We start from the raw sequence: 576,716 nt of genomic DNA, 5'->3' as shown, positions 1-576,716 counted from the left end.
AAGGACAATGCTCGATCTCATACGGCACAACTCACGCTGTAAACTACACACACAGTGAATTGGGTGGTCTTCCCTCATCATCCTTACAGCCCTGATCCTGCCCCTTCGGATTTTTATCTATTTGGTCCGATGACAGAACCTTTCGTGTCATCAACTTCAACGGCAATGAAAGAAACAAGATGAAGAAAAAAAGTACTCAGCTTGCTTCGAGATCAAAGTAAGGAATTCTTTGCTGAGGGTAAGCGAAGATTTGTAAGTAGATGGGACAAGTGCACAGATGTTGGAGAAGGGGAGGGAGACTATTTCGGAAAATAGACAAAAAATTGTTTTGATTTAATACATTATTTTTGCACGTCTGTTTAGTAATTGAATGACACTCGTACAGTAAAAGTTGATCCACGATTCTGTCAGATGTCGGTAGCTTCTTGCCACCAGCCTCCGTGACGGTGCAGATTCCAATGCCTACCACGTATGAGAGTGATAACAATACGTCCAACGGAGATAAGGCTGTATTAAGATATTACATAGCGCGATAATTGAGAGATAACATAGCATGGTAATTTTGATTTTACTTCGTCACGATGACTGCCTTGAACAGCAGCTCACGGAACAAACTGTGCGCCGTCAAGTTTTAATCATTCCACGTTAAACGTTACTTAGATAACTAGTATCAAACAGAGTATGTGTAAAACCGGTGCGGAAGCGAAATGTGGACAACACACAGAAAACGTAAGAGGACGATCTAAGCCACAAAGGAATTAAAGACATTACCTGCCACTGGACGTTGATTTGTATCAATGCGGAAAGCTGAAAATTTGTGTCAGACCGGGATTCGAATGCGGGTCTCCTGCTCACTATGCAGGTGCACTGACCACTACTCCATTCGGAAACAGTCGTCGGGACAACTGCGCGGACTACCCTAGCACGCCTCGTTTCAGACCCAAATTCTCAATTTATCCACACACGACACATGTAGTGCTCCCAGCCCATTAAGTAGGAGACCTGAACTCGAATCCAGGTCTGGCACAAATGTTCAACTTTCCCCATTGATGTAAATCAATCCCCACTGGCAGCTAACAACTTCAATTCCTTTGTGTCTTGATCATAGTGGCTGCAGGATCAAAATAGTGTTTGTTCTTTCAGACATGTCTGAAAGTACAGATACCACATTTATACAATCTAAGTTTTTGATATGTGGCGTTACAGAAGAATGCTGGTTGATCGAATAACAGATGTAAAGGTAATGAATAGCACTGGGGATAAAGAAATTTATGGCACAATTTCGGTAAAGGAAAAGGCTGGCTAATAAGACACATCCTGAGTCATCAAAGAATCTTCAGATTGGTAATGGAGGGAAGTGCTGAGACCAAGGTCCAAGGGCGCCTTACCTTGGGGCAAGCGGGACCACGCCCCTGGCCCTCCCTAGCTCTCAGAGAAAGAAAAAAAATATAGTGTGGTTAGGTGTCCTTCATCCAACAATGTGTTGTTGTTCTGGTCTTCAGTCGTGAGACTGGTTTGATGCAGCTCTCCATGCTACTCTATCCTGTGCAAGCTTCTTCATCTCCCAGTACCTACTGCAACCTACATCCTTCTGAATCTGCTTAGTGTATTGATCTCTTGGTCTCCCTCTACGATTTTTACCCTCCACGCTGTCCTCCAATACTATACTGTTGATTCCTTGATGCTTCAGAACATGTCCTACCAACCGATCCCTTCTTCTAGTCAAGTTGTGCCACAAACTCCTCTTCTCCCCAATTCTATTCAATACCTCCTCATTAGTTATGTGATCTACCCATTTAATCTTCAACATACAAATACTTTCAGAAACGACTTCCTGACACTTAAATCTATACTCGTTGTTAACAAATTTATCTTCTTCAGAAACGCTTTCCTTGCCATTGCCAATCTACATTTTATATCCTCTCTACTTCGACCATCATCAGTTATTTTGCTCCCCAAATAGCAAAACTCCTATACTACTTTAAATGTCTCATTTCCTAATCTAATTCCCTCAGCATCACCAGACTTAATTCGACTACATTCCATTATCCTCGTTTTGCTTTTGTTGATGTTCATCTTATATCCTCCCTTCAAGACACTGTCCATTCCGTTCAACTGCTCTTCCAAGTCCTTTGCTGTCTCTGACAGAATTGCAATGTCATCGGCGAACCTCAAAGTTTTTATTTCTTCTCCATGGACTTTAATACCTACTCCGAATTTTTCTTTTGTTTCCTTTACTGCTTGCTCAATATACATATTGAATAACATCGGGGATAGGCAACAACCCTGTCTCACTCCCTTCCCAACCACTGCTTCTCTTTCATGCCCCTCGACTCTTATAACTGCCATCTGGTTCCTCTACAAATTGTAAATAGCCTTTCGCTGCCTGTATTTTACCACTGCCACCTTTTGAATTTGAAAGAGAGTATTCCAGTCAACATTGTCAAAAGCTTTCTCTAAGTCTACAAATGCTAGGAAGGTAGGTCTGCCTTTCCTTAATCTTTCTTCTAAGGTAAGTCGTAAGGTCAGTATTGCCTCAGGTGTTCCAATATTTCTACGGAATCCAAACTGATCATCCCCGAGGTCGGCTTCTACCAGTTTTTCCATTCGTCTGTAAAGAATTCGCGTTAGTATTTTGCAGCTGTGACTTATTAAACTGATAGTTCGGTAATTTTCACATCTGTCAATTGCTGCTTTCTTTGGGATTGGAATTATTATATTCTTCTTGAAGTCTGAGGGTATTTCGCCAGTCTCGTACATCTTGCTCACCAGATGGTAGAGTTTTGTCAGGACTGGCTCTCCCAAGGCTGTCAGTAGTTCTAATGGAATGTTGTCTACTCCCGGGGCCTTGTTTCGACTCAGGTCTTTCAGTGCATCCATAATATATATATTTTTTAAATTCGCTATTACGTAGGTTGTTAACAGATTCAGAACTGGAAATTTTTTATGGCTGCTTACAAGAAGCCATTCGACGTCCAAAATAAAAAAAAACGCCCCGATAAACACCCCTACCCCTCCTACAAACTATCGTACGAGCGCCCTTGCTCCATACCCCAGGTCTAGCCCCCTGCCCACTCAACCTACAAAATATCGTAGAGTGCCTTTGCCAAGGCCCGAATACAGCTAGCATGTTCAAATGCCTGTAGGCTGCAATAGTTATGAAGAGATACAGATGTCTGCAGAAGATAGACTAGTGTGGAGTGCTGCATCAAACCGGTCTTCGACTGAAGACCACAGCACCAACATGAAAGTGCTCAGGAAATTTAGATCGGGACCCATTAATAAACCGGCGCCGTTGTGAGTACCCCAAAAAACGAATTATTATCTCTGGGATATTAGCCTACTAAAGAGTGTTGAGAAAATTTATAAATCTAGTATTTCAGAGGGTAGGAGAATTGATGCCACCATTTTACATCATAGCCCTGGATGAATATTTCGCCTAAGGAGCAGTAGGGCCAAATACACTGAGGTGACAAAAGTCATGGGATATTGATATGTACATATACAGATGGAGGTAGTATTTGGCACACAATGATTAAAAGAGCACTGCATTGTCGGAGCTGTCACTTGTGCTCAGCTGATTCATGAGAGAAGGTTTCTGACGTTTTTATGCCTTCACGAGGTGCACTGACAGACTTCGAACGCGGAATGGTAGTTGGAGCTAGGCACATGGAACATTCCATTTCGGAAATCATGAGGTAATTCAATATTTCGAGATCCACAGTGTCACGAGTGTGTCGAGAATACCACACTTCAGGCATTACCTCTCACCACGGACAACGCTATGGCCGACGAACTTCGCTTAATGACCGACAGCAGCGGCGTTTGTGTAGAGTTGTTAGTACTAACAGAAAAGCAACATTGCGTCAAATAACCGCAGAAATCAATATTGCACATAGGACGAAAGTATCCCTCAGGATAGTTCGGCGAAATTTGGCGTTCATGGGCTATGGCAGCGGACAGCCGATGTGAGTACCTTTGATAACAGCACAACATAGTCTGCAGCACCTCTCCTCTGCTCCTGACCATATTGGTTGGACCATAGACCATTGGAAAACAATGGCCTGTTCAGATGTGTCCATATCGGTTGAACCATAGACGATTGGAAAACCATGGCCTGTTCAGGTGTGTCCCAGTTTCAGTTGGTTGGGTTCGAGTGTGGCACAGACCCCACAAAACCATAGACCCAAATTATCAAAAAAGCGCTGTTGAAGCTGCTGGTGGCTCCTTAATGGTGCGGCCTGCGTTTACATGGATCATTGCCAAGAAATGTTTACGTTCGGCTGCTTGGAGACCATCTGCTGCCATTCATGGACTTCATGTTCCCAACGCTGTAATTTTTATGGGTGGCAATGCTCCATGTCACTGGCCCTTAGTTGTTCGTCATTAGTTTGAAGAACATTCTGAATGTTTCGAGCTAAGATTTGGACAACTAAACTGACCGACATGAATCCTATCGAAAATTTATGGAACATAATCGAAAGATTAGTTCGTGCACAAAATTCTACACCGGCAACGCTTTCGCAATTATGGACGGCTAGAGCGGCAGCATGGCTCGATATTGCTCTAGGGGACTTCCAACGACTTATTGAGTTCATGCCACGTCGAGTTGCTGCACTACGCCGGGCAGAAGGAGGCGTGCGACATTACATTCGGAAATCTTCAGGGAATTCAGTGTCAAAAGTGTGCCAAGAATACCAAATTTCAGGCATTACCTCTCACCACAGACAACGCAGTGGCCTAGGAACTTCACTTAACGACCGGGAGTAGCGGTGTTCGCGTAGAGTTGTCAACGCTAGCAAAAATGGTTCAAATGGCTCTGAGCACTATGGGACAACATCTGAGGTCATCAGTCCCCTAGACGTAGAACTACTTGAAACCTAACTAACCTAAGTAAAAAATGGTCAAATGGCTCTGAGCACTATGGGACTTAACTTCTGAGGTCATCAGTCCCCTAGAACTTAGAACTACTTAAACCTAACTAACCTAAGGACATCACACACATCCATGCCCGAGGCAGGATTCGAACCTGCGACCGTAGTGGTCGCGTGGTTCCAGACTGTAGCGCCTAGAACCGCTCGGCCACCTCGGCCGGCAACTAACCTGAGTACATTACACACATCCATGCCTGAGGCAGGATTCGAACCTGCGACCGTAGCAGCAGCGCGGTTCCGGACTGAAGCGCCTAGAACCGCGAGACCACCGCGGCCGGCTTTGTTTACCATCTTGTGAGATCATTCCTCCTAGGTATCTGTGGTCTTCTGTATATGTAAATGTTCCCATCCCTTCTTCCAGTGTCAAATCTTGATTTGTCCTCCTGTTACCATGCACTTCGTGTTGTTCGAAAGCCCCATTTTTTTAATACTCCTCTGTTAATTTCCTGACGATACATTCAATGCCTTTTCATCTTGTGCCAAAATTAGCTGGTCATCAGCACATTGTAGTGAATATATAGTACTATTATTAGTGGTATTCCCATATTCTTACATGTTTCCTTCCAATTTTGCAACGCTTTCTCTATGTACATTTTGTATTGTCGGCGGTAGGCTGCATCTGTGACGTAATCCTGATGTAACTTTAAATCCAGGTGAGAGAAAGTTTTGTATTTTTATTCTTGCTGTAGAGTTTTAATGTAGGTTTTGAACTGCTGCAGTTATGGTAGGATTAATATTAGATGATTTCAAAACCTTCCAGAAACAGCATAAAGGTATGTTATCATACGATTTCCTATGTCTACAAATACTAAGTGAAGCAATTGGGCCGACCTTAGTGGCCGTGCGGTTCTAGGCGCTACAGTCTGGAGCCGAGAGACCGCTCCAGTCGCAGGTTCGAATCCTGCCTCCGGCATGGATGTTGTAATCTCCTTAGGTTAGTTAGGTTTAATTAGTTCTAAGTTCTAGGCGACTGATGACCTCAGAAGTTAAGTCGCATAGTGCTCAGAGCCATTTGAACCATTTGAAGCAATTGGTTAGAAAACCAACTCGAGATGGGAACATATTAGATATCTTGGTGACAAACAGACCTGATCTTTTTGAGGAAGTTAATCTAGAAGAAGGTAATAGCGACCATAATGTCGTTGTGGCTTCTATGTCAGTCGAAGTTGGAAAAAAAAAAAAGAAACAGCGTAGTAGAGCTTTCTTGTTTGCGATAAGCAAATAAAAGTGTCATTAACGAATATCTTCATGGACAGCTCCAAGCATTCACCGCGGGACACAAAGATATTGAGAATCTTTGGTCGGAATTTAAAGGTACGTCCACCATGTGCTAGAGAATTATGTGCCTAGCAAAAATATAGGGGAGGGAAAGGATCCACCTTGGTACAACAAACATATTAGGAAGTTGCTGAGGAAGCGGAAAACTTAGCACAGTTGTTTTAAACGTAGTCACTGCCCCGCTAACAAACAGAAATTCTGCGAAATGAAAGCAGCTGTCAGAAGGACAATGAGAGGTTATTTTAACGAATTTGAAAGCAATATTTTATGTGCAGATACTAAAAATAACCCCAAAAAATTTTGGTCGTACGTAAAATCTATGAACGCTACAAATAATTCAATACCTTCTCTTGCTGACAGTACACGTAATGTAACTGATGATGATAAACCTAGCTTTCAAAAACTCGTTCATGGTAGAGGACTGCAGCACCATTCCCCCTTTCAATTATCGAACAAACGCAGGGATGGCTGACATAGTGTTTAGAGTATCTGGGATTGTAAAACAGTTAAGATCCTTAGACGCCAGGAAGGCATCTGGCCCAGACGGTATCCCCGTAGGATTTTATGTTAACTATGCTACAAATATAGCACCATTCTTATCCATCATCTATCAGATATCATTGTAACAGCGGAAAGTTCCACGGGACTGGAAGAAGGCCCAGGTCATAGCAATCTATAAAAAGGGGAGAAAATCGGATGCACATAATTACCGGCCAATTTCACTGACATCGATTTGTTGTAGAATCATGGAACATATTTTGTGTTCACACATAATGACCTTTCTAGACTCTGAGAAACTCATCTGCAGAAACCAGCGCGGTTTTAGGAAACAGCGGTCATGCGAGACACAGCTGGCCCTCTTTGTGCTGGTATACAACTGGCTCTAGATACCGGCTCCCAGGTTGATGCCATATTTCTCGATTTAGCGTTCGACTCTGTTCCGCACTGTCGCTTGCTCCAAAACATGCGCGCTTACGGTCTATTCGATGACATATGCGGTTGGCTGGAAAGTTTTCTAACATGCAGGGAGCAGTATGTCGTCCTGAACGGGGTGACTTCAACAGGAACAAGCGTAACTTCAGGTGTGCCCCAGGACATCATAATAGGTCCGCTGCTTTTTACGATTTACATGAACGATCTAGTTGATGGTATTGGCAGCGGCATTAGACTGCCGATGATGCTGTACTCTACGGGAAAGTAGTATCACACGAAAGTTATGAACAAATCAACGAGGATTTGCAGAAAATAAATGCGTGGTGTAATGACTGGCAGTTATCTCTCAATATTGGCAAGTGTAACCTACGGCGTATAACAAGGCGTAAATCCCCGTTAATGTACGAGTACAAAATAGATGCCCAGTATTTGGAAGCGGTAACATCCGTCAAAAATCTGGGTGTGACTATTCGAAATAATCTCAAATGGAATGATCAGATTACACGAGTAACGGGTAAGGCGAGCTCTAGATTGCGGTTTATTGGTAGAATCCTGAAGCGATGCAGTCCTTCAACAAAGGAACTAGCTTACAATACGTTAGTCCGTCCAGTCTTCTTCGTCTGTATGGGCCACTTACCAGTTAGGTCTGATTCAAGAGATTGAGGTCCAAAGAAGAGCGGCAAGATTCGTGACTGGTACATTTAGCCATCGCGAGAGCGCTACAAGTCTCATAGAAAGTTTGAAATGGGACACACCTGCAGATAGACGGCGCGCTAAACGGAAGGGGCTGCTCACTAAATTCCGAAATTCGATCTTCACCGAGGATGTAGAGCATATATTATTACCACCAACTTTCAAATCGCGCAATGACCACCATTCAAAAATAAGGGAAATTAGATCTCGTACTGAGGCGTTCAGACAGTCGTTTTTCCTCGCGCGATCCGCGAGTGGAACAGAAGGGGGGAAATATGACTTTGGCGCGAATTGTGCCCTCCGCCACACACCGCTTGGTGCCTAGCGGAGTATATATGTAGATGTAGAAGGGGCTGATTTCGAGTATTTAACGTAATAGAATACGGACTCCAAAGAAAGTACCTGTAACTCACTCATAGCTGTGATACACTGAATTTAAGAACAGATCGTTGCCTTCAGAGGCAGGAAAAGGCAGCTAACTGGATTTTAACGGAAGGTTCCGCATTCACAAAACCTGCACGAACAAAGGGGCGTTGGATGCTGCCCTTCCTTTTTAGTCTAGAACTGGATGTACACCGTTATAACGGGACTCATCCGCCGTTACACAAGAGGCAGTAGTAGGGAAGGCAACATGAACAATCAACTACTGCGAGGGATGGGGATTTTTTGCTACTATAGTGGTGTTCTTGCTGCTCGCTATACATCCTTCGACCCGTGCTGTGTGTGTATGGGGGGCGGGGGGGGGGGGGGGGCTGCCTTCTCAAGTCTTTGCCTAGACTACTATCACAGCTGGTGCTTGTTCTAGCAGCGCACTATTTTTGTTCTTGTTTTAAATAGTATTTTCGACAGTGCTCTCATTAAAACAAGCGCACGAAATAAAAGTAAGCCTTAAAAATAGAACGGGTCATCAATTTAATAACCCACAAAAACAATAAAACAGCATGGAATTTACACGGAAGAATATTTTCATGGTTGAGCTACATAGGGTGTTTCAGCAGGAATGTTTCACTTACAAAGATTGAAGAACCAGTATTTAATGAAGAGGCTACCTCACAGCTGTCACAGCAGGTGTACTCAGAGATTAAAAAATTACGTCAGGATCCGGTCTTTCGTTGTCTTAAAAATATCATGACTATGCGCATAACATGTGGTCACTACTGAGATTATCAAATGCACAAGAGGTAAGTCTTGTTTACGCCCACTACTCGCATGATATTGAGTTATATCTTGACGATATCAGAGCTGAGTTGCTCATTACGCAAGAGGCATTAACGTAGTCTCTGAACATCATGAGGGAGAAAGTTGTACATATATTAGTGGAGGAGAAAAGAACTTGACGACTCCCGTATACGAACAGAAGAGAAATACCAAACATTACTAGCTAGATAGCCGTAAGATCGTTAAACTCGAAAGGTCGTAATGAAGACGCAGGGAAACCTTGTAGTCTGACAGTGGTATTCGAGACCTGACCAACTGTACAGAAAGCCAACTGACACATGCCAAAGCAGTGTGTAGCGAGATTTCCGTTACACGAAGACAATATAGCGATGAGTGTGGAAGACATAATGTTTTTGAATGACCGCTGTATTTGTTGACAGGCTTTATTGTTGCCCGTCACCCCACACTGAGATTCTAAAACAGCCTGTGCTACTGCTATACATGTTGTTTCAGGAGAAATATATATTTCATGAGATGGAAATACAGAGCGAATTAAAAACATTTCATATCGCTAGCTTGTGTTCCATTTTTAGCAAAGATAGAGATACCGCTCCTGTAGAACGTAACCCACACAAATACTCGCAGAAGGTATTAACCAAAGGCAAATGACTAAGTGCTCAGTCAATTTTCATCAGTTCCATCTCCGACTTCCATAAGATTTCAAACTCTATTGACAACACGGCGTGTGTTTCTTCTGAGGTCGCCATAGTGTTCTTTGATGAGGTCAGTACTATTCATAAACCGAAAGATCAATTCGTCTCTTGTGTTTACGTTGTAGATTACGTCTTTCAACCAGCCCCACAGGCAAAAATTTAAAGGGACAAGGTCGGAGGATCTTCGTGGACAAGATACATCCCGACCGTTTCTGTCGATCCATCTTCCGGGGAATATTTAGGTTTCGAAGATGATGTTCCACCTGACGATTGCAACGTGCACTGCTCCCATCATGTAGGAAGAACACACCTGTGCTTGTAGCCAAATGAACCTCTTCCAATAATGCTGGAGGCTCATTTTCAAGGTAGATAACGGGGACATGTAGGACGGTACGGTAACGCAACAGGTACAATCAACTGATTTTCTATCAAATCACACAACATATTTACAAAAAAGCGTCCTTTACAACGTGTGTGCATAAAGGCATGTGGGCTTTGGTCGGACCGTTATTGTTATGCCGTCATGAGTGAAAGTAGCTTCGTCAATAAACATTATTACTAGCAGGCGATTTGTGGCTAGCGAAAGGCAAAATTCCAGTCGGCTACCCACATCTTCCTCTCCAAGGTGCTGAAACCGATGTAACTGGTAGCCGGCATAAACGAAAATAGTAAACAAAATGTAATTTTCAAGTGAAGTTATATGACTAGTACTGAAAAATATACATGGCCTTTCATGTTAAAACTAATGATGTGTGTATATCCTGTTACTGACTCGTTCCACGTCATTACAATAACAAATTGTTCAAGTGATCAGTGGCATATGTAACAAACCTAGAAAATTTGTTTCAGCTGTGGGCCCTATTGCAGCCAAATAATTTCCTTAAGTAGTGTCTAAGTCGAATTTGACGTTAATACCTTGCCTGCTAGGATGGTGCTACAGCTTTAGCGTGTGTTTGAAGCTTGGAACGCACAGAGACGGGGACGGGTAGAAAATTTGACTAGCTGTGACGAGATCTTACAGCGTGCCGTCCCCGACAACCAGGATCCGTGTTCAAGCCCCAGCGTGGGACGCACCATTAATCCGTGAGAAATGCTTTTTGCTCGATGTTCGCTTCATACACACCTCACGTATCAGGCAGTTTGATTTAAAAGTATTTAGTTCCAAGAAATGCAAAGTGTATTGCCTCCACAAAGTTTTGTTTCTTTTAAACTGTTTGTGAAGGTCTGCGACTGAAATTCAATAATTCAGGCAGGTAAAAAATGATACTCCTACACCCAATATTATAATTGTTTTGTTTATTCGCATGACCTGCTTCGAAATTTTGAAGCACAATATCAAATGTTACGTGGATCGTTATGTATGATACCCAGCAGCAGTATATAACTTTTTTCTAACTTTTGACTTTCCGCCATAATTATGGTTCAAATGGCTCAAATGGTTCTGAGCACTATGGAACTTAACTTCTGAGGTCATTAGTCCCCTAGAACTTAGTACTACTTAAACCTAACTAACCTCAGGACATCACACACATTCATGGCCGAGGCAGGATTCGAACCTGCGACCGTAGCGGTCGAGTGGTTCCAGACTGTAGCGCCTAGAACCGCTCGGCCACTCCGGCCGGCCATAACTATGATCGTAAAAATTGACTGAGATTAAAAACCACATTACCGTTCAACTACATACACAAAAAGTAGCTGTGGAAGTAACTTTAAGTTTCTTTCTGTGTTACCTAAGTCACAAATAAAACATTATCTTAGAGGGTAGCCTGGAGTAACATCGTCGCTGTATGTGTGACAGAGTACCTAGGATCAGTTCATCAGAATGACGTCAAAACTTGCTGGCACTACTTATCGTAGGTATAACGAACCTGCTTTATTATTATGCATTTAAAATTGTTAACGTTGCCGCTGTTGTGTTCTTCAGTCCGAAGACTCGTTGATACAACTCTCCAAGCTAGTCGTCTATTCTCTGCAAGTCTCTTTCGTCATCTGTAGGTGTGGAAATCTATAGGGCGTGGACAAAAATATAGGAACACCAAAAACACAACACATTACCATGCCTAATACGGTGTAGGAAAAAACGTTTGAGTTGAAAACAGCTTCCAGCCGCCTGGGAATGAATAAATACAGGTCCTGTATGTCTTTCAAGGGAGTCTTGAACGTACCAGTGTTCCTGCGAAACAGCGGCAAGTTCAGGTAACAATATTGGAGGTGGATAGCGATCACGCAACCTTCTCTCCAAAGTAGACGTCAAACGCTCAATGATACTGAGACCTGGTGACGTGGCCAGGGGAGATGTGACGATTCATCCTCGTACTCACGACAGATCTGGACGATGCGAGCTGCGACAACAGGGACCCTGTCATCTTGGAGCATGGCTAGTCAGTTAGTTACGTGTTCCATTGATCAATAGCACGGAAAACCTTTATGATGTGGAACGTGTCAAATGCACAAGAAATGTGCACAGGAAGCAAGTTTTTTTGTTTTTCTTTTTCTTTTTTTGTTTACATTATAGTGTTATACCTAAATATTTCTGTTATCTATCCCGTTCTCTTAAATGGCACAAAATGCATATATTGTATCTCCAGATTTATTTGCTCATATTCAAGAATTCATCTATGGTATATAAGGTGTTGTCAAGGGGGTATGATTTCAATTTGTTTTTGAAACTATTACTGCTGTCTGTCAGACATTTTATTTCATCTGGTAATTTATCAAAAAGTTTTATAGAAGAATATTTTACGCCTTTCTGTGCCAAAGATAGGTTAAGTAAAGGATAGTGTAGGTCTTCCTTTTTTTTGGTATTGTAATCATGAATGTCGCTGTTGATTTTAAACTGGTCCATGTTGTTGAGAAAAATTTCATTACTGAGTAAATGTACTGTGAAGCAGTTGTTAAGAATTCCTAACCTTTTAAACAGATGCCTACAAGATGTGCGACCCAGAACCCCACACATTATTCTAACTATTTTCTTTTGAGCAGTGAATACCTTTTGCCTATGTGTTGAGTTGCCCCAGAATATTATTCCATATGACATCAGAGAGTGGAAGTATGCAAAGTATGTTAGCCTACTAATTTCTACATCCACAAAATTGGTAATTATTCTGACTGCAATAGTTGCTGAACCTAGTCGCTTTAGGAGATCCAAAATACGAATTTTCCTATTAAGATTCTCATCTATATGTACACCCAAAAACTTAGTAGCTCTACCATGGCTACTAACTTCTTTTGATGTGTTATGTTTATTGAAGGAATTATACTTTTTGCAGCAGAAAATTGGATGTACTGTGTTTTTTCAAAGCTCAGAGCAAGCCCATTCGCAGAAAACCAATTAATAATTTTTCCAAAAACCTTATTTGTATAATTTTCTATCGGACTTTCTTTTATCGGATTAATAATTATGCTTATAACATCAGCAAACAGTGTCAGTCCAGCATCTTGTTTCACATAAGAAAAGAGGTCATTTACATATATCAAGAACAGGAGGGGACCCATGATCGAACCTTGTGGAACACCTAATGTAATTTCACCCCAGTTAGATGAAGTGGCAAACTCCTTTTAATCACTTAAAGCATATAAAGAGACTTTTTGCTTCCTGTTCTGTACATATGACTTAAACCACTCATATGCATCACCATTGTGGAACAAACAGTATACCAAGGGGTGAGTCTGATCAGCCAAAATGGTCATATGATTCTTGTCAGTAATGTGACCCTGCAGAGTAACCATGAGGCCCATGGAATAGCATGATACGACTGCACACATCAACACCGTATACTCGTCATGTTTTACTCCTAGCAGAAAGCAGTCTGCACATTAGGCTAGGTACGGCGTACGCCAGACGTACACTCGGCCGGAAGTTGGAAAACAGTGTGCAGCAAGACTCGGCCGCCCAAGTGTCATTCTCCCATTGTCTCATAGCCAGGTTCGATGGCTTCGGCGTCATGTTTTCCTGCTATGGGCATTTGCATCACTGGTGAGTAGTTTTGGAATTCCTGCTTGCCCTGCAGTTCTCTGCTTATGGAGCTCCCTTCGCGTTGTTTTGGTGATGACAGCGTGCGACATTCAGTTCTGCAGTGACTTTTGCACCCGTCGGCCACTTGTTTCCCGTCACAGTCCTCTTCAATGGCTGTCTGTCAAGATCACTCAACACACACTTTCGTACGCGGTGCGAGTTAGTAGATGATGTTTTTCCGCTTTCCCTGTATGCAGTGAAATTTTCCATATGGAATTTGCCATAACATGAAAATCTGGATAGCAAATAAACTTGTTTAAAAGGTTTGACAGAACTTCAGAAACTACAGTAAAAGTGAAAGAAAATACATTATTAGCGCCTACTACGTTAAGACATCAAAACAAAAAGGCAGAAGTTACAACAAAAACGAGATATACCTCTCATTCTGCTGCACTCCAACGAATCACAGCACGTAAAAACGACACGAGTCAAAACTGCCACGCATGTTTCAACCAGTTATACAGGGTGATTTTTTCCACCGTGTACAATCTCTAGGAACTGATCGATCAGAGAATACGGAACAAAAAAGGTCTAATGAATTTATGTCCGGAAATGCATAGTTTCCACGCTACAGGCAGTTTATTCAATCATACGTTGCTACAGAGACTGCGGTCTAAGACGCGCTGTACCATGCAGCCAGACTTACAGTATGCGCTGAAAATGGTTTCCATGTGCCTCAACGCATGCGGGTACGCGCCGTAGCAAGATACGTCTCACACGTTCACGTCGGCCACGCTGCATCCGAACAGTGTCAAAGGCAGCATGAATACACTGCTTCAGTGTCTCCATATCTGGAAGGGCATCTGCATACACGATACTTTTGAGATACTAACATTTTCGGGGATCAGTGATCTTGTAATCTATATAAAATCAGTGAAAAAACAGTCTACATCGCGATGGTACTTTATTAAAATGACCGGTTTCGGCCTATACGTTTGTGAACCAGAAATCGCACGGGTTGAGATTCGGTGAACAAGCAGGCCATGCAACTGAACCCCCCCCCCTCCCCCTCCGATCTACGGGCCAGGGAAAACACGATTGAGATGCGTCCGGACGTTAAGGACGATGTGGGCTGGAGCACCATCATGTAGCAGCCACATAACCTTTCAAATCACCAGTGGTACTTCTTCCAGCAGGGGAGGCAAAGTCACCCGCAAGAAGCACCGGTATTCCCGGCCTGTTAGGCAACGTGGAAGGAAGGCTGGTTCCAAAATGCTGTCACCAGTTATCCCAGCCCACACATTCCGGCTGCGCCGATGCTGATGTTTCGCTATCAGCTGTCGCTGTCAGCATACCATAGGGGTTCAGCATACTATCCTACAGATTAGTTATGATTCCACTCCGCATAAAGGTGGCCTCCTCTGTGAACAGGATGGATGACACAAATCCCGGAATCGTGGTTGCCTGGTGAAGCTTCAAATGGTTCAAATGGCTCTGAGCACTATGGGACTCAACTGCTGAGGTCATTAGTCCCCTAGAACTTAGAACTAGTTAAACCTAACTAACCTAAGGACATCACAAACATCCATGCCCGAGGCAGGATTCGAACCTGCGACCGGAGCGGTCTTGCGGTTCCAGACTGCAGCGCCTTTAACCGCACGGCCACTTCGGCCGGCCCTGTTGAAGGAACCAGTGACAAAACTGCTCCCGATGTGGAAAGTCTGACGCTAGTAAGCCCTGTGGACGCTGTAAGTGATAAGCGTAATAACGATTGCCTTGGAGAATGTTCCACACGCTCGTCTGGCTTACGCTGTTCTAGCGGGCCAACTACCTGGTACTGACACGGTGATCGCCTTCCACAGCGTTAATCACAAGTCTAACGTCCGAACATTTCGGGTACATCCTTTATCATTTCCTACTTCCTGGAACGACCCTGTCCCAGACAAACGGAGGAATACTGTTGCAAACATTAAATGCTGTGGTTGTTGTCGGCGGCGATAGGTCTTGTGATACAACCTTGTTGCCCGCCGCCCGTTGGCATTTGCGTTTCCGTGAGTAAACACCATGTCGGCAAGCTCTCGATCCGAATATGGAACCATTGTGTACAACGCTGTATCACATCCTCTACAAGGTGAGTCAGCAACAGAAGTGAATCGGACACAACATTACAAATTACTATGGTAGGAGAGGGCATGACGTATGAGGCACAGTACCACCCTCTAGGAGGAAACCATGCATACTGTAACTGCGGTTGCATGGTACAGCGCGTATTAGACCACGGTCTCTGTAACCAAATATGACTGAATAAATGGTCTCTAGCATGGAAATCATGCATTTTCGGACATAAGTTAATTTTAGACCTTTTCTGTTCCGTATCCTCTCATCGACCAATCCCTAGAGTTTGTGCACGGCGGATAAAATCACCCTGTATATAGGATGTCCCAATGTAGTAGCTAGTAATGTATTTTCTTTTATTTCTGTTGTAGTTTCTAATGATGGTTATTGCATAGCTAAAATTAATTTTCTTCAAAAATTTTACGATCAAAACAGTTAAATGAAAAGCGTTAGCGATTTCCCAACGTTCGAATTCACTTGCTTCGTCATTTGCATCGCAGTGTTCTGGCACTTGCAACGTATTGCAGGGAGCAGGGTTGGTGGGGGGGGGGGGGTTGTGATCCTGCCACCCTTAGGTCATTTGACAGTAAGGTTGTCGCGTCCTATGTTCTAATACATGGTTCTTGTAAACACAAGCACGTGTATCTGCACTGTGCGGAAAGTCAGCGTTCTAGCTCGAGTGTGCTCGGCGGTGACGGGTCGCTAACTCTGAACTAAGCTTTCGAGATAAGCGAGATATTTCTGCAACGGCATCAGTCGCTAAACAGTGAATTCACTAGTGGGTGGGTCCACAAAGACCACGGTCATCACTCAGCTTTCGTCGCAGCAGGCGAATGCAGGCATCGTACTACAGGGTTCCACACTTTATCGATCAGTGAGTGCTACGAATTGCGTTTATTAGTATTGTTTGGACTTTGAGAGCGCGACAACGCAGGCATCGAATGTTGGCGATATTGTTTCCACCATGGTTCTCACATTTTCTGCGGCATTCTGGTTATTGCATGAAGCAAACTGGCCAGTTTGAGCTCAACAGGCCATTTTCAAGTACTAGCAAGTATATGAGCAAGCTTGAAAGTCAGAATGGCCTCATGCTATTAGTTCTATTGAAGCCAGTCAGTGGATATATGAGTCTCACCAAGCATCCAACGCAGTAACGACTTTCGCACTTAATGGCAACTAGTTCCCAGGGAAAAGTTGTGTTCACCTTCGTGCGGATGGTACAATTTTTTTTCTAAAAAAAATACCTCTAAGATTAGAGGTTGGGTACGAATAAACGAAAAAAGTCAAGACAAGAAAAGTGGGTTTGTGAGGAAAAAAGACTATGCAAGACATGGAGATGGTGCAAACCTTTTTTAAGCAATTTATACAGGGTGTTTCCGTAAGAGCGTGCAAAAATTTAATAGGTAGTAGAACATGTTCCACTGAGCAATTTGAGGTATGGAAACTGGGGTCAGAGAAGCCGGCGTAAAGAGAAAATAGAAATAAAATCAAATTAACGTGTAATTTTTATTTGTATTGAATGGAACTGGTGACCTACAAACGACGGAGAGGCTTCGTCCCCGCCGTAGCCCTCAGTGGTTCACAACCCCACAAGAGGCTACAGCAATCCACTCACCCCACCGACGCCGCACACCGAACCCTGGGTTATTGTGCGCTTCGGCCCCCAGTGGACCCCCAGGGAACGTCTCGCACCAGACGAGTGTAACCTCAAATTTTGCGTGGTAGAGTAATTATGATGTAGGCGTACCTGGAGATTGCGCAGCAATCGTCGACATAGTGTTACTGCGGCAGAATAAGGGGAACCAGCCCGCATTTGCCAAGGCAGATGGAAAACCGCCTTTTTTAAGACCTTCCACAGACTGGCCGGCACACCGGACCTCGACACAAATCCGCCGGGCGGATTTGTGCTGGGGACCGGAACGCCTTCCCGCCCGGAAAGCAGTGCGTTAGACCGCACGGCTAACCGGGCGGGCGTAATTTTTATTTCCTTTAGTTACAGTTAACAGCAAATACTATCATTGACACAGTGATCGAAAGAAATAAACTCTCGTTGTGGCGTATGGTGCCTGTTAGGAAATCGTTCCCTGTACAGCTTTTAAGCAGCGAGAACGTACTTCCCCATACAAAAGGTGCATGTCAGCGAGTACTGCTAAACTGTACCGGTACTACTCCATCGTATTGTGCTGTACGTCTCTGAATAGCACTGAGTAATGAGTAGGTCTGTCGTTGATTCATAGCACTTTCTGTCATGGGATTATGTAAATACGATACAACAGAGCCATCTTATGGATAAGTAACATAAACAAAATCTGCATCACGACTTCCTAGTAATCAGGAAATAAAGAATGTACGTGTAAATAAGGTGGAAAACAGTAATACTAGACAAAGCAGTAGACAAGTTTACTTCCAAAGCTCCTTAAGCTGGCTTCTCCAGCCCCAGGTTCCCTACATCAAATTGTTCAGTGGATTATTCTCTATGTCCTGTTACATTTTTACACGCTCTTACGCAAACCCCCTGTGTGTAAGGGTAAGCCAAATGAAAACGAGTCCGATGGAAAACAAGGAAATAAACTGTTTATTATTTCAAAAGTAATCACCATAACTTTTAATACACTTACCCTACTGTGAGACTGCCGGCCGGGGTGGCCGAGCGGTTCTAAGTGCTACAGTCTGGAACCGCGCGACCGCTACGGTCGCAGGTTCGAATCCTGCCTCGGGCATGGATGTGTGTGATGTCCTTAGGTTAGTTAGGTTTAAGTAGTTCTAATTTCTGGGGGACCGATGACCTTAGAAGTTAAGTCCCATAGTGCTCAGAGCCATTTGAACCATTTTTTTTACTGTGAGACTAGGCAGCCAGTGCCCTCACGGAGAGATGTTTGCTGTGGTCTACCGAACCGTACTCAGACGTGAACCTCTTCGTCCGATGCAGATCGACGGGCACGAATGTCTTTCATCAGTGCTCCAAAAATATGAAAACCGCATAGGGAGAGATCGGGGCTGTAAGGTGAATGTCAACTAGCGCTTCCCAGCGAACTTCTGCAGTGCAGTCAAAACAACCGTGGCATCATGTCAGCGGGCATTATCCAGCAACAGAATGATGCCATCCCTCAACCCACTGCTCACTGACTTCCTGGAACACAACGCTACAATTAACGCACAGCGGTAAGGGGACGCTTTGCAAAAATCCCAGCAAGACATCAGGTCCAAACGCCAATGAATGTTGGCGGACGGCATCATTCTACTGCAGGATAATGCCCGCACAGACATTGCCAAGGTTGTTTCGACTAAGCTGCGGAAGTTTTACTGGGAAGCCAGCACACATCCCGATCTCTCCTCATTCGATTTCCACATTTTTTGGAGCCCAGAAGATTGCCGTCGATTCGCTTCGGACGACTAGAAGCACTCCTGTCATGGTTCCGTAGGCCACTACAAAAAAATTTCCCATGAAGGCACTGATCATCTTGCCTCGCAGTGGGATAAGTACCAGGTGGTCAAAAAGTCAGTATAAATTTGAAAACTGAATAAATCATGGAGTAATGTAGATAGAGAGGTACAAATTGACACACATGCTGAAACACGTATGTAACATAGCAGCGATGGCGAGGCATTGTAGCATCTGTGACCAGAGAGTTTGCGCTTGACCGCGCGAGTGTTGCGAGCGGTTCTCAGTCTGTCAGTAGTAGTCGTTGCGAGTCTGTCGAGTAGTCGTTGCGAGTCTGTAGCTCTGTCTAGTTGAGAGCAGTACTCTGTCTAGTTGCAGAGCAGTACGCTAATAGTCGTCATGCAGAGCGGTCGGTCAGTAGTATCAGCCCAGTGCGGTTGTGTGATGTAGGCGGTCGGCAACACTGGTCAAGATGGTGAATAAGGTATACTATTAATTAATATAATCATTAGATAATGTAAAAATTTATTTATTGTAATTATTCTCCAACAAGTCCCCCAATAATAATTTTTATTTCAAAAGCATTTTCTCAAAAATTTAATTTTTTATTGAACTAAAGATTTCGTTGCACTTCCCATTTCATTCCACTTCTTTTGAAGAAAAATTTCACTAAAATCACAAAAAAAGAGAATATTATTATTTGCAATGCAGTTCCTCCAAGCGGTGCGCAACAACAAGAGCAGAAATGTGACATCCATTTATTCTGAGGTAAGACTTTAATTCTGATTGTTTTACACAGGGCCAAAGACCGATATTTCGGTTTAATTGAATTTTCTTGTCACTGAACGGACTTTAAATTTTGTGAAGAATTTATATTTGAGTCAGATTGCGTATTTCACATTTTTGTTGCCATTGTCAGTACATTTCATTGTGAGCAGGTTACGCATATCGTAATGTCCATTAGCATTCTTAAATAATATTGCCCATACTTTTTCAAAATTATTGTGGGAAGGTTACACTTGGCGACACCCAGTCCAGGATCGTATTTCGTTGAGAGTCTTTTGAACAACAGTCAGATATCTGCTCTTATTTGCTTAGATATAATTAGGATTTGGCGCAACGCTTTTATTAACTTGTGACTTTCTTTCTACAGGTCAACGGCAATTCGTTGCTCTGTTGTATTTGTGTGTTGCTTTTGCATTGTGCTTATTTGTTTTGTGAATAATTGTGACTATTGCAAAAATGCCGCGAAAGACTGTGAATAGTGTATCGCGAAGTATTGTGAATGAAATTACCGACTTAAACAACGTGACCGATAGTAATTGTGATACGCAGCGTAATGATGACAATCCTGCGTTCACTAACAATCAGTGCATTCCAACCACTAATGATGACTTTTACCTTAATGATGAACAAACGAACTCAATTGTCTCGTCTGTTAACTTGACGACAATTGATGACGCAGAACGCTCTATTGTAATGAGCGCTGCCCAGCTTAACACACCCGATTCGGAAAACTCAAGTAATGTACAGACAAATCTGTCTAATGAAAATGAACAGATCACACAAAGTAGGACAGATTTATTTAATTCCGAAACAATGACTGATAGTATACATTTGACTGACAAACCTTTTTGTAAATTTCAAAATGACCAAATGGTTACAGAAAGTGAAACAATTCCAGATCCATTATTGAACAGTACAGATAATAGAAATGGTAATTTTGGCTCGGATCCAATCATGGCAATACTGCTACAACTTAGGGAAGATAATAAACAACAGAGTGAAAATTTCAAACAACTTAGGGAAGATAACAAACAGCAGAACGAAAAACTTGACAATAATGCCGAAGATCTCAAACAACTTAGGGAACAGAACAAACAGCTTAATGAAAAATTAGACGACAATTCGAGGCAGCTTAGTGAACAAATTAAAGCTGTTGCCGCGCAGTGTCATGACACTAAGGAACAGTTGCGCTCGGAAATTGAGGCTTGTTCACAAAAATATAGCGAAGAAATTAAGTCTGTTGCGCAAGAATTAAGGGAAATGCAAACAGCCGCAACAGAAACACTCAGAGACGAAATTAGCGGAGTTGCTAAACAATGCTCTGAAAAAGCTACACAATTACGGGACGAGTTTAAAGCAATGACGGTAGAACTTTCGCGCACTATGGACGCCAAGATAGACGCGAAATTCGAACAGCAGAACACTCAGATAAACGAGCGCTTTAATCAGCACATACAAAACAGTGATACGCGTTTCCGCAGATTTATTCAAGATCAAAACAAAGTAAAACGACAAGTCATGGAAACAATCACTGCACAAAGACAAGAGGACAAACGTAAAATGTTCGCGAAAGCGAAGACGTATGTAGACAATAATATTACTACAGTGTCCGACAAAATTAATACCATAGAACAATTGAACGCGGAATTACGGGATGAAATTTCTGACCTTAAATCAAAAACAGATACACACACAGTAAATATTCAAACAGTGACAGATAGATTCGAACAATTAGATCTAACACAGGATTGTGATGTTATCAAAGCTGATGTTAAAAAACTGAGCGAAACTACGCGCAAGTTGCAAAAACAGATTAATGCGTCTGATTCTAAAACCGATGATCAGGTTAAAATACTGACTGAAAAATGTGATGAATTGGCCAGTCGTATTGATGTTATCGAAAATGCTAATGACAATAAATCAGACGATACTGCACCGGTTTCATTTATCCAAACACCTGAATTTCAAAATTTACAACAGACAATTAATGAGATCGATTCATCTAACAATACGTTACGGAGGAAGTTGTCAAATTTACAACAAGAAGTAACAGAGATCAAAAACATTTCAGTTAATAACATACCGCAACAGACGCCACTTTATGAACATGTGTCAGACTCACGCAGCGCGTATAATTTGGGTAATCTACAGAGAGTACGGGACTTAGATTCCGATCAACCACAGTTCAATAGATTCTCTTACGATCCTGAACCTGTTCCATCACACAGAGATGATAATTTCGACTATAAACATTTTCTGTCAGTGAGAAAGTTTAAGGTTTTCAAAAACGATAGAACGCAGATTCACCCACTGGATTGGATTCAACAGTTTAGCTTTGCTCTTCCACCGACTTGGCCTGTAACACATAAACTTGAATTTATTTGCAGTTTTTTGGAAGGCGAACCGGCAACTCGTATGAGACCGATCGCGAGACAGTGTTACTCGGTAGAGGAATTTCAGAATGCTTTTCTGTCAGCGTACTGGTCGAAGACGACACAGCGCGGAATTAAAGACCAACTAATTAGTTTGCCAAACTATGAAAACTCAAATTTTCCCAGTGTAACGCAATTTTTTGAGCATATGGTCCAACAAAATCAATACCTAAGTGAACCGTACAGTGAATCTGCACTTATACAATTATGCATTTCCAAATTACCACGGTCATTACGAGTGTCGCTTCTAACAGGTCAGCAAAAAGAAAATATTTCAGCGTTCAGAGATCTTTTACAGCTCTTGGAAGTACAGCAATCTGATTATTCTTTTGTAAACAAAAACTTTTCTTATAATAACCAAGGTCAACAACAGTACTGCAATTATGATCAGGGACGTAATTCCAATCGGAAAGATAACAGACGTTTTAGGAACGACAACTACCAAAACTTTAATAACAGGCAAAATTCTAATTATCAATACCGTCAAAATTTTCAGCAACAGGAACAACACTTTAGCGACAATAGAGGTGTTTCACAACAACAACATCAAAACCAGCCGGTTAACATACCTAACCAACAATGGAATACACAAGGTCAACCAGGCTTTAATGTTTCGCCGCGTGGACGTATAGCCCCTGGTCCAACAAATAGTAACGCACGGGAGCAGAGAAACAACTATGTACAAAGAAGACAGTATTTCAATTTCCATCGCAATGCACCGTATAGGAATGATTATTACGACAGACGTAAAAACGATGAGCACAATTACCAGCGTACATATAATAACAGTCGGTCTCACCAACAGCAAAATCATACGCAAGAACATATTCTCATGAATGAACCCGACAGTAGGTACCATCCAGAGCGTAACATGTCTGGAAGAAGTAATAGAACAGTTCAAATAGTCGAAATGCCACAGAATCCTCCTAATAATAATAACACGTCAGATAGAATCTGACTAGATAATGTACAGGACGCATCTTCCAATAATACAAGCACTACCTTAGACACGCAAAATGTTGTTCACGAAAATGTAATTACTTTTGACGACATCAGAGACACTCTTTTACAGGAAAGACCAGTTATTCAGAAAACCATTTCACATCCTGTTATCGAAATTAAAATTGGTTCATCGAAATTCTCAGCAGTAATTGATTCCGGCTCACCTATATCAGTAATAAACGAGGAGACTTTTAATGAGTGCAACAAAGAGAATACTTATCCGACACTACCTTTAGGCAAAACAAAAGTGAAAGGAGCAGTATCGAGTAAAGGTGTAGACGTTAAATTACAGACGCATTTATCATTTTGTATTGGAGGTCATACTTTCCACTCTAATTTTTGGATTGTTCCTTTATTGACAACAGACATTATTTTAGGCACGAATTTTCTGGTACAACACGACGCAGTCATTGATTTTCAGAATTCTTATTTAATGTTAAAGGATGAAAATGTACAACTTGCTTTAGAATTTCAGCACTCATTATCTGCGGAAGAACAAACAATCAACCGCACAGAGATCATTTCCGCAACACGTGACATAGACTGTAATCCCACATTGTTAACGGATACGTACGTACACAACTATAATACTCCAGACGAAATGGACTACGACGTAATACAAATGATTTCCGATAAAGTTAGACAAAGCAGTGCAACTACAGACGACGAACGAACGCAATTACACAAAATTCTTTTACAGCAAGCTCCAGTTTTTGACAACATTCCTGGTACTATGTCCGGATTTATGTATGAATTTCAAGTCAAACCGCACGACACATTTAAAGCAAAGCATTATCCCATTCCATATATTCACAGAGAACAGGTTAAAAAGGAATTGCAGGATATGCTTGATCAAGGAATTATAGAACCAGCAGTTAGTCCGTACATAAACCCGCTACATATTGTTAAGAAAAAAGATGGCTCACTTCGCCTTGTACTTGATTCACGTCACATTAATGACATTATTATTAATGAAACAGATCGACCACAGACACTAGAGGAACTTTTACAGAAATTTCATGGTACAGCTATTTATTCTACACTAGATTTGAAATCGGGATTTTGGCAAATTCAACTTCATCCGAACTGCAGAAAATACACAGCTTTTCTCTGTTTCGGCGACTGTTATCAATTTTGCAAATTACCGTTCGGCTTAACTATTTCTTCTGCAGCTTTTATTCGCGGTTTGAACACAATACTTCCGACAGAACTTAAAGACAGAATTACGACGTATGTAGACGACATTCTTATCGCAGAAGCTAACTGGTCCGAACACAATCTGATTCTTGAACAACTGTTACAAACTTTTCATGCACAAGGACTTACAGTTAATCTTAGTAAATCGCACTTTGGCAAAACTTCCATAAAATTTCTTGGACACGTAATTTCAGCAGAAGGCATTGCACCTGATCCGGAAAAACTTCAAGCTCTACGTGACATTAGTGTTCCTACGACGAAGAAGCAATTACGCAGTTTTTTAGGCTTAATTAACTTTTTTCGTAAATTTATTCACCATTCTGCTTTAGACACGCCTAGACTATGCCAATTAACAGGTAAAAACAGTATTTGGTCTTGGGATAAGCAAGCACACTCTGAATTCATGAACCTGAAACATGCTTTGTTGAATGCACCGCTATTATCGCACCCAGATCTTACTAGAAATTTTTCCATTGCCACTGACAGTTCCAACACCGCTTTAGGCGTACACATTTTCCAGGAAATTGAAGAAGATGGTTCTACTATAATTAAAAACATCGCATTTGCAAGTCGCATTTTGTCACCTGCTGAACGAAATTATTCCGTCACAGAACTTGAAACATTATGCGTTGTATGGGCTTTTACGAGATTTCGGCACTTTCTTTATGGCAGACATACCACCGTTTACACAGACCACAGAGCGATACAATTTTTACTTTCGGCTAAATTCACTCACGACAGATTGAGCAGATGGAAACTCTATTTACAGGAATTTAATTTTACGATTGTTCACATTCCCGGCACGCAAAATGTTATAGCAGACGCACTATCGCGTTCTCTCAGCAACAATCAGCAAGACGTAGCAACCAACTTCTGCAAAACAAATTTCAGTGTCATGTACATTCAGCAAGTTGCATTTGAAAATTTTATTTCATCGTCATTACAGGACATAGCACAAGAACAAAATAAAGACAACGTGTGGAGAGAAATTAAACACCTTTGGCAAGATAGGAAAAATGTTACGATTAGGAACCACTACACTGTACGCAATGACATTTTGTTTCGCCGCTCTCATCCTGACAGCAACAATTGGTTATTATGCATACCTGACGAACTGGTCAACAAATTAATTTGGTACACTCATTTAAGCTACGCACATTACGGAGCAAGAAAATGTTTTCTTATACTGAGACAGAACTGTTATTTTACCAACATGGAGAAACGTATACGACGAGTTTTAGCGTCTTGTAAAATTTGCCAGAAAGCTAAATCAGACACCACTTCACATATTCCTCCTTTATATCCCATTATACCTGTTAAATTAAGACACATGGCTGCAGTAGACATTTTTGGTCCGATTCCCAGAACTAACAGAGGTTTTTGCTACATCTTTGTCGCTGTTGAGCTTACTTCAAAATTTGTTACTTTCACTCCGTTACGCAAAGCTACTGCTAAAACTGTTTCGAAAGCATTTGTAAAACATTTTCTATCTCATGTAGGGCATGTGATGAAAGTAATTTCTGACAATGGATCTCAATTTCGTAGTAGCGTATGGACACGCATGTTACGAGCCAGAAACATTTCTCCGATCTATATATCCAAGTACCACGCTTCTTCGAATCCTTGTGAAAGATTAATGAAGGAAATTGGTAAACTGTGTAGAATATACTGCCACAAAAGACATATTGATTGGGATACACACATACTCTCATTCCAAGATGTAATGAATTCCATTCCAAATGAATCCACTATGCTATCTCCGACTGTTATACTGAAAAACGTTGAACCACCGAACAAAATTAAAGAATTAATAGAATTTGCCAAAAGTCGTCGCCTACGACACCACGAAATAATTGACATTGCGCTGAAGAACATCAAACGTGCCGCAGAGCGCCGGAGAAGACAGCAAAAACGGGTTTGTACACGCCGCGACTTTCACGTTGGACAGAAGATACTAGTACGTACACACTATTTATCCAGCAAATTAAAAGGTAAGTGCCGTAAATTTGAACTTCTATACGCAGGTCCATATCGGATTCGCAGCATCCCTCACCCCAATGTTGTACACGTCGAAACTTTGAGAACCAGAAAATCGAAAGGCAATCACCATATCTCAAACATTAAACCGTTTATTGAGTGAAACCACTGTATGATTCAACACACTATGATGCCATTTACTAATGCAATTATTTCACGTGACTAATTACTGATGATTATCGTATTTTTTCTTGGCAAGTGCCCGGCAAAGTAAGGTTAGCAGGTCGCTTTTCTTGTCGTTACACATCAGACCGTGCACATTCTCCACTTTTTGTGTATGATTGTTTTCAAGTTTTGTTTGTATGTACTGTGAAATAGTTAAGTTATAACACACACCAGTTGACTTTGACATTTTTTGTTGCCATATGACACCTCAAGATCGTGACTGTTTAACATTTTTTTTTTTTTGCTACTGCATTGTATTATTCTGTGTACACTTTTGCATCTGAACACTGTCAACGTCTTTAACATATTACGTTTTCTGTCATGTTATGCTGTATGGTTAATTATGTCACCATAAACCAGTCATTATCTAGTGGGTATATGATTTAAATGCAGGACATTAATCTCTGTCATCAATTTCAGAAAGAAATGATGCATGTAAGAAATAAATTCAACAGAAATGGGAATTTCACCTACGGGATAAACGAAAGGAGATGCAATAACTTTATGAGGAAGAGTAAATGGATCAGGATTAACAAACATTAACACGAATATACTATACTCATCACAGAATAGCAGTCTTAACTAATTTTTTCTTTCAGAATACAAGGTGATTGATGCAGGCTGTCAGAGAGAACTACACATCTTAGTTTTAGTGATGAAATATGCTAGTGATAAGGAATAGTTGTGTAATGAGTAATGAAGTGATTTTTTGCAGATGATAATGAATGCTGATGAATAATGATGAAGAATATGATAATATGAATAATGAAGTTTTTCTTTACAGGTGATGATAATAATGAAGTTATGATAATATGGATAATGAAGTGATGGATAATGAAGTTTTTTCTTTACAGACGAGGATAATGTTGAAGTTATGTATTTATGTTATGTAGTTATTTAAGTATTTGTTGCAGTTTGCTTTGACAGCAGGTGTTATATTGCATCGTAGGATGACGGAAAGTTTTGGAAAGGACAGCTATGGAACACATTTTTATACACACTTCACTGCCTGTTAATTCGAAGTTCACTACCTTTCAGCATAGTGTGCGTTTCTTCTTTCAGGTCAATAATCCATTTTGTATTTTTTTTCAGGAGAAGCTTTTCATGATACTTACTAAACCTGTTAGTTATTATACCTGTTCTAGTACTTGCATTTTTATTTTTTACCCATTTGTGTTTATCATTTATAAATGTGATCACATATACTGCCTTGTTACACAATCTTGCTACAGCTGACTCATGACGAATGACGTTACCTATCCTCATTTGCTGCAATAGGTCAAAAGCAAATAGTGTTATGTTTCAGCAATTAATTATCGATCCCAACGCAATGCATTGCTACCAAAAAAAATGTATTACCAGTCCCACATAATGTCACTAGTTTATGATAATTCTGAATAATACTGGTCAACTCTGAATAGCATGTCACTTGAGTAATGACCTCTTAATGAGACTATGTTCAAAATAATGCTTTGTCACTAGCTAATAACTGACACTGTTTATTGTAATGATACTACTTATAATGCCTGTGATTATTAATGATTTGATTGTAATTAACTGATTTTAATAATGACTTTGTAATGATCTGAATACTACTGAATGAGGAACACTGTTTATTCTAATGAGTACTTGTAATGCCCATGATTATTAATGCTATGACTGTAATTAACTGATTTTTAATAATGACTTCGTAATAATCTGAATAATACTGAATGATGATTCTATTCAATACTTGCTGGCCACTGAGTGCCAATAATTAATGTCACTTGAAGAATTGTTATTAATTATGCCATTAATTAGCCCTTTTTTTTCCCATGTTGAGTTTTCATGTTTTGGTTAATGGCCAATGAGTGCCAATACTTTGTATCACTCAATGTATTATGTTAATGCTAGGCCAATAATTGACTCTCCTTTTCAACTAAGACTTCTGATGAACATTATTCTGTCGTACTAAATAGACTTTGTAACTGGCCAAGGACCACCACTGTTTATTGTAATACGATCACCCATGATGCCAGCTAGTGATTCTTAATAGATTGGAATGACACATAATTAATTAACTATGGTACTGTTTAATAATGCTTTGTAATTAATTAAGGCTAATAATTCTTACTATATTGAAATGACAAATGATTAATTAATTAACTGTAATTAGACAAATGATTAATTAACGACAAATGATTAATTAACTGTAATTAGACAAATGATTAATTAACGACAAATGATTAATTAACTGTAATTATACAAATGATTAATTAACTGTAATTAGACAAATGATTAATTAATGACAAATGATTAATTAACTGTAATTAGGAAAAGGCTAATGATTATTATTGGAATGACAAATGATTAATTAACTGTAATTAGGAGAAGGTTAATGATTCTTAATTATACTCTGTAACTGAAAAGAATGCGATTATTTCATAATGCTTTGTAACCAGGAAAAGAAGGCTACTGATTCTATGTAAAACAATTAATGAACATTTTTCTGTAATACTACATACTTGGTACAGAAATGTTCAATAACTGGGCTATGAATGCCACAAACTACTAATTAAGTCTGTAATTGTCAATATTATGTGACTTGATGTCCTTCACCTCATAAGCTGACTACCCTGAATTACTGCAATGTCCATTTGTCCTGTTCATCCCAGTGATCATGGAGCACTATATTTGGTTTTGCACTAATTCTACGTTGGTGTGCCTTGTAAGAGCGTGGTGTTGACACGACATGCTGTCCACCACCATGAGCGATGAAGACATTATTATGGTCCCACTGTTTGGTGTACCTAATGTACTGCCAAAATGAAAACATGGAACATTACTACGACAGTTCAGTGTCTTGGCTACACTGATAAATTCTGATGGGAAAAGAACTTCAAGTTGTGTCACTTGGTGTTGTACTTCTGTGGAAAGATATGGACTTTCAGAGCAGCTGTGTGCAATCTAAAGTGCTACAACCATGATGCAATCCTTCCCTTTCCTATCCTGATTCTTGTCACATAGGTTATACATTTTTCGATTCGCTGAACTCCAATGCGAGTACACTTATGTCACTTGTCAACATAATATTTTTTGCCAGTCTGTTTATTTGTTCTGAATATGCTAAAGAATTTTTTTTCAGTGCCTGTGCACTTTGTTATCTGTCAAAAAATTTGTATATACATTTTTCTGATTTGCTACTATGTTTTGTATTCACATGTTGTCTTTGTCTGATATATTTTGTACTTAGTGCGTGTGCACAACATTTAAATATTCTGTAAGTTGTAGGATTTTGTTAATTAAAGAAAAATTTTGCCGCGCTTGGCAAGTCCAAATGACTCACCATCGCTGCCAAATTTTTGCCCCCCCAGTGGAGGGTTATGAAACACGTATGTAACATAGCAGCGATGGCGAGGCATTGTAGCATCTGTGACCAGAGAGTTTGCGCTTGACCGCGCGAGTGTTGCGAGCGGTTCTCAGTCTGTCAGTAGTAGTCGTTGCGAGTCTGTCGAGTAGTCGTTGCGAGTCTGTAGCTCTGTCTAGTTGAGAGCAGTACTCTGTCTAGTTGCAGAGCAGTACGCTAATAGTCGTCATGCAGAGCGGTCGGTCAGTAGTATCAGCCCAGTGCGGTTGTGTGATGTAGGCGGTCGGCAACACTGGTCAAGATGGTGAATAAGGTATACTATTAATTAATATAATCATTAGATAATGTAAAAATTTATTTATTGTAATTATTCTCCAACAAGTCCCCCAATAATAATTTTTATTTCAAAAGCATTTTCTCAAAAATTTAATTTTTTATTGAACTAAAGATTTCGTTGCACTTCCCATTTCATTCCACTTCTTTTGAAGAAAAATTTCACTAAAATCACAAAAAAAGAGAATATTATTATTTGCAATGCAGTTCCTCCAAGCGGTGCGCAACAACAAGAGCAGAAATGTGACATCCATTTATTCTGAGGTAAGACTTTAATTCTGATTGTTTTACACAGGGCCAAAGACCGATATTTCGGTTTAATTGAATTTTCTTGTCACTGAACGGACTTTAAATTTTGTGAAGAATTTATATTTGAGTCAGATTGCGTATTTCACATTTTTGTTGCCATTGTCAGTACATTTCATTGTGAGCAGGTTACGCATATCGTAATGTCCATTAGCATTCTTAAATAATATTGCCCATACTTTTTCAAAATTATTGTGGGAAGGTTACAATGCTTGGAATGACATGGGGTTTTATTAGAACCAAAAAATACAAAAGTTCAAAAAATGTCCGACAGATGACGCTTCATCTGATCAGAATAGCAATAATTAGCATAACAAAGTAAGACAAAGCAAAGATGATGTTCTTTACAGGAAATGCTCAATATGTCCACCATCATTCCTCAACAATAGCTGTAGTCGAGGAATAATGTTGTGAACAGCACTGTAAAGCATGTCCGGAGTTATGGTGAGGCATTGGCGTCGGATGATGTCTTTCAGCGTCCCTAGAGATGTCGGTCGATCATGATACACTTGCGACTTCAGGTAACCCCAAAGCCAATAATCGCACGGACTGAGGTCAGGGGACCTGGGAGGCCAAGCATGACGAAAGTGGCGGCTGAGCACACGATCATCACCAAACGCCGCGCGGAAGAGATCTTTCACGCGTCTAGCAATATGGGGTGGTTCTAATAAAACCCCATGTCATTCCAAGCATGTGCGTCAATTTTTACCTCTCTATCTGCATTTTTCCGTGGTTTATTAAGTTTTCAAATTTATACTGACTTTTTGATCACCCGGTATATTAACTGTTATGGCAATTGCTTTTGAAATAATCAACAGTTTACATACCTTTTTTCCTATCTGCCTCGTTTTCATTTGACTACCCCTTATACGATTCACGTCTTTTTTTGGTATCAGTTAACGCGCATGCGTGATCTGATACATCACATATTAACAAACGTCCAGCGTGGTCTACTGCAAGCTGTTCCGTCTATAGATTAGCTGCCCCATTCCCATCCCCCTCCCCCTCGCTGTGTGAACTGCAGGCCCAGAGGCATCGAGGTGGCTCACCACTGCACGTAATATCTCTCTCGGTGGCATTCCGCGCATGCGCTATTGGATTCAGGCCTGCAAGTATGCAGATTATTCGCCTCGCTCGATATCTTCACCTTCCAGTGTCTCGACAACACGGGAGGTTCTCTGCATGGCTCGTGGCAAGGCCGTAAAGTCGAATATACATGGTAACCCTAAAGCCCGTTAATATTTGCAAATTCAATACTTCTCAGAACAATGTAGTAAGAGCGATAAAAACATAGCACTAAGGCTACCACGTACTTTCTTTTAAATATAATGAATTTCACCATCGATAGTCAGGTAAGGAAATTACACTTCAAATATAATAAAAAGCCATTATTATTTATGTAAAACTAGTACAAAGTAGTTAAAAGAAAGAATATTGTCACATTTAAAACTATTTAACATTTCTTACAAATCTTTCACGCATGGAACTAACCCTATACAGTTATTCATGTTGGCTTATTTTCATATTTTGCACTGGAGTGAATATTTTCACAAATCTTTCTGAGACTAAGATTAGGAAGCCTATACATGATTTGGAATTCCTTAGAGTTATGATTTGCATTGAAGCATCTGCATGAAGCAGTTTTGTCTCTGTTGTCAAGAATTTCTTGGGTAACCACAAAGCATATGATTATGAGGAACTGGTGCAAAACATGCTCAGAAACTTCAAAAGCTTGGGGGCTAATAAGAGCATTAAGATTCGTTACCTCCACAGCCATCTTGACAGATATCCGGACAATCTTGGTGACTACAGCTAGGACCAAGGTGAAAGATTCCATTAAGATTTTGAGGTGATGGAAGTACGATATCAAGGTAGATGGGACAAGCACATGATGGCAGACTACTGCTGGAATCTTCTGCGTGACCGTTCTGACGATCAAGACAAGAGAAAATCACACAAGTGGAGTTTTTCCATATGATAATTGTAATGTTTTTAAAAGACTGTCCGTTTTTCCTTTTTCCTTCTACTACATGCTGAATCAACAATTAAACTGCATTTTTGCGATCCTTCTCATATGTTTTTCTCATTTTCATTTGATTGGGTACACAACGTATCTCAATTAATATTTGGAATATTTGTTTGTTTGTTTATCTACAAATTGTATGTTACCACAGTAAATAGAGCCAATCAAACAAAACGAGTGACACATTCGAATTCAGGGCCATAAAGTTACCCTAGATTCACTGTCAGTTAATGGGCAACAAAATCAGTGTTGACCAGTGTAGTTTAATATTCCAAAGAGAGCAGGTGCCGACAGGTGTGAATATTATCGAAGTTTAACAAGTCATGGGTGCAAAATACTATCACCAATTCTTTACAGAAGAATGGAAAAACTGGTAGAAGCCGACCTCGGAGAAGACCAGTTTGAGTTACGGAGAAATGCAGGAACACGTGAGACAATACTGCTCATACGACTTCTTTTGGATCACGGATTAATGACAGGAAAACCTACGTTTATAGCATTTGTAGACTTAGAGAAAGCGTTTGACAATGTTGACTGGAATACTCTCTTAGAAATTCTGAGAGAAGCAAGCGGTAAAATGCAGGGAGTGAAAGTCTTTTTACAACGTGTATAGAAACCAGACGACAGCCGTAAGGGTTGATGGGCATGAAAGGGAAGCAGTGGTTGGGAAGGGAGTTAAGCAGGGTTGTAGCTTATTCCCTATGTTATTCAATCTGTACATTGGGCAAACAATGAAGGTAACAAAAGAAAAATTTGAAGCAGGAATTGAAGTTCAGGGAGACGAAATAAAAACTTCATGGTTTGCAGATGACATTTTAATTCTGTCAGAGACGGCAAAGGACTTGGAAGAGCAGTTGAATGGGGTGGACATTGTCTTGAAAGGAGGATGTAAGATGAGCATCAACAAAAGCAAAACGAAAATAATGGAATGTAGTAAATTTAGCTTTTTTGAAAGTATTTTTATGGAGTGTAGTCATGCGTGGAAGTGAAACATGGATAATAAACAGTTTAGACAAAATGAGAATAGAAATGTGGTGCTACAGAGGAATGTTGAATATTAGGTGGGTAAATTACGTAAATAATGAGGGAGTACTGAACAGAATTGGGGAGCAAAGAATTTGTAACACAACCTGATTAGAAGAAGGGATGTGTTGGTAGGATACATTCTGAGACATGTAAGGATCACCCGTTTAGTACTGATTGGAGGATTTGAGTGTGTGTGTGGAGGGGGGGGGGAGGGGTATAAATCGTGTAGGGAGACCAAGAGATGAATACAATAAACACATCCAGAAGGATGTAGGTGGAAGTAATTACTCGGAAACGAAGGGCTTGCACAGGATTGAGTAACATGGAGAGCTGATCAAACCAGTCTTCGGACTGAAGACCACAAGAACAAGAACTTCAGTTTAACATTGTGAGGAACAAAATAAAATTAAAAAAGTTTTCGTATCCGCAGAAATCAAACCCAGATCCACACATTACTTGTCTGTGCTTCACACCACTCGCCCACAGGGCTATCATGCCAACGAGTCTCCAAACGGACCCCACACTCTACGCTTGCACAATGCACTATACACAATTTCAAAGAAAAGTTTTGACCTGATGCTGTGAGAAACGTAGGACTCTTTAAGTGCCGGAAAGGATGACGTTACATCAGAGCATGCGCAGTTGAAAACAAAGCTGTGTGCTTCCCTAAGTTGATTGTAACACGACATTCGTTTCTAGTCATCGTGGAGACAGCGCTACCAAATACGGTTTCGTCCATTTTATTCGCATACCAGCATGCGTTCGAAGAGAACTGGCGTAATTTTAGTGTGATTTCAAGCTCACATGCGAAGCAAAATAGCACATTTTTAGAGCGATATTTACAGTTTGGTATGGCACATTAGCACATGATAACCGGCTGCCAATGGCAATATCTTTGACACTTGCTCATGTGCTACAGCCTCTGGATATCTTTGTGTTCCCTGTTCATTGTTGTTTTTCTGTTGAAAATGTTTTCAAAGTAAAACGGCAGGCCGTTCTTGTTACAGTGCATCGAAACGTATAAACCATTAGCTGTACTTTTGGATGTTAGGTATATGAGTACAAACACAAAAATGCTAAGAATCAACTATATGACTTGTTACTCAGAAAACACAGGAAAAATATCCTACAGCCACAAAGAAAGATGCACAGATATATATGTGTATACACATCACTTAACGAAATATAATCCTCAAAGTTTGTCGAAAGTTACCATATTTGATATACATGTAAATGAGTTGGTCAGTTTTCTGATATACCGTGCCAGAAGAACTAAATTTTATAGGTGACACAAAAAATTATTATATTCCAGATAAGTGATGGTTAGCATTCAGTATTTGTTTCAGGTAGATAACTTTGTTACCTAAAGCCAGCTAACGAACATAAGCAAGAGCTACTCAGCCTCGCGGCTGCTCTAGCGCCTGACGGCAGGCAAGCCCCACCTAAGGCGTACCGAAGAGTTTGCCTATGTCGCAGGTGCTAGAACAGCCGCATGGCTGAACTGATTCTGAGTTTCCGACAGGCATATTTTTAATGTGCTCAACAAAGGTGCTTGGGTGGCACTGTGGGTGTTGCCGAATAGGGAGGTCTCAAAGGAACCCTTTGCCGTCGTTCTATTAATGTTGCAACCCCCCCCCCTTCCTCTTCCCGCATCTCCAGTGATAACACCACAGGACGGCGGAAAAAGCATGAACACTCTTTGCTGATTCGGATCAAGTTCACATTTGGTCGAATACTTCTAAACAGTCCCTAGTGGTTCCACCCTGTCCAGACAGTGGGCGTACTGCATTCCAAAGGGACCAGATCACGCTCAATGGGGCTGCAGACCCACGTCGTCCTTAGACTATGTCTGAAACGCCCAGTAAGGGCAGCAGTGTCGAACGTCGTCAAGAACGTGCTGTTGCTCATCGCACTGCCGACTGTCGTTTTCGACCGTGTAACGTGTAGGAATCGACGCCCAAAGGGAAGGGATGGTTTCATTAACGCCCTTTACGCCACCCCCTAAGGCCGTGTCTTGATGAAATGTTTTCCTCGGCCACCCTTAAATAATCTCGTGATTCCAATGTGAGGCGTCAAAAGAAGAGGTGAAATATGGGTAAGAGGGGGTGTGACGACTTTCCCATCGTGTGAACTGTGGTAAAATTTGGTGCCAATGTGACATCATTAACCCACTTCACATGCCACGTGAACATCGGAGCTGTGGCCTTTTTTTCCACTTGTGTCGACATCTCACTGTTGCCGAGCCCGAGGGTGATGTCGCGGGCGCCACGCTTTGAAACGTCCCCTTTGAACAATTATACACGACTGTCCTTAAACTGACACACAATATTTTGTTAGCGCAACGCAATCTGACTTTCAAAATTCCCTACAAAAGAATGGCCCTGACTAACATTAAACTATACCTTTCACAAATCACTTACCTCACAAAAATCTTCGCTGCTCAAGCTACTGCAATACAGCGAGCGCCACTACTGCCAGCTAAATAAAAGATTCAAACTATGGAAGGCACTAACTACTGAAAGGGATAGTTAGCAAATGAAAGATATTAATAGAGAACAAACAATGTATTTACCTTGATATCATCATATATAAATATAAGCAGTTCATGACAAATTTCAAAACTCCGCGATCTCTCTCCCCACATCCACCACTGCTGGCGGCTCACCTCCAACTGCGCAACGCTACGCGCTGTTCACATCCAGCTGCCGCTGCCCAACACTACAATGGCAGACAACAATGCAAACTAGCCACAGACTGCACACAGCACAGCCAGTGATTTTCAGAGCGCTACGTGGCGTTGCCAATATAAGAACCTAAACAGCCTACTTACAGCTTTTGGAGCATTACAGAGGAAAGTTGTAGGCACCTTTGAGTCAAATTTCAAACTTATGTGTCGCAATGGGACATAATTTCGGGTTTTCTTGTGCAGTGTTCATATTGCGCAACTTTAAACATTTGACATTATAGATGTGACTTCGTCCCTTTAATACTTTCGGGACGCGAGGCCTGTATACGTGGCCCGATTGTCGAGTCAACACACCCAGCGCTGTATCTAGGGACTGGCTTGGAGTGTCGACACGGGACGGGGCGGATCCTGACAAAAGGGTAATTGTTCTGATTAATTTCAGGTGGGGATCGTCGAAACTTTCTTGCTATATGTCATCACAGCAAAGAAAAGAGGTGAGACACCAAAGAGTCATTTGCAGTTTCGGAAGAGTCTCGTCAAGGAGCTTGTGGGCGACGTCAGGGCTCAATTAACACATCGAGGAAGAGGCCACGCTCTGAGCATGGTGACCTACACAGCATGGAAGGCTTGTACCATGCTATCGCAAGAACAGACACCGGAAAACAGGGTGACTGAGTCGTTTGCAGTGATCGCTTCAAGCCAGGAGGGCGAAAACGGCCCCCTTTTTTATGTGAAACTTGTCCGTCCAACCCTTCTCTTCATGTGCCTGAGTGCTTCAACATGTGTCACAAAGTAGCAAAGTCCCGAAAGGACTTGTAAAATATGTTTACCTACCGAAAAATCGATATGCCAAAGTTGTAAAGTTTGTTTTAAGTAAATGTTATGAAATTGTGTAGTTTATTGACATCAATTAAATTTTTCATCCCTCAAAATTGACTTTTTGTTTTTCTTCCCACGGACGTCCCATAACAGATAAAATTGTATTTTGTATGTCATTTTAAAGCTAAAACTTTAAAGAATAAGACACAACTCATTTTAATATGTCTAATTCAATGCTTTACCTCTCAACTAAAAAAAGTAACAAAAAATCAAATATTTCATTTTTTTCTATTTTAACACCACCGCTAGGTCTAAAAGTGCGCGATAAGGAAAAATGAAAATAGCATGCCAGTAAAGAGTGTGTTTTAAGCTTCATTTAAAAAAAAATTACACCGATAAGTCAAACACTGTAGATTTTATAAGCGATGTAAGAAAACTAAGGGATATGGAACCCGCACAGCGCCGCTGAATTGCTCCGCTTTGGGGAAACGCGCTCCGTCCCGAATGGGTTAAACAACCTTAGCCACAACTGGTTTGCTCTCAAAAGATTATCTTCATTATTAAGGCTCAAGCTAAAATCTTTTACACTTATCAGCCAAAACGTTATGACCACTGTCCACCGCGACGTTGCATATCGCCTGTGGCGTTGCGGGCACGTGACGCGGTAACTAAATTATGCAAGCGGATCAGACACTGGGGTGGGGGGGGGGGGGGTGATTACCCTAGCTAAGATACAAGCTGCAAATGGGGAAATCCATTGAGATAAGCGACTTTGACAAAGGGCAGATTACTATTACGCAGAACCCGTGAACGAACTGGTCGAATGTGCACTTGCTACTGTCGTGAGCATCTACGGAAAGAGGTAGAAGGACAGTGAAACTATCACTAGAGCTAAATGATTGAACGTCACAGGACGTCGGTTCCGGAGGCTTGCCTGTGCTATAAAATGGGATAAGATGGTGATCTGTGGCATCTCTGCCGAAAGAGCACAATGCTGGTGCACGCGCAAGTGTTCCGGAGCGCACTGTTCATCGTACATTGTTTAACATGGAGCACCGCAGCAGACCACCCCTACGTGTTCAACATGGTGACCCAACGACGGCATCAATTACGATTGCGCTGGGCACGGGACTATGGGGGTTCGACCGCCGATTCGGCCCTTCGGGTGAATCACATTTTTGCTGCACTAGGTCGATGGTCGTCTCCATGAACGCCGTCATCGAGGTGAACGGCGGCTCGAACATGCAGAGCGCATAATCGCCCGCGTCTCGGGAGCGAGAACCGTGCTATAGTGGCCAAAGGAGCATTATAGTGAACTCACGTTCGTATTTCAGCGACCAAATTCGCCTGATGTAAATACCATGGAACCCATCTGAGTTGCTATCGGGCGCCATCACCGCATATGCAAATCAGCGGCTCGTTATTTACGCGAGCTACATGACCTGTGGTTAGACATCTAATGCCACATACCTCCACAAACTGCAGAATCAGTGATGTATTTCGTCCCAAAGACGGACAAGCAAGCAGGTGGTCCTAATGTTTTGGCTCATCAGTGTAAATTCACCTATTCGTCAATCAGATTCATGTCATCGATCTCGACATTAATCTCATTGAGGGATACAAGTGTTTGTTCAACATCACTCCACGCAGTACTTTCTGTGATGTTAGATAACGTGATCCAGTCCAGTCCTCAAATGATTTTTCCCATTTTTTCTATACAGAACTGCGTTTCGTTGTGCAAATCCGTACAGTAATTTTTGAACTCGGTTTTGATGTTTGACTCTGCTTGCTCAGAATAGTTTGCACCTTTACAGGCATATAGAGTTTTCATTTATTCTGTCTTCTAATTTTTTTTCCAAAGAAGCCAATTTGTCTCTAGTTTCGGTAAGAGAGTTATATTTGTCCAGTTTTTCAAATGAGCCATGGGAAACGTGCAACAATGAGTAACTGAGAAAGAAATATGCTTCTGATAGTCTACTTAAGCTTTCAAAATAAGCCTTCAATGGCTTGTACAAATTTTAAAGTTGTTCTATGGCGGAAAGAGGCTAAGCCAGCAGTTGTCAAACTGCGAATTTTTAGACAACATAGTTGTATGGATATAAACAGCGATTAATTAATTTATAATCAATTACTCAAAGTGACAGTCACAATCGCATTGTTTATTTTGCCGCCAACCGGTTTCAACCCGCGATGGGGTCATCTTCAGGGCAATTTACACCATTTGGTCGCTCGCTGGAGTCGTCACCTTGCTTGTGCACGGTTGATAACTATCACCAACCGTGTTACCAAGCGTGCACAAGCAGGGTGACGACTCCTAGAGAGCGACCAAATGGTGTAAATTGCCCTGAAGATGACCCCATCGCGGGTTGAAACCGGTTGGCGGTAAAATAAAGAATGCGATTGTGATTGTCATTTTGAATTATTGAGTCAAACTGCGGCTCGGGGCCCGCATACGGCCCTAGTGAAGTATTCATGCGGCTCTCAGCCGTATTTTATAATAACGTGCGTCTATGGTTGGAATCAGCAACGACGTTTGTCGAGTTCAGGCTTGTTCTGCGTATCTACGTCACGCATTCTCCGACAGCCAATGAGTTTTCAGTAGTGTTCTGAGCGCTCTGCTGTAAGTGCCGTAACTAATGCGAGCGTTAAACTTGATAGCAACGAGTCGTTTAGTGAATTTCGATTCCATTTATTGCGAGCTGTCATCGCTGATTGTGGTGGTAAGTGATAAATTCTGCATAAACAAGCGAGAGACATAATTTGCAGGGTATACACTTTCTTCAAGCAGAAAGCACGCATATGTGCGTACCGCAACTGTCGCTTGGAATCGTCAACAATGCAGTCCCCTTCCATGCCTCTACGTGCGCGAACCGCCATCGTTCGTGGATCGGATTATAGCAACCAACAGCCGAATCCAAAACGTCAACTACGTTAAGAGCTTCTTAAAACTATCGTCTCCGTGCTTGATAGCAAACAAAAGTACTTAAAGAGGGAATAATGTTTCAAGATGTGATTAATTTTAATTGACGCTGGTGAATTTGGCCTTGAGCTAAGCAAAGTTGGCCGCTTACTTCAGGGGCAGAGGCTTAAATAGTGTGGTCATTGCGGATTTAGAAAGACTGGGGGTAGGGGTGGTTATTTTATTGCTTGCCTTCTAGTACTGACAACTCATGGGGTTGCAATTCGTACCGATCAGCTGGTATTGTATGAGTTTCGAACGCAAATAACATGGATTCCTGAATGCGCATTATTAACGCATCTGGTACATATGTGTAGCAAAGGATATGAAGCCAAATTCAGGATGTTACGATACATTGCAATGGGTAGAGGAAAAATTACATTCAAAACATTTAGTCAACATTCTCGTATCTCATAATACATTTAAAAATAAGTACAATTATTGTTTTTAATCAATTAATCATCGCTCACATAGACAACACAGCAAAACTTAGTCTGGTAATTAGTGTCATAACTTGAGGGTTGCCGAGGATGGCAGCAATCTAAAATGCAGAACAGACGACATGAAGTATTCCAAATTGTGCCGATTTTCAGCAATTAGTACTTGGGAGCCGGCGATCAACTTATCGTGCCCTTCTGTAACTTGTCCATTGGGGCCGTATACACACTGAAGTGCCAAAGAAACTAGTATAGAGATACATATTCAAATACAGAGATATTTAAACAGACAGAATACGGTGCTGCGGTCGGCAGCGCCTATGGAAATGAAATGAGCGTATGGCATCGTTGACCAGGACGCCCCATCCGGGGAAGTTCGGCCGCTAAGCACATGTCTTATTTCAGTCGACACCACACTGGGCGACTTGCGCGCCGGTGATGAAGACGAAATGATGACGAGAGCAACACAACAACCAGTCCAACAGCGGAGAAAATCTCCAACCCGGCCGGGAATCGAACCCGAGAACGCTTGCATGGGAGGCTAGCACGTTACCACCCAGCTAAGCTGGCGGACGGCAACACCTATATAAGATATATAAGACAACGAGTGTCTGGCGTAGTTGCTAAATGGGTTACTGCTGCTACAATGGCATGTTTGAACGTAGTGCTATAATCGGCGCACGAGCGATGGGACACAGCATCTCCGACTAGTGATGAAGTGGAGATTTTCCCGTTGACCATTTCACGAGTGTACCGTGAATATCAGGAATCCGGTAAAATATCAGATCTCCAACATCGCTGCGGCCGGAAAAAGATCCTACAACAACGGGGACCAACGAAGACTGAAGAGAATTGTTCAACGTGACAGAAGTGCAACCCTTCCGCAAATCGCTACAAATTTCAACGCTGGGCCATCAACAAGTGTCAGCGTGTGAACCCTTCAACGAAACATCATCCATATGGAGTTTCGGAACCGAAGGCCCACTCGCGTACCCTTGATGACTGAACGACACAAAGCTTTACGTCTCGCCTGGGCCCTTCAACACCGGCATTGGACTGTTGATGGCTGGAGATATGTTGCCTGGTCGGACGAGTCTCGTTTCAAATTGTATGTAGCAGATGACCGTGTACGGGTATGGAGACAACTTCATGAATTCATGGACCCTACGTGTCAGCAGGGGACTGTTCCAACTGGTGGAGGCTCTGTAATGGTGTGGGGCGTGTGTGGTTGAAGTGATGTGGGACCCCTGATACGTCTAGATACGACTCTGACAAGTGAACATGTACGTAAGCATCCTGTCTGATCACCTCTACCCATTCATGCCCACTGTGCATTCCGAAGGACTTGGGCAAATCCAGCAGGACCTGCGACACCCCACGCTTCCAGAATTGTTACAGTAACATTCTTCTGAGTTTCAACACTTCCGCTAGCCACCAGACTCCCCAGACATGACCATTATTGAGCATATCTGGGATGCCCTGCAACGTACTGTTCAGAAGAGAGCTCCACCCCCTTGTACTTTTACGGATTTGTGGACAGCCCTGCATGATTCATGGAGTCAGTTCCCTCCAGCACTACTTCAGACATTAGTCGCGTCCTTGCCACGTCGTATTGTGGCACTTCTGCATGCTCGCGAGAGCCCTAAAAGATATTAAGCAAGTGTACCAGTTTCTTTGGCTCTTCAAGTATATAGCAAATGCAATGCATATCTAGGCTACTTATTGTGGTGGTGGTGGTGGTGCGTTGGGGCTTATGGGCGCTCAACATCGAGGTCATCAGCGCCCTGACACACATTAAAAGGAACGAATGTGGACAGACCTAAGAAAACTAAAGCACACACTCAAAGAAAGCAGGAAAAGAAGGAAAATGCTACATAAGAAAGTAAAACCTAAGGAAAGGGGAAACATAGCAACAAGAATGTCACAGGAAATTGTTATTGGCTGGCCACTTACATAAAATATGGGCGAGCTTGTCACACAGTGAGAAAATTAAAATCCTCTCCCTAAAATATTTGTAAAAACATTTGACAGGGCACAGAACTTTAAAACTTTAACCGCATTCGTCCGAGTCTTGCCTAAAAGAGATGGCAGGTCCGCTGGCAAGTCAGCCGCGACCCGCTGGTCAGAAAATAAAACGCAATCCGATAAAACGTGGCGCACAGTGACCTGCACGCCGCAAGCACCACACATTGGAGGGTCCTCTCGCCGGAGCAGGAAGCCATGCGTCATAGGGCTGTGGCCTATTCGAAGCCGAGTGAGGAGAACCTCGTCCCGTCGATGGGGCTGAAAGGAAGTACACCACACACGCGTTGTGGACTTGACTATACGGAGTTTATTGTCAGTCACTTCCAGCCACTCATCCTCCCACCGACGCATGACCCGTAAGCTCAACAGCGAGGTGAGTGCGTGCAAGTGGATAGCACACTGAGATACTTGTGGGGCAAGACACGCCTCCTTGGCTGGGAGATCTGCCCTTTCATTCCCAGCAATGCCAACATGCCCCGGAACCCAGCAGAAAGCTACAACCTTCCCCAGTCGCTGTAGTCGGAGGAGGGCATCCTGGATGGTCTGGACAATTTTGTCTGCCGGATACAAACGTTGCAATGAGTGAAGGGCACTGAGTGAATCGGAACAGACAAGAAATTTAGGAGAGGAAGAATGTCTCATGTGCTCCAGTGCCCGCAAGATCGCAAACAATTCTGCATCAAAGACAGTAAAAGTCTGAGGCAGTCGGACCTTGAGGACACGATATGGAAAAACAACTGAGCAACCAACAGAATCCCCTTGTTTCGACCCATCCGTAAAAACAGCTACATAGTCGTGGTGCTCAGATAAAATGGCAGAAAATGCTGCATTAAAAACGGTGGCAGGAGTGCAATCTCTCTTGTACTGCAATAAATCTAAAATCATTCCGGGCCTCTTCAGTAACCAGGGTGGCAGGTGGTTAAAACCCTGGATTTGGGGTTGTACAGACTCCACACCGAGGGACTCTAGTACACGTTGCACACGGATCTCAAACGGCAACGTAGCCCGGGGACGGCGGGAAAAAAGGCGGTCCAGAGGTGGATGGGCAACAAGATGGTGAGCAGGCGATCTGTGAGCTGCAAGAAACTTACAAGCCTGGCGCACCAGCAGGAGCTGCTGCCGGATGGTAAGTGGCGGTTCGCCAGACTCAGCACAGAGGCTGAGTACGGGACTGATCCGATAAGCACCTGTGGCCAGTCGGATACCAGCATGGTGAACAGCGTCAAGGATCCGCAAATAAGATGGCCTCGCTGACCCATATACTGTGCACCCATAGTCCAGCCGTGAACGCACAAAAGCTCCATAAAACTGAAGGAGACGCGCCCTGTCCGCGCCCCAAGATCTGTGGCTGAGGCACTTGAGGATGTTCAGTGCCTTCAGCGTTTTGGCTTTCAAGTCACGTAGGTGTGGCAGCCATGACAACCTGGAGTCAAAAATTAGGCCCAGAAACCGCACTGTGTCTCTAAAGTGTAGGACAGTATCCCCCATATGCAAGGCAGGCAAAGTAAAAAGATGACGAGAACGATTAAAATGAATACAAACACACTTATCGGCAGAAAACCGAAAACCCGTCTTTGCAGCCCACTCCTCTAACCGCCGCACTGTTAGCTGCAACTGACGGCTCACGGTTGCAACACTGGAGGAGGAACAGAAAATTGCAAAGTCGTCCACAAATAAGGAGCACTGTACTGGACTCCTCACTGTAGACGTTATACTGTTGATGGCTATGGCAAAGAGGGTAACGCTTAAAACACTGCCCTGGGGGACACCGTTCTCTTGCTCAAAGCGATCAGACAGTGTGTTACCAACGCGGGTCAGAAAAAACCGCTGAGACAGGAAAGACCGAATGAAAATCGGGAGGCGGCCACGAAAGCCCCATTGATGCATTTGTGCAAGAATACAGTGTCTCCAAGTAGTATCATATGCCTTACTGATATCAAAGAAGATACCGATACAGTGATACTGACGGAGAAAAGCCTGCTGAATAGCCGCCTCTAGGAGGGTCAGGTTGTCGACCGTGGACCGATATTTTCGGAATCCACACTGAAAGCGGCTATGGAGCTGTCTGGTCTCTAACAGCCAGACCAGACGCCAGTTAACCATCCGTTCCAGGGTCTTTCCGACACAGCTTGTCAAGGCGATACTACGATAACTACCGGGACATGTGCGGTCCTTTCCTGGTTTGAGGAGAGGGATGAGAATTGCCTCCCTCCACGAGGTGGGGAACACTCCTGTCTGCCATACGAGATTAAAACATTCGAGAAGGATTTCCTTTGACGCCGCTGGCTGATGTCGAAGCATGGAGTACCGGATGCGGTCGTAACCTGGTGCAGTGTCAGAAGTCTCAGTAAGTGCCGATTCAAGTTCCCACATGGAGAAAGGGGAATTGTAGGCCTCAGAACTGTTCGACCGAAAGTCCAAGGTCGCTCTTTCGACAGTCGCACGGTAGCGACGAAACGCTGGATCCTGATTTGCAGTGGCGGTACTTTGTGCAAAATGCTCTGCCAGCGTCTGAGCAATGGCTCTGGGTGTCGTTTGGAGGCATCCCTGGTTCAGGACAGCAGCTATTGGTAAACGGCTATATTTACCGGAAATCCTCCGGATGGCTTCCCATACTCTTGTGGAACAAGTGGAACGGTTGATGGAGTCCAGGAACTCCTGCCATGACCTTTTCTTGCTCTCTTTAATGACACGGCGTGCACTGGCTCTCGCGATTCGAAAGGCGGTAAGATTGACCGCTGTTGGGCGGCATTAAAAGCGGCGAAGAGCCGCACGCCTGTCCCGGATGGCTGAACGGCACTCTTCTGTCCACCAAGGCACAAGGCGCCGCTTAAGAGTGCCAGAAGACTCTGGTATGGACAGGTCAGCAGCATGATGGACCACAATCGTGATGTGATCCACCCATTCCTGTACGTTATTGTGGCGGTCAAAGACAGCCAACCGAGTGAACAGTGGCCAGTTAGCCCTGCCAATCATCCACGATGGTGGCCGCTGCTCCAGCGATACACCATCCAGGAGATGAATGCGGATAGGGAAGTGATCGCTGGAATGAAGGTCGTCAATGACCTCCCAGTGAACAGAGTCGTTGAGGGTTATTAATAATAAGTTCAGTACATATGCAGCCCGAGGTGACAGCCGGCCGCTGTGACCGTGCGGTTCTAGTCGCTTGAGTCCGGAACCGCGCTGCTGCTACGGTCGCAGTTTCGAATCCTGCTTCGGGCATGGATGTGTGTGATGTCCTTAGGTTGGTTAGGTTTGAGTAGTTCTAAGTCTAGGGGACTGATGACCTCAGATGTTAAGTCCCATAGTGCTTAGAGCCATCTGAACCCGAGGTGTCACATCACGGTGTCAGTACTGACGACCACCAGGCTAAGCCATCGTGTTTTTGGATGAAATAATAGCTGTTTGTATTCTGTTTCAGCTGTGGCGCAGGGTTTGTGTGCGGACTGGGTAAATGAGAAAAAGTTGGAATATTTTCAACATCATAGACTCTACGTCGATAGGCAGTAGGTCACAGCCATGAAGCACAGCGTTATGAAGTATATGGGCGGAACCTCCAGCACCAATAATATTCGGATTAATTTCCGTTTTCAGGTTATGGACGACATTACTTGATACAGCTCTATTCTCCCACCAAAGTCTGTGTTCCAGTTCTCATTGGAAAAGTCTATTTACTTTGTCAGAAGATAACGCTTCCAAGTTGTTTTAGAATAATCTCAGTAAATACATCGGATGTCTCATTTTCAGTACCGGTACCGTACTTTGGGTTTTAAGGAGCTTTGATATCACGTTATTTTGACGAACGTACTGAATGACGAGAGGGAATAATTTAGTGCTCCCGTAATTATTAGTATGGGCATGAATGGCGCATCTTCAAGGTAACTTTTCACTGAGACAACCCACAAATGTCTTAACACATACTTCACAATAGCTATAGCTTTCATGCAATTGCATGCTACTTTTTGCTTTGCTGTATTTGACTCTGGAAACATTACTCTGTTTAGGGAACCATCGCAATCCAAAGACTTGAAAAACATGGTGTGAGAAACTGTGTGGTAAACCAATGTACCTTCGCCTGAACGAATCAGATTTTCTTCTCAACCAGGTCTGGCCTTTTCAAGGAATTTGACAACGTTCGAGCCACTAAGCCTGCTGTTTCGAATTATCTTTACGCCTTTTCGTGTTTAAGAGGTCAATTATGTCAGAACCACTCTTATGTGTTACCGAAATGGCTATTGAACAAATTGTGCCGACTTCCTACTTTTAACACTGCAAATCACTGATAAATTTGTATTTATGTGTTGGTACTTTGCATCAGAAAACCAGCAACAAACTTTTATTGGTGTTTTAGATCGGTTAACAGGGTAATTATTAGCACGTGTGCAATTAAAAGAAGTAGGTGAAAGACACAAGAAAAACTATGACGACTTAAAAAATATACCTACATAAATGATACAAACCTACGTAAGTCAGTGTACCACAGTATCGAGGTATTACATTTGCAGTACGGACGTGTAGTGTAAAACGTACACTTCCGCAATACGCTGGCCTGCGCACAACTGATTTGACAGACGGCCCGGCGGCACAGTGCTTGCGATTGTTGACGGCTTCTCGTTGTTTTCAATAAAGAAGAATGAAAAACTTTGAAAGAAAGCCGCTGAAATGATTTTTTTGAAAATAGTAAATACATTAATTAGAAAACAGTTAATGCATCTTTTGAGTGATGTTCGGAATTACCTATGGCAAACGGGATGGCGACTGAGAGTTTAAAGTTCGATGCTTAACTTAAAAGAGTATTCGTCTGGTGGATTACGTAGACCGCGCAGTCTGCTGTAGCGTTGCATTGAGGTATTTATGTCACCTACGCCTGAATGTGTAAAAAGGCTCGAGCAATTTTTTTCTATCTCAAATTTTTTTCTGCAGAGAATCCCTCAAATATCAGGAAAGAGAGTGCGCATTCTCCATCGACACTTCTTCATTTGCTGTAGATGATTTCGAGCATCATTCAAAGCACGTCAATCTATTTTATTTCACAAAAAATTTGACCGTCCTTTTTTCAGTTTTTTTATTTTCTAATTTTGCTCAGAAAGCTCTTCTCGAAATTTCTTAAATTTAGTACTTGTTTCGAAGGAAACCATTTTACAAAACAAGTACCATACCAACACACCTTTTTGTACGCAAAATAGCTATGCTGGAAAAATGAACTATTGGACACCTCATTTGTTTTCCTATAGTCTTCTGTTCTTGAAATGTCCCGAATTTAATACTTGGTGTGAAGGAGGCCATGTTGACAATTAAATATCACACCAGTTCGACTCTTGAATTATTTGTCCTTTTATTTTGCAAACTGTTTTCACCTTTCTCTTCAAACTGAAATTTATAATATTTACAGTATTTTAAGTAATTTTCTTTGCACAGACTCAAATAAAGGTCATCCTTAACAAGCATTTTACTTTCTCCTTCAATTTAAGAAACACTCCCTTTCCGCACTGTTGTACTAATTAGAGGCAAAACACATGATACAACTAATAACAAATCCAACAATAGAACATTTGTTTCTCAGTGAAAGGTTATTATAAAGCCCTGCCAATTTAAAACGATCTGCACTTAAGGATTCACAGCTTTCAGATTCAAAGGTTAGGAACTCCATGATACAACGAAAATCTTTCAGTACTGCTGACAAAGTATCCTTCTCACTAGAAATCCAACGAATACGAAACAACATTTAACTTTCAGATAACCCGTGGTGCCTATAGCTGTTTCAGTGTTTTTAAGTTTTGCAGCTGAAAATGTGGTTATCTGAAAATTTTATAAAGTTTATCTAACCAGCATTCAAAGTTATGAACATCATTTACGACACTAAAAACGTTTACGGGAACAAGCTCCATCCTGAGAGCCATACAATGTACAGTAATCGCGTGTGGAGATACGTTTCTCATAATTTTAGCAGCAAAACCTGCTGCCGCTCCATCGGAACAAAATCCTACAGGCTTTCCTTTAAGCATTTCCACACCTATGCTGTTTTCTGAGAGAACCTGGATAGTTTCTACTTCAAGGGACTTTGCGTTAGCATTTTTCACTAGTTTATAGAAACAGCAGCGTGCGTTATTTTATTCGTTGACTTACGTAACATATAAAAGCAGTATTTTTCAGAAAACCTATAGGCTGACTCATCCACAGAAATGGAAAAAAAAGTTGATCAATTTCGATTCTAAAGTAACTGTTCCGCTTTAAAATTAGTCATCGTCTTATCGGTGTGAAGATATATTCCCGTACCTACGACATTCGCAATTTGTTCCTACATAAGTTCTGGTTCTCTTTTTGCGGCCATATAAACTAATCGTATCACCGTTGCATCTAATTTTTCCTTTCGATTTTTTAAACATGGCTCACGAGTATTTACTGTACATGTTTCTATGATCTGCTTTTTGCATCTTTTTCGTGCTGCACACAATCAGAATTTTAATATATGGCGTAATTTTTTTATTCTTCTTTGCTATACGGTCTTTTGAGCAACAAAAATCACTAGATGACGTTCTCATTGTTTTACATACTTGCTGAGGATGCTTAACGGAAGTACTGCACGACGTCACTGCCTCGTCTTTTTTTATTATTAGTAGTAAACATTAATCAAATAGATTTTTCTGCCAGGAAGTTGAAGAGTAATTTCCTATCGCACTGTCATTCTTTACTGATGTACGTTGAGCTTCGTTGTGGCTTAAGACTTCATTCTCATTACAAGATAAATACCCTACCTCAGAGATAGCTTCATCAGTTCTAAGTAATTTACTCATGATTTCGTGCATATTTTCACTTGATAAACCTTGTGGTGTCACCGAATGTACTGATGGTATATTAGTATTAGTATTAACATTATCACGTTTATAGATATGAGTAATTAATTCACTTTTTTACGTTCATTGAGTCCGTTTTCAGTGTTTGTTCCTCTGTTTCAATAGAGAGGCTGACAACAATCGTTTAAAATTTCAACTGCTGCTCAATGCGGAGTTGCAAAGCGTTTAATCTCAACCGCCATTCTGTACAACTTTAAGGTACCTTCACACCGAAAAACCAACTCCAACAAACAAAAACATACAACAGCTGTACGTTTGGCAAACTTCCCACTGTTGTGAGTTTGGCAAACTTACAACTGTTGAAAAATGTTGGCAACAGTTTCAAACTCTTGTAAACACACTTTCGGCGGTTTTATTTTTTGTAACAGAAAAATCAATGTAAATGGATTCTAATTGTGCAGATTAACCATTTGTTATGGTGGGAGATGATGCTTTTGCTCTTTCAGAGTACATGATGTAACCATACGCAGGATGGCAAGAAAAAGACAGCCAGGAAAGAATTTTTAATTACTATCTCGCGCTAGAAAAAGTGTGGATAATTTTTTTTTAATACTATAAAGAGTTTTTCGCTGTCTTGGAACAACTGCGCGCTTAAGACGTGAAAAAGCAACATTCGTGGCTTCTGCAACTGTGTCTTTGCACAGTTTTCTTAGAAGAAATAAAGAAAGTGCCACAGTTTACTCCCCACCTGGCAGTTTTGATGTGGGAGATCCAGAAACAGGCAGGGTTTCGGATGGCAGTTGGAGGATGCCTCCGCAAAATAAATGTCTTCAGAGAAAGGGAGACAACGCAGGAAGAACCGCAAAGAATATAAGGGGTGAATTTGCAATCTACTTTGTATCGGATGTAGGTAAAGTGAAATGGCAAGAGGAATATGAATAAACAAATACTGAGTGAAAAGACAAATGTAATTAAAAATTTACGAACAAAACCCTTATAGCTTTAGTTATTAACAATGTAAGCCATTAATTTGCAAACTACTTTATATCAGATTTTGACAAAATGATATGACAAGAGAAATAGATAAATTTCCGTGAAAATACAGTTGTAATTACAAAATTTCCGACCAACAATCCTAAAGTTTCAGTTATTGCAATAAATGACATTTTACTTACGATTGTAAATATTTTTCTCCATGGCTTCTTCAACGCCTCCCTTCTAGTTTTGACCATTTTACAATGCTCACGGCTCACGATTATACTGAGTTTTCGTATTTGTCCATTTCGTTTCACACTCCAAAAGCGGTACACCAATTTTGTGAGAAACTTTTTTCAACAAATCATTCCTTTTATACCTGTTTTAACATGCAGAATCAGAAGAATACTACAGAGGTTTCCCCATTTCAGTTTCTAACAAAAACTGAATTGCTGCATCTGTTGACGACTCGTGAGTTGCCATTGTCGAAAGAAACACAGCAGACGACAAGGAAAATGCGCATGCTCAAGTGTTTTTACGCACTGACCATAAACTGCAAACTCTAGACAAAATTTCCCTCGAGTAGTTGTACAGACCCGCGACTTCAAACAACTGTTGAACAGCAGTTGAAAACTAAGTCAAACTTCGAGATGAAAACAGTTGTCAACCGAGTTTGTTGGAGTTGGATTTCAGAGTGAAGGTACTCTTACCAGAGCGAATTCAGTATTTCCAGTGATATTTTAAAAGTTTGATTGGTACTCATAAATTTCAATGCAGTATTATAATTTATATAATGAAAAATTGTTCTTGAAATATAAATATTTTAGTAGTGTGTGTTTTGCTGTTTGTCCCGTTATCATTAACCACCTCCTCCCGGAATATTTTAGTGGGGTTGAAATTCTTGGGATAAAATTACTGGGCGGGGGGCAGCAGTATTGTTGTCTTACGATTGTTAGGTACACGAAACGGAAAAGGCGGAGCAACCAAAGTAGGGGTGAGATGTCCACCAGAAAGTTCTACAGCAATCTAGCAGACGTATCATACTAGTTCACTGACATACTTGTTGACAAGAAATTTTGACATATTTACTGTCCTTCAAAATAACCCCATATAACTGGAATATTACCGAAATGGATTACATGTTCACTCACTCCCTGAATGGTAACTTTATCTCATACAGTGTATTGGTCGGTTTAAACATCTGGCACATAAAGCATTTCACTTCTAATACACTAACCCATAAGTGATAACATTAAAGTAACGGTAGAACTTTTATGTCAGTTTTCAGTGGCAAACAAAACGGCAATAATGCAATGAAAATGCGAAATTAAGTATCGCTTTATTTGACATTTAGGCTATTGCTGCATCTGAAGCAGACCATGATAGTGCAGTTGTTGCTATCAGTACAAACAAAATTTGATGCATTTTGTTGGCAATGAGATGGGCACGAGCCTTCCAGTAAAGAATGGGAGGCTGTTAATTGAAACGTAGAATGAATCTATAACTGCCTGGATTTTCATCTGCTTTGATCAGAAAATATGTGTACCCACAGTCGGAGATACTGTAATCGCTGTTACTCGTGACTGAAAAAGCCTGTAGTCTCGACAACGCATCATGACTTTCACGAGAACGATTATGCTTGTCATTGTTGCTCATCGCAATTTAGGAACTAGCAGTTTGTGTTGCCAACAGCAGCAACGTAATTTTTTTTTAACAAGTTGAGGTTTAGACGTGAGGTTAATATGTTGGCCAAACTATTTACTATACTGTGATGTGGAATGGGCTCAACAGCAAGATACATTGCTGCCTATTATAACACCGTAGTCTGTGACAACTGAAAAAAGGATTAATGTATCCATGTTGTTAGGTTGGCAATGCTTGCTTGCAGGTTTTGTGGTTACGTAATACGGAAAATAGAAGATACGTGCCGGCGACGCTGTGATAGAGAGAGATATAAAAGTGGAAGCTGAACATTTGGGCTTACTATGGCTACGTGAGTATAGTAGTGCCGGCGGTTTTTTCGTAGTGTTTTACGTAGGTCTTGATCATCAGTACTACATTTTGAAGGTATAAGTTATTTGAACAACGGTTTCGCCTTTTGGGATTGTCGTTACTTGTTCTTATCTCAGAGCTGAAAATAGGCGTATTAATTTCTGTACATACTGTTCCTTAACATTAATCATACATCGCATCGACAATTATTTTTCTTACTGTTTTGCTATTCCTCGTGTATATTTCATTTTATAAATGGCTATTTTCGACAGTATTTGTTGTCACTTTCACAGTTCAGGTCGCCACCCAACCGTTTGCGTAATGTAAACTGTTAATCAATAAACTCACGGGCGCCTGTTGTTTCATGCAGGTTTCACATTCTTTTTAAATGAACTATAACGACATTTTTTGAGAGTTTCAATTATTACTTTTCCAAAATTGTGAACTTCTCGAAATTTCGTCACCGATCAAAATGAAATACATTATATCTAATTGTAAGGACCCTTTAGATATGGCAAAAAAGTATATTTCATGGTATTTATTAACATACCCAGAACTTCGCCGAAATATGGAATGTGTAAATGTTTTAGAAATATGCAATGTGTAAATGTTTTAGTATTCCATACTTACACTTAGTGATTTGCTTTCAGCTCATTCAGTTTACCAATTAAGGAAGAGATGATTACCCTTCAGGTCCCATCACAGTACGGCTACTGTGTTCTCGTTGCAGTGGGCTCAATCTTTGTACTTATGTGGAAGGGGATCAAGGTTTGTTCTAGCACTTAAGTACACACTTTAACATCTTTCTTCTACAAATACAAACAGGGCAGCATGATTTAATATAGCAGTTTCGTGAAATATGAGCTATCATTGATCATATGTTGTTATATATTTGCTGAGCAACAAGAACAAATTTCAACTATGTACAGTTTAACTTGTAAAGAAATATATAGACTTGCTTGTTTGCTATCTGTGGATGTTGTCTTATACAACAGTTTAATACATGAATGTCAAAGGTCTAATAGTTTTTGTTACATTAAGAGATGTTCCTGTGGTGAGCTGTAACTTAAAAGGCCCAAAATCCTTGCTTGTACAGGCAAGAAACTGAGTGATTATCTTTGCACATAATCATTGTGGAACGTACACTTTAAGTAACTCACTGGTTAAATGCCTATTTTTAGGTGTACAAATGAATGAAAAAATTTGTATACTTAAAGATGCAATAGACATAAATTAAGTCGTGTAGAGGGGGATCTGAATGTTACTTCTCCAGGATATGCTATTCTAAAGAGGTATTTCCTACAATTTGGATACTAGCTGCTGTGGCATGGACATATTTAAGTGAACCAGTTTTAAAAAGACTCTGCCATGCATTCCAAACAATAGGTGTGGCACACTTAGTAAGGGGATCATTTTGCTTTATGACAGAGCCCATCCACACATGTGGCCAATCGAAATCCAGAGCTGATCGGATCATCTGGCTGATCTAGTGTCCAGTAACTACCATGCATTATTGCATTTAAAGAAGCATCTGGGTGGTCAGTGCCACAACAACGATGAAGATCTAAAACAACCCTGTTGCAATGGTTGTCAGGCGGCAGATTTCTATGAGGATGGTATTCAAAAGTTAACTGTATAATATAAGTGCCTAAGTATTGCTGGGAATTATGTAGAAAAGTGGGTTAAAGTGCAGGTGTTCATGGAAAAAATAAAATTGCTACAAAAAGTTTGCTTGTTTTATTTCTGTTTCAAAATGTTACTACTTTTCCTCCTCATACTTCTCTTGGCAGCAAGTTGTTATGGCTCTTCAGTTTGCAATTTTACATTGTTTGTTGCTTAAAATGGGTATTTTGAAGACAGTAAATGTGCTTTCTCATGTAATATTGAATTAATATCCTATGATGTCAGATTATTAAGAAAAGGATACATTGTTGGGCAATAAAAAGTGTTTATTAATCCCGTCTCCCTTCAGCACATGAAACTGGCAAGGCAGTAATTACAGTGCACGTACTGTGAAGTATGCTCTCCCAACAGTAAAGTGAAATGCCAGTCAGTAAGAGAAAGCTGCAATGTATTTGCAATGCAGTCTACTCTCATGATACTGGGTTCTGTTACTTAAGAAGTCTTTGAGCCACTCGTATACCTGGGAACGTATTCCGAGGTATGCTTGTACCTTTGTTAGCAGTCAGCAGTGTGGCATTGTATCTAATGCTTTACAGAAACCTGGGAATATGAAATCCACAGGTTGCCCTTCATCCCTGGTTTACATGATCCCACGAGAGAAAAGGACAAGCTGAGCTTCATATGAGCAGTGCAGACTAAAACTACTGATTTGTGGACAGAAGCTTTCTCCCACTCCAGGAAATTTATTATATTCAAACAGAGAATATGTTCAATGATTCTGCATCCATCATACTGGCACTACATGATGTCAGTAAGAACCGCACCTGAAGTGGCATGTGAGATACAGACTGAAAGTGAAAGCTATTGTAATTTAAAAATTACGGTTATTACAATCTACATCTCAACATAAGTAGTATCTCTCCATTAAATAGTCATGTTGGTTTTGGATGTACTGAACTTTTGAGTGAAAGCTGTACCAGATAACAATTCTGTCAAACTTAATTTCTTGCTTTCATTACTCATGGTTCCCTCACTTGACTCTAGATTCTTGGTGACTCTTAGATATAAAGTAGTGACATAAGGCTGCATGTGTTATTTTAATGTGTAGATAATAAATTACTTTTCTCAACTTCCTAATTTCACTGTGTGATTATGTCCTGTGTGATTATTTCCAAAAGTTATCATATGTGTTGTCCATCCTTAATTTCTAGGTTGGGGCTGCACGAAAGAAGTACAACATACCATATCCAACAATGTATAGCAAAGACAATGATCAATTCAACTGCATTCAGAGAGCACACCAAAATACGTATGTATTCAAGTTCTGTAATCTCTCTTTCTCGTGTGTGTGTGTGTGTGTGTGTGTGTGTGTGTGTGTGTGTGTGTGTGTGTTTTGTGTATTAAATATCAGATTACGTTTTTGAAGCACAGTCAGTATATCCCTTTTTTTTGAAATTGTTTGTTTCTGGTATTCTTTGTTCTGTACTCCAGATTTATTTCACATTTCACTAAACATTTATACTGTCAAATTTTACAACGGTTTTATGAATTTAGTCACATACACTCTTCATGTACGCTAGATGCGTGGCTCTCAGACATCGGGCACAGTGCAATTTAATTTGTAAGTCTTTGTGCAGAGGACAAACAGCATAGTGCATGGGCTTTGTGCAGAAGGCACCACATTGTTGCCGTCTTCAACTCCCGCCAGCAGCTTTCTTTCTAAGATGTTTAGGCAAGGAGTGAATGGCCACTCTCTTGCGCACTATGAGTTTTGCTAATGCTTTTCACACCTCACAAAAAAAGCATACTCCAGGAAATCCTCTTTATTACTTGCATATATGATAAAGGTGTTAATGCCAGCAATGTTAATCATTCAGTAAAACAGGGTAGTGGCTAGTGTGTGGTTTACCTTGAGCATGAATAATAGTGTACATTTCTTCTATTAAGTCTACTCCTGTTTTGGTCATACACATTATTATAATTTCTGGTTTCTTATCATCCACAGTATTAGTGTCAATGACATCGTGATGCAAAGATGGAAGGAGGATAATGTTTTTTCCTTTCTTTGGCATATATGAAACTATACTATCCTTTCTGAATTGCAAGAGGCTGCTTCTTGATTCTCAAACTCTCATGCAAACAAACTCTTTAGGTACCTCCATCTTATTCTTTCTAAGAGTTCCTACTCCTGTCAGTTTCTTCTTCGGGGTTACACAGCCAGTGGGGTGGGACACAACCAATTGTCGAGTGTCACTTTTCATCCTGTCCCTTCGATATGCTGTACAGTTCTGTTTACTGTCTCCTTAAGTGAGTTTGACAATGCAAAGCGACCCTGTGTTTTTTTTCTAGCATAATTTTCATCTGCAGAGTATACCATGTTCTTGCATAGTGCAAGGTGAAACTCTTCAATCCATATTTTGCTGATTTGCTTGATTTGATTTGATCAGGATAGCATAGACAAAACTGGTCAAGTTCGATGCTGCCTGCACCGAAACAAGAGTTTGTTGTGGAGTATCATTCCCTGTGTCTCCAGTAAAGTCACCCAGTGCCGTTAACAGTGCGGGGAGATCCTTTACCAGTGCTTTGCTGGACACAATTTCTTCAGGTCTGGTTGATTGGAATATTCTGTGTCTTTTACCAATGCCTCGTATTCCAAGATCAAATGTGATGCGGTTTCCTTGCCCACTCCACACATCCTACATTTGGGGTCTTCTTCAATATCCCCTTTGTACGTAGGTGTTTTTTGAAGTTCCCATAGCCTGTCCATAGTCCAATCATGAGTTTCATTTCTCTCCTGTTCAAGCCCAGGATTGAGAGACTTTTGGACCTTAGCCCAATATTCTACATGCTGTCTCCTTGTCCGATCTCCTAGTTTTATTTTGATCATCACCTTGGTGACTGTCAGGACAGGTTCCGGTCCAATAAATGGTGTCATCGCCCCTATCCTGAACAAACAATCGGCTTGCTCATTACCACTAATCCCTGAGTGACCAGAGATCCACAATAGGTTTACGCTAATGCTTTCCCATAGTTCCACAAGGACTTTGTGGTATTCTGCCACGTTCTTTGATTTTGTTGCAGAGGCTGCCATTGCTTTCAGGGCTGCTTGTCTGCCTGAATAAATGAAAATGCTATGACCTCTGTAGCACCTCTGCAAATTCTCCTCCATGCACACCCTGATAGTAGATATTTCTACTTGAAACACAGTGGCCATCGTCCCTAGAGAGATTGCATTCTCCAGCCTTGGCTGCACTCCGTAGCCCCAACACCTTGATCTGTTTTCGAACTGTCAGTGAACCAGACTATGTCCCCAGTATGGTGTCGAAATTTTTTTTCTCCCAGAGCGCTCTACTTCCAGTTACTACATTGAAAGGCTTGTTGAAGCAGCTGGGGGTTATTATATAGTCTGCCAGTATTTCCCCAACCATACCTATGCCTACCTGATTCAATATTTTAGTGTGAGATCCTGGATACCCCATTGAGTTCCATTTTTTGCCAGTTTTTAACATGTGTGTTCCAGCTCCTGTCTCCATTTTTACCCACAGGTGTAATGGGGACATGTCTAGTACGGTTCCCATCCCAGCAGTGGGTGTGCTGCTAATTCTGCGTGTAATAGCTAAGCAGGCCAATCTCTTTAGCAAGCTCCTTAGCAGCTACCTGCTGTTCTACCTTTTTCCACCACACTGTAGCCTCATAAGTGATCATAGGTCTTACTGCCATGGTGTAGTTTTTACCACAAGCTCTCCTGGTACTCATTAGAGTACCTTTCACCTTGAAAGAGGTGTTTCTTATTTGAGGGGTCCATGATAAGTTTCTCATCCAGGGTTACCCCTAGATATTTCACTATCCCCTTCACTGGTAGAGTTTCATGTAGGAGCTTGAGATTCCAATATGTGTGTTGGATCTACTTCCTCATGGATAGTACTACAACAGTCTTCTTAGGACTGACCCTTAGATCATGTTTCCTGCAATTTTGCGCAATGCTCAATGCTCCTAGCACCATAGCTTGTTGACTGTACTTGAAAATTTGCCAAGTATTACTATGATAAGATCCTGCGTATTACTGGGAAAAGTGCTGTGTAGAGTTCAATTCTACAATGAGTTCATTCACCACAAGGTTCCACAGTAAAAGGGACAGGACCCCTTCTGGTGGACATCCTCTAGTGGTGTTGATTAAAATTTTTTCTTGATTCTACCACTAAGAATGGCTCTAATCCACCTGCAAATGGTAGTCTCCAAGACATGCGCCTCTTCTGCCTTAATCATGGGTTCGAAGGTCGTGTTGCTAAAAGCCCCTTCGATGTCCAAGAAGATGCTGAGGGCTATTACATGAAGGTGCAGCACTTTCTCCACCTTCCCAACAAGTTGGTGGACTGCAGTTGCACACAGTTTTCCTGTTTGGTATGCATGTTGGTTTATGTGTAGAGTGACCCTAGTTAACCTCCTCTCCCTAACATGCATGTTGACCAGTTTTTCTAATGTTTTAAGAAGAAAGGAGGACAGACTGATTGGCCTCATATCCTTGGTCTTGGTATGGCCAGTTCTCCCTGGCTTTTGAATGTAGACAACCTTCACTGCCCTCCAGACGTAAGGAATGATCCCTGCTGCTAGGCTAACCCTAAATAACCTGCGTAGGAATATTATTAAGTTCGCTCCTGCTTATTGCAGGAGCGCTGGAAAAATTCCTTCTGGGCCAGGTGACTTGAGCAATTGGAATGTTCCCACTGTCCATTGGATTTTACTGTGGTCAACACATTCTCTGGCAGATTCCCAGTTCTCCCTTCGAATGCCTGAAAACCGATATCTCACAGGGGTCTCCTCCTGCTTTACGTTGTCAGTCAGAGTACATTGAGGAAAATGAGTCTTGAGGAGGAGTTTCTGCATTTCATGTGCTGTCCTTGTATACTCCCTTCCCCCTTTTCCTTAAAGTTCCTCCAGGATTAGTTGGTATTTTAGTGAGGATTTCGTGAAGTTGGCCCGAGCAGCCGTACCCTCTACCTCGTCGCAGAATACCTTCCAGGACGCCTGCTTTGTTTGCTTAATTGCAAGATTGTATTTGACAAGGGCCTCGCGATATTCTGCCCATTGTTCTTTCCTTCTCGCAAGGTTAAACAGTCCTCGTACCTGTTTCCTCTGTGATTCCAGTTCGTTGTTCCACCAAGATACATTCCTATTCATACACTTCTTGGTGATTGAGCAGTTGTAATGGTATGAGGTCATGACAGAGGTCACTGCCTCTGCTACCTCCTCAGACTCTACTGGGTTCCTTATTGAAGTACTGACTTCCGATAGGCTTGTGTCGAGGTCCCTCCTATAAGCCTTCCAGTCCATTTTCTGGGGATTCATATAGGACATGGTCTGTCTAATGCCTATTTCAACCTCGAACTTAATATACAAGTGGTCTGAAGAGGATGGCTCTAAAGCCACATGCCATTGTTTGACATAACTGCCCATCAAAGAGGAAGTGAGGTTTATGTCAATTACCTCTTCCCTTCTTATATTCCTAAATGTTGGTTCCTTGGCCCTATTGAGGATCTCTTAAGTTATTAGCAAGAAGAAATTCTTGAATGTACCCACCTCTACTGTTGGTGTCGGTGCTGCCCCACACTAAGTTGTGGGCGTTAGCATCGCATCCAACCAATAGTTGGTTGCCCTGTTGTGCATAGGCTTCTGTCAGTCTCCTCACCTCCTGAGGAGGAGGATCACTGTCCTCATAAGGAAGGTATGCCGAGGCCATTACAAACTCCCTCGTGATACCTTCCTCACGTTGCCGCGTCCTGAGGGTCACTAAGTCTGTAGAACAAAAGTCTGCCATTGGCATGAAGGGGATTCCATTTTTTACATAAATGTACATTGTGCTGACTTGCTTACTTGGTATATACTGATGGAAACTGCATTTGCCTCTAAATGCAACCAATTGTTCATCCTTCATCATACATTCACACATCGAATAAATATTAAACATAACTCCGTCTTGTGGTTATGGAGAGTGGGACAATGGCTGGTCAATGAATCATAAAAGTATTATTCCAGCAGCCATTATTTTTATAGCTTTGTATGTAGGCTATCAGTATTTTTATAGCTTTTTATTTAGGCTATCGGTTTAGACTCCTCAGTAGCCATCGTTAGGCCCTGTAGTATGAATGACAAAAAGCATCCAGTCGTACAAGTACTGTATTTACCTGACTACAAGACGACCCTGAAAATTCCAAACTGTTTTGTTGGCAAAGTATCTGCCTAAAATTTTTGCATTATACCTAGTCCAAACTGAGGCCATTTATTGACTGCCTACATTTTGATAATACAAGGAGAAACAACAAAAAGAAATGGTTTATATTAACTGAAACGGCTGAAAGCAAGGGGAAACTACAGCCGTAATTTTTCCCGAGGGCATGCAGCTTTACTTGATTGGAATACTCGCTTTCAAATTCTGAAGGTGGCAGGGGTAAAATACAGGGAGCGAAAGGCTGTTTACAATTTGTACAGAAAGCAGATGGCAGTTATAAGAGTCGAGGGGTATGAACGGGAAGCAGTCTTTGGGAAGGGAGTGAGACAGGATTGTAGCCTATCCCCAATGTTATTCAATCTATATATTGAGCAAGCAATAAAGGAAACAAAAGAAAAATTCGGAGTAGGTATTAAAATCCATGGAGAAGAAATAAAAACTTTGAGGTTCGCTGATGACATTGTAATTCTGTCAGAGACAGCAAAGGACTTGGAAGAGCAGTTGAATGGAATGGACATTGTCTTGAAAAGAGGGTATAAGATGAACATCAACAAAAGCAAAATGAGGATAATGGAATGTAGTCGAATTACGTCGGGTGATGCTTAGGGAATTGGATTAGGAAATGAGACACTTAAAGTAGTAAAGGAGTTTTGCTATTTGGGAAGCAAAATAACTGATGATGGTCGAAGTAGAGAGGATATAAAATGTAGACTGGCAATGGGAAGGAAAGCGTTTCTGAAGAAGAAAAATTTGTTAACATCGAGTATTGATTTAAGTGTCAGTTTCAGAAAGTATTTGTATGGAGTGTAGCCATGTATGGAAGTGAAACGTGGACAATAAATAGTTTAGACAAGAAGAGAATAGAAGCTTTCGAAATGTGGTGCTACAGAAGAATGCTGAAGATTAGATGGGTAGATCACATAACTAATGAGGAGATGTTGAATAGGATTGGCGAGAAGAGAAGTTTGTGGCACAACTTGACTGGAAGAAGGGATCGGTTGGTAGGACATGTTCTGAGACATCGAGGGATCACCAATTTAGTATTGGAGGGCAGCGTGGAGGGTAAAAATCGTAGAGGGAGACCAAGAGATGAATACACTAAGCAGATTCAGAAGGATGTAGGCTGCAGTAGGTACTGGGAGATGAAGAAGCTTGCACAGGATAGAGTAGCATGGAGAGTTGCATCAAACCAGTCTCACGACTGAAGACCACAACAACAACATGCAGTGTAGATTTCCTTGGTTGGCAGCATGACGAAATTTGCTACTTGCTCACCACTCCGCTCCACACACTCATCCTAGTTTCCAGCCAAGTTGGTGTCACAGCTCCTCCCTCCAACTTCCATAGTGCTGTGCTCAAGCAGATTTGGAACACCCAACCGCAGTATCTTTTAGAGTGAAAGTCATATATAACAGTGGCAACCTATAAGTAAATAAGATTACGATTACGATTCAGTCCAATTCTCAAATTTCTGCTCGTCCTGTGATGTCTGTTGGCACTGTCTCCACGATGGATGTAGCCACTGTGATTTATTCTCGCAGTAACAACGACAGTCTGTTTAATATGATTAGTTTCGGTTCTAGACATTTAACTATGGATTAATTTTCTTTTTTCATTGTATGTCACCATCTCATTCTAAAGCTGATTAAAAGTGGTAACACATTTTCGTGGTATTCTGATACATGAAAAGTGACCAAATTTTTCATTTGCAACCCATTTGGTTAATAATTATTGTCTCTAATAACCAAATAAAATATTAATTTGTGTATGGAATTGGAAAATTTTTTTGAAGGACAAAATTTTAGCCTTTCAATATTACCTTTACTTAAAAAGCACTGCAAATGTTTATATATGGTATCCATATGTGTACGGGAACTTTAATTGCAAATGAGCTTTGTAAGATGAATGCTATGTCCTCTTGTGTTTCATAAATGTGTGTGATTTTAAGCTGAGCAATAAATTGTTGTGGTAGGTAGTTCATAGTTTCTCCTGCAACTCTTGCACTAGCGCTGTGTTAATCAAATGACACGTGATTGTTCGAGCAAGTTCAATACTGCATCGGGTGCTTCAATGTATCAGGAACTCTCGAGCCTGTTCGAGCATGAGTACTGTTTGCCCAACCCTGAAATTTCAAAATAAATCTGCATGTGACATCAATAGCCAGAGCTTCATCTGTAAATGTAAAACAACCCCTATATCAGTCTACTAAGCAACGTAAAAATGTTGACTTCCGCAACAGTAGTTTAAGCTGCGAGTATAAGATGACCCTGTATTTTTCAACTGAAGAGTTTTGGAAAAACCTCATCTTATAATCGTATAAATATGGTATGTAACAGGGAACAAATATTTGTCCCTAGTTTCCGTAGAAGACTTCACGAGCAATGTGTGCTCCTCATACGTGTAACATTAGCTGTTACATGTGGGTTCCCTGTTATATACTTTTTGTCATTCATACTACAGGGTCTGAAGTGACTCTATTGAGGAGACAAAACTGGTAGTCTAAATAAAAAGCTAATGGCTGTTGGAATACTATTTCTACATTTCAGTTCGACAGAAATAACTCTTTTAACACTTGTCTGAATTCAGCTAGGCGAGCAAACACTGTGGTCTGTCTCAAATATTGTTGAATCCCGAACAGTGCAACAAGAAACAAAAGTGTCACAAACTCATTGTTGCATGAAATCTTTTTGTAACTCAAAAACTATTTCTATTCCATAAATTTTCTAAATTTTCGTGGCCTGCCCGGTGATGCCTTACTAATGTCAATTGACTAAGGAGAGACTTGATTCTTTCCTCATTGTTTGATTTGGCATCATGGTCTCTTGTGAAATTGATGCAGTGTCGTGTATGCGGATGTTTGTGCACCATGTGATTGTTCTCATTATGACACCATTTATAAATACATATCACGAAACAGTCCATGGGAGGTTTTACAGCTTTTGCAACAGCTTTCACACCAGGGAAGTGAATTTAAAAGATCTACACTTAAGTTCTAACATTGTGACTAACAGTTCTTCATTCGCTTAGTAGCCTTATCATTTCCAACAAAGAAGACACGTGTGATGTGATTATCTGCTGTACTTACATGTGATTCTATGTTGTCTTCATGCTCTGTTTCCATGTGGCTGTTGAGAGGGAGAGCCTAATTGCTGCCCATTTCCTCTCCTTCAGAAGATTGTCATCTAATATAAATTGTAGAAGCTTTCACTCTCTTTTGAGTTCTACTTCGTAAGGATCCATTGCTGAGTTAACCACATGGAGTGACAACAGACATGCAGTTGTTACGGAATACAGCTATAAGCTTTCTCAGTGCACAGTAACATAGAGAGTAGTTGCACAGTGTGTTGACAACACCCTTGTGTATTTTCTTGGAACTCTGGCTTCCTTAATCGATTCTATTTTTACACTTGGCTCTCACATTACTACCTAGAAAGGTACCAAAGATTGTGAATGTACACTACTATACATTATGTAATAATACGTCAGTAGTAATGACTAGGGTCTTCTGAACACCCTGCGTGACAGCTATAGGGTTAATACAACACACCCACCAATTTAATATATTCATAAGAATCGTGGAGCAAGGTTTTTATTACTTGGCTAAAATAAATTAGTATAGTAGGAAGTTTTTTTTATTTTCTAGGAGTCATGCTAAACACTATTTACTTGTTCCTTTTGTAAACAATGTATAATTCCTAGCCATTACAGTTTCCTTCTGAATAAGATAATTTTATAATTGTCGAAACCTAGTTCAAGGATCCTAATAAACCTGTGTTATGCAACACGTGGGCTGATTTTTCATCCTTGCAGGACACGGTAAACAGCTTGAACACCAGTTTTAGAAATCATTAATTTGATTGCTGACTCACTTCCCAGGTTTCCTAATTGTTGATCCTATTTGTGCCTTCTCGAAATCCTGGTGCATCTCCTATATGCAGAATGAAGTATTTATTTATAATGTTCCTCTATGTTGCATCGAACTAAACTATGTCTTACAACTGGTTTCTTGTGACAAGTCATTCTTACAATATTTCTGTGTATTTGTTTTAAATACTTCACACGCCAATCAAAGATGTGCTGTGAGCAGTGTAATAAATTTTTCTTGTGTTATGGCAATTACTGGTGAAACATTTACAGAAAAGAGATTGTTGTTAATGTAATGTTCATAAAGAAGTACAGGGTGAATCATTATTAATGGTGTAAATGTGTACAGTTGAAAGTACACAATGCTGGAAGCAAAGAAGTCGCAGTAAATGCAGCTATGCAAATAAACAGTTTGCAAGATAATTGCATCTTTGTGGTTACTAGCCACTGGCAACATGATTCTGTGTAAACACTGCTTGCTGGTACGTGGTGTGGTCTTTTTGAGATGTGAAGTTGTAAACAGAATCAAAGAGCCACTTGCACCACATGCTGTGAATGAGTCTCCATGTTGGTGATGTTTCTCATTGACTTTGTGGTTAGCGATACTAGGTGATCATCTTATTGGGTGGTACCTATCATTAAACAAACCGAGTGATCAGAATTAACATCAGTTTCTGCAGCATCGTCTTTCAATATTGTTTGAGATGTTCCCATAGAGCAGTGCCCGAGGATGTGTGATGGCACATTTTGTTGCTATGGTGAGGTGACATCTACACCTAAAGAGCTGATATGGACAATGATGGATTGGGCGAGGAGGACCTGTACTGGGGCGTCAAAGATAACCTTATGGGAACCTCGAGGATTTCTGTGTTTGGGCCACTTTAAAGTGTAGTGCATGCCCCTTCGGTTAACACAGTATGTACCGTAAGCTGGTGCATACCTATTTATACCTTAATGCACAGAGTTTCCACCACCCTGTTCAGAAGAGAGCCTTTGAACACGTTGGTATATAGAGCAAAAACTGTTTCTGATGAGGACCACTTGAAGTCCGAAATTAATCATCTGAAGTACGTGTTCCAAAAGAATGGTTAAGTGCAATATTTGTGACGTTCGCCTGCTTTATTTCTTCGTTTGTTGTCCTTGGTGTCTACGTACTGCGTTGCTACACTGGCTGAAAAATGGGGTTTGGAAGTTCAACACTGACTACTTTAAATGATGTAGCCGTGAGGTGCACATTTGCGTTCCACAGTTCTTTACTTTCACTGTTCACAATTCCCCCCCCCCCCCCTCCCCCCCCCCCCCACCACCCTCCCCCCCCCTCTGCCCCTGCCTCTCCTCCCCCAATATACACATTTTATGTAGGCAAACATCGACAATAGTTTACTGTTGAACATCTACGAGCAGTAAAAGCTTAACCACAAAGTTCACAGTTCTTGAATAGGAAGGTACGTATGGAACAGACACTGTCACTGTTTTAACACACGGCCCGATAATGTTACTTATTTCACAGTTAAGTTGAAGCATTGTTGTTGATCTAACCAACACAGGTTTGTTGTCTGAAATTCTACCATGGACTGACTGTCTCGGGACCAAAAATTGGGCCCTTATATATCCTCACAATAATAGACACTGAAACTGTACATTGTTTTATGTCTAATTTACAGAAATTACAGTTGAAACTTAACTCATTAAATTAACTGAATACATCAAAAACTTCATTCTTTTTTACAGTTTCCTTTACTGCAAGAGTTAGGCCAAATTATTTGTTTAAGTGATGAAATTAACAGATATCGTTACACAAACAACACTTTTGACGAAACTGAAAATTACTTTGTGATTAATTAAGGGCTTGCTTTGGTAACATGTTTTCGAATAAAGCCAAATAGATCCTTTAAGCATACTGTTAATTGTTCCTCCAAATGTTTGTAATCATTACAGAATTTATATTTGTTTATAAGTCAACAATAGAATTTAAATTACAAAACAATTACTGATTTCATCCTGTAACAAAAGTATTAACTAGGCATAGTCAAAATAAATTAGAAAATCAATTAAATACATAAAACTAAGCACAAAATTAGATCTGGTGCTACATTCTTTAAAACTGAGGGCCAATCTTTCTTTTTAATGATAGTGCAGATTATACTAATGTATAGTAACGATAATCAGTTAAACATGAAAACATGAATTTTAAGGACCCAGATGGCAAAACAAGAGGGGAATTAAAATTATCCCAGCTTGCTTGATCACATCTTGACCAGTAATTAACAACTGCGGCGTTGTGGTCATAGTATTGGGCTGTAAGCAGACAGGTCATGTTCAAAACTCACTGATGGCATTTCTTTTTATCTATTTATTAGTTTTTTTCACATTATGAACTGTCCGTCTGATCATTGAAATGTTTGTTCTCTTTCTGTCATCTTGGCAGTTGTCATACTATACATTGTTTATATAATATGAGTCATGTGGTAAGAATATGTTACTCTTGCAAGTAAACGTGATGAATAGTGAGAGCAGGTGAGATACCACATAGATGTCTTACGGAAATGAAAACAACAAATAAATGATTGTGAACTACGTTAACAACAAAAGAATTCAAGGTCAGAACTTCCAAAATAAAACGCACCTTCAAAAATGTTAAAAACGTGGTTTGACACAGCACAGAGAAACTGTGTGATTGTGAAATCATTGCGTTCATTTTACATTTGACAAACTTACGTTTTCATCATTTCTTTGGGAGTGATCACATTCATTCACATGAACACTTAAATCTGGCAAGGAGGCATATCTCACTGACTTACCAGGCATACAAATTAATTGCATCGGTAAAAGATGCCTATGATATGACATGTACTGTCACTAATGTTGTGTATGACACACCAGACGTGTTTTCTGGAGGAGGATTCGGTCGACTTGTCTCCTTGTCGCCAAACGTTTGTGGTTCCAATTCGAGAACCACTTCCTTTTGGCTGCTGACAGAGGAGTTGTGCAGAATCAGCTGTCATTATAGGTCCCTTCCTTACACCTTGCTGTTGCAAACGGACGTTACACCATGTCACAGATGCAAATTTGAATACAGCGGACAGTGGAAAAAAATCAGCATGAAAGAGGTTTGAACATGGCTAGCCTGCTTGGGAGTCCAACAAAGTGATCACTTAACCACAACGCTGTTGCCCTTTCAGGCTCCTCTATATTGCATTTCTTGTCTTTGGACTGTTCACTGTATCTACTTAGCTTTTTTTTTTTTTTTTTTTTTTTTTTTTTTTTTTTTTTTTTTTTTTTTTTTCACACAATTCAGTACACCTTCTTCCTATTTTCATGCTTGATCTGTGTTCAGATTTTCATGGGCTGTCCACTGGGCCCTCTTTCCACAAAATCTGAGGGGGGTGCAATGAGGAGTTTCCCTTGTTAGTAGCCATTTTATAATTAACACAAAGACATGAAACACTAAATTGAGCAAACACCTTACTCGAATACATTTCACATGCCAGATTTTTAGACCTCAGTCCACACACTACAATGTGTCTCCACAAATGTAATGTCCACATAACATTCGGACAGACAGATCAGTTGATGTTAACCAGCCTTGGGTCCATGCTGGAATTTACCAGTTTTTTTTAATGTTATCTGACACGTCGCTGTAGCACACTGATCTGTGTCATAACTCTGAATGTTAAAATCATTCTTTTCAGGCTGGAGAATTACCCACAGTTCCTAACTCTATTATTGCTGGGTGGTCTTGAACACCCTGTCATATCTGCAGCTGCAGGCTGTGTGTGGCTGGCCGGCCGCATTGCTTATGCAAAGGGTTATTACACTGGCAGTAAGTATTCCTTTTCTTCCTGCTCTTTACTTTTTATACGTGATTGTGATGTGTAGGCATGTAATAGAATGGTAGTGTACTGTAGTTAAATTTTTTTGTGGAAGCGGAGATACCTTTCCTCATTGATCTTGATATGCTGTTCATAGCTTTCGTTGACTTTATTGTTCTACCGTAATGTATTTTGTGCTTCTATGTTTTAATATATTAGTGCACTTCAGCTGTAATTTTCTTGACCTTCGTGTCCCATCCGGTAAGTTCCCCTCGAGTTGAGAAGATGTATGTCTTAAAATATCTGTAATCTACCAAATTGCTTAATGGCTGTCATGGAGTGATTTAAATGAAAAAAAAATAATTTCAATAACAGTTGTATAAAAGGGGTTAAAAATTGGTGCTTAGAGAAATAACTAGCAATCACAGAGAGTACAAACCATAACTGTAGGCAGTTAACGAATGCTGCGTGCAAGAAGTAGAAATTTTTATAACTCAGTGGATACAGACGTTGCGTGAATATGTTGGCTACAAAGTTATTGGCAGCACATAGTGTAAATGTGAACTAATTTTGATTTTTGTTATACTTAGGTAATGAATGTCAATTAACTGTGGCAGTTGGATCACATACAGCTATCTTCCATTGATAAATGTTCCACGATAAAAATTATAAAAACTGAGATATTAGTTAAACATTAATCTTTTTTAAACAAATAACCCAAATTGTCATGATGATGTATTTCCCAAGATACAAACAATAATAGCTCTCTCTCTCTCTCTCTCTCTCTCTCTCTCTCTCTCTCTCTTTCTTCCCCCCCCCCCCCCCCCCCCCCCCAATGCCTGCTGGGAGGCAGTTTGGATGCACCTACATTCCTGAAAGTGATGATGTGCTACTTCTGTTGTGATGTTTCTGTTATTGCCTTGAGAAGTGAAAAATTACGGAGAGACTTAGTGGATGGCCAAAACTTACAATCATGGGGGCAAACTTCTGGCACTGTCAGCAGACACATTTAAGTGAAAAAACTGTTCCCAGCTCTTTTCAGTATTAGTTCCTTCTTCTTCTTCTTTTTCTTCTTCATCTTCTTTTTCTTCTTCATCTTCTTTTTCTTCTTCATCTTCTTTTTCTTCTTCATCTTCTTTTTCTTCTTCAGGGAAGACGGATTACTGAGCTGAGGAACGTTAGAAAGGAGGATTAGTTCACGCAGACACTAGGGTTTAGAGGGACCAACCTGTTGTGAGGACAAGATCTCAGTTACCCATTCTCTGACACTTCTTTCTGTTTCTCTACCATAAGTATTTCCTATCTTCCAGGGTTTTGTGGTGATTCATATTGGTTGGAAAGTGTAGTGAGCAGGGTTGATATCATAGTAGTAGTTTTTTTTTCATCATTACACAATTATAGAAAAGAAAATACAACATTACAAGTTGGAGTTGATTTGGTGGTAGTGCAGAAAAAACAAGAGTAGTTACGGCATGCTGACTGCTGTAGTAATACAAACACCATGTTACACAATCAACATGCGGCTGAAGGGTGATGCAGACTGCACCCCATCTGCCAGTTTGCATGCCAAGTATACTTCCCTGATGCAGTCTATGCTATCATTCAGTCCATTGTTAATTGTGAAATGTGGGACTTTGGGATGGGTGGGTCTCAAATGGAACAAAATATGTGGATTACAGGCACAGGGATTGGACCTAAGCATCAAGCAAATTACTATGAGTGCTCCTCCTGACAAACATTATGTTGGGTCGTGTAAAAGCAAAACTCGAAGATGAGATTGGGCATACTGATCAGTTGCTTACTGGTGTGACTGGTACACAATCTTCATCATACAATTAATAAAATATTCCGGGCTATTACGCCGTGGTTGAAGAGTTTTAAAACTCGGATGTTTCGTCGCCATCTGCGGAGACATTTTCAAGGGGGATCGTAGCTTTGTGGAATGTTCGATTCACACCCTGTCTCACTACTGACTGCAACAAAATTTTGCTTCCGCGAGCTCCCGCACAGAAGTGGAATTTTGCTGTAGTCAGTAGCGAGCCAGGTTGTGAATCGGGCTGTCAACAAGGCTACGATCCCCCTTGAAAATGTCCTCCGCAGTTGGGAATGAAACATCGGGTTTTAAAGTGAAATCCCTTCAACCACTGCACAATAGAATGGAATATTCCATTAATTGTGACAGTTCCGGTGTGAAAGCTTACATTTTACAATCTTCATCATAATCCTTGTAAGAGATATTTTGCACAGATATTAGCCAAGAACCATTGAGCATAACCAGGATTTTCTGCTTGATAATTATAATTTTGTCACATTATCTTCTTTACACTGAGTGCTTTCAAATGATGGAGGTGTTGCAAAATAACTTCCAGGCAGTACAGACCAATATCCAATAAATTAGCTTGGACATCACCAGAGTAAGTTTAGTTATTCATGTGTTCATTGGATAATAATTGCAATCTCTTACTACGATGTGGAATGAGTCTGTTTTAAAATTGGAGAATACTTTCTCATTAAAAAATATGCTGACCACTTTTATAATTGTCTTGAAGCTATAAACAGTGATTTATACTTAACTGTTTTCGGTATATTCAGGGCATTTCAAAATGAAAATTAGCAATTACAAATGGCTTAAACTGTTGTGGAGAATGTGAAAGAGCTCACTTTTTTTTTTTTTACATCATTTTAGGTGTTCTATATGATGCCCTTGCTTACAGGGACAATATCTGAGTGATAAACCATTTCATGCCAAAATTCTGAAGCATTTGTAGAGTAATTGTGCATTTTCAGGTGTTCTGCGAAGTTGTTGTTTCCATTTTATGCATGAAAGGAAGAACACCCGGAAGTACATCATTTATCAATAAATTGCACCAAAGAAAACCAGAGCTCTTACATGTGAGGAGTCACATTAGAAGTGTACATTTTGAGTTCTGGAATTGTTTTTGGCAGAGGTGGTACACACACAAGGTCTTTCACATTATCCATGAAAAGAAATCCATTGATGTCAGCTCTGGTCATATAAGTGGCCAAGAAGAGAACACAGCATCGTCATATCCAGTACAGCAAATTCAGCAGTTGAGTTAAAATTTGCAAAACTCCATACTGGTACATCATGTTGGTTCCATATGAATATTATTTTATTTTGTCTGTAATTCTTATCAAGAATGTATCACTGTACATTACAAAGTTAAAATTGTTTGTAACTGCTACATTTATTTTGAATTGCCTTGTATTCAGAAAGTCTTCTATGGAGTAGAAAGTGTTGTCAAGCAGATAGACACACACACACACACACACTCTTACACACACACACACCCCCCCAGGGGGTCCACAACTCTTTTGTGGACACGTGCGTAGCGAGCACGGGACCCCGAGCTAATGTGGCCCTCCTTCCTTTTCCGGGCTGCATACCTTCCCTTCCCTTTCCGCATCCCTCCCCGTCCCCCATCTTCGCCCCCCCCCCCCCCCCCCTCACCTCTGTCTCTTTCCTTCCTTTCTCCCCCTCTGGGAGTATGGTTTGTGCCTACGTCCGGAGACGGACGCTCGAAACTGTTCCAAATTCCTTGCTCTTACACTTGCCAGTCCTCGTCCTTCCTCTGTCCTTCTCTTTTCCTTCCCTCTTCTCCTTGCCCTTTTCTCCGCTACGGCGTTTGAGACCCCCTCTTCTTTCCTTTCCCTTTCTCTTCTTTCCTCCCTGTGCGTGTCTGAAGGCCGACCCACGCACTTCCATGCGTAGCCGGTGACGGGGTAACGCGTAATTCCCCGCCCCGGGTAGACAGGTAGGACACGTACGTACCCCCTGGTAACGGCCAGGCCCAGGGAGGGGTGATTACCCGAGCTGATACCTTCCGAAAGTGCCGATTGGTCCCTCCGTCCGTTTGTCGGGAGGTGTGACCTGAGGTGTGAACAATCACCTAAGGCGGGTGTGCCCTCGGCGAGGGCCCCCACAAGGGAGGAGCGCGCCATCGGAGACGCCGGTAATCATGGGGGATTCTTCCGCAATGGTTTCCTCACCTTCCACTATGTCTGCTCACAAACGTAAGTTCACTGAGTCTCAGCCACAGACTGTTCTTCCATCGTTGCCACAGTTCCTTGTTGTTTCTCGGTCTGACGAAGATCACGACTTTTCCACGGTCAACCCTTTCATTATACAGAAAGGTGTCGACGCAATTGCGGGTCCTGTAAAGTCTTGTTCCAGATTACGGAACGGCACCCTGTTGTTAGAAACACACAGTGCCCTCCAGGCTCAAAAATTGCTGCGTACTTCTCTGCTCCACACCTTCCCTGTCCGGGTGGAACCGCACCGTACCTTAAATTCCTCGCGTGGAGTCGTTTATACGCGCTCCCTCGATGGATTGTCTGACGAAGAAATTCAGCATTACCTGTCTGACCAGGGCGTCACAGCTGTTCATCGGGTTATGAAAAGGGTTGATTCGAACATCATTCCAACCCGCACTGTCTTCTTGACATTTGACAAAGTTCAACTCCCATCAAAAATCAAAGCAGGCTATGAGATAATTTCCGTTCGCCCTTATGTCCCAAACCCTACGCGTTGCTATCGATGTCAGCGGTTCAATCATACCAGCCAGTCCTGTTCCAATCCGGCCAAATGTGTTACTTGTGGCAAGGATGCCCATGAGGGTGCTTGTCCACCTCCATCCCCTCGCTGCATCAACTGTATGGGTGATCACGCTGCCTCCTCTCGAGATTGCCCCGTTTTTAAGGATGAAAAGCTCATCCAGGAAATAAGAGTGAAGGAAAAGGTGTCGACCTTTGCTGCTCGAAAGTTACTCGCCAGTCGACAGCCCACCGTGCCTCAGAAAGGTAAATACAGCGCTGTCCTTGCTTCTCCTCGACCAACAAAGGAGGCGGCCACGCAGACTTGCGACTTCACCTTTAGTACCACGGTCGTCAGATCGGCCAGCGCAAAGATCGCCCGTTCAACCTCACCCCTTTCGCCTGCCCACTCTATGGCTCACCCTTCATCGGGTTCTGTTAAATCTCGAGCCCAAAAGTCAGACGCCAAGTCTTCGAAAAAAGAGCATTCTCGTGAAGAGTTTTTACGTACCGCAACTTCACAACCATCGGTTCCTCCTTCATCTAAACATACCTCCAAGAAGGCTACGAAGAAACACAGTTCCTCTCCTTCTCCGCCAAGGCGTGTCCCATCTACAGCACCACCTGGCGGAAATCGCCCTCGGCCATCTTCTGTGTCGCCGAGGCGCACTGCTGGTGGCCGGTCAACTGGCCGATCGTTGGTGGCAGGAGCTGCTCCTGACCAACCTATGGATCAGGATCTTCTGCCTTCGACTGAATGCCATTCCATGCTGTCGGTCGCAAGCTCTGAGCAGTCGTTGAGTTGACAGCACCCTTGGTCACGTTCCTCCATTTTCTGTTCACCCTATGTCCATTATCCACTGGAATATCCGCGGCATTCGCGCCAATCGGGAGGAATTGTCGATCCTTTTACGATCCTACTCGCCGGTCATCTTCTGTCTTCAGGAAACAAAGCTGCGTCCCCATGACCGCTTTGTTCTCCCTCATTTTCAGTCCGTCCGATATGACCTCCCCTCTGTTGAAGGCACTCCAGCCCATGGAGGACTCATGATTCTGCTCCATGATACTCTCCATTATCACCCAATCCCCTTAAACACTTCCTTCCAAGCTGTCGCCGTCCGTCTTTCCCTTTCTGGATACACGTTCTCTCTTTGTACGGTATACATTCCATCGTCTACACCAATGGCACGAGCTGATCTCCTTCATCTTCTTGATCAGCTTCCACCCCCCTATTTGCTGGTTGGGGACTTCAATGCCCACCACCCGCTTTGGGGATCTCCACATCCTTGTCCACATGGCTCACTATTGCTAGACGTCTTCCACCAAGCGGATCTAGTCTGCCTCAACACTGGGGTCCCCACATTTTTGTCTGCCTCCACGGCAAATTTATCTCATTTGGACCTTGCGGTCGGTACTGTTCCGCTAGCTCGGCGCTTCGAATGGTTCGCCCTTGGTGATACACACTCGAGTGACCACTTTCCATGTGTTCTTCGACTGCAGCCTCAACTGCCATATATGCGCTCGCGTCGCTGGAAGTTTGCCCAAGCCGATTGGACACTTTTTTCGTCTCTAGCGACATTCGATGACCGTCGCTTTCCCAGCGTCGACGATGAGGTCACACATTTTACCGACGTTATTCTCACAGCTGCGGAACGTTCAATACCACGCACCTCCGAATTGCCCCGGCGCCCTCCAGTTCCTTGGTGGAACGAGGCATGCCGTGACGCAATACGTGAGCGGCGACGTGCTCTTCGCATTTTCCGTCACCATCCAACTTTGGCCAACTGTATCCGATATAAGCAGCTCCGTGCGCGATGCCGTCGCGTCCTCCGCGATAGCAAGAAGGCAAGCTGGAAATACTTTATTAGCTCATTTAACACCTTCACTCCCTCCTCGGAAGTTTGGAGTCGGCTTCGACGGTTCTCAGGCGCGCCTAGTTTCTCCCCGGTCTCTGGGCTCACTGTCGCGCATGATACCTTAGTGGACCCCGTCGCAATTTCTAACTCATTGGGTCAGCACTTTGCTGAGATTTCGAGCTCTTCAAATTACTCGCCAGCGTTTCTCCCTAAGAAACGTGCAGCGGAAGTGCGACATCTTGCTTTCTCCTCTCACAATCGCGAAAGCTACAATACTGTTTTCTCCATGCGCGAACTCCAACATGCACTCTCTTCTTCTCGCTCCTCCGCCCCAGGACCGGATGGTATCCATGTCCAAATGTTGCTGCATTTATCAACCCATAGCCTGCGTTACCTCCTTCGCCTTTATAATCGAATTTGGACCGACAGTACCTTTCCCAGGCGATGGCGGGAAGCTATTGTCGTTCCCGTTCCGAAACCTGGAAAGGACAAACATCTCCCCTCTAGCTATCGCCCCATTTCTCTCACGAGTAGTGTCTGTAAGGTTTTGGAGCGTATGGTGAATTACCGTTTAGCTTGGTGGCTGGAGTCCCGCAGTCTTTTAACACCAGCCCAATGCGGATTCCGAAAGCATCGTTCTGCCGTTGACCATCTTGTTGCTCTCTCCACTTATATCATGAACAATTTTCTCCGGAAATGCCAAACGGTAGCAATATTTTTTGATCTGGAGAGAGCATACGATACCTGTTGGAGGACAGGCATTCTCCGCACACTGTTCTCTTGGGGCTTTCGAGGCCGGCTGCCCCTTTTTCTTCGCGAATTTATGGCAGAGCGCACATTTAGGGTGCGGGTGAACACTACTCTCTCCCGTACTTTCTCCCAAGAAAACGGGGTACCCCAGGGCTCCGTGCTGAGTGTTGTACTGTTTGCCATCGCCATTAATCCAATTATGGATTGTCTCCTTCCTGATGTCTCGGGCTCCCTCTTTGTGGACGATTTTGCGATCTACTACAGCTCTCAACGGACCAGCCTTCTTGAAAGACGTCTTCAAGGATGTCTCGATCGCCTCCACTCGTGGAGCATCGAAACCGGCTTCCGTTTCTCACCCAGTAAGACCGTTTGTGTAAATTTTTGGCGACGTAAGGAGTTTCTTCCGCCCTCCTTACATCTAGGTCCTGTCAACCTTCCGTTTTCCGACGTCGCTAAATTCTTGGGTCTTATGTTTGACAGAAAACTGTGCTGGTCCTCCCACGTTTCCTATCTTTCGGCTCGCTGTCTGCGTTCGCTTAACGCCCTCCGTGTCCTGAATGGTACCTCTTGGGGAGCGGACCGAGTGGTCCTTCTCCGCCTCTATCGCGCCTTAGTGCGCTCGAAATTGGATTATGGAAGCATAGTCTACTCCTCTGCTCGGCCGTCTATTCTTCGGCGTCTCGACTCTATCCACCACCGTGGATTACGTTTAGTATCTGGAGCTTTTTACACCAGCCCTGTGGAAAGCCTTTATGCTGAGACTGCTGAACCTCCGCTGTCCAATCGGCGGGCAGTCCTTCTGAGTCGTTATGCTAGCCATCTGTCTTCCATGCCTGCTAATCCAGCGCATGACCTTTTTTTCGACGCCTCCTTTGATGTCGGGTATGCAGGCCGCTCCTCCTCCCTACTACCCCCGGGAGTCCGCTTCCGTCAACTGCTCCATTCTCTTTCCTTCCGCTTTCCTAAAACCTTCTTGACAACTTGGGGTACAGCACCGCCTTGGCTCCGTCCCCGGATCAACTTGCTCAGAGACCTATGTCAATTTCCCAAGGATGGTACCCCTACGCTTGTTTACCGTCGGGCATTTGCTGCTCTATGTGCACAAATGACGGATGCCACATTTATTTACACCGATGGCTCGAAAACATCGTTAGGTGTAGGGAGTGCCTATATTGTTGGCGACACCCCAAATCACTTTCGGCTTCCCGACCAGTGTTCGGTTTATACTGCGGAGCTTTACGCTGTTCTCCAGGCTGTCCACTACATCCGCCGCCATCAGCGGATACAGTACGTAATCTGCTCAGATTCTCTCAGCTCTCTCCTAAGTCTCCAAGCTCTTTACCCTGTGCACCCTCTGGTCCACCGGATTCAGGACTGTCTGCGCTTGCTCCACCTGGGGGGCGTCTCAGTGGCGTTCCTCTGGCTCCCGGGACACGCTGGTATCTGTGGAAATGAGGCGGCCGATATAGCGGCCAAGGCTGCAGTCTCTCTTCCTCGACCAGCTATTCAGTCTCTTCCGTTTACCGATCTACGGAGCGTTTTATGCCGCCAAGCTGCTCATTTATGGCATGCGCATTGGTCAACACTTCCCCACAATAAATTGCGGGAAGTGAAAGCCCTTCCTTGCGCTTGGACCTCTTCCTCCCGAACGCGTCGTCGGGAGGAGGTAATTTTAGCTCGACTCCGGATAGGGCACTGTCTTTTTAGTCATCGACATCTTTTAAGCGGTGATCCTCCCCCACTCTGTCCCCACTGCTCTCAGCTGTGGACGGTCAGACACCTTTTAATTGAATGCCCCTATTTTAATCCGTTACGCTCCCGTCTACAGCTATCGCCTGATCTATCGTCGATTTTAGCAGATGACACGCGCTCAGCTGACCGCGTTCTACAGTTTATTAGTGACAGTGAAATGACGTCAGTCATTTGAAGCTTTTTTTTGGGGGACAACCAACCCCTTTTTATAGTGGATTTTTAAGCATTCCTTATGCCTTTAGTTACTCAAATTTTATGATTTTGTTCCCATTGCTGCTGATTTTAAATTTCGTTTTTTTCCTGTTTTCTATGTCACGGGCTGGGCGCTAATGACCATAGAAGTTTTGCGCCCTAAAACCACAAATAAAAAAAAAAAAACACACACACACACACACACACACACACTTACACACACACACACACACTTGCACACACACACACACACACACACACTTGCACACACACACACACACACACACACTTACACACACACACACACACACTCACTCTCTCTCTCTCTCTCTCTCTCTCTCTCTCTCTCTCTCTTTAGATAGTCTGTTGTTCAACTTGTTTACTTTCAGCTATATTGATTTATAAATAATGGTATAAGCTGCTAATTAGTAGAATTATATGCCGTGTGTGTGTTTTTAATATGTTCATTGCTACACAAATTAATGATGTGAATACCTTTTATTAAAATATTCTGCCAATTTGTTCAAGTACTCAATATAAAATAAATTGAAAGGTACACTAAATATTACACAGTCCACTGTGTGTTGGATTGAACAGATGTTAGGCAATCCTATTAATGGGGATACATTTTGAAAAGTATACCTGGTGTTGGGTTTAGCAGTTTTAGGTACTCTGAAGTATGTGCATAAAACATTACTTCATAATACAGTGTATTTTACAAAAGTTTTGTAGTGATGTCTACATTTTATTTGTTGCAAATTCAGCTATTGCAGTGTAACACAAGCCATAATCTTACCAGAATGGATATTGACCATGTGATGTTGCAAATGGTTGATGGTTTCATATGTAAGAACACAGAGCAAAAATAGTGTGTAATTTATGCATCATTTATAAAAAGGAAGCCGTTTTTGCATGGTCCCATGTTATGTTCCAGATCCAGCAAAAAGACTGCAAGGTGGTTTTGCATACTTGGGACTTCTGGCATTGCTTGGAACATCAGTAAAGTTTTCTATGCGTCTTTTGGGAGTAATCTAATGATATTGCACAAGTTGGTAACACTTCCAATAGAGTTCATAGACTGCATCATAAAGTATTTTGCCATTATTAATTTTTTGTGCTGAATGTTTGTGTAATTACAATTTATATTTTGTTAATAAACATATATAACTAACCATATTGTTGTTATTTTCTCTGTAATGAAACTGAAATGTTACATTCCTGATTTCCTTCAGCAAAGTAAGTTGAAAGGTATATTGAAGATTATAACCTACATGTGTTGGGCTGATGGATGTAAGGCAGTGCTAAATGGATTGTTTAGGTGCCAGAAACATTTCTTATGAAGATAGAATTTGAGAAGTATGCATAGTTGTGGATTTCAATAGATCATGTTTCTGATGTACCTCTACATGGGCACTGCATAAGTTGCCTGAGAGATACCCAAATCATTTGTCTCTACCTGTTCCACCTACATTCTTCAAGAAGAAAAGGTACTGGTAATGCTCTGTATTATCCCAGATTTCATTTTTCCCTTGTGGCCAGTACATGAAATATAATTTGGAGGGAGCAATGTGTTTCTTGATTTGTACCGAATTTTATATAAGTTTTTGCAAGACACAGCACATTTCTTATATCATTCCTAATTTGAGTTTATTCATTATTTTTGTATGGTTCCCATGCAACCTAAATAAACTCCTAATAGAATGCTCATATCTTCTTTGAATTTTTCTCCTTAACTAAAGAAAGGCCACAGGCTGACGAGTAATGTTCATGAATTGATTGACTTTGAGTTTGTAAATTACCTTCACGAGGGAATTACAGTTTATTATGACTGTCGCGGTAATTCTCAATCAAACATTTGCCTTGCCCATGGCTTGATTTATGAGATTGTTCCACCTTCCTTCCAGGTTTTCTGACTGGATTGAAGCAGCTCACCGCCATTTTCCTCTCCTGTGGCAATCTCTTTTTCTTCTGAATGTTAAATTATGGAATTGTGTGGTAACTTGAATATTCTGATGGTACATGATTATCATGCTAACTGGTCACGTTGATCTTGGGGTCCTGAGATACAGAAGCACTAGAGTTTGGCTGAGATTAGTGTGACCATATGTCTGTCAAGGTTCTCGCACAGTTTGTGTCTCACTAAGCTCCTCAGGCCCAGGTCATCTAATGTACCATGGCTATGATTCTTGGAACCCACTTTAAACCATTACAGAGGAGCAGTCTGGGAGGAAATTCAGATCTAGGATGTTTTGTAGATGAGAGCATTAAAAAAAATCAATATTAAAGGACTCTGACAGAGTAGCAATGCTTGTTTTAAAAAATAAACCAAAGATATTCCATGTAAACTGAAGGTTTATGCACCAACATGGTTATGTTTCAGGCCAACCTCTGTGATGTCACAAAACAGTTAAATGATATCAAACCTCACTAGAAACTCACTATAGGAGATTTTAATGTGAAAGTAGTACAAAAACTGACAAATTAGTCAGTTGGTAAATTGTAGGGGTCAAAAATTATACCAGATTATCAATTTGAGTTTAGATTATGGCTCACCAAATGAATGTTGAGTAGGGGATTAGTTTGTAGAAAAGGATGATAACCAGTTTTATTATATTGTAAAATTCGGATTTTTAAGAATGTAAATTTTGATGGTGTTGTTCCCTTAAAAGTTCTTGTGCTCAATGACTTTTGTGTGGTCTGACATAATATTGTGCAGTGAAAGATGTAGTGGAGTTGGAAGAAACTTTGAAAGGAAGTATCTCATAATGTTAGTGGCATACATTAGCAGAAACCAAATCGTTCTCCAACGATCCAAAGTGTTTCATCGTTAAATCAAGCCACAAAAGATGAAGTTTGAAATAGTACATTTGATAGATCATGACTGGGTTCATTTTTTCCTCCCCCACCCATTTTGCTCCTGTCAAGCTAATGTAATGTAGGAGGTAAAATAGTCCCCCATTCGGATCTCCGGGTGGGGACTACTCAAGAGGATGTCGTTATCAGGAGAAAGAAAACTGGCGTTCTACGGATCGGAGCGTGGAATGTCAGATCCCTTAATCGGGCAGGTAGGTTAGAAAATTTAAAAAGGGAAATGGATAGGTTGAAGTTAGATATAGTGGGAATTAGTGAAGTTCGGTGGCAGGAGGAACAAGACTTCTGGTCAGGTGACTACAGGGTTATAAACACAAAATCAAATAGGGGTAATGCAGGAGTAGGTTTAATAATGAATAGGAAAATAGGAATGCGGGTAAGCTACTACAAACAGCATAGTGAACGCATTATTGTGGCCAAGATAGATACGAAGCCCACACCTACTACAGTAGTACAAGTTTATATGCCAACTAGCTCTGCAGATGACTAAGAAATTGAAGGAATGTAGATGAAATAAAAGAAATTATGCAGATTGTGAAGGGAGACGAAAATTTAATAGTCATGGGTGACTGGAATTCGAGTGTAGGAAAAGGGAGAGAAGGAAACATAGTAGGTGAATATGGATTGGGGGACAGAAATGAAAGAGGAAGCCGCCTGGTAGAATTTTGCACAGAGCATAACTTAATCATAACTAACACTTGGTTTAAGAATCATGAAAGAAGGTTGTATACATGGAAGAACCCTGGAGATACTAAAAGGTATCAGATAGATTATATAATGGTAAGACAGAGATTTAGGAACCAGGTTTTAAATTGTAAGACATTTCCAGGGGCAGATGTGGACTCTGACCACAATCTATTGGTTATGACCTGTAGATTAAAACTGAAGAAACTGCAAAAAGGTGGGAATTTAAGGAGATGGGACCTGGATAAACTGAAAGAACCAGAGGTTGTACAGAGATTCAGGGAGAGCATAAGGGAGCAATTGACAGGAATGGGGGAAATAAATACAGTAGAAGAAGAATGGGTAGCTTTGAGGGATGAAGTAGTGAAGGTAGCAGAGGATCAAGTAGGTAAAAAGACGAGGGCTAGTAGAAATCCTTGGGTAACAGAAGAAATATTGAATTTAATTGATGAAAGGAGAAAATATAAAAATGCAGTAAGTGAAACAGGCAAAAAGGAATACAAACGTCTCAAAAATGAGATCGACAGGAAGTGCAAAATGGCTAAGCAGGGATGGCTAGAGGACAAATGTAAGGATGTAGAGGCCTATCTCACTAGGGGTAAGATAGATACCGCCTACAGGAAAATTAAAGAGACCTTTGGAGATCAGAGAACGACTTGTATGAATATCAAGAGCTCAGATGTAAACCCAGTTCTAAGCAAAGAAGGGAAAGCAGAAAGGTGGAAGGAGTATATAGAGGGTCTATACAAGGGCGATGTACTTGAGGACAATATTATGGAAATGGAAGAGGATGTAGATGAAGATGAAATGGGAGATACGATACTGCGTGAAGAGTTTGACAGAGCACTGAAAGACCTGAGTCGAAACAAGGCCCCCGGAGTAGACAATATTCCATTGGAACTACTGACGGCTGTGGGAGAGCCAGTCCTGACAAAACTCTACCATCTGGTGAGCAAGATGTATGAAACAGGCGAAATACCCTCAGACTTCAAGAAGAATATAATAATTCCAATCCCGAAGAAAGCAGGTGTTGACAGATGTGAAAATTACCGAACTATCAGCTTAATAAGTCACAGCTGCAAAATACTAACACGAATTCTTTACAGACGAATGGAAAAACTAGTAGAAGCCAACGTCGGGGAAGATCAGTTTGGATTCCGTAGAAACACTGGAACACGTGAGGCAATACTGACCTTACGACTTATCTTAGAAGAAAGATTAAGGAAAGGCAAACCTACGTTTCTAGCATTTGTAGACTTAGAGAAAGCTTTTGACAATGTTGACTGGAATACTCTCTTTCAAATTCTAAAGGTGGCAGGGGTAAAATACAGGGAGCGAAAGGCTATTTACAATTTGTACAGAAACCAGATGGCAGTTATAAGAGTCGAGGGACATGAAAGGGAAGCAGTGGTTGGGAAGGGAGTAAGACAGGGTTGTAGCCTCTCCCCGATGTTGTTCAATCTGTATATTGAGCAAGCAGTAAAGGAAACAAAAGAAAAATCCGGGGTAGGTATTAAAATTCATGGAGAAGAAATAAAAACTTTGAGGTTCGCCGATGACATTGTAATTCTGTCAGAGACAGCAAAGGACTTGGAAGAGCAGTTGAATGGAATGGACAGTGTCTTGAAAGGAGGATATAAGATGAACATCAACAAAAGCAAAACAAGGATAATGGAATGTAGTCTAATTAAGTCGGGTGATGCTGAGGGAATTAGATTAGGAAATGAGGCACTTAAAGTAGTAAAGGAGTTTTGCTATTTGGGGAGCAAAATAACTGATGATGGTCGAAGTAGAGAGGATATAAAATGTAGGCTGGCAATGGCAAGGAAAGCGTTTCTGAAGAAGAGAAATTTGTTAACATCCAGTATTGATTTAAGTGTCAGGAAGTCATTTCTGAAAGTATTCGTATGGAGTGTAGCCATGTATGGAAGTGAAACATGGACGATAAATAGTTTGGACAAAAAGAGAATAGAAGCTTTCGAAATGTGGTGCTACAGAAGAATGCTGAAGATTAGATGGGTAGATCACATAACTAATGAGGAAGTATTGAATAGGATTGGGGAGAAGAGAAGTTTGTGGCACAACTTGACCAGAAGAAGGGATCGGTTGGTAGGACATGTTCTGAGGCATCAAGGGATCACCAATTTAGTATTGGAGGGCAGCGTGGAGGGTAAAAATCGTAGAGGGAGACCAAGAGATGAATACACTAAGCAGATTCAGAAGGATGTAGGTTGCAGTAGGTACTGGGAGATGAAAAAGCTTGCACAGGATAGAGTAGCATGGAGAGCTGCATCAAACCAGTCTCAGGACTGAAGACCACAACAACAACAAGCTAATGTACTGCCAATAAGCATGAACATAATAAGTGTAAAAAGTATAAGGCAAACAGGTGATGAGAATAGAACAGGATAGGTTAACATATGGATCCATGAATTGACAGACACCGTACTCCATACCTCGTGATGCAGTTTTAAGGTAGAGAATATTTTATAACAATATGATGATGATGTGAAACTTGTTGAAAAAATATATGTAATAGTTAAGCACTATATTTTTGGTGATAAGTTAATCAGCTGGGTAGTAGTGGCTGTTGCTGGTAGAACGTTTAGCCGCTATTCATTGTAGATTAGACGTAGTCCAATCAACCTGAGGAGATGGGTGACTTCATAAAATATGAGGATATGGTAACACTACGCAAATCATATGGTATGTGCACATAAGTAATAATGAGTACTGTGTGTATAAACATATGATGTAATTAATGTGTTATGTATTGGTTTCAGAGTAAGCGCTTGAAAATGACATCACTGCAGTCAGTTGATAGTGTGAAAATAAATGACTCTGATCATAACAAAACCACAGTGGGATATGGAATTGCACTTTAATTATATGCCATCTGTTATGACTTGCTGTGGCAACACATCCTTTCCCAATATTGATGAATTCATTTTGTGAACATCTTTCAAAGTTCTTCAGTGTAGATCATTTTGGGGAGACAACGATTTAGATGGTGTGTCACTTCCTGGTACAGGTTCTAACGCCAGCTTTGGACAAAGGTGTAGCCTATATGGCACAGTCAGGATGTTAACAAGGTGTACTGAGGTCTGCTCAGTTACCTTTAACTTGCTTAACACAGATGATTACTGTAGTTGTGATTAAACCTTTGTTTGTAGCTATAGAATAGTGCTGGACTTCTCACACAATCGATTTCCTTTTGGTGTTTATTAATCAGATGTGCCACATTCTCCAATCTGTTTTGAGCTGTCCAAAAATTGTTTAACCTAGTAACTATGTGTCTTAATTTTAATTCTAGTGACACTCCTCGTATCTTTTAACTTTTTTGAAATAAATAATTGAAATTTTGTTGTTAGTTGTATTGATAGTATCCTTTATTTATTGATGGTGACTAGTTTCAGACTTGGGTCCATTCTCAAACCATCCTTTAAGAACAAAGTTATAGCAGATGTTATAATAGTTATACCAATGTGGCGAGAATATTGATAGTAGTTCCTGTTATGACAGATTACAAGAAAGATCACATACCACCTTCATAAGTAATTTAAATGCAGTCAGTTAAGCATGTTTGGAACTACCACAGCAGAAAATCCAAATGGCCGTGCAGATAGATTTAACATACAATAAGCACGTTGCAATGAACAGTAGGAAGAGAACTGACACTGGAAGACACCAGCAGTTGGCAAGTGATAGCGCCAGAGGCCACTAGTAGCTTGTGTTCAAAGGACAAAGATATTTACTATCTAATCGAAAAGTTCTAATATTGTAATGCTAATATTACAGATTACACGATGACAAAACAAAATTCTGGAACCACCTATTAATTGAAGTAGATCCAAATTCCATTGAAGTAATTACAGATTGTATGGAATATACTGCCACATATGGCATGATTTGCAAGTACATAGCCAGGTTGTGTTACAAAGTGTCAACAGGCAAAACAAAATTTACAAATATGTAATAGTAGTAACTGAAATGAGTCTGGTAACAAATAGAGGCTGCTGATAGTGGTGTGTATGAAAGACCAAAATGTTTATTCTTTAAACAACGATTCTTTCAATGTAATCCTTTTTCTCCAGTTCTTCACAACAATCAATTTCCATTGTAATACTAAGCACACTGTCCCTATGGAATGTTAACAATCTCACACCTTGTAGGTGAATATCCCTGGAAACCTGTCACTCGCACAAAATGGTCACACTTTCTTCCTTCTTGTTTATGTTTAGCCATTCATTATCCCTAAGATGTGTGACTTTTTCTAAGGTAATTAACTTTCGGGCACAGTTCCGTGGAACACCCTTGCTTCATAATAACTGAAATTCACACTTGTTCTGATTGGAGGTGGACAATGTTACAAAGATTTGTTTACACAACTTTGTTTCCATACCAATTTCTTGACATTCTAATTGATCTGCGGAGAGTTTAGCATACAACTTTGTCAAACAGTCTAATAATAAATACTCTTTCTCCGGCTGTGTATAAATGTAGTTACCTGTCTGATCTCTTGCTGTAGTTGGGAGTGGCAGCATTGTGTATAAATTGAACTATTTGTTTGCTACTAGTGGAATGCTAATGACATATCCTAATACATTATCCATCATGAAAAAAATCTTAAGTCTACTACTTTTAGAGGTGTGTATTCATATGCTTCTCATAAGGGTACAGGGACTGGTAGATCATTTTGAATTAACTTTAAATATTTTACTCTCTGGATCAGATTCATGATATGTTATGCTAGGATCCCCTTCTGTGGATGCACGATGGCACTTACTCACTGCTCATACTTAATTCTCTAAATAGTTATGCTAATTGTATCATTTCATTGATGGCAGCAAACACGGTTATTCTCTTTAGTACTACATCTGTCATTGCTAGTGAAAAGTAATGAATTGCTCCAACTTATTTGTACTGTTCATCAAGATGTACTCATTAGTCACTGTATAATCTAATGTATGATTCAGCTCATATAACATTGCTCTTACCAAGACATTTTGTTCCATTGATATTTTTACCAGACTTCTCAATCATGCTTCCATTGTGTTGATGTGAGTTACGATATGAAACATCTGATTTGTGGAAATTTCCAAATAGTGTTTTACGGATTTCACCTACAAAATTGAAAACTCCTCTCCTGGATCTCAACTATGTTTCGTTAATTGCTGATCTTTGGTGTATTCAGATTTGGATATATTACTAGCAACCTCATTACATAGAAGGTTATATTCTGTTCTTCTCAAATTTAATTTACTTGATCTTTATCTGCACTGTTGGACAGCCTTGTTTCCTATTTGGGTCACACTATGGGATTTCTCATCAACTGTTCTCAGGTTGGCATACTTCGAAATTTTCCACGTGGCTTTAGTGTTCTGTACCTTGCCCTGATGACCGTACTAAATCCCAGGTGAGTCTTGTATTCTTTGGATCTCTTGATTTGGCAGTCAATCATCCACTTTGCAGGATCTGTGCCCAGTTTCATTCAGAGCATTCCTCCTTGGCTCTGGAAAACAATTATTCTTGCTACTATCTCCTTTTGATTTTTCTTTTCATTAACAATAAGGCTTCAACTGATTAACGTGTACTTTCATCTGCTTATTTTCAAGCATTTTAGTTGTCACATTGAATAGATCTACTGCAAGCACTTTCATGCCGCCGGAGGGAGTCATAGAACTGGGCTGTTGTGAGTGGTTGTATCTCCTTGCTAAACAGTTTTTGAATATTTATTTTTTCATAAAAATATTACAATTTAGAGATTAAAAAGGCGATTAATTTTTCCAGAACAAAACTGTTATACACATGGACAAACAAATCAGCTTTGTTGCTACTCAACAAGAAGAATTTACTCAACACCAATATGCTCACGTAACAGTATGAAATTCCGCTCCAGTGAAAACACATGAAATATCAGTGCTGCTTCATAATAAAAAAATTGATTTAAAATATGTACATATTAAAAGTTACACATAAAACCATTATGCAAGAAGCTCATTCTATTTCAATCTTTAAGAGAATTTTTATAATAAAAATATAGTGCAAATAAGAATCTCCTGTGACATGGCAGTTAAGGAGTTGGTTGATTGTATAGAACATAATGGAAAATCAGGTGACGTCAGATCCAGTGGCCAAAAGAATACACATCTGAAAAATGTAGGGACTCGAGAATAGACACAAACAAAGTACAGTTTGAAGGCAATTACAGGTTTTAAAATTTGTGCTTATCGGGCTAGATTCACTCAGTATAAACAGCAGTGCGCACCAGCATTGTAGACCTCCAACACAAGAGAACAACCCTGTCTAGTAACACCCTTGTACTGGCAATTCTGCTGTTCCATGTTCTACTTTGGTAACAGCCAGCCAAAGTGCCCTGAAGCAAACTGTACCCAGTCTCTCCCAATTGCAGATCTCTGGCCAACACCCTCTTCCTTGTTGCTGTCCACCATGGCAGCCACAGTGTACAGTTAAATCCAATGGCCCTGGTAGATACTTGCTCGCCATCCAGAACTGGACTCCTTGTACTGCTAGCTGTTCTGTGAAGGTTCGCTCGGTGGTGCCTGTGTTGCGATACAAGTGAGCTGCTCAACCAAGTATGCTGTGCAATAGCATGGGTTTTAACATTTGGCGACTATGTGACATCTTGTGACAGCACAACCTTTTATGGCCGGTGGAACAGTGTAACTGGTTTCTTGGAATATCTGATCATGGTCTCATCATATAAAAGAACCTTATTTCTTGCCCTCGATATTAATTGGTTTTCTGTCTTGTAGTGAGCCTTACTGATTTCCTTTGGCTCCTTTATCCTTTCTTTAGCTACTTGGTGTGCTTCTTTCATTCTAGGTCGCAACTGATACACAGAGTTATCGTAATTACACGCAGCTGTTTTTTCTGTAGGATGACTGGTATGTTTACTTTTCTCCTAAACATTAATTCAAATGGTGTGCACCTAGTGCTGCTATGTGGGCTTGTATTAAATATAAAAATACTGTGTGGACCCATAGGTCCTCTTTTATGAAATGTCGTAAATATTTGACCAGTGTCCAATGTGTTTTCAAGTGCCCTATTTGTCTGTGGTTAAATGCTGTGGTCTGTATCTCTGGATCCTTGATAATTTACATACCCTCTTGAACAATTTTCTCAAAAATTTCAACCACTAGTTGGTCAATAGCACTGATGGGTTACCATACCATATCATAATTTCTTGTACAATTTCCTGTGCCACTGTCTCGGCATCTTCTCTATCGATTGGTACTGTTACGGTGAGCTTGCTCAGGTCATCTTGGAATGTCAAGATGTATTGATTGCCAGTTGTTATTGTACCTAATGGTCCTACAAATTAATGTTATATTTTTCAAATACTGTTTTCACCATCCCTGTAATTACTAGAGGCATCTTTGTCTTGCTCTGCCTAAAAGTATTCGTTTATCATTTTTCACACTTTCTTATGTAGTCTTCTAAATCTCTTTTCATGCCTTACCACAGATTATAATTCTTTATTCAGTTCAGGTTCTATGCATCCCTTGATGAGCCACTTAACAGATTATCGTGCATGTCCTTCATGTTTCTGGCCTTTTCTTCTGTGCTAATTTCCCCAGTTTCTTCTTCTTTTTTTTTTTTGTTTCCATGAGTCACCCTTGTGGGTCCCCTGCTTTCACTTGTATCCTCTACATCATCAGATTGTATGCGACTTAGATGCATCTGCACCTGCATTGAGCTTTCTGGGTTTATACACAATGACATAAGAGTACTCCTAGTTTCAACCTCCATTTCCCTAACCTCAGTGATAGATCTTTCACACTGAAAATCCAAGTCAGTGGCTTCTGATCTGTTATTATAGTAAAATGTCTCCCAATTATATATAGCCTGAACTGCTTTGTGGCCGATACTATTGCTAAGCACTCTTAACACCATTGACGAAGAATTTCTTTCAGCTTTATTCAATGACTGAGAAGCATAGACGATTGGCAAATAAGTGCCTGTCTTCCCTTATGGCAGAACTGTTCCCAAAGGTTTTCTGCAGGCATCCATATTATCTGTAAATGGTTTCACAAAATCTGGGTAGCTCGATATGAGAGAATTTCCTAATGTCTCTCTCAGTTCCTCAAAGGCAGCTTGTTGCTGAGCTCCGCATTTGTATGGCATTTCGATCTTTAGCAAATTTATGTCATGGATTCACATTTTGTATGGCATTTCGATCTTCAGCAAATTTATATAATGAATTCACAATCTTAATGAGCTCTGGTATAAACTGACAGTAATGTCCAGCAAGCCCTAAATAACCTTTTAACCCCTTCATGGATTTCAGAATTGATCAGTTCTTCACCTTCTCCACGTTATGCTTATCTGGCTCTACATCTTTAACAATTATTTTGTCTCTTAAGATTATTGTCTCCTTTCTCAGGAATTCACACTTACCTGGTAATAGTTTTAACCTATGTTCCCATAACCTATACAAGATTTCCTGCAGCGAGTTATTCTTCCTTTAATGAAGTTTCGTAGGAGATCATGTCATCCAAATACACTAAACATTTTGCCCTTTGCAATCCTGCCAAAGGAACATTCATTAATGTGAAACAAACTTAATGCATTCTTAAGCCCCATTGGTATACAGGTAGTTCACTAACGTTGTCTTTTCTGTATCTGCGGGTTCCATTAAAATCTGGTATTGTCCACTGGCCAAATCTAAAATGGAGAAATAGTAAGCTTTCCCTAGTTGGTCCAAAATCTTGCTTGGGGTGGGAAAGGCTTCCCCCTTATAAAATTTCATTCAGCTTCCCATAGTCTGTTGTGAATCTGTATCTCATTATTCCACTGGCATCTTTTTTTTAAAATTTATTTTTTATTTTTATTTTATTTTTTATTTCCTGTACTAGCAACTCGGTTACATTCTATGGACATTGACTTTCAGCAGTTGTATCCCAAGTAACCATTTTCTCAATTTGCTCATGTAATACTGCACTTATGGTATTCTATAAGGACATTCACGAAATTCTCTTTGCATTCTGGCACTCTTCGTAGTGTATACCTTACTGTTTCTGTGTATGACAAGTTGTCACCTAAGTAAAACACATTGTAATATGCACTACAGAGGTTTTCCAGTTAGTTTTGCTCTTCTTTATTAAAATTGTCAGTTCAAATCACTTATCCAACTTTTGCAGTGCAATTTCTGTACATGTACGTACTGTTTGTGCCTTCCTGCGTGGCCTATATTGGCATCACTTTCTCTATCAGTTCACTTAATACTTTTATTGTGCTCAGATCACACTCGGCCTCACTCATATTCAGTACACTAAGAATACATTTTTCTTGCTCTATTTGTACCATAGATTCGGATTTATATGCACCTGATATGATTTCTTGTTTCAGAATAATCATCTTTCTTTTGTTACTGGGATTTGGCAGTGTTTCTACAAGTACTCGTAATATCTTTTCTTCCCTAGGACTTATTCTAATGTCCCTTTCTGATGCCATGCTACCTTGCCTTAAAGATAACTCATCACTTTTTGTCTCATGATTTGTCTTTGCTTTGCATATCTTACTTTTTCCTTTGCCATCTTATGACACAGACTGTTTCATTTTATCTCTATTTAATGTGGAACTTACCCTCCTGTTTGTAGGTCCTTCCTGCCATCTGCTGTTCCCATTCATTTCCAGGTCCTTTGCAGTCTGACTCATGGAATGCCTCAAAATAAGCCTCATGTCATGTCTATTAATGCATTTTGCATTAGCTGTGGTGACCTCCTGACCCATGGGCTTCCTACCAACTTGCGACTTTGACCCTGTAATCTAATTGCCTTCTCACCATAGTTAATCACGAACTTTTGCCTCCTCAGAAAGTAGCATTCTACTGGACCACCCTCTTTGTATTATATGGAACTTGTGCTTCACTGGCACTTTCCCTGTTGTTAGTAACTGCAGATTTGCGGTTCCCAATGCATCTACTATACCCTGTGAACCCCTTCAGTCTGCATATATCTTCCCTGCTAATTACTATTTCTTTTGTGCTCTCTTCTTTTGTAAGGCTTATACACTCCTGGAAATTGAAATAAGAACACCGTGAATTCATTGTCCCAGGAAGGGGAAACTTTATTGACACATTCCTGGGGTCAGATACATCACATGATCACACTGACAGAACCACAGGCACATAGACACAGGCAACAGAGCATGCACAGTGTCGGCACTAGTACAGTGTATATCCACCTTTCGCAGCAATGCAGGCTGCTATTCTCCCATGGAGACGATCGTAGAGATGCTGGATGTAGTCCTGTGGAACGGCTTGCCATGCCATTTCCACCTGGCACCTCAGTTGGACCAGCGTTCGTGCTGGACGTGCGGACCGCGTGAGACGACGCTTCATCCAGTCCCAAACATGCTCAATGGGGGACAGATCCGGAGATCTTGCTGGCCAGGGTAGTTGACTTACACCTTCTAGAGCACGTTGGGTGGCACGGGATACATGCGGGCGTGCATTGTCCTGTTGGAATAGCAAGTTCCCTTGCCGGTCTAGGAATGGTAGAACGATGGGTTCGATGACGGTTTGGATGTACCGTGCACTATTCAGTGTCCCCTCGACGATCACCAGTGGTGTACGGCCAGTGTAGGAGATCGCTCCCCACACCATGATGCCGGGTGTTGGCCCTGTGTGCCTCGGTCGTATGCAGTCCTGATTGTGGCACTCACCTGCACGGCGCCAAACACGCATACGACCATCATTGGCACCAAGGCAGAAGCGACTCTCATCGCTGAAGACGACACGTCTCCATTCGTCCCTCCATTCACGCCTGTCGCGACACCACTGGAGGCGGGCTGCACGATGTTGGGGCGTGAGCGGAAGACGGCCTAACGGTGTGCGGGACCGTAGCCCAGCTTCATGGAGACGGTTGCGAATGGTCCTCGCCGATACCCCAGGAGCAACAGTGTCCCTAATTTGCTGGGAAGTGGCGGTGCGGTCCCCTACTGCAATGCGTAGGATCCTACGGTCTTGGCGTGCATCCGTGCGTCGCTGCGGTCCGGTCCCAGGTCGACGGGCACGTGCACCTTCCGCCGACCACTGGCGACAACATCAATGTACTGTGGAGACCTCATGCCCCACGTGTTGAGCAATTCGGCGGCACGTCCACCCGGCCTCCCGCATGCCCACTATATGCCCTCGCTCAAAGTCCGTCAACTGCACATACGGTTCACGTCCACGCTGTCGCGGCATGCTACCAGTGTTAAAGACTGCGATGGAGCTCCGTATGCCACGGCAAACTGGCTGACACTGACGGCGGCGGTGCACAAATGCTGCGCAGCTATCGCCATTCGACGGCCAACACCGCGGTTCCTGGTGTGTCCGCTGTGCCGTGCGTGTGATCATTGCTTGTACAGCCCTCTCGCAGTGTCCGGAGCAAGTATGGTGGGTCTGACACACCGGTGTCAATGTGTTCTTTTTTCCATTTCCAGGAGTGTATGTGCCCCAGTATCTTCTGATACTCCTAATAGGTTTTCATCAGTGGACACACACACACACACACACACACACACACACACACACACACACCACACACACACACACACACACACATTCATCACACGTCCACACAAACAAGCACACCTCACGCACACAAGACCATCAATTCCACTATCTCAGGCCGGAATGCAACATCACGGGGGGGGGGGGGGGGGCTGTGTTATTGCCATCCAAGAAATTTGATGAACAGGGAGTAGGATATCGGAAAAGAAAGTGGGCACTATGTTCTATGGCTGTGATGATAACAGACATGAGTTTGGTACAGATTTCCTTGTTCATAAAGGTCTGAAACATTTGGTGATGAATTTTACACCCATTAATCCAAGGCTATCAGTAATTAGAATTAAATGTAGATTTTTTTAATTATAGTATAATTAATGGGCATACACCAACAGAAGAATCTATTGAAGACCTAAAAGATTATTTATATGATGCCCTTAAAAAAGCTTATGATAAGTGTCCAAGGAATGACATCAAGATCGTACTGGGTGATTTTAATGCACAACTTGGAAGAGAAGACATGTTCCAGCCCGTAATTGGAGCCCATAGTAAACATGGAGCCACTAATGATAATAGAATAAGTTCGATCCTCTTTGCAGCCTCCCAGAACAAGGGCACATGGAAGTCACCTGACGGTATAACGATTAAGCAAATTGATCATGTACTGATGGACCAGAGGCATAAATCTAACCTTTCGTGCCCCTAATGTGGATTCAGATTATTTTCTTGTAATGGCCGAGATAAGAGCAAGGATATCAAATGCTCAGAAAGAAAGACATACTAGGAAAGAACGGTACAAAACTGCAGCATGCAATAAACAGAAACTTATGAATCGTACTGTCAGAAAGTTTCTCAGGCCTTGGAACAAGAACAAGAACAACGAACAATGAGAGACACTAATGGCACAGAACAAAAATTGCTGACTACAGAAAGAGCTATAGACATTTCAGCTAAGGAAACACTACGGATGGAGAGAGAATCTATAAGGCCCACATGGTTTGATGAAGAGTGTAAGAGAGTGACTGAAGAAAAGAACACTGCATTCCAAAAGACATTACAGGCGAACTGCACAAGAAGCTTGTTGGAGGATTATCGAGAGAAAAGGAGGGTCAAAAAGATGACACATCGCTGAAAGAAAAGGGAATGGACTAAGGCTGGAATAGAATTTATTGTATTGTCCAAGAAAAAGAATGAAACAAGGAAGTTCTTTATAAAAGTAAAAAATGCTAGAAAACAATTTGCTCCAATAACCATCTTGATTAGAGATAAAGAAGGAAACATAGTAAGTGAGAGTAAACAGACTGGAAAGATGGGGAAGATACTTTAATGACCTGCTGAATCAAGAGATAGAGCAAGCAAAGGATATAATGGTTGTGAGCAAGGATTGGATGATGAACAGCCACTGGATGGCCCAGGGTTAGAGTAAGTTAAAAAAGCTTTAAGGAAACTGAAGAACAACAAGGCTCCCGGCACTGATAGCATTCCTGCAGAATTGCTAAAATGTGGAGAAGCAACATTAGAGCAGTCTCCGTTTGAACTTATCACTCTCATATGGGAACAGGAGAGGATACCCGATGAATGGAATGAAGGAATATTATGCCCCACAGATAAAAAGGGCAGCCGAATGGAGTGTAGAAACCACTGTGGAATCATCTTCCTGAATCTGGGATACAAAGTGTTATCTAATATTGTTTTTGATCGGCTACTCCCACAGGTGGATAAAGAAACTGGAATATACCAGATTTCGACGAGGAAGGTCAATGATCGAGCAGATTTTCAACCTGCGCCAAATTTTGGAGAAAACTGTTGAATATAGAATTGGAACACATCACCTCTTTATTGACTTTTAGGCTGCATACGTAAGCATCAATAGAAAACAGTTGTTTCATGCCTTACAGGAGATGGGGATACAGGGAAAACTCCTGAGAATGGTTAAAATGATGATGTCAGATGTAAGAAGCATCATTCGAGTTCGAGGAAATTGCTCAGACCCCCTGGAAATAAAAAAAAAAAAAATGGGCTACATCGAGGAGATGCATTAGCATGCTTATTATTTGTTGTAGCACTCGAGCAGGTGATTAGGGAAGCAGGCCTGTAGGCCAGGGGCACCATCTTTTACAAGTCAGTGCAGATTTTAGCATATGCAGATGACGTAGACATCACAGCACGGACAGTACCAGCACTGAAAGAAGCTTTTACGGCCTTAAGTCAAGCAAGTAAGAAGATGGGTCTTATGATAAATGAAGATGAAACTAAGTACATGGCCTGTGGGGAAGTGTATCAACCCAATATGCCGTCAACTTTCAGTGTGAATGGATACACATTTGAAAGAGTTGATAGCTTCAAGTATCTTGGTTCCACAGTCACTTGCTTTAATGACATCTCAACTGAAATTAAGATTAGGCTGATATCAGCAAATAAGGCGTATTTCGCCTTAAGTAATTTATTCCGGTCAAGACTTCTCAGCTGCCCAACAAAATTCACTATTTATAAAACTCTTGTTAGACCAGTTCTCACTTACGCTTCGGAAACATGGCCCTTGATGGAAACTGATGCAGGGCTGCTCGATGAATTTGAGAGGAAAATTTTGAGGAGAATAATTGGCCCTGTGTATGAGAGAACAGTGGAGGAAAAGTTACAATGCAGAATTGTACACTATACATGCCGATGCTCCTGTAAAAAAATCATACGATCAGGAAGGATAAGATGTGCAGGTCATGTGGTAAGAATGGAGGAGTCTGAGGTGACAAAGAAGATTGTATTTGGTAATCCAGGAGGACAAAGAGAGCAAGGTTGACCTCGAGCAAGATGGCTGGATGGAGTGGGAGAAGACCTATGGAAGCTTGGATGCACAAACTGGAGAAGGGTAGCTTGTGACAGTGATGGATGGTGGAAGCTCGTTGGGAAGGCCAAGGTTCATCCTGGACTGTAGTGCCACAAAAGAATAATAATTTGTAACTTACCCTCCTATTTGTAGGTCCTTTTTGCCATCTGCTGTTCCCATTTATTTCCAGCTCCTTTGCAGTCTGACTCATGGAATGCCTCCTTTCAAGTCTATTAATGCATTTTGCATTAGCTGTGGTGACCTCTTGACCCAGGGGCTTCCTACCAACTTGTGGCTTTGACCCTGTATTCTAATTGATTTCTCACCATAGTTAATCGCACACTTTTGCTTCGTCAATAAGTTACATTCTACTGGACCATCCTCTTTGTATTATATGGAACTTGTGCTTCACTGGCAGTTTCCCTGTTGTTAGCAACTGCAGATTTGTGGTTCCCAATGCATCTACTATACCCCGTGAACCCCTTCAGTCTACATATATCTTCCCTGCTAATTACCATTTCTTTTGTGCTCTCTTCTTTTGTAACGCTTATATGTGCCCCAGTATCTTCTGATACTCCTAATTGGTTTTCATCAGTAAAGTGGACACACACACACACACACACACACACACACACACACACACACACACACACAAGCAAGCAAGCAAGCTCGCCTCATGCACACAAGACCACCAGCTCCACTATCTCAGGCCGGAATGCAACATCACGAGGGTGGGGGGGGGGGGATGCAAGCAGTAATCTGGAGGGGGGTGGGAAATGGGAAGGGGTAGTAGTGTACGGTGGGGAGAGAGAGAGAGACAAATATCTGGTGGAGTGTGCAGGGGCCAGACTGCCGATAGGCGCAGAATCAGGAGAGATTGTGGGGCTGGGGGGGGGGGGGGGGGGGAGTGGGGAAAGAACAAAAAATAGAAGTGCAGGGAAAGACAGGCGGATGCGTTGGCGGAGGACTGCAAATAAGCAGGGTTGGAGATAAGAATAGGGAGAGAGGGGGTGGAAACTATTGGGTCTAGGGCGTGGGGACAATTTGTTACTGTAGGTTGAAGCCGGAATAATTATGGGAGTGGAGAATGTGTTGTAAGGATAACTCCAATATGTGCAGTTCAGAAAAGCTGGTGGTGGAGGAAAGGATCGAGATGGCTCAGGTAGTGAAGCAGCCATTGAAATCAAAACTGCTATGTTCATCTGCATGTTGTGCCACAGTTTGGTGATGGCTGTTCATCCTGGTGGACAACTGGCTGGTAGTCATACCAATATAAAAAGCTTTGCAGTGATTGCAGCAGAGCTGGTAAATGACATGGCTGTTTTGACAGGTGGCCCAGTCCTGATGAGGTAGGACAAACGAGTGACAGGGCTGGAATAGGAAGGGCTGGGTGGCTGGATTGGGCAGGTTTTGCACCTGGGTCTTCCACAGGAATATGATCCTTCTGGAAAGGGGTTTGGACTGGGAGTGACATAGGGATGGACTAGGATGTTGTGGAGATTGAGTGGGACACGGAACACCACTTTAGGAGGGCTGGGAAGTACGAGGCATGTTTTTTAAGTAAGTACCGTTTTGAAATTAAAAAAAGACGTGCTAAGATATCTCAATAATTTTATTTTTACATGAAAGCCTCTACCTTAATCTACTTTTCTACATAATTTCCGTCAATATTGATGCACGTGTCACAACATTGTACCAGTTTTTGAATACCCTCCTCACAGAAATCTGCCGCCTGACTTGTTAACCACTGCATCACCACTGTCTTGACTTCGTCATCGTCTTGAAGACGCTGACCACCCAGGTGTTTCTTCAAGTGCAGGAACATATGGTAGTCACTGGATGCAAGATTGGGGCTGTAAGGAGGATGATCTAGAGTTTCGCATGGAAAAGATGTGATGAGATTTTTGGTCTGATTTGCCACATGCAGGCGGGCATTGTCTTGACGCAAAACAATGCCCTTGCTCAACTTCCATGGACTGTTGCTTTGATTCTGGTGTGGCTTAGGCCACCCATGTTTCATCGCCCGTAACAATTTGGCTTAAGAAATCATCACCGTCATTGTGGTACCGCTAAAGGGAAGTCAATGCACTGCCTAAACATTTGGTTTTGTGCACATCTGTCAACATTTTCGGTACCCAACGTGCGAACAATTTTCGGTAATTCAAGTGCTCGGTCACAATGCCACACAAAACACTATGAGAAACATAACGAAAGTCATCCGGCAAGGAGGAAATCGTAAAGCGTCTGTTTTCTCTCACATTATTGTCCACTTTCTGCACCAAACTTTCATTAATGACCGAAGGACGCCCACTCTGTTGTTCATCATGCACATTTGTGCAGCCATCTTTAAATGCTCTTACCCACTTTCTTATCATTCTATCACTTGTAATGTTTTCTCCGTAAACTCCACCGATCTCACAATGAATATCGATTGCTTTTAGGCCTTTAGTACTAAGAAATCTTATAACAGCCTCTGTTCTTCGCAGTCGGCGGGACTCACGATTATCGGAGGCATCTTAAACACTCAGTACACAATGTAAACAAGGAAGAATCAGACTGTAATGGCCTCAGTGTGTAGATTAAGGTGCAGGCTTTCATGTAAAAATAAAATTATTGAGCTATTTTAGCACGTCTTTTTTAATTTCAAAACTGTACTTACTTAAAAAACATGCCTCGTATTTTGGGTTGGATGTCCCTCATTTCAGGGCACAATGATAGGTTATAAAAGGTCTGACAAAGGATATGCTTCAGTTGTTCCAGTCTGGGGTGGTACTGGGTGATGAAGGGAACACTCCTTTGTGGCTGGTTTTTGGAGGTGGTTGGAGGATTGGGATTGTGAGGGGAAATTGCACAGGAAATCTGTTTGCGGACTAGGTCTGGGTGAGACCCTCAGCATACTGCACAAGAGAGTTTTGTCACTGCAGATATGCTGTCCCTGAGTGGCCAGGCTATTTGGGAGGTATTTTTTGATGTGAAAGGAATGACAACTGTCAAAATGAAGGTACTGTTGGTGAATGATGGGTTTAATGTGGACGGGCAGGAGAAGGTCAACATCTAGGAAGGTGGCATGGTGAATTGAGGAGGACCACATTAAGTGGATGGGAGAGAAGGTGTCGAGGTTGTGAAGGAACAAAGATAAGATGTCTTGGCCCTGGGTCCAGATTATGAAAATATCACCAGTGAACCTGAACCAGACTAAGGGTTTGGTGGTTTGAGAGGCTAGAAAGTTCCCCTCTAGATGGCTCATAGAAAGGTTAGCATAGGAGGGTGCTATGTGAGTGCCCATGGCTGTGCTGCGAATTTGTTTATATACCTCCCCTTCAAATGAGAAGTAGTTATGAGTCAGGATAAAGTTAGTAAGGTGTTTGAGGAATGAGGAAGAAGGTTTGGAGTCTGAAGGACATTGGGAAAAGTAGAGTTCAACAGCAGTAAGACCATGGGGAAAAATATAAAGAAAATGTAACATATCTACTAAGGAGACTGCCTATATTACGCTTGTCCGTCCTCTTTTAGAGTACTGCAGTGTGGTGTGGGATCCTTACCAGGTAGGACTGAAAGAGTACATCGAAAAAGTTCAAAGAAGGGCAGCACGTTTTGTATTATCGCGAAATATGGGAGAGAGTGTCACAGAAATGATACAGCTGGACATCATTAAAAGAAAGATGTTTTTTGTTCCAACGGAATCTTCTCACAAAATTCCAATCACCAACTTCCTCCTCCGAGTGCGAAAATATTTTGTTGACACTGAACTACATAGGGAGAAACGATCACCACAATAAAATAAGGTAACATATGAGATTGGATTAATAGAGAATTGTGCTGGTGGTTTGATGAACCCTCTGCCAGGCACTTAAATGTGATTTGCAGAGTACCCATGTAGATGTAGATGAGGAATGTTTGTGTATAGGGAGGTGGCATCAACAGTGACAAGTAAGGTTCCAGGAGGTAAAGGGGTGGAGATGGTGGAGAGTCAGTGAAGGAAGTGGTTGGTGTCTTTGATGTGGGAGGCTAGATCACGGGCAATTGGTTGGAGGTGTTGGTCATTAAGTGCCAAAATTCTGTCAGTGAGGGCACATTAACTAACCACAATGGTGTGTCCAGGACTGTTGGGTTTGTGGACTACAGAAATGTTAAACAAAAAATTAAGTAGTATTGTTATGTTTTTAAAATTCTAAGAAGTTTCTGTAGTATTGATACTTTGCACTCATACATAGCATGTTAAGATATGGCATCATATTTTACAGAATACCAGTCTGGTGAAATACACACTTATGCTGCAAAAGAGAGTAATAAGAACAAGGAAATGGGTGATAAGCAGAGAGTCGTGTAAAAATTTTTTCGAATAACTAAAAATCATGACCCTACTATGTATCTATATTTGTGAAAATATGTTTTCTGAAGGTGCACCATGAATGTCCTGTGTTAAACAGTGAAGTCTGCAATTACAATATGAGAAATGGAGACAATTTTCATAGAGAATTTCATGCAAAAGCTATGTATCAAAAGGTACTCTTTATGAACGTAAAATTCTGTTTAGTGAGCTTTCAAAAGAAGTTAAAAGAGTATCAAAATTCCACATATTAAAAAAGAAATCAAACAAATGTTAATTAGCAAGAGTTATTGTAGTATCAAGGAATACTTGAATCATCAGCATGAAAAATAGAGCAGCTTATTTCCTTCATCATAGTGACCTGAAGTGCTCATTTGAAAAATAAATTGTATTCATTTATTATTCTAATTTTCTATATCATGACTGCTGTTATGTGAATTGTTTTATGTTATATATATTAGAATATTTTATCAGTCAGCATATAATTGTGAATCTTTTATGCCCTGTTGTCTATGTAAGATCATCTATGACAAATCCGATATAATTTTATAACGATGAGATACAAGGTTGCTAAATAAATAAATAAAAACAGCACACAAAGCCAATTTGTGTGGCAGACATGCCGGGCAACGCCTTACACTGCAGCTAGAAAGCGGTAGTAAAAAGATGTATACTTTTTCAGTAGTTTATTGTTTGTAGCATGAATCGTTCGAATGAATGCACCTAGCTGCCCTACCCTCTACCCACATTGTCCCTGTATGCTCCCGCAAGTAGTACTTTACTGTCCTCACCCCTACCCTGATCTCCCTCCCCCTCCTTACCCCCACCACCCAGTTGCTTCACCCATCATGCACTGCTGTTTGCAGTCTGGCCTTGGCAGCCACAGACTGTGGCCGCGCACTCATGTGCGCACGTGTGTGTGTGTGTGTGTGTGTGTGTGTGTGTGAGAGAGAGAGAGAGAGAGAGAGAGAGAGAGAGAGAGAGAGAGAGAGAGAGATATTTCATCTATACTGATGAAGGGCTGTTTGGCTGAAAGCTTTGTTTGATAGTCTTTGTTGTGCCTACTTTCTACTCACATCTCTGCTATATGGTGAGTAGCAAATATCCTTTTCATAATATTGTCATTAATTAATATGTTGAGTTTGTGGATACAAACAGTTGAAAATGGATTGTGTGCTTCTTACTTACAGTAGTAAGGCATTGATGGGCTGCACTAAAGAATGTTTCATACTCTTGCAGCAGAATTTCAAAAAATATTTTGAAATGAGGGTTGAAGATTTTGACTGGATTTGTGAATTCAAAAAATCTTCAGAATAATTTAAATTTAGGATTACAAGAGGAACTGTCACATTTGAAAGACGGAACATTGAAATAAAACTTTTTTGGAGTGCTTGTGGATACATTTAGGTTGTCAAAAACAGTGAATACCAAGCTACGTCTGAGATGGCGACTAATGTGTTAGTATCATTTTCAAGTACATATTTCTGTGTGCTGGGCTTCTCAATGCAGACTGAAATTAAAACATGAAAGAGAAAGAGATTGAAATCCACTGAATGAAGAAACGAGCTTGCTTCGACAACAATTCTGCCATGAACAAGCCATGTGTGTGCAGCTAAGTGGACTCAAGTATCACACTGAAGGTAGGACTAGAATATTTAGTTTAAACTTTGCATTAGAAATATCTATTCTTTACAGAGAATTAAAGTTAATAAATGCTCAAGTCTATTTCCATTTTATAATAAAAATAATGATATCATTTGAGTGACGTTTCGAAATGAAAGAGTCGACATGAACCTGCTTCATTATTTCATTTCACTGCACTTAAAAAAGTAACAACCCATCCCTCTTGTAGAAAGCGAGATCATCGAAGTAGACAACCTATGCTCTTTTACATTTCCCCATCTTTATCTGGTTGAGAGAACATCGATTGTGGTGTGTGTTGAGTGCACCTAGCAGGTGAAAGACGGGTGGAGGACACATTTGCTGGTTCTCTAGACATCAGAAACGCCTTAGTTGACTTTGCAAATTATAAGGATGATTTGGAATCTGTTATATCACCGACATTGTTATTCGCAAGTGGAAATATCAGTTTCCTCTATTTTTTCGAAGTTTCGCATAAAGGTCTTCGCAGACGGAATAAGTTTCTAGTTACTCAGTGATTTACAGCACATTCCCCCTCGCTGAAGTTTTGGGTTTCTAGAGAAATAATTTCCAGTCTATATCTTCCGAATTATACTGTGTGAGCGATATTGCTGTGTGCTTGATATCGTTAAGTATAGCGAAAATGGCATGATATTCAGGCAAACCAAGTGAAATTACATATGTTCTTGCAATCACAGAGTCTGGAGATTGGCGTAGAAAAGCCAGCAGGTCGGGACCAGAAACAGTAACGCTTTTGTGGCGAGGGTGGCCAACTCCGAATTTGTAGAACAGCTCTGAGAGTGACTTCGGTCCACTGAGGGCACTCTAGTCATGCATCAGGAGTGGATTACCGCCTGACCTCACGGGAAATATCTATTGCAGCAAGGAGTATACCTACGGTGCATTTGCTTATTCTGTCTGTCTTCGTGGTAAATGTACAATGTCTGGCAGTCAATAGCTATATGAATGATGTAAAAGAAGCGATTTTGTATGCCGTAGGATTCGAATTGTGTGTATACTACATCGACACGGTACACGGTGATAGATTGCTGGGTTGGAGATCGGTTTCACACTATAATATTCAAGCTCCTGTCTTTCCGTATTTGATGATCTGTAGACCACTTTGCAGGGTATAATTGCCAGTACAATATGGCGAGCCACACAAAATAGTTTTTTGCTGCTGAAAGTCTTGTCTGCAGAAAAAAGGCAGATAGTGCTTCCACTCTGGCAGCATCAGTAATTTGGTGGGTAAATTCACTAAGAGCCAATCAGAATGTTCCATTCATTCACAAGATATCCTGTGTGCTGGGGGCATAGGAGTCTCTACAAACTGATTCGAACAAGATGGAGGAAAGGAATCTAAAGGGAGTTGTGAGAAAGCAAGTGTTCGCAGACAAATTGAAGCAGATCATCCATCTCTAGTGGGGATGCTGTCACTCATCCACCACTGTGGCATTATGATATCTCCAGACCAGTAGCTCTAGAATCCAGAAAATTCCCGCCATTTTTCTCTTCTGTAGGACAGTGCTTCGAATTATGTTTGCGTAATTGTTCTGATTCTCCCCCACCCCCCACCCCCCATCTGTGTTCAGACAGTGCTCTCTTTCCAAACAAAAAGAATGATTTTATGATTAACGGTGTTTTCGTGAGCGTGCACAGACATGATGAAGGCTTTTAGTGGTGAGAACGTTTAATGTTTCTGAGACGTATGTTGACAGCAGGACGAACATTTCGGTTGGATGCATCAGTGCAACTCGTATGTCCCATTACGATCGCTAGGAACAATGCACGCTGTGCTGTTCTGGGAAGCATTGGAACAGATTTGTATAGCACAATCTGTGATGTCGGTATCATAGGTAGAGAAGTTTAGCACCAGCGGCTCAGAGGATGAGTTGTCACTTATTGAGACAGACATGTGACATCTGTATAACATTGCAAACCTTTTAGCTGCTATGCAAACATCTCCCTTGGCACTGGACCTGCACTGCAGCTATGCATCATTGCGTCACCAGTGGTGCCTGGGTGAACACTTATTTTGACAGGAATTTCTCAGGTGTCAGGTATGAAAGGGATGTTGCCCCCCCCCCCCCCCCCCTCCATGTTTGAGGGACCCGAACTGTCTCCTGTGCATGGCTCAGCAGCTGATGGCTGCATTGTCACTTCATGGGGGCCGCCAGTGCATCTCGACTGCTGGGAGCGCGTGTGGTAGCATCCTGTGCGGTGCAGTGGACTGGGTGCGGCGGGCGGGCGGTACGTGTGGTGCATGTAGCGTCCCCTTATTGCTACACGTTACATATTTACTTCTGCCAAATCATATGAAATACGTGCACCAAACAAGATATAATGCTGACCAACTCCAATGGCTTGGACGTAATGCTGTTTTGGTTGAAAACAATTTAATTTAATATTTGTTAGTTCATCTGCCTTTAAGTGTATTTACACTGATGAGCCAAAACTTATGAGCACCTACTTAATACCTTGTTTGTTCGTCTTTGGAACGAAATACATCACTGATTCTTCATATCAGGAATCCGACAGTTTGTTGGTAGGTTTGTGGAGGAATGTGGCATTAGATGTCTAGGCACAGATCATGTAATTCACGTAAATAAGGGGCTTCTGATTTGCGTAATCGGTGATGCCGCCAGACGGGGACCCAGACAGGTTCCATAGGATTTACATCAGGCGAATTTGGCTGCCGTGACATCAATCCTCAAGCCACCATAGCATGGCTCTGGCTCCGAAACACAGACTGCAGGAAGATGACATTGCCGTCGGGGAAGACATCAAGAGTGAAGGGATGCAGCTGGTTCGCAGCTGTCAGCCTGTCTTCGATTACTACCAAAGGTTCCATGCAAGACCAGAAGAATGTCTCTCAGAGCATAATACTGCTCCCACCAGCCTGCGTCCGTGGCACACTACACGTTTGGGGCCACCGTTCACCTCGATGACGGCGTTTGTGGAGACGACCATCGACCTGGTGTGGCAAAAATATGAGTCACGTAGAGTCGACAAGTTTCCATTGACCGACGATCGAATCGCGATGGTCCCGTGCCCACTGCAATCATAACCTACGATGTCGTTCGGTCAACATGTGAACAAGGAGCAGTGATCTGCTGCGAAGTTGCATGTTCAAATGTATGATGAAAGGTATGCTCCGAAACACTTGTACGTGCACCAGCATGTGCTCTTTAAGCAAGATTGCCATAAACCACCATCTACCCTGCTTTACAAAACAGACAAGCCTCTGAACCCCATGTTCTGTAAAGAGTCATGGACGTCCAATCATTTGGCGCCTAGTGGTAGTTTCACTGTATTTCTACCTCTTTCCGTAGATGCTCACTACAGTAGCACATGGACATTCGACCAGCTTCGCCGTTTTCGAGGTACTCGTTCACAGGCTTTGCATAGTAATAATCAGCCCTTTGCCAAAGTCGCTGATCTCCGTGGATTTCCCCAGTTGCAGTCCATATCTTCACTAAGGTGATATCCATTCGTCTCTACTGTGTTTACGCACATTTTATAGCAGGTCACGTGAACACAACATCACCATGTGGCATCCAACCTCGCGTTCGGCAGTGGTTATAATGTTTTGGCTTATCAGTGTAGGACTGTTCACTTCTGTACAGATACTTGCAGCTGTATGCTCACTCTAAAGTGTGGAAGTGATTTAATGGGTGAAAGTGATTTAATTACTGTAACGTTTGTCTGTTTCCATGTTTAAATGTGTTGATGTCTATGGTCCCTGCATACATGTTTATAACTGTTAAACTTTCTGTTACCTTCCTTGTAACTGATGATGCCCTAGACACGAATAAAAAAAAGTATATTCAGTCGCGATCTTCGGAAATAACTCCTCTTTTACACAGTGTTTCCCAGTAGCTTATGGACCCAACAATAAGTGCAGTAATTGTAACTGAAACAGTTTGAAAGTTCATTGTATTTCATGTCATTTTTGACGAAGACGTTCGTCCTGTGTGTAGATATTTCTAAAATAAACACCAGTTAATCGATTTACTCTGAATATCATTTCAGTAACTAATTGTTCTCATGTGATTTCAATGCAGAATTACCAAGGCCATCAGCCATGCATACACATGAAGGAAATTGTGGTGATTAAGTGGTGCTTATTTTCTTCTAAAATCACAGATAGGTATCGATCAGCCTACATGTCATGAGAGATATCACTTCATTTTTCCTTTAATCATTGAATATCTTTGACTCCCACTGGCAGCATATATAGTTACCCGCGTTATAATAGACATATTTCACTTTGCCTATTTGTTACTGCATTATTGGTAACATTGGGAACTCCGCCTTTATGCTTAACCAGAAACTTATCAGTTACAAGTATTGATTTTCCTACTTGGGTGGTAAAGGATAGCAGCTCACTGATAGATAACTTCTTTATAGACCAAGATAAGTTTAACCAGATAAATGCTCAGCCTGTTGAGAATGGTCTTTCTGATCATGGTGCACAGCTAGTTACAATATATGACATAGCTCCATTCAGCAATACTAAACAGTCCTCCAAAGTAGTACGTTCAGTCAACGATTTAACAATTGCAAATTTCAGGGAAAGCCTACAGCAGTTAGACTGGGATGAGATGTACCGTGAACCTGATGCCAATTTAAAATATAATTTATTTCATGACATTTTTGTAAATGCATTTGAAAACTGCTTCCCCAAGAAAATAGTTAAATATACTCGTAAGAAACCTTGTAACAAACCATGGCTTACTAAAAGTATAAAAATATCTTGTAACCGGAAAAGGGAAATGTATCTGACAGCAAGAAAGAGTAGTGACCCAGAAACTATCAAAAATTATAAAAACTACTGTGTTATATTAAGAAAAGTTATTAAAAAATCCAGGAGTATGTGTATCATGTCTGAAATCAGCAACTCTGATAATAAAATTAAAACAATTTGGAATATTATTAAAAGAGAAACAGTTCAACCAAGAGCAGAGGAAGACAGTATTACCATCAAATTGAATGAAAACTTTACAAACAAAAAGTCAGAAGTTGAAAATATTTTTAATAATCATTTTCTAAATGTTGTGGATATAGTAGGATCCAGGTGTTCATTAGAAGATGCTAGGCTGTTAATGGAAGAGGCCATACCTATGCAATTTGATACAATTGAAATCTCACCCACTTCTCCCTCTGAAATTAGGAAAATAATAAACTTGCTTAAAAGCAAAAACTCACATGGAATTGATGGCATTTCCAGCAAAATACTAAAAGCTTGTTCTCAACAGATAAGTAAGATTCTCAGCAACCTGTGTAATAGCTCTCTGGAACAGGGCATTTTCCCTGATAGACTGAAATATGCTATTGTTATACCTTTGCATAAAAAGGGGGATAGATCTGATGTCAACAATTACCGTCCAATCTCCCTTCTAACAGCTTTATCCAAAATTTTTGAGAAAGTAATGTATTCAAGAGTAGCTTCACATATCTGTAAAAATGAAGTACTAACAAAATGTCAGTTTGGTTTCCAGAAAGGTTTTTCAACAGAAAATGCCATATATGCTTTCACCAGTCAAATTTTGAATGATCTGAATAACCGAACACCACCCATTGGGATTTTTTGTGATCTCTCAAAGGCTTTTGATTGTGTAAATCATGAAATTCTGCTAGACAAGCTCAAGTATTGTGGCATGAGTGGGACAGTGCACAAATGGTTTAATTCGTACCTAACTGGAAGAGTGCAGAAAGTTGAAATAAGTAGTTCTCGTAACATGCAAAGATCAGCACATTCCTCAAACTGGGGAACTATCAAGAATGGGGTTCCACAAGGGTCAGTCTTGGGTCCTATATTCATGAAGAGGCAAAGTTAGTTCTCTTCGCTGATGATACAAGTATAGTAATCACACCTGAGAAACAAGAATTAACTGATGAAATTGTCAATACTGTCTTTCAGAAAATTACTAAGTGGTTCCATGTAAACGGACTCTCACTGAATTTTGATAAGACACAGTACATACAGTTCCGTACAGTGAATGGTATGACGCCATTAATAAATATAGACCTTAATCAGAAGCATATAGCTAAGGTAGAATATTCCAAATTTTTAGGTATGTCCATTGATGAGAGATTAAATTGGAAGAAACACATTGATGATCCGCTGAAACGTTTGAGTTCAGCTACTTATACAATAAGGGTCATTGCAAATTTTGGTGATAAACATCTTAGTAAATTAGCTTACTACGCCTATTTTCACTCATTGCTTTCATATGGCATCATATTTTGGGGTAATTCATCACTGAGGAATAAAGTATTTATTGCACAAAAGCGTGTAATCAGAATAATAGCTGGAGTCCACCCAAGATCATCCTGCAGACATTTATTTAAGGATCTAGGGATATTCACAGTAGCTTCTCAGTATATATACTCTCTTATGAAATTTGTTATTAACAACCAAACCCAATTCAAAAGTAATAACAGTGTGCATAACTACAATACTAGGAGAAAGGACGATCTTCACTATTCAAGATTAAATCTAACTTTGGCACAGAAGGGGGCGAATTATACTGGCACTAAAGTCTTTGGTCACTTACCAAATAGTATCAAAAGTCTGACAGATAACCAACAAGTATTTAAGAAGAAATTAAAAGAATTTCTGAATGACAACTCCTTCTACTCCATAGAGGAATTTTTAGATATAAATTAAGAAAAAAAAGAAAAAAAACAAAAATATTAAAAAAATAATAAAAAAATAAAAAAAATAAAAATAAAAAATAAAGAAAAACAAAAAACACAAAAAATTGTTTTATTAACTTAAGTATGTTGTTAAATTAACCTAATTATGTCATGTATTGGGAAATTCGACTCGTTCCACATCGTTACGAAATATCGTATTCATGATCCATGGAACTAGTATTAATCTAATCTAATCTAATCTATAACATTTCTGTAATTTATTGTCACTGGAAGGGATTGCGAACACGGGGCGATAGTCTTTGAAAGTTTTTGAAAGTCCCTTCGAAGGTTATTTAATTATTTTCTTGACATTTTCGTCCACAGTACAATAAATTTCTACTAGGAAATCATGAAGGGTATCCAAGCACTCAATTTGATTGGAATTCAAACTATTACTCAAACCGTAAGTTTTTTAAAAGACGATTCAATACTGTCTTGCACAGTTCAAAGATTTGTGTTGGGTCCTTGTCGTAATAAATTCAGGCCGTTCATTTTTAAGAAAATGTCTGCCAAATAAGACACAGCCCGATATCAGACTTTGCCGTAGGAAAGGTGTAGCTGGTGAGAAAAAAAAAAGCTTCATACAATATGAGCACAATTCTACCGCGACATAACCACCTAACTTCCTTCTTTGTCAGTAAAAATCTAAAGTGCTTGCTGTTTCCTCATACAGTATTACAAAAATTCGAGAACTGGTAAGTTGGCCTTTAATGAAATTAACTATTTTCACTGCATCATAAGATACAGCGTTTTTCCACACGCACATAACTATACGGCGATTTAACAGTTACAATGAACGGAGGATTTTTGAGGAAACATGTCGTTCCTGACATTGCAGTAATCAGTTAATCTCTGTATATAAAAGGGAATGTCCTGACTGACTCATCATCGCCCAGTTCAAACCACTAGAGATAGAAACTTGAAATTTGGGGAGGGTGCTGATCTTATACTGTAGGGATCGTTTTGTAAGGGATTGTTCGAAACTTCACCCCTACGGGAGTGAAGCTGTGGGATGAGAGGATTTTTGAAAATATTTCATAGTAAGGCAATTTCGAAGCTAGAAAGATGGAAACAGTATTGGGTTTTCAGCCAGAAAATAAAAAATACGTGTGTCAGCATTTTCGAAAATTCAGCCTCTAAGCAGTGAGTGAAAGTTTTTTTAGAAGTACATCTATGAAAACGGTGTAACCTCCCAACAGATAAATTCCGTAACCTCGCAATAAAAAAGTGACTAACCTCCCAATAAAAATGTGACTTACATACAACCTTTAAAAAGAAATCTCGTAATGTAACCTTTCAATAATTAACTGACTATGAATCTAAACTGGTAAATCTGGACGTCAGCAGTGCTGCGTCATGGCCCTGAAAAATCATTCTGAATAAACTGAAAATTCATACCTCAGTGATGTCGCCGGATAACGCGTATATATCTCCTCCTGTAAGAAATTTTTCTGGAACAGCCCAGTGCAATGCTGGCCACAAGATTTTGTTATGTATGAAAAGCAACTGATTTTCTTTACGATAATCGGCATGACTATGGATAGGAGAAATTAGTAAAAATTTTAAATTCAGATGAATGACTGTCAGAAGTTATCTTTATAAGAAAGATTATTATTGAAAGATTTTTGAAAACATTTGCATGGGAATTTGATATAACAATAGTACAAAAATCAGTTGTAGCAATTAACAGATGCGAGCAGCAATAAAGAATATTAATATTTTGCTTTTACCTTATCCTACTTTGCTCAGCCACCGCCATAGTTCTCCACGACCAACGTTGGTAATTCCATAACTCTATTGCTCTTCTCGAGCTACAAAACACCACTACTGGACTCCATTGTCCGAACTCCTGTGAGCTATATAACTCGACAACTGCTTTCTACGAGCGACTACTACTACTGCTGCCGACACTGCTCTCTAGTCTGCTATTCTATTGCAGCTTACATATCGCAGGCAGCGCTTGAGCAATCCATCGAAGTTACATCTGCTCGAGTGCGCTAGCAATAAATTCCTTAGTCATAGACCTCTTACAACTGGTATTTGACTTCTCGCTTCGATATAAAAATACATGTTTCAGCATTTTGGATCTTCTGCCCCTAAGACGGTGAAATAGTAGATGAAGTTCTTTATGAAAATGTTACATTATATTAAAACATTTTTAAAGCAAAATCTATGAAAATTTTTATTTAACTTCGAGAGAAATGTTGCGTTAGGGGATGAAAGTTTCTGTGGAAGCATCACTACAATAACTCAAAAGGCTGGATTAAAAAAGACCTTTGGCTCTCCAGCTACCAGAACAGTTTTTTTGGTCAAAAGCACATTCGGAAGAGACCCACGCTCCTATTGCCTTAATTAGCGTGCAATGTTTAGAAGATATTGCAATTAGTGAACAACATGAAAATTCCATTGAAGGAAAAAAATATTGACCATACAGTCAACGCGAGCGAACCAGCAGGCGCTAAACTAGTATATTATAAGAGCTGAGGTAAAACAGAGTCGGAAAATGGTGGTCGAGGTTGTAGTATCCTGCAGTCTGAACACTTCTACAAAATAGACACAAGAATGTAGTTCTATATTTAAGGATACTTAATTCAACACAAATTGTCTTTGTTGGTCGTCAGAACAAGTGACCAACTTTGTAACTATTTCCTACAGGGAAATAAGTTCACAACTAAATGCAGGTTCTTGTAATACCAAAACAAAAGGAAAGCTTTCACAGTCAGAGTTAGTTCTGTATCATTTCGACTATCAAATGTTTAAGGCATCGCTCTTCTTGAGCGGAGCACATTGGAACAGGTTGACACTCAAGTTGCAGTCTGTGCGAGTTAACGCTTTCTACAGAATACCAACAGGCACGGGAGCAGGTTCCGAGGTTCCTTGCCGACGACGACGGCGTACCGTCGGCAGCATTCGATCTGCAGCAGGCTTCTGTTCTCAGCTGGTTGCGGCATCTATCTTGATCGTCTTTTTTTTTTCTTTATTATGATTTAATTCCCCTGCCTCTATGGGGCAGGGGAGGGCTGGCAGTCGCACAATCCGCCGCTCTTCAGCGTACTAACATTACAGTTAAAAAAAGGCAACTATTCACATAAAAGACGATAAAAATGGGGACATAAGGACATAGCAGTTGGAGAAAATGGGGGTTAAAATAAACACTGACACCGAGACGTTCATTGTGGGCAGTTAAAAAAGTCGACATAGAGTTAAAAACACAGTTGGTGATTCGTGGAGCACATAAAACACACTGAAATCACACACACAAGATAAAAGTTGGCGACAGTATTAACACACTTCAGAACAAAGAAACTTTAAAACCACTGTAAAAGACGAAGCACACACAATGAAGAATAAAAGCTGCCAGGAGGGACCTGCCAAGGAGCAGGAGGCCTGAGAGGAGGGAAAAAGAGGGAAGAGGGAGGTGCAGCAGGGGAAAGGGACTGGAGGGGGTGGGAAGAAAGGGAAAAAGGGAGAACAGGAGACAGGCAGGGTGGGAGATGGAGGGGGAAGGTAAGTCACGAGGGAGCACAGAGACGCAGAAGGGAGGCACAGGAAAGAGAGGGGGGGTGTAGGAGGGTGGGAAACCGCTCAGGGGAAGGGAAAAGGAGGGGAGAGGAAGCCCTGAGGAGTAGGATGGTTCAAATGGCTCTGAGCACTATGGGACTTAACATCTGAGGTCATAAGTCCCCTAGAGCCTAAAACTACTTAAACCTAACTAACCTAAGGACATCACACACATCCATGCCCGAGGCAGGATTCGAACCTGTGACCGTAGCGGTCACGAGGTTCCAGACTGAAGTGCTTAGAACCACACTGGCCGGCTGAGGAGTAGAAAGGGTTAGAGTTGGTAGGAGAGGTAGTGACCAGGGTGAAGCTTATCATGTGAGGGAGGGGGGTAGGTGCTGAAAGTTGCGTTGAGAGAGGATTTGGAGGATTTGGAGAGTGTGGAGATGGAGAGAGGACAGGACACAATGATAAAGGCATAGCAATGGGCTGGGGGTAGAGAGGATAGAAGACACCAGGGGGTGGATCGAGCCAGCAGACAATGTACAGGGTGCAGATATGTTCGAGGAAAAGGAGAAGATGGGGAAAGGCTTTGAGGTCATAGAGGATCTGCATGGGGGAAGGGAGGCGGATATGGAAGGTGAGGCGGAGTGCATGGCTTCAAGGTCTGGAGGGCTTCATAGAATCTGGGAGGGGCGGAAATCCAGGCGACGCTGGCATAACAAAGGATGGAGCAGATGAAGGATTTGTTGGAGTGAAGGATGGCGTAAGGATGCAGCCCCATGTCCGGCCGGATAGGACTTTCAGGAGGTGGAGCCTATTGTGGGCTTTGTGTTGGTTTGTAAGGAGTTGGAGAGTAGAGGTAAGAGTGAGCTGGAGAGGACGACCATAAATGTTGAGGTACAAATCGTGGAGATGGAAGGAGTGGGTGGTACGACCTATGATGATTGCCTGGGTCTTGGAAGGATTGATATGAAGGAGCCACTGGTTGCACCAGACGGTGAACTGGTCGAGGTGGGTTTGGAGGACACGTTGGGACCGTTGAAGGGTAGGATAAAGAGCCAGGAAGGCGGTGTCATCAGCAAATTGGAGAAGATGAACAGGCATAGAGGTATGGACACATCGACAGTATACAGGAGATAGAGGAGAGGGGAAAAGACGGAGCCTTGGGGCACACTGGCAGTGGGATAGAAGGTACGGGAATTGGCATTGTGGATAGTGACATAGGAGAGTAGATGGGAGAGGAAGGAAGCAACGAGATGGACGAAACTGATGGGCAGAACATAGGTCTGGAGATTGAAGAGGAACCCAGGATGCCAGACATGGTCGCAGGCGTTCTGGAGGTCGAGAGAAACAAAGATAGCAGAGCGACGGGAGTTAAGTTGGACAGACGGGAAATTGGTAAGGTGAAAGAGCTGGAGAAGGAGGGCCAGAAGCTACACTGGGTAAGGGGAAGAAGGTGGTGCTGGTTAAAGTGGTGATGGATTTGGTGGGAGAAGATGGACTCGAAGACCTTACTGAATACGTAGGTAACGCAAATGGGACGATAGGAAGAGGTGTCAGTGGGGGTTTCTTGGGTTTAGGGAACAGCAGGACGCAGGAAGTCTTCCACAGTCGTGATCGTCGCGGACACGGTCCTAAAAACCAGCACATCGGGGGTACACTTCTTCTTGATTGGTTGCCCGTGACATTGGCGTATACAGGAAAAGATTCGTAGTATGAGCAACCTCTCTTGCTGATTTTCAATCCCTCTGTACTGTGATCCGGTAGTCGGTGAGGCTCACCGGCTGACCGGGCAGCGCGAGTCGAGGCTCGCTCCTTTGTCATGGCTACGGTCCCGCAGGCTCGGCGCATGCCGCTGCCAATGACTAGTCCACGCTCTAAATCACATAGTTTGCTGTGGTAGGTGCCTTGTCAACAACAACTGAATGAGGAGCATTATCTAGAACAACTGTTGACTGTTGCTCAAGATGTATCATCGAATCATTTTGTAAATGTAACGTGGGTCATTTCTTCGTGATAATCGCCTGTTTTCTTTGATTGGAAAACCAGGAAACTTCGGGGGAACTCTTGCGAGGTGCCTCTGTGAAGAGCAGTAAGTCTGCTCCCCTTGCTAGAAGGCACTGCCACTGATCCTTTAGATTGGGGCCACGGAAACGGAGTGTTTCCGTAACGCGAGACGGACTGCGGTGAGACGTAGACTGTTGTAGCTGTGCGGCCAGCTGCGGAACAAAACGCAGAGGGCCAAATATCAAGTCATCTACTGTGGCTCTAAAAAGTCGTTTTATGCCAAAAAAAGCGAAGTTATATCCGTCTATCTAGTTACTTGCTCATTAAAGCTTTTACTTTTCGCGTCAAGAATTAAAAAGCACTGTTTTTAGACTTGCGTGTGTTCTGAACGCTGGGTGATCTTTCTCATTCGATTTGAGGAAACTATTCAATAAAATATATTTTTCCACGTCTTATAGTCTGACATCACAGCCCGATAGTGAATTGGCTTTCTTTTCGTTATTGCTCACACTTATTCTGATACGTCGAAGGAAAGTAAAACACAGCGTTAACTTCGAAAAGTTTGCAGTAAAAAATGTCGTCGCTGCCCAGTTTCGTCTACGCAGGTTACGATGGCCGACGCACAGTGACCAGTTTTCGTCCGAAGCGCTGGGCGAGTTCATTCGTTCGTTCAGAAACGGAGGCCGTCTCGTGTGTTCCACCTTTCGGTCAGCGATGACAGAATCTAGGCGCACGCTCTGGTATCTTTCTCAAACTATTTTACAGAAACTAATTGGTAAAAAAATTAATTTGCTTGGCTTATAGCTTTATATGACAGGTTCATGATGATGTGCCCATCATTTCGTTAATGGCCACAGTTATTGTGATATTTACATTGAAGTAAGACTTTGCGCGAAATTCGGAAAAGTTTGCAATGAAACATAGAGGACGCTATGATTTAGTGTTTGGAGCATATTACATAATATGTTGTTGCATACGAAATTTAGCTAACATATTGAATTTTTCTTTAGACATGGGTGGAGGTATTATCTATCAACAATCTCGAGAAAACTGATGTGACGTAGCACACTTATTTACGAACGCGCCCCGTTAGCGGTAAAGCCAGAGTGAATATCCACGACATTCCTCATATTTTACAAACGGTCTGAGATATCGAAATGATAGCGCTTTTGCCATATCATTATTACGTAAAACTTCATTATCTACCGTGTTATTCCACTAACTACAGACTTTTTCGATGAAATAAAGTAATTTTTAAGGGCCATTGATAGCTGGTGAAACGAGAAATGCTATAGGTTTTGGAACAACATAAATGAAGAGAGATTACACGTTTTTTTGTACCGAGGATGTGCTTTTTCATAAGCTGCTGACCTTAATAAACGATTGTTTCAGACTTCTCTCACAACTGGGCCTGCACAACATGTTAGCTGGCTGCTCAGTCCGGAACCGCGCTGCTGCTACAGTCGCAGGTTCGAATCCTGACTTGGGCATGGATGTGTGTGATGTTCTTAGGTAGTTAGCTTTAAGTAGTTCTAAGTCTAGGGGGCTGATGAACTCAGATGTTAAGTCCCATACTGCCTAGAGCCATTTGAACCATTTTTGAACAACATGTTAGTGAGGTGAGACTGTGTAAACTCCACTGTGTTTTGGCAAACGAAGCAAATTTTAACATGGCAGCCAGAGAAATATGTGGTTTTATTCAAAATTCACCACTCATGACTCTTCTCTGCAAGTTACAAATGGTTGACAAGCGAGACGAAAATAAATCGCTGCATTTTTGGCAAGTGTGGGCGTGGAGGGGGCCTACTTAATATTTACAAAAAATTTGAGCGTATGCTTATGCTGAGCTTATGTTTCAGCTTCAGCTTATGCTTCAGCAAATGTGAGCTTATGTTAAGCGCTCAACAGCGCGGTTATCAGCACCCTTACAAATTCCCAACCTTTGATCAGTCCAATCTCGCCACTTTCATGAATGATGATCAAATGTTGAGGCAAACACAAACACCCAGTCATCTCGTGGCAGGTGAAAATCCCTGACCCCGCCGGGAATCGAGCCCGGGACACCGTGCTCCGGAAGCGAGAACGCGACCGCGAGACCACGAGATACGGACATCCGACAGTGGAGGAATGGAAGAACATTGCAAACGCATTCCAAACCCATGCGAATGTCCACCGAACTGCGTACGAGGAATCGATGGTAAACGTATAGGTTTGGTGCAGCCAAAGATGAGTGGGTCACTGTTTTATAATTGTAAGGACTTTTTTACATTATTCTTCTAGCAGTGGTCAACGTACACTGCAGATTCGTTTTTGTCGATATTGGCTCGTTTGGAAAAGATTCAGACGGAACGGTGTTTAAAAAATAACTGTTGTGGAACAGTCTGAACGAAAATACATCGCACATACCTGAGCCCTGTAGGTTACCAAATGCCATTGAGATAGTTACGCCGTGTGTGTTTGCTGATGAGGAAGCGTTTGGGTTCTCAGACCACATATTACGATGACATGGAGGTAGAATATTGTCGCGTGAGAAAAGAATTTTGAAGTACCGTTTGTTAATGGCTCGTAGGTTGCATGGGGGGGCTTAATTAAAAATATTAATGAATAGATGCAATAATTTTAGTAGCTGTGTGACCTGTTACGAAGTCTCGTAACCGGTTGGCCCTGACTAGTATTAGCACGCAATCTGACTGCATAAAATAAAAAATAAAGAATGACAAGGAATCTCCATTAACGCAATTGGATAATTAAGTCCCCTGCAACTATAAAATCTACGAAACAACAAAGGAAAAGTGTAACTGTTATGTGTGTAGTAGTGTGACTCAATGTACATGTATCTGGCTCGGTTCTTTCTCAATAAGACAAAATATTTTAAACACCATTTACAATGAACTAATTGAAAAACCATAAATACTATAATTGCACATATAAACCAGAATTACAAGTCTAATAAATGAACACGAGTCAGATGCCTTGTTGACTGTACCTGTGAGCAATAGGCATTGTCGTTAAAGAAAACTGTAATACCTTTTTACCTCATTATATATTGACGAAAATTTTCCATTACACCAGCATCATAAATCAAAAGCCTATCTCCTTTCTCAAATACACTCTGACAATTGCAACTTCTTCCATCTATACATTACACCAACCGAACAGCATCTACTATCTCGCCCAACAGAACAACAATGCCCTCGACATCCTCTCAACTACTACTGCACCAGTGGAGGCGGCGGAATAATAATCTTTGGCGCAATATCTGGCGCTGTGACTCAGTGTAGCCACCTTTCAAGGTACATTGAATGTTCCTTCGCCATGTTGTGATACAAAGGGCGAGTGTTCCAGTGATTTTGTTGTTGGCATAAGAAAACCATATGTATGTGATAGAGATGGGTACCAAGTTGAGAACACATCTACTGTGAAAGGGTTTGAGTCCGCCACAATGTCAAGAATAATAAACAGAGATGTAATTGAAAATTATTTTGTAACTGAGGCTGGTAAAGTGCTCTGCCAAGACAGCAAAATTTTATGTGTTACATAAAACAGAATAAGGGCAATCATCTGCACATTTTCCTTTATACTACAATTTTATTAATTTGACTGGTATTATCGGTAGTTGTAACTATAAATTACCCTAAGATACAACCAAAAAATAATCTGTTACTGCTGACTCTTTCTCACACTATCCACAAATCCGTTTCATAGCAGTGGTTACTTAAAGTAGAATGTTTAATGTTCTAATTTTTAGTGGTGTATCACTCTCTCCAACAACGTAATTGTCAAAGGCAATCATGTGCCTTAATTCATCAGATGCAAAGGAATCGATACAATTATTTTGGAACCACCTCCACGCAAATACAATTATGTACCAGAGCCTTCTGGTTTACGAAATGCCGTTGACATACGCTGTAAGCATTTGGGCTCTGAGAACACATACGACGAAGATGGAGGTTGAAACGCCGCTTGTCAGTGGCTCACAGGTACCTTGTAAGAAATCGCAATGCATACTGCCACCATGTTTCATTCTTGTCGACCATTTATTGTGTTTGTTGTGCATCTTTACAATAAAATAATTAACGAATTACATATCTATCTTCATACCAACAATGAGTATATTAGTCATGTTTCCCAGTATCTAGCCATCGTTCAGTACCCCTGCTATCGCATTCTTGTGAATTTTTTGTCTCCCTTGCCATTAGTTCCATGTTTTAACATCCTTACTGGATTCCATCACAATTGCAAATGAATTATTATTTTTGCTAGACTGTGTCAAAAGAAGCAACATGTAACACGCTAACAGTAGGAAACATACAGTTTCTGAAAACTTGTCACTTTGACGAATTTATAAATAAAAATGGGTGACCCATTTGGGGAAACTATTTCGTTAATTCTGTTGTAATTCCGACTGATCTTGTAGCCCAGAGTATTATTTTTTTAATAATGAAGAAGTGAAAAGAAATACCAACAGATTCCCTCTCTCAAATTTGGCTCTCCGAAATGTTGAAATAACTGACAGCAAATATCATATCATGCCACGCCATATCTTCTTTGGTTCTATTCTAGTATTCATCGGTCCATATGTCCGAAATATCCGAAATACACTGAAGCGCCAAAGAAAATTGTAAAGGTATGTGTATTCAAATGCGGAGACATGTAAACAGGTAGAATCGGCGTAGATTCAGCAACGCACATGTAAGGCAACAAGTGTCTGGCGCAGTTGTTAGATCGGTTACTGCTGCTACAATGGAAGGTTATCAAGATTTAAGTGAGTTTGAAATTGGGGTTATACCGGCGCACGAGCGATGGCACCAGCTCCTTCGAGGTAGTGATGAAATGGGGATTTTCCCGTACGACCGTTTCACGAGTGTACCCTGAATATCAGGAATCCGGTAAAACATCAAATCCCTGACATCGCTGCCGCTGGAAAAAGATCATGCAAGAACAGGACCAACGACGACCGAAGAGAATCGTTCAACGTGAAAGAAATGCAACCCTTTCGCAAATTGCTGCAGATTTCAGTGCTGAGCCATCAAATGTCAGGTGCGACCCATCCAACAAAACATAATCGATATGGGCTTTCAGAGCCGAAGGCCTACTCGTGTACCCTTGATGATTGCATGACACAAAGTTTTACGTATCGCCTAGGCCCGTCAGCACCGACATTGAAGTGACTGGAAACATGTTGTCTGGTCGGACGAATCTCGTTTCAAATTGTATCGAGCGGATGGACGTGTACAAGTATGGAGACATCCTCATGAATCCATGGACCCTGCATATCAGCAGGGGACTGTTCAAGCTGGTGGAGGCTCTGTAGTAGTGTAGGGCGTGTTCACTTGGAGTGATATGGAACCCCTGATAAGTGCATTCCGAAGGACTTCGGCAAATCCAACAGGACAATGCGACACCCCACACGTCCAGAATTGCTACAGAGTGGCTCCAGGACCACTATTCTGAGTTAAGACACTTTCGCTGGCCACCAAACTCCCCAGACATGAACATTATTGATTATATCTCGGATGCCTTGCAACGTGCTGCTCAGAAGAGATCTGCACCCCCTCGTACTCTTACGGATTTATGGACAACCCTGTACGATTCATGGTTTCTGTTCCCTCCAGCACTACTTCAGACATTAGTCGAGTCCATGCTACATCGTGCTGCGGCACTTACGCGTGCTCGCGGGGGCCCTACAGAATATTAGGCAGGTGTACCACTTTCTTTGGCTCTTCAGTGTGGTAGGCTTCTTGAAGTCTTCCGTTATCAAAATGTCTGTATGGTTTTTTGAGTATCTGCGGGCCGCGCGACTTCCTCCTCGTTAAGGGCGATATGGTTGGCAGGCGGCGAAGTTTCACAGCCGTAGAAATTCCGCCTCCTGCGGCGCCCTCTGTGGACTGCCGTATCCACTCCGTGCCATATAGCGGTGCACCCGTTTACCGCGCAGCTGACGGCCCGCAAATATTCCACACGTGTGGCCCCAGCCTCGGCTGTGTCGTTTGTCCATACCTTCCTGACAGTATGACCAGAACTGACGCCTGTTTCTTCAAGGCACAGCACTTCGCCGATATTTATGCTACGAATGTACCCTGAAAATCGGCATCACCATGCAGCTATATCGTCCCTATCAACAGCTTACCCCTACAGAAATGTCCTTAGTGAAAGCCTAGGTTGTGTGAAACTGTGGACAGTGGTGTGCTACTGCCTTGAAAAAGTTCTGATTCTCTAAGCGCAACCATTAGCTTCCTGAGTGTCGGATGTTTCTTCCAGCGATAATAATCACAAAACATTACGACAGATCGCATCCTCTGCAAACAAATCGATGTTGGTACTCCGCTTATCCATGCGATGTTACACTACTGGCCATTAAAATTGCTACACCGAGAAGAAATGCAGATGATAAACGGGTATTCATTGGACAATATATTATACTAGAACTGACATGTGATTACATTTGCCGGCCGCGGTGGCCGTGCGGTTCTGGCGCTGCAGTCCGGAATCGCGGGACTGCTACGGTCGCAGGTTCGAATCCTGCCTCGGGCATGTGTGTGTGTGATGTCCTTAGGTTAGTTAGGTTTAAGTAGTGCTAAGTTCTAGGGGACTTATGACCTAAGATGTTGAGTCCCATAGTGCTCAGAGCCATTTGAACCATTTTTTTTTATTACATTTTCACGAAATGTTGGGTGCATAGATCCTGAGAAATCAGTACCCAGAACAACCACCTCTGGCCGTAATAACGGCGTTGATACGCCTGAGCATTGAGTCAAACAGAGCTTGCATGGCGTGTACAGGTACAGCTGCCCATGCAGCCTCAACACGATACCACAGTTCATCAAGAGTAGTGACTGGGGTATTGTGACGAGCCAGTTGCTCGGCCACCATTGACCAGACGTTTTCAATTGGTGAGAGATCTGGAGAATGTGCTGGCCAGGGCAGCAGTCGAACATTTTTTGTATCCAGAAAGGCCCGTACAGGACCTGCAACATTATCCTGCTGAAATGTAGGGTTTCGCAGGGATCGAATGAAGGGTAGAGCCACGGGTCGTAACACACCTGAAATGTAACGTCCACTGTTCAAAGTGCCGTCAATGCGAACAAGAGGTGACCGAAACGCGTAACCAATGGCACCCCATACCATCAGGCCGGGTGATACGCCAGTATGGCGATGACGAATACACGTTTCGAATGTGCGTTCACCGCGATGTCGCCAAACACGGATGGATCATCATGATGCTGCAAACAGAACCTGGATTCATCAGAAAAAAATGACGTTTTGCCATTCGTGCACTCAGGTTCGTCGTTGAGTACACCATTGCAGGCGCTCCTGTCTGTGATGCAGCGTCAAGGGTAACCGCAGCCATGGTCTCCGAGCTGATAGTCCATGCTGCTGCAAACGTCGTCGAACTGTTCGTGCAGATGGTTGTTGTCTTGCAAACGTACCCATCTGTTGACTCAGGGATCGAGACGAGGCTGCACGATCCGTTACAGCCGTGTGGATAAGATGCCTGTCATCTCGACTGCTAGTGATACGAGGCCGTTGGGATCCAGCACGGCGTTCCGTATTACCCTCCTGAACCTACCTATTCCATATTCTGCTAACAGTCATTGGATCTCGACCAACGCGAGCAGCAATGTCGCAATACGATAAACCGCAATTGCGATAGGCTACAATCCGACCTTTATCAAAGTCGGAAACGTGATGGTACGCATTTCTCCCCCTTACACGAGGCATCACAACAACGTTTCACCAGGCAACGCCGGTCAAGTGCTGTTTTTGTATGAGAAATCGGTTGGAAACTTTCCTCATGTCAGCACTTTGTAGGTGTCGCCACCGGCACCAACCTTGTGTGAATGCTCTGAAAAGCTTATCATTTGCATATCACAGCTTCATTTTCTTTGTCGAACACTTCCTTTCCGATCTTTACGACAGCGTTTTTGTTTATTTTCAAAGCTGCAGCAGTTTCATCGATTACTTTGTTAGCGGAGAACAGCCGATCACCATTAAGTTTTTCATTTTCAAAGTAGGCACGTAAAACGCAAACGACTTCTCGAGACTGCCCTCGTAAGGCAATGCTCTGGCTGAGAGGGCGACGTCGAACTTCTCCCCCAGTAACGCCCAACGAACTTCAGATGACATCGTTGAGTATCACGTAATGAACAGCAGTAACAACGAATAACAGTAACAACAAGTAAAAGAATAACTCCTATATCCGCAAAAACGAACACACACGTGACAGCAAGCTGACTGCAGCTGAAGCTCACTGCAAGCAGGAAGTGCTCTTGTGTGGGGTGAAGGTTTGGCAACTTCGGGCATTTGCTGCGGCTGCAAGTAGGGTAGTACTGGTAGAAAGTAGCACGGACCTCCCACGTGAGATTCCTTGCGGTCAACGCTAAAATAATTTTGGACAGACTACAGCAATCAATTGAGGGTGTCCCAGATACTGTTGATCAGATAGTGGGGAGTGGACCGTTAACGGACTAGGAGCTATTACAAAATCTCTCTCACACACTGGAAAAAATAAATATACAATTATGTAAGGAGAGTTTTTATTTTTTTTAAGAAAATAACCTAGATTTTCTTTACGTGATTTGAAACCTGTGCTTACTGCATTATTATTGTGGTGGACGTGATTAAAGTAAAGTACAAGAAATTTTTCAGCTTAGTCCCTTTATCCACACAGTTCTTGTCTGATTTTCTCAATCGCAATACATTCACAATGTTGGGAAAAAAAAGCAGCTGGCCGGTGTGGCCGAGCGGTTCTAGACGTTACAGTCTGGAGCCGCGCAACCGCTACGGTCACAGGTTCGATTCCTGCCTCGGGCATGGACGTGTGTGATGACCTTAGGTTAGTTAGGTTTAAGTAGTTCTAAGTTCCCAGCAAGTTAATGAAATAAGGAATCGCTAGCGTTGTGGATTCACCAATTTGTCTTAGTCATCCGCATTAACAGCCGAGGTAATCCATTGTAGACATGCCTTCCTTAACACGATCAGTGTTCTTTTCTATCATTATTCGCTTTTCAACAGTCACTGGGAGACAACTACGTATTGCAAACTGACTAGCAATAATAGTTTATACATTTTCCATACGATACGCTCTTACTGGCCTTGTGTCTATTGTCAAAGTTCGCTCCGTCTGGAGTAAAGCTTGTGTTTAGCATTAATGTTATGTTGGTTCTTTGTTTAGCCGGCCGTTGTGGCCGAGCGGTTCTAGGCACTTCAGTCCGGAAGCGCGCTGCTCCTACGGTCGCAGGTTCGAATCCTGCCTCGGGCATGGATGTGTGTGATGTTCTTAGGTTAGTTAGGTTTAAGTATTTCTAAGTTTAGGGGACTGATCACCTCAGATGTTAATTCCCACAGTGCTTAGAGCCATTTGAACCATTTTTGTTCTTTGTTTCTACGCTAATAACGAAATTACTGATGTTTTGTTACGACCTATGTAGATGCAAATAACACACTCATTGTACTAGAAGTTAGACTTACTAATCTACCTAGATTGTTATTCAGGCGGACACCATCTCCTCAAAATGAACACTAGTGTTTCAAAATGACCATAGTCATGACAGTCTCTGTTTTAATACTTTTTCTGTATTACTGTCTCCGTGGGATTTTAAGTCTGAATGGTAAGGATATATTATATAGCACATACGAAATGTATCTTCATAGAGTCTGAGATAAGAAGAAAGAACGACGCACCACGAATGAATTATCCGAATGGGACAGAAATCTGTAGATGTGATGTAAATGTTCAAACACACAAATGATTACAATTTCAGAAAATCTCGATGATTTATTCAAGAGAAGGAGCTTCACAAATTGAGCTAGTCAATAACGCATTGGTCCACCCCTGGTCCTTATTCAAGCAGATATTCGGCTTAATATTGACTGCTAGTGTTGTCGGCTTTTCTCCTGAGGGATGTCGTGCCGAATTCTGTCCAAATGGCACGTTAGATCCTCAAAACTCCGAGCTTATTCGAGGATACTGACAATAATGCTCCAAATGAGGAGAATTCCGGCGACCTTGCTGGCCAAGATACGGTTTGGCAAGGATGAAAACAAGCAGCAGAAACTTTCGTCGTTTTCGGGTGGGCATTATGTTGCTGAAATGTAAGCACAGGATGGCTTGCATGAAGAGCAATGAAACGGGGAGTAGAATATCGTCGACGTACTGCTGTGCCGTGAGAATGCCACGGATGACATCCAAAGGCGTCCTGCTACGAAAAGAAATGGCAACCAGACCCTCACTCCTGATTGTCGAGGCGTACGGCGGATGACAACCGGGTTGGCATCTCACCAATGTCCAGGGGTTCTCCAGACACGTCTTCGCTGGTCGTCGGGGCTCAGTTCGAAGCGGGGCTCATCGTTAAGACAATTATATTCCAGTCAATGAGATTCCGTCGGCCTTCGTGGTCTCGCGGTAGCGTTCTCGCTTCCCGAGCACGGGGTCCCGAGTTCGATTCCCGGCGGGGTCTGGGATTTTTCCTGCCTTGAGATGACTGGGTGTTGTTGTGTCGTCTTCATCATCATCATTTATCCCCATTACGGTCGGAGGAAGGCAACGGCAAACCACCTCCATTAGGACCTTGCCTAGTAAGGCGGTACGGGTCTCCCGCATCGTTCTCCTACGCTCTGTAAAGAAGCATGGAACTTCATTTCAATTTTTACAATGAGATTCCAGGCCGAAGACATGTCTGGAGACGCCCCGGACACCGGTGGGATGCAAATCTAACTGTTGCCCGCCATACGGTCGACAACCAGGAATGATGGACCGGAGCGCCATTTCTTTCCATAGTAGGACCCCTCTGGTTGCCATCCGCTGCACCCTTACAGCGCAGCGTTACGTCAAATATTCTACGCCTCGTTATGTTGCCCTTCAAGGCAAGTTGTCCAGGGCTTCCATTCCAGCAAGATAATGTCCATCCGCACAGGGCGAGGGTTTCTGCAGCTTGTCTTCGTGCTTGTCAAACTCTTCCTTGGCCAGCAAGGTTGCTGGATCTCTCGCCAGTTGGGAACGTTTGAAGCGTTATGGACAGGACCCTTCAACCAGCTCGGGATTTTGACGACCTAACGCGCCAAATGGGCCGAATTCTCCTCAGGAGGACATCCAAGAACTCTGTCAGTGCCAAGCCGAATAACAGCTTGCATAAGGTTCAGAGGAGGACCAAAACATTACTGAGCATGTAAATCTCATCACCCGATTACCATGCTATTCGTGGTGGGTCTTTTATTTCTTATAGTGTACCTTCTTAATCTGTCCTGAAATTTGGTATACGTACTATTTTGAAACCTCGTATTTCGTTGCCCTGGCTTCAACATTTATGGACACTGCACTTTTGACAAAACGTAAGACTATTTGCGTGAAAACTCCTTTACGAGATATGCAGTGTATTCTAGCAGGTATGAAGATGGTCATGCTAACGAGACCACTCCGCTCTCTCCATGACGCTCCAACTTTCAACAAAACACAGAAACAATACTCAGACTCACACAGTTACCTGTTCATTCCTAGCCGATGTTCCTGGAAATTGCGTGTAGCGTGTTCGAAGGGTATTGATCATTTCTGTTAAGTGAAACAACAATATACAAAACATTTAAACTGCAGGTAATTCTGTATAACAGCTTTATTTGTTATTAAACAAGGTCAGTTTCCCAACAGAACACGAATATAGGCTTCCATTGTAATTTTCACACAATTAACAGTTATATTTCAACATAATTTAACCGTGTTATGTACACAGACCAAAGTAACAACAAAAATAACAGATCATCACATAATGGTGACAGCTTTAGACATCTGCTCGGATGCATCTTCACGGCACTGGCTAAGCGGTAACGTTATACTCATTTTTCCGCAAACATTCGACGACTGCTGGCTTTAACAGATGAAGCACTATCAGGCCTACATATTGAATAACCACTGGCGTTTCATTGTCCACGTACCAAAAGAGGAAAAACCACCGGATAATAGTCGCAAATCACCATATTGTCACAGCCAATGATGGCCCTTCTATTCAGGCCGTATGAAGCAGTTCTTGGAACTAACAAACAGTCTAGAAGGACGTTTCACACACTATTGTCTCACAAACTTACCAGTGTATGATATGTAATATGTTGTAAAGCGACCAATGACGAACTGCACTGCAATATACCGTCCTGCAGTTGACTCACTGAGAACGAAGAACTGGAACACTCACTCAGTTAATGTTTGACTGTTTCTGGAACCCATAAAAGTCTTTAAACAATAGTTTTAAAGTGGCCACAGCTAAAAGTTAACTGTAGCTTTTTCCATTACTTTATATTTGACAGCATGTTGTTGTGATTCAAATATGGGCCTGGAGGGACTACACTGTAGCGTCACGAACGAAAAAGGCCTAAGAGTACACATATAGCTGTATTATCTGTCCGCATTGCTTCGCTCAAAGACAATGGCTTCTGGTTTATGGGAACAATTCGCAAAAAGTCATAAATCAGTAGACTAAAGTAGGAAGTTGTTACAAATTTTTGAGAGTATTCTTTCACTATTTTGTTGAGCATTCAGCACGATATAAGATTACAGAAACACTTTGTTTTTGTTTGTCTCTCTTGTACATCTTCTGAGAGTATGTGTCGTCAACCATACAGTGTTCCTTACTAATTACATATTGCTTACCATGTCTGTAAGTGTCGACTTGGAAGCCATATCGATGCAATGGCACTGATGACTATTTTTCGTAATTTTGCTTTCGCTTTAACGACAGACTGATGTTTCGCTTGAACCATGCTCCTTTTGCAGTTTTACATTGTACCTGAAACGCAACAACGCGTTGACTGATAGGAGAATCTCCGTCTTAATTAAGTATTTAGAAGAGTTGCAGTCTACTGAAAGCCTATCTCCAACTGCTTAGGACTTTTCAAGTTTTCTCATTGTATTGCGGAGTAAAAGGTACGGAACAGAGAAATGTATCTGTGTTTATTTGGTACGTAAGACGACATTATGGCTATGTGAATTTTCCCGTGTATGGCAAGATGTGCAGAATCCCCCTCCCTCCCTCCACCACAAAAAAAATTACTGACAAATTTTCGGGGCAAGTTCCTTACACGAAAACAAGAAAAAAGTCTGGTGCGCACTTGACCACGCTACGAAACACATCTCTTCTTCTACAAGCTCTTTGCTTTCTCTATTTTGGGAAGAGGTAGTACGGGCCAAAACAAGGAAAAAATTTCAAATAAACATGGATTCTAAAATGCATATCTTAAGAGCTATGAGCACGTGTTCTGTAGAAGAGATGTTTTTCACACTAGCGGAGATGAACAATTGCTCATAACTCTTAAGGTATTCATCTTAGAGCCCACATTTACTGGAAAGTTTTTCCTCGTTTTGGTCAATACTTCTTCCTCAAATTTGGAAAGCTAAGACCTTCCAGTAGAAGAGAACTATTTCACAGAATCAAAAATGAACAAGCGATCATACCTCTTCAAGTATGCATTTCAGAGGCCATCTTTACGGAAATATTTTTCTTATTTCGATATTTATCATGTTCGTCGGAGTTTTTATGGGACATTCTGTATAACAGGGACGTAATGGAATTTTCTTAAAAAGTCAAATGAGTCCCTAAACATTGTGAGTCAGACGAACTGTTTGGATTGCAATTATTTCTTTAGCGTCGTTGGTAATACATGTTTATTAAACACATCATCACAAGTGTCTTCAGTCCTTGGTGCGTCACGACCAAGAAGCGTAAAGAGCTTGTGACATCAGCTGGTCTTGTCACTGGCGCTGAAAGTTTGTGAATCGGCAAAGAATGTGTAATTACAAGTGAAACTACAATACGCACAATATAACTTGGCACTTTTCTGGAAGCGAAGGAGTCGAATGAAATTAGCTGACTTAGCGCTGGTACGGAGAGTTTCCGCCACTGTCAACCTTTCCTAGAAAACAGTGTAACAGATCGTAGCATTTTGGTAGGCGCTATGAATGCAACATTATTTTCATTGTGCTGCATGCCCTGCGAGAAGAAGGCGGGGCTTGTTCCCGTTACACCCCTCCCCCCACCTAGGAGGCGATCATTACGCTCGCTGCATTCCTAGCAAAGAGGTCGAGTTATACTGTGCGTATCAGTTCGTACTGGCTAGAGAGAAGAGCCGGTGAGGAGTTCGTCGCTTTCTTGTACGCAATACGGAGGATAATACGGCATTTACTTGCAGACCAAAAAGCGTACAGGACTAGCTGTATCGTATGCGTTAACGCTGTGATTTGCGTTTAGGAACATTTGTGTGAAATATTCTGAGCGGTATATGTCAGTTTAGATATGGCTAAGTTCCCCTTCTTTGTTAGGAATTGATCGGCAGAAAAAAAGCACGAATCTCATGTCGTGTGTACACATGTACATTTACAGGTTCAGCAGAGAACTGGTGAAGCTCAGTGGAGCTGTAGAAAAAGAGTAGGACACGAGTTCTGGAGCGGGCGCTATGGAAGCAGCGTGGTCCCTAGGTTGTTGTTTACTTTTGCGACGACCATCACACGAGAGCAGAGTCCATTGTAAACACACAGTGTCCGACGACTGTCGGCTGTCCGAGGGGTGGTGCGCGGGGGCGGCTACGGGTGCAGGCGCCTCCGCTGGCGCTGCCGCAGCCGCCGCCGCGCGCGCCGCCGCTAGGAGCCGCTTGCGGGGGCGGCGGGGGCGGCGTCGGCGGCGTCGCCGTCGGCGTCGTTGCGCACCACCGCCTCGACGGCGTCGTCGCGGGCAACGCAGTCGCGCACGGCCTGCAGCACGATGCGCACACGGCGGTCCAGCGCGGCGAGGTGCGGCTCCCACAGCACCGGCGCCACCGGGTCCTTCTGCATCGCGTCCCGCATCGCGTCGCTCAGCTTGCGGGGGCCGTTGTGGTACCTGCCGGGCACACACCTCGCCCTCAGTGGCGAAAACTTACGCATACATACACACACACACACACACACACACGCACACACACACACACACACACACACATTAGGATGGTTCGACACCGTTCCTCACAAGAGTCTTCTAACCAAACTGCGTGCCTATGGAATATCGCCTCAGTTGTGCGACTGGATTCGTGATTTCCTGTCAGAAAGGTCACAGTTCGTAGTAATAGACGGTAAGACATCGAGTAAAACAAAAATAATTTCCGGCGTTCCCCAAAGGAGGTGTTATAGGTCCTCTATAGACCTTGATCTACAGGGTGGTCCATTGATAGTGACCGGGCCAAATATTTCACGAAATAACCATCAAATGAAAAAACTACAAAGAACGAAAATCGTCTAGCTTGAAGGGGGAAACCAGATGGCGCTGTGATTGGCCCGCTAGATGGCGCTGCCATAGGTCAAACGGATATCAACTGCATTTTTTAAAAAATAGGAACCCCTATTTTTAATTACCTATTCGTGTAGTACGTAAAGAAATATGAATGTTTTAGTTGGACCACTTTTTTCGCTTTGTGATAGATGGCGCTTTAATAGTCACAAACGTATAAGTACGTGGTATTACGTAAAATTCCGCCAGTGCGGACGGTATTTGCTTCGTGATACATTACCCGTGTTAAAATGGACCGTTTACCAATTGCGGAAAAGGTCGATATTGTGTTGAAGTATGGCTATTGTGATCAAAATGCCCAACGGGCGTGTGCTATGTATGCTGCTCGGTATCCTGGACGACATCATCCAAGTGTCCGGACCGTTCGCCGGATAATTACGTTATTTAAGGAAACAGGAAGTGTTCAGCCACATGTGAAACGTCAACCACGACCTGCAACAAATGATGATGCCCAAGTAGGTGTTGTAGCTGCTGTCGCGGCTAATCCGCACGTCAGTAGCAGACAAATTGCGCGAGAATCGGGAATCTCAAAAACGTCGGTGTTGGGAAAGCTATATCAACATCGATTGCGCCCGTACCGTATTTCTATGCACCAGGAATTGCATGGCGACGACTTTGAACGTCGTGTACAGTTCTGCCACTGGGCACAACAGAAATTACGGGACGATGACAGATGTTTTGCACGCGTTCTATTTAGCGACGAAGCGTTATTCACCAACAGCGGAAACGTAAAAATGGCTCTGAGCACTATAGGACTCAACTGCTGAGGTCATTAGTCCCCTAGAACTTAGAACTAGTTAAACCTAACTAACCTAAGGACATCACAAACATCCATGCCCGAGGCAGGATTCGAACCTGCGACCGTAGCGGTCTTGCGGTTCCAGACTGCAGCGCCTTTAACCGCACGGCCACTTCGGCCGGCAGCGGAAACGTAAACCGGCATAATATGCACTATTGGGCAACGGAAAATCCACGATGGCTGCGACAAATGGAACATCAGCGACCTTGGCGGGTTAATGTACGGTGCGGCATTATGGGAGTAAGGATAATTGGCCAACATTTTATCGATGGCAGTCTAAATGGTGCAATGTATGCTGATTTCCTACGTAATGTTCAACCGACGTTACTACAAGATGTTTCACTGCATGACAGAATGGCGATGTTCTTCCAACATGATGGATGTCCGGCACATAGCTCACGTGCGGTTGAAGCGGTATTGAATAGCACATTTCATGACAGCTGGATTGGTCGTCGAAGCACCATACCATGGCCCGCACTTTCACCGGATCTGACGTCCCCGGATTTCTTTCTGTGGGGAAAGTTGAACGATATTTGCTATCGTGATCCACCGACAACGTCTGACAACATGCGTCAGCGCATTGCCAATGCATGTGCGAACATTACGGAAGACGAACTACTCGCTGTTGAGAGGAATGTCGTTACACGTATTGCCAAATACATTGAGGTTGACGGACATCATTTTGAGCATTTATTGCATTAATGTGGTATTTACAGGTAATTACGCTGTAACAGCATGTGTTCTCAGAAATGATAAGTTCACAAAGGTACATGTATTACATTGGAACAACCGAAATAAAATGTTCAAACGTACCTACATTCTGTATTTTATTTTAAAAAACCTACCTGTTACCAACTGTTCGTCTAAAACTGTGAGCCATATGTTTGTGACTATTACAGCGCCATCTATCACAAAGCGAAAAAAGTGGTCCAACTAAAACATTCATATTTGTTTACGTACTACACGAATATTTAATTGAAAATGGGGGTTCCTAATAAAAAAAAAACTACAGTTGATATCCATTTGACCTATGGCAGAGCCATCTAGCGGGCCATCCATAGCGCCATGTGGTTTCCCCCTTGAAGCTAGACAAGTTTCGTTCTTTGTAGTTTTTTCATTTGACGCTTATTTCGTGAGATATTTGGCCCGGTCACGATTAATGGACCACCCTGTATATTAACGACATAGGAGACAATCTGAGTAGCCCTATTAGATTGTTTGGAGATGATGCTGTCATTTACCGTCTTGTAAAGACATCCGATGACCAAAACGAATTGCAATATGATTTAGATAAGATATCTGTATTGTGCGAAAAGTGGCAATTGACCCTGAATAAAGAAAAGTGTGAAGTTATTCACATGAGTGCTAAAAGTAGCCGGCCGAAGTGGCCGTGCGGTTAAAGGCGCTGCAGTCTGGAACCGCAAGACCGCTACGGTCGCAGGTTCGAATCCTGCCTCGGGCATGGATGTTTGTGATGTCCTTAGGTTAGTTAGGTTTAACTAGTTCTAAGTTCTAGGGGACTAATGAGCTCAGCAGTTGAGTCCCATAGTGCTCAGAGCCATTTTTTTGCTAAAAGTAATCCACTACATTTCGATCACGCGATAAGTCACACAAACCTGAAGGCTGCAAATTCAACTAAATACTTGGGGACTACAATGACAAATAACCTAAATTGGAACTATCTCATAGATAATGTTGTGGGTAGAGCAAACCAAAGACTGCGATTCACTGGCAGAACACTTAGAAGGTGTAACAGGTCTACTAAGGGAATTGCTTACACCACACTTGTCCGCCATATTCTGGAGTATTGCTGTGCGGTGTGGGATCCGTATCAGGTGGGACTGACGGATGAAATCGAAAAAGTTCATCGAAGGGCGGCTCGTTTTGTATTATCGCGAAACAGGGGAGATAATGCCACAGACATGATACATGGCGGCCGATGTGACCGAGCGGTTCTAGGTACTTCAGCCTGGAACCGCGCGACCGCTACAGTCGCAGGTTCGAATCCTGCCTCGGGCATGGGTGTGTGTGATGTCCTTATGTTAGTTAAGTTTAAGTAGTTCTAAGTTGTAGGGGAGTCATGACTTCAGATGTTGTGCCCTAATGCTCAGAGCCATTTGAACCATGGTACGTGAATTGGAGTGGCAGTCTCCTCCAATTGTGAAAACATTCTGTTGGCACCCAGCTACATAGGGAGAAATGATCATCACAATAAAATAAGAGAAATAAGGGCTCGCAAAGAAAAATTTAAGTATTCGTTTTTCCCGCACCCGCACCCCTTTCGAGAGTGGGATGGTAGAGAGACAGCTTGAAAGTGGTTCATTGAACCCTCTGCCAGGCACTTTATTGTGAATAGCAGAGTAATCACGTAGACGTAGACGTTCGGATGGTGACAGAGACACATACTGTTCTTTGATAATCCACTGCTGGCCATTAAAAAAACACCAGGATGGACCCAATAAAAAATAAATTTTACTCATTGTGCATTTACTGGACTTATCAGAAATGTTTTATACAGGGTGTTGTGATAGTACCGTGGCAAACATCCAGGACTTGTAAAGGGGAGTGAGTACATAATACTTTGAACAGGAACCCATGTCCGCAAACGTACCTTTTCCATTCTACGACCTTTTCAGTTCAGATGTGTAACGCGCCCAAGTCTGCTGAGGCAAAGAGAAAAGTCTCATTGTTGCTCGTCCTGGTATGCAATAGCGTACACAGAATGACGTGTACTACGTCAGACGATCACATGATGTCACTTAACGTCTGCCTTGCTGCGAGATCTATTCAATGCATGTGCGTGTCAGGTACAGTAGCCATGGTTCGGTACACTTTTTCGGAATACGCAAGCATGCTCCTTGTATGTGGCGAAGCTCGAGGTAACGGAAGAGCTGCTAGTCGGCTATATCACAAACGTTTTCCTTAACGTAGCACGCCATCGCACAAACTTTTTACCCAAGTCAGCAGCGGCTCCGAGAAACGGGTACCTTCACCACGGGGAGGCAGACTGTGGTGCTCCATGGCAACGCCGCACGCCCGAATATGAAGAAGATGTACTGTATCGCGTTGAAGAGTACACGTCAACGAGTACTCGAACAATTGCGCGTGCAGTGGGTATAGTCACACTATCATCTGGGCCGTTCTGCGTGAGCAGCAATTACATCCGCGCACTTACAACTACGATTTATAAAGGGTACACGCTATGGATCCAGACGATTTTCCACAACGCGTTGGCTACTGCATGTGGTTCTTGCACCGCTGCGTCGACACATTCCTGTTTCCACTTCAAGTTCTGTTTACAGGTGAATGTAAGTTCACGAAGGATTGTGTTCTGAATTCGCCAAACAGCCATGTCTGAGCAGACGAAAACCGTCGTGCCACGCATGTACTGGGCATTCAGCACCTGTCTGGTATTAACGTGTGGGCAAGTATGTGATTGGGCTATACCTCCTTCCAATCAAGCTAACTGATCCTGCATGCTTGATCTTCCTACAAAACATATTCTTGGAAGTTGTGCCTCTGAATATCCATCAGGAAATTTCGTTTCAGCAAGACGAGGGGCAACTTCACTTCTCACGTGCAGTTCGGAGACATTTCAACATGCGGTAGCGTTCTCACTTTCCGCGCCCGGGTTCCCGGATTCGATTCCCGGCGGGGTAAGGGATTTTCTCTGCCTCGTGATGACTGGGTGTTGTGTGATGTCCTTAGGTTAGTTAGGTTTAAGTAGTTCTAAGTTCTAGGGGACTGATGACCATAGATGTTAAGTCCCATAGTGCTCAGAGCCATTTGAACCATTTGAACATTTCAACACACGGTATGGAGAAAGATGGACAGGTTCAAAAATGGTTCAAATGGCTCTGAGCACTATGGGACTTAACAGCTGAGCCGGCCGGCGTGGCCGTGCGGTTCTGGGCGCTACAGTCTGGAGCCGAGCGACCGCTATGGTCGCAGGTTCGAATCCTGCCTCGGGCATGGATGTGTGTAATGTCCTTAGGTTAGTTACGTTTAAGTAGTTCTAAGTTCTAGGGGACTGATGACCTCAGCTGTTAAGGTTCAAATGGCTCTGAGCACTATGCGACTTAACTTACGAGGTCATCAGTCGCCTAGAACTTAGAACTAATTAAACCTAACAAACCTAAGGACATCACACACATCCATGTCCGAGGCAGGATTCGAACCTGCGACCGTAGCGGTCGTGCGATTCCAGACTGAGGCGCCTAGAACCGCTCGGCCGCTCCGGCCGGCAAAGATGGACAGGCCGAGATGATCAAACCGCTTGGTCGCCACCATCGCAGGATTTAACTCCTATGGATTACTGGTTGTGGGGTCGTATGAATCGTTTAATTTACGAGACTCCTGTAGAGACAGAGGAAGATCGGCTGGCACGAGTTCTGGACGCTGCACTGGAAACTGAAAAGACGTCTGGTGGGATGGAGACTGTACCAGAACATGCTTTGAAGGTACAGTTCTGTAATAACGGTTGGTCGTCACAGCGAGCCGCTGTTGTAATGCATCTGTACTGTTCTGTATGGGCTCTTTTTTGGTTTGGAATAATGTAAACTAGTAATGTTTAAGTGTTAATATAAACAAAAGTGCTTAAATCATAAATGGAATTTTCGTTATGTTTCCTTTCAAATTGTTACCTAATGTACTATGTCACGCCTAATTCAGTTCCTCAAGCAAAAGTGGATGAGTTAAACATATGGACTGAAACATTCGTAGAACGGAAACGGTACGTTTCCCACATTGGTTCCTATTCAAAATATTATATAGCCACTCCCCTCTGCAAGTCTTAGAAGTTTGTGACGGAAATTTTCGAACACGCTGTATAATACGTTTAAATACTTCAATTGCGCACTTGAGAAAGTAATCGGACAATGGAGCAAAAATATAAAGAGCGTAATAGGACTGAGCTGCATAAAGAAAACTGTCAATATCAACTCCATTGCCTTTGTAGATCATCTGCCTGTTTTCTGGAACAATAGAGGAAGCAAAGGAACAAATCCTTGAACTAGAGAAACAAGCAGCTAAAATAGGTTTTACCATTTACTTTGAAAAAAAAACAAAATTATGACCAACAACAAACACCCAAATAAATATCTAAAAGTCCAAGAATAGAACACAGAAATAGTAAAAGAATTTACGTATCTAGAGGAATGGATTAGCTGGAATGCAACACCCCGCGAGGCGAAAGAATCCAGAAAAAAACAAACTTGAATTGGCCATCCAATTAACAAAAGGAGACGTTCAAGAAGCAATCCCTTTCGTTGGGGTCCAAAATTAAGCATTAAAAAACAGTGATAAAGCCAGAAGCATTGCATGCAGCACCACCATAACTATGAATCGCATACGCCAGATAGAACAGTCAAAACCAAACGAAAGAAAAATTTTAAGAAAAGCACAGGAATAAAATTTCAGTATGATGAAATAGTACACATCAAGGAAAAAAAACAAACTGAGAAACCCTCAGAACTATGCGCAGAAAGACACTAAATTTTTACGAATATCATCTCAGAAAGAACCCCAATACATTAACTAAGGGAATTTTTGATTTCTTCCGTAACAGCATAACAAAACCTAATTGGGTTTCGAGAACTGAAGAGAACCTAATTGAATTAAAAATTACAAGAAACTTATGACACCATCGAACAGTTCAGATAAATACTAAGGACGAAAAAACAAGGTTCCGATACAGATTTAAAATTAAGTTGATACCTATCACTTCGGAAGAGAAGAAGGAGGTCAGAGACAATGAAGGAATACTGGGCACAAAGGAAGAAACAACACGCAAAGAATGAAGAGGGTGAAACGAACGAAGAAGAATACGTTTAAATTCGTCGGTTAATTTCCAGCATACAGTTTGTTAACCTGAAAGTTGCTCTTGGAGCGCATCGGGACGAAGCAGAATACGGTTGTTGTGTTGTTGTGGTCTTCAGTCCTGAGACTGGTTTCATGCAGCTCTCCATGCTACTCTATCCTGTGGAAGCTCCTTCATCTCCCAGTACCTACTGCAACCTACATCCTTCTTAATCTGCTCAGTGTATTCATCTCTTGGCCTCCCTCTACTGTTTTTACCCTCCACGCTACCCTCCAATACTAAATTGGTGGCCCCTTGATGCCTCAGAACATGTCCTACCAACCGGTCCCTTCTTCTTGTCAAATTGTGCCACAAACTCCTCTTCTCCCCAACAGAATACGGTAGTGTCATTATTTATGTAAGTGCATTTCAAACTATATACGAGGGTTGGAACTTTAATAGTGGCAACAATTTATTTACAGCTCGTACAAAATAGATAAGTTTTTCAAAGTTTTAGAGACCTTTAAAGTAGTCACCAGCATTGTGTATAACCCGTTTCCAGCAATGTGGACGTCTTGGGATACTCTTAGCAGTGCCAGTTGTGTTGACAGTTCGAGCGATGCGGTCTATTGCCTGACGAATTTGTAGCACTTCTGAAGCGAATGCCGTGAAGTGTTTCATTCAGTTTAGAAATCGAGTTGAACTTACGAGGGCTGAAGTCAGAGGAGTGCAGTAGGTGGTATAGCACTTAGCAGCCACATCAGTCAAACAAATCAGTAACAGGTTGCACCGTACGTGCTTGAGGATTGTCCAGCAAAATGGTGGTCAGGTCCTGCAGAAAGTGTCATCACTTCTGCCTCTATGCTGTTCATTTTTGGAACACAACCTACGACCAGCTTAGAGACAGAAGTGCCAAGATGAGATAATATTCTAGAATACATCACGTACTCAAAAGTCTCGGAAGGTGATGTCAGTACTATTCTAGAATTAACTATCCTACTGTTCTAGAATACATCACCCTCTCAAAAATCTCGTAAAATGATGTCAGCAAGAAGGAAGGAAGATTGGGGTTTAACTCCCGTCGATATATGGGTCATTAGAGACGGATCAGAGTCTCGGTTTGGAGAAGGAAACCAGCCGTGCCCTCTAGAAGGCACCATCCTGGCATTTGCCTGGAGCGGTTTAGGGAAGCCACGAGAAAACTGAATGTCTAGATGGTGGGACGCGAGTTAGAACAGTCGTTCTTCCAATTCTAGTGCTAACCACAGCGCGACATCGCTCGGGATGGACTGGAAGAAGCTGCACAAATATTCAGTCACACCTTGACAACGCACTTTACAAAACGAAAAACTTACTGTCTTGTGACTGTAAAATCAGTGAGTCGCAGTTGGCTTCGGACAACTCAGAAATATCTGGGTATACGCTTTGCAGGGACATGACATGGTTTGATGGGATAGCTTCAGTCGTGGGCAAAGCAGGCAGCTGCTTCGGTTTAAGGGTAGAATACTAGGGAAATGTAGTCAGTCTACCAATGAGATTACTTACAAATCACATGTGTGACCCATCCGGATATATTGCTCAACTGTGTGGGATCCGTACCAAACCGGACTAGCAACGTATTTTAGTATCTTAATCTTGCTTGTAGCAGTTGCCAATGGTCATTGGTGGCTCAATAGGTGCAACACGTTAACGGGTTTCTTCCCTGAATAACGTTCGATCGGTCACTGCTACTCGCACAGTGCGTCGTTCTCGATGTGTGTCTGTGTCACGCGGACCACTATATTCTGTTCTACGGTTGTGGGAATATTCCAAATTGTGTCCAGCATGTGCAGCAGTCTGTCCATACGTCCGTCCAGCATCCGGCAGAGACACAGTGGGATCTCGTTCAAACGGCTGAAGCTGTTCACCGACTCGCAGGGCACGTTTGTACCATAGAATCAATGTTGCAGACACTGTTCAGCTCTAAACTCAACACAGTTACTGCCTGCAGAATTGAAACAAAAGCCACACAAACAGATCTCCGTAGCACCATCTGATCGCCGAAGACGATGACAAATGAATCAGTAACACTACAACGCCTCAGTATCCAAGTGTTATAAACGGGTTCCACTGAACATTATAGTTGAGCGTATTTCATTTGTTTCTCCGGCAGTGTTGTATCATCGAGAGGTTTATTTTTGTAACTCCGAGAGCGTACCTTCCAAGAAGAGTCGAGCGACATATTGCGTCCTCCCAAATACGAAATGATCACTACGAGAAAATCAGAGAAGCTGGAGATCATACTTAATGTATCGAATATATGAGACTGGTGACATAGCACTAGAATTTCGGAAAAATATCATGCGCACATTCTCAAAGATAGCAACGACGGACAAGTGTGAAAGCTATAGTAGAATCGGTTTAACGGATCATACATCAAACTAGCTGACCAGATTAATATTCATGAGAATAGAAAAGACAATTGAGACCTTGTTACATGACGATCAGCTTGGCTTCAGGAAAGATGAATGCACCAGAGAGACAGTTCTGGCGTTGCCCTTGATAATGGAAGCAATATTAAGAACAACCAGGACATCTTCGTAGGGTTTGTTGATCTAGAAATAGCGTTCAACAATGTAAAATTTTGTAAGCTGTTCGAAAGTCTTCGAAAAAGTGGTGTAAGTTGGAGGGAAAGACGGGTAACATGTATAAGAACCAAGAACGAACAATAATAATGGAACACCAATATCTAAGAGCTGGGATTAAAAAGGGTGTAAGGCAGGGATGCAACCGTTATCCCGTAGTGTCCAATTAGTATATCGAAGAAGCGATGATAGCCAGGCACTGAAATTCGGAGTGAGAGAGTGTCAACGATGAGATTCGGTGGTGACATTGCTATCCTCTGGGGGAGCGAGAAAGAATTACAGGACATACTGCACTACACTGAAGCGCCAAAGAAACTGGTAAGGGCATGCTTATTCAAATACAGAGACATGTAAACAGACAGAATACGGCGCTGCGATCGGCAACGCCTATATAAGACAACAAGTGTCTGGCGCAGTTGTTAGATCGATTACTGCTGCTACAACGGCAGGTTATCAAGGCTTAAGTGACTATGAACGTGGTGTTATACTCGGCGCACGAGCGATGGGACACAGCATTTTCGAGGTAGCGATGGAATGGGAACTTTCCTGTACGTCCATTTCACGAGTGTACCGTGAGTATCAGGAATCCGGTAAAACATCAAATCTCCGACATCGCTGCGGCCGGATGAAGATCCTGGAAGAATGGGACCAACGACAACTGAAAAGAATCGTTCAACATGACAGAAGTGCAACCCGTCCGCAGATTTCTGCAGATTTCAATGCTCGGCCATCAACAAGTGTCAGCTTGCGAATCATTCAACGAAACGTCATCGATATGGGCTTTCGGAGTCGAAGGCCCACTCGTGTACCCTTGATGACGGCGCGACACAAAGCTTTACGCCTCGCCTGGGCCCGTCAACACCGACGTTGGAGTGTTGATGACTGGAAACATATTGCCTGGTCGGACGAGTCTCGGTTCAAAATGTATCTAGCGGATGGACGTGAACTGGTATGGAGACAACCTCACGAATTCATGGATCCTGCATGTCAGCAGGGGACTGTTCAAGCTGGTGAAGACTCTGTAATGGTGTGGGGAATGTGCGATTCGACCGATATAGGACCCCTGACATGTCTAGAAACGACTGTGACAGCCGGCCGCGTTGGCCGTGCGGTTCTAGGCGCTCCAGTCCGGAGCCGAGCTGCTGCTACGGTCGCAGGTTCGAATTCTGCCTCGGGCATGGGTGTGTGTGATGTGCTTAGGTTAGTTAGGTTTAAGTAGTTCTAAGTTCTAGGGGACTGATGACCACAGCAGTTGAGTCCCATAGTGCTCAGAGCCATTTTGACTGTGACAGGTGACACGTACGTAAGCATCCTGCCTGATTACCTGCATCCATTTATGTCCATTGTGCATTCCGACGGTCTTGGGCCATTCCAGCAGGACAATGAGACACTCGACACCTCCAGAATTGCTACAGAATGGTTCAAGGAACACTCTTCTGAGTTTAAACACTTCCGCCAGCCACCGGACTCCCAGGACATGAACATTAGTGAGTATATCTGGGACGCCTTGGAACGTTCTGTTCAGAAGTGATCTATACACTCTCGTACTCTTGCGGATTTATGGACAGCCCTGCAGTATTCATGGTGTCAGTTCCGCCCAGCATTACTTCAGACATTAGTCGGGTCTACGCCATGTCCTGTTGCGGCGCTTTTACGTGCTCGCGGGGCCCTACACGATATTCGGCAGGTGTTTCAGATTCTTGGCTCTTCAGTGTAAATGAACTGTGTACTGAGCACTGAACATGGATTAAGAGAGAACTGAAGAAATGCGAAAGTAATGAGGAACAGGAGAAATAAGATTAATGATAAAATTAACATCAAAACTGGGGAACTCGAAGTAGAGAAATTCAGGAATTCTGCTATCTTGGAAGTGAAACAGTCCATGACGAACGAAGAAAGGACATAAATAGCAGACTTGCACAGACAGAGAGGGCATTCCTGACCAAAAGGAGGCTACTGCTATAATTTGAGGAAGAAATTTCTGAGAATGTACCTCCGGAGCACAGCAGTGTATGGTAATGACACATGGACTGTGGGGAAGGTGACAAGAAAAGAATCAAAGCGTTTCAGATGTTGTGCTACAGATGAATATTGAGGTAGAGTGGTATGGTAAGGTACGCGGAGGTCTTCACAGAATAGAAATATGTGGGAAACAGAGATAAGAAGGAGGAAACGAGTGATAGGACAAGTGTTGAGACGTCAGGGAGTAACTTTCATGGTACTAGAAGAGGGAGTTGTAGGGAGTAGAAACGGTAGAGGAGGACTGAAATTGGAATGCATTCAACAAATACTAGAGGCAAGTGCTACTCTGAGATGTTAGAGGAAAAGAATTTGTATCGGACTGTATCAAACCAGGTGACTGGTGATCAAAAGGAAAAAAAGAAGTTTTGTAGACAATCATTCTTCCCACGATCTATCCGCAAAAGGAACAAGGAAGGGATACGAAAGGTACCCTCCTCAACACTTTGTAAAGTATCTTGCGCAGAATACATGTAGATATAAGATTAGAAAGAACGGAGAGAGAGAAGTATGAAAGAGCGAAAGGTCTCTACTTCCAAGTATTATCATGTTCCCACTAACTTGGCCCTTCTTGTGCCTAATTCCTTGTTTGTAGAATAAAAATTGGCTTCATTTATTCCACGACCGGTTTAGAAGCTTAAAGCTTCATCTTCAGGTGAGTAATCACTTCCGTGTCATGCTATCCTGGCGGGCGATGTGCGTGCTGGTCCTACACTTCCATGCGTTTGTTTGACGTGAATGTGATCCACCATGACTCACTGGCCCTACTGCCACACATTTATGTTCCCATAATTGTTTGGTGGTAGCTGAAGATGAAGCTTAGGTTCCGAAACTGGTCGTGGAATAAATTAAGAAAATTATTGGCAACTGAAGCGGATTTTTTTTTTAATATATTCCTCAGTTGCGGTTGTTCATCTGGTCAAATATTTCGTGTAATTCCGCTTAATATTTCTTCGAAGGAGGGATTTGGTGCTCCGGAAGCGATTGCCAGGTTTCGTTCTGGTAATACCTCGGTAAAGGGGTCGCGCTACAACTTTCGCAAGTGCCGAGGGAGCGCACGCACTTGGCCAACTCCGCTAATCTCCTCGTCTCAAGAGAGAAAATTTGTCGAAGAACAAAAGTGACCTGTAGCACCCGCGACTAGAGTTTCTTTCCTTTCTCCTCTCTGAAGAGCGTTCGCCGCTTTTAATTGCGAACGAAAGTGAACGACGGTCGGCGAGAGCTCTCGGCGCGAACCGCATTCATCTCGGCCCGCGAGAAAGAACATTAATTATCCGGAAGAAGAAACACTGTTCGTCATTCCGACAGCCCGGGGGCAAAGATTTCCCCTGCCGACGCCGAGGCGCGGGAAAAAAGAGAGAGGGGAAAGAAAAGGCAAGAGTGGTGGGTGAGTGAGAAAGGGTGGGAGGGGGCGGGTGAGAAGAACGACCGAGGTAACCGCTAGAAGCTGGGAGAGGGAAGAGGAGTAATGCATTCTCCTAGTTATTTTCACTGACAAATAGAGTGAAAGGAGGAGGGAGGTGTATTCGAAGAGCACTCCACTCGTCCAGTTTTGTTTCGCGGTCCGTGTGCGCGAGTCTCTTGCGCCAGTAGGTGCAAGATGACAGTTGAAAGGGCGCCGCCAAGCGCGCGGGATAAATTATTAGGCGAGATGACTGCAGAGCTGCTGCTACTTGCGGTCTCTTGCCGTGGTGTTGTGGAGGGGCGCGGGAGGCAGTGAATGATTGATGGGCCGGAGCTGAAAGCAGCGACGCCGGCGTCGCCGCGCTGGCCGGCCGTCCATTATTGCCGGCGCAAGTGCGTGGCGTCCCGTGACGTCGGGGAAGCGGCCGCCGACGCAAACCGCTAATGAAGGACATCAATGCGTAATGCAGCCGCGGGCGGAGGGACTGGTCCCACCGTAAAGCGGGTTGCATCGCGCCAGGCGCCGCAGCGCCGTCGAAACTACCAGAGGTATCGCGTTACCGAGTTTCGTCCGTTTTATGTCCTCTGTGGCAGAAATTTGCCGATTTGGCGAATTCGGGCAAAAGCAGCCCTCCCCCTTCTGTTTCCCTCCCTCCATCAGCCCCCCCCCCCCCCCCCGGTCACACACACGTATAGCTGAGTCACATTATCGTCAAAATCTCATTGATGTGAGGGTCATGTGACGCTAACGAGCCAGTTACGTGTACTAGGGAATTTACAGGTTGACTGTCCCCGTTAAGGACACGATACACAACCGATAAATCGCTGGTGGCGATATCGTTTGCAATCATCGCTCGCATATACCATGCCACATTCGAGTGATTAATCAACCAAATTCAACGTTTTCTTCGAACGACACTTTCTCGTGAAATTCTGCTATGTAAAATGAACTGTTATGTTTAGAAATAGTGGAAGTTGATCTCCGTATGTCGACTAATACTCGCAGAAAGTTAAAAAAAAGCAGGAAATGAAATTTATTAAACTTCAATAAGTTTTTTATGCATGCGGCCGAAGCCATATATTTTTTTTAAAATTAAAAGACAATTCAATTTTCCACGTTGTGAGGTGGCAAAAATGATGGGATAGCGACATGCACATATACAGGTGGCGGTAGTATCGCGTACATAAGGTATAAAAGAGCGGTGCATTTGCCGAGTTGGCATTTGTACTCAGGTGGCCATCTGAAAAGGTGCGAAAATTGGCAGTTGACCCTAAATAAAGAAAAGTTTGAGGTCATCCACATGAGTGCTAAAAGGAATTCGTTAAACTTCGGATACACGACAAATCAGTCTAATCTAACGGCCATAAATTAAATACGTAGGAATTGCAATTACGAACAAATTAAATTGGAAAGAACACATAGAAAATTTTGTGAGGAAGGCTAACCAAAGACTGCGTTTTATTGGCAGGACACTTAGAAAATGTAACAGATCTACTAAGGAGACTGCCTACACTAGGCGTGTCCGTCCTCTTTTAGAATACTGCTGCGCAGTGTGGGATTCTTACAAGATAGGACTGACGGAGTACATCGAAAAAGTTCAAAGAAGGGCAGAACGTTTTGTATTATCGCGAAATATGGGGAGAGTGTCACTGAAATGATACAGGATTCGGGCTGGACATCATTAAAAGAAAGGTGTTTTTCGTTGCGACGGAATCTTCTCACGAAATTCCAATCACCAACTTTCTCCTCTGAATGCGAAAATATTTTGTTGACATCGACCTACATAGGGTGGAACGATCACCACGGTAAAATAAGGGAAATCAGTGCTCGTACGGAAAGATATAGGTATTCGTTCTTTCCGCGCGCTATACGAGATTGGAGTGATAGAGAACTGTGAAGGTGTTTCGATGAACCCTCTGCCAGGCACTTAAATGTGATTTGCAGAGTGTCGATGTAGATGCAGATGTCTCTGACGTGATTATGACCGCACGACGGAAATTAACAGACTTTGAACGCTGAATACTAGTTGTTGCTAGATGCATGGACGTACCATTTCGGAAATCGTTAGGGAATTCAGTATTCCTAGAGCCACAGTGTCAAGAGTGTGAGGAGAACACCAAATTTCAGGCAGTGGCCGTCGGCCTTCGCTTAACGATCGAGAGCAGAGGCGATTGTGTAGAGTTGCCTGGGTAAGAGACTAGCAACAGTGCGTGGAATAACCACAAAATTAATGTGGGACGTACGATGAACGTATCCATTAGGACAGAGAGTCGAAATCTGGCGTTAATAGGCTGTGGCAGCAGACGACCGATGCGAGTGCCTCTGATAACAGCACGACATCGCCTGCAGCGCCTCTCCTGGGATCGTGACTATATCGGTTGGACCCCAGGCGACTGGAAAACCGTGGCCTGGTCAGATGAGTTCTGATTTCAGTAGGTAAGAGCTAATAGTAGGGTTCGAGTGGGGCTCGGACCCCACGAAGCCATGCACCCAAGTTGTCAGCAAGTCACTGTCCAAGCGGGTGGTGGTTCCATAATTGTTTGGGCTGTGTTTACAATGGGCTGGTCAAATTAAACCGGTGATTGACTGGAAATGGTTACGCTCGGCTACTTGGAGACCATTCATGGAGTTAATGTTCCCAAACGACGATGGAATTTTTATGGATGGCAATACGCCATGTCATCGGACCACAATTGTTCGCGATTGGTTTGAAGAACATTATGGACAATTAGAGCGAATAATTTGGCCATCCAGATCGCCCGGCATGAATCCCATCGAACAGTTATTGATCGTAATCGAGATGTCAGTTCGTGCACGAAATCCTGCACCGGCAACCCTTTCGCAATTATGGACGGCTACAGAGCCAGCATGGCTCAGTATTTTTGCAGAGGATTGCGTCTGTAGCGTCAGAAAAATATCAAGACACATGATTGATAGTAAGATTCTGAATTCGTAAACGAAACAGTATTGTTTTTTGCAACCGTTCTCCTTCATTTATTATTTCAATTGTGTTTATCATATAGACAGAAACAAGTATTATCCGCCTGAAGGTTTACTTTGCGTTCCAACCAAAACAGCACTTAACAACAAATATTCGAACTTCTTTTCGCCTTTCTGCGGTGCCCCATGTTTTCCCTTCAGTGGTATCCTCAAGCACGTCTGTTAAAGAACTTAATACAGCATGCTTTTTTTTTTTTAAAAAAAATGTGCTTATCTTTCTTCTTTTGCTTTCTATGGTATTTCTGTGTCGGTCTACTGCTCTTATGATACACACTTTCCTTATAATGTAATAACTTCGTACCGAGTCTGATTATTTACACACTCTTACAAAAAAATGGCTCTGAGCACTATGGGACTTAACATCTGAGGTCATCAGTCCCCTAGAACTTAGAACTACTTAAATCTGACTAACCTAAGGACATCACACACATCCATGTCCGAGGCAGTCGCGCGGTTCCAGACTGACACACTCTTACACTTCACTCGATTATGTAAGACATGAATACTTTTATTTAATTACTTCATTTCCGGAAGAGATCTTTGTTGCAGATTCTGATGTTTGTGAGTCTAATATTTTTGACTCTGGTGTAGCAATAATTGGGGAGAACTCATTTCCACTTTGTCTTTAGTTTTATTGCTATTGAAGTTTTATCGTCAGTTCTCTCTTCAGCGACTTGTTATTCCGTTCATGAACAAGTTTGGTTCGACGTGTAGCGAACAAAACTTCACGTTCTTTTGCCTGTACGGAAAGTTTCTCAACAAACAGTTATGTCTTCTAATACTTACTAGACATTTTCTGCTCCTAAGAAAACATTAATCTTCATTAAATGTTTGTAGGTTCAACAGAATCGTAGCTACTCCTGGAATCTAATGTTCCATACCTCACAGATTCTTTTTGCCAGTGCTGTAGTTTATTGCGCCACATAGTTTTTTTTTTTTTTTTTTTTTTTTTTTTTTTACAAATCATGTCAAACTTCAACATCAAAGTCAAAGTAGTCCCATAGTCAGGGAGTGAGCTCAGGAGAGCAGATGCAGGGATCCTGCGTTGTCCTTCTAGGCAGGCCCCAACGGAGGTGGTTTGCCATTGGTATCCTCCGTCCTGTTATGAAGTGGCTAATTTGTATTTGTGATGTGGCTTGACAGCAATGAGTGCATGTAAAGTGTAGCGTTGAGTTTGTGTTGTTATGGACGATAGACAAGGGTGTGGGTGAAACCAATGCCATCACAGAAGCTGTTCCTCTCGAAGAGCCCCAAGCGAACTTCCGAGCTTCAAGTCCCCATCCGACGGACGTATCATCATCAGCAGTATATTTAGAATTTAATCCAGCATACCGACGCATATACGGAGGTGACAAAAAGCCATGGGACACCTCCTATCGTGTAGGACCTCCTTTCGTCCGGCGCAGTGCAGAAATTTGACATGGCCTTGACATGTCATGGGCTCACCAAGTCGTTGGAAATCCTCTGCAGAAATATTGCGCCATGCTTTCTCAGTAGCCGACCATAATTGCAAAAGTGTTGCCGGTGCAGGATTTTGTGCACAAGCTGATCTCTGGATTATGTCCCATAAATGTTCGATGGCATTCACGTCGGGCGATCTGGGTGGCCAAACCATTCTCTCGAACTGTCCAGGATGTTGTTCAAACCAATCGCCAACAACTGTGGCGCATTATCACATGGCGCATTATCATGCAAAAGACATTCATCGTTGTTTGGGGACATTAAGCCCATGAATGGCTGCACATGGCCTCCAAGTAGCAGAACGTAACGATTTCCAGTCTATGATCGGTTAAGTTGGACCAGAGGACCCTTTCCGTACCACGTAAACACAGTCCACACCATTATGGAGCCGCCACCCGCTTGCACAGTGACTTGTGGACAACTTGGGTCCATTGCTTCGTGCGGTCTGCGCCACAATCGTACACTACCGTCAGCTCTTACCAACTCAAATCGGGACGTATCTCACCAGGCCACGGTTTTCCAGTCGTCTAGAGTCTAACCTATACGGTCACGAGCCCGGGGGAGGGGCCGTACGGTTAAAGGCGCTTCAGTCTGGAACCGCGTGACCGCTACGGTCGCAGGTTCGAATCCTGCCTCGGGCCTGGATGTGTGTGATGTCCTTAGGTTAGTTAGGTTTAAGTAGTTCTAAGTTCTAGGGGACTGATGACCACAGAAGTTAAGTCCCATAGCGCTCAGAATCACCAACCCGGGGGAGGCGCTGTAGGCGATGACCTGCTGTTAGCAAGGGCACTAGCGTTATTCCTCTGATGCCATAACCCATTAACTCCAAATTTCGTCGCACTGTCCTTACGGATGCTTTCGTCGTACGTCCCAGATTGATTTTTGCGGTTGTTTTACGCACTGTTGCTTGTCTGTTAGAAGCGACAACTCTACGCAAACGCCGCTGTTGGAGATGTAGTGCCCGAAATTTAGTATTCTCCGCGTAGTCTTAACACTGTGGCTCCCGGAGTATTAAATTCCCTAACTTCAAGAATGGAACGTCCCCTGTGCTTAGCTCCATCTACCATTCCGCGTCCAAAATCTATTAATTCCCGTCGTGCGGCCATAATCACGGCGGAATCCTTTTCACATGAATCACCTGAGTACAAATGATAGCTTAAGCAATGCAATGCCATTTATACCTTGGATACGCGATACTACCACCAACTGTATACGTGCATACCTCTACCGCATGACTTTTGTCACCTCATTGTCTACTGGTGACGAGGGACTTTACGCTACCACAACTCCTTCCCGCCGGCCGGGGTGGCCGGGCGGTTCTAGGCGCTACAGTCTGGAACCGCGCCACCGTTACGGTCGCACGTTCGAATCCTGCCTCGGGCCTGGATGTGTGTGATGTCCTTATGTTAGTTAGGTTTAAGTAGTTCCAAGTTCTAGGGGACTGATGACCTCAGAAGTTAAGTCCCATAGTGCTCAGAGCCATTTGAACCATTTTGAACTCCTTCCCTTTACCGTAAAGGGAAAGGGAGGATTGCCAATAACTTGTGGCGGGTCTGGAGTACCGGCCACCTCCGACAAAGCTAATCGTATCCAACGCAGCAAGACCACTGGCATACATCAACGTAGACGGTAATATTCTCTATCGTTTGGTGTAGTATTCAACAGTGCAGCTTACTGTCCACTTTTTGGCGTGCTACTGTCGAACCGTATAACGAAAACCACACAAGTGCAGGCAGGACTTGCGTTCTGAGGGTTCCGTACAAACTTAGTTATGTATATGGATAGTTCATCTATATGCTGAGATGAGTGAGTTTACGAGTATAAAATATGCGACATAAATGCCGTAGCTATTGACTGCATTGACTTAGACGCTTAAATTTCTTATACCGCCTAGAGACCGTAGATCTTAGTATTTGACTAAATTTCAGCTTATTACGTCTACCTGTTCCTGAGAAAAAAGGGTCTTGACAGAGGGCCGAATCTTTTGACTGCATTGTCTTAGGAGCTTAAAATTTTTTACACCGCCAAGGGACCGTAGACCACTGTTTGACATAAATTCCATTTGATAATGCAACCGCAGAAAAAAAAGATAAATTTCAATCCGATAATCTAACTGTTCGAATCCTGCCTCGGGCATGGATGTTTGTGATGTCCTTAGGTTAGTTAGGTTTAACTAGTTCTAAGTTCTAGGGGACTAATGACCTCAGCAGTTGAGTCCCATAGTGCTCAGAGCCATTTGAACCATTTGAATCTAACTGTTCCTAAGAAAAATGCGTCTTAACAGACTGACGAGCTAACAGACAAACAGATGGACGATAAACTATTGCTATACATTCACAAACGCGATTCTCTGATCAAAATCGACTGCTGGAAGTGTGTGCATCTCGTGCCTGCGTGTGAATTAGCAGTCAGCCACGTCGCGAGTGTGTCTACGACGTCACTGATCTGCAGATTGTACCAAGTGCTGAATTCTAAATTCCCGAGCATGCTGCACACTGCGCATGCGCTGTAACAGGCGACTATGATGGCATCTGCTATCATCGGCAGCTGACCTATTCTGGCCGAGCTGAATGCTGTTATAGAAATGGATTCTGTATTATTGTGTCTTCTTAAACTTAATTGTGTTGTTTGCTTTGTTTTTGGTGAAACACTTAAAAGATTCACAAGATACCGGTATTTTTTCCTATCTAGTATTCTCCTAGAAGAGGGACGAAATATCTGAAAGCAAACAGGTATTTATGTTTTACAGAGAAATAGCCTACACTATGCATAAATAAGAAAGTAAATAGATAAACATGTTTAAAACAAAATTATTTCAACAGTGAAAAAGGCACAATTGTTTAACAGAATAATAATTTTGTATGTTATTTGACACTTAGCAGGAAAACACGATACAGAGGATAAAGCGAAAAGGCTGCGTTCTTGATATTGTTTGATGTGTTTGCAAGTATATATTTACTCGAGCTAATGAATGTTTATACGAGGGCTATTCGGAAAATAAGGAACGATAGGTCGCGAAATGTAAACCACAGTGAAAATCAAAACTGTTTTGTTTGCAACAGTTAGCTACAACTTCCAGCTGCTTATCTCCATAGTCGCCGATCCGACTTAGACGTTTTTCGTAGCATTGGATCAACTTTCCAATACCCTCGTTATAGAAGGCAGCTGCAAGTGCTTTCCGCCAATTCTTTGCGCCGGCCTACAGCTCGTTGTCTGTGCCAAAATGTTGTCTTCATGGCCAGCGGTTCATGTGAGCAGAGATGAAACTCAGAGGGAGACAATTACGGGCTGTATTGTCGGTTAATCAAACATTTCCAATTCAAAACGATCCAGGAGCATCTTCATTGCCCCTGCAGATTGCGGCTGAGAATTGTCTTGAAGAAGAAACCGCACGACAGTTATGTAATGTTGGCTGCATAGCTTCAGGTGAAATTTCTCACCAGGCCCTCGTATTTGGCAGGAGAAACTATTGTTCTAGGTATCTTTATGTGCTACCTGTGTGCTGAGAACTAAAAAGAACTACCTAACGCGATCGACGGGCGTACTAGAGACACTTCCCAAACACCTGTGCAAAACTTCATCGGATTTTCACTGTGGTTTCCATTTCGCGACCGATCGTACCTCACTTTCCGAATAACCCTCGTATTTCGAAATATTTGGATGACACACTTTCTGTTCTTTTAGTTCTCAGGAGCGTAAAGAATTTACCACACGACCTTTGACAGGAGCTTCATGATTTCTGCTTTGGTCATTGATAAACTCTATTGTCGTCGTTTATTCCTACAATTTATATATACCGATTTTTTCGTAAAAATGATACTCCCTCAAAACCTTACTTTCACCAGGCAGATGCCAAACTGCATACCGGACAGCTCTCAGCTCGCACAACAAACGCAGTTTTGGTACCGACGAAGGAGAGAGACGAGTCTCAGTACGGGGGTAAAACGCCAGGGGCGCTGCTGTACACTCACTTGTCTCGAGGAATCAACTGAGACAAGGAAGTCCACCGAGTAAAAGGGGCTTAACGATGATGATGATGATTTTTGGTGAAAGGCCTTCAACATCATGGTCATCAGCGTCCTGATGAAAAGTCAGCATGCCAGTCTCATGGTTGGGGACGAAGGCTGTCCCCACATGCGTAGCAGTTTATATTGCATTAAAGTCTGTCTCTCTTCTCCATTAATTTGCAGGATGAGCCCTGACAATTCACAAAACGCCACCACACTTGTAAGACCGGAATCAGTACCCGCGAGGATGGTGGGCAGATCTCCACCGAGACTGAGGGCTGCTTGATATCAGTATATAAGACATACGTTGCCAAAATATGCTGAACTGAAAGCGGCACACCACGGGCCTCACAGAGTGGTGGATCCTCCCGCCGAAGGAGGGAGCCGCGTGCTAAAGGGCTGTGTCCGATGCGCAGCCTGGTACGCAGAACCTTTTTCCAGCGGTGAGGCTGACATGAAGTCTGCCATTCCTGTGCGGTATATTTGAGCGACCGCAGTTTGTTTTCTGTCAACTTCAACCATTTAATCTCCCACTGACGCATGGTGCGTTTGTCAGAAAATGAGACGACGGCGTGCAACGGGATGGGACATTGACGGAGAACATCATCCCGACTTGCTTCCTTGGCATCTTTGTCGGTCATGTCGTTTCCCTGTTACTGATGTGACAGGAACTCAGGAAAAGTTCAGCCCCCTGCCAAGGTGTTGGTGCCTCTGTAAGGAGTCATGGATGAGCTGAATCAGCTGGTCTACTGGATGCATTTGATGAAGTGCCTGCATTGCACTAGGGGAGTCGGAACAGACAAGAAACCTTATACGGTGATGTTTGTGAATGCTCTCTAGTTCTATCATAACGTTATATAACTCCGCATCATAATTTGTAAATACTGTTCCTGAAGATACACTTTGAAAACCCTGTCAGGGAAAACAGTGGAACAACCGAGGACATTCTCTTGCTGGGATCCATTCGTATAAACAACGATAAAATTGTGGTACGTACGTAAAATTGAAGAAAACAAACTTGTAAAAACATAATTTGGAATACAAGTTTTCTCGCATGCGTTAAGTTTAAAATCACTTTGGGCCTCTGAAGAAACCAACGCGGCAACGCGTTAAATCCGTTGCTGTGCATTTGGTTGTCTGATACATCCAGATCCTTGAAACAGTCAATAGCCACGTATCCCGAATGGCTTGGTCGCATCGGGCCGATTCCTGAACAGCGTTCAAAGCTGGGTTGGACCACTGCACTACGAGGTGAACCCAAAAGTACCGGAACAACACTGTAGTGGACGGAACTTGTGTAGTACCCATTTCTGTCTCTAGGACTCATTGCCAGTTCAGTGCCGTCAATGTTGTCGACCTGGCTTGTTCTGTTCATCTGCAGTGATTGTTTATGATAGCGTTCTTTATTTCCTGTTTCGTTTTTTAAGACGGAAAGTTTAAGTTAACAATGAAGAGCTGAGAAATTTTGTTTGCTACTCGGTAAAATTGCTGTTGAAAACAGCTCACAGAGATGACGCTATCGGAAAAGCTCAGGTGTACGAGTGATTTGCACAATTTAAAAATGGCGACATGTCGATTGATGACAAACCTCGTTCTGAACGTCCATCAACTGCCCGAATCGATGAAAATATTGAAAAAATTCAAGAATTTGTGCTCACAGACCGTCGACATGTAATTGATCAACTGTCAGAGATTACTGGGTTATCTTGGAGCTCAGTTCAGCGAATTTTAACGGATGATTTTGGAATGAAAAGCGTTGCTGCCAAGATTGTTCCTCGGGTACTGACTGACGGTCGAAAGGAACATCGAGTTGAAACATGTGCTTTCAAACAAAAGCTTGAAACTGATCCAGATTTTCTGTCAAAGGTCATTACTGGTGATCAGTCATGGTGCTACGGTTAAGACCCAGAAACAATGCGATAGTCAAACCAGTGGAAGACGCCATCGTCACCCCGTCCAAAAAATGTCATCAAGTCAAATCAAACATCAAAACACTGCTGATTTGCTTTTTTGATGCCAAGGGCGTAGTTCATTCAGTGTTTGTTTCCCCAGGCCAAGCCATCAACCAATCTTTTATTTGGAGATTTTAAGAAGACTGCGTAACAGTGTTCGTCAAAAAAGACCCGATTTGCGGCAGAGAAGAGACTGGTTCTTCCACCACAACAACGCACCTGCACACAACACCATCTCTGTTAGACAGTTTTTGGTTAAAAATGGCACGGTTCCGCTGCCCCATGCACCTTACTCGCCTAGCCTGGCTCCGTGCGGCTTTTTGTTATTTCCACGTATGACAAAGGGCATGAAAGGACACCGATCTGACAACACTGAAGAAGTCAAGAAAGAAAACGAGGGAGGAGCTGTCAGCCATTTCTAAAGATGACTAAAAAAATATTTCTAACAGTGAAAGCACGGGTGGGACAAATGTATTGAGTTGTAATGGAGGGTATTTTGAAGGGGATAATGTTGTTTTGTAAACAATTTGAAAACATAGAGCTTTTAAAAAATAATTCCGGTTTCTTTGGGTACCCACATCTAAATGCCAATGAGTGAGGTGAGCCAAAAGGATACGTCGCCGAATCCAGAGTGGTGGGTCACCAGCCTCTACCCACAAACTCGGAACTGGGCTGGTCCGAAAGGCTCCAGTCGATTTCCGAATGCCCTCACGGTAGACAGCGTCTAACATCTTGAGGTAGGAAATACAGACTGATCCATAGACCACACTGCGATAATCTAAACGTGATCGAACAAATGTCCTATGAAACTGCAGGAGGCGGGACCTGTGAGCTCCCCATGCTTTTCCTCTAAGGCATTTTAAAATATTCGATGAGCGAAGTGGCTTAATTGTTCCTCTCTTACCGGCTGAGGTGCGGGACCCTAGAAATGAGCAGGACTGTGGCAAGTGTACGTGTGTTAGGCTGTGGTCACACCGCAATCTCCCTGCCTTCCCTGGTGCTTGTGCCGTACCTGAGCAGCGTGGTGAGCGTCGACTGCCGCAGAAGGCAGCACTGTATGACGGGCGCCAGGATGGACATCTCGTCATGGAAGGGCCGGCCGAAGCCGCGCCCGTGGTCCAGGTGCAGCGGGAACGTGTCGTTGCCGAACATGCGGAACGTCTCGTAGTGGTGACGGTCCATGTTGCCCGTCAGGAAGTCGAACACCGCCATGTCCATCAGGTCCAGCAGCCGCCGCCCGCTGTCGTACGGCGGGATGTCGCGCACCAGCGAGCAGTAGTCAGGGTCTGCAACACCCACAATAAAGCTATGTGCGGTTTCCCATTACTGAACAGTGTGACATCGAGAGGCATCCCGAGGCATCAAGGAATATTCACCGTGGAATCCGAGGGAAATGCGGGGATAAACATTTTAGAGGGTGATTAGGCATGATTACAGCAGGCAGTTTCACATATCGACCTCTGCAGCTACATCTACACGGATACTCTGCAGATCACGCTTACATGCCTGCAGAGTAACTCATGTGGTGCCCAACGACCCTACAGCCGAGGATTTTTTCGTCACGTTCGACAGGAAAACTGACACGCCAAGACGTTCTCCAAATCAGAGGACTAAGGGAACTTTACCCACTCTTAAGTCCCATGCCTCCTCTTCCTTGTCGCATATGGCTCACCGGCCTTTCATTTTGGTTTTTGTATGTCATCGATGTGCACATCAGAGAGAGAGAGAGAGAGAGAGAGAGAGAGAGAGAGAGAGAGAGAGAGAGAGAGACAAAGTTACACTCCTGGAAATTGAAATAAGAACACCGTGAATTCATTGTCCCAGGAAGGGGAAACTTTATTGACACATTCCTGGGTTTAGATACATCACATGATCACACTGACAGAACCACAGGCACATAGACACAGGCAACAGAGCATGCACAATGTCGGCACTAGTACAGTGTATATCCACCTTTCGCAGCAATGCAGGCTGCTATTCTCCCATGGAGACGATCGTAGAGATGCTGGATGTAGTCCTGTGGAACGGCTTGCCATGCCATTTCCACCTGGCGCCTCAGTTGGACCAGCGTTCGTGCTGGACGTGCAGACCGCGTGAGACGACGCTTCATCCAGTCCCAAACATGCTCAATGGGGGACAGATCCGGAGATCTTGATGGCCAGGGTAGTTGACTTACACCTTCTAGAGCACGTTGGGTGGCACGGGATACATGCGGACGTGCACTGTCCTGTTGGAACAGCAAGTTCCCTTGCCGGTCTAGGAATGGTAGAACGATGGGTTCGATGACGGTTTGGATGTACCGTGCACTATTCAGTGTCCCCTTGACGATCACCAGTGGTGTACGGCCAGTGTAGGAGATCGCTCCCCACACCATGATGCCGGGTGTTGGCCCTGTGTGCCTCGGTCGTATGCAGTCCTGATTGTGGCGCTCACCTGCACGGCGCCAAACGCGCATACGACCATCATTGGCACCAAGGCAGAAGCGACTCTCATCGCTGAAGACGACACGTCTCCATTCGTCCCTCCATTCACTCCTGTCGCGACACCACTGGAGGCGGGCTGCACGATGTTGGGGCGTGAGCGGAAGACGGCCTAACGGTGTGCGGGACCGTAGCCCAGCTTCGTGGAGACGGTTGTGAATGGTCCTCGCCGATACCCCAGGAGCAACAGTGTCCCTAATTTGCTGGGAAGTGGCGGTGCGGTCCCCTACGGCACTGCGTAGGATCCTACGGTCTTGGCGTGCATCCGTGCGTCGCTGCGGTCCGGTCCCAGGTCGACGGGCACGTGCACCTTCCACCGACCACTGGCGACAACATCGATGTACTGTGGAGACCTCACGCCCCACGTGTTGAGCAATTCGGCGGTACGTCCACCCGGCCTCCCACATGCCCACTATACGCCCTCGCTCAAAGTCCGTCAACTGCACATACAGTTCACGTCCACGCTGTCGCGGCATGCTACCAGTGTTAAAGACTGCGATGGAGCTCCGTATGCCACGGCAAACTGGCTGACACTGACGGCGGCGGTGCACAAATGCTGCGCAGCTAGCGCCATTCGACGGCCAACACCGCGGTTCCTGGTGTGTCCGCTGTGCCGTGCGTGTGATCATTGCTTGTACAGCCCTCTCGCAGTGTCCGGAGCAAGTATGGTGGGTCTGACACACCGGTGTCAATGTGTTCTTTTTTCCATTTCCAGGAGTGTATTGTAAACAATATTTGGTCCTACTGTGGCACAGTCTTTGCGCAATATGATACACTGAAGCGCCAAAGAAACTGGTAAACTGGTATAGGCATGCGTATTCAAATACAGAGATATGTAAACAGGAAGAATACGGCGCTGCGGTCGGCAACGCCTATATAGGAAAAGTATCTGGTGCAGTTGTTAGATCGGTTGCTGCTGCTGCAGCAGCAGGTTATCAAGATTTAAGTGACTTTCAACGTGATATTTGTATGGGACACAGCATCTCCGAGGTAGCGATGAAGTGGGGATTTCCCCGTAAGAGCATTTCACGAGCGTACCGTGAACATCAGCAATCCGGTGAAACATTAGATCTCCGACATCACTGCGACCGGAAAAGGATCCTGCAAGAACGGGACCAACGATGACGGAAGAGAACCATTCAACGTGACAGAAGAGCAACCCTCCCGCAACTTGCTGCAGATTTCAATGCTGCGCCATCAACAAGTGTCAGCCAGTGGGCTTTCGGAGCCGAAAGCCCACTCGTATAGCCTTGATGTTTGCACAACACTAAGCTTTACGCGTCGTCTGGGCCGCTCAACACCGACACTGGACTGTTGATAACTGGAAACAAGTTGCCTGGTCTGACGAGTCTCGTTTCAAATTGTGTTGAGCGGATGGACGTGTACGGGTATGGTGACAACCTCATGAATGCATGGATCCTACATATCAGCAGGGCAATGTTCAAGCTGGCGGAGGCTCTGTAATAGTGTGGGACGTGTGCAGTTGGAGTGATATGGGACCCATGGTATGTCTAGATGCGACTCTGACAGGTACGTAATACGTAAGCATCCCGTCTGATCACCTGTATCCATTCATGTCCAGTGTACATTCCGACGGACTTGGGCGATTCCAGCAGAACAATACCCACCCCCTACGTCCAGAATTGTTACAGAGTGGCTCCAGGAACACTCTTCTGAGTTTAACCACTTCCGCTGGCCCCCAAACTCCCCAGACATGAACATTATTGAGCATATCTGGAATGCCTTGCAACGAGCTGTTTAGAAGAGATCTCCACTCGCTCGTACTCTTACGGATTTATGGACAGCCCTGCAGGATTCATGGTGTCAGTCCCCTGCAGCACTACTTCAGACATTAGTAGAGTCGATGCCACGTCGTATTGCGACAGTTCTGCGTGCTCGCGGAGGCCCTACACGATATTAGGCAGGTCAACCTGTTTCTTAAGTTTTTCAGTGTACATTCTTTGCTGAAGTGTGGCAGGTGATGAGCGTATTCAGTAGTGCTGTGTTAACTTGTAATTGTATCTGTTAGATAAAGTAAATGGTAAAGGACAGCAAGGATTAGTAAGATGCGTTTATTGAAAGGTTAAAGGAACGTATATTTCGAAAAATGTTATTATTTTTGAAGAGAAGAAGTTTGAGGTAAGACTGCAGTACTGCGCAGATAGGAATGATTATTGTCAGTTAGTTAACTTGCACAGAACTGAGAGAGAGACCACCCCACTTCCCTAAGTCATGCACTGACATATTAATTGATTAATCTGTTTGACTTTTATGTAAATGCTCTGTTAACCTTGTACCTTTTTGTTAAGCATAGAATTTTTCGGACCAATGTTAAGTGTGAAGATCACACCAAGTTTTACTCTGACTTTTTGAATACATACTTCATTCTAAAACCGGTGTCTTGAAATACCATATCACAGGAATAGTTACTCTCACCACTCCACTGTTTATCATTACGCCTTACCACATGCAACAGTTTGAATACCGGGTGATCAAAAAGTCAGTATAAATTTGAAAACTTAATAAACCACGGAATAATGTAGATATATAGGTAAAAATTGACACACATGCTTGGAATGACATGGGGTTTTATTAGAACCAAAAAACACACCATATTGCTAGACGCGTGACAGATCTCTTGCGCTCATTGTTTGGTGATAATCGTGTGCTCAGCCGCCACTTTCGTCATGCTTGGCCTCCCAGGTCCCCAGACCAGTCTGTGCGATTATTGGCTTTGGGGTACCTGAAGTCGCAAGTGTATCGTGATCGAACGACATTTCTAGGGATGCTGAAAGACAACATCCGACACCAATGCCTCATCATAACTCCGGACTTTCTTTACAGTGCTGTTCACATTATTAGTCCTCGACTACAACTATTGTTGAGGAATGATGGTGGACATATTGAGCATTTCCTGTAAAGAACGTCATCTTTGCTTTATCTTACTTTGTTATGCTAATTAGTGCTATTCTGATCAGATGAAGCGCCATCTGTCGGACATTTTTTGAACGTTTGTATTTTTTGGTTCTAATAAAACCCCATGTCATTCCAAGCATGTGTATCAATTTGTACCTCTCTATCTACATTATTCCGTGATTTATTCAGTTTTCAAATTTATACTAACTTTTTGATCACCCTGTATGTTTTCAAAAACAGAAATCTAGCTTAGCCGCTGCCTGCTTGCTGTTTGCTGCTGTGCTTTCGAGAAATTTGCAACAATGTCGTCAAGACGCGAGGTAAGCAGAAATTTGGATTAGGGCCAGATAATTGTTATTCTTCAGTTGCACATTTAACATAAAGAGTAGTTGCATTCAGATCAGTTGCAGTTCACTTCATATTAGGTTCTCTTTAGTCTAAGTTCAGCATGCGAGTTTGTGGGCAAATAGTTTTTGATAATACGTAGAATTTTATAGTGTGGGGGATAAAGTTGGGCTAAATTTCATACAGAAACAAATATAGTGGGGAGGTTAAAACCGTACATAAAATTAGGGGTTATGCTGCTGTTGTATTATGCAATACAGTACAATGGAAACTGAAGATGCTTGCTCGGAACATATTTGTCTAACGCATTTTGAACGATGCTTTTGAATTTTTTTCCGTTTGCGCTCCTCGTCTTCTCACTATCTCGCACTGACACTTAGTGAAAAAAAAAAAAAAAAAAAAGAAAAGAAAAATACGAGCTTACCGAGTATCGGGACAGATTTGTGACTGGATTCAAGAATTCCTCGCAACAGTACTCAACACGTTGCTCTTAAAGAAACAAAATTAACAGATGTTATTTCGGGATTACCCCAAAGAACTGTGATAGGGCCTTTACTGTTTACAATGAATATAATTGATCTAGTCGAAAGCGTCGGGCGTACTTTAAGGCTGATAGCAAATGATGCGGATGTCTGTAAGAAGGTAGCAATGCCGGAAGACAGCAATGAATTGCAGAAGGACCTACAAAGAATTGATGAAAGGCGCAGGGACTGGCAGCTGACCCTGAATGTAAATAAATATAACATACTGCGCACAGATAAGGAAATAAATCCACTATTTTGCAACAACACTACTGATGACAAATTGCTGGGAACAGTAACTACTATAAAATGTCTAGGAATATCTATCCGGAGCGACCTTAAGTGGAATGAACACATAAAAGAAGTAGTAGAAAAAGAAGATGCCAGACTAAGATTCGTAGGGATTACCTTTAGGAAATGTAATTCATCCACTATAAAAGTGGTATACAAAGGCGCTTCTTCGACGGATTCTTGAGTACTGTTCACCAGTCTGAGACCCTTACCAGTGCAACTCGTATAAGAAATAGAGAAGATCCAAAGAAGAGCAGCGCGTTTCGTCACGAGATCTTTTAGACCGCGCGAAAGCTTTAAAGACAGGCTCATCAAACTCCAGTGGCAGACTCTAAAAGAGTGGCGTTTGCATCACGGAGAGGTTTACTATTGAAATTTCAGGACAATCCTTTCCGAGAAGAGTCGGACAACATATTAGTTCCTCTCACACACATCTCCCGAAATGACCGCTACGAGAAAATTCGAGAAATTGGAGCTAGTAAAGAGGATTACCGACACTTTCTTCCCACGCGCCATTCGCGAATGGAACAAAGAAAAGAGTGATCAGTTAGTGGTACCAGAATTACCTTCTGCCACATACCTTCAGGTGGCTTGCGGAGTACTGACGTAGTAGGCTGTACAAAACTGCGCCTTAGAACGTGCACTCATAGTACCTTCTGGATATCATACTAACACATTTAACGAAATGTCTGGGGCGCCTCTCCTCAGCGAGCGCTTCAAAAACTCTGCGCGACAGTTCTATCAGAAAAATGTTCACGCCATCTACGCAGAAATTCCCTCTCTGGGCCATCAAGGACCGCGTGCGTGGGCAACGAAATGGACCGACCTACTGTGCACGTGGAGCGTTACTGCGCTACCTGGCCAGCACTAAATGACGGCGACAGCGATTAACTATTATAGCCCACCGCATTTGTTATGGCTGATGTTCCACGCTGTAGTCACTATCGGAGAAATACCGCTACGCGCTTGGTCTCCGCCAACATCTCGAAGTTCAGCATTTCTAGTCAGCAACAGCAACAAGCCAGTGTTCGGACTGAAGACCACAACAACCTCACAAGGACAAGGAACAGTACGAAACAGAGTGAGGTACAAAACAATAACACAGAAGACGGCAGTGACAAACACACGCAGTACACTTCAGATAGGTAACGCTGACTGAAACCAAAAACGGATGGTAACGTGCAGATGCCTTCCGCCTCCTACCGACTTCTACAGGTTCACGTCTCGGGAGCCGATTGACCATCGTACAGTTAACAAACAGCCTACATCCCGGGTCCTGCCTTGGGTTCGTTTCAATTTGAGCTGTCCGCTGCACAGTCTGTCTAACAGAGGCATCGCGACTGAGTCTTCCTCCGGCGGCGTGCCCCTAAAGTGTAATTGACTTATTTAGGATTTAGAGTTGTATTTAAGCTAAAGGTTTAGTAAAGCAGCCTATTCCTGCGATTTCTTCACCTAAAGCTTGTTCTTTGGGGAGTTTGGCTTTTGATATGAATTTGAGTAGATAGTTTTTTCGATGTTAATTTTTTGCATCAATTTGATATTAGTTTTTGTGAATGTGAAAGTCGATAATGTAAGGTACGGGGTACTTGATCGTTCTACGCAATAAAAAACCACGATTATTCGTACAGAAACAATGATGTTAGGGAAAAATAAAACCGTACACGATTGTATTTGAAAAATAATTACGGAGTTATGCTTGTGTGATTGACAAAAGTACAAAATAAAAAGGAAAATTTGCAAAAGAAATGTGTATAAAGCAGATAAAAATCACATATCTATATAAAAAAAATGTTATAATATTATTAGTTGTAAGAATAAACATGAAAAATATATGCAAGAAGCCTTGTGAAATCATTCCAAAGTAATGAACTAACTGCAATATTTTTGTTAATTTTTAAAACTATTCTTAATTGTTAACATAATTGTTAACTGTTAATTGTTGATACAATTGTCAATTATTGAGCTGGGTTTGTCAGCCTGCCTTTGTGTCACTCTGGTTGATTAGCACGTTCTTTATCACAGTTTTGGTCGGCTGCGTAAGTATAAATAAAGCAAATGTATCATCACCCGGATGTTTCATTTATAAATACCAAAACCCGAAGACCATTTTCGTGATTTTTAAGACTAGTATATTCGTTTTGAAACTGAGTCTCCTCTAATGAGATGTACACTCAAACATACATATGGCGCCACCAACTTTTAGTAGCTGCAGCGAAATCTGAAGCACTTAACAAGATGATATCGAGTTTCGTCAAATGTTGCATGTTTTGGTTATGGTTTGAATTTGGGGGGAACATTTCACCAGCAACGTTCCAACAGGTGGCTTTCTGTATATTGATGTCCTTTCACGAGTAATGATACCAGACGGTTTTAATTGTCATGTTACTACACAGACCAACATTCCACCCACTTTAGCAAGCAGTGTTCTTCAGGTATGATCAGTGCAGCGTAAACGTGTCTTTGCCGAACATACACCACGCTGCAACATCGACCGAAATGTTGATTTATATTCCAGCATAAAATCGCGTTCACATATCCGGAAACGTTTACTGGAGATACTCGAGAGAGACATCACAGTGAAGTTCCGTTGGGCCACAAAGCGACGCTCTCTCCAAAAAGATGGAGCTATACGAAAGTCACCTTAGACCTCGGGGCACAAAATTAGCGTTGAAAGATCGCAAAAGAGATGGCTCACTGCTACTAAGAGGAGAGCTGGAATGCTGTGCTTCCAGATGGGACAAAATCGACTGGAATGGAAGAAGTTTTCATTCAGTAGTGTGTGGAATGTTGAAGAAAAAGCAGACTAAGAATAACAAGTCCCTTAAAGACACAGCATATGCATAAAATATGAGTACATGCAAGCAGTAAAGAGTGGCACTGCTGAATGCTTGGTATTGCATTTTCATAATAAATTACGTTGGATGGAGGATTCTGCAAAATGCTAAAATTGCCTAAATAAATCTTTATTTTCAGTGCAAATGCAGTCAAACATGAATGACATAAAAAAGAAGAATCTGTACCATAATGTTTTATAGAGTAATTGAGGTCAAAATTTACCGAGTCTAAAATCGAGATAATACGAGTTAAGAGTGGTGAAAATTTTAAAATTGTCCTGTAAAAGCGTTTTGAAGAATTGCGTATGGTATGTGTTGCTTCTTCGTACATGCATTGTTTAATTAACTTCGTCGTATCTACAAAGTTCAGGGTGTAAATAATAACTATGTGCAACGTATCACAGTGGTGTGGGGGAAGTCTAGATGAACAACTTGGAATAACAAACATGTGGCTACGAAGCCGTGAAACAATCTCAAACTTGCCAACCAAATTCGCCTAAGATACAGATGTTAAATATCCCCTCGTCTTCTTGCGCCAACGGCTTTCGAAATAAGGTACCTATGAGGGTAATGAAAGGAAAAACACTTTTGAACATGTTATCCAAATCTAATTACGTTTCCAATTCGATGTAAACCTATCCCACATAAGCACAGTGGTCTCATACTAAGAAGGCCAGAGAAACAAAACGCTTTAACTATGAATTTTACGCTGCTAAAATTCACGACCTCTAAAAATGAGATTGACAGGAAGTGCAAAATGGTTACGGAGGAATAGCTAGAGGACAAATGTAAGAATGTAGACGCATATATCACTAGGCGAAAAGTAGATACTTCCTACAGGGAAATTAAAGAGACCTTTGGAGAAATTAGAAGCAGCTGTATGACCATCAAGAGCTCAGAAGGAAAACCAGTCCTAAGCAAAGAAAGGAAAGCTGAAAGGTGGAAGGCGTACACAGAGGGTTTGTACAAGCGGGACGAACTTGCAGGCAACATTATAGAATTGGAAGAGGATGTAGATGACGAAGATAAGGGAGAAATAACACTGCGAGAAGAATTTTACAGAGTGCTGAAAGACCTAAGTCGAAACAAGGACGCAGAAGTAGATGACATTCCGTCAGTCCTATTTGATAGCCTTGGGAGAGCCAGCCATGAAAAAACTCTTCCATGTGGTGTGCAGGAAGAATGAGACAGGTGAAATATCCTCACACTTCAAGAAGAGTGTTGTAATTCCAGTTCCAAAGAAAGCAGGTGCTGAACTATCGGTTTAATAATTGATGGTTGTAAAATATTAACACGAATTCTTTGCAGAAGAATGAAAAAAATGGTAGAAACCGACCTCGAGGAAGATCAGTTTGGATTCCGGAGAAATGTGGGTGCACCGAAGCAGTATCGACCTAACGACTTATTTTAGGTTGCCAGCATTTTTTAGACTTAGAGAAAGCTCTCTGAAATGCTGAAGGTAGCAACGTTGTGCGGAGTGGCCGCGCGGTTTGAGGCGTCATGTCACGGATTGCGCAGCCCCTCCCGCAGGAGGTTCGAGTCCTCCCTGGGCTATGGGTGCGTGTGTTGTTCTTAGCTAAGTTAGTTTGAGTCGTGTGTAAGTTTAGCGACCGATGACCTCAGCAGTTTGTGCCCTTAGGCGATCACACACATTTAAACATTTTTCTGAAGTAGGGGTAAAATACAGGGACTGAAGCGTTATTTACACCTTGTACAGGAAGCAGAGGGCAGTTTTAAGAGTCGAGGGCCATAAAAAGGCAGCAGTGATTGAGAAGGGAGTGAGACAGGGTTGTAGCCTATTCCAGATATTATTCAGTATGTAGGCTGAGCAAACAGTAAAGGAAACAGAAAAAATGTAGAAGAAATTAAAGTTTAAGGAGAAGAAATAAAAATTTAGGATTTGCCGATGACATTGTAATTTTATCAGAGGCAGCAAAGGACTTGGAAGAGCAGTTGAACGTAATGGACAGTGTCTTGAAAGATGGATACAAGATGAACATCAACAAAGGTAAAATAAGGATAATGGAATGTAGTAAAATTAAATCAGGTGATGCTGCGCTAGTTAGACTAAGAAACGACACACTGAAAGCATAGATGAATTTTGCTATTTGGGTAGCAAAATAACTGATGATGGCTGAAGTAGAGATGATACGAATTATAGACTGGTAATGGCAAGAAATGATCTTCCGAAATTTGTTAACATCGAATATAGACTTAAGTGTTGGGATGTTCTTTTCTGAAAGTATTTGTGTGGAGTGCAGAACTGTATGGTAGTGAAACATGGACGATAAACAGTTTAGACAAGAAGAGAATAGAAATTTTTGAAATGTGGTTCTACTGGAGAACGCTGAAGATTATTATATGGGTAGATCATATAACTAATAAGGACTTACTGAACGGAAACGGGGAGAAAATAAAATTCTGGCACAACCCGACTAGAAGAAGGGATCGGTTGATAGGACACATTCTGAGACATCGAGGGATAATCAGTTTAGGATTGGAGGAAAGAGTGAATACCGTAAGCAGACTCTGAAGGATGTAAGTTGCGGTAGTTATTCTGAGATCAAGAGGCTTGCACGGGATAGATTGGCATGGAGAGCTGCATCCAATCATCTTCGGACAGAAGGTCAAAACAACAAACAACAACAAAATTCAGGAAACTCTGAGGTAAAATTTATCCAAACGCCAGTTTTACCATTTTTAAGTGCTCGATTAAGCCGGTGGCGAAAACGGGTGTGAGTATATTCCAAAATCTAGCGAGGCGGAAATGTGATGTATCTTGGGCAGCTGTTGCAGGCTAATTTGAGGTTTGTTTCCTGGCTTGACAGATCACAAGTGTCTTATATAAAATTGTTCGCCTTGTCTTACCCTACCCTATTAAGTACGTTGTAAGTCGGAGTCGTCTACCACCCCTTGTACCCGTTTCAAACCAAAAGCCTAGTTCACAAAATGAATTCTACCGTTAACAACAATCTTAAAGGATTTTTTTTTGTCTAAAGGTGTCCCTATTGAATAATACACGTGTTTAAGGAATGACTAGCAAATACATTGTAAGCCCAATCATTGAAGTATGTGTTATTAGTAACATAAGATAAAATAAATTCTTTATAATATTCGTTTAACGTACGTCTTAAGTGCAGTAATATTAACAGTCTACAAGAATTACAACTGTAGGACATTTATACTAGTGTCCAGATTTAAAACTGAAAGTGTGTTCTAGGTTGTTCATTTTTTGCATAACCTCCGTGAACAATTAATTAGGAGCTGTGGAAAGTACATTAAATTCAAGAGACTCAACATAATGTATGTACCATAAATTTTGAGTTTGTGTTGTACTCCTGTATATGAAAAGTTCCTCAATATTTATCCTTGGAATATATTTAATTTCATGTAGATGAGAAATGTGAAAATTTTGCTTACAAATAACAGAGTAATTGCAGCACCATTGTTCTATCCCTCAAAGTTCAGTCTATTTCGTGACAATTGACAACTCAGGTTTTCATAAATCAGGGAAAAAACACAAAACATGAATATCCCGGAAAGCATACCAAAATTGACATGAAAGTATGTTCTTAGCATAACAGTTTCATAAAAACCGGATAATTTAGTGGAACTTGCAATCGAACTCAATATGTTAACCAGGATTTTCCCCACGACATTGCTAGGTATAAGAGTAACTGTATTAATTTTCACATTTACTGAGGCGTGCGGAGACGCTGAGAAAGCACCTAGAAGCACCTATGAAAATCAGTACGATTATCATTAAAAAGTGTCCTAAAACATGAAAGAAATTAGAACAGATAGGGGAGCAAATTTGTTTCATCGAAAAAGCAATAAATCGAACTGCAGATATGGCGAGTGCCGTCATACACCGAAGAATCTATTCGTAGCTATGCATTTCACATACAAATGCTTTGTTGTGACTAAGCAATGACATTTGCGTGTAATGAATTCTTTAACGCGTGAACATGGCGCTGAATAGCGCTATTCGGAGCGAAGCGACACGCATTTGGATGCGAGCCGACCACCAATAATCCATTACGTAAATCAGGAGCCGGTATCAAAGAACGCTAGAATTTTGCGCCCTACGATGACCCATTAAGTCGCATCACACATCGTACGATCCCGATTCGTTGGCACTGGCCCCACAGCGTACTATAAATGATCGCAGCAGATAACACAGACTATCTGAATTGTAAACTCTTTAACAAACGCAACGCCTGCTTCTGAAATATTACCTGCGATTAAAATTCATGGACCATCAGATTAACACTGGAAACGGCCCTGTGAATAAGCCCGAACGACAACTCATATTGTGCACACTTTTTTCCGCTAGTTACAACATACTTTACCCGTGAGAGAGTGCGACAGTTTGTGTTGAAACAGCCATCTGTTTTCAAGAGATGTTTCATTTTGAATTTTTAGGTTTGGAGGAAGTTACATATTTAGACCCGAAAAATCGATAGAAAAAACTCACATGGCACTTGGCCGGACTATATCAGTTATACCCTCTCCCAAGGGAGATGGGAGTCACATCAAGGGAGGTTTTTGGTAAAAGACGAAGATAGTATTTTACAGTAATTTTCGAGTTAAAAACCTGAAACGCATTATTTAAGGTTTTGAAAGAAACCATCCGCACTGGCTATAGAATATTTTTTTATTAAAAGTCACGACAGGTTTCGCGTCAACTGAAGTCGCATCCTGGGGCGATAAAGATTCTTTTTACGAAGTCGTTGCCGAAAGGTAACTGCCTTAGAACCACTCATCACACACACCTGTGTTACTTGAGAAATGATTTTCTATGAGTGACTTCATAACTCTCAAAGTGTGTGAGTCAACTTCTGCTTTAGCTGCTAGTGGGGACTTGGGGGCTGAGATGCGACCTCTAGGGTGGAACGCTGTAACTTGGTACAAATTTTCGCTTCTAGCCAGCCCTGCAACAGAGGTTTAATAGATTCCTTATTCATTTTTAAATGCTGTACTGCATTTTTTACTAAATTACAATCATTACTCCAGAAAAAGAAGGCTTTTCCAGATACAAAAACATGTTCCAAGATACAAAATTGTGTGTATCTAGGAACAAACATTATATTCAAATTTAAAATCATTGCAATCGATAAAATCTTAGCCTATCTGTTACGTTATTACTCTACTACACACCAATAATTATCAGGTGAAATCAGATTAAGCGGAAGTGTTATCAAAAACCACTTAGAAGTTAAGTACGTTAAGAAGTAGAAGCTACTGAAAGCTAACATAAACTTTCTTTTTCAGCACAGATAAAATTGTTAAGAAATTAAATAAACTCAATTTATTTGCAAGTATCACATGTTACACGGTGAAAGACCTTCTTCTGTGTCGAGGTACCAGTGCGCCTGTTTATCTTCTATGGGACTCAACTGCTGAGGTCATTAGTCCCCTAGAACTTAGAACTAGTTAAACCTAACCAACCTAAGGACATCACAAACATCCATGTCCGAGGCAGGATTCGAACCTGCAACCGTAGCGGTCTAGCGGTTCCAGACTGCAGCGCCTTTAACCGCACGGTCACTTCGGCCGGCTGTTTATCTTCGACACTGTGAAACACGTCTACTCTACTGCAGGCTCCATGGTTTCCGTATTTTGGAGGGGGCAGTATGAACAAAATAAGGAAAAAATGTGCAGCTAATATGGGCTCTACATGGCATCGTTAAGAGCTGTGGATATTTCTTCGGTAGAGCAGATATTTTTCACAGTATGGAAGAGGAGCAAGTGTTCATAGCTCTTAAGATATACATTTTAGAGCTCTTGTTTACAGCTCCTTTTTTCTTGTTTTGATTCATACTACCACCTTTCAAAATATGGAAAGCGGAGAACGTTAGAAGAGGTTAATTTAACAGTATTGAAGACGCGCTCTAGCTGTTTATGTGTCTTAGAGCCCATATCTACCGAGACTTTTTTGCTTCTAGTACTGTATACTTTCAACTGTATGCGTTTGAGCCATTAATTATGATAAACCTTGTATTTACAGCACTTAACCCTTTGGCTAACAGTTTTATTTCAAAAACATTAATGTATGGTTATTTTAATTAATTTCTAAGACAGAAGTAATATTATGAAAATAATATTTTCTGCAGTTCAGTTTACCAAGTCATTCGGGGGTGGGGTGGGGGCTTAGGACAGACAGAATTATCCATACACTATGTGATCAAAAGTATCCGGACACCCCTAAAAACATATGTTTTTCATATTAGGTGCTGTGTGCTGTCAGCTACTGCCAGGTACTCCATATTAGCGACCTCAGTAGTCGTTAGACATCCTGAGAGAGGAGAATGGGGCCCTCCGCGGTACTCACAGAATTCGAACGTGGTCATGTGATTGGGTGTCACTTGTGTCACACGCCTGTACGCGAGATTTCCACACTCCTAAATGTCCCTAGGTCCACAGTTTCCGATGTGATAGTGAAGTGGAAACGTGAAGGGACACGTACAGCACAAAAGTGTAAAGGCGGATCTCGTCTGTTGACAGACAGAGACCGCCGACAGTTGAAGAGGGTCGTAATGTGTAATAGGCAGATATCTTTTCAGACCATTACACAGGAATTCCAAACTGCATCAGGATCCACTGCAAGTACTACGATAGTTAGGAGGGAGGTGAGAAAACTTGGATTTCGTGGTCGAGCGGCTGCTCACACAGCACGCCAGTAAATGCCAAACGACGCCTTGGACGATTGAACAGTGGAAAAACGTTGTGTGGAGTGACAAACCACGGTACACAATGTGGCGATCCGATGGCAGCGTGTGGGTATGTCGAATGCCCGGTGAACGGTATCCGCCAGCGTGTATTGTGCCAGCAGTAAAGTTCGGAGGTGGTGGTGTTATGGTGTGGTCGTGTTTTTCGTGGAGGGGGCTTGCATCCCTTGTTGTTTTGCGTGGCACAAGCCTACATTAGTGTTTTCAGCACCTTCTTGCTTCCCACTGTTGAAAAGCAAATCGGGGATGGCGATTGCATCTTTCAACGCGATCGAGCACCAGTTCATAATGCACGGCCTTTGGAGGAGTGGTTAGACGACAATAACATCCCTGTAATGGACTCGCCTGTACAGAGTCCTGACCTGAATCCTACAGAACACTTTGGGATGTTTTGAATCGCCGACTTCGTGCCACGTCTCACCGACCAACTTCGATACCTCTTCTCAGTGCAGCACTCAATCAAGAATGAGCTGCCATTCCCCAAGGAACCTTACAACACCTGATTGAACGTATGCCTGCGAGAGTGGAAGCTGCCATCAAGGCTAAGGGTGGGCCAACCCGCTTATTCCAGCATTACCGATGAAGGACGCACGAACTTGTAAATCATTTTCAACCAGCTGTCCGGATACTTTTGATCACATAGTGTAAGTAACTCAATGGTTTCAAAAGACAACTGCACAAAAACTGCAAGACATACTGAAAACAGACACACGCCAGTGGACCGAGCATCTTTCCAAGTTTATAACTCACACTACAGGTTCTCAGTATGGGTTTCATTTGTGTGTGGCGAGGGCGAATGCGAGGGGGCAATTCATTGACACAATGTGTCTGGAGAGGTGCGAAGGCAGCCCACTGTGCGAATCAGGTAATGGGGTGCCAACTATTTCGATTTGACAACACAGCAACGAGAGTAAACAATGAGAACAGCACATCCTACAGGCGCAGTCTGTAATCGTAAGAATTCTGCTAATCATTAGTAGGCTTCCTGTGGGACATTGATACATAGCAATAAGAAGCAAGAGGTTTCAGTTGGTTCTATGATAACCTATCTTGGAACACATTCACTGATCAGCCACCGCGACGTTGGATGCCGCCTGGTGGCGTTGCGGGCAGGTGTCTAGGTAACAAAAGTTTGTAAGCAGACATGGACGAGGTATCACCCTAGCGAAGATATGGGCTGCAAATGGGGAAACCCACGGAGACTGACAAACGGCAGATTGTTATTACGCAGAGCCTATGAACGAGTATCTCGAAAGCGGCGAAGCTGGTCGAATGTTCGCCTGCTACCGTCATGAGCATCTGCGGAAGAAAGCAGACGGACAGTGAAACTACCACTGGACGCTAAATGGTTGGACGTCCACGATTCTTGACAGAAAGTGATGTTCGGAGGCTAGTCTGCTCTGTAAACTAGAACAGACGGTGATCTGTGGCATCTCTGCCGAAAGAGTCCAATGCTGCACGCACAAGTGTTTCGGAGCACACCGTACGTTGTTGAAACTGAGCTCCACAGCTGACCACCACTACCTGTTTTGTTCACATGTTGACCTAAAGACATCACCAGGTACGATTGCAGTGGGCACAGGACCATTGGAATTTGATCATCGATCAATGGAAACGTGTCGACTCTTCGAGTGTATAACATTTTTGCTACACTAGGTCGATTGTCGTCTCCACAAACGCCGTCATCGAGGTGAACGGCGACTCGAAACTGCAGCGCCCACGGCCGCAGGCTGGTGGGAGCAGTATTAATCTATGGGAGACTTCCTCCTGCGCTTGCAAAGGTCCTGTAGTAGTAATTGGAGACACTGACAGCAGCGAACTACCTGCATCCCTTAAAGTTTGATGTCTTCCCCGAAGGCGATGTCATCTTTCAGCAGTATAATTGCCCTTATCTCGTAGCTATAACCATGCTACTGTGGTTTGATGAGCATTATAATGAACTTACGCTGATGGCGATCAAATTCGTCTGATATAAATCCTATGGAACCCATATGGGTCGCTATTGGGCGCCATCATGGCGTACGCAAATCAGCGGCCTGTTATTTACGCGAATTACATGACCTATGCGTAGATGTCTGACGCCACAGACCTCCACAAACCTATCAACAAACTGTCGGATCCGTGATACACAGAATCAGTGATATATTTCGTTCCAAAGACGGAAAACAGGCTATTAAGCATGTAGCTTTAATGTTTTGACTCATCAGTGTATGTACCGTCGTTAGTCAAAGGGTTAAACTTATAGAACGGGAAATGCTGTGCAAAACATAACTCATGTCTAATCACAGAAAAACGTAGGAAACGGCGAGAAATGCTTATGACGGTTTCTAGTTGCGCATTGCTTCACGTGGATCTGAAATCAGTCACTAGACTGAAGTCCGCCGTAGGTACACTATCCTCTGGTAACAATATCTACATCTACATAGATACTCCGCAAGGAACCATACGGTGCGCGGCGGAGGGTGACCTGTACCACTACTTGTAATTTCCTTTCCTGTTCCACAGGCAAATAGAGCTAGGGGAAAACGACTGTCTGTATGCCTCTGTATGAGCCCTAATTTCTCGTATGTTATCTTCGTGGTCCTTACGCGCCACGTATGTTGGCGCCAGTAGATTCGTTCAGCAGTCAGCTTCAAATGCCGTTTCCCTAAATTTTCTCAACAGTGTTTCTAGAAAAGAACGTCACCTTCGCTCCAGGGATTCCCATTTGAGTCCCCGAAGCATCTGCATAACGCTTAGGTGTTTTTCGAACCTATCGGTAACAAATCTAGCAGCCCGCCTCTGAATTGCTTCGATGTCTTCCTTCATTCGACCTGGTACGGATCCCAAACACTTGAACAGTACTCAAGAACAGGTTGCACCAGGGTCCTACCTGCGGCCTTCTTTACAGGTGAACCACTCTTTCCTAAAATTCTCCCAATAAACCGAAGTCCACCATTTCCTACCATAGTTCTCACATGCTCGTTCCAACTCATATCGCTTTGCAACGTTATGCCCAGATATTTAAATGACTTAACTGTGTCAAGCAGGACACTAGTTATATTGTATCTGAACATTACAGGTTTGATCGTCCTACTCATCCGCATTAAGTCACATTTTTCTACATTTAGAGCTAGCTGCCATTCATCACACCAAGTGGAAATTTTGTCTAAGTCGTCTGCATTCACTCAACTTCGATGTCTGCCCCGATAGTTGAGTGGTCAGCGTGACGGGTAGCCGTCGTACGGGCCCGGCTTCTATTCCCGGCTGGGTCGGGGATTTTCTCCTCTCAGGGACTGGGTCTTGTGCTGTCTTCATCATCATTTCATCCACAGCCGGCGAGCAGGTTGCCCAATGTGGCGTCGAATGTAATAAGACCTGCACCAAGGCGGCCGGACCTGCCCCGTAAGGGGCCTCCCGGCCAATGACGCCAAACGCTCATTTCCATTTACACTCAACTTTGACACCTTACCGCAGACCACGGCATCATTAGCAAATAACCGCAAACTGGTGCCCACCCTGACCACCAAATCATTTATGTGTCCAGAGAACAATATCGGTCCTATCACACTTTGCTGGGGCACACCAGACGATACCCTGGTCTCTGATGAACACGCGTCGTCGAGGACAACGTCCTGGATTCTATTATTTAAGAAATCGTCGAGCCACTCACATGTCTGTGAACTTATTCCATACGCTCGTACCTCCGTTAACAACCTGCAATGGGGCTCCGTGTCATATGCTTTCCGGAAGTCCAGAAATACGGAATCTGCCTGTTGCTCTTCGTCTATAGTTCTCAGTACATCATGTGAGAAAAGGGCAAGCTGAATTTCGCATGAGAGATGCTTTCTAAAACCATGCTGATTCGTGGAAATAAGCTCCTCAGTCTCAAGAAAGTTTATGATATTGGAACTGAGAATACATTCATGCACATAAATTAAGGATAATTGCAGAATGTGGTGCCACACAATGTGGCACTACACAAAACTGCCGCTAATAGCATAGGTACATAGGGAACACACACGACACAGATCTGTAAGTCCACGGTATTGGTGGTAAGTTGAGAAAGCAGTCCCGAAACACATGTGCTACAAAACGCCACTGTTTGCTGCACATGTACCCCGAAATCAATATGGGCTATGATCACCATGCACACGTACACAGGCCGCACAACGGGTTGGCATACTCTGGATCAGGTGTTCGAGCAGCAGGTGGGGTATAGCCGCCCATTCTTGCACCAGTTCCTGCCGGAGCTCCTGAAGTGTCGTAGGGGTTTGAAGACGTGCAGACCGAGAGCATCCCAGACGTGCTTGATGGGATTTAGGTCTGAAGAACAGGCAGGCCACTCCATTCGCCCGATATCTTCTGATTCAAGGTACTCCTCCACGATGGCAGCTCGGTGGGGCCTTGCGTTATCATCCATCCGGAGGAAGGTGGGACCCACTGCCTCCCTGAAAAGGCGGACGTACTGGTGCAAAATGATGTCCCGATGCACCGAACCTGTTACAGTTCCTCTGTCAAAGACATGCAGGGGTGTACGTGCACCAATCATAATCCCACCCCACACCATCAAACTACGACCTCCATAAAGGTCCCTTTCCAGGACATTAAGGGGTTGGTATCTGGTTCCTGGTTCAGGGCAGATGAAAACACGGCGAGAATCACTGTTCAGACTATACCTGGACTCTTCCTGGCAGATTAAAACTGTGTGCCGGACCGAGACTTGAACTCGGGACCTTTGCCTTTCACGGGCAAGTGATCTACCAACTGAGCTACCCAAGCACGACTCACGCCACGTCCTCACAGCTTTACTTCTGCCAGTACCTCGTCTCCTACCTTCCAAACTTTACAGAAGCTCTCCTGCAAACCTTGCAGAACTAGCACTCCTGAAAGAAAGGATATTGCGGAGACATGGCTTTGCCACAGCCTGAGAGGTGTTTCTAGAATGAGAGTTTCACTCTGCAGCGGAGTGTGCGCTGATATGAAACTTCCTGGCAGGTTAAAACTGTGTGCCGGACCGAGACTCGAACTCGGGACCTTTGCCTTTCACGGGCAAGTGATCTACCAACTGAGCTACCCAAGCACGACTCACGCCACGTCCTCACAGCTTTACTTCTGCCAGTACCTCGTCTCCTACCTTCCAAACTTTACAGAAGCTCTCCTGCAAACCTTGCAGAACTAGCACTCCTGAAAGAAAGGATATTGCGGAGACATGGCTTTGCCACAGCCTGAGAGGTGTTTCTAGAATGAGAGTTTCACTCTGCAGCGGAGTGTGCGCTGATATGAAACTTCCTGGCAGATTAAAACTGTGTGCCGGACCGAGACTCGAACTCGGGACCTTTGCCTTTCACGGGCAAGTGCTCTAGCAACTGATCTACCCAAGCACGACTCACGCCCCGTCCTCACAGCTTTACTTCTGCCAGTACCTCGTCTCCCACCTTCCAAACTTTACAGAAGCTCTCCTGCTGCAGAGTGAAAATCTCATTCTATACCTGGACTCGTCGGTGAACATAACCTGGGACCATTGTTCCAATGGCCATGTAGTGTGTTCCTAACACCAGGCTTTACGGGCTCTCCTGTGGCCAGGGGTCAGTGGAATTCACCTTGCAAGTCTCCAGGCGAATAAACCATGTCTGTTCAGTCATCTGTAGACTGTGTGTCTGGAGACAACCGTTCCAGTGGCTGCGGTAAAGTCCCGAGCAAGGCTACCTGCAGTACTCCGTGGCCGTCTGCGGGCACTGATGGTGAGATATCGGTCTTCTTGTGGTGTTGTACACTGTGAACGTCCCGTACTGTAGCGCCTGGACACGTTTCCGATCTACGGAATCGTTGCCATAATCTTGAGAGCACACTTAGTGACACACGGAGGGCCACCTGCTGTGTTTGACCAGCCTCCAGTCGCCCTAGTATTCTACCCCTCGTAACGTCATGAATAAGTGTTCTTTGAGCCATTTTAAACACACAGTCACCATTAGCACATCTGAAAACGTCTGCACACTTACTCGCTGCGCTGTTCTCTGACATGCACCAGCACACCTCTGCATATGTGGACTGCTGCCAGCGCCACCGTGCGACGACCGCAGGTTAAATGGACCGAACGGTCATACCCCGAGGTGATTTAAACCCGCAAACCGCACACCAGAGCGTTGCTTCACCGTGTATCAGCACTATTCTTAATTTATGAGCATGAGTGTATATTCAAGGATTGTGCAGCACACAGGGGTTGCGGACACTGGTGCGTGCTGCTTTAGGGAGCAGGCAGCGGCCGGCCGGCTACTCACCGTTCTCCCACTGGGCCTTCCGGCGCTTGTGGTAGGAGCGGCGCCAGGGGTGCCTCCACACTTTGCGCGGCGCGACCGCCTTGTCGGGCAGGAAGGCGGCGAAGCTGCCCTCCAGCGTGTCCGGGTTGCCGCAGATGGCGTGCGCCGTGTCGCAGTAGTACGAGCAGCGCCCGTGGAAGCACAGGTTGTCCGACGGCGACACGAAGAACGTCTTGAGCAGCTCGCCGTCCGCCAGCTCGTACAGCTCGCTTGTCATGTTCAGGACGCGCCCCGACACCGGCATCGCCCTCCGGAAGCCCAGCAGTCTGCCGACACGTCACACACTCACTCACTCACACAGTCATAGGTCAAAACCAATTTTACAAATACTTGGGGTGCCCACAAAGTAATGCACCGCATTATTTTTTCTTCAACTACTCTTTATTGCACACAACGAGAACCACACACACGAAAGAATAGTGTTCTATCTACATGCCCTATTTTTCCACATAATCTCCGTCCTGTTCTGTGGCCTTCCTCCAGCGCGAAACAAGGGCTCGTATGACCTGTCGGTACCAATTCTTGTCCTGGTGGTGGATCCAGTGCTCCACTGTGCGAATCACCCCCTCATCGTCCTCAAAATATCTTCCACGAATGACACCCATTAATGGCCCAAACAAGTGGAAGTTCGAGGTAGCTAGGTCGGGTGTGTCAGCTCTCCCTGACCGCTGCAAATCGTGGAGCCCCGCCGAACCGCCTAATGATGACCTCACCCTCCGTGCCCAGCCACTAACTGTATTTTTGTCGTCAGCGGATGCTCCATGGACTTCGCACAAGCGTTTGTGAATCTTCCCCACAGGTTCTTTCCGTGCAATGAGAAATTCAATGACGCTACGTTGCTTCTAACGTACATCACCTACAGACGCCATTTTGAAACTGTCCTGCAGCTACGCTCGCTGTCGGAAGTGACGGATACTCGGCGCACTCACTCAGGAGACTTAAAATTACACATACGCAATGTTTCGCATTCGTAGCGTCGTTTTCGGCTGAGAGAAAAAATGCGTTGCATTACTTTCTGTGCAACCCTCGTACGTTGGCTTTCGTGACCGGTTCAGTCTAATTAAAATCCTTCGGCGTGCACTGCCAGATTCTCGCTCAAATGACCAAACAATAGGCAAAGCCAGTTTTTTTTTGACAGTGAAAAGTCATACAAAGCACCTGTTTAGGGATTAATATTGATCACACTTTGAATTTTATTTTAGATTTTCAATACATAAATAAAGGGAATGCGAGTTTGAAGCACGCAGACTGCGTGCATTGTCGTCACTCAGGAGTTATCTGAAATCAAAAATGGATAACATCAGTTGATACTAGATTAAATTTATGGCAGCTTATACCTAATCACAATGAAATAAACTTAAATTTAACTATATAGTGCTAACTCAAACTTTGAGTTCGAGTTTTGGTGGTTTTGCTCACTCTTCATTGCTTTACAAAAAATATTTGATACTAGCAACTTTAATATATAAGCTCCCAAGAAAAGTGTTTACTTTTCAAGGGTCAAAGATAGAAGTTAATAGGATTAACCGTTTTTACTTTATGATGCATACACTTTTGACAAACTGTCTCTCTAGAAAAAACATTTTTAAAGTTTAGGGGAAACTTTTATATGTATTATTAGTTCAAATTGCATAAAAACCACATGTTATTAATATATTTTTGATGTCGGTGAAAACAAATCTGTAGTTAGATGAAAATGGAAAATCCAATATGGTGGCCCAAAAGTTATGTTTGAAAAAAATTTTGATCACAAAAAGTATGTTCCTTACTTACTTTTAGTCAGTAATTCCAGGGTCATATATCAAGCCCACCTATAACTCGAATTCTTCCTGCAGAGCACTTTCCTCGTTCTTTTTGGCGAGAAAAGTCGACCTGGCTGGACTGTACATAGTCCTTGTATACACCCTCTAAAGGTCTCTCTAATTTTCCTGTGAGCAGTATCTGCCTTACCCCTTGTGATATACGCCCCTATATCCTTACATTTGTCCTCTAGCCATGCCTGCTTAGCCGTTTTGCACTTCCTGTAGATCTCATTTTTGAGGCGAGGCTTGGCTAGCATCTGCATTTATGTTCAATCATGCGATTCCCGCAGTGTTTCCATATTTTTGTTCATCCACTGTGCATCAAATCAGTCTTCGGACAGGCAACAACTAAAACAACAACGCACCCAACAACTTTACGTATCCAGCATTATTACTCAGTTTTATCACTTACAATCTCGTGAGATGATTTTTTTTTGATTAGTATTAAAGTTGCCGATGTGAGGTGTCCCTTACTTTCACCCAACGTGATTTTCCAAAATAGTATTCCTTTTACCAAGACAAATATCTCTCTGTCGGCTGCAGAAATGTATCTGCTTAGAAGGGTAAGGGCGCCTGGAAGTAGAGGACTGCATTCTGCCGGCTACAGGGCTGACAAGAGCCGCAAAGGCGGCGGTGCCACACGGAGAGGAGGGAAGTCGCTACAAAGCGCTCCTCCGCCTGTTCGCTGCAGTCCCCCTACAGCCCTAGAGGCCGTTGTCGGGATGCGGGCTCCAGGACGTATTTCAGCAGCGCATTTCAGTAATTACATCTGGCCACCGGGTCTCGGAAATTGTACCCTTTGTATGAGTCATTTTTAGATACGAGCAGAAAACGCTGTTTCTGCAACCGGGCTTTGAGACGAGAATCCGAGCAATAAAAACTATCGGTAAAAGGATATTAGCGGAAAAAGACACATTCTGTGTAGCACGCCTTATAATGAGTCACCCTCCTCTAACATTACCTTTTTTTATAGAAATAAAATAGTATACGAGGGTATACTATCGATTCTTACATAGCTTAAAATTATCTCAGCTGTTTCACTAAAAGAATTCATATGATTTTGTATACGATGTATTATATTTCAGGCTAAAATGTATTAAAAAAATCAATGTGTTACAATCGATATGTACTAACCGTTAAAATTACTCTTCTTTTAAAAATAACTGAAATTACAAAATTTTGGCATACTTAAAATTCATATTATTAATTGCACACTGTAATGCTACTTATTAAATTTATTTCTGGATTTCTTTATGAAATAATGATATAATTTGATAAAAATTCTCCTGTCGAGAAAGTTGGTAAACTATTTTGCTTTGTAAACTCCTTGGAAATTGTGAGTACGGCAGAATGCAAGTAGTGGTGGCCATGCCTCTGATGGAAGTGGACGTGTTTCTAAACTTGTCAACAACAATGTAATTTTTGTCGTGATACAAGTGAAAATTGTAAAGTAGGTGTGATTTAGAAGAATGGGATAAAAGTATAAGAAAATCATAGCAACAGGCAAATCTTCGTCAGTTATTTAGTCATCAAGAACCTACAAAATCGAAATTTTAGATGCAACAGTGTACCCCTAGACAAGACTTTGAGCCATCAGCAAAAACAACAAGAAGAGAAAATCAAGATAAGTAAAAAGTTCTCCTTTTGTACATCTTACGCCTCTCGAAGCTTTGAAAATTTGTGCAAAGACAAAGAATTTTAATTGTGATGTGTGGGAGGGTAAGATTACAACCTCCATATTTATTTATGTCACATCGTAACTCCTCTCAAAAATCATCTTGTGATGCAGTTCTTGTTGTGTCCGTGCTTGCTACGAAAATGGGATGAGAAGTTCCGCCCTATGCAAGACACCTTTTTTTCTGTTTTGTTTGACCCATACATGTTTCAGCACTTTTGTGCTATCATCAATAGGTTTAATTTTTTTAACTGTAAAATTGTTGTTACATATTAACATTTGAGTTGTCTAACATTATGTCAAAGTTCCATTTATAGCTTAATTGGCGAAAAGTGGATGTATGCATTAGTTTCCCCAATTAATGTATAAATGGAACTTTGACATAATGTTATAAACAACACAAATGTTAATATGTAACAATAATTTTACAGTTAAAAATAAAAATTTAACCCACTGATGATAGCACAAAAGCGCTGAAACATGTATGGGCGAAACAAAACAGAAAAAGGTGTCTTGCATAAGGCGGAATTTCTGATCCCATCCTCTCAAAAATTTTCACATAAAATTCCTCTCTTACTGACATTAACAGGAAAGTAAAGGAAATTGATTCATAGATCTGATATAATCAAGTTTTCCTGAAGACATTTGAGATTCACCTTCATTGACGATAATGATGGAAATTGAAGAAGGGGAAAATAAGCTGAAGATATGAATTGGAGTTTGTATTATGGAGGGCTTCGGACTAGGACAGTCCATGTATCTACGTTTGCTATAATGCTGTGGTGGTGTAACGGCTAGCATACGTCCTCAGTAAACAATAATACCCAAGTTTCAGCCATGTCACAAATTTTAATTCATTTCTTCAGCTCCCATCATTATCGCAGAAATAAGTTCAGTCTGAAGATACAGCATAACAGGAAGTCAAACACTGTCACTTCTTTATTTTATTGGATGACCAGTTTCACCATTTAAGGGATCCGTAGCCTTACAGGCTCACTTGCCTGTCTGTCTATTTTTCCGTCCAGCTGTTAAAAACCCTTTTCCTAATGAACCAATAGATGTATCAAGTTGAAATTTATGTCACCCACGAACGTCTACAGTTCCCTGGTGGTGTAAAAAATTGAAGTTTCGAAGTCAATGCAATCAAAAGATTCGGTCATTTATTGAACATATTCTAATACTCGCAAAACTCACTCATCAAAACCTATAGGGTACTTCCCGTTAAACTAGAACCATGAAATTTGGCGAGAAGCAAGGTTTCAAGTACAAGTAAAGGGAAAAAAATCAGAAAGTTGTTAATCTGTAATTATATCACACGATAAAATACAGGGTTTTTACAAATGATTGAAGCGATTTCACAGCTCTACAATAACTTTATTATTTGAGATATTTTCACAATGCTTTGCACACACATATAAAAACTCAAAAAGTTTTTTTATGCATTCACAAATGTTCGATATGTGCCCCTTTAGTGATTCGGCAGACATCAAGCCGATAATCAAGTTCCTCCCACACTCGGCGCAGCATGTCCCCATCAATGAGTTCGAAAGCATCGTTGATGCGAGCTCGCAGTTCTGGCACGTTTCTTGGTAGAGGAGGTTTAAACACTGAATGTTTCACATAACCCCACAGAAAGAAATCGCATGGGGTTAAGTCGGGAGCGCGTGGAGGCCATGACATGAATTGCTGATCATGATCTCCACCACGGACCGATCCATCGGTTTTCCAATCTCCTGTTTAAGAAATGCCGAACATCATGATATAAGTGCGGTGGAGCGCCATCCTGTTGAAAGATGAAGTCGGCGCTGTCGGTCTCCAGTTGTGGCATGAGCCAATTTTCCAGCATGTCCAGATACACGTGTCCTGTAACGTTTTTTTCGCAGAAGAAAAAGGGGCCGTAAACTTTAAACCGTGAGATTGCACAAAACACGTTAACTTGTGGTGAATTGCGAATTTGCTGCACGAATGCGTGAGGATTCTCTACCGCCCAGATTCGCACATTGTGTCTGTTCACTTCACCATTAAGAAAAAATGTTGCTTCATCACTGAAAACAATTTTCGCACTGAACGCATCCTCTTCCATGAGCTGTTGCAACCGCGCCGAAAATTCAAAGCGTTTGACTTTGTCATCGGGTGTCAGGGCTTGTAGCAAAAGTAAACGGTAAGGCTTCTGCTTTAGCCTTTTCCGTAAGATTTTCCAAACCGTCGGCTGTAGTACGTTTAGCTCCCTGCTTGCTTTATTCGTCGACTTCCGCGGGCTACGCGTGAATCTTGCTCGCACGCGTTCAACCGTTTCTTCGCTCACTGCAGGCCGACCCGTTGATTTCCCCTTACAGAGGCATCCAGAAGCTTTAAACTGCGCGTACCATCGCCGAATGGAGTTAGCAGTTGGTTAATCTTTGTTGAACTTCGTCCTGAAGTGTCGTTGCACTGTTATGACTGACTGATGTGAGTGCATTTCAAGCACGACATAACGCTTTCTCGGCTCCTGTCGCCATTTTGTCTCACTGCGCTCTCGAGCGCTCTGGCGGCAGAAACCTGAAGTGCGGCTTGAGCCGAACAAAACTTTATGAGTTTTTCTACGTATCTGTAGTGTGTCGTTCCCATATGTCAATGAATGGAGCTACAGTGAATTTATGAAATCGCTTCAATCATTTGTAATAGCCCTGTATTTCTTTGTCATTTGCTATCAGACGTCAGACTTGAAATTAGATCATTCTCCAAAGTCTTCGAAGTCCTGGGACCGATATGTCGCCAGTATCAATGTCGATAACTGGCAAAAATCGTCAAGATTGTCAATACGCGAAATGGATGATCCATGTACATAATGAAGTTTTCACAGAACCCTCAGTGCGCCAGTCGTACTCGCACTTGGCAGACTTCTTTTTTGTTGTCCTCAATTCCTTTAATTACTAAAAACGAAAGAAAAGGGGGCACTGTAGCCACAGAGGTAGTAATAAAGTGACACAAAATACATAAAAAACACAGCTGCAGTAAGTAAAATTTTTAAAAATTGAAAAAAGTGTAATATTTTGTGGAATGGATTTCTCTTACAGTAAGAAATAAATCAGATTAGAGAAACATTTGACGCGCCTTTGAATAATGTTCGAAATCATGTGCAATAGATGAGATGCTCATACGTTAGTGGCAAAAGTAAGAGTACTGCGTGAAATTCCACTAGACAAATGTCCTCTAGTACTGTTCAAAATTTTAAGATTCTAAGTTAAATTGAACGTTAAATTCTCAGTCAGCACTTCATTTGCTGCACACGAATTCGAGGATCATTCAAAGGTACGCCTAATGTTCCTCTAATCCATTGTATATCTCACTTTTAGGCAAATAGTTTCACAAAACATTTGACGGTATTTTTTTATTTTGAAGTTTTGTTCAGTAAGAATGAAATATAGAATATTTAAATACTGATCTATATCCTATTACAATCTAGAATATATGGATCAAAAGCGGGCAGAGCAGTGTCACTTTATGCTGTGATTTAGTATTTTTTGACACTTCATTTACGTAGCTGACATCAGCTGTTCGTGAAATATTTCAATTTTCTTGGAAATCAGTAATAAAGTTTTTCCTAATCACCCTAATTAATTTCATCCAATCACATCTTTCTTTCGCAAAACTAGATCTCACGCTGATCAGTTTGACACTCCAGGATAGAAAGTTCTCGGTAGTTTTGCCGGATAAGATTCTGATAAAATCCCAAGCTCTCGATGACTGCCTCTATCATCATCCTCAGGGGCTAACTCTGGTTATCGTGAAACTTGCAAACATCAGTTTCACGACAGTCAGACAGTCAATGAAAGCTTGAAATTTTATGCGATTTTTACACGGTAAGTTTACGGAGAACTTTCTATCGAAGGACTCGGTCGCGAAAGAAGTCGTCGTCATATTTAATAAATGATTCGTCCATTTCGCAATCCTCATATGACTATGAAAATTCGAAATTTTCCCTCTCACTAATTAAGTTTTTGTTAATTACCATGATTACTTTTAGGCAGTTAATTATTTGTCTGCGAAAGCAGCTACATTTACATAACTACTCTGCAATTCACACTTAAGTGCGTGGCAGAGGGTTCCTTGCACCCCTTTCAGACTATTCTATACCGTTCCAATCTCTAATAGTGTGTAGGAAGAATGAACACTTAAATTTTTCTGTACGAGGTCTGTTTTCTCTTATTTTATTTTGATGATCATTTCTCGCTATGTAGGTTGGCAACAATAAAATGCAGAGGAGAAAGTTGGTGATCTAAATTTCGAGAAAAGATCTCGCCGCAACGAAAAACGCCTTTTTTTTAATGACTGCCATCCCAGTTCGCTTATCATATCTTCGACACTCTCTCTCCTATACAAAACGAACTGCTCTTCTCTAGACTTTTTCGAGATCCTCCGTCAGTTCTATCTAGTAAGCTTCTCATATAGCACAGCAGAACTGTAGCGGGGGACGAACAAGCGTAGTGTAGGCAGTCTCTTTGTTCGGCCAATGAAACGTAGTCTTTGGTTTGCCTTCCCCACGACATTGTCTATGTGGTCGTTCAAATTTAAATTTTTCGTATTTGTAATTCCTAGGTATTCCAGCCTTTAAATTTGTGTGATTTATCATGTAATCGAGATTTAACAGATTTCTTTTTGTACGCGTGTGGTTGACCTCACACTTTTCCTTGTCGAAATACAATTGCCACTTTCCGCAACAGTCAGATACCGTGTCTAAGCAGACCTTAGGCTGGTCAGTATGATACCCCTTTTTTCAATTTCCCACTCTTCGTTTGGCTATGAAAATACACACCAAATTGGTGTAATTTCTAGAGAGTCTTGGTTTGGGTGCGTTCCTACATTTGGCCAATAAAACAACATGAAGCAAATCAAATCGAATTACTGCAAAGCGCAGGTCATCAGTTGGCAATCTTTGTTTGTTTGCATAATTTTCATTGCCAGCACTTTACAGGATTGTTATGATGAACCAGCTACAACAATAATTCGAGCGGGCGATTGCCCGAGGGAGGTGGCCCTCTACAACAATCGGGAGCCCTGCCATCAATGTACACGTTGAGACGTCTGCCGCTTGGCAAGTAGTCCGACCTCACGACGTGTCGCTCGGTCCTTTATTCTGACATGTGACATACGACAAGGGCCTCCGAACAGTCGGATTTGTAACTGCTTTGAATGAAATGGTCTGTCATCGCTGTTGTCAGCTTAGAGGAGCTGTCAGCTCCTAATACTGCCTCTGCGTCAAAACTGTTTCTCAATGGAACTGTCTCTCAGTGAACTGAGTTACGTACTGCTGAATCTCCGCGGTGGATTTACGCGGGGTTCATAACTCTTAATACCTGCTTCATTACACCGTGGAGTATCATACAATGAAGGCTTTCACGACCGGATGTTTCAGCTGCCGAGTATTCTTCCGGGTTGTGTGGCCGTGGTCCACGGAACTCTTCTACCCCTGACGTTTCGTCCAAAGCTACGTTGGACATCTTCGGAGGTGCTCCTGGTTGTGCTGAGTCTTGTCGACTGACGAATCGGAAGTCGTAGAACGGCCTAAATACTGTGGAAAGTGGGCGTGGTCTGGATTTTACACGATAGCAGAGATAAACCTAGCCAAGGGTAAAATATAACTATCGATCATAGTATGTCAAAGATAAAAACTTCTCATCTGTTCTGTAGCTCCACTGTCCATATGTCGCTGAGTTTCATAGCTTCTTCTTTTCTGTTAAAATTATCACCATACTTATATATTTCGGTGGCTTCTCTACATAGCCGTGGATAATAGTTCGTCATAGTAGATAAAACTTCAGTTTCCGAAAATTTCACTGCGTGATCACCCGATGACGAGCATGTTCCGCCACGGCTGACTTGTCCGATTTCCCTAGTCGGCAAAGACTTTTATGTTCCTTCAACCGTGTATTCACACTTCTCTTTGTAGTTCCGATGTAGACCCTACCACATGTACACGGAATCTTGTATACACCACTTGCAGACAGAGGGCGACGTTTATCATTAACGGAACGAAGTGCTTGGCCTACTTCCTTAGTTGGTCTGAAAATCGGTCGAATGTTATGTTTCCTTAAAATCTTGCCGATTTGATACGTTACTTTTTTGATGAGGGATAGAGAAACCGTGTTCTTCCATCGCTGTGTCCTATCGTTGTCCTTAGACCTCCAGTTATTCGGTCGCAAAACTCTATTTATTTCCTTACTAGAGCACCCATTATTCTCAAAAGCCTGCTTTAGATGTTTTAACTCAGCGTCCAGGTATTCCGGCGCAGAAATCATTTTAGCTCTGTCCACTAGACTTCTAATTACACCTCTTTTCTGTTGTGGATGATGATTGGAATCCTTATGCAAGTATCTGTCGGTATGTGTAACCTTCCGAAAGACTTTACGTTTGAAGCTGCCATAGAAATATATAAACATGGGGATAATTTTAAGAGAAAAGAAGAAGCTATGAAACTCAGCGACATATGGACAGGGAGCTACAGGATCGATGAGAATTTTTTATCTTTGACGTACTATGATCGACAGTTATATTTTATCCTTGACAGGGTTTCTCTCTGCTATCACGTGAAATCCAGACCACGCCCACTTTCCACGGTATTTAGGCCGTTCTTCGACGTCCGATTCGGCACAACCAGGAGCACATTCGAAGATTTCCAACGTAGCTTTGCATAAAACGTCAGGGATAGAAGAGTTCCATGGACCAGGGCCATAAACCCGGAAGAATTCTCGACAACCGTGGAGTATGTTAAAACATTCGAGTATTCCGACAATCAAATGCTTATACTGTTGCTAGATCTGACTATATTCATACATAGACCCACATGACTATTCTACAATTCACAATTAAGTGCTTAGTTGAGGGTTCCTAGAACGACTTTCAGATTATGTCTCGACCATTCCACTATTGAACAGCACGTGGGGAAAAGTAAACATCTAAATCTTTCCGTGCGAGCCCTTATTTGACCACGGTCATTTCTAACTATGCACGTGACAGTCAACTAAATACAATGCAAGAAAAAAAAGAAACGATGCACCACGAAGGAATTCTCCGAGTGGGTAGAAAATCGGTAGATGTGATGATGTACATGCACAGACAAACAAATGATTACAATTTAAGAAAAACTGGATGATTTATTTAAGAGATGAAGCTTCACAAGTTGAGCAAGTCAAAACACGTTGGTCCACCTCTTGGCTCTTATACAAGCAGTTGTTCCGCTTGGTATTCATTGATACAGTTGTTGATGTCCTACGGGGTGACATCGTGCCAAATTCTGTCAAAATGGCGCGTTAGATCAGCAAAATCCCGAGGCGGTTGCAGGGCACTGCCCGTAATGCTCAAAACGTTCTCAACTGCAGCGAGATCCGGCGACTTTGCTGGACAAGGTAGGGTTTGGCAAGCACGCAGACAAGCAATAGATACCCTTGTCGTGTGCAGGCGGGTGTTATCTTGCTGTACTGTAATCCCAGGATGGCTTGCCACGAAGTGCAACAAAACGGTGCATATTATATCGTTCCGCTGTGCTGTAAGGGTGCCTTAGATGACAACCAAGCGGATTCTGCTATGAAATGAAATGGCATCCGAGATCATGACTCCTGGTTGTCGGGTCATATGGTGGGCGACAGTCAGGCTGGCAACCCACAGCTGTCCGAGGCACCTGCAGGCACGTCTTCGCTGCTCGTCGGGGCTCAATTTGAAGCGGGGCTGAAGACAATTCCACTCTAGTCAACGAGATCTCAGCATTATGACGATCTAACGCGCCAGTTGGACAGAATGTGGCACGATATCCCTCAGGGGCTCTTTATTCTCATGAAGTGCTGAGTGCTATTGACAAGGGATTTCAAATCGATTCCGTATTCCTGGATTTCCGGAAGGCTTTTGACACTGTAGCACACAAGCGGCTCGTAGTGAAATTGCGTGCTTACGTAATATCGTCTCAGTTATGTGACTGGATCTGCGATTTCCTGTCAAAGAGGTCACAGTTCGTTGTAATTGACGGAAAATCATCGAGTAAAACAGAAGTGATTTCAGGCGTTCCCTAAGGTAGTGTTATAGGCCCTTTGCTGTTCCTTATCTATATACACGATTTGGGAGACAATCTGAGCAGCCGTCTTCGGTTGTTTGCAGATGACGCTGTCGTTTATGGACTAATAAAGTCATCAGAAGATCAAAACAAACAGCAAAAACATTTTAAAAAAATATCTTAATGGTGCGAAAAGTGGCAGTTGACCCTAAATAACTAGAAGTATGAGGTCATCCACATGAGTGCTAAAAGGATCTCGTTAAACTTCGGTTACACGATAAATCAGTCTAATCTAAAAGGCGTAAATTCAACTAAATACCTCGGTATTACAATTACGAACAACTTAAATTCGAAAGAACACATAGAAAATGTTGTGGGGGAGGCTAACCAAAGGCTGCGTTTTATTGGCAGGACAGTTAGAAAATGTAACAGACCTACTAAGGAGACTGCCTACACTACGCTTGTCCGTCCTCTTTTAAAATACTTCTGCGTGGTGTGGGATCCTTACCAGATAGGACTGACGGAGTACATCGAAAAAGTTCAAAGAAAGGCAGCACGTATTGTATTATCGCGAAATATGGGAGAGAGTGTCACAGAAATGATACAGGGTTTGGGATGGACATCATTAAAAGAAAGGCGTTTTTCGTTGCGACGGAATCCTCTCACGAAATTCCAATCACCAACTTTCTCCTCCAAATTCGAAAATATTTTGTTGACACCGACTTACATAGGGAGGAACGATGACCAAGATAAAATAAGGGAAATCAGAGCTCGTACGGAAAGATATAGGTGTTCATTCTTTCCGCGCGCTATACGAGATTAGAATAATAGAAAATTGTGAAGGTGGTTCGATGAACCCTCTGCCAGCACTTAAATGTGATTTGCAGCGTATCCATGTAGATGTAGATGCAGTTGCAGGAGGACATCTAGCAACTTTATCAATCAGTACCAAGCCGAATAACTGCTTGCATAAGGGCCAGAGGTGGACCAACGCGTTATTGATTTGCTCAATTTGTGAAGCTCTTTCTCTTGAATATATCATCCAGTTTTACTGAAATTTTGATCATCTGTTTGTCTGTACATATACATCACATTCGGATAATATCATCGAGGTGCGTCGGTTTTTTTTTTTTTGTTACTGTGTTTTTCGAGTGCGGAGAAGAAAGAAACACGCCTATGCTTTAATGATTCCCATCCCTGTTCGTGTATCATATCCGTGACAATCTCTACCCTACTACACGATACTACAAAACAAGCTGCCCTCCTTTGAGCTTTTTCGATGACCTCTGTCAATCCTATCTGGTAAGGATCCCTACCACGCCTTAATACTCCAGGATGGATAGGCGTAGTGTAGGCATCTCTTTTGTAGATTTCTTGCATCTTCTAAAGGGTTCTGCCAATAAAAAGCAGTCTTTGGTTTGCCTTCCACACCAAATTTTCTGTGCAATGGTTCATTTTGTAAATCCTGGGTATTTAGTATAATCAGCAATGTTTAAATTGATTTATCATGTAAGCGAAAGTGAACAAAACCTTTTTAGTATCCATGTGGAGGACCTCACTTTTTTCAGTGTTTAGGATAAACTGCCACATTTTGGACCATTTACATGTATTGTTTAAATAATTTAGCAATTCCTTTTTTATCTTCTGACGATTTTACCAGACTGTAAACGAGAGCATCATCTGTAAACAATCTAAGGGAGCTACTCAATCGTCTACACAGATTAAGATCAGCAGAGAACGTATAACGCTTTCTTGGTAAATCGCAGATATCACATCTGTTTCACTCGATGACTTCCCATTAATTACTACAAATTTTGACCCTTTTTACAGGAAATCATGAATCACTGCTATTATAAGCCCTTACACGGTTAATGTGTGTTGTATAGATTATTGTCAAGATAAATCTCATTTTGTATGGCTTGCACTGCCGCTGAGAATTTTTTGAAGGTTAAAACCATGGACCCATGGGGATTGTAAACATTTTGTCAAAATTAAAAATTTATTAACATCCGCTCCAGGCTTGTTTCGGCTTTTAGGCGGTTGTCAAGCGGTACTCGCATACGGATGAGAGTCAACAACATTTCTGCACTGAAATTTTTTTCATTTTGGCGCACGTATGGGTAAACAGTCATATAACAAAATCTCATTCTGGAAACAGAAATGTACGTTGGTGGACATATGGGTCATTAATAATGTCGACATTGTCAACCGTGTATATTTAAACAAGCTGACAAATGAAGTAGATAGGACACGCCGCGTGTGTCAGCCCTGATGCTGATGCATACTAACTAAGTCAAGAGCATTGATGTACAAATACAACTTGATAATGCATTAAAAGACGGAAACCGGCCTGTAGAGGATGTTCTGACAAAATATTTACAGCCTCGATGGAACAATGATATTTAACGCCATATAATTTTGAGGAATCTGAATTCTACAACAGTGACGTATGTTTATTAAGACAATATGAATGTGTTTAGGAAAAGGATACTGCCTTGAGCAGATATAATTTTCATCCTCTTGGGCCACTCCTTCTACTCCACTGAAATGCATCTTCAAAGAACCCGCAATTTTTTTGCTTTAGGTTATTACATAATATTAGCACTTTAATACTATAATGTTTCATAGCATTAAGTCATTTTATTATGCTGCACTTTGGAAAGTTTACATTCTTTGTTTCTTTTCACATTCCAAGGACCCTTCTCCACGGAATCCAGAGAATACGACTAATGTAGTTCGCTGTAAGAGCCAGAAGTGTGTAGTCGATGAATGGTTTGTCTGACAGGATTAACAGATGTGTAAGACCGGAAGTTTCTTGTGTACGTGACTGTATGTTAAACTGTCAAAATACTTCGTAACCAAGCTCTAAAAAATGTATCTCATAGTAAGGAACTGTTTTGTAGGCTTAAATTCCATCGTCAGATGACAATTCTCAGTCTTAAGTTCATCAGCGTAGTCTCCACGACTAAAAGGACGCTAGATCTGCAATTAGACTCTTACACTGTTTTGTTATCCTAGTGCATTCTGCATCTGAATTTTACACTTTCCAGCTTACATTCGCAACATTTATTGCCTGTGTACGCAGGACCATGTTGACTTTGTGAGGGATTTAAGACAATAATTCATTCTGAGTCTCATGTTGGTTCTCCTTTTCTCTCCTACATATCCATGTCTTAATTTATTCACGAAGTAGTCACTAATTATTAGACAGTTTATTCAGTTATTTGCTTGTTCCGTGTATCAACTTGTGGCTGTTTGCTGCGGCAAGGGACGTATCATTAAGTTTACACGTATTGTTCGGTTTCTCAGCTTAATTCTCTTCATTTACGTTACTGGATTTATGCTTTATTATTATTCTACAATAAAATTTTATATAAAACCATGTACAGGTCTTAACTACTCAGAAATACATCTGTGGAATACTAAGAGTTGGTCAAGCAGAAATGATGTACTTATTTTTAAAGATATTTTAGTTATCTGACAGCACTGATAATTTACAACGGTGGTGATCAAATAGTTCTGTTGCGTCTTACGTTTCTCCATTCTGCAGAGGAGTAAAGTTAAGGCGTCGATAGCAGGCGCAATTTTTGCTCTGATGTTATATTTACAAACGATAATCTCATTTTCAAATTGTGACTGGTTCATCACAACAAATTTCATAAAAGAGTGATTGCGTTGGGAGGCTACTGATAATATGCGTAAGTTGCCTGCATATGGTTCGAGTGTGGGTACCGGATGTCGTGCTTTTTGCACATACCTGTGCAATGACTACTTCGTATCTAATCTTCGTACATCCATATTTAAACTGGATGAAGGTGGGACACAGCTGGTATAATTTTTATTAAAAATGAAATTCCTCCAGCTGCACTTAAGATTTTATATTTACTTCGCTACTAGTTTCGACGTTGCGTCAACGCCATCTTCAGGCCCGTGCACTTTGATGAAATCAGTGGTGTGTGGCTCAGTCTAGCAGTCCGCGGTGAGACCAACATGTGCTCCACATGGATGACGGGCAGTAACTGAGTTACTGCCCACCGTTTTGGTCTCACCGCGGACTGCTAGACGGAGCCACACACAACTGATTTCATCAAAGTGTACGGGCCTGAAGATGGCGTTGACAACGTCGAAACTATTAGTGAAGTAAATATAAAATCTTAAGTACAGCTGGAGGAATTTCATTTAAAAAAAAAAATATACCAGCTGTGTTCCACCTTCAGACAGTTTAAATATGGATGTACGAAGATTAGATACGAAGTAGTCATTGCACAGGTATGTGCAAAAAGCACGACGTAAATAAAAAATAAAAAACTTCGTATCTATGTCTGCAACAGTCCCAGAACGTAATTTCAAATTCTAATCAATATACACATCTTTGAATTTTGAATACACTGCTGGAAAATAAACTTAGTGCACCCGAGAAGACGACGTCGATTTTGATCCTATGACGGCATATGCCACCTGAAGGATAGAAGATGTACTGATAATGGTTTCAACGTCGACCGCTAACAGATAGCGTAGTGGCATAGCTACCAGATCGCCATCTATGTCTACCCTTTAATAGGGTATGCTCATAGTCAAAAGGCTCAGTGTATGTGATTTGAGACTTTCTCGGCGTATTCCATTCGTGAAATCTTCTCGGGTGATCAGCCGAGTAAAGGCGTCGTCTTCTCGCAACGTTTCGAAGGGTTTCGTACCCATCATCTTCAAGCGAAGATGTGGTGCAAACGTGTAAAACTAGCAGGCAACCGTGCCGCAGAGACGCACTCATGCTTCCTACAACCAACCGAGCAAGTTTGAAAGGGATCAAATTGTGGCCTTCCGAGTGACAGGGCCGTCCTTTCAGAGAACTTCCACAGAAGTTGGACGGGCTGCGTCAATTGTGCAACGATGCTGGTATCAGTAGTCACATGAACATTCCCACACCCGAAGACGAGGTTGTGGACGTCCACGCAGCATAGACGCCAGCCAGGATCGTCGTACTGTAAGGGCAGCAGTGGCAGATCGTACAGCTACCACAGCACGGATAAGACGGCTTGTGAGCCCAGACGTGTCAACGCGAACTGTTGTGAACCGGTTGTTAACAGTGATACTACGGGCACGCACGCCTCTAGCCCATTTTCCACTCACGCCAAACATCGAGGTGTACGGCTCGACTGGTGCCGTCAGAGGATTAATTGGACGACTGAATGGCGTGCGGTGGTGATCAGCGATGAAAGCAGGTTCTGCCTGCACGAAAGTAATGGTCGTTTGCGCGTACCACGTAGGCATGGAGAGCGCTGTCTCTTAGATTGCATACGTGCAAGACACACTGGCCCCACCACATGGTCTGGGTTGCGATAAGCTACAACTCTCGTTCACCTTTGGCGTTTTTGGAGGGGGTGCTAACCAGCGCTGGATACCTACAGAATGTTATTAGACCCGTTCTTTAGTTGTTCTTGCAACAGGAAAGTGATGCATTGTTCCAAAAGGACAGTGTTCTCCCACACCATGCCCGTGAAACTCAACGTGCTCTGGAAGACGTGCAGCAACTTCTCTGGCCAGCATGACCTCCGCCTTTAATCTACCACGTGTGGGATATGATGGGATGAGAAGTGACTCGTGCGACTCGTCAATAAACAAATTTTATAGAACCTAGTCATCAGGTTAAGCAGGCGTGACATAGCGTAACCCAGGACAGTATTCCCCATCTGTAAAGTGGAATGCGTGCCAGAACCAGCGGCTGTATTTCTGCCTGGCGGAGGCTACACGACGTACCAATATTGATGTTTCAGTACGGGTCGACAGCTGGTATCTCAGAACCGCTTGGGCAATTTATCTGTAAACGTAGTTACTTCATGTATGCGATGTGCACTGTTGTAAAAATAAATCTTGAGTGAATTGGCATGGTTCAAATGGCTCTGAGCACTATGGGACTTAACATCTGAGGTCATCAGTCCCCTAGAACTTAGAACTACTTAAACCTACCTAACCTAAGGACATCACACACATCCGTACCCGAGGCAGTATTCGAACCTGCGACCGTAGCGCGGTTCCAGACTGAAGCACCTAGAACCGCACGGCCAGCACGGCCGGCTGAGTGAATTGGAAATCTCTAGAAGGGTGTACTAATTTTTTCCGAAAAGTATTCAGTTTATGTACTTTCTTTCTCTCTGTCTCAATTTTTATTGATGATCATAAACCCTACTGTTTACAGAATTAAAATCTGACTGATCATTAACTGTGAATGAATGAATAATTTGTGTATTTTATATGTTATTCCTTCTGTTGTTGCTGGCCCCGGTGGCCGAAGGGGTTCTAGGCGCTACAGTCTTGAACCGCGTGACCGCTACGGTCGCAGGTTCGACTCCTGCGCACCTGGGTGCACGAATGGCAAAACGTAATTTTTTTCGGATGAATCCAGGTTCTGTTTACAGCATCTCGATGGTCGCATCCGTGTTTGGCGACATCGCGGTGAACGCACATTAGAAGTGTGTATTCGTCATCGCCATACTGGCGTATCACCGGCGTGATGGTAAGGGGTGCCACTGGTTACACGTCTCGGTCACCTCTTGTTCACATTGACGGCACTTTGAAAAGTTGACGTTATATTTCAGATGTGTTACGACCCGTGGCTCTACCCTTATTCGATCTCTGCGAAACCTTACATTTCAGCAGGATAACGCAGGACCGCATGTTGCAGGTCCTGTACGGGCCTTTCTGGATACAGAAAATGTTCGACTGCTGCCCTGGCCAGCACATTCTCCAGATCTTTCACCAATTGAAAACGTCTGGTCAATGGTGGCCGAGCAACTGGCTCGTCACAATACGCCAGTCACTACTCTTGATGAACTGTGGTATCGTGTTGAAGCTGCATGGGCAGCTGTACCTGTACACGCCATCCAAGCTCTGTTTGACTCAATGCCCAGGCGTATCAAGGCCGCTGTTACGGCCAGAGGTGGTGGTTCTGTGCACTGATTTCTCATGGTCTATGCGCCCAAATTGCGTGAAAATATAATCACATGTCAGTTCTAGTTTAATATATTTGTCCAATGAATACCCGTTTATCATATGCATTTCTTCTTGGTGTAGCAATTTTAATGGCCAGTGGTGTAATAAAATTTGTGAAATAAGGCAAGAAACAGTGTTTGGTTAGTTAATTTACAATGTTTCCCCAAGAACGCGCAGTTGATTGAATTAAAAAGTCAAGTGTTTCTTTACCGGAAATGCTGTAGAGATAACCAAACGCTTCCACGCATCGTGTCATTTGTTCCGTGGTCTTGGCTCGGTCTCAGCTTGGAGATGTTCGTTTCTGCCACAGTCTCAAATTTTCCTGTGATTTTCTGTTGTTGAGCAGATTTAAGTAAACACAGATTTATCCGACTGACTATGTCTTTGTGCCTTGTCATGTTTTACCGCAGTACGAAATATGCCCCAGCGATTACGAAAGCCATCATAGCGTTCGTCTCGCAGATGCGCTCTCCAAAGCAAGTTTCGGAGCAGTGAAATTATTTAGGCTCCAGTCGTACTGGAGGGGGATAAACTTGGCAGCCCCTTACAGAGTAATCTCGCCCTCGCAAACTTCTGCAGAACATCTCGTAAAGACCCCGTCTTATCGAGTGACGTTAGGCGCTTACATTCCGTTCGCGGAACATCCTACAGGGATCAACTGTTAGGATTACACAAAGAGGAAGGAAACACTGTACTCGGAAAGTAAACAAAATCTTGTGGCTACATCAATTTTACAGCAATAGTGAAAAGTTTTTCTGCTTTTCTTTTACATCACCGATGCCAGGCTCCAAGTAACGCTTAGAGAATCCCCAGAAAGAGATTTTTTAAAAAATTGAAAGTACTCACTTTCAAATTCCCAAATAATTACAACTACACTGCTAACCGGGTCTCGATCGTGGAAAGATGCCTGTCATGGTCAGGACTCTTACCCACTGAACTATCCAGGATCGACTAGCGATGCATCTTCATTGCTTCAATCGCCAGTACCATTCTACCATTTTTCGAAATTTCACAGAAGCTTCCTTTGGGAAATTGGGAAATAAGTACTTGCAAATTAAAACTCTGCAGGAGTGCTCTGAGTCGTGGCTTGATAGCTCAGCCGGTAATAGTAACGATACCGAAAAGGTAAGGGTCCAGTTTCTCAGTCACAGGTACGCAGTTTTTTCCGTCCAGAAGTTTCAGAACGCACCACGCACTACTGCGGAGTGAAAAATTGGTTTAGGATCAGTTTTGGTGTCAAACCCATTATCTTTTTTCCTATCATAACATTCTGAACTTTTTAAACCTATTACAACTGTCGTGTTGAACACTGTAAGCTTCCTATTGTATCCTACGTTATTAACTTTTGAAGATCTTCATCAACATTAACATCTTACAAGACTTCCACGTATGACGGCGAATCGTATTTTGGGATACCTACAAAATGACGTGTGTGGGCACCGCATACTACACTTACTGCTGTTTCTTTCTGAGTGATGAGTTACCCGAGGAAACTATTCCATAATACATTGTTACGTGAAAAGATGCAACATTTTAGGAGGTCGATTCACTTGTTTCCAAGGCTAACAATCACACGAAGAGGAAAAACAGCTGAACTTAATTGTCTGAGTAGCTCAGCAATTCATTTCTTCCAGTTCAAGTTTTGATTAAATTGTACACCCAAAAATATGGAGCATTCTAGCCTTTTTACTGATTTCTGTACGTGTCCTTCATCAGTTGTTGGTATGACTATTTCCTGTGCAGAAATGAATACAGCGTGTTTTCTCAAGATTGAGTAACATTATTAGCAATACCTTCTGCTGCTTTCTCTCCAGTGGGATTAATTATAACACTAATATAGTCTGCAGGGAGTGCCAATTCTGCTTGATGATGGTTAAGTGGAAGATCATTCTCATATATCGGGCGTTTCTCCCAGGCATTTTCTCTAGTGTTTCGGCACATTTTTGTAATTTAGTTTTTTAGATGTATAGCTTGAGTCAGCTACTGATCACGTTTTTATGCGACGCCCAATGTCGACGTAAAATATCGGTTTGTTTCCCATTATAAGAAAAATTGTTTTTTAAAGAGGAATTTTACGGGCGTATTCGATAGGGTGGTCCCATATCAGTCTAATGCGATATTCGTTTTATCGATCTGTGTTAACAGGAAGGGCAAAACACGAGGAACAAGCAGTACTCAAACAGCGATTGAATAGCGCTGCTACATGGCGGTAGCAGTCAGCTCGGGCCAGGGCGGTGCTGGAGTTCTTCGTGTTTTACCCTTCCTGTTAACACAGATCGATGAAACATTAGAGTAATTTGGGACCACTCAGTGGAATGGGCGCTTAAAATTCTGCTTTAAGAACCGTGTTGTTCGTAACGGGAAACAAACTGATGCTCTCCAGCGCCACTGGGCTTCGCATTGAAAGATGTAAAGATGTGACGGACAGTGTTTGTCTGGGATGACTCCAGCTACACACTGCAAAACCGAATAAGAATTATCTGCCGAAACATCAGAGAAAATGCCCCTGACGGCACATGGGAGAGACACCTCGTGTAAGGAATATGAGAGGATTCAAAATTGAACGCTGTGCAAGTTCCTTCGTGATTTCTCCCCAGTCACTGAAATTTTCTGTACAATAACATTGTCTACACAGTCAAACGCTTTGTTCATATCACAGAAGATACCAACTGGCGATATTTTGTTACTTAAGGCTTTTAACATTTGGCGAATAAATTCCTCTATTGTAGCACCGCTGAATGGAGTTGGAAACGATTTAATATTGGATTTCACCTATCCTTCTTGCTAAGTCCAAGGACGACGAGCAGTACTCAAGAAGGTACGAACGAGGGATTTATACGTACCTCTTCCATTACTGAACTACATTTTCATGGGAGCATTCAATTTCAAATATCCCCTAGAGCATATGTTTAATAGATGTTTGTTTCCGATGATCTGCCATCTTAATTTCACTCTTTATAGTCACTTGATCTAGTGTAAAATTTAAAGTGCAACTTTTCACTGTTTAATCTCGTGAACTGAACCTGGGCTGCTCTGGTTTATTGTCTGTAGCTTAGTGAGTATATGTATTATTGTGTTGAACAGTGCAAGCGGTGTAATTACATAACGCTGTTTAACTGTATTTTAATTAACTTCAGCCGAATTAATCAGAAAACGTAAAACTGTATTTTAAATAAGCAGTCTTTTGAAACTGTGTTTTGCGCGGTACAATGCTTTAATATGTGACGTCATGATACGCGGCTTGCAGTTCAGACACACAAAACGAACAGAATAATGATGCGACATAATTGAAAACTTAATTTTGAAAGAACCAAAAAAGTTTCTACAAAAATGCCCTGTGAATTTACGTATGCAGACTGAATAGATAGCATTCCGAACACTGAATAATACACAAGCAAATGTAACACTGCACTGTGAGAATAAAACTGTCTGCTTAAGAAATGTAGTCTGAACTGAACCTCCAGTACAACGAAAAACCAGCCACAATTGCAAATTTCACTTTTTTTTGTTCACTCGATGATTAGTTTCGGTCCGGGACCCATTTTCAAATCATCGCCACAGACAGTCAAATTCGTAATTCCGGAAATCGAAAACCATGTGAGAAATTGATGAAGATTTCTCATATCTCCAGCCGGGTGGTAGCGTTGATATCTCGCGACGTTTCGGGAAGTGTCATACTTCCCGAAACGTTGCGAGATATCAACGCTACCACCCGACTGGAGACCCGAGAAATCTTCATCAATAGTTTACGCCGGGAAAGCCTACAGTCACATGCGAAAAACGTGCAAACGAACAGTTACAGCGCATATATGTCCTCCGTAACGGGAAACAAACCAACGCTTTCCATCAGCACTGGGCTTCGCATGCTATATGCGCTGTAATTGTTCGCTTGCACATTTTTAAGATGCTTTTTGCATTTTCGGAAATTGCAATTTGACTATCTCTTACCATGATTTGAAAATAGGTCGCCGCGCGAAACTATTCATCTAGTGAAAAGAAATTGAAATTTTGCAACTTTGGCTGGTTTTTCGTTACACTGATAAACAGAAGTTGCTGAACTACAACTATTCCACAATGCTCGAAATTCGTGAATTGAACCTTTCCTATATTGAACCTGGTCATCATTTTGGAAAGCAAAGCTACACCTCTGGCCATTAAAATTGCTACACCATGAAGATGACGTGCTACAGAAGCGAAATTTAAGGACAGTAATAAGATGCTGTGATATGCAAATGATTAGCTTTTCAGAGCATTCACACAAGGTTGGCGCCGACGGCGAAACCTACAACGTGCTGACATGAGGAAAGTTTCCAACCGATTTCTCACACACAAACAGAAGTTGACCGGCTTTGCCTGGTGAAACGTTGTTGCGATGCCTCGTGTAAGGAGGAGGAATGAGTACCATCACGTTTCCGACTTTGATAAAGGTGGGATTGTAGCCTATCGCTATTGCGGTTTATCGTATCGCGACATTGCTGCTCGCGTTGGTCGAGATCCAATGACAGTTAGCAGAATATGGAATCGGTGGGTTCATGAGGGTATTACGGAACGCCGTGCTGGATCCCAACGGCCTCGTATCACTAGCAGTCGGGATGACAGGCATCTTATCCGCATGGCTGTAACGGATCGTGCAGCCACGTCTCGATCCATGAGTCAACAGATGGGGACGTTTGCAAGACAATAACCATCTGCACGAACAGTTCGACGACGTTTGCAGCAGCATGGACTATCAGCTCGGAGACCATGGCTGCGGTTATCCTTGACGCTGCATCACAGACAGGAGCGCCTGCGATAGTGTACTCAACGACGAACCTGGATGCACGAATGGCAAAAAGTCATTTTTTCGGATGAATCGAGGCTCTGTTTACAGCATCATGATGGTCGCACATTGGGAGCGTGTATTCGTCATCGCCATACTGGCGTATCACCTGTCGTGATGGTATGGGGTGCCATTGGTTACACGTCTCGGTCACCTCTCGTTCGCATTGACAGCACTTTGAACAGTGGACGTTACATTTCAGATGTGTTACGACCCGTGGATCTACCCTTCATTCGATCTCTGCGAAACGCTACATTTGAACAGGATAATGCACCATCGCATGTAGCAGGTCCTGTACGGGCCTTTCTGGATACAGAAAATGTTCGACTGCTGCCCTGGCCAGCACATTCTCCAGATCTCTCACCAACCTAACGTGTGGTCAATGGTGGCCGAGCAACTGGCTCGTCACAATACGCCAGTAACTACTCTTGATGAACTGTGGTATTGTGTTGAAGCTGCATGGGAAACTGTAGCTGTACATGCCATCCAAGCTCTGTTTGACTCAATGCCCAGGCGTATCAAGGCGGTTATTACGGCCAGAGGTGGTTGTTGTGGGTAGTGATTTCTCAGAATCTATGCACCCACTGCTTGAAAATGTAATCACATGTCAGTTCTAGTTTAATATATTTGTCCAATGAATACACGTTTATCATCTGCATTTCTTCTTGGTGTAGCAATTTCAATGGCCAGTAGTGTAACTGTGAGTGATCTATGTTGACTGTAATGCAAAACTGACCCTAGCTAACTTTTATGGCTTTCTTATGGTACAGGAAACTCGGTACTGATCGTAGTGATGAACATAAAAAAATATAGCGCAGCAGCAAACAATCTACATGTAAGAAAAGCCTTGCGCATGTGCAATGCAAGAACGGTCACTTTTTCTAAAGAGGTCATGTCTGAGCTTTATCCACTGTGTTGCACAGAAAGCAATGTGCCAACACACACACACACACACACACACACACACACACACACACACACACACACACACAAGAGCAGAAAATAAAGCTCGTTTGGAGACGATGGTAGAATTTAAACTTGCTAAACGATTCCAAGAAAACAGATTTTTAAAAACTATATTGTAAGAATGAACTTATTCTCTGACTAACACAATGATCTTTACAAAAAAATTATTTTTTTATAACAAATATTTCTCTGCACCTAAATTAGTTTTGAATTGGTGAAGGAGTAGTAAATCTATAACCTCTCAGTGCATGCCACCTGCACTGATAACTTTGTTTACTCAGGTGTGAACAATGAAACTGACTAAACCAAACGAACAAAGAAAAAAAAGTCCACTAGAACTTTATGTTATTCAAAAACATCGTAACCACACGCAAGGCAGCAACAACATTATCTTATATACTCACTTGTCAAATTAATCTTTAGCAAATCATATTCCAAAATTCTTCATCCTCTACATCTTTATATCTGTACTCCGCACGCTATTTCAGACTGCTCACTAGCATTTCAGACCGCTCAGTAGCGTAGCCAACACCCTGCCCTCTCACTAGCTTGTCTTAGAAATCCGTGGCAGAGACAATACTACTTGCAACCAAAGATCACAATGGTTGTACTCAGAACCTCTGGGCGTAACACATCAACTACTGAAAACTACTGTTTGAAAAATATTTAGCGTACACCTACGAAATATGACACTTCTAATCTCTACATGTAAAAGGCAATATACTGACTGACTCACCGTCGCCCAGTACAAACCGCTAAGGATGCAAACTTGAAATTTGGAGAAGACTTGGACCTTATATTGTAAGTCGTTTAAGAATGAATTTTTCGAAATGGGGTGAAATAGGGGATGAAGAGATTTTTCTGAAAAATGTCGCAATTAAGGAAAACCTACGAAAACTGGTATTTGGTTTCTCGGTCATAAATAAAGAAATACGTGTTTCACTGTTCTTGGAAGTTCAACCAGTAAGGGTGTCAAATAGGGTTATACTGATTCACTGATTCATCATCGTCCATCCCAAACTGCTGAGGATAGAAGTTAGGAGATGGCGTGGATCTTATATTGCAGGTATCGTTTAAGAAGATTCTCCGGAATTCCACAAGGCAGTGAAACAGGGGATGAACGGCTTTTTGAAAGTATTTCGCTATTAAGGGAACTTTGAAGCTAGGATTACGAAGACTGGTATTTGGCTTCTCAGTCAGAAAAAGAAAAAAAAGGAGTTTCAGTATTTTTGGAAATTCAACCACTAAAGGGATAAAGCAGTGGTTGACCGTTTTTTCGGAACTAAATAATTACTTAAGAACTATTAAAGTGTTTTTGAGGCTACATCAATAACAAATGGTACATGACTTCTCGGTCAGAAATAAAAAAAAAATACGTGTTTTAGTGCTTCTGGAAATTCAACCCCTAAGGGAGCGCAGTAGGGGATAAAAAAATTTAAGAAAATATTTCGTTATATTAAAGAAAAGGTTAAGGCTAAATTTATGAAAACTGGTATTTCATTTCTCGGTTAGATATAAAGAAAAATCCGTTAGAGAGTGAAAGTTGCTATGGAAATATCCCCATAAGCACGCAAATGGCATGATTAAGAAAAACCTTAGACTCCAGCTACCAGAATCGCTTTTTGTTCAGAAGTGCATTCGAAAAAGACCATGCTTTTATGGCCTTCAGTAGCGTGAAGAGCTTAGAAGGTGTTGCAACTTATGAACAACATAAAAATTCGATGAAGTAAAAACAAGAAAGAAAAAAAAAGAATTTCTGCGGGCCATACAGCCTACGCGAGCGAAGCAGTGGGCTCTAAGCTAGTGAAAATATGAAGGTCACATCACTTTTCTCGAATATCAAAAATAAACTAGGAACGTTACGCTAGTATCGAGTGCTTTAACTCACTCATTTCTCCTTCAGAGTTTCCCTCCAAAAAATATAGCATAATCACCTTTCTACTCAAAATGAAACGACTTTCGGTCACTTGCCTTTTGTGAGCTATGCTCTTTTCTACTGTGTTATAGAGAAGTGCATGGCGATCCTACTTGTGGTACCCCTCTGCTTCTGTCATAGTTGACAAGCAGTGAGGCGGGCCCTAAGCGTATGGGGAGCTCTGTTGGTAAGAGAATTGCCCATGGAAAGACTGGGTTCCGAGATCGAGGGCCATTCTGGTACACAATTCTCGTCCCTCTGGAAACTTCTCAGTAACCTGGAATCCGGAACTCTGTACGCCGCCGTAACTGTGCAGTCAGCGCTTCGGGCTTCGATGTTGATGTCCCGGGTTGTTCTCGGCACAACCAGGGATTTCTCCTTTCCTTGGTGGGAAGACTAGAACGGGATGCACTCAGCTTCTTTAGGTCCGCTGAGGAACTACTTGGATCAGAAGTAGTGGCCTCAAGGTCTGGGAAGCTAAAAATGGTTAGGAGACCAGTGTAATGACTGCAACCCCTATCCTGCACTAACGCCGCAAATGACTTTTTCCGAAAAAAAGTTTTAGTCATCTGTTACAGCTTGCTCTTTACACGCGTCTCTGACTTCCACATCTCGTGTATCTTTAAATTTAGAGAAAGAAATCCGCCAGTATCTCGCTCATTTTTAATATTTAGTAAGTTATTATTGTCATCCCTGTTAAACTTCTGTTGTTTATTCTTTGTGAATGCCAAAACCGAACACTATGCAACATGACACTTTTGTCAAGTTTTTAAGGAACATTCAGTAGTACTGGAAGTGAAATACATTATTGACAGTAGGGCGGAGGTCTGACATGTTTGGCAGCGAGTGTAAGATACTGCAATTTGCAGACCTAGAAAAATATAGCATTAACTTTTTTTACGAGTCTTTCTCGATCCTAGTGTCGCATGACCTTCGTTGCAATGACTTCAATACGCTGCTCCCTCGGGCAGATGCGATTAAACTACTACCGTCTGGTCGCAAGAAACTCGTTATCTGCTGAAGAATTAATTTAAAGTTAATAGAAGATTTCCGAAATGAGTTTTTACGGAGCAATTTAGCATCTTGACGATTACTTTACCCTTATCCCTTCATTTATTAAAACTGAAATGTTCCGGTCTGAATGTGCACGATTAAGAGCCGAAAATGAAATTCTCGTTTACGCCAACAAGATTAAAAAAAGGTATCCAGGCGTGCATTGTATGGGAATGGGATAGCGGGGTAACGGGCGAGGAAAGATAATACTGGTACCACTCGCTACGGAAGTCCGGCCGCATATCGTATATTAATTTCTGGAGTACAGATGTAAAGGTTCATTACAGATCTGGCTCGTTCTTGTTTTTTGTTCGTGGCATTTATGCAAGTTGTGTATGAAGTAAGCTTTCTCTTATCCGTTAAGAGTCATCTTTCTGTGGGGAATACCTTGGGCATTTCCAGCTCTAGGATGCATGTATCTCGTGTGTTGTGCACGAAGCTTACCTGTCCAGGTGGAAGGAGGCGATCTCTGCCGTGTGCCGCTCGAAGTCTGTGAAGTAGAAGTGATTGGGCAGTGTCTGCTGGTCCCGAGGAAACCTGCAACATAGTGCCGTAAGTCTTGAAAACCAGGCGGCCGAGTTAGGGCATATGTGTGCGGTTAACGCTATTGAAATTGAGACATACGTCTTCAGTAATTACCGTGACAACACAGCTACAACAGATAGGTAATTTAATTCTAGTTACTGGCATTCAAAAAGAAGTTACATGTTCCGTTAATAATTTACATTATCTGATCATAAGTGTCAGGACACCTGTTAGTGGACAATAATACGGAATGTCTCTACCTTTCGCCTTTAAGACGGCGTTAACTCTGCCTGCAACATGTAGGGAAGCAGCCTACTCACGCCTTATAAAATTCACATCAGTCTTTCCATTGTGTGCCAACCAGTCCGCTGTAACTTAGCTCTGACGTCATAAATGTTGCGCAATACTTTAAAAATCGAGTAAATAACCTGAAACGTTTCTAGCATGTCAGGAGTAATACTAAATCAATATGTGTCGAATATCAGTTCAATAACTTTAACAATTTTCGAAATTTGGACGTTTTTATGTAAAAATCATTGGCGCAACAGAAAAGAGCTAGAAACTTAAAAATTTATATTTAGATTCCTTTTGCATAATAATTTAGTAGAAACAGTATTCTGGATCTCACAAATTAAAATTTTAGTTGAAATTCATGATTTTCTGGTTTTTATCTTAAAAATTAAGGAAGCAAGATAGATTAAGTAGGCGAATAAATAAAGCTAGGACGTTTAAATTTATGTAAAAGGGAGATCCGCTATAATCATAAAGATGTGAGAAGTTTCAACTGAACAACTATAAAACTATAGCGATAGCGTATCTCGAAAGGGCAAATTCAGAGCTCGTCTACTGCGTATAGTGTAATTAAATTAATTGTCTCTCCCAAAATATTTGACTTAGCCACGTCAGACTTTTATTATGATTACTTACCTGTGTGCTGATTGCACATTTAAATCAAGAGCTTCATCGGCCATCAGCAAAGGAAGCAATGATTTATTCGATAACTTAAAGTGGTGCATTACTAGCCCAGCGGCTAGTCGGGAGAGCAGATTTGATCAGGCGTTCCCTTAGCCGTCCCCACCGCGGCTTTATATGTAAGAACGCTGCGCGAGAAGGAAGACCCCAGCTCTCTCCAGACGCTGATTAGCGCACCACCTGTGCCGGGAGTCGCGTCGCATCGGTATCGTTGATATAAACAGCCTCGGATGCAGTAATAAGTTACTCGGGATACGTGTAACCATGAAATCATTGTCGCGTGAAGTGTTAATTTTGGGATGGCGTTAATGATCTATCTTTAGTTTGCGTATGTCGTATTTTCACGTGCCGCCGCAGGACAGACATTCTACCATTATTAGCGTGGCGTTTGATGAACATTATCATCAAATTATTGCGAGCATTCATTTAAACATTTAATTTGAACAGTTATAGATACATCAGCGCATTAGACTCTGAACTGCTCTAGTAGTTGGATTGTGTGGATTCTTTTTGGTCTGTGATTTTCAGAATATAGTGAACATTTTAGAGAGAATGGTTTTTGATTATGAATCCCAGACAATCTCCTAATTCCTCAGAGCTATAAGCTGTAGCTATAAATGCATTTCTCAGATGAATTGGGCACTAGGAATTCTAATTACAGGCTTCACATTTTGCTAATCACTTTCTGGTTGCCAATATTGTAGTTAGAGAGCCAGTGTTGAGAACGGCAAACAACAGCATTAAATAAATAGAAAACACATTTATTCTATTATTCCACCTACCGCCCCACAAACACTTTCAATGAGGTGTCCGAATGTGTGGAGGAATGGCTGTCCAATATTCCTCAGGACCCGAAACGGGAGGAGGTAGTGACGATGGACGATGGGTTCTTGAGCGAAGTCGATTCTTTGACCCATCCGAACTGATTGCTGGGTTTAGGTCGGGACTCTGGGCAAGTCAGTCCATTTCTGTAATGTTGTCCTCAGATCATTACCTCACAGATGCTACACTGTCTTGCTGATACTAACCATCAACGTCCCCGAACTGTTCGTCTGCTGTACTCACTGCACACTGCTGCAAAGTATGTTCACAGCCTTCTGCACTTAGCTTTTTATAAGCGCTCTAAGGGGACCACACCAAAACCGGAAAAACACTCCAATACTGTAATATCACGTCCTCCATGCTTCACTGTTGCCACTATACGTTGTGGCACGTAACGTTTCCCAGGAACTCGCAAACCCAAAATCTTCAGTCGGATTGACACAACGTATAGCGTTACTCACGACTCCAGACTATTCGTTTCCAGATGTCCACTGTCCAGTGGTTTCGCTCTTTACTAAGCGTCACTTAGCAACGACTACAGGAATGTGTGGCTTGTGAGGAGCTGCTCGACCAGATGGATTGGTGGTAGCATTTCGGAACTCACCAGAGATACCTTCCGCTGCTTTGCTGCGACTTTTTACAGCCTCACTCCTCAGCGCTCGGCGTTCCCTGTCGGTAAGTACATGACGTCTGTCACGGCTTAGCTGTGGGTGTTCCTTCGCGTTTCCACTCCACAATCACGTCACCCACTGTCGACATGGGCAGCTTTAGAAGGGTCTAAATGTCCCCATTGCATTTGCTACTCAGGTGACATCCAGTGAGAAATCTACGATCGAAGTCCCAGAGCTCTACTGACCGACGCATTCCAATGTTTTTGGTTATCTACTGACAGTAGTTCCCGCCTCCTTTTATACTGGCAGATCCGCCAGATCCACATTACATAAGTCAGTCCGGATCCTTTTGCTCAGATACTGCATATTTCGTCACAATGTGCAACGTATTTTTTCGTGTGGACTTACAATGATCAGCCAGAATATTATGACCATCTGCGTAATAGCCGGTATATTCACCTTCGGTTGAGCCGTGGCGGCTGGCGCTAGGGTGTTCGACTTGCATCGCTGATATCGATATTCGGCTGTCCTGCTATCTTTGACTGCTCCCCCGGCGGGTTTTCCGGGTGAACGTGTGACGAGTGAGTCTCCGGTCGGCGTTCAACGAGCCAACTTGTGCTGAAAACAAGCCCACGTTCCTACCCGTGGTGCATGTGTCTCGCCGTGCTCGCCGCCCTTGTCTTTTGGCTAGCGCTGAAAGTACGGTGACGTACAAAATTGTGGTGGTTTCGTTGTCTCACGCTGAACAGCTTCCCAACCCGTAATTTGCGAGCTCCCAGTTACGTATGACTTCATTCTGTGTTTAACTAAGAACATTGTTGAAACTTATTGTGGCATGGGTAGCTGCCGGAGAGGATTCTGAACTTGGCTCAACAGTGGATATTTTAAGGAGGCTGATGTTCCTCATTCCGTTTTTGATCATCCGTGGAGTGTGTGTTTTAAATGGTTTTCATGCAATTTTTAACTTGTTTTAGGACATATTGTCCGCTTTGGGACTGACTGCAGCTGTATACGTGCCCGGGAGCCGTAGAGTTAATAGTTTAATCATTTGTCACGCCAGCAATTGGTATGTTTATTTAATGCTGAAAGTGCCTTAAGGCAACTGGAAGTGATCTCTAAGTTTCCTGCTAATTTACTGGGAGACGGGTAATGTTAAAGTATTGCTCCTTAAGAATTTGGGACCGTGCTTATTATATATTCCAGTGTGGTTGTGATTTGACCTTGTTTTCATTGCAATCTATTTGTGCTGCAGGCCATTTGTTAAGACTGCTCGTTCCCTGGCGTCGGCGAGGTTATGGATTCTTGTTAGAACCTCTCATTGCGGGGCCAGTCGGATTATATATAAATATATACCGCCTGCTATGTGACCCTGTGCACAAACCGTGGGGAGTGAACGCTCGTATTGCCTGCCGGCCGTAGCGTTATTGCTTCCAAACACTGCTACGGGCCTTAACGCTGTTCCCTAAAGTTAAGTGCAATTTGGAAATCATTCTGAGTCATTATGTCCGTTAGTTAAGTGATGCTTCCTTGTTAACATTGGCGTTTCTGTATGTCATTTTATTGGTTATTACTAGCCCTTCTTATTTAAGACTTATGTTAATCATTTGTGTATCTTTAATGAGCATGCAACTTTTTATTATTCCTGTGTGCAAGTTTTACGACCTTGGTTGGCCCTCTTTGTATTTTTAGTATAAGCATGTTTCACTGTGGACCTTTGTGTGGGCAGTTCAGTTTTATTAAGCTTTAAGATCTCTTTGTTCGTTATGAAGTTGTGGTATTACGTGGCTGTGTAACTTTGGTTGGAAGTGTATAGTGTTATTAGTCTCTTGAGACATGGTTAAACAATAACGATTGTTTGTGATTGATTATTCACCATGAACTGATGACCTCAGATGTTAAGTCCCATAGTGCTCAGAGCCATTTGATTATTCACTGTACCTACTATCAATGATTTTGGTTGTGGACGCAAAATAATATGATTCGTATTCGTGTTTATGTAATTCAATCAAAGTGAAGATTTGTATATTGCATAAGTAAGAGGGCAAATGTCCGAATTGAAGTTTATAATAAAGTCTGTTTTGAGTCAAATTAAAATTGTAAAACAATCACAAGCTTTTCCATCACCAGTGATCCCGGGATTCCTATTTCCTTTAAATAACCGTGGTGAGATTGTAATTTTGATTTTCTAAAGAACTGGGTTGTACCACGGTACACGCGAAGGGTAACAACGACGTCACATCGTCGCCCGGAAGCAATGAGGCCTTTGTAGGTCGCTGGAGGGAGTTGGCACCACATCTGCGCATACCAGTCATCTAATTCCAGGGACGGGGTCGATGAGCTCTGACGCCACGTTGAATCCAGATGTGTTATGTGTTCGATCGGTTTGAGACCTGGCGAGTTGGGGCGCTGGAACATCAACTGAAACTCGCCAATGTGTTCCTCGAACTATACCATGACACTCCTGGCCTTGTGACATGACGCATTATCTTGCTGAAGAATGTCACTGCTGTCGGGAAACACGATCGTCATGAAGGGATATACGTTGTCTGCAACCAGCATACGATACTACTTGGCCGCCACGATGCCTTAACGAGCTCCACTGGACCCATGTATGCGCACGTAAATATTCCCCATAGGATAACGGAACCGCCAGCTTGCCTCCGTTCTGCAGTGCAGGTGTCAAGGAGCTGTTCCCTTCGAAGACTACGGATTCGCGTCCTCCCATCGGCATGATGAAAAAAGTGTCGGGATTGATCAGACCGCCCAACACTCTGCCATTACGCCAACGTCCAGTCCCAATGGTCACGTGTCCATTTCAGTCACGTGTCCATTGCCGATATCGTGATGTTAACATTGGCACATCAATGGGTCGTCGGCTGTGGATGTCCATCGGCATCGGTGTTCGGTGCACTGTGTGTTCAGAGGAACTTGTACTCTGCCTGACATTAAAGCCTGATGTTAGTCTTGCCACAGTTCGCCACCTCTCCTGCTTCACCAGTCTACCCAGCCTGCGACGTCCGACATCTGTAATGAGGGGTCGCCGACCAACCTCACGACGTTTGGAGGCGGTTTCACCCTGGTTTCGCCACATGTTGAAGACACCCACCACAGCACTCCTCGAAAACCCGACAGATTGTGTAGTTTCCGAAATGCTCGCGATCACACTCTGGGCCATTAAAATCTGCCCTCCGTCAAAATCAGATGGATCGTGCACCTTCCCAGTTTTCCACACAGGCAGCACGCTCACTGATGCTAAGTGCAACATGCGTTTGTCTGAGTACCAGTTATTGCTCAAGAAGTGATGCTGCTGTCACCTGGACGGTTTTATGTCGATAGAATGTCAGTAGCCATGATATTCTGCCTGACAGACGTATATTCTCATTTGATTTAGGGATAATTAGAGCTTTAGGCTGTATAGCTCATCTCCGTCCCCCCCCCCCCCCCCCTCCCATACACACGCTCCCGACGTATTTACATTCTCTCAGAAGATATTTACAATTTCATTCTTACAATGTGTAGGTTGGGGGAGCGCAGACAAAATCTGCTCATCATGTGTTTCTTGCGATGTCCAAGCACAATGGTGTTTCTTGCGATGTCCAAGAACAATGGATGACACAGAATTGTTTCCTGTTAAAAAAAAAAAAAATTTAAAGTGAAAATCATATGTATATTCGATGGAATGTCCCAGGTTGTTCTAGTGTGATTCCACCTCCATATCACTGCCCGGTGGAGGAATATTCTCGTCGCTTCTTGGTGGGGATACAAAAGACATGTCCTCATAATCTTCATGAATCTCCCCCCCCCTCCCCCCACCAACCCCTCACCCATCCTCCTCCACCTTCCCCACTGGATCGGTCATTCCCTCTTCTGCCTCCCTTCCGGGTCCGTGCACCTACGCCTCCCTGGTGTTTGCCCCAGCCGTCCGTCCGTCTGGACTTGGCACAGGGACCCAAGGACTCGGTTCCGCCTGTGGCTCTCCGTCGCCGTTTTCTTGCGCTCCTCGCCTCATTTTCGAGCTGTGAGACTGTCTACACTGATGGTTCCCTCGTTGATGGTCGCACTGCCTACGCTTTTGCTCACGCTGCCCATGTTGAGCAGCGCTCCTTGCCTGCTGGCTGCAGTATTTTTACTGCGGAGCTGGTGGCCATATTGCGCGCTCTTGAGCATATGCGTTTCTGCTCAGGTACGTCCATCGTCATCTGCAGTGACTCCCTGAGCAGCCTCCAGGCCGTCGACCGCTGCTATACCTCTTCTCCTCTGGTGTCCTCTATTCAGGAGTCTGTTTCCGCCATTACCCGTTCTGGTCGTTCGGTGGTCTTTGTTTGGACGCCAGGTCACGTTGGCATCCCGGGGAACGAACGTGTTGACAGGCTGGCCAAAGGGGCGATCGACGCCCCAGCTTTGGAGATCGGCCTCACGGCTCGCGATCAGCAGCTGGTGTTGCGCCGCAAGGTACTTGGGATGTGGACTGCTGAATGGCGTGGCATGACATCCCCGAATAAACTGCGGGCTGTCAAGGAGACGACCGATGTTTGGCGCTCCTCCCTGCGGGCTTCTCGCAGGGACTCTGTCATCCTGTGTCGGCTGCGCATCGGCCATACCTACCTGACGCACGGTCATCTTTTGCGTCAGGAGGATCCCCCCCTGTGTCGGTGTGGGTCCCGGCTGACGGTCGCCCACATTTTGTTGGAGTGTCCCCGACTGCGCACCCTCCGGCAGTCTTTTAATCTCCCGGGCACTTTGCCTTTGGTTTTATGTGACGATGCCTCCATGGCTGATGACGTTTTAAATTTTGTCCGTGGTAGTCCTTTTTATGGTTCCATTTAGGGAGGTCCTGCACCTTTCCCTTTCTGTGTCTTTTGTCCTCGCGTCTCTCAATATTTGTTGCTGTTTTGGTGTGTCGTCAGATGGTTGACTCTTTCCCTTTTTTTTTGTTCTCGTGGTCAGTCAACCGGTCTCCGGCCATCTTCTTTTCTTCTGTTTCTTTTTGTCCGGTGTTCATCTGTACTCTTCGTGTCTGTAGTGTTCGTTGCCGCATTTGTGTTCTTTTAGGGCCTGGGGGGAGTCTCCTTCCCCTTGGGGCTTTACCTGATCCGTGAATTTATGTCTCGCCTGTTTTTGGAATGGGGGACTGATGACATCCGCTGTTTAGTCCCCCTTAAACATCCCAATAACCACCACCACCCACTGGATCCGTGCCTGCAACTTTTGCAAGCACTGGGGACGTCCACTAATTACGTGAGGGGTTTTCTTTCAAATTTTGACCCCCACCATGCTGAGATTTGATGAGATGTGGTGGGACTCAGTCCCCCCCCCCCCTCCCGCCCCTCTCACACCTCTCATATTCAGGCAAGATAATGAAGATGGTTTTTTTGTTTTAAACTGTTTTTAGCACGTGATTAAAAACACTATTTTAAATATGACGTAGCTGAGTAGTGTTCGGACGTACAGAGGCAGAAAGGGAGACAAAAAGGCCCCACGAGAACAGTACGATGGATCTCTAGGAAATTCACCTTTTATTGGTATGTTATATACTTTAATTGTTAATGACCTTCACTTACTTTGCACATGAAAGACGACACTGTAGCTTCATTTGAAACGTATAATTATTTATCTTTTTAATCTCTTGATTTATATGATCACTGAGAGAATCCTCGTAGGTGAATTTAAACTTGGCTTGCTTCCACAAACGCTTAACTTCTTGCTCACAAGCGTGTTTTGATTTGTCGACATAATATGCGCAACTTGAAAGTCGTGATACAAATTCATGTTGAACACAATAACATTGGCTTTATATGCGTTGCAGAATATCACAACTGACTCACTGAGTAATACGCAGCGAATTCTACCTGCGTGGCAGAAAACTTATGGAATGATATTACCACTTGTGCGGCACTTGTTTCAAATCGGGAAATCGTGGATATACACACGTGAAAGACATTCAGTTCTGTTAGAGAGGCCGAACGATTGGTGGGTACTTTAATTTTGTCTATGCTCGGGGTTAATTATACAAAACAAAATGTTATTCATTATTATTATTTTATTATTATTTATTTTATGGCCTTCATTGGACCACTGTAGTCAAAAATACAAAGTTCTAAACAAGTTGTTACACATGGATACAATTTGGTTTGACAATAACTTAATATATTTAGGTAATATAATTATTAGAGGCTATTCTTATATGAAAGGTGTTTTGCTCTTCTGTCTGCCCAATATTTCTTCATTCTTTCAGATATTTTCTTTCTTTCTTCATCTGAGACAACTCTTCCCGTAGTCCTTTTATTGATTTTCATTTGTAGTCTGGTTTGCGGGTCTTGCAGTATTCTAGTTTTCTCTGTCTTGTTTTTTAGGTCATCTACTGTAATTTGAAGTTCTTTTATATCTTCCTTAATTTCTGTGATCCATTTAATGTCGCTCTTGCTATTCCACAATTTTTGTATTATTTTTTTACTAATTCAGTTTTCTGGAGTTCTCATCAGATGTCCAAAGAATGAGATGCGTTTCTTCCTGATTGTGCTCATGACTGGTTCTATTTTCTTATATACTGTTTCATTTGATGCTATTCTCCAATGTCCATTTATTTTATACTGTTTATTTATACATGTCCTAATTATTCTTCTTTCCATTTTTAGTATTCTGTCAATTTCTGCTGTATTAGTTGTTTTGAAGATAGTTTCAGCTGCATATGTTATTTCTGGTTGTGTAACTGTTTTATAGTGTTTTAATTTTGCATCTATAGATAGGTTTTTTTTGTTGTATGTAGTTTTGGTAATGTAATTTGAATAGTTCAGTTTTTTTATTCTATTTTGCCATGATGGCTTCTCATTTAGATTGTATGTTATTATTTCGCCTAAATATTTAAATTTATCAACAATTTTGATTTCCTGTTCTCCTATTGTAATTTTGTTTGCAAATGGTGGATCAGTTAGCATAATCTCCGTTTTTTCAAATGATATTCTAAGGCCTACTTTCTCTGCTATTTCTTGTAGTGATTTCACTTGTTGCCTGGCTTCTTGAACGGTGTTGGCTAGGAGAGCAGGATCATCAGCGAATCCCAAGCAGTTTAGGCTAATATCATCTTTTGCACTTCCATTATACTAACGTATATTCTCTGAACTAAAAAGTTGACGTGAAGTTCCCAGATGATGATTTTTCAACTTCTTCTGCTTTTCATTTCTTGCCTTATTCCCTGTCTGCACGGTTTCCGCATATTGTTTTGTATTTGGCAATGTCAGTGGTTGGGAGCATCCGGATGCCGTTGTTGACGCCATCCGCGCCTCCTCGTGGACGAAATACGTGAACCACCGCGTGTCTGATTCTGGTATTATAACATGGGAGGTGTGAACGTTTTCGAAATGTTTGAGAATTGTGTAACTGAAGCGGGACGTGGGAACCAGCCTTCCTAGTTAATCGGCAGGGCGGATCCGATCCGGGGCCGGCAGGCCTCCCCGAAACCCGACATTGGCGTGCTAATGCGCCCGTCCATTCGAGCGGGTCATGAGAAATCTTTCAGCCGCGATGGTGTTTGCATCTGTCGCAACTGTCATGTCTTGAGTGGTGAAAGTCTTTATCCCACATTCGTCTCATATTACCAGCAACTATTATCTATCAATATTTGAGTCTGGAATTTTTCAGAGTCGGCTGACATGGTCTTATTTCGGCGTACGCGTACTGTGTCTTGCGTCGAAACCTTCTGCAGAGTTTGGTATTTTTCGATTTTTTGCCTCGCTGGTGGAATCGCTGGTTGTGTAGAATATCTTTTCCAGGGATGCTTGAGGTGCGAATTTGGTCCGCGAGGCGGCGTGGCACGGGCAGCGGAGGAATCTGAAGTTAGCAGCGGTACGAGGAAGGTGGCAAGCGGGGTCCTGTGCTGGCAGCAGCCGGTGTAATGTGTCGGAAAACGACTTGGCCGCCCCTGGAATGATAGCGCTGCCCAGTTGGTGTTGCGAGCCGTAACTTGGAAAGAAGCTCCCCTTTTGCATGCAAGAGCGCTTCAGTTGCACAATACTGTTGTTTCCCGAGGGAGGTCGGTGGTTAAAGCAACGGTTGGAGGTCTGTACGGCTGTCACTATACTGTCGCTGCACCCTGGTTGCATTTACACACGGGTACTGGATAACTCCACGTGAAGCCGAGTTGCGTTGTTATTGAGTAATTCCCCATGTGTGTGTTTTAGTTGTTCGTCTTGCAAAATAATTATTGAGCCTGCTCTTGTGGGGCGCCATTAGCACCACTATTTCGTGACAGGTCATTTTTTTAAAATTTTTTTTTAATTGTTCATGCTATAACGTTGTCATAGAGTTTGCCATGGTGGGGACCGTTATTTGTATGCGTGTGTGGGGCCAGTGTGAACTAATTCATGTTCCAGGTCTTAGCACGCCAATTTAATGATGTATGTAACGTACTGCCAGGAAGAGTGCGTGTGAAATAACATAAGATGGCAAGATTGCGGTTCTGTAAGCCCACTGAGACAGCGGCGGATGAATTCTAATGCTGCAGATTTGTTCTTGAGTTAAGTAATTACCTTTTGCAATTAGATGATTCATGCCTCTTAACTTAGCGTTTATCTGAAGACGTCTGCACCTAAACTTGTTTGAAATTGTTCGGTACTCTTGTACAGTAAATCAGCAGATTTTGAACTGCGGCACAAAAAGAAAGGCGTGTACAAAACTAGTGATAAGGATATCCCGCTGTGATTGGTTGTGTATTTCAAGTGCTTTGGTTAAACTGGATTTATCTGAATTCTGTTTGTAGGTTTGAACTGCTGTCAGGCTGTTGTCATAAATTATTTTAAAGGTTACAACATCCATTTTGAAATAGCCTTGGCCATTTAAAACTTTTCATCACAAATAGTTGTCGAGCTTGAATTGAAAGTTTCAATAGATGTTATACTTCCTAAGAGCTGTTGAGTAAGAACTGTTGTTAATAAATTTGTTTCAAAAGATGTCTGAATTCATGTTAGCCTGGCATCTTACCACTTTAACAGCTTCTACCACACCACGTACGTAGCGATTTAAGGGCAGATGCCAGACTGGGATATATTGGAAGAATTCTAGGGAAATGGAATCCATCCACGATGGTGGAATGTTGGAAGCCACCACCTTCCAAAGCTCTTTTAAGCAATGACTCTAACACTCGCTCCCCTATGTCGTCCATATCGCCAGACTGTTCCTTCCCTCGTAGAAACCTTCGGTATACAGTTCCCTCTTATCCGCTCGCTTCTCTGTGTTTCACACTGTTATTACAAGTGTGTTCTTAAAGTTGACGCTTTTACTTTCAATTTCACCGAAGTTCGCTTCGAGCTGTGCATGTACCGAATCCGTCTTTCCGACGACCACTCAATGGTGACCAGGACAGCCACTAAATAATTTTGCGAGCATTGAGTGAATTAAACTTTATAGTTTAAAGCGATGTGGTTACTGTTCATCTCAGCCAAAACGTGGGTAATATGATAAAACAGAAGACAAACTCTCAGTATGTGAAGAACGTGCGTCAGTTGGTATAGCGAATCGTATTTTATCGTGTGGCGGAAGATCTGTACCTGATAGAGCTCCGGGGAGATACGTACTGCCTCAAATCATTATTGATCGCAAACACAACCGAATGGCAGTTTGCTGAAAGTTATGAGGTCGTTTGCAGAGCTATACAATTGATATTATCTGGCAATTTGTGGCTCTGTACGCACCACATGGGGAGGGGCGTGTGAAGTAAAGCAGGCGTGATAATTCTTCACCACTGAAAGAGAACATATCGCTGTAATGCAATAAACAAAGTTTCTGTTCATGGCAGTGTATCTGTGTGAATACACATATCGGCTGTTCCCACGAAAGAAACAGCAAACTGAAAACATACTTACGAGGGTCATGTAATACTTAGATAAATATGGATAGTGAAGGCAACGCTTAATGCTAGGAATTGAAATACTTGTGTTAGTTGGCAACCTTAAAAGTGTTATTGATTAATTCGGTTAATATCTACATAAATAGTCATCGAGGTGACAAACGTCATGGAATCGCGATATGCAGATATTCAGATGGCGGTAGTATCGCGTACACAAGTACACTACTGGCCATTAAAATTGCTACACCACGAAGATGACGTGCTACAGACGGGAAATATAACCGACAGGAAGAAGATGCTGTGATATGCAAATAATTAGCTTTTCAGAGCATTCGCACAAGGTTCGCACGGGTGGCGACACCTACAACGTGCTGACATGAGGAATGTTTCCAACCGATTTCTCATACACAAACAGTAGTTGACCGGCGTTGCCTGGTGAAACGTTGTTCTGAAGCCCCGTGTAAGGAGGAGAAATGGGTACCATAACGTTTCCGACTTTGATAAAGGTCGGATTGTAGTCTATCGCGATTGCGGTTTATCGTATCACGACATTGCTGCTCGCGTTGGTCGAAAGCCAATGACTGTTAGCAGAATAAGGAATCGGTGGGTTCAGGAGGGTAATAGGGAACTCCGTTCTGGATCCCAACGGCCTCGTATCACTAGTAGTCGAGATGACAGGCATCTTATCCGCATGGCTCTAACGGATCGTGCAGCCACGTCTCGATCCCTGAGTCAACAGATGGAGACGTTTGCAAGACAATAACCATTTGCACGGACAGTTCGACGACGTTTGCAGCATGGACTATCAGCTCGGAGACCATGACTGCAGTTACCCTTGACGCTGCATCACAGACAGGAGCGCCTGCGATGGGTACTCAACCACGAACCTGGGTACACGAATGATAAAACGTCATTTTTTCGGATGAATCCATGTTCTGTTTACAGCATCATGATGGTCGCATCCGTGTTTGGGGACATCGCGGTGAACGCAAATTGGAAGCGTGTACTCGTCATCGCCACACTGGCGCATCACCCGGCGTGATGGTATGGGGTGCCATTGGTTACACGTCTCGGTCCCCTCTTGTACACATTGACGGCACTTTGAACAGTGGACGTTACATTTCAGATGTGTTACGACCCGTGGCTCTACCTTTCATTCGATCCCTGCGAAACCATACATTTCAGCAGGATAATGCACGACCGCATGTTGCAGGTCATGTAAGCGCCTTTCTGGATACAGGAAATGTTCGACTGCTGCTCTGGCCAGCACGTTCTCCAGATCTCTCACCAATTGAGAACGTCTGGTCAATGGTGGCCGAGCAACTGGCTCGTCACAATACGCCAGTCACTACTCTTGATGAACTGTAGTATCGTGTTGAAGCTGCATGGGCAGCTGTACCTGTACACGTCATGCAAGCTCTGTTTGATTCAATGCCCAGGCGTATCAAGGCCGTTATTACGGCCATAGGTGGTTGTTCTGGGTACTGATTTCTCAGGATCTACGCACCCATATTGCGTGAAAATGTAATCACATATCAGTTCTAGTATAATATATTTGTCCAATGAATAGCCGTTTATCGTCTGCATTTCTTCTTGGTGTAGCAATTTTTTGGCCAGTAGTGTATAAAAAGTTTTGCATTGGCGCACGACGGGAATTAACAGGTTTTGATCGCGGAATAGTAGTTGGAGATAAACACATGGACATCCCATTTCGGTAATGGTTAGGAAATTGAATATTTCGTGATCCATAATGTCAAGAGCATGCGGAGAATATCAAATTACAGGTATTACCTCACGAGCAGCGGCGACTCCGTAGAGTTGTCACTGCTAACAGACAAGCAACAATGCATGAAATAACCGCAGAAATCAATGTGGCACGTACGGCGAACGTATCCGTTAGGTCAGTGCAGTAAAGTATTTGGCTTTAATGGTTTATGGCAGCAGGCGACGGACGAGGGTGCCTTTGCCAACAGCACGACGTCGCCGTCAGCGCCTCTCGTGACCGTATCGTGGGACGTCAGCCAACTGGAATGCTGTGGCCTGATCAGATGACCTCCCACTTCAGTTGGTAATACTTGACGGCAAGGTTCGAGCGTGGCGCAGACACCAGAAAGCCATCTACAGCTCTACACCCACCTTGATACTCTGCAAACCACATTCAACTGCCTGGCACAGAGATCATCGAACCACCTCCACAGTTCTCTATTATTCCAATCTCGTATAGCGCGCCGAACGAACGAACACCCATGTCTTTCCGTACGAGCTCTGATTTCACTTATTTTACCGTGGTGATCGATTTTCCCTATGTAGGCTGGCGTCAACAAAATATTTTGGCATTCGGAGGAAAGAGTTGGTTATTGGAATTCCCTGAGAAGATTCCGTCGCAACGAAAAACGCCTTTGTTTTAATGATGTCCATTTCAGTGCCACTCTGTCCCATACTTCGCGATAATATAAAACGTGCTGCCTTCTTTGAACTTTTTCGATGTACTTCGTCAATCCTATCTGGTAAGGATCCCACACCGCGCAGCAGTTTTCTAAAAGAGGACGGATGAGCGTAGTGTAGGCAGTCTTTTGTTACCCTTCCCCACAACATTTTCTGTGTGTTCCTTCCAATATAAGTTGTTCGTAATTGTAATACCGAGGTATTTAATTGAACTTACGGCCTTTAGATTTACCTGATTTACCGTGTAACCGAAGTTTAACGGATTCCTTTTAGCACTCATATGGGTGACCCCACACTTTTCGTTATTTAGGGTCAACTGCCTATTTTCGCACCATTCAGATATCTTTTATAAATCATTTTGCGATTTGTTTTGATGTTCTGATGACTTTATTAGTCGATAAACGACAGCGTCATCTGCAAACAACCTATGGCGTCTGCACAGATTGTCTCCCAAATCGTTTATATAGATAAGGAACAGCAAAGGGCCTATAACACTACCTTAAGGAACGTCAGAAATCACTTTTGTTTTACTCGATGACTATTCGTCAATTACTACGAACTGTGACCTCTCTGACAGGAAATCGCAAATCCAGTCACATAACTGAGACTATATTCCATAAGTACGAAATTTCACTACGAGCCGCTTGTGTGGTACAGTGTCAAAAGCCTTCCGGAAATCCAGGAATACGGAATCGATCTGAAATCCCTCGACAATAGCAGTCAGCACTTCAAGCGAATAAAGAGCTAGTTGTGTTTCACAAGAACGATGTTTTCTAAATCCGTGTTGACTGTGTGTCAATAGACCATTTTCTTCAATGTAATTCATAATATTCGAACACAATATATGTTCCAAAATCCTGCTGCATATCGACGTTAATGATATGGGCCTGTAATTTAGTGAATTACTCCTACTACCATTCTTGAATATTAGTGTGACCTGTGCAGCTTTCCAGTTGCTGGGTACGGATGTATCGTCGAGCGAACGTTGTATATGATTGTTAAGTGAGGAGCTAATGCAACAGCATACTCCAAAAGGAACCTAATTGGTATACAGTCTGGACCAGAAGACTTGCTTTTATTAAGTAGTTGAAGTTGCTTCCCTACTACGAGGATATTTACTTCTACGTTACTCATGTTGGCAACTGTTCTTGATTCGAATTCTGGAATATTTACTTCGTCTTCTTTTGTAAAGGTTGAACCAAGTTTGTCAACAAGATCCTCTGCAAGTTGGTGGTGGATCCATAATGGTGTGGGCTGTGTTTACATAGAATGGACAGTATTGTCTGGTCCAGCTATTTGGATCAGTGACTGTAACTGGTTATTTTCGGCTAATTGGAGACCGCCATTCATGGACTTCATGCTCCCAAACAACGATGGAATTTTTATGGATGACGATGCTCCATGTCACTGGACCATAATTATTCGCCATTGGTTTGAATAACATTCTGTACAATTCGAGCAAATGATTTGGCCACCCAGATTGACCGACAGGAATCCCATCCAACATTTATAGGATACAATGGAGAGGTCAGTTCGTCCACAAAACTGCACACAGGAAACATTTTCGCTAATGCGGAGGGCTATAGGGGCAACACGGCTCAACATTTATATAAGGGACTTCTAACGACTTGTTGAGTCCATACCACGTTGAGCTGCTGCAATGCAGAAGGAGGTCCGACGCGGTATTAGGAGGTATCTCGACTTTGTCACCTGAGTATCATGTCCAAGGTCTAATTTATGGTAGTCCGTCCGCTCGAAAGAAGTGTAAGGTAACAATGTGTTTTGAAACCTCCCTACATGATTGCTAACTGCCAAATAATTGAAACTTTTTGTATAGGAAAATTAATAGTTATATTTACCCTGAGCTCAGCAGCAATTTAATGTAGCATTTTGATGAGTAAAAGCATCTACAACAAAAGGAAACTGTTTGGAAGAATGTTGCACTCATCAGTAAGACACGTGAAGCCATGTGGTGCAATCGATGGCAAGCATAGCGTGCGACACCGGGATGTGAAACTAGTTGAGGAGACGCAGAGGTGACGCCACAACGTAACACACGAGGCCTACGAGAAAGATAGGTCGCGGCGCGTACGTCACGAAGGTAGGCCGAGCTTGCTCGCTCAACGCAACAGAAAAACTGCGTTTCTACACCTGTTAACTTTAACTGGGTGTGTATGTACAAACGACAATTGCATCTTCTTCTGGAATCGATTATTATTGAATCTCACTGTTATTAGTCCTACAATGATAGAAAGTGCATAGGCCTACTAATTATTTGTTACAGCTGTACTGGGGTACAATAAAATTAAAATCATATCAAAACGATTATCAGCTGCATAAGGCACCACATCTTGTATTAAATGAGGATAGTTACACAGAACAGACTAAATGCGACATACAAGCCGTTATACTATTTATGTCGAGAACTGATCTTAAATTTTGTTGTAGGAATAGTAATTAGTCTTCATAATAGCAGATTCTTGTAGAAGATGCAATTCTCGTTAGTACATACACGCCCAGCTCCGAGTTAGCAGGTTTAGAAACGCATTTTGTCTGCTGAGCTCAGCGAGCGAGCGAGCTCAGGCCTACCTTCGTGACGTACGCGCGGTGGCCTCTTTCTCGTGGGCCTCGATGGCACAGGATCAGAACGGCGGCCAGCGTCCAGAGGCGTGGTCGTGTTAATGAAGGCGAATGATACGAGAGTGCCGTAGAAGCACTGAGTTAATTAACACTTTTTAGAAAGAAAACCGAGGAGGCTACTGAATAAGAAAACTATCGAATAACGTATATTTTTACATAGTGGTGCTATCAATGATCGTTTTTGCCCTAAATAAATTGAAAATAATAAGTGATAACTCTAAAGTAACAATCGACGCACTCAGGCAGTGGCTTCCATCTTATGGGTGACGCAGAGCAGATTACTGTGAGGCGACAAAAGTCATGCGATAGCGAAATGCGCTTTTACAGATGACTGTACCAACGCGAACACAAGAAGTAGAAGGGCTGCGCTTTGGTGGAGCTGTCGTTCGTACTCAGGTGATTCATGTGAAAAGGTTTCCGATGTGATTTCGGCGGCATGACGGAAATCAAGACTTTGAATACGTAATGGTAGTTGGCCATAGATGGGACACTCCAGTTCGGAAATCGTTAGGGAACTCAATATTCCAAGATCAGCAGTGTCAAGAAAGTGCCGAGAGTATGAAATCTTGAGTATTACCTCTCAGCACGGGTAAGGCAGTGGGCGACAGCCTTCGCTTAACGACCGAGAGCAGTGGCGTTTGTGTAGAGTTGTCAGTGCTAACAGACAAGCAACACTGCGTGAAATATACGCAGAATTCAATGTGACACGTACGATTAACGTATGCGCGAGGACAGTGTGAGGAAATTTGGCTTTAATGGGCCATGGGAGCAGACGGCCGGCGCGAGTGCCTTTTCTAACAGCACGACATCGCCTGCAGTGCGTCTCCTGGGCTTTTGACCCTAGACGACTGGAAAATTGTAACCTGGTCAGATGAGCTCAGATTTCATTTGTCAGAGCTGATGGTAGGGTTAGATTGTGGCGCAGACCCCACGAAGCCACGGACTCAAGCTGTCCACAAGATACTCTGCAAACTGGTGGTGGCTCCATAACGGTGTGGGCTGTGTTTACGTGGAATGGACTGGGTACTTTGGTCCAACTGAACCGATCATTGACTGGAGATGATAGTGGTCGGCTACTTGGAGGCCATGTGCAGCCATACATGGACTTCACGTTCCCAAACAACAATGGAACTTTTTCGAATGACTGTGCTCCATCTCACCAGGCCACAATTGTTCGTGGATGATTTGGAGAATGCCGTGGACTGTCTGGGCAAATGTTCTGGCCATCCTGATCGTCCGACACGAGTCCCATTGAGCATTTATAGAACACAACCGAGAGGTCAGTTCGACCCTCGATGCTCGCGTAACTGCAGTTACACGAGCGTCGAGGGTCGACGGAACTCATCTAGCAGTGTCCATCCACCGCTATGGAGTCTGAAGATGACTCTTTCATTGTGTCGAAACCGGTCACTTACTCCAATAAAAAAATATTTTAACAAGATTGCGATAAAGACCGTTTTAAAATTTAATTTTAACTTGAGTATGACTTCACGGATTCTGCTCACCCTGCAACACACGAAGCAGGAATTTCAAGCCATGATAGACAGGATGGCAGCTTAGTCTGTAGCGACACCGCAGGTCTTCAATTGTGCCTCCCACATAGACACCAAGCTGAAGAACTTCTGCACTTCGGCTCCGTCGTTCCCGCCATTCGACCTCAGTCTCGGACCGTGGGCCAACTACGTCGCACCGACGGAGCAACACTTCTTGGTTCACAGCATCTCCGGTAATGAGCAGTATAGCGCATTCTTGTTAGCTTATTGTGGACCTGAGATCTATGAGCAGGTACAACAAACGAACCTGGAGGCTGAACCCCACACTCTTCCTTACGACCGGGTCAAGACCAGGTTTTGAGGTCTGTACGTTTGGCGGCATCAATGCACGATCAGTCACAAGTTTTCGCTGCTAGGCCTTCCCCTCAATCCCCACCACATGCCCAACCGGACTGGCAGCTGTCTCACAATGACCAGGCACCAATCCGCCGACCACAGCAACTGCCGTCCTGTCGCCAGTGTTTTGTGTCCAAGTGCCATTATCGGCAGGTGAAGTGTACAGCGTCTGGTGAATCAGGTCACAGGGCGGAAATCTGGCAGTCCAACAAAATGTCACTGGACTACACGTGTCGATCTGTCGTATGATGAAACAGAGACTGGAGACAAAACTTTTCCCGATGTTGCTTGTGTACAATAAGTGTTTCCCTGACAGTCTCCTTGGACACAATCATTTACTGGCACTCCGATCAGCAGGTAGGAGCCCCAGCCCTCCAAGTCAATGGATTTCCAGATGCTGTCCTACAGTAATTGCATCATACATTTTTCGGCTAGTTCACGGCTACCATCCAGTACGACACCTTCATTAAGGCGCGCATCCTGGTGGTGGTCTCCCTGGGGACTGTTAGGCCTTGAGATCCACGATTCCACGCCTATCGCCCATTCTCTCAGCATGTTAGGTCTCCTGTACGACTTGTTTACCCATTTTATTTCGGTATTTTCACCGTCCGACCCCGGCATCAACGGTTTTGAGGCCCGTATCACCCTACTCCCATCTACTGTACCCAAATTTTTGATAGCACGTAATTTGCCCTTTGCTCTCCGTGATAAGCTGTGCCCTGAACTTCAGCGCTAGCAAGACGAAGGCGTCATTATCCCAGTCTCTAATAGTCGGTGGGCGACGCCTGCCATTCTAGTCAAGAAGCCAAACGGCGTCTTGCAAATCTTTGCGAATTTCTCAAACACGACCAGCTTCCAGTCCACGGTCGACTCCTACCCCATCCCTAAAGTCGATGACATTTTGACCTGGATGGCGGGTAGTACTAATTTTGCCAAGATTAATCTCAAGCATGCCAACCTCCAGCTCCCCTTAGATGTGGTCATCAATATGCCATACAGCATCTGACTATAATTGCCTCCCACTTGGAATAGCTAGCACCCGAGCCATTTTATAACGTAATCTAGATTACCTAGATGACATCATTGTCGTCAGCACTGATGTAGCTGACATTGCCAAGTAGGGCAAATTACGGGCTTTGGAGCGCAAAACCTTCTGTGAAGCAAGGAGAAATGTAATTCTTTTGTCGATAACCTGGAGCACATCCTCAGTGCGGTGGGCATTCATCCCATACCATGATACGTGGAGGTGATCCAACTGTTGCCCCCATTCAGTTACGTTTGCCAGCTCAATTCTGTGCTGGGGCAGTTAAATTACTACTGATCATTCATTCGTTGAGCGACTGCCATAGCAGAACCTCACCACAACATCGGGAAAGATGTCAAGTGGGAATGGTCGCCATGGCTTTTGGGGAACTGAAGCAGACCCTCCTGCATAACTCTTGCCTCACCACATGTGATACATCCTTCCCACTCATTCTTGGTGCAGACACATCCGAGTGTGGGGTATGGGTGGTTTTGTCCCATATTTTTCTTGGGGTGGAATGGCCCATTGCTTTCATTTCGAAGACATTCTCGTTGCCCCAACGCCATTATAGCCAAATCGAGAAGGAGGCACTGGTCATAATCTGTAGCCTCAAAAAGTTTCAAGATTACTTCTGCAGGAGATCATCTACCTTGCTCACAGATCTCAAGCCACTGTTGCCCCTTTTAAAGGCTCCCCCATCCCTTCCCTCTAAGGTGGCCCATCGCCTCCCCCCCCCCCCCCCAGCTTTGGGCGCTGTTTTTGTTGCCTATAATTATGTCATCCAATATCGCTCCACCACCCACACGCCAATGCGGATGTTTTGTTTCATTTACTGGTAGGTCAGGATACAGATTTCGACATGGACCCAGAAGTCTGTTTTCACTTTGACGACAAGGCAGCAGACATTATTGCCCGCCTTCCACTGGACGCATTGCAAGTGGCCCAACACTACGCACCCAGTCATCAGGGAACTCCTTCGACAGTTCCAGCACGTGTGGCCCACTGATTTACACATTCTCATCAAGCTTACTGGCACTGGCGCTGTGAGTAACCTAATGTGCATGGGAGCCTCCTTCTACAGGATGAGAACCACAACAACCCATCGCCTCCTCCTCCCCCCCCCCTCCCCCCCCCCCCCCATGTATCGCTTGCCAGAGAAAGCAAACTGTGCCACACAACCGGTTGTTTCCATGACCAGATATCTCGACATCTTGGTCTCGCCTCCACCTAGATTTCACTGGGCCATTCTTGGGACATACCTGGCTCATAGCAGTGGATGCTGTTTTTGGTTTTCCCTGTGTTTTCCACATGTCCGGTACCTCCTCCAATCATACCATTCGGATGGTGTCCATAATTTTTTCCATCGACGGGCTGCCAGAACCTTTGGACAAGGATAAGGGCCCAATTTACTTCTAACGAATTTCTCTCCTTTTGTGAGGCGAATGGAACTCAGTTACTTCATACTGCCCTGTTCCATCCGGCCACCCGTGGCTGGCCGAACGTTTCGTTCGCATGTTGAAGACACGATTAGCAAAGCTCCTTCCCTGTCACCGTCTGGATGAGGCCCTAACATTATTCCTTGCTTTCTATCGTTCTAAGCCTTAGGATGGAATCTTCCCAGCCGAGAAATTGCATGAGCGGCCTCACTGGTCCAAACTCACCAACATCTATCTGCCGGTCTCTTCCCCACGACCCAGAAATTTCTTTCACATTCGGTGTGCTCTTTGAGACCTCGATCCGTGCGGTTCTAGACGCTTCAGTCTGGAACCGCGTGACCGCTACGGTCGCAGGTTCGAATCCTGCCTCGGGCATGGATGTGTGTGATGTCCTTAGGTTAGTTAGGTTTAAGTAGTTCTAAGTTCTAGGAGACTGATGACCACAGGTGTTAAGTCCCATAGCGCTCAGAGCCATTTGAACCATTTTTTTGAGCCCTCGCTTCTTCGTGGGGATGTCACAAATGGCTTCTGTCTAGGTCTTAAGTGACTACGATAACAAGCTCACAGGTTAATGTAAGTGAGAGATAAGCCATTTAAAATGTGAAATGCTGGTACATTAATAACGGGTGTAACCGATAGAATGTAGAACGGAAGCACACTAACGTGCATGCATTTTGTTGTACAGGAGGCAGATGCCAGTTTCTGGGCTGGAGTTCGATGCATGCGGCACGTGGTCGGTCAGTACAGGGACAGTTAATATTATTTGTGAATGAAACTGGAGTTGTAGTCAGATGATGTCCCATACATGCTCGATTGGGTACATATTTGGTGTCTAGCAAGCCAGGGAAACTTGTCGGCACTCTGTAGAGCATGTTGAGTTACAACAGTGGCATGTGGGCGAGTGTTATCCTGCTGGAAAACACCCCTGGAATGCTGTTCATAAATGGCAGCTCAATAGGTCGAATCACTAGATTAATGTACAAATTTGCCGTTAGGTTGCTAGAGATAACCTCGAGAGTCCTCCCGCTGACGTACGAATTCGCACACCAGACCATAGCTCCAGCTGTAGGTCCAGCGTGTCCAGCACCCAGACAGGTTGGGATGCGGTTACTTTAACTGGCCTCCTCCTAACTAACCACCGCTGGCACAGCACCCAGGCAGAACCAGATTCCATCAGAAGACACAACAGACCTACATTCTGCCCTCCAATGAGCTCTCGCTTGAGCACTGAAGTCGCAAATTGCAGTGGTTTGGGCACGCTACAGGGCTTCTGTCTTGGAGCTGTTGTTGAAGTAGTTGTAACAGCTCGTTGTGTCACTGTGGTGTCAATTGCTGCTGAAATTGTTGCTCCTGATACAGTATTGTGCACCAGCGCCATACGCCAGACATGATGGTCTTCTCTCCAGGTAGTGCCACGTGGCCGTTCCAAGCCCGGTCTTCCTGTTACCGTACATTCTCGTCACTAACACTGCCAGCAATTATGGTCAGTAGCTGCATTCCTGCCAAGTCTTCCTGCAGTATCGCAGAAGGAACATCCAGCTTCTCGTAGTCCTGCTACACGATGTCGTTCAATCTCAGTGAAGTGCTGATAATGGCGTCTTTGCCATTTTAAAATCATTTTTCGTAAACATCAACTCAACACGTCCAATATCAAAGGTAACTCTCACGATCGTCACAGAATGTATTTAAAGTAAACCTGATTTGCATCCTCATAGTGGCGCTGCTAGCGAGGTGGCGCAGTGGCTAGCACACTGGACTCGCATTCGAGAGGACGGCAGTTCAAACCCGCGTCCGGCCATTTAGATTTTCCGTGATTTTCCTGAATCGCTTCAAGCAAATACCGGCGTGGAGCCTTTGAAATAAATGGCACTGACGAGTTCCTTCCCTATCTTTTCCTAACCTGGTGGGACCGATGACTTTGCTGTTTGGTCCTCTCCCCCCCCCCCCCCCCCCCGCCCCACAACACAAGCAAGCAACCAAGCGACTAGCGCGAAATTTGAATAGACACCGTCTTTCTTTCAGATACAGAAGCGCGCCTACCCACTTTCGTTGATGTCGCAAAACTACTTTTTGGTGTTGCGATTTTTTTCCGTCAGTGTATTGCTCTTCTGAAAAATATAATCAATCTGTAGTCTGTTCTCATATAATTTGGGCTTCTTGTGCAATTGTTTTCACTTCTGTGTTCATTAGTTTAAAATCCGCACATGCCCTCAAATCGTATTCATGGAAGGACCGTAGTCGGGTGCAACAGCACCTTCAGCAGAGACAAAATTTATTTCTTTAAAAACAAAATTTTCAGCTAACAATTTAAGGCTGGATCTGCAAGATACGTGCTTTGTACAGGCGAAGCTGCCTAGGCTTTGGAGTTAAATGAAACATCTTCAGTTTGTTAGGCGTTGTAGAATACAGTGTGCACACGTACATCTGCACGACACGAATCCCTTCCATAAGGAGTAGTTCACCGACACTGATAGGTCGTATAGATAAGTTGTGAAGATTATGAGTTCAATTTGTCTTGATTTAACTTACGTTAAATGCCCGTTTAATTATTCCGTTGCAGTGTGAGAAAGTTGGTTCACTAGAGCATCTTGACTAGAAGCAGTCAGCTAGCCTTATTGTGTATTTATGTGCCAGATTTCATACAAGTTGGAATTTTTGAAGGGCTTTAAAACTGGTGTGATAATGTATCCATCGATCGCTTTCAGTTGCTTCGAAAGGGCACGGCCGATGTCCTTTCCAGATGTTTGAGAAGCCTCTGGCAAACCCCAAGAAGTTCCATAAGTCTGTTTACAAGTAATGCTTCACTGTAAAGCCTATCTGGAATGACAAACTGGTAGCGAAATACAGTGAGATCCAGAGGGGTCGACGTCTGGATTCAGGAGTTGGCAAAGAGAACAATTGTTTTGGTATGCCATGGAGACCAAACACTGGAAGCAGACACAAAAGTAAAATATTAAGGAATGTGAGACCGGAGCAGTTAAATGACGACCAAGTAAAAGTAGTTGCAGGAAGGGCAGACGCCAGTAAATTAATTCATTGGAAGGCCCTAAGGAAATGAAAATTATCCATGAACGAGGTGGTTTACAGTACCTACTTTCGAGAGATTCTTGAGTATGTAACGTCAGTCTGGTGTCTTAATGTGTAGAATTAATAGAGGAGATAGTGAATGTCCACAAACGGCACTTTCAACGTTTTCTGTTAGTGATGGAATTGCGAATAATTCATTTGAGCTTGTCTGTTGCAAATGGATAACGGGACCATTGTACGGAGCTGTCCTACAAAAAACGAAAACCATGGCTTTTTATCGTAGAGCTAATCGTAATGAACAGTTAATAGGTCATAACAAATGTAACAGAATTCTCTTGTGTGGTATTCGTGTGTTCAGAGATCAGTGCGGTGAATAGCTAGCGAATGCACTCGAGGTATATCAGACTATCGGAGCTAAATAACGGCATGGAGTATAATAGTCATGTTTGCTTTCTGTTGAGTCTTATTTAGACGGACGGCGTATGTTATTTGCATTTGAACCGGTTACAGTGGAAGTAAATATTCATTTATTGAGACAGTGTCTCAGACACAGCAAATAGTAACACAAAATAAATAACAGAGCATTTCCCGTATTAGCTTGTTACTGCTATTTTCGAAATGTCAGCAACTGCCATTTCTCTAAATTTTAACACGTATGTAACAGAAATTTAGCATCAGCACGTCATATAAACTGTGTCTATTTGAACACCATTTGAAGGAGTCACTCTGTAGAAAGAGGCGTTGAATAAGCAATCCAATACATTTTTTTCTGAAGGCAGGCTTTTTCATTCCAATACACTGTATTATTACCCACTCTTATGGCTACAAAACGCTTTTTTCCAACGTAATCTTCGGTCCACGCGACCGCCTTATGCCACCTTACTGGGAGGGCTTATATGCCCGCATGGTACCACTCTACTGGAGCCAACGTCTTGCTACATCAAAAACCTGACTGGTGGTATCGACGGATTGCTCCACATGTTGGGCATAATGTATAGGTGGTATGTCGCTCCTTTCAGAAATGGTCTGTGGATAATTCCCACACCTGTGGACCAGGATCTGGACATCCGCGTATTACAGACGCACGTCAGCATCGATGCTTTATACTAGCAGAGGTGGCCGACCGATCATCATCCAGGGAAGGAATCTGCTCGAATGTTGCACCTCACGTGTCACTGAGGGCCACTGGGAATCGTCTGCTTGCGTCAGGGCTAAGATCACAGGGACCGATGACCTCAGCAGTTTCGTTCCATAAGACCTTACCACCACTAAGATGACGTGTGCCTCTGGTCTGCATCGACTGATATCACAACACCGACATGCACTGCTACTTTCACAAGCTGCGACATCGACCCTCATATGTAACAAGTTTCCTTTAATTTACGTCTATGGTCACAAACTTTTTGTTAACAGATTACCGGTTTCGGCCTTTAATGACCATTATCAGATCTGTTTCATAAAAACATTTAACATTTGACGATGCCACTATGGCTGCAGTACATTAGGACTTTGTTTTTATGAAACAGATCTGAGGATGGTCATTAAAGACCGAAACCGGTAATCTGTTAACAAAAACGTTTGTGACCATAGACGTAAATTAAAGGAAACTTATCACTGCTACTTTGGTATCATGAAAGAGTCGACTCGAGAATGGAATGGCGCTCTGTAGTCTTCAGCGATGAGAGTACGTTCTGTCTACACGTGAGTGATGTACGTACACGAGCACAGCGAGCGGCGTATTCCGGAGTCCATTCTCCATGACACACGGTCCCACCCAAGGGCTCTTGGTATGGGGTCCTTCAGTTACCACCACTCGCGGTCACATCTGGTATTTCTCCAGGGTAAAGTCACTAATGCCCGGTACATTTCAGTGAGTGTTATCTCCATGGTAATGACATTTCCTCGACAGGAAGATGATGCACTTTTTCAGCAGGACAATGTATGTCCACATACGGTTGCTGAGATGAAAAGTGCTCTTGTGTGGTGTACAACATCTATGTACCGAGCGAGTTGGCTCGGTGATTAGCACACTGGACTTACATTCGGGAGGATGATGGTTCAAACCCGCGTCCGGTCATACTGATTTACATTATGTGATCAAAGTATCCGGACATCCCCAAAAACATACGTTCTTCATATTAGGTGCGTTGTGTTGCCGCCTACTGCCAGGTACTCCATATCAGGAACCTCGGTAGTCATTAGACATTGAGTGTTTGGGTGTCACTTGTGTCATACGTCTGTACGCGAGATTTCCACGCTCCTAAACATCCCTAGGTCCACTGTTTCCGATGTGATAGTGAAGTGAAAACGTGAAGGGACACGTACAGCACAAAAGCGTTCAGACCGACCTCGTCTGTTGACAGACAGAGATCGACGACAGTTGAAGAGGTCTTCATGTGTAATACGCAGACATCTATCCAGACCATCACACAGGAATTCCAAACTGCATGAGGATCCACTGCAAGTACTACGATAGTTAGGAGGGAGGTGAGAAAACTTGGATTTCGTGGTCGAGCGGCTGCTCACACAGCACGCCAGTAAATGCCAAACGACGCCTCACTTGGTGTAAGGACCGTGAACATTGGACGATTGAACAGTGGAAAAGCGTTGTGTGGAGTGACGAATCACGGTACACAATGTGGCGATCCGATGGCAGGGTGTGGGTACGGAAAATGCCCGGTGAACGTCATCTGCCAGCGTGTGTAGTGCCGACAGTAAAATTCAGAGGCGATGGTGTTATGGTGTGGTTGTGTTTTTCATGGAGGGGGCTTGCACCCCTTGTTGTTTTGCGTGGCACTATCACAGCACGGGCCTACATTGATGTTTTAAGCACCTTCTTGCTTCCACTGTTGAAGAGCAATTCGGGGATGGTGAGTGCATCTTTCAACACGATCGATCAACTGTTCATAATGCACAGCCTGTGGCGGAGTGGTTACACTACAATAACATCCCTGTAATGGACTGGTCTGCACAGAGTCCTGACTTGCATAATTTAGAACACCTTTGGGATGTTTTGGAACGCCGACTTCGTGTCAAGCCTCACCGACCGCCATCGATACCTCTTCTCAGTGCAGCACTCCGTGAAGAATGTGCTGTCATTCCCCAAGAAGCCTTTCAGCACCTGATTGAACGTATGCCTGCGAGAGTGGAAGCTGTAATCAAGGCTAAGGGTGGGCCAACACCACATCGAATTCCAGCATTGCTGATGGAGGGCGCCACGAACTTTTAAGTCATTTTCAGCCAGGTGTCCGGATACTTATGATCTCATAGTGAGTTCCCTAAATATTTTCAGGCAAAAGCCGGGTTGGTTCCTTTGAAAGGGCATGGCCGAATTCATTTCCCATCCTTCCATAATCCGATAGGACCGATGACCTCCGCCAAGTCAGCAAAAGGAACAACCAACCAACCAACGACAACTACCCTGCCCAGTAAAATCACCAGATCTCTCACCAATAAGAATACGTATGGGAACTTACTCATACGCCAAAAACTGCAAGAGCCATTGTCAAATTGCAACAAATGCTTAAAAAATCTTCTCAGGATGCCTAGTGCACCTTTACGATCGTTTTCATGCGAGAATAGACGCCTGTGTTGCCGGTGAGTGACGCGCGGTGACGGCTGCCTGCAAGTAGCCAGGGTCCAGCGCTCATCCATCACCGGCAGAGGCAGCAGTGACTCCCGTGGCTGAGGCCAGAGGGCAGCAGCGGCACGCGGTCACGTCAAGTGTTGCTTTCCGCGGGAAATCCATACACTTCCCATTGATTACCACTGCACCCTGTACTGTGACATGTGTGATTCATTTGGTCTGAATTTGTTATCATATACTTTGGCAGTGATGACCTACGTGTCACATCTCTTACCTATAAAATGGGCTTGTCCTTGAGGGTGTTGCGTTTTTTTTTCCTGTAGAATATTTGGAATAGCGCATGAAACACAACAATCATCTTTCCCGAAGTCTGGTAGCTCTACAGGATTTATTTATTTATTTACACGTTAAGTTCCGTAGGACCAAATTCAGGAGCATATCTCCAAGGTCATCGAACGTGTCAGTACATGAAGCTACAACATAAAAGTAATAACAGATAAAAATAAAATGTTTATGAACTCAAAAAAGTCAAGCCATAAGTTTAAGTAAACGCAATCAACAATATAAAATAAGAATCAGCTTAAGTTTTCAAGGAACTCCTCAACAGAATAGGAGTCACCCACGAGGAAACTCTTCAGTTTAGATTTTAAAGCGCATGGTTTACTGCAAAGATTTTTGAATCCTTTGGTAGCTTATTGAAAATGGACGCAGCAGTATACTGCACACCTTTCTGCACAAGAGTTAAGGAAGTCCGATCCAAACGCAAGTTGGATTTCCGCCGAGTACTAACAGAGTGAACGCTGCTTATTCTAGGGAATAAACTGATATTTTTAACAAGAAACGACAGTAAAGGATATATATGTACTGACAGGCCAATGTCAAAATACCCACACTAGTGAACAGGGGTCGAAAAGAGTTTCACGAACTTACACCACTTATTGCCCGAACCGCCCATTTCTGAACCAAAAATATCCTTTTATAATGAGAAGAGTTACCCCAAAATATAATACCATACAACAAGAGCGAATGAAAATAAGCAAAGTATACTAATTTTCGTGTCGAACGACCACTTACTTCAGATACCGTTCGAATAGTAAAAATGGCAGCATTAAGTCTCTGAACAAGATACTGAACGTGGGCTTTCCATGACAGTTTACTGTCTACCTGAATACATAGAAATTTGAACTGTTCACTTTCACTAATCATATGCCTATTCTGTGAAATTAAAAGCCGTTTTCTGTTGAATTAAGTGTTTGAAACTGTAAAAACTGAGTCTTACTGTGGTTTAGCGTTACTTTGTTTTCTACAGGCTATGAACTTATGTCTTGCACTGCACTATTTGAAACCGAGCCAATGTTGCACGCAACATCCTTTATTGCCAAGCTAGTATCATCAGCAGACAGAAATATTTTAGAGTTACCCGTAATACTAGAGGGCATGTCATTTAAATAAATAAGGAATAGGAGTGGCGCCAACACTGACCTCTGGGGCACTCCCATTTTACTGTACCCCACTCAGACCCCACACCACAGCCATTATCAACGCTGAATAATTACCTTTTGCTGTCTGTTGTTAAAGTTCAAATGGTTCAAATGGCTCTGAGCACTATGGGAATTAACATCTCAGCAGTCCCGCGGTTCCGGACTGCAGCGCCTAGAACCGCACGGCCACCGCGGACGGCGTTGTTAAAGTAAGAGGTGAACCAATTGTGAGCTACTCCCCTTATTCCGTAATGGTCCATCTTCTGGAGCAATATTTTGTGCCGCACGGGGTAGCCGTGAGGTCTGGGCACCTTGCCACGGTTCGCGCAGCTCCCGCCATCGGAGGTTCGAATCCTCCCTTGGGCATAGGTGTGTGTGTTGTCCTTAGCGTAAATTAGTTGGATTAAGTAGTGTGTAAGTCTAGGCACCGATGATCTCAGCAGTTTGGCCCCACAGAACATAGCACAAATTTCCAATTTCCAATATTTTGTGATCAACACAATCAAACGCCTTAGTTAGATAAAAAAATTGCCCAGCGTTCGAAACATCCAGTACCTCATAGAGAAAAGAGATTATAGAATTTTCAGTTGTTAAACGACTTCTAAAGCCGAAATGTACATTTGACAGTACAATGGTGATGTAATCACCAAATAAGCAGTGGTGGCTCATGAGTATGCATTCTGGATGTTCGCAAATTTTGAGATACAGATAAATACGAGAATGTGAAAATAATAGCATCTGCTGTATGGCAGTTATGCTTATCGACTTATTTACACAACTACGGACATTGCCAATAATAATAATAATAATAATAATAATAACAGTAATCATAATATTTATAACATGTAAAACTTGCCTGAAAAAAGAAAGAATTGTTTTTGTGGACTTTTGTTGTTTTGAACATAATTAAGTACAGCTTAGCGCAAGAACGGAATAATGTCATGCTTTCGCTATTCCCTATTTCGCATTTTTGTGTGAGTGGGAGTTTTCATGCTTTTTTTATTTTTTTTGACAAATGCACGAGACTCCTAACACATGTATTAGTTAACGAATTAACTTCTGTGCTGAAAATCAGATTTTCTAATGTTGCACCCACACAACAACTTATTAAACATTTCTTTGTTAAATGTTCGCTTATAGTCACGCTTATTTGATTTCGTCATTTTCTCAGTCAACAGATCTGGTCTAGGAGGCCCTAGTTCCTTTGTGGCTAACTTTGCCTGGGTGTTTTCTTTTCTGTTAGCACTTAACACAAACGCAACAGAGTTCGTGTGATTCCTCCACTGTAAGCAACCAACTCCAAATACAAACTGCCGTTTGTGGAAAGGAATAAACACAAGTAGTACTGTCAACCAACACTGGCACTTTACTAGAATGCAAATGAGGCGCTGAGAACCATAAGGAGCAAAAGCATACCGTGTTCGATCCCATATTTAAGTGAATATCAGGGAAACCAATGAGACAGCTTGTTGCAAATGTTCATACTTACAATGTGGGCCTACAGTACAGATAAATCTGACCCACCATAAGATCAACAGAAGTCAGAAGCACTAATAAAGGCTACAGTCTCACAATCAACGATGATTTGCTGTATGATTCTCAGCGTCTCAAGTGGATTCAAAATGGCTCTAAGCACTATTGGACTTAACATCTGAGGTCATCAGTCGCCCTAGACTTAGAACTAATTAAACGTAACTAACCTAAGGACATCACACACATCCATGCCCGAGGCAGGATTCGAACCCGTGACTGTAGCAGCAGCGCGGTTCCGGATTGAAGCGCCGAGAACCGCTCAGTCACATCGGAAGGCTTCAAATGGATTACTGTTTAATAAAATCTAAAACTTAATATACTAAATCTCATTCAGAATCCCAGAAAATACGTTTTTCTATGAGTTACCCGTAACATACTGATGTCCGATGTAATTTTACTATATAGTGAGTGAATTGGCATATTTGATGAATGTGCTACCGACTAGCGGAATTTATGCCAAGCGAAAGGGGATAAAAGTCTGCTACAGTGTGCTACCAGCTGGCGGCACTGACGTAAACTTCTAGTTGAGTGGTAAAGGTTAGCTTTGTACGCCGTGAACCGTATACGTTGTTTAGCAAAGCCGTATATAAATGGACTATTGGGAAAGTAAGATACGATCGGTCGCGAAATGGAAACCACGGTGAAAATCAAGGAGGTCTTATTTGCAACAGTTGCCTACATCTTCCAGCTACTTCTTTACGTAGTCGCGGTGTCAACTTAGACATTGCACCAACTTTCCAATACCCTCGACACAGAAAAAAGCCGCAGATCCTTTATATTGGTCTACAGCCTGTTGCTGTGCGAAAATATTGTCTGCATAGCCAGCGATTCGCGAGATATCTGGGAGAGCGAATTACGGCGTGGGTGATCAAACACTTCCCAACGGAAACGCTGCAGGAGCATCTTTATTGCCCCTGCCGTGTGCCGTAGAGAGATGCCATGAATGGCCGGCTGCCTTGGCCGAGCGGTTCTAGGCGCTTCAGTCCGGAACCGCGCTGCTGCTACGGTCGCAGGTTCGAATCCTACCCCGGGCATTGATGTGTGTAATGTCCTCAGGTTTAAATAGTTCTAAGTCTAGGGGACTGATGACCTCAGATGTTAAGTCCCATAGTACTCAGAGCCATTTTTTGATGTCTTCATTGAGGAAACGCACGACAGTTATGTTATGTGGGCTGCATGACTTCACGCGAAATCTCTCAACAGGCCCTCATACTTGGCGGGAGACACTATTTTCTAGACTGTGCGTTCAACACTGAAAGAACAACGTGACGTGACGACGGGCATACTAGAGACACTCCTCAATACATCTGCGCAAAGCTTCATCAGGTTTTCACTGTGGTTTCCATTTCGCACCATACTTTACGAATAGCCCTCGTACAAGACCCGTAAGGCAATTGCATTATGCCAGTTACGCATGCGCAAAAGCTCTTTAAAATGTGCGCAACTGAAAAGTGTTCTCGCGATCCTGATGCCAAGTTTTATGGAGACTAGAGGATGAGCAATGAAGCGTAGCATAAATTTAGTGCCGCGTATTTCAGATTACCGTGTCTGCAAGTTTAGTGCCGTGTATTTCAGATTACCCCGTAAACATTTCGTTCAATAGCATTCAAAGAAAAATAACAAATCCGCAGTACTTAGGGTGTTCACGTGCTCTTCTGCTCATACACAACAGCTACCGCTGTCAATAAGAACCTTCAGCCGTATATGACGTTCGTTGAACTGAGGGCTTTATCAAAGCTGCGGAAGGTGTTATGCAGTGTGAACCTGATATAACCTGAGGCGACAGAATTTTTTTTAAAAAAAATTGTCTGCATGTTATGGTGAGTTAACGATGTTGATAAATGTTTCAAAGTTTGTATAAATTTGTTAATTTAGGAAGCAGGCATGGTAGCACGGGCTTCACGCCAGTGTCTGCTTCCCATGAAGTGGACTGCGTCGATATTCGGTAGTCCCCCGCAATAAGGGGATTTCCCGCGGGAAGCAACACTGGAGGTGACCGCGTACCGCTGCTGCCCTCTGGCCGCAGCCACGGGAGTCACTGCTGCCTCCGCCGGTGATGGATGAGCGGTGGGGGGGCGCCGGCTACTTGCTGGGGAGCGCCACCGCGCGTCACTCAGCCACCGCAAAAATGGCTGCCGTCCTTCAGTGACAAAAGACGGCGCCGCTGTAATCTGCGGAACACGCGCCACCTCCGCCATCCTCCTTACCTCCGCGTTTTCTTTACCCACCTCATCTTGCCTTTGGCTTGCGTCCCACCACAATTCCGCTGAGATACCATCCGACAGCGGTAGAAGTCGAAGTTCGATGTACCATTGTCTTTATACGACCGCTTCCGACTACTGTAATAAGATGGAACGAAATATGGCAGGTGCACTGAGGGATGATTGTATCCGTTTGGAGGTATCCGAATCTGCTGATACTGGAATAATAATAACCATAGTACGTTGGACAGACAAAGGCAGAAGCCCTAACAGAATACTTACTTCAACTGACAGATGAAAAAAGGAAGTACAAAAATGATAAGGAAAATGTAAGGAATACGGCAATGTAAACTACACAGGAATGAAATCAGAAGGTTGCAGAAAAAATATGAATATATACAAAAGGAAATGATCATCGGAAGGACAGATTCAGCGTGTAGAAAAGTCAAAGTAACTTTATAGTAAAAATGACTCTAAAAAAGCTTGTTGGTTGCTGAAAAAATCTTGTAGCTGTTTCTGGAGGCTTTATTTCCACATTCACGGCATATTTCGGGCCCAGCCCATCTTCTAGTAACTTGAAACCAATTAAAATTTGGGATTACAAACACTTGATGGTGGTAAGCTAGGACAAAGAGAGGTTGAAACGTATGGCAGCACCTTGCAGCAGGCTACAAAAGTCAACAGATCTTCCTGGCAGATTAAAACTATGTACTGGACCGGAACCTGACCACGGGACCTTGCCTTCCACGGGCAAGTGCTGTACAGGATGAGCCACCTAAGCATGTCCCACGATCCTCGCTACAGCCTTACTTCCGCCAGTATACCTCCCATCTTTCAATCCTTCCATGTTCGAGTCCCCGTCCCGCACACAATTTTTATGTGCCAGGAAGTTTCGAATCAGTGCACACACTCCGCTACAGAGGGAAAATTCATTCTGGAGATATGCAGATCATCGGTGAAAGTAAGATCGAATACACGTTGATGTCAAATTTGGTGCAAGGGAAAATCGATAGCCTGTTAATGTGAAAATTCAGATGTCTGAGAGTTCGCTTCACCGTATGTAATGAATTGGACATTGACTGAAAAAAAGCAAGAGCGAAATACTTCTTCGGTCTGGTGAAACTTCTGAAGTGCCAAGAATTGGTCATATATTTTGTAAACATCGACGGCTTCGAGGATGGATAGAAAGAAATTCGAATCTTAGAAAGACGTGCGATCGCGATGATCGTACCTGTCAAAGTTGGATTCGAGTCGAGACAGTGGACAAAAAAAAAAAAAAATGTTAAGGATACAATGGGTCGATCGGGGATTACAAGAAGTTTTGAAAACGGAGCAGATCTCGTTAGCAAGTCTTGTAGCATGGATGTGAGAAAATGCAATTACCAGACCTGTGACGGGGGAAAAGCACGGAAGATGTATTTCCTTGACAGATAAAGAATGTGCTGATATGAGCAGTGAAATGAGTTATCCCTACTGGGAGTTGAGGCAACTTGAAGAATGAAGCTCTAGAAAGGAGATTGAGCCAAGCTTGTTATGATAGCCCATGGCCTTAAGGGTCCATGATCATTTGATGACTTCATGATGATTCTCGAACTATGATGGTGATACTGATGATCTATCATCGGATAATCGGATGATCATCAACGGATTATCGGATAATGATGATCGCATGATGACGACGATGTAAACGGTTTTTAGAGCCACAGTCGTGTGTTAAAAAAAGCGCGGGGTTAAAAATGGAATAAAGATTCATTTTTCCTGTCAGGAATTCACGTTTGGATATGAGAGTTGGCTTCAGCAATACTGTCGAACTGTAAATACCCTCTCTCTCTCTCTCTTTTCATGTCTTTCTCTCTTTTCATTTTGACTATTGCTACTCGGATAAGTGACTGTTCACTCGCGTATGCAAACGCAAATACCACATGCGGTCACTGTTTTATCCTGCTTGTTATTTTAGGGCGTATATGTGGCAGCTATGTGGCGCGCGCGAGTTTGTGTGTGTGTGTGTGTGTGTGTGTGTGTGTGTGTGTGTATTTGGGGTGAGGTCTTTAAGCTGCATGCAATCAGAAAGCTTTGTAGATAGCAGATGCTGACCACTGAAACACAAACAGACGCGAAGTACTACCGGTTCGTGTTTCAGTGTATTCCTTGTCAAAATGATATGCTTTACGTTGTTTTCACAGCCTACATTCTAATATTTATTTCTCTACATATACCTGCTACAGAATTCGTTACGAGTGAGTGATTTAAGCCCAAGTTGTATGTGAGTGTATTGGTGGGTTCATATTTCAAAGAGCTGCAAAGGAAAAAAGAATGTGCATGTGCACAGACTTTCCAAATACATGAAGAATTGCTTTCAGTCACAATGATACGGGTATAATTGCATTGCAAGGTACGTTTCAGGCCTCGAATATCGAACTTTATTTATACAAATCAAGACAGGACCATCGGACTTGTGGACGTGCACTATGGGACTTAACACCTGAGGTCATCAGTCCCTTAGAACTTAGAAGTACTTAAACCTAACTAACCTAAGGACATCACACACATACATGCCGGAGGCAGGTCTCGAACCTGCAACCGTAGCGGTCGCGCGGTTCCAGACTGAAGCACCTAGAACCGCTCGACCACTCCGGCCGGCTTTTGGACGTAGATAAAGCGTTCGACAATGTAAATTGTGCAAGGTGTTTGAAAGTCTTAGAACATACGTGGTGGCTACAGGGAAATACCAATAATATATAGTACGCACAAAACGAAGAGGGAAAAATAAGAATGGAAGACCAAGACGGAAGTAGTCGCATAAGAAAGAATCTGTTCAGACTATACATCGAAGAAACAATGACGGAATTAGATGTCTGACGACATTGGTATTCTTAGTGAAAGAGAGGGAGCACTGCAGCACTTGTTGAATGTAATGAACAGTCTAATGAGCACAAACTAGAGATTGAGAGTAAGCCGGAGAAAGACGAAAGTAATGAGTAGCAGCAAAGATGAGACTAGTGGTAAACTTAACGGTACCACCACTATAGAATTAAAAAAAATCTGTTTTTTATCGGATTTAAAGATGCTTTGATCCTTGTAAAACAAAACAAAAGAGTGTTGTTTAGAATTCCGAGATCCTCCTGAAGCGCCTCAGATGACCTGAAACGGCGTACCTGCGTCATCCTTGTAGCCCCTGTAATGTCTGGGTGAAGGTGGAGGAATTTCAAAACGATAATACGTTAGCTTCGCGTTAGCAAGTATAGGACAAAGACAGTTCATTCGCTTTTGTATGCAGTTTGAATTTTGATAGTTTATTTGTGAAGTTATAGTATTCAGTGGAGTGGCGTCACGTTACTATTTCAAAATGTAGTTACCAGGTAAAAGACCAACCGGGCGGCCTAGGAAGAGATGGGCAGGTCAGGTTAATGAAGATCTCAAGAGCAAAGTAGTAACGTGGAATGAAGTGGAGAGAGAAAAGCTGTGATAGGACAGAAATCAATGATGGCGTACCTTTCACAAAGTTCCTACCTGACTCGCTGGAAGGAAATGATATTGATGACGAGTTGAGAATCAGAGCAGTGGCCTCAAAAAAGTTTAGATGTAATTTCAAACCTTTTAGAAATTTTTGTCACTGACTGCCCCCCATCCCACCCCAACCCCTCCCCCAAAGCCCGCAAAATAACAGTTGATCGCTTACTGCATTTTCAATGATCATTCAGTAAAAAGCTTCAGCGTCAGGTATGACATTCAAGTTGAACATTTCCTTTCTGTGAACGTTATAGACAATAAATGTTTCAGGCAGTAATCACTTGTACCACTGAAGGTACTTGCAAAATTATGTGATTGTACTGCTGATAGTTTAGGAAGGAAATACGCTACTGGCCATTAAAATTGCTACACCACGAAGATGACGTGCTACAGACGCGAAATTTAACCGACAGGAAGGAGATACTGTGATATGCAAACGATTAACTTTTCAGAGCATTCACACAAGGTTAGGGCCGGTGGCGACACCTACAACGTGCTGACATGAGGAAAGTTTCCAATCGATTTCTCATACACAAACAGCAGTTGACCGGCGTTGCCTGGTGAAACGTTGTTGTGATGCCTCGTGTAAGGAGGAGAAATGCGTACCATTACGTTTCCGACGTTGATAAAGGTCGGATTGTATCCTATCGCGATTGCGGTAATCGTATCGCGACATTGCTGTTCGCATTGGTCGAAATCCAATGACCGTTAGCAGAATATGGAATCGGTGGGTTCAGGAGGGTAATAGCGAACGCCGTGCTGGATCCCAACGGCCTTGTATCACTAGCAGTCGAGATGACAGGCATCTTATCCGCATGGCTGTAACGGATCGTGCAGCCACGTCTCGATCCCTGAGTAAACAGATAGCGACGTTTGCAATACAACAACCATCTGCACGAACAGTTCGACGACGTTTGCAAAATGACTCTGAGCACTATGGGACTTAACATCTATGGTCATCAGTCCCCTAGAACTTAGAACTACTTAAACCTAACTAACCTAAGGACATCACACAACACCCAGTCATCACGAGGCAGAGAAAATCCCTTACCCCGCCGGGAATCGAACCCGGGAACCCGGGCGCGGGAAGCGAGAACGCTACGACGTTTGCAGCAGCATGGACTATCAGCTCGGAGACCATGGCTGCGGTTACCCTTGACGGTGCATCACAGACAGGAGCGCCTGCGATGGTGTACTCGACGACGAACCTGGGTGCACGAATGACAAAACGTCATTTTTTCGGATGAATGCAGGTTCTGTTTACAGCATGATGATGGTCGCATCCGTGTTTGGCGACATCGCGGTGGACGCACATTGGAAGGGTGTATTCGTCATCGCCATACTGGCGTATCACCCGGCGTGATGGTATGGGGTGCCATTGGTTACACGTCTCGGTCACCTCTTGTTCGCATTGACGGCACTTTGAACAGTGGACGTTACATTTCAGATGTGTTACGACCCGTGGCTCTACCCTTCATTCGATCCCTGCGAAACCCTACATTTCAGCAGGATAATGCACGACTGCATGTTGCAGGTCCTGTACGGGGCTTTCTGGATACAGAAAATGTTCAACTGCTGCACTGGCCAGCACATTCTCCAGATCTCTTACCAATTGAAGACGTCTGGTCAATGGTGGCCGAGCAACTGGCTCGTCACAATACGCCATTCACTACTCCTGATGAACTGTGGTATCGTGTTGAAGCTGCATGGGCAGCTGTACCTGTACACGCCATCCAAGCTCTGTTTGAGTCTTTGCCCAGGGGTATCAAGGCCGTTATTACGGCCAGAGGTGGTTGTTCTGGATACTGATTTCTCAGGATCTTTGCACCCAAATTGCGTGAAAATGTAATCACATGTCAGTTCTAGTATAATATATTTTTCCAATGAATACCCGTTTATCATCTGCATTTCTTCTTGGTGTAGGAATTTTAACGGCCAGTAGTGTAGCTTTTGAGGAAAATGTGAACAGTTCTAAATATTGATCGTAGCAATGTTTAGAGAATTAAAAAAGATATGTTGGGAAGTAGTTATCACATGACTCAACGATTTGTAATCAGATGCTTGTAGCTGTTTTAGGAACGTATGACTTGCAGTTTCACGAGTGTATGGGGGAGGGAATGGTGGCGATTTTGTGGCTAACTTAGAAATTCAGTATGTAGATGTACGTTTACTCCTATATAGGCGGAGATGAGATGCAGTGGAAAGGTTGATGTAAAGTGGAGGAGCGCTTTTCCCTTAAGCTAGTGGGCAATTCCCGGGCCTGCCCCCCGACTCCTGCAGAGCAAACTGCCTGGGAAAGTGGCAGCTGCCCGCGGCGGGTATTTTCCGCGCCGCTGCCCCGCTAGCCGCTGGCTCGCCCCTTGCTTAATAGCCAGGCCGGTGGTGTGGTGTGCGTATGTAGCGAGACGAGCCAGAACCAGAGGAACACGGGCTGCGCGCGGCCGAGGGGCGTGTAGCGGCGCCGTGACACTGCCGCCTGCACCGCAATTAGCGCTTGCCAGAGGTCGCAGGCCTCGGACACCTGCAGCCTGCTGCCGCTACCCACCTGCCGTCTCTCTGTCTGCAGATGGAAGGCGCAGAGCCAACTAGAAGTCGTCAGAACTTGTCGAGTTTAGCCAGTGCGGCATGTTCAGAAAGGGCAGTTAGAGGTACATGAACATTACAACTACGTTGTCATACTACTTTGTGATAATCACCTCTGGCGCCATCAGGATGTGAAAACTTGCACTGCTGTAGCGAAGGCGGCAGTCAATATGAAGAGGAGATTATTATTACGGGGCAAACTAGATAAAGTTCTGAGGAAAAAATATGGCAAGTGTTGTAAGATGGCAAGAACTATGCCCCTTACATGAAGTCATTAAAGATCACCGAACTCACGTTGAGCGAACAGTAGGGCTGAACAAAAATGACTGACAATGCACAATGCATCTTGTAGAGGGTATAGTATGGACGTATTGGAATAATTAATGTTGGGTGATGGTTTTAAAGTAATTCACGAGACGTGAAAACTTTGTGGAAACGCGTTGATTTACTGGAGGCTAGTTTATTTCAGGGAAGTATTCAGAGTTGACCGCGGCCGGGTGGCGGTGTGCGGCTGGGGAGCGGCGAAGGGAAGTGACAATAGGCAGCTTAGGGCGGCTCAAACTCTGAGAAAGCGGTAACGGGGCTCGGCCTCCAGAGGCCTTAAAATAAGTCACAGTGAGGGGGTGGTTGACCCCATGCTGATGTACCAGGAAGCAGACAGAGTACTTGTACACCTGTTGATAAATATCTGTCGTCCCATTTTCAGTGAAACATGCGAGAAAGCCGCACAAAGCTATGGTGGAACGGTCAACAGAGGCCGAAATATGCATGTTAGTGACTATAGCAACTTCACGCTGAATTCACGGTCTGCAGAGTCTGCAGTAAATCAGGGGAAGAGCGATAGAATGAAATATGCCAGCCTCCGTGGGGAACGTAGGACCAAGGAATTTGAAGTACTCTCCTGGGAGTCAGAATTTCGGAAGAATTGGTGTTTTATACAAATGCTAACCTTGATTGGTGGCCTGCGAGAGGAAGGGAAATTTTGTGGGAATTTGTTCTCTTCCCAGAACAGGCATTGGTCAGCACTGGGAAGCGATGCATAATTAACGCGACTTGCGCTGCAATTGGCGTAAGTGATTTTGCTGGAGGGGAAACCGAGGTGAAGTGCGGACTGGCAGAAGTCTCCGTAGAAGTTTTCCGTCCCCAGCTTGACTAGAGTGCGGACTTGGCGCTCTTTACTCAGCTTGCCTGAGAGACAGTGAGCATCTCTGCAGTTTAGGATTTTGAAAACGGAACGATTGAGCTTGGAGATAGAAAGTTTTTCGTTCAGCTGTGTACTGAGCGACATAGCTAGGAGTGAATAGACGAGCGCAGCCTTGCAGCACCACGAGGCCGGCTGACGCCGGACAACGACGACGCCCCGGCACGCTGAATTCGGTGATATTGCGCCCACTCCGGCTTGAGTTAGGCCACTGATTAATTTGTTGGATCACGTCGGCAAAGTTTCCGCGAGGGTTTCATGGGCTGTGTATTGTAGAATTCTTCTTGCACTCTGCTTTACGCCTGGGTCAGTTGACAGGAATTTTAATTTTGATTTATTGCGCTTTACTCCAAGTAAACGCAATTTATTGCCACTGCCTGTTAGGAGAGTCATGTAATGTGATGATGGAAGGTCGAGAGTTAAAAATAAATTTGTGCTAATCGACTACATCTGTTTTCAATCAAGTAGTTGAAATCCCAAGTCACTTTCTTAATTGATTTTATGTTCAATATTTGCATCTGGTGTTCAATAGCTGAATATAACATCAATGTGCACCCCTTTTTAATTAAAATGGATCAATTCTGAATCAATTAATGTCAACACTGCCACTGCAGTTCAATCAGGAGTCACAGGGCTTTATTACTTTCTTTGCGTTATCTGATATTGCGACAGTTTTGCACTCTCTGTTGATCTGTTAGTCAATTAGCTAGGGAGAACACACGACAAAACCAGATAAGTGACGGGTGGGGTGTTACAGTGTTTTGTCTGGAGTGAGACACTTTATGGAACAGAAACATGGAGGTTGAAGCGAGAGGATGAGAAACCGAAGCATTTGAGATGTGGGTATGGAGGAGAATGGAGATTGTAATCTGAATGGAAAAACGAAAGAGTGTTGCAAAGTGTCGGTGACAGGACAAGATTGCTGCGCAGGTTATAAGAGAGAGGAAGAAGAACTGGATGGGGCATCTGTTGCTAACAGACGCTTTGGAACGCCTTATTCATAGGAGGAGATTGAGAGGAAAGAGAAGATACAAGATAATGGAGGAGTATGGAGACTGTAAGCTGAATGGAAAGAGTAAGTAACAAAAAAGTGTTGGAAAATGTCGGCGAGAGGACAAGATTGCTGCAGGCTATAAGAAAAAGGAAGAAGTACTGGATGGGACATTTGTTGAGACGGTAGTGCCTGCTAAGAGACGTTTTGGAAGGTCTAGTTCGTGGGAGGACACTGAGAGGAAGGAGGAGATACAAGATGACAGACGACATAAAAGGAACAGAACAGGAGACAGGAGAGCATGGAGAGGTACCACGTGAAAACCTGCCTTTGGGCAGAGCACTGATGACGACCTCTTTACAAGGCGACTTCGAGGAGTGTCCCACTTCAATTTTCTCCTTACTTCTAGGATCTGAAGTCAATGCAAGGACGTCTGTTTCCTAAAGCAGCGCGATACATTTCTCAGAAGCACTCGAAAAAAATCTACTTTTCAAGATTTCCGAGCGTTGTTGAAGTTCGAAAACTTCGAGCAGTTTGAGAAAGCTGTCCGTTTCTGCTTGCATAATGAATAGTATTGTTATGCGGGGTTTATTGTTCTCTTTTTGTTAAACGTAAATAGTATTTTCTTTTATCTGGGTTCTTTATTTATCGAATAGAAATGGTACTTAAAATTTTGAATCAAAATTTTCTAATAAAACTAAAAACTTTTAGCAAAATGTCTTATTGAGGTGTACAGGGTGATTCACGAAGATATGCAAATATTTTAATATGCTATTCTGCAAGTAAAGGTAAAGAAAGAAGTTCATATAAACAAAGGTTCGCAAATCTTTAGTTATGGAGTTACGGCTAATAAAAGATTTTGCCTGCAATTTAGCAACTTTGGTAATATGAAGCCTTCGCAAAACTGTACGATGTTAAAGTAAAGCACCATTTACATTTATTTTATTCTTATTGGACTGGCGACCCTAATAAAACAAGTCCCAGACGTGTATCTGCAGTAGTTTTCCAGAACATTCAGAGAAGCAAAGATTATTATAAAAGTAAATTTGTTAACTTTACATTAAGAGTGTAGAAACGTTTATATCGTTGTTGGCAACCGTTAGTGAGTTGTTTCAGTCGTTTCCTAACCTTGAAACGAGTTAGTTTTCTGTATTGTTCAGAGCAAGAACATAATGACAACAGCGCATTTAAGTTCAAAATGGTTCAAATGGCTCTGAGCACTATGGGACTTAACTTCTGAGGTCATCAGTACCCTAGAACTTAGAACTATTTCAGCCTAACTAACCTAAGGACATCACACACATCCATGTCCGAGGCAGGATTCGAACCTGCGTTCGTAGCGGTCGCGCGGTTCCAGACTGAAGCGCCTAGAACCGCTAGGCCACACCTGCAGGCCGCATTTAAGTGAAACCATATAGTAACTGTTGTGATTTGTAGATTATTTATGAAATAGGGATGCCTTTCAAATTTACGACAGAGGAATAAGCCGATATGGTGTTTATTTATGGCAAATGTTATGGTAATGCTACGGCTGCAGTTAACGAATATCGCGTATGTTATCCAACTCGGAGGATTCCGAATGCACGAACCATCAGACGAAATTCCGAAGAACCCTGTGAAACTGAAACGAGCAACAAAATCTATTCATAGACTTACAGCTAAATGCATTGAATTCGGGAGAGACATTTTCGAACATTTATTGTGAAATTGTATGTATACTGTACAACTTCCTTAACACTGAGCTTCCTTTTTTCCGGTTTAACAAGAATTCACGTGTACTGTGATATCAATAAAAGCAGATTATCTGACACATTCATACAGTTTTAGCTAACGTTATTACCATAATTTTTCCAAAATTAAATTCTCTACAACTTCTTTTGAAAACTTTGTGCAATTTCCTGGAATTTAAAAAACAAATTGGGCCAAGTAGTTAATAAATTAAAAATTTTACGAAACTACTTCTGTGCTTCTCTGGATGTTCTGGTAAACTACTGCAGATACACGTCTGGGACATGTTTTATTAGGTTCACCAGATCAATAACAACAAAATAAATGGAAATTTTGCTTTATTTTGACCTCATACAGTTTTGCGATGGCTTCATATTAGCAAAGTTGCTAAATTTCAGGCAAAATCTTTTATTAGCCTTAACTCCGTAACTATCAGATCTTTTTTCTTTAGTTTTACTTGTAGAATAACGTACTAAAATATTTTCATACCTTCGTGAATCACCATTTATGCAACGCCCGTCGAGAAGTTCCGAGACTTTTAACTCTCGTGTACGAGGCCTACGAGGAAGACAGGCCGCGGCGCTTACGTCACGAAGGTAGTCCTGCGCTCGCTCGCTCAAATCAGCAGAGAAACTACGTTTCTACACCTGTTAACTCGTAACTAGGCGTGTCGTACAAACTAAAACTGTATCTTCTACTGGAACCCGCTATTATGGAATATTAGTGTTATTAGTCCTATAATCATGGGAAGTCCATGGGCCTACTTGTAATTTGTTACGGCTGTACCGGCGTACAATAAAATGTTTATCAGTTGCATAAGGTTCAAATGGTTCAAATGGCTCTGAGCACTATGGGACTCAACTGCTGAGGTCATCAGTCACCTAGAACTTAGAGCTACTTAAACCTAACTAACCTAAGAACATCACAAACATCCATGCCCGAGGCAGGATTCGAACCTGCGACCGTAGCGGTTTTGCGGTTCCAGATTGCAGCGCCTTTAACCGCACGGCCACTTTGGCCGGCAGTTGCATAAGGCACCACTTCCAGCATGTATTGAGTACTGTTAAGCAGAAGAGACTAAATGCTATAAACAAGCCGTTATACCATTTATATCGAGTATTGATCTTAAATTAAATTTTGCTGTTGTACTGTTAATCAGTAAGGCTTCATAATAGGAGATTCCAGTGGAAGATGCAATTCTCGTTAGTGCCTACACGCCAGCTGCAAGTTAACAGGTTTAGAAGCGCATTTTGTCTGCTGAGCTGAGCGAGCGAGCGGGTGAGTTCATGACTACCTTCGTGACGTACGCGCCGCGGCCTGTCTTTCTCGTGGGCCTCGTCTAGTGTAGAAGTGACGTCAGCGTAGTAACTGCGGTGGTAGCTTGAACTAGCAGCCGTAAGCAACAGACGCGCATTTGACCAGTCAGTTGTGAGGAGACAGTGTTGAGTAGTGCACATGTGACCGTAGTGTGTCAACGTTGCTGTGTCGCAAATTTCACGGGGGGCAGCATCTCTCAATCAAGTGTTCGAGACATTCTCCAGAATGTCCAGAAAGCATAGAAATACTCCACTGTGTGAACTTAAGGCAGGTCTCGTCACGCAGGGAATTTTGAGCGGAGCCGTGTTTGTGCTCCGCTCACCTCGCGAATGGAACTTCGTAAATGGTGTAATAACACTTGTGGGCTCTCCGGGGAGCTGGAGTCGGCGGCGGCAGGTGCGGATGTTGATGTTGATGCGCGCGCAGCACCTGGCTGGCGCGGCCCGCGGGTTGTGTTTGCTGCGGGCGCAGCTCCTCGTCTAAGGCGACGCTCGGCTGGCGGGCGCCAAGTTCGCAGTTTGTGCGCGCAGCACAATTCCAGGGGCCGCCCCGCCCGCCGTGGCGGGCACAGTTGCATACGTGCAAAGTTTACCTAACAAGGCTGCTCCGAGCGGCCGAAAGCGCTGCTAAACGAGGCGCGGCGCGGCGCGGCGCGGGTGCTGAGACTGCAGTTACAACATCGACAGCTCCTACAGGTGCGCGCGGGTTAAACTTCGATGCAGATCGGGAGCGCTGTACCTTTTGTGGCGCACGTAGTCGTTAACTACGTGGCTCAGAACGACCAAAATGCGATGCCGCACTTTCTAGATTGGCGGAATTTAAACGTAGTTTTTGCAGTCATTTTTCAGCAGTCGGTATACACTGAAGAGCCAAAGAAACTGATAAACTGCCTAATATCTTGTAGGGCCCCCGCCACCACGCAGAAGTGCCGCAACACGACGTGGTATGGACTCGGCTAATGTCTGAAGTAGTGCTGGAAGGATTTGACACCATGAATTCTGCAGTGCTGTCTATTAATTCCTAAGAGTAGGAGGGGGTGGAGATCTTTCCCGAACAGAACGTTGAAAGGCATCTCAGATATGCTCAATAATGTTCATATCCGGGGAAAAAATGGCTCTGAGCACTATGGGACTGAAGATCTGAGGTCTTCAGTCCCCTAAAACTTAGAACTATTTAAACCTGACTAACGTAAGGACATTACACACATCCATGCCCGAGGCAGGATTCGAACCTGCGACCGTAGGGGTCGCTCGGTTCCAGATTGAAGCGCCTAGAACCGCTCGGCCACAACGGCCGGCCATATCTGTGGAGTTTGGTAGCTAGCGGAAGCGTTTGAAATCAGAAGGGTGTACCTGGAGTCACTCTGTAGCAATGCTGGACGTGTGGAGTGTTTCATTGTCATGCTGGAATTGCCCATATCCGTCTGAGGGCACAATAGACATGAACGGATGCACGTGATCGGACAGAACACTTACGTTCGTGTCACCTGTCAAATCGTATCTAGACGTGTCACGGGCCCCATATCACTCAAAATGCCCACGCCCCACACCACTGCAGAGCCTCCATCAGTTTGAACAGTCCCCTTCTGGCGTGCAGGGCCCATGGATTAATGAGGTTGTCTCCATACTCGTACACGTCCATCCGCTCGATACAATTGGAACGAAACTCGTCCGACCAGGAAACATGTTTCCAGTCATCAACAATCCAATGTCGGTGCTGACGGTCCCAGGCGAGGAGTAAATCTTTGTGTCGTAAAGTCATCCAGGGTACATAAGTGGGCCTTCGTCTCCGAAAGCTCATATCGATGATGTTTCGTTGAATGGTTCGCACGCTGACACTTGTTGATGGCCCAGCACTGAAATCTGCAGCAATTTGCAGCAATTTGAGGAAGGATTGCACTTCTGTCACGCTGAGCGATTCTCTTCAGTCGTCGTTGATTCCGTTTTGCAGGATCATTTTCCGGCCGCAGCGATGTCGCGGATTTGATGTTTTACCGGATTCCTGATATTTACGGTACACTCGTGAAATTGTCGTACAGGAAAATCCCCATTTCATCACTGCCTCGGAAATGCTGTGTCCCGCCGGCTGCTGTGGCCGAGCGGTTCTAGGCGCTTCAGTCCGGAATCGCGCTGCTGCGACGGTCGCAGGTTCGAATCCTGCCGCGTGCATGGATGGATGTGTGTGATGCCTTAGGTTAGTTTTGTTTAAGTAGATCTAAGTTCTAGGGGACTGATGACCTCAGATGTTAAGTCCCATAGTGCTTAGAGCCATTTGAACCATTTTGCTGTGTCCTATAGCTCGTGGGCCAACTATAACACCGCTTTCAAACTCACTTAAATCTTAATAACCTGCCATTGTAGCAGCAGACATTTGTTGTCTTATATAGGCGTTGCCGACCGCAGCGCCTTGTTTTGCCTGTTTTTATACATCTCTGTATTTGAAAATGTATGCCTGTATCAATTTCTTTGGCGCTTCATGGTAATGTCCTTACGCAAATCTCTTAAACCATTTCATTTGCCATGTATATTGAAACACAAAGCACAGAATATTTTAATATACATGAAAAACGTAATAAAAACTCATTCATATCATTTACAACTGCAGCAATCATGCTATTCATACGTATCCAGGACCCTACTTCTTCACTTTTTGTAATTTTACTATACATTATCACAGTAATGAATCTTGTATATGTCATCTGCATCATCAGCAACTCATATGGAGCTGGAAAAGCTTATGGACAGGATATGTAATAACTCGGGTGTGCCTCATAATTACAAGATCTCACCTTATTCTGTCACTAACTTCAAGTACATGATTGTTTTTGGATAATTTTTGTATTAGGCCTCGTCTCTGTTTTAGCCTGTACTATAATTTGAACAACACTGTAATATTGTAATTTATACAATATTTCATTCTCAGTCTTAACATAGTGACCACGTCAACTGAGATCCTGATGTATGCTTTTCATTACGTCTTTTTCCGTGTGTTATGACGGCATGATTGTATATAAAAAAATACTGTGCTACTTGACGATGGTGAAGATACGATTTAGCTTTCTTTACGCTATTTGTCACATTTTGTAACTGAATAATGTACTTATCGATGTATCTTCATAGGTAAAGAGATCTTTGGGGCTATGACACCAAGCTACTTTGTATTACTTTTGAATACATCGTGGGAGCAGACAGTGATCAATATTATTACTAATAGTTACTATTAAAATCAGTCTTGATCGCAAATTTATTTATTCCGGTAACCGGTTTCGACCACATCTGTGGTGATCTTCAGACAAAAATGCTGTATGAGCAGGGGCCTCCTTCTGGTGGTAAATTACTACCCACTTTGTAATTGTTGTTCTCATTTCAGTAAAAGTACAAAAAGTGAAGAGGTAAGGTACTGGGTACATATGGAAAGGACGATTGCTGCACTTGTAAATGCTATGAATGAGGTTTTCGTAAGTGGTTCATGTGGGTTAAAATATTCGATGCTTTGTGTTTCAATATTCATGACAATTGAAGTGTTCCAAGTGATTTTTGTAAGCATATTTTCATGTGACTGCTAGGTGCAAATTTGTCTTAATGTTATTCTACAAACGGGAATGTTTTGTCGTTAGGCGTCAGATGATGGCTTAATGCCAAAACCGGTAGTACTAATAAAATCCGGTTAATGCAGTTCAGTGTCATGAATTTTTGGAATTTAAACAATGAATGATAACTGGAGCCTGGGCCAAGCTGGCAGATACCAGATCGTTTTTCTTCGCGACAATCCAAACTGTTCAAACACAGTACATGTTCCAAAATCCTACTGCAAACTAACATTAGTGATATGTTTCTGTAATTCAGCAGACCACCCCTATTTCCCTTCTTGAGTACTGGTGTAACCTGTGCAACTTTCCAGTCTTTAGGTACGGATCTTTCTTCGAGAGAGCGGGAGAGCGGTTGTATATGATTTTAAGTATGGAGGGCACTCTGTAAGGAACATAACTGGTATACAAGCTGGACCGGAAGATGTCTCATTATTAAGACAAACAAGTTGCTTCACTAGACCGAGGATATCTAGTTACTCATTTTACCTGCTGTTCTTGATTCTAATTCTGGAATATGTGCTTCCTCTTCTTTGGTGTTTAATAACTCCGCTTTAGTGGCACTTCTGCTGCTGCGCAGTCAAAGAATTGATTGCGTCTTATCGCTGGTCTACTTTACACACGACCAGAACCTCTTTGGATTTTCTCTAAGATTACGAGACAGAGTTTCGTTGTGGAAACTAATGAACCATCTCGCACTGAAGGCTGCGATAAATTTCGACTTGCAGTAAAACCGCTAATCTTGGAGATTTTGCGTTCCTTTGAATTCGGCATGCATTTTAGATACTGTTTCAACAGTGTTCTGTGCTGTTTTGTTCTCCACGAGGGATTAGTAACGTGTCCTATTAATTTATTTGGTATATTTAAATTGCCGTCGATACTATTTCTTTCAATCTAAGTAATAACTGGTCTCCATTTACGTCATTAGTTCGGAAAGAATGGCGACTATCTCTTAGGAAGACCTCAAGCGAATTTTTATCTACTTTTTAAATAGATATATTTTGCGTTTATTTTTGGTGGATTTAGACGTTACGGTCTTCAGTCTTACTACAACGACTTTGTGGTCACTAATCCCTGTATGCTCTCTATTTGATTAAGATTAGTTGTTGTTAATATCTCACCTATGTTTTTGCAACCTTTTCACTTAGATTGGTCTCCCGAACAAACTGTTCAAAATAACTTTCCGAGAAAGCGTTCGCGTTCATGAGCTCTAGAAGCAATCATAACTGGTAAAGTAGTAACAGAAGCATATACAAATGAGAGTACTTAATGTATAAGTACATAGCCGGTACGAAAGTAAACAGCCACAATTGAGTTACTGAGATATTAAGATTGTGGCCTGCGTGTGCGACAAGAGACGTACGTACTAACTCGTCTCCAGTCCACTCTAGTCAAAAGCAGTCTTCACAGACGGGGAAGAAGTGGTGACAGGAAGGCGAGACTAGCGTTACTCTTTACAATAGTCTGTGGGCGTCAGTGCACTTAAAAAGAGATCCGCTCACTTACCGCATAGGCTTGAACAGAGCTTGCATCTGGTTAGCGTAGTCGATGACCAGCTTGATTTGAGTGCCTCCATCTTTTTGACCTGTAACACGAAACAGAAAGACACCGCTCAGATACAAACGTTTCAAAACAGAGAAGACAATGTCACTCACATCTGCCCTTAAATGCGACAGTGCAGAAGTGTGACGTCTTTTTTTTAAATGTCGGTGTTCTCCTACAGAAGAAACCAAACAGAAAAAAACGACGGTGATGGCCCTGACCGACCAAATACGAACTCATGAACTGATATAGAGACTATTATGGGTCTTTCGTAAAAGCACAATAGTTAGAGTGTATCCACCAGCCGGAATATTAGAAACAAGCAAAAATGCTATGAATTAGTGGCCAAAGAGACGAAGATTACAAATAAATCTTTACTTGAAGATATAAAAAAAAGTACTCCTCTATGCAAAATATAAAATAATTGAAATGATCAAACATTTTACCGGCCATGATAGCCGAGAACGCTAACGCGCTGCCTCCTGGACTCGGTTAGGCGCGCCGGCCCCGGATCGAATCCGCCTGGCGGCTTAACGACGACGGCCGGTGTGCCAGCCAGCCTGGATGTGGTTTTTAGGCGGTTTCCCATATCCTAATAGGTGAATACCGGCCTGGTCCCCACGTCCCGCCTCAGTTACACGACTCGCAGACATTTGATACACATTCACATTATTTCACGATTTACACTAGACGCAGACAGCTGGGGTACACTAATACCGTCCCAGGGGGTGTGGGATGGCGGCAGGATGGGCATCCGGCCACTCCTAACACTAATCTTGCCAAATCCGTTCTAACTGCGCCGACCCTGCGATCGCTGCAGGACTATGGCGTAAGCGAAAGAAGAAGAATTGAAATGATCAAACATTTTAATTTAGACGATGTTGACTATGAGAGCCTTTGAGGTAAATAGTAAGTTTATCAAAGGAGACAGTGGCGCTTCCTTTTGAAACAAAGTAAAGTTCGAGTTTAATTGATGGTGATTATTACAGGTTGTATGGTCGTGACCACTAAACTTTTTGCTTTCGGCGTTTCGTCCATAGCTGCGCTGAACACCTTTAGAGGTGCTCCCGGTTCCGATGAGTCTTTCTGAGTGACGGGTCAGAAGTGTAAAGTTATACCAAGCCTATTTCTCATGGTATTTATGTTGCTTTCCGACATCGGTGTCCCTGTCCGTGTCAGTGTGTGTCCATATGTCCATACCCGAGTGTGTCAGAAGAGTGACGTCTTTCAGGGGTTTTCATTTTACAGCCTACGGATCGTTTCTCTTTTAAAGCACCTTATACAGGGTGGATCACAAAGGACTTTACAACTTTGGAATGCTACGGAAATGTGTGTGTGTGTGTTTTCAGCATTATTCCACGATTGTCTGTTATCAGTCCCTTTTTCGGCTGTGATTTTCTATCCAACTTTTATTTCATATGAAACTTTCCTTCTTTTGTCCTAAATCGAACTTCCCATTGACTGAGATATGTAATCGATGCGTTAATGTTAATATTTTCTGCGAAAGGACACACGAATTCGCGAATCACACTATTTTTATACCTCCATATCCGATCTGCATCCCCTTCATTACCGCAACAGTTATTAACATTGTGCGTAGTTGCGACAGTAGTTAGCAGGTTGCCGCGCGGGGTTAGCCGAGCGGTCTGAGGTGCTGCAGTCATGGACTGTGCGGCTGGTCCCGGCGAAGGTTCGAGTCCTCCCTCGGGCATGGGTGTGTGTGTGTTTGTACTTAGGATGATTTAGGATAAGCAGTGTGTAAGCTTAGGGACTGATGACCTTAGCAGTTAAGTCCCATAAGATTTAAAAAAAAAAGTTAGCAGGTTGCACAAGTGATGATTACTAGAGCCAGAGTGAATTGTAAGACGCACTGCACTCAGTCGTCCTGAAAACAGTGAAATGCACACTTCGGAAGAGGAGAAAACTGGCGTAGAGCGTTTCATGATAGCGAAAGAAGTACGGGGAAGGAAAATTCATCGAATAATGGCGTACGAGGTGCGGCTAGAAAAAAACCGGACTGATGCTGGAAAAAACATTTATTTACAATTATTTACAATTTCATGTTATCTCCTTCAATGTACTCTCCTCCTCGGTCTCTACACCGCTCCATACGAATTTTCCACTGTTCATAGCAATGCTGCAGATCATTTTCGGTAAGTCCATACATTACTTCCGTCGCTTTTTCTTTTACTGCTTCAACAGTCTCAAATCTAGTTCCTTTCAAAGCTGACTTGAGTTTAGGGAAAAGAAAAAAGTCACAGGGGGCCAAATCAGGTGAGTAGGGTGGATGATCTAAGATGGGAATGTTGTGTTTTGCCAAAAACGTCTTCACTGACAACGCACTGTGAGCTGGGGCATTGTCTTGGTGAAGGATCCATGACTTTTTTCTCCACAAATCGTTCCGTTTTCTCCGTACTCGCTCACGTAGGGTAGCCAGGACGGTAATGTAGTAATGCTGATTCACTGTTTGTCCCTCTGGTACCCAATCAATGTGCACAATCCCTTTGATGTCAAAAAAAAAAAACAATCATCATTGCCTTGAATTTCGATTTTGACATTCGTGCTTTTTTTTGTCGTGGAGAACCAGGAGTTTTCCAATGCATCGATTGGCGTTTAGTTTCGGGATCGTAAGTAAAAAACCACGATTCATCGCAAGTAATAACATTTTGTAAGAAGATGGGATCACTTTCAATGTTTTCCAGGATGTCAGAACAAATCATTCTTCGGCGTTCCTTCTGTTCAATTGTGAGACACTTTGGAACCATTTTTGAACACACTTTGTTCATGTTGAAACTTTCATGAAGAATCTGCCTAACACTTTCCTTGTCAACTCCTGTTAACTCAGACACTGCTCTGATTGTTAAACGGCGATCTTGTCGAACAAGTTTACCGATTTTTTCAATGTTTGCCTCAGTTTTTGCTGACAATGGTCTGCCAGTGCGAGTGTCATCACTGGTGTCTTCGCGGCCATCTTTAAATCGCTTAAACCACTCACACTTGTGTTCGCGATAAACAATCATCGCCGTACACTTGTTGTAACATTACAAACGTTTCACTTGCAGAATTTCCTAGTTTGAAACAAAATTTGATGTTAACACGCTGTTCTTTCGGTACACTCAACATTTTCCGACGCACAGACAAAACGTCAACTACTTAAAACAGACGCCACGGGCAGACTGAGTGCAGGAGGCAGATGAAACTCGAGCAGTAGGCGGAGCGAGAGTCACGTGACAGGCCACGCGACTTTCAGCCTTATTGCATTCGTTTTATTGTTTCACCAGTACTAGTCCGGTTTTTTTCTAGCCACACCTCGTAAGTGTACGAAAAGCACTATACGTCCATTTTAAGAGTCAAGACGGGGCACAAGCGATTCAGTGGAAGACGGGTATCGTTGATCGATGAGGCTCGGCCTGGAACGACACACCGCATTACTGTCGCCATTGTCCAACAGGCGGATGTCCTCGTTACTCAAGAGTTACGGTAGCAGCCATTGCCGCAGATATCGGGTTGAGCCTGGAAAGTGTTCACACTATCATTAAGGGCGGACTGAAATTTCGTAGCGTGCTCCCAGTGGCTGCCCCATAGTCTTCAACCAGTACAGGAAGCAAGTCGACTGGGACTCTCTCTTGAACATCCTCAACGCTAAGCCAAAGAAGAGAATGGTTCCCGGTCACGAGTGGTCGTTGGAGACGAGGCATAGTGTTATCATTGCGAAACAGTCAGAACGACTAAGTCTCCAGTGGATGCATGCAGGATCGCCGCCGTCCGAAACGCAGTACACCACTTTTCTTTTCCTTTCTTCTGAAGCCTTCATTTATCTGTTTTCAGTAGTAGTCAACGCTGTGGGCGGTTGTAACTTCCCCTTTTATACTGACTGATCGTTAAAAAATGATGCTCAGGCTTCAGCTAGCTCGCGGTAGAATGTTTGCGAGGAAAGTCACAAAAAAGAATTGTCTTGCTGCACTGTATTTACGCCGAGTGCTTGTTAGTTGTACCGGCTGACTCAGATGAATATTTGCTCCCCGACGTGTACGAGCCTAGCTACACGTTAATGCATACAAACTGAGATTATTGCCCTAATCATGATTACAGTCTATACACATCCAGAGTTTATCTATGAAAGTTTACAATTCGCGTGAGCTAAATAGTCTGAATCAGTACGATAACTTTCTAGAGCGCCAAAGAATATCTATGAATGCTGCGCTCTGTTGATAATCTATGTTGTCGCACAGGTAAATGTTTCATGAGCACGTAATATTAAATCAGTTGAAAGAAATGTCGAACACTGTAAATTCACTTTATGTTGGTTTATTCTAGTCTATGCACATCCTATCATTGTCTTAAAGAAGTAACTTTTTTTCAGATGGGTGGAATTAGCCACGTAAATTCAGCCAAATAGTTTATAGCAAGATCCAGACCACGCTATTTACTTTATCGCAGTTTAGGTATATTCCTCAGAGTTTACGCTATTCATCACTTCCTATCAGTTGAACTATTAATTGTCTATCGCATTGGTTCTAAGTTCAGTCTTTCGTTGATAATAATCAAATTAAGACAATATATTCAGTTATTTTCCTAGCTTGAATTACTTCAAAGATATTTTCAAAGTTGCTGATTTACCTCTTTCAGTTTTTAATCATTTCTAGCAGATCGCAGATCTTCAAAATGTTACAAACCATCTCGTATCGAGTACCAATATTACGTAGAAGCGCACAAGTTCAGTTACGACACGACAAGGCAAGTGTCAGAAGCTCATTAACAATGTACAACTTTAGCTTCTGTATTTCGCAGTGTCCTCAAAGAGTACTCACAAGGAGTATTCTTTGACGTCACTTGTTACACTCCGTGATCTACAAGTCTTCTACTTTGCGATCTACTATTTTTTATCTTGAAACTAATGGATTCTATTTCTTTTTTATTTTCTTTTCAAAACGTTAAATTACTTTGCTAACAAGATTCTTTTCTATTTCTTTTTATATTACTTTCTTTTCAGTCATGCAATGTTAGTACAGAGGGACTTTGTTTTTCTTTTTATGAAATTTGGATATTGGGCTTGGGGCTTGTATTGGGGTGTGAGGGCTACATTTATATTTTTCATTTTTGCGTCCAAAGGATAGCGGAGTTACACGGTCCACGCGTGCGCGTGTTCGCTCTGTCATCACATAGTTACTCGTTCGTGTACCTCTGGCTGCGAGTTTAGGACCTTAGCCTTCTTATAGGGCACCACGCCTTCTTCTGAAGGCAACGACTTTACTGTCCTCCTTTCAGGGGTCTTCATTTTACAGCCTACGGTTCGTCTCTCTTTTAAAGCACCTTATACAGGGTGAGTCACAAAGGACTTTACAACTTTGGAATGCTGTAGAAATTTATTAAGATAACTTACACAATCAGTAGATGTGTCATTTTGAAACAGACAATCTCAAGTTTCACATAAAAGTGTCACGCATCACTTTGGTTCGAGCTGACTATCATCTGTGATGTTCAAATGTATGTGAAATCTTATGGGACTTAACTGCTAAGGTCATCAGTCCCTAAGCTTACACACTACTTAACCTAAATTATCCTAAGGACAAACACACACACCCACGCCCGAGGGAGGACTCGAACCTCCGCCGGGACCAGCCGCACAGTCCATGACTGCAGCGCCTCAGACCGCTCGGCTAATCCCGCGCGGCTATCATCTGTGATGCGGCAAACATTACACCGGTAGCTCATTGCAGAAAATCGGGTGTAACTTGTGCAACGGCAGCTTATATTCGATTTTTCAGGTCGACTAAATTGTTTGATGGGAAAGGAAGATACACGTGGTCTTAAATGAAACTCCAGAGAAAGAAGTCCAGTGGTTTCAAGCCTGGAGAGGGAAGAGGCCATGCGATTGGCCCTACATGGTCAATCCACTGATGTTGGAAGTGATTAAGCCTCGAATTCCGTGAGTAGATGAGGTGGTGCGTTGTCTTGCTGGTAGGAAACCATCCTATCTGTGCCATCTTCATCGCTCTGTAGAACTAAAAGCTTTTCAGGCATATCCAGATACACAATACCAGTGACAGTTTTCTCCTTGAAGAAGAAAGGGCCGTACATTTTCAATTTGCTAAGGGCGCAAAACATTAACTTTGGGGCTCTCATGAACGTGTTCCAGGATTTCATGTGGATTTTTGCTGCCCCATACTCTGCAGCTGTGGGTGTTACCATGCCACTGATATGAAATGTTGACTCATCGCTGAAGATTCTTGTGCTCAGTAATGTCTCGTCGTCCTCTATCCGATGCAACATTTCCGCACAAAATTCCCCGCTAGCAATCTTATCCTCAATACTAATGTGCTATAATCACCTACCCGGATAAAGTGCACTATTTTGAATTAAACGTCTATTTACTTTTTGTCAGCAACAAACGTTTTTGTAACCCAAGCGTATCTAATAGTGTTAATATTGTAAAGGCGAAATTTTATGAAAATGACTGAATAATATTCTGATTTCGATGAAACTTTACAGTAATCTATCTTATACATCAGAATAACACCAAGGCTACTTTTTACTTGAAGACGACAGCTAATTCACATGGGAAAATCAAATAATGCGGGACAAGTTGCGGGGCGGAAGCTACATGCTATAATTATCAAAAGCTTATTCTCTAATCTATTTTTACTTCAGCGTTTTTACTTATCAGATTATTTTTTGAAATAGTCGTTTTCGAGTACGTTGTTTACTTCGCATACTGTGTCTTCAACACGAAACCGCCCTATTTTTGCTACCTATAACTACGTTATTCGATTGTTTAAAAATTTCAAATAGCTATTTTTTCTAATTGTTTTGGTATTACATTTGATGATTCCAGTTGGAAAATAAAATGATAAAAGCGTTATTTAGGCTGACCTAGATTTCAGTTTATTATACCTACATAACATTTTTAGCGAAGCAGAGTAAGAAGAGAATAGAACCACGTGGAAGTAGTAGTGGCAAAAATGACAACGGCGGGAAAGAGGTGAAACAGAAGGAGGCAGCAGCCGCCTGCGATGGCGTCATTAACTCCACCACCATACCGGTTCCTGTTTCCACCACATCTGCGTCGAGCGAACTTCGCTGCAATCTGGATCTGGTGCACAGAATCAAAACTACTGTCGTAATGACGTGGGTCAAAGGCTAGGTCGTTCGTATAACACGATGTCATCTCAAAAACTTGATTTAAAAAAAAAAAAACTGGATACATTCTCCGAATTATGGCTTTGCTAAGGACGCTGTACAGCTAAAATTTAAGTACAGTTGGTTGGCAGAATATGCTTCTTAGCTGGCGTATTCCTAGAAATTAAAGGGGTTGTTGCGCTTTTATTGTGTGTTGTTCCCACCAACATTAACAAACATGCAAGGTTCGTGCTATAAAGATACGCATGAATTTCCAATAACTCACGCGGCGTCTCAAAGCCACAAAATCATCAGCGACAACTGCGAAAAATTTTGTTGCAAGAATATGCCAGTCGAAGTACAGTTGATTTCTGCCCACCAAAAAGAAGTAGAAGCCAACAAAAAAGTCGTAGGATCAACAGTTTCGACTGTGAAGTCCTGCGGTACTCATGACCTACCTCCAAGGTTAGTTAGTTACTTAGTTAGCTAGTTAGGTGTTCCATTGATCAGTAGCACGGAAAAACCGTTATGATGTGGAACGTGTCAAATGCACAAGAAATGCGCACAGGAAACAAGTTTCTTTTACGTTATAGTGTTATACCTAAATATTTCTATTATCTATCCCATTCCCTTAAATGGCACAAAATGCATATATTATATCTCCAGATTTATTTACTCATATTCAAGAATTCATCTATGGTATAGAAGGAGTTGTCAAGGAGGTATGATTTCAGTTTGCTTTTGAAACTATTACTGCTGTCTGTCAGACATTTTATTTCCTCTGGTAATTTATCAAAAAGTTTTATAGCAGCATATTTTACCCCTTTCTGTGCCAAAGATAGTTTAAGTAAAGGACAGTGTAGGTCTTTGTCTTTTCTGTTATTGTAATCATGAATGTCGCTGTTGATTTTAAACTCGTCTATGTAGTTGATAAAACATTTAATTACAAGATGTGCGACTATGAACCCCACACATTATTCTAACTACTTTCTTTTGAGCAGTGAATACCTTTTGCCTAAGTGTTGCGTTGCCCCAGAACATTATTCCGTATGACATCAGAGAGTGGAAGTGTGCAAAGTATGTAAGCTTACTAATTTCTACATCCTCAAAATTGGCAATTATTCTGATTGCAAAAGTTGCTGAACCTAGTCGCTTTAGGAGATCCAAAATATGACTTTTCCAATTAAGATTCTCATCTATATGTACACCCAAAAACTTGGTGTGCTCCACCCTGGCTACTGACTTCTTTTGATGTGTTATGTTTATTGAAGGAATTATACTTTTTGCAGCAGAAAATTGGATGTACTGTGTTTTTTCAAAGTTCAGAGCAAGCCCACTCGCAGAAAACCAATTAATAACATTTCCAAGGGTCTTAATTGTATCATTTTCTATCGGACTTTCTTTTACTGGATTAATAATTATACTTGTATCGTCAGCAAACAGTGTCAGTTCAGCATCTTATTTCACATAAGAAGGGAGGTCATTCACATATATCAAGAACAGGAGGGGACCCACGACGGGACCTTGTGGAACACCTAATGTAATTTCACCCCAGTTAGATGAAGTGGAAAACTCCTTTGAATCACTTGAAGCATATAAAGAGACTTTTTGCTTCCTGTTCTGTAGATATGACTTAAACCACTCATATGCTGTTCCATTTATACCATAGAATTGTAATTTCTCGAACATAATGTCATGGTTCACACAATCAAATGCTTTGGATAAGTCACAGAATATTCTTACTGGTGATATTTTACCACTTAAAGACTCTATTATGTGGACAGTGAAATTGTATATTGCTGTCACAGTGCAATAGCATTTCTGAAATCCGAATTGTGATTTACTAAGTAGCCCATTACTGTTGAGATGGCTAACCACTCTTGAGTACATTAGTTTCTCAAAGATTTTTGAAAATGCTGCAAGTAAGGATACTGGCCGGTAATTATTGACATCTGTGGTTTCCCCCTTTTTGTACAGAGGCCTGACAATGGCATATTTTAACCTGTCAGGAGAAATACCCTGAGGCAATGATGCATTACATATGTGACCCAAAACATCAGCTGTAATTGCTCCACATTGTTTTAATAACTTGTTAGAGATATCATCTACTCCAACAGAATATTTATTTTTCAAAGATTTAATAATTTTCGTTGTTTCACAAGAGGTTGTTAGATGAAACTTAATCTGACCAAAATTTTTCAAAACTGACTCTTCCATGTACTGACTGGCTTTTTCTTTTGAACTACTATCACCAATTTTTTCTCCTACACTTAAGAAGTGATTGTTAAATGCATTGGCTACCTGTGTACTGTTGGTTAAGATGGTCTCATTCTCTTTAACAGTAATAATACTACCTACTCCTATGGTTACTTTCCATGTCTACCTTCCAACAACATTCCATATTGATTTAATTTTATTGCTGGAGTTGTTAACTTCTTCTCTAACATACATATTTCTTGATTTCCTTACAATTTTTCTCAGTATGTTACAATAATTTTATAGAGGCGAAGGACAACGTGAAGGTATTTTTTGAAGACGTTATAAAACTTAAAGTTAGGTCTGGTGACCGAATTATGGAAGAACACGCAGAGAACTGTACAAAAAATACCACATACACTTCACCAAAAATTCGGAATGGAATAATTAAATTATGAAGACATATCATTAGACACTATATCATTGCTAACGTAAAGACTTCTCTATGTCATTCTGGCAGACGAGGGCTGTAACACATCTGGAAAAGAGCAACATTCCATTATGTCAGCTGTTTTGATGAGTAAAAGATGTTGGTTTGTGAAGAGTTTTTTGGTTTTGTGGAATTGATTACCATGGATGCGAAATCTGTAGCCTCTTCCATCGACGATTTTTTGGTTTACATAGGTTTCGATCCCGAAAATTGCTTAGGATGAGGGTATGATGGATGTTCGACTATTTCAAGAGAGGATGGTGGTGTTCAGAAAATTATATGTGAGAAATATATAAAAAAGGCTCTTTACTCATGCGCTAACCACAAACTGAACTTAGTTGTGCATGACTTAACCCAAATACCAGAATAATAAATTTCTCTCGAGAGTCGGCCCTTCGTCAAAAATGCGTACCAAATATTCCAGCGCTCCGTGAAACCAGATGGTCCTAGAAATATAAAGTATCAGTACTTTCAAAGAGAATTATATTCAGCTGGTCATGGCACTTACGACACTATGAAAAGACGGTTACAATGCAACCAGAAAATCTGGGCTTTTCAGTTGCATTGCGCCGCTTCTAACTCTGACTTTATTGTTGGTGTTTGCCTTACAGCAAAATATTGTGCACTGCTGCAACCAACAGTAAATGCTCTGCATTCCAGGAGTATAGACAGGCTTCAGTGTGCGAAGCATATCGGAAGAATAACTGACGCTTTGAGGAAACATCGTTAAGATTCCTATGTTCAAAGCGAGAGTTTAATTGCGAAGCAGAGACAATCACCACCGATCGTGGGATTGATTTTAGAATGCCACGAATCACAAATAGGCAGACACATCGTACAAATCCTGCGGTACAGACTGCTAGCGAGTTTTGGAAGAAATATTTAATGATTCCTGCCTAAATTCTTTAATTATGTCTCTAGAGCAACGTTTTCCAAGGATAATTTACGCACGTATTCATTGCTTGCATTGCACGCTCATGCAATGCTTCAAATGTCGTAAGAAGACTTTTTGAGAAAGATTGAGTCTTCTTACAGTTATTACAACTTAAGTGATTTTGTTGGTGAGACTGAACTGTGGTACAACATGTGGGAACAGGCATATGTAGCAAGGGAAAACTTAAGAAAATGAAGCTTGTTGCGCTAGTTAAAGAAATACAGCCGTTTTACCCAGCCACAAAACAGGCACATTTCACTTGCGTACCCCTGGACAAAATGTACCATCGAAAGATCTTTCAGTAGATTACCAAGCGTCAAGACTTTATTAAGTTCGACAATGACGCAAAACCGTCTTGTTGGCCTCTGTATGATGAGTGTGCACAAAAAGTGGGTTCCAGAAGTACAAAATAAATCTGAAACTGAAACCTTAATCGCATTTTTCCAGGACCCTCGCAAGTTTTGTTGAAGTAAAATTACTTAATAACTTAAATGAATAAATATTTTTTAATTCCTACCACTTACCGAGTATTCTGACTTTTGCCCCATCCCTAAGGAAATGCTAGGTACGCCCGTGCTTACATCCAGAGCAATAAGTTTTACATATGCCACTATCTTAATCTACATCCATACTCCGCAAGTCACCTGACGCTGTGTGGCGGAGGGTACCTTGAGTACCTCTATCGTTTCTCCCTTCTATTCCAGTCTCGTATTGTTCATGGAAAGAAAGATTGTCGGTATGCCTCTGTGTGGGCTCTAATCTCTCTGATTTTATCCTCATGGTCTCTTCGCGAGATATACTTAGGAGGGAGCAATATACTGCTTGACAACTCGGTGAAGGTATGTTCTCGAAACTTCAACAAAAGCCCGTACCGAGCTACTGAGCGTCTCTCTTGCAGAGTCTTCCACTGGAGCTTATCTATCATCTCCGTAACGCTTTCGCGATTGCTAAATGATCCTGTAATCAATCAGTGGGCGAACAAGTGTACTGTAACCTACTTCCTTTGTTTTCGGACTGAATTTCCTTAGGATTCTTTCAATGAATCTCAGTCTGGCATCTGCTTTACCGACGATTATTTTTATATGGTCATTCCATTTTAAATCACTTCTAATGCCTACTCCCAGATAATTTATGGAATTAACTGCTTCCAGTTGCTGACGTGCTATATTGTAGCTAAATGATAAAGGATTTTTCTTTCTATGTATTCGCAGCACATTACACTTGTCTACATTGAGATTCAGTTGCCATTCCATGCACCATGCGCCAATTCGTTGCAGATCCTCCTGCATTTTAGTACAATTTTCCATTGTTGCAACCTCTCGATATACTACAGCATCATCCGCAAAAAGCTCCGGCGAACTTCCGATGTTATCCACAAGGTCATTTATATATATTGTGAATAGCAACGGTCCTACGACACTCCCCTGATACACACCTGAAATCACTCTTACTTCGGAAGACTTCTCTCCATTGAGAATGACATGCTGCGTTCTGTTATCTAGGAACTCTTCAATCCAATCACACAACTGGTCTGATAGCCCATACGCTCTTACTACGTTCATTAAACGACTGTGGGGAACTGTATCAAACGCCTTGCGGAAGTCAAGAAACACGGCATCTACCTGGGAACCCGTGTCTATGGCTCTCTGAGTTTCGTGGACGAATAACGCAAGCTGGGTTTCACTCAATCGTCTTTTCTGAAACCCATGTTGATTCCTACAGAGCATTCTGGTATGTCTTGCGTTATGTTAGTGTCGCGTATGAAAAGTGTAATAGTGAAGGTAGAGATTTATACACGATGAGAACGTAACGTCTTTTTTTTTTTTTAATGTCGTTACCTTTGTAGGAGACTTGACCACAAAAAGAAAGCTATATAAATTGTTTTTTATGCGGTAACTGGATGTGTCAGTCGATTCCTTTTCGACTTTATGATATAATAATTCTCAATTATCACGCTGTGATAGTAGTTCTTCAGTAAGACCTATGTGGCATTGAAATTTCATCTACTTCGCTTTCATAAACAAAGTAGCATGTTGCCCATAAAAAGGTGGAAAGACATTATTATGCTACTGCACCATTAACTATCACTAGAAATGGTCAAAACCGAAAATATCTAGGAATTATCGTCCGTTGCGACCTAAAATACAATGATAACTTTAAACTAGCTGTAATAAGTACAGACACCAGATCGAATTCCTTGGCAGAATTCTACGAAAATGTAACTAATTTACAAAACCCTCGTTTCATCGTTTCTAGACTGTTGCTCGTCGGTCTGGGAACCTTACCAGATAAGTCTAACAAAGAAGGGAAGATCGAAAGAAGAGCAGCACCTTTCTTCACCCTCATGTTATATAAGCGCGAGATCACGGAGATGTTGATTTAACTGCGGTGCCATATCGCACAAGAGAGTCGTCATTCATCACAGGAAGGTTTAGAATCAGACGTAAAATTACAATAATTTTAAAAACTTTCTATAATACTTTTTGAAACTCAAAAATTTTCTATCTACTGTCTCAATAGCATTTAACATTAATTTTTTTTAAACAAAGTGATGATCAGTTTCGGTAGCTTAGCTATCAATTTCACTTCAGAGAACAGACAAACCAAAAGAAAAATTGCCTTAAGTAACAAATGATGATGTAAATTGATATTAGCTTACTTTTAAAAAATTTACAAGGGATTAACATATCACATGTAGTGTTATTGATGCCATTGCAGTGTACAAGACCGTTGCATCGTCCATAACATTCTTATTTTAAATCTTCAGATAAGACATGTTATGTACAGCCTAAAACGAACGTAAGGGCAAATACAGTATATCGCGTATTTGATTATCTGCATATGATCTTCTTGTCCTATTCTGATAGTGTCAGATATGTACAGAAAAACGTTACTGTTAAAATTTCGAGAGCGTACATTCCAAAAAGCATCAAGCAACGTATTATTTTTCCGTATAGCCAGGGAAATGATCACAAAGAGGAAAAAATCAGCGAAATTCAAGATCATACATCAACTGGTAGAAGCCGACCTCGGGGAAGATCAGTTTGGATTCCGTAGAAATATTGGAACACGTGAGGCAATACTGACTCTACGACTTATCTTAGAAGAAAGATCAAGGAAAGGCAGACCTACATTTCTAGTATTTGTTGACTTAGAGAAAGCTTTTGACATTGTTGACTGGAATACTCTCTTTCAAATTCTAAAGGTGGCAGAGGTAAAATACAGGGAGCGAAAGGCTATTTACAATTTGTACAGAAACCAGATGGCAGTTATAAGAGTTGAGGGGCATGAAAGGAAGCCAGGGTTGTAGCCTCTCCCCTATTTTATTCAATCTGTATACTGAGCAATGGAGTAGGAATTAAAATCCACGGAGAAGAAATAAAAATTTTGAGGTTCGCCGATGACATTGTAATTCTGTCAGAGACAGCAAAGGACCTGGAAGAGCAGCTGAACGGAATGGACAGTGTCTTGAAAGGAGAATATAAGATGAACATCAACAAAAGCAAAACGAGGATAATGGAATGTGGTCAAATTAAGTCGAGTAATGCTGAGGGAATTAGATTAGGAAATGAGACACTTAAAGTAGTAAAGGAGTTTTGCTGTTTGGCGAGCAAAATAACTGATGATGGTCGAAGTAAAGAGGATATAAAATGTAGACTGGCAATGGCAAGGAAAGCGTTTCCGAAGAAGAGAAATTTGTTAACATCGAGTATAGATTTAAGTGTCAGGAAGTCGTTTCTGAAAGTATTTGTATGGAGTGTTGCCGTGTATGGAAGTGAAACATGGACGATAAATAGTTTGGACAAGAAGAGAATAGAAGCTTTCGAAATGCGGTGCTACAGAAGAATGCTGAAGATTAGGTGGGTAGATCACATAACTAATGCGGAGGTATTGAACAGAATTGAGGAGAAGAGGAGTTTGTGGCACAACTTGACGAGAACAAGGGACCGGTTGGTAGGACATGTTCTGAGGCATCAAGGGATCGCAAATTTAGCGTTGGAGGGCAGCTTGGAGGGTAAAAATCGTAGAGGAAGAGATGAATACACTAAGCAGATTCAGAAGGATGTAGGTTGCAGTAGGTACTGGGAGATGAAGAAGCTTGCACAGGATAGAGTAGCATGGAGAGCTGCATCAAACCAGTCTCAGGACTGAAGACCACAAAAACAACAACAGAGGTTTGATGACAGCCGTTCTTTCCGAGTATCATTCGTAAACAGAGCAGGAAAACGGAGGAAATGATATTAAATACCCTCCGCCATATATCATAAGAAAAATATAAAAGTTATCAAGTACAGTCTTTCGCCTAGACAGCTATAGCTCGAAAAGCTCATCATCAATTAATACGTGTATCAAATATTGATAGCAAATACGATTTCTGAAGATGTACGTGCATTTGTCTCGTCCGTTATTTACGTCTGAAAAATTTCCAAGTATTCTAAAATTTAAATGGCGTTATACGTTCTGTTAATCTCCAAACATTTAACAGCCTCTTCAGCCTGATCCTGCATTTTTAAAATTCTGAAATCAAAATTCCTGTTTTTCTCTTTAATCAATGACAGATTAAAGCTAATTCATTTTAAAACTTGTTTAATAACTTTCTACCGTAACCCTTCAGTGGCTTCCGTCTTCTCGATATTGGGATAGTTTTGGAAACGTCTCAGTATAACGATTAAAATACTCTCGTCAATTTTTTCTTATTTATTTTATCCCGAACTTCAGACTGCGGCGCTGGAAAGTCGGAAGATCCTCTTAAAGTCGTAAGAAGAAAATTAATATTTGTTATTGGTTGCATTCTGTATCGTTACGAGCGATTTCCACGACGATCGTTGATTTTCAGTTGACGAGCCATGTTTGATACCCTCTTTATGGGATGACGTGATTTTCTCTGTCTTTAGCGTAATTAGTCTTACTTTCTTAATATTCCAATGTGCATCTTCTTTGAAGAGAATTCGATGCATATATCATCACGGTAACAGAAAACGGATGGTTTTTGCTGTTTAGTGAAGTTAACTGAAATTTTAGCCCTGATGTTAATATTTATTTTTTCTCTTTATTTTGAAATTATTTCCAAATCGCTGTATTTGATGATGTCCAGCTAGTACCATCGATTTCGTAGCTCTGATGGCTACATCATCAGGCACATGACGTGATAATTAAATTTCTGAGCACCTGTAAAATACACTCCTGGAAATTGAAATAAGAACACCGTGAATTCATTGTCCCAGGAAGGGGAAACTTTATTGACACATTCCTGATGTCAGATACATCACATGATCACACTGACAGAACCACAGGCACATAGACACAGGCAACAGAGCATGCACAATGTCGGCACTAGTACAGTGTATATCCACCTTTCGCAGCAATGTAGGCTGCTATTCTCCCATGGAGACGATCGTAGAGATGCTGGATGTAGTCCTGTGGAACGGCTTGCCATGCCATTTCCACCTGGCGCCTCAGTTGGACCAGCGTTCGTGCTGGACGTGCAGACCGCGTGAGACGACGCTTCATCCAGTCCCAAACATGCTCAATGGGGGACAGATCCGGAGATCTTGCTGGCCAGGGTAGTTGATTTACACCTTCTAGAGCACGTTGCGTGGCACGGGATACATGCGGACGTGCATTGTCCTGTTGGAACAGCAAGTTCCCTTGCCGGTCTAGGCATGGGTTCGATGACGGTTTGGATGTACCGTGCACTATTCAGTGTCCCATCGACGATCACCAGTGGTGTACGGCCAGGGTAGGAGATCGCTCCCCGCACCATGATGCCGGGTGTTGGCCCTGTGAGCCTCGGTCGTATGCAGTCCTGATTGTGGCGCTCACCTGCACGGCGCCAAACACGCATACGACCATCATTGGCACCAAGGCAGAAGCGACTCTCATCGCTGAAGACGACACGTCTCCATTCGTCCCTCCATTCACGCCTGTCGCGACACCACTGGAGGAGGGCTGCACGATGTTGGGGCGTGAGCGGAAGACGGCCTAACGGTGTGCGGGACCGTAGCCCAGCTTCATGGAGACGGTTGCGAATGGTCCTCGCCGATACCCCAGGAGCAACAGTGTCCCTAATTTGCTGGGAAGTGGCGGTGCGGTCCCCTACGGCACTGCGTAGGATCCTACGGTCTTGGCGTGCATCCGTGCGTCGCTGCGGTCCGGTCCCAGGTCGACGGGCACGTGCACCTTCCGCCGACCACTGGCGACAACATCGATGTACTGTGGAGACCTCACGCCCCACGTGTTGAGCAATTCGGCGGTACGTCCACCCGGCCTCCCGCATGCCCACTATACGCCCTCGCTCAAAGTCCGTCAACTGCACATACGGTTCACGTCCACGCTGTCGCGGCATGCTACCAGTGTTAAAGACTGCGATGGAGCTCCGTATGCCACGGCAAACTGGCTGACACTGACGGCGGCGGTGCACAAATGCTGCGCAGCTAGCGCCATTCGACGGCCAACACCGCGGTTCCTGGTGTGTCCGCTGTGCCGTGCGTGTGATCATTGCTTGTACAGCCCTCTCGCAGTGTCCGGAGCAAGTATGGTGGGTCTGACACACCGGTGTCAATGTGTTCTTTTTTCCATTTCCAGGAGTGTATGTATCTGCATGGAACGCTGTCACGTATCGCTTCAGCTTAACTGGCAGCAACCAAAATGCCACGTCGAACACTGATTGTCATGGGTAGTAGTATACGAAATGTACACGTATACACGTGTAGCTCCAACTTGGAGATTCCAGTCAATTTAAGAATTTTTTTATATTGCTATCAACGACAGTTAGAGTTCTACTTGGCTTTTTGGTAGATGTCGACAGTTAAGGTGAAGCTCAACGTGATAGCGTTTCATGATTATGCAGATGTGCAGCGTGTTTCAGAAGCGATGGTAAAAGTAGCTACCAAGTTCCAATAAACGTGGGTCCACAAATCAACCGTTGTCGAGACACAACACATTTTCTGTTGCGGTTTGTAAGTGTCTAGGAACATATGGCATCTCTAAACGTTAAAGAAGGTGTTCGAGATGTTGTCCATGCGTCTGAATGCAACATTGAGCTCGTCCCTGAAATGAGTTGCGAATCCTCTCAGTTAGTCTGTAAATGCTGGTAAGCTGCTTCAATCCGCAAGCGTAATTCCTCAAGAGAGTTCACCTTGGTAGCGTAGATCAGGCTCTTGACATGACCCCACACACAGAAATCCATGGGATTAAAATCCGGAGACCTCGGAGACCCTACGGTCGCAGCTTCGAATCCTGCCTCGGGCATAGACGTGTGTGATGCCCTTAGGTTAGTGAGGTTTAAGTAGTTCTAAGTCTCGCGGATGGGCTCTGGGCACTATGGGACTTAACATCTTAGGTCATCAGTCCCGCGCCCGGGTTCCCGGGTTCGATTCCCGGCGGGGTCAGGGATTTTCTCTGCCTCGATGACTGAGTGTTGTGTGCTGTGCTTAGGTTAGTTAGGTTTAAGTAGTTCTAAGTTCTAGGGGACTGATGACCATAGATGTTAAGTCCCATAGTGCTCAGAGCCATTTGAGCCATCATCAGTCCACTAGAACTTAGAACTACTTAAACCTAACTAACCTAAAGACATCACACACATCCATGCCAGAGGCAGGTCTCGAACCTGCGACCGTAGCAGTCCCGCGGTTCCGGACAGCAGCGCCTAGAACCGCACGACCACCGCGGCCGTCCAGTCTAGCGGACTGATGACCTCAGATGTTAAGTCTCATAGTGCTCAGAGCCATTTGAGCCCTTCTACAAAACTCCCGAGAAACAGCACAGAGCAAAAGAACAGACAGGGAACAACGAATGCTGATAAGCCTCGATGTGGGCTCGAATCTCTCCAATTTTATCTTCACGGTTTTTTCGCGAGATATACATTTATGTTTGTTGACTTTTCCAGGAACTTACGCTTTCGGATTTTTAACAGTACACCATACCGCGATACAGAACGCCTCTCTTGCAGCGTCTGTCACTGGACTTGAGTGAACATCTTAGTGACACTTTCGCCCTTAGTCAATGAACATGTAACGAAACGTGCTGCTCTCCTTTGGATATTCTCTATTTCCTCTGAAACCCGCCCACCTCCCCAGGGGACATAACCCCTGCAACCCTCAACAAACAAAGCAATAAACGACCGAAAATGAATTATTCTGCAACACGGGTCTCGTAATACCAGGACCCGTGTTGTGTTGCAGTCCCGCCTGCTGAGCGCACACTGACTCCAAGCCGCGAGCAGCGCGCCGGAAGTCCTTATCGGAGCTCATTAAAAACCGGAAGTGACATTTGATTAAAAAAATTGATAAGAGCGCTAAATCCCATAAGAATAACACAGACCGGAAGTGAATTCTTCTGCAACACGGGTCAAGTAAATATAAGGCACGCTGAAAATTTCAAAGTCCGAACAAGGTCACGCGCAGCAGTAACAGTGCAGAGCCACACGTAAAGACACATACAGCGCGACGCTGTTTACAGCATCATGATGGTCGCATCCGTGTTTGGCGATACCGCGGTGAACGTACATTGGAAGCGTGTATTCGTCATTGCCATACTGGGGTATCACCCGGCCTGATGGTATGGGGTGCCAGTGGTTTCACGTCTCGGTCACCTCTTGTTCGCATTGACGGCACTTTGAACAGTGGACGTTACATTTCAGATGTGTTACGACCCGTAGATCTACCCTTCATTCGATCCCTGCGAAACCATACATTTCAGCAGGATAATGCACGACCTCATGTTGCAGGTCCCTTACGGGCCTTTCTGGATACAGAAAATGCTCGACTGCTGCCCTGGCCAGCACATTCTACAGATCTCTCACCAACTGAAAGCGTGTGGTCAATGGTGGCCAAGCAACTGGCTCGTCACAATACGCCAGTCACTACTCTTGATGAACTGTGGTACCATGTTGAAGCTGCATGGGCAGCTGTACCTGTACACGCCATCCAAGCTCTGTTTGAGTCTTTGGCCAGGGGTATCGAGGCCGTTATTACGGCCAGAGGTGGTTGTTCTGGGCACTGATTTCTCAGGATCTATGCACCCAAATTGCTTGAAAATGTAATCACATGTCAGTTCTAGTATAATATATTTGTCCACTGAATACCCGTTTATCATCTGCATTTCTTCTTGGTGTAGCAATTTAAATGGCTAGTAGTGTACTTCCTTTGTGATGGATACATTTCCTGAGGATTCTGGCAGTGAATCTGTCTGGCATCTGTCTTAGCAACGATTAATTTTATGCGATCTTTCCAGTTCAAATCGCTCCGTGCGCCTACTCCCAGATATGTTATGGAAATATCTGCTTCCAGTGATTGTTCTGAAATCGTGTAATCGTACAATGAAGTGTCTTTCTGCACATGTATTTGCAACACGTTACATTTATTTATGTTGAGGGTCAACTGAGCCAAGCGTCGATCCTCTTCAGGTCTTCCTGCATTTCGCTACAATTTTCTAGCGTCGCAACTTCTCTGTATACAATAACATTATTCGCGAATAGCCTGGTGGAACTTCTGACATTATTTACTAGGTCTTTTTTTACGTCTGAAGACTTCTGTTCAGAATGACATGCTTTCTTCCCTTTGCTAGAAACTCTTCAGTTCAGCCACACAGTTGGTCTGATATTTCGTACGCTCGTGTTTTGTTCAGCGGGCGGCAGTGCGGAAATATACGGAATGCCTTCCGGGAGCCGAGGAACACTGCATCTACCTGGGCGCCTGTACCTGTTGCTTTCTGGGTCACGTGAACGAACAGAGAGAGCTGTGTTTCACGATCGTCGTTTTCACAATCCATGTTGATTCCTACAGTGGATATTTTCAGTTTCCAGAAACGTCATAACTGGCTAGTATAAGACGTGTTCCAACATTCTGCAATACACCGACGTCAGAGATATACGCCTACAATTTTGTGGGTCTGTTCGAAGACCCTCTTTTGATAACGGGATTGATCTGTACAGGTTCCAGTCGTTTGGAGCTCGCCCGGAGACCTACGGTATACTGCTGTTAGAAGACAGGCAGCTTCTTTCGCCTGCCTTGTGTAGAATCGACCTGGTATCACATCAGGTCCAATGGTCATTCCTATGTTAAGCTATTTCAGTTGACTATCTACCACTTGGTGCCTTATATTGATTTAAGTCATTTTTTCATCGATGCGACGATCTAAGGGAAGAACTACAGGGCGTCTCTCTCTCTCTCTCTCTCTCTCTCTCTCTCTCTCTCTCTCTCTCTCTCTGAGAAATAGCGCTGTCAAAAGACATTTAATATTTCGGCCTTGTCTATGTCATCCTCTGTTTCAGTACCAATATGGTCACAGAATGTCTACATAGATGGCTTCGATTTAATGTATGATTAAAATATTTGCATTTTCTGTTAAGGCGACAGATAGAATTTTACTTTCGACTTTTTTGAACGCTCCACGCATAACCTTTTTTACGAAATGCAACAAAATCACATGCCCCATTGCATACTGTCATTTGTCCATAAATTCGTTCCGATATCTTGAGTTGTTCACGAAATACCAGATGTTACGTCTTATGTCACACACTCTTTGTAAATACGCTGTCGGATATAAAACCAAGAAGGAGTTGTGCGACACAAACGAAAGTCGGTGGGTGTGTTTCTACATCTGAAATATCATACACGACTAGCTATTAAAATTACTACACCAAGAAGAAATGCAGATGATAAATGGGTATTCACTGGACAAATGTATTATACTAGAACTAACATGTGATCACATTTTCAAGCAATTTGGGTGCATAGATCCTGAGAAAACAGTACCCAGAACAACCACTGCTGGCCGTAATAACGGCCTTGATACGCCTGGGCATTGAGTCAAACAGAGCTTCGATGGCGTGTACAGGTACAGCTGCCCATGCAGCTTCAACACGATACCACAGTTCATCAGGAGTAGTGACTGGCGTATTGTGACGAGCCACCATTGACCAGACGTTTTCAGTTGGTGAGAGATCTGGAGAATGTGCAGGCCAGGGCAGCAGTCGAACATTTTCTGTATCCAGAAAGGCCCGTACAGGACCTGCAAAATGCGGTCGTGCATTATCCTGCTGAAATGTAGGGATCGAATGAAGGGTAGAGCCACAGGTCGTAACACATCTGAAATGTAACGTCCACTGTTCAAAGTGCCGTCACTGCGAACAAGAGGTGACCGAGACGTGTAACCAATGGCACCCCATACCATCACGCCGGATGATACCCCAGTACGGCGATGACGAATACACGCTTCCAATGTGCGTTCACCGCGATGTCGCCAAACACGGATGCGACCATCATGATGCTATACACAGAACCTGGATTCATCCGAAGAAATGACGTTCCGCCATTCGTGCACCCAGGTTCGTCGTTGAGTACACCATCGCAGGCGCTCCTGTCTGTGATGCGTCGTCAAGGGTAACCGCAGCCATGGTCTCCGAGCTGATAGTCCGTGCTGCTGCAAACGTCGTCGAACTGTTCGTGCAGATGGTTGTTGTCTTGCAAACGTCTGTTGACTTAGGGATCGAGACGTGGCTGCACGATCCGTTACAGCCATGCGGATAAGATGCCTGTCATCTCGACTGCTAGTGATACGAGGCCGTTGGGATCCAGCACGGCGTTTCGTATTACCCTCCTGAACCCACCGATTCCATATTCTGCTAACGGTCATTGGATCTCGACCAATGCTAACAGCAACGTCGCGATACGATTACCGCAATCACGATAGGCTACAATCCGACCTTTATCAAAGTCGGAAACGTGATGGTACGCATTTCTCCTCCTTACACGAGGCATCACTACAACGTTTCACCAGGCAACGAAGGTCAACTGCTATTTGTGTATGACAAATCGGTTGGTAACCATCTAATGTCAGGACGTTGTAGGTGTCGCCACCGGCGCCAACCTTGTGTGAATGCTCTGAAAAGCTAATCATTTGGATATCACAGCATCTTGTTCCTGTCGGTTAAATTTCGTGTCTGTAGCACGTCATCTTCTTGGTGTAGCAATTTTAATGGCCAGTAGTGTATTTATTCAAATTCACGGCAGTCGTATAGCGGCGTTAGAAACTCCACTATGGGGATGCAAATCAGGTTTGCCTTAAATACACGCTGCAACGTTCGTGAGCGTTAGTTGCCTTTGTGAAGCAAATGTTAGTCAAGAATGTCTTTAAAAAGACCAATGCGCCTTTGTCGCACCTCATTGAGTTTCAGCGTGGTCGTGTTATAGGTCTACGATAAGCTTGATATTACTTTGTGATAATGCAGAAAGGCTGGGCGGGAATGAAGCCACTGCATACGATTGCTGGCAGCGGTGATCACGAGAATGTACGGTAGCAAGAAGACCGGGCTCCGGACGGCCACGTGGCACTACCGAGAGGGAAGACCGTCGTGTTCGGGGCATGGTTCTGGCGCATCGTACAGCATCTGCAGAGGCTATTTGGCAAAAGTGTCACTTCCAGGACAGCTGCGAGCCAGAAGCCCTATAGCGTACATTCCACCGACCACAAACCACCGCCATTTGCGGCTTCAGTGGTGTTAAGCCAGAGCTCATTGGAGGGGAGTGTGACTTCCCCCTCACTTATCGACCTTAATGACAATGAAAAATTAAACTGCGTGTACCTAATGGGAATTTGGGAAAAGCAATCGTCACCGAAGTTAATCTGTCGGTAAAGAGGGAGGAAAGGATTACATCTAAATGAAAGGAAAAATGCAAATGAAATTGGTGGAAATTAATTTTGAGAAAAGGGTAAAATTAATAAAGAAAGTAAATGTGCGGTCGTCACGTTAGCAATTAATTGGCGTTAATTAGATATTTGAGATTTGGGGAAAATTACGGTCGCCAGTCCTATGGACAACTACTATAATAACTGAAAAAGAAAGGTTATTGCACATATAATTAGCACTAAAAGCGTGGCAACTGAAGGTTGACACGTGTTGTGTGAAAACTGAAAGTTTGTCAGAAGTAATAAATTTCGCTACTCTCTGACTTAATTTAGCAAAAGAATTAATAAAACCGGAAAATTGAAAGTTAATTTAGTGACTGAAATTAATAGTGAGATTTGTTTCTGAAGCACTACGAAATTCTGTAAAATAAGGTTAGTCTTGGGTTACCTCAACAATCATTTCAAAAGCTACTTGAATCTACGCAATTTAGAAATAAGAGATTTAACTTTGAACTTGAATTAAATGATTCTGAACAATTAACAATAGTAACATTTAGTACATACCAAGCCGAGCTGCAGTCACAGGTAAGCTAAAATATGGTAACAAAACTCGCACTCTTAATTTGTGCTTGTGTAATCTAAATACTGTAGCCAGCTATGAATACATTAACTGAACTTTGAAATTAAAGTGAAATGGAATGATATTACTTCAACGCTGGCGTCTGAATTTCAACGACACTCGGGTTCATTTCGGAAAAGAAAGGGACCCTGCTTGGTAATGCAATTGGGACAATGAGCAACAAAGGTTCATACTAAGTTGCTGTAATTTTGTGATGCAACAATTTTAAAAGCTGAGGTCTGCCATACAGTTCTAAGACTTTACGTGCTTCCAGTCTTCCGTTGGTTGATTGAAGGTTTGAAGTCGTCGGTCGACGAGGTGGCGACAGTCACTCATTGTCGGCCGTCGCTGTTGCAGAAGCTGCATGTTGCCGCGCCTTCTTCTCGACTCGGTCTCCATCCTAAACGGGCTCTTGATGTGTGGCAGCTAACGCTTCCCGTCCGCGACATCATGTCAGAAACTAACATAGCAAGTCGAGCGCAATTACATGCTGCCAAACCCCGAAAGCGAGGCAACTCGCGGGAGCGTCACACAACACACCTGCTCCACTGCCCTCCTCCAGCCAGACCCCCCTGCTCTGCCCGCGCTCCACGCGGCAGAGTTCCCACTACCAAAGATCCTAAACACTTAGGTTCTCCACACTACCTATTCGTTCGATAGCATAGTTTTCCCTAGGCAAGACCCAACGTAAAAATACAAATAATATTTACAAAAAAACCAATTATACATCGCCATAAATGCATAAATATTTTGTCACCTGAAGATATGACATTTCTGTCTCTTTATATATTGTAATTGTTTTACTGTTTATATATATATATATATATATATATATATATATATATATATATATATATATATAAACAGTAAAACAATTACAATATATAAAGAGACAGAAATGTCATATCTTCAGGTGACAAAATAAGGAAAAAATTTGTAGTACAATAGATGGAAATAGGAGGATATGCATTTCCGGCGTTACAGGAGGTTGGAGGTGTCTTTTTTTTCTAGTGAAAGCTGGTTATACCTCGGAGCCAGTGATGGCCGTGCGTTGATTATAAGGAGACTAGTTGAGAATCTACAACCAACTTCTTAAGTAATAGAACCCAGTACGTTGTCCTCGATGGCGAGTGTTCGTCGGAGGTGAGGGTATCATCTGGAGTGCCCCAGGGAAGTGTGGTACGTCCGCTGTTGTTTTCTATCTACATAAATGATCTTTTGGATAGGGTAGATAGCAATGTGCGGCTGCTTGCTGATGATGCTGTGATGTACGGGAAGGTGTCGTCGTTGAGTGACTGTAGGAGGATACAGGATGACTTGGACAGGATTTGTGATTGGTGTAAAGAATGGCAGCTAACTCTAAATATAGATAAATGTAAATTAATGCAGATGAATAGGAAAAAGAATCCTGTAATGTTTGAATACTCCTTTAGTACTGTAGCGTTTGACACAGTCACGTCGATTAAATGTTTGGGCGTAACATTGCAGAGCGATATGAAGTGGGACAAGCATGTAATGGCAGTTGTGGGGAAGGCGGATAGTCGTCTTCGGTTCATTGGTAGAATTTTGGGAAGATGTAGTTCATCTGTAAAGGAGATCGCTTATGAAACACTAATACGACCTATTCTTGAGTACTGCTCGAGCGTTTGGGATCCTATCAGGTCGGATTGACGGAGCACATAGAAGCAATTTAGAGGCGGGCTGCCAGATTTGTTACTGGTAGGTTTGATCATCACGCGAGTGTTACGGAAATGCTTCAGGAACTCGGGTGGGAGTCTCTAGAGGAAAGGAGGCGTTCTTTTCGTGAATCGCTACTGAGGAAATTTAGAGAACTAGCATTTGAGGCTGACTGCAGTACAATTTTACTGCCGCCAACTTATATTTCGCGGAAAGACCACAAAGATAAGATAAGAGAGATTAGGGCTCGTACAGAGGCATATAGGCAGTCATTTTTCCCTTGTTCTGTTTGGGAGTGGGACAGGGAGAGAAGATGCTAGTTGTGCTACGAGGTACCCTCGTCCACGCACCTTATGGTGGATTGCGGAGTATGTATGTAGATGTAGATGTAGATAAACCTACCTGCGTCTTAGACACACTGGACGTACACCTGTAGTTATGGTCTGAGGTGCGATTTCATATGACAGCAGGAGCACTCTCGTGGTTATCCCACACGTTCCGACTGCAAATTTGAATGTCAGTCTGATGTTTCTACCTGTAGAACTGCCATTTACGAACAGCATTCCAGGGGGTGTTTTTCAACAGGATAACGCTCGTCCACATACCATTGTTGTACTCGAACATGTTCTACAGAGTGTCGACATGTAGCCTTATCCTTCTCGATCATCAGATCCGTTTCCAGTCGAGCACATATGGGACATCATCGGGAGACAGCTCCATTGTCATCCGCGAACAGCATTAACTGTCCCTGTATTGATGACCAAGCGGGACAAGCGACATCTGGCACCGGCACAACACAGTGCAAACACGTTTGCATGCTTGCAGTCAACATTCTGGTGGTTACATCGGTTAATAATATAACAGCATTTCACATTTGCAGTGGCTTACCTCGCGCTTACATTGACCTGTGATCTTGCAGTGTTAATCATTTTACCTAAGGAAATATATTCCCAAAATTTTGTTACTCTACAATTATTTTCTGGTGCTGTGATTTTTTTCCCTGTCAGTGTTTTAGAGCATGGTCTTGAGGGACGAGTCCGTCTTCCGTGCTTCATGCGAGTCCTATCTCTTTTTAAACTGGGTATGAGCCTACATGCGGGACCTGTTGTCCTGTCGGCGCCAAGCGCACCACCAGTTGGAAATTTACGCCCCGCGAGATATTTGGGGCTGGATTTAAGGCAGCGTGAAGTGCAGCGCTGGAGTGCGGCCGTTGGCTCGGTGTCATCGGGCAGCGATCCAATAGCAGGTGCGGCCGGCCCCGGACTCCCAAATAATGCCAGCCGATGTGTGAACGTCGACTGCGGATATTAATTTTCTGTCCGCACTCCGGCGCAGTGCAGGTGCACGCGCGGAGTCATGCGTCCGCCGCTCGACCGCCAGCCCACGGCTGAAAATACGGCCTTACTCCTGCGAAATGACGCCGGCCAAAACGGCCGTGCCTTTGGCAAAACGTTTCGGAACTAATGTGGCTGTAGATAATTTAACAAAGGCTACCCGCTAAGTAAAGTTCCGGAGTGAAATCTGGGAATCTTTTGAAATGAAAACAGATGCAAGGCAAGGTGAAAATCTGTCTTGCTCCTTTCCAAACCGGTACTAGATAGTGTTATCAAAGCATAACAGACAGAAATACGTGGAATAACAAAGGTATTTACGTGACCCATCTTTCCTTAAAGCCTCTTGTGCACTGTGACAGAAATTCATAATCGATTATCGATTACTGATGCACAGTCGATCGCGACAAAAATGGTTCAAATGGCTCCAAGCACTGTGGGACTTAACATCTGAGGTCATCAGTCCCCTAGACTTTGACGTACTTAAACCTAGCTAACCTAAGGACATCACACATAACTATGCCCGAGGCAGGATTCGAACCTGCGACCGTAGCAGCAGCACTGTTCCGGACTGAAGCGCCTAGAACCGCTCTGCCACAGCGGCCGGCGCGATCGCGACACCTAGCAACAGATTCTTCATTCCTAACTTAAACTGCCGGCCGCTGTGGCCGAGCGGTTCTAGGCGCTTCAGTCCGGAACCGCGCAACTGCTACGGTCGCAGGTTCGAATCCTGCCTCGGGCATGGATGTGTGTGATGTCCTTAGGTTAGTCAGGTTTAAGTAGTTCTAAGTTCTAGGGGACTGATGACCTAAGATGTTAAGTCCCATAGTGCTCAGAGGCATTTGAACCTAACTTAAAATGATGTTACCCAAATTCAATTGCTCATTCGTAAGACATGTTTATGACGAAAGCACAACGTTGCTGAGTCCACAGATATGATACAATCTTCCTGAAATTGTATTTCACGTTTCCAATAAGAAATTAAGATTTCGAATGCCGAAACCAGTTAAATTCCTCACCCCTTATTTTGCTGCCATGGGTTGACGATCTGTAACTACTAAGAATTATTATATGTTAATAAGTTTCACGGTGGCCATACTCGTTTGGCTAATTCAAAAACTGTCTAAAGTTTTTACAGAAGAAATTCCGATGCAATACTGAAATTCAGTTGAACAGTTGTTTTCAAAAATAACTTTCGTTCAATTAGTAATGAGGACAAAAGGTCATGTTTGACATAGACAACTGTAAGCCAAAGGCATCAAGTGAATTAATATTAATAAAATGCTACTATAATATTATAATCACCATAAATTCGGAAATATAACTGACGCGGAACATCTAAAAATGGTTCAAATGGCTCTGAGCACTATGGGACTCAACTGCTGAGGTCATTAGTCCCCTAGAACTTAGAACTAGTTAAACCTAACTAACCTAAGGACATCACAAACATCCATGCCCGAGGCAGGATTCGAACCTGTGACCGTAGCGGTCTTGCGGTTCCAGACTGCAGCGCCTTTAACCGCACGGCCACTTCGGCCGGCGCGGAACATCTAACCACAGTTTTGAAATCAACACAAAAATTCCTTTACGGCGAGATATTGCACACTTCATTTCACAGTCGTTTTAAATTTCGTACGTTTATTTTATTTTGCTAAGATGGCTGAACGAGTTGTGGAAGGAATCGCTTAACTTAACTCTTTTACGTTGTAACTAATACAAACTGAAATTGTGCTAGCCATTACGCAGCTTAGTTCTACTATGAAGTAAATATTTATGTCTTATTTTTGTCACCTCACGTGCCTTAAACTGGTGTGGATTGTTTTAAGAGTTGCCAGAAGGCAATTCTGTCTGCTTTGATGTTGAGATAGGTCGGCGAGACCGACAATACCTGTATTTGGAGGTAACTGCCAAAAGTAAGTTGGCAGCTACGCAGAAATATGTACGATGGTTGTTATCTTGAGCTCTGATTGTGAACTGCGTTTATATAATATAAGTCTTGCTGTGGATACATGATTCGAACTTAATATTTACCGGCAGAGGTGAACTCTGGCACCAGACTTCTAGAACGGACTTCAGCCGTTTTACTTCATCATGTTATTGATGAAATGCGGACGTTTGGGTGTTGTCTTAGAAATGCAATTTTTTATTGACCTCAAGTTGAGAAAACGCCACATTGCTCAGTTGTATTTACTAACAATATTGGATGGGAGTGGTTGGGAAGGGAGTGAGATAGGGTTGAAGCCTATCCCCGATGTTATTCAATCTGTATATTGAGCAAGTAGTAAAGGAAACAAAAGAAAAATTCGGAGTAGGAATTAAAATCCATGGAGAAGAAATAAAAACTTTGAGGTTCGCCGATGACATTGTAATTCTCTCAGACAGCAAAGGACCTGGAAGAGCAGCTGAACGGACTGGACAGTGTCTTGAAAGGAGGATATAAGATGAACATCAACAAAAGCAAAACGAGGATAGCGGAATGTGGTCAAATTGAGTGCAGGAATTAGATTAGAAAATGAGACGCTTAAAGTAGTAAATGAGTTTTGCTATTTGGGGAGAAAAATAACTGATGATGTTCGAAGTAGGGAGGATATAAAATGTAAACTGGCAATGGCAAGGAAAGCGTTTCTGAAGAAGAGAAAGTTGTTAACATCGAGTATAGATTCAGGAAGTCATTTCTGAAAGTGTTTGTATGGAGTGTAGCCATGTATGGAAATGTAAGTTGAACGATAAATAGTTTAGACAAGAAGAGAGTAGAAGCTTTCGAAATGTGGTGCTTCAGAAGAATGCTGAAGATTAGATGCGTAGAGCACATAACTAATGAGGAGGTATTGAACAGAATTCTAGAGAAGAGAAATTTGTGGCACAACTTGACTAGAAGAAGGGATCGTTTGGTAGGACATGTTCTGAGACATCAAGGGGTCACTAATTTAGTACTGGAGGGCAGTGTGGAGGGTAAAAATCGTAGAGGGAGACCAAGTGATGAATACACTAAGCAGATTCAGAAGGATGTAGGCTGCAGTAGGTACTGGGAGATGAAGAAGCTTGCACAGTATAGAGTAGCATGGAGAGCTGCATCAAACCAGTCTCTGGACTGAAGACCGCAACAACAACAACTTTGGATGGGAGTATTCCACTATTCTGCCTTCATGATATTTTTGTATTTAGCGTATCCTGAGATGGCAAAAGTCATGGAATAGCAATATGCGCATGTACAGATGGGGATAGTATCACGTACAGAAGGTACAAAATGGCAGTGCATTGGCGGAGTTATCATTTGTACTTAAGTGATTCATGTGAAATGTTTCCTACATGATTATGAACTTCGAGCGCGGGGTAGTAGTTGGAGCAAGACGCATGGGACATCCCATTTCGGAAATCGTTCCAAGATCCACAGTGTCAAGAGTGTGCCGAGAATACCAAATTTCAGTCATTACCTCTCACCACGGCCAACGCAGTAGCCGACGGCCTTCACTTAACGACCGAGAGCAGCGGTGTTTGCGTAGAGGTGCCAGTGCCAACAGACAAGCAGCATTGCGTGAAATAACAGCAGAAATCAATGTAGGACGTACGAGGAATGTATTCGTTAGGAGAGTGCGGCGAAATTTGGCTTTAATGAGCTATGGCAGAAAACAAAATATGCGAGTGCCTTTGCTGACAGCACGACATCGGCTGCAGCGCCTCTCCCGGGCTCGTGACCACGTCGGTTGGAACACTGTGGCCTGGTCAAGTGAGTCACGATTTGAATTGGTAAGAGGTGATGGTAGGATTCGAGTGTGGCACAGACCCACGAAGCCATGGACCCAAGTTGTCAACAAGGCACTCAGCAGTCTGGTGGTGTCTCCATAATGGTGTGGGCTGCTTTTACATGGAATGGTCTTGGTCCTCTGGTCCAACTGAACAGATCGTTAGCTGTAAATGGTTATGTCTGGCTACTTGGAGGCGATTTGCAAACATTAATGAACTTCATGTTCCCAAACAACGATGGAATTTTTGTGAATGACAGCGCGCCATACGACGGACCACAATTGCTTGCGTTTGGTTTGAAGAACATTCAGGACAATTCGAGCGAATAGTTTGCTCACCCAAGTCATCCAGCATGAATCCCATCGAATATTTATGGGAGTTATCAAGAGGTGAACAAAATCCTACGCCAGCAACACTTTCGCAGTTATGAACGACTATAGAGGGAACATGGCTCAATATTTCTGCAGGTGACTGCCAACAATGTGTTGAGTTCATGCCATGTCGAGTTGCTTGATGAGATTGCTATATTAGGAGATATCTCAAGCCTTTTGTCACCTCAGTGTACTTATCGCAATTGAAGTGACAAAATGGAAACAAGCTCTCTTTTACAAAGTTTATCGTATTGTTTGATTTTTGATAACAGTAAATTAAAACAGTGTCTGTGCTGTTATCTTTATCAGATGATTTTCCGCGAGTAAATGGTTCAAATGGCTCTAAGCACTGCGGGACTTAACATCTGAGGTCATCAGTCCCCTAGGCTTAGAACTACTTAAACGTAACTAACCCAAAGACATGACACACATCCATGCCCGGGGCAGGATTCGAACCTGCGACCGTAGCAGCAGCGCGGTTCCGGACTGAAGCTGCTAAAACCGCTCGGCCACAGCGCCGCGATGAAACACCAACGAAAGTACAGGGTTATTACAAATGATTGAAGCGATTTCACAGCTCTACAATAACTTTATTATTTGAGATATTTTCACAATGCTTTGCACACACATACAAAAACTCAAAAAGTTTTTTTAGGCATTCACAAATGTTCGATATGTGCCCCTTTAGTGATTCGGCAGACATCAAGTCGATAATCAAGTTCCTCCCACACTCAGCGCAGCATGTCCCCATCAATGATGAGTTCGAAAGCATCGCTGATGCGAGCTTGCAGTTCTGGCACGTTTCTTGGTAGAGGAGGTTTAAACACTGAATCTTTCACATAACGCCACGGAAAGAAATCGCATAGGGTTAAGTCGGGAGAGCGTGGAAGCCATGACATGAATTGCTGATCATGATCTCCACCACGACCGATCCATCGGTTTTCCAATCTCCTGTTTAAGGAATGCCGAACAACATGATGGAAGTGCGGTGGAGCACCATCCTGTTGAAAGATGAAGTCGGCGCTGTCGGTCTTCAGTTGTGGCATGAGCCAATTTTCCAGCATGTCCAGATACACGTGTCCTGTAACATTTTTTTTCGCAGAAGAAAAAGGGGCCGTAAACTTTAAACCGTGAGATTGCATAAAACACATTTTGTCTCACTGCGCTCTCGAGCGCTCTGGCGGCAGAAACCTGAAGTGCGGCTTCAGCCGAACAAAACTTTATGAATTTTTCTACGTCTCTGTAGTGTGTCGTGACCATGTGTCAATGAATGGAGCTACAGTGAATTTGTGAAATCGTTTCAATCATTTGTAATAGCCCTGTACGAGGTAATACAGTCCGCAATTTGTGCTACCCACTTACATTTCTGTGTACGTTGCGTTACAAAATCGTTGTATCACATACGAGATTAAAACAAAATATAAAACAAAGTGTTGAATTCGTGTTTGTCAACCGGACGTATTATTGGTGCGTCATGTAAACTATCTTTATTGTGTAAACCACAAGTCAGCTACCTTGCATCCACAATCAGTAACACACACATTTATCACAGTTTCTAATTTTTTATTGATTTAATTTTCTTAAAACATTTCAATATAGGTCAGTTATCCCGTGCAGCATAAAACGTAAATTACGTGGGGCAATATTAAACAGCGTTGTGTGTAACTTCTTTCGCCAAGGGAGTTGTACTACGGGAATTAGTTATGATGTAATTACCCAACTAATTTCGAATTTGTGGCAAAATAAAGAGGAAAAAGTGTGATACAATAGGACTACGATCGCGAGGAAATGTAGAAAGCGTTGAACAAAACTTCCACTGGTTGTTACTGAAGGCACCTCTCCTTAAACGGAAATAAATGTAAGATAAAGCCTGCAACAAAGAGAAAGAATCCGATAATATCTGTTTACAAGATCAATGGTGAACGTTTTGAGAATGTCACATCTAACAATTTGTGTGTATACAAAGCAGTGATACGAAATTGGGCGATGGACAAATTTAGATTTTTTGAAAGGCTTTTGGGAAAATGAGGTGTATCTATTAAGGAGACGGCACACATGACGCCAGTGTGACTAATTCTAAGCTACAGTTTCAGCGTTTGGAGTCCTTATCGAGCAGACATGACTGTTGACATCCCAAAAATTCAGATGCGTGCTAGTTTCGATATAAATTCGTGTGCTAAAATTAAGGACGGTAGCAACTTTTCGCATAATGTGCCATTGCCGAGTAACATAACTCGATGAAACTTGGACCATACACAGAAAGAAATGCTACAGTACTGTGTAGTACAGTTCAGAAGGAGAGTGAAAGAAATATACAATGAAGCGAACAGAAAGAACACTTTTATTCAAGCACAATAAGTACACTGAAGTCAATGTTGATTTATGAAGGTCTCCTGGACATTACAAAAGGATGAAGATAATGTTTGGTTTTTTACATAGTCCAATCTAGCCACTGTTACGAATGATGATGATGAAGTGATGAAGACAACACAAACAACCAGTCCGCGCGAGCAGAAAAGTCCCCAACCCTGCAGGGAATCGAACTCGGGACCCTGTGATCAAGAGGCAGCAACGCTAGTCACTAGGCTACGAGCTGTGGACATTACATTAAGCTATATACAAAGTAAACCAACTTTTTTACGTCAACAAGAAGCCTAAAAATTATTGCAACATTATACAGCATGCAGTAATATCTTTTCGGTCTTACTAATCGAAAAATATTGAGTGAAAATAATTTACTTTTCGTTATGTTTGAGAAGAAGTGCGAGAATCAAGATAATACAATTGATAAAATACAAGACAGCATTGCGTACATATCCCCTTTTTGTGTATAATACAAAAGTAAAGCATGTTAGCCGGCCGGAGTGGTCGAGCGGTTCTAGGCGCTGCAGTTTGGAACCATGTGATCGCTACGGTCGCAGGTTCGAATCCTGCCTCGGGCATGGATGTGTGTGACATCCTTAGGTTAGTTAGGTTTACGTAGTTCTAAGTTCTAGGGGACTGATGACCTCAGAAGTTAAGGCCCATAGTGCTCAGAGCCATTTTTTTAGAGCATGTTAAAACACATGACGTCGTACAGTTACAAAATCTTAGGGATGATGGCAGCACAGTATGAGGAGTATTGACACTACGCACAGAGCTATGCTTATCAATGGTCAGATGCCGCCAGATAGTAATAGTACCAACAGACCAATGTTCGCCAATGTCAAAAGATCCTTAAAAAATATGTTAAAGCTGTTAACATAATTAAGCCGGCCGCTGTGACCGAGCGGTTAGGCGCTTCAGTCTGGAACCGCGCTGCTGCTACGGTCGCAGGTTCGAATCCTGCCTCGGGCATGAATGTGTGTGATGTGCTTAGGTTAGTTAGGTTTAAGTAGTTCTAAGTTCTAGGGAACTGATGACCTCAGATGTTAAGTCCCATAGTGCTCAGAGCCATTTGAACCATTTGTTTGCGCGACGTTGCTGCGATGATGACAGACGCCTCGCTCAACGACTCAACGTGCTTTTGTTGACTCCCTCGTCTCCGTAGAAATTCTGAAAGTGCCTATGAATGTATCTGCGATTGGTTTTCCGCCGAAATAAACTCAGTGATAGCTCTCTGCCTGGAACGCGCCTTCGTTACAGACGTCATTTTGAAGGCTATGTCAGAACTTTACGAAACTATAGGGGCTGAAGTGGGAATATTCCACGATGTCCCACAACAAATTACGCATTTTATCAACGGAAATTGGCCTAGCAAAAATGTGTTGCATTTCTTACTGACGCCCCTGATATTTATAACACTCACAGATCTGAAGATGGCAGCATAACTTTACTGAAACCAGTAATCAAGACATGTACCGACTGCGATCTGGGTCGTAAAACTTCTATTTTGGAATCTTTTTTTACAATGATAAAGAGATCATTCTCCTTTTGACAGTGTTAGGTAATTACAAAAACCACCACTTAATAACTATGGACCCATCAGTGAAATTCTCCTTCAACGATAGTGATGGAAGCTCATGAAATTTGTAGAACTGAGTGTCAGCCAAGGAGCAATGCTTGCGTCGGACGGTGACTTAACACGGCGCGAAGAGGTCAAACGTTACCCTTCTATCCAAAAAGGAAGAAGGGCGACTAAGCGAAGTAACATCGCAGTGCAGGTTCGCCTATATAAGTCATCTTTTAGGAACGGGCAGTTTCAACGGTAAAACGCTATTCGTATCGTTCCTGTCTGTCACGCCCACACCGATAAGGCGGGAGATTTTTGCGGTCTGATGAAATATGGAAAAACCGCTCAGTCAGGAAATTCAGGCCCATCAGATGTCGCATGCGGGAACGATCTCATGCGATGGGGGAGGCAGTTCCACAATATTCACTATCGTGTCCTCTTCCCCAGGCATCGTTGTGGAAAGTCTTTCTGCAGTTGAGTCCAAGGGCTATCGACGCTGTAGTCGTAAAGGTCCGAATACATACGCTGAGAAAAGCTGCAATGAGAGAGGCACTTGGTTGGTAGTCTTGAACGAGAACAGCTTCTCAATACTTATGCATTTAACGTCCATCAAACTTTCCGAAAAACATCATCCACACAATCTTGAAGACAGAAAGAGCAGGTAAGTCAGAGAACCATCGCACAATCTGTTTAACGGCTGCTGAGGCCCATGCATCCAAATTACTAACAAGAGTAATACACAAAAGAATGGTGACGAAAAAAGATGTTCTATTAGACGACGCTCAGTTTGGCTTTAGGAGAGATAAGGGGCCAGAGACGCAGTTCTGACGAAGCAATCGATAATGGAAGCAAGATTTAAGGTAAACCAAGACACGTTCATTGGATTTTGTAAAAGTGTTCGAGAATATAAGATGGTGTAGCGTGTTAGAAATTCTGAGCAAAATAGGAGTGGGCTGTAGGGAATGAGCGTAACGGCTCATGTATTTAATTTGCTGACAATATGCAGAAGACTGGGGAAGAAAATACAGGATCTGTTACGTGACGATGTACAGGCGTTCAGTCACGTCTTGGCTCATCAGTTCATGTATACACATTCGCGATTGTTGTGGCTCAAAGTTTGCTCAGGTGAGGCTCTACGTGAACTTTTCCCCTGAGCCGCTCATGTATGAACAAGAACCAAGAGGGTTCAAGAAGACTGGAAGACGAAAAGCGAAGTGATCGGATTAGTGTAAGATGTGGATGTAGCCTTATATCCCCCACTGATCACTCTAGATATTGAAGAGGAAATGGCAAAAATCAAGGATCAAGAGAGAAATTAAAATATTTGGTGAAAGGATATCAACGATAAGATTCACTGATGCCATTGCTGTTCTTAGTCAAACTGAAGAGGATTTACAGAATGTGTTGAACGGAATGAACTCAGTAACAGGAAATGAGTATGGACTGAGAAAGTAATGAGAAGTAGCAGAAATGAGAACAGCCGCCGGCCGGAGTAGCCGTGCGGTTCTAGGCGCTACAGTCTGGAGCCGAGCGACCGCTACGGTCGCAGGTTCGAATCCTGCCTCGGGCATGGATGTGTGTGATGTCCTTGGGTTAGTTAGGTTTAATTAGTTCTAAGTTCTAGGGGACTGATGACCTCAGAAGTTAAGTCGCATAGTGCTCAGAGCCAACCATTTAGTGCTCAGAGCCATTTGAACCATTTTTGAAATGAGAACAGCGGAACTTCCCATTAAAATCCCCCATTTGTCTCTGCTCTTCTTGTCCACTTCCATCGCTACGCCAAATATCCGTAACGCTTCCAGACGGTATTCAGTCATGTTCTGCCTCATCAGTGAATGTATAAGAATTCGCGAGTGATGTGGATCACAGACTGCTCAGTTGCGGCTCTACATGAACTTTTTCCCCGAGTGGCTCATGAGCCCTTTTCGAGCAAATTGCTCGCAAGCATATTCATCCCTTATATGAGGCCACCCTTATGGTTGCCCTGCGTTCTAGGAAACCAGATAAAACGGCACAGCTTCTGTACGATAGGAAATGGTTTATGCAGCATTCGCAGCGAACAGCTTGACTAATGCTGCTGAAGCAGAGAGACTTTGGTTCCGTCTAAGGCAGGGGTGCTCAACCCATTGATTGCGATCGACCGGTCGTTTGCCACTGGATTATGAGTCCATCTTTCAAAATCTTTGTGCGATATCTTTTTAAATGAGCTCTTTTGGAAAATAAGTTTGTTCACAATGAGTATTTCGCACGGTATTTGTAGGCGGTAAATCTGACAGGACTGTCTCCACCTCCTTCGTCTGCACTCCATCTGCATTTCACCGCCTTTAACGCTCGCGACAAGCAACAGTCTTTCCTCCTCGACGCTGAGGCTGCTACTAGCGAACTGTAACTTCGGGCGTTGTGGGCGGCGGTTTCGCTGAGTGGGGAGAGCGCTCAGGGTTTGCTGCGGGTCTTGACCTTGGGATAGCCTACTTACAGAAATTAAATGTAGAACATTTTCCTCAAATACAGTCAGAGCTGTCAGACCAACAAATATTACTGGATGAAGAAGCTGCAAAGAAGTATACTTCCAAGCTGACAGCACTGAAGGCAGTGTCTGATTTGTAGGCAATGAAACCTATTCTAGCTTTCATAGCTCAATTTTTCCCAAAAAAAGTGAATGGGGAATATATTTCAAGTAAAATGAGTACTCTTTTTTCTTGTAGTTCGACTGCACTTGAAAAGGAAATAATTCGATTTCAAAACGACATTTTCTTACAGTTATAATACAATGAACATGACTTTTGCAAATTAGTGAGAGTAAAAATCTACCCTAACAGTGTAAAAGTAGAGTCCTATGTTTTGTCATTTTTTGGATGAGGATATCTATATGAGGCACCGTTTTCAGCGATGAAGATAACGAAATCTAAGTGTAGAAATAAACTGATCCTCGTCTTCCAGACAGTGTATGGTTACCCACGGTTATGATAAACAAATGGTTCAAATGGCTCTGAGCACTATGGGACTTAACTGCTGAGATCATCAGTCCCCTAGAACTTAGAACTACTTAAACCTAACCAACCTAAGGATGTCACATACATCCATGCCCGAGGCAGGATTCGAACCTGCGACCGTAGCGGTCGCGGGGTTTCAGACTGTAGCGCCTAGAACCACTCGGCCACCCCGGCCGCCGATTATGATAAACATATCAATGATATGCAAAGCCTAGTACCTCATTAAACTTTCTTCAACGTTTATGATGGTGCATATTTTAATTTTTATAACATGTGTAATATCTTGAAAATTGAGTAGTCGGCCTACAACTTTTGATGGAGAGAAAATTACCTTCTATGTTTTTTATGTAATTGAAATGGTTAATTTTATTCATAGCTGTCTATCAGCAACTGCGAAGCACGTTATAAACATAAAAATATTCAATCGTCACTTGCACAAATTTTTATTAATTTAACCTCTTGACTTGTTTCGGCAGTTTCATTTGCCATCCTCAGAAGATCATACAATTAAGCTCACATCGGAAAGCAATCGTCAAGCAAACTCTGGACGATAGTCCTTCGTTACATTATTGCATGGTACTGTCAAGCAGCTAAAAAGTAACGTAAAAAATTCGAAGATATGGTGACAAAAGAAAAAACTTCACAATATGAGTAAGATATTAAAAAATGACGAGACATTGGTGATTAGACCACCAGAAATCTAGATATGCTAGAATAATAAAAAAATAATGGGACTGCGACTGATTACTCGGTGTCTGTGCTCCCATATAGTCTACGGTCGCTGCGCACAACAGTTCCCTACGGAATCAAAGTTGCCTTTGCGAATTTTTCGAATTTTTAACTCAGTAGGTTTCTAAATGGACTAAGATGCGTGTAGCTGATCTCAAGACTAGAAAGGCTGAGTCATCCTGGTCTACGGGAAAGCTAAATTGAAGACAGGGAATGGAAGACCGTGGGGTGCTGAGAGGGAGAGGAAGAGAGAGAGACAGAGGGGAAAGAGGGTGTAATTTCACAGTGTACAGTTGGCTGGACAATACAATGGTGAATCCAAGTACTGCGCCAGTGTTTGGAGCGAAACGCGGCTCTGTGACATGCTGCGTTGTAAACAAGGGGGAAGCTATTGGGCTGTTCGGAGCGGGTATACACATTTTTGTGACGCTATCTGCGCTTTTAATTCGGGCGGTTTTACTGCCCATTCGGAAGTTAAATAACTGATCCCGCTCCTTTTATCGTGCTGGCTATATATTTTTTTCCTTTGCCTGTAATAACAACGGACGCGATGCGCGTTTCCTGGTCGCCGAACAGCGATACACTCTTCAAATTCTTATTTGTCCAGAGAGAGAAAATAATACGTTGCCTTGTATTAGCATCCTCCATTTGAAGTTGCGGTGTGAGCAAACACTGTTATTATACGTAGTTTCCCCTGTGTCTACGTACTTTCCTCCTACACTGCCACACACTCCAGTTCAGGAATATCTCTAGTATCGAGCAAGGGCCGTGGCCTTTACGATACTGGGTTCGAATTCTGGTTGAGTGGAACCGCGTTTGCTATGGTAGGAACTACCCAGTGGAATAATTGCACTGATAGAACACAAAAAATAATGATTGTATCGTAGAAATATTTTAGGATCACAATCTGTGTATTTTGATTGCTCAGCACACTACTACTGGGGACCAATATTGTTTAAGATCAGAATCTAACGTTCAATGACTACAAAGAAGAAACTTCAAATCTTCAGCAGTAATAAATGTCTTAAATTTACATGCGTTGGGACCTCTAGTAAACTCAAAGTGTAGATCTGATTTCGCTGCAAGGTATAGAAAGACACTTTATATGGTGATTCAAATGCTACTGTTTGCTTTTTGCTTCTGACATTCTTATGCGTGACCCATCTTGAACATTACGCTATTGATTCATTAAATCACTTACATATGACGAATTGCAACCGCGATTTACTTCGTCCTTGATATCGGTGTGATATTCATCCAGTCGCTTTTCGAATTTAATACGATTTATTGCACCATTAACTAGCTGTCGAGCTGCTGCAGACTCTTCATCAGATGGACTTATTACAGAAACATTATTTTCTGGAACATGTGCAGCTAAAATCCGGGGCACGATGCTGCGGAAAATAACGGAAATTTAGGTACAAATTAACGAAATGCGTGCGAAACGAAACGATCGTTATGTTTTAGAATACTTTTTAGCCGCATCTCTCTCTCTCTCTCTCTCTCTCTCTCTCTCTCTCTCTCTGTTTACAACAACAGATAATAGTTGCAAATGAACTTTGCAAGATCTATGAGTGTTCATACTTTGGCATTATACGTGTAATATAGGTCAAAAAAGTTACAGATAAACAATCAGGATTAAAAATTTACCAAGAGCGAATGAGTTACTAAAGTATGTGGCAGATATAGATGAACCTGAAAAGCTCATGAATTGAGCTTTTGGTTGGGGAAACATGCCGCTATAAAAAAACAGTTACTGCAAAAATAACGGAACGAAATCGTTGTGATGTGAATAAAAGCGTGAAAAAGTTAAGAGTATAAAAGGTTGACATAAATGAACATGGAAAGCTGTAGGTGTATGCATGAGTTGAGTTATTGATTATGTATTGTTAAAATTGCAAGTTCTGCACGAGTATGAATATATCACATATTTTTTGGTTTTCGAAGGTGGTTTGGTACCAGGATTTCTTGGAAATTATGGAAGGAAAAGTATTCACTCTCTTTGCTCGTTATGTACTTTGTGAGGTGACTCAAAAACATAAATACGTGGCGTATTCCGAAAGTAAGGTCCGATTGGTAGCGAAATGGAAACACAGTGAGAAACTGATAAAGCTTTGTCTAAGTGTGTTAAACATTGTCTCTAGTACGCCCGTTGATCGCGTTACGTCTGTCTTTTCAGGTCTGAGCGCACAGTGAGCACGTAAAGATGCCTAGAAAAGAGTCTCCCGCCAAGTATGGGTGCCCCTGAGAGATTTCGCCTGATTTGATGCAGCCCACACAACATAACTGTCACGCATTTTCTTCATGACAGTTCTTGGCCGCACTCTGTAGGGGCTATGAGGATGCCTCTGCAGTGTTTTCGGTGGGCAGTGTTTGTTCGCCTTCCATACAGCCTGGACTTTGCTCCCTCTGATTTTCATCTCTGCTGCCATGAATCTCTGGCTAAGAAATCAATGTTTTGCCACAGACAACGAACTGCAGGTCAGCGTAGAATATCGGTGAAAAGTGCAGGCGGCTGCCTTCTATGACAAGAGTATCAGAAAGTTGATACAACACTACGACAGTTGTCTCAGACGGAGCGGCGACTATGTACAGACGTTGCTGGAAGGTATGGCTAACTATTGCAAATAAAACACTTTTGATTTTCATTGTGTTTTCCATTTCGCGACCGATCGGACCTTACTTTCGGAATACGCCTCGTAAGTCCAACTTGCCCGCCATGATCACTCTGCTGCCAATGAAATCCTCTGTTGTGATGAAATTGTATTTTCCTGGAGACGTATGAGTCTCAAAAAGACAAGCCGAAGCAATGAATTAAAATCTATGCCAGGGTCGCTGCTTGTTTGTTTTTTGTTACTGTTCACTGCAGCTGGTCGGGACGGATCATATGACACCCGTTCTAGTTGATCGTTGAACATTTCACTCAGATTTTTTTTTTATTACAGAGGACAACCAGCTCTCGGACTGAACATGCTGAGCTACTGTACCGGCTTGAACTGGGGTCTCTTGTTTATTAGGAAGATATGCTAACCACTACACTGCTGTAGCATTGTAGCTACCACCTCTACATGGACTACTATAGTCCATTGGCCTCCCTAACACAAGCTTCAGTTCACGCCTTCAGCCCATTTTTCCCCTTTTTTAAATCGTCAGTATTGCAGAGTTTCTACGCCACTAGAATAGCACCCCAGTTTTGCATCTAATGGGGAAGGTGTGAATTGAAGTTTATGACAAGGAGGGCAATGGGCTACTCGTACAGGTATGGTACCCAAAATGCTATAGTGGTGTAGTGGTGGTGGTGGTTGTTGGGATGTTTAAGGGGGACTAAACAGCGAAGGTCATCAGTCCCCCAGTGGTGTAGTGGTTGGCACGTCTACACAGTAAGTGAAGAACCTGGGTTAAAGTCCTGGCTGTGGCATAAGTCTTAATTCATTGCTTCACCTTCATTCTTGTCGAAAACATTTGTGCTACACAGCGCTGACAAAGGTTCACAGACGAAACTGTTTCAACCGCTGGAGGTCTACATCCGGAAGGTAAAGTCACCTCAGCCTGAAGTAAACTTTTCATTCACTTCCGCCTAAATTTCCGACATTTTCGCCAGCATCATAGCCCCAGCGTCAAGTTGTGGCTCCATCTGCAGTCGCTCGAAAATTAATTACTCTGTATAACTAAATGACTAAAATGGTGACCTTGTTTCCCGAGGACAAGTTCCAGGTTGTGATTCTTCAACTTCTCCTGGCATACTTCATGACGAAATAGTTCGCGGGTGAATGGTCGGTTGTCAGTTGCAGGTTATCTATCTAACGGCTTCCAGAGTAACGAAAATTCAGTTCCCAATACTTCATACAATTATTGACTGAATTTAAAAACTTAAAATACTGATATAATCCACTCATTAAGAGATGTAATCTTATGTTAAAAAATGGCTCTGAGCGCTATGGGACTTAACTGCTGAGGTCATCAGTCCCCTAGAACTTAGAACTACTTAAACCTAACTAACCTAAGGACATCACACACATCCATGCCCGAGGCAGAATTCGAACCTGCGACCGTTCCGGTCGCGCAGTTCCAGACTGTAGCGCCTAGAACCGCTCGGCCACACCGGCCGGCTCTTATGTTAAAGGTATAATACAATAAGTCAAGTATTAAAGTTAGAAATCATATATGTGTCTAGAGGCAGGGTAACTCAAGGCGCGCAAATTATCCAGACTATATTCAACCTGTATTTCAATGTGAGAGCATTTAGAGAGTACTAAAAAACTTTACTCAAAACTCCAAACCTTTTTGGTATTTTTCTCTCTGAAAAACCAAAAAAAGAAATGAAAGGAAAAAAAAATTCTTTGCTTATTACATGTTCGCTGTTCACATAGTAGAACTTCAGCATCAGGTAACACCTTTTAACTTATAATCCCATTCACAACTCTTTTGCAGATAGTAACCACATTTACTATTGAATTTACCTACAATATTGTATCACTGTACAAGGCATAGTTAAGAAGAAACGTCATCATAGAGATGAACGAAAAACTACCTGTTTTATACAAGGGGCGACCAAAACGTTTCTGTTCGAAGGCCGACAGCCCAAAATCGGTATGACAATCAGGCAAAATCGTCGTGAGCATTGCTACAATCATCCTAACGACACACCACGTAAAAGATAACTGTTCAGTGCAACACCGTACACTGCTGCATGAAGAAGTAAGTAACTGCCTGTCGCAATAGGAATTGTTGGTCCTTCAAGGCGTTTTTAAGGGACCAAAGGCGTGACAGTCAGACAGGGAGTCAGGACTGGGGGGGGGGGGGGGGCGGTGCTTGGCGTAGCTCCTGGTGGTCTCTCACATCGAGCAGCGTCTTGTGTCGAATTGCGACCAGCAAGGAACTTGGCGCACCATTCCACAGGGCCGTGTGGGGTAGCCGGGCAGTCTTAGATGGCTTGCCATGGTTTGAGCGGCTCCCTCCCGCCCCCTGTCAGATGCTCGAATCCCCCCTTGGGCGTGTGTGTGTGTGTGTGTGTGTGTGTGTGTGTGTGTGTGTGTGTGTGTGTGTGTGTAGTAATTAGTTATATTTAGTAGTGTGTAAGCCTAGGGACCGATGACCACAGCAGTTTGGTTCCATAGGAGCTTACTACAAATTTCAAAAATTTACCATTCCACAATGGAGTTTTTCGATAGTCATTCTGCCCCACACATATCCTTAATTCTTCAATGGATATCTGCCAGCTTTTGTCCCTTGGTAACTAAGAAAAGTATAACAGCGCTTTGGTCCTGTTTGGAAGCATTTGGTAATAATGTCGCCGTTCTAGTAGTCCACCTTGCTGCATTTATCGCATCTACATTGGAAAGACATGAATGCCAGACTGATCCCTTTCCTATATGTCGGTGTTCATATAATCCATCGGAGTCGGGCTACGTTGCGTATAGCCCATAGCAACGCCCTCAAATGGAGACTTTTTAATCATCATCTATACATGAGAGTTCGATTCTTTAAAGAACGTATGTGGGATTATTGGTCTCTTGTATGTTGTGACCCATACGTCTTGCACCGAATATAATCCCAAAGTTGATTAACTCGTGATGTGCAAGTATGTTCACTACACATGCGTCTACAAGAGACTACTCAAGCTCTACTCCACATGTCGCTGCCACATCTGTGGGTCGTACGGGGAACACATCCATGTACGGCAACAAATCCCATGATTTTTCGCCACTCTGTTTAATGTAATGCTCTGGTATGTGGATGTTTGCATGGGAATGGTTTTATTTTAGTGTAGTAAGTGACCAGCCCACTAATAGAAGAACTTTGGACTATTAGCTTTTTAGATTACTAATGATTTCATCAAAAAGCTAAACAATACATTTCGGACTCGCTAACTGTAATTATGATAGCCCGATTGCACCTGAATGCCTTGGTGAGACGGGATGTCATGAAATTTTAATGTATACTGTTCTGTTGTGTCCGAATTCACAAAGTAGCTAGTGACTGACGGTGACACAGGTCGTACTGATGATGACACATGAGATGGACAATGGTGCTGTTGTTCCAGCAGATCCAGGTACTTTCGGCGCCGCAATCGTACGATGTAATCTGATTGGTAAGTGTGAAAGATCTACTGAGGATCAACTCTTTTACATGTGAGAGATTTTAAAACGTGCCAGCACCAAAAGCATTCAATGTTGAGTATTTACCGCAGGCAGTAGCCCACAGCTCAAAAATGGTTCAAATGGCTCTGAGCACTATAGGACTTAACTTCTGAGGTCATCAGGCCCCTAGAACTTAGAACTACTTAAAACTAACTAACCTAAGGACATCACACACATCCATGCCCGAGGCAGGATTCGAACCTGCGACCGTAGCGGTCGTACGGTTCCAGACTGAAGCGCCTAGAACCGCTCAGCCACATCGCCCGGCACTTGTCTACAACCTGTACTGGTACATCCATCATGTATATTCTTATCAAGCCGAGACATTCTTCTTAAAAGTTGCTTGCCCGGCGTCGGCGGATAAATACGATGTTGCAGTGCCATGCTTGCATGTTCAAAAGAACATTGCATGGTAATTCGGAATAACACAGGCACTGCAAAATTGTATTTATCCGCCGACTCCGTGCAATCAACAATCAAGCAAATGTCTCTCCTGAACGGGAATATGCATAACGTATGTACGAGTACAGGTTGCAGACACATGGATGACTACATATGGAAGTTTGGGTCTGGCAATGAGTCGTGCTCGGATACTCTAATGGTAAGACCGACTTGTCACGATAAGTGGGAATTCCGGTTTCGAGTCCCGGTCCGACAAGGATTTTCATTGTCGTCATTCCATTCCACAGCTAATGGTTGTCCATATTCGCAACTGCAAATAGATTTAGTGCAGCTAATTCCATTCCAAACTTGACTGTAGGCAATATATGGAATTACACATGCATTTTGCGAGCAATAATACGAATTATGAAAGGAACGTCTCAGTTGTTGTTGTTGTTGTTGTTGTTGTGGTCTTCAGTCCTGAGACTGGTTTGATGCAGCTCTCCATGCTACTCTATCCTGTTCAGGGTTCTTCATCTCCCAGTACCTACTGCAACCTACATCCTTCTGAATCTGCTTAGTGTATTCATCTCTTGGTCTCCCTCTACGATTTTTACCCTCCACGCTGCCCTCCAATGCTAAATTTGTGATCCCTTGATGCCTCAGAACATGTCCTACCAACCGGTCCCTTCTTCTTGTCAAGTTGTGCCACAAACTCCTCTTCTCCCCAATTCTATTCGATACCTCCTCATTAGTTATGTGATCTACACATCTAATCTTCAGCATTCTTCTGTAGCACCACATTTCGAAAGCTTCTATTCTCTTCTTGTCCAAACTATCTATCGTCCATGTTCCACTTCCATACATGGCTACACTCCATACAAATACTTTCAGAAACGACTTCCTACATTCACAGTTACGCACTCATTGTGTTAATAGACGTGGCGGATCTACTAGAGCACAAAAATTTGAATAAAATTTGTGGGGTGGCGCTATGAATAACTAAGCCACTTTAAAACACCCGATATTGATTTCCACTAATAACTGTTCGAATACGTTTTATCTAATAGTTATAAAGCTTGGGAGAAGTTTTAGTTTACAGCTTAATAATTACGGTACTTAAAATGCTTATTTGTGATAATGATTAATGGAGTAAGACAGTGATAGTTGCCGTCACAATGAGCTGGTTTGTGATGACTACTAATCGACTGAGAGAGTGAGGGTCACCATCACAGTGAGATAATAATTGCAGAGAGGACCGGGCTCAGTGGATGCGTGTTGGGCGGTACTCACTGACGTGCACGATGCGCTGCGTGGCGAGGTCGCGCAGTACGTCTTCGATCACGGGGTCCCCCGCGCGGTACAGTTCGTGCTGCGAGATGCGCCGGTGGAAGCGCTCCAGTGACGTCAGGTTCTTCCTGCAAACACAAGCAACGGACAGGCGGTTAGACGCCGCATTTGTATTCCGTCACAACCATCGGAAAATAACGCTACATGCAGCTCTGTCGGAAAGAGCAAAAACATAGCAATACGTAGCAAGCTCAGACAGGGCTGCAGGGGGGAACAACGGCCGTAGAAAACAAGACTGTCAAGCAGCCACAAGTCGCATACATAACATAGATAAATGTAATGTATTGCGAATACTTCTGTAAAATATCTGGGAGTATGCGTGAGGAACGATCTGAAGTGGAATGATCATATAAAATTAATTGTTGGTAAGGCGGGTACCAGGTTCAGATTCATCGGGAGAGTCCTTAGAAAATGTAATCCATTAACAAAGGAGGTGGCGTACAAAACACTCGTTCGACCTATACTTGAGTATTGCTCATCAGTGTGGGATCCGTACCAGATCGGGTTGACTGAGGAGATAGAGAAGATCCAAAGAAGAGCGGCGCGTTTCGTCACAGGGGTATTTGGTAAGCGTGATAGCGTTACGGAGATGTTTAGCAAACTCAAGTGGCAGACTCTGCAAGAGAGGCGCTCTGCATCGCGGTGTAGCTTGCTCGCCAGATTTTGAGAGGGTGCGTTTCTGGATGAGGTATCGAATATATTGCTTCCCCCTACTTATGCCTCCCGAGGAGATCACGAATGTAAAATTAGAGATTCGAGCGCGCGCGGAGGCTTTCACACAGTCGTTCTTCCCGTGAACCATACGCTACTGGAACAGAAAAGTGAGGTAATGACAGTGGCACGTAAAGTGCCCTCCGCCACACACCGTTGGGTGGCTTGCGGAGTATAAATGTAGATGTGTAGATGTAGATAAAAATCTCCTTTACTTTAACATGTTTCCGTAACCAGGCACAAGCATTGTCGGGAATTTCCTTGCAAACGGCCAGATGTTAAATGTATCTGGCTGCGTGCAGCGGTACAGTGGCGACGTCTGACGTCTGACAGCCGGATATAGTGAGTATCCAGTGAAATGTCGTGACAAATATGAACGTTGCCGGGTCAAGATTCGAGACTAAATTTCTTGTCTTTTGGAAAGCAGTCAATGTAACCAATCTGACCATTAGACGATGTCTTCGAATTGGAATTAAATTTGTGATGTTGCCTTTTTGTCTCCTACTGATTTCCGACACAACAACCACAGGTTCCACGTTCTACACGGGACAGAAGTTGTCGAAAGATGACCAAAATTTGAAATAACATGGTTCGCAGACGATATAGTCCTTCTGGGTGCACGTAAATAAGACTTAAAAAACTTGTCGAACGGAATAGTATACCTATCACAGAATATAACTGAGAGATAAATAAAGCAAATACATTGACCAAGACTACTAGAAAGTAGAATAACGACCTTTTTCGAGTCGTTAGTCTTCTGGCTGCATTACTGCGGCTCCCCACGAATATCTCGCCTCTTAATCTCAGAGTAGCACCTGAAAGCTACGTCCGCAATTACGTGCTGAATGTGTTCCAATTTCAGTCTTCCTCTACAGTTTTTATCCTGTACAGCTTCCTCTAGTGCTATGCGAGCTATTCACTGATGTCTTAACAGATGTCCCACCGTACCGTCCCTTCTTCTGGTCAGTGTTCTCTAATATTCCTTTCCTCGTCGATTCTCCGAAGAACCTCCTCACCTAATTTTCAACATTCTTCTGTTACAGCGCATCTCAAATGCTTCGATTCTCTTCTTTTCTCAGAGTCTATGTTTCACTACTATAAAATGCTGTGCTCCGAAAGCACACTCTCAGAAATTTCTTCCTCAAATTTAAGTTTGATACTAGTAGACGTTTCTTGGCAAGGTATGCCCTTTATGCCATTCCTAGTCTGCTTCTTATGTCGTTCTTGCTCCGACCATCATGTGTTATTTTGTTGCCTGAGTAGCATAGTTCCTTCACTTCAGTAAGAGTAAACAAAGATTAGAACATGCGACGAATGTTTATGGAACGGTTTTGATATCAGGAATTGCAAGTAAAAAAGAAGGTCGTATTTAGATTGTCACAAGCGTCTTGTTTTAAGGATTTACGATATAGTCATTGGTCTGGAATAAAACGTATTTACAATTTTGATTTGGTATCCGTATCTAAAAGTAATTATTTACGAAAGATATTATCGTGTGGTTTTTATATCTAGGAAGTAAACCAAAATTACAATTATGTTTCATTCCATAACACTGATGAGATTTTACGTGTATATAAAAAAAAAATTCCCCGAGTCGCATATGATAACATAAACAAATTTTTTTGTAGCTGCTAAAACGGATCTTAGGTACCTCAAAACATTTCGTTAAAAACGATATCGACGTGCAAGTTTTAGATCAGGGAAGTAAACGAAAATTGTATACATTTTTACTCTAGACCACAGATGGTGTTTTATCCTCCTCAGGCGCTGTGTAATATTAACTGTGCGGCACGTCAAACTTATTTTTTTTCTAGCTGTGCCTCATTCAGGAATGCACTTTTCCTGTGAATCACTTGATTTCGTTTTCTGCACGTTCCCTGTAGGTGGCAGCATCTGCTTGAACAAAGCTGTTTATCGCAGTGTCAGCTTGTCTTGGAGAAGTAAAGGTAATTTATGTTTTTTTGTAGTAATTTTGAACTATAATGCGTTCAGAATATGCTGTTATATTATAGTACCTCATACAATCGAGTAAGTGACTGTTTTTTTTCATCACAGCAATGCAGCGATGTATTTTTTTCGAAGTATCACTGGGTTACAGTCAGGGATGACCTCTATTTTCACATTACAGTGGCTCCGCTTTTATGATTTTCAATTGTTTAATTTTGCGTTTTCTGAGTGCGGCGTGTATTTCAGTTATTTTATGACTATATAGTATTCACTTTGGACATGTATTAAAAGTTTGGTGATTAATATCAATTTTTTAAATTTAGTATTTTAGTCTTAATTTCACACAGAACAATGCATTGACCACTGGTATAAACTTTTCATTCATAAAATCGAAGCTCAGGACCGAGAACGTTATATTAACGAAGCAAAAACGGAACTTGTATAATAACATAAATAGGCCTTTTTAGCAGTGGCAAAGGCAGATCTAGATATCTACAAAAAGTTCGTCACTAAAGATATTGACGTGTGATTTCTAGATTTAGCAAGCAAACTAAAATTGAAATACAAGGCGTTCTAAAACGATCTTTACATCTTTGATCACGTTCATTTCGGAAATAGGATATGTAGAAAGGTGCTGTTTGTGCATAATGTTCATTCACACCTAAAGACTTTTTTCTTTTTGCAGATTAGTTATTCAGGAGAAAGACCACCTTCCCAGCAGATGGCGCAATGTGTGAGATCGTCGACAGAGACCAAATCTGACAACCAGGTACAGCGGAATTTTTGGAAACGTTACAGAAGCACACCATAATCACGTCCGACCAGCCGACAATGGTGCATGAGGTTCAAGGAATCCGGAAGTGTCACGAATTCTGGGTGTCCGAGCACAAGTGATACAGATGCGAGCTCAACAAAATCAATCTGTCAAGCGTATCGACAGTTCCAGTTACCACCTCATCAAACACAGTGCAGGGAGTGCAAGCTTCATGCGTACATGGTGCAACTGCTGCGTGCGCTTCAACATGAATGACAGGCCAAAGCGCAGAGCTTCCGCAACTGAGATTCTGAGTCGCATCACCGATGACCAAGGCTATCTCAAAAAGGTGATATCATGGACGAAGATTGCTTTCCTCTGTCCGGAAAGGTAAACCGACTCAGTGTGACTATACGATGCTCTCAAAATCCCCGACATTAGCATGAAAATTGTGCACGCCAGTCCAAAGGTAAATGTGTGGTGTGGTCGGATTCATTACGGTGTGTTGAAACCGTTTTTCCTTGCAAAAGTCACCAGACATAGCCACATTAGGTTTTTTTCTTTTGGGTGTATGAAGGACGCTCTCTAGCAGACGCCGATGCAAGACCTACAGGAACAGCGAGCTCTTATCACAGCAGCAATAGAAAAGTTGCCGGCCGCTGTGACGGAGCGGTTCTAGGCGCTTCAGTCCGGAGCCGCGCAACTGCTACGGTCGCAGGTTCGAATCCTGCCTCGGGCATGGATGTGTGTGATGTCATTAGGTTTGTTAGGTTTAAGTAGTTCTAAGTCGACTGATGACCTCAGATGGTAAGCCCCATAGCGCTTAGAGCCATTTGAACCATCAATTTGAATAGAAAAGTTAATGAGGAACTGGGAGGAACTGGAACATCGCTCAGATATTCTGTATGCTATAGATGGCGCACACATTGCTTTTAAATGGCTACTGAAACTCTAGGTTTTGCGTGAACATTATGCTGCATACCGCACATATTTCTGAAATACACATGATAAAAGTTGTGAAGATAATTTTGAGACACCCTGTGTATTTCACTCAAGATCACTGACGAAGTTTTAAATTAAGAAACCAAGAGCCATCTAGTAATATAAATACGCGTTTTTAGTAATTGCAAAGACGGATTTTAAATACCTTTAAAAACTGTAAATCAACTAAGGTTATCTTAGAGAAAGGATGCTTAGCGTAGCATCTACTTTGAGATGAAAGGATTAACACAGTAATGGAGATGATGGACGATGGCGTTAAACCAGTGGAACGAATGACGACGTAAAGAGGTTGTTGGGGTATATCTGGAGAAGGTTTCAAGGGAGAACAGGAACAGTGTGCGGTAATTGTTAGATATTTTGCCAGTGAAAAGAAAGAATTAAAAAAAATTGCACCAATTGTAGACAGATTTCTACTGCGCACCACAATGCGGAGCTTTACAAAACAATATGGAACAACACACGCTACTACTGCTTCCTCGACTTGGCGCACCAATACACAGAAAACTCAGAGACTTCGTTATTCAGAACTGCAGCGCTCGGAATTGGTCCTCGGGCGTGCGGGTGCACTCTAGGCGCTTGCCTTCGTAATGGGGGCCAAGTAATTCAGACCGACTCACAAGTACATCTGGCAGCAGACAACGGCCGGCAGCTCTGTGCGGTAAGTGAAAGAAAACAATTACCGTGAAATAATTTCCAGTCGACTCGGCGGTAAAAGCTGACATTCGTAATAAATTCCCGTCGCGGGTCCCAGGCCCCCTGCGCTTTTGTTTGAGGAGTAATTACGCCGCGTGGGCGAGAGTGGAGGGGGAAGTTGTGCATTTGGTGAGGGGAAGTAAAAGAAAGGGGGTGGGGCGAGGGTGGGAGGGTAGCCCTCGAGACCACTCGGCGTCCAATTCCTGAAAACAAACCTCCACTTCTCTGGCAGTTAAAGAAGGAAATAATATCGGGAAAGCAGGGCGGCCGCCGGCGAAACCTGGAGTGGTTGCCGGGGAAGGGCCTCGGCGGGGATTTTCCTCCTCTCCGGGGAAAGCTCCAATTTTCCGCGCTCCAGATGTAGCAGCAATACGCAAAGAAACATGCTGCTCGAGAATTCACATGACATCCGAATTGCTGGAACTGTACTGTGCAACTCACACCACGCTGCGTTGACGAGTGGTGCTTTGAATGTTTTAACTTTTCGCCGTCAGGGCAATGAATGTCTGAAGGTACTCTCGACTGTAAATTGAATCTGGCTAAAAAGCAATACATATCTACGGCGGCGGTTTATTTGTAAATTAATTTCTAACCGTCACTATAGCCCCTGAGATGTCCTTTTTGCTAAGAAAACGTATCTTGTAGGCCATTTTGTGCTTTTGGAAGCATTGTTTGTATTTTTAACACCCCAATTACCGAAACCCTGTCATTCTGACAGTGACGGCAGCTACTGACGACAAAATTTACACTTGTGATAATTTGATCAGCAGGAATGTCATGTGAATAATAATATTTACCATGAAATAGAGACTGAATTAAAGAATTTGCTAAGATACGCAACAAAAACATCAAAGAAAGAATTGCTATATAATTAATAACGAAGGTTAAAACCCAGATGATAAATTAGCCATAGATAACATTTACTATAGAAGAGAGTTGTAGCCGCATCGAAAAGGAAGTTCGATGTAACTACAATGTAACTCGGAAATAGGAATGTTAGCTTCAGTTGCTATCTAGTCGCTCTCTAGTACTATTGAGATAGTAGCATGCATGTAAGCGCTACTAGATTGTTTTAAGCTAATCGGAAGTTTGAAAGTTTAGCGATATAGACTGAAGTATTATTCAGAAGTCATACTAAAGCAAAGTTGTCTTTATCGTTAGCAAAATAACGGGATACGGAGATTCGCGACTAAATTAAATCGTGTGAGATTTGTGATGGGACTTAGCCTTCGTGATACTAAATAAGCACGAACATTCAAGGACATTGAAAAAGAAAGATCGCCCACAGAAAAACAATTACTAGTCTCGAGTAGGTAACAAAGAAACGCAGACACGAAGAACGTACAATTGCACAGAAGTTGACTCAACGACAGGATTAGTGATACAAACGGAAGCAATTCCCTGAGTGAGAAATAGGTGTGCGTGCTCAGTGTAGGGACAATTAATTATAAGTAACAATAAAATTGGATTCAAACTTTAATTCTTCGTATCGCCTACGTAACTGCATAGACATTATCATGTGTGTTAGTGACTATTAATTGACTATTAGAATATTATGAAGTGAAAAGTGAATTCATGGTTATTTAACAGTGAACAGTCATCGATTTGTCTCAAGATTACGACGCATTCTGAACATTGCTTAAGTATATGTTATCTCTGGAATTACGCCGTGTAGCTATTGAACACGTGACGTAGCGACGTCTTGACGACGGAATAACGATTTATCAACTTAACACCTTCACAATTCCATATGTGGCCACGACTCGGGTGATGAATTGAAGTGTCAAGACTTTATATTATTAATATTCGACATCCATTATCTAACCGGGCATAATAAAAAGAAGAACTACAGAGAGCGAGTTCGCGCAAGCTGAAAGTCTGTCGCGGATTCACAACAACAGAAAACTGGTGGTCATCATTTCAGTTCAAGGGAGTTATCGCGTCATCGACTGGTGCAATTGCCGCGTTTATCAGTGAAGAAGCAAGAGCGGCTTACACATTCTGACGCGCTGCTGTATCGAAATATTGACATGAATCACGAAAGACGGTATCTGAAATATGACCAAACCACGCGAGGAGTTTGTGTTTTTCTACTAGTTACAGGGTAGCTTTGTTGTGAGCGGCGGACGCCGTTTCACGTCATACCGACTGGCACAACCATCACCACCCAGTCGTGTTAACTCTAAGGAGACGAAGACACCATGTATTACAGTTTCTGAGAACATGGCTCGCCACTCACAATAACTGAAATTACTTTCGTTGTTATAGCCTTGCTCTTTCCGGCTCTATATAGCATCTGTCCTAGAGTTACGAAAATGGTGTATTTTTATTAATAGTTCTGATTTAGATTATTTGACCACCTTTGTAAAATCATAGACAACACCCGTAACGGATGAAAGCACCCTCAAGCGAAAAAAATACCACCTGCGCAGCTAACTGTGATGTCAACTGGCTCCTGAATCTGAAGTGGTTGTCGATACCATTCTCGCACTTAAACATTGATACTTCTGTTTTGCGTACTGTCCTGTATCACTTTATACGTTTACCTATCTGTAATATACAATAGTATCATTTATTTATTTATTAAATAAATAAATTTTAAAAGTAAATACACTCCTGGAAATTGAAATAAGAACACCGTGAATTCATTGTCCCAGGAAGGGGAAACTTTATTGACACATTCCTGGGGTCAGATACATCACATGATCACACTGACAGAACCACAGGCACATAGACACAGGCAACAGAGCATGCACAATGTCGGCACTAGTACAGTGTCTATCCACCTTTCGCAGCAATGCAGGCTGCTATTCTCCCATGGAGACGATCGTAGAGATGCTGGATGTAGTCCTGTGGAACGGCTTGCCATGCCATTTCCACCTGGCGCCTCAGTTGGACCAGCGTTCGTGCTGGACGTGCAGACCGCGTGAGACGACGCTTCATCCAGTCCCAAACATGCTCAATGGGGGACAGATCCGGAGATCTTGCTGGCCAGGGTAGTTGACTTACACCTTCTAGAGCACGTTGGGTGGCACGGGATACATGCGGACGTGCATTGTCCTGTTGGAACAGCAAGTTCCCTTGCCGGTCTAGGAATGGTAGAACGATGGGTTCGATGACGGTTTGGATGTACCGTGCACTATTCAGTGTCCCCTCGACGATCACCAATGGTGTACGGCCAGTGTAGGAGATCGCTCCCCACACCATGATGCCGGGTGTTGGCCCTGTGTGCCTCGGTCGTATGCAGTCCTGATTGTGGCTCTCACCTGCACGGCGCCAAACACGCATACGACCATCATTGGCACCAAGGCAGAAGCGACTCTCATCGCTGAAGACGACACGTCTCCATTCGTCCCTCCATTCACGCCTGTCGCGACACCACTGGAGGCGGGCTGCACGATGTTGGGGCGTGAGCGGAAGACGGCCTAACGGTGTGCGGGACCGTAGCCCAGCTTCATGGAGACGGTTGCGAATGGTCCTCGCCGATACCCCAGGAGCAACAGTGTCCCTAATTTGCTGGGAAGTGGCGGTGCGGTCCCCTACGGCACTGCGTAGGATCCTACGGTCTTGGCGTGCATCCGTGTGTCGCTGCGGTCCGGTCCCAGGTCGACGGACACGTGCACCTTCCGCCGACCACTGGCGACAACATCGATGTACTGTGGAGACCTCACGCCCCACGTGTTGAGCAATTCGGCGGTACGTCCACCCGGCCTCCCGCATGCCCACTATACGCCCTCGCTCAAAGTCCGTCAACTGCACATACGGTTCACGTCCACGCTGTCGCGGCATGCTACCAGTGTTAAAGACTGCGATGGAGCTCCGTATGCCACGGCAAACTGGCTGACACTGACGGCGGCGGTGCACAAATGCTGCGCAGCTAGCGCCATTCGGCGGCCAACACCGCGGTTCCTGGTGTGTCCGCTGTGCCGTGCGTGTGATCATTGCTTGTACAGCCCTCTCGCAGTGTCCGGAGCAAGTATGGTGGGTCTGACACACCGGTGTCAATGTGTTCTGTTTTCCATTTCCAGGAGTGTACTTTTAATGCCCAGGACGCAATTTTCCTATCACAGTTAAAGTTCGATAACTAGTTTCGATTGCTATCTGCAACCATCTTCATATCAGTAACACATGTACGAAACATAGCCCAAGAAAATTATGTACAATCAAGTAGAATACAAAAATATTGTGCTACACCTGAGCAAAAATAACGGGGAGCCAGTTCTAGAAGTAAAACTGAACATTTCACAAAGCCATTTGATAGTTTAGAATAAACCATGTTAATGCTTATGAGATAACATACCGTTCAAAATATGAAAAGGTGTTGAGTAAGCATTGGAAAGCAGATGCAGAGTAAGCTTTTTGAGATTTTTTGTCTATAATTCTTTCGACAAGTCTACAACCTGACTTGCTCACAGTGACATTTTCTACTACGTACTGTTATTGTTTTGGTACTTACGAATGCATATTGTTGCGTGACTACAGTTAACGATGACTTCCTATGCTTATTCACCAGTGGTTAGCACACTGGACTCGCATTCGGAAGGACGACGGTTCAATCCCGTCTCCAGCCATCCTGATTTAGGTTTTCCGTGATTTCCCTAAATCGCTTCAGGCAAATGCCGGGATGGTTCCTTTGAAAGGGCACGGCCGATTTCCTTACGAATCCTTCCCTAACCGGAGCATGAGCTCCGTCTCTAATGACCTCGTTGTCGACGGGACGTTAAACACTAACAGTCTCCGTCTCAGTCTTATTCACCGTCTTTTCTTATTTTCAACGGTATATTACCTGATAAGCAGTAACAAAGTTTGTACTACACTATTAAATGCCTTTGTCAGATGTTCACTTTTGCATCTAGAATTGCCTCCCCTTTTTTTTGCTCAGGTGTTTTTGTGTTCCACTTGACTGCACATAATTTTCTTAGGTTATGTTTCCTACACATGATACAGATCTGAAGATGGTTGCAGATAGCAACCGAAACTAGTTATCGGACTTTAATTGTGATAGGAACATTGTGGTGTAGGTATTAAAAGTTTTTACTTTTAAAAATTTTTGATAAACCAAAATAAAATCGCCGTCTCTTCCCCTCTGCCCGTATCACACTTGAGTTATTTATTTATTGTTCCTTTGCACTGAAAAGTGTTGGAGAATTGCTTTTTTAAGGGTTCAGTGTTTTAGAAAGTCAATTAAAAGGGTACTGCCATTAAAAAATGAGGTTAAGAAATACTTAGAGAAAAACATTGAAAAAGGTTTCATGAGCTCGTCGATTGTACGCCACGATGAATTCAAGCCTGTATTCGACCAAGGGGACGGATTTACCTAGCTGAGGGGTGCTGTGAAAAAAGTCCCTTGGGAAACACGATTTTGCCGCCGCACACATCTGTATTTTTTGATCTGGTGACCTGGACATGCTGTAAGTGATTTATACACATGCTTCCCAGACAGTTTTTGTTTTATGTGCCATGAATATCGAGATAAAGGAGTGATGCAAAACTTTTGAATATCCGTGTGTATATATATTGATAAAATACCCATACATGCATTAATAATGAGTCGCACACAACTGAAAAAGTTAAAAAGACACTGAAATAGGGGGCAATAGTGCCTGGATGCGAGATAGTTTTTAGTAGGCCGTGAGACAACTCTTGGTCAATAAAAAAAATCCCACAATCTTAATTAATAAGAGCCCACGTTCAAAATGAAGAAATGAAAACATCATTGAGGGAGAGCGAAAGAGGTACTGTCTAACGATGGCACATGCGTAGCAGAATGTGATCCGGATGCGATCGTAATTACAAGTTTCCATCGTAATTCTGGATGATCTGATTGTCGGAATAAGCGAAAAATAAGATCATTAACTGTTTTTCCGACTAACACTCTTTCATAGACCTTCTGTACCTGTGGCACTCAGTTAAACTGTTTATCACCTAGACAGCAGTACCATGTGGTATGCAGACTGACCTAATCAAGAAATCGCGTCTTTACGGCAGAACAACTCATGGCTCCAATACTCTTTTTTTTTCTTTTTTCGCTATGTGACTTAACATCTGAGGTCATCAGCCCCCGGACTTAGAACCACTTAAACCTAACTAAGCTAAGGACATCACACACATCCATGCTCGAGGCAGGATTCGAAACTGTGACCGCAGCAGCAGCGCAGTTCCGGACGGAAGCGCCTAGAACCGCTCGGTCACAACGGCCGGCTGCTCCAATACTGTGGATGTTATTTAAAACCTCGGGATTCGAAGAAAACGACCTTCTGCGCAGAAGGCTCTACGTTTCGTAGCCAACCTAACTTTGATCATTTGCACAGGTCTGGACAGGCTCTTGAGCTACGGTAAGTTGCCAGACACTGACTTCTTCTAACGGCCAGAACCGCCTCTCTGGTGAATTCATGTATGAAAGGGAAGTGTTCCCGGCTCCGAATATTCCCACAAGAAAACATAAGAATTAAGTTCTGTCTCAATTTATTAACAAAACGATTTTCCTAATCTGAACACAAATGGTCTCCTTCAACTGATGCTGAAACTCAAAAGTCCAAAAAGTCAGTAAACTGGAAGAAAATCTTAGACTAAACGGGAAAAACACTGAATGCTTAATAATACAGTTCTATTACTGGAACACCCAAAGATATTCTCTATGGTATGATTGAAACCTCTCATTTTATTGAGAACTCGAAGATATACAAGTCCATACTCTCGATGGGAGGCGTAAATCTGAAGAGAATGAAACTTAAGATTGCGACAAGTCCGGTATAAAAGACCTTTCACTCTCATAGGAAAAGTCTGACAATAACGAATGCAATCAACGTCGCCGAACTTAGCGCTATCCATTGCAGGTGGGGGTAGAGTGCGGTTGTAGGCAGTTCTGGGGCTGTAGCAGAAAACATCAGTTGACTAGCTGCGATGGAACTGCCTGGATTGGGATCGGCGTGGTCCCAAATACTCTCCTGGCGGAGGTATACTTGCATTAGATTGACCACATGTGACGCGGCGGATGCAGTAAAATATCCGCAGCAGGAGCGATCCCTATCGACATTGTACACGTCACCAGTTCTCACGTCAGGTGTACACGAAGGCCCTCTGCGGGCCGAACTGCAATTTCTTGGCTCTCTGTACTGCAACCGCTGACTCGCAGGGTCTGTGCTCGCTGCATCCCGTCAGGCAGAGGTGTGTTGCGGGGTGCGTCGGCGCCTGGTGACTTCACAACAGGGAGTCCGTTCAAACTTAGCAAAAACGGCTTCGCCATCTTGACGAAGATTACTAACTTATGAATTAAATGCCATAACGATCAGCAAAAATTATTGACAATAGCCCTATGCTTGGGCATTATTACTAACTGTTTTATACTCAATATCATGTAGTGTCCTGAGATGCAATAGTCCAAGTAATATATTTATACACACAAACAGAACAAACCCCCATAATCACACACCATTTCAGATAGGAATAGCTCGATGTTCTACCGAGACCTTCTCACGTGAAATAGGTAGAAATAGGCTATTTTCAACCAACAAGCCACTTACACATCCAAATGTAGCATATCGAATGTTCAAATGTACAAATGTGCGTGAATTCCTAAGGGACCAAACTGCTGAGGTCATCGGTCCCTAGAATTACACACTACTTAAACTAATTTAAACTAACTTATGCTAAGAACAACACGCACACCCATGCCTGAGGGAGGACTCGAACCTCCGGCGGGAGGGACTGCGCAGTCCGTTACACGGCGCCTCAAACCGCGCGGCCACTCCGCGCGGCTGTAGCACATCACTTCCCTCTACATATTAAAACTTATTTTTACCACAGCTATTGATATACGTTTTGTATTTATTTATTTTTAATTTTTATTTTCTCTTCTTTTAGTTTAATTTTTATTTTATCCTCCTTTATTTTTTATTTTTTGACGTTTTCATTACATAAAATGTAAATCATGAATTATATTCTCCTCAACTAGGCAGAAACAACTTATATAGATCCACTTTAAGAATCTTAAGGCATTACATTGTGTGTAGTCTTGGAGAAACTATTATATATTATGTTCTTTATGTTATTTATAATAGCATTAACAACTGCATAACAATAAGATGGTAACAATAAGAAGTCTCAGTTATTAGTTTTAGTGTCATCTGACCCACCTTATGAAGGTGGTGGGTTATTCTGTACTGTTAATGAAATAAATAATAATAAATAATGTTTGATATCTATCGTTCACCCTCGGAACATACATAAAATAGTTAAAAGTAGTTACTTCATATAGGAATATCACTGCTAGCCTCAAACGCTTCTTAATCTCTAATTAACCTAATTCTGATGTGAGCATAATAGCTAAGACCACCGGTCGCGTATGCCTTCATTATATGACGTGATAATACTTAACCAACAGCTACTTAGACTATGTTACACATTCAAATGTCGCATATCGCTTCTCTCTATTTTTACCATACTTATTGGATTACGTTTTACTTATTTACTTATTTTTTTAATTTGATTTTATTTTCTTCTCTTTTTACATTCTTTTATACAAATTATAAATTATGTTCTCCTCAATTAGGCAGAAACAAGTTACATAGAGCCATTTTAACAATTTTGAAGCATTAAATTCTGTGTAACCTTAGATAAATTTGTATGTGTTATGTTCTTTACATTATTCAACATAGCATGAACAGCTGCATACCATTAAGATAGTAACAACAAGAAGTCTTTGTTATTAGATTTAGTAGCATCTGAACCACCTTACATTTCAAGGTGGTGGGTTATTCTGTTCTGTTAATAAAATAAATAATAATGAATAACGTTTGATATCTATTGGCCACCCGCTCAACAAACATAAAATGGTTAAATCTAATTACTTCGTATAGGAGTATCGCTGCTAGCCTCAAAGGCTTCTTAATCTCTAAGTAACCTCATTCTGATGTGAGCATAATAGCTAAGATTTCCAGTCGTGAACGCCTTCATTGTATGATGTGATAATACTTTGCCACCCGCAGAGAGTTTAAAGCCCCAATATCACATGTTTTCGCAACCACCGGAATAGCACGAAAATATTCACCCTCGGTCCAGAACGTTGGCCACAGAAGGCACTGAAGCAGGTGATTTGTTATTTGATTTCGTCTGCATTCATGGTACATGTCATCGAAATTAGATACTCATTTTTTCATCCTGTCGTGAGATCATCCCATTCCAGATAGCACTGTGTTGAGCGACTTTCATAGCAACCAGCTTTCGCTGTGTCCATGGAAGGCAGTTGCACAGCTGTTGTCACCCACCTCCTAGATCGAAGCGTTCTCAGTTTGAGCCTCGTCTTCCCGGAAAGCACAGTAAGCTTCTTAGATGATCAGAGAAAGCTATTCCTGGTGCTCTGATCTACTTTAAGTCTCTCATTCACCAGTGACCACTTCTCTAAGTGCAGAGAGTGCTGCTATTCCAGCTAGGCGATATAGTTGTTAACATCTTTGGAGACGAAATTACTGCAGATTGAAATTAAAGTACCTTGGACACATCAGGGGAGACTCACTAGAAGGAGCTGTAATGTTTGGAAGAACAGAAGGTCACTCATTGGGAGAAAAGCAAGGAGAAAGTGGAAGAACTGAAGACTCAACACAACGTTCGGGAGTTCATGGAGAGACGTTATTTATCATGTCACCAGCACCCAAAGACGACTTTATGGATCATAGTAACAAAAAACAGTTTTCGTCACTAGTAATTTCCCAGTCTTATTTACCTATTTATTGATTTGACTGTCAATCTGTGTATCTGTATGTTTCTGACTCGAGAATAAATAAACAAACCGCCCCCGACGTTTTTATCATATTTTCACCCTCTAACACGTTAGGGAATAACTCTGTCAGAACACTAACATCGGTGTGGAGTAGCACGTCAAACTGTGCTCAGCGTGAATATAAGTATTCTACTCCGCTGTAGCCCACTCGTTAATAAACGAAACGAAGTGCGAGTTCCTACTAACTCAAATGACCAAGAGTAGCCTTCCGTGGAGGAAACGGCTTTACACTCCAGTCAGATGATTTAGTGAAAGTCACAGTATTCCAACACAAAGACGGCGGGGAAGTTGTCTGGACCTCACACCTCTTGTCTGAGTCAAATTGTATCCTCCTACAGTCAGTTAACTTCCTGTAAAACACAGCATCGTCAGCAAACAAACCCTGTTCGCCAAGTCATTTATGTATATAGAAAATAACTGCGGTCCTACCACACTTCCCTGCGACACCTCTGACAATACCCTTGTCTTTGATTAACACTGCCGTCGAATACAACATACCGGGTTCTACTACTCGCACATCTGTGAACTTATTCCATTGGTTCGTTTCTTCGTTAACAGTCTACAGTGTGGTACCGGGTCAAATGCTTTCCGGAAATCTAGAAATATGGCATATGCCTGTTGAACTTCAGTCATAGTTCGTAGTGCATAACGTGAGAAAAGCGCAAGCAGAGTTTCGCATGAGCGACACTTTCTAAAACCGTGCTAATTCGTGGACATAAGCTCTGGCTCGAGAAAATTGATTATATTCGAACAGAGAATACGTTCAAGGCTTCTGCAAAAAACCGATGTTAGGGGTATTGGTCTGTAATTTTGAGGGACCATTCTTTTGCCCTTCTTATATACAGGAGTCATCTACGCTTTTTTCCAGTCACTTGGGACTTTGGGCTGGGCGGGAGATTCGTGATAAATGCAAGCTAAGTAAGCGTTCAGTGGATGTCATCTGTGTAGCCCTAGCGCCTTAGATTGGCAACTTTCACACCCACGTACCACCATTTGCCCTGCTTACCCAAATCCCTCTTTTTTTCGTCGGACCTTTCCGCTACGAACGTAAATTGCTACCTCGTACTGTCGCATTTTTTGCCCACCTCGTCGACTCCGTGGCTTTTGCGCGGCCATAATGGCGTGTTTAACGGCCCAGAGCAGAATTTACGTCACATAGCACCGACGCTTAACACCAGATAAGAGTTACGCCATTACCATTAAAATTTTCATTATGCAAACGACTCGCTCACGAAATAGCGCTCCTCTCTTCATTACGTGCATTACGTGCTCTATCGTCCATTTACTTGGGTGCTCCGCAATTTGCGCGCAGACAGTGTGGCCCTGCACAATGTTGCAGCTTTTGTTTTCCGTTTACTAGACGTCCCACTACAAATAACTTTGTAAGATTAATTGAAAATGAGATAACCAAGATATCCGGTACGCTTTTTGTGTGACGATTCGATACCTATGATACCGTCGGGAAAACACACGACCGAGCTTAGAACGGCGAGGGGTGAAACTGAAAGCTGCCCGGTGGCGAGGTTAGTCCCGAAATTTGAATAACACCTGAATCTCTATGTGAAGATATACGCCACCCCCGGTAACCGTCACCCTTCTTATCACGAGCAAGGAGGGCAGAATGCGTAAAAGTATATTTGGCTCTGTCTTTGATGACAATTCATGGGTTGACCCCCTTACATGGTTTACAATATATTGAATAATTTCTCCCAAAAATGTGCTCAAGTACAGGATACCCTATAATGGTTCTATAATTTACGGTAACGGTAGTGAGAGATGAGCATTATTGATTTAAGGCATAAATGAATCGAGTCTTCATGTATTATGACAATACATGGCTATTCCAGAACGTGAGAAGTCCAACAAATTTCTCTGAATAACTAGCTGGTAAAGTTGAAGCTGGCGCCTGTCGAATGATTATAGTTCCCTTTCCTCAAATGTGAGTGGGCCGATTATCCTAACAGACTGCGAATTCGCCAACTTGTGGTACAGTGATCGACTAGCAGAATCCCACATGGAAAGCAGACCTTATATGTAAATTGGAGAGGGGAAGAAAGGAATGAGGAGAGATCACTGCAGTCAGCTGTATTGGGACATTACGCGGAATCGGCGGCGATGAGTGAAAATGTGAACCGGACCGGGATTCGAACCTGCGATCACCTGCTTACCAGGCAGGTGCGGTAACCACTGTGTCATCCGAGACACAGTGTTATCACAACTGCACGGACTATCTCGGCTCGCCTTACGGCCAATCCAAGCTCCCGTATAGTGCCACCTATATGCAGCCCCTGTCCATTCTCGCTTCCCACGCCCGGGTTCGCGGGTTCGATTCCCGGCGGGGTCAGGGATTTTCTCTGCCTCGTGATGGCTGGGTGTTGTGTGATGTCCTTAGGTTAGTTAGGTTTAAGTAGTTCTAAGTTCTAGGGGACTGATGACCATAGATGTTAAGTCCCATAGTGCTCAGAGCCATTTGAACCATTTTGAACCCCTGTCCATTTCCTCCACATTCGTTCTTCCGACATTCCCACAGGAGGTCGGACGTATTTGTGCATCACCATTGAAGAAGATTATTCATTGCCCAGCTAGGCATATCAAATTATGTGAATGTGTGCTGTCTGTTCCTTTGGACATATAGTCATATAAAGTAGATCTGCTGTGAGCGCTGTGTGGGCAGGCACTTTATCAGGGGCGTCAAAATGACTTTTGAGTCTCTACATTGCTGGAGCTGTGCTGGATTCGTGTGGAATCAACTGTCAGCGATGGGCTGCACTGCAGTCTGCAATGAGGATTGCTGACCACACCGATGAGCTGTGGCGCTGAGTGATGTTCCGACAATAGACAACTTACAAACCGAGCTATGCTCGACCAGTCTCCGGTGTGTGCTTTCCGTCTTCTCTCTCCTGCGGTCCGGAGTAGTGTCCCTGAGAAAAACGTTTCTCTGCACAAACTCGGAAAAAATTAGAATGCGTCGACACTACCGACGCATATGGTCGCCGATAGTGGTCAGTCGCGCATCTTAGCGTCCATCACGAGCGTAAAATCCCGCCACACACATCCCCTCCAAACACCACGAAAAAATCCTACTCCAGTTGAGAGGCTTGCCGCCATAAACTAGAGGCGCCTTGTTATATCAGCAAGCGAACTTACGTCCGCCAATCAGCTTGCTCCTTTGACGCACATCTGGGAAGACTGCTGCATGGGAAGTCGAAGTATTTAGCAATATACAGGGTGTACGTGCGGCGCCAGATTGGCTTGAACCCCGCTGTCGCAGACCTGCGATTCCAGGAACACAACAATACAACTCCCACCCGCTCTGGCCAAAACGTCACTGGGTCCAGATGACATATTCCACGCATTCCTCGCTGCCGCTCCTCTGCGCGAGAGAAAGCCGAAGGCAGCTTTGAAACAGAGCGCCTCCGTCCACCGCTATTGTCAACTGGGTCCGACCTGCCTGGAACCCAGGACTCAACCGTGCGCAGCACCTCTGTCTCACGCACCTCACCCACAAAAAATGACCACCAACAGATCTTGGAAATTAGCAAATGTAGCAAGATTCGACACCTGATTAATTCGAGCAAAGGGTAATTACAGCCCTTGCTACCCGATCACCTTCATATCGATCCAGCTTCAGACGTCTGATTACTTTAGATAACTCAGGTTCACACACGTGTTATATATTCGAAGAAAACACGGATGTGCAACCAGCGGCCCTTGGGCCGCACACGATTCGTGACTGGTTTCAATCCGGCCAGCGTTGTACTCCGCCCGGGACGCATTTTGGGATATTTCCGACGACACTTTGATCGCCCCGGACTTGCAGCTCGTAACTCAGACCAGTGAAACTGGCTTCCGTAAACTTGGTTTCTGTACGATAAAGCCGATGTATGCTATGATCAAGCAATTTAGACTTTTAAACTTTTTTAAATTAACGAAGGAATGATAGCTTAATGCATTTACAGTTACAGAGTCAACCCATGGTTGTATGACAAGTCATCAAAACGATTTTTGGGCAAATATTTAAAAAATGCTTGCTAATTGTTTGTGAATACCAACACACTAAATTTCAAGATCTCTAATGACCTGCCTGTGGCCAAAAATCGCAGAGTTACTTGTAACTGCTTGTCGACTGGGATTGCATATCTCAAATGGTTCAAACGGCTCTGAGCACTATGGGACTTAACATCTGAGCTCATCAGTGGCGTAACTACTTAAACCTAACCAACCTGAGGACATCACAAACACCCACGACCGAGGTAGGATTCGAATGTGCGACCGTAACAGTAGCGCGGTTCCGGACTGAAGCGCCTAGAACCGCTCGGCCACAACGGCCGGCTTGCATATCTCAATGCCGCATTTTTCTTTCCTGTTCTTTCTCGTATTCCGTTGTGGTTATATTAGAACAGTGCAACTGTCGCAACTGAAAGTAATTCATAATGGGTTAATTGCAAGCAGTTACTTTTATAGGCGTTTATTTTTCCATGGTGATATTTCAAGATGCCTGGCGTCCACCTTCAGATGTTTAAATTTACTGATGTGTTTGTGAACATCGTTTCTCTACTAAGAGCTTTTCAAAATTTAGCTACGGAAGTTTATAAGACAGTTATTGTAAAACTTCGTAAGTATTTATGATTTCTTCAGTTACTTCTTGGTAGAAGCATTCCACATTTACAGTTGCTATTCAACCTTAAATAAAGACGCGTAAATTAATACAAATATTCGAAGACAGTTTCAACATAAAATGAATATAGTCACAAAATGCGTCTTTTGGGCCATGATTTGTTGGCATGGCGAGTCAGGAAAAGGATACCATTCATACCTATGCGTTACCTCATAAACTGTAACGTCACGGACGCTACAGTTCTGCCTTTATGCGGCAGGAACGCTGCTGTCAGGTCGTGTGACAAGGCGGTCCGCGAGTTCAAGTAGATATGTGAATCGGTCCCATGGGCCATCATCGTAGGCTGCGCATGTGTCGTATAAAACTTTTATGATTGTAGCGTCTGTTTCTTTAGTAGTTTCTTTACAGTGACTGTGTCCCATGGACGATTTATTCCATTGAGCAATATTCTAGTGGTTCACATCAGTCCAGTGCATGTTCAATATCTCATGGACGGTCTCTTCCAACAAGAAATGCTCTAGTGGGATCATAATTGTCCAGTACATGGTCAATTATTCTATTAAACATGGATTACAGTTTTTCTAGACGCCCCTGTCCAGAACTAATTGTTGGAAGTTCCTCATTTAGATACGTCACAACTGTCTGTTTACGCCAGCCGCGGTGGTCTCGCGGTTCTAGGCGCTCAGTCCGGAGCCGCGCAACTGCTACGGTCGCAGGTTCGAATCCTGCCTCGGGCATGGATGTGTGTGATGTCCTTAGGTTAGTTAGGTTTAAGTAGTTCTGCGCTCTAGGGGACTGATGACCACAGATGTTAAGTCCCATAGTGCTCGGAGCCATTTTTTTGTCTCTTTACCTACAGTACTGGCCAATTAAAATGGATACAACACAAAACTGACATGCTAAAGACGAGAAATTTAACCGACAGGAAGAAGATGCTGTGATATGCAAATGATTAGCTGTTCAGAGCATTCACTCAAGGTTGGCACAAGTGGCGACACCTACAAAGTGCTGACATGAGGAAAGTTTCCAACCGATTTCTCATACACAAACAGCGGTTGACCGGCGTTGCCTGGTGAAACGTTGTTATGATGCCTCGTGTAAGGAGGAGAAATGCGTACCATCACGTTTCCGACTGGCTGTAACGCATGGCTGTAACGTATCGTGCAGCCACGTCTCTATCCCTGAGTCAACATATGGGGACGTTTGCAAGACAACAACCATCTATACGAACAGTTCGACGACGTTTGCAGCAGCATGGACTATCAGCTCGGAGACCATGACTGCGGTTACCCTTGACGCTGCATCACGGACAGGAGGGCCTGCGATGGTGTACTCAACGACGAACCTGGGTGCACGAATGGCAAAACGTCATTTTTTTCGGATGAATCCAGGTTCTGCTTACAGCATCATGATGGTCGCATCCGTGTTTGGCGACATCGCGGTGAACGCACATTGGAAGTGTGTATTCGTCATCGCCATACTGGCGTATCACCCGACGTGGTGATATGGGGTGCCATTGGTTACACGTCTCGGTCACCTCTTGTTCGCACTGACGGCACTTTGAACAGTGGACGTTACATTTCAGATGTGTTACGACCCGTGGCTCTACCCTTCATTCGATCCCTGCGAAACCCTACATTTCAGCAGGATAATACACGACCGCATGTTGCAAGTCCTGTACGGGCCTTTCTAGATACAGAAAATGTTCGAATGCTGCCCTGGCCAGCACATTCTCCAGATCTCTCAGCAACTGAAAACGCCTGGCCAATGGTGGGCGAGCAGCTGGCTCGTCCCAGTACGCCAGTCAGTACTCTTGATGAACTGTGGTATCGTGTTGAAGCTGCATGGGCATCTGTAACTGTACACGCCATCGAAGCTTTGTTTGACTCAATGCCCAGGCGTATCAAGGCCGTTATTACGGCTAGAGGTGGTTGTTCTGGGTACTGATTTCTCGGGATCTATGCACCCAAATTGCGTGAAAACGTAATCACGTATCAGTTATCGTATAATACATTTGTTCAAGGAATACCCGTTTATCATCTGCATTTCTTCTTGGTGTAGCAATTTTAATAGCCAGTAGTGTAGTTTGTCGAGTATACGAACTTTCCTACTTGTCTTAGTCCCCTCGGTTACCATTGTTCCTGCATCCACCTTGTAGTATTTTATACCATTTTAAAGTACGCATCTTCAAAGAGGTCGGGTCTATTTCTCACAATTCATTCTACACCGACGAATCAAAACATTGCACAACCTGTTTAATAACGTGTTTAGAACGCACTACAGCAGCGATTCTGCGTGGTGTAGATTCAACAAGTCGATGGTATATTTCCGGAGGTATGCGACTCAGATATCTACGCATAGATCATACAATTGTCATAAATTACTGAGAGGTGGTTTGTGACCGCGGAACTAGTGCACAATAGCGGTCCAGATGTGTTCCATCGGATTCAGGTCAGGCGAAAACATCAACGTGAGTTCACTATCGTTTTCCTCAAACTACTGTAGCACGAGTCTGGCCTTGTGACACGGACAGTTATCCTGCTGGAAGATGCTATCTGCGTCGGAGAATACGATATATGTTCAGAAAGTAAGTGTGATGTGGCAATAACGGGGTGTGTTTTTTTTTAGGGTTGGCAAAACTGAGCGGTAGAGCGAACGTCGCAAGAACACGGCAGTACCTAAACTCACGCTGTAGTGAGTAGCTGCGTGAAAGATGCCGGTAAGAAATCCCGTCAAGTGCGAGCCACATACTGTGATCTGCTTCCTGCTCGCGGAAAGAATAACATCTACCGAAATTTATTCGCGGATCAAAACGGGTTAGCACAAAGTGTGTTTAAGTGGGGTAGGGAGTTTAGTGCAGGCAGATCAAATGTTCATGACGAGCAGAAGAGTGGAAGACATTACATTTTGACTGATGAATTGGTGCAAAAAACGGAGGAAACTGTACGTGAAAACCGATTGACAGTGAATGAAATTTCTGCAATGTTTCCACAAGTCTCCAGAATTCTCTTACACGAAACACTCACAGAAACGCTGGGACATCGGAAACTGTGACCAAGATGGGTCCCAAAACAGCTAACATAGCAGCACAAGAAAAATCGGGTCAGTAGCGTCCGCAAGTTTCTCGAGCGACTTGAATTGGAGGTGATTATTTTCTGAGCTCTAGTGTGGCTAGAGATGAAACGTGGGTGGTTCATTACACGCCTGAGACAAAAAGACAGTCTTACAGCGGTGTAACACCAATTCCCCATTTTCAAAAAAATTCGCTAGCACAATTTCAGGGCAAAAAAACATGGCTTCAGTGTTTTGGTACCGAAAAGGCATAATTGTGGTCGATCATCTTCCCCAGGGAAGATCGTCGATGTACAACGATATTGTGAGACCACAAGAAAAACTCAAAAGGAGCATTCAACACAAATGAGGGGACTACTGACGAGAGACGTGTGGTTATGGGACGACAACGTCCGTCCTCAGACAGTCTTAGCCACCAAGGTGCTGTCGGACTCATTTGGCTAGACACAACGGAGGAATAACAGAGCCAACCGGTTGCAAATAATTATTTAGCACATTGACCTAGGTTTGGGCACCTCTAAGGATGTTTTCATCAGAATGAAATTCTAAAACTTGTAAAGCTACATTGCGAGGAGACCGTTCAAAATAATTGTTTAGCACATTGACTAAACAATTATTTGGAACGGTCTATCTGTGTAGTTTCTCCGTTGGGGCTTATATACGGTTGATGAAAGACAGCCATGTTCAAAACGGTCATTTGGTTACGATGTTTTGAACCCTCTCCCGTATTCCCTTCACTTTTTGCCTTCATATTATCATATTTTTACCTCAATGAAGACACACATGAATGCAATTAAATTTTCAAGCAGGTTCAGAAAGAGGTTCTGAAGGGGGAAACGAGCTGACAAGTGAGTTCTTCGAGGAGGGCATAAAGAAACTTGTGCCACGGCTCGCTACATGATCTGAACGAGATGGCGATTATGTGCGAAAACACTCAACGAGTGTATTAACAGCATCCTGTAACATTTTTCAAATACTTTTGTCTAAAATAATATAAAAAAAACTAGTACACCTACTTTTTGAAAATGCCTCATTCATAATGCTTGTCTTCCAGTGAATTTATACTGGAACACAGACGTAGATTCTTGAGGGTATTTTCGTTCCGTCGTTGCAACTACAAAAAATGCGTGTTTTTTCTCACCGGACACGTTTCGTATTTTTGAGGTAAAGCATCATTAGTGGTCTCTAATTAAGTTATTTATATTCTAATTTGCTTTAAGATAGGAAAACAGTTAGTTCATAATTTTTCGATCTTAAAGCAAATCAAAATATGAATAACTTAATTAGAAACCACCGATGTTGCTTTACCTCAATAAAACGAAACGCGTCCAGTGAGAAAAAACACAAATTTTTAGTTGTTGCAACGACAGAACGAATATACCCTCAAGAATTGTAAGGCAGCTACAGACAGTATGCCACACAAATGAAGAACTTACAGACGTAGATGATTAGTAGTATCTTAAGTTATACCTAAATTACTTACTTTCATCTTGAGATACAAACTGAAATACGTCTTTTGTAGCCCGAGGGTAGTCAGACTGACTGTAATCGATTGTCAGAATGAAAATAAACAAAGCTGTGTATTGGATTATGCAATTCCTAAACGCAAATTTAAATGGTCCGCATTAAATTTAAGAAGATAATTATCTCGCAGTTATAATTAACAGAGCAAATTTATAGAGCCTAACAGAATTGGTAATTAAGTCATTAAATGAGGAAATTAATTGCATGAATTGAGCCGCGAGCTACTCGTGGGAACTGCCATATATTCCGCAGGTGGCACACCGTTGCAGACTCGTAAATTAATGCCAAGTATCGATATCCGTTCTCAACGTTCATCTACCTTAGAAAGTGAACACTAGTGAACTTGAACCTACAGGATGACGTGTGTTCTTAATTAAATCAAATTGTGAAGAGTAGAATTCTAGTCACGGACGGAGTACCTATGCACTTTTAAGTCTCTCTCTCTCTCTCTTTCCCCCCTCCCCCTCCTTCACTGCCACCGCACACACGGAACGGTATTAACTCTCCTACAGGAAAATCTTACAACCAACTTAAAGGTTCTAGTCTTTGTTCTAATCCATTTAAGCATGGCACTTATACTTTACGCAGCTAGCTGGTTATAAATACCCTGTTCGCTTACTGTAAGGTAGAGGCATCCTTAAACACCTATCAGACTGCAGTACATTTGATTTACATTTAGCTGCGAAAAAAAATCATTTCTCAGCTCAAAAGACAGGTTCGTGCCAATTTGTGTAAGGAATTTTTCAAAAAAATTCAGCAGAGGAAAAATTCTTAGACAACATCGCAATGGAGACGAAAATGGGATACTACGTAAGTTTCGGGAACTAAGCAGCAGTTAAATGTTTTGGTAGCTGTCCAAGATGAACTGAAACCAACGGAAGTGGTTCATTCACGAAACGCTTGTAAGAAAGTTTTAGCTGGTTTCTTCGGTTATACGGAAGACATCGCACCAATGATTTAGAGGACTAAAGAACAAACAATGCTGAATGGCATATAACAATTTGTTTGCGCATGTCATAGATGAAATCAGGTAAGAAAACAAAAACTTCATGCCTATCTTCACCAAAGCAATACATGAAACAAGAAATCGCGTAGCGGACAAAGACAATGAAACAATGTCTCGTCGTCAGTATTCAGATTATTATTCTCTAGCCTAACGACTTCTTTTTGTTCCCTTACGTGATCACATCAAGAATGTGCTGAATACTTTAAAGCTATGTTCTGAGGTACCAGCATCGGAATTTTTTTCCTTTATGTCAGCACTTCATGAAGCTGCTGAATACCTCAGAAAATATGTTTTTAGGTACCAACAAAGATGTCGAAAACAATACGTGCAGAACTGGTTCTGACTCAAGTAAGAGTCTATACATTTTAGAGCCTAATATTTTACGAAACAGTAAGTTGATTTGTGAGTTTTCGCAACTACTTATTTAATGGAAACTGCTCCAGTTGTTGCTGAGAACTTTATTGTGCCGACTGCCGGTTTCGGGCTTTACAATTACGCCATTTCCATGTGGTTCTGAAGACCCCCATAAGTATAATATCCCTAGTGCTGGAGAGTAGCATTGCGCCCAGCATCTAAATCGATTTCGTAATCCTTCATACAATGAACAAGGGATTCTTTAAGAATTAGAAATCTACGCCAACATCAAAAAATCCAAGGGAGACGCTTAAGGAGCAATGCGTAGTTATAAACACCAGCTTTCTGGACATCTGCCGCACTGTCATTGATAACTACCTTTAAAATTACTCCGTAAGTTCGTAATTGAATCGTGAATGTTTTGTAAACATGCTTTGTAAGCAGTCCACGATGCGTGTAAGCTACACTAACGGCCTTTTCAGCTCCCTGTGGTTCAACTTTTGCTCGCTAGAGAAAGTAACTTCACATTGGGTTTGGATATCGCATTCATTGTAACTGTTTTACGTAACTGTTTTATGCTTTTATTAAGGCTAAAAATTATTTTCAGCCATTCATTGGTAAACTATGCACTGTGGAATTTTAGAATACATTTTGACACTAATCCACTTTAAGCTAAAGCATGCCCATGAGCCGTGATGCAGCTCGCGTTGGTGCTGTTTGTAGGTTTCCGCCCTCTGTTGGAGGCCAGACGGTACCGTTTAGTTGTCATGGTTGCGGTTGTTTGTCTTCTTCTCGTGTTGACTGGCGCCACTCGGTTTCGCAAGCGTTGCCTGTCCGCTAGTGGCAGCAGCGGCGGTTATCGATATGTAGTAACTGTTTCCCTATCTTTGGGGCGACGTCACTGTTTTGCCGGGTCGTGTGAGTGTGCGAGTTCGGTTAGGGACTGAGGAGAAGCCAAGTCCGACTGCTACGGTCGCAGGTACGAATCCTGCCTAGGGCATGGATGTGTGTGATGTCCTTAGGTTAGTTAGGTTTAAGCAGTTCTAAGTTATAGGGAACTGATGACCTCGGATGTTAAGTCCCATAGTGCTCAGAGCCATTTGAACCATTTAGAAGCCAGGTGCGCGCATTATGAAAACACGCTGGGACCGCTAGCGTCACACATGGTCTGCTGGATGTAAGGGCTGTGGTCACGAGGGTGCACGACTTCGTCGTAAACCGGACCCAGCAAGCTTTAAGATGAGTGCATTTCAATTCAAGTAGAGAAACCTCCACTATTGTGATATCTCGCGATTTTCCAGTGACTTGGGTTCGTATTGCTACTCGAAGTGTCGCCAAGTGGAAGAGCAGTGAGTGGAGTGCTTGGGGAAGGCGGATCTGATTAGCTTTCCTCGACTTCTTATTACTATTTACTGCGTTCAGCTTGTTACACTTTGCTGAGTTCAACCAGCGGTAATTTTTCTTGCCTGGTAGCCGCTAACGCCCCAGTTACCTGCCCTGGGGGTTAGTATATGTAACGGCAGTGTACATTTCCTGGCCTTTCCGCTGCTGTCCGGTAAGGCGTGTGGTTTTGGCAGCTTTCTTGATTGTAGGCCGGTTGGTGATTCTTCTACTCTGGTGGTAGTGATTCCCTTCTCGTTCTGGGGGCTCTAAACACAGTATTCTAGACGTAGTGCAGACCGCTGCTTCCGACTTTGGTGTATCGTTCCATCGTTGCATTTGGATTGTTGGACGTCCGGTAGTTTCACGAAGATTATCATTAGTCATTCGTTAGACTGCCACTAGTCTGAGTTACTATCTCGTGAAGTGAATGCAACTCTCGGCTGCCTATCTCATCGCTCGCGAAAGTGTTTGTTGCCGGATCTTCTCAGAGGTCGATTCCTGGTGCACTGTCTGTATCAGCTGCTTGTTTTTTTAATTAACTTTTACTATTGTATTTGCTGCTTTTACAGCAGGTTTCAAAATTTTTAATATTATTGCCGTTTCTAGCGTGTAAGGCCTTCAGCCGTGATTGTGGTCATTTGCCTTAAAATTTTAATTTGGTATTTGTATTTTAGCAGTAAGCCTTAAAACCTTATTTACTTCCATTCCTGGCGTCTGATGCCTTCTGCTGTGTTTGTGGACTTACCTTAATATTTCAATACCTGTAAGCTGTAAACTGCAGCGAGTTCTTACACAATTCTTAGTTTATTGCCATTCCTGGCGTGTAATGCCTTCTGCCCAGATCACAGTGCCTTACATTTAGAACATTATCTGTTGTATCTGTATTTCATGGTGATTTGCTAGATTGTAACTCACTGAAAACACTATTATTTAGACTGTGTATTTACGTTTTGTCCCATTTTTTGCTGCAGATCTGATGATGGTCATTATAGAACGAAACCGGTAATCTGTTAACAAAAAGTTTGTGACCATAGACGTAAATTAAAGGAAACTTATTGTATATACGCGTCACTGTTTTATTCACGACAATGTCGCAGCTTGTGAGAAAAAAATTAAGTAGCTGAGGAAAAAATTCGCGATATTTAGAGAAAAAGAGAGCAAGGTCGTTACAAACCTGGCAAGCTATAATCAGCTGTTAAGTGGGAGGATAAAGGAGTGAGCCGTATCATCTCTGTCAGTGTAAACTGTTTGACTGGTAATAACGTTTAGTGTCCCGGTATCGAATGTGCTTCGGCATGAGAGCGAAAAGAGTTGTGGCGAATGCCACAGGTACTCGTGTAAGTCGGGCGCGCCAGCTGGCCGCTCCCACACCACGCCGCGATTCGCGCATTGCGCCGCTGGGATTCGCGAGCCACGGATACCGTGGGCAGCCATCAGGCCGTGTGAAGCTCGCGGCTGCGTTTGCGCTGACTCTGTCGGTCGAGCCGCGCGCAAGCCCACGGCAAATATTAACACCGGCAGCCGGCAGCCGCCACGCTAGCGCCGGGGTGGCATCTCGCTTTGGCCGCCGCAATCCACGCCACGGCCCAGCCCGGTCAGTACAGAGCGATCGGTGCAAATGAAGCGGCGGCCAGGTCCCTTTGGCGCACGTGGGAGGGGGAGGGGCGATGGAATCGCGGCTTTCATCCGTTCGGCTGCTTCCCCGTGTTATCCGCATCAAACACAGCAGGCATTCTGCCAGAAAGAACCGAGGAGGCGGGAAATTAAATACCGCGGTCGCCAGCAGCGATTCGCTATTTGGTGTTCTGCTACGCTGTAGCTCGCAGCAAACCGTGCTCCGGCGCCGCCGAAATAAGTGTGATAGTCAAACTTGGAGATTTTGCTTTAAGCGTTTCAGCGCGTGATCTCTATTTGTGAACAGATTACAGTTTTACACTTGATTGTAACTTGAGTCTATCCACCATCTACATTTTTAGCAGGATTTAAACTAGAGTTTCTTCCACTGTGTGGTGGCTCCCTTTCTTACACTGAAGAGCCAAACAAACTGGTACACCTACGTAATATAGTGTAGGGCCTCGGCGATCACTTGGAAATGCCGCAACACGACGTGGCATGGACTCATCTAATGTCTGAAGTACATATACATCTAGACGGATACTCTGCAAATCACATTTAAGTGCCTAGCAGAGGGTTCATCGAAGCACCTTCACAATTCTCTATTATACCAATCTCGTATGGCGCGCGGAAAGAATGAAAACCTGTATCTTTCCGTACGAGCTCTGATTTCCCTTATTTTATCGTGGTGATCGTTCCGCCCTATGTAGGTCGGTGTCAACAAAATATTTTCGCATTCGGAGGAGAAGGTGGTGATTGGAATTTCGTGAGAAGATTCCGTCGCAACGAATAACACCTTCCTTTTAATGATTCCCAGCCCAAATCCTGTATCATTTCTGTGACACTTCCTCTCATATTTCGCGATAATGCAAAACTTGTCGCCTTTCTTTGAACTTTTTCAATGTACTCCGTCAGTCCTACCTGATAAGGATCCCACACCGCGAAGCAGTATTCTAAAAGAGGACGGACAAGAGTAGTGTATGCAGTCTCCTTAGTAGATCTGTTACAATTTCTAAGTGTCCTGCCAATAAAACGCAGCCTTTGGTTAACCTTCCCCACAACATTTTCTATGTTTTCTTTCCAATTTAAGTTGTTCGTAATTGTAATACCTAGGTATTCACGGCTTTTGCATTAGACTGTATTATCGTGTAACTGAAGTTCAACGCGTTCCTTTTAGCACTCATGTGGATGACCTCACACTTTTCGTTATTTAGGGTCAACTGCCACTTTTAGCACCATTCAGATATTTTTTCTAAATCGTTTTGCAGTTTGTTTTGATCTTCTGATGACTTTATTAGTCAATAAACGACAGCGTCATCCGCAAACAACCGAAGACGGCTGCTCAGATTGTCTCCCAAATCGTTTATATAGATAATGAACAGCAAAGGGCCTATAACACTACCTTGGGGAACGCCTGAAATCACTGCTGTTTTAATCGATGACTTTCCGTCAATTACTACGAACTGTGACCTCTCTGACAGGAAATCGCAAATCCAGCTACATATCTGAGACGAGATTCCATATGGACGCAATTTTACTACGAGCCGCTTGTGTGGTATAGTGTCAAAAGCCTTCCGGAAATCCAGGAATACGGAATCGATCTGAAATCCCTTGTCAATAGCACTCAGCACTTCATGTGAATAAAGAGGTAGTTGTGTTTCACAGGAACGATGTTTTCTAAACCCATGTTGACTGTGTGTCAATAGACCGTTTTCTTCGATGTAATTCATAATGTTCGAACACAATATATGTTCCAAAATCCTGCTGCATATCGACGTTAACAGTATGGGTCTGTAATGTAGTGGATTACTCCTACTACGCTTCTTGAATATTGGTGTGACCTGTGCAACTTTCCAGTCTTTGGGTACGGATCTTTCGTCGAGCGAACGGTTGTATATGATTGTTTAGTATGGAGCTAATGCATCAGCATACTCCGGGGAACATACTGCAGGGAACTGACACCATGAATCCTGAAGAACTGTCAATAAATCCGTAATTGTACGAGGGGATGGACATCTCTTCTGAACAGCACCTTGTAAGGCATCCCAGATATCCTCAATAATGTTCATGTCTGGCGAGTTTGGTGGCCTGCGGAACTGTTTAAACTTAGGAGAGTGTTCCTGGAGCCACTCTGTAGCAGTTGTGGACGTGTGGGTGTGTCGCATTATCCTGCTGGAACTGCCCAAGTTCGTCGGAATGCACAATGGACATCAATGGATGGAGGTGATCAGACAGGATGCTTACGTACCTGTCACCCGTCAGAGTCGTGTCTAGATGTATCAGTGGTCCCATATCACACGTCCCACACCATTACAGAGCCTCTAGCAGCTTGAACAGTCCACTGCCGACATGCACGGTCCAGTGATTAAGAGGTTGTCCTCAAACTCATAAACGTCAATCAGCTCGATACAATTTGAAACGAAACTCGTCCGACCAGGCAACGTGTTTCCAGTCATCAACAGTCAAATTTCGGTGTTGACAGTACCAGGGGAGGCGTAAAACTTTGTGTCGTGCAGTCATCAAGGGTACACGAGTGAGCTTTCGGTTTCGAAACCCATATCGATGATGATCCGTTGAATGGTTCGCAAGCTGACACTTGTTCATGGTCCAGCATTGAAATCTACAGAAATATGAGGAAGGGTTGCACTTCTTCAGTCGTCGTTGTCCCGTTCATGCAGGATCTTTTTCTGGCCGCAGCGATGTCGGAGATTTGACGTTTTACCGGTTTCCTGACATTCATGGCACTTTCGTGAAATGGTCGTACGGGAAAATTCCCACTTCATTGCTACCTCGGAGATACTGTGTCCTATCGCTCGTGCGGCGACTATGACACCACGTTCAGACTCAAATATTGATGACCTGCCATTGTAGCGGAAGTAACTTGGATAAAAACTGCGCCATACACTCGTTTTATATAGACGTTGCCGACCACAGCGCCGTATTCTGCCTGTTTACATGTCTCTGTATTTCTGTGTTTGAATACGCATGTCTACACCAGTTTGCTTGGTGCTGCAGTGTATAAATGAGATTTTGAGTTTAGTTAAATACTAATTAAAGCCTTTAGATCTGGAGCGACAAAGTTCCACTTACGCATATGTTAGTTTTAGACGAGGTGCTGAGAAGGACTCTGAGAAACTTGTAATGGTAGTCCAGTATAGGTTGTGCTGAGAAATAATTGCCAAGAAAAGAAATACGATTCGTTGCGCCGTATCCGAGTTAATTGGCACTGAAATTAGCCAATCAGGCCGTTGCGTCCACAAATTCAAGCGGCCCGCCAGAGGCGGTGTCACCAAATGTGTTCTCCTTTTGGTTTCCTAAAACCGAACAAGAGAGCGATACAAAAATCAGGCGTGGGGTGGTAATAAGGATCGAACGCGAGACGAAGGCGGTCTCGTACGATGCCGTCTACGCTATGAGAACAACTGACGCTAACTGTATCTTGCGGGCCGCTTGAATTTACGCGTGCAATGCTCTGATTTGCTAACTTGAATGATAATTTACTCGGAAACCGTCCAACGTATCATAATTTCTTTATGAACAATTATTTCTCAGCACAACCTACTCTGCAACACCCTGACATGCTTTTCAGACAGTTTCTTACCACTCTGTATAGTGCGCAGCAAAATTAAAAGGGTTTCGTTTTTTTCCTCCTATCATGAAGCAGAAGTTAGAAATTTGGCTCAAAGATGCATGCAACGTACCTTCGTAATGCTGCAAAAGCGTGATACCCTGTGACGTCACCCACGGATTCGGTGACGCTTCAAATAGCAAGGTGTCGACACGTGCAAGGAAAAGGTCAGAGTTCGAAAGTTCACGTAAGGCGTAAGTTGGGTTAACGATGTCCACTTTAAAAAAAAAAAATTGTATTTGTGGAGATCCACAGCCTCCAGATGCTTAATAAACATAAACATGGTACGTAGTAGGCTCTAATGCGACGATTGTTGAATTGTGCGATTAGCTAATTTCACTAAGCGTCATTATCAAGCACTTTGGTAACATCTGTATTTCAGATCATTTTCAAATTGCTGTTAATTACAAGTGAAAAGTAGCCATATTCCGTCATTTTAAAAAATGATCCACGATACAGTGACATCTTTAAGGTCGTGGATCCTTTTGAAACATGACCTAATATAGCTAATTTTATCTGTAATTAAGAGTGATTTGAAAATTACATGAAATGCAGATGTTACAAATGTGCTCGACAGTCATGCTTAGTCGAAATTAGCTAACGTACAATTAAATAAACATCGCATTACGGCCTACTACTGACCATGTTCACGTTTATTAAGATGTCAATTTTGGCACCACGTTTAACCACAATTCTGCCCAACGCCACCACGGTAGTGTCTCACCGTGGGAAGGTCGTCACACGTCCCCACACTCACGTCTCACCGCTTCTGTTGACGTCTGTGCGGTGGCAATCAGAACCGCGACGCCCAGTGTTGAAATCACGTGTTTTCTTATGGGTGCCTGAGGAAAACATTTCGGAAGCACTGCTGCTCAGAACCGACGTGAAAAGGCCTCGGGAGCCTTCACAAGGACAGGAGTGAAATCAGCCTTTCCCTTGCGGCCTTCATTTTCACACGTTTCGTGGTCGGAGACGACGTTTTGCAGTATTATTTGGAACGCGACGACATTCGTGCAAGCCTCTGAGGTGGTAGGACAGGCAACGCTTTCGATACTAGTGCCTCCCGGCCACTTCTGAAATATGAGGAGATGTCAAAAGTGTTGCCTATACTGCGGGCGCTCAGAAGCGGTGGATGCGTGTTCGGTATGATTTTTAAATCAACAAAGATCTAGGCGACATCGACGATGTTTGCGATATGGGGGGGGGGGGGGGGACCCTTTACCGCTTTATTGGAGCACATGTCAATGTCGCACGCACCTGTGATCATAACGCAAGGGGACGCGAAAGGATGGATGAAAAAGCATCTTCAGCCTTGTCTGCTTGGATCGTATTCAATTTTCGTCGAATTGTTTTGAAGGGTCCCTAATGGTTCCACCCTCCATACAATCGCAAAAACTGCGGTCACGCTACACACAAAATGGGGCGGGGTCACTCTGAACTGTGTTGCAGCCTCACAGTGTCCTTGCAGAAGAGCTGCATCGTCCAGAGGGGTGTCGCAACATCAGAGGTCGTCAAGAGCGTCACTCGTTGCGCATCGCAACTCAAAATGTCGTTTCGACCTTCAGATATGTGAAAATAAACACCCCAAGAGTGGTCGCGGTTTCATTCACGTCCTTTATGACAACTTCGTAGGTCTCATACTTCCAGATTGGTGCCATTCTATAGTGCCACGGGTGTACGTGACGACAGCGGGCAAGTCCTTCACACTGAAAGTACACGCGTACTTCAAGCCACGACACACGGCAATAGGAATATTCTTGTCTCAGCAATGCTGTACCAGTTTTTGTGCCATGTGTTTGTATCTCGTTTCTGCCGATGTTCTTATTAAAATAGCACTGGTCACTTTTCCCATTTCCTGTTGTTGTTGTGGTCTTCAGTCCTGAGACTGGTTTGATGCTACTCTATCCTGTGCAAGCTTCTTCATCTCCCAGTACCTACTGCAACCTACATCCTTCTGAATCTGCTTGGTGTATTCATCTCTTGGTCTCCCTCTATGATTTTTACCCTCCACGCTGCCCACCAATTCTAAATTGGTGATCCCTTGATGTCTCAGAACATGTCCTACCAACCGATCCCTTCTTCTAGTCAAGTTGTGCCACAAACTTCTCTTCTCCCCAATCCTATTCAACATCTCCTCATTAGTTATGTGATCTACCCATCTAATCTTCAGCATTCTTCTGTAGCACCACATTTCGAAAGCTTCTATTCTCTTCTTGTCTATACTATTTATCATCCATGTTTCACTTCCATACATGGCTACACTCCATACAAATACTTTCAGACACGACTTCCTGACACTTAAATCTATACTCGATGTAAACAAATTTCTCTTCTTCAGAAACGCTTTCCTTCCCATTGCCAGCCTACATTTTATATCCTCTCTACTTCGACCATCGTCAGTTATTTTGCTTCCCAAATAGCAAAACTTCTTTACTACTTAAAGTGTCTCATTTCCTAATCTAATTCCCTCAGCATCACCCGATTTAAATCGACTACGTTCCATTATCCTCGTTTTGCTTTTGTTGATGTTCATCTTATATCCTCCTTTCAAGACACTATCCATTCCATTCAACTGCTTTTCCAAGTCCTTTGCTGTCCCTGACAGAATTACAATGTCATCGGCGAACCTCTAAGTTTTTATTTCTCCTCCATGGATTTTAATACCTACTCCGAATTTTTCTTTTGTTTCCTTCACTGCTTGCTCAATATACAGATTGAATAACATCGGCGAGAGGCTACAACCCTGTCTCACTCCCTTCCCAACCACTGCTTCCCTTTCATGCCCCTCAACTCTTATAACTGCCATTTGGTTTCTATACAAATTGTAAATAGCCTTTCGCTCCCTATATTTTACCCCTGCCACCTTCAGAATTTTAAAGAGCGTATTCCAGTCAACATTGTCAAAAGCTTTCTCTAAGTCTACAAATGCTAGAAACGTAGGTTTGCCTTTCCTTAATCTAGCTTCTAAGATAAGTCTTAAGGTCAGTTTTGCCTCACGTGTTCCAATATTTCTACGGAATCCAAACTGATCTTCCCCGAGGTCGGCTTCTACTAGTTTTTCCATTCGTCTGTAAAGAATTCGTGTTAGTATTTTGCAGCTGTGACTTATTAAACTGATAGTTCGATAATTTTCACATCTGTCAACACCTGCCTTCTTTGGGATCGGAATTATTATATTCTTCTTGAAGTCTGAGGGTATTTCGCCTGTCTCATACATATTGCTCACCAGATGGTAGAGTTTTGTCAGGACTTGCTTTCCCAAGGCCGACTGTAGTTCTAATGGAATGTTGTCTACTCCTGGGGCCTTGTTTCGACTCAGGTCTTAAAGTGCTCTGTCAAACTCTTCACGCAGTATCATATCTCCCATTTCATCTTCATCTACATCTTCTTCCATTTCCATAATACCGTCCTCAAGAACATCGCCCTTGTATAGACTCTCTATATACTCCTTCCACCTTTCTGCTTTCCCTTCTTTGCTTAGAACTGGGTTTCCATCAGAGCTCTTGATGTTCATGCAAGTGGTTCTCTTATCTCCAAAGGTCTCTTTAATTTTCCTGTAGGCAGTATCTATCTTACCCCTAGTGAGATAAGCCTCTACAACCTTACATTTGTCCTCTAGCCATCCATGCTTAGCCATTTTGCACTTCCCGTCGATCTCATTTTTGAGACGTTTGTATTCCTTTTTGCCTGCTTCATTTACTGCATTTTTATATTTTCTCCTTTCATCAATTAATTTCAATATTTCTTCTGTTACCCAAGGATTTCTACTAGCCCTCGTCTTTTTACCTACTTGATCCTCTGCTGCCTTCACTACTTCATCCCTCAAAGCTACCCATTCTTCTTCTACTGTATTTCTTTCCCCCATTCCTGCCATTTGTTCCCTTACGCTCTCCCTGAAACTCTGTACATCCTCTGGTTTAGTCAGTTTATCCAGATCCCATTTCCTTAAATTCCCACCTTTCTGCAGTTTCTTCAGTTTTAATCTACAGTTCATAACCAATAGATTGTGGCCAGAGTCCACATCTGCCCCTGGAAATGTCTTACAATTAAAAACCTGGTTCCTAAATATCTGTCTTACCATTATATAATCTATTTGAAATCTGTCAGTATCTCCAGGCTTCTTCCATGTATACAACCTTCTTTTATGATTCTTGAAACAAGTGTTAGCTATGATTAAGTTCTGCTCTGTGCAAAATTCTACCAGGCGGCTTCCTCTTTCATTTCTTAGCCCCAATCCATATTCACCTACAACGTTTCCTTCTCTCCCTTTTCCTACTACCGAATTCCAGTCACCCATGACTATTAAATTTTCGTCTCCCTTCACTATCTGAATAGTTTCTTTTATTTCGTCATACATTTCTTCAATTTCTTCGTCATCTGCAGAGCTAGTGTAACACCGGAAATGCATATACTCCTATTTCCATCTATTGCACTATAAATTTTTTCCTTATTTTGTCACCTGAAGATATGACAATTCTGTCTCTTTATATATTGTAATTGTTTTACTGTTTGTATATATATATTTATGCATTTATGTCGATGTATAATTGGTTTGTTTTGTAAATATTATTTGTATTTTTACGCTGGGTCTTGCCTAGGGAAAAATATGCTATTGAACGATTACATCGATAGGTCGTGTGGTGAACAAAAGTGTTTAGGATCTTTGGTAGTGTTAACTCTGCCGCGTGGAGCGCGGGCTGAGCAGAGGGAGTCTGGTTGGAGGAGTGAGTGGAGCAGGTGTGTTGTGTGACGGTCCCGCGAGTTGCCGCGCTTTCGGGGTTTGGCAGCATGTAATTGCGCTCGAATTGCTATGATAGTTTCTGACATGGTGTCGCGGACGGAAGGCGTTAGCTGGCACACATCAAGAGCCCGTTTCGGCTGGAGACCGTGCCGAGAAGAAGGCGCGCCAACATCCAGCTTCTGCAACAGCGACGGCCGACAATGAGTGACTGTCGCCATCTCCTCGATCGACGACTTCAAACTTTCAATCAACCAACAAGGAAGACCGGTAGCACGTAAAGTTTTAGAACTGTATGGCAGACCTCAGCTTTTCAAACTGTTAAATTTTTCTCACTAAATTACAGCAACGTAGCATGAACCTTTGTTGCTCATTGTTCCAATTGCATTACCAAGCAGGGTCCCTTCCTTTTCCGGCATGAACCCGAGTGTCGTTGAAATTCAAACTCCAGCATTAAAGTAATATCATTCGATTTCACTGCTTTAATTTCAAAGTTCAGTTAAGGTATTCATAGCTGGCTACAATATTTAGATTACACAAGCACAAATTAAGAGTGCGAGTTTTGTTACCATATTTTAGCTTACCTGTGACTGCAGCTCGGCTTGGTACGTACTAAATGTTACTATTGTTAATTGTTCACAATAATCATCTAATTCAAGTTCAAAGTTAAATCTCTTATTTCTAAATTGCGTAGATTCAAGGAGCTTTTGAAATGATTGTTGAGGTAGCCCAAGACTAACCTTATTTTACTGAATTTCATAGTGCTTCAGAAACAAATCTCACTATTTACTTCAGTCGCTAAATTAACTTTCAATTTTCCGGTTTTATTAATTCTTTTTCTAAATTAAGTCAGAGGGTAGCGAAATTTATTACTTCTGACAAACTTTCAGTTTTCACACTACACGTGTCAACCTTCAGTTGCCACGCTTCTAGTGCTAATTATATGTGCAATAAGCTTTCTTTTTCAGTTACTATAGTAATTGTCCATAGGACTGGCGACCGTAATTTTCCCCAAATCTCTAATATCTAATTACCGCTAGTTAATTGTTAACGTAACGGCCGCACATTTACTTTCTTTATTAACTTTACCACTTTTCAAAGTTAATTTCCACCAGTTTCATTTGCATTTTTCCTTTCATTTAGATGTAACCCTTTCCTCCCTCTTTCCCGACAGATTAACTTCGGTGACGATTGCTTTTCCCAAATTTCCATTAGGTACACGCGGTTTAATTTTTCACTGTCATTAAGGTCGATAAGTGAGGGGGAGGTTACACTAGTTGCCATATAAACTTGTACTACTGTAGTAGGCGTGGGCTTCGTGTCTATCTTGGCCACAATAATGCGTTCACTACGCTGTTTGTAGTAGCTTACCCGCATTCCTATTTTTTTATTCATTATTAAACCTACTCCTGCATTACCCCTATTTGACTTTGTATTTATAACCCTGTATTCGCCTGACCAAAAGTCTTGTTCCTCCTGCCACCGAACTTCACTAATTCCCACTATATCTAACTTTAACCTATCCATTTCCCTTTTTAAATTTTTTAACCTACCTGCCCAATTAAGGGGTCTGACATTCCACGCTCCGATACGTAGAACGCCAGTTTTCTTTCTCCTGATAACGACGTCTTCTTGAGTAGTCCCCGCCCGGAGATCCGAATGGGGGACTATTTTACCTTCGGAATATTTTACCCAAGAGGACGCCATCATCATCAACCATACAGTAAAGCTGCATGCCCTCGGGAAAAATTACGGCTGTGGTTTCCCCTTGCTTTCAACCGTTCGCAGTACCAGCACAGCAAGGCTGTTTTGGTTGTGTTACAAGGCCAGATCAGTCAATCATCCAGACAGTTGCCCCTGCAACTACTGAAAAGGCTGCAGCCTCTCTTCAGGAACCACACGTTTGTCTGGCCTCTCAACAGATACCCCTCCGTTGTAGTTGCACCTACGGTACGGCTATCTGTATCGCTGAGGCACGCAAGCCTCCCCACCAACGGCAAGGTCCATGGTTCATTGGGGGGGGGGGGGGGTCCCATTTCCTATAACGCAATATTTCAAAGCAATGCAAACACTACGAATAAAAAAATTACTTCTGTTTTTAAAAAGATTTATTTAAAAATGAAAAATTTTAGCACGGCTGATGTGGCTAACTGATATTTCGGTTTTAATAGTGAAACTTTCCCATCCCTACTCAGATGTAACAACAATTGTGGAACTGGTTTCTTCTGTCTTGGGAAACAGTTTTGTTACTTTCGACATTTTGACACAGTGTTGTGTCCTTAATGTTTTCCTTGGACACCATAAGGACACCGCGTAATTTCAACCCTTTATATTCAGTCTGACTGCCTTCGCAGAGGCTTGAAGAAGTAGGTATGGGGTCGTATGGTGACCTTCTTCGTGGCGATGGGCAGAATTGTGGCGCCAATGTGATATCGTTAATCTACATTCCTTAAATAAACTTTTGAGCTCTGGTCTTTTCTCTGCGCGTGTCAACACCTTGCTGTTAGACGCGTAGCCGATCCCGAGGATAATGTCCCAGGGCGCCACGTTTCTGCACCACGCGTACTTTTACTAGTTTGAGGAACACTGAGGAATCGTATTAACCCTGGAACGGACCGCTAAATCACCCGATCTTAACCCCAAGGAAAATATCTGGGAGTATTTGGGGTAGCAAGTGAATCGTAGCAGTCAATATCCCCGCAATTTGGTAACTCTACGGGCTCTAATGGTCAATCAGAGGCATGAGCTGGATATGGCTTGCGTGGAAAACTTGTAGTCTCCCTTCCTCGGCGAAATGAGACCCCTACCAACGACAGAAGTGATATCACACGATATAAGCACAGTCTAACACGTACCTTCACGACACTCCTACTTATTTTTGTAATACACAGTGTCAGCAGCGCTCCCAGCGGGCGGAAAGCTACACTTTTGAATGCAATATTGGATGATTACAAATAATATTGTCTATATTGATTTGTAATATAGTTTTTACTATATTGAGGATACGTAGTGCCGTAAAAATCGGAAATAACTGGAAAATTAAACCACATTAGTCTTTCTTTAGTTTCATAACGACGCTGGGAGGTACAAAATGGTAGATTACAAGGCAGTTTATTTACGATTCTCTTCTAACATACAGATATTTAATGAAGATTGTCGTTTTCTTTGAAGAACAAAAAAGTCTAGTAAGCATCAGAAGACCTGACCTTTTGCAGGACGACGTTTTATATCTACTCAACAACGTGGAGTCTTCCACGCAGCCGGCCGCTGTGGCCGAGCGGTTGTAGGAGCTTCAGTCCGGAACCGTGCTGCTGCTACGGTCGCAGGTACGAATTCTGCCTCGAGCATGGATGTGTGTGATGTCCTTAGGTTAGTTAGGTTTAAGTAGTTCTAAGTTCTAGGGGACTGATGACCTCAGATGTTCAGTCCCATAGTGCTTAGAGTCATTTGAACCATTTGATCTTCCACACCACATTTCCAGTCAAACCAGTGAATGTGGAACGTAAGAAACTCACATGGAATGCAATGCCTACATTATTTAACATACCAAATTAGCCATCACAACTGTACGTGAAGGTAAAACAACACAAAACGTGACGGAAAACGTCACAAGTAATACAATTGTTTACCGACACAAACGAACCTGTTCCACAGTAGTTGTTGCATCTGATTAGGGATGGAAAAAACCGACCGGTTACAACCGATACAGGTATTTTAGTTATGACTAACTAGAAATTTCGGTACTTTTTTCGTCTCGGTTATAAGAAGAGTTTTACACAACGTCCCACACGAGCAGCAATTTCCCGGATGGGTGCATCATGCTAATAATGCGCCCTCGTTCAAACTCACTGACATGATAGAATGGTTCACGCAAACGTCTGCGAGGCATCCTGTACGTCTGCTCAAGTCACACTGATCCATTACCGTCGGCGTATAGTGACAACGACAGCCGCAGGCACATTTTCCCAGCAAGTGATGTTAGGGCGCGATATTGATGTTGACCGTGAACCCGCGTGTGTGGAAATGCTAATGATTTCTGCAGAACATATTAATGTACGTTTCCTGTGAATACGAACGTCCTGTCTCTAGTCGTTCAAGGTGTCCTGTTTTTTACGAAGAGGAGTGTAAATGCAGTGTTTGGTCAGAAATGAAAGTGACAGAAGCGGGAGTTTCAGATGGCCAAGAATTTAGAAAAAAACAAAATAGCATTTTTTGTCGCGGGTCGGGCGGATCAAGTGCCATTTACGTGCGTTATTGTAGTTTGCAGGAGGCGGTTGGCACATCGGTAATCACAGTGTCTTGGGATCGAATACCGTACGGAAACTTTGATTATTTTCAATTTTTATGTTACTTACACTGCGGATGAACTGAAATAATGTTCAGTGCGTTACACTTATTAATATTTTTATAAAAGGCGTGAAAAGAAAAGGTACGCGAAAATTTGGGATTGAAAATAAATTTCCAAGGTAACGTCCGCCTGCTTAGCTGGGTGGTAAAGTGCTCGTCTCCCATGCAAGCGGGCCCGCGTTCGATTCCCGGCCTGGTTGGAGATTCTCTCCACTCGGGGACTGGGTGTTGTGTTGTCCTCATGATCATTTCATTCTCATCGCCAAATGTGGCGTCGACTGAAATAAGACTTGCACTTGGCGGCCGAACTTCCTCAGACGGGGCCTCCCGACCAAGGATGCCATGCGCTCATTTCATTTCATTTCATTTCCAAGGTGACAGCGTGTACGACGTCTTTGCAAACAGCTTTTCAAGATGGGATTGTAACTAAAATGTTCGATCAAACAGGTAAGTCGAGAATCATTCTTTAGCGTCAATCGGAATATTCTACTTAAAGCCACGTATAGCATAATATTGATATTTGTATGTTATCTTCCCAGGTTGCCAGTGCCAGTCGACTTTAGCCGAATTCAGAACCATCGACTGGCAGAAGTAGTTATCGTGAAACGACAGAATATGAACAAAGTAAAACCTGTTCGTATGCAGCGCAGTACACTATAAATATTTTTGGAAATTTATTTCCAACAGCCTGTGTATGCCGGCAAGAGAGTATTGGCTCAAAGGTACTGATAATTAACAAAAAGAGGAATATCGCCATTACTTTATCAAAGTCTGGGATACTCGCATCAACCTTTTACAAAAATTTTTTGACTCATGTGATGAAGCCCTAAGGACTGGAGAACAAACTTCGTCTGTTAAGTGAGTCGTGGAGGGGAGAAACAAATTTACAACTATACAAGATTTTTCAAGATGAAGGATTGCCATAGTGCTGCAGTAACGTGATTTCTCCACCCCCAACCCATAAAAAACATTCTGCTATTGCACCCGTGCGATGTCTATCTTCAGGTAAAGAACTTGATCCCAAAACTTCAAAATTTGCTCTTATATCATCGAGAGAGAAAAAGAAATCACATTCCCAGAAGACTACACCAGAATACATTCCATTGTAAATATTTGGCGAAATGATGCGTTACGCGTGGTTTGTTGCCAAACTGTGGGATCAGAGACCATCTTTTACGAATGTAAATCTTTAGTTTGTTTTTCTATTCAATTTTTAAACCAACCATGTAATTGTAAAAAATGCGACGTTACACTCGTAATGCGTAGAAGATTCCGAGAAAATGATTGCTTTTCTAGCTCGTGCATATAATCAACTGTAAAAAATAAAGAAGCTACCTAATTTTATACACGAAGTTCTCGTCTACGCCTCAGATTTCTTTTCTTTTTCATGCTTTCTATGGGAATATTAATGAATAGAATACGCTGAGCATTATTTTTGTTTACTGGCAGTGTGAGTAACGCAGATATTGAAAATAAAAAAAAGTACAAAAAAGATTCTGAATAGGATTAGTTCCCACGATCTTCGGGTAGCCATTCTATACTCATGCGTCACCCGCTGCCTGGGAACTACGCTAACATAAAAGGTCCGTGGCTCGACCGTCCCGTGACAAAAATGCTTTCTTTTTCCTAAACCTTTGAACGTCTGGAGCTCCAATTTCTGCCGCGTTTATTTCTGAGCAAGTCTTGCAAGTACCGTAAATTTGTACGAAATCGATGGTAACGAGTAGGCGCGGTCCGCTTGTTAGCGTGGGACGACTCGCGTGTCTTATTTTCTGAAGTTACCCCTCGTACATATTCTCCGAAACTCGTGTTTTACTGTATGTAACAGTAACGGCTGCGAAACATTTTATTGTGTTGCTAATACTGCCTTAGAAATGGTTTATGTATCCCTTGAGCATCTCCGATATACTCCTTTCTGACACTATAAATGTAGTTAATAGAGTTTCGCCATCGTTCTTTCGAAGATACTCTCTTAGTGGGCTTTGAGCATGTTTGTTACACTTTCCTATGGATTGTACCGACATGTTATGATTCTAATAACTCGCCTCTGAATGCCTCCTCGATGGCACTGGAACCCTAGAATTGGTCACACCGGCGTGCAGTATTTCCTTTATAGATCAACCGCACTTTCACAAAACTCTTCCAACAAATGTAAATGTTATGTAGTCAATCGCTAGCATTGGATTCACGCGTTCGTCCCTTTTCATATCTCTTCGCGATATTTCACGTTGATGCTTTATCAGTGAGACGGACTCCAAATGTTTATCGTTAATCTTGTTGTAGGATATTGCCGGATTCTCTCTATCCGTTATGGGCGTTATTTTGTACTCATTCGAATTTACTGTAAAATCTAATCCGACACCAGCAAAGGCCTGGAGCACTTGAGCAATATTAATTGTTTTTAAAAAATGGGAGTGCTTATTTCGATATCTCGAACATGCGCGAGTGCTTGTGCGTGTGCGGTGTGTGTTGCGTGTACGTGAGAGACACAGACGGAGAGAGAGTGACAGAGAGAGAGAGAGAGAGAGAGAGAGAGAGGCGATAAACATCGGTGAAATTCCATATTTCAAGTCTCTGTAATTCATCGTTATACAGATGGTTTCGGAAGTCGGCTGTTCAATACAAAATGTCGAATCAAAACACCTTCAGCCGTCAAAATTTCGAGTTGTTATTTTATGTCAGGAACCGTTTCAGCGCTACGTTACACCATCTTCATGCCCCTTGACCGACGTAACAACTGGAAATTTAAACGGTTGAAGGGGTTTTGATTCGACATTCCATATTTCAGTATGGATTGTCTAGAATGTGAAGGGACTGGAGAAAGTGTAACATTGTCGCACTTGTACGATCTCATTTATGGAGCTTGTTACTGACGCTCCTCTAATAAAATAATGTCTTTATTTTTCACATTGCACTATTGTGTACATTTAAGTAGCTAATATTATTTGATCCATGTGGTGTCTACCGACATAATGCAACGGGAACAAATTGTCGAACTCACTTAACTAGCGTAAAAGCAGCGTCTGAAGTTCACCAGGAATTTTCGTGAGCTATACACAATAAAAGATAGAGAAGAAACGCTTTACTTATTGATTAAGACAAGGGGGTATAAAAGAAAATGATAGTTGAGCGCAATAAGCTCTTAGAAAACAACTAAAACATGGATGGGAACTGCTTAAGACCCTCCAACATACAGATTGCACTGCCCAACTTTCCAGGAATAATTGATTAGTTTTCTCTTAGAATAGCTCTTTGCTCCGTGAGGAGCTTCATTGTCAACTGTATTGGCACTTCATTCGTTCCTGAAAAAGGCAACTATGAGTTTTTAAGAATTTTTCTTATAACTCATGATGTATGGTTCAGAAAAATATGTGTACAATATTTTACAGTGTTTAGAGGAGTTAAAAAGAAACGGTATTTCTGTACCACAAGAATGTGACAGCACACCACTTACTCACAAGGGGTCCATGAAGGTTTAGACGCTAGAGATGTTCAGAGAAGGTCATCCAACTGCCGTGTGATGGGTATTGTTTTAGAGTTGATGCTGACGCCCTAAGCATTTCATTCGTGGAGGGAATGAAGCGATTGGTGTAAGAGGCACCCTTAGACATTCAAGAAGATCTGGTCGCCCATGTGGCTGAAGCTCCAGCCAGTATTCGTGAAACACCTGGTCAGATTGAGCGTGTTAGACAGTCACTAGCAAGCAGATGCCATATGTGCATTAATGCAAAAGCTGACATTTCTAGCAACATGTTTGAAACAACGTTCATCACACGGCAGTTTGAATACCGTCGCTGAACATTACTAGCATCAACACCTCCATGGACCCTGTGCGCCTGTGATAAAAAAAGTATTTCGTTGTCTCTCCTCCACCCACAGAAATTTTGTTTAAGTAGTTTTTTTCGTCGAATAAACAGTGTCTCTCTTCTAAGAAATGTCATGAGCGTATTCTCTGGCGTTTCGGCAGATATTTTCAATTTGATTTTTGTATTGTGTAGACGGAGTTAGCCGAAAGAAATACTGCTCATCATGTGTTTCATACGACGCCCAGTGTCAACGGAAAGTAAGGGTTTGTTATCCGCACGCAGAAAGTTATTTTTAAAGCGGAATTTTAGGGACCCATTCGATAGAGTGGTCCCAGATTATCGATATGCATTAAAATGGAGAGCAAAAAGCGAAGAATAACCAGAACTACAGCAGCGATTGGCGCGCTGCTGTGGCCCGAGTTGATTGCTACTGCCGTACAGCAGGGGTGCTCAGCTACTGTTTATTCTTCCTGTTTCAATGATCCTGTTAATTGATATCGATAATTTGGGGCTGCTCCATCGAATGGGCACCCAAAATTTCGCTTTCAAATCATTTTGTTGGTAACGAGAAACAAACCGGCGCTTTCTGTAGGCACTGGGCATCATATAAAACATGTGATTAGCAGTATTTGCTTGACGTAACGCCAGCTGCACAGTGAAAGAACGAAATTGAATGAATCTGCCGAAATGCCAGAGAAAATGCACCTGACTACTCTTACAATAGAAACGCATTATACATCGGTACGCATGCGAAAGCGTGCGCTACCTAATACACACACATCAAAAAAGTTTTGCATCACCTCCGTTCCGGAACCTGTACAGAAAACTGAAATAGAAATCAACATAAACATCATTTTCGCCCATTTTACTGTTCATGAAAACCACACATTGCATATTACGCCACCATACAGCGAGAACTTCAGAGGTGGTGGTCTAGATTGCTGCACACACCGGCACCTCTGATACCCAGTAGCACGTCCTCTTGCGTTGTTGAATGCCTGTATTTGTCGTGGCATACTATCCACAAGTTCATCAAAGCACTGTTCGTCCAGATTGTCCCACTCCTCAAAGGCGATTCGACGTAGATCCCTCAGAGTGGTTGGTGGGTCACGTCGTCCTTAGGCAGCCCTTTTCAATCTATCCCAGGCGTGTTCAATAGGGTTTATGGCTCGAGAACATGCTGGCTTCTCTAGTCGAGCGATGTCGTTATCCTGAAGGAAGTCATCCTCAAGATATGCACGATGGGGGCCAAATTGTCGCCCATGAAGAAGAATGCCTAGTCAATATGCTGCCGATAGGGTTGCACTGTCGGTCGGAGGATGGCATTCACGTATCGTGCAGCCGTTACAGCGCCTTCCATGACCACCAGCGGCGTACGTCGGCCCCACATAATGCCACTCCAAACCAGCAAGGAACCTCCACCTTGCTGCACTTGCTGGACAGCGTGTGTCTAAGGCGTTCAGCCTGACCGGGTTGCCTCCAAACACGTCTCAAAAAAGTTCAATGTGTGTGAATTCCTCAGGGGCCAAACTGCTGAGGTCATCGGTCCAGCCGGCCGCTGTGGCAGAGCGGTTCTAGGCGCTTCAGTCCGGAACGGTCGCAGGTTCGAATCCTGCCTCGGCCATGGATGTGTATGATGTCCTTAGGTTAGTTAGGTTTAGGTAGTTCTAAGTTCTAGAGGACTGATGACCTCAGATTTTAAGTCCCATAGTGCTCAGAGCCATTTGATCCATCATCGGTCCATAGACTTTCACACTACTTAAACTAACTTATGCTAAGAACAACACACACGCCCATGCCCGAAGGAGGAGTCGAATCTCCGTCGGGAGGGGCCGCAGAATCCGTGACATGGCGCCTCAAACCGCGTGACAACTCCGCGTGGCGAAAAACACGTTTCCGACGATTGTGTGGTTGAAGGCATATGCGACAGTCATCGGTGAAGAGAACGTGATGCCAATCCTGAGCAGTCCATTCCACATGCTGTTGGACCCATCTGTACCGCGCTGCATGGTGTCGTGGTTGCAAAGACGGACGTCGGGAGTGAAGTTGCGCATCATGCACACCACTGCGCACAGTTGGAGTCGTACAAAGACGTCCTGTGGCTGCACGAAAAGCATTATTCAACATGGTGGCGTTCGTGTCAGGGTTTCTCCGAGCCGACTTCCTAGTAATCTTTGTTTCCTTGCAGGAAATAAAGAATGTACGTGTAAATAACTTGTACTCCTGTAGTTGCAAATAAGCTGGAAAACGGTAATGTTAGGCAAAGCGTGAGGCAATACTGACCTTACGACTTATCTTAGAAGAAAGATTAAGGAAAGTTTTTGACAATGTTGATTGGAATACTCTCTTTCAAATTCTAAAGGTGACAGGGGTAAAATACAGGGAGCGAAAGGCTATTTACAATTTGTACAGAAACCAGATGGCAGTTATAAGAGTCGAGGGGCATGAAAGGGAAACAGTGGTTGGGAAGGGAGTGAGACAGGTTTGTAGCCTATCCCCGATGCTATTCAATCTGTATATTGAGCAAGAAATAAAGGAAACAAGAGAAAAATTTGGAGTAGGTATTAAAATCCAAGGAGAAGAAATAAAAACTTTGAGGTTTGCCGATGACATTGTATTTCTGTCAGAGACAGCATAGGACTTGGAAGAGTAGATATAAGATGAACATCAACAAAAAGCAAAATGAGGATAATGGAATGTAGTCGAATTAAGTTGGGTAATGCTGAGGGAATTAGATTAGGAAATGAGACACTTAAAGTAGTAAAGGAGTTTTGCTATTTGGGGAGCAAAATAACTGATGATGGTCGAAGTAGAGAAGATATAAAATGTAGACTGGCAATGGCAAGGAAAGTGTTTCTGAAGAAGAGAAATTTGTTAACATCGAGTATAGATTTACGTGTCAGGAAGTCGTTTCTGAAAGTATTTGTATGGAGTGTAGCGATGTATGGAAATGAAACATGGACGATAAATAGTTTGGACAAGAAGAAAATAGAAGCTTTCGAAATGTGGTGCTACAGAAGAATGCTGAAGATTAGATGGGTAGATCACGTAACTAATGAGGAGGTATTGAATAGAATTGGGGAGAAGAGGAGTTTGTGGACAACTTGACTAGAAGAAGCGACCGGTTGGTAGGACATGTTCTGAGGCACCAAGGGATCACAAATTTAGCATTGAAGGGCAGCGTGGAGGGTAAAAATCGTAGAGGGAGACCAAGAGATGAATACACTAAGCAGATTCAGAAGGATGTAGGTTGCAGTAGGTACTGGGAGATGAAGAAGCTTGCACAGGATAGAGTAGCATGGAGAGCTGCATCAAACCAATCTCAGGACTGAAGACCACAACAACAGCAACTAGGCAAAGCGGTAGACAAGTTAACTTCCATATTTCCTTAAGCTGCTTTCTCCGGCCCCAGGTTCCCTGCCTCTAGCAGTGGAGCGTTCTCTAGGTCCTGTTACATTTTTTCACGCTCGTGCTGAGACACCCTGTATAGTGATTAAGTTTGTACGGAGAGCTCAGTGCGCGAGACCTCCTCCCACTTGGCCAATCTCTGTTAGGTTCAGGAAGTGGTGAACACTCCTCTAACGCGTCGTCATTTTCTCGCTGAGCTCCTGGTGCGGCCTGCCGCTGCTGCTAAGTGCAGAGGCGAGTTTTCCCGCAGTGGCGGCCGACGGCATCTCTACGGGGTATCGACAGCGGCTGGCCGCCGTAGCCGACTGGTTCAGCTCGGGCCGTCGCGCGCGGGCAAACAGCAGCGTGCAGGCGCAAACATCAGGCCGCGGCCGATTGGGTCAGCAGTGGGCGTCGTTACGGCGTCCGCTGGGGGCAATCCCAATAACGGCTGGCCGATGCTCGCCAGCCGCTGCCTTAATAAAAGCCAGCGGCCGGTGGAGACCTGGCCGACCCGCCGTTACTGTCCGACTTCGTGAAGACCGACTTCACTCCGGCGAGCTGGTCCATTAGGACAGCCTATACCGAATTACAGTGGCTCACATCGAAAGAACTACACCGTGAACACACCGACCGAACGCTACCCAACTGTGCGACGTCTCCATTAAAATTTCATCCTTAAGGCGTGCGGGCTTTAGAATATAACAAACCAAATGTGGTGTGATGGTGGCCCTCAACTACGTACCCTCCGACTCAGTATTGAAATATTAAAAGTTCTGGCTGTTTTGGTTGTATAGGGGCTGGGATACATAGTTGCCACATTACAAGCCAAATACTGCTGAGTCTACAGTATACAATATGAATAGACACACGAATCGTATGCTCGAAGGTTCCTATCACTCGGTAATTTTTTGCAATTAAGTAAAAACAGGTATTATTTTAACGACTTTAAATGATGAGTACGATAGCAGAAGTACTTTTGAGAATACCGTATATTTTTGCAAAACACTTATTAGTGTTGATGGTCCAGCAGTTACATAAAAAAACGTTGAATAACAGGTGTAATGGTGCTTGAATTACGCAACCATTACGGCACCTCACCTGAACCTCTCGATACCAGTAATATTCTACTGTGTTTCTGTAGAAGTAGTTAACATATTTCTGAGACAACATTCAGATTTGATTTCATTAATGTAGAGGTATTTTGATACATCGATATGTTTATATTGCAATGATATTATTCGTATGTGTATTCTTTCTTTTGTCACTATGATCTTTGACGTACTTGTAACTCTGATTTTTGGGCGCGTAAGCGATTATTACTAGTTGGTTGTTAGAGAGTCTTGTTGGAAAGACGCGTATTGTAGTCAGCTTATAAAATGTGAACACTCCTCTAACGCGTCTTCATTTTCTCGCTGAGCTCCTGGTGCGGCCTGCCGCTGCTGCTAAGTGCAGTGAGGAAGATGTTTTCAAGTATGTTTTGTATTGTGAAGTGATGTTTTGTGTGTTACGTGATGTTGCAATAAAAGCAATTAAAAGGAAGTGTAACTTAAATTCGGAGTGCTGATTATTTTTTTTACATCACTATTGTGCTAACTTTGAAAGGTTTAATCTTCAAGAATGGTTTGTGAAGCGCATCTATAAAACTTTTGAATATAGCAGAATAAAACCTAGGCCTTTTTGCATCCGAGCTTGGAATCATCACCACCTAGATTTTCGACGATTGAGCCATGATTTTACAACGAGACCAGCGTGGGAAACACGAAAAGATGAGTGCCTAGTTTATTCATTATTACATGAAATGACTTTAATAACTGTGCTCTAATGACACCTGCTACATAATAACTATGTTGTTGCCCGAAAATGCAGTATTTAGCAGCGTGAGCAACACCACAATCATTATTAAATTTTGACCTTTGTTGTGGTAGGGTTGTTAGACAGGGAAACAATAGATTCCTACTGCACGTAATTATTTATGAACGACAACATTCGCTTCTAAACGCATACTACATCTTCACTGTAGAAACCACGGAAATCTCAAGTTCACAAGTCCGCACTCCCAAGTATTTCTATCTGCCGCGACCACGCGCAAACCGCTCCACACTCCAAGTGTCTCTCGCGACTGTGCGTCCCTCGTGCCATACCGTCCCAGACTCCCGTGTCCTCACCCGTACTCTTCAGAACTCTTCTCCCGCTTCCATCCAGTCTCCCCATTCACGAGCGCTGAGACTGGCTAGAGCGCTCGCGTCATGTCTCCAAGCCAACGCACCCACACAAACATAATGAAACACATTCTAAATGCTGGATTCACATTTAAATAACTTGAAATTAAATAAATATTCCTATGGCTGATCCATAAATACGCTCTAATACAGTTTTAATCTGGCAGGAAGTTTCATATCAGCGCACACTCCACTGCAGAGTGAAAATCTCATTCTGGAAACATCCCCCAGGCTGTGGCTAAGCCATGTCTCCGCAATATCGTTTCTTTCAGGAGTGCTAGTTCTGCAAGGTTCGCAGGAGAGCTTCTGTAAAGTTTGGAAGGTAGGAGGCGAGGTACTGGCGGAAGTAAAGCTGTGAGGACGGGGTGTGAGTCGTGCTTGGGTAGCTCAGTTGGTATATTCCCGGCTGGATCGGAGATTTTCTTTCATGTTTATTAAAAAAAAAAAAAAGTTGGTAGAGCACTTGCCCGCGAAAGGGAAAGGTCCCGAGCTCGAGTCTCGGTCCGGCACACAGTTTTAATCTGCCAGGAAGTTGCAAATTAAATAAGCATATATCAAAGGTATAGAACAGAAGGTAGGCCGGTACCCTAATATCTGAGTGCTTTCTAAAACACAGTAAATATTTAACCAATTTCTTCATGAATAGTATATATCGGACATAAACAAAGACATAGATGAATAAATATATTTATAAGCATGCTGCTACCATTTTTTCGCGTAACTGTGGAGTACTTATGGCCTGACGCGATCGATAGTAATCGGCCACTTTGACCTCCAATAACTCATGTACTATTAAAGTTACATGCCTGCAATTTATACCAAGTTAGGTTTACACTAATAGCTTTCTGAAGACACGTCGATTAACAAAATCGGAAGAACCGTTTACGTTTTGGAAATTCGTTGCTGGGTGTTATTTGTATAATTTATCGTCTGATACTAAACTTTAAACTAATGATGATATTGAAAATCTGACCACACCATCAGAATCGTCGTGCAAATAATGGTAATGTACATGTTTCTTTTTGAGGTACTATGATTCATTCGGCTACTGTTAATTTCTAAACGAACTGTGAAATGTCTGCCATGATGGTTTCACAAAGTCCGCTATCTTTGGCACTCTCGGCGCGTCTCCTTCATCGACACAGCACCACCATGGAATTCCCAGCCACGCGGCTGGACCAAGCACTGGGGCTACCCCTTAGCTACCGTTCGACACTACTTGGTTGCTACCAAAGCCACGGCCCGCCGAGAGGCCCCCCGCGGCCACGCCAACTCCGAACTTAGAATATTTCCGGGGCGCCACAACTAGCCCGCTTCCTCACAGGCACGTGGCCACTAGCAAGGAAACTTCTGCACGTCGCTTGCAGACGCCACTCTTACATGCTCTATGACGTGGTAACACCCCCTGCAAGTCTATTTCTGCAGGTTATGTCAACTTGTGTTAACGTTTCTCAGCAATGCCTCTGCGACGTCTAGGTTACCGTCGTGGCTGGCGGCGCAGTGTACCTGTGTATCGGAGCTTAAAAGCAATTGATAATGATCTGGCTGGACAGTTTAATAAACAGCAATTAATTGAAGGCCCCAATGTGTTTCGTGGACTGCGTCTGAACTTCACTTGTGATGTGCAAGCCGTGTTTGGAGGCGTGTCACACGAAGCACACTTGTTTCCGAATTTCATTATCATCTTATTTAAACCATTAAATGACATCGGGCCTCTCCTGAGGCCTTTTAGTCGGCGATCCTGTCTCAATGCAATACTCTAATTGCTACAATTCACGAAAAACAGTTCAACTAGAAGCGCAGAGTCTCACTTTCCGACAGCCATTCTGTTTACTCACATACATTGAGTACGCGAAAGAACTTGCCCCCTGCTAACAGCCGTGTAACGCAAGTCTCTAGTGGAACGGAAGGTACCAAATGATATGAAAAGAGCACATGTAGTTCCAGTTTTCAAGAAGGGTCGTCGAGCAGATGCGCAAAACTATAGGCCTATATCTCTGACATCGATCTGTTGTAGAATTTTAGAACATGTTTTTTGCTCGCGTATCATGTCATTTCTGGAAACCCAGAATCTACTCTGTAGGAATCAACATGGATTCCGAAAACACCGATCGTGTGAGACCCAAATCGCTTTATTTGTTCATGAGACCCAGAAAATATTAGATACAGGCTCCCAGGTAGGTGCCATTTTCCTTGACTTCCGGAAGGCGTTCGATACAGTTCCGCACTGTCGCCTGATAAACAAAGTAAGAGCCTACAGAATATCAGACCAGCTGTGTGGCTGGATTGAAGAGTTTTTAGCAAGCAGAACACAGCATGTTTTTCTCGATGGAGAGACTTCTACAGACGTTGAAGTAACCTCTGGCGTGCCACAGGGGAGTGTTATGGGACCATTGCTTTTCACAATACATATAAATGACCTAGTAGATAGTGTCGGAAGTTCCATGCTGCTTTCCGCGGATGATGCTGTAATATACAGGGAAGTTGCAGCATTAGAAAATTGCAGCGAAATGCAGGAAGATCTGCAGCGGATAGGCACTTGGTGCAGGGAGTGGCAACTGACCCCAACCCTTAACTCACCCTTAACTCTGACCCTGACCCCTGACAAATGTAATGTATTGCGAATACATAGAAACAAGGATCCTTTAATGTATGATTATATGATAGCGTGACAAACACTGGTAGCAGTTACTTCTGTAAAATATCTCTGAGTATGCGTACGGAACGTTTAGAAGTGAAATGATCATATAAAATTAATTTTTGGTAAGGCGGGTGCCAGGTTGTGATTCATTGGGAGAGTCCTTCGAAAATGTATCAACAAAGGAGGTGGCTTACAAAACACTCGTTCAACCTATACTTGAGTACTGCTCATCAGTGTGGGATCCGTACCAGGTCGGGTTGACAGAGGAGATAGAGAAGATCCAAAGAAGAGCGGCGCCTTTCGTCACAGGGTTATTTGGTAACCATGATAGCGTTACGGAGATGTTTAGCAAACCCAAGTGGCAGACTCTGCAAGAGAGGCGCTCTGCATCGCGGTGTAGCTTGCTCGCCAGGTTTCGAGAGGGTGCGTCTCCGGATGAGGTATCGAATATATTGCTTCCCCCTACTAATACCCCCCGAGGAGATCACGAATGTAACATTAGAGAGATTCGAGCGCGCACGGAGGCTTTCCGGCAGTCGTTCTTCCCGCGAACCATACGCGACTGGAACAGGGAAGGGAGGTAATGACAGTGGCACGTAAAGTGCCCTCCGCCACACACCGTTGGGTGGCTTGCGGAGTATAAATGTAGATGTAGATATAGATGTAGAACTTGCAGAAGCAGCTTCTGCAAATTAGTGGAAACAGTTTCTCGCTTCTTGCTGCAGGCACTTGCCGAACTTTCCAGGTGGTGCAAGCTTTTCTCAAATTTGCACAAATTTTGTGTTTTCAATACCGGTACGAAAACGTCAGCGTCGAAAAGGAGAATGGCGCAGAGACAGGTGAGATGGAACGAAAGTACCATCGGAAGTCCTAGACATATACAGGGCGGCTTTCCTACGAGTCGTCAGGTCCATTTTCTTTGATGTCTAGGCCGACATGTGCAATTTCGTTTTTGCAGTGTGCAGGTGGAGCCAACGCAAACAAGTACTGCTCATCAAGTGCTTCATTCAACGCACAGTACTAATGAAAAGCGTCGGTTTGATTCCCGTTACAAACAAAATAAATTTTTAAGCGAAATTTTACGTGTCCGTTCTATAGAGCGATACCAATTTAGTCTAGTGCGATATCCGTTTCAACGATATGTTTCAACGGGAGAATAGATCACCACGGGCAGGGGCAGTTCTATTGTTACATTCATCGTGTTCTACTGTCTCTGTTGATGCATACCGATAAAACAAATATCCCACTAGACTAATTTGGAACCGCACTATCGAATGGACACGTGGAATTCCGCTTAAAAATGACTTTGTTTGTAACGAGAAACAAACTAACCTTTACCATCGACACTGGGCGTCGCATAAAAGACATGGTGAGTAGCATTTGTTTGGGCTCCACCCAGCTACACGTTACAAAAACTAAATTGCAAATATCTGCCGAAACATCAGAGGAAGTGCGCCTGGCGACTCTTGGGAGAGATGCCGTGTAAAATTGGCCACGGTCCGGCAAGAAAGTGAGAAATTAATATTTATTTCACCAGAATGCAAGTGGAATGACAGTAGAGACGCCTTTAAAGTTTAGGTTATTTCATAATGTTGGCATAAACATAAATGTATTACAAAAAAAATGGTTCAAATGGCTCTGAGCACTATGGGACTTAACATCTGAGGTCATCAGTCCCCTAGACTTAGAACTACTTAAATCTAACAAACCTAAGAACATCACACACATCCCTGCCCGAGGCAGGATTCGAACCTACGACAGCAGCAGCCGCGCGGTTCCGGACTGAATCGCCTAGAACCGCTCGACTACAGCGGCCGGCTAAATGTATTGCATTTGTAATAATTCATAAATACTGTTTGAGAAGATCGATGTGTAATTAAAAGGCAATCTCTTGGTGATATACAGTCCTCCATTTTTTTAAAACTTATTTTCCAATGAACAGTAGACAATAGGTGTTCGAAACTTGCATGCAACTTTCGCAGGGTGTTTTATTCGTTCAGTAGTGTTTATTGATAACTTAAGTATGAACGACCCTGTCTGCATTTCTTCGTCTTTTTCTGATTTTTTCTTCTTCGGGATTTTTTTAAATGTTAACAATGCAACAACTTTGGCGGCTCCTCTGGTTTTTAAGCACTACACTGTCAGTTTCCATTTGCCTGTTTCAACTGCGCGGTTCTAGTGGGAACATATGTGCGAGTGCTTGCAGCAAATCACTGAAAGTAATTTGTCAAGACGACTTGCAGAAGTAAACTTGCGCAAGTTTTTGTGCTACTGTAAACTGCTCAACAAGTGTTTGCAGAAGCCACTTCCGGAAATTAACTGCTAGTGGACGCACGTCATTACACGAGGTTACCTCCGAGCTGCACGCATAGCGGAACGGGCAGCACGCTAACTTTTGAGACAGGAAAGTAAGCCAGGGGATCAGCGACCGCTTTCTGGGACACTTGCCATCCTTGATGACATTTTTGGGCACTTCCGCAAGACGGTCTAGGCAAGTGTTGGGCCGGTCCCCGAATTCCGCCTTACAGAATACGATAGAGAAAATACCGTAGCACGGAGAACAAAGACTAAATGTTCGACTGACAAATAGACCACAGGACTTCCCTCTTCCCTTAGGTGTCCTTGACGATAGTGGCGTCAGAAAGGGCACAATAAAATTCGTCAAATGCAGATAACGGGAACCGCATACTAGATGGGATGAACGCTGACGAATATCTCACTCATGAAAAATTCTTATTGTGTTTGAAGAAATTTACGAGTTCTTATACATTATCAGTACGCATGGATATATAAACATTTATTCTGATTTTTAAGTAAACCTAAAAGACAACGACGAAATGTTGTACTCCAAAAAATGTAACTTGACTGAACCCACTACAATATTTTATTTGTTTATGAGAGATTGTAATGATTTACCAAGTAGGTTACAAATGAGCATTTCTATCCCTGTTCATGTGTTAAAATAACAGGTAAACACATAAGTGGATTTTAAAAGTTTGGAAGAATACCGCAATATTCAGATGAAAAAATACAGAAAATTAATCAAGAAAATCAAACGCTGACCACACTGAATATAATGGAATAAAGTGACTGTAATTTTTGTCGCGAGAATTAATTACAGCGCCAAAACACGTTTTGTAGATAGTACGATCAGACGTCACTATATCGTGTGATGAGCTGAAGGTCTGGAACGGAAAAGATTTATGACTGCAATCTTATTTATTAGTTGCAATTGTTACGCATGACCTGCACCCTATATTTTAGTTCATGTTTCAGTTATTTTTATTATTAAAATACTTCGTGGATTGAAAAAGCTATCACATGACGTTGTGATAGTACCAACAAAAGTCATTAGATTGCAGAGATGTCAAAAGATCGAACAAAACCGGAGATTTCCCGAACTGTGATGTAAACCATTCGCACAGTTCGACTCGTGTTCAATCACAGACCTAGTTCACGGAAAGAGACAAATAATCATTCCTTGAAAACGATAGAATGTCCGTGCGTGTTCAAACGTTTGTCAGCTATGAGCGGTCACTATTTTTTAACTTGTAAACCCATGCAGTTAGATGAGAACATTTCCGTCAGGGCTACAACAACTATTGATCACTGCACATCTTCAGGGGATTTATTATAGGCGCCTTCAACTGGCTTTTGCACCTGAATTTGGTTTTAGAATCTTTGCGCGTGCGGGCTCAGGAAGATGGGAAAGTGGATTGACTTACTAACACCGTTTGTAATATCCACCTCCCTACAGGCCGACCGCCACACGTTCTAAGGTAACACAGCAAATGTGTAATTGTACAGGTTATTGGACGGTAGTTTCGCGAGTCGCTTCTATTACCATTCTTGTTGAAGGGTTTAATCTGTGCTTTATTCCAACTGCTGGGTATGTTCCAGTACAGAAAAAAGTCATCCATACACATTATATTGTGAATAAAACGGTCTAGATCGCTTATTATATTATTATAATGTATTTGTTTATTACGAGGTTTCGGCTGCTGCCATCATCAGATACCAAATAGCTTAGAATTTATAAAACAAGGTTCTGTGTCAGCACTAACACTCATGCCTAATCAGGGCGTAAACTTGGGTGGCTCTAAAACACAGCTGTTACTTGACGCCCGGATATCTCATAGGTTTTAGTAATGACGCAGAACCTTCTTTTGTAAGTTACAAGCTCTTTGATATCTGATGAAGGCAATAGCGGAAACGTCGTAATAAGTAAAGAAATTTTAATGAGCGATTTAGACGGTCTTACTTACAAAACACACAAAATATTCACAATTATCGCGGACTCATACGGGAATATTTCGTTTATTAAGTCTTACAGATGAGGAATTATGTGACTGCATTATAGCTATTGGATGTGGCTAATGTTACTGGAACATATGAGGTAGGAGTGCAGCATGTTTATAGTAGGTGCACGTCTTTTGGACTTTAGTAAAGGTCATATCATTGGCACGAGAGCATGCAAACACAGCAACGGATTGCACAGATAGTTACTGTAGTATAATGATTGCAGAACGGATGTTAACGTGACGCACTCGAGAAAACGGTGTGGTGACAATAGTAGGCATAGATGCTTCCAGATGGATTACACCACGAGAAGATCGCAGGATTGTGGGACTGGCTCTGACGAACACAGGGATGACAGCAGCTGAAATTCGGCCGGAGCGTCACCACGAACAGTCGACAAAAGTTTACTAAGCCCAGGATTGAGATCTCTAGTAGTTAAGCGAGTTTCACCGCAACAGCCGACAAGGACTTCAACGCTGTAGAGGTAAATTGTAACAGTGAGTTTCATTTTGTGATCTTCAGCGACTAGTCTCGCTTCTGTTTGCGTTGGTTACATCGGTACCACCTCCTGGAATTATTGTGTATGGAACTATTGGTTATGAAAGCAGGTCTGATATGGTAATTTTTGAAGTAGTATGTGGCACGAATTGTAAACTCTGTCGTCGTATTCCCCATCACCAGTGCACCAGATGTAATACTGCAGAAAGATTTTGCGAGACTGGAGACTGCAGTTCACACCACGAACGCCCTGAGGAAAGTTCGGACCACTGTGTGGCCTCCCCGGTCCCATAATTTCTCAACTATGGAGCATTTCTGCTTACTATGGGAAGCCGTATACTTTAATACAGACTTGTAGCCAGCAGTGTAGTCGTGCTCGTGTGGATCACACCGAATACTGATAATGGTGGACATCAGTTCCATAAGGTGATGAACATCTGCACAAAGTTGGGTAGATATTGGTCTAGTGCTGTATGGTGCAACGGTTTCCACGTGCATCAGCGTAGGACTGCAGGTTTGTTGCGGCGTCTCTCGCTAACATACGCCTGAGTACTCTGACACACACGATGCAGCTGCGTCATGCGGGTTGTATAGTCCTCTGGCGACAGACTGGGAACTGAGAAAGCGAACACGTAATGCTCTCTATAGACGGCGCAAGATACGAGACTAAATGCTTCCGCCGCTAACAGCTCCCTCCTCTACAGCACAGTGAGTCTGCATCTAGCTGTCGTGTTTGCATCCACGACGGCGCTGCCATTAACGACTGTTTGTGTGGTGTCATCGCCAAACACCACACTTGCTAGGTGGTAGCCTTTAAATCGGCCACGGTCCGTTAGTATACGTCGGACCCGCGTGTCGCCACTATCAGTGATTGCAGACCGAGCGCCGCCACACGGGAGGTCTAGAGAGACTTCCTAGCACTCGCCCCAGTTGTACGGCCGACTTTGCTAGCGATGGTTCACTGACACATTACGCTCTCATTTGCCGAGACGATAGTTAGCATAGCCTTCAGCTACGTCATTTGCTACGACCTAGCAAGGCGCCATTATCATTTGCTATTTATCTTGTGATGCATGTACCGTCAGACCGATGTTCACCAATTATGGATTAAAGTTAAGTATTCCAGAAGCTACGTACCATTTTTGCTAGTATCTATTCCTTTAACTGTTCCAGACCTCACCCAGCCTGCGTGAGCTTAAACGCGTGCCTTCGGCTTCCTCTCATAGTGGCTTGGCTGTCTTGCCAAGTCACAACAGTTTGTGTCATATTTATATTGTTAATATTGGTAGTCGGTCTTTTTCAGCTGCCGGCCTGTGTGGCCGAGCGGTTCTAGGCGCTTCAGTCTTGAGCCGCGCGACCGCTACGGTCGCAGGTTCGAACCCTGCCTCGGGCCTGAAGACATACTGGATGAAGATGAGTTTTGTTTCAGGAAGGCAAAAGATACCAGAGAAGCAAAGTTGTGTTTAGTAATGGAAGACACAAAAAAGAACACCTTCCTAATATTTGCGGAATTAGAGCAAGCTTTTTGACAAAATGAGGTGGAGTAAGGTGCTCAAAAGCTTCACAAGATTGCGGTTAGTGTACAAGAGGTAGTCCTTAAGTTTTAATTATCGCCCTGAAAAAAATAAAGTTTACGTAATTAATTTTCCATTTATTTGCAAGGACAGATCTGCAGTCCTGGCACACAGTGAAATAGTCGCGCCACAGTACCACAGCACGCCTCTATAGCATCAAAAAGAAGATCGTTGAATCTCCACTTTATCAATGGTCTACGCCATTTAGGACAATTAGCTCCAAATAAATTGAAATTAATTACTTAACTTACAATGAAATGAATACCCTTAGCTGCATATAGGCGTTGATATAAGTCAACGGGGAAAGTTGAAAATGTGTGCCCCGACCGTGACTCGAATCCGGCGTGACCTAGGTTGGAAATGTGGGCCTCACGAGGAGAGTGAGAGAGATAAATCCCTGCAGTCACACTATTGTCTGCGTCCTCGATGTTTCAGTCGAATAGAGCGTCTGCCATATAAGCAGGATATCCCGGGTTCTAGTCCCGATCGGGGCACACGTTTTCAACCGCCCCCGTTAATATTTATGAACGCCTATAAGCAGCGAATGGTCTAATTTCATGTAATATGAATTTTAAAACACCCTGTAGAATATCTGCAAAAGCCAAAAGACTGTAATAAAAATTGAAGAGCAAGAAGGATGAATCGCGTCAAGAAGTCCATAAGGGAGGGTCACGGCCTAATATAGATCTGTTGTTCAAACAGTATATACAAAAGGACGGGTAAAGGAAGTGAAAGAAAATTTTTGGGGAAGACTGAAATTGCAAGACGGAAAGATATCGAGGTTCGAATCCTGCCTCGGGCATAGATGCATGTGATATCATTAGGTTAGTTAGGTTTAAGTAGTTCTAAGTCTAGGGGACTGATGACCTCAGACGTTAAGTCCCATAGTGCTCAGAGCCATAATGATAAGGGTACCGAATGGGATATTGCGCCTTTCGCTGCATTCGGCAATGTTGCTTGCAGGCCCTTAAGAACGAGTAAGTTTCAGCTTCATCTGTCACACACGTGTTCAACTGCTGAGAGATCTGATGATGTTGCTGGCCAAGGCAATTTTTGTGTACAGTGAAGAGCACGCTGCGACGCAGCAGTCCAATATTCCTTCAGGAAAAGTACATCACCCTCCTGTCCAATAAATGGCAGTAGCACGGAAATAACATCCTGTGCAACGTTGCGAGTAGTGGTTATTTCATCCTGCAGAAACACCAAATGTTGTAACTGATACCCCCCACTACGAAGCCTGTGATGGGACCTGTGTATTTGGGCGAAAGCATTCTGGAATGGGAAACTCGCCAGGTCCACGTCATACATGTGTACGTCCATCCATCACATGTGCACGTCCATCTCTCACATATAGGCAGGACCTGCTCTCATCACTGAGGAGAATACAGTGACATTCCATTCTCCAGGCCACACTTTCACGACACCAGAGTAGCCATGCTTGGCGGTGACGTGATGTCAATGTTAGCCTGGTCAGAGATACGTGATCTCAATCCTGCTGCAAACAGATGTTTCCCATTGGTCCCTGATGACACAGCAGGAGCAACAACTGTCCAGATTTCGTCTCTAGATGACGTTCGGTCGGCCACCGGTGTTTGCACGATGCGTCGGTCTCGAAGTGAGTCTGTATCACGCGGACTTCCAAAGCCAAGTCTACAGATGTGGGAATATTCCACAGACCACTGCTGTAAGCAGCGACACACTATCGCTACAATGTGCTCAATATGTGCAGCCATCTCTCGAAAAGTCCATCCAGCATGTCACAGGTCTATCATGCGACCCTGTTCAAATGAATGAAGCTGTTCAACAGGAGAACGTACTAGCCAGTCGGGTACAGTTCTACCCCAGAATAAAATGCAAAGATTCTTCACCTCTTAACTCGGCACAGTTAGCTGCGTGCGACTCTCCATCTGATCGCCGTGACAAGTGAATCATTAACGTTACGATACACATTATACCATGGTGCCACTGAACAAGGTCTTTGAGTGTGCTGTGTAGGCTTTCGGCAGTGTAATTGATTCCGCAGTAAACAGCATGAACTGTGAACAGTCAGTAATGATGTTAATCGTAGCCACCTTCGCAGAACTGGTATAAGCACTTTTGCGCGTGGTAAGTGTTGTAACACCGTGTGGCTTCGTAAACCTCGCTGATAAAGTGTACTCTGAAAACTGGTATCAAATATAACATGGAACAGAGGAAGAAGTTGATGAACGAGTATATCCAGCATTCGTGGAAGAGAAATGTGCATCATTAGAAGTCTGGTGACGAAAAAACTTGAAGAAATTGAAATGTAGTGCTATCGAAGAAGGTTAAAAATGAAGTGGGCATATAAAGCACCAAATGAAGAGGTGCTAGAAGGATTGGTCAAGGAAGAATTCTACGGAAGTCGATTACCAGAATAACGGACACGTTGATAGAATATCTGCCACGGCACCTGAAAATTGTGAAACTGTTCATGTTTGCCATGATATTCGCAGAGAGCATGAGTGAGCACACTGCTTTTCACAGATCAGTTTATTTCAGTCAGTGCTCATAAAACTGCTTAGTGGCTGTCCCTGTTTCGACTGGCTAGTCGTTATCAGCAGCGCATTGATTATGCTTGGCCGACGGTTGCATCAAAACATTCTGTGAATCTACCTTTCTTTGAGGCTTCTTCTAGAAAATTATTCTCAGTTTGACTGAAGAATGCTCTTGTATGGGTTTCCACAAGCAAAACGTTATAATCAGAGGGCAATTCGGAAAACTGGGCGTATTCGACTACAGGGAGATTCATTCCGGGGGGATATGACATGCCGGTAGGCACTGCTTCTACAATGAATTATCGTCGGAGTCTAGGTCAAACATAGCAGTATGTCAAGAATTAACCTCTGGTGATAAGCTGTTCTCTTACTGTATCGCGGAGGTGTGCCATGAATGCATTATTGATAACCTCATGTGCATATTAACAATGGAAAAAATTCCCTAATGAGTCTGTGATCACTGTAAATGTTTGAGAATAAATCCGCCTAAATAGCTTAATTTATTTCTTTATTCATGACAACGTTCCGGCTAGTGACAGCACCAGATCAAAACTTAGAACTCGTAAAACAAAGTTGAGTGTCGGCTGCAATAAAACCTATATGCAAGAAGAATGTCAACTGCCAACCCCTGTCGTCCCCCTTAGATGTAGGTTTTATTGCAGCCGACACTGTTTTACGAGTTCTAAGTTTTGATGTGGTGGCGGCAGTCGCTGGAACGACGTGATAAATGAAAATACTACGTATGGTCGTACCCAAATGAAAATTCTGTGATTTCGCAAGTTATAGGCCTATTTGTTGGATTCATTGTCGTGTCGGAAAACATGTCAGAAATCGTTAGATGAAGACAACAACGATGCAGAACTACTAAAACGTGTCGTAATTATTGATGAAATATGGGTTTACCGATACGACGACGAAAATGAGGCTTGGTAGTCTCGATGGATGCATTCCGTATCGCCAGGATGGCAAAAAAGCACCACATATGAGGTCAAATGTGAAAGCTACGCTCACCGATTCTTGGATTTTAGTGACTTAGAGCACAATGGGATCTTTTCACAAGACAGATCGATCAATAAGATGTAGGGGGAGGGGAGGGGCGCAGGGGAGTGTTATACGATGGAACAGTTTACAGGCTTTCATGAGCTCTGTAATAGAACCCGATGTATTTTGACATTCCATTTTGAAATAATAATATTAACTTTTTCTGAAATTACAAAAATTCCTCCGGAAAAGAAAGGTTTGTCCAAATGTGAAAAACTGTTCGAAACTGGTCGTGTACCTACAAAAATATTCTTTCAAATTTAAAAGTGTTACACTCGACAAAAAAAAAAAAAAAATGAAATTATCGAATGGCAATGCTGGACGGCAGGCCCTATCCGGGGAAGTTCGACTGCCGAGTGCAAGTCTTATTTCAGTCGATGCCACATTGGGAGACTTGCTTGCCGGTGATGAGGATGAAATGATGATGAGGACAACGCAACACCACGAGCGGAGAAAATCTCCAACCCGGCCGGGAATCGAATCTGGGCCCGCTGCATGGGAGGCGAGCACCTTACCACCTTTTTTTGTTTGTTGATCTCATTTTGTGCTATATTGTTATTTGAATTTGTTCGGGGCGGACGTCCGATGACACGCGTTTTAGGTTCTTCGTTCATCCATTCACTTTTTTCTTTTATTTACTTATTTTGTTACAGATACGGTCTAAGGCGCTGCAGTCATGGACTGGGCGGCTGGTCCCGGCGGAGGTTCGAGTCCTCCCTTGAGCATGTGTGTGTGTGTGTGTGTGTGTGTGTGTGTGTTTGTCCTTAGGATAATTTAAGTTAAGTAGTGTGTAAGCTTAGGGACTGATGACCTTAGCAGTTAAGTCCCATAAGATTTCACACACATTTGAACATTTTTTGTTACAGATAGTAGCTAGCCCTCTAACCGTACACGCTGACCTACCGTGCCGGCACTGGAAAGGTACATTTAAAACATTTTATTACACTTAGAAACACAGTCCATATACTTCTAAAAGTAATAAAAGAACCACTCAGCTAAGCAGGCGGACACAATCTATAAAAATTTCTCAGCAATATATCTAACAGTCTGTGCGTTAAATTATTACTCTACTACACACCAATAATTAGGAAGTTAAACCAAATTGAGAAAAATTATTAAGAAAAACGAGTTACAAGCTAAATACGTTTTGGAACTGGAGTCTAATGCAAATTTCCATTTTCAAGACAAGGAAAGTTGTTAAGACGTGAAAGAGACATGGTCCATGGTCGAAGAGCTTCTTCAGTTTCAAGATACAAGATGGTGCACAACCGATGGACTATACCACAACCGTCCACATGTTATGTAACACGTTTTGAAAATATTCAAAATTTTACTGACTACAAATTCTGTAATTTGCAAACGCTGTACAGGACGCAGTCTCGTTTCACACAAGAACGAAAACAGTACACAATGCGAGAAACAGCTTAGGTCGGTTTCTAAAGCACCTTCCTTCGCGTGATTAAAAAATCAGTTACTACATTGGAACACCGACCAGAAAACATCATTTATTTGCTCTGAGCACTATGAGACTTAACCGCTGAGATCATCAGTCCCCTAGAACTTTCGGTGGCATTAAAAGCACGGTTGTCAACAATAAGGGTGTAACGCGAATTCCACTGTTAAATCCAGAGGAGAGAGCGGATAGGAGGAAAGAATACACTGAAAGCCTCTATGAGAGGGAAGATTTGTCTGATGTGATAGAAGAAGAAACAGGAGACGATTTAGAAAAGGTAGGAGAGCCAGTATTATAATCAGAATTTAAAAGAGCTTTGGAGGACTTGGAGCACTTACAATGAAATAAGGCAGAAGGGATAGATGACATTCCAACACAATTTCTAAAATCATCGGGGGAAGTGGCAACATAACGACTATTCACGTTTCTGTGTAGAGTGTATGAGTCTGGCGACATACCATCTGACTTTCGGAAAAGCATCATCCACAAAATTCTGAAGACCCAACAGCTAACAAGTGCGAGAATTATTTAACAATCAGCTTAACAGCTCATGCAACCAAGTTGCTTATAAGAATAATATACAGAAGATTGGAAAAGAAAATTGAGGATGCGCTTAATAACGATCAGTTTGACTTCGGAAAGGTAAAGTTACGAGAGAGGCATTGCGGTTAATAATGTAAGAGTTTGTAAGCGAGACTAAAGAAAGATCAAGACACGTTCCTAGGATTTGTCGACCTAGAAAAAGCGTTCGACAATGTAAAATGGCGGAAGATGTTCGAAATTCTGAAAAATATGTACAACAAGAACGAAGTGCTTGGGTTAAAAAGGGTATAAGGCAGGAAAGTAGCCTTTCGCCCCTACTGTTCAATCTGTATATCGAGGAGCAATAATGGAAGTAAAAGAAAGGTTCAGGAGTGGAATCAAAATTCACGGTGAAAGGATGTCAATGATACGATTCGCTGACGACATTGCTATCCTGAGTGAAAGTGAAGAAGAATTACATGATCTGCTGGACGGAATGAACAGTCTAATGAGTACAGAGTGTGGATTGAGAGTAAATCGAAGAAAGACGAAGGTAATGAGAAGCAGGAGAAATGTGAACATCGGGATTAATCGTCACGAACTAGATGAAGTTAAGGAATTCTGCTACCCAGGCAATAAAATAACTAATGACGGTCGGAGCAAGGAGGACATCAAAAGCAGACGAGCAATAGCAAAAAGGGCATTTCTGGCCAAGCGAAATCTACTAATATCAAATATCGGCCTTAATTTGAGGAAGAAATTTCTGAGAATGTACGTTTGGAGTGCAGCATTGTATGGAAGTGAAACAAGGACTGTGGGAAAACCAGAACAGAAGAGAATCGAAGCATTTGAGATATGGTGCTACAGACGAAAGTCAAAAATTAGGTGGAATGATAAGGAAAGGAATGAGGAGGTTCTGCGCAGAATCGAAGAGGAAAGCAATATGTGGTAAACACTGATAAGGAGGAAGGACAGGATGATAGGACATCTGTTAAGACATGAGGGAATGACTTGCACGCTACTAGAGGGTACTGTGGAGGGCAGAAAGTGTAGAGGAAGACAGAGATTGGAATACATTCAGTCAATAATTGAGGACGTAGGTTGCAAGTGCTACTGTGAGATGAAGAGGTTAGCGTAGGAGAGGAAATCGTGGCGGGCCGTATCAAACCAATCAGAAGACTGATGGAAAAAAAAATACTGTCCTTCAGGAACGACATTCCTCCCTACTATTTACAAATTCAACGCGGTTTGAGCAAAGCAGTCCAGAAAAAAAAATCCGGGTTTGTGTTCATTACGTTTGTACCACGATAATGCAGCTGCCCACACTTCACTACTTGTTCGTGAGCTTTCGGCTGAAGACAATATTGTTATGATGTCCCAGAAGGCATAGTCGCTAAATACGGCCAAATGTGACGTTTTTCAGGTAGAGAAAAGGGGGAGGGTACTTTATACGAGTGTCAATTTACAAGCAGAGATGAGGTAAAATACCGTCGCTGAGGAAGCTAGAAAGCAATCCCAGCGATCGGAATCTAGAAGTGTAAGGGTCGAAGAAACGGCAGGCGTAAATGTGTAATATCTAATGAAGGTAATATTGAGATAAGCGAATAAACAATATTTTTTTAACAAGTCCTGTAATTTTTGAAGGTGTATTAAGCTAACTAAACGGATTTACTCTGAAAAGAACACAATCGAGAACAAGGAATAGTACTGCAGCCTGAGGACGAAACCCATCGAGGACAACCAATAGTACTGCAGCCTAAGGACGGTGCTGTGGACTGGATAAAACTGATGGAGGAATGAAGAAACCGGAGAGATTTTCGATTATAGGAGGTAACCGGCCAGTGCGGTCTTGATAACCCACGCCGCTCGTGGGACCGCGCCGTGGCGGTAGTGGTGGTGGTGGTGGGCACGCAGGCGTGGCACACAGTGAGGGGCGACGTGGGGGTGGGGTTCCCCAGGGGGCTGTTAGGACGCCCTGGAGACCTGGACGTCAGAGTGCGGCCGCCGCCCGCAGCCGAAATGGCGCCGCCGTCTTCAGTGGCGCGGGTGGTGGTACTTGGGGGAGGGGGAGGGAGGGATGGAGGGGGGGGGAGGGGTCGTCAACGGCCGTAGGGGTAGGTAGCTCCGAGCCTAACTCGCTTCGAAGAGTGCTTCGGGCTTCTTGTAGATCTGGCGCTACTCCGTACTGGGTAAAACTGCGACTTTCACCGATCGGAATAATGGTGCCAGAGCTGTCTAAAAAGTTTACGACTCCAACTAACAAGGAAAGGTCCCGAGAAGTCGGACTGACGTTTGGAAACATTGCGGACGGTTGTATAGGTAGACCTGTCACCCTGGTGGACCTTTGTTTGCCATTAATCGACGAAAAAATTTCGTACTTTCGTATGATGCGCTAGGGCATTAAGAATAGTAGTCTTACACAGCTTGACAGCGTAGCATAAAGGATAATGTGCAGTCACCGCATGCAGAAGGTTGTGGCTTCCAATTTTGTCAGCTGCTTTACACTTTTTTATTTTTTAATCTATACTGAAATGATTTTTATCAATATTTTACACAATTAATTAGTTTAATCGTATTTTTTTCTAATATTTATTCACATAATTAATCATCGTTTTAATTTCATATTTTGGTCTCATTTTTCAATTTTGTTCATGCCATATTAATTATTATTGAGTATTAACTTCGATTTATGTTCTTCCGTTTCATCATCTTATATTTCCTTACATGTTACTGCATTTGTTATTTCGGTTCCTCATTTCCTTGAATTTCGTTTTACTTATAAGAGCTTCTTTCGTTTCACTTGCAATACCTTCTCCCATTTAAATCTTATTCTGCGCTATTTTTCGCACAGTGCAACGAGAGTTCACTGGACTCGCATTCGGGAGGACGGCGGTTCAAACCCGCGTCCGGCCGTCCTGATTTAGGTTTTCGTGATTTTCCCCAAATCACCTCACTCAAATGCCGGGATGGTTCCTGTGAAAGGGCACCGCGATTTCCATCCCCAGCCGGCCGGAGTGGCCGAGCGGTTCTAGGCGCTACAGTCTGGAATCGCGTGACCGCTAAGGTCGCAGGTTCGACTCCTGCCTCGGGCATGGATGTGTGTGATGTCCTTAGGTTACTTAGGTTTAAGTAGTTCTAAGTTCTAGGGGACTGATGACCTCAGATGTTAAGTCCCATAGTGCTCAGAGCCATTAGAACCATTTTTTCCGTCCCCATCCTTCCCTAATCCGAAGTTGTACTGCGTCCCTAATGACCTCGTTATTGACGGGACGGTAAACACTACTCCTCCTCCCTACTCCACCAACAAGGTTTTATGTCTTAAACATTTCTATGACGATCACCATCCAAAAGAAATTTACATCTTGTTACGAATATTACATTTTTGACACCACTGTATAATAAGTAGAAATAGATTATTTCGTCTTTTGATCGTAGTTTCCTGGTGTTTTTAATATTATGATAGGTAAATAAAAATAATTAAATTCACATGCTCATAGATATCAAATGGAAATAGCATGAAAGTAAGAAATACTGAGAGAAAAGCATAAAGTGAAAACGATGATTTACATGACGTGAAATGAAATGGTTACATTTAAACCAATTAAGTGAATAAAAAAATGAATAAAAATAATGATCAAATGCATTTCTATAATGATTTAAAAATTTCAGAGCACCTAAAAAATCTGAACTTGCAACATTCCGCATATGAGGAAACTACCTTAACCAAGTACGCTGCGTCAATAGTTTGTGTAAAGCTACTATTTTTTAAGCTCTAGAGCATCACACGTGATTACTTTTTTTCCGTCGATCACTCGCAAAGGGTGAACGACCGCAGACTTTGGACCTTAAACCTACATTAACGTATAGATGGTTTCAAAAACTCGATCCCACCCCAAGAGACCTATCCTTGTAAGTAACACTAAAAGCTAACTCCAAAGTTGCATGTTAAACCACCCGGGTTGTTGTGATACTTTATCACAACAACCCGTACTATAAATGATGAGATTTAGAGAGACCTTCGATGTGGCGTACATTAGCTTCGCTGTATGCTTAATGTTTATCGTGTTCTCATTTCTGAACATGATACATTTAAAGTTTTTCCTGTGTGTTCAGTCCACGGAGCGTACATTTTCAAGCGATGAAATAGCTCTACGCTGTGATTGTCTGAAAGAAGTAAATTGAGCAATCCACATGTGAAGCTAACATGCTGTTCACTGAGATGACAAAGGTCATGGGCTACCTTTAACATCGTTTCGGATCTCTTTTTGTAAGGCGTAGTGCTGTAACTCGACGTGGCATGATCTCGACAAGTCGTTGGAAGTCCCCTACAGAAATTATGAGTCTTACTGCCTACATACCAGTCCATAATTACGAAAGTGTTACACGAACTGACCTCTCGATTACGTCTCATAAATGTTCAGTGGGTTTCATGTCGGGCGATCTGGGCGACCAAATCATTCGCTCGAATTGTCCAGAATGTTCTTAAAATCAATGGCGACAAAAGAGGCCCAGTGATACGGCGCATTTTCATCCATAAAACTTCCATCTATTTTTGGCTACATGAAGTCCATGAATGGCTGCTAGTGGTGTCCAAGTAGCCGAACGTAATCATTTCCAGTCAATGACCGGTTCAGTTGGACCAGAGGACCCAGTTCATTCTATGTAAACACAGCCCACACCATTATGGCACGTTGTTGACAACGTGGGTGTATGGCTTCGTAGAGTCTGCGCCACACTCGAACACTGCTATCACCTCTTACCAACTGAAATCGGGACTCACCTGAGCAGGCGACGCTTTTCGAGTCTAGGGTCCAATCAATATGATCACTTGTTAGCAAAGGCACTCGCTTCTGTCGCCTACTGCCGTAGCCCACTAAAGCTACATTTCGCCTCACTGTTATAATGGATACGTTCGTCCCACGTACCACGTTGATACCTGCGGTTATTTCACAGAGTTTCTTGTCTGTCAGCACTGACAACACTATGCAAACGCCGCTGCTCTCCGTCGCAAGCGAAGAGCGTCGGGCACTGTGCTGTCGCTGGTGAGAGATACTGCCTGTAATCTGGTATTCTCGGCACACTCTTGACACTCTGTATCTCGGAATACTGAATTCCCTACGTGTTTCCTAAATGGAATGTTCCATGCCTCTAGCTCCAACCACAATTCTGCTTTCAAAATCTGTTAATTTCCGTCGTGCGGCCACAACCACGCCGGAAATGACAGCTCCGCCAATGCACTGCCCTTTCACATCTTGTGTACGCCATAGAATGGCCATCTGTGTATGTGCGTATCGCCCCTTAGTGTCTTTGCTGGTTTTCGTATTTATACGTGTGTGTTATGAAAATACGCAGGTTAAGTGATACGCCAAGTTAAAGATCTCTGGAAAACGACTAATTTTTAGTGTGATTTGGTGTGAGAAATTGTTGAAAATGCATAGTCGCTGGGTGAACACATTACCATACAGGTACACCGTTGAAATTACCTATAAACAGTCCCACTGATTTGTACTGTTTTTGCTCTTGATTGATGGTTAGTTCAGTTCTGGGGGCACCAATTTACTTCAGTTCAACCTAAGCTCATAATCCAAATTTTTGCTTACAATAAACTCATAAATAGACACTTGCTAGTAACGTACTTCACCCTCACCACTGTCAGAACGTTAAATTAAACACCAGTGCATACCAGAGATATACTGAGACAGGAACTCGACACTGGAAGTTCAGCGATTGTTGATTCCCTTTCGTTGTGAGAAGTAGAAAGTGAAAATGATGTAGGGGTTAGCAGGACATCCTTAGATGTGAGCCTTCAGGAGGTCAGTAACTCCTTTACCCCCTGGACGTCACACCCCCAAACCTCTGCTATGCGTAGCTAACCGGGATTTCAAGCCACACCCATAAAACTAGCTAGTACCTATTTGTAAAACACCACTCGATGTCGACGATTGGGAAAACGTCGACTATTTAAATAGGTATGGGAAACATTCGAAACGCGTCCTGGAATTGACCTGAAATCACTGACAATGGAATGCGTCACTACTACGCTTAAGTGGGTGCTTAACCACTATGCTTAACTGTGACGTCATCGCGTATTTCCCATAACAGCCAAGTGGAATAATATCGTTGTTGAGCAATAATAATGAACCAATGTAGGCTAGCGTAAATATTTCAGGTGGAAACTGAATAACGCAAACTGAGCGACAAGTGGCGCTTGCAACACGGTGCATACCTCGTTAACAGGACAGCGTACGTCCGATGACCAGCAGCAGCAAGGCACGCCACGAACTTCAATTTGTCACCTCACATTCCACGCGCCAAGCACGCGATGCGACAGCCGCACAGCACAATTGTCAGAATTCCGATGTTACTGCCCGCTACTGCTCGCCCCGCATGCCCAACTGACATTTGTTCCATTAACATTATCCTCTCTCCAGCCCTCACAGTACGGCAGTATTCGGAGTACTAATGTAGATGAACATACACCATCCCACGCACTACCTCTGCTGGTATCGAACGGGAGTTGTTAAGGGGTGAAGCCGATGGACTGATATTTTAGGCGTTTGCGTTTCCCCACAAATAGGTAAACCACTTTCCACTATAAGTAAACTGCCATCGTTCGCGACTAATAAACAGATCTGAAGATGTTCGTCGCTGGACGACAGTAATTGTTCTGACTCTTACAAAACTGTGATTCAAAGTTCTGGGATGTATTAACGGAGGGTGATCTCTAACGCATACCACTCACCTCACGAGGTCATAGAAGTACTGCCTGGCAGCAAGGCACTGTGGTGATAACCACACAGTATCCTGTTACAAGATTAATGGTGATCCATCTCGAGCAAATTGGAAGACTCAAATTTGCTGGAAGGATTGTAGGAAGGTGTAATGCTTCTGTAAACGAAAGCGCATGAAATACGCCAGTGCGAGCGATGTTATTGTTCCAATTTCGGGAGTCTTTGTCCTGGAGGCATGGCAGAAGACAGTCAACGAAGCATTCAACGAATTCGGAGGCGCAGGGCAAGTAAAAGTGGTCCGGAGAACAGAGTTCCAGGGTAGAAAGAAACACAGCAGAGGCATGGGCACACAGTACTAACCTGACTACAGCGTATGTTGAAAGTGACCACCACTCATCTCTTGGCACTTCTGGATCCAAATCAGCAAGTTGCTGAAGGTGGATCGAAGCTTGGAATTGCTGCAGTGTCATCCGAAATTTTTTGCTGCAGTTTTTGAAGACTACGATGGTCGTTGTGATACACGTTAGTCTTGAGGGTTCCCCACACAAAGTGATTGCACAGTGACAGATAAGGTGACCTGGGTAGCCATCTAGGGCCGCGGCCAGACTGACCTCTGCTAACAACTGTGTCAGGCACCAGGATTGTGTAAATGTGTTCCAAGGTTCGGCCGGCTGTATGGGCAGTTGCTCTATCCTGTTGGAAGTAATGGTTATGTGCATACATTCACGCCCAATCGTATCGACTTGTCCGGTCCACTTATTTGCCTCACCCTGTAATGTTGGAAGAGGTACAGGTTATAAGGAAGGGCAACATAAATGTACGGGATACTCAGAGGGGGATGCTTCGAAGTAGATCCCGAGAAACCTATACTTAGAGATACTTTTTACCATCGTAAACCCGGCCAAAGGATCATGAAATAAAACAGTTTGGCTCACAAACGAATGTATACAGTTATTCATTTTTTGTCGCTCATTGCAATATAACCGATAAATTGGTGCATTCCGTTCTCCGACAATAGTAGCTGCCTCCTACTTTTGCATCTCTGTGACCTCATTCAGTTAGTTACCATTTAAAGGAAGCTACAGTGCGCAACACTGTTAAAGAGTCACTTCTTCAGAACCATTGCGAGACCGGACTTTGAAATTGGGCTCACAGGTGTACAACCTTCCTTCGCGATGGTGCAAAAGTTCAGAAGTTCATGTGAGCTGCAAGGTGGGTTAATGATGTCACATTGGCACCAAACACCGCACTCATTCTGCCCAGCGCCATTGAGGATATAGCATACGATGGGCGCCGCAGTTCTGACTTCCACCGCCTTTTTCTGACGCTTCCGCGGTGGAAGTCAGAACTGCGGCGCCCATCGTTGAAATCACGCGACTTTCCTACGGGTGTCCGAGGAAAACATTTCACACTGTCGCTCAGTATCGACACGAAAAGCCTCAGCGGGTGACATAAAGGGCATCAATGAAACTACGAGGGGCGTTTGAAAAATCCGTGCAAAAATAAAAACTACTTACGTGTTTGAGGTAAACCTTTTTTATTTTTCGACATAGTCTCCTTTTAGAGTTATACACTTCGTTCAACAGTGTGCTAATTTGTTGATCCCTTTCGAATAATAGGAATTGTCCAACTCTGCAAAATAGCTATTAGTTGTTGCAATCACCTCCTTGTTTGAATAAAATCTTTGACCCGCCAGCCATTTCTTCAAATTGCGGAACAAATAGTTGTCCGGGGGAGCCAAGACTGGAGAATAGGGGGGGGGGGGGAGGGGTGAAACGACTTGGAATCGTATTTCCATTAATATTGCTACCATAACTGCTGAGGTGTGTACTGGTGCATTGTCGTGATGGAAAAGGACTATTTTTGCGGTCCAATCGCCGGCGTTTTTCTTGCAGCTCGGTTTTCAAACGGCTCAGTAATGATGAATAATATGCACCTGTAATAGCTTTACCCTTCTCCAGATAGTCGATGAGGATTATCCGTTGCGAATCCCAAAAGACAGTCGTCATAAATGGCTCTGAGCACTATGGGACTCAACTGCTGTGGTCATAAGTCCCCTAGAACTTAGAACTACTTAAACCTAACTAACCTAAGGACAGCACACAACACCCAGCCATCACGAGGCAGAGAAAATCCCTGACCCCGCCGGAAATCGAACCCGGGAACCCGGGCGTGGGAAGCGAGAACGCTACCGCACGACCACGAGACGCGGGCTACAGTCGTCATAACCTTTCCGGCCGAAGGAATGGTCATCGCCTTTTTTGGTGCACATTCTCCCTTGGTACCCCACTGTTTAGATTGTTGTTTGGTCTCAGGAGTATAGTAATGTATCCATGTTTCATCCACAGTGATGAAACGACGCTTATAGTCCTGCACAGCTGCAAACCATCCTTGCAACACTGAACACGATTCCGTTTTTGGTCAAGCGTGAGCAATCACGGAACCCATCTTGCGGATAGCTTTCTCATTTCCAAATGTTTATGCAAAATATTATTTACCCGTCCATATGAGATGCCCACAGCACTAGCAATCTTACGCACCTTAACTCTTCTGTCATCCATTTTATCATGATGTCTGGAGTCGTAACCTCCACAGGGCGTCCAGAACGTTCACTTATGCCCATACGGCCACTTCGAAAATTTTGAAACCACTTATAAACTGTTCTAATCGATGGTGCAGAATCACCATAATGTTTATCAAGCTTCTCTTTAGTCTCCTGAGGCGTTTTGCCTTTCATAAAGTAATGTTTAATCACTACAAGAAATTCTTTTTCTTCCATTTTTTGACAATCACTCGACTTCCTTGATTCACACGAATGCCATGCACAAAGAAATAGCCCAATATGGCTGAAAATTGGTGTGCGTTCTTTCCAAAGATGCTACTAACTAAACATGACCTCAATACGCGCCGGTGGTGCCATCTCTCGGACTTTGCACGGACTTTTCAACCGCCCCTCGTACCTCTTCTCTTTGGTCACTGATTCTCACACAATTCGCGGTCGAAATACGGCCAGCAACAGGACTACATTTTGGTACCACATGGATACTTCAACCCTTCTCTAAGGACATCGTGGGCATGAAACTCCGTTGAAGGTAATCACACCCCATTGGAGTGTAGTGTCACTGAAATCTTTGCTCTGGTGCACAGGGCGAAACCACCACGGACCTTTAAAAACCATTCGACGAAATTTCAAGGTGCTCCCTCCCTCCCCCCCCCCCCCCCCCCACACACACACTTTGTTTTTTCCTCACCTTCCCCCTTTTCTTTCCCATCATCTGTCCAGGTTTCCCCCGTCTGCACTCGGCTGTGGTATGTCATATTTGTGCTAACTTTTTAGTGCAGTGTTCAAGTGAGTGTTCAGTGTTATGCGTCTTTCCAAACTGTTGTGAACAGAAATCATGCTGTCGCTGGGTGTGGATTTTATATCTCTTGCGAACAGAAACCAGACTGTCGCCGTGTTTTTTAATTGTCTATTATTTTTCTGCTTCCTGCGTATTTTATTCGCATCATCAACCCTTCGTTTTATGTTTTAAGTTCCACAATTTTCCGCCATTTTACCATTTCAGTCACCGATTTTATCGCCAGCTTTTATTATTTATTATCTTCATCTTTTTAAAACAAGTGTTGTAGGCTGGAGAGCGGCATACTAAGCTGCTGCCAGCCCGCCCCCTTCGGGGCTTATTTAGGCCCCCAGTTTCGTGCTCTAATGCGGCGTGATCATGGAGAGCTGCGACTTTTATGCCCACAGACGGAAGGGCGGAATAAAAACTTCTCCTAAGGCCAAGAATCGAACCCAGGTCTTCTGCTTACTTTTTTTGTATTTTGTTCGTTGTATCTGCTCGGGGCGGACGTCGTAAGACATCCTATTAAGTTTGTTGATGATCGATTAACTCAGTTTTTTTATTACAGAGGGTACGTAACCCTCTGACCGAACACGCTGAGCTACCGTGCCGGCAAACTTACTAGGCAGGTGCGTTAGCCGCTTAGCCACCTTGGCCCAGCAGTTCACGGATTACCTTGGCAGGACTCCCTCCTCGATCCAATTCCTTACTGTGCCCTCACGAAAAGAACTGCCACAGCTCTCCATGTTTTGGAGTAGCACCTCAGCATCGAACGTAAATGGGGGATAAAGCCTGAAACCCATACGCAGGTACTTTTACAAATGAAATGAAACAGTTTCAGAGAACTAACTGCTCTCATTCAGATAAGAATTTTATATACAGTAAAATACCTGAAATAGCGTCATTTCATTTGTATGGGTACTTGCATTTGGGTTTCGGGCTGGATCCCCCATTTACGTTCGATGGCGAGGTGCTTTTCCACAACATGGAAAGCCTCGGCATTTCTGTTCGTGTGTCAGGGGGAATTTAAAGTAGACTGGAATGGCAGTGAGAATTTGCATCGATACGAGAGGCGTTCCAGGGTAATCCGCTGCGCCAAGGTGTCTTCATGTCTAACGCACCAGCCTAGTAAGGAGGAGACCCGGGTTCGATTCCCGGCTTTGGTACAAATTTTCACTCGGTCCTTTCGTCTGCACACATAAATTTCATGTCTATATAAGACCAATAAAGTCTCTGAAATTGTGGTCCGCAGCTAATGGTCTCGCATTCGCGTTTTCGCTTCCCGAGCATGGGGTCCCGGGTTCGATTCACAGCGGGATCAGGGATTTTTTCCTGCCTCGAGATGACTGGGTGTTTGTGTTGTCTTCATCATTTCATCATCATTCATGATAGTGGCGAGATTTGACTGAGCAAAGGTTGGGAATCTGTACGGGCGCTGATAACCGCGCAGTTGAGCGCTCCACAAACCAAACATCATCATCATCTCTGAAATTGTGCCATTTTATTTGTATGGATAGGTGCGACATTTACACGTGCGTGAATGAAACGGCAAAGGGTCCCTCCGAGACGCTCTGTTCAGCAACACGTTCTGTGCCACCAGCACTTTTTGTTGAGCTCTTTAAAAAGAGCCATTTCCAGTTTTATTCACCACACATGTGTCAAAGTCGCCTTCCCCTCCCCCTTGATCATACCCGAGAAGGGCTGAAAAAACACTGAGAGCCTTCACTGCTTCAATTCAAACTGTTCAGATTTAGTCGAATGGTTTTGAACGGTCGCTAGTGATTTCGCCCCGTACACCACAACATAAAACTGCGACCACGCTACACTCTAAAGGGGTGCGATCGCGTTCATTGGGGTTGCAGATCCACGATGTTCTTAGAGAAGGTTTGAATCGTCTGGTGAGTGTCAAACGTGGTCAAGAATGTTATCCTATCGCTCAACGCACTGTGAACTGTCGTTTTCGATTGCAGAATGTGCGGGTATGAACGACCGAAGGCAAGGGGTGGTTTCATTTTGGGTCTTTATGCCACCCATGAGGCCTTTTTGTGCTGATATCGAGTGGCTGTGTGCCTGAAATGTTTTCGTCGGCGACCCATAAGAATATCGTACGGCTTCACCGCTGGCCGTCGCGGTTCTTCTTCACTTTCACTCAGGATAGCAATGTCATCAGCGAATCGTATCATTGATATCCTTTCACCTTGTATTTTAATTCCACTCCTGAACCTTTCTTTTATTTCCATCATTGCTTCCTCGATGTACAGATTGAACAGTAGGCGCGAAAGGCTACATTCCTGCCTTACACCCTTTTTAATCCAAGCACTTCGTTCTAGTTGTACATATTGTGTATGACCCGTCTCTCCCTATAGCTTACCCCTAGTTTTTTTCAGAATTTCGAACATCAGGTGACTGACGCGGTCACAGAGATGTCGAAAGAAGGCGTGGAATGTGGGTAAGAAGAAGTGTGGCGACCTTCCTATCGTGGGAGAGTCCGCGGTGGCGTTGGGCCGAGTCGTGGTGATATTTGGTGCCAATGTGACGTCATTAACCACCATCACACCTCACCTGAAATTCTGAGCTCTGGCTTTGTGTCGACACCTTTCTGTTTAAAGCGCCGCCAAGCCAGAGTGTGGCGTTGCTCACCGCCATGCTTTTGTGCCATTACAGAGAACGTTGTAGGCACCTTTGAGCAAAATTTCAAAGTTCTGCGTATCAATGGGAAACAATTACGGGGTTTCGAAAAGGTAACCCTTCAACTGTGTGTTGCACAGTGTATATTACTCATACCAAGCGGCTAAAACTCTCCCCAGTTCAAGTTGCATGTTGGCTATCTACTGGCTTTCAGGGGCAACAAAAATTAGATTTTCAATATTTATTACAGTTATTGGTAAAAAAAAGATGCTGTCATAATCGATTCGTTACGGGGTATAATCGTATGATGAAAGTTTAATTTAAAGGCGAGGATCACAGGTAGAAACCGTGTACAAAAGAATCTAGGGCGGGGGTTGGCTCTGAGCACTATGGGACTTAACATCTGTGGTCATCAGTCCCCTAGAACTTAGAACTACTTAAACCTAACTAACCTAAGGACATCACACACATCCATGCCCGAGGCAGGATTCGAACCTGCGACCGTGGCGGTCACGCGGTTCCAGACTGAAACGCCTAGAACCGCACGGCCACACCGGCCGGCTCTAGGGCGGGGGAGTTACTGGCGTTCCTCTGATAACAATAGCACTCGCTTACCTCGCGTAATACGTAGCTGCTGTAATACTGCTGCACCAGACGCTTTCCTTATTCTTTTGCCATTATTCTGGAAATGCGCTTCATGATGGCGGGGATACAAGCTTTATTTACGAAACAAAAGGAAACCGGAGACTGAGTTAATAATTGAAAACCCTTTGTTTGTTAAAACCTACGATGTTAAAGTATCCCGTTGCGGGTCGTGATTCCATAATGAGACTAGATAAATCTTAAAGTCTCTCTTATGTGCTCAACTTCGGTTTTGATCGAATAAACTGTAGGCCACAAGCGATGCTTGTATTTTCAGTAATATTGAGTTACTTGCAACATGCGCAAGAGCGGGAACAGCTTCTATTGTAGTTTCGGAATAAAGGAGTTGCTACTTCGTCGAAGGGAATGTATACTGCCCCGAAAATATTACTGTTGTTGTTGTTGTGGTCTTCAGTCCTGAGACTGGTTTGATGCAGCTCTCCATGCTACTCTATCCTGTGCAAGCTTCTTCATCTCCCAGTACCTACAGCAATCTACATCCTTCTGAATCTGCTTAGTGTATTCATCTCTTGGTCTCCCTCTACGATTTTTACCCTCCACGCTGCCCTCCAATACTAAATTGGTGATCCCTTGATGCCTCAGAACATGTCCTACCAACCGATCCCGTCTTCTGGTCAAGTTGTGCCACAAACTTCTCTTCTCCCCAATCCTATTCAATACTTCCTCATTAGTTATGTGATCTACCCATATAATCTTCAGCATTCTTCTGTAGCACCACATTTCGAATGCTTCTATTCTCTTCTTGTCCCAACTATTTATCGTCCATGTTTCACTTCCATACATGGCTACACTCCATACAAATGCTTTCAGAAATGACTTCCTGACACTTAAATCTATACTCGATGTTAACAAATTTTTCTTCTTCAGAAAAGCTTTCCTTGCCATTGCCAGTCTACATTTTATATCCTCTCTACTTCGACCATCATCAGTTATTTTGCTCCCCAAATAGCAAAAATATTACTAATGTTCTTAAAAACTAAAACAGTCTTTGACCGCAGACGTCTTTACTTAATTTAATTACCAGTTTCAATCATTACGATCATCATCAGAGTCATCCACAAAAGAAAGAAACCTGCAAACGTACGGGTGAGAAAATTAAGAGTGTAAGAACAAGCGCTGAGAAGCATCTGACAGAAAACATACCTGTCTCATCTGTGCCACGGCGGTGTAGTGGTTAGCACATCTACTTAATCAGATGCAGACGTAGGTTCGAACGCCAGCTTCGATATAAATTTTCAATCGTCGCGTCAGTCTGCATACGTACGTCACAGATGTTCGAAACTCGAAAAGCTCTGAGGAACCATATACACTACTGGCCATCAAAATTGCTACACCAATAAGAAATGCAGATGATTAACGGGTATTCACTGGACAAATATATCATACTAGAACTGATATGTGATTACATTTTCACGCAGTTTGGGTGCATAGATCCTGAAAAATCAGTACCCAGCACAATCACCTCTGGCCGTAATAACGACATTGATACGCCTGGGCATTGTGTCAAACAGAGCTTGGATGGTGCGTATAGGTACAGCTGCCCATGCAGCTTCAACACGATGCCACAGTTCATCAAGAGCAGTGACTGGCGTATTGTGACGAGCCGGTTGCTCGGCCACAATTGACCAGACGTTTACAATTGGTGAGAGATCTGGAGAATGTGCTGGCCAGGGTAACAGTCGAACATTTTCTGTATCCAGAATGGCCCGTACAGGACCTGCAACATGCGGTCGTGCATTATCCTGCTGAAATGTAGAGTTTCGCAGGGATCGAATGAAGGGTAGGGCCACGGGTCGTAACGCATCTGAAAAGTAGCATCCACTGTTCAAAGTGCCGTCAATGCGAACAAGAGGTGACCGAGACGTGTAACCAATGGCACCCCATACTATCACGCGAGGTGATACGCCAGTATGGCGATGACGAATACACGCTTCCAATGTGCGTTCACCACAATGTCGCCAAACACGGATGCGACCATCATGATGCTGTAAACAGAACCTGGATTCATCCGAAAAAATGGCGTTTTGCCATTCGTGCACCCAGGTTCGTCGTTGAGTACACCACCGCATGCGCTCCTGTCTGTGATGAAACGTCAAAGGTAACCGCAGCCATGGTCTCCGAGCTGATAGTCCATGCTGCTGCAAACGTCGTCGAACTGTTCGTGCAGATGGTTATCGTCTTGCAAACGTCCCCATCTGTTGACTCAGGAATCGAGACGTGGCTGCACGATCCGTTACAGCCATGCGGATAAGATGCCTCTCATCTCGACTGCTAGTGATACGAGGCCGTTGGGATCCAGCACGGCGTTCCGTATTACCCTCCTGAACCCACCGATCCCATATTCTGCTAACAGACATTGGATCTCGACCAACGCGAGCAGCAATGTCGCGATACGATAAACCGGAATCGCGATAGGCTACAATCCGACCTTTATCAAAGTCGGAAACATGATGGTACGTATATCTCCTCCTTACATGAGGCATCACAACAACGTTTCACCAGGCAACGCCGGTCAACTGCTGTTTGTGTATGAGAAATCGGTTGGAAACTTTCCTCATGTCAGCACGTTGTAGGTGTCGCCCCCTGCTGCAACCTTGTGTGAATGCTCTGAAAAGCTAATCATTTGCATACCACAGCATCTTTCTCCTGTCGGTTAAATTTCGCGTCTGTAGCACGTCATCTTCGTGGTGTAGCAATTTTAATGGCCATTAGTGTAGTTTCATTTGATTTCACTATAACGTTTTGGTGGGGAGGGAGTCTGATCACCCCTGCCCCTCTGGATTCCCGCCTAATCTTCGACAAGTCTGCAATACTGTGATGTTTTCGATGCTGTGTGTGCCAGAACGGTCGCACAGCGTTCAGGAGACGCATCTTCATTGACGTCTGGGAAAAGGCTGCAGAGAGGTGCAAGTGAAAGAGGAGTGTGTGGGTGTGTGCGACCGTGTGCGAGAGTTTTTTTTTTTTATTGTTGGAAACAGAGGCAGCGGCAGGGGTAACCGAGTTTTCCGCGCGGGCGCTCGGCGCTGGAATTTTAATTCGCCTGCCTGCACGCCTGCCTCCTGTGGCGGGCAGGGTAGGCCGTGTGCGGGGCTTAAACTGGGAGCGGAGTTGCGTCCGGTAATTCGCGGGGCAAACACGCGCCGGGATTAGCGGGGTCTGGCTCGCCGGCCTGCGGTCGCCCGCTGGTAATTGCTCAGCCCGCTCACAAGTGCCGACAAATGTTAACTCATCAGCCGCTGCGGCGCCGCCACTTGAGCCCCGGCCGCGTCTTGGCTTCATTACGGGGAGCGCCCGGCGCTGATCGACCAACTCCACCGCTGCGGCCACCAGAAGGGCCGAGGACAGTCTCTCTCTCTCTCTCTCTCTCTCTCTGTCTCTGTCTCTCTCTCTCTCTCTCTGCGCCAACTCTCCCTCAGGGGCTGTAACGCGCCGCTAGGTCGTTTCGGGTTAGACGTAGCAGGCACGGTACGTTCCGAGATCACTCTGCGACCCAGGGACCCGTCTTCAAGACCGCAGAACGTCGACGCGTTGGCGTCGAAGAAAATTACTTCTTTACTCGGAACCATTTCCCCATCTGTAGACTTGCGCCGCATTAGAGATGACAACGATATACTGGAAAATTCGATGCTATGAGGGGCATCCAATATCTAAGTTTCTCTATGCTATAAGAACACTAGCTGACAAACCCGACCTGGTCTGGGTATTTATTTATTCGAATCCTGCCTCGGGCATGGGTGTGTGTGATGTCCTTAGGTTAGTTAGGTTTAAGTAGTTCTAAGTTCTAGGGGACTGATGACCTCAGAAGTTAAGTCCCATAATGCTCAGAGCCATTTGAACCATTTTTTCCATCCACGCCTCCCGGGTTATGTTTACATTTTCTGTAAGCGGTGCTGCACACCTTCAATGTATTTAAAAATGGCGTCACGAAACCACCAAAAGCTTCTGTAATATGTATTCACTTATATATAATGTACATGACGTCAAAGGAACTTCCTTTAAGCTGATGTAATGTTATCCAACTTTTCAATAGGTTGTCCGTACATGAATGCAGATTACTGCGGCTTTTAGTGGTTTCTGAGAATTTGTGACAGGTACGAAATAATACTTGTGTGTAGGTGGAATGTGTCGATATTTCTGCGAAGCCCAAGACGTTTCAGGTAGTATTTTGATTTCACATTCGTTGGTTAACTCGCAACCGAACTGTCAGGTCCCAACCCATTCTAGACCTCGAGCTAGGATACAGATAGTCTGTCCCGGTAACTAGCTTCTCTGCTTTCGGATGCGTTGGGTTCGTCAACTCACAACTAAACAACTAAACTGTCACAGTCCAGCCTAACATAGACCTCGTCTGAAGAAGGGCAAACCAACCTGAAACTAAGTGTTCCAGCACCGTTTAGTGAAGACAGTTTTCCACGTTATGTTTATCATGTACATAAGAATATTAAACTGTGGAATTCTTTCTGTCATGTTGAAAAAAATAAAACAAATTTAAGTTAATTACAAAATGAAACTTGTCTGTTTTCTCTCTTAATAACAATATATAACCGTTTGATATTTAAATATATTTCACATTTTGAAAAAAAGGAAAATATTTATCTAAAAGTAAGAAATAAAATGGATTAGGGAAACATTTGACGTGCCTCATTTGCTATACATGATTTCGAGCGTCAATCAAAGGCTCATCAAATTTTTCTCTGCTCTATTTTGTATCTTACGTTTGGAGAAATAATTTCACGGATGATGGTGATATTTGGTTTGTGGGGCGCTCAACTTCGCGCTCATCAGCGCCCGTACAATGTCCCAATTTTTACGCAGTCGATTTTCTTTTCACAATCCAATCTAGTCACTCTCACAAATGATGATATTGATGAAATGATGAGGACAACAGAAACACCCAGTCCTCAGGCAAAGAAAATCCCCAACCCGGTCGGGAATGGAACCCGGGACCCTGTGATCCAGAGCAGGAGTCCTTGAATTTCACAGAACATTTGTCCTTTTATTTCAGTTTTTTATGCCTCATAATTTCTTGATAGTTCTGCAGAATATGTTATATCACTGAATTTATCTCATCGAGATCTGTTATTATAATGACAAAAAATTGCACTGTTTCATCCACAAAAGAAAGCTGACGCATACATCTCTGTTACTAATGATTCTGTGAGGATTCATTACCGTTCACGAAAACGATATATCAATTACACCGCTCTTTATATGAGGTTTGTTGCGTACATCACAATGAACTAATTCCTACCTGTGGCTTCATAGGCATGAGCAGCCCATAGTGGCTCGCCTTTCATTTATTCTTTTAAAAATTTTTGTGACTAAAGCCCTTCTGGCTTGTTATTTATTTTACACGTGACATGCCACTACAAATATTCAAATTCTGATGAAGACACTCTGGTCAAAAAGACTAAATATTGTGACCGAGGGCTTATTTAGTTCAACTCTAATTCGTTAAATATATTAATGTGTGAAAATCTTGATATTGTAAAATGTAATGTCATCATAAACGTATTACATATTGGATTGGTGTTTTTACCTTACATGTAACATCGACGTTGCCATATGCTGTGTTTGTTGGAATTACTATTTAAATGTTACTTGGACGTTCGTTGTAGATGTACTGTTGCATTTCCCTATTGACGGCTTGGATGACAGTAGATCGACGATATTACATGATTACATAGTTATCACTGGTTGTATGTGATGTTTGGAAAATCGCTTATGTTTTGATTAGTTTCTTAGGTTTGGCTCTGATTATGCTTTTACCTAATATTTCGTGTGGTTTGTGTTGAGATTATTATATTTTATTTTTTTAACGTAATAATTTTGTTATGGCTTATGAGTTCTCTTTTCTTTGTGTTATATCTTTGTTGTACGGTATTTATGCTTTTACTATGGATGTGTGTTACTTAGTAGCTCTGGTTTGTTTATTTTGTTATCCCGCTTTAGAACATGAATAAAGTTTTCAATATATTTCTTGTGATTGAGGTCGGTTAGTTCGTTCAGTAAATTTAGAGGGTATTGTGTGCATGTGAATGTATTTCTGTTTCTTCAAGGATGTTCATGATTGCTGCCTTTTGCATAATATGAAGCATGTCCAGTGCTTCATTTAAGGAGTTATCGTCGTATTTTCTTTTTGCATATGTTGAAAGAATGTGGATGTGTTGTTTTCACTGTCTCTGGTGTGCTTTGATGTCTAATGTTGAATTTTCTGTCTGTTTGTCCTATGTAGAATTTGAGGGCATGTGTTATATGAAATTTTATACGTTCTGTGGTTGGTGAGTATGGGAATTACCAAGTTGCCTTAGTAGATTTTAAGTTTGAGACTGTTTTGTTTTGATATGGAAAGGCGATGGTGGTTTTGTTGAATTCTGACAACGAAAGCATATGGCAGCATGATATTATACGTAAGGTAAAAACACCAATCGAACTTGTAATGCCTTTACGATCATGCCAAAATGAGCTCATTATGGTTTACGGAATAAAACTTATGTAAAGAGCACTGTAACTGGTATATCATTATCGTAATTATGTCACTACAGAACATATTTTGTATTGTGATTCCTAAAGAACAAAAAAAGAAAATTGCTGTTTGTTTCATGAAGCCCTAGTTACTGTACGTCTAGCTGAGAAAAGATTACAAATTTCCCTGACTGGTAAAACGTAAGCTGAGGTGGAAAAGGTAGTCGCTTCGCCCTGCATCTTACATCAGCTATACTGGGAAAATCACATAATGTCGCCATGTTTGCGTAGAAGATGAGCCGGCTGCTGTGGGCGAGCAGTTCTAGGTTCTTCAGTCTGGAACCGCGCTGCTGCTACGGTCGCAGGTTCGAATCCTGCCTTGGGCATGGATGTGTGTGTGATGTCCTTAGGTTAGTTAGGTTTAAGTAGTTCTAAGTCTAGGGGACCTCAGATGTTAAGTCCCATAGTGCTCCGAGCCATTTGAACCATTTTTTGCGTAGAAGATGTAAACATCGCGGATCAAGGACGCACGTGATGAGGATAGGATGTGACTACAGCAGGACACACTGAATAATTAATCTTCCGTAAATGCACTCGATGTAATCGTCGATGTTACGCTGGGGACGGAAACAGCCGCTGGTTGCCGCGATCGTATTTTCCCCGTGGCGGTGACGTCACCGTGCGTGTTCCGTGGCCAGGGTGCACCGGGCGGTCAGTCGTGTTTACACGCACTGGCCGGAGGCCGTGTTTATCAGCTGTCAGAGGTCACCGGCTCGGACGCCGACTATCACGTGCTGGCCAACAGCTTATGTGACGTCACATTCCGGTAGCGCCGGTACATGCGTGGAACAACTCGCTAGAGTCGACCTTGCGCCCTCGTCTAATACACAACTATAGATTGTCAGAGCTCTGTGATGACATGAGTGAGTCGTTTGAAATGGTAATATACTCTAAGTCATTTACAAGGTGTGCTCAAAACGTAACGGTACTTTTGTTTTCCGTGAAGAATCTTTATGTATTCAGCAACATCAACTTTGTTCCCCCTCAGACGTAATACACCTGTGTCAGCATTTTTCCCCATCTTGGAGGGACTTCTGGAACTCACTTTTCGTTATGGTGTTCAGCTTCTTCAGCGAATCTGTTTTTTAGCTCATCAGTGGTAGCAAAACGACATCTTTTCATGATTCTTTTCAGCCTCAGGAATAGAAAAACGTCACAGGGAGTCATGTCCGGCGAATACGGTGGCTGAGGAAGCATAACGGTTTTGTTTTTGCCACAAAATTCACGAGCAAGCTGTGACATGTGAGCGGAGGCATTATCGTGATGCAATTTCCACGAGCGGTTTTGACACTGTTCTGGTCGTTTTCTTCCGATTGTTTCAAGCAGACGCCTCATAACTTCCGGGTAGTATTCTTTATTGGCTGTAGAACCGTAAGGCGGGTTGCACAGAGCACTATCCCACTGTAATCGAAGAAACCAGTGAGAAGAACCTTCACATGTGATCGGATTGTCAAATTCTTTTCGGTCTTAGCAATTTCCATTGGACCTTGCTTTCGCCTGAGCGATGTCTACGCGACGTCGTTTTTGGCCGAAATTCAACAATTTCGGAACAAACTTCGCAGCTACACGTCTCATGCTCAAAACATCCGAAAAAAAAACGCTTGACATGAGCCAAAGGAAATGCCGACATCATAAGCAATCTCTCTGATGGTAATTCGGCTGTTTTCCAGAACCACTTTCTGTATTTCTTCTACATTGTCGTCAGTAATTGATGTGTAAGGCGTCCAGGTCAGCCGCCATCTTCGACGTCGTCACTACCCTCTTTGAAACGTTTATGTCACTCTTATATTCTTGTCTTACTCATAGTAGAGTCGCCAAAGGCACATTTAATATTTCGAATGCGGTGCTGCACATTATTCCGTCTTTCAAGCAAAATTTAACGCAGATTCTTTTATCTATCTTCTTTGAAGGTAAAAATTCGCCGAGCAATCGAAAACACGTGTAACCTTTGCGACTGTCAACAATAAACTAAATATTCACATAGCTGAAAATGCAAACATTAATCAGGACCATGTGCACCAACAAGATAAAAGAAAATTGGTAACTGAACGTATAAGCCCACGAGATGAAAAAAACCGTTACTTTTTTATCACACCTCTTACGCAAGTTATACCATAGTTCCTTTCCGCAACACATTAAAAGTAACGTCTTGATTCAGATAAATGGGGGCTTAACAAGATATCATGAAAACATTTGTAGTTCATGTATAATAATTCTTATTGTTGTTGTTGTCGAAGATTGCTGGGCACGTGATAGTACCCAAGCATTAATAATCTCACAACGACTAAATTACAAAGGAAAATAACATCAATGAGAAAAAAGATTATTGATAAGCTGATAAAACAATTAATCAGAAAAAATAAACCGTACACATGACGCATTTTTCAGACATAAACAAGGAAAAAATTGTCGATATAAACAGACGCCCAAAAATCTTTTTACCAACAATGTTTCCTTTCAGCATCTCAGCTACATTGTGGCATTTAGAAACACTGGGATTTTTCAGTAACTATGAGGCCATTCTGCAACAATGCGAACGTTCTCCAACAGTGTGTCCACTGTGCAACAATGTAGCCATTCAACGAAATCAAGCATTTAAACAACAATGATCCTTGCAACAATAATGACCCTTTTAGTAAACTTATATTTTATAGCAACAGTGGCCTTTTTAGCAATAACTGCCTTATTAGGAACAGTATTTTTTCTGTAACAATGGCCTTGATAGCAATAATGGCGGTGGTAGTACTGGCTACAACTGGCTAAACAGCAAAAATTTCCTTGACAGAGCAATGCCTGCGTGAATCATGCACGACACAGAATAAGGAACGAAAAAAGGAATGAATTTGCAGAAGAGAGGAAGTCGATACATTTTGAAACAGTGTTGGTAATCGGTATCACGATGACATAGGTATGCAATAGCGCGTAGAGTGGGAAAATGGACTAAGAAAACATTCCATTTTTGCGAGAATCGGGGACCATGGTATCTTTATTTCACACATTCGAACGTTACCCAAAGTCCCCTCAAGCAATTATTGTATGGGAATGTAGTGTGGGAGAGTGCAATATGTTGAGCGTGCACTTGAAAACTCAAGGTTTTAGTTTAACGTGGTTTGAGACCACAGCTGTGCATTAGGCGTCGTGGTCAAAACGACTAAGAGTTTAGTTTCAGAGATTTTCGTTAGTGGCATTTCATAATGTTTGGTATATGAAAAAGCTAAATAGATTGTGAAGAAATGTCTCATTTACTAAGTTCTTTCCTGTGGCAATGTCAGTTTCTGCATACAACTGTATCACAGGGTTTATTTTGATGTTCATTTCACAGTCTATTTCAAGATTAATTATCATCAGAACAGCTGGGCACAAGACCGTTAATCCGTTATACTTTTCGAGTAACGTTTTATCTTTTAAGTAAATTTTAAAAAACGTTAACAGAATCTTTAACTTCAGTTAACTTTCTTCGGGTCTGTTAATCGTTAATTAGGTACCTACTACTTCTGATAAAAATGACGCCGCGCCATCTGCAGAAATCATGTTCTGTCACTTTTTTTAAATGAGCACACCGCCATTTGACTGTATTGTTGTTTATTTAATTATGCTATTTGCAAATGACTGGGTTTATGTCATTAACGTATATTGCAGTACTTCAAGCTCAAAACTGGCCATAAAATTAACAAAAATATTCACTCCCCACGAAATGCCAGATTTAAATTATCATCTTGTAAAAAGATCAGTAAATAATAGTGGGAGCACGTCATATTTAACACAAATAGGCATAAAAGGCCGAAACCTGGGTCGTAAGTAAATAAACAAAACAATACAGTAATAGGTGGTGTGTTCATTTAAAAATTATTGTATCACTGGAGATCAGCAAGCCAAAAACTGTTTATGTTCCGACAAGTTCGGGTCATACAGGTACTGGCTACGCCAGAGTGCGCGCAACTGATGTAAATAATCGACTACGAGTGAGAATAACTAGTTGTTGGCTGTTTATTGTTTGTTTTCAGAATTCGCGTTAAGTACTACTTTTTGTTAGTCATTGACTGCGGAAACTAAATCATGGAGGGAAATATATGACAACAATCGAGTGGAAATAGTAAGAATACGAAGTGAAAATGTTGTAGAAGCAGTTTTGAAGTACGAAGCCCCAGAAACTTGAAGGTCGAAAATAATTTAAGGAGCGGTGGTGGAAACAGCAGCAACGAAGACGCAGAGGAAAATTTTTTACGTATGTCACTTAATCTAGCCTAGTAGTAACACATTAAAAAAACCTAAGCCGAGAGTCTAGTCAAAAAGTGGCTGAACTTGAAATCAAAAGACTCATTCAATGTTGCGGTATTTCTTGGGGAGCAGGTTTTAGTAAATTCATTTACTAATTATAATACTCCTATATCCTCGAGTGGTGCAACAAACGACTTTTTTCTCTAGGCAAAGACATTTTGTCTCCTAAACGAATCTCGCTCTCGGATGAAAACATGTTGATATTCATGAAGTGAAATATGCACCTTATGTTAGTTACTATCTGATTCTCCTGTGTTTTACTCTACCGTTATTTAACTTCGATAACTAAATAATTATAAAATTAATTATTCTATGATTAAACTGTTTTTTTATTTATGTCCGATGCCCTACCTAAAGCTTCCCGACGAAAACATTTTCACTTAAGCAGCCGTAATATGCTCGATTCAGTTGCTCGTTTCACTACACCCACAACATAAAACTTACTGTTACGAGATAACGGTTAACTTTAACTTCTGGTAAATCTTGTGTATAGTAACGTCTTAGCATTTAACGAAATTAACTTTTTTAGTAAAGGACTTGGAAGAGCAGTTGAACGGAATGGACAGTGTCTTGAAAGGAGGATTTAAGATGAGTATCAACAAAAGCAAAACGAAGATAATGGAATGTAGTCGAGTTAACTCGGGTGATGCTGAGGGAATTAGATTAGGAAATGAGACGCTTAAAGTAGTAAATGAGTTTTGCTATTTGGGCAGCAAAATAACTGATGATGGTCGAAGTAAAGAGGATATAAAATGTAGACTGGCAATGGCAAGGAAAGCGTTTCTGAAGAAGAGAAATTTGTTAACGTCGAGTATAGGTTTAAGTGTCAGAAAGTCGTTTCTGAAAGTATTTGTATGGAGTGTAGCCATGTATGGAAATGAAACATGTACGATAAGTAGTTTCGACAAGAAGATAATAGAAGCTTTCGAAATGTGGTGCTACAGAAGAATGCTGAAGATTAGATGGGTAGATCACACAACTAATGAGGAGGTATTGAATAGAATTGGGGAGGAGTTTGTGGCACAACTGGACTAGAAGAAGTGATCGGTTGGTAGGACACGATCTGAGGCATCAAGGGATCACCAATTTAGTATTGGAGGGCAGCGTGGAGGGTAAAATTCGTAGAGGGAGACCAAGAGATGAAAACACAAAACAGATTCAGAAGGACGTAGGCTGCAGTACGTACCGGGAGATGAAGAAGCTTGCACAGGATAGAGTAGCACGGAGAGCTGCACCAAACCAGTCTCAAGACTGAAGCCCACGACAACAACGGTAACGGATTGACGATTAGAGCAGTTAACATTTTGTTTAACGTTGCCCAGCTACAATCACCAGGTATCGGATATCCCTCAAACACTGAGTGACATACCTATTACGAACGTTCATTCAGAAAAGGAGGACGCCACAAGGAAAGTAACCGACGTATCGGACAATTTCGCAATATTTAGAAAGTGTGAAACATCGTTTGAGGTCTCTGACCCGTGCAGAGAGGATAACTAACAGGATGCTCGTGTCAGTTCTAAAACTACGGAAAAGATCAATTACCGCCTCGAACTAGAGGCTGAAGCTAGCGCAGTGCTGCTGAATAGAAGTAATTACACTTGTTAAAACCACAGAAAATTCTTTACCTAAGACGGAATCTCGACAGGTAGAAGTGATTGGACACTTGAGTATGTTCGAAAAAGCGGAGTTCCTAGAATATCAAAATTTCCGAAAACTGCCTCCGCTCGACGTGTACACAACACGTTGAGATGCAGACCCAGATGTAATAGCAATCTTACTGCCGTTGTGATACAAGACGAATGAAATGACACGGTTTCAGAGACTTTACTGGTCTCATACAGATTATGTATAAAGGCTGAAGCGACAAGCGAAAATCTGTACCAAGGCTGGGAATCGAAGCCAGGTATCCTGCTTACTCGGCAGGTGCGTTAGCCACGAAGCCACCTTGGCACATTGGTTCACACAACTGGATGAATTACCCTGCCACTCCTCCCTCCTCGATCCTAATTCTCACTCGCCGCTTCAGTCTGTATACATAAAATGATACCTGTACGAGACCACCAAAGCGCCTGAAACTGTGTCATTTCATTCGTGTAAGTACTTGCACTTGGGTTTTAGGCTGGATCCCCCATTTACGTTCGATGCCGAGGTGCTGTTCCAGAACGTGAAGAGACTCGGCAGTTCTGTTCTTGTGTAAGGGGGAATTTAAAGTAGCCAGGGGCGGCAGTGACAATTCGAATCGAGCAGGGAGGCTTGCCAGGGTAATCCGTGCAGTTGTGTGAACTGTTGTGGCAAGGTGGCTAAGTGGCTTAACGCACCAGCCTAGTAAACAGGAGAGCCAGGTTCGATTCCCGGCCTTGGTACAAATTTTCACTAGCCTCTTCAATACACATACGTAAAATCAAGATTAATGAGGTAATTGTAGATGCGAATGTTGAAAGGAGTCTACTGGGATACACTTATAGGAGGCACCTGAATATTGTAACGATGCTAATGTAAACTAAAATGAAACTATTACATTATAAACGAGGTATGTCTCTTATGCGCTCTGTGAAGCGGATCGCTGACTGTGCACTTCTGCTCTGAGATGGTAGTGTTGGAGTAAGAGAGCACTTGGCACACGGCAGTGGGTATCTGTCTGTGAGCGAAAGATGATGCAGTAGGCAGTCCTTATGGTGTGCTCTGTAAAACCACCAAGTGTTAGATTATAATGTAGGAGTTACGAGTACATGTACTGTTGGAAATATAAATGTGGAAGCAGATGAGTTCTCGCAAGCAAGGTAAAGAAGTTAAATTTTTATGACTTTCGTTTTGCCAGCGCGTTAGTGTAAATGCGCAGGTTGATAATTGGTAACAAAGAGTTTTATGTTGGGTAACCCCAAAATGTACGTAAACAGATTTGATGTATAGAATAGTTACATATTTCCCTTTTGTAATGATACCTGTATGAGAATATTAAAGTGCTTGAAGCTGTGTCATTTCATTTTTATAAGTACTGGGTTTCAGGCTGGATCCCCCATTTACGTTCGATGCCGAGGTGCTGTTCCAGAAGATGGAGAGCCTCGGCAGTTCTGTTCGTGTGTAAACTTCTTTTTTAACATAAGTACACGTAATTTGATGATTTGTCTTTATCTTTTTTAGAGAGGTTAGATCATACTTGCTCTGTGAATCTCATTGTTTGTGACTCAATTAGTAAGAATGATGTAATTTTTCTGAGTAATGTAATTTCAATTGTCAGATCTTTTGGAAAGCCAAACTTAACTTCGAATACAATTTCACTATTGAAAAAGTCAGTGTTAGCAGTTCTCCCAAATCGCTACCGCCTCCATTTCCAGGTCATATCTCTTTTCAAAAACATTGAATTTTTCTTAAATTTTCCTTTATCAGCTAAAAGTACGTTTCAAAGTATTACGACCAGCATTGCACACCGCTGAGCCTGTATCTAGTATACTTTATTCTTCTTCATGAGGGACCAGAATATATAGCGATCCACCGTTACTGCCTTAGAGGTAAAATAATTTTATTTATTTGTTATGTGCAAAGGGACCAAAACTATCAGTTTTGAACAGGGTCACAGGATTCAGTACCTAAGGGTCTGCTGTATTTTGCAGTGACTGTATTTCTTTATTGGTACTGAGAGTTGCATTGCCCAATCATTTCGTATAAGTTTTTGCTAACAATAACACAGAGTAAGCACACCACTTGCAGTTACAACACGCTACACGATAATTCCAGTTTTGTATGATTTCTCAATTCAGGCATTCATTCAATGTATTCCAAAGTAAAATCGTCAAATGTCAGCGAAAACTTAAAAAAAAAAAAATTATCAGGATGCACAACTGCGAGCTGTGACGTTCTTCTCTCTCAGGTTTCAACACAATCAAGTACCGATTTTGATCTCCCGTCGGTGGTGACTATTACCAATGTCCAGTCGGTACATGGCGGTAATGGTTTCTCTGTGACGAAACTCATCTCACGCCTGAGGCGTTACTAGAGCCACAGCACGGGACTGCGGTGGCAGAAACTCCCAAATGTGTGCACCAGCGGAAGGTAAATTTCCAGCGTGATGTCAGCGTTCAGAGTGCAATTACTCGGCAGGTTGGAGCGACATCAGACACACGTGTCGTGCAATCTGCTGCCTACAGCTGGTTTGCAGTTGGCGGTTAACAGCACCGTAATATTTCGTGTCTGCCCGCAGTACCACATGCCGCCAGCTCTAGAGGTGTCCGCGCTTCAGTCTGGAACAGCGCGACCGCTACGGTCGCACGTTCGAATCCTGCCTCGGGCATGGATGTTTGTGATGTCCTTAGGTTAGTTAGGTTTAAGTAGTTCTAAGTTCTAGGGGACTGATGACCTCAGATGTTAAGTCCCATAGTGCTCAGAGCCATTTGAACCATTTTTTCTAGAGATGTCCGCCAATGTTGACGTCTGCAGTAAAATTGTTGACTGGTTTTACCGTGGCCAGAGAAGCTCAGCCAAGTACATAAGTCCTTTTTTTCTTCTCTGAATATGAGGGTGTCAGAACGAATAGACCGAATCCTATCCTGACCACGAGGGGGTAATGAAAGAACGTACTTTTTGCAATGAGAGTTGATGTTTATTCACACTCTTGTGAAAACTAGTCTCCTTACATTATTATTATTATTCACGTATGAGCCCAATAGGACCACGCGAGGTACGATCAGTCAATGTCGCTTTTGATGGTTGGCCTTCCTTCGTGTCCAAATTTGTTTCACCTTTCAGAATGAGGTTTCATTCTTCATCAGACGACGGTGTTCCAATCAGTTTTATAATTTCCGTCTGACTAACTTTCAATCAGATATCTTTTTTTAAGATCCTCCTTAATCGCAGCGATCCATTTAACTGGCTCAGTTTTGGCCTTACTTAAGTTTACACAGAATTCTACTATTTGTTTTGTCAACGTATTAGGTCTCTATCAATAATTTCGGGGCATAATATTTTCCTTATGATCTTGTTTTCATTCTTTTGAATTTCTTCAATATTCCTCTTTCTATTTTCAAGTTAAAGTTTCTGCTCCATAAAGACATTCAGGTTTGATTACAGTGTTGCAATGCCTAAGTTTACTGAATTTAGGAAGTGATTTTTTTGTTATAAATATTTTGTTGTTATCTGAATACTGCTGCCATTTTTTGACAGCGAACTTTGTTTGCAGCTTTTTCCAGACGGTTTTCTTGTATGATTTCCCCCAAGTATTTAAACTGAGAAACCCTTTCTATTTTTCTATATTTCATATTCAAATACTATGTTGCTTGTTGGCTGCAAATCGCATGTTCTGTTTTTTCGAATGATAATTGTAGTTCTGCTTTTTCCGCAACTTCTATAAGAACTTCAATTTGTTTTTGAGCTGTGGTAATATCCCTATTCATAATTGCCAGATCATTTGGAAAGGCGAGGCAATCCACTCTGTTACTACTATCTGATTGATTGATATATTTTTTGACTCGAGTTTTGCTCTCGCCATTCTGTAATTACCTTTTCCAAAACACAGTTATACGGTAATGGGCAGAGTCCATCTCCCAGTCTAATACCAGTCTTTTTATCAAATGGTTCAGAAATTTCTCCCATGAATTTAACTTTAGAGCTAGTGTCGGTTAACGTGTCCTTAATCGGTCTTAGAGTATTACTATCTACCCTTATTCCTTTAAAACTTGAGAAGAGAGTCACTAGGCCGTAGGACTTTTTAAAATACACAAATGTGCATACAATATTGTTACTAGAAATCTTTTGTGCCTAAAGATTAGTCTTAAATTCGCAATTGGTTCCGGACAGGATCTGTTTGGTCTAAAGCCTGCTTGGTATTCACCAATTTTAGGTTCTAACTGTTCTTGGGCTCGATCAAGCAAACAGTGGGAGAGAATTTTGTATGTGACAGGAATAAGAGTGATTCCTCGGTAATTATTAACATCCGTTCCATCCTCTTTTCTACGCAATGGACTAATTATGGCAGGTTTCCAGTCATCAGGTATTTTCTCAGTTTTACAGATATGTCCTACTAATGACCTCTTTTGCATTGTTAGGGCCAGCTGATTTTAGTAGTTCTGCAATCATACCGTCTTCTCCGGATGCTTATTGTTTATAAGACATTTAATTTGTGTAGTTATTTCGATTTCGTCAGGTTCTTTAGAGTTAGGTTTGGTGTTATTGGTTTACTGTGGTTGGAATTTACTCTCTGGTTCTGCATAGTTTAATAGCTTTTTAAAATAATTAGCAAGTACCCCACTATTTTCCTGGTTGTTAAGAGCCAAACTGTCATTTTCATTTTTGAAGCAAAGACTTCGAGGTTGGTAACCAGTTGGTTTTGTTTTCAAAAGTTTCTTGTATTATTCTTTTGTAAAAGTTGGGCATTTTCGTAATTTCTTTTAGTATGTCGGATTAATTTCGATGTTTCTTTTCTTACAGTTAGAAAGATGTCGTAGGTATTTTCAGTTCTGTTACTAGTCTAATTTTTGATGCCTCATGCTTAGACTTAACTGCTTTTTCACAGTCCGCGTTCCAGCAAGCGTGTTTTTGTTTCTTTCGAAGCGGAATTAAATTTTTTGCTCTTTTGATGAACTTCTCTATTAGGCTCTGAAGATTATTGGATTACATTTTGTCAAGTTTGCTTTATAGATTTAGGGTTGTTTTAGCAGTGTCAAATTCTAGGATAACATTTTTTGTTTTCGAGAGTTTTTGGGGTTGAAGTTTTACTTTTATTCGCGTTATATAATGGTCATAATCAATATTAGCAGCTTTCCTAACTTTGACATTCAAACTTTCTTCGTAGTTAGGGTACGAATTGCTACATGATTGTTGACATTTAGCAATAAATGTTTTGGTTGCCTGCCAAGTTTTTTGTTTAGAAGGGTTCTTTTTAAAATGTGTTGACATTATTTTAAGGTTAAGTCTTTGGCCGTTTTGATTTGTCCATTTATGTGCAGAAAATCCACCACCGTTTTCTTATATTTTTTTCTCTGTGCCCACTTGAGCATTAAAATCACCCATTATGATTTTAACATGGCTTGAGAGAATTTTCAAGGTCATGCTTTCTAGTGTTTTCCAACCTTAATTAACTTCTGCAGGTTTCTTACGGTTATCCTCATTGACTGGCATATGGGTATTAATTAAAGTGTATGCTTTATTTGTGCATTTAAGAAATTATCATTCGTCTATTATTAATGGGTTTTACTGCCGTCGTTGAATTTAAAATATTTTTGGAGACTGCAAAGGCAATTCCCAGATGTTGTGTATTATTAAGTATTATTTTATCAGTTTTAAAAAGATTAGAATTACCTAAATTCACTGTGTTGTAATCCGCATTCGTGTCTCTTGAAGAGTCAAAATTTGCATCTCCTGTTCTTTTAATGTATATCCCAATTTCTGGAGCTCCCTTCGTGTTTTGCTGCTGAAAGGTTTGATGAGGGCGACATTGATTTCTGCAGTCACTTGCAACTGTCGGCTTATATTTTTCGCCACAATCCTCTCCAATGACCGTCTGTCACGATCACTCAACATACAGTTTCGTTCGCATTGTGAGTTAGCCGATGACGTCTTTGCGCTTTCCCTGTGTGGGCTATAACGTTTCGATAAGGTGTCTCTTGAAACACCAAACTCTGCGGCTACCTTGGTTATGAAAACACCAACCATACCAGCACCAACAATGTGCCGACGTTCGAATTCACCTAGCCCCGACATCGTGCACTCACAACTGCATAAAACACTGTTCCGATCAGCCGGCCGCGGTGGCCGAGCGGTTCTAGGCGCTTCAGTGCGGAACCGCACGACTGCTACGGTCGCAGGTTCGAATCCTGCCTCGGGCATGGATGTGTGTGATGTCCTTAGCTTAGTTAGGTGTAAGTAGTTCTAAGTTCTAGGGGACTGACGACCTTAGATGTTAAGTCCCAAAGTACTCAGCGCCATTTGAACCATTTTGAACTGTTCCGATCACGACTTGCACTTGCAATGTATTGAGGACGATGCACAGATGCCGTTCGAGGTTAAATACAACAGCGCAAACTGCAGGCTTTATGTTCAAGCACGCATTTCCCGCTGTTTCCATATTTTTGTCGAGACGAATATTCAGGATTAATTGAGAGGAGAAAATGTGCACTTTGGTATCAGGGATGCTGGTGCGGAAACGGGCTTGTCGGAAGTTACGAAAGCAAACATGTTGTGAGGTAACTTTGCCAGAAGAATACGAGAACCTATGAATCGTTGACTGCGCGCTGTCACAAGTAGCTCTAGCCTAAGTTGCCCGAAGTCACGGGAAGGTTAGATGCGGCGTACGGCGCGAGTGTGCACAGGACACCTCAGACGTCTGTTACAGGCGGGTGAGCAGTGAACATGGCAGTCCGTAGTGGTGAGATAACCGATCATGAGCACGTATCATTATCGAAGCGCCGTGGGTGGATCAAAGCATATCGGAGATCACACTGGGATTCGTGTGTCTGAGGTCAGCAGTGTCTGAAGTGGGCATTCAGTATCACAGGGAGACAGATTACACAAGCACAAACAGCCGCACACAACGAAAATAAGTGTTTGACGAATGGACGTCTCGTCGTTTCCCGGCCAATTCCCCCCTCCCTCCCCCCTCCTCATCAGTATTGAACTCACAGACGTCACACATTAGCGTCTTGTCCGACGATATGCGTCGCGAAACTTCGGCTACGTCTGTAGTCAGGCGGAAAATCAGTATCTCGGTGGAAAGGTATCCAGTAAACTCCTTAGCGTTTCATGTGTTACAGAGAGCGTCAGTGTATTTGAACAAACAACTACGAAGTGTTAAACTGGTCTTGCCCGAGAAAATTGTGGTCCTACGTAAAATCAGTGAGTGGATCTAAGGCTCCTATCCAGTCACTCGTTGACCAATCTGGAGTGGCAGTAAAAGACAGCAAACGGAAAGCCAAAGTTTTAAATTGCTCGCTTAAGAAATCGTTTACCCAGGAGAATGGTACAAACGTACTGTCGTTTGACCATCGACCAGGCTCCCGTACGGAGGACATAGTAGTAAGCATTCCTGACGTAGAAGAGCAACTGAAAGAGTTGAAGGGAAGTAAGGCGCCAGGTCCGGATGGAAACCCAATTAGGTTTCACAAATAGTATTCCACATCACTGGCTCCTTACTTTGCTTGCATTTATTGCGAATCTCTCGCTCAGCACAGAGTAACAAGCCACTGGAAAAAAAACCACAGGTGATTCCGTATATAGGAAGGGTAAAAGAACGGATCCGCATAATTACAGACCATTAACCTAAATATCAGTTTTCTGGAGAATTCCTTAACATACTCTAGTATAATAAATTTCCTTGAGCCAGAAAATGTTGTGTCCACCAACGAGCACGGATTTAAAAAGCATAACTCATGGGGAAACGTCCCTTTTCTCACATGATATCTTGCGAACTATCGATGAAGGGCAACAGGCAGTTTCCACCTTCTCAGACTACCGAGAAGCGTTTGACACGGCGCCCCACTGCAGACTGATTACGACGGTAACAGCATACGGAATAAGTTCCCAAGTATGTGTGGCTCGGACTCTTAAGTAATAGAACCTAGGAGGTTGTCTTCGACGGCGAGTGTTCATCAGAGACGTCGGTATCGTCAGTAGTGCCTCAGGGAATTGTAATACGACCATTTTTATTTCCTGTGCACATAAATGATGTGGCCGACAGCGTAAGCAAGAGTCTGCGGCTGTTCGCCGACGATGCCGTGGTGTATGGGCGTATACAAGTTGACCTGGACAAAATTTCTGGTTGTTGTGATGAATGGCAGATCGCTCTAAATGTGGAAAAATGTAAGTTATTGCAGATGAGTAGGAAAGTCAAATCCGTAATGTTCGAATACAGCGTTAGTAGTATCCCACTTGACGCAATCACATCGGTTAAATATCTAGGCGTAACGTTGCAAAGTGACATGAAATGGAACGAGTACGTAAGGATCGTAGTGGGAAGGAGGGGAATGGTCGACTTTGTTTTATTGGGAGAAATTTAGGAAAGTGTGGTTTGTCTGCAATGGAGACCGCATATAGGACACTATGGCGAGCCAGTGTTTAGTAATGCTCGTGTGTCTGAGGTTACCACTAAGTCGGGTTGAAGGAAAACATCTAAGCAGTTCAGAGGGGGCTCTCAGATCAACATACAGAGGTGCTTCGGGACGTCAAATGGAAATATATGGAGAGAAGGCGACGTTCTTTTCATTAGAAGTGGATTTGAGGAACTGTCAAAAGCCTTCTGCGAATATAGAAATATACAGGGTGAGTCACTTAAGGGGTAACACCCCTTTTAAATCGTGAATGGTTACACACACCTAAACGCGGCTTTCGGCAAATATTAGAGTGTCGAGGGGCACGTATGTTTTTGTCTGTTTAATGTTTTTAGCGCTGGGACCAATTGATGGTTCAAATGGCTCTGAGCACTATGGGACTTAACATCTATGGTCATCAGTCCCCTAGAACTTAGAACTACTTAAACCTAACTAACCTGAGGACAGCACACAACACCCAGCCATCACGAGGCAGAGAAAATCCCTGACCCCGCCGGGACCAATTGAGATATTGAAGTAAGTACGTCTTTTTTAAATGGAAGCGTACAAGTTTTAGAAATGCATTCGATGGCTCTTGAGAAGACAATTAGAAAGAAAAATTTTTAATGTGTGTGAAATCTTATGGGACTTAACTGCTAAGGTCATCAGTCCCTAAGCTTACACACTACTTAACCTAAATTGTCCTACGGACAAACACACACTCCCATGCCCGAGGGAGCACTCGAACCTCCGCCGGGACCAGCCGCACAGTCCATGACTGCAGCGCCCCTTGACCGCTCGGCTAATTCCGCGCGGCAAGACAACTAGAGTGATATAGCGTTTGTTAATGTTGACACTGAAACCTGTCGGAACAAAATTCGAGAAATGTCTTAGAATATGAGAGCACAGTGGCCGGAAACGACATTTGCGTTGCAGACATTGCCAAGCAGAGCTCTCGTGCTACGCTCGGTCAGAATGTCAACACACTTGCCTGTTTACTTGTACGCACTACAGACCGCTCATTTCTGCTTCAAGATTCGTTGCTGGTCCCGGCGGAGGTTCGAGTCCTCCCTCGGACATGGGTGTGTGTGTTTGTCCGTAGGATAATTTAGGTTAAGTAGTGTGTGAGCTTAGGGACTGATGACTTAGCAGTTAAGTCCCATAAGATTTCACACACATTTGAACATTTTTTGATTCGTTGCGTGCAACATGTACACCAATGAAAAGAAATTGGATATACTAATTGTATATGGTGAATGCAAAGGAAATACCGCAAAAACAGTACAGCAGTATAGTCAATTTGAGATTGTCTGTAGATAGCACTCATTACTTTGTGTGAATAAAGAACTAGTTGTGCCCCATAAGAACGACGTTTCCTGAATCTGCGCTTACTAAGAGTCAACAGATCGTTTTCTTCGAGGTAATTCATAATGTTGGAATACAGTGTACGCTGCAAAATCATACAGCAGATCGACTTCAGTGACGTGGGTCAGCAGTTCAGAGGATTACTCTTATTTCCTTTCTTAAGCATTCGTGCAACATTCCAGTCTTGAGGTACTATGGATCTTCCGCGCCAACGAGATTGTGTCCAGTCAGAAAGTGGATCAGTTATGGTCTTGGATGTGTTCACATGGTCGCAATTAGCCATAATGTCCGGCTGCAGAGAATGACAGCTGCACGCTATGCGAACATTGGTACCAGGCGACCTGCATTCCTCTCTGGCATTAGGGTACACTGATGGCGCTGCTATGGTTTCGTGATTCTAGGACAATAAACCTCATACAACGCGTCGTTTTTATACGACTCCTTATCAGCTTATTGCAGCTCGCCATACGCGCATAAGAGTTTAAGACCGTTACGACATCCGACCTCGCCGGCCAGAATCACCTAGCTGACGTCAGGTGTCTTGCCTACCTGATTCTTTGTAAAGAGATCTACTCCGCGTTTGTTCCAGACCTGTAGAAGTTCCTTCTACTCTGTTGACATTGCAAAGGGTATCATCTTCGCATGAGAGTGCTGTTAGTGCTGAACCTCAACGGCGTGTTACGGATAAATACTGCAGCCACCTCTCAAGAGCTGTCAGTAGAGATAAGTAGGCTGCAGCGTCTATTTTTAGTCCACCGAAAGAGAGCAAAACCGGGAAACAGTGAAGAACAAAAGAGATCCCTCCGCCAGGATTTACGCGTCAGCGAGCCGACCTTGCCACACAGAGGCTTGTTATTCCGAAGCCGATCACGTTCCGCCAGCAAGTGCTGACTGCTGATTCTCAGGCCGGCTTCCGCTGGCCTACTGTGCCGGCGAAAACAAACGCCGCGGCAGTAATTGTTGGGGGTGGAAACACACGCACTGCCTAGGCGTGTTTTGGTATCACGGCCGCAGCGCGGGTAATCGGCTTAACGCTCCGTGGCGCGGTCTAGTCTGCGCTCCTCGTAAACAAACCATCGTGGCGCTTCAAAGCCCGTCGCTACCTAACAACCTTCCCTGTTTGTGGCACACGGCAGCTGTAATTCTTTACCCACAGTCGCATTTTGGCTACGGAAAGCTTGGTGTCCCATACAGCAGAAACCGCTGCACGTACGGGTATTGCAAGAACGTTGCCACTCACTTGTGTTTCACAGTGGCGTGTTGGTAAACAGTGGAACGGATTAATTTCAACGGCTGTCAGAAAGGTGGCGGAGAGGGCGGTGTGCATTTGTAAAAGGCGCAGATACGCTGGAAGTTTTCAGTCTTCTCGTAGCAGTACTAAAAGCTGTAGTTTTTGTTGCAGAATGATTGCAATATCAATAACGTACTAATGGAATCAGTTAGTTCATTCAATTACCTGCGTGTAATAACTTTTAGGGATATCAAACAGACCGATACCACAGGATTAGTCGAAGGTAAAGCAGGTGGCAAACTTCAGTTCTTTGGTAGAATGTTACGAGCGAAATTCAATCTACAAAAGAGATTGCTTACGAAACACTCGTGATATTCATCTTAGACAAATGTCCACTTGTGTCGGACACGAACCAAATAGTACTAACAGGGGATATTGAACGCATACAAATTAAGGTAGCACTAATATCATAGTTTTGTTCACAGCTTGGGAGAGTGTCACGAAGATAATGAAAGAATTGAAATGGCAGACGTTTTAATGTAGATGCGAACTATCCCGAGAAAGCCTACTTGCAAAGATTCATGAGCCAGATTTAAGTGACAAACTTACAAATATACTGCAACCGCTACTTATCGCTCCATTAGGAACTGTGAGAACAGGAATAGACTAATAGACGAATTACAGCATACCCAGAGGCGTTTAAGCAACTATTCTTCACGCGCTCCATACGTGAGAGAAACACTTCAATATCGTTTTCAGAGTATTCCTGTAGATAAAAAGTTAACAATCTGGGCCATTCAGCCATACATACGCACCTAAGCAAAAGTGTCTCCTTGGAAAACAACAACCATAATGCAGATCGACCTTGCCCCATTCTTAATACAGTTAGAAAAAAAGGAATATCTCGTAAACGTACTGCAATACCAAGAATACAAATTTCTAAGCAATGACGTGGATAGTCTATGACATCGTGTTAATAGGTAATTGTGAACGTTAGCCCCGCGTCGCCTAGGCACCTGAAAATCAGGAAGTTGGAGTTCGTCAATTTGACCTTTGTAAGCTGTAACGAAATGTTCAGTTGCCATGGAAAGTATTGTGACGTACTAGTGCAAGAATCAATGAATGGAGTCAAACATTTTGGCACTGAAAGTATACTTGTTTGTAGGGTTTTCGTAATCAACAGTAGAACTTATAAAAAATGGAGTCAGTCGGTTTGGCCTCTGCCTTTGTTGGAAGCTTAAATATAACCAAAAGAAGAAAACAAGCACAGATCTGTTTGGGAAAAAACGTCGAAGTCTTTGCAAAAGCAGACACTGCAGTCATAAAACTCCCCAGTCGCCCTCTTCTAAGAACAGTTTAAAACCCTGAGACTTTGTCTTCACTCAAGTAGCATGACGACCTTTTAAATTTGCACATCTAAACATTTAAAAACGTGAAAAATTGATATGCGAATTTCGCCAAAAACTGAATCTAATTTCGTGAAAAATTGATACGAATTTTACTAAAAACAGTTGCTATATTTTCACGTCCCTATAGAAAATTAAAGTTCAGGTGGTCACAGAGGTCCAGCGTGGACTGTTAATTATCGTATGGAAGCAAAACTTGGTATATATTCAAACGCGTTAATGCGGAACCAGTTTACGCTGGAATGACATTAGTTCCAGTTCTGGCCATCAGGTGAAAAACCTGGCGCTGTGAATGCAAGAAAGACGTATAGAAATGTTTGCATACGTAAAACGCTACAAACGGGACGTGGACAGAAAAGATCAAACAAGTGAGAGAAGCATAATGTTGATTTTATTATTAACTGCCTCTTGCACAATTTGATCAGCAGGAGCACTAGAGGCTGTAGTGCAGAAGCTTTCCTCTGGCGTACCACAAGGCGTGCATTAGGGAGATTGCCACCCTGTCCAGCCTTTCGGACAAAGAAAGAGTGTAACAGAAAAATGCATTTTACTTTTCTGATAGTAGATTGAAACTATACGCAAATTTACGAATCATTTGATCCATGCAAAGGTCGTTCCGATTAATATATGATGAATTTAATCGTAGGTTAAACCATATCGAAATAATTTTACACGGCCGTCAGATACCACCGTAGGCTTGAATGAGATATTCACCATCTGAGCTACCCAAGCACTACTCAAGCCCCGTCCTCACAGCTTTACTTCCGCCAGTACCTAGTCTCCTACTTTCCAAACTTCACAGATGCTCTCCTGCGAATCTTGCAGAACTAGTACTCCTGGAAGAAAGGATATTGCGGAGACATGGCTTAGCCACCGCTTGGGGGATGTTTCCAGAATGAGACTTTCATTCTACATAGGAGTGTGCGCTGATATGAAACTTCCTGGCAGATTAAAATTGTGTGCCGGACCGAGACTCGAACTCGGGACCTTTGCCTTTCGCGCGCAAGTGCTCTTGCAAGGAGTTCGCCTTCGATCTTGACGGTGCGAACCTTTGTGATCACTGTGGATCCTCATTTTTCATTCGGTGTTCCTGGTGCAAGTTAATGTTTTTTTTTGAACATTTCTGAAAAGTTAACGATGCCCATTTTGTGAAGCGTAATACATAGCTCCCACACAAGTTTGATCTCTGCACCTCCCGGTGACTGATTTTCTATCGCCCTCTTGATGCGCATGGTTGAGTTATTAGCAGCCAATATTTTTCCTGTGATAACTGCTAACACATAATGAGTCTCACTAAAGACTGAGCTTTCGACCTCGCACTCAAGGGCTTCCCTGTTAAAGGTCCACGTATCCTTCGTGAGATTTTTTTTGTTTTTTTGTTTTTTTTTTTTTTCATCAGTCTTCTGACTGGTTTGATGCGGCCCGCCAAGAATTCCCATCCTGTGCCAACCTCTTCATCCCAGAGTAGCACTTGCAACCTACGTCCTCTATTATTTGCTTTATGTATTCCAGTATTTGTCTTCCTCTACAGTTTCTGCCCTCTTCAGCTCCCTCTAATACCATGGAAGTCATTCCCACATGTCTTAACAGATGTCCTATCATTCTGTCCCTTCTCCCTATCAGTGTTTTCCACATTTTCCTTTCCTCTCCGAATCTGCACAGAACCTCCTCATTCCTTACCTTAACAGTCCACCCAATTTTCAACATTCGTCTGTAGCACCACATCTCAGATGCTTCGATTCTCTTCTGTTCCGGTTTTCCCACAGTCCATGTTTCACTACCATACAATGCTGTACTCTGAGAAATTTCTTCCTCAAATTAAGGCCGATATTTGATATTAGTAGACTTCTCTTGGCCAGGAATGTCATTTTGTCATTGCTAGTCTGCTGTTGATGTCATCTCTCCGTCCGTCACTGCTTAGCAGAATGCCTTAACTTCATCTACTTCGTGATCATCAGTCCTGAGGTTAAGTTTCTCGCTTTTCTTCGATTTACTCTCAATCCATACTCTGTACCCATTAGACTGTTCATTCCGTTCAGCAGATCATGTATTTCTTCTTCACTTGCACTCAGGATAGCAATGTCATCAGCGAATCGTATCACTGGTATCCTTTCACCTTGAATTTTAATTCCACTCCTGAACCTTTCTTTTATTTCCATCATATCTTCTTCGATGTACAGATTGAACAATAGGGGCGAAAGACTACATCCCTCGCTTACACCCTTTTTAATACGAGCACTTCGTTCTTGGTCGTCCACTCTTTATTATTCCCTCTTGGCTGTTGTACACATTGTATACGACCCTTCTCTCCCTATAGCTTACCCCTATTTTTCTCAGAATTTCGAACATATTGCATCATTCTACATTGTCGAACGCTTTTTCAAGGTCGACAAGTCCTATGAACGTGAATTGATTTTTCTTTAGTCTTGCTTCCATTATTAACCGCAACGTCAGAATTGCCTCTCTCGTGCCTTTACTTTTCCTAAAGCCGAACTATCGTCACCTAGCACATCCTCAATTTTCCTTTCAATTCTTCTGTATATTATTCTCGTAATCAGCTTGGGTGCATGAGCTGTTAAGCTGAATGTGCGGTAATTCTCGCACTTGTCAGCTCTTGCCGTCTTCGGAACTGTGTGGATGATGCTTTTCCGAAAGTCAGACGATATGTCACCAGACTCTTACGTTCTACACACCAACGTGAATAGTCGATTTGTTGCCACTTCCCCCAATGATTTTAGAAATTCTGACGGAATGTTCTCTTTCCCTTCTGCCTTACTTGATCTTAAGTCCTCAAAAGCTCTTTTAAATTCTGATTCTAATATTGGATTCCCTATCTCTTCTAAATCGACTCCTGTTTCTTCTCCTATCACATCAGACAAATCTTCCTTCTCATAGAGGGTTTCAGCGTATTCTTTCCACCTATCCGCTCTCTCCTTTGCATTTAACAGTGGAATTCCCGTTGCATTCTTAATGTTATCACCCTTGCTTTGAATGTCACCGAGGCCGGCCGGAGTGGCCGTGCGGTTCTAGGCGCTACAGTCTGGGATCGAGCGACCGCTACGGTCGCAGGTTCGAATCCCGCCTCGGGCATCGATGTGTGTGATGTCCTTAGGTTAGTTAGGTTTAATTAGTTCTAAGTCCTAGGCGACTGATGACCTCCGAAGATAAGTCGCATAGTGCTCAGAGCCATTTTAATGTTACCGAAGGTTGTTTAGACTTTCCTGTATGCTGAATTTGTCCTTCCGACAATCATTTCTTTTTCTATGTCTTCACATTTTTCCTACACCTATGACTATAAAATGCCTACTTGCTGCGGCTTCGCGCCGGACACCGGATCAGCGTCACAGGCATCTAGCACGGCAGGCAGTACCAGGGACAGAGGGACTCCGGCAGAGGCAATGGCATAATGCAGAGGTGGCAGACAGCATAGCCCGCCGTGCCGGGCGGCGGCTTTGATCAGAGGCGCGCCGCGGAACGCGGGCGTTGGTGGCAGGCGCCGCGGCGCTGTGGTCCGACACAGGGCGGACGTAGCAAGTCTCCAGCTGCCAAACACACTCACTACGAGCGCACACAGCCCGCGGCCGTGCTCTTTCTGCAGAAGCCAGAGACGAACTGCTGCATGCCAAAGCGCATCCTCTATGACAGTATCGATCTGCTTCGCAGCAGCAAGTGTCCGGAGGGCTGTAAACAGCACAGACAGTGAATTCAGTCGTCACTTTGCCGGTATCTCGCCTTTCTTTCATTCATTTATCTGCATCTACCTTTACAAGGCTATTCTGGAGCTCACACTTGAATTTTTTGAAAGGTATAACCGCCATTTGACTGTGTAACAGTTTTTATTCCCCAATCCGCACTCATGCTCATAAATTAAGGATAACTGCAGAATGTTGTGCCACACAACGTGGCACTACGCAAAACTGGTGCTAATAGCATAGGCACATAGGGAACACACACGACACAGATCTGCAAGTCCACGGTATTGATGATAATCTGAGAAAACCGTCCCGAAACACACGTGCTACAAAACGCCACTGTTTCCTGCTCATGTACCCCGACATCAATATGGGACATGATCACAATGCACACGTACACAGGCCGCACAACGGGTTGGCATACTCTGGATCAGGTGATCGAGCAGCTTCTGGCGTATAGCCTCCCATTCTTCCACCAGTGCCTCTCGGTGCTCCTGAAGTGTCGTAGGGGTTTGAAGACGTACAGCGATACGTCGTCCGAGAGCTTCCCAGACGTGCTCGAGTGGGGTTTAGGTCTCGAGAACAGGCAGGCCACTCCTGATATCTTCTGTTTCAAGGTACTCCTCCACGATGGCAGCTCGGTGAGGCCGTGCGTTATCATCCATCGGGAGGAAGGTGGGACCCACTGCATCCCTGAAAAGGCGGACATACTGGTGCAAAATGACTTCCCGATACACCTGATCTGTTACAGTTCCTCTGTCAAAGACATGCAGGGGTGTACGTGCACCAATCATAATCCCAACCCGCACCATCAAACCACGACCTCCATACAGGTCCCTTTCAAGGATATTAAGGGGTTGGTATCAGGTTCCTGGTTCACGCCAGATGAAAACCCGGCGAGAATCACTGTTCAGACTATACATGGATTCGTCCGTGAACATAACCTGGGACCACTGTTCCAATGACCATGTATTGTGTTCTTGACACCAGGCTTTACGGGCTCTCCTGTGACCAGGAGTCAGTGGAATGCACCTTGCAGGTCTCCGGGTGAATAAACCATGTCTGTTCATCAGTCGTCTGTAGGCTGTGTGGCTGGAGACAACTGTTCCAGTGGCTGCAGTAAGGTCCCATTCAAGGCTACCTGCAGTACTCCGTGGCCGTCTGCGGGCATCTTTACCTGCTCACTGTGTGCTCAGAAATGAAAAGAGCGACAGGCATTCTAGAAACACTGCCCATCACGTTCGTTTCATCGGATTTGCACTGTAGTTTCCATTTCGCGCCCTTCGGTCATTACTTTCAGAACAGCCCTCGTACAACCACTTTCAGACTATTTCTCAACAGAACATGAGAAAAATAAACAACAAAGTCCCTCGGTACGAGCTCTGATTTTTCTTATTTTATAGACAATGTCGTTTATTTGTGTGTACGTGGGAAGCACATTTCACAGTAGAAATTTGGTGATCGAAAAAACGTAGTCTTTGGTTTACCTTCACCACAATATCTTCTTTGTAATGGTTCCAATTTAAGTTGTTCGTAATTGTAATAGCTGGGTATTTAGCTGATTCCGAAACGTTTAAATTTGTGCGAGTTATCGCATCCTTTTTAGTATTCGTGCGGAGGAACTCACACTTATTATCCTTTAGGGTCAACTGCCACTTTGCGAATCATACAATACCTTGTCTAAATCATGTTGCAATTGGTTTTGATCTTCTGATGACGGTAAATGACAGCATCATCCGCAAATAATCTAAGATGCCTGCTCAATTTGTCTCCTAAATCGTTTATGTAGATTTAGAACAGCAAAGGGTGTATAAAACTTGCTTGGGGAACCCCAGATATCAGTTCAGTTTCGCTATGTGACTGCTCCTCGTTTGCTAGGAATTGTGGCCTTTATGATAACTGAGATGATTCTCCAAAGGGACGCAATTCGATTAGAAGTCGCTTGCGAGGAACGGTGTCAAAAGCCTTCTGGAAATCTCTTGAGGTCACCTGTCGACAGAACTCATTACTGCGTGTGAATGAACAGCCATTTGTGTTTCACATGGACATTTCGGAATCCGAGCTCATATTGATCGTTTGCTTTGGGGGATTTCTCCACGTTAAAAGACGGTTTATGTTCAAATTATAACTGTAAATCGATGTCAGTGATGTGGGTCAGTAATTCATCGGATTACTTTTGTTTCTCGTCTTGCTTATTGATATGGCCTCTGCAACTTTCCAGTCGTTTGGCACGGATCTGTCGTCGAGCGAGCGATTGTATGCGAGGAGCTGAAAGGAACCTAACTGGTGTGCGATCAGAACCTGAAGACTTGCCTTCGCTACACCGAGGGTTCTTAAATTACTCATTTTTAATGTTGGTCCATCTGAGATGGAATTTTTCTTTCAGTGTTTATTTATTTGTATATTTTATTTACATTATCGGAGTTATGAAAATTTTATATGTGTTTCTATTAATACACATGTACGTTTTGTAACTTAAGTATCACTCCTAGATAAATTAATATCAATATAAAATGAAGGTAACACGAGATGGAGACAATTGAAGGCTAATGTTGCTTGGACGAGAGGTGCAATGGTGTTTTAACTGGTTGGCGCTGGGTTCCACTAGAAGCTCAAAATGTTAAAGGTGAAGGACACTAAGAATTAATTATCGGTGTGGAAAGTGGTGTAAAAAAATAAGTTGATACACTTTCATCCTGAAATTTAGTTCTCACCTCTTAACCTTTACTTTATTTTCTTCATTGCATTTTCGATCGAAGAAGCTGGTATCTGTCATCACTATATGGAAGCAGTTTGCAGTCCTGTTGGTAGAAAAACTTTCATTGCTGTTACTTGACCAGCAAGCGGATGAGAGGAGGAGACTTTCCGTTCCTGATTACAACATTGTGCGCCTTACTCCAGGTTTTGAAACTTTTAAGGGCTTTCGCTTGTTATCTGGAAACTGTGTGTGACAAAACCTCTCGCTATCTATGCCAAAGCCAATACTTTTAAATTACGATTACAGTGTAGCCCTTGTGTTCTTAGCTACCCTTCTTCGGAACACGTACATAACCATGTAAATTACTTTCGAGGTGTACGTCACCAATTTCTGTAAAGGGCATTTATCTGTAAATTTAATGCAAACAATGATTATCAGTAATCAGAATGGCTTTATAATGAAACAATCACATACGATCCCTAACTGTTGCGCATCGAACAAACGCATCTACTGCAGACTGCGTTATCGAGTTTTATTTTAGGTTGCTTCTGTAAATTAAACTTATGCTATCCTCTTCAAAATGCAGCTCACGGTCGAAGCAATATTGCACGGCGTGGCAATGCAAATTTAACCAGATTTACTTTTAACTGAACAGTGAGGATTAGTTTTAGTGAAATATTTGTAAATGAATAAAAGGGATATACCGAAATTAAAGTCCTTTTAATGACATAGAGCTGACTCGAGCTAACGTGATCTTTCCTTAGCATTTTCATACCATAAAAATTACTTTCTCGTACCCTTCCTTCAAATCTGGCCCTCCATCATCGACTGATTTGATGCTGACCGCGCCGCGCAGTATTAGCCGGGCGGCCTTTGGCACTGCAGTCATGGACTGTGCGGCTGGTCCCGGCGGATGTTCGAGCCCTCCCTCGGGCATGGGTGTGTGTGTTTGTCTTATGATAAATTAGGTTAAGTGGTGTGTAAGCTTTGGGACTGATGACCTTAGCAGTTAAGTCCCATAAGATTTCACACAGAGTTGAGTTGAGAGAGTTGATGCTGACCGCCATGACTTCCTCTAATGTTACGTCAATGGTCCTATTTCCACACAGCGCTTGGGAGAACGTCGAGATCTCCATATACATCCATACTCTGCAAACAACTGTAAAGTGCATGGCAGAGGGTACTTTCCATTATATCACGTTTTAAGATTTCTTGCCGTTCCTTACCATCTTGTGTTGAGTACGGCAATAATGGCTGCTTAAATGGGTCTGAGCGCACTGTAATTAGTTTAATTTGTCTTGGCGACCGACGTAAAGGAACGTATATTACCAGACTCTTCTTTAATATTGGTTCTTGAAATTTTGAAAATAAGCTTTCGCGGGATAATTGACGACTATTACCAAATGTCTGCCAGTTCAGGTCTCTCGGCATCCCGGGGACACTCTCCCATGTATAAGGAAAACTTGTTACGATTTGTGGTGGCTTTCTTCGTATACGTGGAATATATGCTCTGTTAGTGTTATCTGATATGAGTTCCACAAAAGTGAGCAATATACTATGATAGGTCGCACGGCGTTTGTAGTGTTCGGAAGCAACAGAAACATAGTTTTTGGAAGCAACAGAAAAAAAAGCCACAATGAATATTTGAGTCAATCATGGAGGCGTTCTTAGATAACCTAGTGGTTAGAGTATTAGTGGTTATTACACTGAATCTTACCAATCTGAGTGTGACGAAGGGACCAGTGTTTTTGTGAATGGCCACATAACAGAAGTGTGAATGAGCTTAAGAGTTAAAAGTTGTATGAGGACTGTGAAACACCAAGCACTGGAAGAATTCGTACACTAAAAGCTACTTGTGGCTGTTTCACAAAAGTTTTCATGAAGTTGGTAAACCGCAGTCACGTCCAGTTTTAGGTAGAGTGAAATCATTGCACTATTACAGCGATTCTCAACTTTCTTAACTGGCTTCATGAACTATGGGACTTAACATCTGAGGTCATCAGTACCGCAGAACTTGGAACTAATTAAACCTAAGTAACCTAAGGACATCACACACATCCATGCCCGAGGCAGGATTCGAAACGCGACCGTAGCGGTTCCAGACTGCAGCGCCTAAAACCGCTCGGTCGCTTCTTAACTCCGCGACCGCCAGGTTATAAATACGCTATATGATCAAAAGCATCCGGACACCTCGCTGAAAATGACTTACAAGTTCTTGGAGCCCTCCATCGGTAATGCTGGAATTCAATATGGTGCTGGTCCACCCTTAGCCTTGATGACAGCTTCCACTCTCGCAGGCGTACGTTCAATCAGGTGCTGGAAGGTTTCTTGGGGAATGGCAGCCCATTCTTCACAGAGTGCTGATCTGAGGAGAGGTATCTATGTCGGTTGGTGAGGCCTGGCACGAAGTAGGCGTTCCAAAACATCCATAAGGTGTCCTATAGGATTCAGATCAGGATTCTGTGCAGGCCAGTCCATTACAGGGATCTTATTGTCGTGTAACCAGTCCGCCACGGGTCGTGCATTATGAACAGGTGCTCGATCGTGCTGAAAGATGGAATCGCCATCCCCGAATTGCTCTTCAACAGTGGGAAGCAAGAAGGTGCTAAAAACATCAATGTAGGCCTGTGCTGCGATAGTGGCACGCAAAACAACAAGGAGTGCAAGCCTCCTACATGAAAAACACGACCACACCTTACACCACCGCCTCCGAATTTTACTGTTGGCACTACACACGCTGGCAGATGACGCTTACCGGGCATTCGCCATACCAACACCCGGCCATCGTATCGCCACACTGTGTACCGTGATTCGTCACTCCACACAACGTTTTTCCACTGTTCAATCGTGCAATGTTTAAGCTCCTTACACCAAGCGAGGCGTCGTTTGGCATTTACCGGCGTGATGTGTGGCTTATGAGCAGTCGCTCGACTATGAAATCCAAGTTTTCTCATCTCCCGCCTAACTGCCTTTGTACTTGCAGTGGATTCTGGTTGGATGTCTTCAATTACACAGTACGACCCTCGTCAAATGTTGGCGGTCTCTGTCACTCAACAGATGAAGTCAGCCTGTACGATTTTGTGCTGTACGTGTCCCTTCACGTTTCCAGTTCACTATCATATCGGAAACAGTGGACCTAGAGATGATTAGGAGTGTGGAAATCTCGCGTACAGGCGTATGTCACAAGTGACACTCAATCACCTCAACACGTTCGATGGTCGTGAGTTCCGCAGAGCACCCCATTCTGCTCTCTCTCGATGTCTAATGACTACTGAGGTCGCTAAAATGGAGTACCTGGCAGAGGGTGGGAGCACAATGCACCTAATATGAAAAACGTATGTTTTTGTGGGTGTCCGGATACTTCTTATCACATAGTGTATAACTGACATTAATATTTTCGCTACCCCCGCCTAAAGTAACTATAACGGTAAGCCCTACTATTACTAACCGAATTTTGACTGTAATTACTAATGTAAAATCATTTAATAGCGTATACTCACATTGCGCAAATTTTATGCATTAAGAAAACGCCCTGAAAATATTAATCTCTTTCGTCACATCTTACCCCTGTGAAAAGGGTTTTTCGTCTGTGCTGCGCTGAAAACTAAATTCAAGACTCGTCTTTAATCACCCGAAAATAATCTGCTTTTTTGTATTTCTAACGTAGACCCACATATGGAGCAACTTTTAAATGAACACCATCACATTAATTTATGTTCTTTACATGTTTATTTACTGTAAGTAAAATTTTTACGATAAATAATTTTTTTCTCATGGAATGATTTCCTTGCTTTTCGGCTATTTCGCGATCCCCCCCCCCTCTCCACGCCCCCCTCCCTTATTATCACGCAACACATTTGGGGGGGGGGGGGGGGTTACGACCTGCAGTTTGAGAAACGATGCTCTACAGAAAGAGAGGTAATTTGTACAAAAAAAAAAAAAAAGTCTGAGGGGTCTGGAGAATATCCAGGCTTGAATCCCAGTTTGGCACCAATTTCTTCTTGTGACGATACATTCTGTAGATTACAATTTTATGTAAGAATTTGACGTATCATTTCATTTCATTGTGTATCATTTATTTAACCTAATAATAGCATTTATTTAATTTTAATTCATTTGGGATTACAAGTTGTTATGCGTTCCAAGAATAATTGCTGTTGTAGTCCTGATTCCGCTTCCATTAAGATGAACAGCAAACTACCGCAGACCCGCAACTTCAGTCTGCAGCGTCATTTCGCTAGTTTCCCTTAGTTTTTTTTTTCTTCACTCGAATCACTCTGTCACAAAGGCAATATTTATGAACCAAGTCAGTTTTTTCTAGCAATAGTCTTGAAAGTAATCCGCATTTCCGACATCTGCAGCACGTGGCAGGCGCTACGATAGGGCGATCTGCATTATGTGCTACACGTATATCCCTCGGGTCCACCATCCATTGTCACTCCAGAGGTTTGGGCCCCCAGCTACTGCCTAACAATCCTGCTCGACCTGAGCGGACATGTGGATCGTTGCCCAATGCTCAGCGCAAGTGTTTGTACACTGCGTAGCCCTTAACGTTCTGGTGACTTTAGACTAGGATGTGATACTGCATATATGATAACAGTTATCTATCAGTTCAAATCCTATGGCCAAAAAGGCTTCAAAATTACACGACGTTTTTCTGTAAGACATTCTGTGTGATACATTTGTAGCGTCTTAGCTTTTAGAAATTTGGCCGGCAGAAGTGGCCGTGCGGTTAAAGGCGCTGCAGTCTGGAACCGCAAGACCGCTACGGTCGCAGGTTCGAATCCTGCCTCGGGCATGGATGTTTGTGATGTCTTTAGGTTAGTTAGGTTTAACTAGTTCTAAGTTCTAGGGGACTAATGACCTCCGCAGTTGAGTCCCATAGTACTCAGAGCCATTTGAACCATTTTTTTAGAAATTTCATTATCTACGTGACTGCTCTGCAATTCATACTTAAGCGTGTGGCAGACAGTACAGAGAACCACTGCGATACTATTTCTCCACCAGTACACTCTCAAAGTGCACGTGAGGGAAATTAACTTCTTAATCTTTGTGTTCCCTTATTTTATCACGATTATCAGTTATCCCCATGCAGGTGGGAGTCAGCAAAATACTTCGGCAACAGAGAAAGTTGATGATTGAAAATACGTGAAAAGATCTCGCTGCAACGATAAACGCCTTTACTTTAGAAATTGCCACCCTAATCGCTTATCATATCAGCGACATTCGCTCCTATTCTGTATCAATACAAAACAACTGTTCGGCTTTGAACTTTTTCGCTTTCTTCCTTCAGTCTAATTATACCTTACGACGCAATAATACTCCAGAAGAGGACGCACAAGCGTGGTTTAGGCAGTCTCTTTAGTATATTTGTTGCATCTTCTGTTCTATCAATGAAACACAGTCTTTGGCTCGCCTTTCCCACATTTACTATGTGATGTGTCTAATTGAAGTTATTCGTAATTGCATTCCCTAGGTATTTAGTTGACAATGTGATTTATCATATAATCGAAATTTTTGATAGTCATGTGGAACGTTCAATAGCAGAAATGTGATTGCTTTTCGTACATTTCAAGTCTTTGAGAACTACAATCGTCATCTTGGGAAGTCATACTTCAGTGGAAATATGCCATTTGTACTCAGGACAAGGAATCAACGGAAAATAAATGAGCAAGAATCTGCATGTGTCTGGGTCAAAGGATCTGGAAATGCTTATAAAATAAAATTTGTAGCTGTAATTATATATTATTATAAATAAAGTGTGCCTTACGTTTTCCTATAGTTACAAAAAAAATTTAATAAAAACTGATCGCTGGCGTCAGCCGAGAACCGCCAAACGTACATCTAGAACCATTGGCTCAAGGATGCAACAGCACGTTTTGCGCGCGACGTAGTTTCGCGATAGTTGTGTAACGCTCAGCGAAACTCAAACCTTTTATTGTAGTTTATAATACTTTAATATTCAGTATTACATACTTTCATTCGGAAAGCATGGTGAAGTGTAGCTCATGGTAAGGGAACCGAATGAAGACGTAAATGTAAATTACGCCTTTAAAGTGGAGTTATAAAACGATTGTAGTCTCATTTCTGTGTCAGTACTGAGTATATGCACGTTTTTGTAAAATACTTGCTTTATAAAAAGAAGCAAACAGTCCAGATCGCAAATGGTTTCTATTTTTGTGGGACGGTAACCGGTTTCTCTCATACATGCACCAGCATCAGACCTGTAACGTCTCCATTGGTGACGCATGAGGACAATGCACGCAGCCGTTGTAAGTGCAAAAAGTGTCTATCGTCAACTGCTTTCTGTTACACTACCGTATAAGATCGTTGAAGTTCCAGTCACGAGTTTAAAAATTGTTGGACCTAATGTAACTGTCGTACAACGATTACGAAGTCAGGTACCACACTAAGCACACTAAAATGAGCAAATAGAGACAAATACGGCAAAAGCGCAGCTGAACTCTCCACCTTGAGCCTTCTAACCCAAAACTCTATCCAGTCCCAACACCAACACAGTTGCACAGCTCTGAATAATGATAATTCTCGTACATGTGACTGCAGTGTCTTCAGACAGCTATTCTTTCATGTACATATGCTAACAAAAAGAAGCATAGGATAGCATTTATTGCATATAATTTAGTATTTATAGTACAGATGAGTTATAATATTCTACCTCTGTAGCAGAGCCTGTTTGCCATGCAGAGGAGTGGGATTCAGTTCCCGAGACTGCGGCGGATGTTTCCCTGGTGAGAAATGTGGAATGGGGTGTACCGATCCACTCGACCCCAATAAGAAGCGACTGGTGCACATTTTTTTCTGTTTTCGAGTCACCAGTCTTCTGACCGGTTTCATGCGGCCCACTAAGTATACCTCTCCTGTCCCGAACTTTTCATCTCAGAGCAGCGCTTACAATCTACGTTCTCAGTTATTTGCTAGCTGTATCCCAATCTCTGTGTTCCTCTACACTTTTCACCCTCTACAGCTCCCTCTATTCCCATGGAAGATATTCCCTGAGCTCTTAACAGATGTCCTATCATCCTGTCCCTTCTTCTTGTCAATGTTTTACATACATTCTTTTCTCTCCGATTCTGCAGAGAACTTTCCCATTCCTTACCTTACCAGCACTCCTGATTTTAAACTTTCGTCTGTAGCACCGCATCTAAAATGCTTTGATTGTCTTCCGGTCCGGTTTCCCCACAGTCCATGTTTCACTAACCCACAGTGTTGAGCTCCAAATGCACAGCCGCGCGGGGTAGCCGCACGGTCTCAGGCGCCTTGTCACGGCCCGTCGGCTTCCCCCGACGAAGGTTCGAGTCCTCCCTCGGGCATGGCTGTGTGTGTGTGTGTGTGTGTGTGTGTGTGTGTGTGTGTGTGTGTGTGTGTTTGTGTGTATGTATGTATGTGTGTGTGTGTTGTCCTTAGCGTAAATCAGTTTAAGTTATGTTAAGTAGTGCGTAAGCTTATGGACCGATGACCTCAGCAGTTTGGTCCCATAAGACTTTACCACAAATTTCCAAACGCACATTCTTCGAAATTTTTTCCTCAAACTAATGCCTGTGTTTGGTACTAGCAGACTTCTCTTGGTCAAGAATGCCATTTTTGCCTGTGCTAGTCTGCTTTTTATGTCGTCCTTGTTCCGTCCTTCATGAGTATTTTGCTGCCTAGGTAGCACAATTCCTTAACTTCGTCTACTTCGTGCTCCCCAGTTCCGATGTTAAGTTTCTCGCTGTTCTCATTTGTGCTGCTTCTCATTTATTTGATCTTTCTCCGGTTTACTCTTAATCCATATTCTGTACTTCTTACACTGTTCATTCTATTTAACAAAGCCTGTAATTGAAACTTCCTGGCAGATTAAAACTGTGTGCCCGACCGAGACTCGAACTCGGGACCTTTGCCTTTCGCGGGCAAGTGGTAGAGCAGAGCTTTAATTCCGCCAGTAAGCTGTGCGGACGGGGCGTGAGTCGTGCTTGGGTAGCTCAGTTTGTGGAGCACTTGCCCGTGAAAGGCAAAGATCCCGAGTTCGAGTCTCTGTCGGGCACACAGTTTTAATCTGCCAGGAAGTTTCATATCAGCGCACACTCCGCTGCAGAGTGAAAATCTCATTCTGGAAACATCCCCCAGGCTGTGGCTAAGCCATGTCTCCGCTATATCCTTTCTTTCAGGAGTGCTAGTTCTGCAGGGTTCGCAGGAGAGCTTCTGTAAAGTTTGGAAAGTAGGAGACGAGATACTGGCAGAAGTAAAGCTGTGAGTACCGGGCCTGAGTCGTGCTTCGGTAGCTCAGATGGTAGAGCACTTGCCCGCGAAAGGCAAAGGTCCCGAGTTCGAGTCTCGGTCGGACACACAGTTTTAATCTGCTAGGAAGTTTCATATCAGCGCACACTCCGCTGCAGAGTGAAAATCTCATTCTGGAAATCCTGTAATTCTTCGTCACTTTCACTATCACCGAATCTAGTCATTGATATCCTTTCACCTTGAATCTGAATCCCACTCTTGAACTCTTATTTTCGTCATTGCCTATTCGATGTAAAGACTGAACAGTAAGCGTGGAAGATTACGTCCCTGTGTTAATCCTTTTTAATCAGAGAATTTCGTTCTTGGTGTTCCACTAACTATTCCCTCTTCGTTCTTGTACGTATTATCGTGTTTCCCTGCAGCTTACCCCTATTTTTCTCAGAATTTCGAACATCTTGCACCAGTTTACATTGTCGGATGCTTTTCCCAGACCGAAAAATCCTATGAGCGTGCCTTGATTTTTTCTTCAGTCTTGATTCTATTAGCAACCAGTAACGTCAGAACTGTCTCTCTGGTGTCTTTACCTTTCCTAAAGGTAAAACGACCGTGAACATACAGCAACGAAAAAAGATGCAGTACTCATGTAAATTCGATACGAATTGTTAAATGAAGTTTTACGTCTTTTAATGCATATGACGAAGAATACTTTCTTCTTGACATGGAAAATGTAAATATCTAAATATTTTTGTCACGGGAACGACATTCTCGTAAGTATAATGTATATGTATTAGTGAATATTCCCTGACGGTTTTCATCGCTATTACTTAAGAGTGGCAAAACAGAAGAATTTGCGATCTTGAATAAATAAATGTACTAACTGTTGTGGAGGAAGATGTTGTCAGTTAGTTAAAAACAAAAAATGTGGGACTACGTGTACAAGAAAACAGAAAGTAACTAATAAGTAGAGTCCAGGACAGGAAAGCTGGCAGCAGCTGGCAGAACTTTGTGCTGACCCCTATACTAAAAATGATTCAAATGGCTCTGAGCACTATGGGACTTAACTTCTGAGGTCATCAGTCCCCTAGAACTTAGAACTACTTAAACCGAACTAACCTAAGGACATCACACACATCCATGCCGAGGCAGGATTCGAACCTGCGACCGTAGCGGTCGCTCGGTTCCAGACTGAAGCGCCTAGAACCGCTCAGCCACTTCGGCAAGCACCCCTATACTCCACCATACTACACAGAGTGGAGATCATAATGCATCATGTCGATTCACGTGGTCTGGAACACCTAATCTCGGAGTTAGTTTGTTTAATGAGGTGGAATTATTACATGCAGCGAATAACACGTGTAGCCACAGATTATGAGTACTATGGACCAGTTTGCCTCAAGAGAGGACACAGATGGTTTTATAACACCCTTCCCAACCGAGTCACTGCATTCGTCAAGGACATATATATAAGCTGGCTTCTAAAGCCGAGTTGTTTGTAAGTTTTATTCGATTTTATAATCACTGAAGTAACATTAGGTCACTTAAACGACATATCTGTCTAAGCCCACGACGATTCACTCCGTTTCTTCCTTTCCTTCTCGATGCTTCACTGTTTTGGTACAGAGTGTATTTACGGGGGGCGTTCAATAAGTAATACAATTTTTTTTCTCAAAACAAGTTGGTTTTATTCAAGATTCCAATACACCGTATTATTCCCACACTTTGGGCTGCAAAATCCTATTTTTCGACATGAACTCAGTTCAATGCGACGGCCTTACGCCACGTTACTGGCAGGCCAGTTTGCCCGCGTGGTACCACTCTACTGGTCGACGTCGGAGCCAATGTCTTGATGCATCAGTAACACAGCAGTCATCCACGTAATATTTCCCGCGGAATGCATGCTTCATTGGGCCAAACAGATGGAAGTTAGAAGGTGCTAGATCCGCGCTGTACGGTGGATGAGGAAGAACAGTGCAATGAAGTTCTGCGAGCTCCTTTCGGGTACACAAACTTGGGTGAAATCCTGTATTGTCGTGGGGGAGATGTTTGTTTGCATTTTTGTGGTGACGAACACGCTGAAGTTGGTTCTTCAATTTCCCGAAGGTAGCACGGCACACTTCAGAGCACATGATTGCACCACGAGGGAGGACATCAAAGAGAGTAACTCCTTCAGCGTCCTAGAAGACCGACGCCATAACTTTACTAGGTGTTTCTGGCTCGATGTGATGAACGCGTATTTCAACACATGTGGAGATGTTAGATACAAAATTATCACGATCAGCTTCATAATGCCCAAGCAGTTTCTCACAGATGGTCCTTCTTTGCTCTATACTATTAGGCGGCGGGGAACCCAACGGGCACACACCTTTCGGTTCAAAAAAATGGTTCAAATGGCTCTGAGCACTGTGGGACTTAACATCTGTGGTCATCAGTCCCCTAGAACTTAGAACTACTTAAACCTAACTAACCTAAGGACATCACACACATCCATGCCCGAGGCAGGATTCGAACCTGCGACCGTAGCAGTCGCGCGGTTCCGGACTGAGCGCCTAGAACCGCTAGACCACCGCGGCCGGCACACCTTTCGGTACATCGACAGGTGAACGAGTGTGTCAACTCTACCAATAGAGATGTCCTCGAATGAGAGTGTCCGCACGTTCCGACATTGGAGGACTCACAGCTGCGTGTGGTCTGACGGTGTGGGTGTGATCGAGCAGGTTTGCGCGACCTTGTTGTGATATTGACAGACGCCTCGCCCAACGACTCATGCGCTATTATTCACTGCCAGGCCTCTGCAGGCATTTCACAAGCGCCTTTGAATATCTGCGATGCTGTGGTTTTCCGCCAAAATAAACCCAGTGACAGCTCTCCGCTTATAACGCACCTCCTTTACAGACGCCGTTTTGAAGTCTACGTATAGTGCCGTCAGCTATCGGAACTGCATGATACATGAGGGCTGAAGCGGGAAAATTCCACGATGACCCACAACAAATTCGGTAACTTTTCAACCGATACTGGCCGAGAGCAAAAGTGTGTTGCACTACTTCTTGAACGCCTCTCGTAATAGTACGAGATTTTTATTGTAAAAAATGAGGGAAATTATAAGAAAAAAGATTGAAAAAGAAGTGTCAGATGATGAAATAAGGATTAAAGTAAACAATGTTACGTTACATGGAGCACCTACAGGCTATTCCATAAAGTTATACTGACACTTTCGAGGCGCTCTTTTTGAAGCAGTGCGACTAAATATGTTTACCCCGTCCGGCGTTCAGTTTATAACGTCGCAAGAACAGAACAGAACCTACGTAAATTTATTTTATTTGTTTGCTAATTTAAGCTGATCTGAATAAGGCCACCAGCCCCTCACTTATATCGGATCAGTGTTTCACATGTACAGTACTTTTTTTAGACCATGGTTATCTGAGAAATAACAATTTTGTTATGACAAATAGTATTAAAATGGTCTGAGTGTCTACAGTGACAAAGTGAGCAAATAATGCTGACTATGGTCTAATAAAGCCATCGCGCCCCGCTGGACCGGCCTACTAGACGGAATACTGATTGTCACTCCATCTGTACAGTGGCTGTAGAGCTCTTCAATGTAATGCCACTTCCCCATTAGAGGCGCTGCCTGATATTCAGTCGATAAACTATGCTACACCTGGCAGTACCATGGACAGCAAAACGCTGCTGTGTAAAACCCACCTTTGGGTTAAGGCTAGCCTTCGCGTAACCCACAGTTGACTACTGCCTCTTTTCATTGATTAACCCTTCTCTCTTGTTCTTTCATTGATTTGTCCCTCCTCCATTTTTATATTCAGCCCGTGGCATTTGATTGATTCCGACGGAAACGAACTTCCAAAGTCTGATTTGGTCGGGCCGCCACGAAGCGACTGCGCAGTTCCGCGTCTCTGGGAGAACGAGCCCGCCTACCCTGCATTAGGAAATGAGAGCGGAATGGATGTCAGGCGATTTTACGGGCCGGCATTCGGCGCGACTGATTTACCGTCTCCGTGGCAGTAAATCAGGAACGCGGGCCGCGGAATGGAATGCTCATCGATCCGCCCCTGTCCCGGCGGGTCAAAGCACCCACAGCCATATGCCGGCGCGTCCGTCACTCACCGCGAGTCCCCGCCCCGGATTAATACTTGCTGTCGTGGATCTGCCACCCTGCTCGTAACGAACAACAGGCAGACACTATCTTCCACCTAATAAATTGTTTCTCCAGCGACATTGTTGTTTCCTCGTAATGAATAAAAACGTTTCATCGTTCAGTGCAAGGAATCTCTGTCCAGTTTAGGGTGCTCATACAGTTGCACAGTTCGTTTGATAAAATGATATATTCAGAGTACCACTTTGAAACACGTCGGAGCCATGCGCTCCGACTTGCAACGTAATTCTAACACTCCAAGTTAGTTGGCCTTGGGTGAATCACTTGCGAAACATAGCGTTGGTAAGCAAGCAGCGAATATCTCTGCACCGCTTGACTTGTCATGTCTTACAAGAAGCGGCCAGGTCTTTCGGATCACGGATTGCCTTCAAACTTCGTAAACTTTTAGTAGTCTATTAGGACAACATAATGGCAAGTAGTAAGCATACTACTGGCACGATTTCGAGAAAATGGCAAGAGAAATTTTACGCGTCAGCGATGTATCGGCTTGTTGCTGCCCTGAGCATGAAATGGCGGCCACCACGTAAAGGTTTCCTGAAAATCTATGCCTCTAGTGATTTCTGAAATCCCCTATTCCTGCAATCGGATAAGGTACCGAGAAATGCTTTGCATCTGGGCGCTTCGATCTGCAGACACAGATTTCAAGGACGAGCGTCAGGCATCGATAAATAATGTTAGGCCGGGGTGGCCGAGGGGTTCTAGGTGCTACAGTCTGGAACCGCGCGACCGCTGGGGTCGCAGGTTCCAATCCTGCCTCGGGCATGTATGTGTGTGTTGTCCTTAGGTTAGTTAGGTTTAAGTAGTTCTAAGTCTAGGGGACTGATGACGTCAGATGTTAAGTCCCATAGTGCTTACAAGGGAACCTCCCCATCGCACCCCCCTCAGATTTATTTATAAGTTGGCACAGTGGATAGGCCTTGAAAAACTGAACACAGATCAATCGAGAAAACCGGAAGAAGTTGTGTGGAACTATTAAAAAAATTAGTAAAATATACAAACTGAGTAGTCCAGGCAAAGATAGGCAACATCAAGGACAATGGGTGTCACGGAGCGCCGTGGTCCCGTGGTTAGCGAGAGCAGCTACCCAACGAGAGGTCCTAGGTTCAAGTCCTCCCTCGAGTGAAAAGTTTAAATTTTTATTTTCAGTTTATGTGACAAACTCTTGTGTTTTCATTACTTTTTTCGGAGTGATTATCACATCCGCAAGAAGACCTAAATCGGGCAAGGTAGAAGAATCTTTTTACCCATTCGCTAAGTGTACAAGTTAGGTGGGTCGACAACATATTCCTGTCATGTGACGCACATGCCGTCACCAGTGTCGTATAGAATATATCAGATGTTTTCCTGTGGAGGAATCGGTTGAACTATGACCTTGCGATCAAATGTTTTAGGTTCCCATTGGAGAGGCACGTCCTTTCGTCTACTAATCGCACGGTTTTGCGGTGCGGTCGCAAAACACCGACGCTAAACTTCTTACAGTGAACAGAGACGTCAATGAACGAACGGACAGATCATAACTTTGCGAAAATAAAGAAAGTAAAATTTTCAGTCGAGGCAAGACTTGAACCAAGGACCTCTCGTTCCGCAGCTACTCACGCTAACCACGGGACCACGGCGCTCCTTATGCTACAATCTCTTTGATGTTGCATATATTGCACATGGACTACTCAGTTTGTATATTTTACTAATTTTTTTCATAGTTCCACATAACTTCTTCCTGTTTTCTCGATTGATCTGTGTCCAGTTGTTCAAGGCCTATCCACTGTGCCAACTTATAACTAAATCTGAGGGGGATGCGATGGGGAGGTTCCCTTGTTAGAGCCATTTGAACCACCTCTGTATGCTGAGCCATTTTGATAAATAATGGTGCAAACAGCTTTATTCAGTAACACAATGAGTTACAAAACAGAGCTGTTAAGTCTTTCGTGGCCACTTGTTGACGAACTGCCTGTTGGCTTCTCTCTCGGATTCTTCGGGCGACGTTCTTCTGATGATTCTTCTGACATTTCGCCAGCACGAATACATACATTTTCAGGAAAACTTTACGCATGTGGTCGTTTACTTGTCGGTAATTATAAATATCATATTTGTTGTGATAATAAAAATTAGCAAACAATCTAATAGGATTGTAAATTCAATAAAAGTTCACGTAAATGTACGTCTATTCATCACTGTCAAAGTTTCACACTCCAGTCCACCACCAGCAATAGAGGGTGAAACTCTGACAATGCCAGCCACTCGTGCTGGCGAAACGTCGGAAGAATCATCAGACGAACGTTGGCCGAAGAACCCGAGGCAGAAGCCAAAAGGCAGTTTGTCAGGTACAAAACAGCCAGAATATGAGGGCAATGTATGATTAACTGTCGAATGTGCTTTTGACATTACTAATTGCAGGATGATATTTTTAATACAGGCAAGGGAAACAAATCAAAACGGCATCTAATACATCGAATGACTGTAATTTTCCCGCATGCACAAGAAATCTTTAGAGTTTCTAAGTACAAACAAAGCTTGTTGGCGATATACGATGGAATGTATTTTATTAGCATTGTTCACGACAACCAATTTATCGTTCGTCTTCAATCAAACATAAACAAGTTTGAAGACGCTTGGTGAAGTTTTTAGTTTGTGTATAAAAAAAAAGTCGCATGGTAATTTTTCTAGTAATAAAAATTAGTAAACAGCCAAATAACATTAGAAATTCAATAAAATACACGTGTCTTTCATCACGTTACCTTTCATATGTAATATGTACGTAATAATATGAAGAGAGGAAAAAAAATATAAATAAGGAAAACATCGATCCATCGATTACGGAGCTTGAAAACAAATCAAGTAACTGCTGCCATTTCGTTTAGGGTTGCTAGGCACCGGTGCATCACTGACGCAAAAAACTCTCGCGATTTTCTCGAAACGGCCGAAGTGGTACGCCTTACTACTTGCACGTAATGTTGTCCTAGTTGACTATTAAAAGTTTACAAAGCCTCTAATAAACCCGTAATCTGTTCACGTACTGTGGCTGGTACGAATGAATAAGAGGGCAGGCCACCAAATTCAGTTTGACCGATATTTTCTCTGTGAGCAGAGGAAGATAGAAGCTTTCTCTGCTTCAGTGTGAAGTTAAACGATCCGGAGGATAATTGTAGTGTTTCGATGTTTCAGCAAGCTGTTTGGTACAACTGAGTAAGACTGTTGTAGCCACTAGCCTTACCATTCACTCGAGAAGCATACGCGATTTTTACGTTTAAGTCTATTTTCAAATAATGTACATTAAAATTAACCCATACCGTGTATTTGACGACTCAGTGCTGCACTTTGTTATTCGTTGGTGAGCTTTTGGAATCCACTACACGCATGGCTGGCGATACCAATTATAACTTTTCCGTCCATAATTAGAAAAGTTACATCTCTTCCTCTTTTTTAATCTCTCTCTCTCGTAAAATGCATTGCAAACATTTTGTTGCTGTAGTTCTGTCGTTATGGATATTAACGGGCGAATAAGTGATTTGTGAACTTGTGCATTATTTGTGTGGATGACTGTACTGTCCATGGGAGACTACCCTTCCTGTAATCAATATTTTTTCAGACATTATAACATTCATTTTCTCAAATCTTTCGTATGCTTATTTCTTTGTTCACCTTCGTCCTCTCTCTCTTACAATCCAGTGGAAACATATTTCCCAACATTCCGTTATATTAGGTGTCACTCACTGAGTAGCCCCTATTAATCTTACAATTATAGCATAATTTGTCTAGCGTACCGCACATTACTGAGAATGAGTAGATTCTGGTCACGGGCGCCAAAGAGACTTCATATGAGAGCACGGTATCTTACGTACACTATTGCAGTTTCACCTTTGGACCCTTTTCAAGTGCATTTACGTCATCTCTCAGCACATGTCAAACACGTCTTCCCACACTAAGACCATTGTGCAACAGGAGTGGCGTATTGTCAGAAAAGACTACATTTTCTGCGTGATATGCAGACAGGTTTCTGCTCTGGTACCGATAACAGCGCGGGAGTGAAACTGGAAACGAGCTTCAAAGTCGAAGTACGCGGGACAGTACGATTTTCGGATAAAACGACTAAATTGCACGCAGATTCACGGTGAAACTCTGGCGGTATAAAGACCAAACATAATGTCGCGTTACGCCGAAATGAAACGGTGCCAAAATTTGACCCAGACCGCAAAAATGTTGGTGATGCTGATGGGGAAGGATAGACATAAATATCGACCACAGGCAGTCGCAGATATTCTCACCATCAGAACGTTCACACAGCCGTTCACGAATGGCTCTGTGTCCAGTGAGAGAATTTCTGTCGTTGAGGAATTGAACGATTGGAAGAACGTTCCGACTGTTGTTTACAGAGACATGGCGATTATGTTGAAAAATAGTCTCATGTATCTGTGTCCCTTTGAAGGGTAGTGCAGCATTCAGTGTAAGTTAACTTGGCCTGTCATAGCATTGTGTGACTTACTTTTGAAATCCCATCGTACATATAGTTAAACATACTCCATTTGATATCCCTCCCCCCTTTATTCCGACCAGTCACTAATCTGTATAAAATTATGTCATGTATGTCACTATTTAAGCTGTAGGTGGACTCTACTGCTTATCCCCATCGTTCTATCAGCTGATCGTCCCCCTTGCTTCCAAGCCCGTCTTTAGGGGAAAAAATTAGCATTGTTTCCTCCTGCTTTCTCTGTAGTGTGTTCTACACTCACATTCGCCAAAAAAGTCTACTACTTAAAGATGCACATGCACAGTCACAAACGCAAGAAACTTCTTTTTTTTCATAATTGGTTACCGGTTTCGGTCTGCTTTAGACCATCTTCAGACCTACCATCATGATGGTAGATGGTGGTGGTAAACGAAGTAGGCGCAGTTAGCGTTCGTGGAGTCGTAGCGGTTGCTCAGTTTACCGCCACCGTCTCCTTTTTATCATGTTGGTACGTCTGAAAAGGTCTAAAACAGAGCGAAACCGGTAACGTCGTATTTAAAAAGAAAGAAACAAGGTTTCTTGCCGGTGTGACTGCATGTGCATTTTAAGTAATAAAAAAAGAATCGCTTTCTCCAAGAGAAGAGAAATGTTCTCAAAAATTATTAAAAAGTCTACTGTTTGGAAAGATTTCCCCTCCCCCACCCCACCCCACAATCAACCCTACTCCTCCTATCCAGATCTTCATTGGGTGTACGAAATTAATAGTGCAATAAAGTTTTAATCTCTATGCTCAAGATGAATGCATGTTATTGTTATATTTTGTTATTGGATACTGAGCCAGTTTGGCTGCGTTTTTATTCACACTGTACATGAAATTTTACGATGGCTCAGTTTGTGAGCTGTTTCCTTCCTAGTATATGTTATTTTGGTTTTTATCTGTTGATATAACAACATACTAGCCCAGCTGAGCTATTTTTCGGCAATTAAGATGTTTTTTAATGTGGCTTTACCTGGGCATTGATGTCATTAAATGGTTTTCTATTGTTTAAGCGCCGGCCTGGGTGGACGAGCGGTTCTAGGCGCTACAGTCGGGAACCGCGCGACCACTACGGTCGCAGGTTCGAATCCTGCCTCGGGCATGGATGTGAGTGATGTCCTTAGGTTAGTTAGGTTTAAGTAGTTCTAAGTTCTAGGGGACTGATGACCTCAGATGTTAAGTCCCATAGCGCTGAGAGCCATTTGAACCATTTATTGTTTAAGCTGATTTATTTTCGGGCAGTTAAGATGTATTTTAGATTACAAAGGTCGCCAGTGTGACATTTCTTGATGTATTACGTTTTTATATATGGAATCTCACTATCTAGTTCTACATCTACATCCATCCTCCGCAAGCCACCTGATTGTGTATGGCGGAGGGTGCCCTGAGTACCTCTATCGGTTCTCCCTTCTATTCCAGTCTCGTATTGTTCGTGGAAAGAAAGATTGTCGGTATGCCTCTGTGTGGGGTCTAATCTCTCTGATTTTATCCTCATGGTCTCTTCGCGAGATATACGTAGGAGGGAGCAATATACTGCTTGACTCCTAGGTGAAAGTATGTTCTCGAAACTTCAATAAAATCCCGTACGGAGCTAATGAGCGTCTCTCTTGCAGAGTCTTCCACTGGAGTTTATCTATCATCTCCGTAGCGCTTTCGCGATTGCCAAATGATACTGACGAAGCGCGCTGCTCTCCGTTGGATCTTCTCTATCTCTTCTATCAACACTATCTGGTACGGATCCCACACTGCTGAGCATTATTCAAGCAGTGGGCGAACAAGCGTACTGTAACCTACTTCCTTTGTTTTCGGATTGCATTTCCTTAGGATTCTTCCAATGAATCTCAGTCTGGCATCTGCTTTACCGACGATCAACTTTATATGATCATTCCATTTTAAATCACTCCTAATCCCTACTCCCAGATAATTTATGGAATTAACTGCTTCCAGTTGCTGACCTGCTATATTGTAGCTAAATGATAAAGGATCTTTCTTTCTATGTATTCGTAGCACATTAAACTTGTCTACATCCTCCTGCATTTCAGTACAATTTTCCATTGTTACAACCTCTCGATATACTACAGCATCAGTCGCAAAAAGCCTTAGTGAACTTCCGATGTTATCCACAAGGTCATTTATGTATATTGTGAATAGCAACGGCCCTACGACACTCCCCTGATACACACCTGAAATCACTCTTACTTCGGAAGACTTCTCTCCACTGAGAATGACATGCTGCGTTCTGTTAGCTAGGAACTCTTCACTCCAATCACACAATTGGTCTGATAGTCCATATGCTCTTACTTTGTTCATTAAAAGACTGTGGGGAACTGTATCGAACACCTTGCGAAAGTCAAGAAACACGGCATGTACCTGTTAACCCGTGTCTATGGCCCTCTGAGTCTCGTGGACGAATAGTGCGAGATGGGTTTCACACGATCGTCTTTTTCGAAACCCATGCTGATTCCTACAAAGTAGATTTCTAGTCTCCAGAAAAGTCATTATACTCGAACATAATACGTGTTACAAAATTCTACAACTGATCGACGTTAGAGATATAGGTCTATAGTTCTGCACATCTGTTCGACGTCCATTCTTGAAAATGGGGATGACCCGTGTCCTTTTCCAATCTTTTGGAACGCTACGCTCTTCTAGAGACCTTCGGTACACCGTTGCAAGAAGGGGGGCAAGATCCTCTGTGTAAAATCGAATTGGTATCCCATCAGGTCCCGCGGCCTTTCCTCTTTTGAGCGATTTTAATTGTTTTTCTATCCCTCTGTCATCTATTTCGATATCTACCATTTTGTCATCTGTGCGACTATCTAGAGAAGGAAAAAGACATTTAGTATTTCACTTGCATACAGTGTTTACTTGGAACCAAAGCTTGTAATGTACCTCTTAGCCAATTGATACTGCAGTTACTAGCATGTACTATAGTTTTCTCTGTCACACTGCATTGTCTTTGATTGTATCCTTGGCTGTTTGGCCTAGTTACATCTGCCAATGTGTTACTAGCTGTCGATATGGACTTGCTTCTTGACGAAAATTATCGAACACAGTTATTAACGCTGGAAAAGTTTTACGTAATGTGGTGGGCTTAAAAGAGCAAATTACTTTTGTTCAAATTATGGTATAACTTCCTTCCGGTTATCCCAGTAAGTGATATACTATTTAACCTCATATTTCCCCGCAAACTGTGTAATCTCTAATGGCTTGATTTATTAGTTTTCGTCCAAGCTTGATAATGGCCACTGACCGAAACTAGTAGCGAACTGTGCAAAGTAAATGATGGCTGAAGGTTTCACCATGGCTTTTAATGTATGACGTACTTTCGAAGTCCGCTCATAAACGTAATCAAATATACTCCATTTGATACCTTTCCGTCATGTGCTGTTCTAATGTCATCAAAACATCTCAGAGAGGTATCTTAGAATAATAAGTCTCTCATTTCTTGTTGAGCATGCTCGCGCATACTACGGCATTTGCTCTGTTTACAACAGCCTCTACTTCTAGTCAGTGCCTGAACTGTGACGCGATTCCTCGATTAACGTCGTCTCTCCATGATTATACTCGTGTGTTCCCTTCATTTCCTGCCACCCCGTTACCCAATCCATGGGGCCAGTGACACCAGATTTATTAAGCTCATTTCGAACGCCACTGAATGAATCTTGAGCACCTGCGACTCACCTCTGATCAATCTGTGAGAGTTGCAAGTAGTGATTGGCAGTCGTGGTTAAGGATAGCTAACCACCACTCTCGATGTACCATGAAGTCTTTGACACCAGCTATGTTCGCTGCAGTTAGCACGAATAGTATGATAACAGGTAGGTGCCTGAAATTCCAGACCCTTTATAACCTGCAGATGCTGGAATGATTTATCCTTGCAGCTTGCATACAGGCGATGCACGTAAATCCTCTCACATGGATGCATTATTTTACTTACAGTTTGTCAATGTGAGTTTATGAAGATAATTTTGTAATAATCTAAGGATATCGTGCCAGGAGCTGTACTATTGTTCTGGAATCTTGAGAGGGAAAAAAGTCCTAAGACAGTGCTGGCTAAGAGCGGCGACATAGCTAAGTAGCCGTAATGGGAAAAGTTTTCTTTAACTCTCGCGAGAAAGGGGGAAGAAGGAAGAGCAATTCAGTGTAGAATTCCTGCCATGAAGAAGCTTCTCTCCTTGTGATAATAGTACCAGCAGTAATCTCCACCACGCACCACAAATTGGCCATCGTACATATAGATCTGATCTGGCACAAGACGGACTTTTTCTTCGTATCTTTAGTTCTTTCACGCGTATCTAACAGTAACGTTATGTATATTAAATTTAAGAATCACGTTATTTTTGTTTCCTCACGTGGGTTTGTGTGTTAAATTTTGAAGCCGTGTGATTTACGTAATTTGCGTGCTAAGAGTGAAAATATTGTTTGTGTAAATTCAGTGAAGAGAAACACCTCCTCTTGTATGTTGAAAGAGTGTTGGAGTGCGATTAACGGTTTGTGCCGGAGACAATGTGTAACTCTTTTGCCAAAGACGATTTGAAAGTGTATAAGAAGAATGATTTTGCGTGAAAGAGTGGTACATAGTCAGTCGCTACTATTCAGGCAATCAGCAGAACAATTTGTATTTACAGAAAATTATAACGGCGCTGGTCGATATTGCTGGCTTCGCGAGAAGCACATGAAGAACACAAAAATTTAGATATACGTTTGGAAGGTGTGAGCGGAGACTCAGACTGCCAAGGATTTAGGTTCGAATCCCGGAGATGCTTAAATTTTGATTAATAATCAGCATTGGTTCCCGAAGACTTCCGGCTTAAGAAATCATCCTCATTCTGCCAACGGTCTTGTCAAAGAGAGCGGAGGAGCTGACAGAGGTTCAGAGCATTCTCTTGTCCTAGGGGTGGGGAACTGCCCCTGAAGGCAGAAGAATCAACAAAGATCAACGGCATGAGGATGCCGGCACGGCATTGAAGACACATAAAGTGTGTCCACAGGACATGTGGCCTGTAATTAAAGAAGTGTCATGGTGATCTCTCCTTTAGCAAAAGATTCCGGATTAGTCCCCCATTCAGATTTGCGGGAGGAGACTGCCAAGAGAGAGATCACCACGAGAAAAAGATTGAATAATCAACGAAAGGATAACGTTCTATGAGTCTGAGGGTGGAATGTCAGACGCTTGAACATGGTAGGGAAACTAGAAAATCTGAAAAGGGAAATGCTAAGGCTCAATCTAGATATAGTAGGGGTCAGTGAAGTGAAGTGGAAAGAAAGATTTCTGGCCAGATCAGTATAGGGTAATAGCAACGGCAGCAGATAATTGTATAACGGGAGCAGGATTCGTTATGAATAGGAAGGTATGGCAGAGAGTGTGTTACTGTGAACAATTCAGTGATAGGGTTATTCTTATCAGAATCGACAGCAAACCAAATCCGACAACGATAGTTCAGGTATACATGCCGACGTCGCAAGCTGAACATGAAGAGAGAGAGAAAAAGTGTACCCTTTCCTGCTGCGGTTGATTTTACCCTGTACTCGTCTGACCTGATATCCTTGTCTTTGACAAAGCCGTTGGCAGAATTAGGGTGACTTCTTATACCTTAATCAAAATTTAAGGAGCAGCGGGATTCGAACCAGGTATCGAAGACGTTTGGATTATGAATCGAAATCACTACCCCAAGACCACGGGTGCAAACCATTGACAGCAGAAGAAATACTTCAATTGATCGATGAAAGGAGGAAGTACATAAAAAGTTTTCCGGGAGACTCAAGAATACAGATGTACATGTCGCTGAGGAATGAAATAAATAGGAAGTGCGGGGAAGCTAAGACGAAATGGCCGCATGAAAAATGTGAAGAAATCGAAAAAGAAATGAATGTTGGTAGAACTGACTCAGCATACAGGAAAGTCAAAACAGCCTTCGGTGACATTAAAAACAAGGGTGATAACATTAAGAGTGCAACGGTAATTCCACTCTTAAATGCAGGGGAGAGACCGAATAGGTGGAAAGAATACACCGATAGCCTCTATGAGAAGAAAGATTTGTCTGAAGAGTCGATTTAGAAGAGATAGGGGACACGATTTTAGAATCAGAATTTAAAAGAGCTTTGGAGGACTTAAGTTCAAATAATACAAGAAGATGGTATCTGTTCTTTTGGACATATCCGGCCATTAAACTTCATCTTCTGTGTTGGATGCACACGCATTGCCCGAACTCTTACGGGACTTGGTAAGAGTATCTGCCGCAAGTAATGAGTGTAATGGGCAGGGGCACTACGAATGTAGTGTGCGGACATTAAGTTGGGAATGTGGGTTCAAAAATGGTTCAAATGGCACTGAGCACTATGGGACTTAACATCTGTGGTCATCAGTCCCCTAGAACTTAGAACTGCTTAAACCTAACTAACCTAAGGAAATCACACACATCCATGCCCGAGGCAGGATTCGAACCTGCGACCGTAGCATTCGCGCGGTTCCGGACTGAGCGCCTTAACCGCGAGACCACCGCGGCCGGCGGGAATGTGGGTCTCACGGGGAGCGTGCAAGGGAGAAATTCCTGTAGTCGCACTATCCTATGAGCCCTCGGTGACTCAGATGGATAGACCGTCTGCCATGTAAGCAGGAGATCCCGGGTTCGACTAGGGGCACACATTTCCAACTGTCCCCGTTGATGTCGACAGCTTAGAGTCTTGATTTAATTATCATTTCATAAAGCTTTGTGTCGTGCAGTCATCAAGGGTACACGAGTGGGCCTTCGGCTCCGAAAGCCCATATCGATGATAATTCGTTGAATGGTTCGCATGCTGAAACTTGTTGATGGCTCAGCACTGAAATCTGCAGCAATTTCTTCACGTTGGCACAATTCTCTTCAGTGATCGTCGGTCCCGTTCTTGCAAGGTCTTTTTCCGGCCGCAACGACGTCAGAGATTTGATGTTTTACCGGATTCCTGATATTCGCGGTGCACTCATGAAATGGTCGTACTTCATAGATACCTCGGAGATGCTGTGTCCCATCCCTCATTGCCAACAGTGTATTCTGCCTATTTACAAATCTCTGTATTTGAATACGCATGCCTATACCAGTTCCTTTGGCACTTGAGTGCATCGAAAAGTATACAGTAGCTGTCATTTCAAGCGCCACGTTAGAGAAGGAAGTAGGCACAACGTTTGCACATTCATGACACTGCTCCAATGCGCCAGTATTATTAATTCAGTGAATCTGAAATGTTTCCAAAAGTTTAAAATTTTCTCACATAGATATGTGAACGTAACTAATTAAACTTAAGGAGAGGTGAAAGGATATTGTGTGTTCCTTGAAACACCATCTCAAGTGTTTGAATAAATGAAGAAAATTCTCAAGCTGCAACCATACACTAAAGACGTAGAGCCGCAGTGTCTCGAATCTGTGAATCCAAAGTCGAAAATCATTACAAACCACGCAACTGGCAGTATGTTAATGATAACATTTCAGTAATCAGTAGTATGCTGATTGGCAAAAGGAAACTTAGGGATACAAACGTCGTCTGCGATACCACCGATATTCCTATGCATCAATGTTTTATGAAAACACATCGTTGTTGGTAAAACATTGACTTAAAAACATCGCTGTATCGAAACATCGATTTTTTTTTAAATTGCAGAAGTTCGTGTACGGGATGTTGTAGTACTTCGTATTATTTTAGTATAAATAATGTAGTCTGTGTAAAATACTGAGCGAGAACTTTTTCGCTAACAGAACTCACAAAATATGTAAGCATTTTTATTAATGAAAGCACAATATCAGACACTCAGAGAACTGAAGTTAATAAAGAAAGAAGTTTTATAACAGTGTATCGCTGCTGGGAACAGTTATCAAAATCAATATTTATTTATTCAGAACGGGATTTAAAAGCAACAGTTCCAAATGCCGCTTTTCCAGTAAACGATTTCGCTTTAGATAGCAGTCGTTCGTTCTGAACTGACGTCGTCACGGTGGGTAAATATACGGTAACGCATGTGTACAATCTCGGAAACATACCATTCATATTATTCCACATTGCAATTGAGTTTTGTGTAATCGGAGGAACTGTTGAATCGAGATATATATATATATATATATATATATATATATATATATATATATATATATATATATATATACTAACTTCACTGTCCGTTTTTGTGGAAGATACATGTTTCAGTTTCATTTTCCTGTGTGCTAAATGTTGATGTATTTACAGAAATATTCTTTTTTTATCTGACAACGACGCCTCGCCTGACGATTCTGATAGCTGAGCAGCATTATCGGTATTCTTGACGAATCCATTCAAAAAAGTGGCCACTTTACTTTTAGCTACGACATGTAGAAAAATGTGATAACTTGAACCTCGGGTCAAGAGCAGTTGCCAGCGCCATAACTCACCAGCAGTATCACTTTGCTGACAACCATTCAAGGATCATCAGGAATCTCTTTGGTTACCATTCAGTAACATTTTAGTACCAATCCGGTTATCTCATTGGCATAATTTAGCTCAGAGGTAGTAATCGCGGAGCTTCAGGCCGCGTGAGTAATGTTTGACTTACAACAGACGCTAAATGGACGAAACTGGAGTAACAACAGCTTCACCGCGTCCTGACATCGAGAATTATCTTCTCTGTAGTGACTGATCACTATCAGACACTGTATGTTCTTTTCATTCACATTACAAGAGAAACTGGTCCTACCTGTTGAACTAGCTAGACAAATTATATTATATAGTTCTGTCTCTTAGTTGAAGTAATCCGTATGATTTCCAAAAGATGCTGCTGTTCCAAAGGAAAATATGTCAAGAAACGTCACTAGAAGTAATATCAATACATTGATGTTTTTCGTATGGACACACCGATGGCAAAAGTCCATGTCCTTCTACAAAAACGTGGTTCAGCATTTCTAAGGACAATGGAAAGGTACATTTATATGTGTATTTCCCCATTTTTCAATAAATTCGCGTAATGTACATTTTACGAGTGCTGTTCGGATAATTAGGTTCGATCGGTCGCGAAATGGAAACCATAGAGAAAATAATACCTTCCAGTTACTTCGCTACATAGTCGTCGCTCCAAATTACACATTTGTGGTAGCGTTATATCAACATTCGCCATAGAAGACAGCCGCCTTTGTTTTCCGCCACTTCTTAACACTGGTGTGCAGTTTGTACCACAATGTTGTCATCATACCCAGCGATTCATGTGAGCAGAGATGACTGACATAGGGAGCCAAGTCAGGCTCTGTGGCAGGTGATCAAACACTTCCCATCGAAAACACTGAAGGGGCGATCTCATTGCCCCTGTAGTGTGCGGCCAAGAATTGTCGTGAAGAAGGAAACGCATGACAGGTACGTTGTGTGGGGTTGTCTGAAATCAGGCGAAACCTCTCAACGGACACCCACACTTGGCGGGAGACACTATTGCTCTAAGCATCTTTCGTCCTCACCGTCGGCTCAGAACTGAAAACAGCGACGTGACGCGATTGGCAGGCATAGTAGCTACACTGCCCAACACATCTGTTCAAAGCTTCATCGGGTTTTCACTGTCGTTTCCATTTCACGAACTGTCAGGCCTTACTTTCAGAATAGCTCTTGCAGACTTTTTTCCTTTATCATTGGGCCTTCATGGCCTGTTAGGGCGGAGTTTAGTTTATCTGTCTAAAACATCACGCAACCTCAAACGATATACCTATCCTCTCCATATACCACCTTCATCATTCCAATCCCCCCTCCTCCCCCCTCCCCCCTTCCTCATCCATCACAAATCTTTTAACTATATATGACGGTAGTATCTGTTCCCGAAAGAACAGTTACTGTTGATGACCATGCAGCTTTGCTAGAATGAAATGATAATTAAATGGACACCCTAGCAATTCTGGATGTGTGGGATGTCGCATTGTCCTGCTGGAATTGCCCAAGTCCGTCGGAATGCACAGTGGACTTGAATGGCTGCAGCTGATCAGACAGGATGCTTTCGTACGTGTCACCTGTCAGAGTCGTATCTAGGTGTATCAAGGGTCCCGTATTACTCCAACTGTACACGTCCCACATCATTACAGTTCCTCCACCAGCTTGAACAGTCCCCTGCTGACATGCAGGATCCACGTATTCATGAGGATGTCTCCATACCCGTACACGTCCATCCGCTCAATCCAATTTGAAACGAAATTCGTCTGATCAGGCAACATGTTTCCAGTCATCAACAGTCCAATGTCGGTGTTGATGGGCCCAGGCGAGGCGTAAAGCTTCGTGTCGTGCAGTCGTCAAGGGTACATGAGTGGGCCTTCGGCTCCGAAAGCCCATATCGACGATCTTTCGTTGAATCGTTTGCACGCCGACACTTGTTGACGGCCCAGCACTGAAATCTGTTGCAATTTGCAGAAAGGTTGCACTTGTGTCACGGTGAACGATTCTGTTCAGTCGTCGTTGGTCCCGTTCTTGCAGGATCTTTCTCCTGCAGCAGCCATGTTGGAGGTTTGATATTTTACGGATTCCTGATACTCACGGTACACTCTTGAAACTGGTCGTACTGGACAGTCCCCACTTCAACGCTACCTCGGAGACGCTTTGTCCCATCGGTCGTGCGCCAACTGTCACACCACGTTGAAACTCACTTAAATCTTGATAACGTGCCATTGCAGCAGTAGTAACCGATCTAACAACTGCACCAGACACATGTCGTCTTGCCGGCCGGAGTGGCCGTGCGGTTCTAGGCGCTCCAGTCTGGAACCGAGCGACCGCTCCGGTCGCAGGTTCGAATCCTGCCTCGGGCATGGATGTGTGTGATGTCCTTAGGTTAGTTAGGTTTAATTAGTTCTAAGTTCTAGGCGACTGATGACCTGAGAAGTTAAGTCGCATAGTGCTCAGAGCCATTTGAACTTGTCTTATATAGGCGTTGCCGACCGCAGCGTCGTATTCTTCCTGTTTACATATCTCTGTATTTGAATACGCATGCCTATACCAGTTTCTTTGGCGCTTCAGTGTATTTAGGCGTTTTGGGGATGTTCTCACCTTTACTAATGACAAAAAAATGGTTCAAATGGCTCTGAGCACTTTGGGACTTAACTTCTGAGGTCATCAGTCCCCTAGGGCGTCGAACTACTTAAACCTAACTAACCTAAGGACATCACATACAACCATGCCCGAGGCAGGATTCGAACCTGAGACCGTAGCGGTCGCGCAGCTCCAGACAGTAGCGCCTAGAACCGCTCGGCCACTCCAGCCGGCTACTAATGACAGATACGGCCTATGTGAGCAGATTTGCTTGCTCGACAAGTGCTTGTATTTCATACCAGTCTGATATTTTTTGACATATAAATAAGGTGAAGAATCTTGGTATTTGTACACTATTCTTGCTTTTGTGATAATTTTATTATTTATTGCAGTTTTTGTCGTTTAACATGGCCTAATGCCGAAATTTGGATCTATAACAATAAAATAAAAAATATTACAAAGAAATCGAGGCAGTATCATTAAAAACTACCGTAACTGTGGCTCCTGTCAGAATAAAAGAAATTAGCAGTAATAATGTCAGTTCCTATGAATAATACGTCCAACAAGGTTACAGTGTGATTATTTAATCCTCAGAGTGTGTCAAACCCCTGCTACTGTCTTCCAAAAATGGTCGAAAATACAGAGTTGTACGTGAATATTGCAGCGCTTCGATGTGCACCACGCAGTAGCAGGCATAAAACGCCTACTGTACGGACCAGCGCCGTGGCGCGTCTGCGCCAAAATCCTCCTAAGCCGGATCTCGGCCCAGGGGCTGAATAGGGGCCCAAGTTGCGGCCAGAGGTGTTTGCTGACCCCAGCGTGCTCCCTGGACGGAGTAATTACGGAAGGCGCCGCGACTGCCGGTAATGAACGCGCCGTCTCCGCGCCACCTGCCGGCAGTGAATCCCAGCTGCCGGCGCCGCTTCCGCCTGCATTATTACGGCGAAATGTAAACACGGCGCCGCGCAGCGCGTCAAATCCACACAGTGGCTGACTCATTTTGCGCAGCACGGAGGCCGTCTCTACTGTACCGTCACACGTAAGACAGAGGTGGTCTTACGCCAAACGGACGTCACGAGTAGTCGCATACCGACAGGTTATCGAAACAGGCCCCCACCACCACAAGCACATGGCAATAAACGCGAAAAAGAGAAGTAGGGGCCGGTTTAAGAATGAATGGCATTGAAACAGAGGATGACACGCATAAAGCTGAAATACTAAACACCTTTTTCCAAAGCTGTTTCACAGAGGAAGACCGCACTGCAGTTCCTTCTCTAAATCATCGCACAAACGAAAAAATGGCTGACGTCGAAATATCTGTCCAAGGAATAGAAAAGCATCTGAAATCACTCAACAGAGGAAAGTCCACTGGACCTGACGGGATACCAATTCGATTCTATACAGAGTACGCGAAAGAACTTTCCCCCCTTCTAACAGCCGTGTACCGCAAGTCTCTAGAGGAACGGAAGGTTCCAAATGATTGGAAAAGAGCAAAGGTAGTCCCAGTATTCAAGAAGTGTCGTCGAGCAGATGCGCAAAACTATAGACCTATATCTCTGACATCGATCTGTTGTAGAATTTTAGAACATGTTTTCTGCTTGCGTATCGTGTCATTTCTGGAAACCCAGAATCTACCCTGTAGAAATCAACATGGATTCCTGAAACAGCGATCGTGTGAGACCCAATTCGCTTTATTTGTTCATGAGACCCAGAAAATATTACATACAGGCTCCCAGGTAGATGCCATTTTCCTTGACTTCCCCCGGGTTCCCGGGTTCGATTCCCGGCGGGGTCAGGGATTTTCTCTGCCTCGTGATGGCTGGGTGTTGTGTAATGTCCTTAGGTTAGTTAGGTTTAAGTAGTTCTAAGTTGTAGGGGACTGATGACCATAGATGTTAAGTCCTATAGTGCTCAGAGCCATTTGAACCATTTGAACCTTGACTTCCGGAAGGCGTTCGATACAGTTCCGCACTGTCGCCTGATAAACAAAGTAAGAGCCTACGGAATATCAGACCAGCTGTGTGGCTGGATTGAAGAGTTTTTAGCAAACAGAACACAGCATGTTGTTCTCAATGGAGAGACGTCTACAGACGTTAAAGTAACCTCTGGCGTGCCACAGGGGAGTGTTATGGGACCATTGCTTTTCACAATATATATAAATGACCTAGTAGATAGTGTCGGAAGTCCCATGCGGCTTTTCGCGGATGACGCTGTAGTATACAGAGCAGTTGCAGCATTAGAAAACTGCAGCGAAATGCAGGAAGATCTGCAGTGGATAGGCACTAGGTACAGGGAGTGGCAACTGACCCTTAACATAGGCAAATGTAATGTATTGCGAAAACATAGAAAAAAATGGTTCAAATGGCTCTGAGCACTATGGGACTTAACATCTGAGGTCATTAGTCCCCTAAAACTTAGAACTACTTAAACCTAACTAACCTAAGGACATCACACACATCCATGCCCGAGGCAGGATTCGATCCTGCGACCGTAGCGGTCGCGCGGTTCCAGACTGAAGCTCCTAGAACCGCTCGGCCACACCGGCCGGCCGAAAACATAGAAAGAAGGATCCTTTATTGTATGATTATATGATAGCGGAACAAACACTGGTAGCAGTTACTTCTGCAAAATATCTGGGAGTATGCGTGCGGATTGATTTGAAGTGGAATGATCATATAACATTAATTGTTGGTAAGGCGGATACCAGGTTGAAATTCATTGGGAGAGTCCTCTGAAAATGTAGTCCATCAAAAAACATGAGTATTGCTCATCAGTGTGGGATCCGTACCAGGTCGGTTTGACAGAGGAGATAGAGAAGATCCAAAGAAGAGCGGCGCGTTTCGTCACAGGGTTATTTGGTAAGCGTGATAGCGTTACGGAGATGTTTAGCAAACTCAAGTAGAGACTCTGCAAGAGAGGCGCTCTGCATCGCAGTGTAGCTTGGTGTCCAGGTTTCGAGAGGGTGCGTTTCTGGATGAGGTATCGAATATATTGCTTCCACCTACTTAGGAGATTCGAGCGCGCACGGAGGCTTTCCGGCAGTCGTTCTTTCCGCGAACCATACGCGACTGGAACAGGAAAGGGAGGTAATGACAGTGGCACGTAAAATGCCCTCCGCCACACACCGTTGGGTGGCTTGCGGAGTATAAATGTAGATGTAGATGTAGAATCGGGAGGGAGACCTGACTTTCTTCAGACGTATACATTGGTCAAATAACCTACGCGAATGCAACCGGGAGTTTTCGTCGACAAGCGCCGAAATGTCCACAGTAGCACACCCTGACATTTTCGAGGTACCAGTTATGCCGTAATGCTCTGAAAGTGACATGGCCTGCTACTGTCGAAATATCGGCGCTTGTCGACGACGTCACCCGGCTGCATTGCCGTTAGTTATTTGTTAACACCTCGTTTGCTTCTACATGTACAAACATATTCCGCAGGCCACCTTAGGGAGCATGGCGGAGAGAAACTTCTACCACCCCCTTTCCCGTTCCACTCACAAATGGAACGAGGGAAAGGCTACTATATGCCTCCGTATGAGCCCTAATATCTTGTAACGTATTACTATCTTTACGGCGTTTCTCATAGAGCCATATACGTTATCTCGCATTTCTAGCTGCTTCTCTCACACAAATAATGATAAAAATTCAGAAATTCAGGGTCGCCAGCAGCCCAAGCCCTTCCTAACTATTTAGAAAAAAACGGAGCTGGAAAATTATTAGTTTAATTACTTTAATAATTTAATTAAAAATATGCAAATTTCTTTCAGTATCCAGATAAGTAGCACTCCATGTCGTGCATGAAGCAAATTGATTAATTCAGGATTGGAAATCGGAGAAAGTGGGTAAGATCAACACCACAGAACTTATCTTTCACGTACATTATATATTGTATCTAAGTGTTTGGTTGCATATCCTAACTACACATAACTGGTGCCTGGCTAGAAATATTTAAGTAAGAGTTACGCGAGAATGTAACAGAGCACAATTCAACTACAGCAAGAAGACAGAAAACGGGGATGGGAGACAATGATACTATCATCTCCTTTGCATTCATACCATAAAAATATCTCAGTGAGGTTCGCATTAGGATTCTACGCATGCACTATTCTGAACAGTGGTTTAACCAATGCGCAAGGTTGTGCGATAATTATTCAACATGCTAACTGCGTCTGCTGCTTGCAAACGGCCGAACTAGAGGACGTGGTGCTTTCCGAATCAAACTGTTGTACTACTTTGTAGAAAGCGCACGAAAGAACAGATATTCTTGCATAAATTATAGCTCATTAAACAAGCAAACTGTTAGAATAAAGCCTATTGCGGTGCCGTGGTGGACCAGAAGGGTCATTGATTACTAAACACGTGGCACAAAATCGACAGGCAAAGACAAAAGCAACCTCCACAAAATATAAGATTAAAAATCATACTCCCTTCGACACAGTATTACACTCAAGTACGGTTGAAGTGATCCTACCCAGCTTTTCCTAATCAGATTTACCGTTTGAAATTCTACTTCATCGTTGTTCAAAACGAACAAGGTAACTTCCACACTTTTAACTCAAACACCAAAAAATCGCCTATTTAAAGCAATATAATTATGGCACATTCGGAAAAATAACTTGCTTCACACGCTTGAGTTAAGCTGAAGTTCTTAAGTATTTCAACAGTTAAACATAATGAAGTCCTAACTCATCCTGCTTCCTATTACCTGAAACACCCCTTAAGAGCTACGATCCGTACTCACCAAGCGTTCACCGAAGAGTGGCCCTTCCTCTTTCGAGATTACCTAGCTTCCCGTGCAGTGGAAGCTACCAGAGGAGTCGCCCTCCGTCACCAACCTCACACACAAAAACAGCCTTCGACTAAGATGGGTAAACCTCTCTGTTCAGGTATTGGCAACCTAAGTTGGTCATCCTGTGCTCTCCTTCGAACGAGAAGCAACATCGTCTGCTCCCAGCAGACGATGACCAACTCAGCGTTTCCCACATTAAAACACACATATAATATTCAATAGGCCTTATTTGAGTGCTCAGTCTTTCTGGAAGAGTTCATGAATTGTGCTAAAATAAGGTAGTAAAGTGAATAACGTTGTACCGAATTTCGACAAGCGTCTTATGATGTGACTTCACACAGACTTTTCAATTTTTTATCTTCGCGGTTCTTACGATAGAAGTGCGTTGGCGGCAGGAGAATCGTTCTGTAGTCAACCCCAAATGCCGGTTCTCTATATTACCTCAAAAGTGTTTCGCGAAAAGAACGTCGACTTCCCTCCAGGAATACCCATTTGAGATCGCGGAGCGTTTCCGTAGTATCATCGCATGTTGATCGGATGCACCGGAGTAATATGGCAAGCTCAACGCTGATTTGTCTCGATGTCTTCCTTTAATCTCTTTTGGTAGGGATCCCAATACTTGGCCAGTGTTCCGGAATGGTTCACTCTAGTGTTCTATAAGCCGTTTCCTTTACAGATAAGCTACAATTTCGAAGAATTCTCCCAATAAACTGAAGTCGAATATCTGCCTTTTCTACTACCGACCTTTAAAGTCCTCACTAATTCTGTATTCGAACGTTATACGAGTCTTTTTTCCTACTCATATGCATCAAACTGCATATTAGTACATTTAAACCATGCTGCCATTTGTCACACCAAATAGAAATTCTCTCTAATTCATTCTGTATCCTCTTACAGTCAGTGACGACACATTCCTGTACACTACAGCGTTATCAGCAGACAGTCGCAGATTGTTGCTCATCCTCTCCGTCAGACCATGCGTACACTGGCGTGTAAAGCTTAAGGACGAAAGTAACTTTCTCATGCTGTATCACTGTCAGAGAAAATAGCTCGATGAGGCTTGGACCACATATAAAACGAAGTGGCCAGCATAGGAGCACTTTCTAGAACAAGCATTGGCATCCGTATTGACCAAACATCCTATTAAGAACAATGTCCCGCCTTTGTAATATCCAGGGGACCATCATGAATCGTGGTGACTTCAGTGTAACTATTGTCTTTGAGTGAAAGTGTCATATCCGTTCGTCTCATTACGTATTCCTTTCACTTACCTTCTGCACTAAACTGTAGGTATTTTTTCTACATACGGTGCAAATTTCATTGAGCTACATTACTTGACGGTGAAGGTTACTTTCATCCTTAAGGTTTGCACACCACTGTGTATAGAGTACAGAAGCGGGGCTATCACAATTTCCTGCGTGTTCCTGATGATACTCTTGTGTATGATGAACACTGGTCGTCACCAACATACCAACTTTACTATATGGGAGTCTTCGAGCCACTAACATATGTGGGAACAAACATTTACGGAAAAAATCGCAACACCAAAAACTTTCGGAAACACATTTGTATACTAAAATATTTAAGTGAGTAACATTCCAAGATCACGAGTTAATGTACGCGCGAGATAAGGCAGCACAAATGCGAAATGCTGGTACACTAATAACTGGCGCAGCCGCCAGAATGTTGAATGTAAGCATACCAACGTGCATCCATTGCGTTTACATTGACAGTTTGTGCGATAGAGTTCCATACCTGTTGCACCTGGGTGGTCAATACAAGTATGGTTAAGGCTGTTTGTGGATGACGCTGGAGTAGTCGCCTGATGATGTCCCGTATGTGGTCGGTTAGAGACAGATCTGGTGATCGAGCAGGCCATGGCAACATGTTGACATTCTGTAGAGCATGTTAGGCTACAACAGCGGTATGTGGAACAGCATTAACCTGCTGGAAAACACCCCCTGGAATGCTGTTGACGTATGGCACCACAACACGTCCAATCAGGAGATTCACGTACAAATATTCAGCCAAGGTGCGTAGGATAACCACGAGAGCGCTCCTGCTGTCACATGAAATCGCACACCAGAACATAACTCCTGGTGTAGGTCCAGCGTGTCCAGCACGCAGACAGGTTGGTTCCAGACCCTCAACCGGCTCCCTCTTAAGCAACGGACGGTCACCACTAGCACCGAGGAAGAACCAGCTTTCATCAGAAAACGCAAGAGATTTCCACCCTGCCCTCCAAAGAGCTCTCGCTTGACATCACTAAAGTCACAAACGGCGGTGATTTGTGGTCAGTGGAATGCACGCGAGAGGGCATCTGTCCCTTGAAGTAACCGATTTGTTACTGTTCGTTGTGTCACTGTGGTGCCAACTGCTGCTCAGATTGTTGCTGTAGATTCAGTACGATGCTCCAGAGTCATAGGTCGAACATCTCGGCAGTGCCACGTGGCCGTCCGCAGCCCGGTCTTTCTCGTGACCACCGCTGCCAACAATCATGTGCAGTGGCCATATGCCTGCAAAGTCTTTCTGAAATATCGCTGAAGGAATATCCATCTTCTCAAAGCCCTATTACACGGCCTCATTCAAACTCAATAATGACGTCTTAGTCGCCTTAGTGGATTTTTTTACTAATATCAGCTCATCGTGTCAAACTACAGCGTGTATTTAAAGCAAACCTGATTTGCATCCCCAAAATAACCCTACTAGCCGGCCGGAGTGGCCGAGCGGTTCTAGACGCTTCCGTCCGGAACCGCGCGACTGCTACGGTCGCAGGTTCGAATCCTGCCTCGGGCATGGATGTGTGTGATGTCCTTAGGTTACTTAGGTTTAAGTAGTTCTAAGTTTTAGGGGACTAATGACCTCAGATGGCACCTGCCTGTTGCCCTTCATCCGTAGTTCACAGGATATCATGTAATAAAAGAGTAAGCTGAGATTCGCACGACCGATGCCTTCTAAACGTGCGCTGACTTGCGGCCAAGACCCGTTCCGTCTCAAGGAGATTCCTTGTATCCGATCTTGAAATAGGCTCAAGAATTCTGCAGGAAACCGATGTTAAGGATATTGGTCTGTAATTTTGCTGATCCGGTATTTCACACTTCGTATGTAGAGGAGATACCTGCTCTTTTTTTGAGTCGTTTGGGATTGTACTGGGCGAGAGATTAGCGATAAATACAAGAGAGTTACGTAATTCTGTAAAACCGAAATGTCATTCTATCCGACCTTTACTCTGTCCAAGCTGAAGCCTCCTATATAGAAATGTAGGCTCTGTCATTGGTCACCGGCTGCATTTCTTAAGTATCTGGTGTAGTGAGACCATGAGTCTACTTAGAAAACGTACCAGATCTGCCTAGAAAAAATTGTAGCCCGGAAATTTACTGTTGTGGGAGGGGTCGAGGGGAGGGAGGAAAGGGGGGGGGGGCGTTGCAGCCAGGGACGCAGGAGCACCTCGGTTCTGCTCAGCACCCACGCCTATGAATACTCGCGGTGAGGTCGAAAACCAACGTGTACAGCGCTTTCTAACCAATGCTCCATGATCGAGTGAGGCACCGTCTCACAACATTTCTCTGTTTGGGACAGTTTGACGTGCATTAGCTAGCGAAATCCGAAAACATATGGAACATACGGAAACAGAGAGCGACTTCATCAGCGCAAGCGCTTGAAGTATCGCGTGTGTTAAAGGAGAAGACAAGTGTAGCAAAAGAAGAGTTTAAAAAAACACTCTGGTAAACTTAGTTTACAGTTTGATAATTAAGTTACAAAACTTTTTAACTCTATTACTTTCCTTCTTCGTTGTCAAGAAGAAGGCCTCGTTTTCAATTAATTAATATTCCCTGGCGAGCACGCCAAATGAAGCTGGACAGGGATCTCGGTTTTTCCTTTCTTCTTGAGACTAACATTAGGTAAAATCAAAACCTTCCTTTTTTGTTATGGGGACACGACTTTTAATGGCCAGAGATCCAAAGAACACGAAGGTGATTATGGTATGCTTAACGGTAGGAGAAATGGGAAGGATGGAGGATATTCAGAAAATTTTTAAAAAGTGAGCAGAAAAAAGCGCAGCGCTCTAGCTCTCTAGACAATGAAGTGAGTCATAATCGGATCGAATACGCGCAGTCTGTTATAGCGGCCAGCCTTTGAGTCGTTTTAGGCTGTTTTCCACGGTCTTTTAATCAAACATGTATTGGAAGAAGTACTACACTGCCTCCTTCCCTTTGGTCGTGTATTTACGGGTTCGGTATTGCTATGTGGGTTTTGGCAATGTTAGTGAGAGATAGTGGCCGGATGACTTTCCTGACACCACGGTGCACTGCGGCGACTACAGCCATTATGAAATACATTACATGTATTCGCTATTGCGAATATGGAGAATTATCAGTTGTAGAACAGAATGACGACAGTGAAAACTTGTGCCGGACCGGGACTTTACATCGTACTTCTGAACAACACGGGTACTGCAGTATCGTGAGTCCTCGGTAGATGTCGGGAGGAGTGTGGCACCAGATGTGTAAGCACAGGTCACGCAATACCCGTAGATCAATGACCGATGGATTGTGGGCGTGGAGTCGTCTACCATCAAGTTGAGATAAGGCGAATTTTGTGGACAAGACAACACCATGAGCGAGACAGCATCATGAGATCACTGTCGTGCTCCTCCAAACCCCTGTAGCACGAGTCTGACCTTGTGACAAGGACAGTTATCCTGTTGGCCGATGCCATGGCTGTCGGCGAAGACATCAAGCATGAAGGAATACAACTGGTCCCCAGTAATGATCACGTCGTCCACAGATGCCATGACGCCTTCCATTTCTACTCACACACCCTAAGGAGGAACATGTGAATGTCCTTCATAGCATAATACTGCCCACAATGTCCTGCATATGTAGTGCGGAGTGTGTTTTGAGTAGACGACGATGGCGTACCAGGACACGGTCATCAACCCCCTGGTCCAAGAAACCGGATTCATTCGACCAGGCTGCTATACCTGTGGTAGCAGAGACAAAACGCGAAGGACATTTCTTCATCTGTTTCTATTGGGAAAAACCAGTAAACACGAACATTGCTGATGTCGATAAAGTAGTCGAAACAATTTAAGCGAGAATCAAAGTATGGATCCCATTTCGGATCTTGTAACAGATGAACAACACAATAAAATGTTTTGCGCTGCAGTCACACGCTCGAAAAAGTCCACCAAATAAAAGACGGAAACAAAACTACTAGAGAGTGATCGGCACAGCATTGCCACAAAGCTGTCCAAGGAGACCGGACCACAGTGCGAAGCTACAACTCCTGATAACCCGCGATTATCAGCAGACGAGACGCGTGGATGTTGCGGCCGAGATGGCAGAGCCCTACATGCCCGGGCGGCGCGTCGAACTGCCTTTTGGCCAGCGGTGAGCCAGCTTATGGCGGATGGAACTTCTGGAACTATTTTCGATCACTTGAGTGGCATAGGAAAATAGTCCGCTTGTTGATCGCGATCTCTGGCACTGCTGTCGATCCGCCGTACTCGGGTATGGCACCCCGGGTGCCGTTGGCTGAGACACAAGGCTGTGTTTTCGTCTGCGGCAGCGGCCTCGGAGGTACCGCAAACATGTGCTTTGCTTTCACTCGCTGAGATGAAGGCATCCCGCATCTCTGTCCTGTCCTGCGGGATGCCGATGTCGCAGGCGGATGAGACGGAGACGCTGCACAGGCGACACGTTCCCATTGGTCCAGAGTCCCCGACCCCGTACCCACTGCAATCGTAATTGGCGATGTCGTTGGGTCAGCGTGGGAATACTTAGTGATCCTCTGTTGCGGAGCCCCATATTCAACGATGATCGCCGGAGGGGTGCTCCGAAACGCTTAAGCCTGCACCAGCGCAGGTCAGCCACAGATCGCCGGCTATACTGCTGTACGGACCGGGCAAGTCTGAGACATCCACGTTCTGTGATTAGGTATGGATGCCCGACGCCTTATCGCCTAATCGTGGTACCGCTGTCTTTCACTCTCTTTACATACGTCACATCTGTCACGCCAACAGCCGACAAACTTAGCGGTTTCCGAAATGCGCGTTTGTGAGTGCCGGGAGTGATTCCCCGCTCGTCCCTGTACCGCTTACATACTTTCCTTACCGCGTCACGTAATCGCAACGCCACGAGGCAGCATTTAGTACCGCGGTGTGTAGTAGGGATGGGAAAAACGGCCCAGTTAAAACTGATACTGGTATTTTAGTTCTCAACAACCGGTATTTTTTGGTATTTGTCTGGTCTCGGTTTACTGATAACCGGGTATAAAACCGGTATATCAAATTGTCATAGCAGTCGTCCTAAGATCAATTGTATTCGAAGTCCCATTGAAAAGTGAAGATACATATTTGACTAAAAGTATGATTTTCATTAGCAATGATTAAAAAAAAGCACTAGAAATTATACACAAAGTTTTATTAGTTGTCTGTCATAATAAACGAGAAAGTAAGTTATGGCAACAGTAAAAAAATTATAAACTTAATAATACATTGATAGCTTGTAACAAAAATAGAAAGCAACTGATCTGCTGACTTTGTCTACATGCTTTTGCCTGCTTATATCCCTTGGGAAAGGACAACTGAAGACGAAAAATAGAGTTCTCCAACCTAAGTTTTCACCCGTTAGCACTGCCTATTCGTAATGCTCAAATAGTGGTATGATCTTCAATTACAACATTATTTTTGAGTGGGTATTTAAAAAAGAGTTATTAGCGGACAAATGGTGAATTTTTGTAATATTCAGATTCTCATCATTCTTCAAGAAAATCAGCGAGCGGTGGACAGGCCAAGTTTTCGTTCATTTACATATTTCATTTGATATTTTGATTCTGTGTACCTTAGCATGTAATGCAAAAGCTCCAGGCAGTCTCAGATTTATTCTGTCATTGTTCGGTGTCTAGGTTTATTGTTGGAAACAACAGCACTAAAAAAACCGAAAATCGATTATTTAAGAAACCGGTTATTTTGAGCGGTTTTAACAGCCACTTTAAAGTGGAGATGAAAGAAATCGGTATAATTGAAAACCGACTGTTTCAGCGATAGCCGTTAACTGCATAGTGGTCACAATGTTTTTGATAGCGAATGAATAGTACATAACTGAAAGATACTTCCATTATTCACTGATAACAGGAGTCAAAGGGCATAACATGTTGGTGACATTATGTTTGCAAATATTTTTATCTGTTCACACCACACAACTGAGAAGTGGCAACTAGTTGATGCCTCGAAGAACCTTATAATTCGCCACTCAACGTTTGCCATCGTTTTTGTCGATCTGTTCATCGTTGCTAATACACAAACTGCGCGAGCACTTACTGCCTTGTGAAGCTTCCGCAGACAGCTCTCTGACTTCTTCCACGTCGTATCTCTTACCTGTAAGAAACAGAAACGTACTTCATTAAAATACTAAATACAGAATAATAACATATTAAATTATATACATATAGATACACAGGAAGTAGGAATTAAGTATTTTATCAGTATAACCACTCGCTTCCCCCCATGAACCATGGACCTTGCCGTTGGTAGGGAGGCTTGCGTGCCTCAACGATACAGGTAGCCGTACCGTAGGTGCAACCACAACGGAGGGGTATCTGTTGAGAGGGCAGACAAACATGTGGTTCCTGAAGAGGGGCAGCAGCCTTTTCAGTAGTTGCAAGGGCAACAGTCTGGATGATTGACTGATCTGGCCTTGTAACATTAACCAAAATGGTCTTGCTCTTCTGGTACTGCGAACGGCTGAAAGCAAGGGGAAACTACAGCCGTAATTTTTCCCGAGGGTATGCAGCTTTACTGTATGATTAAATGATGATGGCGTCCTCTTGGGTAAAATATTCCGGAGGTAAAATAGTCCCCCATTCGGATCTCCGGGCGGGGACTACTCAAGAGGACGTTGTTATCAGGAGAAAGAAAACTGGCGTTCTACGGATCGGAGCGTGGAATGTCAGATCCCTTAATCGGGCAGGTAGGTCAGAAAATTTAAAAAGGGAAATTGATAGATTAAAGTTAGATATAGTGGGAATTAGTGAAGTTCGGTGGCAGGAGGAACAGGACTTCTGGTCAGGTGAGTACAGGGTTATAAAAACAAAATCAAATAGGGGTAATGCAGGAGTAGGTTTAATAATGAATAAAAAAATAGGTGTACGGGTAAGCTACTAAAAAACAGCATAATGAACGCATTATTGTGGCCAAGATAGATACGAAGCCAACACCTACTATAGTAGTACAAGTTTATATGCCAACTAGCTCTGCAGATGACGAAGAAATTGATGAAATGTATGATGAGATAAAAGAAATTATTCAGGTAGTGAAGGGAGACGAAAATTTAATAGTCATGGGTGACTGGAATTCATCAGTAGGAAAAGGGAGAGAAGGAAACATAATAGGTGAATATAGATTGGGGCTAAAAAATGAAAGAGGAAGCCGCCTGGTAGAATTTTGCGTAGAGCATAACTTAATCATAGCTAATACTTGGTTTAAGAATCATAAAAGATGGCTGTGTACATGGAAGAACCCTGGAGATACTAAAAGGTATCAGATAGATTATATAATGGTAAGACAGAGATTTAGGAACCAGGTTTTAAATTGTAAGACATTTTCAGGGGCAGATGTGGACTCTGTCCACAATCTATTGGTTATGAACTGTAGATTAAAACTGAAGAAACTGCAAAAAGGTGGGAATTTAAGGAGATGGGACCTCGATAAACTGAAAGAACCAGAGATTGTACAGAGTTTCAGGGAGAGCATAAGGGAACAATTGACAGGAATGGGGCAAAGAAATACAGTAGAGGAAGAATGGGTAGCTTTGAGGGATGAAATAGTGAAGGCAGCAGAGGATCAAATAGGTAAAAAGACGAGGGCTAGTAGAAACCCTTGGGTAACAGAAGAAATATTGAATTTAATTGATTAAAGGAGAAAATATAAAAATGCAGTAAATGAAGCAGGCAAAAAGGAATACAAACGTCTCAAAAATGATATTGACACGAAGTGCAAAATGGCTAAGCAGGGATGGCTAGAGGACAAATGTAAGGATGTACAGGCTTATCTCACTAGGGGTAAGATAGATACCGCCTACAGGAAAAATGGATATCAAGAGCTTCGATGGAAACCCAGTTCTAAGCAAAGAAGGGAAAGCAGAAAGGTGGAAGGAGTATATGGAGGGCCTATACAAGGGCGATGTACTAGAGGACAATATTATGGAAATGGAAGAGGATGTAGATGAAGATGAAATGGGAGATACGATACTGCGTGAAGAGTTTGACAGAGCACTGAAAGACCTGAGTCGAAACAAGGCCTCCGGAGTAGACAACATTCCATTAGAACTACTGACAACCTTGGGAGAGCTAGTCCTGACAAAACTCTACCATCTGGTGAGCAAGATGTATGAGACAGGCGAAATACCCTCAGACTTCTAGAAGAATATAATAATCCCAATCCCAAAGAATACAGGTGTTGGCAGATGTGAAAATTACACAACTATCAGTTTAAAAAGTCACAGCTGCAAAATAATAACGCGAATTATTTACAGACGAATGGAAAAACTAGTAGAAGCCGACCTCGGGGAAGATCAGTTTGGATTCCGTAGAAATACTGGAACACTTGAGGCAATACTGACCCTACGACTTATCTTAGAAGAAAGAGTAAGGAAAGGCAAACCTACGTTTCTAGCATTTGTAGACTTAGAGAAAGCTTTTGACAATGTTGATTGGAATACTCTCTTTCAAATTCTGAAGATGGCAGGGATAAAATACAGAGAGCGAAAGGCTATTTACAATTTGTACAGAAAGCAGATGGCAGTTATAAGAGTCGAGGGGTATGAAAGGGAAGCAGTGGTTGGGAAGGGAGTGAGACAGGGTTGTAGCCTCTCCCCGATTTTATTCAATCTGTATATTGAGCAACCAATAAAGGAAACAAAAGAAAAATTCGTAGTAGGTATTAAAATCCATGGAGAAGAAATAAAAACTTAGAGGTTCGCCGATGACATTGTAATTCTGTCAGAGACAGCAAAGGACTTGGAAGATCAGTTGAACGGAATGGACAGTGTCTTGAAAGGAGGATATAAGATGAACATCAACAAAAGCAAAACGATGATAATGGAATGTAGTCGAATTAAGTCGGGTGATGCTGAGGGAATTAGATTAGGAAATGAGATACTTAAAGTAGTAAAGGAGTTTTGCTATTTGGGGAGCAAAATAACTGATGATGGTCGAAGTAGAGAGGATATAAAATGCAGACTGGCAATCGCAAGGAAAGCGTTTCTTAAGAAGAGAAATTTGTTAACATCGAGTATTGATTTAAGTGTCAGGAAGTCGTTTCTCAAAGTATTTTTACGGAGTGTAGCCATGTATGGAAGTGAAACGTGGACGATAAATAGCTTAGACAAGAAGAGAATAGAAGCTTTCGAAATGTGGTGCTACAGAAGAATGCTGAAGATTAGATGGGTTGATCACATAACTAATGAGGAGGTATTGAATAGGATTGGGGAGAAGAGGAGCTTGTGGCACAACTTGACTAGAAGAAGGGATCGGTTGGTAGGACATGTTCTGAGACATCGAGGGATCACCAATTTAGTATTGAAGGGCAGCGTGGAGGGTAAAAATCGTAGAGGGAGACCAAGAGATGAATACACTAAACAGATTCAGAAGGATGTAGGTTGCAGCAGGTACTGGGAAATGAAGAAGCTTGCGCAGGATAGAGTAGCATGGAGAGCTGCATCAAACCAGTCTCAGGACTGAAGACCACAACAACAACAACCACTCGCTAACCTAAAATACTGCTCAACCACTACTGTGTATGATATGGTAACCTGGCAGATCGTTAACTTATATTAGCAACATGCATCGTCCATCTAGTCATGAATCTGTTTGAAAAGTTGAAATGACTCAGAAAAAATGTTCTGTGTTTTGCGAAACAAGTTAGTTTTTGTACAAGAAATCTGTCCGAAGATGCACTCCGGTCCTCAACACTTAAAGTAAAATTAAAACGATGTTTAACGAAAACGTTAATCGTTTTTCAAGTCTTTTTTGTCATTGTATTTATAAGGAAAGTCGTAAGTTTCTATAACCATTGTAAATAAACGGCTCCATCCATAACTGGCTTGCAATTTAGGAATACCGACTGGAAATGTAAATAACAATTCAGTACTGTATGAAGGTAAAAAGTGGTCAGTGTGAAACTGGAGAGGATGGTACTATATCCTTAGGAATGTGGTTTAAACTATTAAGTTGAGTGTTAAAGAGACGAAGCACAAAAAAGTATATATTGGACGTAATGAGTAAATTGAGAGAAATCAATATGCAATCAAAAACAGAATGTAGCTTTTGCTTTCCTTTCTGAAAGACGTTTTATCTTTCTGGGCAACTGATCAATTTAATCTGAAATCATTTCTTTTAGAAAACTTCAATCTTATATTCTACACACAAACATGTAACAAAACATTGTTAGTATGTTAATGTAAAGCACTCTTCTATGTAATAATCTATAGATGGGTAAGGAACAGCTTTACAGAAACTAACTGAATTAACTGACTAGTTACACATACTTTTAGCAGAAATTGTGCAAATGGTATATGAAATCGTGCCAAAAGCTTTCGGCCATCTCGATGTTATGGCTGGGGAAAAAAAAATTGAGAGAGAGAGAGAGAGAGAGAGAGAGAGAATGTAATATGTAATGCAGTTTAGTGAATAGTGTGACAGGATTATGTTAGGATTGCTGAATTAGACAGGCACACGTTAGGGAAAAAACAAATGGCGAATGAATTTATTAGGGTAGGTACTTAGTCAATAAATCTGAAAATACTGTAACTTCGTTATAGAATCACGTAGGAAATGTATGTGAAACATTCGGTAAAGACTAGGTTTGTAATCGCATCTTTACATAATGTAGAACGTGACGTTTCCGCTACTGTTTACTGTTGCTAGTATCGTTCTACAGGGACACACACCTCAGAATACAGCCCAATTATTGGAATGCATGCTTCGTCAGGTTCACACACTCCAGCATTCCGCTCAGTTACTGCAGTTACAGCAACCCTCAGACGTCTGTTTTTATCATTAGGTAAAGAACGATATCAAACAGCTTCAAAACTGCTCTTATCGAGAGAGAAAAAGAAATCACATTCCGAGGAAACTGAATCATAATATATTCCACTGTCAATATTTCGTGAAATGATGCGTTACGTGTTGTTTGGTCCTGCACTGTGCGATGAACCTTTTGTGAAGGTAAACCGTGTTTGTTTTTCCATATAAACTTTCTAACCCCCCCGTAACTGTAAAAATGCGGTGTTTATAACGTGTGCAAAATGGCAGGAAAATTACTGTTTCCCCTGCATGTGTAAATCATCAACTTTAAAATAAAAGCAGCTAATTTAATGAATGAAGTTCTCCTGTACGCCCTCCAATCCAATCCTGGAAATTTATATTCAATGCTAAATTTTCGTTGTCCTTTCCTTTTTATGTCTTTTATAAAAAGTATTAATAAATGCAATATATTGGGCTTGATTTCGGATTATTTGCTATGTAAGTAACGTTTCAGTTGCGCAAAACGCTGCGTGAAACCTACGCTAAAATAAATGGGTGTCATGCCTCGTCCGACCCTCTCCAAAAATGCTAATCTTTTTCTAAATGCTTCGCCACCTGGAGCTCCCACTTCTGAGCTTTCATTTCTGGTATATGTCATAAAACTTTAGAAAATCTGTGTAAGCCAAACGTCAGTTATCATGTTAAAGATGAATTTTTAAAATCTTTCCAAAACGTAACGACGTAGTAATTTACGATGTGCTTTATAGCTATGTATCCAGATTTTTATTCGAGATTATTTTAATGATTAATGACGCAGAAACTGGTGTGGACGGGGAATAAACTTTCGAACAGTCTTGTATTAGATAGCAGAGACGGCCGTGTTCTGTATAATAAATCAGTATTTCACACGAGAGGCTATTGGTTTTCCAGTAAAGTAGAAGCAGTAAATCTACCTTCTCGTCGTTTGCATGTAGAAGATTCGAGGTTACAAAAAAAGAAAAAAAGGAAATAAAAATCAATGGAGAGCCCGCAGGAAGTTCTGGAAGTTGGTTGAGGAACGAAGGCGATGTGTGCAGTAGACGTGTGGCCGCTGAAAGACCTCTGTTATCTGCTAGCACCGTGAGTAATAGTTCTGTTCACGAACGAAAAAGTCCACTAGCACGCGTGAGAACACAGAAACACATACACACTCACACAGCTACCTACCACCCCCGTCCCCCTCTCCCTCCCCACACACAAACAGTATACGACGATAAGTCAAAAATATACGCAATGTTGACATAACTTTTGCTACATTGTTCGCACTGACCTCTGTCGTCGTTTACTCTATCGTTATGCTGTTGTGGTCCCGCTATGAAAGTTTTATCTCAATTTCTCTATTTATCTTTCCTTTTTCTTTTGCAACTAAACCACGGCCGCACCATCAGCAATTTGCATCAAAGAGGGGCAATGAGCGGTGATCCAGTTTTTGTGGTCGAAAAGTGTCTCGGGGGGCCGCAATCCAACGAAGACTTTGAGCACAGTGCGGGAACAGTGACCTGTTGCAACGGAGGATTTGGATAGCTATGGTAAAGAAAGCGAAGGCTTCTCAGATTCATCACGCTTCTTAGCCGGAAACATCACTGGTGACGAAACATTAATCCACCATTACGAGCTGAAGAGTAAACTTCAGAGTATGGAATGGAAACATTCACAATCACCCAATAGGAAAAATTTCAAAACTCAGCCATCCGCAGAAAAACTGATACTTCCAGGGACGCACAAGCCCAAGTACTGGAACACTGTCAGGAGGTTGCACAACAAACAATACGCGTTACAGTGAGATGTTTATTGACAGGCCAAAGCTTGCAACTCGAAGCAAACGCCGAGGAGTATTGTCGAAATGGATTGTGTTTTTGTACGGTAATACCTGTCCACATACTGCTGCCCACACTGCTCCAGAAAATTACGTTTGAAGTAGTGGCTCATCCTCCGTATAGTTCTCATCTTGCCCCTTCCGACTATCACTCGTGTGGTCCGCTCAAAGAGGGATTAAGAGGTCGTCGATTCACCTCGGACCAAGAACTGAAGGACGTGGTAAAATGGAAATGGTGTGTGGCTATGGCCTCCCGTCGGGTAGACCGTTCGCCTGGTGAAAGTCTGTCGAGTTGACGCCACTTCGGCGGCTGCGTGTCGATGGGGATGAAATGATGAACGTAACATTTCAGTTGGGTCATGTCATGTAATCCTGACACAGCATCTTGGAATACATCGTGCTGCCGCCAAGTTCGTCCCATCGCTCTTGAGTTAAGACCAGAAAGACTTCGCTTCGCTATTGAACAGAGCTTAACCATAGCGCAAATGAGAACGAGATGTTCGTTAAGAGAATCATAGCTGGTGATGAGACGTGGGTCTACGGTTAAGATGTTGAGACCAAGGTCCAGTCTTCACATTGGGTCTGGAAAGGTTCTCCAAGATAAAAAAAAGCTCGTCAGGTTAGGTCAAATGTCAAAGCCATGTTAATAGTTTTCTTTGACTTTGAAGTATTAGTTCATCATGAATTCATGCCACATGGACAAACTGTTAATCGCTAGTACTATCGGGACGTGTTGCGACACCTGCGTGCAAACGTGAGAATGAAATGACCTAAAATGTGGGGACACAATTCGTGGCTCTTGCTCACGATAACGCATCCGCACGTTCATCCCCTTGGTACGTGACTATTGCACAAAAAACGAAATCACTGGCTGCCTCGTTCTCCGTACTCTCCAGATTTGGCCTCTGCGGACTTTTTTTTATTTCCCAGTTTGAAAACGCCGTTGACAAGATGAGGATTAGCAAAGATAGGCGAGATAAAATAAAACTGGCATACGGCTCTTCGCGCGATCCGGCAAGAGGCGTACAAAGACTGCTTCTGGAGGTGGAAACGGTGTTGGGAGTGTTGTATAAATTGTGGAGGAGAGTAATTCACAGGAGACCATGCAAAACAAGCAAAAGGTAAGTGTAGAAAAATTCTGTGGACAGAGTTAAAATTCTGTGAACAAAGTTCCGCAATTGTTTGAACAGATCTCATATGTAGACACGGAGAAAAATATGTAGAATGTTAACAACGCTTTTCTTATTTAAAAAGCTTTAAGAGTTTTCACCTACAAAATTTGGAGGCATTCCCCTTCCCTTTCCCTTTCAGCACGCCCTCGTGTAAATTATATACACATACTTTCATCTCGAATCAGTCTGTCTCTTAATGAAAACGGTATAAAAATCCCTTCAGTAGTTTCTGAGATCAGTCTTATCCACAGAAAAACCAAGCGGGGGAATTTATAATATGTACAGATATTCGAATTGATCTCCAGATTCACCATCCCGCATTAAGTTGACACATTCCCACGTAGCCTGAGGTCGACAATTTGATGATAACCTGTCCTTTGGACGGTTGTCCGATAGGCTTCCGTTTCGTATGAGGCGTATTGACATCGGTAACTGATAGTCGTTTCGAGAAAAAGACTGTCGCTGGTAACTGATTCCACACAGTTCTATACCATGCTACTCCAGAGAGGACTTTAGATGCATCTGTGGTATTCAGCCGTATGACGCGATCTTTGGACCCGGAACAGCTGTCAAAATTGTTGGGTCACAGCAGTGCTCAATCCCACGAGCTCACTGAACAACACAAGTAAGAGACAGATCGCGCTTCTTAGTTTAAAAGTACTCCAAGTCACCTAAATACAGAAAAGAAATATCAGGTCGTTGTCGAACTATTTTACATGCCACCCGCTACCTCCAGGTGTAGCAGGGATATCTCACTCCCACATCGTTTTATACAAATAATGAGTCATGTACATACAATAATTTGCTTCGATTTCTTCAGATGTTGCTGAGTTACGGTTGTATGTCACCCACATTACACCCCCACCAAGTCTGGCTGAAATGGATCGAGTGGTTCTAGAGTAGATGTGGGACGTACATCTTTTTCTAGTTGTTTCCTTCAGTCCAAAGACTGGTTCCATGCCGCTCCCCATGCTAGTCTATCCTGTGTAAAACTATTCATCCCTGCAGAACAACTACAACCTACATCCATTTAAATCTGGTTGTTCTGGTTGTTGTACCCATGCCTTGTTCTGCCTCTGAAATTTTTACACCCACTCCCTCCCCGTTTCCTACCATTACCAAACTGATGGGTCCTTGAAGCCTCGGGACGTGTCCTATCTACCAATCTCTTCTTTTAGTCAAGATGTACAATAAATTCCTTATTCTATCTACCAATCTAATTTACAGCAATCTTCTGTCCCACATTAAAAATATTCTTGTCTGAAATGTTTATCGCCCACCTCCACTTTCGCGCAAGGCTACACTCTCGACAAATACCTTCAGGAAAGACTTCCTGACACGTAAATTAGTATCCGATAGCAAATTTCTCTTTTTGATAGAATATTTTATTGCTATCGTCTGTGTTTTACATCATCTCCACTTCGAAATTCAGTTACTTTGCTACAAGAATAGCAAAACTCATCTGTACTTTTAGCGTCGCATTCCCTAATCACCCTTTGCATCGCCTACTACATTCCAAGATCATTGTTGCACTTTCGTTGATGCTCATATTATCTTCAACTGCTCCTCCATTCCTCTGCCGTCTCTGACAGAATTATAATGCTATCGGCAAACCTTAACGTTGTTAATTCTTTTCTCAGAAATAAAATTCCCTTTTCAAATTTATCCTTGCTTTCCTTTACTGCTTGCATCGCGGACTGGCTACAGTGTTGTGTGCCTTCTCAACTGCTGCTTCCCTTTCACGTCCTTCCACTCTTATAACAGCAGGCTGGCTTCTGCAAAAATTGGAAATAATCTCCGAAACTCTAAATGTTGCTCCTGCCACGGCCAGAACTCATTAGAGTTTAGTGATCACTGTCAAAAGCTTCCTCTGAATCTGCAAATGTTGTAAACATAGGCTGACCTTTCTTTAATATATGTTTCGCATTTCTTACATGTCTCCGGAACTCTATGGTCATACTTACAGGGTGACAGTTATCGAACTATATGAAAAAAACGTAAATTAGCTACAAACTATGGCGTGCACACACTTTATTCAACACGTAAACGTCACTACAGGTATTCGGATTTAGGTTATGACATGTTCGATATGCTTCAGATGGTTCAAATGGCTCTAAGCACTATCGGACTTAACATCTAAGGTCATCAGTCCCATAGACTTAGAACTACTTAAATCTAACTAACCTAAGGGCATCACACGCACCCATGCCCGAGGCAGGATTCGAATCTGCGACCGTACCAGCAGCGCGGTTCCTGTCTGAAGCGCCTAGAACCGTTCTGACACAGCGGCCAGCGTTCGATATGCCTGCCATAATTGGTGATGATGTGGCGCAGGCGAATAGAAAAATTCTGCACGAACCACTCTGTTGTAGGAACATCGATGCTGTCGATGACCTCCTGAAAGGCTCTTTTCAGATCAGCAATGGTTCTGGGGTTATTACTGTACACTTTTCTTTAATATAGCCTCACAAAAAGGAGTCGCGTGTGTTCAGAACCGGAGAATATGGAGGCCCATACCAGTGGCCTCTGGGTACCCCAGAGCCAGAATGCGGTCCCGAAAGTGCTTCTCCAGGACATCAAACTCTCCTGCTTCTATGGAGTCGAGCTCCGTCTTGCACGAACCACATCTTGTCGAAGTCAGGGTCACTTTCGATAATGGGGATGAAATCATCTTCCGGAACCTTCACATACAGTTCGGTAGTCACCGTGCCATCATGTCGATTATTCCGTGACTGGACACTGCATACCACACAGTCACACGTTGAGGGTGAAGAGACTTCTCGATAGCGAAATACCGATTTTCAGTCCCTCAAATGCGCCAGTTTTGCTTGTTGGTGATCCCATGCAAATAAAAGTAGGCTTCGTCGGTAAATCAATCCGTAGCGCGCATACTAATTCCCATCATGCCTGGCGGCCAACCGAGCAGTTTGGACGTCCTAGCGCAAACCGTCCAGAAATTATGATGAATTTATTTCATATACAGGGTTTTCCATTGCTAGTGACCGGGCCAAATATCTCACGAAATAAGCGTCAAACGAAAAAACTACCAAGAACGAAACTTGTCTAGCTTGAAGGGGGAAACCAGATGGCGCTATGGTTGGCCCGCATAGAAGGCGCTGCCATTGGTCAAACGGATACCAACTACGTTTTTTAAATGGGAACCCCCATTTTTTATTACCTACTCGTGTAGTACGTAAAGAAATGTGAATGTTTTATTTAGATGGACCACTTTTTCCGCTTTGTGATAGATGGCACTGTAATAGTCACAAACGTATAAGTACGTGTTATCAAGTAGCATTCTGCCAGTGCGGACGGTATTTGCTTCGTGATACATTACCGTGTTAAAATGGACCGTTTACCAATTACGGAAAAGGTCGATATCGTGTTGATGTATGGCTATTGTGATCAAAATGTCCAACGGCCGTGTGCTATGTATGCTGCTCGGTACCGTGTACGACATCATCCAAGTGTCCGGACCGTTCGCCGGATAGTTACGTTATTTAAGGAAACAGGAAGTGTTCAGCCACTTGTGAAACGTCAACCACGACCTGCAACAAATGATGATGCCCAGGTAGGTGTTTTAGCTGCTGTCGCGGCTAATCCGCATATCAGTAGCAGACAAACTGCGCGAGAATCGAGAGTCTAAAAAACGTCGGTGCTGAGAATGCTACATCAACATCGATTGTACCCGTACCATATTTGTATGCACCAGGAATGGCATGGTGACGACTTTGAACGTCGTGTACAGTTCTGCCACTGGGCAAAAGAGAAATTACGGGACGATGACAGATGTTTTGCACGCGTTCTATTTAGCGACGAAGCGTAATTCACCAACAGCGGTAACGTAAACCGGCATAATATGCAGTACTGGGCAACGAAAAATCCACGATGGCTGCGACAAGTGGAACATCAGCGACCTTGGCGGGTTAATGTATGGTGCGGCATTATGGGAGGAAGGATAATTGGCCCCCATTTTATCGATGGCAATCTAAATGGTGCAATGTATGCTGATTTTCTACGTAATGTTCTACCGATGTTACTACAAGATGTTTCACTGCATGACAGAATGGCGATACTTCCAACATGATGGATGTGCGGCACATAGCTCGCATGCGGTTGAAGCGGTACTGAATAGCATATTTGATGACAGGTGGATTGGTCGACGAAGCACCATACCATGGGCCACACGTTCACCGGATCTGACGTCCCCGGATTTCTTTCTGTGGGGAAAGTTGAAGGATATTTGCTATCGTGATCCACCGACAACGCCTGACAACAAGCGTCAGCGCATTGTCAATGCATGTGCGAACATTACGGAAGGCTAACTACTCGCCGTTGAAAGAAATGTCGTTACACGTATTGCCAAATACACTGATGTTGACGGAGATCATTTTGAGCATTTATTGCATTAATGTGGTATTTACAGGTAATCACGCTGTAACAGCATGCGTTCTCAGAAATGATAAGTTCACAAAGGTACATGTATCACATTGGAACAACCGAAATAAAATGTTCAAACGTACCTACGTTCTGTATTTTAATTTAAAAAACCCACCTGTTACCAACTGTTTGTCAAAAATTGTGAGCCATATGTTTGTGACTATTACAGCGCCATCTATCACAAAGCGAAATATTCATATTTCTTTACGTACTACACGAATATGTAACAAAAAATGGAGGTTCCTATTTTAAAAAACGCAGTTGATATCCGTTTGACCTATAGCAGCGCCATCTAGCGGGCCAACCATAGCGGCATCTGGTTTCCCCCTTCAAGCTAGACAAGTTTCGTCCTTTGTAGTTTTTTCGTTTGACGCTTATTTCGTGAGATATTTGGCCCGGTCACGATCAATGGACCTCCCTGAATAGTTAATTGTCACCCCGTAAATACAGTGACTGTTATAAATTCATTCCCATTTACACGCCGCACAGACTGAGTCGCGCTGTAAAAGGCCTGAAATTAGACATTGTGGTAGAGGAAAGGTAAACCGGCTTTCGGTAAACCAGGCGCTGGCTGTCAGCTCATATGTTCTCTCGCCTAGGGATCAGCGCGCGTTTAATGGAAGCGCCTGCCGTATCACGGCAAGCTGCCGGCGGAGAGCACGCGCTGATAATCCAGGATGTGGGCGCTCCCCCGCTGCAAACAGCGCTGTCTGAGGTGCTGCGGCTTGGCAAACAGTCTCGCTTACGCCCACACAGCCGCTACAAGCCAAACCTCTGTCCTGCTTGCTAATTGCTACAAAGGTCGAGGTTAAAGGGACGTCGCAGCCCGAGGCCGGGTATTTTGTTTCGTTTCGGCACTCTGCAAAGTAATATCTGCACAGTGATGCTAAAGTCCTACGGCGAATCGTGGATGTTCGCACCGAAAGACGACATACGAGTACACGTAATTTTATCTTACCACACGGTTTCGTCTTCGAGCTAGAGTCACCTTGCACTTTCGGCTAGCACCTGCAATAGTGAGACAGCCGACAGAACAAACAGATGATCCAAAGAGAATGGTCACCGTACACCGCGCCAGTTACTTCGTCCGTGGATGCTAGTGTTAATGAATAGCAGCTCCAGTTCCTAAAATGTTCTTTATTTCGGTCCACGGCTGTTTTCAGTGTAACTTCGTACATGCCTTTGGCGAGTATTTAGCTGATCAGAGGTGTAATTCTCTGTGACAGGTAGGGCGCCCTCCTAAGCCCATTAGTGTTGTTAGTATTTAATGCTGTTACCAGCCCTGGCACGTTATATAAGGCGTGTGAACAGTGTTAGATATTGACTATGCACTGTGAAGTGCATCGAGATGCCGTGTCTCGTGTGAGACAACGTTAGCGACACCTGAGAGAGTTTAAAAGAGGTCTCACAGTGGGTCTCCATTCGGATGGCTGGTTGAATAGTGTAGTATCCAGGTTTATGGGTCATTCAGATACGACAGTGGCCCAATGTCGGAATGCTTGGAATGGTAATGGCAAGCATACTCGTCGTCAGGGATCCGATCAAACATGTTCGGCCATCACAAGGCAGCATCCCTGTATACTGCACCAATTACAATGTAGCCTCTTCACTCCTACGCAACGGCCATGCCGCAGTGGATACACACCGGTTCCCGTCAGATCACCGAAGATAAGCGCTGTCGGGCGTGGCCGGCACTTTGATGGGTGACCATCTACATCAACATCTACATCTACATTTATACTCCGCAAGCCACCCAACGGTGTGTGGCGGAGGGCACTTTACGTGCCACTGTTATTACCTCCCTTTCCTGTTCCAGTCGCGTATGGTTCGCGGGAAGAACGACTGTCTGAAAGCCTCCATGCGCGCTCGAATCTCTTTAATTTTACATTCGTGATCTCCTCGGGAGGTATTAGTAGGGGGAAGCAATATATTCGATACCTCATCCAGAAACGCAACCTCTCGAAACCTGGCGAGCAAGCTACACCGCGATGCAGAGCGCCTCTCTCGCAGTCTGCCACTTGAGTTTGCTAAACATCTCCGTAACGCTGTCACGCTTACCAAATAACCCTGTGACGAAACGCGCCGCTCTTCTTTGGATCTTCTCTATCTCCTCCGTCAAACCGATCTGGTATAGGTCGAACGAGTGTTTTGTAAGCCACCTCCTTTGTTGATGGACAACATTTTCTAAGGACTCTCCCAATAAATCTTAACCTGGTGCCCGCCATACCAACAATTAATTTTATATGATCGTTCCACTTCAAATCGTTCCGCACGCATACTCCCAGATATTTTACAGAAGTAACTGCTACCGGTGTTTGTTCCGCTATCATATAATCATACAATAAAGGATCCTTCTTTCTATGTATTCGCAATACATTACATTTGTCTATGTCAAGGGTCAGTTGCCACTCCTTGCACCAAGTGCCTATCCGCTGCAGATCTTCCGGCATTTCGCTATAATTTTCTAATGCTGCAACTTCTCTGTATACTACAGCATCATCCGCGAAAAGCCGCATGGAACTTCCGACACAATCTACTAGGTCATTTATATATATTGTGAAAAGCAATGGTCCCATAACACTCCCCTGTGGCGCGCCAGAGGTTACTTTAACGTCTGTAGACGTCTCTCCATTGAGAACAACATGCTGTGTTCTGCTTGCTAAAAACTCTTCAATCCAGCCACACAGCTGGTCTGATATTCTGTAGGCTCTTACTTTGTTTATCAGGCGACAGTGCGCAACTGTATCGAATACCTTCCGGAAGTCAAGGAAAATAGCATCTACCTGGGAGCCTGTATCTAATATTTTCTGGGTCTCATGAGCAAATAAAGCGAGTTGGGTCTCACACGATCGCTGTTTCCGGAATCCATGTTGATTTCTACAGAGTAGATTCTGGGTTTCGAAAAACGACATGATACGCGATCAAAAAACATGTTCTAAAATACTACAACAGATCGACGTCAGAGATATAGGTCTATAGTTTTGCGCATCTGCTCGACGACCCTTCTTGAAGACTGGGACTACCTGTGCTCTTTTCCAATCATTTGGAACCTTCCGTTCCTCTAGAGACTTGCGGTACACGGCTGTTAAAAGGAGGCAGCAAGAGAGGGGAAGAAAGCCAATGTGCACTCCGTGTGCATACCGGGGAGAGTCATTCCAGATGTGGAAAGGGTCCTTCCGGATGCCATGAAGGGTACAGGGTGCACCCATCTGCAGGTGGTCGCTCATGTGGGCACCAATGATGTGATCCGGGCCGCCATGCGCTGTTGCCATTTTTCGGGGTGCACTCAGCCTCGTGACGCCAACTGAGGAGCTATTCGACCGAATAGTAGCGGCTCCGGTCAAAGAAAACCATCGTATCGACCGGGAGAGCGTGTGCTGACCACACGCCCCTCCTATCCGTATCCTCATATGAGGATGACAAAGCGGTCGGATGGTCCCGATGGGCCTCTTGTGCTCTTCACACCTGCACCAGCTATCCGAGAACAAGTAATGGACTTCCTGTAACATTCTGTGTAATACCCCACCACTGGTCGGAGGTGTGGAGTAGGCGACCTTTGGAATATCCCGCATGACCGTCGGCGGTACGGCGGCGACCTGAGGAGAGGTCCTTTAAGTCCAAGTTTTATTCATGGTGCGTCGGATACTACTTCAGTTCATGGTTGCTAGTGATTGCTGGAACTCTGATACTAAAACAATATGTTAAGTTTATCTTGTGTCCTCATGTGTTGCCTCTCATGCGACAGTATTTTACCACTTTTCAACAGGACAAAGCTCTTGCACGTATATCATTTGCCTGTATGAGCTGTTTGCATGATGATAAGGTGTTTCCACGGCCAGCACGATGCACAGAATCCCCAGATCTGTCCCCGAGAGGACATATGTGGGGGCAACGTGGACGCCAAGCAGGATCCCCACAATCTCCAGATCTGTCTCCGACAGCTGGAAAGCCAATTCCGACGCAGGGCCAGTATCCAGGACTCGATCTGTACAAAAGTTGTGAGCCGGCTTGTCTGAGGAGAGAATACAAAGACCCTTCCCAGCTGATCCAGTTCATTCATCCAGGGCAGACGGAGTGCAACGTCATATTGATAACTGAGCTCATACTGCCAAGTTCTTTGTAAAATTGACTCGATTTTGTGATCACTTAAATAACATAAAGTACCCAATCTAACCGTTTCATTTTGCTTCACTTTTTTTTTCAGGCGGTATAAGCCTTTTCTAGTGAATCTGAAATTGACATTGTAAATGCATGATATAACCGATTTTTAAATACTTTACACAATAGGAAACGAAAAAATTTGAGCTTACGCATGTACCGTACAAGAACAGGAAAGAAAGATCTAGAGAAAATGTAGCTTAAATTGTGCTGTGGTGAAGCAAGATCAAATGATTAAGAAAGTAGAAGTCTGGTAGATTTAAAAGTGATGTGCGCAATAATATGGTAGGAAAATGAGGCTATCATTATAAGAATTGTGCATTGTGGTACACTCAAGGTAATGAAATGCTTTAGCATTAAAATGAGTTATATTTTGACAAGTTATAAATTTGAATTTCATGCTTAACCAAAGAAAATCAAAAGTAGTTGTTTAGATTTAATAAAATTGTAAGATATTTGCTGTGGACGGTGCGCGCAAAGGTTAGGACGCGATGAACTGCAGGTGACGCTAGCGTGCCATGGACGCAATGTGGACTGCTTACAGGAACATGTTTTCTAATATCTGAATGCACCTTCTTAAAACAATTGCGGAAAATGTGCTTTTCGTCCTTTGAGGAGGTTACAGACCCTATTGTATCTTGTATTAAAGACTACCTGATTTTCATTTTTTTTAGAAAATTATTAGTTTGGCACTGGTTTGTTGTCATCCTTCACGTCTTCCCACCCGAGAGTAATCTCTTCATTTATACATAGGTAATGCACTCAACATCCGTTATAACCTACAAAGTGTCTATGTGGGCAGGCAATGCCTGTACCGCTGCACTCACTGGTGCCCGCTGGTCAGACAATGTAAGGTGGCGTATCAGTTTGAGCGGAAGAAGAGAGTTTGGAGCGGCTTTGGAGAGAACGCCGGTGCAAACAGAGATCATGTGAAACTCAGCTCGCCCTATTTGCCCAAGAAATTCACAGTGCCGTAGACACTGGCGAGCAGATTGATGCCGTATTCCTGGACTTCAGGAAGGCATTTGATACGGTTCCGCACTTACGTTTAGTGAAAAAAATACGAGCTTACGGAATATCGGACCAGGTTTGTGATTGGATTCAGGATTTCCTAGAAGAAAGAACACAACATGTCATTCTTAACGGTTCAAAATCTGCAGATGTAGAGGTAATTTCGGGAGTACCGCAGGGAAGCGTGATAGGACCTTTATTGTTTACAATATACATAAATGACTTAGTTGACAACATCGGTAGCTCCGTGAGGCTATTTGCAGATGACACGGTTGTCTACAAGAAAGTAGCAACATCAGAAGACTCGTACGTACTCCAGGAGGACCTGCAGAGGATTAATGCATGGTGCGACAGCTGGCAGCTTTCCCTAAACGTAGATAAATGTAATATAATGCGCATACATAGGGGCAGAAATCCATTCCAGTACGATTATGCCATAGGTGGTAAATCATTGGAAGCGGTAACGACCGTAAAATACTTAGGAGTTACTATCCGGAGCGATCTGAAGTGGAATGATCACATAAAACAAATAGTGGGAAAAGCAGGCGCCTGGTTGAGATTCATAGGAAGAATTCTAAGAAAATGTGACTCATCGACGAAAGAAGTAGCTTACAAAACGCTTGTTCGTCCGATTCTTGAGTATTGCTCATCAGTATGGGACCCTTACCAGGTTGGATTAATAGAAGAGATAGACATGATCCAGCGAAAAGCAGCGCGATTCGTCATGGGGACATTTAGTCAGCGCGAGAGCGTTACGGAGATGCTGAACAAGCTCCAGTGGCGGACACTTCAAGAAAGGCGTTACGCAATACGGAGAGGTTTATTATCGAAATTACGAGAGAGCACATTCCGGGAAGAGCTGGGCAACATATTACTACCGCCCACATATATCTCGCGTAATGATCACAACGAAAAGATCCGAGAAATTAGAGCAAATACGGAGACTTACAAGCAGTCGTTCTTCCCACGCACAATTCGTGAATGGAACAGGGAAGGGGGGATCAGATAGTGGTACAATAAGTACCCTCCGCCACACACCGTAAGGTGGCTCGCGGAGTATAGATGTAGACGTAGATGTAGATGTATTTGGTTGGTTGGTTGCTTTATAAAAAGGGGGGGGGGGGGGGAGTGACCAAACTGCTTTGTCATCGACCCCTTCCGGTGTATTTAAAAAGTGTTATGAGGAATAGCTCCTACCATCAAAAACACATCTTTTTGCTGGCAGAGACTTATTGGTGAGGTGTACTCTTGCATTGTCCTGCATGAAGTAGTAACAAAGATTGTTAGTTCTCTGAAAAGGGCTACAGTGTACCGTGCACATCAGAGATTATAGCGTGAAGGAAAAAGATCTGTCCAGTAATTCCCACTGTACTAATTACTCAGCACTCTCCTGTTTGCGCACAATACAGAATCTCTTAGCGCAACTGACGGGGATTTTCAGAACTCCAGCGTCGACTGTTCTGAGAATTCAAGTAACCCTATCGATACAGCCATGGTTCATGAGAAGAAAGAAAAAGCATTTCAACTCGGACCTCTGCATCTTGTGCAGACTACACTATGCAGTTCAGTCGACGTGTAGCAGCAGTATCCCCAGCAACAGTATTCATTTCACAGGCATACCACGACAGGAAGACAATTTTATGTATATTATGGGTGAGCAAAACAAAACAGGTCCGGAAAATATTTCACGCACCATAAAATAGGCAGTGAAACGTGGACTGTGTCAAAACCGGAACGGAAGAGAATCAAAGCATCTGAGATGTGGTGATACAGAAGAATGTTGAAAATGAGACTGGTCGATAAGGTAAGGAATAAGGAGGTTCTCCCGAGAGTGGGCGAGGAAAGGAGTATATGGAAAACACCAAGAAGTAGAAGGAACAGGATGGTAGGAGATTCGTTAAGACCTCGCGGAATAACTTCCATGGTGATAGAGGGAGTTGTAAGGGTAAAAACTGTAGAAGAAGACAGAGTTTGGAATACATCCAGCATATAATTGGGGACGTAGGTTGCAATAGATGCTACTCTGACATGAAGAGGTTGGCACAGGAAACAAATTCATGGCGGGCTGCATCAAACCGGTCAAAAAATAGTAGGCAATACAACTTACATAATCCGTCCCAGGGTGGGTGATGTTAAATCCGATTGCTAACATTAAGGTGAATGAAATATTTTCCAGGCCAGTTTTATTACACCGACGCTGCATAATTTACTTTGAAATACCTCTGTTTATGCACCAATATGCCTCCTGTAAGTGTCGTGTGGAAATGTTTCAATCATTCTCTTGTCTATCAAGAATTTAATTCTTTTGCTATTATTCTCCGATACATTTAAATCGTTTTTGTTAAAGATTAAAATGATATGCTAATAATATAATGTGTATCGTTAAAGAAAATTTGAATTGGTGAACATTTTGGTAACATCTGAGAGAGAGTTGCACAAGTTAGGGCAAAGATTGTTGAGCAGGGATACGAACAGTCGGTGGTCGATAGTGTGAGTGGTCCTCAGTGTTCCGTAATGGCTGTGCTCTGCGAAAAAAATTTGAATCGCTAAAAGTTAAAATGGCGGTATGTTGAGAGGATAGAGGGAGCCATTTAATTCCGTGGAGTATTAGACACAAAATGACCTGCTAGTGTAGAGTAACGCGCTAGCTCGCGAAACAGCAAGGTGAGCCGCACCCAGATCGAATACGCCTGGTGGGTTAACGACCGTGACTTGCGCATCAGGCACCATGGGTATGGTTTTTAGGTTTCCCATGCTCGTTGACAAATGCATGGACTGTTCGCCAACTTCTGATTCAGAGAATACGATGGACGAAAAGTTAAAGTACGATCGCAAACAAAACAAAGTTTATGCTATTCCAAGACGGGCAGTGTACATGACTTACCTCCATCAGATAAACTGAGGACTGTGGTGACAAGAATGGCATTCGGTAGGAAAAGTAAATAAAGTAAAACTGCCAAATTCTAAGTACAGCAAAGTCCGGACGGGGTGTACGCTAACGAAAAGAAGAATTGCACCAGAAGCACTGTGAGACTAAGAACAATGCCAGTCCGCCACCAAAATTACTGAAACTTCTTGGACAATGTGTATGTCCACTAATATAAACTTTGTAATTTGCAGCCGTCGACATTTCTTGAGCAATTTTAACTTTAAATTAAACTGTTGTGAGTGATTTCAAAGTTTTAATTGTTATTTTAATCCATCATGATAAAATTACATCTGGGAAGAGATATTAAAACAGTGATTAAAAGAATCAACTGTTGGGTGTCCAGTTAGACTATGGTCGACATTTCTTACTAGAAAAGGTTTTTATACCAGTAAAACCCGACGGCTGCGCACCAAGGTCCTAAACTGTCTCTTCACGAATGCAGAAAACTTCTGAAATTTACTTAATATTTGTGGTAGTTCAGTCAATCACCTCTTTTTATGCAGAATAATTGACTTATTTCTACGACTCGACTGTTCTCATTGCATCAGTCTCTTCAGTAGTTAACAATAGTTCAGTGCTGCTGCCTCGTAGAACGACTCCTAAGCTGATTGTGCGGTTAATGACCAGCAAATTCGTATAGTGTCATGAGAAATCTGAATAATGGATGCAGTATTCATTGTGAATTGAAACCTCTTCTGAATGATAACTGGACTGAGAAATGATTAAATGATACTGCAAATACTGTATCTGAGTTTAAGGTCGGTATGGAATAACTAATGAAACAATTTGCGTATGTTCGCACATTCTAATCATTCTCTAGAAAGGTACAGTGTTTGGATTTGGGGAAATTCTGCACTGTATAAGCAATGTCAATATATTTCCTAGAATAATAGTGAAACTATATCAGCATCACACAAGCCATCATCATCCATCATCCGGCATCAACTGTATGTGAGTTGCGAGACTTCCACCCCAAATCCTTTTCTGCGAAGAGCATTCTGGTTCGAATGCTTGTGGAACACGACGTAAACGCACCATAAAGAGAAATCACCTCAGTCCACAAGTCTGGGAGGAATCTGCAGAAGATCACAAATATTGGCGCCATAATATCACTACATATGCCGCTGATTTTGAAGAGTAACGTCACAGACATGAGGACGTCAACAAATATAGAAGCTACTCCAAGCTGATCCACATCTTCCTCCAAATACGGACAACGTTACTTTCATGTCACATTTGTTCTATGTATTCTTTTAAGACACATCCATAATTCGAAGGACATGTGTATAACAGGAAACGAGTCATGACTGACAACGTTCATATACTGCACTAGGCACAGGGTGTTCCAAGTAAAACCCGTACGCTTCACGGACCTGTTAACCATTTCTAGTCGAGTTGCTTGAGTAGTGCCTGTATGCCCATGGCCACCACTTCCAGTATCTCTTATAAACAGGTAAGTACACGTTTTTTAACGTTACTATCATCTCTTCCTTTTTAGTTAGTTCATTGTTATTTGGAGCTCAAGCGTTAGGCATAGAGGAAGGGGTACAAATATGGAATAGGGGTAGTAATATGAAATAGAATGGTTTCTCGCCTTGTAAGTGCTGTACTCTGGTGAGCTACTTGAAAACTTCGTTCAGCAACTGCAGACTGCATTGGGATGCATTCATATAGCAGTTGGCAGCCACTGCGAATGAGTGAAGCTATTTTAACGGATTCGCAAGGAGGAATAATTCCAGGTTGGTGATTTTCAGTTCCATCCTTGCCATAATACGTAAATTATTAATAAATTTTCTAAACAGACGTTTAGCTAATTAAGCCGTAAGTAACGTGTTTGTTCCTTATTTAAATTTAATTTTCGATTTTATTTGCGTTTCTGAATTTCAAGAAGACTGTGTCACTAACATGGAATTCTAGACTATTATTCCGTATGTGTACCGTACTTTCGCAATCAGTTTCATATATAGGTTTTGCTTCAGAAATGACTTCACCAGCTCGAAAGCAAATGGGGAGTCTGCTATGCAAGCAGAAATTAAAAAGGCTAGAGAAAAGAATAAGGGCTACTTGAACGCAGCAAAAACTTTCCAAACTCCAAGAGCCACTCTATCTATTCTAATAAAATCAGATTTACCAGCTGATTTAGCCACAAAGACCGAGCTTGGGCAAAAAACTGTTATATCTAACGAACAAGAGCAACAGCTGATTGAATACAGTTTGACAGTGGGAACTAAATTTTTTGGACTTACCCGAAAGGAACACTAACACATGGAATTTCAGTTTGTCAAAGCCAACAATGCCCAGAATTCGTTTTTGGGTGAAGAGGCTAGAAGAGGGTGGTTACGCCTTTTCATGAAGCGGTGAAAAACGGATATTTCGATACCAAAACTCACAGCATCTCATTTAATATGGTTCAAATGGCTCTGAGCACTATGGGACTTAACTTCTGTGGTCATCAGTCCCCTAGAACTTAGAACTACTTAAACCTAACTAACCTAAGGACATCACACACATCCACGCCCGAGGCAGGATTCGAACCTGCGACCGTAGCAGTCGCGCGGTTCCGGACTGAGCGCCTGAACCGCTAGACCACCGCGGCCGGCTCATTTAATAGATCTCGGTGTTTCACAAGAGAAAATATGACAATTCTGAATAACTGAAAACGGTGTATTTCGTATTTTTCTATTGTCTTATTATGTTTATAGTGTTTCCTTTGACAATGAATTATTAGATTCTCCATTATTTGTTTTAACTTTAACAAACTCGAAATGAATCGACTATTCCCTAATTGGACCTCAAAATCTAAAGAGCCAAAACTGTTAAACTTTGTGTTAAACCCAATTTAGAAATGTTCCGAAAGTCGTATGTATTCGAAAATATAGTAAATATTAAAGTGCATCCCACAATATGACCGAGCGAGGTGGCGCAGTGGTTAGACACTGGACTCGCATTCGGGAGGACGACGGTTCAATCCCGCGTCCGGCCATCCTGATTTAGGTTTTCCGTGATTTCCCTAAATCCCTCTAGGCAAATGCCGGGATGGTTCCTCTGAAAGGGCACGGCCGATTTCCTTCCCCATCCTTCCCTAATCCGATGAGACCGATGACCACGCTGTCTGGTCTCCTTCCCCAAACCAACCAACCAGCCAACCAACCACAATATGAGCTACAAATATTTTGTTTGCTTAATATGAAAAACTGAGAAGTTTGTGATCGGAAAACAAAGTGGTGTTCCATATTTTTACCACTTCCTCTACCAATTTTATATGGTACACGCTGCAGTACAACCAAGCATCTTCCTTCTGATAAGCATATGGCGGACCCCGTGAAAACGTAGAGTCATCAAGTCACTTCCTGAGATAAGCTCAGAAGGTGGAGCTGGAACAAAGCTTATTTCAGTCAATGTTTACCTGAATTGTTTGCTTTTAGCATGCTTTGACGCAAAAAATTTTTGGACTGTCGAAAATGACTGGAGTCGAATATGGTACAGCTAGTAAAAACTGACTCGTCTTTGGCTTCATGTTCTACTCCGGCAATGACCTATAAATTATCACAAATAATTAAGTTTTCTCTGCAGTTGAGAGCCATCGCAACATGAACGAAATGTGTGAGGAGTCTTAGAGAGCTGAACACAGCACTGATGGAACTAGTGATTCACCTTTCGAGGTTATGTTCTGTTGCAAAGTCTAGTTATCGTATTACATTACATGCCCATGACAGGTGTGTCTGAATTAACATACATTTGCCACATGTCGGGCAATATGTAAAAATCTTAAATGTTGCATCGATTGCTTAGTGGTGCACACACTCTCGGTAACTAATTTTGTCTTCGTAAATCTATTTGGTGTAACAACCATATTCACATTCCTGTCGGTAAATTTATTTGATGTAACAACCAAATTTACATTCCTGTCGTTGAATTTCATTGATTATGCAACCATATTTATATTCCTGTCGTTGCTTTATGTAAATCGTAACGTATCGTTTAATGTTGGTACACCAAACAATTAACATGTCAAGTATGGATCAAAATAGGAGATGGTGAGCCAGTGTTAAATGTATCTGTGGAAGACGTCAGTAACGTTGGTCGTCCGCTATGTAGCGGTGCGTTAAAGTCAATGGTGAGTAATTCAGCAGGTAACCGAGATTAAAGGATGGAAAACTTTGTGAAGTAGGACTACTTTCCTCTTACTGAGGTGCTAAATGCTAAAGTGTGAAGACATGTCTGTGAAGCTGTTACATGGAAATAGCCGCAAGGTAATTTTATGTGAATGACAGCGACGAGCGGAAATTATCATCAACTCGCCTTTACAGCCACGTGCAGAAATACACAGTGGACCAGTAATAGCTCGAATCCGCAAAAGTTACTTGGTGCGAAGAACGAAGAAGATGCTGCCATTTACTGCCTAACGTTTTCATCTCGCAAGCTATGTGTTCTATGAGCCTGGTGATGACTGGGTGTTGTGTGATGTCCTTAGGTTAGGTTTAAGTAGTTCTAAGTTCTAGGGGATTGATGACCATTGCTGGTAAGTCCCATAGTGCTCAGAGCCATCTGTTCTATGATTTAGTATTTTGCTGTGTGTTGTACAGTGATCTGCAATGCACCTGCTGCGGAAAAGTACATTGTAAGGTAAGTATATTCATTTTGTAGAGCGGGATTTTAACAACTGACTTTAAAGAATCTGTTATGAAACTCAGTATATTGTAAGGTACTTAATTTTCTCATGAATTCATTAACTTCCAGCGCCTATTTCACGGTAACCTTCTCCTCTGAGTGGTAATTCGCACGAACGTTAACCTTGAGAAAGCTGTCCTTTCATTGCAAGTACAAATTTAAGCATAAGCAAAGTCATGAATCAAATCACTGTGTGCAGTGACGTCCAGAGTCAGGTGGTGAGCAAAGAGCAGGTAACAATGTGCAGTCTTCAGACATGTAAGTGCTCTTCAAGCCGAAAGTGGCTATTTGCATTCACAGTGTCTTAGTTGAACAATTTTAAACAGAAGACTCAGTTAATAGAGTTGCTTCTAATTCAAGAAAGTTATATCTGGTGATACCTTTTGTAAACGAAACTTAATTCGTTTCACAAACTTTTTACCAGCTAACGAACTACACCGTACAAAGCAGTATTCGTCTGCACACAAGATAATACTTGTTGGTACTGCAAACACTTGTAGACTCAGCAAGGCGGTAGTGCTGCGCGAGGGGGCTAAGGGTGGTAGTGGGGGAAGAGGGGGCACTTGCCAACGTCCCCCCCCCCCCCCCCCGCTCCCCTGGAAACTACATTATAGAATTCTCACACATTTCTAGAAGTGACTGTCTGTGACTCCCTCTTCTTTTTCTTTTCTGAGTCATCAGTCTTCTGTGACCCTACCAAGCCCAACAGTTATCACTGCCGAGTGGAACAGGAAACACTATGACTTTAGCAAGTACTACATAATTCGGTTATGCTTGGATGTCACGTTGTTCACAGGAAATTATACCGGTTTTTTGACGCGTTGCTATTTTGCAGATATGGCGGATGTAATTTCTGGAACAGCGTTCCCAGTCTTTTTCCATAGCGACATCTATATCTACATGACTGCCGGCCGGAGTGGCCTAGCGGTTCTAGGCGCTTAAGTCTGGAACCGCGCGACTGTTACGGTCGCAGGTTCGAATCCTGCCTCGGGCATGGATGTGTGTGATGTCCTTAGATTAGTTAGGTTTAAGTAGTTCTAAGTTATAGGGGACTGATGACCACAGCAGTTAAGTCCCATAGTGCTCAAAGCTATTTGAACCATCTACATGATTACTCTGCAATTCACGACCAAGTGCGTGACGGACAGTTTCATGAGTCACAACTGCCCGAAACCAGTCCCCAGTTTTAATAACGACAATCCGTCCGCTACTGAATGCTTCATTACGACAGTAGGTTACTATTTGACTGCGGACAAAGAACACCCACAAAGGGTCGCTGAGACTGCATTCAGTACCACGTGGCAGAGCGGTTGTACTAAACTTTAAAGAACACGTTTATGCTATATAGTAAGTGCCTATACTTCACATATAGACCCAAATGCATGAGTCGGAAACTAAAAATATCAACAGCGCAAAAAAAAGGTGAAGACATCCATTCCAAAGGTTAGAATCTTCTCAAGCTACACTGGATGCAACACAGGCAAACATGCAGTCATATAGTTATGAATTCTACAGTTCAATTGACATAACTGACAATAATTGGAGAGGAGGACCAGTTTGTGCTAAGAATTAATTCTACTGACCAATTTTATTGTTGTTTTAGAAGGTTTCCCACATTTATCTCGTCTAATGCTGGTCATGGGATACTTTTTATGCAAGAACGTAGATTTCAATACACATTTTGTTCATTTTTTGGGCTCTGTACCTCAGTCGGTAAAACCAAGATCACTTGTACGATTACTCTGTTGTCCGTCTGTCTGTTAAGACCCCTTTTTATCAGGAGCGGGTAAAGGTATTAAACAGAAAGTTATGTGACGTGCTAAGGTCTACGGTCCACTGGCGCTGTGAAAAAGTTATGCTTCTAAGTCAACGCAATCAAAAGATACGGCCATTTATGTCATATATTTTGGTACTCGAAAATTTGCTCATAAAAGCCTACAAGGTACTTTCTGTTGACCTGAGATCACAAAATTTGGCAAAGTTTCACAGTACAAGTAAAGGAAAAAAATTCGAAGATTGTTAGTTTGTAATTACATCACGTGAAAAGTACTTTTTTGCCATTTGTTGTCCATGTGTCTGTCTGTTCCGACTCATTTTTCTCCGAGTAGAGTCTCAAGTTGAAATTTATGTCAAATACTAAGGTCTACAGTTTCTTGGCGGTGTAAAAAATTTAAGTTGAGAAGCCTGTGCCTTCGAAATATGCGCTCATGTATGTCACATATTTATATACTCGCATATTCATCATAGCCTGTAGATGCACTATCTATATTTACACGCCTGTCCTGGTGGTCCAGCGGTAAAGCGCATGTCTGGAAATGGAAAGAAGTTTGAAAACAACCAGTAAACAGTGGTACTCGAAGTATGAAAACGAACAGAAAACAATGCCGTGCGAAAAAGTGTGCAGTGTAAAACATAAAAAAATGCATATTGCTGCAGAGAAACTAAAAACTAAACCACAATTATCAGTGTCTAAAGAAGAAAAACATCAACGATGTGCTAGTAGACGGCATTTCCTGACCTAGGCGAGAAATTAAGCGGAATTCACCACCACTGTTGCTGCTTTACCTCAATAAAGGGAAACGCTTCCTGTGGAAAAAAAAACACGCACTTTTTGTAGTTGCAACGACATAATGTAAATACCCTGAAGAATTTTATAGCAGACATAAACGTTGAATAAGCGTTTATAAATATTATTTCTTATTTCCACACTTGGAGGAGTATTAATCAATGGCTTCTTTGGTGGTTACATTTGGTGATATTCTGACGTATTTCCTCAGTTCATCAGAAATACTTTTCTATTTTAGATTTCCAGTTTTCAGTTTACACTTATTTTCGGGATTAACTTTGTAACTCTTTAGATACTAATCATACGAGGATTAATATTCTGGATGGTCAAATAAAAATCAGGACCACATTTACAAAATGGTTCAAATGGCTCTGAGCACTATGGGACTTAACTTCTGAGGTCATCAGTCCCCTAGAACTTACAACTAATTAAACCTAACTAACCTAAGGACATCACACACATCCATGCCCCAGGCAGGATTCGAACTTGCGGCCGTAGCGGTCGCGCGGTTCCAGACTGTAGCCCCTTGAGCCGCTCGGCCACTCCGGCCGTCACCATATTTACACCGATAAAATAAACATTACACACAAAAATGACGTATGATTGTTTCTAAAAGTTATTTACCTTAAAATTTAAGTACTTAGATTAAAGGAGACCACTCATCGAAAAGGAGATGTGCTGAGTTGTCGACAGGCACACACATACACGCACACACACACACACACACACACACACACACACACATACACACACCCACACACACAAAGAAAAAAGAGAAAAGCTGCTACCTCTCGAAGTGTGTGTCAGTGTGTGTGTATTTGTATATTTTACTTTAGCTCATCAACGAATAGCTCCGAAAGCCAGCAAGTTTCATTTGTTTTGTGTGTGCCTATTGAAAACTCAGCTCTTCTGCTTTTCGGTGAGTGGTCTTCCTTAATCCAAAATTATTTACTTCCTACAACATTTCTACTTTAAAATTTAGTTCTCGAGGCACGATACGTTCCCAACACGATACGTTCCCAAATTCAATCACTCTGCGTGGACCAGTGCCATTTTACAATATTGCATTGAAATATTTCATATAAGATTTATATGTAACATCGTTTCATTTTAAGTATGCTGTATGTGCATTTGACAGAAGAAAAGTGTGTGTGTGTGTGTGTAACAGTGATTTTGCAGCACTGTCACAGAGCGTCCACCTAAAAAAGACAAGTTATATGTACATGCTATCAAGAGAAGAGAACGATCCCTCACCTTTTTCGTATAACAGCGATAAACTTCTTCTATCAGACAAGTATTAATTTCGTACCTTGGTGGTGTTTCGTCAATGTTTTTTGTAGAGTGTTTTGCAATCTGCGATTCACTAAGCACCATTAAGATTTGTTTGTTGAAGGAAAACCACAGATACACTGCAAGTGTAAGTATATCTTTCAAAATTTCGAGCATAGCCGTTTCGATTACCAAACCTGCTTCTATGACGATGGTTATCTTACTTTGTTACAGTTTCGAGACATCGAAAGGTGAACCAAAGTATCTTATCTTTGTATGTCCATCTTTGCAGAGATGGTTGTGGGACCTCGGCTGTTCAGTACAGAATGTCAAATCAAACAACTTTTAGCCGTCTAATTTCCTAACTGTTACTTTATTGGACTTCCAGTTTCGGCGATATATTACACCATCTTCAGGCCTCCTGACTGACGTGTAGGAAGATTCCAACCTCGGTTCTTGTCAAACAAGGGGCCAGCATTCAAAGACTGGTATTTATTGATTTTTGATGCAGCAAACACTTCAAACTATATCTTAAGAAACTGAGAGGTCGTCCACATCTGTCTGACAAAATACACTTTCACAGTCATCCCAACGGCCAAGCCCGAATCGTCCCTAGGAAGATTCCTTAGTTTGAGTAGGAGAATTAATCCGTTGACGTTATGCATTAATCTCTCGAAGGATGGGGTCCTCTCCAGGTCAACGTCTGCTATGGTAGTGCTTGTAGCATGTTCAGGGTCGGAAAGATAGGGGCGACACGATCGGCAAGTTGGCTGTAGCAGCGTACGCGACGGTCAGGCACAGTGTCTGTGTAAGTTAGCGCCGCTGGTCGGGAAAGTGTAGATGGGGGTGGGGGATTGGGGAGAGGTGGTCGGCAAACTTTGCACTCGTGCCGGCCGGGAGTGGTCCCAGCGCCAAAGGCCCCCTGACGGCGTCGCCGGCGCTTTCAGCTGGCGACACAAAGGGCGCTTAGGGCCCACTGTCGACGACCGCAGGCGCTGGTCGAGTTTTCACGGCGCTTTCAGCGAGGCGCTGAAAAGGTCAATCTTAAAAGCGTGCCCGCGAAATGTCTCCGATCTTGTTACGTGCTCCCTCTACTTGCCTGCACCAGTGCGTTACCCTGTAATTACTCTGCTTCACAAGGAAAGGGGACATGGAAAAAAAAGTAGCGACCTATCAGCTATCTCTCCATACCTACTAGAAATTATGGACGACATCTTAGGAATTACGTAACATCTCAGGCATGTAAGAGATCGGGCTGCGTTTAGAGCTGTACCTTGCAAATTCATTTATGTTAAAAGACAGGCTGAAGAGAGAAAGTCAAATCTAGGTTTATACCCATCTGCAGATATACAGGGTGTTTCAGAATGACGTTTTAAAAATTTTGAAACAGGTTTCTTACACTAAAATTAGAAAAAAATGACCAATAAACATGGGTTCTAAAATTTTTATCTTGAGAACTATGAAAACTTGTTCATCCTCGATACTTATGCGCAAGTTCTTTGCTGTCCATATTTTGGGTGGAGGTAGTATGGATCAAAATAAAAAAAAAATCCCAGTAAACATTGGCTCCAAAGTGGATACTTACAGCTATGAGCACTTGATCATCCTCGCTAGTGTGAAATACATGTCTTCTACTGAACGAGTGCTCATAGGTCTTAAGGTTTGTATTTTGGACGGTTACTGGACTCTTCTTCTTGTTCTGGTGTAAGTAACTTATCCCCAATTCTTTAAAACGTCATTCTGAAACATCCTGTAGAGAAATCTTTCGAGCCGGCCGGAGTGGCCGAGTGGTTCTAGGCGCTTCAGTCTGAAACTGCGCGACCGCTAAGGTCGCAGGTTCGAATCCTGCCTAGGGCATGGGTGTGTCCTTAGGTTAGTTAGGCTTAAGTAGTTCTAAGTTCTAGGGGACTGATGACCTCAGATGTTAAGTCCCATAGTGCTCAGACCCATTTGAACCATTTCTGAAATCTTTCGACAATGATGACATGAAATTGTGGATGTTGCTGGGGTAACATGCAGAGAGCGAAAATTTGTCTACAACTTTTTCAGAAACCATGCTGCATAGTCTGACACGCAAGGGTGGCAGTAGTTGAGAAGGGAATCAGACAGGGTTATAACCTATCTCACATGTTACTCAACATGCATATTGAGCAAGCGGTGAAAGAAACCGAGGAGGACTTTCGAAAAGAAAAGAAAGTTGAAGGAGAAGAAATAAAAACTTTGTGGTTTCCCGACGGTGTTTTAGTTCCGTACTTGGAAGAGGAGGTGAGTCAGATGGATAACGTCTTGAAAAGAAGGTAGAACACGAACAAAAGTAAAACAAGGGTAATGAAATATAATGGAATTAAATCAGATGATGCTGATAGAACTAGTTTAGGAAATGAGACAAAGTGATTGATAAGTTTAGCTATTTGGGTAGAAAAATAAGTTACGATAGATAAAGTAGAAAGGACATAAAAGACTGCCAATAGCAAGAATAGCGTTTCTGAAAACGAATTTTGTTAACATGTAATTTGTAAAGAAGCTCTTTCTGAAGGTTTTTCTCTGGAGTATAGCCTTGTACGGGAGTGAAAGAAGAAAATAGAGGCTTACGAAATGTAATCATAGAGAAGAGTGCTGAAAATTAGATGGGTAGATCGAATAACTAATGAGGACGTACTGAGTCGAATAGGGGAATAAAGAAATTTGTGGCCTAAGTTGACTGAAACCAAAGCTCAGTTGATAGGACACATCCTGAGACATTAAGGAATCGAATGAAGAAAGTGTGTGTGTGTGGAGGGGTGGGGGGGAGCCAGGAGGGGGCTAAAAATCGTGGAGAGAAGACGAAAAGGCAGGTTACAGTTACGGTTCAAATGACTATAGATTGCTGTAGTTATGATGAGATGAACTTGGACAGAAAAGACTAATGTTGAGAGCTGCATCACACCTGTTTTCGGGCTGAAGACCACAACATCAACATAGCACATTGGTCTACATGCAAGTCGATAAGGAAATCATGTATATAATTTCTGTCTGTTGCGAGGAATGGCTGCTTTAAATAGAGTGATCCATATGAAAAACAGCTGCACAGCTATTTAGTCAGACCTAGATTAGATTTTAAAGTGGCATCAAATTGGCAACTAGGTCGCAATGCTTGGGAGCGTCAAACAGTTCTCTTCACAAAACGCAGAGAGGAGGCGTCCTGTGACTACAACTTCGAGTAGTCAATTAATACAAATTCCTCAACGTCTTGTTGAGGCCCAGTCGTAGGTTCCATTCATTTTTAGGATGCTGCATTAAGATGATGTTAGTCTACAAGTCCTGAGAAATAGCACGAAAATTTTGCTAATGACTTGGACGGGTTAGTACTGTAACCGATACAATCAGATATGAGAATACTCATGTGTAGCCGAAATCGGTTATTTTAAAAATGAGAACAGTCTATACGGACTACAATATGTGTTTAACTAGTGATGCACATAAATTTAGCTTTTTAACTAGAAATGCTAACAGTCTCATAACTGTTCGTCTATGGAATAGAAGATGCTGTCCGGGAGAAACGATTTTAAGTTATATTTAAAATTCTATTTGTTGCCCGTGACACATTTTACATTATTGTACAAATGTTGAGGTTTGTATGTAACGCAAGGAAACGGTACAATGTCGTCAGCAAAAGATGATGTCAGCTCTATATCTACACCAATACTTCGGAAGCTACGTTAGGGTGTGTGATGGAGGGTGCTTGTGTACCACTGTCCCTTGCCCATGTTTCTTGCAATAGTTTCGAAGCTGGTAAGGAAGAGCGATTGCTGGTACTCCTACATGTGGGCTCGAATCACTCTAATTTTGCCTCCACGTATTTTTTTTTCGTGAGTTATACGAAGGAAGAACCAATGTGTTGGCTGCCACCCTTATAGGAATCTATGGTCTTGGAATGTTAACATTTAACGTGGCATTGATGAAAAACGCTTCTGTTGTACTGCCTGGAGTTGAATGAGCACCACCGTGACACTTTCGCCCTTTCTGTGAGCATATGAACACGTCAAGAAACGCGCTGCTCTTCTATGGATCTTTTTAGTTTCCTCTATCAACCCTTTCTGCTAGGGATGCCCAGTTGACGAGCAATATTCAGGTATTTGTCGAAGGATGATTCTGTATGTTACTTTCTCCGTGAGGATCATTCCAGTAAAGCTGAGTTTGGCTTCTATCTTTTCCAAACTTAGTCTTACGTGATTACTCTTTAAATGGTTCAAATGGCTCTGAGCACTATGGGACTCAACTGCTAAGGTCATTAGTCCCCTAGAACTTAGAACTAGTTAAACCTAACTAACCTAAGGACATCACACACATCCATGCCCGAGGCAGGATTCGAACCTGCGACCGTAGCGGTCTCGCGGTTCCAGACTGCAGCGCCAGAACCGCGCGGCCACTTCGGCCGGCTTTACTCTTTAAATCACTTGGCGCGCATATTACCAGATATTTTATGGATGCGCTTCCTGTGATCGTGCTATCATACAATAACAATCATTTCGGAATATTTATGCATTTATTTTCTCATTTACTTCGCCTGGCGAAACACGCCATTCTTTCCATTTGTTTGAGAGTCAACTGCCAGCCCTTGTATCAAGAGTCTATTCTCTGCGGGTCTACAATTTTCTAGCGTCGTGAATTCTCGGTACACAACAACCTCATCTGTGAACAGCCTCATGGAGTTGTAATTGTAACAACAAGAAAGCGACCATATTACAGAAAAATAGGAGTACTATACAACTGCTGTATCGATCACTAAATAAGAAGGAACCAGGTGATAAATGGAAGCCGAGTCCGCCATGACAGCTTTGTGTATTACATACTGTCAAATGGTTCAAATGGCTCTGAGCACTATGGGACTTAACATCTGAGGTCATCAGTCACCTAGAACTTAGAACTACTTAAACCTCACTAGCCTAAGGACATCACACACACCCATGCCCGAGGCAGGATTCGAACCTGCGACCGCAGCAGTCGCGCGGTTCCGGACTGAGCGCCTGGAGCCGCTAGACCACCGCGGCCGGCGCAATCATCGTTAACGGTAATAATGGCAGCACATCCCATGGGAATACCAGAAGTTACTTATACGTCCGAAGTTTTCACTCGGTTAAGAATGACGTGCCGTGTTCCATTTGCCATGGACTCTTCATCCCTTGGATATCTACCGGACGCTCGTATTCTTTGGCTTTTCTCAGAGAAACAGATTATTTACACCTTTTGCGTTAGAGTCGAGCTAGCAACAGGAAAGGAAGAGGACTAGGGACGTCGAAATATCGTATAATGCCGATGATAACACGGATATAAACGCAAAAACTTGTAAACCAAACGGAAGGTGATCCAGGCATTACAGATTAACAGGTGTTCCTTCTATTTTACATTTTATTGGTCCAAGGATCTCTTACAGTGATGATCACAATAGTAGTTGTGATTCGGAATTTCAATGTGCGATTCTCAGGATCGTGATGTGGTGTAGAGGAAACTCTATTGTCATTGTATACATTGTTCGTAAAACAAAGGGGTACATGTTTCTATCATGGTACCTATTCCCACATTGGTGGAAATTAGAAGAAATGTTTCTGTATTGATTTCTCCTGTAACCTGTAGATTTCAGATATGGGCCAACCTGTTGTCTCATTGCCATTTTCTGTTACTTAGAAGTAGACACTGTAGACAATGCAACATGTTGTTACCACGCATCGTGGTACATTCTTCAGCCCGTCTTTGTAGTGAACCACGCACTCTTTCAGATGTACCTAGCTCCATTTGGACTGCGTCACATGCGTTGGTGACACGCTCCTGTAATGTCTGGACACTATAAATTGGGTTGGCATACAACAACGCCTTCTAATGTTTCCATAGCTAGAAATTCATCGCAATCAAGTCCGGTGCACCCGGCGGTCACGCAATCAGACGTCCTCGCCAAATCCAAGGCCATCAAACACGGCGGAGAGATACTGGCGCGAGATCCGTAGAAAATGGAATGGTGCTCCGTGATGCATAAGCCACAGTCGTTGTATTCCAGTCAAAGTAACATTCTCCAGTTGATTTATTGTCCAGAATATGGAGCATGTTTTGCAACTGTAGTACTGATTTTGAATAAAATTCCAGCAGCAGTTGCACTTTTTGTTTTATTTTTAAAAACCGCGATCGGTTTCGACCCGAATGCCTCCGTCCCTCCGGGACCACTGCTCAGGCTGTCTGCGGTTTTTGAAATAAAACTTGCAGCTGGTGCTGGAATTTTATTAAAAATTCTCCAACAGCGTTGGAAATTCATCGCACAGAAATCGGTGACGCACAGCACCTATTAAACTGTATGCTAAAGTGTATGGCGCCATGAGTACGTCACCGACAGTACATGCCCATACATTGATCCTGATGCCTCACCTCCACAATTACTCGAAGATTTGCATCTGCCCACACGAGAGTATTGTGATAATTTACTCCATCTCTTGTGAATTCTGCCTCATTTGCAAATAAAATGCAGACGAATCTTCAACGGCCTACATCCCAGTAGGTACTAGTTCCCGGACATATCATTATTGGGTATTTTCTTCCAAGTATGGTCAATACAGCGTCCTCTGGGAATTTGTGCGTCACTTTTTTAGGAAGCACTGTGTATTCCTGAATATATCGCAACTGTGTATTCCTGAATATATCGCAACCTTAATATATCCTGAATATATCGCAACCTTAATATATATATATTTTACGGCGTATACAACACAACGCTGAATGAACCATCACAATCGGAAACGGACCATCATTGGGTCTCCTGGTACTTACATCGCGTGACATGGCGTGAAAAAGAATACGCGCTTTTCCGTCATGATCGGCGTCGTGAAGTTCGCGACTTTAGTTACCATCCACCCAGTGTGCTAAGAAAGCCGTGCTACATACACTACTGGCCATTAAAATTCATACACCACGAAGATTACGTGCTACAAACGCAAAATTTAACCGACAGGAAGAAGATGCTGTGATATGCAAATGATTAGCTTTTTAGAGCATTCACACAAGGTTGGTGCCGGTGGTGACACCTACAACGTGCTGACATGAGGAAAGTTTCCAACCGATTTCTCATACACAAACAGCAGTCGACCGGCGTTGCCTGGTGAAATGTTGTTGTGATGCCTCGTGTGAAGAGGAGAAATGCGTATCATCACGTTTCCGATTTTGATAAAGGTCGGATTGTAGCCTATCGCGATTGCGGTTTATCGTATTGCGACATTGCTGCTCGCGTTAGTCGAGATCCAATGACTGTTAGCAGAATATGGAATCGGTGGATTCAGGAGGGCACCACGGAACGCCGTGCTGGATCCCAACGGTCTTGAATCACTAGCAGTCGAGATGACAGGCATCTTATCCGCATGGCTGTAACGGATCTTGCAGCCACGTCTCCATCCCCGAGTCAACAGATTGGGACGTTTGCAAGACAACAACCATCTGCACGAGCGGTTCGACGACGTTTGCCGCAGCACGGACTATCAGCTCGGAGACCATGGCTGCGGTTACCCTTGACGCTGTAACACAGACAGGAGCGCCTGCGATGGTGTACTCAACGACGAACCTGGGTGCACGAATGGCAAAACGTAATTTTTTCGGATGAATCCAGGTTCTGTTTAGAGCATCATGATGGTCGCATCCGTGTTTGGCGACATCGTGGTGAACACACATTGGAAGCGTGTATTCTGGCGTATCACCCGGCGCGATGGTATGGGGTGCCATTGTTTACACGTCTCGGTCACCTCTTGTTCGCATTGACGGCACTTTGAACAGTGGACGTTACGTTTCAGATGTGTTACGACCCGTGGTTCTACCCTTCATTCTATCCCTGCGAAACCCTACATTTCAGCAGGATAATGCACGACCGCGTGTTGCAGGTCCTGTACGGCCCTTTCTGGATACAGAAAATGTTCGACTGCTGCCCTAGCCAACACATTCTCTAGATCTTTCACCAACTGAAAACGTCTGCTTAATGGTGGCCGAGCAACTGGCTCGTCACAATACGCCAGTCACTAATCTTGATGAACTGTGGTATCGTGTTGAAGCTGCATGGGCAGCTGTACCTGTACAGCCCTTCCAAGCCCTGTTTGACTCAATGCCCAGGCGTATCAAGGCCGATATTACGGTCAGAGGTGGTTGTCCTGGGTACTGATTTTTCAGGATCTATACACCCAAATTGCGTGAAAATGTAATCACATGTCAGTTCTAGTATAATATTTTTGTCCAATAAATGCCCGTTTGTCTTTTGCATTTCGTCTGGGTGTAGCAATTTTAATGGCCAGTAGTGTACTTTAAGCGGCTTGCACAGTGCGGACGTGGAGAAAGCTAGAGCGTAACAATGGACTTGATTTCCAGGCATCTGCTTGTGAGGTGCGAGGAGCCGGCAGCGCGCTTCTGCCCGTCTGCCGCCTAAAGGCGACGCCTCGAAGTGAAGTGGCGGGAGGAGCGGAGGCGCCGCTTAGCGTATGTAAATGGCGGCAGGGTTATCTGGAGAGGGGGCGGATCCTCTGTAATTCTGGCAGCGGGGAATTCCGCGGCGCGTCGGGGCTCGGCAGTTAAGTCGGAATGGAGCAAAGCGCGGAAGACTCCACCGACGGCGCAGTAGCTTTCGTCCACGACGAGCAGCCAAACACTGTTGTTCCTGGCGAAGCGGTCGGGACTGTCGCCGTACGGTCGATTCACACTAGAGTGTAATGGAACGGAACTGAAGGCAACGTTACCGTCAAACGAGGGCGTAGTCACTAGACGGAAGAGCAAAACTACATCACTTTGCTTAGCACAATACAGTACAGTGAAAGTGAGGTAATGAGATACTATCCGTGATACAGAAAATCGGAGTACGACATAAGAATTAAGAAACTGTATTCGGCAACAATGACTGGAACACGATTTTTGAAATATTGAAGGTAGCAACAGTAAAATATAGAAAACCAGAGCGACTTTGTAACACAACAACACAGTGCCTAATAAATTTTCATCATAATTCTGTAACCATAATGTGTGAAGTAATTTCTGTCATACAGGGTGCGGCAGCGTTAATAGTAGGATATTAAAAACACGCCACCAGGCAGCAACTGTAATTTCTTCCTTTCTTTTTTTAGCCGAGCGGTCTAAGGCGCTGCAGTCATGGACTGTGCGGCTGGTTCCGGCGGAGGTTCGAGTCCTCCCTCGGGCATGGGTGTGTAAGCTTAGGGACTGCTAACCTTAGCAGTTATGTCCCATAAGATTTCCACACATTTGAACATTTTTTCTTTCTTTTGCTTGTGCCTTGTCCCGCAATGACGCAGAGTCGGCATGGTTAATCGGATTTTCAAGGTGAATTTAAGGGGTGGCCGGATGCCCTTCCTGCCGCCACCCCGTACCCCCCGGGACGGAATTAGTGTACCCCAACTGTCTGTGTCTAGTGGAATTCATGGAATAGTGCGAATGTGTTCAGATGTCTGCGAGCCGTGTAACTGAGGCGGGAAATGGGGACCAGCCCGGTATTTACCTAGCGGGATGTGGAAAACCGCCTAAAATCCACATCCAGGCTGGCCGGCACACCGGCCCCCGTCGTTAAGTCGCCGGGCGGATTCGTCCAGGAAGCAGCGGCTAACCTGGCGGGTTAGTACCTGTAATTTATTTATTACCTCTTATGTCAATTAATAGTTAAAGGTATGGTCCAAATGGCTCTGAGCACTATGGGACTTAACATCTGAGGTCATCAGTCCCCTAGAACTTAGAACTACTTAAACCTAACTAACCTGAGGACATCACACACATCCATGCCCGAGGCAGGATTCGAACCTGCGACCGTAGCAGTCGCGCGGTTCCAGACTGTAGCGCCTAGAACCACTCGGCTACCCCGGCCGGCTAGTAAATGGTATGCCATTTACTAATGTGTAAGTCATTGTCCATTGCGTGGATTACTTTTTGAATATGACTCCTGTCAAATTTTTTTTGTTTTTTTTGTTTGTTTTGGTTTTAGGGTGCAAAACTGCTATGGTCATTAGCGCCCGGCCCGTGACTTAGGAAACAGTAAAAAACGAAAATGGAAACCAGCAGCAATGGGAACGAAACTCAAAAAATTGAAGAAACTAAAAGCAGAAGGAAAGCTTAAAAATCCACTACAGAAAGAAGTTGGTTGTCCCCAAAAAAAGCTTCAAATGACTGACATCATCTCACTGGCACTAATAAACTCGAGAACGCGATCGGCCGAGCGCGTGTCATCTGCTAAAATGGACGATATATCAGGCGACAGCTGTAGACGGGCTCGTATCGGAGTAAAATAGGGGCACTCAATTAAAAGGTGTCTTACCGTCCACAGCTGAGGGCAGTGGGGACAGAGTGGGGGAGGATCACCGCTTAAAAGATGTTGATGGCTAAAAAGACAGTGCCCTATCCGAAGTCTAGTTAAAATTACCTCCTCCCGACGACGCGTTCGGGAGGAAGAGGTCCAAGCACAGGGAAGAGCTTTCACGTCCCGCAATTTATTATGGGGAAGTGTCGACCAATGTGCGTACCATAAAAGAACGACACGTCGACATAAAACGCTCCGTAGATCGGCGAAGGGAATCGATCGAATAGCTGGCCGAAGAAGAGAGACTGCAGCCTTGGCCGCTATATCGGCAGCCTCATTTCCACAGATACCAACGTGTCCTGGGAGCCAGAGGAACGCCACCCAGACACCCCCCAGGTGGAGCAAGCGCAGACAGTCCTGAATCCGGTGGACCAGAGGCTGGACAGGGTAGAGAGCTTGGAGACTGAGGAGAGAGCTGAGAGAATCTGAACAGATAACATACTGTATCCGCTGATGGCGGCGGATGTATTGGACAGCCTGGAGAACAGCGTAAAGCTCCGCAGTATACACCGAACACTGGTCGGGAATCCGAAATCGATTTGGGGTGTCACCAACAATATAGGCACTCCCTACACCTAACGATGTTTTCGAGCCATCAGTGTAAATAAATGTGGCTTCCTTCATTTGTGCACATAGAGAAGCAAATGCCCGACGATAAACAAGTGAAGGGGTACCATCCTTGAGAAATTGACAAAGGTCACGGAGCAGGCAGATCCGGGGACGGAGCCAAGGCAGTGCTGTACCCCAAGTTGTCAAGAAGGTTTTAGGAAGGCGGAAGGAAAGAGAATGGAGCAGTTGACGGAAGCGGACTCCCGGTGGTAGTAGGGAGGAAGGGCGGCCTGCATACCCTATATCCAAGGAGGCGTCGAAAAAAATGTCATGCGCTGGGTTAGCAGGCATGGAAGACAGATGGCTAGCGTAACGACTCAGAAGGACTGCTCGCCGATTGGACAGCGGAGGTTCAGCAGTCTCAGCATAAAAGCTTTCCACAGGGCTAGTGTAAAAAGCGCCAGACACTAAACGTAATCCACGGTGGTGGATAGAGTCGAGACGCCGAAGAATAGACGGCCGAGCAGAGCAGTAGACTATGCTTCCATAGACCAATTTCGAGCGCACTAAGGCGCGATAGAGGCGGAGAAGGACCACTCAGTCCGCTCCCCAGGAGGTACCATCCAGGACACGGAGGGTGTTGAGGGATCGCAGACAGCGAGCCGAAAGATGGGAAACGTGGGAGGACCAGCACAGTTTTCTATCAAACATAAGACCCAAGAATTTAGCGACGTCCGAAAACGGAAGGTTGACAGGCCCTAGATGTAAGGAGGCTGGAAGAAACTCCTTACGTCGCCAAAAATTAACACAAACGGTCTTACTGGGAGAAAAACGGAAGCCGGTTTCGATGCTCCAAGAGTGGAGGCGATCGAGACATCCTTGAAGACGTCGTTCAAGAAGGCTGGTCCGTTGAGAGCTGTAGTAGATCAAAAAATCGCCCACAAAGAGGGAGCCCGAGACATCAGGAAGGAGACAATTCATAATTGGATTTATGGCAATGGCAAACAGTACAACACTTAGCATGGAGCCCTTGGGTACCCCGATTTCTTAAGAGAAAGTACGGGAGAGAGTAGTGTTCACTCTGTAATGTGCGCTCTACCATAAATTCGCGAAGAAAAAAGGACAGGCGACCTCGAAAGCCCCAAGAGAACAGTGTGCGGAGGATGCCTGTCCTCCAACAGGTATCGTATGCTCTCTCCAGATCAAAAAATACTGCTACTGTTTGGCGTTTCCGGAGAAAATTGTTCATGATATAAGTGGAGAGAGCAACAAGATGGTCAACTGCAGAACGATGCCTTCGGAAACCGCATTGGGCAGGTGTTAAAAGACTGCGGGACTCCAGCCACCAAGCTAAACGGCAATTCACCATACGCTCCAAAACCTTACATACACTACTCGTGAGAGAAATGTGGCGATAGCTAGAGGGGAGATGTTTGTCCTTTCCAGGTTTCGGAACAGGAACAACGATAGCTTCCCGCCATCGTCTGGGAAAAGTACTGTCGGTCCAAATTCGATTATAAAGGCGAAGGAGGTAACGCAGACAATGGGTTGATAAATGCAGCAACATTTGGATGTGGATACCATCCGGTCCTGGGGCGGAGGAGCGAGAAGAAGAGAGAGCATGTAGGAGTTCCCGCATGGAGAAAACAGTATTATAGCTTTCGCGATTTTGAGAGGAGAAAGCAAGAGGTTGCACTTCCGCTGCACGTTTATTCGGGAGAAACGCTGGCGGGTAATTTGAAGAGCTCGAAATCGCAGCAAAGTGTTGACCCAATGAGTTAGAAACTGCGACGGGGTCCACTAACGTATCATGCGCGACAGTGAGCCCAGAGACCGGGGAAAAACTAGGCGCGCCAGATAACCGTCGAATCCGACTCCAAACTTCCGAGGAGGGAGTGATGTTGTTAAATGAGCTAGTAAAGAATTTCCAGCTTGCCTTCTTGCTATCGCGGATGACGCGACGGCATCGCGCACGGAACTGCTTATAGCGGATACAGGTGGCCAAAGTAGGATGGTGGCGGAAAACGCAAAGAGCACGTCGACGCTCACGTATTGCGTCACGGCATGCCTCGTTCCACCAAGGAACTGGGGGACGCTGGGACAATGCGGAGGTGCGTGGTACTGAACGTTCCGCAACTGTAAGAATAACGTCTGTAATATGCGTGACCTCATCGTCGACGCTAGGAAAGTGACGGTCATCGAATGTCGCTAGAGACGAAAAAAGTGTCCAATCGGCTTGGGCAAACTTCCAGCCTTGCGGGCGCATATATGGCAGTTGAGGCTGCAGTCTAAGGACACATGGAAAGTGGTCACTCGAGTGTGTATCATCAAGGGCGAACTATTCGAAGCGCCGAGCTAGCGGAACAGTACCGACCGAAAGGTCCAAATGTCGTGGAGGCAGACAAAAATGTAGGGACCCCAGTGTTGAGGCAAACTAGATCCGCTTGGTGGAAGACGTCTAGCAATAGTGAGCCACGTGGACAAGGATGTGGAGATCCCCAAAGCGGGTGGTGGGCATTGAAGTCCCCAACCAGCAAATATGGGGGTGGAAGCTGACCAAGAAGATGAAGGAGATCAGCTCGTGCCATTGGTGTGGACGATGGAATGTATACAGTACAAAGAGAAAAGTTATATCCAGAAAGGGAAAGACGGACAGCGACAGCTTGGAAGGAAGTGTTTAAGGGGACTGGGTGATAATGCAGAGTATCATGGAGAAGAATCATGAGTCCTCCATGGGCTGGAGTGCCTTCAACAGAGGGGAGATCAAATTGGACAGACTGAAAATGGGGGAGGACAAAGTGATCATGGGGACGCAGCTTTGTTTCCTGAAGACAGAAGATGACCAGCGAGTAGGATCGTAAGCGGATCGATAATTCATCCCGACTGGCTCGAATACCGCCGATTTTCCAGTGGATAATGGACATAGGGTGAACAGAAAATGGAGGAATGTGACCAAGGTTGCCGTCAACTCAACGACTGCTCAGAGCTTGCGATCGGCAGCATGGAATGGCATTCAGCCGAAGTCAGAAGATCCTGATCCATAGGTTGTTCAGGAGCAGCTCCTGCCACCAGCGATCGGCCGGTTGATCGGCCGCCAGCAGTGCGCCTCGGCGACACAGAAGACGGCCGAGGGCGATTTCCGCCAGGTGGTGCTGTAGATGAGACACGCCTTGGCGGAGAAGGAGATGAACTGGGTTTCTTATTAGCCTTCGTGGAAACATGATGTTTAGATGAAGGAGGAACCGATGGTTGTGAAGTTGGGGTAAGTAAAAAATCTTCACGCGTATGCTCTTTTTTCGAAGTCTTGGTGTCTGGCGTTTGGGCTCGAGATTTAGCAGAACACGATGAAGGGTGAGCCATAGAGTGGGCAGGCGAAAGTGGTGAGGTTGAACGGGCGATCTTTGCGCTGGCCGATCTGACGACCGTGGCACTAAAGGTGAGGTCGCAAGTCTGCGTGGCTGCCTCCTTTGTTGGCCGAGGAGAGGCAAGGACAGTGCTGTCTCGAGAGGAAGCGGCGTGGTCACCCATACAGTTGATGCAGCGAGGGGATGGAGGTGGACAAGCACCCTCATGGGCATCCTTGCCACTTGTAACACATTTGGCTGAATTGGAACAGGACTGGCTGGTGTGATTGAACCGCTGACACCGATAGCAATGCGTAGGGTTTGGGACGTTAGGGCGAATGGAAATTATCTCATAGCCTGCTCTGATTTTTGATGGGAGTTGAACTTTGTCAAATGTCAAGAAGACAGTGTGGGTTGGAATGATGTTCGTGTCAACCGTTTTCATAACTCTATGAACAGCCGTTACGCCCTGGTGGGACACGTAGTGCTGAATTTCATCGTCAGACAATCCGTCGAGGGAGCGTGTAGAAACGACTCCACGTGAGGAATTTAAAGTGCGGTGCGCTTCAACCCGGACAGGGAAGGTGCGGAGCAGTGAAGTAAGCAGCAATTTTTGTGCCTGGGGGGCACTGACTGTTTCTAACAACAAGGTGCCATTCCGTAATCGGGAACAAGACTTTACAGGACCTGCAATTGCGTCGACACCTTTCTGAATAATGAAAGGGTTGACCGTGGAGAAGTCGTGACCTTCGTCAGACCGAGAAACAACAAGGAACTGTAGCAACGATGGATGAACTGTCTGTGGCTGAGACTCAGTGAACCTACCCTTGTGAGCAGACGTAGTGGAAGATGAGAAAACCATTGCGGAAGAATCCCCCATGATTACCGGCGTCTCCGATGGCGCGCTCCTCCCTTGTGGGGGCCCTCTCTGAGGGCACTCCTGCCTTAGGTGATTGTTCACACCTCAGGTCACACCTCCCGACAAACGGACGGAGGGACCAATCGGCACTTTCGGAAGGTATCAGCTCGAGTAATCACACCTCCCTGGGCCTGGCCGTTACCAGGGGGTACGTACGTGTCCTACCTGTCTACCCGGGGCGGGGAATTACGCGTTACCCCGTCACCGGCTAGTCACGAAAATGCGTGGGTCGGCCTTCAGATACGCACAGGGAGGAAGAAAGAGAAAGGGAAAAACAAAGAAAGGGAAAGGAAAGAAGAGAGGTCTCAAACGCCACAGCGGAGAAAAGGGTAAAGAGAAGAGGTAACGAAAAGAGAAGGACAAAGGAAGGATGAAGACATACAAGCAGAGAAGGCGAAGAATGCGTTATATTTATGAGCGTCCGTCTCCGGATGTAGGCACAAACCATACTCCCAGAGGGGGAGAAAGGGAAGGAAAGAGCCAGAGGTGAGGGAAGGGGGGGCGAAGATGGGGGATAGGGAAGGATGCGGAAAAGGAAGGTAGGCAGCCCGGAAAGGAAGGAGGACCACATTAGCTCGGGGTCCCGTGCTCGCTACGCACGTATCCACAAAAGAGTTGTGGACCCCCTGGGGGGCTCCTGTCAAATGATGCCCCCTCTGCACGACGCATTGATCTAGGCGGCGCTGGAAGCTTTCCATAACTCGGCGTAACGTATTCCCTGGGACATTGCCAACGGCAGTTCTGATATGATCCTTCAGCTCAGGAATGGTGGCACAACTTGTTCGGAATACTTCTTCCTTCATGTTGCCCCAAAGGGAAAAGTCTGCACATGAAAGGTCAGGTGAGCGAGGCGACCAGGAAATGTCACCAAAACGGGAAATTGCTCTAACGGGAATTGTCTGTAGCAAGAAATCCATGAAAATTCTGGCCACCATTTCTGAATTGAAGGATCGCATCAAAACTGCCGTTGGCAATGTCCCAGGGAATACGTTACGCCGAGGTATGGAAAGCTTCCAACGCTGCCTACATGAATGTGTTGTGCAAAGGGGGCATAATTTGACATGAGTCATATTCAAAAAGTAATCCACGCAATGGTCAATGACTTACACATTAGTAAATGGCACACCTTTAACTATTAATTGACATAATATAAATAAATTACAGTCACTTCCTGATGGCATGTTTTTAATATCCTACTACGAATGCTGCCGCACCCTGTATGTACCTTTTATTAATTTATCAATGTCGTCATTAAACTTCAATCAATTATTTCAAAGGCACTAATTACGAAATAATATTATAATTATGTGTAGTAAAAGCGCTGGCCTAGTCAGGGAAATTTGCTACTGTAGAGGGACACAGAACACGTTTGAAGTACGGAGTATAGTCACTGGGCGCGTAAGAGCTGAGTCGGGCAGAAGTGGCCGGCGGAGAGACTGCGGCGTCGCGGTTTCTTTTCGTCCTTTTACCTGCACCTACATGTGAACTCGTTGCAGCGGATCGCCGGTAGGAAAGCCGAGCAGAAACCTACCGTACTGCAACTCGCACCAGGCTGCATACAACGTAACTGTTCTACGAATCGGGAAAAGGTCTTAACTTTGAATGAAAGGTGGAAATAATGGCAAAACTGCGGTACATTGTGACGTCAAGAATCACACATTCTCTGCCAAGCCCGTGCTAATCCTAACACAGTCGTGCAGAACCCCTTTCACTCACGTTATCTAGTTTATGGTAACGTATTTCCCGAAATCTGAACAGCTACTAAGCACAGATTGTTCTTAAATGAAAATGCTCGCCATACTATTAAGTTTATCAGTGTCTAATGCACTCAGGTTTTTAGTCACCGATCTGCCCCATAAACCACGCGGAATAACTGTCTTTTCTCATACACAAAATTACTTAAAAATCGTACTTTCTATAAAACACACACCGAAATAATATGCCTTCATTTAAAAGCGCTTTCGAGGCATGTAGCACAACTAAAAGCGGCAAATTATAACTTCCTTCGGAAGTCATACTAAACATTACCGTACCACCGAAACGCTGGACTGCGAATACTTAGACTGTAGTAAGCGTTCTCTATCTCCAAGAGAAAAGACGAGCGAAGAATACTCCCTTCTGATTAGTCAGTTTTCTTTTAGGTCAATAGAAAAACATTATTCTTCCGTGTTAGTCCGCCTCTTTCATAACTAACGAATCAACAAAATCAAATGGCTCTGAGCACTATGGGACTTAACTGCTCAAGTCATCAGTACCCTAGAACTTAGAACTACTTAACCCTACCTAACCTAAGGACATCACACACATCCATGCCCGAGGCAGGATTCGAACCTGCGACCGTAGCGATCGCGCAGTTCCAGACTGTAGCGCCTAGAACCGCTCGGCCACCCCGGTCGGCTAACCAATCAACAAATAACACACTTTCGAACTGTACTGTTTCCTGAAATAAATAGTTAACATTCTGATATTTTGTTTATACTTTACGTTATTAACTATTTTCATTTGCACTCGAATTAGCTTTCCTTTTACCATAAAGTTACTTGACATTTTATGGTACAAAAATTTCTCACGCTAGTATGTTCAGCCTTTATCAGTTGAACAATGATCTACATATTTACTTTAGACCACATTCAAGCATCATTCACACTGCTAAAAGCATACAAAAAATTGTGCAAACATAAATAAAAGAAAAATCCTTCAAGAAATAAACAGAGCAATTCACAAAAACATTGTCTTGACTTGTTACTTGAATTCTCTGTGCACTACTGGACTCTTACGGATAAAAATTAGAACTACGTACTCGACTGTACCCGTTTCAGACCATCTGTCACTGTGCACGCATGAGTCATTCTCCCGATACACGGACTCTAGACAGGAGCGTTATAAGGCGCGGTACCTCAACACTTGCTAGCGACAAGTGGTTAAGTGCAAATGCTGTGCGCGGAAATGTAAGGAATAAACCACAAGATTTAATATATGTGCAGGCACATTACTTGGTCGTAAATGGGCACAGTCCATTCTCATCAACAGGAGTTAATATTCGAGAAGAGTACTTTGGGCCCAAACTTGTTATATGGAGCGACGGTAAAGAAGAGCCTTTTGCCATACATTTCGACAAATAACGCCTACATCGTACCAGCAGCAACTCATCAAAATGACATCCGACCAGTTTCATCTTTAGACTGTGAAAGGCTAGGCTGAGTAGTAGTTTTTTTAAAGTGACTAATAAAGTGTTTAGTGCAGCAGCTGTTACAGTTACCACAATCATTTACTTAACAGGATCCTACACTATCACCATTATTGATTCATTGAATACCACCGGTGAAATCACAGGAAAATATTGAACGTGATGAGCTGATTCAATTTCGGTAACCAAAGTAAATAAGTACAGTTAGGATTGGTTGGTTGGTTGGTTGTTGGGGAAGGAGACCAGACAGCGAGGTCATTGGTCTCATCGGATTAGGGAACGACGGGGAAGGAAGTCGGCCGTGCCCTTTGAAAGGAACCATCCCGGCATTTGCCTGGAGCGATTTAGGGAAATCACGGAAAACCTAAATCAGGATGGCCGGACGCGGGATTGAACCGTCGTCCTGCCGAATGCGAGTCCAGTGTCTAACCACTGCACCACCTCGCTCGGTTACAGTTGGGAAAACTGAGAACTATCCAAAACTTTCATTTAACAGCAGTGAACTTTGTTACTTGATAGGACAACTAGTTAAAGAACAATACACAACAGTAAAAGACTAAAAGCATAATTTAAATGAATAATGACAAAATGTTACATCAGAATAATATATTTCATGTTTTTTGTGAGTACTGCAAACTCTGTTCGCGTACGAAAATTAATTAACAGTGTAACGTAAAATCACTTATTCGTCGCTAAATGAAATATTATGAACTTTGCAGAAATAACTTTCTATAACAGAAAACAAGTATTAATGAACAGCTTCGAATTTCTAAAATCAGCAACAGCATTACAGTGAGTAAAGCACAGGTATTCATTACGCGAACTGTTTTGGATACAATTAACTTTTACGTGCATGTGGTCAGTGTAAATTATTCTGCTTGTTTTCTCATTAACTTTGTTTCATGGTTTTAGCTGTGTTTTTACATCTGAGGTCGAGTCAGTGCCTTTCGTTCCGCTCTCGTCTGGTTACAATTCACTGGTTAGTTCGTAATTACAGCTTGTAAACAATTCATAATCGTACAGTAACTTTTGCTCACACAGTGAGTTATCGACCGTTCTTAAGTAATTTGCAATCTAAAATTATAGCAGATTTAGTGTATTTATTCAAATTTCACTAACTATTTGTTATTTTTACATTTTTGTCAAAATGTATTTTGATCGTTATCATTATATACCTATTCAAAAAAGCAGATAAAAATTCACTTGACGCTTTCCTGAGAGACAATCTCCACTGCTTCCAAGTTAACCAAATGTGACTTGAATTCAAAAAATAGTATCGACAGCAACTGAGAGAATCATACCAAACGACGGAGCTGATCACCCGTGGTACACAAAACGGATCAGAACACTGTGGCAGTAACAACGAAGAAGGCATGCCAAATTTAAACGAACGCAAAATCTCCAAGATTGGCGATTTTTTACAGAAGCTCGAAATTCAACGCGATTTCAGCCCGAGATGCTTATAATAGTTTCCACAACTAAACTTTTACTCGAAACCTGGCAGAAAATCCAAAGAGATTCTAGTTGTTTATAAAGTATGCTAATGGCAAGACACAATGAATGCCTTCTCTGTGCGATAGCAATGGAAGTACTATCGACGAAAGTGCTGCCAAAGCAGAATTACTTAACACAACCTTTTGAAATTCCCTCACCAAAGAAGACGAAGCAAATATTCCAGAATCCGAATCAAGAATAGCTGCCAACATGAGTAACATAGAAGTAGATATCCTCGGAGTAGTGGATCATCTTAAATCATTTAATAAAAGTAAGTCTTCCGGTCCGGACTGTATACCTATTAGATTCCTTTTAGAATATGCTGATGCAATAGCTCCATACTTAGCAATCATATACAACCGCTCGCTCGACCAAAGACCTGTACCCGGAGGCTTGAAAGATGCACAGGTCACACCAATATTCAAGAAAGGTTGTAGGAGTAATACACTAAATTACGGGCTCATATCATTAACGTCGAAGTGCAGCAGGATTTTGGAGTATATATTGTGTTTGAACATTATGAATTACCTCAAGGAGAACTATCTATTGACACATGGTCAACACGGATTTAGAAAACATCGTCCTTGTGCAACACAACTAGCTCTTTACACACATGAAGTGTTGACAAGGGATTTCAAATTGATTCCATATTTCTAGTTTCCAGAAGCCTTTTGACACTGTACCACACGAGCGACTTGTAGTAAAATTGCGTGCTTATGGAATATCGTCTCAGTTATGTGCCTGGATCAGTGATTTCCTGCCAGAGAGGTCACAGTTCGTAGTAATTGACGGAAAGTCATCTAGTAAAACAAAAGTGATATCTGGCGTTCCCCAAGGTAGTGTTACAGGACCTCTGCTGTTCCTTATCTACATAAATAATTTAGGAGACAATCTGAGCAGCCGTCTTGTGTTGTTTGCAGATGTTGCTGTAGTTTATCGTCTAGTAAATTCATCAGAAGACCAGAATAAACTGCAAAACGATTTAGAAAACAATATCTGTACAGTTTTCTGCTGTATGTGAGGATGGCTGGGAACCAGCGCCTGAAACATTCAGTGTGAGCTTGGCCGTGCTACAAGATGTATGTAAGCAGATTGGTACAGCGAGCATCCGTGAAAATTGCCTTTCTCGCTGGCAGAAATGCTAGTGTCGTATGGAACTACGAACAGCTGTGAGTGACGGCGAAAACGTCCGGCACTGCTGGATAATGCAGACATACTGCATGATAACGCTGCAGCTCACACAGCAGAGGTCATCCTGAATTGCGTACAGCGTGTGGGTGGGAGATCGTCCCTCACCAACGTTACTCACCAGACCACAATCCACACGACTTTGATCTCAATCCTCAATGGCAGAGACCATTGCTTAGTAGGCGCTTTGCAAACGGGGTGGATATCTTCACGGCATTTCGGTGACAGGTAACACACCTTGATGGCAATGCCAACGGCATTCAGCGCCTTCCCCATCGCTGATAAAGCTGTATGAATCCACCAGGGGACACTTTCAGGCACAGAAGTTGATTTTGGTTCACTTTTGTTCAGTTTTTACTCGTCAACAATAAATTTACAACAAGTTCCAACGTGTTTGTTTCATTTCAACCTTTGCTATGACATCCTGTACTGGAATCCTATTTTATCTTTGCATTCAGATGCACACTGCCTTACCGATTCAACGCACATCTCAGAATTGCTATGTTGTCACGTTAGCGTAAGATATGCCATGGTTACCATGACTTAATTTAGATTGGAAATATAAATTAAACACGTTGAGAATTTTATAAGTATTATACTCATTACGTTGAGTTGTAACACCTGGAACATGTCAGCCAACAAAAGCATTTTCACAAATACGATAAAGTTCAAAAATCAAACAGTTAATTGCTTTCCAAAGAGTAAGTATTTTCTCTAATTCGCGTAATGTTCAAGTTAATAAATATCTTGTACTTCACACTTTCTGAAGTAGCGTATGTTCTTTCTCGCATCGAAACTGGAGCAGTCGTTTGTTCGAGAAAACGGGACAGACATGTTTACTTTCGCATTTCTAATATTAGTAAGGGTTCGGTAAATTCTAACGTGTTATGTGTCACGCTCGAAGCCGTTTAGCTTGTAAGTGACTGAAAACATGTAAGCCCGCAAGCTTTGGTGGCCATTGTCGTTGGTGGAAAAGTCTGGAGACTTTTTAAGCAGCGTCATACTCCTCCCCAATGATCAACGTTGGTGAACATACAAGCAGCCTGAGGAGACCATAAAACTCCTGAGGAAGATGTCAGTTGGAGAGATCGAAACGCCGAGCATTCCTGAAGTTTCAAGGGAACTATGACGCGATCTAAAATTTCGGAAAATTTTAGTGTCAACTGCGAACTTGTAGCTCTAACTGTCGGTTTTCGTGTGAGTGTGTTTCTATCACAGTACGGAGGAATTCTCCTAGAATTTGAAGGGATTTTTCGAGCGATGGTGTTAGGGTGCATAGACTTCTCACATCTACTCATTGTCATGCATTACGCATTTCACGTATGGGTCAAAATCGTAGTATCAGACTGTCAAACGTACCCACAAATAGCGTCACTGAAGGCGAGAGTGCCAAACACATATGTTTGACGGGTTGCCGCGCAAGACGGCCGTAGGCGTCCTCCGTCATCCACTCTGAGAGCAGGCAGAGGGAACGGTGAGAGTGCATGCACTGTGCGAGTGATAGACACTGTTGGCCCTTTAGAAACTTTTCATCACACATACCTTTATTGACTCCAACACCGGAGTCCAATAACGATGTCGCCAAGGCCTAAACGATTGCTTCCGCAGTATTCATTGCCCGGAAGAGGTTGCGTTGCAAAAGGAGAGTGCGTCGCTGTTGTTCAGTGTAGCTGCCTTCAACAATCTCATCAACATCAGCCATACCACAGTAAAAATGTATTTCGGACATTGCATCCTACGCTGAGCGAGGTTGCGCTCTTGTAACACGACAATACACAGAGGACAATTTCATTACTGGAAACCCAATGCTAAACTCTGTACCCTGTGACGTACAGTGAATAGAAATACATATGTGGCACCGTGCTTGTCACCTCGCTGACAGAAGGTGGTATCGTTACCGTCTTCGACTTACTACTAGGCCATCATCAGTTGAGCTGTTTAAACTGCAAGAAAAATCGAGACAGTAAAATATCAGAAAACTAAATCACAAATGAAACTACTTTTCGTGCAATACTATACATAGTTGGTAAAATTACATCGTAATGCATTGCAGTTGTGTAATCCATTCAGCTTTATTAACTGATGAGACTTTTCTCGTAAGATCGGTTTCCAAATTGTACAATTTCACCTTCAAACGTTGTCGTGGCAGTCCCACCCAACCGGAATATCGTAGTAGATAATGTGTTCCAGCAAGTAAACACTTCGGAAACAATAAAATATACCACTTCCTGTGTGCACCCGATATGAATGCCAACGAAAATTTGTAAGCCATTGCAACTCGTCAAATGAGCAGGCTCGGGTAGGGCCCACCTGACCGCACTGTATCTTCAACCTAACACACTCGGTGGAGGAAATATTTCTCCGTGCGGTACTGTCGGAAATGTTGGAGCAGTCTGGCAAGGATTATGATTCTAGGAAGACGAGCTCCGCCACACCTACCTCGAGATGACTGGGTGTTTGTGTTGTCCTCATTATTTCATTATCATTCATGAAAGTGGCGAGATTGGACAGAGGAAAGGTTGGGAATTTGTACGGACGCTGATAACTGCGCAGTTAAGCGCCCCACAAACCAAACATCATCATCATCATCATCATCATCATCATCCACCACACCTTGCTCCTGATTAGAAGAGGTACGCTACTATCGCAGCCACCACCTTCTCCTGACCTGACTCTTATGGATTTATTATTGTGGGGGCAGATGAAGCGTTCTGTGTTCGAGACTACGATATAAGCCTCTAGGAGAAGCTGGTTACCCATCTGGATGAGTGCAGTCCCTATACGTGATACAATTTTTTTTTTGTACGTGTTAGATAGTCACTGGCACGCAGATTCCTGTTGCGCAGTAATCTAAATGAACAACGTTTTCAGTATCTGTAAAACAGTATTCATGACAAGGAAGTTTAAAGACTCTCTCTCAACATAAGTAGCCTCAAAAAGTTCATCACCCTTGCGGGGAACAGTGCATCTGTGAAATTTTCGTAACTAAAAATAATGTTTCTTCTTGCCTTCGCTAAGCACTCTTAAAATGTTATACACGTAGTTTTGTTTTGCAGCCTGTATATATATACAACAAAAATAATGAAAGCTGACTGGAATATGTCAAACACTTTTTAATAAATACAGGTGAACGACCAAGAATTCGTTTTGACAATGATTTACTTTCGTTAGTAGTGTAAGAACTCGGGACCTTTGCATCCCGCGGGCAAATGCTCTGCCAACTGAGCTACCCAAGGACGACTCACAGTCTTACTTCCACCAATACCTCTTCTCCTACCTTCCAAATTTCACAGTAGTTCTCCCGCGAATGTTCTCCCACGAAACTTGCGGAATTAAGGCTGTGAGGGGAGGGTGTAGGGTGAGGGGGCGGTCGTGCTTGGGTAGCTCAGTTGGTAGAGCTCTTACCCGTGAAAGGCAAAGGTCCCAAGTCAGAGGCACACAGCTTTTGTCTGTTAGTATATTTAACATCAGCGCTGCAGAGTGAAAATTTCATTCTGGCCACAGAACATTATATTTTTATTAAGGGTATAGCGCAACACGTGGAAATCAAAAATACAGGTCGGGTGTCGGAGGTACACAGAGGGATATTCTGATAAGAAGGTTCGAGGAAAAACAGGGGGATACCATTTTTAAGAGATGGAGGCGCAGTTACTAGTCGTACAACAAGATAAGGACAATGAGGGGCCTACAGGGCCTTCGACGGTTTGTTTACCTCACCTAAAGGACGGACGGAGGGTGGCCGACGGTTTCATTAAAAACAGAATGCAAATGAAGGGCGCGCTTTAAATAACAAACGACGGCCTGTCAGTGGGTGTGCGGGATGCAGATTCGTGTTTCGGATTTCCGAACATTTCCATTTATGCTGAATTTAAATTACGGGCGAGATAATGGCCGGCCACCCCAGGGAGCCATCTGCGCCCGCTGCGGTCTGGCGCGCCCGCGCGCCGCGCATAAAACCCACGCGACAGCGCGTCCTCCGCGCTCCCAATTAAATCGTTACGCACCAGGACGGCGGCGGCGACGTGCGTGCGGTATTACCGCAGGCTGCCGCATACGCGCCGACGGCGTTCTTTGCACAGCAGAAAGGTTCGGGAGGAAACGGACGTGGGGGTAAGGGCAGATAGTAGGCTACACAAATCCAAAGAAGAGCTGGAAGCGTTTGAACTGCAGTACTATCGAAGGACGTTAAAAATTAAGCGGGCAGATCAAGTAAGAAATGATATACGATGTGGATTACAAAAGCTACGTTCTGGTGATCAGTATTCAAGTTCTGGTAGGCGTGAATGAAGTTTCTCGCATGACTCAGAGGGCCATAGACACGGGTTCACAGGTAGATGCCGTGTTTCTTGACTTCCGCAAGGCGTTCGATACAGTTCCCCACAGTCGTTTTTGAACAAAATAAGAGAATATGGACTATCAGACCAATTGTGTGACTGGATTGAAGAGTTCCTAGATAACAGAACGCAGCATGTCATTCTCAATGGCCAGAAGTCTTCCGAAGTAAGAGTGATTTCAGGTGTGCCGCAGGGGAGTGTCATAGAATCTCAATGTAGACAAGTGTAATGTGCTGCGAATACATAGAAAGAAAGATCCCTTTTCATTTAGCTACAAAATAGCAGGTCAGCGACTGGAAGCAGTTAATTCCATAAATTATCTGGGAGTACGCATTAGGACTGATTTAAAATGGAATGATCATATAAAGTTGATCGTCGGTAAAACAGATGCCAGACTGAGATTCATTGGAAGAATCCTAATAAAATGCAATCCGAAAACAAAGGAAGTAGGTTACAGTACGCTTCTTCGCCCACTGCTTGAATACTGCTCAGCAGTGTGGGATCCATACCAGATAGGGTTGATAGAAGAGATAGAGAAGGTCCAACGGAGACCACCGCGCTTCGTTACAGGATCATTTAAAAATCGCGAAAGCGTTACGGAGATGATAGATAAACTCCAGTGGAAGACTTTGAAGGAGAGACGCTCAGTAGCTACGTATGGGCTTTTGTTAAAGTTACGAGAAGATACCTTCACCGCAGAGTCAAGCAGTATATTTCTCCCTCCTACGTATATCTCGTGAAGAGACCATGAGGATAAAATCAGAGAGATTAGAGCCCACACAGAGGCATACCGACAATTCTTCTTTCCACGAACAATACGAGACTGGAATAGAAGGGAGAACCGATAGAGGTACTCAAGGTACCCTCCGCCACACCCCGTCAGGTGGCTTGCGGAGTATGAATGTAGATGTAGATATCGCTGTCTGTCGACTAATTAGGAAACTACTGCAATGTTGGTTTGATTCAGTAGTCATTTACCAGTCAGTGAGAGGATATCGCAATGGCCGAGACAATCGTAGATCCCGCCAATTGTAAGGCGTGCGATATGACTAGATTTTTGTTGGTAAAACGATCTTCAGCTTCTGAAATCTATCGTGAGTTATGCCTAGTGTATGGACCTGAAATAGTGAGCGACCAACAAGTTCGAAAATGGTGTCGAGAATTTCATAATGGCTGCACAAATATTTACGATGTACAGCGGAGTGGCAGGCTATGTATTCGGACCGACGACATCGTTGATCAAGAGAACAAAAAACTCTGAAGTGATCGGCGATTGACGATTAGCGATGTTGCACGAACCTCAATTTGCAGGTCTGTCACTGAACGGTTTGGATATCACAAACGGTGAGTGAAGTGCGTTCCAAAAATGCTCACTAATCAGCACAAAGAGCAAAAAATTCATAGTGCCTGACAGTCTTGGAGCGCTGTAGACAAGACGTAGAAGATGATTCGTTTTTCCACGCTGTTACGGGAGGCGAGACCATAGCTCCAGCTGCATGTACAGTGCGTTTAGGAAGCCGGCCGCGGTGGTCTCACGGTTCTAAGCGCGCAGTCCGGAACCGTACGACTGCTACGGTCGCAGGTTCGAATCCTGCCTCGGGCATGGATGTGTGTGATGTCCTTAGGTTAGTTAGGTTTAAGTAGGGGACTGATAACCACAGCAGTTGAGTCCCATAGTGCTCAGAGCCATTTGAACCATTTTTTTGCGTTTAGCACGCAGACAGGTGTTTGCAGGCCATCAATTCATCTCCTTCTAATGAACATACAGCTATCAATGGAACCGAGGCACAACCTGCTTTCATCAGATAACACAACAGACCTCCACCCTGCCCTCCAATGAGCTCTCGCTTGACACCACTCAACTCCTAAACGGCGGTGGTTTGGGGTCAGTGGAACGCACATTACAAGGCGTCTGGTTCGGAGCTGTCCTTGAAATAACCGATTTGTAACAGCTCGTTGTGTCACTGTGGTGCCAACTGCTGCTCAGATTGCTGCTGCAGACACACACGATGTGCCAGAGCCATGCGCGGAACACGATGGTCTTCCCTCTCGGCAATATCACGTGGACGTCCGGAGCCCGGTCTTCTTGTGACCGTAGATTCTCGTGGCCTCCGGTACCAGCAATCACGTACAGTGGCTACATACTTGCCAAATCTTTCTGCAATATCGCAAAGTCCGCAGCTCGTGGTCGTGCGGTAGCGTTCTCGCTTCCCACGCCCGGGTTCCCGGGTTCGATTCCCGGCGGGGTCAGGGATTTTCTCTGCCTCGTGATGACTGGGTGTTGTGTGATGTCCTTAGGTTAGTTAGGTTTAAGTAGTTCTAAGTTCTAGGGGACTGATGACCATAGCTGTTAAGTCCCATAGTGCTCAGAGCCAATATCGCAAAGCTTCTCGTAGCCCTGTTACACGACCTCGTTCAAACTGAGTGACATATTAAGAAATGGCGCGTTGTTGCCTTATAGGCATTCTTGAGTAGCTTCAACTCACCACGTCCAATATCAAAGGTAACTATCGCTCACGAACGTTACAGGGTGTATTCGAAGCATCCTCATAGTGGCGCTACTAATGCCACTCTTATGCAACTGGTGCGAAATTTGAATAGCCGTCATCTTTCAGATGTAGAAACGCACTCACCAACTTCTGGTTATGTCATTCAGCTCTCTCTTGGTGTTGCGATTTTTTTCCGTCAGTGTATTAAAAGTTTGATTGAGAAAATAACTGTTGGTTTAAAAATTAATAATACAAATACACACACATTTGACACAATGTGACCCCCAGGGAGACGTTCCCCGGCATTGCTGTAAGCTCTCTCCCGCGTCTCAGACTGGAAGCCATAGCCTACGTCTCTATACTGTCTCTATTCTGCGCTCTCCCAGATCTTCGTGCCTACGCATACGTGGAACAAGGGATGGAGCCTGGGGTGGGGGAAGTGCTCCGGCACCCGGACGGAAATGTTCCGGTTTGTCGGCAGACGTGAGTGCGTCTCCCCTCCACCCCTCCCCCCTCCAACCCTCTTGCCACCCTCTTCCACTCCCACCCCTACCCCCCTCCTAGCGGCCTACCGAACCCCACACGCAGCTTATCTGGCGCACTAGTGCCGAGTTCGCTAGCTATCGTCAGCCGTTAATGAAGACCGCTTCGCGCCGCCCATCTGCTTAATGGAAACTTTAGCCGGGGATGGCGCAACGCAGCTGATCTCGTTTACATGGTTCAAACAGCCGGAAGGCGCCGACATAAATTCGCACTCAGACTGCCGCCATTGGCTCAAGGGGCCCACGTATCCTCGGTCAGACGCACACACTATCTGTTCACCCATTCCCACCTGGTACGCTGTGGTAGAGAGGGTTCTTGCAGCCTTCGCGTAGCTACTGCTTACCTAAATGCACTTGCAGTAGTCAGACCTTGCTCTCCCTCTACAGTTTTTACCCCGTACACTGCCCTGCTCCCAAATTAAAAAATTAATTATTCCCTGGTGCTACAGAATGCGTCCTGTCAACCTATCCCTCATTTAGTCAAGTTGTATCGTAGATCTACTTTGTCTCCAATTGCATGCAGTAATTCATCATTAGGTGGTCGATCTACTCTTATTACCTCTGGAATTATTCTGTAACAATTTGTTCCAGATCTTTCTATTTTCCTCATGTGTGAATTTTTTTCGTCCATGTTCCACTATCACGTAACGCTGAATTCCAGAGAAATATTTCCAGAAAATAATTTCTAAAACTTACATTCCTATTTGAGGATAACGAACTTCTACTTTTCATAGACACTTTTCAAACAGTTTTCAATCTGCATTTTAAAATCTCTTTATTTCTTCCATCGTCAGTTTTATTTGTACCTAAGTAGGAAAACTCGTCTTCAACTCGTGGTGGCCGAGCGTTTCTAGGCGCTTCAGTCTGGAACCGCGCGACTGCTACGGTCGCAGGTTCGAATCCTGCCTCGGGCATGGATGTGTGGTGTCCTTAGGTTAGTTTGGTTTAAGTAGTTCTAAGTTCTAGGGGACTGATGACCTCAGATGTTGAGTCCCATAGTGCTCAAAGCCATTTGAACCATTTTTTCATCTTCTAATTGTCCTGTTTCCGAATCTAGCTAACTTGTCTGCACTCCATTACCCTTGTTTCAGTTTTCCTGATGTTCATCTTATAACTCTATTCAAAATACTACCTATTCTGTCCAATTGGTCTCGGAAGCCCTTTGACACCGCTGATAGAATTTCAGTCTTAAGGTAGTTATTTCTTCTTCGTGAACTCGAACTCATTTTCAGAATTTATCGTTTGTTTTCTTCACGAATTGCTCAACGTAAATGAATTATATTTGAAGCACTCTACACTCACTTCTCAACTAGTACTTCCCTTTCATCTTATCGACTGCTAAAGCTACAACCTGGTCTTTGTGTGAGTTGTGGATTGCCTTTCGAGCCCAATATTTTGTCGTTGATAACTTCAGAACTCTAAAGAGTGTTTTCCAACTTCCTGTAAGTGTGGGTTTGCTATTGTTCAACCTTGGCTGACTCAAATAATTAAGCTCGCGGGACGCCTAGACACGTGACACGGCTACAGCAGTGCTCCAAGCGCATAAGGTCAAAACTATATCGTCGGTGACGTTAATGTTTATGAAGTTACGCACCGTTCTGAATTGCACCCCTTTTCCGACAAGCCACGCCAATAATTTATGTTTCAAAACACACATTGTGAGAGTACATTTATTTACCTATCTCATCATTGGTAGTCTATTTAAGACATGTAAAGAGCTGAAGCTCGGAGGCCAGGTTCATCGAAATGTCATTCTAGAAACATAAACATCAATAAAAGTCTTTGGTTGGAGCTAATTCATTTTAAATTACCTTCTGTTTCAACAGATGCAGTGTTCTAATACGTCCACAATGGGCAAGAATTAGTAACGCTCAATACGTCTTGGTAATAATGATAACGTTTTGACCAGCATCAGTACTGTTCGTCAATACTTCTAGTACTGTTAACACAACACTCGGACTGAGACGGTCATTATACTGAGGCACTGACAATCGTACTGAACGCATAAGGGCCCTGAACTTCCGTGTGACATTTCTACCGTAGCAGATAGTAGGCGTGTATCGTATGTTGTTACCACCGCATGATATGGCCGAAACTGTTCAAAGCAGAGGTGATCAGCCGGGCGCCCCTTTACTCAAGCTCGGACCAGCCCGGCAAACGTGACGTAAACGCGGGCTTCTCACCAACGGGCATACGTCATGGTGGAGCGAGACGAAGCGGACCGGGTGTGGCCGTCGTCTCTGCGCGTTGGAACGCGGCGCGTTATGTGAAGCGGGGCGGGGCTGCTGCGATTGGAGGTTTGAGTCCTCTCTCGGGCGTGTGTGTGTTACATTAGGTTAAGTATATTCTGGACATAAAATACAACCCTGCGGTGATATGGATTCATTGGCAGCAGGTTAAATGTACAATAATTCTATTATGTTACTTACAATAAATAATCACATCGCATACAAAAATGCAGACATTGTCACATTATATTTATATATATTATGATCCATATCTCCCATGTTTTGCTACAAGCGAGGGAATGTCCAAACAAATTCTACTTGTTGTGCGCAATCGAAATACGGCTCTCAGATGGACATCTGTCATTTATCATCTATGTTTCGATTTGAAAAGCTTTAAGGCTGGGAAAAATGTTCACATAAATAAGTAGAACCAAACATGCACATTATAGCTGAGGACATCAATCCCGTGGAAGGCAAGAATAGAATTGAATGATGTTCGCCATTATAAACTTCTCCGTAATGAAGCGGTCACATTGCAAATCTATCAGTTCTAACTGCACCTCCGCTGACACACTTCTGACGTACACCGAGCGTGATGACATGAGGATATCAAAATCTGGTTCAATTTATCTCAAATCCTCGAATCCTTTTGCGAATGCTGCATCCAAATTATCGAGAGACTGAAATGACGCAACAAGGTCATTATTAATCTTAGCTGCTAATCGCCTCACATTCGGAAAGATGCCAGAAATCACCATCCTGGAACTGACCTCTCCATGTCCCATAATTTCATTTGCATTGCGCAAATTTAGAACATAGAGAAACGCTCTCGCAAACTTCCAGCACGCTGGGATAGCTATGGGTCAGCAGCTTCTCTTATACAGAACGAGAAACCAGTACAAAGATGCGAATTTCACTTCTTTTTCATTCACTCGATTACCAGTTTCGGGCCGGAAAGCATTTTCAGATCATCGTAATATAGTCACGAATATTATTTCCCAGAATGTAAAAACATGTCAAAATGTGCATACTAACAGTTACAGCGCTTACAGATAACTGAATTAACTGAACTTTTCACTACAACTACGCAATTCAAATGAGTGGTCATGTCGGTAACAAATGCTAACTTAATATGCCATTGAGGGTCAGAAACCTCAGCAATCGATCTTCCTTTCATATCCATAAAACGATTTAACTGTTCAAGCAAAAGGGGAAAACGTTCAAGGATTTTACCCCTACTCAGCCATCTTACCTGACAAAACTACGGTACGTCATTGAAGTCAGATACCAGCGGTCCATTAACTCTTTCAGATCACTTCTGATTTTTTGGAGCCACTTACACGAGGGACATTTTTTTCCAGTTGCGATATTCGAAAATTCTCTGACAAGTTCTATTTTCATCCGCAGCTCGTGGTCGTGCGGTAGCGTTCTCGCTTCCCACGCCCGGGTTCCCGGGTTCGATTCCCGGCGGGGTCAGGGATTTTCTCTGCCTCGTGATGACTGGGTGTTGTGTGATGTCCTTAGGTTAGTTAGGTTTAAGTAGTTCTAAGTTCTAGGGGACTGATGACCATAGATGTTAAGTCCCATAATGCTCAGAGCCATTTTTTTGAAGTTCTATTTTCACCGAACTACCCGGCCATAAAATTCATTCTATGGTTTCTCATCGTTACATTTAGTCGTAAAATTTTCTTGCACAGATCAACATTACTCCTGTTAGTGTATTCTCCGTCGTGCTTTGTCAGCCCCAATATTTTTCTTAGGATTTTCCTCTCTGTCATATTTTCTGTTTCTTCGTAATCATATCTACACATTCCGTTTCATATAAAAATTCTGCATTTATTACCGTAATATAGTGCTGCAACTTTGCTTCGGAGAAGACAGATTTCTTATTTTACATATTCTCAGTACACTGAAAGGCCATTTCCATCTTCCTCGTACTGAATTTTTTAGCTTTCCCGTCATCGCCATTCTTCCTCATTACCTTACCAACATTCTGCATTTATTACCGTAATATCGTACCACAGATTTTCTTCAGAGAAAATAGAAAGATTAGAAAGTGCAGAACCGATACTAGCTCAGTGACTGGACATTGAATTTTCTCTTATCCCTTGTATAATGCTCATGGAACTGAAGTTTCTATTTATGTATATTATGTACAATACAAGCAAAGCAACATTAGTATATTACGGACAAGGAAGGAAACGTGAGTTTTAATAGAGCTAATGCAGCTAGCTACATATTTGATTGGCGAGCCAGGAACAGCCGTCAACTGCCGCCGGAGACCGTCGCGGTAGCTAATCTTGATGAGGAACAGGTACCGTGTGATGCACCAGCTCATTTCTAAGCATACGCAAGCCACGATGGAAACCACATTTGGCGCGTTTCACGATCAGAAACACGTTCTACGTGACGACGGCTCAGGGTCCACTGACATATCATCTGAGTACAAGGTCCCTGGCTGGAGTTTCAAATCACGGTAAAAGCCAACGGATGATTTCACTCTGGTAAATCCTCTACTTCCACTGGAAGGCTATAGAATTCTACATCTCTTCGATTTCGAAATAGGTGAGAACAGTGTAAAGCTCCGCAGTTTGATGCGGCCCACCACAAATTCCTTTCCTGTGCTAACCTCTTCATCTCAGAGTAGCACTTGCAACCTACGTCCTCAATTATTTGCTTGACGTATTCCAATCTCTGTCTTCCTCTACAGTTTTTGCGCTCTACAGCTCCCTCTAGTACCATGGAAGTCATTCCCTCATGTCTTAGCAGATGTTCTATCATCCTGTCCCTTCTCCTTATCAGTGTTTTCCACATATTCCTTTCCTCTCCGATTCTGCGTAGAACTTCCTCCTTCCTTACCTTATCAGTCCACCTAATTTTCAACATTTGTCTATAGCACCACATCTCAAATGCTTCGATTCTCTTCTGTTCCGGTTTTCCTACAGTCCATGTTTCACTACCATACAATGCTGTACTCCAGACGTACATCCTCAGAAATTTCTTTCTCAAATTAAGGCCAGTATTTGATATTAGTAGACTTCTCTTGGCCATAAATGCCTTTTTTCCCATAGCGAGTCTGCTTTTGATGTCCTCCTTGCTCCGTCCGTCATTGGTTATTTTACTGCCTAGGTAGCAGAATTCCTTAACTTCATTGACTTCGTGACCATCAATCCTGATGTTAAGTTTCTCGCTGTTCTCATTTCTACTGCTTCTCATTACCTTCGTCTTTCTCCGATTTACTCTCAAACCATACTGTGTACTCATTAGACTGTTCATTCCGTTCAGCAGGTCATTTAATTCTTCTTCACTTTCACTCAGGATAGCGATGTCATCAGCGAATCGTATCGTTGATATCCTTTCACCTTGTATTTTAATTCCACTCCTGAACCTTTCTTTTATTTCCATCATTGCTTCCTCGATGTACAGATTGAAGAATAGGGGCGAAAGGCTACAGCTTTGTCTTACACCCTTCTTAATACGAGCACTTCGTTCTTGATCGTCCACTCTTATTATTCCCTCTTGGTTGTTGTACATATTGTATATGACCCGTCTCTCCCTATAGCTTACCCCTACTTTTTTCAGATTCTCGAACAGCTTGCACCATTTTCTATTGTCGAACTCTTTTTCCAGGTCGACAAATCCTATGAAAGTGTCTTGATTTTTCTTTAGCCTTGCTTCCATTATTAGCCGTAACGTCAGAATTGCCTCTCTCGTCCCTTTACTTTTCCTAAAGCCAAACTGATCGTCACCTAGCGCATTCTCAATTTTCTTTTCTATTCTTCTGTATATTATTCTTGTAAGCAGCTTCGATGCATGAGCTGTTAAGCTGATTATGCGATAATTCTCGCACTTGTCAGCTCTTGCCGTCTTCGGAATTGTGTGGATGATGCTTTTCCGAAAGTCATATGGTATATCGCCAGACTCATATATTCTACACACCAACGTGAATAGTCGTTTTGTTGCCACTTCCCCCAATGATTTTAGAAATTCTGATGGAATGTTATCTATCCCTTCTGCCTTATTTGACCGTAAGTCCTCCAAAGCTCTTTTAAATTCCGATTCTAATACTGGATCCTCTATATCTTCTAAATCGACTCCTGTTTCTTCTTCTATCACATCAGACAAATCTTCACCCTCATAGAGGCTTTCAATGTATTCCTTCCACCTATCTGCTCTCTCCTCTGCATTTAACAGTGGAATTCCCGTCAGTAATAGATAGGTAAAATGCATCAATTTTTTCCGTAATTTCAGCACTTGCTCTTGGACCTGGCAAAACTTTTAGGATGTTCTTGATCTTGGTTTTAGAAGATGAAGGAAGCGGTCATCTATCCAAATATTTTCATCTTTTCCTACGTAAAATCGGTAATCCTCTGTTTGTTGTCTCCCCTCTTCAACCAGGTGGTCATTTGTTTCCTCTGTTGATTGTTGACGTTCTCCAATAACATCCCCTTCCGACTCAGATTCACATGAATCTGACAATTCTTGTAATTCTTGTTCTTACAATTCTCGCAGTACTTTCTCATAGTCTTCAGGACGCACAATTAGACGGTGCCTGTCAGAGGCATTCTTTTTCTCCATTTCCACGCTTTTATGAGATCTAATGAAATACATGTTTTCGTAAAAGTAATATATTGTAGCAAATCAATATCCAAGATTGTAAAAAGTAATGAAAATTGCATATGGGAACTTTGATTCGATTCGAATATTCATTATATATTAATATAAGAGAACGATTGGCTTCAGGCGAAAGAAAAACACAAGTATAGAAAATACTTAAACCACAAGGCGCGTAGCGGCAAACACACCGCAAACCCAACACTCACGTTTCAAACAACGATAGCGACCAAACTGCTGAAAGCATGAATCGCGCAAATGTAGCAAGTGGTGACATCCGTTGAGAACAACAAATCCGTATCTGGAAGTGGACGTAATTGTCACGCTATCTGTGATACTAACAGAAAACTAAATCTTGCGGCTATCTGCCAACCAAATGGTTAAAGCATTTCCAGGCTCAATACTGTAATCTCACAATGTCACGATGCGCCAATGTTATTGTCAAGGTGAAAGCGGGAGCATTGTGCTGTGTTTAATCCAGTTGCTCATGTACTGATTTACATCTCATATGTTCCCTAGCAATAGTCGAGCAATACGAGGACGAATTTCCTAGAGTAACTGAACGCATCTGAGAGTGACGAATGGAATCCGGAAGCTACGAAAATCTGGGCCAGAAACACATGTCGGAAAGGAAACATAGTGAAACGGCTTAGAAAGTGCCGAAGTGGTACATACTGTCTCTTGGAATAACGGTTAGTCACCAAGAAACAGAAATGGCTTGCAGCGATGTACTGTATGCCGGCGTCAGGTAGTTGCTGCTGACCAGTAAGCTGCATCAGGAAGACCAGCTGGGGCTTCGTTTCGAGACATGCGTCCCGCGGCCGAAGGCGGCAGTTCTGCCAGGCAGCACGCGCCCTTGATCCCTGAGGAATGCGACGGGTCAGCCCCTAGTCGACCCCGCGGGGCCTTCTTGCTCGTCTGCCGCTGCTTTCTATTCGCAACCTGCGCCAATCCTCCTACCGCTGCGCTGCAGGCAGTCTGGCAGCGCACAGATGGGAAACAAGTACTCACACGTTTGAAGCAATGTGACGACACTATAGCGGCTGATAGGGGGATTTTCAGGAGTGCTGTCAGTCAGTAGGGTGCACGGTGCGTGGACGTTTCTACAAGAACAGTGAGTAGTGTACTGTCACTTCAAGCTTGGCAGAGAGCGGACATACTGGTGATGTCTTTCGATTGCGTCATTTTCCTTTACAAATCTTTGATTTTTAACTAGAAATCACAGTAAAACTTTTACGTAGGATGTTTTATTATGAGACGTGGCCTATTTGGTGTTAAAATTGTATGACGAGAGCTGTTAAGCTCAACTTTTTACGTATATAATATAAATTCTGATGAAGACTCCAAGACTCCCTTAGTTTAGGAGTCGAAACGATGGTCAATTCGACTATAAAATCCATTGCAACCAGTGGGCTGTCTTGACTATATATATATATATATATATATATATATATATATATATATATATATATATATATATATATATATATATATGTATATATATACTGTTGCTGCACACAGCTATGTTTAAAGTTGTTCCTTTACAAACTTTTTCACTGCTCGACGTTTCGATTCTCCTGCTGGGATCTTCTTCAGTATCCCACTGATGTCTGTGGATGGCTAAACACTACAGCATTCACGTGGATAAAACGTTTGTTGGATGATCACACAACAGGGAAGAGATGCATAAATTCCATGATTTCCCGAACAACATTTATCAGATAATCAGCTTCACCATGGAGGCACAGAGTGTCGTTGGCCTCTCGTTTTAAGACGTGTTGATGTATGAAATACTCAAGGCCACAGATTTTACAGGCAATCTACCAACATAAACATGTTTTTAGACGACGCTTCGCACCAGCACCCAGCTCAGAAGCAACCTGTTCTGAACATACTATCTTCGTCCGCATCCTTCAACATTGACAGTAAGAGGTTGCGATAAGACCTAAATTTCCTTAGGATGCATTGATGGCCAAAAGCTATGATCACTTTTCCATAAATAAGTTCTTCGAACGAAGTGGTGATAATACACACATCAAAACAAGTTTTGCATTACCTCGGTTCCGAGATTTCCGGATCCTGTACAGGAATTGGAATAGACATCAACATAAACATCATTTCCGCCCTTTTTATTGCTCATGAGAACCACACACTGCATGTTGTACGACCATACAGCAAGACCTTCAGAGGTAGTGGTCCAGATTGCTGCACACACCAGTACGTCTAATACCAAGTAGCACGTCCTCTTGCACTGATGCATGCCTATATTCGTCATGGAATGCTATCCCCAAGTTCATCAAGGCACTGTTGGTTCAGATTTCCCCACTCCTCAGCGGTGATTCTGCACAGATCCGTTAGAGTGTTTGGTGGGTCCCTTTTCAACTTATCCCAGGCTGTGAGTCATGGTCGGTTAGCCTAAAGCACACATCAGAAAAAGTTATGCATCACCTCGGTTTCGAGAGTTCCAGAACCTGTACCGAAATTGGAACAGAGACCAACATAAACATCATTTCTGCCCCTTTTATTGCTCATGAAAACCACATATTGAATGTCGTACCACCATACAGCGAGACCTTAAGAGGTGGTGGTCCAGATTGCTGTACACACCAGTACTTCAAATATCCAGTAGCACGTCCTCTTGCATTGATGCATGCCTGTATTCGTCATGGCATACTATCCCCAAGTTCATCAAGGCACTCTTGATTCAGATTGTTCCACTCCTCAATGGCGATTCGGTGTAGATCCTTCAGAGTAGTTCGTGGGTCACGACGTCCATAAACAGCCCTTTTGAATCTATCCAAGGCATGTTAGATAGGGTTCATGTCTGGAGAACATGCTGGCCACTCTATTCGAGCGATACCGTTATCCTGAACGTTCACAAGATGTGCATGATGGAGGCGCACATTGTCGTCCATGAAGACGAATGACTCGCCAATATGCTGCCGATATGGTTGCACTATCGGTCGGAGGATGGCATTCACGTATCGTACAGCCGTTAGGGTGCCTTCCATGACCACGAGCGGCGTACGTCGGCCCCACATAATGCCACCCCAAAACAGCAGGAAACCTCCACCTTGGTGCACTCGCAGCCTGACCGGATTGCCTCCAAATACGTCTCCGACGCATGTCTGGTTGAAGGCGACACTCATCGGTGAAGAGAACGTCATGCCAATCCTGAGCGGTCCATTCAGCGTGTTGTTGGGCCCATCTGTACCGTGCTGCATGCTGTCGTGGTTGCAAAGATGCACCTCGCCGTGAACGTCGGGGGTGAAGTTGCACATCATGCAGCCTATTGCGCACAGTTTGAGTCATAACACGACGTCCTGTGGCTGCACGAAAAGCATTATTCAACGTGGTGGCGTTGCTGTCAGGGTTCCTCCGAGCCATAATCCGTAGACAGCGGTCATCCACTGTAGTAGTAGTCCTTGGGCGGCCTGAGCGAGGCGTGTCATCTACAGTTCTTGTCTCTCTGTATCTCCTCCACGTCCGAAGAACATCGCTTTGGTTCACTCCGAGGCGCCTGGACACTTCCCATGTTGAGAGCCCTTCCTGGCACAAGGTAACAATGCGGGCGCGATCGAACCACGGTATTGACAGTCTAGGCAATGTTGAACTACAGACAACACGAGCCGTGTACCTCCTTCCTGATGGAATGACTGGCTGTCGAACCCCCTTCATTTAATAGGTGCTGCTCATGCATGGTCGTTTACATCTTTGGGCGGGTTTAGTGACATCTCTGAACAGTCAAAGGGACTGTGTCTGTGATAAAAATCCACAGTCACAGTATATCTTCATGAGTTCTGGGAACTGGTGTGATGCAAAACTTTTTTTGATGTGTGTAGTAATGATGTTTATAGTAACCGATCGCATAGACAGAATCCTTCGTAAATGCTTTAAGAACTACGTTTTTCTGTCAGCACAAGATAGAAGACTTCATCTGATCCACAGATGAGGTGACTGATAGGCTACACCCTGTTGGAGTATATGAACCCCGTGTGGCCGTGCAAAGTATATATCTTCGAAACTGGAGGGAGAGCAAATAAAATGCGTTACAGAACACGAACGCTACACACGTCTAAGACAAAAGATAAAATCTGCGGTATCGTAGCACCGGGAAGAGATCTCCAAAAAGCCGGCCGGGGTGGCCGAGCGGTTCTAGGCGCCTCAGTCTGGAACCGCGTGACCGCTACGGTCGCAGGTTCGAATCCTGCCTCAGGCTTGGATGTGTGTGATGTCCTTAGGTTAGTTAGGTTTAAGTAGTTCTAAGTTCTAGGGGACTGATGACGACAGATGTTAAGTCCCATAGTGCTTAGAGCCATTTGAACCATTTGAGCTCTCCAAAAATGCTTCAAATGGCTCTGAGCACTATGGGACTTAACATCTGAGGTCATCAGGCCCCTAAGACTTAGAACTACTTAAACGTAACTAACCTGAGGACATCACACACATCCACGCCCGAGGCAGGATTCGAACTGCGACCGTAGCAGTCGCGCAGTTCAGGACTGAAGCACCTAGAACCGCTCGGCCACCGCGGCGGCAGAGTATCTCCAGGTTATGGGTTTTAAGAACATACGAATGTTAGCCAGAGAAAGTCACATTTATGGAACTCCGCGAAGCTCTTGAAACTTTGAAGAATGAGTGCAGTTTCAATAGAGCTGACTGCTCCGGGGTTCCATCTTCGTGGCTATCATGGAAATGAGATGTCAGCCACGACGACAGAGGGACATAAACGACTAGCAGGAAACAGCCTAGGCGGTATTATTTAGGATTCCACCTGTCCGTTAGCATCTACTTTCAGTATTCACCCAACAACGAAGATCCAGCAACAGCAGCCAGAAGGTCTTTTCTTATCTAATAACTCCACTCTTCCGAAAGAGCACGGGAAAAATAGCCTTTTGTAAGTCAACGAGACACTCTTTCGATAGTGTTAAGCCATCCAGGGAAAGTAGTAGAATCCTGAGAAACGTCCCAGGAGGGGGATCGAATATGACGCGACCATACGACTCAGAACAGTTGACAAACACTGCCAACGGCAACGAGATTCTGCAGACTTATATCGTGAGCATACTATTCAGTCAAGGGATACTGTGTTGTTACGGAAACAAACGAAAATGAAATCAATTACGTGTGTTCATCGTCGTTTTCTACCATCATTAGCCGGCCGCTGTGGGAGAGCGGTTGTAGGCACTTCAGTCCGGGACCGCACTGCTGCTACGGTCGCAGGTTCGAATCCTGCCTCGGGCATCGATGTGTATGATGTCCTTAGGTTAGTTACGTTTAAATAGTTCTAAGTCTAGGGGACTGATGACCTCAAATGTTAAGTCCCATAGTGCTTAGAGCCATTTGCATTTTTGCTGTAACATCATTGTACTGTTCTCCATTATCGTAACAGTACCCTACAGCGGGATCAGTAATTTCGACTGGTCAGTTACGGTGAATCGAAGCGGGAAAAACACAGAAAAAAAGGTCCACTCACAATAATAACGGCCATGTCGAGACATATCTTGAGAGAAGAAATCCTTTGGTGCAGTGATTATAGATCTGAACATTCCTTGGTTTACGAGTACAATGTAATACGTTGTAGTTACCACTTATGGATCTTAGAAGTTTATCTTTTTTTTTTTTTCTTCGTACCTACTAACGAGGATCACATAACAACGTCAGTCCCTGTTCTTTCTTTATTGTTGTTCCCTGTTTTCTAGTACCCCTCCATCTTTTGCCCACGTTGTCTTTTCGTTTCTTCTGTCCGTTTTGTCATGGTTTCTTACTTCCTGTGCTTGAAAGCCTTCTGCATTTAGTATTTTATTCTTAAAAAAGTGTTTCTTTTTGTTATATCCGTTTCTTTGATGTTGTTTCTTTCTAATTCTTATTTCTGATATCGGGGGGAGGGTTGACATTCATTCAAATTTCGCGCCGAACTAACTTTGACTACAAGTAAACGGCACCTATTATTAGACGCACAAGAGCACCTTTACCACTGTGTTTTAGTGAAACTTATAAGTGTTATTTTCGAAGGAAGTACCACAAAATATGTCTAGCTTTAGTATGTGCTTCTCAAAAAGTTATGGGAATGAAGATGTAAAATGATTTTCGAAAGGAAAATGTAATTAATCGTAAATGTAGTCGCGAAATGTTTACGCTGAATAAAATTAGGTTTCGATGTAAAGTGATGTGTTAACTCGCCAACCTAACTCACATTAACCTCATATAATAGTAGATGAAAACCTACAGTATCCGATAATGTAAACAGTGTCCTGCACAAGCCAGAAATGTAAAAAATTAAGCTAATGCCAAGAGATCGAGCTGTTTTTAGGCCTGAGTTTCGTAGAATAATCATCACTTAAAACATGTTCACATTTTAGAGATTTCAATAAATAATATCCTCTTACAGTGGAAGAAAGATGCTGAAACATGTTTGCATGAAAAACAGTGCTTGGTGACATCTTTTCATCCAGTAATACGACCTATATTGTTCTCGATATACGTAAAACTAGTCAGGCAGTACGAGCAGTACAATCAGGTTGCTTACAATACTTTTGTCTACAGGGATGCATGGTATTTTATGATGGGATCACGATAATGGGACAAGATTTAGCCACGTACAGAGACATTATTGACTTTTCCCTCGACGATATCGAGAGCTGAACATGGCAGAGGTTCTCTAGTAATTGTACGAAGTACCGGGTGATCAAAAAGTCAGTATAAATTTGAAAACTGAATAAATCACCGAATAATGTGGATAGAGAGGTACAAATTGACACACATGCTTGGAATGACATTCGATTTTATTAGAACCAAAACAATACAAAAGTTCAAAAAATGTCCGACAGATGGCGCTTCATCTGATCAGAATAGCAATAATTAGCATAACAAAGTAAGACAATGCAAAGATGATGGTCTGTACAGGAAATGCTCAATATGTCCACCATCATTCCTCAACAATAGCTGTAGTCGAGGAATAATGTTGTGAACAGCACTGTAAAGCATGTCCGGAGTTATGGTGAGGCACTAGCGTCGGATGTTGTCTTTCAGCATCCCTAGAGATGTCTGTCGATTACGATACACTTGCGATTTCAGGTAACCCCAAAGCCAATAATTGCACGGACTGAGGCCTGGGGTCCTTGGAGGCCAAGTATGACGAAAGTGGCGGATGAGCACACGATCATCACCAAACGACGCGCGCAAGACATGTTTCACGCGTCTAGCAATATGGGGTGTTTTTTTTTTGTTCTAATAAAACCCCATGTCATTCCAAGCATGTGTGTCAATTTTTACCTCTCTATCTACATTATTCCGTGGTTTGTTAAATTTTCAAATTTATACTGAATTTTTGATCACCCAGTACATTCCTTTACTCACTGTACATTGCTTTGCGAATTATCTGTGTGGAGACGCTGCAGTATCTGCGCTCCTCTCTCTGTGAATAAACCTGTTGCTGCACCATTGGAGGGTGCGGAACCCGTTAACTGGAGCAGAACGTTCTGCCGCAAGCGATGCACGGTGGCAGTTCTGCAGAAGTGTCTCGTGTAACAGCGTCGCAAAATTGCTCGCTTCCCCGAGCCGTGCAAGCTGACCAAACGGGCGTTATCGGCAATTTGGGACAAAACGCAGGCAGGCACATTGGCGCCGGGCAGCGGCCGTCAAAGCTCATCGGCTGTGGTCGCCAGATAACCCCGTGGCCTGGCGGACGTTTCGGCCGGCGCGACACATCGCGACGAGCGCTGAGCAAATAAACCGCTAGCGACGCCAGGCGGCGGGCAGCGCAAGTGCGCGCGTGCGTCAGCGGCCGCGCGCGGCGGAAGTGACCACTTGGGACGCGTCATCGCCTTTGTGACGGCCCCACAATGCCGGGACGTGATCGCACTGCGCGACTCCGCTCTTCCTGTCGTCGCCGACACCGAAACGGCTTCGCAGTGACGAGTTACATAACAGTGACGGAAGATCACTGTCACGAAGTTCGCGAAAATTTAAATTCTGCGATCATGTATTTGGTAAACCGAAGAACGTACACTTGGAAGGCCAGCCTGTCTCTTGAAAATCGGTTTGACACACCGAAGCAGAAATGTTTCATTGCTATGTCTGCATACGATGGAGGGAAGTGAAGCGTTCTTACATTGTACGAGAGTCAGCCAATAAATGAACCACTGAAGACGATTGTCGTACCGATGACAATAATACTCCTGGAGAGGTCGAGATGAAATTACATTACTTTACCACAACCTGAGCAAGAAGAAATACTTAACTTTCCCATTCCATTGTGGCAGGGTGTTAAAGAAAGATGTCTCGAATTATTTAAGAATAAAAACAATCTTGGTTTCGAAGTCATATAATATCAATGACGCGTTTCACCCTTTTGGGGCATCATCAGGTTGTCTACAAAAGCGAGAAATGAATCAATTAGGAAACATTACGAATATTCAAAAGGTTGTGAATACTATTGTACGTGGTTCCATGTGCACGACGTAGTGCGCGCACCAAGTCGTCGATTATCACACGCCGATCTTCGTGGATCATTTCTTCCTCACGTTGCAATGTGATGTTTATGGAAAACTCACCGCTTCTTGACTCTGATTTTTTTAAAAATCCCGGTATCCTACTGAACACAGCTTTCTGTGAAATGCACTTCTTGCCACATACGGGCCGCGTTTTACAACGAACGTGGTCTCTGCAGAGCAGACGGACCCAAACAGATTATGTAAAAACTTTGCACTGCCTGTTGGTCACATCCTACGTATCAGCTATCTTCCATTCGACATGTACGACCTACTATATAAAATTAAAAAGAAGGAAGGAAAATGCAATATTCTGGCGTTTGTGAATAATTTATTGACACAGCCTCGTATATAAGTAATTTTTATATATTTTTGTGACGTGCGGTTTTCTGACGTTCACAGATGTTTGCTATGCAGGATGTTTCAGTGATGATAGCACAGACGTTTACAGATATTGCAGAAATGGTAACATGTCTGGTGGATACAGAGAACCCTGAACTGGAAACGACTAAATCTAATAAAATAAATTTATTACAGTCAAATACTTGCACAAAGTACTTGAGTAGCTTATTGCGTTTCGACTTAAGTCATTTTCAGTAGGCCCAACAAAAAATTAGCAATGATATGGAATGATTCTTGTGTCAAAGCACGTCGAGGGTCGCCGCAAACGCGAAGCTCATAACAGCGGACTCTACAGTGCCGCGCAGTATTAGCCGAGCGGTCTAGGCGCTGCAGTCAGGGACTGTCCGGCTGGTCCTGGCGGAGGTTTGACTCCTCCCTCGGGCATGGGTGTGTGTGTTTCTCCTTAGAATAATTTAGGTTAAGTAGTGTGTAAGCTTAGGGACTGATGACCTTAGCAGTAAAGTCCCATAAGATTTCACACACATTTTCTAGCCTACAGTCATTCCACTCAAAATTAGCCTTTAAGCATTCGTAACATTTTAGGACTCAAACTGCTTCGTCTCTCTCTTAAACAGGGAGCTACGAAATCACGAAATCATTCACGGACTGTTTCATTGACTTTGTTTTTTTTTTTTTTTTTAGTCACTAGTCGTCTGATTGGTTGCATGTGCCCCGCCACAAATTCCTCTATTGCGCCAACCTTTTCATCTCAGTGTAAGTCCACAGCCTACGTCCTCAATTATTTGCTGGATGTATTCCAATCTCTGTTTATTTCTACAATTTTTATCCCCTACAGGTCCTTCTAGTACCACGGAAGTTATTCCCTGATATTTTAACACATACCCTATCATCCTCTCCCTTATCCTCGCCAGCGTTTTCTATATATTCCTTTCCACGCTGGTTCTGCGGAGAACAACTTCACTCCTTACCTCGTCAGACCACATTTTCAACATTCTTCCGTAGCACATATCTAAAATACTTCTATTCTCTTCTGTTCCGGTTTCCTCATAGTCCCTGTTTCACTTCCGTACGATGCTGTGCTCCAAACGTGCATTCTCAGAAATTTCTTCATCAACTATGTTTGGTACCAGTAGACTTCTCTTGGCCAGGAAGGCTCTCTATGCCGGTGACAGTCTGCATTTTATGCCCTCCTTACTTCGTCTGTCATGGGTTCTTTCTTCTCATTTGTGCTACTTTCCATTAATTTCGTCGTTCTTCGATTTACTCTCAATCCATATTCTGCGGTGTTATACGCTGAAGCGCCAAAGAAACTGGTATATACATGCGAATTCAAATACAGAGATACGTAAACAGGTAAAATACGGCGCTGCGGTCGGCAATGCCAGTATAAGACAACAAGTAACTGGCGCAGTTGTTAGATCGGTTTCTGCTGCTGCAATTGCAGGTTATCAAGGTTTAAGTGAGTTTGAACGTGATGCTATAGTCGGCGCACGAGCGACGGGACACAGCATCTCCGAGGTAGCGATGAAGTGGGGATTTTCCCGTACGACCATTTCACGAGTGTACCGCGAATATCAGGAGTCCGGTAAAACATCAAATCTCCGACATCACTGCGGCCGGGAAAAGATCCTGCAAGAACAAGGTCAACGACGACTGAAGAGGATCGTCCAACGTGACAGAAGTCTAACCCTCCGCAAACTGCTACAGATTTCAATGCTGGACCATCAAGAAGTGTCAGCGTGCGAACCATTCAACGAAAAGTCATCGATATGGGCTTTCTGAGCCAAAGACCCCCTCGCGTACCCTTGATGACTGTACGATACAAAGCCTTACGCCTCGGCTGGACCCGTCAACACCGACATTGGACTGAGATAACTGGAAACAGTTTCAAATCGTATCGAGCGGATGAACGTGTATGGGCATGGAGACAACTCATGAATCCATGGACCCTGCATGTCAGCAGGGGACTGTTCAAGTTGGTGGAGGCTCTGTAATGGTGTGGGGCGTGCGCAGTTGGAGTGACATGGGACCCCTGATACGTCTAGATACGACTCTGACAGGGGACTCGTGTGTAGGCATCCTTTCTGATCAGCTGCATCCATTCATATCCATTGTGCATTCCGACGGACTTGGACAGTTCCAGAAGGACAATGCGACGTCATACGCGTCCAGAATTGCTATAGAGTGCCTCCAGAAACACTTTTCTGAGTTTAAACACTTCCGCTGGCCAGCAGACCCCCAAGCCGGCCAGTGCGGCAGTGCGGTTCTACGCGCTTCAGTCTGGAACCGCACCCCCACTACGGTGGCAGATTCGAATCCTGCCTCGGGCATGGATGTGTGTGATGTCCTTACGTTAGTTTGGTTTAAGTAGTTCTAACTTCAAGGGGACTGATGACCTGAGATGTTAAGTCCCACAGTGCTCAGAGCCTTTAGAACAAATTTTGAGCAGACTCAAAAGACATGCACATTGTTGAACACATCTGGGATGCCGTGCAACGTGCTGTTCAGAAGAGATCTCCATCCCCTCATACTCTTACAGATTTCTGGATAGACCTGCAGGTTTCATGGTGTTAGTTCCCTCTAGCACTACTTCAGATATTAGTCGAGTCCATGCAACGTCGCGTTCCTGCACTTCTGCGTGTTCGCGGGGACCCTACACGATATTAGGGAGGTTCACCAGTTTCTTTGGCTCTTCAGTGTAGGAAGATGTTGAAAATTATGCGTACTGATAAGATAAAAGTTGTGGAGGTTCACGGCAGAACAGACGGGGAAAGAAAGATGTAGGAAACAAGAAAAAAGGGTAGAATGATAGGACATGTGCTAAGGCGTCCGTGATACTACAGTGAACTGTAGAGTGTAAAAGCTGTAGTTGAAGACAAAATTTGGAATATATCTGCTGACTAAGAAAGTTGGGTGTAAGCTGTGCTTCGAGGTGAAGAGGTTGGCCCATGATATTAAGTCATGGCGGGCCGCATCAAACCTCCAAGAACACAGATGAAAAAAGAAAGAGGAAAAACGGAACAAGACAATAGGCTGATATAGTCCCCAAAAATCAAATGGATCTGAGCACTGTTGGACTTAACATCTGAGGTCATCAGCCTCCTAGAACCACTTAAACCTAACTAACCTAAGGACATCACACAGATCCATGCCCGAGGCAGGATTCGAACCTGCGACCGTAGCAGTCGCGCGGTTCCAGACTGAAGCTCCTACAACGGTTTCATTCACGTCTTTCTTCCCTTCTTACCCGCTGAAAGAAACGTAATTAATATCACACAATATCTTATAATTACATGGTGAGTGAGCAGGGTAGATCGTGGACCAAGCAGAAATGGTTGCCGATAGTTAGGTGAAAAATGGCACTTTGTGCTACGTGCGGAGTCGAGAGAAACTGTATATCGCGAGAAAGCAATGGAGGGAGTTGTTTGGCCGACAGGTCGTTGCTTGAAACAAGTTGCAGTTGCACGTGCTGCTGCTGCCGTAGCCGCGATATGCCCTAGAGGCGTGTCTACGGCTGTGCTCCGTGGCACGAAGAAGCCGCCACACGGCACGTTTGCACGGAGCTGGCAACGCGAGCGACACTTTTTTTTTGTAATAAGTAAGCTCTCCTACGCCTGATACGGCACGAGTAGCCGTGTTTGCTGTTCCGCCACACCGCGGCGGAAACTGCCGTGGAGAAGCAAGGGCCGTCCTGAAGCGATAATCGCCCCGTACGTTCCATACAGGCAGCAACTGAACAAGGCAGAAAAGTACAGGACGTTTGAGCTACGCAGTTTTACAGCTAAGGAAGGTGTGGGCGTGTACTGTCGTACAGATCGCTTTTTTGTACTGCGAGAGCGAGATGTAGCGTGGTCCTCCTTGGATCGGTCTTCTGCTAGAAAAAAAGGGGGTATGGCACAGAATATTTTTAATGAAATTGGTACAAGGGCAGTCTGGACTCTCTATCTGAATCAGTATGGGACCGTGCTTCTGGTACCGAACACGTTGTTTGCTTTCTTCTGTACCTCTGCTCCACAACACACGATGTGTGGCGGAAGGTATTTCTGGTAACGTTATCTTATCACCCTTAACCTGTTTATCTGTTCCATTACCGAATGGCATGTTACAAGAGTGACTGTGGGTAAATCAGTTAGCTCTAATTTCTCAGATTTTCGCCTTGTGGTCTTCTTGTGAGGCTAGCATGAGAGGAAGCAATATCTAGTCCAAATCTTCCTGGTAGGTACGCTGTTGAAATTTCAACAGTAAACCTCTCCATGGTGCACAACGCTTCTGTTGTGGCGTCTGCCAATGGAGTCTGTTATGGTCGATAGGAACAGAGCGCATCCCAAACTAGAAACACACGGCTGTTGCTATGGAGTACGACGAGGATGACAGAGATGCTGTCAACTTGATGTCTCACTGGAGCTAGCGCAAGCGATTCTGAGAGAAAACAAAAAAAAATCGGTCAATGTGTTGTAAGATGCTTTGTCTGAAAGTAAGAAATAGAGCAGAGAAACTTTTAACGTGTCTTCGAATGATGACCGAAATCATGTACACCAATCATGTACACCAGCTAAGATATTCGCACATATTTGATGTAAGGAGCCCAACGAGTGATATTCGACTAATACCATCTAGTAATTTGCTCATTATAATTTGAAGATTCTAAGTTAAACACTGAAGTTTAAATTTTCAATCGGCATCTAATTTGTTCTACATGATTTCGAGAGTCATTCAAGGGTGCGTCAAATCTTTCTCTAATATGGTTTATTGTTGACTTTCAGACAAATCATTTGGCAAGACATTTGACTAGTTTAGTGCGGAAAGCATGAAATATAATGAGTTTAAATATCGATCGATATTCTGTTAGTACTATGTTTATAGAGACAAAGAGAAAGGAGTCATGTTGCAATTCATGCTGTCGTTTGATATTCCCTGACACTTCGTATACATAGCTAGCAGTACCTGTTCTTGAAATATTTCTATTTACTCTCAGGTCACTAAGTTTTTCGTAATTATTTTGATTACTTCCAAGCAACTGAACTTTTTTTTCAAAGCTAGATGAATATTTGATACCCCAGTTGTCTAGTTGACTCTCTTCGTTTGGTTGTCACAAACCGAACGAAAATCCTTAGAGTAATTTCCCTCAAACGACTAATTACGTTTTTCTTTATGACCATGTTTTCTTTCAAGCAATTGGGTATTTCGTTTCGAAACTACTCCTTAAGCTGGTCAACTTGATAAGCCATGTGTTCATTTACCACTATCTGTTTCGCTATGAAAATATGGGCAAAAATCCACTGCGTAATGTCTAGGGAGCTACACTTCCGCTGCGCTCAAACATTTGATGACAAATACTTCATTCCTCGGCACAGTGTCAATTATTTTAAAGAAAATGGTCTGTTTCGCCTGCAGTTGAACATCCTCAGATCAGAAAACACATCCTGTGGTTCGGGCTAACCCCTGAGGAAATATCTTTGAAGCCGGCCGAAAGGAGTCATTTCCATTCAAACGGTAGTGATTGTACGGGATAATAACGTAATCTGAAAACAATCGGTCATTGTGCGCCTACAGCTCGATTAAAATGCCGTCCTGCGTAAAAGATTTTACGTTTTTGTGGAGATGGAGGAGCGAGGTTTTAAACAGCTGACCAGCTCCGACTAAAAACCCATACCGTCGCAGTCAGGAAACATCTTGAATTTTACAGGCTCCTACAACCGTCACGCTAGTACGATCCCGCTAACGGGTCTCGACACTCTTAGAGTACTGTATGAGTTTTTACAGACAAGGAGTTCCCAAACGGTGGTGGTACGCAGGGACATTTCATGGGGTCGAATAGAAGTAAACAAAACAAGCACTGGCACAAATAAAACTCTTCTCTCACGTTACTTTATTTTTGAAGCACGTACCGCTCTGCAAATACGCATCGCGACGCCGTGCGGTGCGGTGCGACTGTGTGGACACGGCTTTACGTTAAATGGTATCGGTAGATGAAAAAGGCGTGCGTCTGGAACCGTATTGTGCCTACCTCGCCCCACGTTCGTTAAAATGCGAACACGCTGTAGTAGCGGTAAGCAGAAATTTTTAATAAGTCAAGTGGTACGCAGTGACAAGAAGTCTGAGAACCCCTGCTCTGCACTTCTAGTGTGAACGATTAATTTGCCTTCTCCTATTGCTAGTGATTATGCTCACCACTTTGGGTGTCTACCTGCTGGCTTAGAACGGATAACTGAGTACCGAACTGCATATTAATCTCAAAGTGACGACAATCGACGTGCACGCGGGGACCGAGAGGAAGTTCATGGGGCTCATGAACAATCCATTCCTCTCTCATCTTAAAAAATAAGAATCACTCTCGTAAAACCGTATACATTTTTGCATATCTAAATTTCCTTTATTCTTTGTTAACTTTCGAAGATAATCCCCACACTTACACCCTCGCTTAGATGTATTCTATAGACCTGTGTTCACAGTCGAGTAGTGCTGGGTAGAATACTAGTAAGGTTGAGTCCACACTACGATTTTATACCGTGTAACTTGTGACGCTGTCAAAGTTATTCGAATTTGTTACTATCATATTTCTTGAATCAACTGCACGACACATCCGTTTACCTTTAAAATCATTATTTCTTGGACGTTAAGCTAGAACGATCTATTAAGTGGTGATTTAAACGATTATATTGAAATGTTATATGTATATTTTGCTGTAATTGAAGAATTTATTATTGTATTTAAAATCTTATAGGTATATTTTTTCGTTGTTGTTATTAAAATCGTAGATACCCCTAGCACTTAAAAGTTGGCTTATGTCGTTTTTTAAGCACAGGGTGAACACGAGCTAGCCAGCCGATGTGGCCGTGCGGTTCTAGGCGCTTCAGTCTGGAGCCGCGTGACCGATACGGTCGCAGGTTCGAATCCTGCTTCGGGCATGGATGTGTGTGTTGTCCTTAGGTTAGTTAGGTTTAAGTAGTTCTAAGTTCTAGGGGACTGATGTCGACAGATGTTAAGTCCTATAGTGCTCAGAGCCATTTGAACCATTTGACCCCGAGCTCTACTGACAAATTTCTGAGGTTGTTCAGAGATATTTTCTGTGTATTTTGGTATAGAGAGACGCGAGGTCTCCGGTTGATCGTTACAAAGTAATTGCATTTTGTCTGATCTCTTAGCCTCATTTATCTGTGTATCTGTATTGCACTGAAAACATCCGCATAAAACTGCAAATGTCGACGGAGTGCACTAGCTGTCTCGTCTGGAAACGGTTGTTCCATTGACTCACGCTGCTTCTTGTTGATGGAAAACGATAAGTGTAATGTAATGTAATGGAAATGGAAATGAGCGTTTGGCGTCATTGTCCGGGAGGCTCTTTGCGAGGCACGTTCGGCCGCCTTGGTGCAGGTCTTATTACATTCGACGCTACATTGGGCGACCTGCGATTCGGATGGGGATGAAATTATGATGAAGACAGCACAACACACAGTCCCTGAGCGGGGAAAATCCCCGACCAGCCGGGAATCGAACCCAGGCTCGTAGAACGGCAATCCGTGACGCTGACCATTCAGCTTTTTCTTTCTTTTTTGTTCTAAAAAAGAGTAGAGTGGTCAGTTACGAGCAGGTGGAGACAAGGTGGGCAGGGGTCGGAAGCCGAGGCCTGGCCGCTATGCCTCCCCCCTCCCATCCCTGAAGTACTCCCTCAAAATAGCTTTTTGATTTATTTATTTTTTATTTTATTTTTTACCAGAAACAGGGTAAATGAACAAAATACCTTTATTGGTACAAGCTTAAATACAACAGAAACGCCCTCATTCCGGCGGAAATAACACATTACACTCGTACAAAGCGAGCAATTTTTTTTATTAACAAGGTGTAGGAAAAAAAGAATAAAAACACTGATGTAAGCTAAGAGGTGTGAAGCAATAGACAGTGGAGTGAGGGAAAAATCAGCGTGTTCTGGTAGTGTGCATAAAAGAAAGGAGGCGCGTGTCCATGCGCCTACTCTACTGTGGGTTACAATATAGAAAGTAGCGCGGAGAGTCTCAGATGTCAGCAGGAAGGGGGGGGGGAGTGCTGTCGGCGTGTGGAACCATCCAACCGAGCGGGGGTGACGTAAAGATGGCCTGTAGGTAATTGGCGAAGAAGGCGCGGTAGGGTGGTCGGTCCTCGACTTCAATATCGGGGTGGACATGTAATGTAATGACAACAGTGAAGCCCAATTCGACCTCAAGATCGCATTCCACACAGATCGGTTCTGTCTTGGCTTTTTTTTTCTTTTTTTCTCGGCTCAGTTAGTGCTTCCTTAGCAGTGATACATCGAGCATTACGAATAGCTTTTCTGGTAGAGAGTTTGACAATACATACCTCATGTGTGGCTTCAGTGAATGCAGTGGAAGAGCGGTAGAATGAGGCTGTGCTGAGATGTTCTCCCGTCGAAGGCAATCCCAAAACACTAGTTTTGCATCTGCCTGAGGGTTGCTACATTGCTCTGTGTTTTTGTCTGTCGTATTACAGACTTTTTTCTCTGCTGTCAAGGTATTTTCCGATAAATAAAGGTAAATGTGGTGACAAACTGAATAAATCATAATTAACATTATTTCTGTGTAACGATCCACCAAATACCACGTGTCTCATACAGCAAAATACTCAGAAAATATACCTGAACGACCTCCGAAATTATGTCCATGGAATTCTGCTTGACCATGCATGTACCAGTTAACGCTCCTAGTCCTTAAAGAATCCAACTTCCGCTTGTTATACCTGATTACCGTACAAATAAGTTAAAATGTTAAATATATGGTGTCCAGCAAGTAAGAAAAACTCAAACAGCACAAGTATAGAAACTGTATGAAATTATGTTTAGTGTTTGTTGGGTGTCGCTATGTGCTCTCATTCTGAAATACTGGATGAATATAACCGGTATTTGTGTGCGGTGAGTTACACTGCTGAAAACACAGGATGATTAAGCTGCCCCTACCAGTGGGTTTTGTGCAACCCACAACGCAACCAAAAACCACGCGAGAGATTTTCACATTCTCTCGCTTGCTGTACACAACCTATTAGCCCTAAAGAAAAAATGATCAGGACCTTTATATAGGAAATTTAATGTAGTTACATTCTCTACTGGGATATGTCTTTGCTGGAGTTCTTTGTTTTCGAGTTATTAAAAAACGGTTTTGAAGGTCACTTTTGTACTTTCTTCTCAAATAATTCGGAAACCATGGCCTCGAAAACGTATTCCAGTATAAAATTTAACTACTTTAAAATTCCTCCAAAAAGGTTCTTTCATTTTTTTCGTAGGACTAATAGTCTGCGTGTGGAGAATAGAAGAATATGAAAATCTTGAGTGTGGTATTTGAAAGAATTGCAGGTTGCAAAAACCAATCAATAGGGGCTTCTGAAGTATCGTGTATATCCACAGTCTCTAGCTGTAATACTTGTCTTACTGTTTAAACCTTTAACAAAAGATCATACTTCTTAATGGCCTGTGACAGCACTCTATATATTTAAATTCGGTAAATAATTAGAAGAAATATTGAAAACCAATTTTTTGTTATCCCTGGAAGCCGTTAGATAGACAACCTGCAACTGATTTTTAAACCATGAACTGGGTTAGTCGATTAATAATATTATACAGGGTGAACAAAAATTCTCTCACTCGGACGCCACAGTGTGATTCCTTCTGAACCAACAGTACAAAACTGTATGTAACAAAATTTCGTCCCGTGCATGTTTTCGTTACAACACGGACGTCAAAGAAGGGCAATTTGGCAGCACTGTAATCATTTGTCCAACAAGTATCTTCACTCAATATCGTGTAGCAGTGCTGCCCACTCATTGCAGTCGGCAAGACACTATCAAACAGTGATAGGCTTTGAAGATGTTGACATTAACAAAATTTGGCGAGTTGCAAAACTGGAAAAAGTTGAAACAAGAATTTTGAGGTAACTGGAACCAGAAGTAGTAACAACGCTCAATGCATGTTAAGATAAAACAGGGCGCTCTATGCGAAAATAGAAAAAAACTGACTGGTGTAATGAAGAAAAGACGACTGCAGAGTTTTACATTAGAGTATTCGACGTCGACAGTTGGATGGAAGATGACAAAGACAGTGATAAACACCATCCGCAATATTTAATAAGAACAGAAAGCTTTAAGCAGCAGAGTTGTGGCCTTCCCGAGCCTAGTCGCTGCTGGCAGAGGTGTGCCACGCACGGCTTCCGTTACGCAGCAGCCCGCGCTAATTCATCGCTCGCCGCTGATGGCCGGGTTGCGGGTTCTCGCCCCCTGTCACCTCTGTTTACCTGTGTGGCCGCAACAGGTGGCTGCTTATCGCGTCCTGCGCACCGTGTTTCACTTCGTACTCACTCCTCCCGGCCCAGGCAGCAGAGTGGTAGTAGCGGCCCACATATTTTACGCACACCATAAACTCTTAAAAAAAACTGTACATTCCCTTTACAATGTGTCAGAGTGCATCCAATTTAGTATGCCCTCATGCTTCATGTATTAAGGTTTACATGAAATTTTCGCCAACCTCATTTTCAAAATTCCTATGTTAAAGTTCTTACGTAAAGCATATAGCCTGCATATTATCAAAAAGATTAGAAACAAATCGCCCGCCCCCCTCCCACACAAAACTTTATTATTGAGCTCATTAAATTTGTTAGTCTGGGTGCAATGAGCTAACTAGTTTCGTCAGAAATGATGCCAATCAAAAGTTATTGAAATTATAAATTTTCGTACAGCTAACCATAGGAAAAATTTCGTGAGCTAGTAGGTAAATTCGAAAGGAAAGATCACTTGCAAATAAAACATCTATTTTTCCTCTTTTGAGTAACTCAAACATAACTAGCTTAAAAGATATTATTAGTTATAAATTTCACCTGGTCCAAAATTTCAGTGCTGATTGTAGGTATACAACTGGAAAATTCCATATTTACGATTCTGAATCTATTGACTCCCATATTAACAAGCAAGAGCCCTTAATTAAAAATTACTAAATTTTCAGTAACTAAATTTTAACATACAAGATGGATCCTAAGGTCATAAATCCAGGGTTTCTATTGCGTAGACAGAAATTAGTACTGCATACGTTAACAGATGTCGCTCGTGAGAAATAATATGTAAACAAAATATAATGACAAAATCATTGGCCAATAAAATATGAACTATTTGACCTACGGAATTTGTAAATTGTTGTAAATTAACTAAGTTCAGCAGTATCCTGGAGTGAGTCTTTGTAAGGCCCAATGGCGCGCGTTTTTTGAGCATTCTGTTCATTTCGCTCATAGACTCACCTGCTATAGCTAGTCTGTTCACTAGCTCAGCCACGGGAACCTTTTGAGTTGAATTTCCGTTAGTGCAAACCAGGCTGAGACAACTTGTTTTACAATAATGAGCGTTAGAAAATCAAAATATGTATAATTTGAACAATGATTGTGACTAATAACAGTTCTTCGACTTTTAATACATAACTACGGGTGAAGTAAACTTTTTTCACTTTTTCTGTAATATGTGAAGTTTTTGATGAAACAAGAACTACTATGCTTCGCGAATGTCCAAGCCAAATAACTGTGTGTGAAATTTATTAGAGACTGTGAGACCAGGTCATCACCTGTAGGAGCTTAGAAAGGTGATTAAACATTCGTAAACTTCCAATTTTGAACTTAAGAAGAAGCTATCGGTTATTCATTTTACGGATAATTCTTACATCAGCATTTTCAGGTAGTGATAGAGTGAAAACGCGCAGCTGTGTAGGCTAATTCTATAACACGTGGGACTAGTTCACATGACAAATGGTCGTTCAGGAACCAAACACACAAACAGTTGTACAACAAACATACTTTAATAAATCGGTACAAAAAATAAACTTTAACAAACACAGCATCGAAAGTGAAACTTATGGGGACCTGCCAAAAGCTTTTCAAATGAAATTGGGATTGAGACAAGGAGATGGTTTGTCACATCTACTTTTCAACTGTGCGTTAGAGAAGGAAATGAGAGAGTGGAGGAAATCCATAATCACGAAGAGTCTTCAACTAGGAAGAAACCCAAATAAAATCGCTATAGATTGTCTAGGTTTTGGAGACAACGTGGCGTTAGTTACCGACTCACAGGATAGTGCCAAAGAACACATGACGGAACTATAGGAACAAACAGACAATATAGGTCTAAAAAATATCATTTGAAAACAAAAAACAAAGTTCATGAAAAATATCAATGATTGTCCCCAACAACACAATATCTAAATAAAACTGTTTTAAATACCTAGGACAATGGATAAGAAAAGATAGCTACAGAAAATAAGAGTACATAAAATGGAAACGGCATTTCATACTACAAAAATAAAAAAAACATAACGGTGATTCAGCTGCCTCTGTCGAGTGATTTTATATAACTCACAATGCCTTCAGAAAACACATGTGAGATTTTCATATTCTCTCTCTCACTACAAAAATGCTACTAGTCCTACAGAAAAAAATTAACATCATCTTTTAGTAGGATGTTTATTTAGTTAAATTTTTTGCTGTGATACATTTTCGCTGGCGACCACAATTCCGAGTTAAAAAAAAAAGAAAGAAAGACGCTTTTGAAGGTCACACTAATCTACGGCTTTTCTTTAATAATTCGAAAATTACAGCCGCTAGAGAAACAGTAACCCAGTGCAAAATTTAACTTGTTTTATAAAAAAAAGAAATCCTTGGTGGGTGGTAGCTTAATCACCCTGCATAACAATTTATCTCGAAACACATAACTAAGACACTATCAGACAGTGATAGGCTTTGAAGATGTTGACATTAACAAAATTTGGCGAGTTGCAAAACTGGAAAAAGTTGAAACAAGAATTTTGAGGTAACTGGAACCAGAAGTAGTAATAACGCTCAATGCATATTAAGATAAAACAGGGCGCTCTATGTGAAAATCGAAAAAAACTGACTGGTGTAATGAAGAAAAGACGACTGCAGATCTACGGACACATTTACCGAATGGATAATAACAAACTACCCAAGCAGATCTTAAATTTACTTAACAGCTACAAATTTAAACCCGCAGGGTTCACTGAAATTGACAAAGATATGAAAAACACTGAAATTAGAATGGGCACGATACTATTTACAGAAGCAACACAACAGGCAAGATTTCAGGAAAGAAAGAGGTCTGCGAATGGAAGGAAGTGAACTCAAGAAGAACAGGAAGAGGAACGACACTCTCAAAGGATTGAGGAAGTCTGAAAGTAAACGAAAATTAAACACAAAGAAGCAAAACCAAAGTCCATGTATCGTAACCTCCAAAGGTTATTCGAATAAACAAATAATGAATCAATACAACTTTCTGTGTATTTTTCCACATAATAACCACCAACATCTATGCACTTTTCCCAGCTATTTACGAGTCTGCTTATGCCTTCAGGGAAGAAATTATTACTTTAACTTAGAAGTCACATTTATACGATTTTCTTTACCCTTCCGAGGCCGTTGAACGTAATGGCATGCAGAGCTTCCTTCAGCGGACCGAATAAATAAAAATCCGATGAGGAAAGGTCAAGGTGCTGAAAAGGGTGACGTAAGAGATCACCCTCTTATTTTTTTCCTGCGACAGTAGTGGCGCAGACCTGCAACTATTATATGACTACTAAGGACGTCTTCATAACCGTTAATAAGACGAGCCCATTTTTAAAACTCTCTTTTTTTATTTACATGTATCACATATGGATTATCACCAGAATGGTCACTCCACTCTGTATTAAGTTTTCCTCTATATTCTGATAAAGGACATGTTCGAAAGACGTTATTAAAATGTTTTGACAACAAGTGGACTATTGTTATTAGCTGAATAAAATCGGTGATTAGGACGAGTTCGGTAGAACCTCGCAAATCACTTGGCCCTAATTCCCGGCGTCTGTTCTGCCGTTTGAGGCTTACACCCTGCTATCCCGAACACTTCCTGTTCGTTGCTGGCTTGATTTTATTCTCATTCATGCCCGAGTAAAATAGATTGTTGATAGTGCGTTGCTCCTTCAAAAAATCATGGAAAATCTGACCATGGGCAATCCAAAGGATGGTTAACATGACTTTACCAGGAGCTTGCTACGTTTGCGTCTTCCAAGGTTCACGAAATTGCCGCCAAATTGTTTATTCATCCGAGAGGATGACGAATATACGCTTTCCGGAAGTTAAAAAAAAAAAAAAAAAACGGATCACAGAACACTCCAATATAGTGTGCCTTTTCCCGTGACCTACGCCGTGTGAGTAAGAGACCAACCCTTCCATTTTCTTTGTGCCCAGATGGTGTGAAAATGAACCATCTTTGAAGCGCACATAACGTGGTATCGTGAATCGCCCCGCTGACTTGAGGGCTGGGATCCTGCAACACCTACCTGCTTCTTGTTTGCCAAACCCAGCCAGATGAGATTAAAAACGTATCGCTGAGACGTGTTTCTGCCGCGAAGCTCGATTCCCAGTCGTTTTCCAAGATGAAATCTAACGAGGGTGATTGAAAAAGAAATAACATATTTAAATAGTTTATTACAAACAAACTTTGAAAGACAGAAAGACTTTGCGCAGTTCACTCGACAGAGGGAGGTTCAAAGCTTTATTTTATTTTCGCACAGACGCTATACCATACACTCAACATGAGTAGGATAAGTTGCTCGTGAAAGATCGAAACGGTAGTTCATTTCATTTCATACACGAAGCAACAGGTTTCTTGTTTACTGAATCGATAGCTTCAACAATTCGATTTCTCAGATCTTGAACAGTAGGTGCCTCAGTCTCTTTTATGTTCCCCTACAGGAAAAAATCACATTGTGTGATGTGTGGTGACCTGGGATGCCAAAAGCAATGAACAAGATCTTTTTGTTCACCTCTTCCGATCCAACGTTATGGGATGGTGTAATCAAGATAACTCCCCACCTCAAGGTGAAAGCGAGACGGGTAATCGTCATGCATAACAATGAAATCATTGGAATCTTAGTGAAGTTGAGGAAACAATCAATTTTGCAGCATGTCCAGGTATGACGTTCCTATAACAGGTTCCTTCGCAATAAGGAAAAAAAATCACCTGGAAAGCCAAAAGCAATGAACAAGATCTTGTTGTTCACCTCTTCCGATACAACGTTACGGGACTATGAACAGAGAGCGTACAAAACACATTCAGTTTACTTGAGACTTTGCGACCACCAAATTCTTACATTATATGGTTTATTTTACCCGACAGATGAAACGTCGATTCGTCCGAGAAGATGAGTCGTTCGGAAAAAGTGTCCTCTACTACATACTAGAGAAATGAAATGCAAAATTCGTACTTCTGTTAAGGTCGTCGGGTCGCAACTGCCGCAGTAACTGCAACTTGTGGGGCTTCATATGCAGGCGACGTTCCAGAACATGACACATCGCTGTTCGAGGAAGGTGAAATTCCTGGCCTGTTCGTCTTGAGGGCTTCCGAGGACTCTGTGTGAACGCATCTCGGATACGCTCGACATTTTCATCAAACATGCATCGCCGACCAGTGCCACGCCCATTGAATGCGCAACCAACTTTCAAGAATTTTATATGCCAGTCATAAATCTGCTTGTGCAGAGGCGGGTTCTTGCTGCATCGATGCACGTTACACTTGAACAATGGATTGACATCGCGCAAATTCCAACACGCAAAATGATTTCTCTTGTAGTCGCCCTGTTGCTAAAAACAAATAACAGCTCAGCTGTGTCAAAACTTCGAACCTTCTACACAGAGACATATGCAATGTGCTTCTGTTCTTTATACACTGAAGAGCCAAAGAAACTGATACACCTGCCTAATATCGTGTAGGGACCCCGCGAGCACGGAGAAGTGCCCCACCACGACGTGGCATGGACTCGACTAATGTACAACTTGTGATCAAAAGTATCCGGACACCTCGAAAAAAATACGATTTTCGTATTAGGTGCATTGCGCTGCCACCTACTTCCAGGTACTACATATCAGCGCCTTCAGCAGTCATTAGACATCGTGAGAGAGCAGAACTCCGCGGAACTCACGGACTTCGAACGTGGTCAGATGATTGGGTGTCACTTGTGTCATGCGTCTGTACGCGAGATTTCCACACCCCTAAACATACCTAGGTCCACTGTTTCCGATGTGATAGTGAAATTGAAACGTGAAGGGACACGTACAGCACGAAAGCGTACAGGCCGACCCCGTCCGTTGACTGACAGAGACTGCCGACAGTTGAAGAGGATCGTAATGTGTAATAGGCAGACATCTATCCAGACCATCACACAGAAACTCCAAATTGCATCAAGATCCACTGCAAGTACTATGATAGTTAGGCGGGAAGTGAGAAAACTTGGATTTCATGGTCGAGTGGCTGGTCATAAGCCACACATCTTTAAGCCACACACCACGCCGGTAAATGCCAAACGACGCCTCGCTTGGTGTAAAGAGGGTAATCATTGGACGACTGAACAGTAGAAAAACGTTGTGTGGAGAGACGAATCCCGGTACACAATGTGGCGATCCGATGGCAGGGTTTGGGTATGGCGAATGCCCGGGGAACGTCATCTGCCAGCGTGTGTAGTGCCCAACAGTAAAATTCGGAGGTGGTAGTGTTATGGTGTTATGTTTTTCATGGAGGGGGCTGGCATCCCTTGTTGTTTTGCGTGGCACTATCACAGCAAAGGCCTATATTGATGTTTTAAGCACCCTCTTGCTTCGCACTGTTGAAGAGCAATTCGGGGATGGCGATTGCATCTTTCACCACGATCGAGCACCTGTTCATAATGCATGGCCTTTTGCGGAGTGCTCAAACGACAATACCATCCCTGTAATGCACTGGTCTGCACAGAGTCCTGAATCCTATAGAACACCTCTGGGATGTTTTGGAAGGCCGACTTCATGCCAGGCCTCACTGACCGACATCGATACCTCTCCTAAGTGCAGCACTCTGTGAAGAATGGGCCATTCCCCAAGAAACCTTCCAGCACCAGACTGAACATGAAGCTGTCATCAAGGCTAAGAGTGGGCCACCGCCATATTGAATTCCAGCATTACCGATTGAGGACGCCACGACTTGTAAGTCATTTTCAGCCAGGTGTCCGGATATTTACTATCCGGCAGGTTGCGGAGTTTCGAAGATTGATCACACAATGTATGAAGTAGTGATGGAGGAAACTGACACCGTGAATCCTGCAGGGCTGTCCATAAAACCCCAAAGAGTAGTAGGGGGTGGAGATCTCTCCTGAATAGCACACTGAAAGGCATCCCAGATTTTTTCAATAATGTCGGGAGAGTATGGCGGCCAGCGGAAATGTTTAAACTCAGAGGAGTGTTCGTGGAGCCACTCTGCAGCAATTCTAGACGTGTGGAGTGTCGGATTGTCCCATTAGAACTGCCCAAGTCCGTTGGAATACACAATGGACATGAATGAAAGCAGGTGATCAGACGGATGCCTACGTACGTGTCGCCTGTCAAAGTTGTATCTTCCCACGCCCGGGTTCCCGGGTTCGATTCCCGGCAGGGTCAGGGATTTCCTCTGCCTCGTGATGACTGGGTGTTGTGTGATGTCCTTAGGTTAGTTAGGTTTAAGTAGTTCTAAGTTCTAGGGGACTGATGACCATAGATGTTAAGTCCCATAGTGCTCAGAGCCATTTGAACCATTTTGAAAGTTGTATCTAGAGGATTCAGGCGTCCCATATCAGTCTAACTGCACACATCCCACACCATTACAGGGCCTCTACCAGCTTGTACAGTCCCCAGCTGACATGCAGAGACGATTGATTCATGAGGTTGTCTCCATACCCGTAGACGTCCATCCGCTCGATACAATTTGAAATAAGACTCATCCTACCAGGAAACATGTTTCCAATCAGCAACAGTCCAACGTCGGTGTTGACGGAACCAGGCGAGGCGTAAAGCTTTTTGTCGTCCAGCCATCAAGGGTACACGAGAGGGCCTTCGGCTCCGAAAGCCCATACGAATGTTGTTTCGTTGAATGGTTAGCACGCTGACTGACACTTGTTGATTGCCCAGCATTGAAATTTCCAGCGATTTGCGGAAGGGTCGTACTTCTGTCACCTTGAACGATTCTCTTCAGTCGTCGTTGGTCCCGTTGTTGCAGGGTCTTTTTCTGGCCGCAGCGATGTCGGAGATTTAATTTTTTACCGGATTTCAGATATTCACGGTACACTTGTGCAATGGTCGTACGGGAAAATCCCCAATTCATCGATATCTCGATAATTATCTGACCCATCGCTTGTGCGCCGACTATTATACCACGTTCAAACTTAATTAAATCTTGATAATCCGCCATTGCAGCAGCAGTAACCGATCTAACAACTGCGCCAGACGCTTGTTGTCTTACATAGGCGTTGCCGGCCGCAGTACCGTATTCTGCCTGTTTACATACAACTGTATTTGAATACAAATGCCTATACCAGTTTCTTTTACGCGTGAGTTTACTTTGTAATAAACTGCCGAAATCTGTTTTTCCTTTTTGAATCACTCTTTGTTTCGAAGGGGATAAAATTACCTTTGAATAAATAAAAAGTTTCTCAAAAACAAAAAATTCCCATATTTTTTGAACACACATTTATGCACAGTGGAGCTTTGTGGTGCCCGCACCAACAAGTCTGCGACTGCTTCAGCTGCCGTAGTTTGATCGTAGAGGGAGGAATGAGTACGACGGAGAAAAAAGAGAATGAATGAAATGAAATGGGCCTGCTAGAATGGCTCAAGACTGCGGATGATCGAGAGCAAGTTGCCGGGTACAGGCGCTCGGAAGCATACACATGTCAACGTTAGTGTCGGACTGAAATACTCTGGCAGTCGGGCGGAATGTGTTGTAACGCGCGGGACGTGGGTTTTCGAGCTATTTTCGTGTTCCCACTTTGAGACCTGGCACCGGCGCTAAAGAATAATTTACGCACTTGACGTTGAACAGACCTGACAAATTACGTTATCTCGCTGGCGGAAACATTTGAAAGTAATCCTGTCAACGTAAATAAAGGATTAAAAAGCGATTATTTAATTTGCTTAAGAAATCCCTGTTGCTGGTATTTTGAGAACCTCGGAATCCTGTTGAAGTTTGCTAGACGTCCACCTTTAAGCTAAATACGACACATGTGAATCATTATACTACGCATCTCTATTAAGACCAGACCTGACTTACGACGCATGTACTTTCAACGTATTTTGCTGCTCCTGCTCGTGGCACAATTTTTATACACAGTACAGGGCTATTACAAATGATTGAAGCGATTTCATAAATTCACTGTAGCTCCATTCATTGACATATGGTCACGACACACTACAGATACGTAGAAAAACTCATAAAGTTTTGTTCGGCTGAAGCCGCACTTCAGGCTTCTGCCGTCAGAGCGCTTCAGAGCGCAGTGAGACAATATGGCGACAGGACCCGAGAAAGCGTATGTCGTGCTTGAAATGCACTCACATCAGTCAGTCATAACAGTGCAACGACACTTCAGGACGAAGTTCAACAAAGATCCACCAACTGCCAACTCCATTCGGCGATGGAAGCGCAGTTTAAAGCTTCTGGATGCCTCTGTAAGGGGAAATCAACGGTCGGCCTGCGGTGAGCGAAGAAACGGTTGAACGCGTGCGGGCAAGTTTCACGCGTAGCCCGTGGAAAATTGGCTCATGCCACAACTGGAGACCGACAGCGCCGACTTCATCTTTCAACAGGATGGTGCTCCACCGCACTTCCATCATGATATTCAGCATTTCTTAAACAGGAGATTGGAAAACCGATGGATCGGTCGTGGTGGAGATCATGATCAGCAATTCATGTCATGGCCTCCACGCTCTCCTGACTTAACCCCATGCGATTTCTTTCTGTGGGGTTATGTGAAAGATTCAGTGTTTAAACCTCCTCTACCAAGAAACGTGCCAGAACTGCGAGCTCGCATCAACGATGCTTTCGAACTCATTGATGGGGACATGCTGCGCCGAGTGTGGGAGGAACTTGATTATCGGCTTGATGTCTGCCGAATCACTAAAGGGGCACATATCGAACATTTGTGAATGCCTAAAAAAACTTTTTGAGTTTTTGAATGTGTGTGCAAAGCATTGTGAAAATATCTCAAACAATAAAGTTATTCTAGAGCTGTGAAATCGCTTCAATCATTTGTAATAACCCTGTATATCAAACTCATGAGATGAAGACACACCTACGGTTACTGGATGACCTACCTTTATTGTACAAGCAGTTTCAGTTTGTCTATCGATATTCAGACACAAAAATACCACCACAGTGTGCACATTCTCATATCATGATTACCAAATATTTCGATTAGGTTAATCTGCGTCAAATGTTAATTAAAATCACAGCTAAGGTTCAAATGGTTCAAATGGCTCTGAGCACTATAGGACTTAACATCTGAGGTCATCAGTCCCCTAGAACTTAGAACTACTTAAACCAAACTAACCTAAAGAGATCACACACATCCATGCCCGAGGCAGGATTCGAACCTGCGACCGTAGCAGTTACGCGGTTCCGGACTGAAGCGCCCTAACCGCACGGCCACCGCGGCCGGCCACAGCCAAGGGAAAAGATCACTCTGGATGCATCCAATGAGCGACACATTGAATAATACCTTTGTAATTTGATAATTTTTTTTAAATAATCCTGACCGCACTACTTAGGATATCTAGGTACGAATTCTTTAGTCAGCATTATTTGAAATATACTTCGTGAGGTTGGTATTATGGCCAACATTATACATACATAAAAAAAGAAGTTTTTCATCACCTCGGTTCCGAGAGTTCCGGAACCTGTACAGAAAATTGGAATAGAGATCAACTTTAACAGCATTTCCGCCCTCTTTATTGTTCATGGAAACCACACATTGCATGTTATACCACCATACAGCAAGACCTTCAGAGGTGGTGGTCCAGACTGTTGTACACACTGGTACCTCTAACACCCAGTAGCACGTCCTCTTGCATTGATGCATGCCTATATTCGTCGTGGCGCTGTTAGTCCAGATTGTCCCACTTCTCAACGGCGATTCGGCGTAGATCCCTCAGAGTGGTTGGTGGGTCACGTCACCCATAAACCGCCAGTTTCAATCTATCCCAGGCATGATCGATAGGGTTCATGTCTGGCCATCATGCTGGGCACTCTAGTCGAGCGATGTCGTCATCCCGAAGGAAGTCATTCACAAGATGCGCACGATGGCGGCGCGAATTGTCGTCCATGAAGACGAATGGCTCGCCAATATGCTGCCGATGTGGATGCATTATCAGTCGGAGAATGGCATTCACGTATCGTACAGCCGTTATGGCGGCTTCCATGACCACCAGCGGCGTACGTCGGCTCCACATAATACCACCACAAAACAGCAGGGAACCTCCACCTTGCTGCACTTGCTGGACAGTGTGAGGTGTTCAGCCTAACCGGGTAGCCTCCAAACACGTCTCCGACGATTGTCTGGTTGAAGGCATACGCGACACTCATCGGTGAAGACAACGTGATGCCATTCCCGAGAGGTCCATTCGGCATGTTGTTGGGTCCATCTGTATCGCGCTGCATGGTGCCGTGGTTTGAAAGATGGACCTCGCCATGGACGTCGGAGAGAAGCTGCGCATCATGCATCCTATTGCGCACAGTTTGAGTCGTTACACGACGTGCTGTGGCTGCACGAAAGGCATTATTCAACAAGGTGGTGTTAGTGTCAGGGTTCCTCCGAGGCATAATCCGTAGGTAGCGGTCATACACTGCAGTAGTAGGCCTTGGGTGGCCTGAACGAGGCATGTCATAGACAGTTCCTGTCTCTCTGTACTCCACGTCCGAACAACATCGCTTTGGTTCACTCCGAGACGCCTGGACACTTCCTTTGTTGAGAGCCCTTTCTGTTACAAAGTAACACTGCGGACGTGATCGAACCGCAGTATTGACTGTCTAGGCATGGCTGAACTACAGACAACACGAGCCGTGCACCTCCTTCCTGTTGGAATGTCTGTAACTGATCGGCTGTCGGACCCCCTCCGTCTAATAGGCCCTGCTGATGCCTGGTCGTTTACATCGTTGGGCGGGTTTAGTGGTGGTGGTGGTTAGTGTTTAACGTCCCGTCGACAACGAGGTCATTAGAGACGGAGCGCAAGCTCGGGTTAGGGAAGGATTGGGAAGGAAATCGGCCGTGCCCTTTCAAAGGAACCATCTCGGCATTCGCCTGAAACGATTTAGGGAAATCACGGAAAACCTAAATCAGGATGGCCGGAGACGGGATTGAACCGTCGTCCTCCCGAATGCGAGTCCAGTGTGCTAACCACTGCGCCACGCGGGTTTAGTGACATCTCTGAACAGTCAAACAGACTATGTCTATCTTCAGGAGTTCTGGGAACCGGGATGATGCAAAACTTTTTTTGATGTGTGTGTATATATGTATAAAACGTTGATAATACTTATAGATAAAATGTTGACTTTGTGTTTAAGATTATTAACAATTTTTAAAAGCATTTAACAAATGACACAGATAGCTGTACTTGCTTTAAAAACGATTTCAGGTCTTGCAAACTTTCGCAATTGTCAAAAACGTACCGACTGTCGGGTGAGTGTTATCCGTAAACCTAGTTTGCAGATAGTACACTATTTTCGGTCTCTCGATCACCGTATTTTATATCTCAAACTGACCAGCTTCGGGAGTGCAGCACACGTCCAGATGTATTTAAAAAAATACCATCTTCAGCGCTATTTAAAAAAAAAACGACAATTTGGTTCTAATCGTGTGTTTGTAATAACAAAACAATAAAAAAATTTCTTTCTGATTTCAGTAGGAACGCTGCACAACATACAACTTCCCGCAGTTGTAGTAAAACTAGTCGCAATGGACACTGCTTCACTGCCCTAAGGCCAAAATTGTATGCCGTCGCTTTACATTGAAGTAGTGAGAAGTCATATGTAATCAAACCGTTCTTTCTAACGTGCCTAAAATATTACCTGTTTGGATAAAAAATATATCTGCGGTGATGGCCGCACAGGTGAGCACCCCCCAAACCTAACATATTGGATACATCTATAAATTCGAACAACTTTAAGAAGTTAATGGGTACAGAATTTTAGTGGTAGCTACATGTTCATGAAATTTAGTATACTGATTCTTGACAGTGGATGGGATGTAGCTTTTACTACTCTACTCGTATTCCCTGTATACTACGAAGACACTGCATACTCGTACACTTTAATGCTAGTTAGACAAGTGAAACGTTATTATTTTCCTCAAGACCATTGAGTATTTTGCTACCGATACTCCGGTATTGTGAAGCACACATTTATCTACAGCATCTATACTATGTGAGCCAGCTTACCGTGTGTGGCGGTACGTCCTTTGTGTACCCTTCCCCCTGTTCCTGTTCCAGTCGCGTGTGGTTGGCGGGAAGAGCGATTGCTGATAAGCCTCTATGTGGGCTCGAACTCTCTTATTTTATTTTCAAGATCTTTTTGCGAGATTTAAATAGGAAGAAGCAATATACTGTTTGATTCTTCTAGCAACGTATGCTCTCAGAATTTTGATGGTATACCGAACTGTAATTATATACCAAACTACAATTAGCAAACGAGGTGCCGGCCGGTGTGCCTGAGCGGTTCTACGCGCTTCAGCCTGGAACCGCGCGACCGCTACGGTCGCAGGTTCGAATCCTGCCTCGGGCATGGATGTGTCTGATGTCCTTAGGTTAGTTAGGTTTAAGTAGTTCTAAGTTATAGGGGACTGACGACCTCAGATGTTAAGTCCCATAGTGCTCAGAGCCATTTGAACCATTTTTGAACCAAACGAGGCGGCGCAGCGGTTAGCAAACTGCACTCGCATTCGGGAGGACGACGGTCCATATCCACGCCCGGCTATCCAGATTTAGGTTTTCCGTGATTTCCCTAAATCGCTCCAGGCAAATACCGGTATGCTTCCTTTGACAGGGCACGGCTGATTTCTTCCCCATCCTTGGCACACTCCAAGCTTGTGCTCCGTCTCTAATGACCTCGATGTCGACGGGGTGTTAAACCTAATCTTCCTTCCTTCCTTCCAAACCGTAATCCACAACGCCTCTCCTGCAGCGTGTGCCACTGCAGTAGACTGAGCATATCCGTGACGCTATTGCTCTTACTAAACGGACCTATAATGAAACGTGCTGCTCTTCACTATTTCATCTATCAATCCTAGTGAGTATCCCAGGCCGACGAGCAGTATTCAAGTGTTGATCGAACGAGTGTTTTGTAAGTTATTTTATGGGCTACGACTACATTTCCGAGGATTTTTGTAACGAATCAGTCTGGCTTCTGCCTTATCTGTGATTTATTTAATGCGGTCGGTACAAGAATCCCCCATTCGAACTAAACCTCCAGAAATGTCTCAGTTAACACGATGAGACCGTCTACGGTGGTGTAAGGGACGCACAGTATGACTGGCCACGCGTTCCGCTTCCCCACCCGAGTTTTGCGATAATTAAGTCAGTCCGTCCTTGAACTTGGCGAGCTACCGCTTAGGAATTCTTCCTACCTGTTATGTGGAGATGCTCTCGTAGTTTTACGTCCCGTTGCAGAGCCGTAGCAGCACCGTTGTATTCTGTGCAATAATACCATCTATGTTTTATACAATGAAGCGGGAAGAAGTTTTTGTGCAAATAATTTTTATATGGGATGCCATTACGGTGCGTTTCTTTACGGTAAAATGAACTTGTTCACACTGATCGTAACTATTAAAGACATAAGCGTATGGTCTACCACGTGACTAGATCGAAAGGCATCCTACTGACGACTGCTGACTACGGCGCACAGTCTGTAACTTGAGCGTACAATCGGTACGGTTCCTACACTCCTGGAAATTGAAATAAGAACACCGTGAATTCATTGTCCCAGGAAGGGGAAACTTTATTGACACATTCCTGGGGTCAGATACATCACATGATCACACTGACAGAACCACAGGCACATAGACGCAGGCAACAGAGCATGCACAATGTCGGCACTAGTACAGTGTATATCCACCTTTCGCAGCAATGCAGGCTGCTATTCTCCCGTGGAGACGATCGTAGAGATGCTGGATGTAGTCCTGTGGAACGGCTTGCCATGCCATTTCCACCTGGCGCCTCAGTTGGACCAGCGTTCGTGCTGGACGTGCAGACCGCGTGAGACGACGCTTCATCCAGTCCCAAACATGCTCAATGGGGGACAGATCCGGAGATCTTGCTGGCCAGGGTAGTTGACTTACACCTTCTAGAGCACGTTGGGTGGCACGGGATACATGCGGACGTGCATTGTCCTGTTGGAACAGCAAGTTCCCTTGCCGGTCTAGGAATGGTAGAACGATGGGTTCGATGACGGTTTGGATGTACCGTGTACTATTCAGTGTCCCCTCGACGATCACCAGTGGTGTACGGCCAGTGTAGGAGATCGCTCCCCACACCATGATGCCGGGTGTTGGCCCTGTGTGCCTCGGTCGTATGCAGTCCTGATTGTGGAGCTCACCTGCACGGCGCCAAACACGCATACGACCATCATTGGCACCAAGGCAGAAGCGACTCTCATCGCTGAAGACGACACGTCTCCATTCGTCCCTCCATTCACGCCTGTCGCGACACCACTGGAGGCGGGCTGCACGATGTTGGGGCGTGAGCGGAAGACGGCCTAACGGTGTGCGGGACCGTAGCCCAGCTTCATGGAGACGGTTGCGAATGGTCCTCGCCGATACCCCAGGAGCAACAGTGTCCCTAATTTGCTGGGAAGTGGCGGTGCGGTCCCCTACGGCACTGCGTAGGATCCTACGGTCTTGGCGTGCATCCGTGCGTCGCTGCGGTCCGGTCCCAGGTCGACGGGCACGTGCACCTTCCGCCGACCACTGGCGACAACATCGATGTACTGTGGAGACCTCACGCCCCACGTGTTGAGCAATTCGGCGGTACGTCCACCCGGCCTCCCACATGCCCACTATACGCCCTCGCTCAAAGTCCGTCAACTGCACATACGGTTCGACGGCCAACACCGCGGTTCCTGGTGTGTCCGCTGTGCCGTGCGTGTGATCATTGCTTGTACAGCCCTCTCGCAGTGTCCGGAGCAAGTATGGTGGGTCTGACACACCGGTGTCAATGTGTTCTTTTTTCCATTTCCAGGAGTGTATAATATCTTACATTTTTTGTCATGCCAATGTTATCCATTTATTTATTGATATCAACGTTTTCTGGCACTGAAAATTACTGAAAGATGATATTTATGACCTGTGGACTCCTCCTATTGTCTGACTGGCAAAAGGCAACTTTTGTTACCAAATATTTATTAGTAACAATTACTTGATTCGAGACAGAATAAATGTACTTTCCCTACGTATCTCTTTGCTGACATCAAGAGCGATTTCTGCATCGGCACCTCATCCCACTGGCTCTGAAAGCACCAGATGGCCAACCGCCTCTGCTAGTCACCTTGTGAACCTATTGCTCGTTTCTTACCCACTACGTATTGCAGCTCTGATTCATTCATAGCAAAATGGAAATAAAGTAAAATGCGTTCTTATCTGCAAATGATGGGTAACTTACATCGTTCCACTTCAAATCGGTCCGTACGCGTACTCCTAAATATTTTACAGTTAAGTAACTGCTTCCAGTGATTGTTCTGCAATTGTGTAATCGTTCAATACTTTACATTTTTTTATGTTGAGGGTCAAATGGCTCTGAGCACTACGGGCATCAGTCCCCTAGACTTAGAACTACTTAAACCTAACTAACCTAAGGACATCACACACATACACGCCCAAGGCAGGATTCGAACCCGCGACCATAGCGGTCGCGCGATTCCAGACTGAGGCGCCTAGAACCGCTCGGCCACACCGGCCGGCTGTTGAGGGTCAGTTGCTGCTCTCTGCTCCAAGCCTTGATCCGCTGCACGTCTTCCTGCTTTTCGCTTCAGTTTTCTAGCGTTGCGACTTCTCTGGATATAACAGCATCATCGGCGAAAAGCCTCATGGAACTTCCCACGTTATCTACAAGGCAAGTTACATACACTGTGAAAAGTAATGGCCTATAACACCCCCAAGGGACACGGCCCAAGTTACTTTTATGTCTGAAGACATCATTCAGAATGACATGCTGTGTCCTGTTGAAAGGTCTCTGTTGGATTCCTTTCATGTTTGATTTCGTAAATCTGTTGTCATTTATGGAGTAAATTCCTCTCCTAAATTTACTGTGGCGTTTCTGACTATCTGGGAGGAGACTGAGTAGTGGAACGTGTTACTTTTACACATAAACAAGAACGATCTGTCACACTACTACACTTTAAAACACAGTTTATATGTAATTCATGTCACACAGTCTCATACGGAACCTACATCCGCTTTCTTTTATATACTGTATATGATAAGATACTGTCATCCCCCTTCCCTTCTGTGTGAGAGGATGAATGATCAAATGTGTTTGTAGTTGCATGCTTGAGGGTAGCAGACAAGGCTGTCTGCTAGAGAACAGTAGGACCAACGTCGGAACAGGTAGCTACGCTTTCTTAAAGCAGAGAGGTTTCTATCCTTAGTATGGTTCTGTCCGTCCGTTGTCATGTTGGTATAGGAAGCTGCCCCTCTGGCCACTTCCGTTGGTCTTTGTGAGCCACCCTGCAGGAAGCACGCTGGGCAGTGGGCAGTTGCAGTCTGGCGGTGGCGGGCGTCTGAAGTGGTAAGATCTCCGGCTAAGCGCGTGTCTGCTAAGTCCATAGGACAATGGATTTGTTAAGTTCAGCCTAACTGAAAATTTAATCATCTTTATCTCGGGTTTAGCTCTAAAATATCTAAGGTTATCTTAAATTGCAGCGTAGTGTAATTCTCGTGTGAAGTTCAGATTATTTTGGGGTAGTTGCTTTGTCATTACTTTGCGAGTAAAGTGGAACCACGTGTTGATCAGTAACTCTAACTAAGTTCATCAATCTTAAATGTGAATGCTTGTGTGATTATAACGTCTCGTCTTGACAATATTTTACAATATAACGACTTTTCTTTATGCTTTTCTTTATGTTCAACCCACGTGGAGTGTACTTTGCGAGACCAGTGCCACGTGCTTATATAACTGTTTGACCCATCAGGTTAATAGTAAGACGTTAGTAACCAGTTCAAGGTTTTGCTTTTGTCAATTGCTTTTCGATCTAATGTATTTTAATTATCAAAATTATTGTGGAGTTGTACGCTTTGTGTAAACCAAGTTGACCACGTGGAGCATGTGGTGTAATCATCAAAGTAGCCCTCAGCTATTCTTTTTGCGAAGACTTCACAAAGAGTTAATATGAATTTAGTATACCAGTGTGTGGTAATTACATGACGGACAGGATTGTGCTACGAACGTAATTTCTTTGGGTAAAAACTGAATCTGTTGGTTGTGGTTAATTTCTTCTTGCTTATGTTTCAATGTTCTTCGTGAGTTATTTTATGAATGCAGTGTCGTATGCAGTCTCCCAATCTTGGCTCCATATTTTATGTGTTCCGTAAGATTACAATCTCACATTTTTCAATCGTAAATAAGGCACCAGCTCAGTTATAACTCACGTATAATATGCTGAAATTTCAATGAACAATCATAAAATAAATTTCCAAATATAAACTGATTTCTCTCTTTTTATTTAAATTCTCTTTTTATATATATATATATTACCGGTTTTGTATGACTGTTAAAAGATTATCATTAATGTTAGTCTGCTTGGTAAACCTAGACTAAATATCTGATGAAACAGTTGCCCAGTAATCCACGGTTAACGTCCCCAGACAGATCACGGCTTTTAACCCACTTTCATTGTCAATTAGCACCGATATCAGCATACCAAAATAAAGTTGCAACATTACACATGGCGACCCTGTTCTGTGATTCCGCTAGACTCTGGAATCTCTGAAACGTTAGATTGCGAGCGTGTTATAATCTTAATTTTTTTCCTACAGCGCTCAAACAACTTCTGTGTTGTTTCCGAGCAGACTTTCAAAAGATTCACGGCGTTGTTGATCGGCGTTGCGTTGTTTGTCTTGTTTTGTTTTTTATATTTGTGTGTTTTATATGTCTGTGTGTTTTTTATTCTCGCTTGTAAATTCCACTGTTTCGATCAAAGATAAAAATTTGTTTTGCGTGTGAAAAAGTGTGTACTAGGTTGGGTATCTTTCGTGTGACTGTCGTAATTTTTGGGGGACACATTTATTGTGATTAGTGTGTTGCGTACTGAGTATAAATTGCACTAATGCAAACACGTAACCAAGCTAAAAGTAAGCGGTCCAACAACTTAAGCAACATGGACCAAGGGGATAATTTGATTTCCAATATTAACGCGTCGGGCGGTTCCGAAAATGCAATGGGGAATACTTCAGACGAAATGCAAAACAGCACGAACGGGCTCACAGCAGAGCCAGAAATTAATTTGCCTCCAACTAACCAAATTGATTTAGCAGAACTCATGAAAGCCTTATTGCAACAAAATAAAGAAAACACAGAGAAATCGATCCGCGAGCTAGGGGAACAAATGACGCAGAAATCAAAAAAATCGTTCGAACAGATGACGCAGAAATCTGAAAAATCGATCCGAGAGCTAGGCGAACAAATAGACGAAAAACTAATCCAGCAGACAAATAAAGTCGACAAGTCGATGCAGAGAGTGTCCGATGATATCTCACAAAGAATAAACAATCTGGCAAGTGAGATAAAAAGTGATATTATGAAAGAATTAGGCCGTACATTTGAACAAATCGATGATCGTCTGCAAGCCTTAGAACAGAGCAAGCGGAGGGGCGATGCCGAAGCTAAAGAAAGCGAAGAACGGCTACTTAGGAATTTCCAAGAGCTGAGGGAAGAATGCCAAAGGGAGCACCAGCAGGTACTCTCGAGGGTCCAAGAGGCAGAAACGCATTGTCCCACGTCCGTTAGCAACACAATAGCGGACAACAGTTTAGCGATCCACGCGTTGGAACAGCAAGTAGAACAATTGAAGCAGACTGGGGCGGAGGACAAGAGACAAATTGATGATAAGATTGCGGCATTAGCGGACATTGTAGGCACGATGAAGCTGACGGAAAGCGAGAACAATACTACACCGGTAGCGGCCGCAGAGACCGAAGAAGTGCGTTCGCTTCTGAGATTTCAGAAGGGACAGTTCCAAGTGAACAGGCAAAACAGAGCTGTAACAGGCGAATTACAAGAACGCGTGGCGCATCTGGAAAACCGCATGGCGTGTGATTCCGAACTCGTCAATAGCATTAAAAATAGCCGTACGAACAGTGCAGAGAGGGACTCCGGCCACGAGGGAGATTTTGACGACAGGGAAGAATGTAATTTGAGGGGCAGACATGAGAATAATAGAAACATTCAAGGGCCTCGCCAGGAGGAAATGCGGGGATTTGATTTCAAACATTTCCTTACGGTGAGAAAGTTTGAGATATTCCGAAATTCGCAAAAAGGAATACATCCACGAGCATGGCTCGAGCAATTTGAGTTCTGTCTTCCTCCCGACTGGGCAAGTTCACATAAGATAGAATATATGTGTGGCTATTTGGAAGGCGAACCGGCGATTCGCATGAGGTCGGCAGCGCGTCACTGCAACTCCACTCGGGAGTTTCGACAAGCCTTTCTGTCCGCCTATTGGTCGGAAGCGGCACAAGATAGGGTCAAACATGGCATAATTATGCTTCCAAATTTGAACCAGTCTGGTTTCGGCAGCCCTGCACGCCTATTCGACCACATGCTGCAGGCAAATCAATTCCTATACGACCCATACGGGCCTGCGGAACTAATTAGGATATGCATCACCAAATTGCCGATGCACTTGCGGCACGTCATTCTTGCGGGACGATGCAAAGAGGACGTGGAAACGTTTAAGACGCTTCTCCAAGAGTTGGAATACAATACAGGAGAATGCCCGCCTAATCAGGCACAAAGTTATTACGGGGCACAGCAGCGCGACCGCAGTCGTGGCCGTATTACTAATCAACGGCGTGACTGGTCGTCGCGACGCGAACGGAACAATAATCGGGACCGGCCGTATAGAAACTGGGGTGACAGTCGCGAACACAGGTGGAACAACAGAAATGATCGAGGACGTAGACAAGATCGTGAACGCAACAGGTACGGCAACCAGCATCGTTACTACGATGAACACAGTGGGAGTAGGATTGTAGGCGGAGCCCCACATGATGTTGAAATTCGGCCGGCCAACCCTAGACATAATCCAGTAAATGGAAATGAACGAAACCGGCAATGACAAATGATCAGCCCAGAAGGCGCCAATCGGAACAAATGAGCGACATGGCAAATGAGTACATAGGGTTTATAGTGAAGAGAATGAATTGATTAGTTTAAATTTGTGACATGCATTTTGAATAATATGTTGGTAAAAATTAATGATAAAAATGTTTTTATGTGATTGATTGAAGTGATGTTGTTAATTTGTTTTCTTTCCTTGTGCAATTAGGATTTAGTTTGATTCAAACGTAAAGATAAAAGGTTTCCTTGTGAACGAGTGAAATGCTGTTTATGTTTTTTTTGTGTGTAAATTGAAAAGAGTCGCTCCTGAGGAAAGCAAGATCGTTGCTGAATTAGTGCATAAACTCAGGGGAATATCCGATCTGTGGGTATTATGGGTCTGGCAAACCCAGGTCCCCAGCTGTTAGTAGCCTTGTTTCCGATTTTCTGCTTTCAGTGCTACTATCTATCTATTACTATTCTATATCTGTCAGTATAAATGAGGATCTCTTACTATAGTATGCGTGCTGTTATGAATATTTAAGACAGGAGAACTCTGAGAAAGGAATGAGTAAATCTGGAATCTTGAAAACAGGACGCGATAATACGATTGTTTAACCATTGGCTTCCCAATATGCGATGATATGTTAATATTGATGATATATGTCTTTTTTGTTCTTTATAGCTGAGTACGGAAAGTGCTGTCTGTGGATTTCGTAAGTAGATTTATTCCCTTCAAGGTGAAAGAAGAATTGTGGTTTTTGTAATTTACGTCGCCCTGAAATATTATTGTGGCAGTCAAATACGAGCAGTTTTTCAGCAAATGGTGAATGATACAGAAATATGGATCCTTTCTGTAGTCTTGATTGATGTTGAGCCAAAGCCTAAAAAATTATTCTGCGTTAATACTTGTCCTAGAAAAGCGACGTTTATGTATTTTTGCTGATGCTGTGAGCATTACAGCTTACTGTTTTCGCTGGTGCGGGATGCACTGCAGCCTATATGATTTGTACTGAGGAAATTTCCCTCTTGAAGGTAGAGGATGATTAAATAATTTTGATTATGGGACCGAAGGAAAGCTTGGTTTAAGGTAATAAGGATGAAGCAAAACATTTGTCATTTAAACTACAGGAGGATTCGGATCTTTTGTGTCTGTTGTGAGTTCAACATGTTAAGATGAAACTGTTTTACAGAATAGAGGTGACCACAATTTTGCCATTCATGAGAAATGAATCCAGAATAACCACCACAGGCGAAATGACTGATTTGGAAGCGAGAGGTAACTTAAAGAAGGAACGAAATCGCAGCAAAGTGGGTAAGAAAATGTAGTATAACCCGTATAGTGCAGACATTTTTACCGTTCTCAGAGCCATCTGTGTGATTAATTCTTGTGATAACGTAATTTTAGATGAAATTTTCTTACTGTTTTATGTGTGAATATATGAGTATGATAAATGTATAATTGCGAGTCTCTTTTCAGGTGTGCGAACTGGTATAAATGTTTTGGCGTGTAAATAACCATTGTTCTTTTTACTGTGTATGTTTAAGGAAAGTTTCTCGATATTTATCATGTGACAAGACGTATGCCGCGAGCGTCAAGAAGAGGACGAATTAGAACAATGTTGTAGTGGTATATACACGGTGTTGAAATAGCATTGAAGTAGCTTATTGGCTTAACTAGTAGTGGATAGAAGTAGAATATTGAGTAATGCATGTTTATGGGTAGTTAGTTTGTAGAATAGACAACAGGTGTGCATGTATGAGTGTGTAAATAACATGTAAACCCTATGCTGTCCTGACCTATACTTGCACAAGGCATAATCCTATTCATTTTAGTGAATTAATAAGTAGCATTTGATTTATTAAAACATAAGTGAACCACATTAGTGATGTGGATTTAAATATTATATTGTCAGTTCATTTAATTCTTTTTTTTTTACATTGTAAAGTCATTTCATTTTTATTCTTTTACATTGTCAAGTCATTTAAATTTTATTTTATATTGTCGATTCATCTAATTTAAAAAAAAAAAAAATTAAGTCTCACTCTGTTCTTAAAAATTGTGAAAGACAATACTAAGTGGTATTATGTATGACATTGTGTAATCACATAACTACGATAAAAAAATTTTCTGTGAATGCAGTTGAGAACGTGAAAGCGAACCGGCTAAACTCTTACGAGACAGCGGGAGCAGCCGGACTAGTTGTAAAATGGCGGGTTTCCCAGCGGGGGACGCTGTCAACCGGGCCACTTCGGGAGCGCGGTCGACCACAAAAGAAGGGCATGCGGCAAACACTTTCCCTTGCACCTGGAGCTAATGGGCGGCCGCCCCGGCGACCCTACCTCGAGGCGATGACCTGAGATGGGCGAGCGGTCCACCGCGCGGAAATCCATCTGCTGGCAACGCACCACACGCACGCGACCGTGACGAGACGGCCGCGGTGAAACAACACAAGGGGCGTGGAGCCTTTTGACACATACTGTCCAGAGAAACTTGCAGACGTCAACGACGCCTATCGACATTTCCTGACGGATGCCTACTGTCAAGCGACAGTAAATCATGGTTCGATGTTCTCTGGTCGCTAAGGGTGGCACAAAAGAAGAGCCATTAAGTGTCATCCTTGCCCAGGAATATCAAACCGGCGAGTCAATTGAGGATAACTCAAGAATGTAACAACACAAAGGGCGTGGAGCATTTTGACACATACTGTCCAGAGAAACTGGCAGACTTCAACGACGCCTATCAACATTTCCTGATGGATGCCTACTGTCAAGCGACAGTAAATCATGGTTCGATGTTCTCTGGTCGCTAAGGGTGGCACAAAAGAAGAGCCACTAAGTGCCATCCTTGCCCAGGGAAATCAACCTGGCTTGTCAATCGAGGATACCGCACGAATTTGACAACACAAACATGGAACCAAATCGAAATGTACGTGACACAGACCACCAAGAGAAACTTCATGAGAGGGCAGAGACGGCGGGATTGCACGCAACAGATGGACAAAAATCCCTACTGACAGCTGCGGCGACGCACCCCCTTCCCCTCCCCTTATATTGTGCCTCGGAACAGTGGAACTAGTGAGTGTATCAGTGAACAGTGATTATACGGTTCTTAGTTCAATGCATATACGTGTGTTTCTGTCACAGAAACTTTGACTCGTGTGTTTTGCAGGGATTCGATTTATTGGTGTTTACTAGACTGACTCTTGTATTTTGCAGGTGTTCTATTTATTAATTTTTTTTAGACTTTGACTCTCGTATTTTGCAGGTGTTCTATTTATTAATTTTTTTTAGACTTTGACTCTCGTATTTTGCAGGTGTTCTATTTATTGTTTAGTTTAGACTTTGACTCTTGTATTTTGCAGGTGTTTTATTTATTGGTGTTTTTTATTAGATATTGACTATTGTACTGTTTTATTGATCAATGTTTGTTCTTGTGTGATGTATTAGATTTGTGTTATTTTGTTTCGTAAATTCATTCATGTGGCATTGCTTCGTTTATCAGTCAGATAGCTTTTTATTCTCATTGAACTGTGATCGATTAGCCTTTGCATGGGGCATATTTACTGTGAGGAACCCCTTAAGGGTAATAATCACATAATTATTGTAGTTTCAATATAATGACACAGTGCTCATTGTTTGCTAGCTAATTGAAATATAGTAGAGTGATTAAATGAGTGCCACATAGTTATTTTAATTCTACAAATTATTGGTTTTATACGATATAGAATTTTTTTGCGATAACCACTTTGTAAAACATGTTTTTTCTCTTATCATTTTGTTGCTTTTGCAGATTGTGCATTGTTATGTTCTGCTTTTTAATACCGATGTTATTTGATGTTCTTTTTTTTTAATTGCTGTGGCACCTTTGCTATTTTCATAAATTTTGCTTGTTAATAAACAGTCATAAATTTTCCTGTGATCAGTTGGCTCTTGCAATGAGCAAATACTGGTGAACTCCATAAGGGTAACAACCAGAAATTGTTTTCATATTAATGACACAGGAACCATTGTTTTTACTTGCTGACCGAATTAGGTCTACACTACCTTTTAAATAGGTGTCACAGATTGTGTTTTTTTTTTCTGTTTGAAATTGGTAGATTCTAAAGATTTGTTGAAATTATTGTGTTTTAGCAAGTAGCTGGTGACCTTTTGCCTTTTTTTTTACATTTTTGGTTTAAGTAGGGTGTGAGAAGCCTGCTTGGGAATGTCCTAGCATGGCCAGAAAATTCCCTGCACAGTCTTTTCCCGGAGCGTTGGGGTTATGAAAGGTCTCTGTTGGATTCCTTTCATGTTTGATTTCGTAAATCTGTTGCCATTTATGGAGTAAATTCCTCTCCTAAATTTACTGTGGCGTTTCTGACTATCTGGGAGGAGACTGAGTAGTGGAACGTGTTACTTTTACACATAAACAAGAACGATCTGTCACACTACTACACTTTAAAACACAGTTTATATGTAATTCATGTCACACAGTCTCATACGGAACCTACATCCGCTTTCTTTTATATACTGTATATGATAAGATACTGTCATCCCCCTTCCCTTCTGTGTGAGAGGATGAATGATCAAATGTGTTTGTAGTTGCATGCTTGAGGGTAGCAGACAAGGCTGTCTGCTAGAGAACAGTAGGACCAACGTCGGAACAGGTAGCTACGCTTTCTTAAAGCAGAGAGGTTTCTATCCTTAGTATGGTTCTGTCCGTCCGTTGTCATGTTGGTATAGGAAGCTGCCCCTCTGGCCACTTCCGTTGGTCTTTGTGAGCCACCCTGCAGGAAGCACGCTGGGCAGTGGGCAGTTGCAGTCTGGCGGTGGCGAGCGTCTGAAGTGGTAAGATCTCCGGCTAAGCGCGTGTCTGCTAAGTCCATAGGACAATGGATTTGTTAAGTTCAGCCTAACTGAAAATTTAATCATCTTTATCTCGGGTTTAGCTCTAAAATATCTAAGGTTATCTTAAATTGCAGCGTAGTGTAATTCTCGTGTGAAGTTCAGATTATTTTGGGGTAGTTGCTTTGTCATTACTTTGCGAGTAAAGTGGAACCACGTGTTGATCAGTAACTCTAACTAAGTTCATCAATCTTAAATGTGAATGCTTGTGTGATTATAACGTCTCGTCTTGACAATATTTTACAATATAACAACTTTTCTTTATGCTTTTCTTTATGTTCAACCCACGTGGAGTGTACTTTGCGAGACCAGTGCCACGTGCTTATATAACTGTTTGACCCATCAGGTTAATAGTAAGACGTTAGTAACCAGTTCAAGGTTTTGCTTTTGTCAATTGCTTTTCGATCTAATGTATTTTAATTATCAAAATTATTGTGGAGTTGTACGCTTTGTGTAAACCAAGTTGACCACGTGGAGCATGTGGTGTAATCATCAAAGTAGCCCTCAGCTATTCTTTTTGCGAAGACTTCACAAAGAGTTAATATGAATTTAGTATACCAGTGTGTGGTAATTACATGACGGACAGGATTGTGCTACGAACGTAATTTCTTTGGGTAAAAACTGAATCTGTTGGTTGTGGTTAATTTCTTCTTGCTTATGTTTCAATGTTCTTCGTGAGTTATTTTATGAATGCAGTGTCGTATGCAGTCTCCCAATCTTGGCTCCATATTTTATGTGTTCCGTAAGATTACAATCTCACATTTTTCAATCGTAAATAAGGCACCAGCTCAGTTATAACTCACGTATAATATGCTGAAATTTCAATGAACAATCATAAAATAAATTTCCAAATATAAACTGATTTCTCTCTTTTTATTTAAATTCTCTTTTTATATATATATATATTACCGGTTTTGTATGACTGTTAAAAGATTATCATTAATGTTAGTCTGCTTGGTAAACCTAGACTAAATATCTGATGAAACAGTTGCCCAGTAATCCACGGTTAACGTCCCCAGACAGATCACGGCTTTTAACCCGCTTTTATTCTACTATTAGCACCCGATTTCAGCATAGCAAATTCATGTAGCAATATTACACTGTTTGCTAGATACTCTTCAGTCCAGTCACACAGCTGGTCTAATACTCTGTACGCTCGTATTTTATTCATTAGGTGGCTTTGTGGAGCTGTATCGAATGCCTCGAATCAAGGAACACGGCATCTATCCGGGAATCGGTATCAGTTGCTTTCCGCGTCTCGTGGACGAACAGAGCGAGCTGAATTTCACATGATCGTTGTTTTCGGAATCCACGTTGATTCCCACAGAGGAGATTTTTCTATCTCTTGAAATGCCATAATACGCGAGCATGAAACATATTCCAAAATTTTCAACAGACCGACGTTAGAGATACAGGCCTACAGCTTCGTGTGTCTGTTTGAAGACCCTTATTCGGCCATGACCTGTTCTCTTTTTCATTCTTTGGGGACGCTTCGCTCCTCTAGAGATCTACGGTACACAGCTGCCAGAGATGGTCACGTCCTTGTGCATACTCTGTGAACTACTATCCCTTAAGTCCAGTGCAAAACGAGGATAATGGAATGTAGTCAAATCAAGTCGGGTGATGCTAAGGGGATTAGATTAGGAAATGAGGCACTTAAAGTAGTAAAGGAGTTTTGCTATTTGGGGAGCAAAATAACTGATGATGGTCGAAGTAGAGAGAATATAAAAGGTAGACTGGCAATGGCAAGAAAAGCGTTTTTGAAGAAGAGAAATTTGTTAACATCGAGTATAGATTTAAGTGTCAGGAAGTCGTTTCTGAAAGTATTTGTATGGAGTGTAGCCATGTATGGAAGTGAAACATGGACGATAAATAGTTTAGACAAGAAGAGGCTCTGAGCACTATGGGACTTAACATCAGTCCCCTAGAACTTAGAACTACTTAAACCTAACTAGCCTAAGGACATCACACAACACCCAGTCATCACGAGGCACAGAGAAAATCCCTGACCCCGCCGGGAATCGAACCCGCGAACCCGGGCGTGGGAAGCGAGAACGCTACCGCACGTCCACGAGCTGCGGACTTAGACAAGAAGAGAATAGAAGCTTTTGAAATGTGGTGCTACAGAAGAACGCTGAAGATTAGATGGGTAGGTCACATAACTAATGTGGAGGAATTGAATAGAATTGGGGAGAAGAGGAGTTTGTGGCACAACTTGACAAGAAGAAGGGACCGGTTGGTAGGACATGTTCTGAGGCATCAAGGGATCACAAATTTAGCATTGGAGGGCAGTGTGGAGGGTAAAAATCATAGAGGGCGACCAAGAGATGAATACACCAAGCAAATTCAGACGGACGTTGGTTGCAGCAAGTACTGGGAGATGAAGAAGCTTGCACAGGATAGAGTAGCATGGAGAGCTGCATCAAACCAGTCTCAGGACTGAAGACCATAACAAGTCCAGTGCCGTTCCTCTGTTGAGCGGTGAGCTATTTCAGTTGCTTTTCTGTCCCTTGGTCACTTATTTCGATATCTGTCAATTTTTCGTTCATGCGGCTATTTAAAGGAGGAAGTACAGTATGATCTTTCTCTATGAAATACCTTTGGAAAAATATGTTTAGTATTCGGGCCTGTGTTTCAATGCCATTATGTTCGCAGAGTGTCTGGTTAGATGGCTTCGACCCGTTTATTAACATAGGACCTAGGCTTCCCAGGAGTTTCTGTCAAGCCGGTAGATAAAATTTTACTTTCGAATTCGCTGATCACTTACCGCATAGCACTTCTACACTAATTTTGGTTTCGTTTAGTTTCTGTTTGTCTGTAAGGCTTTGGATATGTTTAAATTTGGAGTGAAACTCACTCTCCTTTTGTAGCAGTATTCTAACACGGTAGTCGAATCACGGTGGGTTTTTCCCATCCCTGACAACTTCGCTCGGCATCTAACTGTCTAAAGCGAATTGTACGGTCCTCCATAACTTTGTGCATTGATGACCATCGTTTTCATTCCTGGAGATGAAATTTTTGTGTTGACCTGTCAGGTAATCTAAATTCTGTTTCTCGTCGCTCTTCCTACCCTTCTCAGCATTCCTGTTCACAGTTATATTCAGTGCTGCAGTAACGGCGTCATCATTTCTTGTTCGCTGTTCTTCGCTAACTGAATCGACAAATTCCGGCCTATGTGTCACCAGCAGGTCTGAGACGTTATCTCCGCGAGTCGGTTTAGTGATTAATTGCTCAAGGAAATTTTCGGATAAACCACTTAGAACGGTTTCAATCGATTTTCTGTCGTTACTACCCGTCCTAATTATTTGAGTCTGCCAGTATGTTGCTGGTAAATTAAAATCTCAACATGAAATCATAACACGAGCAGGAAATGTACGCGAAATATTCTCCACATTTCCTCTCGACAGAGTGTCAACAAAAGCATCCGATGTTCATGTCTGAATATCACTTATCGTCACCCAAATTGTATAGCGTTCTGAATTTGTACTAATCTTACTAGATATTCTCGTATTTTTATTGCTATAAACACGCCTCCATCACCAGCTATCAGCCTATCTTTGCGATATACACCGAGGTGATGAAATTCATGGAATACCTCCCAGTATCATCTCGGATCTCCTTTTGCGCAGTGTAGTGTAGCAGCACGGCGTGGCATGGACTCAACAAGTAGTTGGGACTCCCGTTCAGAAATATTGAGTCATACTGCCTCTGATGCTGTCCATAACTGCGAAAGTGTTGCCGGCGCAGGATTTTGTGCACGAACTGGCCTCCCGATTATGTCATATAAATGTTTGGTGGGATTCTTGGCGGGCGATCTGGGTGGACAGATCATTCGCTCGAACTATCCAGAATGTTCTTCAAACCAACTGCGAAGAAGTGTGGCCGGGTGACATGGTGCACCGTCATCAATGAAAATTGCATCGTTGCTTGAGAACACGCGTCCACGAATGGTCGCGTATGGTCTCCAAGCAGTCGAACGTAACCATTTCAATCAATGATCGGTTCAGTTGGATCAGTGGACACAGTCCATTCCATGTAAACACAGCCCTCACCATTATGGAGCACCAGCAGGTTTCACAGAACCTTGTTGACTGCTTGTGTCCATTGCTCCATGGGGTCTGCTCCCTACCATCAACTCTTACCAAGTGCAATCGGGACAGCTGACCAGGCCACGGTTTTCCAGTCGTTAGGGTCCAACCGATATTGTGACGAGCCCAGGAGAGGCGCTGCAGGCGATGTCGCGCGGTTAGCAAAGGCACTAACGTCAGTCGTCTGCTGCCGTTGCCCAGTAACGCCAGATGTCCTAACGGATACGTTTCTTGTACGTACCACATTTATTTCTGCGGTTATTCCACGCAGTTTTGCTTGTCTATCAGCTCTGACAAGTAAATGCGGACGCCGCTGCTCTCTGTCGTTAAGTGAAGACCACTGGTCACTGTGTTGTCTGTTTCGAGAGGTAATGCCCGAAATGTGGTTTCGCAGCACACTCTTGTCTTTTTGGATCTCAGAATACTAAATTCCCTAACGGTTTCCGAAATGGAATGTCCCTTGCGTGTAGCTCCAGCTGCCATTCCGCTTCCACGGTCTTTTAATTTCACAGTCTGTGAAGCCATAATCACGCCGCGTCGGTGACCTTTTTAAATTAATCACCTGAGTACAAATGACAGCCCCACCGATGCACTGCCCTTTTATACCTTGTGTACACGACACTACCGCCCACAATACATGTGCATATCGCTATCACATGACTTTTGTCACCGCATTATACATTCCAGTCGGAGATCAGAATTTCGTTGCTACTGACATCCATGCCTTGTCGATGCTATCTATCTATTATACTATTCGCTGTTGGTTTTAGTTCCAGTAATTGTCACACCATAAAATCTTCTCGCTATCTTCCAAATACTTCACCCCCGGGTGTTCCAAATGGTTCATATGGCTCTGAGCACTATGGGACTCAACATCTTAAGTCATAAGTCCCCTAGAACTTAGAACTACTTAAACCTAACTAACCTAAGGACATCACACACACCCATGCCCGAGGCAGGATTCGAACCTGCGACCGTAGCAGTCCCGCGGTTCCGGACTGCAGCGCCAGAACCGCTAGACCACCGCGGCCGGCCCGGGTGTTCCCTTCTTTACTTTTCCAGCATTTTCCTTTCAAGAATGTTGATGATGAAAGTGTTGTATCTTATAACTGTTCCCATAAATTTTATTTTTTTTATATTTATTTCAATAATCTTCTCTCTTCGTTGACTTCATTTATGATTTCCACGTTGTTTTTTATTTCCACCCAGTTCGTTCTTTTCATTTTTCAGTTGCTTCAAGTTGATTCCTTGCCAATTTACCCAGAGTCTAACGTTCAATTCTATAGAGCATTGTACACTAAACAAACGATTTTTCACACGATTTTCTGACATACATAATCATATGTTTGCTGGCTAAAATGTTTTCCTGAATCACAAATGCCTGTTTTCCTGAGTCACAAATGCCTGTTTTCCTGAGTCACAAGTGCCTATGTTTGCAGTGCAGTCCTTCCCTTCACTTCCATCAAATATCTGTTGTCCTCTGTAATTACACTACCGAAATAACGAAAGTCTTTTACCTGATCAATCTGATGTCATCAATTTGTATACTTGTTTTGATTTCTCCAATAATTCTCTGTACAACCAATTCTTTGGTTGAAACTTCCTGGTAGATTAAAACTGTGTGCCGGACCGAGACTCCAACTCGGGAACTTTGCTCTACATTAGAGCACTTGCCCGGGAAAGGCAAAGGTCCTGAGTTCGAGTCATGGTCCGGCATACAGTTTTAATCTGCCAGGTAGTTTCATATCAGCGCACACTCCGCTGCAGAGTGAAAATCTCATTCTGAATACTTTGGATTTTAGTTTATTCGTTCTCTGTTTCAAAAATGGCTCTGAGCACTATGCGACTTAACTTCTGAGATCGTCAGTCGTCTAGAACTTATAACTAATTAAACCTAACTAACGTAAGGACATCACACACATCCATGCCCGAGGCAGGATTCGAACCTGCGACCGTAGCGGTCGCTCGGTTCCAGACTGTAGCGCCTAGAACTGCACGGCCACTCCGGCCGGCCGTTTCCTTAGCTTAAGAGTGCCTGATAGGACTTGCAGCCTTATATTCATTTTTTTTCTAGTGAAATGTTTGAGAGGATCGGAGAAAGACTGCCTAGAAATCATGCAATGGATTTTTGTCCACATTTTCATAGCCAAACAAAGAATGGGAAATGTATAAAAAGGATATTAAACTGACCAGTTTTTAGTTCTCTAAAAAGCATTTAGTTAGAAATAATCAGGATATTTCAGGAAATGGTAGATTACAGACTGATATGTAAGTAAATTAAATTTCATGCTTTACCAACATAACTTGAAAATTAAAAAAAACTGAAAAAAGTAAAGAAAAGTTTTGTGAAATGATTTGTCTAAAAGTAAGAAATAATATAGGTTGGAGAAACATATCACATGCCTTTGAACGTTGTTCAAAATTATTAACAGCAAATAACCTTTTGCACTCTTTAAAATTTTAGGAGTCCAAGTTAAACACTGAACTACAAATTCTTAATCTGCCCCTCATTTGTTACCCATGATTTCAAGCATCTCTCAAAGGCACACCAAGTGTTTCTCTAACCTATTTTACTTCTTACTTTAAGATAAATCATGTCACAAAACTATTGCTTGGTTTTTTTATTTTAATTTTTTTATTCGGAGTTTGCAACTATTACGAAGTACTCAGCTAATTTGTTACAATTTATACTTTCACCATTGACTTTTATTCCTTTCGTCTTCTCCTTAATGATCTGAATAGCGTCTTCAATGAATCCATTAAATAAATAACTTTATCCTTGCCTAACTTCTCTCTGATCTTAGCCTTTCCTCTACCCTATTGGTGTTTATTTTTGTGCTTTTGTTCTGATGCAGTCGATTAACAATTCTTGTATCCTTCCAGTTCAGTGCCATAGTTCATAGTTCGAAAGAGCAGCCTCCGGTTCACACTCTCCAAAGCTTTTTCAAAGTCACTGAAGGTAAGATAGGTCCATACTTCTCTCCAGTACCAGGCGCAATCGACAGTCTGAAACTGTTGAATACTCGTCGTTGCTGACACCACAGAAATCGAAACGAAAGTATCGACACTTACTCACACCGGTAGTATAGGTACAGGTTGACGTACTGGCGCTGTAGCGTTATCCGCGCAAGGCGGGATTCAAGCAGACTGTTTCGGTACGGAAATTGAGGCGGGTACTGGTATGGAACAGCGGGGACATTCCGCTCGTGTGCACAAAGGTGGGGACTGTGAATTCTGGCCGTTGCTGCGGAACACTCCGGAAATTACGACGCAACATTCAGAACAAGAGAGGCTCGATGCTCGGCTCACGCGTTGTGCCGATACGCCACAGTGCTCTCATCCACATATGACCAACGGTACAATGCGTTTTCTGCGGTTGTTCTGCTCCAGGAGAATGACCGTCGATGGTGCAGACCTGATGCTACCCCCATTTATTTCCTACTTTTCTCCAGCTAAAGGAATTCACAGATTCAAAGTGGCGAATACGTAGACGGAAGTCGCCAGTTCCAGTTGTAGTTGTCGTGGTCTTCAGTCTGAACTAAAGGGTATCTCTATGCAAACCTGTTCTGAGCTGCAACTCTCGATAACTACTGTAAGCTATATCCTAATATGATACAAGTTCAAATGGCTCTGAGCACTATGGGACTTAACTTCTAAGGTCATCAGTCCCCTAGAACTTAGAACTACTTAAACCTAACTAACCTAAGGACATCACACACATCCATGCCCGAGGCAGGATTCGAACCTGCGACCGTAGCGGTCGCGCGGTTCCAGACTGTAGCGCCTAGAACCGCTCGGCCACACCGGCCGACGCTTTCAGCTACATCTTCATCTTTTCCTCAGTAAATTGCACGCGGTGAGTCAGGAAGAACGTCCCTTTCCAGATGGCCACTGTGACTGCGGGTGCGCGCGGAGGAAGTCGGTGACAGGCTAGAAGCGTCGCAGTGGAGTAGGAAATTCAATTACGTCGGAGAAAGGGAGTGTGCAAGACCGTGTACGTGTGCTACAGCTTTGCATTCAAACGAAGTCAGCAGTAGTGACCCAGAACGCTCTCCCCAGATTAAACCGTCACACTCACATCTCAGATGGGGATGCCATACCCCGCTGGATAGCTAAGCAGAGCAGGGATTGGTCAGCGCGTGATGGCACGTCTCCTGCACGACGACGAAATGTGAGGACAGGGGAAAATATCGACAGTGTATGGGCATCAATTCAGACACGTCCTCGACGATCGCACCACCGTAGACTGCAGACATTAAATATGTGTTCTACGGTTCTAGGCGCTTCAGTTCGGAACCGCGAGACCGCTCCGGTCGCAGGTTCGAATCCTGCCTCGGGCATGGATGTGCGCGATGTCCTTAGGTTAGTCAGGTTTAAGTAGTTCTAAGTTCTAGGGGACTGATGACCTCAGAGCCATTTGAACCATTTTGTGCTTTACGGCTCATTTTGGGCCTAGGTTTGCAATCACGGTCCTATAAGGTTGAAGTAGCGCAACGCTCAAGGCCCACCGTCAAGATCGCACGCGTTCGGTTTTGTGACACGTTCCTGGAAATGCGGACGGCTAATCCAGAATTACAGTCGGTAGAGGAATGCGAAAAAATGTTCAAATGTATGTAAATTCCTAAGGGACCAAACTGCTGAGGTCATCGGTCCCTAGCTTTACACACTACTTAAAATAGCTTAACCTAACTTCTGCTAAGAACAACACCCACACGCATGCCAAAAGGAGGACTCGAACCTCCGGCGGGAGAGGCCGCGCAGTCCGTGACACGGCGCCTCAAATCGCGCGGCCACTCCGCGCGGTGAGGAATGCGACCATTATTATTAATATAATTCACTGGATTTTGGCAAAGCTGTGTAGTCGCAAACAAGCAGGTCGTAGTTGTTTTTTGGTGCATTTATTAAAAATGACATCTTACGAACTCTTCCCTTCATCAGATTTCCTGGTGTAAACAATACAACAAATAATTAGTTATACTTTTTTTTTGAAACACCAAATGTTAGAAAGAAAGCGCAAAATAAAACTGTCAGAAATAATACACACCATTTCATAGCAAAAATAACTTGACAGCTTGTTCCTTACTCGTACATTCACGAACCAAAAGGTGTTACATATAATTTAAACTTGGATAATCGGGGTGTTGGTCGAGAGAAGGATTACAAAAAACTGCTACTTCAGTGCGCTCGCACTTGCTAGGTAAAACACGCGATGCAAGAGGCACCTTACGGCATTGCGGCTGTGGAAATACGGATTTGTTTAATAAATAATAGAACAGTAGCCAAAACGAATAAACGTACGCGTTGTGTGCCTGCACAGACGCACATTTAGACGCACATCGCAGTTGTAAAAAATACAAGAAAGTAGAAAAAATATTTGTCTTGGAAAGACATGACTTGTCGAAGATTACGAAAGGATTTGTTTGGATTTGCAATTACTCTTCTTGACTATTTGACTTAAGACATTTGCCCTATCCTGTGGTTTATTACTGCGGCTATCCATACGCCAAAATGTTTACTGACCGTTAAAACAGTAAAACACAACAAAAAATACATGTAGTGTGCCTGCAGGTAAGCATAGTAAAAGAAGCATCACTGCGGTACATGGGATGGAGACTGTACCTTTAAATGAATTAAAATATTTATTTTTCTTTAAAGGATAACTTACAAATATTACAAAAAAAATTGTCTTGATTCTCTGATCATAATAGTACACAGGGAAGGGACTGTCAATTATATTGGTAATCCAGAATTGTTGAGAGCTGGTTGATGTCTTGCGGAACACTTTTCTTATTGTCAGATGCAAAACAACGAAAACTGCCGTTTTTGGCCAGCAGGAACATGCAGTAATGCGCTACACAACCCAGATTAACGGTGTGGTGTGGATCCTCTACAGCTGGGATCGTCGGTCCATATTTTTTCTTTTTTTTTTCGGGACGACAGATGTGAAACGTGTACTGTGACTTACGGGCGATATGTGCTGTGGTTCCCAATTTGTTAACGCCCCTTCTTGCCGAACAGCACCATTCACATCCGTATGGCGTTGGTCAAATTGGTGGAACCATTTCATTACGACTAGATGCGACTTTGTATTTGGCCCGTATACAACCAGAATTACATGTTGAGTCTGTATGCAATTGAGACATTTTGTTCAAAAGAATCGCACAATCCCCAGTACTTCATCTATGGAGTACTTTCCCAGTTGCTGTATTATTTAACTTTCACACTGTGACGCGCATGTCATCCGTGCCGCAGTGAAACTATTTTTGGGAGGGAACCTAGAACAGACACTCTCTTCTGACAATATGCCACCTTCGTTGCACATTGGTCTTAGCGTGGGCGACACGTGTAAATTACGTTCTGAAGTCCCTACGTATATTTATTGGGATCGTCTCGCTGAGATTATGTTTACCAACTGTCGTGGCAGCATAAAATAGAAACCAGAGATATACCATTGTAAGAGTACGATCACTCCCCCGCCCCGCCCCGCCCCCCCCCCTCTCTCTCTCTCTCTCTCTCTCTCTCACACACACACACACACACACATAATACAACACACAAAGAGAGAGAGAGAAGAGAGAGTTGGTACTGCGCATTAGCTGTGCTGGATAAGAGACATACTCCATAAGTTCCTCACGGATGCTCGTGAAGTGGGGCAATAGGGTTTCCAGCCTCGACTGTTGGATCTAGTACTGGATTTGTTATCCACGATTGAACTACTTCGACATTGTCTGCTTCCTACGATTTCGGTAACCGGGGCAGTGAAGCTCTTAAAACGCAAACTGTTCATTAAAACTGTGCCCACTGAGCGAGGTAGCGCAATGGTTGCCACACTGGACTCGCATTCTGGAGGACGACAGTTCTAATCTGCGTCCGGCCATCCTGACTTATGTTTTCCACGATTTCTCTAAATCGTTTAAGGCAAATGCCACTTTCCTTCTCCATCCCAACCTAATCCGAGCCTGTGTTTCGCCTCTAATGACCTCCTTGTCGCAGGAGTTTAAACATAACTTCCTCTTCCTCCTCCTTCAAAACCGTGCTAAGTGCATATATTCTTTTCCTTGGCAATCAATACACGGAAACTGTAGATAAGTAGTACACCTTGTTCACAATGTAAGCGGAACAAAAAAAATTTTTTCCTTTTCTTTTTTCCAGTGTTGCGTCACAAATTTGATGTCCTTACCGGTTTCAGACTTCTTACAAATTCATCAGTACAAAAGTAGCAGCAAAGTACTAAGACTTTTAATTACAAACACATACCAACTTCCATATACACCTAAACACACTTCACTGCGTTGCACTGTAGTTCGTCAAAGTACAACCGAACATGCCAGGAGAGCCGTTCATTATGTATACATGTGTGTGCTGTGATTGGTGGTACTGATGGTCTAATGATGATTTCGTATAAGTTCTAAACTGTTTATCATATCAGCTGGGCCGAAAATTAGGTTAAAATTTTTTTTGGTTACAGGACACTCAAAATGTGATCCCTCGGCGGTATTCCTACACCTCCATCACTCCAAAAAGTTTGGAAAGTGGATTAACTAAAATTAGTGAAGCGTTAAGATGGTGGCCTCTCTCTCTTCCCCCCCCCCCCCCCTCCCCCCCTTGAGTTTAAAGCGCACAGGTTGTCTAAATAGTCTTGTGAAACTATCAGTTTGGAAATTGTTCAACTCGCGCGTCACACTGGTTTGAATGTCGGTTATGTTAATAAAGCGTTGACCCTTCATGTTAATTTATCCACTCTTTTTCGTTTTGTGATACCATCGCATTGATAACACCAAGTTCCGTCATCCGTGCTGATTTTTTTCCAAGAAAGAATAGTCCGCTTTTTGGATTTTAATGAAGTCGCGGCATGAGTCCAACTATCGTTGTTTTTGTTCGGGAGTCAAGGTGTGTGGGGTGGGACAAACTTTTTAAACTCACTTTTCTCTTCTTCCAAACATCTTTAACATTTGATGTACATATGTTGCTCCATTGAGGTTTGTGACACATTACGGTTTCACGTCCACTACTTAATATTACCTGTTCGCAACTGTTTGGTCGAATGCACAGCTGTTAGTTACAGTTCACCGTAGTTATTGCGCTAACGTCGCTTATACGCCTCGGATAAAATAGAAACTTTTTGGACGAACGGTGTAGTCCACGTAAGTACAATGAACACTTTAGGCCATGTCCTTCCATTTGCTCTAATCAATAAACAACTCTCTTTAACGATTTGCAAATGTTACGTTTACACTGAAGTGCGTAGTATTCAAATCGTTGTTCGCATTTGAATGCTTTGTTTTACATTAAATGTAACACCAGAGACAAGCCCAACAGTTATTTTTTCTCATTTGCTAATAATACGTCACGACCCCATAGCTTTGACCAATTAAAAAATTTAATAGTGATTGTGGCTATTCATTCTGAATCCCACGGCAATTAAAGCTCACGCATCGAAAAACTGTTTGTTTCTGGAAGATTATTTCTAGCTGCGAAAACTGCACAAAAAATTGAGATGAAGCACACCTCGCTTTGTTTAAAGTAATAAACTTGCTAAAGGCAACTTACGTCGATTTGAATACAAAATCATGTAACTTTTCTTTGTGTGTTTTAATGTGATGATTAAACAGAACATTGCCTGACGGCTATATTTTGATCTAATTATTACTTATAAACTGTTTATTGAAAGCTTGTGGGAGTATTAACGATATTCGCGGTTTATAACAATTCACTGACGGAAGTATTTCCAGTTAATGTGTGCCACAATGCCACCGCTTAATTACTGTGTTAATCAAATGTCCTTTCGTTGTGATTGCGTTAGATGCGTATATGACTACGACCACGACGAGTACATGCGTGAATATAAGCTCATAAGTAGTGCAATAACATTGTGTGAAGTGTCGTCTTTGTTGTCTAGTATCATATGTAACTGTAATTAGTTTAATAAAAACTTGGTGATAACCAATAGTAATATGTTCGTCAACAAAGAATAACGATGGCTCGACGTTACGCCGAGTCGCTCGATAACTGGGAAGTTCGTCACAATCATAATGCGAAATGTTTGATATTACATAAATAATATCAAATACATGTTGTATGAAACCCATACGAAGTTGTATTGGCTTGACACTTAACGAGACACGCTCTAGCTGGGGACCTAGTAATGCCGTAGTATACAAATAGTACACACAGGGATGATATTTACAGTACAGACACAGGTGCCTGTAAATGTAGATCATTTTCCTACTTGGTGCAGGCAAAACTTGAAGACATACCGAGACAGCCGCAGATTGACGGACAGCAAGTAAAATTTACATCAGAGACGCCTGAAGACATTCATTTTTCAAATCATATGAAACTATATGGTTGAAGAGACCCTTTCAAGTCTCAGACAACTATGAGGTATATATGCAGATTGAAGAAACGAATGAAAATTAGTACCAAGGCCAGCTTTCGAACCTCGGTCCCCTTTTCACTAGGCAGATGCCTTAACCATTACGCCACCATGACACAATGGCTTCGCACAACTGCATGGAATACCCTAGTTCACCCCCCCCCCTCTCCCTTCTCAATATAAATTCCCCTTCATGACTCAGCCCACTTGGTATTCCCCCTAAACTCTAACAGCATTGCCGAGCCGGCCGAAGTGGCCGCGCGGTTCTGGCGCTGCAGTCTGGAACCGCGAGACCGCTACGGTCGCGGGTTCGAATCCTGCCTCGGGCATGGATGTGTGTGATGTCCTTAGGTTAGTTAGGTTTAACTAGTTCTAAGTTCTAGGGGACTAATGACCGCAGCAGTTGAGTCCCATAAGTGCTCAGAGCCAGCATTGTCGAGGCTCTCCAGCTGTACTGGAATAGCACCTCGGAATCAAACGAAACGGCGGATCCTGCCTGAAACCCAAGCACAGGTGCGCTAATCAAATAAAACTACATGATTCCAGAGACCTTTTCGTGTCTTAGACATCTATAACGTATACATGCAGATTGAAGTGATGAATGAAAATTTGTACCTAGGCTGGGACTCGAACCTGGATCTCCTGCTCTCTAGGCAGCTGCGCTACTACTACGCCACCCTGGCACAGTGGTTTTTCACATTCATTTTTGAATTTATGTTTCATTACTTACATACATTTCATATTCAGGGTGTACATAAAATACGGGAACACTTTCAATTATTTATTGCACAAGAACCAAACATTGTACAGATATCATAGTCATTCTGAAGAGAAACCCTGAAAGCTTTTTTTCATGTATACCGCCCCAGCGTAGTTTCGTAATTTGACGATAGTCAGCGCTAGTCGCAAACATGATGAGTTCAGGTGCCGAGCGAGCGTTCTGTGTTTGAAGCTCGACAAAAAAAGTGTCCTACAGCTGTCCAGCGGATGTTTAGAACCAAGTGAACAGGCATAATTGTCGAATATGGAGTACAAAGGATCCACACGAATGTACTGGTTTTTAGCGTGATTCCACAAAGGTAAATGTTTCTCGTGCCCTGTCACCTCGAAAACAGTATGGGCCATTTTTCTTCGCCGAGAGCAGCGTCTCTGGATATTCCTACTTGGACATGTTGCAGCAATGGCTGATGCCTCAAATGCAATCGGACTCTCCGTTCAACTTTCAGCAGGATGGGGCTGCACCCCATTTTCATTTCACCGTGAAGTTCGTGGGTACCTGAACACGGAGCTGCCGCATCGATGGATCGGCCGTGCTACAGAAGGGGACAGCTCTTTCATGAAATAGCCTCCCCGATCACCAGATCTCCCTACGTGTGACTTTTTCCAGTGGGGACGCATTAAAGAAATGGTGTATGTACGTCCTCTACTACCTGATGTACCACAGCTCCGGGAGAGAATACGGGAAGCGACTGCCACAGTCGACGATGCCATGATGGGACGGGTATGGCAAGAATTCAATTACCGTACTGACGCCTGCCGGTTCACTCATAGTTTGCATATCGAATGTTTGTAAGAAAAACTTTCAGAGTTTCTTTTCAAAATGGAGTATGTATGACATCTGCACAATGTTTAGTTCTTGAGCAATAAATAATTGAAAGTGTTCCCGAAGTTTATGTACACCCGGTACTTCCATATTAAATATCATGTTTTATAGACTTATTATTAAGTTTTCTTGATTAAATTTGTATTTTCATTATTGTACTGTTAGAGCTAAGAACTAAAAAATACTATTATGCAAAGAACTTTCAGTGTTGTGAGTGTATTGCATAGCCTGCTTTAGATATACTCGAGGGCAAGTTTTCAGAATGGAATATTAAATAAAAAAATAAACAAAAATTTACTGAACATTGTTTACTACATACACTCCTGGAAATGGAAAAAAGAACACATTGACACCGGTGTGTCAGACCCACCATACTTGCTGCGGACACTGCGAGAGGGCTGTACAAGCAACGATCACACGCACGGCACAGCGGACACACCAGGAACCGCGGTGTTGGCCGTCGAATGGCGCTAGCTGCGCAGCATTTGTGCACCGCCGCCGTCAGTGTCAGCCAGTTTGCCGTGGCATACGGAGCTCCATCGCAGTCTTTAACACTGGTAGCATGCCGCGACAGCGTGGACGTGAACCGTATGTGCAGTTGACGGACTTTGAGCGAGGGCGTATAGTGGGCATGCGGGAGGCCGGGTGGACGTACCGCCGAATTGCTCAACACGTGGGGCGTGAGGTCTCCACAGTACATCGATGTTGTCGCCAGTGGTCGGCGGAAGGTGCACGTGCCCGTCGACCTGGGACCGGACCGCAGCGACGCACGGATGCACGCCAAGACCGTAGGATCCTATGCAGTGCCGTAGGGGACCGCACCGCCACTTCCCAGCAAATTAGGGACACTGTTGCTCCTGGGGTATCGGCGAGGACCATTCGCAACCGTCTCCATGAAGCTGGGCTATGGTCCCGCACACCGTTAGGCCGTCTTCCGCTCACGCCCCAACATCGTGCAGCCCGCCTCCAGTGGTGTCGCGACAGGCGTGAATGGAGGGACGAATGGAGACGTGTCGTCTTCAGCGATGAGAGTCGCTTCTGCCTTGGTGCCAATGATGGTCGTATGCGTGTTTGGCGCCGTGCAGGTGAGCGCCACAATCAGGACTGCATACGACCGAGGCACACAGGGCCAACACCCGGCATCATGGTGTGGGGAGCGATCTCCTACACTGGCCGTACACCACTGGTGATCGTCGAGGGGACACTGAATAGTGCACGGTACATCCAAACCGTCATCGAACCCATCGTTCTACCATTCCTAGACCGGCAAGGGAACTTGCTGTTCCAACAGGACAATGCACGTCCGCATGTATCCCGTGCCACCCAACGTGCTCTAGAAGGTGTAAGTCAACTACCCTGGCCAGCAAGATCTCCGGATCTGTCCCCCATTGAGCATGTTTGGGACTGGATGAAGCGTCGTCTCACGCGGTCTGCACGTCCAGCACGAACGCTGGTCCAACTGAGGCGCCAGGTGGAAATGGCATGGCAAGCCGTTCCACAGGACTACATCCAGCATCTCTACGATCGTCTCCATGCGAGAATAGCAGCCTGCATTGCTGCGAAAGGTGGATATACACTGTACTAGTGCCGACATTGTGCATGCTCTGTTGCCTGTGTCTATGTGCCTGTGGTTCTGTCAGTGTGATCATGTGATGTATCTGACCCCAGGAATGTGTCAATAAAGTTTCCCCTTCCTGGGACAATGAATTCACGGTGTTCTTATTTCAATTTCCAGGAGTGTAATTTAATTTTTATATCCCCATGTACGAGAAGTGAAATGTGTTAGTACTTAAGATAGTGTCAAAAAGCCGTAACGCAGTGACAATTATTGAACTACATGAAATAAAATCGTCATGACTTCTGAACGGTTTGCGTTAGGACATTCAAACCGCACGATTGGCCGCGGGGCATGATGGGAATAAGTATGCGCACTGTTGTTTGGTTTAGCGACAAAGCATACTTTTATTTGGATAGGTTCGTCAATAAGGAAAACTGGCGCATTTGGGGGACGGAGAATCCGCATTTCGCTATCGAGAAGTCTTTTCACTCTCAACGATCTGTGTACCCAAAGGACACTGGCATGGGCCTCGATTGACTGCCACATTATCCGCATCTGAAGATATGCGACTTCTTTTTATGGGGCTATATTAAACATAAGATGTGCAGCAATAACCCCAAAATCATTGCTGAGCTGAAAATAGCCATTCAGGAGGTCATCGACAGCATCGATATTCCGACACTTCAGCGAGTCATGCAGAATTTTGCTATTCGTCTGAGCCACATCATCACCAATGATGGCAGGCGTATGGAACGTGTCATAACCTCAATCCGAATATCTGCGCTGGCGTTTACATGTTGAATAAAGTGTGTGCACGCCGTAGTTTGTAACTAATTTACGTTTTTTTCATATGGTTCAATAATTGTCACCCTGTATTTCGACAGCATAGATTTCGATAATTTGACTCTACGGTTTTGATGTGTCAAAAGTTCAATTTAAGTCCACAGGGCGTGCGTGAGTATATTAAAATTGTGAATTATATTGCGATAGATTTAATAAGTCCGCTGCCAAAAAACACATTTTATTTGCTCGAGGTTGGCCCGAATTCCACGCGGCCAGTCTTCATAATTGGTGTAAGTAAAACAAAGAAATGTAACAAGCTGCGAACAAATAAGTTATCAAGGCGCATAACAAAATGAGAAATGTTCAAAGCAACGGGGCTAAACGTCGTATCGTATCGACCCGACTACGGATGTAACTCAGTCGCTGTAGTCGCTGCAGCGTGTGTACTACTTCACATTATCTGTTGTGGCCTGTGGGAATCACGACCCGCATAAGTCGAAGCCAATCAGCAGTTTAATACAGCGCTCTTTAAATTGCCTGTAACAGTTTTCAAGTTGCCTTCCACGGCGCAAGACTGACCTAGCAGTGACACAAACTTTACGAGAGCAGATATATTAGAAGTGACATTCCGCATCGTTGATATGTAGCAACGTAAAAATTTGTCAGTAGATATCGAAAAACAATTATAGCAAAAATGGACAACGTAATCACAGTTACATCTACATTACAAGAACCAACATACAGTTAAAGATTTTCCTCTCTTACGTAGGAAAAAAAATGCGTAGAAGAAAACTCGAGAATGAAATTAACTGGACAGTTGATATCTTTGTTTCGTTTTCCTTCGCACAGGTATGTTAATACACTAGAGCGTCGATTATCCGAACGTCGGTCAACCGAACGACCGCTTAACCGAACTGTGTACTCGCTCGCACCTGTTACTCTCCCACCCAACCGTCCATCATCCCCCTCACTCCCAATACAAGTTTCCCACAGTAGTCGCCGCACTGGGCCACCGCTGGCGGAACTTTGCTTCTAATGGGGCCTTCACAAGGCGCTGCTGACCGGCCAAGCCCAATCGCTGTGTTTCAACAATCAGCACACTTCTATCGGCTTGGCACTGGCAGTAGATGTAGCGGCAGTATCACAGCTGTTCACGGCAACAGCTGCGCCAGCTTATAGAGTTGAGGCGTGCCGCTCGGCGCAGTTTGAAGGATTGCGCGCCCCCAAGAAGAGCTTCTCACGGTGCAAACAGTCAACTTCTGTTCTCTGTTACGACTGCTTGTGTGCTGCTGCGTGAAGAAGTGAACTTGACGATACAAAACGCTTAAACGTAAACGTGTTGTCCTTCCTATGAGGGACAAGTACGAGATTATTAAAAGGTTAGAAGAAGGTGATTCTGCAACCACTTTATCCAATTTTAATTTTGTATACTGTGTTTATTGTTCATGCAAAATGCGTATGTAATATGTATATATTTTTGCTTAATAAACTGTGCCACATACTATATATTCCTACTGAAGTTGCCCTTGTATGTTACTTCGTAATACTAAAAGAGATGCCTGTTTTTATGAATAAATTTACTGTAGAGTACGTCTTTTTGATAAATAAACGTGTACAGTTCGATTATCCGAACAAACCAGTTTTCCGAACACCCATGTCCCAAATTACTTCGGATAATCGACGCTCTACTGTAGAAACGAACCAATTCATAAAAGTACTGGAGATATTAGTCATAAAGGCGTTATCAGAGGATTTATGTCACACATTTAGATACTCGAAAACTCACTTATCAAAATCTAGAGGGTGCTTCTCGTTGAACTTGAGTCATGAAATCTGGCAAGAAGCAGTGTTTCGCAGTGCAAGTAAGGGAAAAAAATCGAAAACTGCTGATCTGGAATAATATCAAGCGAAAAAATATTTTTTGTTATTTTTTATCCGTCCATGTCTCCGTCTTTTAAGACCCCTTTTTCTTTGGAACAGGTTGGCGTATCAAGCTCAAATTTATGCCACTAACCACAGTCATTTGGCAGTGTAAAAAATTTAAGCTTCTAAGTCAATACAATGAAAAGATTCTGTTATTTACGTCGCATATTTCGATACCCACAAACTCACTCAACCAAACCCATGGGCTACTTCCCGTTGAGCTAGAATCATGGAATTCGGTAAGATGCAAGGTGTCACAGTACAAGTAAAAAAAAAAAAAAATCTCAAACTTGTTAAACTACAATTATATCACACAAAAGTATCTTCTGCCATTTGAACACACATTGTGTTCATCAACGGCCAAAAGCATAACAGACGAACATTACTACATGCAAACAAAAAATTTAAGTTGTAGTCCTGTTTTAGTACAGAGGT

General features: G+C 43.1%; 2 protein-coding genes across 3 annotated transcripts; one reads left to right on the top strand and one right to left on the bottom strand.

Annotated features, from left to right (window-relative positions):
• Positions 1 to 52,375: 52,375 nt before the first annotated feature.
• LOC126458313 (microsomal glutathione S-transferase 3-like) lies at positions 52,376 to 78,304 on the top strand. Of its 2 annotated transcripts, none has more exons than XM_050095262.1 (5): positions 52,376 to 52,502; positions 53,152 to 53,269; positions 55,336 to 55,433; positions 67,907 to 68,037; positions 78,065 to 78,304. In XM_050095262.1, exons 1-5 carry the CDS (start codon positions 52,495 to 52,497, stop codon positions 78,163 to 78,165), a joined length of 456 nt encoding a protein of 151 aa, XP_049951219.1. In that variant the 5' UTR covers positions 52,376 to 52,494; the 3' UTR covers positions 78,166 to 78,304. The 2 variants fall into 2 exon arrangements, with proteins under 2 accessions (XP_049951219.1, XP_049951220.1); XM_050095263.1 differs by having other exon boundaries at positions 52,421 to 52,576.
• Positions 78,305 to 124,805: 46,501 nt separating this feature from the next.
• LOC126456532 (extracellular serine/threonine protein CG31145-like) lies at positions 124,806 to 436,940 on the bottom strand. Its single transcript, XM_050092282.1, has 9 exons — positions 436,658 to 436,940; positions 404,980 to 405,353; positions 370,231 to 370,292; positions 298,304 to 298,428; positions 251,690 to 251,768; positions 201,679 to 201,771; positions 173,956 to 174,260; positions 152,590 to 152,863; positions 124,806 to 128,069 (listed from the first exon to the last, which is right to left on the bottom strand). The coding sequence occupies exons 1-9, from the start codon at positions 436,938 to 436,940 to the stop codon at positions 127,832 to 127,834; spliced, it is 1,833 nt and encodes a 610-aa protein (XP_049948239.1). The 3' UTR covers positions 124,806 to 127,831.
• Between the last annotated feature and the right edge of the window lie 139,776 nt (positions 436,941 to 576,716).

The sequence above is a fragment of the Schistocerca serialis genome, chromosome 2 (genome assembly GCF_023864345.2).
Source record: "Schistocerca serialis cubense isolate TAMUIC-IGC-003099 chromosome 2, iqSchSeri2.2, whole genome shotgun sequence".
Lineage (NCBI taxonomy): Eukaryota > Metazoa > Arthropoda > Insecta > Orthoptera > Acrididae > Schistocerca > Schistocerca serialis.
Note: the sequence above shows the minus strand (reverse complement) of the source record. Positions and strands in the feature narration are given on the sequence as shown.

What these genes read in the sequence shown, in the direction of transcription:
- LOC126458313 (XM_050095262.1), top strand. An exon ending in TTATGTGGAAGGGGATCAAG is followed by an intron (nt 53,270 to 55,335) that starts GTTTGTTCTAGC and finishes CTTAATTTCTAG; the next exon opens with GTTGGGGCTGCACGAAAGAA. An exon ending in AAAGGGTTATTACACTGGCA is followed by an intron (nt 68,038 to 78,064) that starts GTAAGTATTCCT and finishes GTTATGTTCCAG; the next exon opens with ATCCAGCAAAAAGACTGCAA.
- LOC126456532 (XM_050092282.1), bottom strand. Translation starts at nt 436,940, where the DNA reads ATGAGTCAGCCACTGTGTGGATTTGACGCGCTGCGCGGCGCCGTGTTT. An exon ending in GCAGACGCGCCACGGCGCTG is followed by an intron (nt 405,354 to 436,657) that starts GTCCGTACAGTA and finishes TGCTGTTTACAG; the next exon opens with CCCTCCGGACACTTGCTGCT. An exon ending in GCTCTGTTCAAGCCTATGCG is followed by an intron (nt 201,772 to 251,689) that starts GTAAGTGAGCGG and finishes ACTATGTTGCAG; the next exon opens with GTTTCCTCGGGACCAGCAGA.